This window comes from Typopeltis vanoorti, chromosome 20 (assembly GCF_054136105.1).
Source record: "Typopeltis vanoorti isolate ZY-2024b chromosome 20, IOZ_Tvanoo_1.0, whole genome shotgun sequence".
In the NCBI taxonomy this organism is placed as follows: Eukaryota; Metazoa; Arthropoda; class Arachnida; order Uropygi; family Thelyphonidae; genus Typopeltis; species Typopeltis vanoorti.
The window spans coordinates 96,359,676-96,936,391 of NC_143568.1; the positions used below are offsets into that span (position 1 = coordinate 96,359,676).

Here is a 576,716-nt window from a genome sequence, read left to right on the forward strand (position 1 = left end):
TCTGCCTGTTTTTTTGTGTGCATGTTACATTATTTGTTTTTGTAATCCCCGTAGATGTCCTAGTGACTAGGACGAAATATAGGAAGCATTAAATTCTAATTTAATTCTTTTTGAGTGTTGTAAAAAATCCATTAAACCTCCAACATAATATCCCAGTTGTCTCTAATTGCACTATTTGTTGAGAAATATATTACACAGACTCCTCATATAAAAGTACTTGTTTTTATTGCCTCTGCAGTATAGTGGCTGTTAGAGAGGGTGTGTTGTTTACCACTGCAAGTGAGTTACTATCTCTCCACATGAACTTGTTTAAGCTTTTTTTCATGTGTGAAGTATATGCGAAACTTTTATTGGTAACAGAAAACTGGCTCGGATGATTATTGCCTCTGCAGTATAGTGGCTGTTAGGGAGGGTGTGTTGTTTACCACTGCAAGTGAGTTACTATCTCTCCACATGAACTTGTTTAAGCTTTTTTTCATGTGTGAAGTATATGCGAAACTTTTATTGGTAACAGAAAACTGGCTCGGATGACAGTGATAATATAAAACGAGTTTTGATATGTATATAAAGTCAATATCAACAGTCCCTGATTACGGAACGGAACGCATGATGAAAGGGACAGGAAGATTTGGAGCTTCCCTAGAGAGCATTCGAAGTAAATACAATTAACCACTTCTTTGAAATGAAACATATGAATAAGCAATATTTACTAATATTCATTAAGCGCCGAAATATGCAGGAAGCAAAGTTTGTGAACCAACACCAATGTGTGAATTTTTCCATTAAAATATAAAAAATAACAAAAATAAATAAATAAATAATAAAAGTTAAATACGTTTCTTTTAAAATAAAAAAATCTACTTAGTCTTAAAACATTTTAAATTTGTTTTCATTATTTCACGGCCCCCTCAACAAAACCTATGGCCCCCAAGGGGGCCACGGCCCACAGTTTGGGAAGCGCTATCCTAGAGGACATGTATGATAGATATTGAATCCAACATTATTTCATAGCCAAATATAGAAACTACAAGAATTTTGTGCCGAATATATAAAAACTAAAAGTTTTGGTGGATCCAAGCATAAGCAACCTTATGGGTAACTCATAGTAAAGGTGGAGTAAGCTCCAGATCATTTTCCTTAGTATTTTCCATAATGAAAAGCACTTCCCCTAGAGGACATGTAAGATAAATGAGCCTTTGGCTCTCTATTTCAGTAATACATGATGGTTTATTTATTTGCAGTTACAATCTAGAAATCATTGAACAAAGAATAAAAAAAAAAACTAAACCATACTATACTGACATCGAAGGTCGCAGTATCTCTCAGATACAATTTACTGTCAAATATCACAAACCTTTACATAACATGTGTTAAACCAAACTGACCGCAAAAAAAAAACAGTGCAGAATATCATTCATAGCATATGAATGCAATATGAATGCATAGCTACTCATGACATCCAAGTTATACACTTATTTATGTAAGAATATTTATATTAAACATTTTGCATGTATCTGTCAGATCAGCTGCGAGCTCTGCAGGGTTAAAGGCACCTTAATCAAAACTCTTGCCACGTATATCAAGGGATTGCTGCAATTTATTTCGCTGCATTAATCAAATCCTGCGTTAAGCAAGAGATATCTGTATATGTGTGTATATATATATATATATTAGATGAACAGACATATCAAATCAAATAGATGCATATCTGTTTGTGTAATGCACCTAATGCTGGTTACCACAGTTAGGTATTAATTTATAAGCAGTTGTAATAATTCGAGTTGTAGTGTTACCGAAGCAACTAAAAACTAAGTAAATTTATTAGAAAGCTAATCAGTATGGAAGCCAAATATGAACAATTAATAAATTAGTGAGGTTAATTTGGAATATTAAGAACTCAAGCTTCTTGAATCTTAAAATGGATATTCTATCAAGCAATACAAGCTGTGTTGTGCTCTGATGATGCTGATTTGAAATTCAGCAAAATATAAGCTGTGAATAAAACATCTTTTGATAAAATTGTTTGGTATTGTTAATACCGTTAATAATAAGTCATGAATTTCAAATCAAATTTGTAAATCATAGCTTATTTGTGATGAGTAGCTTTGACATGTCATCATAATATAATTATATATTATATAATTATATGCATACAATCGGATTGATTACTTTTAATGCAGTATATAATTTCTTTGTAAAAATTTGAAAAAATAAAGTGAAAACATAGTCTCTTTGTTGGCAGCAAGGTGAAAGGTAATAGAACTCTCATCCTTGAGACTGTAACATGTATTTCATGCAGAGTGTAACGTAATAGTGAAGTCCTAGATTATTATTATTATTATCCTAAGATCCCAGGAGTCAGACTCACCTAGGAGGTCCTTTTGTCATACACACAGCTCATCATACCGTGCCTTAAACATACTCAAATTCTCTGCAGACACCACCCACTCAGGCAAGGCATTCACAACTCTGAATCCAAAAAAAAACTTGTTTCTCATTCCCCTGCTCTGGGATGACCTCTGGTTCTTTCCTAATCTCCCACTGTTTTCTGTAAAACCTCTTCAACATTTATCCTATAACAACCCCTTACTAACTTGTAGGTCTCTGTCATATCACTCTCTTGTTCTCCTATCCACCAGACTCTGTAAATTGCATCTTCTCCACCTTTCTATTTGTTATTTGGTATTCTAGTTGTATTTAAGTAGCTATTACAGTGTTAAGAGGTACTTTTCAAACCATTGTTTGCACACACTTTACTCTCTTTAAATTTTAATCTGTTCAGCTAGCTAATGCTCTGATTTCTGCTGATGATTATCATATATAGTTTAGCTATTAGATTCTTGGCTAAGAAAAGTCAAATATCAATGATATAAATCACTAAAATAGGAATTATAAGCTGAACGTATATCAATAATAGATCTACACCATCATACAAAAAGTCAGAGCACTTTTCTCTCTTCTCTTTCATTACAGGAGAATGGATGCAATTACACGATGCTCGTTTTGATTTTGTTTTTTTAAAGTATGATGACTACACAGAAAAGCTTAATAACAGTGTTTTAGAGTAGAATGTGAAGTTGGATGTTATTTGATAGTAAAATGTTGGTATATGCTGTTGTGCAACAACAGTTAAGGATTTCCAGGTACACAATTAATAATATGCTGAAGAAGTGGAAGCTCACAGGTGATGTCAGCTTGAAGATATGACCAGGTAAGCCTAAAATACTTACTGAACAGAATCTGATTCTCTTGGAGAAGGCTGATCACTTCATTCAGCATGAGATCCTAGAAATCTTTTTTTGAATTAATACAATATCATATATTTTACATATACAAGTAATAAAATGGTTTATCACCTTATTATTAAAATATTCCACATGAGAGAAAGTTGCTGAAAGTTTTTCCAAGTTACAGAGTAAATTATACGTGACAAGAAATTGAAATTTCTTAGAAACCAGTGCTTTTTTGTGATGTTACACAATGGTACTGTGTAACAGCACCTTTATTAACAGTGACATGTGGATGCAGTACATTTAAAAATTTATAATATTCAGTAATTTTTTTACACATTTACCTGATTTTGAAACAAGTTTAGTTATTTACAAATAATTTTAGTTATTTAATGAGATTTGCCTTTTTTACTATGTCTGTTAGTAAGTATTTGCTATATAAAATTTTATTAATAATTATTGCATGCATTTTACTTATTTTTTATATATTTGTACAACACATTTATTCCTAATAAATTGGGTGTTATATACTTCATTTGTTGTAACAAATTTAGTTATTTCAAATTAATTCCCAAAACATCACACTGCAAGGTAAAAATATCAGTAAATATTTATTCTTTTAATTAACAATGTTTCTTGCTATCAGAGAATGAGTAGGGCACCTGTTTTACAAAAAAATGCACTGGTTCAAACCAGTTTCAACCTATAGATCTGACAGCTGGGTGAGAAAATAAACACTTAATCAAAGAATGCAGACTACAAGATATGAGAGTTCTTAGAACAATTAGGAGGGGGGGGTGAATGGGCATTAATGGTAGAATCATATTAAAAATGAAGGTATCAGGAAAGAACTTAAGATTTTTAGCATTCAAGAATGTGTGAGCAGAGTGGGGGAGGAAAAGTTAACAAGTTTTTTTGGCAAGATTTAGGTGGATTGATGCAGTAAGATATGCTTTAGAAGACCAAAAGTCCTGAGAGATTAAAAATTAATACGGAAAAAAAATTGTCAATAAGAAGACAGTAATGATGTGACCTTTTCATCCAGTCATGATGTCCTGTACATATCAGGAATTTGGTTGTGGTGCTTAGAATCATGACTGCCAGGTCCTAAATCTGTGCATATCCTGCATTTTTGGCAGCTTTATGATACTGACAAACTTCCAACATGATAATTTTTTCTCACAAAGTACTGATTGTAAATCCCTTGAAACATGAAGCAACCTCCGCTCAGTTAGCCAAGCTGATGAATTTGTTATAATGTTCTACAAACACTAGATCCAATATAAAAATGATATCAGGACTGTAGAATGTTAATTATGAGGAAGGACAGACTAAGGGCCTGCAGAGTTTGGTGGATAGAAGACTGAAGGGAAGGGGGGGATATGATCGAGACATTTAAGCTCTTGAAGGGTTATTATCATGTTCACTGAAGAGATTTTACATATGGTAGAATGATGGGAAGGAGCAAGGACAGGAGCAACCCTGGAAGTTGTAAAAGGATAAGTAAGTTTTTTGCACATAGAGTGATAGGAGCATGGAATGCATTGCCTGAGAGGGTGGTGAATGCACGAACAGTGGATGAGTTGAAGGACTGGTGATAGACTTTGTTGATCTCCCATGATGAGTTCTGTCATTCCGTGGAGGTCAGGAAAATAATATGTTGATATTCATTAGTTGCAAATTATAGGTAAATTATAATTTCTTGGATGAAAAGAACTGAGTTTAATTCTTCCTTTAGTATAAGAAAAAAATTTATAATGACTTTTGAAGGTTGAGATAGCTATAGGTCTCCACCCTCCAAAAAAAAAAAAAATATATACTTCATGTTCTGTTTGTGTATAATTCACTAGATCCAACATAAATATGATATCAGAACTGCACAATGTTGATTATGAGAATAATCTGAGAGCATGCAGAGTTTGGTGCATAGAAGACAGAGAGTGGGATTTGACAGACATTTAAGCTGGTGAAGGGTTATTATGGTGCTAACACTGAGGAGATTTTTCATATGGTAGAATACAGGGAAGGGGGCAAGGAAGGAAGATTTAGCTTAACAAATGGGAAGTAATTTACACTTGATTTAGTTAACCACTGAACTGTATCTAGCAAAACATGAAAAAAAAAAGCAGAACACAAGTGATAAGTAAAAAATTGAAATTTTCAACCTGTACAGGGTTGCAGGTGGTCTAGTTGGGAAAGGAGAAACTTGTTTACATTTGATTTAAAAACCTGTATATTGTATTCCTTGAGAAACACATAAGGGGGACGACTGTTTATTTTTATTACATTTATGACACATTTCGGTTTTTCCTTACTTATTTCAAATTACATAAGAATACACTTGGTCGTCAACTTACAACCGACTTCCGTTCTGGCTGACAGGTCGTAAGTCGATCTGGTCGTATGTCGGCCGATTTATTAACAGTATTCTTTAACCTTTCTAATCTAAATACAATCTAAAATTAATGTAAAAATTAATACAAGTGAAATTTACAAAATCAATTTTTAATCTTTGCTTGTGCTGGGTTGTGGATCATCAGGGTCATGTTCTTGGGTTGAGGTTGGAGATGTTCTCTTGATGAGGAACATGCCGAGCTTTATTTGAACAGTTTGTTTCTTTTTTTCTTCATATATCTCATGATAACAACGCACAGCATCTTGAATGATACGTTCAACCTTTGTGAATCGTTCGACATTAGGGTCGATTGCTTTGAAACTGGCAAGAGCTTTATTCGGTTGTGAAAAAGAATCTGATAAACTCTTTGCAGTGAATTTCTTTTCTGGCTCCTCTTCTTCTTTCTCTTCTTCCTCTTTCGCTTTTTCAATCAACTCTTCTTCCAAAAGTTCTTTTATTTCACAATCTAGCAACTTTACATCTTCTATTTCACATTCTAATTTAAGATTTTTTGCAAGTTTAACTATTTTTTCTGTAATCACTTCCAGTTCCTCTCCTTTTTCAAATCCTTCAAATGTATTCGCATAACATTTTAGACACTTTTTCCAAATTCCCGACATACAATTCTTTGTTACACATTCCCATGCGGTCGAAATATTCTTGATACACTGAAGAATGTTGTACTGCTTCCAAAAGTCTCACCAAGATAAATCAGCATCAGAATCTATCGCTTTCGATGGCTTGTGCGAGTGTCGTTCTGAGGTAGTGAGCCTTGAATGCTGAAATAGCACCCTGATCCATGGATTGAATGAGAGCGGTTGTGTTAGGTGGCATAAAAACCACTCTAACATCATGTTGAAGGTCGTCCAGATGAGGAGGGTGGCCAGGGGCATTGTCCATAATCAATAAAATCTTGAAAGGGATACCTCTCTCTCCTCACAATATTCATGAGCCTGGGGAATAAAGCAGTTCATGAACCAGTCTTCGAACAGTGCTTGAGTCATCCAAGCTTTAGGGTTTGAATGGTAGTAAACGGGCAGTGTGTGCTTGTTGATGTACTTAAATGCACGAGGGTTTTCTGAACGATAAATGTGAAAAGGCTTCAGCTTAAAACCTGTGGCATTCCCACCAACCAACAAAGTCAACCGATCCTTAAAAGCTTTGAATCCTGGCATCCTTTTTGCTTCTTGGTGTATGTACGTACGATTAAGCATGCGTTTCCATTGCAAGCCGGTTTCATCTACGTTAAATATTTGTTCTGGTAGATAACTTTCTTCTTTGATTAAAGAGTCGAAACTATCAACGAATTTTTGGGCTTCATCTGCACTTCCTGCTTCTCCTGTGACACGTACATTATGCAAAGCATATCTTTTTTTAAAACGCTTAAACCATCCAGTATTAGCCTGAAAATCTTCGCTTGCACTGTGCAAAGGCTCATGGGTGAAATTTTCTATCCACAGGTAGCTCAGCAGCAAATTCCTCCATTCTGCTCTGTCATTGGCTTTCTTCTTAACCTCCTGGTAACTCCTCAAACCCATGCTGTTTTTGACTTGGTCAAGAAAGCTTTTCCTTTGTCTGCCTCTTCTTCTTTTCCCCTCTATTTTGCATTCAGTTATTCTTTTCACAAATCCATCATGTCGAAGTATATGTCCAAACCACCCAGAGTTCTTGTTTCGTTTATCTCTCTCAGGACTTGTTCGTTTGATTTTTTTTCTGTCCATTTTATTTTGTTCATACGGCACCGGCACCACATTTCAAAAGCCTCCAATCTTCTTACATCTTCTCTGCCTAGAATCCAGGTTTCACATCCATACAGTGCAATGCTCCGTATCAATGTCTTTACTAATTTTTTTTTTTCAATTGTAGGTTGAGGTTTCCTGTTAAAATGCTTTTCATCTTAGAGAATTGGGCTTTTGCACTGTTTATTCTTGATCTTATGTCTTCTCTTGTTCTGCGTCTTCTGTTATTAGGCTTCCTAAATATTTAAAGCTTTTTACTTGTTTTATTTGTTTCCCGCTGATGTTTATATGCTCTATATTGATAGGGATTTTGCCTGTAACAATGATTTTAGTCTTATCTGTGTTGATTTTCATTTTATATTTTTCAAGGTTATTGTTTAGTAATTCTAGCATTGTTTTTAATTCTTCTGTTTTCTGCTACAAGGGCTATGTTATCAACAAATCTCATACACATGACTTGCTCACCATTTATCTTTATGCCACTATTTATTTTATCTTTAGTTTCCTGAATGGCCTTTTAAATATATAAATTAAATAAAATGAGTGAAAGTATACATCCTTGTCTTACTCCACTCCTTATATTTATTATTTTCTCCTTATCATTGATTTTAATCCATCCATTTTGATTTTTGTAAATTTGATAAATTATTTTCCTATCCCTCAAATCTATGCCGATATTAGTTAGACAATTTAGGAGTATTTGCTGGTTTACTTTATCAAACGCTTTCTCTAAATCAAGGAAGCAAATGTAAGTATTTTGACTAAGGTCTAATCTTCTCTCTATTATTGTTCTTAAACAGAGTATTGCCTCTCTTGTTCCTTTATTCTTTCTGAATCCAAATTGGTCTTTATCCAATAGACAATCTATTTTTGAATAAATTCTATTTTGAATAATTTTTAGCAGAATTTTGCTAACATGTGGGATTAAAGCTATTGTTCTAAATTGGCTGCATTTGTTTGCATTATTCTTTTTTGGTATTGGTATTATGGTTGATTTCATAAACTCCTTTGGTATTTCTCCGCTATCGGCTTGGCTGGCCGAGTGGTTAGCATATCTGTTCTCCAGCCAAAAGCCTGCGGGCTCGAATCCTGCCGTGGGCATGGATGCTTGTGATTGTGGGAAAACTAGTGGTGGTGGTGGTCGGCGGTAGATGGTGTTGAGGTCCGTTGGTGGATAATTAGTGAATGAGTGGTGGAAGCAGTTGTAGAGCAGGTGCCCTCCCTCGATGAGTCTTTGGACTCCCTGGAGGTGTCAAATAATGATAATAGATTTGGGCTATTAATTGATAGGGTAAGGTTTTTGTCTCATCACCTAGATTTTGTAGCAGTTCTATAGGAATATTGTCTACACCTGGACTTTTTCCCTTACTCATTTCAGACAGTGCTTTATCAAATTCCTTGCATTATGGGGGTCCTAGATTATCTTCATTTTGATTTTCTATGCTGATTCGCCATTATAGAGATTTTCAAGATAATTCTTCCATTCCGTTAATATATCCTCAGATTCTATTAGTAATTTTCCATTTTCATCTTTGATGACATTGTTTTTGCTGTTCTTATTAAATTCGAAAGTCAGTTTGTTAATTTCTTTATAGGCTTTCTCTATGTTTTCTTTTTTAAATAATTCATCTATGTTATTACACTGTTCTTCTAGGTATTCTTTTTTTGGCTTGTCTACATTTTCTTGTAATTTGATTTTTAAGATATTTGTATTTGGCCATATCTTCTTTAACAGCATTTTTATATTTTCTTCTTTCATCCATAAGGCCAAGTATTTCATCTGTTATCCAATGTTTTATTTTTTCTTTTTCTGCATTTTTCAATAATCGATTTGATGAATTTGTAATTAACTCTTTAATCATATTCCATTGGTTTTCAATATTATTCTGATTATTTATGTTTTCTGGAATGTTATAATCAGTTGCTTCTTGACATCCTCTATTTACTTCTTCCATCCACATAAACAACAATTTCTCCATTTCATGGATGGGTCCCTGTCGCTGTTTGGCTAAAATTGTAGGCTTCATGGGTGCGGAACCTTTCACAGCTTCCCGAGTTCTTTCTTTGTCCTTAAGTATCGTCGATACCGTGGAATGTGATAACTTCAAGTCATGTGCTATTGTATTCACTTTCTTTCTGCCTTCATACTTCTAGATAAATTTCATTTTACGCTCTAAATCAATTGTTTTCCTTGACTTCTTAGCTGGCGTATCTGTAGATGAAGGCATTTTCCTTTTACTAGACATTTTATGGGTAGTATTTCAGTAGAATTTTAATTAATACACCACACGCAACATGCTTGAAAGCGATTGAGTGTATGTGAAAGCACTGTACTTTCTTTCTGCCTTCATACTTCTGGATAACTTTCATTTTACGCTCTAAATCAATTGTTTTCCTTGACTTCTTAGCTGGCGTATCTGTAGATGAAGGCATTTTCCTTTTACTAGACATTTTATGGGTAGTATTTCAGTAGAATTTTAATTAATACACCACACGCAACATGCTTGAAAGCGATTGAGTGTATGTGAGAGATAGTTATCATACGCAGGTTATCGTATCCCATAGTTATCGTACGCGCAGCTGCCTGATTTATTATTAATTCATTCATTAATTTTTTTTTTTTTTATGGTCGTAAGTGCGGACGGTTGTAAGTCGCATAGGTCATAAGTCGATGACCAGGTGTAGTTGCATTCGGTTTTGTACACTTATAAATTATTAATCATTTTAGCACAGTTACTTAATTAGACATAAGTTCTTAAAGTTCACTTCTAGAAATTGTATTCAACTGATTTTGATGGTTCTTTTTAGAGATGCTCTGTCTTACAAAAAGTTCCTCCTGTTCAGCTATCTAGATGGTTAGTTTGATGGGAAATGATCTCCTAAGGACTTTATTCTTCTACATTGGTCTCTTTTCAAAAGGATAGAGTTCCTCAGTGCATCTTGAAAAATAATCATAATAATTATGATTATTTTTACTCCACTTAGCTTCTTCTCATTTAGCCAAAATAGTATATTTTCATTTATTATTGGAATCTGTGGCATTCATTGTTTCATGACACTCCACATTTCTTCTGTCTTTTTAAAAAAACAGTATGCCTTTTGTCCCAACTCACATTTTCGTCAGCAAACATGGATGATGCACTTGGAAGAAAAACGTTTTTTGTATGTAGTTATTGGAAATCTGGAATACATTGTTTAACTAACCCCTTAACGTACCAATTAAAAATCAGAAAGCGGTCATTTTTCTGCCAATGTTTTGGGCGAGGGTGATTTGCTGGATCAAATTCATCATTATTTGAAAAATAATGATGAATTTGTGCAAACGCAAACGAAATAGTCGATACATGCCATTGGCAACTTTTCTCGGCTGAAAGGAAATAGGCACAAGATTGTCTAGCGTCTATATTCGGTTGTGTTTATATGTGAAACCAAAATTCAAAATCAATTTTGGTGCAATAAACAAAAGATGTGTCACAGACGTCTTTGTAATGTTAAGGGGTTAAAACTTAGAATGATTTCTCCTCCTCTTTGTTCTTGTTGCTGGATTATAAGGAAAGTGGATCTAGCAAACTGCATATGTTTCTTGTGATTTGGTATTTAGTAACTTCTCTATGCTGTAATTTTCTTCTGCAAACTTGTATCCCTTACCCATTTCAGTGAACATTCTAGGTAGTCTTTGTTTAATCGAAGGAAGTGAGTAAGAGAGAGAAAGAGAGCTGATTACTTTGTCAGGAAGGAATTTTTGTAGAAAGGCAATTGTATATCCATGGTATGATGTGCTTTTACTGCAATTATGGCTCTGGTTATCAATTTCAGTCATATATTGACTAAGCCTAGATCTCCAGCTTTTATTTTCTGGAAGATTATTATGCAGCACATTGGTTCATACTGTGAACCCCCATATGTATATTGCAACGCACCAACGTTTTTTATCTGCTCATTGTTCGTGGTATGGGATGTTTGTATTTTGTACCACAATCAAAAGGTTAAGTACATATTACAAATCCTTGCATTACAAATCCTCTCACAGGAAGCTGTCTTTGTGTATTGCTTATTTATTTGGATATTGTTTCATACAATTCTTTCCACTGATCTACATGAGTGCAAGCCTCCAATTTTGATTCCTAACATTGGTAAGTAATTTTTTCTTCACATTCCTGCCAGTATTTTAGGTTCCCTTTTCATTTATCATACAGTAAGATTTCGTCAAGTTCAAGAGTTGAGGCTTTTCCAAAGGAATCCAATATTCTCATTGTTTCTTTCATGGATTTTTCACTTTCTAGGATGAGTTTTATATCATCAGCAGAAGCTAACAGCAAAACTGTTAGCTTCTGCTGATGGTATAAAACAAAAACAGTATGCCAACATGTACTTTCTCTGTGAATATTAGTTCCTTGAATTGATTTATTTGTGTTTATTGCTCTTAATGGTTTGGGTGCTAATATGAAGAGGGCCATAGAGAGAGAGAGAGTTGCCTTGTCTCACAGAATACTTGATTTTGAAAAGTGCAGAATTGTCGTTTTTTATTATTATTAATTGTTTTCTGCATTCTCATAAAAAAAAACTTTAAACTTGTTCTTGAAGTTTGCTCCAAAACCTATTTTCTTTACTACTTCAAAGATGTACTTATGGCCAGGGCCCAAACTTATGCATAGGTGCACGAGGCCCTAGCTGTGGGGCTTTGAAAAAATAGGGCCAACTTAAGGGCATCTACCAATGAGGGAATGGCCTTGGATCACTATTGCCTTGGAAAAAGTAAGTACAGCCCTGCTTGTAGCTGACAGTATCAAATGCTTCGATGTCTACACTTAGTAATATGCGTAACATAAAGTAACATAAAAAAATAATAAAATAAAACTAATTTAGGAATTGAGGCTTGTGCAGTACTGTAGAAGGGGAATTTGCCTCTATAGCGCTAGGCTACCCAAGATAGCCTAGAGTTTGATTCTTGTTACTGAGTACATCTTTTTCTAAGCCTTTCTTTGATCTCTGGGGCTTCAAGTCAGTATCTTTAGCACTGGCAAATGAGTTTTTTCTCAAGGAAATGCAGCTTTCTTGTCCCATGAAGTCAAGAAAATTCAACTAGAACTTTTAGACGATAATATATGGTGTTGAGGAGCACAAGATGGTTGCACTTGTCTACTGCCTCTTCATCTGATGGCATTTAAAATAAGTGAGAATCTTGGGTCAGCTACCTCGGATTAGATAACCAGGGAATTTCACATCCCTTCAGGCTACAAAAGTTCGATACGGCCAAAGTGCCTCGCTACTCCAAATGGGAACAGAAGGCATTATCAGATTGTTAAAATTGTGAAGACATCACATTGAATTATATTGATAAGAAACACTTGGACATGTAGGAATAAAAGGGTATGGATCCATTGTATAGGGACTTGATCAGACCATGTGGATTGTGAACATATGTTACTCTACTAGTAATCAAAGAACTTTCATTATCTCTGCATATTAGACCAGGAACAATTTCTAGTAATATTTGACCCATTTTTAACAAAGTACTTTCTCTAAAAATGCACTGCTTGCAAAAGAAGACAGTGGATACCGTAGTGAGAAACAACAGCTATAGCATTCACCTTAATAAGATATGGGACATCCTTTCACTGTGATGACTGCAGCAGTTCTACTGGGCTTACTTTCCACAAGCATGTACGATCGCGAACCGCACCCGTCCATCTGCTCCGTCGAGGGTGAGTGATTCGTTGCTCCTTAACACAACTTTCCAAGCTTCCAAGTCTCGCTATACATGCTCTTTGCATCACTACATATTGGTTTGGGCAATGTGGGGTTTGATATCGTAGCCTACCATGTAGTGAGCATCAGTTCCGAAAGGTTTTGGGCAGATTCGGGTTCTAGTCGATGCCCGGAACTCCGCATTAAAGGTGTTGGCAGCTTTTACGTAATATCCTTAGCACCCTACGGTCATTTTTGGTGAGTACAGTGGATCGTCCACTGTGAGTAGCACAGTTGACTCCCTGCGCTTCCATCTCAGTATGGTATCACGGATTGTTGATCTGGGATGGCCCAATTTGCCAAACAGATAGTCCTGCAATATGCCATCCTATCACAACGTCAATTTCAAAATTATGTCAGTTCCCTTCTTGCAGCCATTTTATCCGGACACAGTTGCACTGATTTGGAAGCATATTCCTCCAATTTATACCAGTTACAAACATGATTCGTTACATGGCATGCTGCACATTGTCTCTTTGCAAGCAGTGTATATTTGCTGGAATAACTGAATGCCAATTTGTATGTCACTGAATAAATTTTCTCTGCTTTGCTCTTACTGATCTTGTTCTGGCAACCTGCAGCTACTAATTTAATATATGACCAGTGGCGGCTCGTTTCTGCAGTGGCTTGAAATCGTGGGGGTGCTGCAATTTTCGAAATATACATACATACTAAGTACAGTGTATATGTATTTGGATAAAATATCAAAATTATGGTAAAAATTTTAAAAAAAATTAAACATTAAAAAATATTGTTTGCAATATGCCATCCTATAAAATTATACAGTTTGTATAATTCAAAATTACTTAAAATAAAATATATTCTTGTTTTGTTTCACGAAAAAATATTGTTTATTATCAATAAAATTATACAGTTTAGTATAATTCAAAAGTACTTAAAAATAAATCCATTCCTTTAATTGTAATTAAAGGAATGAGTTTACAATTTTTGGACATTACACTTAAATCCTTTAATTGTAATGTCCAAATATTTAAAGAGACGGAGTAAACACCATTAGCACTAGGAACACTACTACTAGCGCAAACTGCATATAAACAACAGTGGAACTGCGCAACGGACAGTGCCACATTGTGCTAATAGCTGGCATCTCACTATGACGTACATATGTTTGCGTGCATAGCACTTAGGAGGATTGTTGATGATAAAATTAAATATTACAAGCAAATATAAATAAATTAATAAATATATTTATATATCGAGAAAAATTGGGGGTGCTGCAGTTCTGCAGTGCCTATGCACGAGCTGCCCCTGTATATGACTGAAATGTTGCATACCTAAAAAAAAAAAATGTTATTGAGTGATTACATATTCGACATCATTTTTGAGCTCCAAAAATTGGTACTTTCTCCAGGAATGATATTTTATTTAACCTCATTTAAATAAAATGATTTTAAACCCACAACCTTGTTAAGGTTTTCTGGGTATTGGAATGACACCTCTCTCCCTCCCTCCCTTCTATTTCAGAGACAAGGGCAGTAATCCACAATAAATATGCAAAATTAGTTTTAAAAAAAACCTATGAGTTCTTGTCAGACATCAAAAAAAAAAACAGCCAACTCATTTATCCCCTTATAGGGAGTAGGTGAGGCTGTTTTATCCCTAACTTTTGGAGGCTGAGTGGGCAGTTCAATCTCCACTAGTAGCCAATCAGAGATAGCTGGCCCAAGGCTATTGCTAATTAATTAGTTGCAGTGAAGAAGGTGGCCAGCAAGTGTCGCCATCTCTTGGTCCCTAACACAATATTTTAATGTATGAAATAGTGTGGGTTCTATGGTCGATTTTCTTGAGTTTATGGGATGAAAAACCTGAGTTTCCGGGAGAAAAAACCCGCTTGCCCGTGCCAGAGATCGACTAACTCAGGAACCGGTCGAAAAAAGGCTTAGTAAAAGTTCCTCTAGTTAGCGACCAGACTTGAACTCCAAGTCTAACTTCGGGGGGGTTAGCGCTGAGGAGTGCAAACACCACTTCCACTGAGCTACACGGGATCTTATTTGAATAAGAAAATGGCAAAATAAAATTGCAATATATGTTAAGTCTGAAAATAATGAAACGATATCTGTAGTTAATGGAAAGAAAATGTCAAAATCTTTGCTTTTATGCCAGTACAGTAGTACATTATGCATTTTCAATGAATATTTAGGCTCGAGGCTTTTGATCCTGATGTCCTCCTTTCTTCGGCCCAGTTATATATGTTGGTAAACAAACTGTCTACTGTACCTAAACCAAATGAGATTCTAGGTCCATTAGCTGTAAGAATGATGTTATACAACATTTCTGCAATATGTGCCGTTTTTATTATTATTGCATTCTTTCATATATTTAGTTGTTTGTTGTATCTAAATGCCAGTAGGTGGTCGCTCAAGTACTTTAGTTTTGATATTACATGGTGTAATTAGGGCTCGTGAAATACAATGAGAGGACATTTTATCTGCTTAAGGCTGCACTCTGTGATCATATAACTTCACTATAGATTTTTGATATATGGAAATTTTAAAGGTGCGCAGACAACTGATTAGTCCACGATTCAGTTTATTGGAATTAAATCTGATCAATTTACACCGGCTACAAATACTTTGCTCATGTAACTCATTTTGGTCGCTTGGTGTCGCACGGATTAGATCGTCGGCTTGTCGAGAGCTCCTGGAAAGATCAGTATTATTTTGTGTTAACATTAGATATTTTACCAGAATTTTAAGTAGTATTGTTTGCTTTTTGATTCTTGGTGTGTCTGTGAAATTTTTGCGTGTTTTCTGTTATTTTAATTATTATTTTTAAGAAAAGATAGCGTACACATGGCACCGATAAAGAAAAAAATGGCGGCCAGGTCGCCATGCTTGCTTAAGAGTTTTGATGTAAAAGAATTTATGCAATGTGCTGTCTGTGAGATGTATGCCTTGCGAAGAGCGGTAGGAGTCTGGTTAGAAAGTGATAGTGGAGTTAATATGTGTAGAAAGTGTAAAGAGAATGAGGACTTCAAGCGTGTTTCGTGTATCGAGACTGATATTGTTAACGGTAGTCAGAATGTAGAAAATGGCGGTGTACTAGAGAATTGCGTGGTAGTGCCAGATATGTGTGAGAGCGTCGCTGAAAGTGTAAATGAAGGTAGAAACACCGAAGGAATGGATGATTTGATCGATAATGAAAATGGTGAGATAAATGCGAGTAGCGAAATTGCCCGTTTACATGGCGCGATACACAGAGCCAAACGACAACTGGAGCGTATGCAAAAATGTGTGTTGAACGTGCCGACAAATAACCGGCGGAAGTCTGTGACGGCAAAAAATAGAATGTACGTAAACGTCAATAAAATGAAGGAGCGAGTGCTGTATGGGGATTCGCTATTAAGAGGCGTAATAATTGAGAGTTTAACGAAGTCATACCAGCCGGGTGCGAACATAAAGGACGTCAGCGAATCTATTCGACTGCAAAAACAGAGGGTGAAAGAGATGATAATAGTGGCAGGAACGAATGATTTGAAAGAGGACAAAATGGAAATGATAGAGGATGTGAGGGAGTTGTTTGAGGTAGCAAAAGAGAAGAGTGAGAGAGTTAGGATGGTGAGTATCTTACCGCGGTATGACAGCGAAGTGTTTAGAAGGAGGGCCATAATTGCCAATGACTTTATGCGTGGGTTATGCATGGAGAGTGGTGTGGAATTTGTGGATGTGTGGAATGAGTTCGATGGGCGAAAGGACTTATATAAGATGGATGGGTTACATTTGAATGGAGTTGGTGTACGGAGACTTGAAAGAGTGTTGATGAATGATGTGGAAGTGGATGTACAGACTCAGGGAAACTAGATTTATTAAGAGGGGGGAGTAGATATGCAGACTTTAGGGGGGGCAGTTAAGTGTATGAATGAGTATATTACGCCCGGGCGAGTACGACGGACAACAAATCAGAATGGGATAATTAGTATAAGGAATCAAAGTAGGGATGGGACAAATGGGCTTCTGCGATTCATGTACACTAATGCCAGGAGTATTAGGAACAAGAAGGAAGAGTTTTTGGCCATGGTTGGCACTTCCAGGCCACAGGTTGTCGGTATTAGTGAAACATGGCTGACAGAGGATGATAAAGCTAGTGGGATTGAATGCGATGGGTATAGCGTGTTCAGGAGTGACAGGGTGAATAAAAAGGGGGGAGGAGTGTTATTGATGATAGCTGATGAGCTTCAGCCAAGGAGTATAGAATTTGAACTGCAGGATGGGGAAAAAAGCACATTTGAGGCTGTTTGGTGTGAGATACAATCTAGCAGAACAAAATATACAATTGGGTGCTGCTATAGACCGGGTGATGGAGTGGATGGTGGGAATAGTATGCATAAGCAAATAGAAGAAATGAATGGAAGGAGGGTAATTATTATGGGTGATTTCAATTATGGTAACATTGACTGGAAAGAGGAGAGGGCACATGGGAGGAAGGAATTGGATTTTATGCAGTTATTAAGGGACAACTATCTACGGCAACATGTATTGGAAAATACCAGGGGGCAGAGAGTGCTGGACCTAGTAATTGCAACTGAGAATGTAGCTGTAACGAACATGACCATGTTGCCACCAATTGGTGAGAGTGACCATAAGGTCATGACTTGGGAGGTGGCTAAAGGAATCGAATTTACAATTAAGACAGGGTATATGTGGAATTACCGGGCTGGTAAGTATGACAAGCTTAGGTGTGTGCTTGGCTCAATGCCATGGCATGTAAAACTGCAAGGGCTGGATGTTGATGGTGCATGGGAGGTGGTTAAGAACTGTTTGCAGGAGGCAATGGTTGACTGTATACCAAGAGTCCGAATAATAAATCAGGTAGGGGTTAAATGGATGAATAACACTATTAAGCTTGAGCTGCAAAAAAAGAAACAATTGTGGAGGGAATTTAAGGAGAAGGGTGACCATCAGGTGCATGAACAGTATAAAGCTCAGGCCAGGATGGTAACAAGGGTGGTAAGAAAAGCAAAAGCAGATTACGAAAGGAAATTGGCCATGCAGGCTAAAGAGAATCCCAAACAGTTTTTTCAATATGTTGCAAGTAAAAGGAAAAATGCTCATGGTAGAATGATCTTAAAAAATGCTGAGGGTAGGGAGGTAACTGAATCAGTCGATGTTGTGGAATTACTGAGCGAGCACTTTGCAAGAGTATATCATCCAGGTGGTGGCTTTGCGGAAATGGAGGAACCAACAGCTTATACTGGAATTGTGATGAATGAGGTAGAGGTAACTAGTCTATTACAGAACCTCAATGTCAATACATCTGTGGGATTGGATGGTATACCAGCTCGTGTCGTACGTGAAGCGGCCAAAGAATTGTCAGTGCCCTTGACCATTATGTTTAATTTGAGCCTCAGGACTGGGTCAGTCCCAAGGGGGTGGAAAGAGGGGAAAATAGTTCCACTGCACAAAGGTGGTTCCAAGGCTGCTGTTGAAAATTACCGGCCAATCAGCATAACAGGAATCATTATCAAGGTCTTAGAGAAAATAGTCAAGAGGAAAATACAAGATTGGATAGAAGAAAATGGGATACTGTATCGGGGACAGCATGGTTTTGTGAAGGGTAGGTCATGCCTCAGTAACTTGCTCACGTATTATAACACAGTGACGGCTGAACTGGATAAGGGTAATGGGTTTACAGTGATTCTGCTGGACCTTGCTAAGGCCTTTGACAGGATACCACATGGAATTCTAATCAGTAAATTGCAGCATATGGGAATGGACATAGGGTTGGTGAGATGGATAGGAGGGTGGTTGACGGAGAGATATCAGAGAGTGGTTTACTCAGGAGTAGAGTCCACTAGACGGCCTGTGACTAGTGGTGTACCACAAGGATCTGTTCTTGGACCACTGCTGTTTAATTTGTTCATAAATGATATAGGAAAGGATCTGAGAGGAACAGTTCATTTGTTTGCGGATGATGCGAAGTTGGGTAGGGCAATAGTGAATGCAGATGACGTCAAAATTTTGCAGGATGATTTGGATAGATTGGAGGTCTGGGCTAGGGAGAATGGATGTCAATTTAATGTGGCAAAATGTAAGGTTATGCATTTTGGGGTGAAAAGATGGGAGGCAGTTTACTGCATTGGTGGAACCGTGCTCCAGGAAATTGATGAGGCACGAGATTTAGGAGTGTTGGTGGATAAGGAATTGAAATTTAGGGGACACATTGCAAAAGTGGCCAAATCAGCTCATCAAATCACTTGGTTGCTGAAGAATACGTTGACAAGCAGAGACAAGCAGGTTATTGTTCCTCTGTATCGAGCCTTGATAAGACCTCATCTCGACTACTGTGCTCAGATTTGGTCACCTAGGTTTCTTCTTGATGGGGAGGAGGTGGAGAGGATCCAGAGGCGAGTGACCAAGATGATAGCAGGTCTGTGGAATGAACCGTATGAGAACAGGTTGAGGATTTGTGGGTTGCAAAAATTGGTTGATAGGCGGAGGAGGGGAGATATGATTGAGACATTCAAATTACTGAAGGGTTTGTATAAAATTAATTCAGAAGATATTTTTGAGAACAGGGCTGGTTGTGGGAGGACTAGGGGACATCCATGGAAACTGGGCAAAAGTGTGGTTAGTAAAGGTGTTAGAGCTGGGTTCTTTACTTTTAGAGTAGTGAATGAGTGGAATGCGCTCCCTGAGTCTGTGGTGGATGCTGTGACAGTGAATGAGTTTAAGGCAAGGTATGATAGATACTGTATGAATGTCGAATAGTTGTGATGAAAATGATTTGGGGTCTCCCTCGATGAGTCTAATGACTCCCTGGAGTTGCCCGTAATAATAAAAATAATAATAATAATAATAATAACTTCACTGTAGATTTTTGAAAAGGTATGTGAAAGGTTGGTCGATTGGTAGAGCCTCTGCTACTAATGGCTCAGCAAAAAGGTAAGCAAGTTTGAGCGTGGTTAGTAGTTGGAAGGGGTTCAATGCCGTTGGCACACTCTCCCTCGATAAGTCTTTGGACTCCATGGAGGTGTCAATAATAATAATTTTAAAACCGCGCAGACAACTGACTAGTCCACGATGCAGCTTATCTTTAGAATTGCAATTAATTCTGATCGAGTAGCGCAGCAAGGATATTTTTCTCGTATCAGCTGTTAAGAGAGGCTTTTTCAGAAATAAGTAATATTTTTCGTATATTATTATTTAAACTGACTAATGTAAAATTTTCGGGTTTCTAAATGAATAAGCAGTTACAGCAGTGCTATTTATTTAACGTCCATCGTTTTGATCTATAGCGGTAACACTTACTAGTTCACGACAGTGATAAGAAATTACACTATACAAAGCGAACGTTACGCATTTTCTCTCTCTCTCTTTTTTTTTTTTTACAGGTCAATGAAATAAACTCAAATACTTCTTTTTAATTCATTTAATCAATAACCAAAGAAGGCAATTAAATGCCAAAATTGATGTACAGTCTTGTGTCAGATTATTATTATATACGGGTATTTCCATGGAGTCAGAAGACTCATCGCTGGAAACCCAAATTATCCATACAATATCTATCATTCCTCTTCTTGAATTCATTTACAGACGAATCACAACTGAGTCAGGCAACGCATTCCATTCATTCACCACTCTCGAAGTGAAAAATTAGTCCTCACACCATTGTTGACCATACCCGCACTTAATTTCCAGGGATGACCTCTTGTTCTTCTGCCACTATCCCACCGCTGAAATATTTCCCCTGCATCAATCTTATAAAAACGTTTTAGTAATTTAAATGTTTCTATTTTATCCCCCTCTTCTTCGCCTATCAACTAACCTCTGTAATCCACAAACTCTCAATGTAGATTATTACTTTATATTTACAGGAAAACAATTTCATTGTAGCTACCGACCACAAGAACTTTAATAGACTCTTTAATCTTATTTGGTAAACTAATTACACCACATGTTTTGAGGAAATGTTCCAGAGAGTTAACAGCTTTTGCATATCCTTTCAACATGAGTCTTTCACTGGATCAAGTTCCAAAGGTGGGGAAAGAGGGTAAAATTGTTCCAATTCATAAGGGAGGTGATAAGAGTTGGGCTTTGAATTATAGACCAATCTGTGCCTGGAGTTGTGGTTTAGGTATTAGAGAAGTTAGTTAGGACCAAGATTCAGAATTGGGTTAACAAGAGAAAAATATTCTGGCGACCAGCATGGATTTACTAAAGGAAGACCATGCTTTAGCAATCTGCTAACTTTTTAAAGAGACAAATGCATTGGATTGTTGCATATGCAGTGGTATATTTAGATTTTGCAAAGGCGTTTGATAAATTGCCACATGACAAGATGGTAATTAAATTGGAACGGATGAGAGTTGTCTATGGTAGAGGGATATCCCAGAAGAGGAAAGTTACTAGTGGTATACCCCAAGGGTCTGTTTTGGGTGAATTGCTGTTTAATTTGTATGTAAATGACATTTGGAGAGGTCTGAATGGTGATATGCAGTTGTTTGCAGATGATGCAAAGTCGGGGAGAGCTATCAGGAGTAGATAGAATGCTCTAGTTTTGCGAGAGGACTTGAATGCACTGGCTGAATGGGTGAACGAGTGGGGATGTCAATTCAATGTTGCAAAGTGTAAGGTTTTGAAATTTAGGAAGCAGAGATTGGATGTAGAGCACACAATCGGAAATATCTTGGAAATGGTAGAGGAGATGAGAGATCTGGGAGTGATTGTAGACAAGAACCTAAAATTTCGGGTTAAAACAGATAATGGGAATAACAGAGGGCACTGACTTGTAGAAGTAAGGATGTTATGGTTCCCTTGTATAAGGCTTTGATCAAGACACATGGATTACTGTCAAAGATTTGGTCACCTGGTTTTCAAAAAGATGAAGATGTGTTGGAAAAGGTTCGGAGACTAATGACTAAGGTGGTTTCTGGTCTGGAATGTTGAGTATGAAGACATTGACAAAATGCAATTTGCAGAAATTGGTAGAGAGAAGGAGGAGAGGGGGGGGTATGATTGAGACATAAGCTGATAAGAGGTTATTACCAGATTAATGTCGAGGAGGTTTTGCACAGGATGGGTGAAGGTAGGAAGAGAACAGTGCTATAGCGAGGGCATGGCGAAAGAGGCGTCCGCCACTGGCGCAACTAGGTTTTGGGCGCAAAACAACATTTTTGGGTTAGGGGGAGGCAAGTTCGACACTTGTCACAGACGCTTCATACCCTCGTTACGTCGCTGGAAGAGAACAAGAGTTTATAAGAACATTTAATAATTTAATTCTATTTATAAATAAATCCCCTAACACCCTATTATTATCCTACGAAAGTAGCAGCAAGTCCTAACAATAATTATGGATACTGGTGGACAACTCGTCTTCACTATTAGTCCTCACTAAATTCATGGCTACCGTGATTTTGAAGGCAAAAGGTAGATAGTGTGACTTGCCACCACCCCATGATCATAAACCCTAACTTTTATTGCTTTCTGAAACAATATAAATTTTGCAGTCCATTTTTATGAGGTTCAGGTATAACACCAAATTTCTATGACAAAATAAAATAAATCCTACTTTCACTCGTTAGCAGTTAACTATCTTGGGAATAGTAAGAAACCTTTGTTAGATAAATTTTTCCTCTAATAGGTGAGCAGAAAACAAGTCAAACCCATAATGTTCTGGCAGTCTAGCTAAAGTTTACCATGAAGTAACACCAGTGATTTCTATTGCTTTTTGAATGATAACTGTTTCAGACTTGTCATCAGAGTTTCTTCCTCCTCTCTACCTCTTCCATTTACTTTTTGTTCCAAGAATTTGTTGCTGCACCGCTAACACCTTTTATTACCGAAATGGTGTATCACCAACCGACTTGTTTGAAGACTTGTGGGCAGTTAGTCTTCATCCTTAGCTTATCACAGAATAAATGATCAAGGCCATCAGTGATTTAAACTGACACTCGACAAGGAATGTACGGCAACTGCCGCCGTCTCATGATTCCTATGTATTGTCATAGGAATATAGTGAGTTCTACGGTCGATTTTCTTGAGTCTACCGGATGAAAAACGCGAGTTTCTTGTGAAAAACCCGTACCCTTGCTAGAGATCGAGTAACTACGAAACAATTTGAAGAAAGGATTAGAAAAAGTTCTCTGTGGGAGTAGAATCGAACATAGAACGGTCTCTTTCTTATTGCGGGGGTGGGGTTGTGGAATTGGTGTTTGCAATGATGCAGACACCATTTCCACAGGCCTGCATTAATTTGGTTTTAAAAAGTTAGCCTATGTAACTCAGTGGAAGTGGGTTGTGCCGTCCATGGCAATAGCCCTCCCGGAGAAAGAGCGTCGTAAGTTCATATTCTGTTAATTCGGCAGAATTAACATAATAATGACACGGGCAAACAGGTTTTTTCCTCCCTTAAGCTAAAGAAAGTCTATTGTAGAATCCACACTATATTCAGCCAGTAAACATGGTATTAGGATTAGGAACCACGAGATGGTGCACTTGTCAACCCACTATCACCAGATACCGATAGTCTTGGGCAAGCTATCTCGGCCATTGAACTGGAGATTGAACTGCCCTCAGTTGCCAAGAGTTAGAAAGGGCTTAAACGGCTTCACCTACTTCACTCTATAGGGAAATAAAAAGTGTTAGCTTTTTTTTTTGGATAAAATTATTCAATTTTTTCAAATTGCCAACATTCATATTCTGTATTCTTAACTTCCGGTGATAGCTGAGCCAAGTTTACCCATGATTTCATAGCAATCAGAGGAGAAAGCATAGTAGATAATTGCCAACATCTTGCTCCGAACTTATATGCACTACTCGAAAAAAAAACAGCAGACATCCCATAGTCAAAATGCATTGTTCCATCTAAGGCGTCACATGTTTCTGTAGCCAGCATAAATTGGAAGTATATTGCACCCAAGTTAGTGCAACTGTGTCCGGGTGAAATGGCTTCGAGAAAGGAACTGATGAAGTTTGGAAGAGGCATTGTGACAAGTCTGCCATATTGCAGGTCTATCTGTTCGTCAAATTATTGACAAATTGGGCTATCCCAGGTTAACAGTCAGTAATGCCATACTCAGATGGAAATTCAGGAAGTCAGATGCAAGTGCAACCGCAGTGACTCAACGAACGTGACTGTGGAGGTGCTACGAAGGATAATGAGCAAAAAAAAAAAAAAAAGGAAAAAACCATTTTTCGGCCCATACGTTTAACGCGAAGTTCTGGGCATCGACTGGAACATGAATCTGCACAAAAACATTCTGAACCGAGGTTCATAACATGGGTTTCTATGGTAGGTTGCAATATTAAGCCCGACATTGCCTGAACAGTGAACCTCTCTTACCAAAGTGCATAACCGCATGTATGAAATTCGGAGGTGGCAGTGTAAAAGATATGGTCCTGTTTTTGCCTGTCTTCTGTGGTGCCACAAACATTGCACTGTGAGAGGTAGCTGAACAATGCAATGCTTCATATTTTGTGGCGTTTCTAGGAACTGACCATTGTCGCTTTCAGCAAGACAGTTTAATGTCATAAGGCTGCTGTAACTGTTTTTTGTGGACATGAACGTCACACTTGCTCGCTTCCACACAGCGCCTTGATCTCAACTTGACTGATCATCTGTGGAATGAATTGGAACTTCGGGTGAGGTCAATGGTCGCCTGTCCCAAAACAGTCCAGGACCTCATTACATGCCCACAGGAAGAAAGGTCCAAAATTCTGCCCAACGTGCGTGGGAAATTATGCCTCCTTGGATTACTGCAATCATTGGAATGAAAGGTGTCCTTCATCTTAAGAACAAACAACCACCTCCATGGCTGTTTATTCCTCACATTATGGTGTCCATTGACATCTTCCCAAGTAGTGTGTATGTGTGTGACATTTTTTTTTGTTTTAATTGAAATTCATATTGGGAATATATTTTTTTGTTTTGTTTTAATTGGCAAAAGCCTGTGTAGCTCAGTGGATGTGGTGTTTGCACACAACAGCGCTTGACCGCACGAAAGAAGACTTACTTTCGAATCTAGTCGGCGACTACAGGAAATTTTTCTAACCCTTTATTCGACCGGTTCCCCAGTTAGTCGATCTCTGACACAGGCAAGTGGATTTTTTCTCCCAGAAACTCGGATTTTTCGTCCCATAAACTCAAGAAAATCGACCGTAGAATCCACATTATTTCTGACATTAAATATATATTGTGTTAGGATTAGGGACCACGAGATGACGGCACTTGTTAATCCGCCTCTTCACTGCGTGCCGCTTAATTAGTGATAGCCTTGGGCCAGCTATCTCTGATTGGGTACCTGTGGAGATTGAATTGCCCACTCAGTCTCTAAAAGTTAGATACGGCTAAAACGGCCTTGCCTACTCCCTATATGGGAATAAAAACGCGTTAGCTGATTTTTTATTTTTTGCTTTAATTGAAATTCATATTGGGAATATTTAGTTTCCCTTTATAAATTATTATAGATTCCAGTGTCAATTTTTCTGAGTTGTGTTTAAAAAAAAACTATATCTGTAAAAGGAAGGTAAAGAGCGGCCTCTATTCTGCTACCTGTAAAATTCTGTAATACAAAGGTTCTAAATGAATTGCCACTCATAAAAGTTCAAAAACATGCATTTTATCGTGAATCCCATCCTACAAAAGGTATACCTATCATACATTTATTGTGGTCGGTGGCTGAGTGGGGTACTTTATCAGGCCACTTTAGTCCTCAATACGCAAACGGTTTTCAACCAAAAGACTTTCACACAGGCTGGCACCCTTGACTACAGGTAAAACATACTGCAAAATGAAACTCTTGTCTAACCCCAGCCTGGCAGTTTCAGTTTGGTATTTCTCACCATTCCCTTATTACTTACTTCTTCAACCACAACAGTACTACCATAAACATCTACACTCCGCCACCAGTAATTTTATTCTGTGATCTCCAGGCAATTTTCCTCTATGTGAGTTCATTGATAGCCAATCAAGCCCTTTCTAACAGCGGGTTCAAGGAATCAATGACTGCTTGTTAGGAGAAAGAGTATAACAGACAACTACCACCACATCACAGCCGTAAGCAATGCATGTATTAGAGTGAGGTGTACAGTAGATTTCCTGAGATGTGTGGTTAAAAACACGTTTCTGGAGTAAAAACCCTACTTTCCTTTGCAAGGAGGATTTTGGCCCTACTTGCACAGTTCCTCCTCAGGTACAAAATTGAACCTATCAGAATTCTTAAGGGACAAATGTCTTAGGCAACATGTAATATAGACGGAACAAGAGGTTCAAGAGTTTTGGATTTGGTCATAGCATCAGAAGAGTTGATAATAACTGAGATGACATCTCTCCCACCATGTGGTTGTTGACTTGGAAGATGAATAGACATGCAGGAGTATCAAACAGATGGGAGCGTATGTGGAATTATAAGGCAGGTGATTATAATAGTCGTACACGTCAACTTGGGGAAGTTTCATGGAGGGACGTGATATCATTAGCGCTTGGGAATTTGTGAAGGAATATTTGTTAACAGCAATAGTAAGCTGTATTCCACGAGTGAAGAAGAGGACACAATTTGAAGTAAAGTGGATGACAAACAATATTAAACAGGAACTGCATGCGAAAAAGAGACTATGCAAGAGATATAAGGAGACTGGTATGAAGAGCGGATGCATAAAGAATATAAGACACAGGCCAGGAGAGTGACTAGTATGGTAAGGAAGGCAAAACTGGAATATGAGAAGAGATTGGCCCTAAGATCCAAAGAAAATCCTAGGGAATTTTTTAGCAATGTGGCCAGTATGAGGAGAAATGACTGAGGAAGATTGACATTGTGGGATAAAAACAGGAATAGAGTATCCAATGCAGACTCTTTATTGGAGTATTTCATTCTGGAGGAGTAAATTTTAATACTAGAGGGATAGGGAAGGTTCGAGTTTTAGAAGTGCAGGAGTGCGTGTTCCAGATGCTGAGTACTCTGGATGTCTGTAAAGCCATGGGACTGGATGGTATTTCACCACGGGTTTTGAGAGAATGTGCTAAAGAAGTGACAGCTCCTTTGACCTGGCTTTTCAGTGAAAGTCTGGCTATGGGAAAGGTGCCCAGGGAATGGAAGGAAGGTAGACTGGAAGTGTCTAATTATAGGCCAATTTGTGTGTAATCAGTAGTTGTTAAGCTCTTGGAGAAAGTAGTGAAGGATCGTATACAGCATTGGGCAGATGAGGATAGTATTATCTGTGAGAGTCAACATGGATTTGTGAAGGGGCGCGCTTGTTTCAGTAATATGCTAGTAGCCTTTTATAATAAAGTTACAAGAGCAGTAGATGAGGGGAAAGGCATATATACTGCCATTTTCTTGGATTTAGCGAAGGCATTTGACAGGGTGCCACATGATAAGCTGATATTTAAGTTGCAGCATATGGGTCTGGATGTCAGATTGGTCAACTGGATTCAGGATTGGCTGTCTGATAGGTAGCAGAGAGTTGTGTATGGTGGAGCAGTTTCAAGGAGGCAGAGGGTTACAAGTGGGGTCCCACAGGGCTCAGTACTAGGACCTATATTGTTTAACCTTTATATCAATGACATTGCCAGTGGATTGCAAGGGGATAGTCAGTTTTTTTGCGGATGATGTGAAGCTGGGAAGGGTTACTAGTAATAGTGCAGATGTGATAGCCCTGCAAGAGGATTTGAATACGCTAAGCAGATGGGCAAATGAATGGGGGTTTCAGTTTATGGCAGAAAAATGTAAGATCTTGATCTTTAGGACACATCGATGGGATGCTGCAGACTTTATTGGAGGAAGTAGGGGAGACAAGAGAATTGCTGCAATAATGAGAACGATACTGACCTGCAGAGATAAAAGAGTTATCATTCCGTTGTATAAGACTCTGATCATACCACACTTAGACTATTGTTCACAGATTTGGTCCCCAGGATTTGAAGGGGATAAATTAACTGTGGAAAGGGTACAAAGACGGATAACAAAGATGGTTTCAGGACTTTATAATGTTAGTTATGAGAATCGACTGAGGGAATGTGGACTGCAGAGTTCGGTGGATAGAAGCAAAAGTGATATGATTGAGACTTTTCAGCTATTGAGAGGTGGTTACAGGGTTGACACTGGGAGTTCTTTAACTTGGATGAACAGCATGAAGGACAAGATGCCATCCCTGGAAGTTACGAAAGGAAACTGTGAGCATGAGGGTGAGGAGTGGTTTCTTTGTGTGGAGGGTGGTTGAACTGTGGAATGCATTGCCTGATAGAGTGAGAACGGTCAATGAGTTTAAGGAGTGGTATGATACTGTTTCCTAGGAGGGAGGGACTTCCCACGATCAGTCTTGATAGACTGTTTCCTAGGAAGGACCTCCCGCGATGAGTCATTTGACTCTATGGAGGCCCTGAAGAATAATAATATTAAAATGAATCTGCTAATGCCTTTTATTCTCCTACGGAAGTGAGGCCATTAAACTTTCGACTTGTAAGCTGCCAATCTTTACCTAAGATGGCCCAAGGTCATCCACGATTTTAAAAGACAACTGCCACCATCCTATGACCACTAATATTAACCCCTCACAGTGAAAAGAAAATTTCCAAATGGTTCTTCCAGCATAAAAAGAAACGTCATTGTCGCATATGTTCAAACACCTCGTTTGAATAGAAAATATGTCTATCCAGATTCAAAATATACAATGGTTAATTTTTGAAAGGATGATGCAGAATATTCAGTACTAATATATACTGGGCGTCATTTGCAATAAAGCATAATTTATGTGTCAAAGTTTCGTTAATGATGAATTAAAAAAAAGCAGCTGACCCCTTTTATTCCTGTATAGGGAGTAGACAAGGCCGTTTTAGTACTAACTTTTGGAGATTAAGGGGGCAGTTCAATCTCCACTGATAGCCAATTAGGGACAGCTGGCCCAAGACTAGCACTAATTATATACATACACAGTGACCATGAAGAGATGCAGCTGTCAAGTGCTGCCATCTCATGCTCACTAATCCTAACACTGTATTATTATCTGCAAACAGTGAGAGTTCTAAAGTCAATTTTCTCGAGTTTAGAACGAAAAACAGTCTAAAGTTTTGCAAAAATTATAAAACAGAGGTCAGTAAGGATAGTTTGACTGGCTTCTATTTCCTTGGCAGTGAAAAGGTTAATCCATCTTTTTAAAACAATTAATCCATGCTGCATTTTAACAATCACAGAATTTTATTTCATTTTATTTTTTTGTATCCTGTCCCCAATCATAACAATATATCTCAGTTGCTGTGATCTTGTAGTACCTTAAGATTTTCCCCAGTGGTTTCTGTTGAATTTATTTTTATTGGATATAATTTAATTACAATATCACTTCATTGTTCACTTCATCTTAAAATTTCAACTGTATATGACTTAACATTTATCATTTAATTGAATGAGTGTTCTGTTAGATTACACATTTTCATTATCATTACTACTTGACAGCTCTAGGGAATCCAGACTCATCGAGGGAGGGCATCTACTTTATCTCCACCACTACACCAACGCCATCTACCGCCCACTACTAATTTCACAGACAATCACAAACATCAAAGCCCACGGCGGGATTTGAAACTACAGCCTTTTAGCTGGAGAGCAGATACGCTAACCACTCGGCCAACCAACCACATTTTCATTGTCCACTTCACCAAATTTTGTGTTTGCAGGCTGGTTGATGAACCAAGGGTGCATGATTAAACTCTTTCCCTAGCTAAAGAACACATTCCTGTTAAACGGGAGACTTGAAAGTTCCATTTGGTCTCCAAACCAAGGATTATGGACTATCTATCTAACCCTCAAGATTACCAATTAGCCCACCCATGGTAGTAATGCATGATAGGTTTACAATCTTTCAAGGATGAGGTTCCCATAATAATAAATCGCAGTCATAAATTCAGTAGCAACTTCAACTGCACTGGAGAAAGATACAAACAGATCTAGTGATCCGCAGTGAATAAACACAGGAAAACCTTGATATGCGCAATAATCAGTTAGAGCGATTCAGTGAAATGATACCATTTCCCGTTTTAAGCTAGTGATTAATCAATTAACAGATTTTTTTACGCTATGCGAAATTTTTTGTCGCCAATCTGAAGCAAGCGAAAAAGCTAGAAGTCATTAAGAGACATGAAAATGGCGCTCGTAATACAACGAGTCTACAGTTAGGACAAAGAATACAAAGAACAAGGAAAAGTTGCTACTGCTTCTTTAAGCATGCAGATTACCCGAAATAAATGCCATTGAATGATTGAGATGGAGCCTCTTCTATCACTCTGGATTGAGGATTATAACCCAAAAATAATACCCTTTAGTACAGGGAATATTCAGGCAAAAGCTCTCAATATTTTTACCTCATTGAAAGAAACCAAATTTCAAGAGGAATGTGAAAACTTTACTGCGAGTTTAGGATGGTTTGACCGTTTTAAAAATCGAGATGGACTGCATAATAAGAATAATTGGGGAATCTGCTAGTGCTGATTGGACAAGTTTCCTGAAGAATTCCAAAGGATAATTCAAGAGGATGATTATGACGATCAGCAAATATTCAACGTCGACGAAATTGGTCTCTTTTGGAAGCGTATGCCAACCAAACCTTTCCCAAGTAAAACTGAAGCATCTCCAGCAAGAAGTATCTAAAGATCGTCTTACGCTTTTATTAGGAGGAAATGCAGGCGGCGGCTTTAAACTCAAGAATGTCAGTTTATCGTGACAAAATCCAACATTATTGAAGAAGTCGGCACAACAGGGAAAAAAAACCTGGATTTCCCATTCCGAACAGTTAAGCGGGAATGATCTCCATCAATTAGAAAAACAGTGCATGAGAAGAAGATAAGCAGAGCAAACAAGTAGATAATGTTACGACAAAGAAGCCAACTGCAAAAGAACTCGAGCTAGTTTTCAATCACATTGAGCATGCTAAGGAAATTTTGTTTGACACTGATTCTGATATGGAACGAAACTTCAAAGTCTGCCGAAATCTTGATAAACGATCGCCAGCTATCGCAAATTGCATGACAAAATCGAGCACTATTCAAACATCTTTACTTAAAATTTTTTGTAAAAAAAGTAGCTGAAATGTTTAGACATTAAATAAAAATTTTAAGCAATTGATTTTTATTAACTTTGATTTTATCCTCTAATATAGCTTATATACTGTAATTCCCCCTCCCCCAATTTACGCTAAGTGATGTATTATAATTATTCCTATTTTTTATTGTATTCGATTAACGCGATTTCGCTTAGCGCATTATTTGATGGATTAATCAATCACTTTAAGCGACGTTTTCCTGTATGTTTATTTCCTGATGTTATTAGAAGTTCATTTACAAGGAATATATGTAGCAGAATTTTGATGATTCCAGTTTTCTGACATTGCTCGTAAATGGATGACTGATCCACAGTGGTCTATTACCAGGAATAGTTAGTTTCTTATACATGGATATGAAGAAAGATGAGTTTTTTTTTTTTTAAATTGTGTTCAGAATGACAGCAGATTAAAAATATGGCATCCATATGGCAGCACTAGTCAGATAATAGTATTAAGTGGTCATTAATTGGTTCAAATAAAAGATACAGCCTATCTGTATACCAGGGGAGAATTCTCCATGCTTGCTGTGCAAGCTCATTAATTGAGAAAGAAGTAATATTTATTTGTTAATAAATGCATGCATTTATAAGCATTCCATTTAGGCTTTTATTTTTGTAGACAGAAGACGTCTTAAGCTTGCACGGCAATAATTGAGCTTTGCGTTGCGTATCAAAGGCCGATGCTTGCTCATCTAGTCAAAGCTACCTTGGCTTGCTCAGTTGTAGGAGCATCCAGGTCCTCGATGCAGCACTGCGATTTCATGCACGAGCATAGCCATTTCCGCTCCCTTCACGTCATCTTAAGCACAGGCCATACGCAGTCAAAGTAGCTCTAGCCAGTGAGCTTCAGCCAGCCTTGACAAGTGTGCATGTTGCTTGGGAAAATTAAGTTACAACCAACTTTTTTATGACGATGTTATTGACCAGTTCATAAATAAGAACCGTAGGGTAGAATTTGTATTCAAGTAGCTAAACTGAAAAAAGATAGAATATCATTTGTAAAATAAATGTATTTTTTATGATTAAATGTACATAAATTTCTAAATATATATGGTTTTAAATGGTCAGTAATTCATTATTCTGCTAATCAGACCTCTCACTCCCTGAATGATAAGAGCAAGCGTGAATTTCAAGACCAGCATTTGCCTCTGCTGTATACCTTTTGTTTGACCATACACCAAAAACCTTTTTATAATAGTCCTAAGATCTTTTAAGAATGAATTTTATGCAGTAGTTTTAATGACATTTTCTGACTTGGATGGTGAACAAACAGGAACAACAGCTTTCCAATGCATTGTTTCTTAATGTAAGTGTTATTGCCAACAGTATGCAATTATCAGTGACTTGTATTAGGGAAAAGTTAATTTTTCTGAGATGACATCTAAGCATATCATATAAGTATTACACCAAGGAAATACTTGTAAATAATGAGATGCCAAACCTTGTCAGAATTTTGTATATGTATTTTTTAAAAAAAAATCAATAGTATTATGTGAGAATTACTGACTCACGAAAGTAAACGAGATACAGACGATCCCCAACTTATGAACACAATACATTCCTTGAAATGTGTTCATAAGTTGAATGCTTGTAAGCTGAACTTATTTTTCCATAAGATATATTGTTAAACTTCTTAATGTGTTGGCGAACTTCAGGCACTGCAAAATATTTGCAAGCATGCAGTTGTATTCATATAATGAATTGGGATTGCAATTTATTGGTCCTTATGGTGTTTATAAGTAGAGGTTCGCTGTATTAGAAAATGGATTGGTCAATTTATACCTGACAACCAATGCAATCTACACCTGGGAGAAAAGCATCCTTTTTGGAAGACACCAAAATCTGCAGTCTTGTAGGATATGTCCCAAGATTAGACTTCACCTAATAATCTGCTGAATATAGTTATCAGTGTGACTCTGCATATAATCACGACTGATAAGTCTATAATTTCCAATTTTTTCTTTTCCCCCAAGGATTCCAGTCTTTATGCTAAAAAAGGAGTGACATACAGAGGAAATAACAAGGTCTTGTGGAAAGTTACACCTAGATACACAAACTAGGCATATTTTCTCTCGGTCCAATTGCAGATAGATAATCATCTCATTTATTTAAAATGCTCATGATTAAAAAGAAAAAAAATAGCAAGCCAACCTCAATTTAGCAACTTGATGGCATCCTTATATTCTTGATTGGAAGGGAATGGTAAATCCTGTTCTATTTTATTTTATTTATCAACAAATTCGCCGGTAAAATAGCCTTTCGGCTTATCTTAGTAATTAACGATCCTTATATTCTTGTTATTCACAGACATTTTCCTTGAATAGATTTTATGATTTTTATCTGGAATTGGTAAGCTATGAACTTTGTTCACTATGCTAGTTAATATTTTTTTGCAGAGAAAATTGTATAAACTAAAAGAATGTACAGGGATAAGCCCTTTCGTACTTTAGCAATTATGTTGTGGAAAAATTCAGGCAGTAACTACTTAATATTCTTCTTCTTGAATTCATTTGGCACCGGAAGCCTGAAGAAATTACTTCTTGGTATGAGACTTAATGCAGAGTCAGGGAAACTAGATCAAGGGAGGAATGGGAAAAATGTGTGTGAAAGTTCAGCTATGGTATACAAACGTGATAAAGATATAAATGCCTTTGAACATGGTTATGTATGTGGCGTAGGAGTGGAAAAATATGCTTTGGGTTTGGACCTTTCAAGTATGTCTAGGGAGGGAAAAGAGAAAATTCTAGAACAAGACCAAATACATTGCATATCTAATTATAAGAATAGGCTAGGTCATAATTTATTATGCCTATACACAAATGCCAGGAGCATTAGAAACAAAGGGGTTGAGTTTGTTGCTTTATTGAATACGATGTGGCCTAAGATTGTTGGCATTAGCGAAACCTGGCTATCAGAATCAATATGGTAAGTGGGATCGAGTGTAACGGATATACTATTTTTAGGAATGACAGAAGAAATAGGAGAGGAGGAGTGCTACTGATGATATCAGATGACTTAAGTCCAGTTAAGGTAGAAATACAAGAAAACAATGATGGTAACAATGTCCCATGTAGTGATGACTTTGAGTCTATTTGGTTGAAGTGGAGGTTAACAGAATGAAATATATGGTGGGGTGTTGCTACAGACCTGGCAGCTCAATTGTAGGGGACGAAGAAATGCATCACCAATTTAGCCTTATGGGTACCAAGTGAATGATCATTATGGGTGACTTTAATTTTCCAAACATTGATTGGGTAGAAGAGAAATCTCATGATCAGAAAGAATAGGAATTTATTGAATTGTTGTGGGATAACTTTCTCAAGCAGCACGTGAAAGAAGGAACCTCGAGGTCAAAGAGTGTTGGATTTGCTCATAGCATCAGAAGGGATCTCTGTCAAGCATATGGCTATTTTACCACCAATTGGTGAGTGATCATGCTGTTCTTCTTGGGAAGTATCTACTTGTATTGAAAGTCTGATTAAATCAGGCTACATGCTGAATTAGAAAGCTGGAAATTATGATCAACTTGGAAGAATATTATCTTTGGTCCCATGATATCAGTTACTGAATGGAAAAAATGTCAGCAATGCAAGGGAATCTTTGAAAAAGTGCTTGAATGAGGCGGTATCTGAATGTATCCCCTAGTGTTCGAAGAGTAAATAGGTTGGGTGTGAAATGGATGTGCAGCCTTATTAAGCTAGAAATCCACTAGAAGATGTGGAAAGAGTATCGTGAGAATAAGAGTGAGAGGAGTTATGAAATATATAAAACTCAGGCCAGAAAAGTAACGAGTATTGTGAGAAAAGCTAAAACGGAGTATGAAAAGAAATTGGCTATGCAAGCTAAAGGGCAATCCAAAAGAATTTTGTTTTGCCACAAGCAAAAGAAAGAATGAATGTGGAAGAATAACTATTGAATGCAGATGGTACATGAGTGTCGGAAGCTAAGGAGATTGTTCAGTTAATGAGTACTCACTTTACTAAGATATATCAACTAAGCAGTGCACAGTGCCACTGCTACGTTGGATGAAGAGTTAGAGGTTCACGAAAATGAGGTTGAAGAGCTTTTGCATAACTTGGATAAGAATTTGTCAATAGGAACAGATGGAATATCTGCCCGTTTGTTAAAGGAATGTTCAGCTGAATTGGCTAGGCCTTTCACACATTTGTATAACTTGAGTCTCAGCTCAGGAATGTAATACAGTTCCATTGCACAAGAGTGGTGCAAAAACTGATGTGTCTAACTACCGACCTATTAGTATTTCTGGTGTGGTAGTGAAGATTTTAGAGAAGTTAATAAGAACTCGCATACAGAAATGGGTAGACAATCATTCTATACTCTGCAGGGAACAGCATGGGTTTACTAAAGGAAGGTCATGTTTTAGCAATTTGCTCATATTTTATAACAATGTTACGGCTGAGTTGGATACACTATGATAACGTTGGATTTTTCTAAGGCATTTGATAGGATACCACACAATAGACTGTTGCATAAACTGGAGAATATGGGATTGGAACATAATCTATTGACTTGGATCAGGAGATGGTTAACAGACAGATATCAAAAAGTGGTATACAATGGGTGTGAATTTGCCAGATTTAAGGTAACCAGCGGTGTACCTCAGGGTTCAGTCCTTGGGCCATTATTGTTCAATCTATACATTAATGACTTCAAGCAGGATCTATCATCTGATTTGCAATTGTTTGCTGATGATGCAAAGATAGGCAGGGCAATCAGGGATGCTAATGATATTCAGTAATTACAGAATGATTTGAATAGACTGGAAACCTGGGCAAATGAAAATGCTATCAGTTTAATGTTAGTAAGTGTAAAGTTATGCACTTTGGTGTGATTAGAAATCCAGTGGCATATTATATTAGCAGGGTTATGCTACAAGAAACGGAAGAGGCAAGGGATCTTGGCGTATTGGTGGATAAGAATTTAAAGTTAAAAGGTCACATAGCAAAAGTTGCAAATACAACTCAGAAGATAATTTCTATGCTGAAGCAAACCTTGACATGAATAAGGAAGTAATTTTGCCTCTTTATAAGGCTTTGATAAGACTGCACTTGGATTACTGTGCACAGATTTGGTCTCCCAGGTTTCAAGGGGATAAAAAAAAGCTGTGGAAAGGGTGCAAAGAAGAGTTACAAAGATTATATCCGGATTATGGGATTTAGATTATGAGGACAGATTGAGAGTATGTGGATTACAGACTCTGGTTAACAGGAGAAAGAGGGGTGATATGATTGAGGTCTATAAACTTTTGAATGGGTGTTACAGCATTTCAAATGAAATTTTTCGTTATATGGAAGGCGGGGAGAGAACCGGGGGCATCCATGGAAGTTAAGGTTGTTCTCAGTCAAGAAAGGGATTTTTCTTGAGAAAGCTAGGTTTTTTTCTCAGAGAGCAGTGAGTGAGTGGAATCATTTGCCCTTAGGGACAGTGAGTGCATCTAGTGTAAATGAATTTAACGGAAGGCATGATAGCTGGGTTGGGTAATTTACAGCCTCCCTCGATGAGCCCTCAACTCCCTGGAGGTCTCAGATAATAATAATTTCCTGTCAGTGTGGCACTGACAATTGAAATGACATCTTTCATTATGAACTGGCATTTAAATTAAGATTTATTATTAATGCAAGTTTATGCAAGTAATAGTATATGCACTGCACATACTATTATAACATCTCCCAAAAGCAAGGCTGACCTAATGGCATTATTCTTTTCCAATTCCTGCAGTATGAGGCAAAGTAATTCTCCCCACAAAGTACTACTCTAATTTTCTGCCAGAAAGAAATCAGAAGAATCCTGAATAACTTGGGCACAAACAAGACAACCTGTCCTAATCACATACCATATATTGTGCACACAAGAATTAACTATCCCATTGTATATTGCATCTGCTATCCAGCTGAAAGGCTGCGGGTTCGAATCCTGCCATACTCATGGATGTTTGCGATTGTCTGTGAAAATACTAGTGGCGGTGAGGGAGAGTAGATGACGTTGGTGATCGACACAGTTCGCTGTAGTGGTGGAGACAGAGAGTGGTGGAGAGACACAACTCATTGTTGTGTGACTCCTTTGGTATCACACAACAATATCTGTATATATATCTATCTAATCTATATATCCTACTCAAATTGAACCTACTCCATGGAATGGGAATAAGCTTACATCCAGCCCATTCCAAAGAAAGGTAACAAAAGTTAGCAATAAACTACAATCCAACTACTCTCAATTCTATTCTCTCAAAAAAAAAAAAAAAAACTACGAAGGTCATTAACAGCCAACTTCTGCACTATCTGGAGACTCACCACCATCTAATTAGCAACCAGCAATATGAACTCTGCTACTCTCAATCCACAGCTGATCTAGCATTTACCCTCTACTTCTGGATTCAAGGCATGGAAAATTGCAAAGAAATTCATGTGATCTCTCAACAATTCTAAGGCAAGTGATCAGGCCTACCCTAGAGTTCTGCTTAACAAACTACCATCCTATGATTTGCCTTCAGTCGTTTGCAATTGGGTCAACAGTTTCATCTCCTCAGATTTCCATACCAATATAGGAATACCGTAATCTCCCCACCCCCTTATCTGCGGGCTTGCTATCCGCAATCAACCCCAGTCCGAAAATATTAAATGGAAAATTCAAAAATTTATAATTACATCGGCAAAGTGGATATTAGAGCCTACATTATTTCAAAGCTGAATGTTTGTAGAAACTACGGAAGTTTCTTAAGTTGACCTGAGAGTTTACAAGAATACAATCCTTGGCATCCTGAGTTACCTTAGCTACTTTAGCCAAGTAGCACAAGCTAAGGCAACTCAGGGTTTGCCTATGTAATTTTACATTGTCGAAATGAAGCCATATGGCTGTTTCTTTCAGTAATAGACAATTAATAAGTTTTAAATTGTGGGCTGTTCTGAGTAGTTCTCAGTTATCAGATCAACTGTTGCAGTGCTTGTGTTCAAGTACCCCTTATTTTACTTAATAATGGCCTCAAAGTGCAAAAGAAGTGATGCTGACAATTTGGATATGCCAAAGAGAAGTCTAAAGTGTTTCCTTTTAAGTGAAAAAGGTGAAATTTTTTGACTTCATAAAATAAATAATAATAATAAAAAAAAAAATGTATACTGAGGTTGCCAAGATTCCATTCACATAACTTTTATTACAGTATGTTATAATTGTTCTATTTTATTATTAGTTATTGTTGTTAATCTCTTACTGTGCATAATTCATAAATTAAACTTTATCATAGGTATGTATGTATGTATATATAGGAAAAAAACAGTGTATATATGGGGTTCGGTACTATCTGCAGTTTCAGGTATCTGCTGGGTGTCTTGGAATGTAACCCCCACAGATAAGGGGAGCTACTGTATACCACAGCTCTGCATTTTCACCCATTCTTTCTACAGTACATAAATGACCTACTAACTTCAAATCGTCTCCATGTCTAATGCTTAAATTCTGATTTCCTCACATTTCTTCACTGGAGCAAGGGTTACTTGTGGACATACTACCAAAACATGATTTGGCATACCATATTTACTCGAATATAACTTGCACTTTTTCCCCCAAAATGAATATTAAAAAATCGTGATGCAAGATATATGCTGGGATTTTCGAAAACTAAAGTTTTTTTAGGCAAAAACTAAGTTGACATTTATAATTAAATCCTTAGTATTCATTATAATTTCTAATTGCTCACATTATTTATAAAATGAATGCATTTAAATTTTAATTATCAAAGTTATTTAAGCAATCAGCCATTTACCATCACACAATATATTTGAATCTTTAGTGCCAATGCTTCTGTAATTAACTTAAAACATTTCGGAATCATAAGATCTTTGAGTTTGTCATAAATTTGAGTTTAAAACCAGCACTGTGACTTGAACATTTCTCCATATTTCAAGCAAAAATTATCAGTAATTTACAGGACTTGAGAACATAATGAACAATCTTTCATGAATGACTAATGAGAAGTGAAAGCAGAGTATGAAACAGACAGTAATGGTAGGCCGGTAGAGATAGTGCAGCTATGAAGATGTATGATTGGTGCTGTATTAACAAAAGATTGCACGACTCAACGATAAAGGCAAATCGACAATTGTTGAGTTGAAATTTGATTCTCTTCAACCAAATTTCAAAACATCTGAAACTGCCATAACAATATTCACTATAATTTCTTAGTTTTAGCATGCTAACGATGGGGATGGTGTTTCACCGGTTTATCGTTTCAACATTACTTCTCATTACTTTTTGTGAACCGCTTCCACGTCGCACGGGTGGGGGCTCAACTGACAAAGTTTCAACCCTTCCATTGATTTATTGCTACTTGTTTGTGTGCTGCTTCTGTGTCAGGCTGACTCACATATGCATTAAACATGAGTGGCTGATGGATAGGTAACAGGAAGTGGTATGTGAATCTGCTAAGTTTCAGGTGATCAGTCCTTAGACCATTGTTGTTTAATCTATACATTAATAATACTGGAAAGGGAATGACAGGAAGATAAGCAGGGCAATCAGAGGTGCTACTGATATAGCATTTATAGGGTGATTTGAATAGGCTGGAAGTGTGGGCAAACAATAATGGCTCAGTGTTAGTAAATGTAGAGTTATGCACTTTGGAGTGATGCAATATCTAACAGCATATTATAAATTATTATTATATGGATATCTCCATGAAAGCAGAAGACTCGTGGAAGATCCATTATTCACACAGAATACCTATCATACCTCTCCTTAAGCTCCTTCACAGATGAGGTACCCACAACCATTTTATCCATTCACTCTCTGAGCAAATTATCTATTCCCAATATTCCCGCTAACCACACTTTACACAACTTCCACTGGTGACCCCTTGTTCTCTTCCTTCTTGCCATATACTGAAAAAAAGTCTTCAGTGTCAATCCTATAAAACTCCTTTAATAACTTAAATGCTTCTATCATGTTTCCTCTTTTTTGCCTATCAGCTCATTTTTGAAGCCTACAGACCTTCAATCTATTCTAATAGGGCACATTCCACAGACCTGCCACAAACTTTGTGGAGAAGATCCAGAAGCGAGTGGCAACTTCATCCCCATGGAATCCAGGAGTCCAGATGTAGCCCTATTAGAACCCTTATATAGGGGGGACCAATAACCTCTATCCCTGCTTGTTAGTGTGGTCTTCAACAACCATGTAATGTGATGTGCTGTTTTAGTTACCTTTGCAATATGCCCTCTAAACTTCAACTCTGTCTACAACCACATCCAAGTCCCTAGCCCCATCAGTTTCCTGCAGTTCAGCTCCATTAATATTAGTACACAGCTTCTGATCTCTTCCCAAAGTGCATCACCTTACACTTGGCCACATTAAACTGGCAGCCATTTATTTTTGCTCAAACTGCTAGTCTGTTTAAGTCTTCCTGCAGGATCTCTGAATCACCTTCATTTACCATTGCTCTTCCCAGTTCAGCATCATCAGCAAATAAGAATATTTCCTGTCAAATCAATTCCTATATCACTGATATACAAATTAAATAACAGAGGACTAAGCACTGAATCCTGTGGTACACCAATGATCACTGGTCTTGACTCCGCCATAAACCACACTGATATCTGTCCACCAGCCACCCTCTAATCCAAACCACTAAATTCACATCCATACCTATTTGCTCCAATTTATGAATTGAGTTCTATGTGGAACTTGTCAAATGCTTTTGCAAAGTCTAGCAATATTACCGAGTAGCCATTTCCCTCATCCAACTCCACTGTCCCCTGATTATTAAAATTAAGCAAATTAATATGGCAAGACCTACTCCTCTCAAAACCATGTCTCTTATAGAATATCATATTCCTATCCACCCAGTCCTGAATTCTGTCCACCAGTTTCTCCAATATCTTAACAACCATCCTGAGATGCTGATTGGTCTATAATTTGCTATTTCTATCTTGGAGCCTCCTTTATGCAATGGGACTATTTTGCCTTCTTTCCACTCTACTGGCGCTTTCCCAGTCTGAGACTTAAATTAAACAGCTTGGTCATAGGAGCTGATAATTCCCTTACACATTCTTGTAATACACGAGCCAATATGCCATCTAATCCCATGGCTGTATTCCAATTGAGGTTCTGCAATATTTTAAACACCTCCATTTCTTCAACCTCTATTCTCTTATCAGTCACTGTGACATCTGGCACTGCAACATCACCACCTAGATGATGCACACTCACTCGGTAATTCAACTATTTGGTTTTGGTTTGTTACTTTCCCACCAACAGCACTTTTTAAAGTCATCCTTCCATTTACTTGCCACATGGTGAAAGAACTCCGTAGGGTTTCTTTTGACTTCATAAGCTAACTTTCTCTCATAATTAGCTATAGCCTTCCTTGCCATACCAATCACTCTTCTTGCCTGCACCTTATACTGCTCATGAGCATGACGATCACCTTTTTCTTTATAACCTCTCCACAGCCTTTTCTTTGTTTGCAACTCCCTTAATGAAACCATTCATCCATCTAACTCCCACCTCATTTATTCTTCTGACCAAGTATATATTCAGATACTGCTTTCTTCAAAATACCCCTTGACATTACCATCTCTCTCCTCCAAATTTTGACTCTATGGCTCTGCTGAAAGCTGACTTCTCAACTTGTCATAATCACCTGCTTTCTAATTCCACATATATCCGTTCTTAATAGAAAATTCTGAATGTATGGCAACCTTCCAGATTAAGACTACATGATCACTTCCTTCAAGTATAGCTAGATTGGTTAGTGTTAAATTCTCTGATGCAATGATCAGATCCAGCACTCATGAACCTCATGTCCTCTCCATTACATGCTGCCTCAGGTAATTATCTCTCAGCAGCTGTATGAATTCTGAATTCCATTTCCTTCTCTGCCTGTGATCTAAGTTCCTATAGTTGAAATTCCCAATATAATAATAATAATTACTCTGCCTGTACTCATCATGCTAGTTTGCAAGTGAATGTCATCTATATTCTCCAGTATATCCCCTGGATTATAGCAGCAACAAATGACATTTAGTCCTGTTGGCCTCTGTCTCAACACGATACAGTTTCAAATGAGCTGTCTTCTGAATTCCTGTCGCCATACTTCTACTCTTTTTGAATTTAATTTCTCTGTTATCATTAGCAACCTCCCAACACACTGTTCCTTCTCTTCTCTCTGAAGACGCTATATCCCTTGCATCCTGTTCCTCTGACCATATCATCCTCAGTCAACCACATCTCACTAATGCCTATAATTTTTGGCCAGAGTATGCTAACCTAACCAAAAATTCCTCAACATTAATTCAAATACTTCTGGAATTAGTATACATAAACTGCAATATCCCCCTTCATCCCATAACATCCCTTACACTTTGTGTTACTTAGTCCACTAAAGTTAAATTGGGGTGCTATATTTTGCATCATGCAATCATTCTCTCACTTACTAACCTCTAGGTTGCCTGGACCCACATTCACCTGCATCATCCCTAAACAATCTAGTTTCCCTGACTTTGTACTTCCAAACTTTCATTGAACATGTTCTCAAGACTCCTGACATCAAATTCATATAGATGCAAGCCATACAGCTTATATAAATTCTTTCTTCCATCAAACTACAAGTCCACAAACTGAACACTGTTCCTCCTGCACAATCTGCACACTGACTCATTTGCAATCATAGCTCTCCATCTCAGCTTGCCTCTATTATACTTTGGAACACTCAATTTTTATTCTTTTTTTTTTCATATGCACTAGCAACCCTTTCATGTTTTCTCACATACCACGCTTGTCAACTGCTAAATTATTTGTACCAGACAAAATAAACACCTCTTTCACTTTAACTCTCTACATCTTTACAGCATAGCTGCCATCCTTTATCTTAGCTCCAGAAAAAAAAAAATTTCGTCACACTCTCTTCATATCAATGAATCATCATACAATCAAATCCCATAATGGTGGGATTATGCTTGGAGTAACTGATGAGGCCAGAGTTCTTGAAGTATAGTAGATAGAAAGTTGACATTCAAAGATCACGTAACAAAAATTGCAAATACAACTAAGAGCATAATTGTGATGTTGAAATAAATATTGACAAGCAAAGGTATGGAAATCATTTTGCCTCTTTACAAAGCAAAACTGAAGAGAAAACTGATATTGGTGAGTAAAATGTTATCAAAAGTGAGGGAGCGTGAAGCATGGTATGGGAAATAAGACTGTATTGTGCTTTGATAGCATTAAAATTCACTAAATTATCTTTACCCCATTTAAGAATAGACAGAAGATTAATTGTTAAGGTATTGGCCATAAAAGATCTCACAGCTGGAGTCACTACAAGGTTTTGTAAATAACTAAAAAAAATGGAGTGACTGTCATCAGCAAAGTTATGAATAGGTTGGAATTAGTGAGAGAGGATCACTGCTGTGTAGGAGAAAGAGCGTGGGTGAAATCCCAGAGCCTTGTGGTACTCTGGCATTGATGAAAAAATTCAGATGAGAGGAAACCATCTACCATGAAATGCAATGAATAACCAAAGTAGAAGCTGACAATCCACTCACAAAGGATAGGAGGAAGACCGTAAAGATGGCAGCATTTGGTATGAAGGCCATGATGCAAGAGTCAATTAAATGTCTTGGAAATATCAAGAGTGACCACATGGGTTTCTCCAAATCTTTCCATAGCTTATGTCTAAAGGTAGATAGGGTTAGTGAAGTCTGCCATAGAAGGGGAATGGTGGAATGCATATTGGTGATTACCAATTAGCTGACTGGTCTCTAGGAAATGAAGCTGGCTGTTGATGACCTTCTCCATCATTTTTGGGAGTACTGAGGTAAGGACAATGGCATAATAGTTTCATGGCTGAACTTTTCTCTCTTTAGGAAAAGCCGGGATAACAGCTAGTTATTTAGTTATAACAGCTATTTCCATATGACCCCAGCTAACTAACCTTCAGCTGAAAATGCTTAATAAAAATTCCTTGCATCTCTTTCATGGGATATGAACCCATATCTTCCAACTGGAGGGCAAATATCATATCAAATACCCCCCCTTCCCCCAAGACACACGCTTCAGAATTTAAAGCTGGAGGATGTACTGCAATAAGGGGAGGAGGCAAGGAATCTTAAAATGAGAGTAAAAAGGTACTTGACATTTATAAAGAATATAAAGACAATAAGAGAATTGCTTCAATGGTGAGGGGAACAGTAACAAGCCAAAATGAGAAAGTGATAAATCCACCATTACCTGAATCTTCAATTATCAAAACTTGTTGTTCTGATAATTGAAGGGTAGTTATTTTGAAGGTCAGAAAAATGACAGATTACTGTATTTTATAAAACTTTGGTCAGACCATATCCAGACAGTGTGTAATTTTGGTTACCTGGATTTTAGGAGATTCTGAAGGAAGATAACAAAGGTAACTTCTTGGTTGTGGAACAAACTAAGAAATTGTAATTTCTAGAGATTGATAAATAAGAGGAAAGGAGGGGATATAAATGAAGCATAAGTTAATAAGAGGACTTCACCTGACTGACACCTGGAAAAATCTTTCAAATGGCAGAAGGGGGATTGGGTTGGAGAACCAAAGAATACACCAACACCAAGAAAGGAAGCAAGGAGAGGCTTCTTTTGTTAGATGCCAGGTGACTGAGTGTGTGAGAAGCATTGCCCAAGAAGGTAGTGAGTACACTTGCGGTGAATGAATTAAAAATTGGTAATGATAAGTATTGTTGCAGCTAGGATACACTTCATGTGATAAGTCCTTTGCAGGAGATTGGTGGTAATAATTAATTTGCAGATGCCTCATGCTTATATGCATATCGTAAATGAACAGTGAAATCCAACCCACAGGATAAAAAATAATTTTAATACAGTCAACTCTCACTGTAGAAAAAATACTGGAATAATGAACTCACTCACTATAAGAAACTATTTAAAAGTTGTATCCAAAGCTTCATGGCATAAATACTACTCTGAAAGAAATTTCATATAAACTTTTTCACTAATAGCAAACTATTTCTTTGATCCTCATGATTTTGCTATAGTGCCAGTTCACTATAATAAGTTTTTTTTTTTTAAAATGAAATGTTTTACTGTTTATTTAAATTATATGATGTATTACTATATATAATATATATATATATATATATATATTATATATATATAATATATATAAATAAATAAATAAATCTTAAAATTTCCACCAAAGCTTGTTTTATTCTAAGTCTGACTACAGGGAAGCTTTCTTTCTCTTCTCTGAAAAGTTATCAGAGCTACCAGACAGTTTAAAGTTTTTACTTTGAGAATATTTTCTTCAGATACTATTTTTAATAATTTAGGAGATTTTTACAGGCTGAAAATAGTGATTTAATTCAAGAAAATTTCATTTCCTTTTCTTCTGGTATATTTGCTACAATAACTTAGTTCTAAAAATTTGTTCCGTATTCTTCAGCTAACTATGGCCATATATTATACTGAAAAAAAAAAAAAAAAAATTAATATTAATAAAGTAGTTTATTATTAATTTCAACAACAACAAATACTATCATATTTTCCATACACACATTACTGAGATTTATATTATAGTGGTGTATACATAGAATTATTCAAAGGATTCGACAGGATAATGAAATTTCTTAAAATAATAGTGATAAATCAGGTAAACTGGTCATCATGCCTGTGTAGTGATTTTTCAAGGCAGGTAACTTTAAAGAATGAAGGAGGTTCAGCTCTCAAGGACCTATGTTGCATATGCCACTGCACACTAAATCAGAAATAAGGTTGAATGTATATAGAGCTATAGCTGTATGAATATCATATATGCACAGAGCTCACATTAGCTCATGAGGACTGTTTTTTTTTTTTTTATATGGGTTACAGCATCCAAAACATGACTAAGCAATGCATACCAGACTAATATTTTCCACTAGTCTGGTCAGCAATTTTATCCGCCTTACATAAAAATCTTTGAAGAGTTTAGGTGCAGAGATACTAGTGATGAATTCTGTGGATGAACCACCTTAAATTCACCAATCGGAGAAACAGTCAGTGAGATGTGTTTTCACTGCATGGGAAAGCCTACGTAGCTCAGTCAGTATAGACAACGCCCTTTAGTCGGAACAACCTGGGTTCAATTCCCATCCGTGATGTGAGGAACCTTTATTTGATCTCTTTCGACAAAAGGTGAGTTAGCCAGTCTCATATGGAAGTAAGAGGTTTTTTCACCCCCAGAACAGGCAAACTGGCCCCGAGAACACACTGATTACAATCAGGAATATTTAAGGCCAACAATAGAGTTCATTCATCAGCTACATGCTAATCCTGAGCCTGGATAAAAATGGGGAGGGGGGGGGGGGGTAGAGATGGTGCCATACATCGCTGCAAAAATGGGACTCACAGCTGTTGTATCATCATATGCTAAATAACAAAGAAACTCCATGGGAAACAAATTTTGAAGAACTCCAACATAATGGAAGTCAATTTATCTTGAAGAAATCATTGATAAATGTTAGCTTTAAGATAACCTTTGAAAATGAGCTGAGTTGACCACAGAGCTTCACTCCATGCAGACATCTGAGATGACTGAAAATTATTTTTCATAAAAGAATGAGGATTCATTTCTGACCATGCACATGAAATGTGAATGGTGTCAGTATCATCATGGTTGAATTTTGCTTCATGTAACAAGATGTTTCAATGCAACTGGCAGTGAGTTACAAAATTCCAACTGTTAGGCATTATTCATAGTTCAAGGTGCAAAAATTATTTAGATGACATGTATTAAAAATTTTTTCATGTGATGTTTTGTATACCCTGTTTTGCAGAACACCAAGATAATAGGAAATTCTTTGCATAATTATACTGTAAAAGGAATCAAAAATGATAAAGGTGACATGAAAACTGAAAATAAGTATTTCTAGATGTCTGGAGTAATTACTTGGAAAGACTCCAGACAACTAGGATATTCTTATCTTCAGTTTTCATGTCACCTTTATCATTTTTGATTCCTTTTACAGTATAATTATGCAAAGAATTTCCTATTATCTTGGTGTTCTGCAAAACAGGGTATTGAAAATTTTTTCTGCATGAAAAAATTTTCAATATATCATCATTAACAGTATCAATCTGCCTATATCTTGGGCTTCCTCTGGTTCTTTTTCCTGCAAACCTGGCAGAGAATGCTTGATTTGCTAATCTTTCCTCTCCCATTCTGTTTAAGTGACCATGCCACCTGAGATCAGCTCTGCTAACATATTCCTGGATGCTGACAGTGGCAAGTTCTTTCCTAATATCCTCATTTTTAATATGATATTGCCACTGATGCCATCTGTCTTGCCCCTGATCTTTCTAGACTCTCATATCTGCGGTCTCTAGTCTTTGGTCAAGTGTTTTACTTCTGACGCAGCTGTCAGATCCACAAGTTAAAATTGGTTTGAATACTGTCTTGTATACAGCTAATTTAGTGTTTTCACTAATTTCTCTCTTATTCCATATAAATTTATTCAGTTGACTGCCTACCATATACCAGCTTTGTTGATTCTGTTGTCTATTTCCATATTTAATTTACCATCTTCACTAAAAATCATGCTGAAATAAGTAGCTGAAATGTTTTACTTGTTCTATAGGTTCTCCATTCACAATGCAGTTGATATTTTCAATGTTTCTGCCTATTTTCATTGTCTTTGTAATGCTGACCTTCATACTTATCTACTACAACAGTTATTCAATTTAGTCAGGGAATCTTGCAAATTGTAGCAGATTTATTTAGAAGTATAACATCATCTGCATAAAGCAAAGAACTGAGATTAACATCTCCAATTTTGATATCAGGTTTAATACCACTTTCCTTCAATAATGTGATCCATATATATAATGAATAACAGAGGGGATAATATATACATCCTTGTCTCACACCAGATTTAACATCTTCCTGTACTTCCTTCAATTCTAACTGCTGACTTACAACTCAATTGCTTGATATACTGTCCATTGACACTATATAACTGTAGCGTATTGAATAGCTTTTCTCTTGGCACCTTGTCATATGCCTTATCCAGATCTACAAAACTTAAATACAGATCTTTGTTTTCAGGATAGTGAAAATATGATCCTGACCACCTCTATTTGCCTGAATCCAGCTTGTCTTCCACAATCCTTTTCAACTGTTTCTCAAGTATATTTGCATATATCTTATCAGGAACACTCAGTAGAGAAATATCTCTGTAATTCTCACATTCAGTTTTATTTCCCTTTTTATATATGGGTACTATGAGAGCTCTACTCCAATCATCTGGAATTTGTCTCTCTGTCCAGGCCTTCTGAACTATGCAGTGCAGCCACTGTAAGACTTTTATACCTCCATACTTGAGCATTTCTGGTCGAATATCATCTACTCCTAGTGCCTTTTCACATTTCAGGCTTTTGATGACTTTTTCTACTTCAAGAGGGGATAGGTATTCCTGACTGCATGCCTGGTCAGTTACCACTGTGCTGTCACATCACTGCTTGTTTCATTTAGCAATTTTTCGAAGTAATTACTCCATACTTCAAGGATATCTTTTTCTCCTGATTTCATGTCACCTGTATCATCTCTAATTCTTTTTACAGCACTCTTTCCTCCATTTCTGAGCTTCTTAAACAACCTCCAGAATAACTTGCCACCTTCTTGATATTTATTTTCTATGTTCTTACCAAAGTTCTCCCATGACTTTTGTTTAGCTAGTTTTACAGAGTATTTAGCTTTCTTACATTTGTCTCTGTATTCTCTAAGAGCACATGCTGACTTGCCAGGAACTTTTGATATGCTTTCTTCTTTTCTTTCACTGCCTCTAACTTCTTATGTCCACCATGCAGTTCTGATTTTTCTATCCTTACAGACAACCTCACCACATGCCTCTCTGGCTGAATCAATCAGTGTTTTCTTCAGGGCTTGCCACTGAATCTCCAAGGTTTAGTTCCTCTTCTCAAACTCTTTCATTTTTTCTTCAATCGTGTTTGTGTATTTTAGTCTACAGTTCACATCTGAGAGCTGCTCAACTTTTATTCGTTTTAAAACTTTCTTACATGTTCTTCTTTTCAATATTAAATTCAATTTTATTCTGCTCAAGACTAAATGGTGATCACTTCTAATTCCAAATCCTCTGTACACTCTGGTGTCCTGTACCAGGGAGAAAACATCACTATCAACAATAACATAGTCAATAAGACTTTTCTTATTCCTTGCCTCTTCTCTCCATGTGAATTTGTGCACGTTTTTATGTTGGAACATGATGTTAGTAATAACCAGTGCATGTCCTGAGCAGAAACCCAACAGGTATTTGTCATTATTATTAGCTTTGTTCTTTTCTCCAAATTTTCCCAAAATATTTTTGTATGTCTGATAATCATTTCCTACTCTGCTATTTAGATTTCCAACAAGGACCAACATTTCCTTTTTCTTTGTGTCAGTTGCCTGAAAAAATTTCTCCACTTCTACCTTAGTAGAACCTTCTGTGGGTCCACAGGAACAAATAAGTCTCATTGTCCAGTTCCCCATTCTTATATTTACCCGCATCACTCTACTTGAGACTGCCTGCCATTCAAGAAGATTAGCCTCATATTTAGTGTTGAATACTATGGCTACTCCTTTTTCTTGATTGTTATTGTCTGAATATAACATTTTGTATTTATTGCTCAGAAAGATCTCGCCAGTTTTTGTTTCACTCACCCCTATTATGTCGATCTGGTACTTATCCAGTTCCTCAGCTAGCTCCATTTCTTTGCCATTCAGGCTTCTTATGTTGATAGTACTGATCTTTAACTCTGGTGATATTGAGGTTAGCAAGTTTTAGGATTTGTTCCAGTAGCTGACTTTTCGCTGTTTGCCCTGGTTCCCTGGCGAAAACAATGGGGGCCTTGTTTAACCAGGTGACGCCCCAGCTGGCATGAAATTTTGTCATGTTGTACCATCATTTTTTATTTTGGTTTAAGCCAATAAAGAATACAATTTGGTCGGCTAAATCCCAAATTGCTAGCCCATCCTCGTTTGTTGAGTATCCAGGTAGATACCTAACAGGTTGCACCACGTGAAAGTGAGGATTGAACATTATGTCAGAAGACCTGATCGGTTCTCTGCATTCCTTTAAAGGCTATGTGGAGGTCTCCTCTCAGTTATACAGCTTTGACCACTTAAATAGAATGAAAGAGGAAAGGTTAGCAAAACAGATGTTGATACCAAGAAAGAAACCCAAAGGAAGGCCAAGGTGTAGGTGGATTGATTCAGTCAGAGGTGCCTTAGAAACATGAACTTTTAGATATAACAATATTGAAATGCACAAATAAACAAATAATTGACTAATTTGGAAGAAGATTGTTGACAGGAGATTAATAATAATTAAAAATCATTTAGTGCTATCATAGTAACATGAACATCTCTTGAGGATACATATCAGGAAATTTATGAAGAAATTATATTCTTGTTTAAAAAAATTCACTTCTATTTAGAAAATCAGAAAGCATAAAACATAATGGATTATAATAATTTAATTGGAATCTACTTAATCCAGATATGCTAATGCACACATTGCACTTTAAGTACAAATCAAACAACATCTTTATTATTTATGTAAACTCTGCAAAATTTCAGAATTTCATAAAAATCATACTGATGCACTTTCTTTTAGTCAGAAATTCTCTCTCTTAATCAAATGCTCTTCACTCTAAACGATGGCTAAAATTCTTAGTCTAGACATAGAATTTATTTGCTATAGGCCCAGTGGACTCTCATGTGAGTGAGTGATATAAAAAATCTAGTGACACCAGTATTTTTTCTTTGTTATGTGCTAAACCATGCTAGGCTCCTAGACAAAAATTAAATGCTGTGACCTATTGGTCATAGATATATTATTTAGTTGTTCACCATATGTTATTTAGCTAACTAACAAAGAGGGAAAAACAACAGAAGAGAATCTGTGATTGCTCTTTACTATTTTTGCTATATATTATGGTTACACCTAATTTATTACATGTGGATGTATTAAAACATATCAAGTAATAAAAATCATAAAAATGAGTGATGGGTAAATAGATAAATTATAAAAAGGATAAACCATTTACAATGCCTAAATATAAAATTAATTCTGCAATAAAATTCAACTCCTAGGTATCTGGGTAGATCAGAAACTGACAAGGAATTATATCACTAAGGTCCAAACAAAATTACAAAAAAAAATGTTAACATTTTTATTATTGTTCTTCTCTCCACACTGAAGATGTTTGATGAAACATAAAAATGAAATATTTGTAAATGTATTAAGATATTTCCCAATAATTATTTTAGAACTAAATTATCATGACTGAGTCATCTAATGCCATATAATGATATATTAAATATAAACTTATTCATATTTAATATGGGGAATTTCATTTATGTTGCAAAAAATGCAATTAGAGCATGCATAAATGAATAACAAAAACTCCTTCAATAGAGAAAAGCCACTGGGCAGAGATCATATCATATAACTGGAGCAAAAGCTATAGAATGAGGAAATACATGAATCCACATGCATTAAATATTGGCACGCCTAGGGTGCAATGGAGCACGTCCTACTAGCTTCCCCAAAGCTATACCAGAAAACATGATGTGTGTAACATCAATGAAGATGAATGTTTTACATTTAATACCTGATCCATTAATATGATAAAATAAGTAGAACCTATGAGAAAATGAAATCAGAAAAATAAGAAAACTTGAAAGTGGAGATGAACACTTGAAACTAAGATGTAATAGGCTGGTATAAAAACCAGCCTATTACATCATAGTTAATAAAAGACTGGAATGAGACAATACAGAAGATAATAAAATCAGGGACAAAGTAAATTCATCAAAAATTCTATAAAACAAGTATAATAAACTGTGAATATATGAATATAATAGACAAATAAACCAAATCAAAATAATATCAGAAAATGTGATAAAAAAAAAAAAGTCAGGGTGATGACTCAAAAATGATGACTTTGAACCATTTCAAACTGAACAGAGATGCTTCTTATATAGGTGGCATCAAGGTTAAGAACTGATGTGATTAATAGTGAATTATTGCATTATTGAATTGCCAGTTTCAACGTCTACAGACTATACAATATCAACAAACTGGCAACTAAAAAAATGTAAAGTGGAGTCCGAAATTGAGAGAAATTCTTAACTTTGATGTGACCTATGTAAGGAACACTGTATTCTGTTCAATTTACTCATTTCACATAAATTCTTCTGAAGATGACTGATTTGACATAGCACCAACATCCCATATCCTGTTCTTTTCATACATTTGTAACTTAAAAAAAATATCAGTTTTTCAAACCAATCAACTTTTATTTCTTTCACCAGTGTGAAAGAAGCTAAAGTTGTGTGTAAAAGGTTGTAAACCTATAGTATAACAACACTATGGATAGGCTGAGGAATTTTGTTTTTAGTCTAGAAATCCTGTTCTAGAGACCAAGCAGGATGGTAGTTGAATAACGAAATTCATTTCCTACCATCAAAAATATCCATCCATCCATGCCCATAGTGGAGTTCAAACCTGTAGCCTGTTGGTTGCAAAGCAGGCACATTAGTCAACTTAGACTACTGGCATATTCCATATTTTATGGAATTTTATTAAGAGAACTTCTCTCAATAAAAGCTCTATGGAGTTGAAACATGGACATTGAAGGCGACAACCACCAAGAAAATTGAAGCCTTTGAGATGTGGCTATACAGAAGAATGCTAAAAATATCATGGACAAATTGGAAAAAAATTACCAATGAAGATATCTTAAAATCCATTGGCAAAGCTAAAGATCTTGTATAAATAATCAAGAAACGAAAAACATCATATCTTGGCCACATCATGAAAAACAGCAAATACCAACTTCTACAAACTATTTTGGTAGGAAGAACTGATGGCAAAGGAACTAGAGGAAGAAAAAGAATATCATGGTTTGACAACATCAAGACGTGGACAGGAAAGAGTAGCGCACAACTGCTCCGATTAATGCAAGAAGACAGTTTGTTCGCCAAGATGGTCGCTGACCTTCGATAGAAAATAGCACCATAAGAAGAAGAAGAATTAAGAGAACTGGGTATTTTTTATGAACTTTTTAAAAATTCATTTGAACATCTGATTTTGTTATCTATGTCTGATATTTGCTTTCTATAATCATATGCTGGTATGCTTTCATACAACCTATTAACATCAAGGTGTCTTATTTTTCTAATTTCATTTTCTCATACTTTCTACTTGTCTGATTTTATTAATGAATCAATTATTATATTTAAAAAAAAAAAAACATTCATCTTCATTGATGTAATCCACATCATAAATATATTTACTGGAGATCTTAAGAAAAGTTCTAGCAAGAGTGCTCTACTGTATCCAAAGCTTGCTATACTGAAAATACACTTGGAGTAACATGAACAATTTGTTTAGAATGCTCAAATAAACCTGTATGCACAGTTTGAATAAGTTCAAGATTTCCAAAATTATTTATTGGTTAAACACCAATGAACACTACACTATTTCTTCTTCACCTTCACTTTTCAATCCCAAGGTGCTTTTATATGTTCTCCTTTTCCACAATAAGGTGGTTATATATACGAGGGTGGTCTGAAAAGTTCTTGGCCTCGACCACAGATGGCAACACTATTGGGAATAATTTCTTTATGTTTTCTGAGTTGGTACATCTGTCATAAGCATCCATGTGAAATTGCAAGTCATTCTATCAAGTAATTTGTTTAATACAGCTGCCTGAAGCAAAAGTTGTCTGTATCCCTTGAAATGGATAAAATTGAGTATCATGCAGTTATAAATTATTTGTAAAAGAAGGTTTAGCGCCAAAAGAAATGGGCTGCTGAGTTTAAACGTGGCCGTACCAGCCTTGAAGATGATCAACGTGAAGGACATCCAAAAAGTGTAACAACACCAGAAATCATTGATCAAGTGCACGATATGGTACTGGATGACCATCAAGCCAAAGTGCATGAAATTGCTGAGACTATAGCCATTTTAAAAGAACGTGTAGGCAGGGCCGGCATTATCATTTAGGCAAACTAAGCAACCGCCCAGGGCACAAAACTTCAAGCTATGCTTTATTCATACTTTACTAAAATATCAAAATTAAATACTGATATATGATTTAGATATCGATTCTTTTTCCTTATCCCTCACACATCACACTATTTAACTCTTGATTCTTTTTTGTTCCTTACCTAAATGATTTGAACTTACTGCTATTTAAAATTCAGTTAACAAATATTTTAAAACGTTAACATTTTAAAATATTAAATTTCGGTATTTTAAAACTTTTTTTTGTAAATGAATTATAACAGAGAATTTTCAAATTAATTAAAAATTTTTATATTTAAAATTTCATTTTAAAAAATATCCAACTTGTGAAATAAGGGGTGCACTTGTAAACTTTGCCTAGGGGAGGCAAAATAACCTGGCACCGATAGTGCATGTAGGATATATTTTGCATGAAGAATTACAAATGAAAAAGCTTTGACCAAGATGGGTGCCACGCTTGCTCACAGCAGATCAAAAACGCACTCGCATGAAAATCTTTGAACAGTGCTTGGAGCATTTTAACAAGAATAAAACTGATTTTGTGAGTCTATTTATTACTATGGATGAGACTTGGATTCACTATTACACACCAGAATCCAAACAGCAGTCAAAACAGTGGACAGAAGGCGGTTGTTCAGTGCCAAAGAAGACAAAGTCGGTTCCATCAGGGTCATGGCATCAGTGTTGTGGGATGCTAAAGACATTTTGTTTATTAATTATTTTGAAAAGGGTAAACAATAACTGGGGAATATTATTCTGATCTTTTAACCATACTAGACAAAAAAATTCGTGAGAAAAGACCCGGTTTGCAGAAGGAAAAAATCATCTTTCATCAGGACAATGCACTTGTCCACAAAGGTGTTTTGGCAATGGGAAAATAAAGGGATCTGCATTATGAATTGTTGGAACATCCACCCTATTCCCCAGATTTGGCTCCCTCTGACTTCTATCTCTTCCCAAAACTAAAACTCTTCCTCGCTGGTCAGTTATTTGCTTCGAATCAAGAGGTGTTTGCAGCTGTACAGGGGTATTTTGCAGATCTTACTGAGAGCCACTACAGGGACAGGATAATGGTGCTGGAATAAATGTATTAGTCTTAAGGGAGATTATGTTGAAAAATAAAATAATTTTGAAATTATAAATTTGTTTTTTCATTGTTAGGCCGAGAACTTTTCCGACCACGATCGTATATATATGTGATACAATGTGCATGTGTGTGTGGCCAAACAATGAAGGGCTACGAGTTCTTTGAATTTGATATGAAAAACTTCCTGTAGCATATGTATGTGCTGATGAATGTGAGCAGTGTGTGTGTGTGTGTGGGGGGGGTTCTGATCAGGAGAGTAAACATTTAGAAGTTATTAGTGTGGACTTCGGTGGATGACATTCATTTCCCAGGCCGAGATTGTCACCCTTAAGGGTCAGGGTGCTTAAAGGTCAAAGCTGTATAACTGAGAGGAGACCTCCACGTAGCCTTTAAAGGAATGCGGAAAAACAACCACGGCTTCTGACGTAATGTCCAATCCTCACCTTCTCGTGGTGCACCCTGTTGGATATCTACCTGGATACCGAACAAACGAGGATGGGCTGGCAATTTGGGATTTAGCTGACCAAATTATATTCTCATCATCATCATCATCAAATTCCTGCCATGTACCCTCAAGGGGTGTACAGGATATGATAGTACTACATGAAAAAATTACATCATTACTAACTTCCTATCTACAATTTTCCTCGAAATCAGTCTGTTACTTGTCAAGACTCCAACATTATCAGATCTTATATTTCTATCGTCTAAGGCACTTTGTACCGTATCAATCCACCTATATCTTGGTCTTCCTCTGGGTCGTTTTCCTGCCAACCTGGCAGAGAACACTTGTTTTGCTAATCTTTCCTCTCCCATTCTATTTAAGTGACCATACCATCTGAGATTAGCTCTGCTAACGCATTCCTGGATGCTGACAATGTCAAGTTCTTTCCTAATATCCTCATTTTTAATATGATATTGCCATTGATGCCATCTGTTCACGCCTCTAATCTTTCTCAGGACTCTCATATCTGCGGTCTCTAGTCTTTGGTCAAGTGTTTTACTTCTGACCCAGCTCTCAGATCCATAAGTTAAAATTGGTTTGAACACAGTCTTGTATACAGCTAATTTAGTGTTCCGACTAATTTCTTTCTTATTCCATATGAATTTATTCAATTGACTTCCCACCATACCAGCTTTGCTGATTCTGTTGTCTATTTCTATATTTAGTTTACCATCTTCAGTAAAAATTGTGCCTAAGTAGCTGAAATGTTTTACTTGTTCCACAGGTTTTCCATTCACAACACAGTTGACATTTTCAATGATTCTGCCTATTTTCATTGTCTTTGTCTTTTTATTGCTGACCTTCATACCATATCTATTACAACAGCTATTCAATTTAGTCAGAGAATCTTGCAGACTTGTAGCGGATTTATTTAGAAGTATAACATCATCCGCATAAAGCAAAGAGCTGACATTAACATCTCCAATTTTGATATCAGGTTTAATACCACATTCCTTCATAATGTGATCCATATAGATAATGAATAACAGAGGGGATAACGTACATCCTTGTCTCACACCAGATTTAACATTAAACCATCTTCCTGTACTTCCTTCAATTCTAACTGCAGACTCACAACTCAAATAAAGACTAAGTATTGCTTGATATAATGCCCCATTGACACCATATAACTGCAGCGTATTGAATAGCTTCTCTCTTGGCATCTTGTCATATGCCTTTTCCAAATCGACAAAACTTAAATACAGATCTTTGTTATATTCCCATGCTTTCTCGACTATTTGTCGTAAAGTGAAGATCTGATCCTGACAGCCTCTATTTGGCCTGAATCCAGCTTGTTCTTCACCAAGCTTTTCTTCCACAATTCTTCTCAACCGTTTCTCAAGTATACTTGCATAGATCTTGCCAGGAACACTCAGTAGGGAAATACCTCTGTAATTCTCACATTCAGTTTTATTTCCCTTTTTATATATGGGTACTATGAGAGCTCTACTCCAATCATCGGGAATTCGTCCCTCTGTCCAGGCTTTCTGAACTATGCAGTGCAGCCACTGTAAGACTCTTATACCACCATACTTCAGCATTTCTGGTCGAATATCATCTACTCCTGCTGCCTTTCCACATTTCAAGCCTTTGATGGCTTTTTCTACTTCAAGTATGGATATGTATTCCTGACTGCATGCCTGGTCAGTGTTTTTTTATCACTGTGCTGTCATCACTGCTTGTTTCATTTAGCAGTTTTTCAAAGTAATTACTCCATACTTCAAGGATATCTTTTTCTCCTGTTTTCATTTCACCTTTATCATCTCTAATTCCTTTTACAGCACTCTTTCCTCCATTCCTAAGCTTCTTCAACAACCTCCAGAATATTTTGCCACCTTCTTGATATTTATTTGCTATATTCTTGCCAAAGTCCTCCCATGACTTTTGTTTAGCTAGTTTTACACACTGTTTAGCTTTCTTACATTTGTCTCTGTATTCTGTAAGAGTAAAAGCTGACTTATTTGCCAGGAACTTTTGATATGCTTTCTTCTTTTCCTTCACTGCCTCTAACTTCCTGTGTCCACCAGGGAGTTCTGATTTTTTTTTCTTTGCACACAACCTCACCACATGCCTCTCTGGCAGAATCAATCAATGTTTCCTTTAGAGTTTGCCACTGAATCTCCAAGGTTTGATTCCTGTTCTCAAACTCTTTCATTTTCTTTTCAATAATATTTCTGTATTTTAGTCTACAGTTTACATCTGAGAGCTGCTCAACTTTTATTCGCTTTAAAACTTTCTTACATGTTATTCTTTTCAATATGAAATTCAATTTTATCCTGCTCAAGACTAAATAGTGATCACTTCCAATTTCAAATCCTCTGTACACTCTGGTGTCCTGCACCAGGGAGAAAACATCACTATCAACAATAACATAGTCAATGAGACTTTTCTTATTCCTAGCCTCTTCTCTCCATGTGAATTTGTGCACATTTTTATGTTGGAACATGGTGTTAGTAATAACCAGTCCATGTCCTGAGCAGAAATCCAACAGATATTTGCCATTATTATTAGCTTTGCTCTTTTCTCCAAATTTTCCCAAAATATTTTTGTATGTCTCACAATCATTTCCTACTCTACTATTTAGATCCCCAACAAGGACCAACTTTTCCTTTTTCATTGTGTCAGTTGCTTTTTCTAAAGCCTCAAAAAATTCCTCCACTTTTACCTTAGTAGAACCTTCTGTGGGACCATAGGCACAAATAAGTCTCATTGTCCAGTTCCCCATTCTCATATTTGCCCACATTACTCTACTTGAGACTGACTGCCATTCAAGAAGATTAGCCTCGTATTTTGTGTTGAATACTATGGCTACTCCTTCTTTTCCTTGATTATATTATATTCTTAAATTATATTCTTATCGGCTTAAACCAAAATACAAAATGATGGTACAACATGATGAAATTTCATGCTGGCTGGGCGTCGCCCAGTTAAACAAGGTCCCCGTTGTTTCCACTAGAGAACCAGGGCGAACAGTGAAAAGTCGGTTACTGGAACAAATCCTGAAACGCATCCCAACTCAACATCACCAGACTTCAAGATCAGTACTATCAACATAAGAAGCCTGAATGGCAAAGAAATGGAATTAGCAGAAGAAACAGATAAGTACAAGATTGATATAATAGGGATGACTGAAACAAAAAAGGCAAAAACTGGTGAGATCTTTCTGAGTAATAAATACAAAATGTTATATTCAGGCAATGACAATCAAGGAAAAGAAGGAGTAGCCATAGTATTCAACACAAAATATGAGGCTAATCTTCTTGAATGGCAGTCAGTCTCAAGTAGAGTAATGTGGGCAAATATGAGAATGGGGAACTGGACAATGAGACTTATTTGTGCCTATGGTCCCACAGAAGGTTCTACTAAAGTAGAAGTGGAGGAATTTTTGAGGCTTTAGAAAAAGCAACTGACACAATGAAAAAGAAAAAGTTGGTCCTTGTTGGGGATCTAAATAGCAGAGTAAGAAATGATTGTGAGACACAAAAATATTTTGGGAAAATTTGGAGAAAAGAGCAAAGCTAATAATAATGGCAAATATCTGTTGGATTTCTGCTCAGGACATGGACTGGTTATTACTAACACCATGTTCCAACATAAAAATGTGCACAAATTCACATGGAGAGAAGAGGCAAGGAATAAGAAAAGTCTCATTGACAACGTTATTGTTGATAGTGATGTGTTCTCTTGGGTGTACAGAGAGAGAACACTAGAGTGTACATTGGATTTGAAATAAGAAGTGATAAGAAGTATGGAGTAATTACTTTGAAAAATTGCTAAATGAAACTAGCAGTAACGACAACACCAGTGGCGGCCCATGAAATTTTAAGTAGGGGTGCTGCCTATACAAAATCTAAAAAAAAAAAATCATTCTTTTTTTCCTAATCAGTAACCAATTTATTAATAAATTGGTTACTGATTAGGAAAAAAAATAATTTTTTAAAAATTATTTTGTATGGGCAGCACCACCACTGGACAGCACAGTGATAAAATAAAACACTGACCAGGCATGCAAACAGGAATACATATCCATAGTTGAAGTAGAAAAAGCCATCAAATGTCTTAAATGTGGAAAGGCTGGAGTAGATGATATTCGACCAGAAATGCTCAAATATAGAGGTATAAAAGTCTTACAGTGGCTGCACTGCATAGTTCAGAGGGCCTGGACAGAGGGACAAATTCCAGATGATTGGAGTAGAGCTCTAATAATACCCATGCATAATAAAAAGGAAAATAAAACCGAATGTGAGCATCAGAGGTATTTCTCTACTGAGTGTTCCTGGTAAGATTTATGCCAGTATACTTGAAAAATGGTTCAGAAGGATTGTGAAAGAAAAGTTTGGTGAAGGACAAGCTGGATTTAGGCCCAATAGAGGCTGTCAGGATCAGATTTTCACTTTACGACAATAAGTTGAGAAATCATGGGAATATAACAAAGATCTGTATTTAAGTTTTGTCGATCTGGAAAAGGCATATGACAAGGTGCCAAGAGAGAAGCTATTCAATACGCAGTGGGGCATTATATCAAGCAATACTTAGTATTTATTTGAGTTTTAAGTCAGTAGTTAGAATTGAAGGAAGTACTGGAAGACGGTTTAATGTTAAATCTGGTGTCAGACAAGGATGTACATTATCCCCTCTGTTATTCATTATTTACATGGATCGCATTATGAAGTAGTATTAAATCTGATATCAAAATTGAAGATGTTAATGTCAGCTCTTTCCTTTTTGTGGATGATGTTATACTTCTAAATAAATCCCCTACAAGTCTGTAAGATTTCCTGATTAAATTGAATAACTGTTGTAATAGATATGGTATGAAGGTCAGCAATAGCAAAACAAAGACAATGAAAATAGGCAAAAGCATTGAAACTATCAACTGCATTGTGAATGGAGAACCTATACAACAAGTAAAACATTTCAGCTACTTAGGCACGATTTTTAGTGAAGATGGTAAATTAAATATGGAAATAGACAACAGAATCAACAAAGCTGGTATGGTAGGAAGTCAACTGAATAAATTTATATGGAATAAGAGAGAAGTTAGTGAAAACACTAAATTAGCTGTATACAAGACAGTGTTCAAACCAATTTTAACTTATGGATCTGAGAGCCGGGTTAGAAATAAAAAACTTGACCAAAGACTAGAGATCACAGATATGAGAGTCCTAAGAAGGATTAGGGGCGTGAACAGATATCATCAATGGCAATATTATATTAAAAACGAGGATATTAGGAAAAAACGACATTGTCAGCATCCAGGAATGTGTTAGCAGAGCTAATCTCAGGTGGTATGGTCACTTAAACAGAATGAGAGAGGAAAGATTAGCAAAACAAGCCTTTTCTGCTAGGTTGGCAGGAAAAAGACCCAGAGGAAGACCAAGATATGGGATGAAAATGGTAAAAAGTGCCTTAGAAGATAGAAATATAAGATCCTGACAATGTTGAAGCCTTGGCAGGTAATAGGTTGATTTGGAGGAAAATTTGTAATAATGTAAATTTTTCATATAGTACTATCATATCCTGTACACTCCTTGAGGATAAATGGCAGGAATATGATGGTGATGATGACTGTCATCCCACTTATGGAAGGCCTGAAGCGCTAAGATACTACAGGATCGCAACATTTTATGAGTAGATTTTGCATAAAAACATCAAGTTAGGAAAGATATTTTAGCTTGCAAGTAAAGAAAAAAAGGCAAATAGTACATTACTATCGTATAAAAGTAAGTTACTTAGTGCACATTATTCTTCAACTTAGTGTTAATTTCATAGACTGTATCTTTGTGGTAAGCACAACTAAATCTTTCTTACATCAGCAATAAGAACAAAGGATAGGAAGTTGAACATATGTTATTTACTGAATGGCACTACATTGTTGTTGGTTGTCAAAATTTTACTATGGTTTTCATAATCAGAATATGGCAGATGAAGTATAAGAAGCACTTTTCTATAAGTTACCAAAGACTTGAAAACTAGTACTTAAAAATAAATAAACATTGACAAATGTCAAATTTCACTTGTGTGCGTGCGCACGTCCACACATGCACATGTATGAGACAAAGAAATATTAAATATGAAATTTAATATTTCTGAGAATTTTTCAACAGCATTCTCAACTGTAATTTTAACAGTTAATAGCAACTTCAGTTTTAACACTGAAGATAACGGATTTGGATTATCCAAAAGCAAATCAGAGGTTGGCTGGGTTTGTATAGTAGGATGAAAAAATACAGATTTATGCAGGAAAAACCTGTCACCTGTACATGAAATTGGCCAATTCAACCTGAATGAAATACAATTATGTTCTTTTTGTACAGGAATTGAACCTAGGTGTTTCTGAACAAGGGCATCACTGCTGCTGCTGCTATTTGAGACATTTCTGGTTTTCAAGAAAAAAAAAAGTTAAGGACACGTAACATTTTTTTGAAATGATGTATAAGAAATTATCCTCTCCCCACAAAAAAAAATTAATTAAATCCTCCAAGATCATAATTTTCTGGAAGAACATTCAGATATGATTCTGACGTTAAAGTTTTCTAGTAAAAAAATTATGAACAGAGCTAAACAACCTAATATACACTCCACATCAGAAAAAAAAAACAAAAACAAACTGTCTTGTACTTCTTGACACACACACACACACACACACTGGTCACTCATCTTTCAGATTTTCTATCTTTTTCTATTTATAGAAAGCCCACACATATGCTGGAAGAAGATATGTACATAAAGAGCAAAGGCTATTTGTTCTACCAACTTTTGCCATACTTTTTTTGGGCAATGGCTACAGCTCTACAAAATAGATAAAATATTAGGTGCTCCCCCCCCCCCCCAAACTCCTAAAGCATATAAGAGCAAAGTATCATTATTATCCCATATATCAAGGATGCATCTGGAAAGTTAACTAAGGTACTTAAGTAACAACCTTCAACACCACATTCAAACCACACTTCAAATTACCAACCCTGATCTGCTCACTTATGGACAAACACCATCCTCTATCACATCCTGGAATATATGAGGTGTCTCCTGTACTTATAACAGCCTACTATGAACAGACAGGAAGATCGCTTAACATTTATCTTGACAAGTCAGGACTGCCAGACCATGCTGCTTTGGACATCCCAGTTTCAATGTCTACAATGCCATTTACCACCATGCTAGGTAAAAAGTATTACAAGTTGAAGAGACTATTTTTAGAGTTGGCAATAGCTACGAAGCACTCTCTTAACATTAACAAGTATGGCTGAATTAATCAAAATTTTGGGAGACAATCATCTTAAGATCAAAAGTCAACCTAACATCTGTAAAAACTTTTCTATACAACAACAGAGGGGTGCCAAATTAGGAATTTATGTCCTTTGTAAGTGATGATTTGAACTCTTTCACTTAGTTATTGTTCACATGTACTTAAACGAATAGTTGTGCGCTGAAGATATAGGTTTGAAACCCAGCAAAATATAAAGCAGATTATTTATTATTTTTGTGTTATAATACTGTGATAAAGAGATGAATACAGGAAACAGGAATGCAATACTCAATTCAGTTACCAAAGTAAACATTTTAATATTAAATGCTTTCATAGCTCAAAACTGGCATTATTCAAATGCTTAAGAGATAAGCTTGAAATGACCTAAGCAACAGAAAAGTTCTACTTAATGTGTGTGGCTGTTGAGTTCCTGGTAATGATCTATAAATGTGCTGAAGGGAAGCCAAGGCAGCGCACCAGCAATTTAAGATTAATTCATCAGTTCTGCCTTGATTCAAAGGATATTACAGCTGATTCTAAGAGTTAACTATAAACAGGACTGTAGGTAATCCAGAATCCTAAATCAAAAATAACAATTGTAATGTTATAAATAGGACATCATTGTTACTGAAAGAAGACTATCTATAAGAAAGATGTTTTTCTCATGTGATCTTAAATAGAATTTAGCTTTGATGTAGTTTCTAATTAATTAATTATTTTTTTTCACTAGAGGTCATGCCAGTAGAATAACTGGTGATCAAATCATTGTTTCTTTAGCTTACTGTGTGTAATGTAATTCAGCTTGTCCTTGTATTATTTATATTAAGTATTAAGTACTTGTATTAAGTATATACTCCAGATGATGATCTTAATATGAAGATCGAAATGTTGGGAAATTAAAAGTTATTTATAACATGGTTGTAAAGTCCATAATTTCTAAAATGAATGCTGACCACCATGCAACACTAAAAGAAAGGATATTACGGCTGCTTCCAGGATATCTCTGTACTTGAAATTAGATTTATCCATTAACCCAATGAACCATCACAACTTTGCTTATTGAAGGGCTAAAGTGAGCATTGTCAAACTTGATTTTTAGAACAAAGCCCTGGTTCTACCTCTCCCCTCCTCTTGCATACAGTGTTCCATAGGACATAGTGAATAATCTCAAAACTAGATGGAATTCACGCCATTCCAACCAAAAGGTATGCCTGGAGGAAAGACTGAACAGTCCATATATGGGACACTTGTGTTTCATTTTCAAATCAAATTAAACAAACATCAAAGAAATTATATTCTTCAATCCTTGACAAGTGTAAGCAAAGTTTGCATGTCAAGTATCTTCCCAACTAGGCTACTTATATAGAAGTTAATGACTTAACATTACTTGCCTTAGTATTCTATAATGCAAAACACACATCCTTTCAGGTGTGTATAATGCTATGCTATGAGAAGGACTACTATTCAGACCGGTTTCAACTTTTATTGAGGTCTCATCAGTCGGAGCCAGGCTCAAAAGGGGCCTGGGTGAAGTTATTAACCTCTATATGAGTTGCTTAATTGTGAATATAATTTCTTGGCTTCTTTAATTTAACTTATAACTAAGTGAAAAATCTTCCAACAACTATCTCTAATCCAGTGTTTTAATAATAAGGTGCTACACCTTTTCACTACCTGCATATGGGAAATATATGTTTCTGCATTACTTCAACCTTGGTATCTTTCATGGGTTCTGGCTCTCACTAATGACAAATTCATCTTTGAACTTGATTCTGAGGATTAGAACCATTCTGCTTGGTGGCAGGTTTTTGCCAAACACCGAGTATAGCTACTGATGAGTGATATTCTTTTGGGTCAATCAGTGAGATTTACAGTGATCTTGTAAATCACTGACAGTTTTTGGAGAGAGGTATCCCCACCAACTAAACAGTACCTCAATAAAGGTCAAAACTGGTCTTGTAGTGGCCCTTCCTACATAACCAAAAGAATGTGTTTTGCATTATGGGAAACTAAGGTAATTAATTTGAAATCATTAGCCTCTATATACATGTAGCCTATCACACACAAACACAATTACCTGGCATCTTTAATGTAATTTTTAACCAAGTGAAAAATCTTTCAACAACTAGTATCTTTTCAGCTTCACATCACACATCTCAATCCTATAATTAAATTTATGACATTGCCTACCATCTAAGTATGATAAATAGATACATTAAGGCCGTGGATCAGAAGAAAAAAAAAAAGAAAATTCCATATAAACCAAAAAATTATAAAAAATTGAAAACATGACCAAATCATACCCCCCCCCCCCAAAAAAAAATATCCATACAAGAAAGACATCTTTTACCAACATTTTGGTCACATATTAACAATCAAAATTTCTAAAATCAAACCTATTATTTTTCACAGAACCTCAACCATGCAATCTCAAGTAATGTCCACCTCAACTTCAACTATAAAGACTACACTCTGCATGATTCTTCCATCATAAGAGTGATATTGTGCATTTGTCAGACATGATATGCAAACATGAGAGAGTGGCAAACTTAGACTCCTCTCTTTCATAGCAAGCTCGCTCGCTCTCAAATTTTCTTTCCACACTTTGCTATATTCATTTATCTTTATCACTCTACCAATTCTAATAACTATACAATTTTCCCCCCTTTTTGATTAGTGTTACGTGGCTTCTGCCCATGACAAGTTTTCAAAAAAATATAGTACATTTGTACTGTTGGTAGAAATGAACTATATTCAAATCTCAAAGTTGCCAAAATACAGTCTTTATTCCATCAGTCCTTCACTTCCATCTGATCTCCAGAAAAAAAAAAAAAGTTCTCTTCAGCCCCCCCCCCCCATTAATGTCCTTTATATGCTGAAGACAAGACTTCCTGACTCAACTGAAATCACTATATAAATACCAAATCTACTTGACCTTTGAAAACACTTTTCCTACACATTTGAGGTAGACCAAAAACCAACTTATAAAATGCTTGATGTAATCCAGAGGAAGCAGTCAGTTCAGTGGAACATATACAAAAGTATTTGTTCCACTGAACTGACCAACCATCATAATTCAGCACTGTAAGAATACAAGTAATTACTGGTTCTCATCTGTCTTACTAAACCAACTTCTCTTCCTCCTCTTTCATTCCATCTATGTTTATAATTTGGAAAAACCTTTATTCCCCCCCTCCCCCTTTTTCTCAATTTTTCTGGCTTATCTTCCATAAGTATTTTAGAGGAGATCACTGGATGGTTCCTCATTTTGAAAGTCACCATGTGATGTATATTATGATCATTTCATGCAATTAACATTTTATGTTCTATTCAACCCCCCCACCTCCCCAGTTTGTCTACTTGTCAGTTCTCTAATTTGATTCTCCCTTACATTTCAATCTTTTAAAACATTCATAATTATATCATCCCATCTAGATCTTTATATTCTTGTGTTTTTTTCCCCTTACTCTCTGTGCTTCAAACATTGTTTTGGTAATCTTTCATTTTGTATACAAATAACCAAAGCATCATCAATTATTTCCACTTACACATATTTGAATATTAATAATGCCAAATTATTTTCCAATATTTTAATTTTCAATATAATTCTAACATTCACATCATCTGTTCATTCCTCTAATTTTTCTCAAAATTCTCACATCTGTGGTCTTCAGTAAATATTGACAATTTTATTTCTAATCTAACTCTTCAATCTATATATTAATACTGATTTATACAATGTTTTGTATATTGGTTTGATTAGTCTTTTGGATTATTTCTCTTTACTCACATAAATTTATTCAATTTGGTTAGTGTATATGCTCCCCAACCAGCAGGCTGTGGGTTCGAATCCCACCAAGGCATTGTTTGTGATTATCCTTAGGTGGGAGATGAAATGAATCATACAGTGTGAGACCACTGCTCTGCTTATTGGAAGCCTGAAATGGTTTGAAAAAATTAAAGTAAAAAGTAAATTAAAAAATACAAAAGTAATAAAAGGTTATAAACCTATTATGGGTTGGAATCAATTAAAAATAAATAAAACTGGCTTCCCACTATATATGTAACTGGCATTCTTCACTAAAACCTGCACTTAAATAGCTAACTATTTATACATTGAACCTTTTTTGTAGATTTACTACTGAGAATACCATTTTTTTTTTTCCCCCTCTGCCTACTATCATGGTTTTTCACACCAAATTTGTCTCAGAATTTGAAAGTTTTTTTTCACTTGGTTATACTATAAATTAAAGATGCCAAGAAATTATATGCTTGGTTTAATCCGTTGTACAAGTGTAAGGAAAAAAATGTTTGCACATGAAGTTACTTCATGACTAGGCTACTTCTGTGAATGTGTGTGTGTAGGCTAATGACTTCACATCAATTGCATTGTTATCCCATAATGCAACACACACACACACACACATCCTCATGGACATGTATAATGCTATGTATTATGGGAAGGGACACTACCCAGACCAGTTTCGACCTTTACTGAGGTCTCATCAGCAGGATTCCTTCTGGATCTGGCTCCCACTGATGAGACATCAATAAAGATTGAAACTGGTCTGGGTAGTGGCCTTTCCCATATTGCATAGCACTATAGATGTCCATAAGGATGTGTGCATTGGATTATGGGATACCAAGGCAATTAATGTGAAGTCATTAGCCCAGTTGTGAAGTGACTTCACGTGCACTGTTTGCTTATACTTGAATAAAGGATTAAACCAAGAATATAATTTACTGGCATCTTTAATTTATTGTATTAGAATTCTTTAGTTTGGTTCCAGATTCTTAAATACTTTCAGCAGGTTTTTCTTTTTGAGATGATGCCATCTGCACTAAGTGAAGAACTAAGCTTAATATCTATTATTTGAATATCAGGTTTAATACCATTTTTAGTGATGTGGTCTATGTAGATTATAAATAACAGTGCAAATAGTCAGGAACCCTTTTCCCCCAAATCGAGTTTGTTCATCATTAATTTTTCCAATCAAATAATTTTCTTTCCCTCAACCATGCTTAAGTAAATATTTTTTTGGAATGCTCAGTAAATAAATTCTACTTTAATCTTTGCATTCATTTTTATCTGCCTTTTTTAATGACCTAGTACGATAGATCTACTCCACTCACCTGAAATTCAGTGTGCTGGCAAAGCCTTATGGATTATTCAGTATAGTCACTACAGAACTTTTATGTTATGTATTTTAGGTGGAATGTCATCTATACCCACTGCCTTTTCCCATTTCAGGTTTCCAATTTTTTTTCTTTTCTAAATAACTAATGCGCTGTTAGGTACTCTTTCTGTGTTCATGTTGGGTATTTTCCACCATTGTGTTATTGTTTGTTACTTCATTTAAAAAGTAAATACTTCACACATTAAGAATATTGTCAATCAGAATATCATCTGTATAATCTTATTTCTTTTGTAGTACTCTTTCCTCCAGCTTTCTTAGCAGTCTCTAAGAAAGTTCTGCCACCACTTCATTTTTCAATGAGTTTTGAAATAACCTAACCTAGTATAATAACCTAATACATAACCTAGCTTTCCTACATTCTTCTCTGTGCTCTAAGATGACATACTAGCTATGATTTCTTTTCATGGACTGATTATTTCACTTCCTGTATCCACCACAGAGTACTTGTTTTTCTATTTCTGTGTGCATGCACCCAACACACAAACTTCATCATATGCTTCTTTGACTGAGTCAATGAATGAATGAATGAATGTTTCCTACACATTTTGCCATAGTCTGTAAGATTTAGTTCTTGTTATCAAACTGATTTACTTTTCTCCCAAATATGCTGCCTCAGTGGAGAGCATACTTGCTTCCAAGCAACAAGGCTGTGGGTTCAAATTTCATTGTGGGCATGGATGTTTGTGAATGCCTTTAGGTGAAAGATGAATTTCATCACTTGGTGTGGGACTGTCACCACCCTGCTTGTAGGTGATCTAGAGCAGAACTTCTGGATTATTTATCAGGAAGCCATGCTGACAGTACTAGTACTAATGTACTGCAGGTTTACAATCTTTCATTGATATGATTCACATTATTTAAAAAACATATTTGAGCCTACAGTCCATATGACAGAATTATCTGACTCTTTAAAACTTTAGTATATATTTTTCTCTTCGATGGCATATTCATTTTTATCCTAAGTTGGCGATCACTTATTTCAAATCCCTGTGCACTCCTGTTGTACCAAATCTAAAAACATCAACTATCAACAGCATAAATGATAAAAATTTTCTTATTCTCTGTGTACGTGTTCTTCATATTTTAAATTTATATGAATTTTTTTTTTTTTTGGAATATGCTGTTAGTAATGAATAGTGCATGTCCTGAGCAGAAATCTAGCAAGTAGTTGACATTATTATTATCCTTTTCTCCAAAGTTTCCCAAAGCATTTTTTGTATAGGTGAGATTCATTTCCTACTCTGCTGTAGGAAGAAAGGCTAATGACTCAAACAAATTTATTTCTTCTATATTAGACATTTCTATGGGGCTACAGACACGTCTAAATGTAAAATTTCCCATTTTGAAATTTACCCTATTCAAGAAGTCTATCTTCATATTTAGTATCAAATTGCCTAAGCAAATCATTTTATAGTTATTTGGAAGTATCTAAATAGTATAAACCCAGTTTTGTTTTCTTAGTCTCAGCAATATCAGTCATGTCAATATGGTATCACTGTAATTCTTCTGTAGATCTACTTTTCTGCTGATACTTCTTATGAAAGACAGACATTCAGTTCTACTCTCTACAATTCTATAGATTTTGAGGTCTCTTCCCAATTGTTCTGGCACTGTTCATTAAGTATCTCTCACATGAAATCAAATGTTTCAATTTCTAATGCAAAAAGTCCTAAAGCAGTGTTTCTTATCTGTTTTAACCTATGTCTTCCCCTAAGACCCTCCCCCAAATACATACCCTCTTTCCATAAAAAAATTGTATTTGGAATTTCCAGTTGAATGAAACCATCATGATTACAAATAGTGGTAAATTTAGAACAAAAATCTCTCTCTCTCTACACACACACACACACACACACACACACACACACACACACACACACACACACACACATATATATATATCAAGAATGTGCATTATACAATGGTATAATAACTATAATATGGTACACCAGCTAATGGTAACAAACTACTTCATAAAAAGTAAAAAAAAATTAAAAACCAATAATAACAATTCCAAACAACTATCTAAATATCTGTGAAGCCAGGTTGTGCAATGCATTTGAAAATATGTAATACTTCCCCTTTCTGGAAAAAATATTTCATAATTTATTAAAAGTAAATATCTAATAAATAAGCATAATAAAATTTTGCAGTTGGCACAATCAAGAGAACATTATATTTTTAATATAACTTCTTAAATAAATAACAAACTGATATGAACAATTTCTGTTCTCCAAATATTGCTTCTTTGGAAAAAAAAAAGGAATAGAATTAGACTCTAGGAGTAAAGTAACCTGGCCAGCAAAATGAACACTTACCTTGATGGTGGGGAACAAAGTGGGTATTGGCTACAGCTGCAGGAGACATGCTAGTAGGAATTACCGCCATAGGGGGATGGGGAAGTAGATGAGAAGGAGGAGGAGCGGCAGCAGCAGTACTGTGATTTTGGCTATGAATAGGGTGTCCTTGTATAACATGAGCAGATGAACCCATGTGAGGTCCATGAGACAGAGCACCTGGAGCAGCCTGCTGGGCCATCATCATCAGAGGAGGAAGAGAAAGAGAATGAGATGAAGACTGGGTGAGATTAGAAGTGTGAGGTCCAGTTAATGGAGCAAGGGCATTGTGATAAACAACAGGTTGCGGTGTAGGGGTAGATCCAGGGTGACCAGTGGGAGTTGAAGGTGGGACAGGATTTGCATGGGGTACAGAGTGAGGAGGAGCTTGGTGCACAGGAGAGGGTGCAGTATGCATAGCTGGACTTTGAGTGTGGACAGTGGAGGCCGTGGTGTGTGGTCCACCAACTGGGGGCATTACACCTACAGATAATGCATGGGGAACTGCTGACATGGCCGCTGGACCAGGGGTTGCTGACACTGAAATATAAGAATATGAATTTTTCACTAAATCTAATTCACTGCAGTGTAATTACCACCTTTTTTTTTTTTTCAGATGATATATATATATGAAAATTAATCCATTTTTCTAGAAGACAGGAGAGGTTTAATATTATTGTGAGCTATGAATGGAAAGAGATATATTTAAAAGATGATTTTCTAGTGAAATATACATTTTATTCAAAAGTTTAAGATAAATCTTCAGAATGCCTTTAAGCATTATAAAATTCTTTAACTATCTGTATTTACATTCTTAATTTTTAGGCATTCAGTAACAAATACAGTTTACAACTAATAGTCTGTTTTGGCAAATCATTACAGCTAAATTGGGAGCAGAAAATTGAGTAGTATAAAGACAGCTAAGTAAATCCTAAATTATGTAGTTATTATCATGGCAAGTACATAGCTATATATATATATATATATAGCAGGATAATACTAAAGCTGAAGCAAATATGTTTTGCAATATTTTTGGAAAGATTGTAGAAAAGCATATGACAGCATTCATAGAAAAGGCCTTTGGGAGAGTATCAGATAAACTAGGAATACCACATAAGACAAAAGGAACTTGAGGTCAAAGAGTGTTAGATTAGTGTCAGAGGATGTTTTAGTTAAAGACTTAACTATTCTACCTCCGCTTGGTGACAGTGATCACGTGGTACTCACTTGGGTTGTGGATAAGTTTATGAAATGTTCCATTCAGCAAAGGTTACATGCTGAACTACAAAGCAGAAAATTATGACCAACTAAGGAGTATATGGAGTTCAGTGCAATGGTATCGGTTGTAGGATGGGAAGAATATCAAAAGCGTGCAGAAAGCATTTAAAAACACTTAAATGATGAAATGTGTCTCGAGAGAGTTCTAAGAATAAATAGGGTAGGAGTCATATGAATGTGTAATCTTATCAAGCAAGAGATTTGTAAGAAAAGGATGATATGAAAGGAATATTGTGTGCATAACAATGATGTTCATTATGAAAAATATAAGCAGCAGGTCAGAAGAGTCACAGCTGTTGTATGGAAATCTAAGTCTGAATATGAAAATAAACTGGCTCTGCAAATTCATTTCGATATGCTGCAAGTAAAAGAAAGAATGAATATGAAATTATAACTCTACTGAATGCAGAGGGTGTGAGGGTGCAGAAGAGGATGTTCAACTAATGAGTGAACATTTTGCTTAAAGCTATCAACCTTATTTATGCAAGATTGAGCTCACTGATACCTCTTCACTGGATGAAGACACTTGGGTTGAAGTATAATAACTGTGGCACAAACTGAATAAGAATTCAGCATGTGTGCTAAGTGTTCAGCCGAACTGGCCATTCCTTTAACCAGGCTACACAATTTGAATCTCAGATTCCGTATGAGTGGAAAGAATGTATGGTAATCCTATTGCACAAGGGTGGTGCAAAGACCGATGTATCCAATTATCAACCATCAGTATATCATGAGTAGTGGTGAAGATTTTGGAAAAGTTGGTTAGGGCTCATTAAGAAATGGGTTGACAGTGAATTTCTACTTTGTAATGAACAGCATAAGTTTACTAAGGGAAGGTCATGTTTTAGCAACTTGATCACATTCTATAATAATGTAACCATTGAGCTAGACAAGGGGAGTGGATTACACCTATGATACGTTTGGATTTTGACAGAATACAGCATGGAAGACTGTGCATAAATTGGAGAATATGGATTTGGATTATAAAATATTAGCAAGGATAAGAGGATGGCTGACTGACATATCAAAAAGTGGTATATGGGGGATGTGAGTCTGCAAGATTTAAGATAACCAGTGGTGTACTACAAGGATCAGTCCTTGGTCCACTGTCATTCAATCAGTACATTAATGATATTGGGAAGGATTTGACAGATGACATACAGCTATTTACTGATGATGTAACGATAGGTAAGAAACCTAGAGCACACCAGAACAAAATACAAAAGCTTTGCAAATCTTTGAAAATAAATCCCCAGAAGTCTTTAGATCCCCACTTCTATCTGGTGAAATCAGAGGTTGCAGACTTAAATGATCGAACAAGCATTGAAGATGAGGCCTGATGGAAAATGCCCTAGACAAAGGTCACAGCATGCTGGAGGATAACATCCAAAAAGACTTAAAACTGAGATGGGAATTCTGGACTGGATTGGAAGAGATGAAAACAGAAGGAATGAAGGAAGCTGATATTTGCAGCAAAGAGTCTTAGAAGTTCAGCAAGCTAAGAAAGAAAGAAGACAGAACTATATACCAAACCCCAGACTGACAGTGAGTTAGTACTTGGCATGCAGTTGTTGGCTGTTTTTAAAATTATGGGTCTTGAGGATCACAAGTAGTAAGATACTGCTAACAACTGTGGAGCATGCATATTTATTATAGTATATTATGGGATTAAACAGGTAATGTTCACATGTTGAAAAATGTGTTTTATATCATTAACTAGTTTATCATCATTATCAGACCTTCGTGGAGTGACTTATCACACAAGATTCTACTCAAGCGTGTGTGTGCATGCATGCATGCGAGACTGCGTGCACACACACAAACACAGGTTTGCTCATTCATAAATCATACTTAAAAATGGAGGGATGTGTACAGTAAAAAGAATCAGATGATCAAAAGTGAGATAGTCTGATAAGGATATTCTGGATGTCAAAATTAAGAAAAATATCTTAAAAACTATTAAATCAGGTGAGCAGTGAGAAACAGTGACAGAAAATGTTCCAGAGATACAATCAAGAAGAGTACAGATATAAAAATCTTTCCACCCAAAGTAGAAAATCTCAGAAATCTGGAAAGCAAAAATGCATCTGGAGTAGATAACATTTCACCTGAAATGTTCAATTATTCAGTTAATTATTCAATTAAGAAGTAGTTTACAAGTGGTTAATTCAACAGCGGTCTAGTGGCATTGTTGTTGTTGTTCATGGTGTTGAACTAAGGTCGGCTACTGAAAAACTGGCACAACACATAGGCATACAGTTCCAGGTGAGTGATGGGTGGCTTTAGTGCTTTTGTAAACACTAAAGCGCCAATATTGAACAAGTTGTGCCCTTCAGAAAACACATCAATGAAGTCATTGAATCTGATGGTCTTATTCTGTCTCAAGTTTACAATGCAGATGAGACTGGCCTGTTCTATCGTGCTGTTCCTAAAAATACCCTTATGAACAAACATGAGATTAGCACGCCTAGCTGCAAATTAAACAAGAAGCGCATTTCAGCCCTACTTTATGCTAATGCCGATGGCACGCATTGCCTCAAGCCAATGGTAGTCGGAAGAGCACGAGAGCCCCAACTTTGAAGAATGTTATGAACCAGTTGCCTGTCATCTATTCCAGCTCAAGGAATACCTGGTTTACAAGTGATATTTTTTCTGACTGGTTTTTCAATCACTTCATACCTGAAGTGCAAAACTACCAAGAAGGGGGCCTGAAAATCTCTCCTGAAGATATAAAAGCTGTTTTACTTTTTTTGATATTGCATCAGCCCGTCCTAATGCTGAGAAGTTAGTTAGTAGGAATGAAAGAATAAAATGTATCTTCGTTCCTCCAAACACCACTTCTATAATACAGCCTATAGACTAGGGAGTCATTGTTGCCTGCAAGAGGTTGTATAGGAAGAAGTTTCTTGAAGGGGTTATAGTTGTATTGGAGAGCGAAAACGATCCCAAAGAACATACAAGAGGAGCCAGGACACTTCAAAATTTGCACGCATACAACATCAAGTCCACCATCTTCAATTTTGCTGTCACTTGTAAGAAGATAAAGACTACAACATTGGATAATGGCTGGACCAAGTTACTGAACAAGAGTTAACCAGAATACGATTTCAGAGGTTTTGAAACCTTTGATTTCCATGAAACTTTGATGCGAGCTGGTGATAATGTCAGTGAGAATGACATTGAACAATTGCTAGACATCGACGAGGGCGACCCAGGCTATCAAATTCTCAGCCAGGAAGAGATTGCTGAAGATGTTCTATGGGGCAATCAGGAGGTTGACAACGAGAAAGAAGAAGCGGTTCCAGCTGGTTCGAAACACATGGAAAATACCATCTCGTTCATAGGCGTAATCTTCAGATCCAGAGGTGATTGCTTATTACGAACATTTTTGGCAATTTCGATCATTAGTTATTAAGAAACAGTATAAAAGTGGAAAGCAACTGAAACTTGATGCTTTTTTCCAGCCCAATCCACAGTAAAATGGTATTTACATAAAAATGTTCTCATTAAAATATATTAATACTGTACCACAAAGTGTTTTATTTTCAATACTATTCCTAAGATTCATAATTTAGCGGACTTCGATTTTATGGACAACCCTTAGCCCCTAATAGTTCGTTAAATCGAGAGTTTACTGTACCATGAAAAGTAAAAGAAATTACAAAAATGCCATAGCCCATAACATATATAAATAAAATAAATAAAATAAAACGAAGAATACTGCACAAATACAATATTAAGGCAATATTCAAACCTGCAAAATTAAAAAGCATACTTAGCTCATCCAAAGATCTTCCTTACCTTGCCTTCCTGGGGGAGGGGGGGGGGGTTACAAAATCTACTGCACCTGCAACTTACCCTGCACAGGGGAAACAGGACACACACAATTGCAATAAAAAAAGACGAACAAAAATACCACATAAAATTCCTTCACTATGGTAAAACAGGCCTTTCTGACCATGCACTCCAAACCTGTCATAGAATTAACTGGAAACACCAAGACTGTACTGCACCAAAATCTGAATGAAAGAAAACTCAAAGAAGCTTGCGAGATGCTGATCATCCCAATCTTGATAAGAATGATGGATTAGATTCCAAGAGTCTCTAAGACCCATCTGCAACCCATATAGCATTCAGAAGAACATGATGGCAGAATCCCAACACAAGAAAACCTAAGGATAACAGGACTGTACAGGTGCATTTGATATAGTTCCATTTTTAATCCCTCCCACCAGAGGTCAGACTAGAGTAAACGGTTAACACAGCAGTTATACTATAATGTACATATGTACTGTCATGTAGTCTGTCTTATTCACAGGCTACATGATTATACATATTTACTTATAATCTGATGATGAATCTTGATATAGAGGTTGAAATGTCGAGTGTTATTTATTTTTTTAATTGCAAAGTAATTGCTCTAATACATGTGTTTTTGTCTCATAAATTCTCCACAATGAATGGTCACCATTGGATAAACTCAAAAGAAAAAAATTCCCAGAGATGACTTTCATTTAGTAGATACATTAAAAATACTTGCTTTTCTTGCTTCTGCAGTGCGGTGTCTGTTGGGGATGGGATGTTTATCATGATATAAGAATATTTTATTCCATTTTTGAAAAGAACAGACATAGTGAGTAAAAACCGATCAATTAACAAAATAAAAATTAATCCTTGTATGTATTCATAAGAAGTGGATTGTATCCGTTAAACTCCAATAAAATACTAGCATATGTGGGATATTATTAATAAGACAGAACTGCCAGAAATGAATAACAGATTTGTGAAAAGGTGGATAATTCTGATGGTGATCACAAATTATTTATTTTTATATTACTATGTAAAAAGTGTACACTGTTCATCAGTAAATAAAAGAAAATTCTTAGTAAACCTGGCTAAATATAAATAAAATATAGGCGTAAATATACGTAACAAGCACAATAAACTGTGCACAATGATAGTTCATTAGCTTAGCACCTCCCTACAGTTATTTACTGAGATACTAAATGTATACAGCCACTGTTTATGATTGGTTAGTTATTTATATTTCAAAAACAAATCCCATTCCCCTCTCTTCATAAGTTTTTTTTTTTAATTATGCCCAATTAAATGCAAATATGCATGTCTACAGTTTATAGGATCACAGCAGTTATACAATATAGTATAACTGCTGTGTTATTAGCTCTACCCAGCAACTTATATATATATATATATATATATATATATATATATATATATATAATATAATATGCACACATATAATATCACAAATGTATATTATGAATAATTCATTTATCAGTAATGAAAGTATTTCTATTCACACCTATTCATTCTCGCATGGCTTATTAATAATGGTTCACATATCTCCACCTCCTAGTAATTCAAATAAAATATACCAACCAAATATAACATTCTCCTCAATTACTGTTGTCAGATACACCCTAAAACAAACATATTCCCCCCCCCCCCCCACATGCAGATTTGTTTACAATCAAGACCCTGTCATGATATGTGGCTTCTGCAGTTTGCCAATGGCCCATTTGGGTAACTTTCTCTTCCTTCCTACCCAAACAATCAAAAAAGTCTGAACCCAATGTAAGAATAAAAGTTTTACAGTGGCTACATTGCATAATACACCCACCTATAAGAAGAGAAATAAATAATGTAATTCTTACACTGTCATATTTATTTTCTTATAGATCATCATCAGCTATTTTCTATCCATTGCTAGATGAAATCCCAGAAAAAGCCATGCTACCCCCTATAAAATGTCATATTCCTATCTATCTATCTATTTATGAATTCTAATAATTATTCCTGAGATATTAATTCTATCATTTGAAACCTTGGTCTTGGAGCCTCCTTCGTGTAATGGAATTATTTTGAACTCTTTAAATTATTTTAGTACTCTACTACAGTGCTTCCCAACCGATGTGCCGTGAAAAATTTAACTGCAAAGTCCTGATTATGGGGTGACGGTACCGGAGGGCTAGGCTGCCGAGTGGTTCCCTTTTCGCTTTATTGCTCTTCTCTAGCTACGCACGTGTGAAGGCGACCTCCCAGAATGTCATAGGCACCATTCCTCCCATTACTCCCTCCCTCACATTTATCTATGACTCAGAAGATCATAGATCTGTGACTCAGAAGATCATTACTCTGCTTCAGTTCCAACTCGTCTGTTGTGTTGTGAGAGTACCAGTCGAGTGTTTCAAGAGCGTATCATTTTTGTAAGAACTGCGTTCAATGGATGTTCAGTGTTGCTAAGTGGTCTGTGTAAAACACCTTGGCAGGAATGTCTTATTGAGTCTTTTTCTGAATTTGTGTTTTAACAAACATGATAGTTTGTGGAACATAAGTCGAATTATTATTTGCAGACAAAAACGCTTTTTCCTGTTACTGTCGATCTATAATATTCATTTTAGCTGAAGCTATAATGGTCATACAAGGAAGAAGTATCTTCGCATGATCAAATAAACACTGGCGAGTCATTTTTTTCTTATAGTTAATCATTTTTTCATAATGTATTTTCTTCGGAATCAAAAGGTATCCAAGATATTTTTGGACAATGGACACTGACATTATGAGTTACAAAATGATTAATGTGTAATTTGTATAGCTTAAGCTTGGTAAACGTAGACTTTGTCATTAATAGGCATTTTCCTAACACAGTTTCGTGTGTTCTGGTATTTTGGATGCCTTAGTTACAATGCCTATTTGATATCCTCAATTATAATGTAGTATTTTTAGTTTATTTGCATATATTTTAATTTTATTTTCAGTTACCTACAATAATGGACAAATATTTAAAAAAAATCAGAAAATCCATCAAATTTGCGAGCCCAAGAAAGTGAACCAAAGAAAAAGTTTAAGGCGCAACATAGTCATAGACTATATAAAGAGGATTATCTGAAATTTAGTTTCGTGTGCTCTAATAATTCTTCTGTGCCTAAAGTCTACACTTAATGACATTATAAAAATGGTGAATTTGATCAAAAGTAGACCACTTCAACTGCATCTTTTTTCAATTTTATGTGATGAAATGGGATCAGAGCATCAATCTTTGTTGTTCCATACTGAAGTTCGTTGGCTGTCAAGAGGGAGAGTTCTGTCCAGAGTTCATGAGTTGAAAGAATTAAAAGTATTTTTTGAGGGTAACTCTCAGTATTCAGCTAAGGTGGAAGACAATTACTGGTTGCAAAAAATGGCCTACTTAGCTGACATATTTGAATATCTAAATGAACTTAATCGAAAAATGCAAGGACCACTTGAGAATATATTAACTTGCACTGACAAAATAAATGGATTCAAAAACAAAATTCAACTTTGGAAAGAAGTGGTGAAAAATGGTACACTTGAAATGTTTAGTCAGTGATGTAGTTCAAATCCTAAAAAAGAACTACTAGAACTTGTAGATCAACACCTATGCATGCTTGAGAGAAAGTTTCATCACTACTTTGAATTAACAGAGACAAAGAAATTCGATTGGGTTCAAAATCCATTTGCATCTTCATTCGAACACATGACAATCAATTTATCAATGAAAGAAAAGGAGGAGTTATTAGACTTAAAAAGTGATCGTACCCTTGAAGTTGAGTTTAAGGATGTTCCATTATCTCAATTCTGGGTAACTGCAAAAAAGGAGTTTGCATCCATCAGCGAAAAAGCTATAAACATTATTTTACCATTTGCTACAACATACATGTGTGAACAAAGTTTCTCTTCTATGCTTACTATCAAGAATTTAAAGAGATCATCATTAAAGAGTCTTGATCATGAATTGCGTGTAGCTCTTTCGACCATAGACCCAGATATAAAAATGTTGTGTTCACAGAAACAAGCCCAAGTATCTCACTGAAATAAGAAGGAAATATATGTATTAACTGTGGCAAAAGAATGTAGATATTTATATTAATACTTAAAATGTTTATTTTGTCATTAAATTATTATTATTAGCATATTTATACATAGTCCGTAATTCTTTTGTGTATAATTAATTTTACTTTTGTATTTTCACATCTTAATTTTATAAAATAAGTGTTCTAAAAATTTAATCACAGTTTCCCTCAGTCAAATCGGATAATTTAGTTCATAGAGGAGATAAAAACTACATCAAATATCAATCACTGAGGATGTATGGATTAGGTATTTTCATTCTATTTGTTTCGTTTATTTCGTGCTTATGACTGCATAAGAAGACTTATCTAAAACGAATGTCTAGCTGGAATGTTTATGTATTATAATGCAAAAATATTTGAAAGAAAGATCTTATTAATTGAATCCCTGTATGAAATAGAAGAAATGAATCATGTTAATAGAAAAATGTTCCTTCATAGTGTGTCTTGAAATTATTTATGCTGGTGAGGTGTGCCATGACGTGAAAAAGGTTGGGAAGCTCTGCTCTACTAGTCCTAAGACTTAGACTGGTTAGAGATGCTGCCATTTCTCTTGTACCTTCCCATAAATATGCAGTCTGATGTCTCTCCAGCTTGCATATTTATGGGAAACTAGAGCAAAACAACTATATTCCATTACTTAAACTGAGAGAATGATAATCTCATATATAAAGTTCTCTAGCTACTTCAGAATTTGAAGATTGCCAGCTGGTAGATTTTTTTTTGGAAATGCACAGCCTGATTAGTTCATGTGGCCATATAAACTATTCTAGTGCTTATAAGTTACATTTCAAATTAGACTTTTGAATCACATTTCTGCATGGCACAAACCAGCACACATACTGATGTATGATAATAAACATTTCAAAGTTTATTTAATGACTAGCAATTCAAGAAATCAAAAGCTAAATATATTTTGAGAAGACTCGGCCTGTTTTTCAATAAAGAAAATTAAAATACTATCTTCATAGTAGCAATTAAGCTAGAAGATTTACTAGATGTGTGAGATTTCATACATGCTTAGAGCAAAATAATGATTAATTCAGATCTAATTTAATACAACTTATATAATTTAATATAAATTGGGAAAAAGCAATTGTTAATTTTTTTATGAACTATGATAAGTAGGGAGACCTTTCACATTTCTAATAACTAAAGTAACAAAAAAAAAAAAAAAAAAAAACTCACAATATTGTACTTGAGTAGGTATATGCGGATTGTCACCATAATTTGAAGCGGCCATCAATCCTACAGGATGGTGTTGCAATACTCTTGGACCCATCATGGAATACATCTAAACAGAAAAGACAAAAGTACTATTTTTAGAATAATGTAAAATAAAATATAGAATTTAAAAACTAAATACAATACAAAAGGAGTAGTCATAGTATTCAACACAAAATACGAGGTGAATCTTCTTGAATGGCAGGCAGTCTCAAGTAGAGTGACATGGGCAATATCAGAATGGGGGATTGGACAATGAGACTTATTTGTGCCTATGGTCCCACAGAAAGTTCTCCAAGGTAGAAGTGGAGGAATTTTTTGATGCTTTAGACAAAGCAACTGACACAATGAAAAAAAAAAAAAAAGTTGGTCCTTGTTGGGGATCAAAATAGCAGAGTAGGAAATGATTGCCAGACATACAAAAATATTTTGGGAAAATTTGGAGAAAAGAACAAAGCTAATAATAATGACAAATACCTGTTGGGTTTCTGCTCAGGACATGCACTGGTTATTACTAACATCATGTTCCAACATAAAAACGTGCACAAATTCACATGGAGAGAAGAGGCAAGGAATAAGAAAAGTCTTATTGACTATATTATTGTTGATAGTGATGTTTTCTCCCTAGTGCAGGACACCAGAGTGTACAGAGGATTTGAAATTAGAAGTGATCACTATTTAGTCTTGAGCAGGATAAAATTGAATTTCATATTGAAAAGAAGAACATGTAAGAAAGTTTTAAAGCGAATAAAAGTTGAGCAGCTCTCAGATGTGAACTGTAGACTAAAATACACAAAGAATATTGAAAAACAATGAAAGCATTTGAGAACAGGAACTAAACCTTGAAGAAAACACTGTTTGATTCAGCCAGATGGTGAGGTTGTCTACAAGGATAGAAAAATCAGAACTCCATGGTAGACACAAGAAGTTAAAGAGGCAGTGAAGGAAAAGAAGAAAGCATATCAAAAGTTCCTGGCAAATAAGTCAGCTTGTGCTCTTAGAGAATACAAAGACAAACGTAAGAAAGCTAAACACTCCGTAAAACTAGCTAAACAAAAGTCATGGTAGGACTTTGGCAAGAACATAGAAAATAAATACAAGAAGATGGTAAGATATTCTGGAGGCTGTTGAAGAAGCTTAGAAATGGAGGAAAGAGTGCTGTAAAAGGAGTTAGAGATGATAAAGTTGACATGAAAACAGGAGAAAAAGATATCCTTGAAGTATGGAGTAATTACTTCGAAAAATTGCTAAATGAAACAAGCAGTGATAGCACAGTGGTAAAAAAACACTCAACAGGCATACAGTCAGGAATACGTATCTATACTTGAAGTAGAAAAAGCCATCAAAGGCCTGAAATGTGGAAAGGCAGCAGGAGTAGATGATATTTGGCCAGAAATGCTGAAGTATGGTGGTGTAAAAGTCTTACAGTGGCTGCACTGCATAGTTCAGAAGGTGCGGACAGAAGAGGCGAATTTCCGATGACTGGAGTAGAGCTCTCATAGTACCCATATATAAAAAGGGAAATAAAACTGAATGTGAGAATTACAGAGGTATTTCCTTACTGAGTGTTCCTGGCAAGATTTATGTCAGTATACTTGAGAAACGGTTAAGAAGAAAAGTTGTATTTTAAAAAAGACAACTGGCAAACAATTAACGAAAATGAAAAGGAAATAACTAAAGAATTAGAAATCAGTCTGAAAGAAACAATAAATGGAAAATCACCTGGAGAAAATAAACTAGGTTCAGAACTATATAAATATGCAGGAACAAGATTCAAAGAAAGGCTCTTATTATTTTTAAATAAAATTTATTCAACTGGTATCCCCCCCAATAGAATGGAAAAAAGCAATTGTGATTCCTATCTTTAAAAAATGTAATAGAGATGACCATAAAAACTATAGAGGTATCAGTATACTAAATTCCTGTTACAAAATATATAGCAGAATCTTAAATAGTAAACTAATGAAATATTCCGAAAACTTTATTTTAGAAGTACAGAATGGAGTTAGAAAAGGACAATCATGTATAGACCTGGCCTTTTGCCTAAAATTAATAATAGAGAAAAGAAGAGAATATAATTTAGAAACACATATTGCATTTATTGACTTTGAAAAAGCATTTGACAAAGTTAAAAGAAACATATTATTTAACATATTAAAAGAAAGCCAAATACCAAATAATATCCTAAAAGCTATCACAAGTATATATGAAAATAATCAAATACAAATAAGATTAAATCACAAGTATATATGAAAATAATCAAATACAAATAAGATTAAATCACAAGCTATCATATATGAGAGAGATAAACCAAGGAGTCTGACAGGGATGTCCCCTCTCAGCAACTCTTTTTAATATCTACTTAAATGAAATAATAATAAAATGGAATAAAAATTTACATCAAGGAATTAAACTTTCTCCTACAGTAAACTTAAACACTCTCCTCTTTGCCGACGACCAAATAATAATTACAAATTCTGAAGATAAACCACAGAAAGCTATTTTAGATCTAAATGAGATAGCCAAAGATTATGGTATGAAACGAAAAATTCAACGAAAAAATTATTAAGTATCAACGAAAAATTCAAAAACTATGGCCTTTAAAGGACAAGATCCAGCAAGAACTAAGATAGTAATAGATAACAAGATCTTAGAACAGGTGAATTCATTTAACTACCTAGGATGTACGATCACATATGAAATTGAAAAAGATATAAACGTAAAAATTGCAAAATATTTAAAAATAACAGGTGTAATTAACTCTATATTTAAACCAAATCTAGTTCAAAAAGAAACCAGACTAAAAGTATATAATACATTAGCCCTACCAGTCTTAATGTATGGAAGCGAAAGCTGGACAATAAAACAAAAAGACAAAGATTAACAACAGCAGAAATGAAGTTTATGAGAAAAACTGCAAAGTATACCCTATTTGATCACAAAAGAAATTATGAAAGAATTAAATCAAGAACCAGTAATAGAAAAAATTAAAAAATATAAACATAAATGGATGGAACACGTTCAAAGAATGAAACAGAAAGATTACCAAAACAAGCCTTAAAGTACAAGCCATTAGGAAAAAGAAAGCCAAGACATCCTCTTAAATGATTCCAAGATGACTTCTAAGGCCGGAACAGGCCATGCTAGGTTTAAATCCTTGATACGCATGATGATGATGAATTCTTCCCAATCCAACTTCATCTAATATTGTATTTATTTTTTGGAAAATCAGCAGTTAGAGATATAGAGACATTTGCAACTGTCAATGGAACTCACACAAATTGTTCACCACCCTACCAGAATACCAAATAACTAACCATTCATGATTTCTTCTTCAATAATGAACTTTTTTTAAGTATGCTGTGAATGTTGTTTTTTTTTAACTAGGAAATTTAGACAATAATCTGGTGTTGCTACATTCACAGAACTATTCTCATCCATATGTTACCTGACATTATAACAATGAAAACTGGATGATCTTCATTATTTCTATGTCTCATTTCGTTGGTTGGATTAATAATTCTAATCTGTCAAACATTTGCACTGAACACATCACAGATATATATACATTTATTTTCTCATTTCACTTAAAGAATATCATGAAAGAGATATCTCTCATGATACTGGAGAAAATATTTCATCCAGTGTTTAAATATTTTCTCCATTAAGTGTCAAGGCTGCACAGAAGAACCCATCCTTTTATCTATCTTCTAACTTTTACAACCAGGTTGCCAGTTTTTCAAACTTCGAAACTCATAAAACAATTCTACAAGGTTCTGTTCTTTCATCAGCACACATTACATCAACAAATTTTCTCAGTTTTGTTGATGACAGCATGCGCACTCCTCTTTTCATATGACAAACCTTGCATTATACCAGTCAACAAAATTCCAAGATATCAATTTCTAAAATCTTAAATTGTGATTTTCAAACCAATCTTCAACAGGGTCTTGATAATCTCACTAATTTCTAGAAAAAACCTTGGCATTCCAAAAATTAGATTGCTTAATGAATTACTTTCCTTAATGAAGCAACAATCTTGATGGGAGATTTCAACACTAGAGTGGGAAATAATCCAATAATAGGATGCATTGGATCATAGGGAGAATCAGTAATCAATAACAATGGAATTTTATTAAGAGACTTCCGCATATTTAACAATCAGCAATACTTTCTTCAGGCATAAAAACATACAAAGTATACACGGGAAGCAAGAGGAACAAAATCAGTAATAGATTACATTATTATTGACAAACTAAATAATAATATCATGGAAACAATGGTTTTTAGAGGGAGCGAAATGAATAGTGATCACGTTAGTTGAAAGCAGATTTGAATTCGTAAAAAGAACCACATACTTCAAAAGAAAAAAAGATAACGAACCAACATCTAATAAACCATTTAAAATTCACCTCCTAGAACAGGAGAGTATTAGAAATTTATATAAAAGTAGAATAAGAGATAACCAACCACAAACAATATTGAAACTCACTGGAAATATATAAAGGAAACCATAAGAAAGCAGCAGAAGAAAGTTTAGGATACAAATCAAGGAAAAACAAAAAATAGCTGAAACGCAGAATGATGACTTAAAGGAATTAATCAAAAGGAAAAAACAGGCTTTTAAAATCTATCTGCAAAATAAAAACACTGTTGCCTATATACAATATAAGAAATTACAGGCTGAAATCAGAAAGCTTTCCAGAAGTATATGCAGAGAAGACTGGAGTAAATATGTTAAATCATTAGAGCAGGATATCACTGGACCACAAAGAATAGGTTTTAAAATTTTCAGGCAACTACAAACAGCAGAAAATGACCAATTAAGAATTTCCAAAGATGATTGGATAGAACACTATAAAATATTGTGGAATGAAAAACAAGAAATACAAAACAATGACAAAACTCACAAAATTGAAGATACCAATATGCAGGGAAGTACAGAAGAAACAGTAATAATGGAAGAATTAGAAAAAGAATTAAAAAACTCAAGAAACAGAAAAAGTCCAGACCTGGATGGAATATGAATTGAGCTCTTTAAATATGCAGACAATAGCTTAAAAGAAAACCTACTAAACTCTTCAATAATATCTGGAAATATCAAAAGATCCCAAAAGAATGGGAAACTGGAGTAGTAATAAATATTCACAAAAAAGGTCCCAAGGGCAAATGTGAAAATTACAGAGACATTACTCTCTTAATAACAGCATCTAAACTATATGCAAACATCTTAAAGAACAGGCTAATTAAACACACAGAAAATTATTTAGAACGGTGTGGTTTTAGAAGAGGGAGAGAATGCACAGATGCCTCTTTCACAATGCAACAGATCATAGAAAAAAAGAAAAGAATTTAACCTGCCCACTTTTTTTCTATTTATTGGACAATTTAAGACGACAAAATATCTCCTGAATTAATTAAAGCAATAAAGTCTATACAGAGAAACAAAAATTTGCAGATGGAAAATTATCAGAACCTATAACTAATAAATAAAGGAGTAAGACAAGGTTGCAGCTTATCCCCAACCCCATTCAACATTTATATAAACAGAATCCTAAAAGAATGGAAAACAACTGTCCAAGATGGAATTTAACTAACAAATGATAAACAGCTAAATACAATACTTTATGCAGATGATTAAGTACTAATTTCAAACTCAGAAGATAAACTTCAAATTGCAGCTAATCATCTAAATGAAATAGCAAAAAAATATAAAATGAAAATATCTGAAACAAAACAAAAGCTACGGCAATGTGGAAACACCATTCAAAACGTCAAAGTTATTAACAATAAAATAATAGAACAAGTTACAGAATTCAAATACTTGGGAAATATAATCTCACAATACAATACTGAGTCACACTTGGAAGCATGACTACAAATTTACAACAGAATGAATGGCATAATTAAAAGAAATTTTGGAAAACAAATGACTGAAGAAACTCAATTAAGATTACATAATATGACCTCTAAACCATCTCTCAAATTTGGAAGTGAAACCTGGATTCTAAAACAAAGAAACAGACAGACATTGGAAGCAGCACAGATGAAGTTTCTAAGACCTCTCCTGGGACTTACTAGATTAGATAAAAAGAAAAACACAGAAATAAGAGAATGATTAGATACAAAGAACATCGTACAAGAAATAGAAGAATATCAGCAAAATTGGCTACACCATATAGAAAGGATGAATAACAATAGGATTCCCAAACTAGCATATAAATATAAACCTACAGGAAGACGAGACCGCAGACGTCCCAGACTAAGATGGAAAGACCAACTTCATCTGCACAACAGGAACAGGATATAAAAAGTCTATACCTGAACTGCTCAGACGATGACAACAAAGGATATGTGAGGCATATATGAGGCCTGAGTGGCTTCAGAAAAAGTCTGTTTGGTCTCTGCAGCAAGGTTTCCAGATTATATAGTCTTTAGCTCACTCACAAGATCAATAATAATGTACTACAAGTTTACTTTTACAGTCTCTATTCAGTTTTGGCTTCTTGCACTTACTAGAAATACTTCCACAGTCATTATTCACCAGAGCTGGCATTGGTAATCTACTATTCTCTAAATCTTAAATGCAATGTTTCAACACTCCCTCACATTATAACTCCAAACTCAGAGAACAAATTTTTCTTCCTCTTTGTTATTTCCTTTTGGAATAATCTCCACCTCTTATATCATTTGCTTATGAGTATAATTATAATTCAACCTCAACAGGTTTTTTCCACTCCTGCATTTTCTGTCCATCAACAGTACTGAAGACTGCACATTTTCTTGTGTGCAGGATCCTTAAACATGCTCAGTGAAAACAAGGGGGTGCAAAGAATATTTGTTGCTCTCTTACATTTATCCCTTAGCTCAGTGGTTCCCAGCCTTTTTCTACTTGTGTACCCCTTTTAAAATCATTTCTATAAATTATATCCTTTGTTTTTAATTACTGACACTTTTGTTCAGTGCTTATTTTAATGTAAAATAGTGGAAATGAGGTTTTTTCCGCCATTACTGATTATTTTCTGTGTACCCCTGAACGGCCCAGCACGTACCCCAGGAGGTCTGCGTACCACCGGTTGGAACAGATGCCTTAGCTGGTATGTGTAGTATGATATTAATTTTTTGTGATTTCAATTCCAAGAACTATGTTTCTAAACATACAAATTTATTGTTTTAATACTGACCATACTGTAATGCGTACAAACATCTTACATTCTTTGCCAACCAGTTTCGCTAGCAAACTGTCTAGCTTTATTAAGGCGTTGACGGAAAAGCATAAAAAAATAGTAAATGCAAATTGAAAGAACATAAAAACGTTGTCAACAATCTAGTAACTAAGGTTACACGTTTGCGTGACAGAGACTGAAAAGACTTATTGTTCTTATTCATTATCACGCATGCGTGTTTGTTGTAAACGCGTAACCTGATTACTGGCTAGCTGTAGTTCAGATGGATTTAGAGAGAGGATCAGGTTTTTCCACAAACTGTTTAGAATAGTACCCTGATTTCTGCTGAGGTTTCCGCTGGTTATTAACACTATTGTGGCTTCCTTGAATAAACGATGTCTGTAGTCGTCATCCAGACGATTACAGACATCGTCTGTCTACAGCTAGCCAGTAATCACATTACGCGTTTACAACAAACACGTATGCGTGATAATGAATAAGAACAATAAGTCCTTTCAGTCTTTGTCGCGCGAATGTGTAACCTTAGCTACTAGATCGTTCACAACGTTCTTATGTTCCTTTCAATCTGCATTTACTATTTTTTTATGCTTTTTCCATCAACGCCTTGATAAAGCTAGACAGTTTGCTAGCAAAACTGGTTGGCAAAGAATGCAAGATGTTTGTACGCATTACAATATGGTCAGTATTAAAACAATAAGTTTGTATGTTTAATTATCAAACGACCAAATATGTTTAATTTAAACTATGTTTCTATTGCATCTGAGATTACCTTCTGTTCTAGCCTTAATTGCCTGTCTTTTTATGAACCTTATATTGCATGAATGACAAGAAGATGGTAAAGCCATCAGCAGAGATGATATAGATTATGTTTGGAGTAAGCTGTTATCAAATTAACTTTAAAAGCAAAAAAGCATGACAACTTTGAGGAAATTCCACTTTCTGAAGAAGACGTTGGGAAGAACTGATACCATTTGCACTTAGAAAGTTTGAGTGAATAAAAGTTTTTAATACAGACAAGAATGCATCTTCTAAGACCACAGTTCTATAGGTCATTAAGTATACTATAGATCATTTAGTGAAACAAAACCGATACTAAATGCTAATTTTTTAGGAAAGCATCTCTAATGAATGCTCTCAAGTTTAATCAAATGGTCTAATGCAGGATTTTTAGAAAAGCTAGTTCTGAATAGGTTACTCCTTTCCAGAAACCATGAAAAACAACAGTCACCCCCCCCCCTCAACAAAAAAAAAAACTTTGCACAAAATAGCTAGTCAGAGCTACTGAACAAAATTAGTTGGATTTACTGAATACTTACATGGTTTGTAAAGATAACAATCTATATTTGATAGAAATCTGGAAATCCATTCTCACAGTCTGAACATTCTGTTTCAGAGAGAAGTAGATGAAAACCATGAAAGATGAAAAACAGATATTTACCATTTCAAAATAGGCGTCATCTGGTCTTAGAGGATTTTTGAATGAGAGAGAGCTTGATTGCTCCTTCTATGTTATTCTCCAATTACATCCAACCTATATATTAAATCAGTTGTGGAGTAAGATAACACTATTATAATTTTATTTTAGTCAGAATGTTTCAGATTAATATCTATCCATGATGGTGCATTGACTTCAAGGATCAACATTGAAATATGTAGTTATATGTAGTTATATATATATATAAAAAAATTTTAATATTTACTGTAAACATATATATACAAACAGATACCGATTCTAAGCACTTCACTGTATCTCTAAGGAGACCTGACATTCCTTATAAAATTAAAATGACTTAATTTTATATTAATTTCTTCTTTAGACATACAAATAATTACATGGCCATTCTAAGAATTACTCAATATGAGCTCAATAATAATTTCTCATGCTGATTCTCACTGTTAAATCCAACATTGAGAACCTCCTTTGTAGCATCTATTTTAATGTTTTTGTTCATTCATTTACTCTGTCTTATCTCTCAAATTCCTTAGAATATAAAGTCAAAAGGCCTCACTTAACTAATATACTTGCATATGAAAAGAGAGGGAGTAGGAGAAAAGGGGATGTGTGCTGCTAATGATATCAGATAACTTGAATCCAGTTTGAGTTGAGACTTATGATTGTAATATAAGTAACAGTTTTTCATGTGGCAGTGAGTTTAGTTTGAAGCCATCGTAAGGTGGAATCTTACAAGATCAAATACATAGTGGAGTGTTGTTACAGACCTAGTGATGAAAAAATGCATCACCAAATAAAGATGGGAGTGAAAAGATTAATCATAATGGGGACTTTAATTATCCAAACACTGATTGGATAGCAGTAAAATCTCATGAGAAGAATGAAACAGAATTTTGAGCTGTTGAAGAGACAAATTTCTAGAGCAGCATGTAATAGAAGGAACTCGAGGTCAAAGAGTGTTAGATTTGATTATAGTGTGTGTGTGTCTCAGAGGGTGTTTCAGTTAAAGATGTAACTATTCTGCCTCCAGTTGATGACAGTGATCATGCGGTACTCACTTGGGAAGTGGATAAGTTTATGAATAAACAACAAATTACACGATAACCACAGTAATTAACTTTAATGAAATGAATTACTTAAAATGAGTTAATTAGTTAAAATTAATGACTGTGGTTGTCATGTAATTTGTTGTTTATAGTCATGCTACAGGTACCTTTAAAGATAAGGTTATGAATGTTCTATTCAGAAAAGGTTACATGCTGAACTACAATTGGGTTTTCAATCTTTTTAATATTAAAGAAAACCAGAGGAACTACCTACTTCAGATTATGAAAATCTCATCGACTTAACATCAAACAGCCAAATAAAAGTTAAATTGAAAGTTTCATTAAGCAAGTTTTGGTGTGACTTAAAAGAAGAATATCCAAATTTATTCAAAAAGGAAATTTGTTGTTTGCTGCTGTTTAGTACTACATATTTATGTGAAAGCAGATTTTTGCTCTATGCTGCAACAAAAACAAAATACAGAAGTAAGTTGGATGCCACTCCTGATATTAGAATTCAACTGTCCAGAATTAAATCAAATTCTGAAAGAATATTGAAAGAAAAGTTTAATCCTTCACATTAATTACCAGTTTGAATTAATAATATTTGCTTTTCCATTATTAATCTGTTTCTTTGTATTTTCAATAAATTATTTTTGATTTTCTGATTTGTTGTTTTATTTATAATCAGTAAATTAAAGATACACAAGAAATTATATTCTTGGTTTAATCCTTTATCCAAGCATAAGCAAACAAGTTTGCACATCACTTGCCTTAGTATTATACATGTCTGCAAGGAGATGAGCTTTGCATTATGGGATACTAATGCGAGTAATGTGACGTCATTAGTTTCTTTATACGAGTTGCTCCAGTACTGAAAATAGTTCAGGCACAAACTTGTTTGCTTACACTTGGATAAAGGATTAAACCAAAAATATAATTTCTTGGTATCTTTAATTTATAGTATAACCAAGTGGGAAAACTTACAACAATTATAATCAGTAAAAATTGTCAGGATTCCAAAATTTTTTTTTTTATCATGGTGAGAAGGGTTCCATGATTAAAACAAGTTGGAACTGATCTTGAGGATAAGCAAGCATAAAATGACAAGTTGAGTGAAAAATATTGAAGAGATAAGAAAAAAAAGGAAGAATGAAATGTGTTAGTCATCATCACTAGAAAGTTCCTTTTACCATGAGACAATCCCTGAGACACAAGTAGGGGTATGTGCAAAAGAAGGGCAAATATCTGCATCCATCTGTTTTTAACAATATTTTAAAATTGTAACCAGCTTTTCAATAGTTTTGATAATACAGTAGTATTGAAAAATCAGCTTATGAATATTGTAGTGTCCTTTTTTTTTTAAAGACAACTGTAAAGTGGCACAGAAGCTGTAAATGATACTGTTGTAGAATTTGAATCTAGATATTTAATCATGTGATAATACACAGGATGGTGATGAATCAGAAAAAGTGAGGTTTCAGATAGTAAATAACCTAGAAAAGGCAGAACATTTAAAATCAAACTAACGATCATAATGTTAAAAAAACAAAAACAAAAAAAAAAAACATGACAAGAAACTGATACTTTATTTCCAGAAACTACTAGATATGTGCATTTAAAAATTGAAAATAATATACAAAACCAATTTTGCACAATGTTTTCAGTTTTGAAATTCCTTAAAATTTCAAATGCAATGCAGCTTTATGGAAATAAAAATGGAAATGGACATAGCAATAGTTAATGAGGACTTATAGAAAAAAATCTTCTGATTCTACTAGGTATAATAATAAATTAATGAATTATTTTGTTAAAAGAAAATATCAGAATATTCTAAAGTCTCTGAACAGGTAAAATTAGTAGGATTCAATTAAGTTAAGAGTGCAATTTTTTGGGGATAAAAGGCAGAATCAATATTTAACTTTTTTTTTTTCAAATTGTTTAAATATCTATACAAAAATAGATATATAAATAAAATAAAATAATGATTTAGCATGTAAAAAAGACTTGTTTCTACTACAGTAAAACCCCTTTTTTACACTTTCCAGGGAACTGATGGAAAAAATTTTAGTGTAAATAGCAGGAAATGTAAAAAAAAACCTTAAAAAAAGGCTAAAAGATGACTTACTGCTAGTATGTGAGTCTACATACTAGAACACAAAATTTAACTGAAAATAAATGAATTTACAATTACTTACATTTATCTATTTAAAAAAAATCTTTAATTGTTGATTGTTTTTGCTTTTTCTTCATGCTTATAAATTCCACCTGCCTCTCCACAGTGTATAAGGCATTAAATGCCTCATCGTCTCCTGATGCACTTGCAATATACCACCTCAAAACAGAGATAGCTTCCATTGCAGACACAGTTTTCTTCAACCACTTCTTCCTCTTCTACACTTAGTACCATTGATGTGATCACATCAACAAAGTCTTGAAATGAGGAAGACTCATCCATCACATACTAGTTGTTGGGCTCTGACATATCTTCTTCCTCCTGTAGTTGTTCCTCCTCTTCCACAAATGTAACTCCTACCTTCCGGAAACAGTTGGATATGGTTTCAGCAGTAACATGTAACCATGCTTTGGCCACATAATGCATGGCATCAAGGATTGATATGGTCATTTGTTTTGAGTCCATACCATTATCATGCATAAACAAAGCTTTTTCGACAAGCATTTTTCTATATTTCCATTTAAATACATGGATGATGCCCAGATCTAATGGCTGAAGCTCACTTGTACAATTAGGGGGGGAAGAACACTAATCTAACGTTTCCGAGATGCAGATCTTCAGGATGTGCATGACATTTGTCTAGCAGTAGTAGTATTTTGCAGTGATTTGCCCTCATTTTAGCATCCAGAGCATGTATTGTGGATGTGAAGATGCTGCTGGTCATCCATGCTGTGCTGTTGGCACAGCATGGATGACCAGCAGGTTAGTAGGCAGATTTTTCACGTTCTTGAAAAGCCTGGGCTTTTTAAATTTACCAATTACCAGTGGAGGTAATTTTTCTGATCCGCATTGATCATGAGCAAAACAGTTACCCTCTGCTTGCTGAGTTTTCCACCTTGACACTTCTCTCCTTTAAAACATGTTTTACTTGCAGAATGTTATAAAAGAGCCCAGTTTCATCAACATTGAAAAAATTTTTCAGTTCGAAGTCCTGAATAATAGTCTTTAGTTCATGTTTCCACTGGTTTACAGTTTTCCCTGCAACACTATTACTTTCTCCACACAGTTGATTATACACAATATTGTGACGAGTCTTGAAACGATTAATCCATCCATTTGACACAGTAAAATCATTAATCCCCAACTTTGCAGCAAATTCAAGGGCTTTCGCTCGGAGTATAGTACCATCGACTGGAATACTTGACACTCTCATAGAAACAAACCACTCTGCCACAAGTTTATCCAGTTCACTTCTCACGCCAATGATATTAGTTATAAGTTTACTGCAACCAATCTAGGATTCCACTCAAGTCAGTTTAAATCTGTCTATCCTGGAAACATCACTTTACCATTCAAATCTGAATCACTCAGACTGTATGCCTCCATCCAAGTTCTAAGAAATCACTGCCATTAATTGTCCCCCACCTCAATGGTGTATATTTCTTGCATTAGATATATTCATAACTTTTCTTATTTCTTTTGAACTTTAACAGTGTATTTTCTGATGCAGCTGTGACCAGGACTTGAGCAGTAAACATGCTATGCAACATACATCATCTTTAAATGTTTTTACCATTCCTTATTATGTCCTCTTTGAACATGTTGTTAACCATTTTTATATATGTCAAACACAGATTACTTTTAAAAAAAATCAATCAACTTATGTTTCTTAATACTGTTCTGCACAGTATTTGTTAATACCACAAATATACCTATTTTTTTATGGAATTAATTCATGTTAATTATCATTTCACATTATTCTAATGGCTCTGATGATCCTATATTGGTTCAAAACCTTAAATCTAAAATTCTGTTAAATTACAATATACCTAGATTTATGTATTTTCTTCTTATCATGGATTTTAGGCCAAGTGGTCTGTTCTAGTCTCATCACATCACTTTCCTAGTCCTCCAATTCTCCTTTTTCCATTTATTTTATGTCTGTATAGTATTTTTAGCAATCTACTAATGTCAATTTAATTTAGATGTTCTAATTTTTATTTTTTACATTTACTTATATAGTAGTTGTTGGTTTTATATTCAGGAATCGTAAAATTTCTCTATTTGTTTTATGGTCCCACTTGGTATATCTAGCTGTTTTTCTGAAAAATTTCATTTCTGCTATTTGAATTCATTATTCATTCTTTTTTATGGTCCAAGTTTACTTCCATCTAATTAAGTTGGTTAAGACAGGACATTATAGTCTGATTCTGGTGTGTTTTTGCACCAGGAATGGTTTAAATATATTATTTATTATGCTGTTTACTTTAACAAAATTTGATATTTTAATGTCTATATCTGTTTCATCTTTATATGGTAAGTCACATCCCAGGTATTTGACAAGAATTTACTTGTTCTAATGTTTTATTATCACTATTTTCGTTCTTATTGGATTTTCTCCTTCAAAAGCCATTACTTTTGATATTCTCATATTGTTCTGAAATTTCATTTAATGATTTTACCAATCTCTGTAGATCATCTTCTGATGTAGCTAATAAAATTTGATCATTTGCAAATAATACTGCATCTTTATTTGTATATCAAATATGGGTATATAAATATCCATTTGGTATTTCTGTATCTATTACACACACACACACACACACACACACATATATATATATATATATATATATATTAAAAAGTGGATGTGATAGGGTACATCCTTGCTATGCTTCTCTTGATACGCCTTTCCATTTTGATATTTGTACTCATTCAACTGCTATTTTATTTCCTGTGTATATTTTTTGAAAAGACTAAGGGTTGGTTTGGTATATTTAGACCAGTGAATATTGTAGATAATTTTTGTCTAGTAATTTTATCAAAGGCTTTTTCATAATCAATGAAGGCCAAGTGTTTTTATTTGAAATTCTATTCTCTTTTAAATGAATAATTTTAAGAGTAAAAATTGAGTCTATGTAAGATTGGTCTTTTTGGAACCTAGATTTGTTTTTGATAAAATGCAGTATCCACTGCTTTATCCTTTTTCAATCATTAGCATACTTCATATACATGAAACTATACATTCTACACAATAAAACTTCACAAGGTAATAAAACATTTTTGTCTGAAGAAACTGAGACAAGAGAAAAAATAAATATATGAAAATTTGCTTACTGGTGCATATGCCAGTGCTGACTGATGTGGACCAGGGGAGTGCATCACTCCATGAGGTGCAGCATACTGCATAGCAAGCTGTGGAGCAGGAATTGCTGCCGGAGCTAATATTGGTTGACCTGTGGCTGCAGCAACATGCATTGATGGAGGTAAATCATGACGTGCTTGCAGAGCTAGTGGCATAGCTGTAATAACAGGAAAATTAAAAAAAAACCAGGTACTGAAATATGCATTTCACCTAAACAAAAAAAAATTCAGCAACTTTTTTTTTTTTTTTTTTTAATGGTGACAAGAAAATAGTTTAATGATAGATAATAAAAATTTAGCTTTTAAGGAATCGCAATACACAACTTACAGAAATTATATTCTTTAATGGCAAAAAAGTGGATTGTGTCTTATAAGTGACTGGTAAGTCTACTGCTACCAGAAACTCAGTCTTTAGAGAAAACTATCTTTGATTAAATATATATGACAAGTTTGTTATTCTTGACTAAATACCTAGCAAAGTCTTACAAAGCACATATCTTTTTCCTCTTTAATATGTGCAAATCTATGTCTTCACACCCAACACTGATCTGATAATTTATCAAATTGGTGGTCTGCACAAAATATATCAGATTAATGAATAAATCAGATTTGTGTAACTCATGTAAATAAATGCTTTATGCACATATATTACTGCTTAAATGCTATTATACAAAAGATGACTCAAGTAATGCAATACCAAGGCACTGCTTGTTGTCCATTACCATATCACAGAGATATTCAGTTTGGGAAACCCTGCACTAATCTATAGCAGAAAATGAACAAAATATGAACAAGCCAAATTTTCATCAAGTTTTTTGGTTTTTATTCACTATTTTGGTTGAGTGCTGCATGTTTTAACTCTCTCTATGATGTTTATCAATAGTGTTGTGCCTTTTTTTAATAGTGTATACAAGTTGACATTCATAGTGTTTTATTCATTTTGTATAGCTATAAAATGGATATATCTCCAAGAAAGTCTTCAAAAATATGTACTATTTCTCAGCACACATTCAATTGCCAATGAGTGTGGTGTTGGTTTGGGTACTGTTAATGCAATTTTAAAGTGGTTTAGGGAGATGAGTACCTTTTCTTCTGATAAAAAAGGAAAATGTAGGCAAAAAAGGAAAACTACACTTACTCAAGTTTACTAGTTAGGAAAATCAAAATGAATCTAGGATTGTCTGCTGTAGACTTAAATAGAGACTTGGTAGCTAGTAAGATTAATGTTTCTGACATGATAGGCCATCGAAGATTCTTGGAAACAGAGAGGACTGTCACAAACCAAAAAAGAAAACTGTTGATGAAGGTTATGCAGAAAACGAGGCTTCAGTGGACAAAGATTGGACTGTTGAGAAGTGGAAGGAGGTTATATTCTCAGATGAGAGCAATTTCTTTGTCCAAGGAGAGCAAATACTCTAGGTTCACAAATCAGTGACTGAGAAGACTTCTGCCTACCTTCAACGAGCTCCTAAACAACCAGCTAAAAAGCTGTTCTGGGATTGTTTTATACATAACGGTCCAGGATCACTTGTGCCTGTTGATGGTATGATGAAAAGTGACCAACACATAAAAATATTAGAGAAAAGAATGATCCCACAGATCCAGAAAGACAAAGAACAAAGAGGTGTGGCACGGAGCAAGAGAACCTGTTTCTCTTGCTCCCTGCCACACTTAAAAAAAAAGTGAAAGAGTTCCTCAAGAATCACAACATCCAATTGCTTCAGTGGCCAGGTAACTCTCCTGACATTAACCTAACACAAAATTTATAGGCCATAGTAAAAAGAGACTGGAAAATTAAATTGTTATACAAAGGATAACCTAATACAATCATTATAAAAGTATGGTTTCGAGATGCAGAAATAAGAAAAATGTGTTCTGTGTTGGTTGAGTCCATGCCTAAGCCAATTAATGAACTTATTAGGAACATAAGAGCACATATGAATTATTAGATAAAATTGGAGTTTATTTTTTGTACTTATTTTCTGGCAAAATTAAAATTTTATCTTTAAAATGTGAGTGTTCGGATTAATTTGTTCACTACTGTACTATCCAATCCCATCTGTTCCAATTTAACTATTATGTATATTTAAATTTTGAAAAGGCTTTCAATAGAAAGACATTGCAAAATTTAAATATACTACTATATAAGCACCCCTTATCCAATTTATTCATCACATTGCAAAATTTAAATATACTACTATATATGCACCCCCCTTATGCAATTTATTCATCACCTTGTTACAATAAGTAAGCAGAGTGCTAAAACACAATCTTCCTTCAGCAAATCCACACTGTTCATTAAAGAGAATTCTGCTGCTCTCAATCAGTTCTGAATCTTTGTTATAGACTTATTCTCACTAACTTCTCCAACATCTTGAACAACTCAAGACAAGCAGACTGGCATATAATTCAAAACCTTAGTTTTATCATTCCCTTCCCTTTATGAAGCAGAACAATTTTGTCACTTTCCTCTTCGTTGGAACTTGAACAAATCTAAGACTCATATTAAAAAAGTTAAAGGTAGTTGTTGGAAGTTTTTCCACTTGGTTATACTATAAATTAAAGATACCAAGAAATTATATACTTGGTTTAATCCTTTATCCAAGTGTAAGCAAACAAACTTTGCACCCGACATATAATCAGAACAAGGCAACTCATATTTAGAAGCTAATGACTTCATATCACTTGCCTTAGTATCCCATAATGCAAAGCACATATCCTTATGGATATGTGCTTTGCATTATGTTCACCTTTCACCTTTGCAGACCAGTTCACCTTTATTGAGGTGTCGTCAATGGGAGCCAAACTCAGAGGTGATACTAAAGTTGAAGTAATGCAGAAGTCATATTTTCATATACAAGTTGCCAAAAGGTGTCACACCTTATTATATCACACTACAAACTTTGTTTGCTTGCACCTGGATAAAGGATTAAACCAAGTATATAATTTCTTGGTATCTTTAATTTAAGTTAAAGATGTTAACTGGAACATTCCTTCAAGACATGCAGTGATATACCATCAAGTCCCATGGCCTCGTTGACATCAAGTTCATTCAATACCTCATACCTCCTCCTCACTCACTATCAGTGGTTCCTCTCTCTCATTCCAACTACTCTTAAGTTCTGCATTATGTTACAATCATAAAGATGGAATACGTTAATGAACTGCTCATTTAACATCTCTACAGTTTTTATCCTTCTCACATAATCATTCTTCAATTCTATTGGGCACATATCAAAAAAACTCCCCAGGATTTCTTTCAGCCTCTTTTGCTACCCTTACCAAGTGATTCACCTTTCTTGCTTGCTCTTTGTACTCCTAATGTATCCGATTATTGTTACTCATCTTGTGTCGCCTCCACAATGCCTTTTTCTTCAAGATTGCATGCTTCACCTGTTCAGTCATCCATTTTACACTTATCTTATTAAATGTCCTGATCTTTGGAATACACTCAGTTATTCCTCTGCCAGATAGTTCCTGAGTAGGGACCAAGCAGCATTGATTTCCTTCCCATCCAATTCCTCATTTCATGATATCACTGCAAGCCACCACCCAAGTGATCACTTCATGGTCACATTCACCAAATGGAGGAAAATGTGGCACTTATTTACAATAATATCTTCTGATGAGATAACCAAATCTAAGACCCTCGATCCACATGTAACCTCCATTATGTACTGCTTAAGATAGTTGTTCCTCAAAAATTCAAGAAATTCATTCTCTTTGGTTCTAGATGGTCTCTTCATTCCAGTCTATAGTACCATAATCGAAACTGCCCATACTGATCACCCTTTTGTTTTTAGGCAGACCAATTTGTCTGAGCATTTCCTTCTCACTGTCTTCCACATCTATAGCAAAAACCTACTAAACATTTCATCCTGTTCACCTCCATTCTACAACACACTGTTTCAAAACCAGTCACCAATGAACTCCTCTGCTATCATCAATAGCACTCCTCCTCCCTTTCTGCCTTATCTATCTTCTCAAAAGACTACATATCTCTCCATCTCTATTCCTGCCAGAATGTCATCCTTGTTCAACCATGTCTCACTTATTCCAACAATTTTTTGCTGAATGGGCTATCAATGCTACAATTTCATTCCTCTTGTTTCGAATACTTCTAGCATTTGTAAACATATACACTATCTCATTTTTGTTTCAATGACTCCAATTTGAGAACTCAACACTACGGCACCGGGGTGTAGGGCTGACCACCTTATCCTGTGAATGGTTTGAGGTCCAATGATTAACTAACCCTCGATACTGCAAGGTAAAAGAGGGAAAAAGGAAGATGAGATGACTAAAATTTTCAAATATGACTCCTCCACACTCCCACTCTGTCCATTCCTCTATCACTGATATTACATCCCACTCACCAGACCTAAATGTCACCACCACATCCTTGACAATTTTAATCCTTTCTTGCACATCCACAAATCTATTCCTGAAACCATCATCTACACCTCTCATGCGGTGTCTCCTTGCCCACTGCGACCCCCCCCATTTCCCTGTCAATTTTGTGATCCATTTTTCTCAGTCTCTTCACTCATTCCACTCACATCTCTGTTTGCAAACTCTTCTACCTTACTTTCCTTGTTTTCCACAACCTCTTGCTTCCTCAGGCCTTGCATTCACTTTAGTCATTTTCTAAAACTGACCCACACCAAATCCATGTAAACACAGCCCATCTCTTTTATATAGCTCTATCCATAATTCAAATTCATCTCACATTCATTAAATGAATGTTTTTCTCCTCTGCTAGCATATCATTCATAATCTTCACTCATCTTCTCAACTCATGCCTGGGCAACACACTGACTACCTTACCTACCACACTGCTATTTTTCTCTCTTCTTAACAGTTGCCTGACATCCATCCATCCTTACATTCTCCTTGTTACCAGTCAAATGATTTGTGCCAACTACTACCAACTCTTTTGCTCGTGTGCTCCTTTTATCTAATGCTTCAACCACCCTGCTCATTCTACCTCCTGGGAAAACAAACATTGTGCACCTTTTGACTCACACCTCTAATCATCAAATCCCCATAGTTTTTATTATGTTATAAGCTCCAGAAGTTATGTACATTCTCCTGACTTACACTATATATAAAAATATTTATTAAATCTAAATATTTTTATAAGAAGCAGGCATGTTCATTCAAAATTTACTTGCTTACAGGATCACTGTTTGAAACATGAAAAATGGTGAATATTGTTGAAACGGTCATCTTTTCATGAGTCACCATGTACTAATTACTGAAAAAATAATAGTGCTTAAAAAAAAAAAAAAATTCAAATCAAATTACACATTTTCAAAATTACAAAAAAAGCACATTTTCAGTTTGTCTCTCCAAACAGCAAACATGTAACGACAATAACAAAGTAGTTAGATAAGGTTATATATGTTTACATAACCTTATCTAACTACATGCTGGGATGAATTCATTAGCATACTCGAATGCTTACTATTTTATAATTCTCGGCAGACCAGAGGTGGGGAAGGCATGTGTAGATAGATAGACACATGCACATACGATCTGAAATTTATCCAGGTTGTGATTTCCAGAAAACAAAGAAGAAAAATGGTGGGTGTCAGTTCAGGCAATTTTAATCTAAGTCAGTTATTTGCATTATATGAATGATATTCATATATAATTGCATTTTATATAATAGTGCCAGTTACATTATTCCTTATAATTAGAACCTCTGTAGCTCTGTCAGTAATGACAATGCCCTCTGGTCAGAGTTTTCAACTGAGGATGAGTGAGTGAGACAGCTTGTATGGAGGGGGATGGTTTTCTATCTCCAGAAAACTCAGACTTTCATTTATTAAAATTGGCAACTCAGCCAAGCCAGAAGAGCACATGTAACCAACAAGTATAATTAATATACTAGCCTCACAGTCTTAAGTCAGAAAAAATTACCAGAATTTTTAAGAAATACAAATGCCATTTTCAATTTCCCTCCATATCGAGCTTGTCTATCACCTACTCTAGATCATTTTTTTCCTCTCTCAATTCCAAGTGTTTACAGTTTCTTGCGCCTGCAAGCTAGCTTATTATGGACAAGCTGGAAAATGTGGCTATTTTCTTAGAAATACAAAACATTTATTTGCTGCCACAGCCGAGAACAGTCAAAGTCTAGCAGACCATATCCTCAATACTCTCCACAGAATCATACAGAAAAAAGTATTGCGACATTGTAGCAAGTATTTTTTTTTTTTTAATTGACAACTGCTCTTAAAATCCATCCTACACTAAATAAGTACTGATGTATGAAACTCCTCAAAATATCAGAAAGGATAATTTGAAGGGGCCTCCCACACAATAATAACCAAAGCCTACTACCAACTATCATCTATAGAGGACACCCTTTCTAGGATTTTAAGCATATTGTATCACCAATGACAGTGATAAAATACTGGAATCATTCACCCTTAATTTAATTTCATTTTGTTGTGCTAAGCTTCCTTTTCATTAAACTGTCAATATGAGATGTACAATAGAAATGTTTATATGAGAGAGAGAATAAAGTGAGGGAAAAACCTCTGCATCTGCTTGAGGAGGGGGGGGGAAGACACTTCCCATTTACATTTTAAGTATGAAAAAGCAAGTGAATCAAATAGAAACTAAATTGAAAAAAATATTTAAGGGGCCATGTTAAATTTATTAAGTTATCTGCAGGTAAACTGTGGATGACAACAATGAATAGTTTTGTATTGCTGTTACCCACAGCTTCTTATACCTCATATAATGCTTTGTACTTTTCCACATAGGCTAGTTGGGCCATAAGTCCTGTATTATAGTTTCAATGGTACCTTCATAAAGATCTCTGAATTATCATGATGTATAAATGTACTGTATATTTATACATTAAATGCTATAATGAGCTGGCCTCAAACATAGATGCTGCTTTCAGTGTTAAATATGAACATAAAATATTTGTTAGAATTTTGTTGAAAACATCTTTTTCAATTTTGTCAAATATTAATGCTTTTAAACATAGCCACCTTTATCTTTAGATTTCTGTTGGCTTTATCCACATGCATTTAATTTTCTAATTAAAAATTATTTAATGGTATCTGGAACACTTATTTTCATTGTTAGGTAATCCAATTCTGTTGTTCATCTTGTTCTCAGAGAAGATCTGTTCTTTGGCCACCTTTTCAACACAGCACTGCATACAATAATTACTTGTTCCCTGATCATACTTATAGCATGATGTCTTATGTTAATCTAGGTCTATACACCAGAACTTGTCAAATAAGATTTGCATCCAAATAATTTACTCTCAATGACACAATGCATAAATGAAAATCAAACGTGAACTGGAATAGCCCAGTAACATTCTGACCATATATACTTGCTACCTACTGCTTTTGCTTCCTGTTAGGCAGTTAAGAATGCTCCATTACAAACATACTAGATAGTTCAAATATAAAAACAAATTATTTTAATGATTTTTTTTATCCAAACATTTAGAAGAACAGTTTTTTTGAAGAATTAAAAATTAAAAAGTATGTCCCCCCCCCCACACACACCAGGCTTCAGAACCTAGCAAATCTGAGTATAGCCATGAGCAAGGGATTAAGAGGGAAGAAACCTATTAACATTCTTTTTAAATAGTTGGATGTTGCAGTTCAAGGAAATTTTCATGGAGAAAGATGTTCTGGAGAGCAGAGTTAAGGGAAATGAAAGACTAGTGGGAAAAACAGAATCTCAAGGAGAAATGTTAGTCCTGTGCTGTAAATGAGAAAACAACTGATTATTTGGGAAGAATACTCAAGTTATATTTTATTTCTTACTGAACGTTTGGTTGCGAGAAATTGCTGAAGCCTAATTAGTAATGCTGCAGATGGAGATTAGATCATCTTGCTGGCACTAACTCAATATGAAATATCAGAGATATATAGAGTGATCATAATTAAAGTACCTTGTTTAAGGCCTTGTAGATCACCATCCAGCAATCCAAATGCTGCAAAACTTTGCAGGAATATGTTGTGCATCATAACCTTGCCCCAACGGTCAGCCATGTATTTCCCACTGCACAGCCACCTTGTTCACCCGATCTGACCCATCTGTTGATTTCTGGCTCTGGGGATTTCTCAAAGACAGGGTTTATGGGGATTATCCTGATAACTTGCCAGTGAGCAACATCAGTTCTGAGCAGCTATGCTCTGCTGCTGAATGCACTGTGTAAAGGATGCAGTTTGAGGCATACTGGGTAGGGCAGCACACCAAACAGTACATCCTGTTAATGCACGATGGAAGTGAATAAAAATGTGCTATTTATGCTTGTTTCTTTTCTCCTTCTTACACACATGCATTACATCTTCATTCGGTACACCATACAGTACCCCTGGTGGTGAATTTTGGAAATATCCCCCAGATATTGCTTTTGCATGACACAAAATGCATTCCCACAAAGTTTCGCAGCATTTAGATCAGTGGGTGACACTCCACAAGGTAAATAGGGATACTTTCATTTTGATCATCCTGTTAATAAGGACAGGCTTAAAAGGACTGCCTGTTCATTATAAAATACTAAATGTTGTACAGTGCCTTACATTTTTTACTATAAAAATTTTGAACCTTCCTTTCTATAAAAAAGAAACATTTATTTTTTTTTTTGTTAGTTTTTAGCTATAACCTGTTCCAGTAATGTATGCTTGTGAACCACTCTAGTTCAGTGGTTCTCAAACTTATTTGAGAACCACTGAACTAGAGCTTTAATCGGGTATTTTCATTTCAAGAACGTCCACACGGTTAGCCTAGTGGCTGTGCACTTCACAACCATATGACTGGGGAAGGAGTGTCCCAGGTTCGATTTCCGTCGAAGATATGAGGAATTTGAGGATCTTCCTCAGTCATAGCCAAGTTAGCCGGTCTTGGGCATGGGCAGTAGGGTTTTCCCCGCCAGTTTATCTGCCGTTTTTCATCCCGCAAGCAGGCAAACCGGCCCCGTGAACACACACAGATCTACAGCCATAAATACTTAACCCCCCCATGAGGGGGTTCAACTCGCCCCAATAGGGATGGGGGAGAAAAAGGGAGAAAACCCCACACGAATAAATAAATAAATAAATAAATTTCAAGAATATCTTAAATCATTAGTTGAAATCACAATGGAGAGCCTTCGAGTGCTGACAATACCTGAGCACATCTTCATCCCATTTTTCCACTGTTGACAGATTTGGAAACTGGCTGAATTCTCCTCATCCTAAGTTTCGTTTGTACAGGACAAGTTTTGACATAAACACAGAAATAACAGCTTTTGTTTTTATTAAATTCAGCTCATCTCATTGGAGCTGTAGATTTCATTAAATTTGTTAAACAAGTTGGTCAAATAAGCTATGTCACTTTTGAAAATAATTAAGTTGGCCCATAAAGAGTCATCTCTGTTTTCTAAAAACTGTAGCACAGAGTCAGAGTTTATAAAATCGATTCAAGCAGGCACCCTTTCATAGCTAACAAACTTCTGTATGGAGCAGCAAGTGATTTCATTTTCAATGCAATGTTGTCCAAACAATCTTTCATTCAATGAATGACTTTTGATTTTGTTGACTGCTGTAATTACATAATGTAATGACCTGTGTAGGCAATCATTCAGGTATTTGGCAACTAAATGTTGACAAGAATCACACAGTGTACAGTAAATACATTTGGCACTGCCTCTTTGAAATATGCAATAAAACTGGTAGCAACTGACAAGATATTATTCAGAAGGATTTCTTTTTCTTTAAAAAACTCTTAAAATGCATGAAATATCAATTCTCGTTTAGTCAGTTAGCAAATAATAATTCTTGGCAAATTTTTTCTTCTTTTATGTATCATACATATGCTAAAAGTAATGCTTCATTTGCTGGTAAAGGACACTCATCAAGTTGTATAGAGAGCTGGCTGTTTTTAAATACTTGCATAATGAGTCTTCAACATCCTGGGCCATTTCATCAATTCTTTGTTGCACTGTATTATTGCTCAAAGGAATTTCATTAATATCAGAGGCTGGCTTGTGCAGTACAGTGCATATGACCTCACTAACAGCTGGTAGGATTAGATCTTCACCAACATTATGTGGTTTTCCCAATTTAGCAATCCGTAAGAAAATGTATGGAAATGGAGTGCAAGAAGCTGGATATATTGGGAATAAGTGAACTTATATGGACAGGAATGGGCCATTTTCAGTCAGGGGACTATATGGTGTATTACTCAGGACATGAGACAAGTCATAAATATGGAGTATCTTTCTTACTCAGGAAAAAGATGGCTAGGTATATATTAGGTTATAATCCAGTGAGTGACAGAATCATTTCTCTCAGAATGAGTTGACATCCAATGAATATGACCATCATTCAGGTTTATGCACCCACTACAAAGGCACCAGAAGAAGACATCGAAGAATTTTATGGCAAGTTACAAGCAGTGATAGATGCAACACCAAAGTGCGATTTATGGCTACTTATTGGAGATTGGAATGCAAAAATGGGAGAGACTGAGGAACAAGGAATAACAGATCAGATCGTTTTGGTTTAGGCATTTGTAACACTACAGGGAAGAAACTAGTTGAGTTTTGTGCAAAGAATTCTTTGTTTGTCTGCTTTAAACAGGACAAAAGAAGATTATACACATGGATATTACCTGATGGACAATACAGAAATCAAATTGACTATATACTTGGACAAAGAAGATGGAGAAGTGCAATTCAGTCTGTCAAGATTTTTCCAGGTGCAGACTGTGGAACAGACCATGAGTTATTAGTGACTAGGATACATGTGAAATTACAGAAACTGAAAACAACACAAATGTCGATCAGATATGATCTTGGAAACATACCAGCTGAATACAATATTAGTATACAGAACAGATTTAACACTCATTTGTGTGAAAGAGAAGCAGATGAACTATGGAAAGAGATTAAAGATATAATTAAAACAGAAGCAAAGAAGAATATTCCAACAGTTTGTAACAAGAAGTTTAAATGGCTGTCAGAAGATGCCATCCAAACTGCTCAGGAAAGGAGGAAAATGAAGGCCACAGGAAATTTGCAGGAAGTACGGCATTCGAATGCAGAGTTTCAACGACAAGCCAGAAGAGACAAGGAAAAATACTTTAACCAGGAATGACAACAAAGAGAAGACCAAAACAAGAGATCTTTTCAAAAAGATCAGAGAACTAAGAGGGAAGTTTAGTGCCAAGGTGACAATATTGAAAAGTAAACACAAAGGATATCTTACAGAAGCCCTTTACAGAAAGGACTCCAAAATTACTGAGAAATTTGAAGAGCAGGATTACACACAGGAGCCAGTACTACTGGAGAGCGAAGCGAGGTGGGCACAGTCCAGTAAGAAGGCACCAGGAAGAGATGGCATACCTACTGTTAAATCCTGAATGAAAGAGAATTTATTCTAAATTATTTCATTCAGGTTTAACAAGTAACAAAATTCCAGGAGCAATATTTGTACATTAGTAAAATTAAAGTTGATTGTGAATTATCGATAAAGTTCATAACTTAAATATTTTCTTTATGCCTTATACTGTTATTAGTTCTTGTGAAGTTATCTGAACTTGAAAATATGTAAGGATTATATTAGTGAATTGCGCACGGAAGTTACCCATAAACATGCTAGGAGGAGTGACGGCACTGGGTGCAAGAAAATTTACGTGCCGAGAGAAAAAAATGTGACGCAAGAGAGAGAACATCGCGACAAAGATATATAGACCAGAGCGACGCAAATGTGTGGCTTTTTCTGCCGTTGTGCTGGTCATCTAGTTCCGAAGCTCCCGAGGACGGTGGTAGGAGTACGATCAAAGCCGAAGATGTCGGTAGACAGCCCGGTGGTCAAGCAGAAATCCAGTTCGAGTACACACCTCGGCTCTACTGAGAATACAGCGTAGACCGAGAAGTTATGCAGAAAAAAAACTTGATCCGATCACGGCAGACCAGATTTGCCTACACCAAAGGAACCGAGTCGTGACCAAACCTGCAAGTCCGTTTTATTAGGAAGGGTTATGCAGACATAGGATCAAAGAGACCCAGACATCCTAGAGACGATCAAGGAATGATCGTCTGTAGGATGTCTGGGAAGCCAAGGAATTCCAGAATCCCCAGTAAAGTAGAATCTTATTCAATTTACTTGTGTACTGAGAGGTGTAATAGGAGTCTAAGAAAGGAACTAATTAGTTACTAGATTTACAGTGCGTGGTAGGACTTTAGAAAACCAGAATCTTAACGGGGAACCGTAAAATTCTAGGATTGAGAATTGTACGGAATAGTGTTAAATGAAATATGGCATGTTTAGTCTGTTAGCTCCTGGTTCTGAGAATTGTTGAATTAGTTGGAAATGTTAAGCAATTAGGAGCTTAAACTTAGCTTTATATGAGATATAGATTTGTATAATGAGATGTTTTATTAACTAATGTTAGCCTGTATGATTGCTTTAGTTTTTAACCAAATAATTGTTATTTGTACCTTACTTAGTTCATGAATAAATCCATTTTTTGTCAATCAAATAGCCTGCCTGATCTTGGTCTCAATGCACCGCTCATGAAAATTTGAATCTGTGCGGAATTAACGTTTAAAGATAGCTACGACTGCAGAGAAATTTAAGGTTTATGATATCGAAGTTTAGAACAGAAAATATCGATTTAAGGAATAGATAGTGTGCATTTCTGATTGCTAGATCCTTGACAATGAAATTTCCTTATGTCTAGAATTTTGGATGGCGCAGGATAATCAAATAAATTTTTCCTAAATTTGAAGAAGGATTAGCACCAGAATTGAAACAAAGGAATTGGCTCTTGCCAGTGGAAATCCCTTTGTCAGCTAAGCTTTGCACACTCTATTAGTAAATTTAGTGGCAGCCAAAAGTTCATTGCACAACTTAAAAAAATTAATTAGTAGTTAAGAAACATCATATAGAAAAACTATAAGTAAATTAAAGCAAAAAAAGTCAAAGATATAAATAATACAACCATAAATTTACACTACTGAGCTGCTCAAAGCCCTGGGAGAAGAGGCAGTTAAAATTTTAACAGCTCTATGTCAGCAAATTTGGATCACAACTAAATGGCTTAGGGAATGGAAAAAAATCAGTTTATATACCTTTATTGAAGAAAGGCGATGCAAGAGAGTGCGAAAATTACAGAACTATGGCACTCATTTCTTGTGCAAGTAAAGTCTTACTTAAGGATCATTCAGAAAACACTGGAACCATTCATGAAGAGAGACATGCCAGATGAATAAGCAGGACTTCAAAAAGGCAGAGGAACAAGAGATCAAATCGCCAATCTAAGATGGATAATAGAAAGAGCAAAGGAATATCAAAAGAATGTCTACCTTTGTTTCCTTGACTATAGCAAGGCTTTTGACTCTGTAGATCATGCGAAACTGTGGAATGTGTTAAGAACAATGGGAGTCCCAAAACATTTCATTAGCCTTCTGAGGAATCTTTATTATTAACAAGAAGCTACTGTCCAAACAGATCTTGGAGAAACTGAGTATTTCACAACAGATAAAGGGGTGCGACAAGATGTATTCTGTTTAACTTGTACAGAGAATACATTTTAAGAATGGCAGGGATGGAGGAGTCTTCAGTTGGAATTAAAATTTGTGGAAGAAATATTAATAATTTGAGGTATGCAGATGATACCACCTTGCTAGCAGAATGCAAAGAAGATTTGGAGGAACTTATTATGAAAATGAAAGAAGAAAGTGCTAAATATGGTCTTAAACTTAACCTCAAAAAGACAAAAGTTATGGCAACATGCCAACTTAATGATTTTGAAGTAGATGGGGAGAAAATGAAAGCAGTTAACAATTTTGTGCTAGGATCCCGAATTGATCAAAATGGTTATTGTACTGAAGAAGTTAGAAGATTATTACTCGGAAAGAAAGCAATGACAAATTTAAGCAAGATCTTTAAAGATAAAGATATTAGCCTCACAACAAAAATCAGAATCGTGAAAGCAATGGTATTCCCTGTGGTACTGTATGGATGTGAAAGTTGGACCCTGAGAAAGAGTGAAAGAAGGAAGATAGATGCATTTGAATTATGGGTTTGGAGATGCTTACTAAGAATACTATGGACTGCAAAGCAAACCAATAAATCAGTGATAGACAGAATAAAGCCAGATTGCTCCCTCGAAGTTATGATCATAAGCAAAAAGTGTCATATTTTGGACATATTATGTGAGCAAATGACAGTCTGGAGAAGATGATGATGCTTGCTAAAGTTGAAGCAAGAGAAGAGGAAGACCAAGAATTAGATGGGTGGATGGAGTTAAAGAAGCAACTGGAATGTGCTTGGAAATTCTGAAAGATATGGCCAGGGACTGATCTGAATGGAGAATGTATGTTCACAGAATCACCAGGAGTTGAAAACAACTCGATGGAACATAACAAAACAAGAAAATGTAAGAGGCATGTAACCCATCATCTAGTTTGGATGCTGCTGAAAACATACCTGCCAATGTTGGTTGTTTCAAATATTTTTCTTAAGTGCTTGAAAATGCAATAAATCCTTATCTTTTTTTTTATCAGCATGAACTTTTGTCGAATGTTCTTCTAGTCTTGAAAGCTTCATAGATTCATTTGAAAAAAACGTTTTGGCAAATCAGGCACATTGGTAATGTTTTATTTGTAGGCAACTAAATAAAGCCATATTTCAAATATTCAATATTATATTGTCTACATTTCTTCTTGGGTTCAGCCATGATATTACCTGCAAAAAAAAAAAACAGTTATAGTACGCCCACAGATTTGAGATCCTTCGACACTGCTGCGCATGTCAACAGGAGGAGAATCCATTCCGATAATAGGGTAATCAGTCCATATTGTGGGATGAGTTGTTTATTATTACATGTCGGAAAATTAACTTCTCTTTTATGATCATTGTAGTTAACTATGTTGGAAAATTTTACCTATAAGCAAGTGATTTCGCGTGTTGGCGACCAATTCGTATGTCCTTCATTTCTTTCTCCCCTTCAGCATGAATCAACTATTCTTGGCAAGTCGCCAAGCAGAGATCTACAAACTGTGGGCATACTATACTTACAAAATTGCTAGAATGCAATTTCTCATGTACCTAAAACAAATTATTTTTACAAGAAAAGGTATAAAAATACTCATGTGAAACCTGCTGTTTTATTGGAACAACAATAATTTGCTTTGTGTGCAATCCATGTAAGTAAGGTACCGACTGGTATTGAATATGCACTAACATCAAATTGCTAGCTGCTTGTCACTCGATTCAGAAACAATCTAGAACTGATTTCATACGTCTCATGTATTTATAGTATTATACAGTAAACAAGTCATAACATGCACATGTTCCTGGCAATGCATACTGGACTTGTAAAACCTCGATCACTTGAAAGTGTGCGCCTGTCACTTAACACTTTGCTTGTTAAGACCTGTCATTGGACTTCGGTGCCAATTGGCTGTAACTTGCATTTTGTACATTTCCTTGGAAAATAAAAGTGCTGACTAGGTATTGAATATGCACTAAACTTTTTATGTACCACATCAAATTGCTAACTGCTTGTCACCCAATTCAGAAACAATCTAAAACTGACCTTTACTTACATTATACATCAGTTATATCATTAAAATTTTTGATAAATTTTTTTCAGCACCTAATTTTTGTCCTTTATGCTTTCACTGTCCCCTTTTGTTCACGAGGCCACTATTGCTCAGAAAAATGATCCATGATCAGCAAAATAAACCAAATTAGCAATAAATATGAGTATAAATTTCACTAAAACTAAAATACTGAACAAGTAACTCAATTTAACTATTTGGAATCACTCATCACTGAAGATCTAAATTATATGAAAGCAATAAATCATAAATAAGTTTAGGTTGGTCTTTAATGGGAAAGCTAATCACATTTGGAATAGTAATAAAATAAGTAAACAGCTGAAACTAAAAATATACAACTCAATGGTACTGCTTGTGGTCCTCTACAGATCTGAAAGTTGGATAACAAAGAAAAAAGAAGAAATAAAATCACGAGAGTTTGAATCCAAATGCTTATGAAAAATAAACCAAACTAAATGGACTAAGTAAAAGACCAATCAAACAGAGGAATGAACTACATTACAAAGAACTGATATTAAACAAACTAAATAAAAAGAGATTAAAATGGTATGAGCATGTAAAAAGAATGAATCAGAGATTATCTTACATTGCCCTACAGGGATGGAAAACCATCAACTGACAAAGGGCAGACCAGGATAAGCTGGGTCACTAGTATTAAGAAAGCTGCTAAGATCAACAGCCTTCAAGATCTTTCAAGAAAGCCTTTATTAAGAGAAGAGTGGAGAAGATGGACTCATGAAGTACTCAGCCCATCTTGACAGAAGAGAATCAATCGGTATGTCTATCAAAAGTTAGAATGTGGTTTATGAAACTTTAACTTGTTTTTGGCTCATGTACTAAACATATAATTTTGTTTTCATACAATATATTCTGCTTGAAATCAATCAAAATTTAAAAAGGTCAATACATTTTTGAATAGATGTTAAATATTAAATTCTATCCAGCTAGTGCAAAATTGTCATTATCAAGTATGAATTAACTTGATTCAACTGATGATAAAAATTATGACATAAACTAAGCATACTATGTAAACATATGATAGTGCATATCCTAAATTACAAATCTTAATAAATTCCAGCCAACCAGTGCAAGGTCATTGCAATATATAATTCTGATATATTTCATTCCTTCACATCCCTGCAAATAGTCAAACTGAAATAAAATGATTTAATTTTTAAGCAAGGAGTACAAATCCTGAATCTCAATAAAATCTGTCCAGTCAGAGTCCATAAGTACCATGCACATGGATAGCTGGACAGACCAAACTTAACAGGTGCCCATGCATTTTGCAAAATGTACCTTATTAGGTACATTTTGGAATCCTTATTAGGGTCCCAAAAGTTTGCAAATCTGAAGGTGCAAATAGAAAAACTCTAAATAAGCTGACTCTTATATGGGACGGTATACTGTATATACTAAAGTTGCAAATCAATGGTTTGAAATGGAAGGATTTACAGGGAGATGGACTGGTGCCATCTCCCTGTAAATCAGTGATAATGAAATTATTCATAAATGATGTCCACATAATTTCACTCTAAGTCTTAAATAGTGTTTAACTAATTTATACATGTATTGTTTGTGACAAATTAGATATTAAAATCAGCAACATAATCAACTATAAAGAAGGAAAACTCACATTAAAACATATATTTGTAGATGGAAATTTTTTCACATGGCTATGCTACCAATTATATTGGTTTAATCCTTTATCCAAGTGTATGCAAACAAAGTTTGCAACTGAATAAAGCACATCTCCTTGTGGAGATGTATAATGCTATGCATTAAGGGAAGGGTCACTACCCAGACCGGTTTCGATCTTTATTGAGGTCTCATCAGTGGGAGCTAGACCCAGAGGTGGTGATACTAAGATGGAAGTAATGGAGAAGTCATATTTCCATATGCCAGTTGCCAAAAGGTGTCGCACCTTATTAAAATTTTCTGGATTAGAGATAAGTTGATGAAAGCTTTTTCACTTAGCTATGCCACGAATTATATATTTGGTTTAATTCTTTATCCAAGTGTAATCAAACAAAGTTTGCGTCTGAAGTATTTTCAGAACTGGGGCAACTAGTGGCAAAGGTGGTATAAGTTCTCAATAAAGGTCGAAACCAGTCTGGGTAGTGACCCTTTCCTTAATGCATAGCATTAAGGAAAATACTTAATGCTGAAATATTTCCAGTTCTGAAAATACTTCAGGCACAAACTTTGTTTGCTTACACTTGGATAAAGGATTAAACCAAATATATAATTAATATATTTGTAGAAAAGTCATGAGCATCTTCAGTATAAAAAAAAAGGAATGGCAATTAAACAATAATGGAAAATTCTAAAAAGAACCACCTCAGTAGCTAACGTAAGACAACTAAAATGGTCAATATACGCAAGTTAGGAAAGATTAACAGATTTAAAAAGCACTGTCTCCATAAAGGGCATAGACAGACTATCAGATCTGCGTTAGGACAATGTGGTAATATTTTGCATGTTTCTTTATAAAGACATTATATAAGGAATTGACTTATGAAGGATATTCTTGTCTTGTTCCAGTGGACAAGTGAAGATAGCATGCTCAGCAAGTCCAGACTATTCAAGGTTCATGATATTCAATATCAGACTTGGGCTCTTCATGATGATAAAAGTAGATCTTCCAGTTTGCCCATAAGATAAGCCACAAGAGCAAAGACTCTGGTACAAACAGTCAATAATTTTTAGAAAAATATTAACCATTTCAGCTGTCTTAGTTACTAAGGTGATGCTTTTTAGAATTTTTTGTTATTGTTTGCTTTATTTTATTTTATTTTATTTATTTATTTACTAAAGATGCTATTAAACTTGGAAAAATTCTACAAATAAATAAGTTTTAATGCAAGTTTTCTTCTGTTTTATAGTTTGTTATTTTGCCCACTCATCGTATTCCAATATTAAAACAAACCAACAACAACAAAAAGACAAATCAGTAAAAAACTGTCAGAAAAAAACAAACAAAAACACATGAATTACATTTCCAATAATGAATGCAATAGAACAGATAACACATTTCAGTTTTGTTATTTAGATGTAATTTTTATTGAATATGGAATAAATACAGATAGTTTGGTGGGGCAGCTCAATACATTTATATAAAAAAAAGAGAAATCACTTGCAAGACTACCCTAGCAGTACACAGAGATAGCATTCAAGCCAATTTTAATGTATCAATGGTCTGAGGATTACGTTATTAATAAGAGTTGATCACAGACTAGAAGATATAAGAGAGAGACCTGAGGAAAATCACAAGAGATGGACAAATGGCAAAGCATTAACAACAATATCAGGAAACTTGACATTTGTAGCAAAGCATGCAGGAAAAAAAAGACTCATACAAACACTAGATATAGGAGAGATGATGCAGACATGAAGTGCTTCTTTAGAAGACAGATCAGATGAAATGAGGAACAAGAAAAATAATAAGCCAGTTTAGAAGAAAATTGCTGACAGGAAACTAGTCATAAAATATTAATTGTATTTGACTATCATAATATTTTGTTTTAATCTGATAGTATAAATTAGAAAGTGAGAATGGCACTGCTTGAGTGTGCAACAAAATTAATATAGAAGTTAATGACTTCCCATCACTTGCCTTAGTATCCCATAATGCAAAGCACATATCTTTATAGACATGTATAATATAATGCTATGCATTGTGGGAAGGGTCACTACCCAGACCAGTTTCAACCTTTAGTGGGGTCTCATCAGTGGGAGCCAGACCCAAAGGTGATACCTTATCCTTATAAGGACTGGATTAAAGGGGCGAAGCAAGAATGCTTTTCATCTTCCCCGTTATCTGTAGAGGACAGTGTAGGGATAAGGTGTTATGAGCTATTATTAAATTAAAGCTCTGATCATGGTAGGAGGGTAACAGCAATAGCCGAGCCTCAGTTAGAACTTCATTGGCTACAGCAGTGCCATCCATTACCCTCCAAGGGTATGGTGGTTCTTTCGAAATCCTTTTACCAGAGGTGATACCAAAGTAAATAACGCAGAAGTCATATTTTCATATACGAGTAGCCAAAAGGTGTCACACTTTATTATCAAAATACTCTGGATTAGAGATAGTTGTTGGAAGTTTTTCCACTTGGTTATACTATAAATTAAAGATGCAAAGAAATTATATCCTTTATCCAAGTGTAAGCAAACAAAGTTTGCACCTGAAGTATTTTCAGGGCTGGGCTTTAATAATAAGGTGTGACACCTTTTGGCTACTCATATATGAAAATATGACTTCAGCATTACTTCAACCTTGGTATCACCTCTGGGTCTACTGATGAGACCTCAATAAAGGTCGAAACTGGTCTGGGTAGTGACCCTTCCTATAATGCATAGCATTATTACATGTCTGTAAGGATATGTACTTTGCATTATGAGATACTAAGGCAAGTGATGTGAAGTCATTAGCATCTATGTACGAGTTGCCCAGTCCTGAAAATACTTCAGGCACAAACTTTGTTTGCTCACACGTGGATTCAGGATTTAACCAAGAATATAATTTCTTGGCATCTTTCATTTATAGCATGTAATGTAAAAGATCTTTTAACAAAAATGTCAGCAATTTTAAGAGCTTGTGATGCTATTGTGAGTATAGGCTACTGCACAAGTCCAAGACAGGAACAATAGTGCACAAAATGTTTTTTTTTTTTTTTTTTGTGCACATACGAAAAACTTGCTTAATGAGTAGCATCATTTAAACAAGAGCCACAAAAAATAAAATGCTGTGAAGGGAATATAAAGAGAAATGTGATCAAATCCATGGAAGTACAAAGCACAAATAAGAAGAGAGGCCAGCATGGGGGGGGGGGGGGTTGGCAAAATTCATATTATTAGAGGAAATTAGTAGAGCAGGCTAAAGGGAATGCCAAAGCTTTCTTTTACTATATGGCAAATAAAAGGTAGGATTATTATTATTTAATGAAGCAATGGCAGGGAAATGAGACAGAATCAAAAGGAATAAGTGATGAGTGATCACGTATAAGGATGTGTCATCCAGATAGAAATATTGTAGTGAAGATATGAGAGAGAGATATTGATGCCAAAATAAAAACACAAATACTGGAGGTATTTAGCATATATTACAAAATACCAAGGTGAATCAAGTTATGTCAGTGGATGAGATATCAGCCTATGTGTTACAAAAAAGTGGAAGAGAATTGGCAGTATTCCTCAGTACACAGTTTAAGTCTTAGTACTGAAAGAGTCTCAAGAGGGTAAGAAAGATTGACAAGATAGTTTGTATGAAGGAGACTTCAAAACAGAGACTGGCGGTCAAGATATTGGAATAGTCACTTAAGGGAAGAATTCCAGAATAGGCAGATAGTAATATGATACTCTATGGGAGACTGGTGTGCAAAGTGGAAGATGTCTTATTAATTTATTTACTTTTTACAATGAAGTGACAGTTGAGTTGGATAGAAAATGGCTATAAGATGCAAGGAACTCAAATACTTCAGTTGGAAGAAAAGGGGAATGGATGCGAAACTGGTTGCACAGAAAAGAAGGTAAGTGATGGATAGTCATCATACAGTATATGGTGGAGATGAATTCAAGAGAAGGACTAATGATTTGAAGAGAAATATTAAACTACTGCTGATAATGCTTAAGTGGGGAGGGCAACAATTAATAAATGTACAGATTCTACAGAATGAACATAAGAGACTGAAAGTTTTGGCAAAGGATATCAGTTCCAGTTTGATGCATCAAAATAGTATATGCTTCAGATGGGGGGAAAAAAACTTACAAGCTGCGTAGTAATACATACATGGAACTGGACTGCATGAAACTGGTAAGGCTAGGGATCAGGAGGAATTGGTGGTGGATAGAGTTGTAGTTCAGGAATAACGAAGTTATTATTCTATTTTTATAAGACTTTGGTAAAATTTCATCTGGAATGCTACGCACAGATTTGATCAACTGTGTTTCTTGGGTATGAGGAAATGGTGGAGAGGATTCAGAGGCAAGTGACCAAAAAGGTGATTGGTTTGTGAAGTTCTTCCTATGATGACAGATTGAAGGTTTGTGGGTTATAAAGTTTAGCTGGCAGGCAGAAAACATAAAGTTACTAAAGGAGTATCAAAGAGTATATACTAAAGAAATATTTCAATACATGATTGGGTGGGAGAGAACAAGGAAGTCAGTTGCCTCTGGAAGTAGCGTAAGAGCACAGTTAGTGTTAGCAAAGGCATAAGGACTAGATATTTTTGCTTGGGGAGTGATAAATGAGTTGAATGGGTAATCAGCACAGTTGCAAATGCCTTGTTGGTGGCTGAGTCTAAGGAAAGGTATGATATGCATTGTGTGAATAACAGCATGGATTTGACACAATGCATCCATCTTTGCAATCATATATAAAGATGCCTAATATAATAACACGTTTCTTATTCTGGATGTTTTGGTAGCTTTCTTTTTATTACTGATTTTCACTGCAGATTTGGTAAAACAGTTATTAAGTTTAGAACTATATTCAATACCTCTGATTTTGATAAAGTTTAACACCACTTTCATAATGTGATTTATACAAATAATGAATAACGGTGAAGACAGCATGCAACTTACCTGTCAAATGTTTTTACATCCACCTTTTCTACACCCTTCCTTTCTGACTGCTAACTTAATCTTAAGTAATGGTAATAGCCGGAATTATGGGCAGTGAAGACTATGAGGGCAGTGTGTATATATATATATATATATATATATATATATTGGCTGTTAACTGGCACCTTATTATATACCATTTTCAAATCTATAAAAACTTAAAAATACAGATTGTTGTTGTATTCTCACGATTTCTCAACTATTTATCCAAAAGTAAAAGTTTGGTCCTGACAGATATGACTACTATTTGGCTGGAACAGATGAATCTCTATATTTTATGCAACTCCCACCCATGAAAGAATTTTGTGATAAAAAAAGTAGTATATTAGTACCATGAGTGAGCTAAGAATATTTTTTAAAAATCTTAATTATATATATTTTACATAGTCCAGAAACTCTGCTCTAGAGACTAAACATGGAACTTTTTCAGGTAACTTGAAGTTTCCAATATGCAGGGCAGTGGTTTCCCATTAGACAATGAAATTCATCTCCCACCTAAGGACAATCAGAAATGTCCATGCCAACAACAGGATTCAAGCCCATAACCTCTTGATTGGAGAGCAGATAACTTGGCCAACCATCGTGCCAAATTTGGTTGGAAGTGCGTCTTTCACACATTTCTCTTCAAGCAATTTTTGTAGCCTTTTCACAACTACATTTCCACATTTAAGATTTTTAATATTTTCTTCTACATTTCATTTTGAAAAGTGCTCATGATTGCAATCATTCTGGATATTTTCTACCAATATTCTCTCAATATAATTAAATAATTTTTCAAAATAATTATTTCAGATATCAATAACATTCTTATTTTTCTCTTTTCGCATCACCTTTATTGCTGATTTTTCTTTATAATCTTCAATTCTTTCTGTGGAACTCTTTCCTCTGTTTCTATTTCTTTCAGTAACCACTACCACAGTTAGTTTGTTACCTATGATATTTAATTTTTTATAATCATCCAGAAGTCTTTTCATGACTTTTGCTTAGTTTTTTCCACATAGCTTTCTTATATTTTTCTTTGTATTTAAGGGGACAAGGTGATCTGTTTCAGAGGAACATTTGATATCATTCTTTTTATCGTTCTTTTCCTATAATGCTTCAACTTCTTGTAATCCAGCCATCAAATAGCCGTTTTTTTTTTTTTGTTTTGTTTTATTCTTGATTGGACTTCATGTTTTACCCTGGCTGAATGAATCTGCATCCACCCTCACAGGCAGTTTTGTCACTATGTCTGTAAGATTTGATTCCTCTAATATCTGAATATAAATGAAATATAAATTTTTGGATTATCTAAAATTCATCATACAAATAACCCTGTCCCCTAGTGGATTAGTGACATCCTTACTTTTAAAAACTAGCCAAACAATTAGTTAATTCCTTAATCCCAGTAACTGGTCACACTTCATCTTATGTATAAAATTCCATTCCATCTCAATTTGATACTGCAGATTTAAAAAAAAAAAAAAAAAAAAAGCAATTTTACCTTCGACTGAAACCAAAAATAGGCGACTAATTTTAGCTCGGATGCAGTACTTGAAGTACTTAAAGCCAACCTGGTTGACTGGGAAGTAACATATCCACTCTCTAACCAACAGGCTGCAGGCTCAAATCATGCCATGGATGCTTGTAATCATCCAACTAATTCTAGCAAAGACTTCATGCCAAAACCCTATGAGGTACAGGAAAGACCATATGGTGTCCAAGAAATGCCAATGCAACCAAAAAAATTACTCTAAATTACAATATGTAGTATTAATCCAATATTAATGTGAAGTAACATATTTCTATTTCACAAAGAATTGAGATGACTGAAATGACCTGTACTAAAATAATACTGGCTGCTAATTTTTTATATAAGAAAAGCTTGAAATAAATTATCTAATTAGCCAGCACTTCTGTTTGAAAAATGTCAAGCAAGCAGAATTTCCTATATGTACACTGACTGTTCATTGAATTAGAAACCTTTATGCAGTTGTATGCAAATGTCGTATGCAGAGTATATGCAAAATACTTAGTCATATGCACCTATTTAGACAACTATTTAAGAATGCATTTGGTCGGTAATCTTCAATAATGTTGATCTGGAGTTCGATAAAGCACTCATTGTGGGTGCCCATCTGGCTGGAGATATAATTTTGAAACAGCAGAGCTGATTTATTTCTCAAAAGATGAGATATCCTTTTTGTTTAATCAGTGGAAAAATAATCCACACTGTCTATCTAAGAGGCATTACTTTGGTCCTAAGACAGTCTGTCAGAAACAAGTTCACCATCATCTGAAGGCTTGTACAGACAAACAGAACTGCCTGTTTGCAGCAACTGACTGAGGCATTTAATGAAGGCTGTTCCTGACCCATATCTCACCGGACTATGTGCAGGAAATTAAAGAGGATCAGTATTGGCAGTTATATGCCTATATGGAAACCACTGATTTCTATGAAGTTTCTAATTCAGTGACTGGTATGTGAAGATACTTACCATATACAGTATGTTGAACATAGGAATATATAATATAATAAATAAAAACGAACTTTTAATTTTTTAAATCTGGAAATATGAAAGGGAAAAAAACTCCTCTCTTTCACTTGACTAATGAAGGACAGAAATGCCATCTTAATCCTACTGAAAAAAAAGCACGAACTTGTTAATTGGAAGGCAATTTCAAGTAGTTATATGGGCAAACATCAAAATGGACAAAGACACTTATTTGTACCTATAGTTTCACAGAAGGTTCCTCTAATGAAGAAGTGGAAGAATTTTTTTGAGTCATTAGAGAATGCAGCTGATAAAGAAAATGGAAAAGCTGATCCTTGTCAGAGAACTAAACAGCAGAGTAGGAAATGAATCCCAAGCATATTATTATTGTGACAATGCAATATAAAAATGTATTGAGAAAATTTTGAGAAAAGGGTAAGGTTAATTATTATTATTATTGTACAGGCACCTCCATGAAGTCTAAAGATTCATTGTAGGAGATGCAAACTATCCACAATCGATCATACCTCTCTTTGAACTCATTAACAGACAAAGTGCCCACAACTGACTGGTGGCCCATTTCATTCATTCACAAATCTTTAAATCAAACCCCTACTAACCACACTTTTATTCAGATTCCAGAAATGACCTCTTCTCTCCTCTACAGTCAAGTGCTAAAACATTTTCCCTGCATCAATCCTATAAACCCTTTAACTTATTTTCTATCATCTCTCTCGTTTTTGCTTATCAACCCACTTCTGCATTTCACAGACTCTCCCTCAATCTATCCTCATAAGGTACATTTCACAGACCACTAAACATCTTGGTCACTTGCCTTAGAATCCTCTCGACCACTTCCTCATCCCCCAAGAAACCCACGAGACCAGCCAGACTTGAGCACAGCAATCCAGATGTAGATGTATTAAGGATTTAGAAAGAGGAATAACGATTTCCATATCTTCACTTGTGTGTTCTTCAATAGCCAAGTAATCTTATGAGCTAACTTGGTAACCTTGGCCATATGCCCTTACACTTCAACCCTCTGTCTACCCAAAACCCATGGTTTCATCTATTTCCTGGAGTACAGTTCCATCGGTGTGGTACACAGTTTATAATTAATTTACCCCAAAATCAGGGGCATATATTCAGAGTGTGCTAGGTGTGCAGTGCACACTCATAGAATAGCAATATCACCAATATGTTTTTGCATTTATTCCTGTTAAAGACTCCATAATTGTTATCTGGCTTTGCGTGATTCCTAAAATTAAACACAATATACTAATCTTTAATTTGTTGTTTATAATATGCTGATACTTCATGAAGAGGATACTTTGATGCATAAACATTGCATTACATTCATTTAATAGTCCAGGTGTTTGTCCAGGAAATTTAATTTGCCCTTTGAACAAATGTACAAATGGCAAAGTGAATCAAATTCTTAGCATTCCAGTGGTTTTCAACCATCCAGAAGGCAAGGCAGGGTATGTGCTGGGACAATAACACAGAAATCAGTGGCTGTGAATGGTTCGTGTGTTAACCAATCCAATTGAACATTGTCATTTATCATGAGTTGCTGTTTTTGTTTTCTGAGTTTCATCTGTTTTGCATGCATAAAGTGTGAACTGATGTGTTTAGGACACTGATATAGCCAAGTTTGTAATATATAATTTTCTATAAATAATTTATATAACATTTTTTTGCCCATATTTACAATTTTATTTATTTATTCTTAAGGCAAAAAAAAAAACAATACAGCTATAGGTTAATGTCTAAGCCCAGAAAGCTAATCCAGGGCCCCCATCCATCATCTCGTGGATGTCTTGGAGGTGGGTTACCATGATATTGGTGTCTTGGGCAGTTGTTCACAACATGAGTGATCATCTGAACTATGGGGAACAGTCACAATAAGGGTGGTCTGACAGTTCCATTTGTGTAGTAGGTAGCCACATCTGCCCTGGTTAGTTCTGATCCTGTTGACAGATGACCAAATCTTCCCAGGAAGAGCAAAACCAGGCTACAGAGCACAGGGATCTTCAACCAGGAAGCCATTTGTTGGGAAACTATTGGACCAGTGTTCTCTCCACATGTCAGATGCTGATGGTAAGGCAGCTGAAGAGATTTCTTCCATGGGCCAGAAAGGGTTTCTGGTCCATAAAATCTGGACCTGATTTTAGGCAAAGACTAGGTGAATTTTTGAGAGAGTGGTGCAGAGGCAGGAGCAGGTTGCTCATTACTTTGTTAAATTCTTTAATTGAGGGGCTTGTCTTCTCTGTATATTTGATGGAGCAATGTTAGATAAGACAGGCAGCCAGGGGAGAGGGATTGTTTCTAAGTGTCCCACTAACTATGCACATGGTAGAGTTCAGCTGGTATCTATGATGTTAGTGTGTGCACTTCTTTCCCAGATGGCAGCACAGTATTTTGTGCAGAGAATGCGAGGGCTAGTGCAGAGAATGCGAGGGCTAGTGCAGATGACATTAGAACTTCTGCCCCACAACCTCAGGTTGTTCTGGCAAGCCTTGAAATTATATTATTTCTTGTTTTAATTTTGTTGGACATGTTGGTGATGTGCCTTTTATAGGATAAGATTTCTGTCCAGGCTCACACGAAGGTATTTTGGGTGAGGCTCATGTTCTACCATCTTGCCACAGAAAGAGGTTGAGGTGTTGATTTGCTTTTGCATTGTTTAGGTGGAATGCTGTGGAACAACTTTTGTTGGATTTGGTTTCAGGAACCACTGCTTGAAGTACTCTTTCAGGATGTTTAGATCTGTGTTCAAGATTGTTTCCAGGTTGGCAAAGGAGCCTCCTTTGCCAACCTTCAACATCTACATGTCCAATATGTAGATGTTGAATAGTAAAAGGGGGGGGGGGAGGACTAACACACATAGCCCTGTGGGAGACTGTTTGTGGAGGAATATGGGCCTGCTCTTTCTTCCACCAATATAGACCTGGATCTTTCTGTTGGAGAGAATGGATTCGAAAAGCTGGAAAAATTTTTTTGCACTTATAATACTGCCTAGTTTTAGGAGGAGGCCCCTGATCCAGACTGTGTCATAAGCTGATGTTAGGTCAATGAAAGTGACTCTGGATTTAAATTTCTTCTGGAAGCCGGCTTCAAACTGTGTAGTCAACTGAATTTTCTGCCAGAGAGCTTTTGCAGATTGTGTGATTGTAGTCGAAGGTAAACCTCGTCCTCCTCAAAATTTACTAAAATATTTACACCTTTGAGTAATTCAAATATATCAACCAAATATAGCATTCTCCTTCATTACTGTTTTCCAATATCTTAAAACAAACACATTGTGTCCCACTCTACACAGATTTGGTTACAGGTCCAAATGATGTGAATTTTGTAGCAAAGTTTGCATAAGCCACATGACAGCACACCCAACCCAAATAGGCATGCAATACTGCTGCCCAATATGCTAATGCTTCATGAAGTGATGCATAAACATTGCATTACATTTGTTTAATGTAATGCAATGTTTCATATATTATGCATAAATCATACATTTCTCCACATTAAACTGAGACCCATTATTTTCTGCCATTACTGACAGCCATTTCAATTATCTCACAAACTCTCCACATTGCCTTGATCAACTATGACTACCTAATTTTCAATAAGTAGTCATAGTTATGTAATTCATAATTATCACCAGCAAACAAGTGAATATTTCCTTTTAGAGTAGTGGTTCTAGCATAGAGCCTCGCATCATGCCATTAGTCACTTGCTTTCTCCTGGATTCTGCTCTGCCACTTTTTGTTATCTGCCCAATAGCCACCCTCTTATCCACATAAACAGTGTCATATCCATTCCCATTTGTTCTAATTTGCATAATCCAAAACAAACATTTTATAGCCATTTCCTTTATCCAACTGGATTCTGCTCTGCCACTTTTTTGTTATCTATTCATCAGCCACCCTCTTATCCACATAATCAGTGTCATATCCATCATCCCCATTTGTTCTAATTTGCATAACAGAGCTCCATATGGGGTAGTTTGTCAAATGCCTTTGCAAAATCCAATAGCCATTTCCTTTTTTCAATTCAGCTGCCACTCTGCTGTAAAAAGTTAGAAATTACTAAGGCATGACGACACTTCACAAAGCCATGTTGATCCTCAGAGTATCATTCTTATCCACCCATTCTTGAATTCCCTTTTTCACTAATTTTTCCAGTACTTTTACCATGACTCCAGAGATACTGATTGGTCTACAATTTGCTACTGCAGTCTTAGAACCTCCCTTATGCAATGGAATAATTTTGGCCTCTTTCCATTTCCTTACACATTCTCATAAAATGCAAGCTGATATCCCATCTAATCCCACAGCTGTATTTACATTGAGATTCTGCAATATCCTAAGAACCTCCAATTCATCAAACTCTGTTCCCACATCAGTCTGTCACATGTCACACTGGTGACCTCACTTGGATATACTCTTGCAAAGTGGCCACTCAATAACCCAACTATTTTATCTGCTTCTGTCACCTTGTCACCATTAACACTTATGAAAATCATTCTTCCTCTTACTTGCCAAATAACAAAAGAACTCTTTAGGATTTCCTTGGGTAGTTTCTTCTCATAATCTGATTCTGCCTTCCTTATACATCCTCAACATTTTTTCTGCAGATCATGCATATGGTACTATTCATTCATGCAACTCCTACCTGATAAACCCTCCTGACCTTAGGTATACAATTTGATATTGTTTTGTCTAGATGTGCTTTGGATCCTATGACCCGGTCCAATACCTTTGCACTTTGAGTCCCCTCCATCACATGCTGCCTCAAATAATTATCTGTCAGTAGGTGTATACAAAGATAAGTACTGCTGGATTTCTGTTAAGGAGAAGGACTAACATCATGTTTCGACATAATGTGCACAAGCTCACGTGGAGAGATAACACAGAAATAAAGCTCATTGATTATGTTATTGTTCATAGCATTATCTTCATGCTGATTCAGAATAAAAGTATTCAATGATCTGAATTTGGAAGTAATCATCACTCAGTTTTGAGTAGGATAAAAATGAATATCACACTGAAAAAAAAAAAAAAAAAAAAAAAAAAAAAAAATGTAAGTTTCATAAAGAATTAAAGTTGTGTAGCTTTTACAGGTGAACTGTGGACAACTATACAAACATTATTCAAGAAAAAATAATGTGGTTCAAAAAGAAGAGCCAAACCTAGGAATCTCAGTGTCAAACTCAGCTGATTTAGTTAGTTAGGCATATGGTGAAGCTGCCTGCAAAGACTGAAAAATAAGAACACCAAAAGGTGGACACCAGAAGTTAAAAGCAATCCTGCAAAAATAAGAAAGCAAATTGAAAGTTACTAGCAAATAAGTTGGTATAGGCTTTAAAAAGAATGCAGGAAAAATGCAAGAGAGCTAAGTTTTGTGTAAAATCAGTTAAATAAAACTCATGGAAAGACTTTGGTAAGAATATAGAAGATAAATATCAGAGAGGTGGCAAAATATGCTGGAGGCTATTGAAAAAGCTTAAAAATGGAAGAAAAGTAAAATGATACATGTTTAGTTTACATGTCATAATAAAGATGATATACCACTAAATAAAGATAGAGGTATCTTTATTTAGGTGTTTGGAATAATTACTTTGAAAGACTTAAAACAAGCAGTGACAACAGTAGCAGAAAATATAAGTATATAGCAAAAAGTATATATACCAACACTTGAGGTAGCAAAGGCTATCAAAAGCCTGAAATGTGGAAAATGCAGCTTAAGTAGATGATATTTGACCAGAAATGCTCAAATATTGTGGAAGAAAAACTACAAGAACAAGCTGGATTCAGGTCAAGGTCAGATTTGAGAAATCATAGGAATATAAGAAGGATGTGTAACTTGAGTTTTGTAGATACAGCAAGACACCCAGAGAGAAGCTTTTTAAAATGCTGAATGTATATTGGGTGAATTGAACATTATACAGAGAAATATATAATCTATACTTAAGTTGTAAGTCAGCAGTTAGAACTGAAGGAAACAAGAAGATAGTTTCATGTAACATCAGATCTAAGACAATAACACACAGTATCTTCACTCTTATTCATCATCTATAAATACACATATATAGATCACATTATGAAAGAAATGTGGTATTTACCTGATATTAGAAGTAGATATCAAACTTAGCTCTTTGATTTATGAAGATGATGCAGTCCTAAACAAATCCAGTGAGAGTCTCCAGGAGTCTCAAACTAAACAGAATAACAGCTGTAAAAAATTTGGCATGAAAATCAGAATAAGAAGACTAGAACTATGACAAGAGGTAGGAAAATGGAAAACTTCAACTACATTCTCAATGGAAAACCATAAAACAAGGTGAAATCTTTCAGCTAATTTGGGCAGGTTTTTTTTTAAGTTACAAATTAAATATGGAAATAGGCAACAGAACAAGAAAAGCTGATATGGTGGGGAACCAGTTAAATTTATATGGAATAAGACAAAAATCAGTAAAAACACTAAATTAACAGTTCACAAGACAGTGTTTCAAACCAGTTTTAAGTCATGGATCTGAGAGCTGGTTAGAAATGAAGTACCTGATCAAAGGACTAAAGACAACAGATCAAAATTCTGAGAAAAATTAGGAGAGTGAACAGATGGGATCAGTGGCAGAATCATATAAAAAAAAAATCAAAATATTTAGGAAGGAATCCAACACTGTTATCATTCAAGAATGTGTGAACAGAGCTAATCTAAGATGATTATTAATTGACTTAAGGAATTCATAACGTAAAATGGAATATAATTAAATTAAACTTTAATATATATTTCCAATATTTCGCAACATTGCGTTGCCATTTTCAAAGGAACTTACAATAAAGACACATGCACTACATACAATAAATGAGGACGAAGCAGGAAGCTATTGTTCCTCCTAAAAGTCCTGATAGTGCCCCCCAGCAGGCTATGTAGGTATTCATGGCTGTTGGGCTGATTCCATGAAAAGTCTTTCAAACTTGAACTTGCTACAGTGTATTATTGTGGCTTTCTTCCACCGTATTCTGTGGCATGTATCCAGAGCATGGTCTGCAAGACCAGAGTGGCTATACTGGTGAAACCGGATGTAGTCCTTGTGTTCTGAAATTCGCTGTCCTGCCTGTTTGGCCAAAGTAGGACAGATTATAGCTGCAAGGGACCTGGTATACACCAGGTAGGTCTAGGGGAAGTGGTTGGTCTTTAGTGGAGCTGATAAAAGATGCCAATTTTCTATATGGTCTGTAACAAGAGGTCAAGTCATGTTTTCTTAAGATTTTGGTAATTTTTTCCGAGGTGCCTCGGATGTAGGGAATGGTGATGGATTTAGAGTAATCCTTGTTGTGAAGGAGAGAGGGTTGTGGTTTACTGGTTTTAATATTTTTTGGATTTTTTTTGGGGGGGGGGGGGTCGCCATTGGCTGAGAAAGTGTTGAGGATCTGATTTAGTTCAGTGGTTAGGGCATTGTCATTTGAACAGATTAGTTTTGCCCTGTTCTATAGTGTCTTAATAACTCCATATTGTTGTGAGGGGAGGTTGGTGGGATTGTTGGTGAATGTATCTGCCCGTATGGGAAGGTTTTCTATAAACAGAGAAAACCAAGGTTCCATCAGGCTGGCGGGTGACTAGTGTGTCTAGGAAAGGGAAGCTGTTGTTTTCCTCTTTTTTTAGGGTGAACTTGATTCTGGGATGTTGGTTGTTTAAGTGTATTAAGAAGGAGAGGAGTGTGTCAGATGTGTTCGCTATTTGGCCACATGGCTCTGACACACTCCTCTCCTTCTTAACACACTTAAACAACCAACACTCCAGAATCAAGTTCACCCTAGAAAAAGAGGAAAACAACAGCTTCCCTTTCCTAGACACACTAGTCACCCGGCAGCCTGATGGAACCTTGGTTTTCTCTGTTTATAGAAAACCTTCCCATACGGGCAGATACATTCACCAACAATTCCACCAACCTCCCCTCACAACAATATGGAGTTATTAAGACACTATACAACAGGGCAAAACTAATCTGTTCAAATGACAATGCCCTAACCACTGAACTAAATCAGATCCTCAACACTTTCTCAGCCAATGGCGACCCCCCCAAAAAAATCCAAAAAATATTAAAACCAGTAAACCACAACCCTCTCTCCTTCACAACAAGGATTATTCTAAATTCATCACCATTCCCTACACCCGAAGCCCCTCGGAAAAAATTACTAAAATCTTAAGAAAACATGACTCGACCTCTTGTTACAGACCATATAGAAAATTGGTGTCCTTTATCAGCTCCACTAAAGACCAACCATTTCCCCTAGACCTACCTGGTGTATACCAGGTCCCTTGCAGCTGTAAGCTGTCCAACAGGCAGGACAGCGAATATCAGAATTTCAGAACACAAAGACTACATCCGGTTTCACCAGTATAGCCACTCTGGTCTTGCAGACCATGCTCTGGATACACGGCACAGAATACGGTGAAAGAAAGCCACAATAATACACCATAGCAAGTTCAAGTTTGAAAGACTTTTCATGGAATCAGCCTCAGCCTAAGAAACATGCCAAACCTCAACAAATTTGGTTGCATGAGACTGCCCCAAATTTGGGAGACATACATCATGAGACCTTCAGCCTAATGCTGAGAATACCTACATAGACAGTGGGGGCACCATCAGGACTTTTAGAGAAACGATAGCTTCCTGCTTCATCCTCATTTACTCTTTGTAGTGCCTACATGCATGTGTCTTTATTGCAAGTTCCTTTGAAAATGGCTACGTTATGTTGCCGAAATATGTGAAATATATATTAAAGTTTAAGTTAATTATATTCTATTGTACGTTGTGAATTCCTTAAGTCAATTAATAATTATGTATAACAAGCGTATAAGCCTTTCTACAAGAATAATCTAAGATGGTGTGGTTATTTTAATAGAATGGAGAGAAAAAGTTAACAAAACAGGGTTTGATGTTAATATGGCAGGAACATGACCCAAACTTCAATATGACAATATTGGAATGCCGACAAGTAATAGACTAATTTGGAGGAAAATTGTTGATGGGCGATTAGAAACTGATGATATATATATATCATCTTATTCTTTGGGATATTTTTCTTATGATATTTGTACAAGAATAAGATACTATAAAAATGTGATAAGGTAAACTCAACTATGGCAAAGCATTCTAGAAGAGGTGTTAGATCAGAACTGTAGTTGTGACCTGAATCAGAAGGCAAATTTCTGGCAGCTAAACTAATTACAGTGAAGCCTCAGCACTCTGACTATACATTCATCACTCTCTTATACAGTTGTGCTGATCATAGTCAACCTGATACCAGGATAACTTGATATCCCCCCCCCCCTCCCCATTTCTTCTCTCTATGAGAAAGAGGTACTATTTAGCTCATACTTTATCTGTTAAGTAATCACCTATTGTCTGGCTTGACTCTTCTCTTTGCAAATGTCTTATGTTGAATTAACAGATTATGGATCCAATCTGATTCATTCAAAAATTCTGATCGACTGGCCCATAAAGCAATTACAAACATATTACAAGAAATTTATAAAATAACACTTTAGCCACATGCATGTACTAAAGTAATATTTCTAATGTCTATCAATTTATAATTACAAACATTTAAGAATCACTATTTACATCAACCTAATTCATAATATTTCACCAGTCTACATTCTACCCTTTGCAAATGGGATATCAGTTTCCTGTCTTCGGATTTTTTCCAGAGAGAAGAAACCATCTGTACTATGCTGTACTATTCTGTACTCGAGTATAGAATAGTACAGTAAAAGCACAGTAAATGGCTCTGCTCTTCTTTCTATACATAAACCATCTTTCTCACTGACCTCAAATCCCATCCATAGTTCTGTTAGTGAGAGTGCACTCCATTCCTCTTCATATCACATTAATTTTGACAAACCTTGTAAGGCTCGGATGTCCTGAGCTTCAAGATTTTGTGTAATCAATGCCTTATGTATCTCACTGTCATTCTCCAACAGGAAAAGGACAATTTAGTGAACTTCAATCTCTATCATATTTTTTGATAAGAAAAACCTTATTTCACTTCCCATTATCTTTTCCAGATCTCCAAGGAAGATTCTCTTTTTGGACTGACTTGGACTCATTTCCTGGAATAGGTGAACTCTTTTAGCCACCTTATTCTCTTATATAAACAAAAAAATCTCAAATCTACACCCAAATCTTAGAACAGTGCTAGAGCCTCCATAGCTCAGTCAGTATAGATGAAGCCCTTTGGTCAGAAAGACCTGGGTTCGATTCCCATCAGAGATGCAAAGAACCTTTATCTGGTCTCTTTCAACTAAAAGTGAGTTAGCTGGTCAGATACAATATTTTTTCCACCCGGAAACTCAGGTTTTTTTGTCCTCTAGAACAGGCAAACCAGCCCCATGAACACACATGGATTACGGCCATGAATATGTCTCAGTCACATGCTGGTCCTGAGCATGGATAAAATGGGGGGGGGGGGAGCAGTGGTGAACTACCCTGTAAAAATCTTATAGTAATCACCAGGAAGACTTTGTGGGCAATGCCAACATCACGGAAATGAATGAAAGGGAAAAATCAGTCAACAGTGTTAGAACAGCTGGGGTGGTGCACCAAAAGACCTCTCTAAAAATGCCAGATGCTAAGTGGAAGAGCGAAATCCAGTTAACAGAGAATACCTCCTTCTCATGGACTTTTATGTTTGCCTTTTCTGTAGGTGCATGAGCAAGTTCTGCTGAATTGTCTATTATCATACTTTCTCCAAGCTTATAAAATTATAAGCAGTTTACTCCAAGGACCATAGCCTCCACATTCAAAAGACATCAACAGGTTTCTCTTTCAGTACTTATTCTTCACCTCCCTCCTCACATGCTGTACTATAGATACGGCAACCTTCCACATCTGAGACAATATTAAAATACATTTTTAATGGTATAAATGATTTTTTTTTTTGCATGATATATATCTCCATAATAGTCTATTAATATCCTCAAGGTGTTTGAGTACTGTTTTTCACTTATGATTGCTTTTGCACATTTACAGAGGTTGTGATAATTGTGATAATTTATGTTGAACTAAGTGTCGTTCAGGTATTTCTGGACCAGTATATCTACCTTTTCAACTTTTAGAGTGAATCAAATATATTGACTTATCTCCTTCCATCTTTCTTCTTGTGTTGTTCTTCTGGCTGGTTTCCCCACTTTGTGGTATGAAAATGGGTCCTGCTACCTTCATATGAGACCAGATACATCTTCAGTTGAAACTCCCAGTAAAGGTTCTTTTTGTCTTACAATTTACTTTTTTTTTTTTAAAAGGCAAGTAGAGAGCTGAAGATGATCACATGACTATACAGTCAAATGAAGGATGTCATCAATGCATCTCACAAAAGAAATGAAACAATGAAAAATTTAGATTTCTTTGGTACTACACTAATGCTGTGTGGCTGAATAAATGAGACAATTCATGTGAGGATGGATGATCGAAAGTTTTTTTGGATATACATGTGGTCCTCAGGTTATACAGCATATTTGAGTCACCAATGGACCAGTAAAGTGCAGTGTACAGCCTCTCCTGGATGACTTAATACCACCTTGTAGCAAGGCCCATTTCCAATAACGGGAGCTCTGGTATATTTGACAAGTACTCCCGCAAATAAAGGATCCAGCTGGGAAGATATATTTCCCAGCTGGGGGAGGTGATAACTAGATCTACTAAGTGGTAGAAGTTCTTTTCAGCACGATGAAACACCACTGCGCTGATCATTCAAGGAATGCAGAGGCTGATGTTATGTTTGGTCAGTGGAGTAGAGGTTGGTTTCCACTTTCATTACCCTCTCTCTCTCTATCATGTGGTGTGAGTGATGATATCTTTCAAGGGCATGGCAAAACATGTAGAGATTTAGAACTTTCTCCATTCAAGGGAGCAGTAGTAAAGCAGTTCCACACAGACCAGCTGCTTAGCTAGTACAAGGGACTGAACCAGATGGTTATATATCAGCAGTTGACTAAATGTATGATAAGCAGCTATAACTCATGTTATTTTATGCCTAGAAGAAATGGGAAAATGAGAAGGAAATTCCTGCACCTAGTTCACTGGACATTTCTCGCTCATTTTCATTCTTCCATCTAGTTTTGATCCATGGAATGGCAGTCTGTAATGAAGTACTCCAAGGACTATAACCTCCAGCTGTACATGTGCGCACGCGTGCACGTATACACACACAGAGAGTGAGAGAGAGAACATCTTTTGATAACCTTAAGGGCTTTCACATACTACACTTGACAATATATTATATTCTTATTTTAATCCTTTACCCAAGAGTAAGCAAACAATGACTCCATGTAAAGTATCTTCCCACCTAGTCTACTTGTATATAAAGGCTACTGACTTCACATCAATTATCCTCAGTATCTCATAATACAAAAACATTATGGTAAGGTCACTGCACAAACTGGTTTCAACCTTCTTTGAAGTCTCATCAGTGGGAGCTAGTCACAGGAAATACCAAGGTTAAATCAATGAAGAACTATTTCATAATATTTACTATACACAAGTAGTGAAATGGACATTCCACAACTATATTATTAAATACTCTGGATCAGAAAAACTTGTATAAAGTTTTTCTGCTTGGTCTATACCTGATAAGAAGACATCATATTCCTATTTAAATTTTTAAAATCCCACTCATGAGCAAACTTTGTATGCTTACACTTGGGTAAAGGATTAAAACAAGAATATAATTTCTTGTTAAGTATAATATACTTTGAGCTAAGTAGAAAAACTTTCTACATTCAAAAGGTTTTTTTTTGTATCCATGCTGGTCAGTTTCCAGGTGATGGCTGTATGTCACGAAACCAAGGAAGTGGCCTACATCTGCATTATAATTAACACATACTTGAACCTTTATATATTGATAATATATAGGTAAGCATGATAACTGGGAACAGTAATATGCTTGGTTTACATCTCTAGACAAGCTATATAAATGAGTCACTATCAAGTTATTATGATGTAAGTCAAACTTTCACAGCAAATAATTCCTAGGAACCAGAAGAACAGTTTGAAAAAGTGAGTTTTCTTTATATCACTGCCCCCACCCCTCCATGCATGCATACAGTGAAATGTTAACATCTAATAAAGAATGATAAAAACACTATGATGTGAATCTGTTTTGCTCACATTATGTTCCAGAAGTGTTTCATCAAATATAATCTTTAAATACTGGAAAGTTAACAACAATGTGCAGTGCTTGATGGGCAATGAGAATAAGATGTAGCATCATGAAACCTTAAAAAAGATTTTAAGGTCAAATATTTTTACATCAGTATGAAAATAAAAACTAATCAGTTATATGGTTTGTGAAAACTACCTACTTAATCAGTGAAGAAATATGATTCTGTTCAGTGTTTGCAATAGTTATGCCTGTGAAGCAATGAATATTATCAGTTTGCTTACTAGCAGGCTGACAATATTCATTATCTGGTATAATATAAATCTTGTATGCTGGAGGCATGAAGTGACATAAAACTATGTTTGGTCAACCAGAGGTTCCAAGCTTATTTCTAGAAGCCAAACAGGATTTTATTCAACTGCAAAAAAACCAGTACACTATAGTGTAAAGCTGAGTGAGTGGGAATGCCACACAATTGTTTGCATTTAAATTAAAAAAATAAAATCACAAGCTGCACTTTCATTAAAAACTGCAGAATGCTGTTTCCTTTCTCATAAAAACAAAACAAAAATTAAAAACAAATCATGCTAAAAAAGTGAATAGATAGTGATTGATTTCAAAAATATCCACAATCGCTGAGCAAAAGACAGTATGATCACTGTACCTAGTAACTGAGGAACTTAGCAGTCTAACCAGATAAGTGAGTTATTATCTATACACAGAATTTTGGCAACAATTCCAAGACAAAATAAATTTAACAAAGCAGAATGCTTATAGTTAAACTTTTCTTTATTTTTCATTACACTGTGATAAATTCGTATAAATATTGATATAGTTCTTAGTGTTCAACTGTCTTCATAAAATTATCACACCATAACATTATTGCATGTTAACAAGAAACAGTTAACATGCAATGATGAACTTTGCCGCCTGCTTTATCAAAAGATAAATACTCAGGATATTCAACAGTAGATACTGAAAAACCAGACTCAGTATTCACTTTTGAATTATTCAGTAATCCCAGAGCAGTAAGCAATTGCATTCTCCAAATATTTAAGTTTTTTCCTTTCTTTATTATTATTATATTTTTTATTGTGTAGGGGCAGGGGAGGGGTCAATTTTGTATAACAAAAATGTGAATGAACTAATCCTGATCCCAAAATTGCTATATTTATTTCATTGCTTTGTTATTAATCATTTCTTTTGTTGATTTCTTTACATTATTTTTAAAAGAAACAGTATTTTAATTAGAGAAGTGAATTTAAACTGCCTTTTATGTTAGCCTTTCCTCAGAAAAAAAACTATCAAATTTCAGCAAGGCTACTGACAGTAACTTTTGGGTTACTTTAAAAAAAAAAAAACAATTTCAGGCTGATGTTATCAAAGCTTAAAAAATCCTGAAAATTCGTAATAACTATTAGAATTCAGCATGGGTTTTACACCAGAAGAAAATCCAGTATATTTTACCATTAGAGAGCTTGAACTTCTGTCTTTCTGGATAAATAGATGATACACCTGCAGGAAACAAGGATATTCTTTCAGGAGTATTTTGAAATTGATGAAAAACTTGCAATTTTATGTCCAATAAGTACAGCATTATATATACATTTTAAGATATCAGGCCACTTATTCTGAAAAGCCAAGCCAAGATGAAATAAAATATGGATTTTTATTCTTATTAGTTTTTTTTTTTTTTTTTTAAATTCCTACAAATGTCCATGTGTCTGAAAAATAGTACAAGCAGTACAAAAAAAAGAACATTTATAAGGAAAAATTATAAGGGAAAAATGTTATTCACAATGAATAGCAAAGCTGAAAATCCTATAAATTCCAGTTATTATACAAAGATTTGTTAAGTAAATCATTAACTGTTGTGACATTACAGAAAGTGTGGGAAAAAAATAATGGATATGTTATGCAACAGAATGCAGCACTGTAGTTAACAGCTGTATGTCTGAATTTAGCATCCTATTTAGATAAGTTTTGTTTCTTCAGTTGTAATATTAGTGAATGGAATTTAGGGAAAAAAAATAAAATAAAACTGAAAGGAAAAAACTTAATAAAACTTATTTAACAAGATCAAACACAATTAGACTTTTTAGTTCATGTTTCATGTCTGTTTAAATATGAAACAGAAGAAGATACTGTTAAAAAGCAATGGGATGATATTTGTATATAATTGTATACCTAACTACAAGAAGATATTTGCTGAATAATAATTAAACATAATTGAAAAGGTTTATTTTATTTACTTACCTTCTAGCAATTTCTTTTCCAGATATATCACATATTCCAATGTCATACTTCACAAATTAGTTTAATAAGAACAATGAAAAAAAAATCGTCGCTAGCAAATTAAAGTGGAAAAATGTTACACTGGTATCGTAATATGAATAAATACTGCTACTCAAAGTGCAATAAGGTAATTCATAGTGAAGATAGCAGGCAATATAAAAATTAATGTTTGAAATTTCTATTTCATGTTCTACTCAGTTGACGGCAATGAACTGATTCTTCTGTAAGTGTTCAGATATAAGCCAATGAAGTCAAAGTAATTATTAGGTTTACAAGAAGTCAAGCTACTTAACTGTGACACGCCACTGAGCCTAACATGCACGAAAGATGGGACAAATCATCTACATAAATTGCATGTTTTGAACTGGCTTGGAAATTTTTACAACTACCGTATTTACTCTAATATAACTCGCCATTGCATATACCTTGCACCCCTGATTTTGCTTTACGAAAAAAGAAATTAAAAGGTTTCCATATATAGTTCTTATATGAAACTTTAAGAAATAGATAGTGAATGTTGTTATGGCAGTTTCAAATATTTTGAAATTCAGTTGAAGACAATCAGCATTTGAACTCAACAATCATCAGCTTGCTTGAGTCGTAACCTTTTGTTAATTCCACACCAATCACATGCATACAGATGGAAGCAACCAGTAGAGGAAATGCAGGAGTGAGGGCAGTGACTTCTTCTCGGTCTTGGATTGCGTAGGGGTGATTAAGATTAAGAGACCATCATTAGAACTTCGGTGCGACTGGATTTTGTTCATTTAAAATATTATTGACTTTACAACCATGTTATAAAAAACTATTTTTAAATTACCGACGTTTCGACTTTCATATTAAGGTCATCATCTGGAGTATATACAAATATACAAAGGATAAGCAGAGTTACATTTCACAGTATGCTAAAGAGACAATGATTTGATCAACAGTTATTCTACTGGCATGACCTCTAAGTGAAAATATAATATAATATAAAAAAATAATAATACAGATAAAATTAAAAAATTAATTATTTAGAAACTACATCAAAGCTAAATTCTATTTAAGATATAACATAAGAGAAACATTCTTTCACATATAGTTTTTTACAGTAACAATGATGTCCTAATTAAGTATGACAATTGTTATATTAAATTTAAGATTCTGGATTATCTACAGTCCTATTTATAGTTAACTCTTAGGGAGAAAGGTTCTGTGGGTAGAATATGTGCCTTCCAGATGCTTGGGATTTTTAGACCATCATTATTATTCAGATTAGGGTGGTTGATAAGAATCTCACAGGCTTCCTTAAATTTACATACCATGTTTGTTCATACCATGTTTTGGTGTGATGTAAACAACTGGTGCTTTTCCAGTCAATTCTATGTCAAGTGTTCAGGACATGATCAGAAAAGCCAGCTTCACCATAGTTATTATCTTTAATGTGTCATTTATGTTCGTTTTGTCTGATAGGAATTGTGCATCCTGTTTCCCCAATATATGGTAGATTACAGGTGCAATAAATGCGGTATACTCTAGGTTGGGCAGCAGAGGGAGCGGTTCTTTGGATGAGTTGAGTAAGCTTTTTAATTTTGCAGGAGGTTTAAAGGTGGCTTTGAGGTTGTATTTTTGTAGTATTCTGTTTATTTTATCTGATGTCCCTTTAATGTAAGGAATGGTTATAGTTTTATTGTAGTCTGGTTTATCTTTGTTTTTTAATGGAGTCTTATAGAGAAGTTTGTTAATAGTGTTTTGGCCGTAACTATTTTTTAGGAAAGTATAGCTGATAACTTTAAATTCGTCTTTAAGCTCTTGTTCATTGGAGCAAATCTTCAAAACCCTGTTTTTAGAGTATTAATGACACCTAGTTTTTGTGTTGGGTGGTGGTAGGAGTTTATGTGTATATATTGGCCAGTATGTGTTGGTTTCAGGTAAACAGTGAAGGAAAGACTGCTAGATGGAAGATGTGTGACAGTTTATGTGTATATACTGGCCAGTATGTGTTGGTTTCAGGTAAACAGTGAAGGAAAGACTGCTAGATGGAAGATGTGTGACAAGTGTGTCTAGAAATGGAAGTGTGTTCTGCTTTTCAATATCAATTGTGAACTGTATGTGTTTGTGTTGTTTGTTTAGGAGGCTAAGGAAAGTGTCTAGCGGCCATGGGGCCAAATCATGAAAACATCGTCAACATACCTAAGCCATACTTTGTGTTTTAAAGGACTGGAATCTAGAGCATGTTGCTCAAAATGTTCCATATAAAAGTTAGCAATGGGAGGGAATAATGGCGAGCCCATGAATGTACCTTCTTTTTGTAAGTAGAAAGCATTTTGCCATACAAAATAACCAAAACGCAATACATGCGCAAAGAGGGTATGCTTATCTGGAGGGAATTTATTCTGTCTGTAAAAGAAGGATTGTGTCATTGATTGGGACATTTGTAAAGAGGGGCAGAGACGTCAAAACTGACTAATAAATCATCTTTTTCTAATGTAATATCTTTGATTATGTTTATGAAGTGTTGTGTGTTTCTGACATAGGAGGGGGAATGACCTACCAACTCCTTGAGTGTTGCCGCTAATTTCTTGGCTAGGTGATAATTTGGGGTGTCTATAATTTCGACTATCGGCTGGAGTGGTGCGTTTTGTTTGTGTATCTTTGGTAGACCATAAATTCTTGGAGGACGAGAGTAGTGCAGAAGTAATTTTTTGACTATATCTTCTGGCCATGTAGTAACTGATTTTAGCAGTTTCTCTGTTTTCTTTTTTTTATTCTATTGGTTGGGTCGTAGTTAACATGTTGATATGTACTGTTGTCCAAGACTAGCAGATTCATTTTTTCTAAATATGTGGTTCGGTTTAGGGTAACGGTGGCACTGCTTTTATCGGCTCTAGTTATTACGATGTCCAAATTTCATTTTAGTGATTTCCCCGCTGTTAATTTGTGTTTTGTTAAGTTGCTTGTTATTGTTTTCTTATAATTTACATTTAAAATGTTGGCATTTAAAAACTATTTAAAATAGTTTTTAAACGTATTTGATTGCTATGGTATTTGGGATGAATCTTAAGTCTCTTTCAATATTATAAATAAAATTCAGTTTGTTCATCGATCTGGGTGCTATGGCAAAGTTTAGACTAAAATAGAATAAAAAAAGAAAACAGAGAAACTACTAAAATCAGTTACTACATAGCCAGAAGATACAGTCAAAAAATTACTTCCACACTATGCTCGTCCTCCAAGAATTTACGGTCTACCAAAGATACACATACAAAACACACCACTAGAGCCGATAGTTGAAGGTATAGACAGCCCGACATATCACTTAGCCAAAAAATTAGCAGCAACACTCAAGGAGTTGGTAGGTCATTCCCCCTCCTATATCAAAAACACACAACACTTCATAAACATAATCATTATAAAAATTATGATCTATTAGTCAGTTTTGATGTCTCTGCCCTCTTTACAAATGTCCCAATCAATGACACAATCCTTCTTTTACAAATTCCCTCCAGATATCAGGGCACTCTTTGAGCATGTATTATGCTCTGGTTATTTTGTATGGCAAAACGCTTTCTACCTGCAAAAAGAAGGCACCATGGGCTTGCCATTATCCCCCCATTGCTAACTTTTACATGGAACATTTTGAGCAACATGCTCTAGATTCCTCTCCTTTTAAACCCAAAGTCTGGCTTAGGTAAGTTGATGATGTTTTCACAATCTGGCCCCATGGCTGCCAGACACTAGACACTTTCCTTAGCCACCTAAACAAACAACACAAACACATGCAGTTCACAATTGAGATTGAAAAGCAGAGCACACTTGTCACACGTCTTCCATTTGGCAGTCTTTCCTTTACTGTTTATCGGAAACCAACACATCCTGGCCAATATATACACATAAACTCCTACTGTAAAACTCGATGTAGCTTACAAATACCAAAGCGCTTTACATCGATTTTTACAGAGGTCAAATCCCATGAGAATGTTACAAAAATAACCTTGTTTGTCTCTTTATGTTTTATGTTAAATATTAATGTAAATAACCCTATGGGAATTGATTGTATTTACTGTTTTAACTAAAGTTTCTAGAATGTCAAAAATAAAGGCAATGCTTTGCATTGGAACTTTGTATAATAGCTATGTATAAGAGCATAAAAAAGTTGTTTACGATTAAGTGTGTGAGAAAATTGTTGGTGAGCTCTGCACATGAACACCTTCAAAGCTAGTATCAAAGAGATCCGCTAGTTTCAGAGAAGTTTCTGCTGCCCGATAAGACAAGGAAAAAAGAGTGCACGGAGGAGATAAAAGAATGGGTTGGCCTTAACAAAAAGATCAAGAAAAACTGCCGATTTCTTCAGGGTTTACAACCCTTGGTGCAAGGTCCCGAGAAGGCAAAAATAAAAGGGGACTGAGCCAAACATCGGGTGGAGGGTCCATGTCCAGTTGCCGAGAGAACAGAGGCGAGGTCCAGTTATTGAAGAAAGGAGAGGCGAGGTGCAGTTATCAAGGGAGGCAAGCCGCTGTTACTAAGAGGAGAGGCGAAGCGCTGTTACCGAAGAGAGCCAGAAGCAGTCTGACCCAGAGGAGACCAGGCTTTACGGCGAACCCACGGCAGAGGAAAAAATTGGGAGAACAGCCAATGCCAAGTGCCGGTCGGATGTCCTAGTGCTGCGGGAAGTCAACTGAATCCAAAAGCCGCAGAGTGATCTTCAAGCCTGAGCTTTTGAGTACCGGGAAGATTGTAGTCCAAGACCAGCTGATATTCTGATGAAACGCCACCTTAAACAAGACTCTCTGGACGGAAACCTAAGGCCTGAGATGAAAGAAAAACCATAGTGACTTTGATGCAGGACTTTTGGAAGGTGTAGTGACAAACAGCCTTTGTAATTGTATTACATCTAGTGTACATTCTTTTTGTAATCTAGGAGATATGTCATAGATGGACTGATAAGAAATGGTAATAAGAAATATCTATAAGAGAGTCCTCTGATTTGTTGTTAACTGGAATATAAATTGTAAGATAACTTGCCATAGCGCTAATCTCTTTACGAGTAAATTAGTCTCGGCAATTTGATTCTTTTAAGCAGAGAAGTAACAGAGTAATTACATTGCATAGTCATTTAATATTGAAAAGGGAAAGTTTGTTTCTTTATATCAAAGGTATATAAAGATAGGTAAAGAGAGAGTAATCTCCCTATCACTTATTTAATGTACTTTGTTTTCTTTAATGTAAATAAATGTGTTTTAATTATATGTCAATAGAGTGCCACCCGATTGTTTATTTTAAAATGCACTGTTCCTAAATAAATGTGAACTTAAGAGCGGGAAACCAAGTAAGATAGCCGAAGTGTATAGTTAAGTGCAAATAGACCACGACACCACCCAAATATCAACAACAAAGATGGCATGAAAATTCCAAGGATCTGGATGGCACACATTCAGCCTAAGTCAGGACTCTAGCCAATCTTCAGCTAGTATTAGAAACCATTCCATACCAACTGGCTGGAATGTACAAATATAATCATGATGTTAATATATGTATATAGATAGATGCTTGTTGTTGTGCCCAATGTATTTCTACAACCGACAGATAGCACTAATAATAGGACTCTAGCATTGATGTATAATTTTTTTTTTCCCCACCAGAGGTCAGGCCAACAATTGTTGTAGCAGTTGGTCAGTATCTTTAACAAACCAGTTTGATTTGTAGTGTAGCTTGTTTCCTGTGTATAGTTTTATGCTCCAGAAGATGACCTTGACATAAAGGTCGAAACAGCGAATATAGATTTTAGTTATATTAAACTAAAGTTTTTATTCAAACACGGTAGTTGTCTCCATAATTTTCAAAGATGCATTCTGATCACCGTGTAAGCTTAAAAGAAAGGATTTTACTGAAGGAATTTGTGTTAGAGAAAGAGAGAGAAGTCAACCGGCCGTATTACTGAGTTTTATGACAATTAAAAGATACTGGTGGCGCAGTCTTATCAAATCAATTTTCTGGTATCCATAGGCATAAAACTCGTAGTGCGAAAGGTAGATAAACTAAGTACGCAATAGTAAGATGGAATAGTGAGAATAAGAAAGGAATATATATAAAATTAATAAAAACGGTGGCTTATAAATAGCAAGTAATAGTAACAGTTTACACTACCACCACCCAACACAAAAACTAGGTGTCATCAATACTCTAACAGGGCTTTGAAGATTTGCTCCAATGAACAAGCGCTTAAAGACGAATTTAAAGTTATCAGCAATACTTTCCGAAAAAATGGTTACAGCCAAAACACTATTAACAAAATTCTCTATAAGACCCCAATAAAAAGCAAAGATAAACTAGACTACAATAAAACTATAACCATTCCTTATATTAAAGGGACATCAGATAAAATAAACAGAATACTACAAAAATACAACCTCAAAGCCACCTTTAAACCTCCTGCAAAATTAAAAAGCTTACTGAACTCATCCAAAGACCCACTTCCTCTGCTGCCCACCCTGGAATATACCGTATTTATTGCACTTGTAATCTACCATATATAGGGGAAACAGGATGCACAATTTCTATCAGACAAAAGGAACATAAACGAGACATTAAATATAATAACTATGGTGAAGATGGCCTTTATGATCATGTTCTGAACACCTGACACAGAACTGACTGGAAAAGCACCAGTTGTTTACATCACACCAAAAAATGGTATGAACAAACATGGTATGTAAATTTAAGGAAGCCTGTGAGATTCTTATCAACCACCCTAATCTGAACAATAATGATGGTCTAAAAATCCCAGGCATGTGGAAGGCACATATTCTACCTACAGAACCTTTCTCCCTAAGAGTTAACTATAAACAGGACTGTAGATAATCCAGAATCTTAAATTTAATATAACAATTGTCATACTAAATTAGGACATCGTTGTTACTGTAAGAAAACTATCTATATGAAGGAATGTTTCTCTTATGTTATCTTAAATAGAATTTAGCTTTGATGTAGTTTCTAAATAATTAATTTTTTAATTTTATCTGTATTATTATTATTTTTATATTATATTTTCACTAGAGGTCATGCCAGTAGAATAACCGTTGATCAAATCATTGTCTCTTTAGCATACTGTGTGAAATGCAACTCTGCTTGTCCTTTGTATATTCTCCAGATGATGACCTTAATATGAAGATCGAAACGTCGGTAAATTAAAAATAGTTTTTTATAACATGGTTGTAAAGTCCACAATTTCTTAAAAGAATGCTGATCACCATGTAACACTGAAAGAAAAGCAACTGGATTTTGAGAGCTTGGGGCATGATTTCACCAGAACTAATTTAATTACAGAAACATTGTCGCTAAAAGATTCAAATATATCGCTTGATGAAGGTAAGAGTCTATCACGTAAATAACAGTGATAATTAACATTTAAATGCATTCATTTCATAAACGTGAGCAATTATAAACCATAATGAATACTGAGGATTTAATTATAAATGTCAATTTAGTGTTTTCCTGAATAACTTTAGTTTCTGAAAATCCCCACACACATATCTCTCATCACAATCATTTAACTTTCATTTTGGAGGAAAATGTGAGAGTTATATTCGAGTAAATATGGTATGACAGTGGTAGTGCAGTGCTCTGGAGTAACAGACCATGTCATGGATATGAATCACCGAGTTCAATTGGAGAAAACCTCCATTTTATACAGGAACAGATACGAATTGGAGATATTCCTGGAATCTGTCACTGCAGCATTACAACATTCAGAATATGTGAACAAATTCGAGTGCCTCACTTTACCTAAAATACATGAGACTTATTCTGAGATCTTCAACAAATTTCCATCATTACTATAGTCCATTTAGGACTATAGGATATCCACTAGCAGGAAGGCATACTTTGTCGTTCTGCTAGTATGCCTGTATGCACATGCTTAGTTATATTCTCTGTGCTCATGATAACGCCTTGGCGACAAAGGCAAAATATCAGATTGTAATTTGTTAAGTAAATTTAGTAATTATTATCTCTTGATGTGTTTTTCTGATTAAAACATGAATCACAGACATTATTGGAGATACAACATGAGAACTATAGCAAGAACATTGCAACTAAAAGTGGAAGTAATTAGATTGAAAGTCAAAAGTCCTATTTAAAGGTATTCTTTGCTGTTCTGATAGGCAGCCTTTGGATGGCTAGTGGATAATTTAAATAAACACTTCAATAAATATGTTTTCAGACCATATTTATTGAGTTAGTTTTTAAGATCTAGTGCTGAACTTATAATGCATTTTGATTTTATATTGTAATTTTTATACTGTATACTGAAAACAATATATTCATGACAGAGACAAAATACTGTGAGAGGTGGGGAAGGTCATTAACATATTGACTGTCATTCAATATGTAAATATGCTGCTGGTGCAAATAGGTTGTTAGTATTTTCTCTTCAAAAATATATAATTCCTTTACTTTTTCCACTGTGTTACTGTAGCTACAATCCTCTTTGGTAAAGGAACAAGATCGAGTTATCACTTAGTTGGTACATGGATAAATACTTCTTTTATATATGCCATCTACAAGATAACTTGAGGAAAGTTATCCCATATATATCAGCTCTAGAAGAGAAATTCCTTTAGATTCTGTTGTTCTTGTAGATAAGCTTATACATTGGTTAGACATAGCCTTTAATTTTTATAGGAAATGAGAACGTAAATTAGATTAATTATAACAACTTTAATAATTACCTATATTTTGGCAATGTTACATTGCCATCTTCACAAAACTGATAAGTACATGCAGGCATTCCCACTAAACGAATGCAGTTGAAGAAAGGCAACAGAAGTCAGTCCTAGAGTCCTAAATGGTGTCCCATAGTGGGCTAAATTGGGTTGTCTTGGCCACTGGACTGACAATCTTAGTATGTATGATTCCTAAATTTGGGGAGATTTGGAAAATTTTTCAGAGCTGAGACAGAATCAAGGAATAGTCTTTCATGCTTGTACTATTCCATGAATCTGCCTCAGCTCTGAGAAAGTTTCCAAACCTCAACAAATTTGAGTGCATCAGACTGCCCCAAATTCAGGAAGCATACATTCTAAGATCATCAGCCCAACAGCCAAGACAACCCAATTTAGTCCATTAGGGGGTACCACTCAGGACTGGCTTCTGTTGCCTTTCTTCAGCCTCATTTGCTTAGTGTGAGTGCTTGCATGAACATATCAGTTTTGTGATCCCTGAAGATGGAAATGTAACATTGCCAAAATATAGGTAGTTATTAATTAAAGCTTTTATAATTAATAATCTAGTTTACGTTGTCATTTCCTAAAAAATTAGAAGCTAGATTCTGCTGATTTTTCAATATGCCCCATGTAATTTTTCCCACTAATTACACAAATCTTGTTCACATATGGATACTTCATAAGTGGATGCAGACTTTTTCTGGAGATCAACTAAATCTCATTCAGAGTCAGTTATTATTATGAGAGAGAGTATCCAAGAAACCACATGTTATAGCATACGGCTATATCCATAACTCAATTTAAGAAATTGACAGCAAGTGAGACAGTAGGAAAATGTAGCAGTTGACTTGCAGTCTTCCTCTGTGTGTTGTTCCTGCTTCCATTGCAGGATCCATGTGTTACACAGAAACAACTATTTGTTAGTACAACCCCCAGCTGACCTGTCACTGAGGGAAAGGAATGTTTTTTTTTTTTTTTGACTGTAGCAGCGTGTGTGTTCCCGGGCCCGGTTTGCCTGCTTGCAGGATGAAAAACTCCAGATAAACTGGGGGGGGGGGGGGGGAACCCTGCTGTCCATGCCCAAGACCAGCTAAATTGGCTATGGCTGAGAAAGATCCTTAAGCTCCTCATGTCATCGACGGGAATCGAACCTAGGATACTCCTTCCCCGGGCATATGGTTGCGAAGCGCATAGCCACTAGGCTAACCGAGCGGATTTAGCAGTTGACTTGCAGTGATTTCATTAATTCAAGTCAGATAGTGCCTACCACATCACAATTACTGAGGATCAGTAGCAGGAGATACTTAGTTTTCCAAGAAAGAAAGAATGTTGGCCATGCTGCAATTACCATTAACTGTGCAAATGTATGATAAACAAAAATTTTCTCTCTTAAAATTTATATGGGTAAAGCCAGATCAGACGTTCATGTTAGTGACTATTGTGTCTGTAAGAAAATTTATTTTTCAATAATTCTTTCAACATCATTTTTTTTTGTTGAAAATTTAATTACCTCAAACTCTTTCAAGGCCATTTGCTTGGAGATTTCAGCTTGATAATAAGTTCAAATCTCATATTCAACTTCATTTCAATATTTACAAAACTCTAGTAAGAAGCATTTACAGGTTAAAAATATTTTAAATATACAGTTGCAAACCATAACAGTAAGTTTAGGAATGGGAATTTTTTTTAATGGGAACATTATATAAGCTCTCTTATGAGATGCAGTAAGGTATCTGTATCTCATAAGAATAAAACCATTAGAAGAGAATTTAGAAGGATAATTAAAGACAGGGAAAATCAAATCCTATGAAAATAAAATATTTTGATATGTCTGCATTGCATGCAGTAAGTAAAATGGGTTGTTTTATAAAATATAGACATTATGAAGTAACCTAGCTCCTATTCCCTTACCAGAAAAATGCAATATTTCCTTCCTTCCTGCATCAATTCTGCTGAGCATCCAGCTGTTTCCTAGAAGATGAACTGCTAATTTTCACTTATTACTACTTTAGAACAAATAAACCTAAGTATTAGTGGGAAAGAAAATTAAACAAGATCTATGCTGTCAATTCATGAACTTTCTGATCCCAATTATGGTTTGTGCTTCCAATTCCTTTGTCTCTTTCCCAGATTACAGGTCATAAGATATTTGCAGCAGAAAAACATTCACAGTGTTTTCAGGCTTCTTTTAGAAATTTACATAAATTCTGAAGTAAGATGCAATATTTTATTATTTTTCTTATATACTTTACCTCCCCCCCTCATGCTCCCCCAAAAAAGCAATCATGGAATTTTGGACTGTGTTGCATACCTATGTACATAACATGGTACACAAAAAATAAATAACTCAATATGTTGTTTATTGTATTAACACAATAAACAACGTGAAAGTAAATCTGCTATCGTCAAATTTCTGACATGTACTGTAAGGGTGGAAAGAGGGAGGGATAGTATGATTGTACTATATTAACTTACATCATTACTAACTTCTGATTGACAATTTTTCTCCACATTAATCTGTTATCTGTCAAGATTCCAACAGTATCACATCTTATATTTCTGTCTTCTAAGGCATTTTTACTGTATTAATCCATCTACATCTTGGTTTTCCTCAGGGTCTTTTTCCTATCAGTCTGGAAAATAACACTTGTTTTGCTATATTTTCTTCTCCTGTTCTGTTTAAGTGACCCTAACATCTGTGATTAGTTCTCCTAACACATTCCTGAATGCTAACAATGGCCAGTTCTTTCCTAATATCCTCATTTTTAATATGCCATTGATGCCATCTGTTTACTCCCCTAATCTTTTCAGAAGTCTCATTGTGGTTTCTAGTTTTTGATCAAATGCTTTATTTCTAACACAACTCTTAGGTCCATTAAGTTAAAACTGGCTGTTTTGTATACAGTTAGTTTAGTGTTTTGCCTAATTTTTCTCTTATTGTATATAAATTTATTCAGTTGTCACTGCTGTTGTCGATTTTCATATTTAATTTGCTGTCTTCACTAAAAATTGTGCCTAAAAAGCTGAAATGTTTTGCTGATTCTCTATTCAAGATGCAGTTGATATTTTCAATGTTTCTGCCTATTTTAATTTTCTTTGTCTTTTTATGGCTGATTTTCATCCAAAATTTATCTATTATTCAACATGGGGAATCCTACAGACTTGTACTGGATTTATTCAGAATTATAACATCATCTTTCCTTCATAATGTGATCAATATAGATCACGAATAACAGTGGAGATAATGTGCACCCTTGAGACAAACACACACACACACACCAGATTTAACATCAAACCATCTTCCTGTATCTTCTTTCTAACTGCTGGCTTACAGCTCAAACAGATACTATGTATTGCCTGATATAATGTAAATATGTAAATTGATATAATTTATAACAACATCTCTTGGCACCATGTCATATGCGTTTTTCAGATTTATGAAACTTAAATACAAATCCTTGTTATATTCCCATGATTTCTCAACTATTTGTCTTGAAGTTGAAATCTGATCTTGACAACCTTGATTTGGCCTGAATCCAGCCAGCTGAAGACAGGCTATGAAAAATGTGGAAGGGAACTTGGAGAAAAACAGCTAGGTTCAGGCCAAACAGAGGTTGTTAGGATTGATTTTCACTTTAAGACAAACAATTGAAAAATCATGGTATTATAATAAGGATTTAGATTTAAGTTGTGGAGATCAGGAAAAGACTAACTATTAATTTTTCAGGAAATAACATACTAAATTATTAATGATAAAAGACTGATTAATTCTTTCCTATATTTTGGCAACGTTACATTGCCATCATCATGGATCACAAATAACAATGATTATGTGCATGCAGGCACTAACACTCAGCAAATGAGGCTGAAGAAAGGCAACAGAAGTCGGACCTAGAGTCCATAGTAGGATTGTTTGTAACTGCAAAGGACCTGGTAGGTCTAAGGGATGTGGCTGATCTTTGGTGGAGATGCCAATTTCTTATTTGGCCTGCAAGTGATTGCATGGTTATATTTCCTTATGATTTTTATCAATTATTTGGATGTGCCGAGGTTATATGGAATGGTTATAGATTTTGAGTAATCTCTGCTCTGAAGAGGAGGGGGAGGGGTTGCAGTTGCATAGTTTTAATATTTTTTGGGGAATTGTAGCCATTGGGTAAGAAAGTGTCAAAGATATGGTTAAGTTCCGATAAGTTAGGGCACTTATCAGAACTGAAATTTTTTCCTGTTATATAGGGTTTTTATAATCTCATATTGTTGGGAGGGAGAGGGATTACTGCTGGTGAATGTATCTACCTGTAAGTGTAGGTTTCTGTAAACAGAGAGAATGCCATGTATCTATCAAGCTAGCATGTAATCAGAGCATCTAGGAATGGGAGACTTGTTTTCCTTTTCCAAGGTAAACTGGATCCTGGGGCGTTGATTGCTTAGATGTGCTAAAAAATAGCGGGGTGTATTCAGGCCACATGGCCAAATGGAGAACACATCATTTATGTAGCATAGCCAGAGAGTAGGTTTACATGGGACAGAGTTTAAGGCTTTTTCTTCAAAGGTCTCAATGAAGAAGTTGGCCAGGAGTGGAAAACTCTTGACTGTACCCTCTATCTGTTTGTAGAATTTTCCTTGCCAAACAAAATAGCCTGAGTTCATGGTGAACTGAAACAGACCAATATATGGCTTGGATAAGGTCTAAGGTATCTTTGAGTGGGACATTGGTGAGTAAAGTGGAGACATCAAAACTAACCATTATGTCAGTGTGTTGGAGTGTGAGATTTTCAATACTGGATTAAAAGTAGGCTGAGTTTTTTTTTTTTTTTTTTATGTGTGAAGGTGTGTTGCCAGTATATTGTGTGAGCGCAATTTTGCTAATTTCTATGTAGGTGAATCAATGCCACTCACAATGGGATGTAATGGCACATTTTGTTTATGGATTTTTGGTAGTCCTTATATCTGGGGGGGGGGGTCTAGAGTTATAAGGTTTTAGTCTTTTTGTGATGGCACTTATGGAGTGTGCTGATGAGGATATGTTAACCACTATCATGCTGAATGTTAAAATGTGCAAGTCTGCTTTTAATTTTTTTTTAAACAATTTCCTCTTTCTTTATAGACAGGGCCAAGAAAAAGCTGTTCAATGCTACAGTAATATGGTGTAAATGAACATTATATTGTGCAATATGTAGCCTACGTCAGCAGTTAGAAATGAAGGATGTACAGGAAGACTGTCTGATGTAAAATGTCACTTTCTTTCATAATATGAAAGAAAGTGACATTAGGCTGGATATCAAAATTGGAGATATATTTTTATAATGGCTGACATGTATAGAAAATTAGAATTTATTAAACTCTCACATATTTTATGTTACCAAGGACAACAGAGAGAAAAGAACTCAGTTAAAAACATTCAAAACTTAAATCATAAGACAATCATGAAGCATGTGCTTGTTTCTCAATCACAGATGAGTTAACAGGAAAGCAAAACACATCTGACAATATTGGAGTCCCAACAGACTAATTTATCATTAGTATCATCATCATACCATCAATGGACTACTCAATGGAGTAGTCTTTGTAGACCTAACTGCAGCATATGATACCATAAACTATCTCACACTCAGAAATAAAATATACAGAATAACTAGAGATTACCACCTTGTCCTCCTGATCCAATCACTCTTGGAAAAGAGACGTTTTTAAGTGGACCTTGGGGGTAGGAAGAGCCGCTGGCACCACAAAAAAATGCCCCCCCCCCCCCCAGGGAAGCGTGTTATCACCATTACTTTTCAACATCTATGTCAATGATCTCCCCATCTTTCCAGGAACTAGAAATTTTATCTATGCTGATGACCTTGCCATAGCTACTCAGTCAAAAAATTTCAAGTCCATTGAAACTACTCTATCACTTACCTTAAATAATCTAACCACATACTATACCAGCAATCAACTAAAACCAAACCCCTTGATAACCCAGACTGGCCTTTTCCACCTTAACAAGGATGCCAACAGGAAGCTACAGATTTCTTGGGAAGGCTCTAATATAGAACATTCCTGGAAACCAATCTACCTTGTGTGACTCTCGATCGCACCCTCTCATATAAAACACACAGAAAAAACAAAGGCAAAAGTGAATGCAAGAAACAACATACTAAGAAAGCTTAACTCCTCCAAATGGGGTGCAGACCTTAGCACACTGAGATCTTCTGCCTTGGCCCTTTGCTATTCTTCTGCTGAATATGCTTGCCCAGTATGGTCCAAATCCTGCCATGCTGAAAAACTTGATCCAGCATTGAATGAAAGCTGCTGCTTAATTACAGGATGCCTGAAACCAACACCACTAAAAGACCTGTATACTTTGGATGGTATTGCACCCCCTTTAATTTGAAGATCTGCATTCTCAGCTGATGAAAGAAGCAGACAAATGAATGATGAACGCCACCCACTGTTCGGCCAAATGGCAGTGCCCCAAAGATTAAGATCCTGACATAGCGTCCTGACAACTGCTGAACCATCTAAAAACCTCCCAGAGACAAGACTTCAACAATGGCTTGCACTACATCCTGAAAATAACACTGGTATTCCAACAGCCGAACATCTTCCACATGGTGCCCACTTGGACTGGAATACTTGGAAAAGCCTAAACAGACTCTGGATGACAGGACGCTGCAAACAAAACCTCATCAAATGGGGCCAACTCACTGGCCCAGAAAATTGTGAGCGTGGGACAACCCAGTCCGTGGAACACCTCCTTTCTTGTCCCTTTCTTCCATCGCCTTGTGCAAAAGAGGACCTTATATCCTGTACAGAAAGAGCAGTTGATTGTGCAAGATAATGGAGGAACATCTGACCATGTTTATTGTATATAAGTTATGTATAGTTTGTTTCCTTTTTTTCATATTTAATTATTATTCCCTGTATAATTCACCTACCAAATCTAAACTGATCTCATTGTATTGTAACGTATCCTATTGTAAATCATGTTGTACCACTTACTTACTACTATACTACTTGTGTTTGGATACGAAATAAAAAAAAAATTTGAAAAAAAACATCAATGGAGTCAGTACACTCATCGTGGGAGGCTCATTCACCTGACACATATTAAAAACTTTAAAACTTCTTGCTTTGAAGTTAATAAAACCTTAAAAATTCTTGTATTCCAAATTTAATCTTGTAATATGTTCCATTCACCCACAATTCATGTAAAAAAAAATTACTCTTCACCACATTCTTACTTGTGTAAGAGTGTGGTGAAGAAGGGTTCATCCCTTCCAGGGATGAACCTCTAATTCTTCCTCTCTTTTTATAATCCCTTTTGTATTCGTTTGCTAATTTAAATGTCTCTATCATATTACCTCTTTATCTCCTAGCCACTAAACTCTGTAATTTATATTCATTTAGCCTCTTCTCCCCCCTCCATAACCAACATTCAAGAGTCCTGATATTGTTCTCTAGACCTTCTCCAATGTTTCTACATCACAGTGAAAAACTAGGTGACCAAATCTGAGCTCAACAGTCCAAATCTGGTTTGACCACTGCTAATTTGGAGTAATATTCATAGAAAATTAGTATAATGTAAACTTTTCATGTGGTACACTCAGAATGTCCTGAGCATTCCTTCAGGATACATTCAGAAATTTGATGATGATGAACTGTTTAAGAATATGATGCAATGTAATATTTCCAGGATCTTCATAATCTGATCATGTTAAAAATAAATAAAAATAAAGGGAAAAAAAAATCCTTAACCCACCCAGATTGGAACATTTCATGGATAGGAGCCACACGAAGTTTGACACTGGAGTAAAAAAAAAAGTTACTTTCATACCACTTTTGTTTTGGAACATCAATAAGCATGGAAACCAAAGGAAGCCTTTAAGAGAGAGTAATAGTGATTTGGGGAGAACAGAATCAATGAAATATCACCCTGAAAGAACCATAACTGATTCAATTCTTTTATTGCAAGATTCTTGAATGAAGAATGAGAATTCAAATATTTGTGTGCCTATGTTCTTGGAAATGACTTTTAAATCATGCTTAGAAAAGTTTATTTCTAAGATGTATGTGTATAATAATTTGAAGATAAACAATTTAGACAGTGGTAATATACATTTTCCAGTCTAAGGATTAAAAGTGAATAGAATAGTCTATAATACTGTATTTACAAATTTTTCTTGTAACGTACTTTTAATAAACTAAACACATTATTCATACCTTGTTAAATTAACTTTGTTTATTATTTGAAATTTTTGAAATATTTGAAATTTAAAAATATTTAAATTTCAAATATTTGTCATGTAAGTATGGATCTATAATTACGTACGTAATGCAATATCAATTCAATGAATTTTTTATTTTTTTTGGAAGTTCCTTATAATTCTATTATGTTTGGATCTACTTTATAAAAGTAGATAATATATTTTTGTTTTCCGCTATAATTTCCTGCATAGGAGAAAATTAGAATTAACACTACTTGGAGAAGAAATTTAAATAAGACTTACAGAAATTATTCTGGGATTATTTATTTATTTATTATTATTACTTTTTTTTCCCTGCATGCTATTTCTTAGATGGAACATAAAGAGCCAAAATTCTCTCAGGAAATACGTTAAAAAACAGGATAATTTCAATGAGTCATTTCCTGGGAGAAGATAATCATCTTCTACAGATTAAATTAAAAATAATAATAAAAAAAATATTTCATCAGTATTTCTTATATAGTTGCAAGTTGAATCTTCCAAAAAGGTTATGACTCAACATATCACACTAGAAAAAAGACCATTCATTAATCCTTTGAATATTTTATTCCACTTTCATTAATTTTATCTATATTATAAGGTTCTATAACAGATGCCTAAGAAGAAAAAGAAATGTAAAAAGTGCAATTTTTAATGATAAATCAGATCAGTTATCTAGCACGGTCACTCTCTGAAATCAGGCCAGGTCTCAGAAGTTGTCCATAGGGAAAAACAGTTATGAGAGCCAGATATTTACTATGCTATCCCTGACACATTTCAGGACTTGTCATATTCTAACCAGCAGGTGGACAAAGAGGAAAAAATTCTACAATACAGAACTTTGTTCAATAAGTCATAACTTAACAGGATGCTTAAGGGTCAAAGCAGTATAACTGGGATGAGATTTCAACTAGACTTTTTAATTTTTTTTTTTTTTTTTTTTTTTAAAAGGAATGTAGATAACTGACCAGGGCTTAATGTCCAAGCCTCACCTTCTTGCACCCAGTTCTTCAACCATAATGCAAAATGATATAATGACAGAATTTCAGCCCAGCTGGGGCAGCACCCAGTTAAACAAGAATGTTAGAATTAGCATTTTTTGCTTCACTTAAAAGTTTATCTTTGTTTATAACTACTGTTATTATGGTAAGTTAGCCTGCAGCCCATCAGTGTTCAATACACCATGGCCAGTATATTTAATCATTTTAATCTTGGTATGTAATATAACGTATGCATATTCTTCTTTTCACTGGAAGCAATAGCATCCTTACTTTGAATGCTATCTGCCATTATTAGCAATAAAATAAAATAATAGATATGAATAGTTTATAATTCACAGCAAAACACAAATAGATATAGCTAGCAATAATGCCATTAACAAACTTTCAGTCCATAAAAATTGTACATCAGTTGATTCATGCGAGCATCATGTTGCTAAATGCATTGTACGATAGTTGTATAAATGAGCCTTGGTCATAATTGAAGAGTGTCGTATGAATGGATCATTGTAAAGTAGAGTACCATTGTAATTCAAAGGTCTGGTCAGAGGATTAAATGCATATCAATACTTTAAGCAGAAAAAAAAAAGTCATTAAGAACCTGAAATGTGGGAAGGCAGCTGGAGTTGATACCAGAAATGTACAAATATGGAGGTATAAAAGTTTTATGTGACTATACTGCATAATTTAGGTCTGGTCAGGGGTTTGAATTCCAGATGATTGGAGTAGAGTGCTCTCATAGCACTCATCTATAAAAAAGGGAAATAAAACAACGTGAAATTATGGAAGTATATCCCTACTGACTATTCTTGGTAAGATTTATGCAAGTATACTTGAGAAACAGGTAGGAAAAATTGTGAAAGGGATGTTTGAAGTATTGATATGTATTCAATTTGTATAAGTTTTGTAGATGTGGAAAAGACATATGACAAGGTGCAAAGAGAAAAGCTGTTCAAAACATTACATTTATATGGTGGAAATGTTCCATCAAGCAATGCTTAGTCTATATTTGAGTTGTAAGTCAGCAGTTAGCATTAAAAGAGGTACAGGAAGATAGTGTGTTTAAAATCAGATATGAGACAAGGGTGTACATTGCTGTAAAATTCGATGTAGCTTAAAAATACCAAAGCGCTTTACATCGATTTTACAGAGGTCAAGTTCCATGAGAATGTTGTAAAAATAACTGTTTGTCTCTGTATATTTTGTGCTAGGTATTATTGTAAATAATACCTCGGAAATTAACTGTATTCTCCTTTACTAGAATATTTTAAAATTCTAAACAAGAATATTTTAGAATGTCAAAAACAAAGGCAATGTTTTGCCACCGGAACGTTGTGTAATAGCTCTCTATGAGGGCATAATGCATAAGAATATGAATTTTGTGTGTAGGAGAAAGTGCTTACAAGCTCTGCGCATAAACCTCCAAAGTCAGTCTGAAAGGTTCAAACAACTTTCCGTTGGCTGGCAACTTATGATCAAAAGAGTGCACAGAAGAGAACAAAGAGTGGGTTGAACTTAAAAGATGAAAGAGTCATGCAGAATTCTTAGGGGGTTACAACCCTTCGTGCGAGGTCTCAGAGAAGGCGTAATAAAAAGGGACAGAGCCGAGCAATAGGGGCTTCCAGTCGCCAATGAGATAGGGAACTCATTTTGGCAGTCAAAAGAGAGTTGGCGGCAGTTACGTTTTTTTTTTTTGAGGCAGCAGTTTGAGCTATTGGAGATGGCAGATAGAAGAGCCAGTCATCCAGGCATTATGGCGAGCCAAGCCAAAGGAGAAAGGCCAATGTAAAATACCCGAAGCAGCTTCGCTTGGAAGTTTTTCTTTTTGCCGTGAGAGAACCTTTTGCCGGAGCTGTATGAGTACCACAGGTCGCAGTCCACAGCCAGCTATTTTCCCAAAGAGATACTGCTGATGCTAGACATTCCTGAAGGAAGCTCGAGATCTGAGATGAAAGAATTGCCATAGAACTTTTTGTGCAAGACTTTTGACTGAATGTGCGATACAGAGCCTTTGTAAGTTCCATACTTTTGTACAATTCCTCGTATAATATGTTATAGATGGACTATTAAGAATTAGTTTAATAGTAATAAGAAGTGTCCTTAAGAGAATCAATTGGCATGTTGGAAGTTGATATCAAAATTGTAAAAATAACTTAACAGAGAGTTAGCTAACCTCTTTGCAAGTAAACTAGGAGTTTAATAAGTTGAAATTGTAAGCAGAGAGTAAATAAGTTTTTGGGTTAAAGAGATTATTTAGTATTGAAGCAAAAGGGTTCTAATTTTATGCTAAAGATTTTATAGATGGATAGAGAAAGCAATCTCCCTATTGTTTAATTCATGTATATTTCATATTAATGTAAATAAATGTGTTTTAATTATTTGTTAAAAGAGTGCTGCCTGATCTTTTATTTTACAACTGCACTGTTTCTAAAAATAATCGGACTTGTGAGCGGGAAACAATTAAGGCAATAAAAGCGCAGTTCAGTTACTTATGAACCACGACTGTTTATGTAAACTTTGAAGGAATTTACACTAGTAAGAGAGATCTACCGGACATTTTATTGAGTCTTATGTCGAATATTGATATATTGAATGACGCAGTCTTACAAATAAATTTTCCAGTGTTCATAGGCATATGACTAGTAAATACGGATGGTGAATAAACATAGTATGCAGTAAAGTAAGTGAGAAAGGTTACGAGAGGAAAAGCGCACACTGCTAATTAATAATAAAAATAAATGAAGATGTTACAATAATGCAGCAGACAGCATTTGTTACACTACTGTTATTTATCATCTATATGGATCAGATTATCAAGAAAAGTAATTAAATCTGATATCAGAATTGGAGGTGCTAATCTCAGCTCTACTTTATGCAGGTGATGTACATCTAAATAAATCCAATCTAAACTTGCAGGATGCCCTCACTAAATTGAGTAAGCACAGCAATAAATTTGGTATGAAAATCAGCAAATAAAAAAAAAAAACAAAGACAAAAATAGGCAGAAACTTTTAAAACATCAACTGCATCCTGAATGTAAGTAGAAACATACAGAAAAGTAAAACATTTGAGGTAATTAGGCACAATTTTTTGTGAAGATGGCAAATGAAATATGGAAATAAACAGAATTAGAAAGGTGACATGGTGGGAGGTCAACTGAATAAATTTATACAGAATAAGAGAGAAATTTCTCAAAGCACTACACTAGATGTATACAAGACAGTGTTCAAACCAATTTTACATTATCGACCTGAGAAAGATTAGGGGAGTGAACAGATGACACCAGTGGCAATATCAATTTTAAAAATCAGGATATTAGGAACATACTTAACATTCTTAGTATTCAGGAATGTTAGCAAAGCTAATCTCAGGTGTTCTTTGCCAGGTTGGCAGGAAAAGGACCCAGAGGAAGACTAAATCTAGTAATATTGAAGGCTTTAAAAGATTAACGTGGAAAAAAAAAATCGATAGGAAGTTAGTAATGATGTAACTTTATGATGTAACACTATCATAATACTGTGCACATCCCATGAGGATACATGCCAAGAATTTGATGATATCATGCAACTAAGACTGATACAATGCATTATGTAGATATTGTGTATGAAGGCATTACACAGATACAATGCAGAAGCTATTCTGTTAAAAATAAATTCACAAAAAAAACTGGACATTCTTGGTTGTTTTTGGACCCAAAACAACCAAGGTTATAATAATTATATCTGCTAACTATGTATATTCTCCTGCTGATCTGCCCATTTGTGAGATGAATCCACAAAATGAATTTCTGGGAGTTAAAAAAGCACGATATCTGAGACTGAAGTTGCTAGGTGAACAGCAGCTGATTAACTGTTAGAAATTGTACTTTTTTTATACACTTAAGTATTCTCAGAAATCTGCTATAGAACACTTTTTTTTATTATTATCTAAACTAATAAAAAGTTTTTTTTTTAAATCTCATTTAACATTTTGCTTTGTTCAGTCTTTTCAGTTCTATTCATCTAATTATGCATTTCTTTTACTTAGAAATCTGCTATATAATGCAACTTTTTTTTTTATATTATCTAGAGTATGAAGTTTTTTTAAATAAGTACAAAAGGAAAAGCAGTTTTTTTTTTTAAAGTCTCAATTAGATCCATTTGATTCACTTATTTAGGTTTTACTTCATGTCATGTAATAACAGATAGGCTCAATGACCTGTTATAAGAAGCCAAGTAATTTGGCTTCTTTAAAGCTAATTTATACTACAATACAGCAGTAAATTTTATCTATGTTAGTCTGCTATGTGTCTTTCATTTGTATGTGTGTGTTTTCTCTGGTTACTTTGACCATTTAGTGTGAAAAAGGGAATGGGGAGAGTTCAAATCCAGACCAACCACAGGACATGATCAGTACCAACGAAGTAAATCATACTTGACAAGACATTATATTTTTTCATCCTTATTTTATCTGAGCATTAGTGAGCAAACAAAAGTTTGCACATGAAATATCTTCTGGGCTACTTGTATACAGAGGCAGTTAACTTCACATCAAGTTCTAGTTTCTGTAATGCACAGCACATTCTCTTCATGGTCATGATGTATGATGCCATGCATCATGGGAATGTTCACTATACAGATTAGTTTCAACCTTTATTCAGGTCTTGCATCTCATCAGAAAAGATAAACAATGGTTATATTTTCGTGAACAGGCATAAGAATACTAATTTATAAACTATTACACTCAAAAGAATTCTAAAATCAGAGGAAAACCCATGTAAAAAACTTTATTACTGCAGATTTGCATTTATGTATTATAGGCATCATCAGTATGGATCATAGAACAACAATTAAATATAATAGACAATTATAAAAAGCCGCCTGGGTAGCCAATGTAAGATAACTAAATGAGAGAAATAATTTTCTAACTTTTTAAAAAAATTATATAAATATATGCATAAAAATAAAGTTAGGAAAGCTTAGCAGATTTGAAAAGTACTATCTCCCACAAAGGGGACAGAAGTAGTCTATCGGATCATTAAGTTAGGAAAAATTAGTATCTGTTTAACTTTAGTTTCATTATTGAAACAAAAACTATTACACTATTAGGATAATTAAACATATTACAAAAAAAAAATCATAAAATACTACTAATAATAAGAAATACAACAGTTAATAACAATTTCCCAGATTATAGACATGAATAGTCCATCACTGAGGTTGAGACAATTAAGAATGACTGGCATTTTCTTGAAAAAAGACATTAAAATTTGTAGCTACTGCTTTTGTATCTAGTAGTTTATCATTCCAATGGATTGTTTAGCTAGTGTTACTAATAGCATGTTCTGCAAGAACTGGCCTGTGATGTTTATTCCATTTGATGTAGGATATGCATTCAGAATAAGGTTCTCAACAGAACAGTCAGTCTGTCCAAGGTAGGTAGGTAGGTGTGTGTGTGTGTTTTCTCTAACTACTTTGACCATTTAGTGTGAAAAAGGGAATGGGGAGAGTTCAAATCCAGACCAACCACAGGACATGATCAGTACCAATGAAGTAAATCATACTTGTATACATATACATTATAAGGAATTTGATAATCCCCAAGTAGCAACAAGCAGTGCATCTTTTGGAGAATGCAAAAAAATTGATAAGTTTGTATGTGACTGCCAGGAAATTTCAAAATTACAGAAGAAACAAATTCTAATGTGTCCCCTTTAATGTATGAAATGGAAATCCTGTAGAAATCATTTCTTCTCATTGAATTAGAAGAAAAACAGTTTGGTCTGATTTTTGGATGGTAACCATTGAGATGGGGGGGGGGGTTGCTTAATAGAGATTTCTTTCTGAAGAACAGACAATTTGAGCTCTCAACAGCAGTTTTTTGATGATAGGATGATGTACTAATGTTTAGCAAATATAGTAGCCAGAGAAAATAGGTTTTTAATATAATGGAAGTGGTGATAAAGCCATCTGCTTCTCATTTCACAAGAATGTTTAGAAATGATAAAGTACTAGATTATTTTTCTAGGGTGAATTTAATTCAGAAATATAAGTCATTAATTCTTGGTAGGAATTCCTGCTGGGTGTTTTTTTTTTTTCCTGCTTCAGATGACAAAAACATGACTAGGCCTGTGTAGCTCAATGAAAGTGGAGTTTGCATCCACAGTGCTAAGCTTCTCGAGAAAATACTTGAGTTTAATTCTGGTTGCCAACTAGAAAAACTTTTTCTAAGCCTTTCTTCAACCAGTTCCTGAATGAGTTGACTTCTGCATGGGTAAGCAGGTTTTCTCTGCTGGAAACTCGGTTTTTTTTTGTCAGTAAACTCAAGAAAATCAAATGTAGAACCCACACTATTTCAAGCAATAACAGTGTGCTAGAGAACAATAAATGGCAATGCTTGTCAGCAGTCTCTTCATTGGATACACTTAAAATTAGTTATAGTCTTGGGCTAGCTATCTCTGATTGTCTACCAGTGGAAACTGAACAGCTCACTCAGTCTTCAAAAGTTAGAAAGGGCTAAAATGGCCTTGCGTACTCCCTAAAAGGGAATTAATGTCCATGATGTTTTTTTTTTTTTTTTTTTTTAAGCAAAAGCATCATGGACATAATGGATCGAGATATAATTTAGGATTTAGAATAGATTCTTTTTTCATCTAAATGTTCAAAATAAAAATTAAATACAGTTGGAGATCATGGGGAGCTCACAGTAGTTCCCTTTCTTACAACAATTTACCCACATAGTTTGCAATTCCAAATCAAATATCCTGAATTCATAACAAACTTAACATTATCAATCTCTTAAGTTTAGAAGACAGAAGTTCAAGTGTGTCATTCAGAGGAATATTGATAAAGAGCAATGTCAAAACTGAAAATTGAATCAGAGGACTTGAGTTTTAATCCTTTAATTGCTGAAATAAAATCGGCACCATTTCTGATAAAAGGATAACAATGACGAGTTCAGACCTTAGAGAGATTTTATGTAAGACTTCCTATGGAGTCAACGATAGCCTTGAGAGGGTATCTAGATTTATGCAAGTGTGGGGAAGTCCATATATCTTAGTAGGTCTGGCATGATAATATCTGAGTTTTTGGACAGATGGATCCAATGAGATATTATCTAATAATGAGCGTGTTAAGCTGACTTTCAACAGGTCCCTACCAATAACACCATAGATGTTACAATTCAGAGGAGAACATCCATCTTTCAATTGTATGCTTCAATTTAGACCAATTGTGAAATTACCTTTATTTGCTTTTGTAATGGAGATTTTTTATTATTCTTTAAACATAAGATTTAATTCTGAGAAAGGAATATTGAGCTCTGGAACCATAAATAATTTTTGCAGTTCAAAACGCAATTTATATCTATATTTTAGCACACGAAAAGATAATATCTGTTTATAGTAAGCAAAGTGTTTTCTTTACTTTTTTTTTTTTTTTTTGTTATAGATCCACTTATGAAACCTCCTGAAAGGTCAAACTGATCTAGTTGTGACCCTTCTTAAAATACAATATTATATATGCTTTAGAAGGGCGTATGCTGTGGATAATGAGATACTAAGTAAAGTCAACTACTTACTACTTCAGTATACAAGTACATAGTTATGAAAATATTTCACCTAAGCATGAGCAAAATTTGGTTTTGCCCACTTATGTAAAAATAAGGATGAAAACAAGATTCATGTTCTATTGATACAATTTTTGATTATGCAAGTCTCAAGCATATATACTGCATAAACAGATGACTTACTGTGTGGGTGTGGCATTTTCCTTTCAGATATCACAGTAATAAAAACTAAAGTTCTCCCAGATATTTTTTTTGATAGATAAACTGAAATGTAGAACCCAATTCTCAATTTACTTAAACAGGCTTATAAAAAACAAAACAATCAGCACAGTACTTAGCAAAATGGCTTCATCTTCAACAGTACTAGAACAATCACATGATAAAAAAAAAAAAAGATCAGACATTTCAAATTGATCTACATGAAACTTAAGGATTTTAACTCTTCAAAATCATTTGGAATCTTCAGTGAAATTTTTTGATGTATTACTATATTGAATATACATACTGTACTCAGTGGCAGCTCGTGGCTTGAAATCATGGGGGTGCTGCAACTTTCAAAATATATATATACACGCACTATAAGTACAGTGTATACATGTTTGGATAAAATATTACAATAAAAAAAAAAAATTAAACATGGAAAAATAGTTTATTATCGATAAAATTATACAGTTTGATATAATTCAAAATTACTTAAAAATAAAATCCATTCTTGTTTTATTTCATGAAATAATATTGTTTATTATCAATAAAATTATACAGTTTAGTATAATTCAAAATTACTTAAAAATAAAATCCATTCCTTTAATTGTAATTAAAGGAATGGATTTAAAACGGCATTTAAACAACAGCAGAACTGCGTGACGGACAGTGCTGCATTATGCTAATAGCTCGCATCTCACTATGACGTGCTCCTAGCGTCCTTCACCCTCCTAAGTACTACAAGATGGATTTTTATTATTTTTTATACAAAATAAGAGAATTGTATAGGATTGTTGATGATAAAATTAAATGTTACAAGCAAATATAAATAAATTAATAAATATATTTATATATCGAGAAAAACTAGGGGTGCTGCAGTTCCATAGTGCCTATGCACGAGCCGCCTCTGACTGTACTGCTGCAAATGATAGCCTGGTAGCAACAAATTACATTTTCCAATATCCAGCCTTCAATAGTGACTTTGAATCTCACTATGGCATGGATGTGTATGAATACAGACAGCAGATCAGTTTCGACCATGCTGTTTACTAGATGTCCAAACTGATTCATAAAAGTCCCATGTTTGATCCACTACAGCAGGATTTCTGGATTATCTAACTTAACCCACTAAAAGTACTACACATCTATAGGGCTACAACCTTTTGATTTTGTGGGCAGGACTGATAGACAAAAATGTTCAGAGCTATACTCACTTAACTGAATTTTTTGTTTCTCTGTGGATGTGGGTTTTCAGGCCAGTTTGCCTATTTGCAGGAGAAAAACTTTTACATCTTTGTCTAACCCCCCCCACCCTCAACACATGCAAGTACATTTTAGCAGTGAGGGTGGGTAAGGGTTAGATAATTTCCCTAGTGGTCTCACATCAGGCAATAAATATCATCTACTACTTTAATGATATTCTCAAACAGTCATATTACAGTGGAATTCAAATCCACAGATATAGGCTGGACAATCAAGTTGTTGCCTGAAAAGACCTAATAAACTTAAGCCCCATGAAAAGTAGGATTTTAACCAGGCTACTTTCAGATAAGTAACATGCATAATGAAGAAAATAATTTAGCCACAGAGAAAGGTCTGTTTATATCTATGCTATTATAAAGACAGGTTTAGCCATGCACAAAAGCAGAATTATCATATTTCAAATTGTATGCTTAATGGAGAAATCTCAACTATATTATTACATATACCATATGAAAAACAAAAGAACAAACTATAAATGTGTATTTAAGGAAGTGCAAACAAAATATCCATTTATCAATGAAGCTACTTTAGAAAAAAAAAATTAAATTAACCCAGCAACATTTCAGCTGACTTATACTTACAAATTTAACTGCAGAAACCTAAAGTAGACATCATTTGAAATAAAAAATGTAACACTAATAAGAGACATGGAACATATACTTGGCATGCAGCAGTCTACATTAATAATTTTCTTAGTAACTAAAATGAACTTTTGACCAATGATGTGGCTTATTATGTAGGAGAGTAGCTATTTAAAAAAAAAAAGGTGCAACAAAAAAAAATTCCAAGTTACATTCCTTTATTGTCATTTATGAAAAATTTTGAAACAGCAAATTTGCAGAATACATCCAAAATAAAGATACGAATGTCAAAGAAAGAAAGGAAGGGTGGGAAAGGAAGAAGACTAGGCGAATGGATATTTAGCAAACTTACCTTTCCTGAATCTTGGGGGTTGTGCCATTGATGCTCCAGGAGGAAATGAAGGATTTATTGGCACAGAAATTGGAGTTCCTGGCATTACATACTGTGGAGCTACAGGGGCAAACATATGCTGTCCTACACCAGTAAGTACTTGAGGTTGTGGAGGCACTGCCACTATAGGACTCTGAGTATGTGGTCTAGGAGGAGGAAGGACAGAAGTTGGTACAGATTGAGAAGGTACTGGTGCTGCTGGTGGAGTAGTGGTTTGAACACTCTGTAAAAAATAATAAAAAAATTGAAATAAGCAATACGTAATTAAAATTATGCACTTTCCATACAAAATTACTTGGAAAATGTGGTAAACATGGACTTGGTATTTTTAAAAATAAATCAGTGGTTTCTATCATTTAATTTTGATATAATAGTTAGAGATTTCTTATAGTGCCCCCTATAAGATTTCTCAATTGCATTTCTGAGCATGCACAGAAGTGAAAAGAATGCTATGGAACACTGCTAGGCATTCAGCTGTCTGTGGAGCAAAAATGGAACACAGTAGGAGAAAACTGTTGCATTTCTGTGTCTTCAAAAATGAGAAGTTAGAAATAGAAGACAAAGAGGATATCCTTGTCATAAAGAGATAAGTGCGAAGTTCTTATAGTCATTAATCCATAGAGGATTTATTTCAGTTGAGTTATAAAATGGGCCCAGTAAAGTTTGTTTTACTTAGAATTTGCAGTCTGATAAATGATTTCTAAGAGGTGGATGTTTTAGTTATTTCTTCAGAAGCTTTCATACAGAGGCAGAGTTGTTGTTCTGAAGTGACAAACTGTTAACAGTTTCAAGAAGAATGTTGGCTTTCACACAGAAAGTTAATTCATTCTAAAGTGATATGGTTTTTAGTAGTTTATTCAGTGAAGTTACAGAAGTGTCTTGAATGAAGACATTCTTTATTCAGTGTTCTGTGATTTTAGGATGCAAGAAGAATAGAAAGTAATCTTAATTGTGTTAGTCTTTCTCTTGTGTGAACTCAAGAAGGAATAAAAGTACTGTAGGAAGCAAGGGATTACAGTTCCAGGAATTTTGTCCATATAGGATAACAACTGTTGTATATATTTGTGTAATTAAATTTTTCTTTTGGTTATAAGAGTTTGAAGACTCGATCTCATAATGGAATATTAAGGTTATTTAAGAGGCAGGTTACATACGAGATATCCTAGGATATGAACCTGTGTGCAAAGATTACTAAGAGTTTAATTTCAGTGTTACTTGCCAGTTTGATAACATGAATCATTACTACTAGTAGAGTTCGTATTTACAAAGCTGTCAACACTGAAATAAAACAATAATTAAATGTTTTAATAATAACTTATTTGTCAATATGCTGATGAAACACAGTCAATCTTTATATATTAAGAAATACTACAGACTGCATAACCAAAACAAAACTGCACGCTTACAGTTGTTATATGTACCCCTGAACCTGGTACAAATTCATGAGCGTGTGGATTTAAACTGGATTTTGCAGGATCAACTACACCATTTGAAGCAGATTCATCATTTTCTTCATTTCTTTCTTCATCTTTCACTTCTTTCTCCTTTTCTTTTTCATTTTGCTTGTTTATCACAGTGTTCTTCTGTGCACATACAGGTGCTTCTGTTTTTACTGTGTCTTCCCGAGGTTTAGGAAAATCTTTATCTTCTGAGAACTGGGGAAGAAAAAATATATATCATTATTAATTCTTGATATAAATTCTATACAGCGTGCATATACATTAAAAACTTAATGCACTGTATTGTTATGATATAGGTTGACTGTGCCAAATTAATAATGCTACATAAGAGTGATGGTACATTACATAAGTTTCTTATGTAAAAAGTAAATGAGCTTTTATACAAGTGAAGCTGTTATAAACACTGCCAAAATTGCCTCTGTAATGTAATAAGCATATACTTAAATTGGCATCACAAGAAAAAAAAAAAAAAATCACATATTTCGATGTTGTTCCACAAAGTGGACTCATTTTATTTCCTGTCACCATCAAAAGTAAAACAGTTAATTTTCTCCATGCAATATTTTTAGTAATTAACAGTAAAAATGGTAAAACGCAGTCAGCTAACAATAGTCTTAAAATGATGCAAGCAAGGATCTATTTTTTTAAAAATCATTTTACACACACACACACACACTTTTTTAAATATAAATCCTGCCCAAGAAAGGCTATTAGTATACAGTGTATTAGTACTATGGTTGGAGTTAGATAATCCAGAAACCCTGTTCTAGGAACCAAACCTTCTCACGTCACTTCAGGCTTCCAATAATCACAGTGGTGGTGGTGATCTCACATCAAGTGATAAAATTCAGTTCCTGACTAAAGGATTCATAAAGAATTCAAGTCCATGGCAGATTCAAACCCACAGCCTGATATCTACTCCCTGATGGCCAGGGAGTAGATATGCTGGCCACTCAGGTCACCAACTGCCTTTGGGCAAATAACTTAAATTCTGGGTAATTTTCACTCGTACTTTGACTGCAGAAATGTAATAATTACAAAACATCTCAAATCAATATCCAGAAATTTCTGGAAGATACATATGTGGTAAGACTGATGGGCTACAGTCACCAGAGGAATGGTGTGCATTATTTATACATTGCTACAGTTTGAATTTTTTTTTTTCTTCAGGAAGACTGTTCTTATATTTTCTCTCAAATGCACTAATAAAGTTATACTGTATTAGGTATACTGTCAAAATGAATGAAAATAGGTCCAAGTATCTGCAATGTATTTATTAAAATTCATAGCAATACATAATTATAAGAGCTTTGTTGCAACATTTGAACCAGAACTAAAAAAGAATTCTTACATATGCATAAAGAAAGAATAATGTTCAGTGACATTTTATCTTTGTTTTAGCAATATCCTTAGAGAGGAAAGTGAAAGTGTATTCACACGACAGTTAACAGTTGCAGCTCTGTGAGCAAAAGAATGGACTATTACAGTCTAATGCAAATCAAACACAAATAATTATGTGTGTGTGCCCCTCCCCCAACAGCTATTTTTACAGTTACATCATAGTTATGATTCTGATTTGTCTGTTGCATAACATGAGTCATTTGCTCTCAGGTTTACTGCAAGAGAGCTTCCATAAAAGCCTATCTAATATAAAATAAATTCAATATATTCATTTTGGTTTCATCAGACCATGTGCCTAGTATAGATAGCATAAGAAAACTGTTTTAATTTTGATTTTAAGATATGACAATTTCTGCATTTTTTGATTCTACTGCTATCAAATAGAAAAATTAATTCTATCTGGCAGTTGTAAGAAAGGCTACATGAAGAAAGGCACCAGTAAAATCCAGAACATGAGGGTAAAGATATCTTATTCTTAGTGGCAGGAAAAAACACATAATTCTATATGTTTTTTGAAGACGACAAACTTGTACAAGATATTAGAAATGCATTCCAAAATCCCTTTGAGATATAACTTAACTCTTTAGTTCAGAATATCCCTTGCCTGAACCTTGTGAAAAAGGCCCACATTGTTCCCAATTCATAAACAGACCTAACACCCAAATAAATCTAAATGTTTGTCCAGACTAGCTACTTGCGCCAGGTAGATAAAATAAACTCATATAAAGAAAATTTACTGAGAAACCAAGGATCTGATTTTAGAATCCATAGTTTTCAAGATTCCGTCCCCAACACAGTTACGCTATTCAAACAGTGTCATAATAACACTTTTTCATTATTTCAGAATTGAATATGTGATCAGAAAGATCAGCACACAACCAACTGCTTAACCACACTACCGACCAGGACGTATACATACGTCCACATTACCACGGATGCGAAGTGCATATTAAAATTGTCATACCATTGATATTACATTGAAATTTATGATGGATACGAAGCTTTTGAGGATGCGTATTTGATCTTTAATAGCCAACAAGTCAAGTTGGTTAAAGCATTCTGAACAACATATCTTAAAAGGAATACCTGTGACAATGGATAACATATGTTGATGATGTCAGCATAGAACTATACATATTTGTGGATTATCTCAATGCCTCTAAAATACCATGCAATAATGATTACAATCTCATATTACTATGCAAGATGTTAAAATAGGAACCAAGACATTGGATTAAGAACCATAATTATGCTGCTAAAACCACTGCACCTATTTTACTAGTAAAATAATCAGCTAGAAACACATAAAGCAAGAATAATTCTTTAAATCTGCTGCTTTATTAATTCGGTGATTATGGAGAGGATAGGTCATAAACAAATTCTTGAAATTCAGGAATTACAATGTATTCTAATGATGGTTTAGCATATGCATAACTTTTGGAAGGTCTAGGCTCATCTTCAGGAGGGTGAGGCAACAGCAGCAGTGGGCTTCTTTAAAAACATCTACATTATGTCCAACTTAGTCTACACAATTTGCCTCTTCTTCTTTTTTTTTTTTTTTCCTGCATACATTTCTATGTAGCAAGCAATAGCAGCTTGCTTCATTCTGTTGACTTTGCTAAATTTCTTCAGTTGGGGGTTCATTTCCTCAAACAACCAAAATGCCTTGTTAACAGAGGCAACTCTGCAATTTTTCAACAAACTTTTTTTGAGAATGTTGGCTTCTTGTTTTTCTGCTCTTTTTCTCTGCTTCTAGTTTTACAAGGTCTTGATTTAATAGCACTTCTTCCACAACTTCCAATAACTGCTCTATTTCATTTTCAACTAACTCTTTAGCTAGCAGCATTATTTTGGCACCAATCTGTTGTAAGGCTTTGTCCTCATTGAATTCTATAAATGCATGACCATCTCTCCCAAAACACACATGAAAGAAAGGTGACACCGTCACAGAAATGCCCAAACACATCATAATTAACTAAGATAGTATATTTTCTTTCCCCTCGGTTTAAGAGTGTTTAAAGTAAATCAGTTCTGCTTTACAGGCTGGTCACTTGACACTATCAGCTAATGTTGCGCCATGAGTTTTTTTTTAATATTTTTATTATTATTATTACATGACACCTCCAAGGAGTCCAAAGATTCATCACGGGAGGGCAGCTACTCTACAACTCTCCGTCTCCACCACCACCACCTTCATCATTTACACCAACGCCACCTACTGCTGACCACCACCACTAGTATTTTCACAGACAATCACAAACATCCATGCCTATGGCAGGATTCGAACCCACAACCTTTTGGCTGGAGAGCAGGTATACTAACCTCTCAGCCAACCAGGCTGGCTTTAACCAGGTTTCTTTAATTCACACAAAAAACACAAAGGCAATATTTCAAGCAATATATTTCAGCCCAAATATTACAGGCCATCATCAGTGGCGATGTCAGTCAATTACAAGGCAGAAAGAAACAGTAAAAGCTCTGTAATGCTATACATAAAACAATGCAATGGTATAAATGAGGACATACTATTAATTATTAACTTTATTTAAAAAACTTTAGTGATATGTGATTAGAATAAGACTTTCCCATATCTTAGAGAGAGGAAATTGTTAAGATTTAAGTTCAGACAGTGAAGTAATGCCTCAGCACCATCTTTAAACAAATTCAAATTTATAGCGACACAGATGAAGTAAGCTTATTTCAGACCATAGGATATCGTAGACTGTATCTATTCTGTGCTGTGTAAAGCCAGACTTCTCATATTTCCTGTTGCTAATATTAGATAGGTGTTATTGTATTCTCTTTTCTACTGTGCATTCAGTTCATCCAAAGTAAGAATGATGACAGTCACAAGGAACATGGTAGACACTAGGAGCTAGAGAAAAGCATTTATCTTCGGAAGATAAAAGCCATGATGATAATTTGTTGATAGGAGGAAAAGTAGTTCTAAATTATATTTTTTAAGAATTCTGGAAATGGATTCTGAGATGCCAGAAATATATGTGATTTAGACTTGACGTGCCGTTTCCTTATTTGAGCTAGGATTATATGAATTAAAAAGTTGTTGCATGGTCCTTTCTGAGAAGCCACTGAGTTTCACATATCATTTGATGTTTAAGAGTTCCTGCTATAATAGTCGAGGTAGAACAAATAGTATGAGCATGTCACAATAAAGTTTTTATAATTCCAGTCTTCTGATGGATGGCAAGCCAATTGCTGTTGAATGTATAGTGATGGTAAGTTTTTGATAAATGGAAGTAATTAATTCATCTGATAGTGAGTGGAAGAGTAGAATATCTAAAAAGTACAATTTGTTGTCTTTTTCCATTTCCATAATAAATTTAATTCATAGATATAGATTGTTTATATTAGATACAAAAAAAGTAGGTGTGTCTTCATTATGGGAGAATGGACTTACCATGCAGTTCCTTCAACTTGACTGCAAAACTTATTTTGAAAAATAAAATATCTGAACGCATGACAAAGTTAGATAATTTCACTATATCCTTCGGAAATACTTGAATGTAAAGGTAGTATATCCTAAAGAGGAATATTTGTGGAGAGAGATTCTATATCAAAGCTAGCCATTATATCAATAGGTTGCAAGGAAATATTTTTCTCTTTATCTAGAAAATTGGAAGAATTTTTTATGAATGAGTGGGAGTTGCCAGTCTGAGCTTTCATTAGGTGTGATAAAAATTTGGCTATTCGGTAAATATGTGAATTCATGCAATTGACAATTGGACAAAGAAGAAGAATGTCTTATGTATCTTAGGTAAACCACAGAACCTTGGTGTTTTAGCAAAAAAGTTTTTCTATGATGTCCCATCGAGGCTTACAACTTCATCTAGTAGTTCAGTTTCCTGAGTTGTCTATTAGTGAGAATGTAATCCAAATTTTGGTACACTGATCGATCTTGTAATAAGAGTGTGATTTTCCTTTTATAATTGACAGAATCCATAACAACTGTAGTGTTCTCCTCGTCAGACTTAGTAATTATGAGATGACTGTTGCATCTTAAGGATTCTCCCAAAACTTTGTTCACATTTCCTTTTCAATGAATTCATCACCCAGCCAAACTCAGCCTTTGGCATTAAAACAGTACAGGATTACCTCAAAGACTTCTATGCCTCTTTTCTGTGGTTTAATTACTGTTTCACTCAACTGATCCAACTGTCTGCTCTAACTGAATAACTGGAATAACCTGCATTGGAATGAGGGCCATAATTCCCCACTCAATACAAATATCCAACCACTGACCAGGCCTCAATTCTTTAATAAGTATGCCAAAGAAGTCAAAATAAAAATTTAACAGCATATTGAAAGTGACAGAAGTCAGAAAGCCTGGCATTAAACTACCATACAGCCTGAAACAGTGTCAAAATTATCAATAAATTCATATCCTACGTTGAAAGTATCAAATGCAAAACCTTGCCATCATCAAATTCCTGCCATGTACCCTCAAGAGGTGTACAGGATATGATAGTACTACATGAAAAATTTACATCATTACTAACCTTCCTATCTACAATTATCCTGTTACTTGTCAAGACTCCAACATTACCAGATCTTATATTTCTATTGTCTAAGTAGCGTTTCTCACCCTTTCTAAGCCCAAAGACCAGTAAAATGCCTAAAACAATTCTGTGGACCATTAAGTTATGTAATTTTTTTAAAAATGTATGTGGGAATTACCAACATTTGGGGAAAACTGTGCATTTATAACATAATAAATCTAAAAGCATGTTTTGAATATATATGGAAACATAATTAACTTGGAAGTAAATGATTAAAAGTGTATCATCATTGAATAAAATTTTAATTTTTATTAAACAAATAAATAATATGATATAATTATGTTACTATTTACTTTTAATGAGATGGATGAGCTTCTCGGCCTTGCAGACTTGCTGGATATCTGGCTCAATATTGGTCAACTTCAGTCGAAGATCGGCACACATTTGAAGGAGCGATGAAAATTCTTTCTTACAAAGATAGATTGTAGAAAACTGCATGACGAATTTCGATGCTTCTTCAGATAATTCGGGAAATTCACTTCTCAATGAGGGCGAGATCCAGAATCGAGCCAAACCACGATCACGGAATTGCATTTTAAGCCCACTGTCACTTGAAAGCTCAATTAGCTGTTCTTTTTTCGATAACGAAAGGTCGTTCTCGTGACTGCAAGCCCGAAATGGATTGTGAACCCACAGAAATTTCTCATACAAGTTATTCAGAAAATATGTTTCCAAATTCTGTTTCAGAGTTTTGAGGTGGACACAAACCCTTTCCCAGTGGTTAAATTCAAAACTAATGAGTTTCGGGGCCCTATATAAAATAACCAATTGTATTTACCTTTTGAATACTATCTGGGGATGCTCCAAACCTCCCCGTCCCCTTTCATCATGCGTTCATAATCAGGCTACTGTTGATATTGACTTTATATGCACATTCAAAACTGTAAACAATTGTTGAATAATAACACAATAATGCAGGCATAATTACCATAAAGGCAGAAAAGTCACAAAACAGAAAAATGTTCCTACAAAATAACCAATTGTATTTACCTTTGAATGAGATCCACTGGTTGAGTGTCCAGCAAGTCAGCAAATCTTTCCTTTCGTTTAGCATATTAACATTATCACATTGCAACTGATGGGAATTCTGTGTTTCTGTAGATTCATCACACACCTCTTTCTCTTCAGAAATTACACACAAACTCTCATTACAAACTCATTTTGTATTATCATTGTCATCCGAGCTATTTTTCTGTTTAAAGAAGGTACCAATACACTTATCCATAATTTAAACACCGTACTACTCGAATATAACTCGCACCCCTGATTTTACTTTTCTAAAAAAGGAATTGAAGTTTTGCATATACCTTGCAAATGAAAAAAAAGCTGAAAAACGTTCAGAGCGGGGCGATAGTAACTTGCTTCCGCGGTAAACAGCATGCCCTCCCCAATAGCCACTATATTGCAGAGGCAAGAAAAACAACTACTTTTTATTATGTCAGTGAATAAGTACCAGCAGTCTGTGTAATATATTTCTCAACAAATAGTGCAATTACAGACAACTGGGATAAAAACGATACTAATTAATGAATCACGTCTCCTCATACAGAAACTATGCCGTATAGACTCGAGCAAAACCATATGTTGCACCGACACAGTATCTAACTAAAAACTATTGTTATTAATTAGATGTGAGTGAGTTCTATCCGCAGCAATAAAATTCAACCAAACGTGTTAAAACTTAGAAATATATACAGTATAAATATATATATATTTCCAAAAAATATATAAATACTGGGGTTAACTCACAGCACACTTTGTCCAAGTAATACTTAGCACTTCTGAAGATATATTGAGCCTTGGTTGAAGGAGGAAAACCTTCAATGATAAAAATCAATAAACAACAAGCAATTGGTTGAAATGAAGTCATGTGGATAACACATGTTCACTTCAAATCATCATTCTGCTGCTACAAATTAAAATAGTGGCAGAATGTTCATTCCATGAACATTCTGCTGCTATTTTTTTTTATTTTTTTTAAGTATCCATTTTATTTCAATACTTTTTACTTACGTATTCAATTTTAATTTGTTTTTTTGGATAATTAAAATATACAGATTTGGTTAATTTATGTCTGCCTGTGGCCCACCTGTCCCATCGTCGCGGACCATAGGTTGAGAAACACTGGTCTAAAGCACTTCGTACTGTATCAATCCACCTACATCTTGGTCTTCCTCTGGGTCGTTTTCCAGCCAACCTGGCAGAGAACACTTGTTTTGCTAATCTTTCCTTGCCAATTATATTTAAGTAACCATACCACCTGAGATTAGCTCTGCTAACGCATTCCTAGATGCTGACAATGTCAAGTTCTTTCCTAATATCCTCATTTTTAATATGATATTGCCATTGATGCCATCTGTTCACACCTCTAATCTTTCTCAGGACTCTCCTATCTGCGGTCTCTAGTCTTTGGTCAAGTGTTTTACTTCTGACCCAGCTCTCAGATCCATAAGTTATGACTTGTTTGAACACTGTCTTGTATACAGCTAATTTAGTGTTCCAAATAATTTCTCTCTTATTCCATTTGAATTTATTCAATTGACTTCCTACCATACCAGCTTTGTTGATTCTGTTGTCTATTTCCATATTTCATTTACCATCTTCAGTAAAAATCATGTCTAAGTAGCTCAAATGTTTTACTTGTTCCACAGGTTCTCTTCACAACACAGTTGACATTTTCAACGATTCTGCCTATTTTCATTATCTTTGTATTGCTGACCTTCATACCATATCTATTACAACAGTTATTCAATTTAGTCAGGGAATCTTATAGACTTATAGCAGATTTATTTAGAAGTATAACATCATCTGCATAAAGCAAAGAGCGGACATTAACATCTCCAATTTTGATATCAGGTTTAATACCACTTTCCTTCATAATGTGATCCATATAGATAATGAATAACAGAGGAGATAATGTACATCCTTGTCTCACACCAGATTTAACATTAAACCATCTTCCTGTACTTCCTTCAATTCTAATTGCTGACTTATAACTCAAATAAAGACTAAGTATTGCTTGATATTATGCCTCATCGACACCATATAACCGTAGCGTATTGAATAGCTTCTCCCTTGTCACCTTGTCATATGCCTTTTCTAGATCGACAAAACTTAAATACAGATCTTTGTTATATTACTCCATACTTCAAAAATATCCTTTTCTCCTGTTTTCATATCACCTTTATCATATCTAAGTCCTTTCACAGCACTCTTTCCTCCATTTCTAAGCTTCTTCAACAACCTGCAGAATATTTTGCCACCTTCTTGATATTTATTTTCTATGTTCTTGCCAAAGACCTTTTGTTTAGCTAGTTTTATAGAGTGTTTAGCTTTCTTACATTTGTCTTTATATTCTCTAAGAGCACAAGCGGACTTATTTGCCATGAAATTTTGATATGCTTTCTTCTTTTCCTGCACTGCCTCTCTAACTTCCTGTGTCCACATGGAGTTCTGATTTTTCTATCATTGCAGACAAAATCACCACATGCCTCTCTGGCTGAATCAATCAGGGTTTTCTTCAAGGCTTGCCACTGAATCTCCAAGGTTTGGTTCCTGTTCTCAAACTCTTTAATTTTTTTCTGCAATAATCTTTGTGTATTTTAGTCTACAGTTCACATCTGAGAGCTGCTCAACGTTTATTCGCTTTAAAACTTTCTTATATGTTATTCTTTTCAACATGTTATTTTGTCACATCACTCTACAAAGAGTGATGTGGGCAAATATCAAAATGGGGAACTGGACATGAGACTTATTTGTGCCTATGGTCCCACAGAAGGTTCTACTATAGTGCACACCATTTGTAGATCTCTGCTTGGCATTTTGCCAAGAACAGTCGATTCATGCTGAAGGGGAGAAAGAAATGAAGGATGTACAAATTGGTCACCAATATGCGAAATCACGTGCTTTCTTGTATGTCGCTGTATTAGTAGTAGCTTGATTTTTGTTGTCGCTTTTTTGCATTTTTTTTTATTATTAATTTGTATGATGGATCCAGTACAGTCAACAAGTTCTGTTGTTAAACGTTTCAGTAGCAAAAGAATATTGAATAACGTGCTGACATTCTGCGAAAAAGAATCATTAAAAAGGCAGTCTCCTCGTTTTCCTCTTCCTCAAGTCATAAAACGTGCAAGTTCAATTGCGGGCGTATCAGGGTCGATTGTTAAAAGAATTCGTAGGGAATCAAAAGGTGAAGGTAAGCCAAAATTTAAATCTCCTATACAAAAGCGCCAGAGAAAGAAAACCATCGAAACCATAGCTTTGAATGATTTTGATGTAGACATTATAAGAAGAATTTCACGAATTTTATGTGGTTGAGAAAAGAATGCCAAGTGTTCTGAAATTGATTCCTGTGCTTAAAGAAAAAATTAATTTTCCTTGGAAAAGAAAAACTTTAAGGAAAATACTTCATGAAATTGGATTTAGTTTTAAAAAGTCCCAGAATAAAAGGAAACTTATCATGGAGCGAAGTGACATTGCTTTATCTAGAACGCAGTATTTGAGAGCAGTACATCGTTTCAGGGAGGAGAAAAGACTGATTGTGTATCTAGATGAAACTTGGATTGATAGTAATTTAACTTATGGAAAATGTTGGCAGTCTAAAGAAGAATGTGGAGTGCTACAAACCGGAAATGCCTCGCGGCGCATAATAATTCTGTGTGCAGGTGGAGAAATGTTTTTTTTTTTTTTTTTTTTTTTTTTTTAACCGAATTCAAACTTACTATACAAAGCTAATTCAACTACTGGAGATTACCATGGGCAAATGAATTCTACGATCTTTGAAAAGCGGGCAGAAGAAAAACCGATTTCAAACCTTCCTAAAAATGCTGTTGTTATAATTGATAATGCTTCATATTACTCTATTCGATTAAACAAAGTTCCAAATTGGTCTAATAAGAAGCAAGTTCTTATGGATTGGCTCTCTGCAAATAACATTTCATTCCTCAGATATGCGAAAAATTGAATTGCTTAATTTGGTCAAAAGAAATTGCCCACAACTAAACTATTTAAATTCGACATGATGCACAAAGATCATGGATTTCTAGCTTTGAGGCTACCACCATATCATTGTGATATTAATGGTATTGAGTATGTTTGTGCAGAAGTGAAAAGTTTCATTCGCCATCACAATGTAACTGGGGATATTGACATGTCGAAACTTTTTAAGCTTTCAGAACAGGCGACTGAAAGTATTACAGTTAAAAACTAGGGAAAATATTGCTCTTGTGCCACCTCATTGGAAAATATGTATTGGGACAGAGACGGAATTATCGAAGAATTATGTGAACCTTTGGTGATCAGTTTAAGTGAAAGTGATGGCGATTCGGACACCGATTCAGATGACTATGAAGATTAAAAGGATTTCATAATGGTATTTTTTTCCAGCCTTTTTTTTGCATGGGTTTGTTAAAAGTCACAAGTCATAAATAATTAATCGGTTTAGGACATTAAAGTGTCTCAGTTCTCTCAACTGTAAGTTTAGAATATCTAAGTTCATTTGAAAAAAAATTTGTTTTTCTGTATAATTATTTTTATTTTATAGAAAACTTTCTTAAAAATTAATTTCGTTAAATTTTTGTTTTATGCTATACCTTTTTTTAATTTTGTTAATACTCTACGTACATTTTTCCAACTGTTATACAAGCAAAATAGTTACACTTTAAAAACTACAATGTTCATAAAACAAAAGCTAAATTTTCCAACCTGTAATAATAAACAAACTCATCCCAGGATTGATTACCCTATTATCGGAATGGATTCTCCTTTTTGGGACATGCGTAGAAGTGTTGAAGTGTCTCTAATCTGTGGGCGAACTATAAGGTAGAACTCAAGGAATTTTTTTAAGCTTTAGAGAAAGCAACTGACACAATGAAAAAAGGAAATGTCAGTCCTTGTTGGGGATCTAAATAGCAGAGTAGGAAATGATTGTCAGACATACAAAAATATTTTGGGAAAATTTGGAGAAATGGGCAAAGCTAATAATAATGGCAAATACCTGCTGCATTTCTGCTCAGGACATGGAATGGTTATTAATAACACCATGTTCTAACACGAAAATGTGCACAAATTCACATGGAGAAGAGGCAAGGAATAAGAAAAGTCTCATTGACTATGTAATTGTTGATAATTTCAAATCCTCTATACTAATGAGTATAGAGGATTTGAAATTGAAGTATGGAAGTTGTATGATGTGAATGGGGCATTATATTAAGCAATACTTAGTCTTTGAGTTGTAAGTCAGCAGTTAGAATTGAAGGAAGTACATTATCCCCTCTGTTATTCATTATCTGTATGAATCACATTATGAAGGAAAGAGGTATTAAACCAGATATCAAAATTGGATATGTTAATGTCAGCTCTTTGCTTTATGCAGATGATGTTATACTTCTAAATCTGCTACAAGTCTGCAAGGTTCCCTGACTAAATTGAACAACTGTTGTAATAGATATGGTATGAAGGTCAGCAATAATAAGTCAAAGAACGATGAAAACATCAACTGCATTGTGAATGGATAACCTATAGAAGAAGTAAAACATTTCAGTTACTTAGGCACGATTTTTTGAGAAGATGCTAAATTAAATATGGAAATAGACAACAGAATCAACAAAGCTGATACGGTAGGAAGTCAATTGAATAAATTTATATGGAATAAGAGAGAAGTTAGTCAAAACACTAAATTAGCTGTATATATACATGACGGTGTTCAAACCAATTTTAACTTATGGATCTGAGAGCTCAGAAATAAAACACTTGAGCAAAGACTAGAAACTGCAGATATGATAGTCCTGAGAAAGATTAGGGGCAAGAACAGATGGCATCAATAGCAATATCATATTAAAAACAAGGATATTAGGAAAGAATTTGACATTATTAGCATCCAGGAATGTGTTAGCAGAGCTAATCTCAGGTGGTATGTTAAATGTATGTTAATGTTAAATCTGGTGTCAGAGTAGAATGTACATTATCTCCTCTGTTATTCAGTATCTATAAGAATCACATTATGAAGGAAAGTGGTATTAAACCTGATATCAAAATTGGAGATGTTAATGTCAGCTCTTTGCTTTATGCGAATGATGTTATACTTCTAAATAAATCTGCTACAAGTCTGCAAGGTTCCCTGACTTGCAGACCTGATAATGTTGGAGTCTTGACAGGTAACAGATTGCATTGGAGGAAAATTGTAGATAGGAAGTTAGTGGTGATGTAAATTTTTCATGTAGTGCTCTCATATCCTATACACCCCTTGAGGGTATGTGTCAGGAATTTGATGATAATGATATCAATGGAGTCATTAAAAATGAAGAGTGTGTGTGTGAGCAAAACATATCTAGATGATATGGCCACTTAAATATGATAAAATGGGTGAAGATAGGTTAGTAAAACAGGTGTTTGATGCCAAGATAGTAGGAAAGAGATCCAGAGGAAGACCAAGGTCTAGAGTGGATTGATTCAGTCAGAACTGCCTTAGAAGCATGGAATGTTAGATATGACAATATTGGAGTGCTGACAAGTAATATTGATTTGGAGGAAAATTTTGATAGGAGATTAATAATAATGTAAACTTAATCATGTAGTGCTGTCATAGTAACCTGTACACACCTTGGGGCATGTACAGGTTACTATGACAGCACTACATAACTATCATTCTAATCTCTCTCTTCCATTAGTCAAGATTTCCATCACCATTATTAAAAATCTGCTTTCTTATTGCTGCTGCTTATAGTTACAAGGAAACTGATGATACTTTATTTATTTGTATGGGGTTCTCCACTTTTTCCCCTGGGTCAGGGAGCAGGTTGAGCCCTCCTAATGAGGGATTAGATATATTTTATGACTGCAAATCCGTATGTGTTCATGGGGTTGGTTTACTGTTCTAAGGGATGAAAACCTGAGTTTTCGGGTAATAAAAACCTTCTACCTCCATATGAGACCAGCTAACTCACCTTTAGTGGAAAGAGACCAGATAAAGGTTACTCACGTCATAGATGAGAATCGAACCATGGTCTTTCTGACCAAAGGGTTTCGTCTAGACCGACTGAGTTATGGAGGCTCTATGATGATAGTAGTGTTCAGCAAATACTATAACTTGTTATGCAGAGCAAATTGACCAGATTTCAAATTCTATGAAAGCTTCTGCAGCTTAAAATCAGAAGACTTCTTGCTCCTCCTCTATAATCATGATGATTATAGGGAAGGACTGACACCATTCTGCTGCTTCGCTTTCTGACCTTTTCAGAATTACAAAGTACTTGAAACTTTGAAAACCATTCAACTATTTAGACTGATGATGTGCTGGTTTGAACTCATTATGGAGTTTAATGGAATAAATACAGAACACATAAATAATTCAACACATCACATTTAATCACTCCTATATTTCATCTGTCACTGAGGCATCGTCAGGGTAGCTATTAAAATTGCAAAAAACACAAATACTAAGCAGAAAGGATTAGACTGAAAGGCTGAAATCTTATGTGGAGCATTCTCTATGGATGCTGATTGCTAGCTTTAGCTGTGTTGGGCTGGAGGCCTAGGATTAGAGTACATCCTAATAGATGTAAAAAAGTGACAAAGTTTATTAAGGTGCTATAAGTTTTTTTTTTTTTTAAATAAATCAACAAATGTTATTTTTTCTCCCATTACATTATTCATTTCATATTATACTATGGCTCAATATACTTCTACATATAGAAAGAAGTGACAGCAAGTGTTAATAAAAAAAAAAAAACCAATGAAATTCAGTCTGACAGCATAGCAGCACTCATGTGTCATGGGTGTCATTGGACCTTAAAGTCTGAAACTTTGAAGGATCACAGGTTTAAAAAAAACAGTAGGTAACTAGCATTAATACTTAGACAACTTTTTTTTTCTTTGTGTATGTAAAAGAACAAAAATTATACATGGAAATTTACATTAAGAAGGCTGGTATAGTGGAAGGTCACTTATATAATTTTATTGGAAATATGGAATGATAAAAATGTGTCAATAAAGAAACCATTTTAAAAGGGTATTTACTATTCAAGATATGCAAGCAAAATTAAAACAAAATGGCATGTTATAAAAGAATGAAAGATGATTATTGGAAGCAACAATAACTGATGAAAGATGACCTCAATGAAAAAATAAAGTATTGGATAGATGGATGGATTAATATAATTTTCCACAACTATTTACAGGTATATATGCTAGGAAATGAAAATTTATTACTCCACATTAAATTATTCAGACAGACTTAAAATACATCACTAACCTTGAATTTTGCATGAAATTTTTTCAGTTCTTCTTTTTCATCTCGCCCTTGAAGAAATTATTTTTTTTATTATTTGAGAGAACAATATCTTTCTACAGAAAGAAGACAAATTTTTCAATAATCATGAACATAAATTACAATATGAAGTTTAACATTTTATATTTATACTGCAAGCTACAGCAAGTTACAATATAATAAAATAATCTGAATATTTCTGCAACTTCAAGATTTATTTCCTGAGAAATTACATTTATTAGGTAAACAATGATGAATAATGATGCACAATCTTTCTTATTCAGAAAGAATATTATATTCTTTCTGAATATAATATTCATGGTTTTCTGCAGGTGGTTAAGCAATAATGAACAAATATTTTGTTAATTTTTTTGGCATTGTAGACAAGATGATGCTTGCTAGTTCGAAGTATTTTGAAAATATGCTCTTGATACTGCTGTCTTTAAACCTTCTATCTGATTAAGATATACTGATGAAGTGCTCACCATCTGGCCACATAACTCAGACATCACATTCTATTCCTCCTCAACAACAAACACCTAAGAATCTAGTTCACTATAGAACACTAAAAATAACAGCAGTCTGTCCTTTCGAGACATTTTAATCACACATCTTTTTAATGGCACATTTTCTTTCTCAGTTTATAGATACATAGCTATCTACATACATACATACATACATATTTCAGGTTGAATGTTATCTACTACAGCTGCTTTTCCAACAGCTTGTGTTTATCTTGTATCAAATTACTTGTGTATGCTTTCCTTCTAGGTATTTTCTTGCACTGCTCTATCACTCATTACCTCATTTATTTATTTTTTCTGCTTCAGGCAACCAGAATATCATTATCTTCAGTTTTTAAATAGTATTATGACTGCTGACTATTTCTATGCTTTTTTATAAAAGAAAGCATAAAATTTCCAAAATATTTTGTCACCTTCATGAAAACTTTCTAATGACTTCTGTTTAACTGCTTTACATATAACTGAAGCATTTCTTCATCTTTCTCTGTATATTACAAGAGCACATATTTGTCCAGTTTCTTCTGAATGTGCCCAAATCACTACATCTGCAAACACAGCTGTTTCTTCTTTCTTGTCATTAACCATATCTAGGACACTATTCATCACCATAATGAACAGCAATGGAGATATGGCACTTCCATGTCACAGTCCATTATTAAATTTAAACCACTCCAAATTATCAAATTTAATCTTCACACAACTCTTAAAATTCAACATACATATTTTTGATAATGACTATTCTTTTTCTGTGTTCAGCTTTTCCAAATTTTCCCCACTGAATCCAATCAAAGACTTTTTCCAAATCAAGAAATGCTTTAAATATGCCTTTTTCCAAATTCCCAGTATCTCTTCATTTCTCTTACAGCATAAATTGAATCAATAGTTGATCATCCTTTTCTAAAACCAAGCTGCTCTTCTCCTAGATCTTCTATTTTATCTCTTATTCTTATTGCCATTATCCTTTCATAATTCATTGTACAGTGACAAAATAATGTTATTCTCTATACTTACTAAACTACCTTTCTGAGCCTCCTTTATATATTGGAACAAAGATTATCCTGAAATGATAATCTTTGTTCCAATCATCAGATATCACTTTCTTTCTCCAGATTGGTCTAAAGATGTCACAACCATTTCAACAAGCAATTCCTCTCTCAGGAGATTTTTCATTCTTCATTTTCCTTAATGCATCTTCAACCTCTGGTGGTCATTCTCTTTCTCTCATCTCTGTGTTCATTCCAGTTTATTTTGATATGGCGTTCATTTTTGTTTAACAGATCTCTAAAGTAATGTTGCCACATCATTCTATTCTCTCTCTTCCATTAGTCAAGATTTCCATCACCATTATTAAAAACCTGCTTCCTTATTGCTGCTGCTTATAGTGTTCATTAGTCCAAGTAAAATTTTCTTGTTCCCATTATTATCCTTTTCCAACAATCCAGCTTTTAGTATTTTCCTCTTTAATTATTATTATTTATTTATTTTTATGCGTGGATCTTTCTGTGACTATAAACAATTATACCATCTGATCTAGTTTTTATGATCTTCTCATAAGCTTTCTTTTTTGACGTCACTGCTTCTTTAACTCTCTCATTCCACCATCACATTTCTTTTCCTTTTATGTTTTCACCACTTGTTCTTCCACACACACACATTTCTTGCTGTTTTAACTATTTCACCTGGAAATCTTTCCTATTCCACATTTACATTATCTATAACGTGGGTCTTGAACCTGACTCAAATGTTTCAATGTTTATAGCTTCAGATGTGTGTGTGTGTGTGTGTGTGTGTGTGTGTGTGTGTGTGTGTGTGTGTGTATGTATGTATAGGTTTTTTTTTTCACATTTATTTTCCATACACACTTTAAAGGTGGCTATAAGAAGCCTATGATCTCCATCAAAACCAACAGATGACAAATCTTTGATGTCCACAACTTACCTGTTTCATTCTTTATCAAGGATGAAATCTATAATTGATTTTTGCTCATCATTCCAACTGTGCCTTGTAATTCTATGGCTTTGTCTTTTCTCAAACCAGCTATTTCCAATTTTCAAATAATTTCTGATTCAAAATTTTTCTATCCTTGTTAGATCTCTTTCACAACCTGTGCATTAAGATCTCCTAAGATGATTATCCTTATTCTGAATAATATCCTACAGGTTTTCCTCCCCTCCAAAATCTAAACCTTGTTATTGTGCACATACCTAGATAAGTGAGATTTCTTTTCCATTCCAGGCCTCATTATTCTATCATTACTTCCATCACATTTTTTGATTGATCATCTGTTCCTTCCCAAAACATAGTTTCTCTTAAATTCCTGTTCTGCACCCCACCTCCATTTTGTCTCACCCAAACCCAACATTTAATTTCTTCTCCATCATAACATCCACTGCCTCCTCTTCACTTGTAAACATCAATATATGTTCTTTAATTTCCTTTCAAGTTCACTACTGCTGGGTTAGTGGGCCTGTCACACTTTCACCTGAGTTATGTTAGCCAGAAGGTCCAGGGTTCCCATGAATTGTCATCTATCAGGCATCCATGCTAATTCTACTAGCAACTTCACACCTGTCCTTTTAGCTCAGACATGGGTTGGACTTCATGAAGCCAGTGTACTATGCAAATTCTGTGCATTCTCCTAACTCATCTTTGCGCGTGCACGCACACACACAAACTTCATAAAAGACCCTCACATCCCATCATTCATCACAGCATTCAAACTTGGGTCTTTCTAACTGTAAGGCATCATTAATACCGAGCTATGGGGGACGCCCTACATTTAGAAGAGATGAAATTAAATTCCATGAGTCAGAACAGTATGTTCTAAACATGCCCTGTACCTGTGGTCTATCAAAGAACTATAGATTTGGCAGTTTGGTTGTACAACAGATCACAGGCACAGAAAATTTTACATTTGACAGAAGCTAAGGAAGTGTTTGTATAAAGAAAGCTGCGAAACCTAGCTACATCATTCATGTCGAGGTGTCTAGAACAAAAAACTATGTAGACACCGGAATATAAACAAATACTTTACTAGCTTAAATTAATTATTTCTACATCATCTTAATCTGAATAGATCTGATGGGATTAGGTTATCTCCCTTATGGGAAATTGTTGCTCTTCATGTTCTTTTTGCTTATCTTTAATTTTCGTTTTTTTTTTTTTTTTGCATTCCCTATTCTATTCTCATATAACTGCCAAATAACACATTTGCACTGAAGATTTTTCAGTTATGTTGCTTATGACTTGTCAGTTTTGTATTCATAATCCTTTAATGTACAAAATGTTTATGCAAATAAAACTTGTAACATAAGTCTTCTATTGTATTTTATTAAAATGTATGCTAAGTTTCAATTTGTCAAAAGAAGGCATTCATTTTTCTTTCAGATTTTGTCACTCAGTTTCTAAGCTTGCACAACTTGGGTATTCATTTTTTGTACACTAGAGTTCATTATAATATGCATTCTTCATTTTAATGTGACTTATTTTATGCTATTAGAGTCCAAATGGGAATCAGTAAAAAAAAAAAAAAAAAAACACTGAAAATGATGATATTGAATCCCTTCTGGAAAACTGGGAAAGCCCTAGATAACAATTCTTATTTAAATTTGGAGCAGAGCATCAGAGCTTCCTTCATGAAGTCTTTCCATTAAGAAAGCTCTGTGGTCAACATTGGATTTGTTCCACTGAATTCTGTGTCTACTTAAGAGTCAGATTTATCTAATTTTTAAGTATCTCACATAATCTTGATGTCCCTTTGTTTGAAGAAAGAGAGGCCACAAAAGCAAGGTGCCTGGTAAATTCCTGTATAGGTCAATGGCTTTGAGTTGTTGTCAGGAGAACACTGAAAGAAGGATATGTTGCACACAGAGAGGAGACTTAAGTCAGACATAATCAAAAGTACTCTGAAAATATACCAGTACTCATCTGACATCTTGGAAAAATAAAGAATAGTGCTTAAATCCCCCCTGAAATCTATTAGCAATTAAGATCCCAGTGTGTTACCTGCTGTATGCAAACTAGCATATAAGATGAACCAACACCAGGCTGAAAATTTAAGATTCCATTTTGAATAAACATACCTATTTATCATAATTTAACACTTAGAAGACTGGATGATCTAACAGTCAAAGCAGAATGAACACTAAATAAAGCACAAACAGATGGCACTCTACTGCATGCTGCTTACGTCCTCTCAGAGTACAATCAATCTACCACACGCACACACACACATTGTTTGTGCATGTTTACTAGATCTGTTTCCCCATTCTTATGTAATCTGAATATTATTTTTGTCACTGAGCCTCAAAGAATCAGTATATACATGTCTAACAATTCAATAATCAAATAAACACTTCTATGCACTAACTAGCAGCAGCAGACCATCAAATGTTTAACAATATCACTGTTGAGCATCTTACAACTGCCTTTAGATACCATACTTGGGAGTTGCAAGGTATGACACTTAATTTGAGATGAGGAAGTGAAAGCAAACAAAGTGAAGATGTGTAATGGCTGTAAGCTGATAGTACAGTTCAGAGGGGGAGCATTCAATATTTAGTCGTCATAAGTTGATAGCGTAGATTGTTCTGGATAATATTACCCATGCTGAAATAAGGTAGTAAAAACATTCCATGTCAGAGAAGATATTTTTCATGGCTGCAGTGAATTCATTCCTAAGTTGAAAAGGTGATCATTCATGAATTAATTCTTATAGTAATACAGATGTAGTTTAACATTTGTCCTTACATACTTGAAGTGAGATGATTACATTAAAAGTTTCTCAGAAAGAGATTTTGTTCTTTAAACTTATTTTCTAATTGCACTTATGTGATTTTCCAAATGTCAAAAATTATTCTGTACTATATTACACAGACATGCCCAATGTACACATCGTATTGACTCCTCCAGATGTATAGAATTCAGATACCCTCCACCCCCATCTACTGAAGAGAATTTAAAAAATTTTCTTGTGAAAATTTTAATTTTCACAAGAAATATTAATGAAAAGAAACTTTAATAAATACCTCCTATATTTCGGCAATGTCACATTGCCATCTCCATGGGAACATACAACTATGACACATGCACTACAAAAAGCAAATGAGGCAGAAGAGAGAAAACTATTGTTGCTCCTAGAGTCCTAAAGATGCCCCCTAGTGGGCTATATTGGGTTGTCTTGGCTGTTGGGCTGAAGTTCTCAAGATGCAAGCTACCCAAATTTGGGGAAGTCTCAAGCACCCAATTTTGTTGAGGTTTGGAAAGTTTTTTTTATTTTATTTTAGAGCTGAGGCTGATTCCATAACTTTGCTGCGGTGAATTAATGTGGCTTTCTTCCAACATATTCTGTGGCAGGTATCCAATCCAGAGCATGGTCTGCAAGCCCAGTGTCTATATTGATGAAACTGGATGTAGTCTTTGTGTTCAGAAATCCTGACATTTGCTGTCCTGCCTGTTTGGCCAAAGTAGGACAGTTTACAGCTGCAAAGGACCTGGTATACCCCCAGATAGGTCTAGGGAAAGTGCTTGGTCTTTGGTAGAACGGATAAGGGATGCCAATTTCTTATATGGTTTGTAACACGGTCAGGTCATATTTTTTTAAGATTTTGGTTAACATTTCAGAGGTGCCTCGGATATAGGGAATGTGATGGATTTAGTATAATCTATGTTATGAAGGGGGAGGGGGAGGTTGTGGTTAACTGGTTTTAATATTTTTTGGGGGTTGAAGCCATTGGCTAAGAAAGTGTTAAGGATATGGTTTAGTTCAGTGGTTAAGGCACTGTCATCTGAACAGATTAATTTTGCCCAGTTATGCCCTGACTTCTGAACACAAAGACTACATCTGATTTCACCAATACAGCCACTCAGGGCTTGCAGACCATGCTCTGGATACCTGCCACAGAATACATTGGAAGAAAGCCATGTTATTACACCGCAGCAAATTTAAATATGAAAGATTGTTCATGGAATCAGCCTCAGCTCTAAAAAAACTTTCGAAACCTCAACAAATTTGGGTGCATGAGACTGCCCCAAATTTCGGAAGCTTGCATCTTGAGAATTTCAGCTCAACAACCAAGACAACCTAATATAGCCCGCTAGAGGGCATCTTGAGGACCCTAGAAACAACAATAGTTTTCTCTCTTCTGCCTCGTTTGCTATTTGTAGTGCCTGCATGCATGTGTCATAGTTGTATGCTCCCATGAAGATGGCAATGTGACATTGCTGAAATATGAGAGGTATTTATTAAAGTTTCTTTTAATTAATATTCCAGTATACGTTGTAAATACCTCATCATCATCAAATTCTTCCCATGTACCCTCAAGGGGGTGTACAGGATATGACAGTACTACATGAAAAAAATTACATCATTACTAACTTCCTATCTACAATTTTCCTCCAAATCAGTCTGTTACTTGTCAAGACTCCAACATTATCAGATCTTATATTTCTATCGTCTAAGGCACTTTGTACAGTATCAATCCACCTATATCTTGGTCTTCCTCTGGGTCGTTTTCCTGCCAAACTGGAAGAGAAAACTTGCTTTGCTAATCTTCCCTTGCCCATTCTGTTTAAGTGACCATACCACATGAGATTAGCTCTGCTAACGCATTCATGGATGCTGACAATGTCAGGTTCTTTTCCTAATATCCTTGTTTTTAATATGATATTGCCATTGATGCCATCTGTTCACACCTATAATCTTTCTCAGGACTCTCATATCTGCGGTCTCTAGTCTTTGGTCAAGTGTTTTACTTCTGACCCAGCTCTCAGATCCATAAGTTAAAACTGGTTTGAACACTGTCTTGTATACAGCTAATTTAGTGTTCTGACTAATTTCTCTCTTATTCCATATGAATTTATTCAATTGACTTCCCACCATACCAGCTTTGCTGATTCTGTTGTCTATTTCCATATTTAATTTACCATCTGCACTAAAAATCGTGCCTAAGTAGCTGAAATGTTTTACTTGTTTCACAGGTTCTCCATTCGATATTTTCAATGATTCTACCTATTTTCATTGTCTTTGTCTTTTTATTGCTGACCTTCATGCCATATCTATTACAACAGTAATTCAATTTAGTCAGGGAATCTTGCTGACTTCTAGTGGATGTATTTAGAAGTATAACATCATCCGCATAAAGCAAAGAGCTGACATTAATATCTCCAATTCTGATATCATGTTTAATACCACTTTTCTTCATAATGTGATCCATATAGATAATGAATAACAGAGGGGATAATGTACATCCTTGTCTCACACCAGATTTAACATTAAACCATCTTCCTGTACTTCCTTCAATTCTAACTGCTGACTTACAACTCAAATAAAGACTAAGTATTGCTTGATATAATGCCCCATCGACACCATATAACTGTAGCGCATTGAATAGCTTCTCTCTCTCTGTTGGCACCTTGTCATATATATTTTCCAAATCGACAAAACTTAAATACAGATCTTTGTTATATTCCCATGCTTTCTCGACTATTTGTCATAAAGTGAAGATCTGATCCTGACAGCCTCTATTTGGCCTGAATCCAGTTTGTTCTTCACCAAACTTTTCTTCCACAATTGTTCTCAACCGTTTCTCAAGTATACTTGCATAGATCTTGCCAGGAACACTCAGTAGGGAAATACCTCTGTAATTCTCACATTCAGTTTTTTTCCCCTTTTTATATATGGGTACAACGAGAGCTCTACTCCAATCATCGGGAATTCGTCCCTCTGTCCATGCTTTCTGAACTATGCAGTGCAGCCACTGTAAGACTCTTATACCACCATACTTCAGCATTTCTGGTCAAATATCATCTACTCCTGCTGCCTTTCCACATTTCAAGCCTTTGATGGCTTTTTCTACTTCAAGTATGGATATGTATTCCTGACTGCATGCCGGGTCAGCATTTTTTTATCACTGTGCTGTCATCATTGCTTGTTTCATTTAGCAGTTTTTCAAAGTAATTACTCTATACTTCAAGGATATCTTTTTCTCCTGTTTTCATGTCACCTTTATCATCTCTAACTCTTTTTACAGCACTCTTTTCTCCATTCATAAGCTTCTTCAACAACCTCCAGAATATTTTGCCACCTTCTTGATATTTATTTTCTATATTCTTGCCAAAGTCCTCCCATGACTTTTGTTTAGCTAGTTTTACACACTGTTTAGTTTTCTTACATTTGTCTCTGTATTCGGTAAGAGAAAAAGCTGACTTATTTGCCAGGAACTTTTGATATGCTTTCTTCTTTTTCTTCACTGCCTCTTTAACTTCCTGTGTCCACCAGGGAGTTCTGATTTTTTTATCCTTGCAGACAACCTCACCACATGCCTCTCTGGCAGAATCAATCAATGTTTTCTTCAGAGTTTGCCACTGAATCTCCAAGGTTTGATTCCTGTTCTCAAACTCTTTCATTTTCTTTTCAATAATATTTCTGTATTTTAGTCTACAGTTCACATCTGAGAGCTGCTCAACTTTTATTCGCTTTAAAACTTTCTTACATGTTATTCTTTTCAATATGAAATTCAATTTTATCCTGCTCAAGACTAAATAGTGATCACTTCCAATTTCAAATCCTCTGTACACTCTGGTGTCCTGCACCAGGGAGAAAACATCACTATCAACAATAACATAGTCAATGAGACTTTTCTTATTTCTAGCCTCTTCTCTCCATGTGAATTTGTGCACATTTTTATGTTGGAACATGGTGTTAGTAATAACCAGTCCATGTCCTGAGCAGAAATCCAACAGATATTTGCCATTATTATTAGCTTTGCTCTTTTCCCCAAATTTTACCAAAATATTTTTGTATGTCTCACAATCATTTCCTACTCTGCTATTCCCTGCATTTCCTACTCTGATCCCCAACAAGGACCAACTTTTCCTTTTTCATTGTGTCAGTTGCTTTTTCTAAATCGTCAAAAAATTCCTCCATTTCTACCTTAGTAGAACTTTCTGTGGGACCATAGGCATAAATAAGTCTCATTGTCCAGTTCCCCATTCTCATATTTGCCCACATTACTCTACTTGAGACTGACTGCCATTCAAGAAGATTAGCCTCATATTTTGTATTGAATACTATGGCTACTCCTTCTTTTCCTTGATTGTCATTGCCTGAATATAACATTTTGTATTTATTGCTCAGAAAGATTTCACCAGTTTTTGTCTTTTTTGTTTCAGTCACCCCTATTATGTCGATATGGTACTTATCTAATTCCTCAGCTAGCTCCATTTCTTTGCCATTCAGGCTTCTTACATTGATAGTACCGATCTTTAACTCTGGTGATGTTGAGTTGGGGTTTGTTTTCAGATCTGTTCCAGTAGCTGACTTTTCGCTGTTCGCCCTGGTTCCCTGGCGAAAACAACGGGGGCCTTGTTTAACCGGGCGACGCCCCAGCCGGCATGAAATACTGTCATGTTGTACCATCATTTTTTATTTTGGTTCAACCAATAAGAATACAATTTGCTCAGGTAAATCCCAAATTGCCAGCCCATCCTCGTTCGTTCAGTATCAAAGTAGATACCCAACAGGGTGCACCATGAGAAGGTGAGGATTGGACATTAGGTCAGAAGCCCTGGTCAGTTCTCCGCATTCCTTTAAAGGCTATGTGGAGGTCTCCTCTCAGTTATACAGCTTTGACCCTTAAGCACCCCTTGTAAATACCTTAAATAATTTAATAGTCATGTATTACCAACGTATAATCCCATCTACAAAAATAAGTATAAAAATCGAACTCCAACTTTACCTAATAACTTATAAGTGCTCCCCTGTTCCTAATAAGTTCATTCATTCGCTTAGGCATGAACTGTACCAAAGTAGAATACATTTTTCCTATTTTTGTGTCTTGAAACCATATTTTCATAATGGATTGTATTAAGTTATCCTTGGTATAAACTATTTAATTTTCCAAGTCTCTTTTTCACTATGGCCCACAAATTTTCTATTGGGCTAATGTCAAGAGAGTTACTTGGCCATTAAAGCAATTGGATGTTGTGATATTTGAGAACTCACTTTTTTGAAATGTCATGGAGCAAGATCCTGTTGAAAGATAAGTTTTGTCTTTCTGGATCTGTGGGACCACTCTTTTCTCCAATATTTTTATGTATTGGTCACATTTCATCATACTGTCAACAGGCACAAGTGATCCTGGATCGTCATGTGTAAAACAACCCAAGAACATCTTTTTAGTTGGGTGTTTAGGAACTTGAAGGCAGGTAGGAGAAGTCTTCTTAGCTCCTTATTTGCAAACATTGGATACTTGCTATCCTTGGACAAAGAAATGGGACTCTCATCTGAGAATATGATCTTCTTCCACTTCTCAAAAGTCCAATCTTTCTACACTTTTGCCCTCTGGAGCCTCTTTTCTGCATAGCCTTCATCAACAGTTGTTTCTTTTTTGGTCTGTGGGAAGTCCTTCCAGCTTCCAAGAATCTTTGACAGACTGTTATGTCAGAAACATTAATCCCACTAGCTTCCACGTCTCTACTTAAGTCCACAATAGACAATCTTAAGTGTACTTTTCCTTTTTCACCCATATTTTCCTTTTCTGTCAGGAGAAAATGTACCTGTCTCCCTAAACCTCTTAAAACTCGCATTAACAGTATGCAAGCCAACACAACAATCACTAGCAATTTGTCTTTGAGTCATGGATGTGTGGTGAGAAAAAGTACATATTATATATTATAAGAGTATGCTATTAAAAACACACAACACTATTAATAAATATTGTAGAGACAGTTAAAGCAGACAGCACTCAACCAAAATAGTGAACTAAAACCAAACCCAAAATTATTGTGATCTTTAATAAAAACCAAACCAAAACCAAAAAGTTGATGAAAATTCAGCTTGTTCAGATTAATTTGTTCGTTACAGTATAATGCTAACTCATTTAACTGGAAATTAAGTCTTCAAGGAAGAAATGGATTTTAAGTTTTTCTTTTAGAGGCTATTGACATGCCTTAAAATATATCCCCTAATGCTTTTTATTCTCCACAGCGAGTAGGCAGAATTATTTCAGCACTAACTTTTGACAGTGAGTAATTACTGCTTGCTAATCCTAACTCATTATTTTCTGAAATAGGTCAAGTTCTATGGTTGATTTTTGCATCATAGAATTAAAAACAAAATTTAGTAGGTAAACGTAAGCACCTTTTGGCATACCTATCTCACTTAAGTGCTACAGAAAATATTTAATAGAAATAAAATTGTAATACGAAAAATATTTAACTAAGTTATTTTACATGGGAGAGAGAGAAAAGCAAGATGGAGGGAAGGAGAAGGGTGAGGGAAGACAGAGAAAGAACTATTATTTTATTCACCTTTTGGAACTGGAACTCTACCTCTTTTATCATTGTTTCGATGCCCAGATGAAGAACTCTGATGAGCTGCTGGATGAACATTTTCTTTTCCGGTAGAATGCTGGTTAGTAAACCTCGCAACATGCTGCACAACTTTCTGTTCATTCTTTTCTAAACCTACAATACATTGAAAACCAAGAAAGAGAGTTTGAAGGAAACAGACAAATAATTGTTTGCTAACTATTAAAAAAACAAATTTAAATATTTGACAAAACAAATGTCCATTCATTCTAGCTAAGGAAAATCATTTAGATAACTAATGTGGAGAAAGTGAAAAAAAAAAGGGGGGGGGGATAGCACAGCATAAACCACAAATGAAGCAAACAGTTTTCAAAGGCATTCTTTACTAGTTCTTTGCTGTATGCTTCCAGTTTTATTAAACCTAACAGTATTAAGTTAACACGTTCTCATTTCATTATGTTAATAACATCACTAAAAAAGATTAATAAAAAAATAAACATAATAAAGGTTGGCTGGGTGAGTGATTAGCATATTTGCTGTCCAAGCAACAAGCTGCAGATTCAAATCCTGCTGTGATCATGGATGTTTGTGATTGTCTTTAGGCAGTAGATGAATTTGACCACTCAGTGCGAGACTAATGCACAACTTATTGGAGACCTAAAGTGGCTTGTAAAAAATTCTGTGTTTGGTCACTAGAGCAAGGTTTCAGCAATGGCATACGGTGGATATGCCTGTGGATGTGCAGTGGTAAGGCAATATTATTATTAAAAAAATTGTATTCAACTTACTTTATTAAGGAAAAAAAAAACATTCTATTTATACATCACTTCAATCCTTCGTTTCCAAGATATAAACATTATATAAACTTGGACGAGGCAGTTTTTTTTTTTAAATTTTATTTTCACTATCTTTAACAATTTTTAACTTGACTTCATATTTTTGGTTTAAAGGTGTACATTAAATATATAACTGTTTCCCATTATTAAGAAGATAAAAATACATGTCAATTACAAAAAAACAAAAATAGTTATCTAACAGGAAACTACAAGGAAAAACTAACTACGTTTTCCTTCTTGGCTGCAGATAATCTACTGAGTCGAACTAAGCTAATTGGACTATTGACAGCCCACATGCCTTTAACTCCAACACAAACTTCAATCAGTGTGAATTGCATAAGCAAGTGGGCTGCTTATCTGCTCATCTTCAGCTTCCCATTAAAAATGCATGTAGTTCCTTCATTGCAAACACCACATAAGGAATCATATTTCTCGTTTTATATTGTTGTGTCGCTCTCTTATATTTTACAACTATTTTCAACCTTTGTTATTATTATTATTATATCCTTTTATGCTATATCTCCGTTATACACTCAATCAGGTAACACGTGGTACCTCTGAGGGACAATGGAATCTCCTCGAGATCGAGGCAGTACCAGAGTATCAGAGTGTCCGAGATTTATCCCTCGTAAAACGCCAAGAAATTTATTTGTTTCGCTGCGCCACTTAGCGCTATTAGATTATTAATATTAACAACCAAGAGGTAATCTCAGGACAGTACTTAATGATACCTATCAACTCTGCAGACATGGCCAAAATATACCCTTTTATAATATCCCGCATAGGTTCGCATTAATATTTTATAAGAGGTGCATCGGATTCCGGAAATCACAGAAAGTCTTTGTTAGAATCAAAAGCGAGGTTTATTAATTCTCAAAAGTAGATACACTTAATAACATTAATTCAAATCCCATCTTAAGGGAGATCCATACAAAGCATAAAACATTCAAACACTACTATTATACTTATATTATGTAGCAGCTATCTAAAGTAAGAATGCATTATTTATGTATTATTATCACAGTTATTCTAAAACTCCGTAGCTCTGTCAGACTACTCAAGATAACATTCATATGTTTCACAATCTCTTTATAATTTGTCAATTCATCACTCTAAACATATCCCTAATTTCATTCAATATAAAAGCAAACTCTAACACATCGACAGACAATAAGACTAAATTCAACATCCTTCTAAAGTGACAGCAACACAACCTTATCCTATAGCATTAATGTTACTTTTTTACAACATATTAACGTGGCAAAAATCTTTCATTCACATTCAGTGAAACACAAACGAAGTCTACTCATCTTCCTCTATGGTTCTTCATTACATCATAGGTTTGCAGGAAACTGGCCTTCTGTGAACAGCCGGACTTGCCTTTTTCCGCGGAGATACTGCCGCCGAGACCCGCAACTGCCTTAATTGAAATCCCTCCAGTACAGGGCACTGGCACCCTATGCCACCACGAGAGATGAACACACAGGAGATCTAGGAACAAAAGAGCCTTGTTTCAGGGTTGCATGACCCTTATATTTCCCTCTTTTCTTCTCTGCGTTTCTCGCCTATTCGATGTCCAGCGAACTCTCACGTGCTATTATGTCATGGCGTCCATTCCCTCCCCCGCTATCGCGCGTACGCTGACGCCACGTTGTTTGCTTGGGGCGAGCCGCTCCCTCGCGTACGGCTCCGTAACCTTTGGACTTGACTCCCCCCCCCCCAACTGTTGAATTTGTGCTTATATTCTATAATTCTTTTATACATGTTATTTTATAAAGCTCTGATAATGTTTTACACTTTCAATATTAATTTAACTTCATTCGCGAGTGGCACAAAATACATACTTATTTAACCTCTTATAACAGAACATGCTTGATATATATACACACACACACACACACACACACACACACACACACACACAATACTTATTTTACACTTAGAGGCAATTCACTGTATTTATTTCCCCTTTTCATTTGGAAACCCATGTTAGATTGTGATAAGATAGGAGTCCATAAAATTCCACTCTATCACAATCCAACAATATGACTAGTCAAGGCCTGCTTGAATGGAAACACTGACCTTATCTGATTTACAGTCACACCATGAATGTCATGATATCTGTAACAGTTCATAATTATTTCAAATAAACTGCTCAAAAATTATTTCTTCATGAATTTTCCAGGTGTGCTGTGCACACCTAGCACATATGGAATATACACACCTGGTTTTATATGTAAAAAATTAAATAAAAACACAATATATCAAATTAATATAAACAGAAAAATCCTTAGCCATCCCATTGGACTAAATTATTGTAGGTTTACAAAAATCTTTTACAGGTAGGAGTAACATAAAAAAAAATTCACAACCATTTTGTGTGTGGATCAGGTATAAATAAAACTCTACAGTATCTTTTATAGATAAGATGCTCAGGAGATCCAAACAAAAGAAGATATTAGGCATACAGAGAAAAAGTGTGCTCAAAACTGTGGTCTAGCCTACCACCAATAAAAAATATCAGGTACTTTGGCAACTCACAGCAATGCCATATATTAAATTTCACGGCAAACATTTCCACAAATCCAAAAAAGTGAATTTGTGGATATTTCTTGAAATGTTTATTTTTCACTTGGTTAGACTATAATAAATTTAATTTAATCCTTTATCCAAGTGTGAAGGACTGAAGTAAGGTAGTACAATACCAGGCAACTCGTAGCAAAGGTGGCCCAAGCTAACATCACTCCTATCTCAGTATCTCCCATAATGTAAAACATCTCCTGGCATATATGTATAATGTCATGCATTAAGGGAAGAGCCACTACCCAGACCACCTTTTCCAGGAATACAAATAGTACTTGTAATACATGCACAAAGAACAATACTCAATGAAACACATGAGTGACTAAAGTCCTATCTAAGTAATGCATCCTCTATGGGCATTTGAGGCAGCCTAGGATGTAAACTAGGACCTCTGATGATTGTTTCCCAAATTTTGGGAAGTTTCATGCATCCATATTTGTTTAGATTAGGTTGATTGCTGAGTGCGGCAGCAGATTCCAAAAACAGTCTTTTTAGATTTACTATGGTGGAGCATGGTGGTTTTCTTCCAGAAGATCCTGGAAGAAAACAAAAAAATTGTGTCCAATACATGATCTGCAAGGTCAGAATGACCATCGTCATGATTGCAGAATGCTGATGGGAGGGAGGTGACTGAAGCAGATGGAATAGTTGAATTACTCAGTGATCACTTTGCAGAGATATATCATCCAGGTGGAGATATTACAGTAACAGTGCTGTCAGTGCCACAAGGGTTGATGTTCAGAGACAGATGAAGAAGAGGTGTACATGATCTTACAGAACATTGATGTGAATACAGCTATGGGATTAGATGGGATATCAGCTCGCATATTATGAGAATGTGTTCAGTTCTCATAGCACCTTTAACTTGTACATTAATGATATAGGGTATTATCTGAGGGGAATATTCAGTTATTTGTGATGATGTAAAATTGGGTAGAACAATAGTTAATAAAGATGATGTGAAGATCTTACAGAATGACTTATATAGACTAACAGAATGGGCAAAAAAGAATGGCCCTCAGTTTAATGTGACAAAGTGTAAATTTATGCATTTTGGGGTGAAAAGATTATCAGTTATGTCTTGTATTGATGTAACTGAACTGCAAGAAATTACAGAGGCTAGGGATGTGGGGGAGTGTGTGTGTGTGTGAGCGCGCGCGTGCTAATGGACTCTGTGTTAAAGTTCAGAGGCCATATTGCAAATGTCACTAAAATAACTCATAGGATTACCTGGTTATTGAAAAACATTTTATAAGGACTTGATATAGTCCCAGATCCAGTCACCTAGGTTCCTTGGAGATGTAAAGAATCCAGAGGCAGGTTTATGGGATGCTCCTTATGAGGATAGATTGAAGATTTGTGGGTTAGAGAAACTGGTGGATAGGAGGGAAAAGGGGGGGGAGAGTTATGATGGAAACATAAGTTACTTAAAGGTTGTAATAGGACTGGCGGAGATGAAATTTTTCAGCACGACTAGTATGGGGAGAACTAGGTCATCCATGGAAATTAAGAACTATTCATTAAATGAAACATCTCCCTCTGAGCAAGGACTACATTTTTAGCCTGGAGAGTGGTGAATGAGTGGAATGGGTTGCCAGTCAGTTGTGAGTGCTGTGCAGTGAAAGCAAAGTATGACAGGTATTGTGCAAATGAAGGTTAGTATTTCAGAATGGTTTTCATAGTTTTCAGAATGGAATCTATGGAGTCCATTCTGAAAACACTCCATGGGGTCTATGGATACCACAGAGGTGTCAATAATAATAATCTCTTGCTCCATAAGGTTGCACATCCATATATTGAAAGTGTTTTTACAAAGCTTCCCATGCACTGCCGATATCCTTCCCAACCAAACAAGGCATTATTCTGTATCATAATTTCTGCCTTTGCAGAAATTCAGCATGCTACCTTTCCTGTTTAAAATTGGAACATCATGAGTTGGCATATTAATAATAATAAAGATCAAAAAGTCATTGTTAGATCTTGAATGGGGACTCTTTCAACAAAAAAAGTCATTTATTCAAGATTTAACAAGAAACACGATTCTGAGCTAAAAATACTTGTACTATTAGTTAAGAAAGCAAAATATAAAAGAAAACCTGTTACAATTACCTTAGAAAGAAGTAAGTTGAGGAGAAAATTGTATGTCTAAGTGCAAACAAAGGTTACTAGCTAGCTGCCTATGATGACGTAACGCCAGCAACGGAAGCGTTTGTGGAAGGCAAGCTGAACTCGCGTTCGGCGAAATGAGCATGCTTCAAGGAGCAGAAGTGTGATGCAATCACGTAGGGGTGAATAGGAAAGCACAATGAGAGATCCTCCAATACGAAAAGAGGGCGCTACAAAGAAGAATAAAAAGCGAGTTCACTCGCTTTTCATTCTTCCACATTTTCATGCATCTGATGAATTTGTGGTTGCCCAGTTCTTCTGTCACCTCACTTTTTCCTGTCACTCTTTAAACCTCTTATGCCACTCAAATACACTAGACTTCTTCATGGCACCATCATCATAAACCACTCTTAACATCTATGCTTCTCTTGTACTGTATTTTTGTCTAACTTTCCACAAAACTTGATGTTAATGCACTGTTCTAAACTGTGTTAGCACATGTTTTGATATGACTCAAGACACAGATGTCCAAACATGCAATCACGTGATTCTGCCTGATCTGCATGCATATGATAGCACGAGACCATTGAAGGAATTTAATTTTCACACATTCCACATATATAGAGAAGTGATGACCAGTGTTAAAAAAAAAAAAAAAAGGGGGAGGAGCCATGAAGTTTAGACTGACTGTAGAAGCACTTATGCATGGCAGCGAAGTGCAATTCAGTTGATAAGGTTTGAAACTATAAAGGATAAGTTTTGAAGAACATATGGTAAATGATTAATTATTTATTATTACCAATTTATTTGGTATTTATTATGATGCAAATACAAATTCTAAAAACTTTTTGGATTATCCTTGTATGTATTATAGTTTTGGAATTCCACAGATGGTACTGATTTAATATATATATATATATATTTTTTTTTTGTCTCAATTCCTTTTTAAAATGTAGCTGACTCTCCAATACAACATGATTACTGTGAGCTCACTCAACCATCGCATTTCACTAAAAAAAATCATTGGCAGAAGTCTCTGTGCTGAGGAGAAAAACAATACAGAGAAAGGACTGAAATAATATTTAATTCTTCCAATCTTTTGTTTCAGTCACTGAGCTATCGTCATAGAGTACAATATGAGACCTGTAACACACACACACACACACACACACACACACACACACACACACACACACACACACACACACACACACACACACACACACACACACACACACACAAAGCAACACAAAATTGAATAAAATGCATGGAGTAAAGACTAGTTCTAACAAGGTAGGGACCATCTGTAGGCACCCGTTGGTGGCTTAGGATGTCAACTGGGATCTCAAAGTATTAGTGTTTCCCATTTTTTGGGAAGTTTAATGCAACCATATTTATTCAATCCCCCACCCACCCACACACACACAGTGGTCCAATCATCTGTGTGAATGGCATGGCATCATCTACCATCCCAGAGCAGCTCGAGTGTAGATAATGTGGTTTGTGTTTTCCAGTTTATCCAACATATGCTAGTTTGCATCTGGATCATCAAGGTGTCTATCTACAGTATATCTCTTGATATCTTAACCAGACTAACATACTCTGAACAAACTGGAAGAACAGCTAATATTTGGACATATAATTAATATCCGTAATACAGCACATAAAGCATGAACTGTGGCAACATTTTCTCAATTATACTAGTTTGGACAACTGATTAGTTACATAAACTATATGTTGTTACATATCAGCACATATCATGCCACAATGTAGCTAGTAGTTAATTTTCTATTCTCTAAGAGAACTGAGCATGATTAAAAAATTTGGTGTCTTAATATGATACCAAATAACGCATGATATATTTATTTGTGTTAAATTATTCTAAGAGAAGAAGAATGCGGTAGAACCATCAGTTATTCTCCTTGTAACAGAGATCCACATACTTCCCATCCTTTATGCTGTTAAATGCAAAACATGCTTAGTTGCTTTCACAAAATTGTGTTAGTAGTATAAACTAGTTCTATATAATGAAAAATGTTAAGGCATAAATTTTCAACACTTATTTATAAATCAGGCATACATCAAACCAAAAATCCTGCTAATAAGTAGTTACCTCCATTAATTTTTGGTTCCCGTGGTTCCTGTGCTTGAGTTTGCAGCGAAGGTTGGTCAGTTTGTGGACGGGCATGTTGTGGGGTAGCATTTTGCCTCGGAGTAGGGGTGGCTGATGGAGTTGGTCGTGGAGATGAGGATACACAGTTTGGTGCAGAAACAGACCCTGAGCTTTTATATGAGCTTTGAACATGTGCTGAATTTGAAGTATTATGAAATGTCTGAGAAGATGAGTGGTAGGTTTTGCTACCAGAACTATATGACTGAGAACTATTACGAGAAGCTTTACTGTTGTGCATATTCCTTCTTCTAGGAGGTGGCATATATCTACTAAAAAGGATATTTTTATATATTATACTGTGTAGTTAATATCTATATACAGAAATTATTAATCAATTAAAATTTACATGGAGAATTCGTGCTTAAATAAAAATGCACAGCAAGATTCGAAGGTAGCAACATTTCAATCACAGATCATGCTTCAATATAAGTACAATCACATAATTTGTTTCTATATGTGTGTGGGGAAGGGAAAAGGGAGAGAAATGTAAAATTAAAAAAAAAAAAAGAATATTATCTGTGATTCATATCCTACATCATGCAGATGAATATATTCTATTCAAAGTATCCATTTGGTTCATTCATACGGAAAGACTTAGATGTTGTTCATTGTCCATAATAAAGCTTAATGGCATAACTAACACCAAGAGGAAAAAAATACATTTATTAAACTCACTAATATTTCACTGGTTTTTGACCCAGCATCATCAGAGCACAATAAAACTGACAGGCATACAGCACTAAACCAAGCAAGTGCAGAAACAATTTAAATTGTAACTGACACCATATCCTTACATAGCACCTTCCACGGGTCAGATAACTATTAAGTTAATTCAGAGAAGTCTAGTTATTAGATCTTAAAATGATAGTCTCCCAGATCTTTGGTAATTAATGCAACCATACTTGGTGAGGTTGGGAGAGTGCTTCATAGCTAATGCTGATTCTAAGAATAGCCTCTAAGAGGTGTAACAACTTCTATGCAATAAAAATGTTTTTCTCCATCTGATCCTATGTGAAGGAGTATCCAGAACAGGGTCTGCTAATCTTGACTTGCCTTAGAGATGACCTCAGATGTAATTTTTATGTTCTTCAGATGACCCTAAAAACTATAGAGGTATCAGTATACTAAATTCCTGTTACAAAATGTATAGCAGAATCTTAAATAACAAACTAATGAAATATTCCAAAAAATTTATTCTAGAGGTACAGAATGGATTTAGAAAAGGACGATCATGTATAGACCCAGCCTTTTGCCTAAAATTAATAGTAGAGAAAAGAAGAGAATATAATTTGGAAACACAGATTGCATTTATTGACTTTGAAAAAAGCATTTGACAAAGTTAAAAGAAAGACAAATACCAAATAATATCCTAAAAGCTATCACAAGTATATATGAAAATAATCAAATACAAATAAGATTAAATCACGAGCTATCATATACAAGAGAGATAAACCAAGGGGTCCGACAGGGATGTCCCCTCTCAGCATCTCTTTTTAATATCTACTTAAATGAAATAATAATAAAATGGAGTAAAAATTTACACCAAGGAATTAAACTTTCACCTACAGTTAACTTAAACACTCTCCTCTTTGCAGACGACCAAATAATAATTACAAATTCTGAAGTTAACTTGCAGAAAGCTATTTTAAATCTAAATGACATATCCAAAGATTATTGTATGATAATATCAACAGAAAAATCAAAAACTATGGCCTTTAAAGGACAAGATCCAGCAAGAACTAAATTAGTAATAGATAACAAGATCTTAGAACAGGTGAATTAATTTAACTACCTAGGATGTATGATCACATATGAAAATGAAAAAGATATAAACGTAAAAATTGCAAAATATTTAAAAATAACAGGTGTAATTAACTCTATATTTAAACCAAACCTAGTTCAAAAACAAACCAGGCTAAAAGTATACAATACATTAGCCTTACCGGTCTTAATGTATGGAAGCGAAATCTGGACAATAAAACAAAAAGACAAACAAAGATTAACAACAGCAGAAATGAAGTTTATGAGAAAAACTGCAAAGTATACTCTATTTGATCACAAAAGAAACGAAGATATTATGAAAGAATTAAACCAAGAACCAGTAATAGAAACAATTAAAAAATATAAACATAAATGGATGGAACACGTTCAAAGAATGAAAACAGAAAGATTACCAAAACAAGCCTTAAAGTACAAGCCATTAGGAAAAAGAAAACCAGGATGTCCTCTTAAACGATTCAATGATGATTTCTAAGGCCGGAACAGGCCATGCTAGGCCTAAATCCTTGATACGTATGATGATGATGATGATGATTAAAGTAATAAGGATATTAAAATGATTTAATATCCTTATTATTAAAAATATAAGGATATTAAAACAATATTACTTAGAATAATATAATTAACACTTTCTAAAATTTGGCAAAGTCAAATTGACATAATCAAGATGAATAACTGATTACTCATACTGGTATTTTTAATACGGATATTAAAATGATTTAATATCCTTATTATTAAAAATTTAAAGAGGATATTAAAACAGAATATTAATTAAAATAATATAATTAATACTTTCTAAAATTTGGCAAAGTCAAATTGACATAATCAAGATGAATACATGCCAGTAGGTGCTAAAATGGGCAAGAAATGAAGAAGAGCAATCACAGGTACACGTGTATGAAGTCCTAAATAGTGTCTCGTATTGCGCTGGATTGAGCAGTATTGGCCAGTGGGCTAATGGACTGAAGAAGGCAGTTTTTCATGGATTTAAATTTGTAGAGATTGGATAGTTTCTTAAGGCAGAACCTCATTCCAGGAATTGTCTCATATTTGCGTTTGCTATGGTAGAGTAAGGTTTTTTTATTATTATTAAAAACAACATATCCTGGGGTAGGTGTCCAAAGTGTAGTCTTCAAGTCCCAATCAAGTGACTACAGTGTTTGAACTAAAAGTAGTCCTTATACTTGGTAATTATGATGTGGGCCTGTCCGGCCATGGTAAGGCAGCTTACAGCAATAAGGTACCTGGTAAATACCTTGCAGGTCTAGGGACTGTGGATGATGTTTGGGGGAGCAGATAAGGGATGCCAATTATTTATTTGGTCTACAGTCAAAAAAGCAAAACACTGTAAACAATTTTAGTGAAAATTGCACAAATATTTCATACTGAAATTAACAATACATCATCAGTGCATGAAACAAGCAAACAATTCAATAAGACAAGGATACAAAGTAAATACAACAATTGGTTAACCACTGAGAATGTTGCCATGTGCTAGAAGGATATTTAAAAAATATCAGAATTTTTATATTTACATAGGATGAGAATCTCCTTTTTTTTTTCTTTTTGTGGGGAGGGAGACAATCATTCTGATTCAAATTAGGCTAGTGTAAAAGGGACTTCACAACTTCCTTTCAAGAGAGATGTTTGTATTTTAAACTGCTTTTATGCAGAAGGTGAGCCTCATTCCAAAGGATACTGTGTTTGGTATCGGTACTATATTGTGGAGAGACCAGACTTTTGAGATAGCAGATATTCAAATGAAGTACTGATGTTCAGAAAATTCTTTCTTTCCACAGGCTGTCTACTCAAAGTATATTAGATTATACAAGGAATCTGGTGAATGTAATTTGGTGGTTCATGTTTTGGAAGAGGTAGAGGCCAAGTAGTGCTGGGGAAAGGCTAATTTATTTATTTTTTTGATTTGATGAGGATTGTAGCTGCTAGATGAGAAGTTGTTGTTAATGTGATTAAGTTCAGAAGTGAGAGCATTATTATTGAAACAAATTAATTTTGCTCTGTTGTACAAGATTTTATAATTCCATACTATTTTGAGAGGAGTGTGACTGATGGTGAATGTGTATATCAGTGGATTTTCTGTAAACTGAGAATGCCAAGGATCCATCATGTTGGCATGATATCAACTTATGTAAGAGGGGCAAACTGTTGTTTTCTTTTTGGAAAGCGAATTGGATCCTTAGATGGTGGCTGTTTTACACTATCTATAGAATATAGCTGAACAGCACGTCTGTGTCAAAGTTAGGACTTTTTCCTTAAATGTCTTGGGGAGGGGGAAGCACATGGGTTCTCTTCCCCCTCTCAGAAAAAATAGCTAAAAGTTTAAAGAAATCTCTGTTGTCAAATCCCATATGAAGCTGGCTACCCTTATCTAAGATCTGTTCAAAAGAAAAACTCTTGGGGCCTTTTCATTTCCAAATATATACAAGACTCTTTGCAACTTGTCTTATCATGGACAAACTGGAAGAGTTACCAGCAACTGTCTTGAATTATATTAGAAATATATTCACTACCACAGTCAGGTCTGGCCAACCATGTGTTGGATATCTTGCACAGAATCAATGAGAGAAAGCTGCTATGCTGTTAACATCTGTCTGAGAGAACACAAATGCATTTGATACCATCATTAGAAGCCAGAATTGGCAGACCATGCTTAAGCTTAGAAAACCAATTCACATATGATCAGATGGAAGAAAATTAGTGTGCCATATAGAAATCATTACAAGTCAGAAAGACTATTTTTTGAATCAGCAACTGTTACCAAAATACTCACATAAAATCAAATATGGGTGCAAAAATTTGGGAGATAGTTATTTTAAGATCAACTCAACAACTATATAAAAAAAAAATTCCATTTAGAAAACATTACATGGTGTTTAAACTAGGTCTTTTTCTTTTGCCTGTTACAATTTGAATTGTTTCCTATATTCATTCATCGTAGCTTGTGTACTGTTATATGTAGTTGTGCTCTGAAGATGGGTTAAAATCAAGTGAATACAAGAGTGGTCTGAAATGTTCTCAGCATAACAATGAAAAAATAATGTATAATTTCAAAATTATTTTTATTTTTCAACATAATCTCCCTTAAGACTAATACATTTATTGCAGCGATGCTCCAGCGCCATTATCCCATCCCTGTAGTGGTTCTCAGTAAGATCTGCAAAATACCCATCTACAGCTGCAATAACCTCTTAATTCAAAGAAAAATGCTGACCAGCAAGGAAGAGTTTTAGTTTTGGGAAGAGATAGACGTCAGAGGGAGCCAATGGGGAATAGGGTGGATGTTCCAACAATTCATAGATAAGATCCCTTAATTTTCCCACTGCCAAAACACCTTTGTGGGTAGGTGCATTGTCCTGATGAAAGACGATATTTTTCTTCTGCAAACCGGGTCTTTTCTCACGAATTTTTCCATCTAGTCTGGTTAAAAGATCAGAATAATATTCCCTGGTTATTGTTTTACCCTTTTCAAGATAATTAATAAACAAAATGCCTTTAGCATCCCACAACACCGATGACATGACCTTTCCTGTTGATGGAACAGACTTTGTCTTCTTTGGTGCTGAACAACTGACTTCTGTCCACTGTTTTGACTGCTGTTTGGATTCTGATGTGTAATGGTGAATCCAAGTCTCATCCATAGTAATAAATCAATGCACAAAATCAGTTTTATTCTTGTTAAAATGCCCTAAGCCCTGTTCAGAGATTTTCATTCTAGCGCGTTTTTGATTTGCTGTGAGCAAGCGTGGCACCCATCTTGTGCAAGGTTTTTCATTTGCAATTCTTCTTGCAAAATATATCATACACGTTCTTTTGAAATGCCTATAGTCTCAGCAATTTCACTTACTTTGACTCGCCAGTCATTCAATACCATATTGTGCACTTAATCAATGATTTCTGGTGTTGTTACACTTTTGGGACGTCCTTCATGTGGATCATCTTCAAGGCTGATAAGGCCATGTTTGTACTCGGCAGCCCATTTCTTAATTGTCTAAAACGAAGGAGAAGAGTGCCCATAAACTTTTATGAACTTCAAATGAATTTCTTTTGGTATTAAACCTTTTTTTTACAAAGAATTTTATAACTGCACAATACTCAATTTTAATCAATTTCAAGGGATACAGATAACACTTTTGCTTCAGACAGCTGTATAAAACAAACTACTTGATAGAATGACTTGCAATTTCACATGGATGCTTATGACAGATGTACCAACTTACATAAAAAAATCTCGCCGATAGCGTTGGTATCTATGGTTGAGGCTGAGAACTTTTCAGACCACCTTCGTATAAGCTATTCAATCATTTTATTATTTGTTATTTGTGTGTATTTAATATCATGCAAAATAGGAGATAACTATGAATAGAAACATAACCAACGAGGCTAGCATAATAAAACTCCTTAATAAACTGAATTCTTTACATTACAGAAAGAATTTAAAGGAAGAATGCAATTTCATCTTATATGTATCTAAACTATATTATCAGAATTTATATCAAACTATATTATTAGCACAGATATCATCAAATGCAACAGTTATGTCATTATCATTACTGCAAGCCAGTCTCTCAAATTTCTTTAATGCAATTTTAATGTTTTTGGAATGCAGCATATATGCAACTCACTTTTATCACTGGAAACCAAAACTTTTTTTGTTTGTTTGTGATGCACAACTCTTTTAATGTTGCTATAGTAGCAACATCACCTCAGAAAATTTCTCAAATCCTTCACGCAATCCACGTCCCTTTAAAGTATCAAGTAACGTCTTGGCATTATAAATGTAGTTTTGGGAAATAGGAAGTATTACAACAGGAGCTGGCTAAGGTCACCAGAGTTATATCAACTAGAACAGATCACTATCTGGCTCAGCAAGATGGAATTCTACAATGCCCTGTCACCAAACTGTCTCTTGAGGTCACTGCAGCCACAGGTGAAAATATTTCCAACTAGACTGATATTTGTGGTAATGGCTCTAGTTTCATGAACATGTGACAGAGCTGTGACAAATGGATTCTAGACATTGTTTGGTCTGGAGAAAACGAGAATACAGTATCATGCCTCCAACATCAGGGAAAGGGACACTTACAGAGAAGACAGTGTTCTTGTGTGACGGAGAAAAATGATGAACAGCTGCATCCCTACGTTTTTGAGAGGAATACCGTAATTATGCAGAAGTACCGAGAATAGATCCTCAAAATTTGTGCGCAACTTTGTAGGGGTATGATTGGCTCACATTTTGATATCCAACAATTGCCATCACAATCACCAGATTTAGATCAGAATGAACACATGTAGATACCTTTGGGCATTGCATTGCGCACCAATAGCCATTGCCTCTTCAAAGGAAGAAGTTGGATAGTTTCTGTAACTAAATCAGAAGCTATTCGACTTGTTTCTTTAAACTTTAATAGTGTATTCTCCTGTCAACTCAACTGTAACCGAGATACAAGCTAGTAAGCACATGCTACATGACTGATATCTTGTGATTCATGTTTTGAATGTAGTTAGATTGATCTCTTGTTCTCTTCCCTGAAGATCTGTGTTACACTGGATGAAAGATATTGGAGTTTTAATAAATTCAATAATATTTTTACATGTTAGCCACATAAGTGGCAAACATGTCTTGTACACATTTCTTTAAAACTTCAGAAAGAATGAACTGGAAATAATAATAATAATAACTACTGACTGCAAATGGCATATGACAGATACAGAAGAGATTGTTAATTAATGAGTAGCTGTATGGACATACAGGTACAAAGAGCTTAATGCTACCTCTTCACTGGATAAAGAAAATGGTGTATGAGGAGGAATAATAAATTTAGTTTAATCCTTTATCCAAGTGTGAGCAAACAAAGTTTGCGCCTGAAAGTATCTTCAGGACTGGGGTAAGGTGGTACAACACCAGGTGGCACTCCTTGCAAAGGTGTAGCAGGCTACCAACACTCCTATCTCAGTATCTCCCATAATGCAAAACACATCTCCTTGTGGATATGTCTAATGTTATGCATTAAGGGAAGGGCCACAACCCAGACTAGTTTCGACCTTTATTGAGGTCTCTTCAGTGGGAGCTAGGCCCAAGTGGAGATGGTGTTGTACCACCTTACCCCAGTCCTGAAGATACTTTCAGGCGCAAACTTTGTTTGTTCACACTTGGATAAAGGATTAAACTAAATTTATTATACTCTAACCAAGTGAAAAATAAACTGTCAACGAGGAGGAATAAGTATTAGAGCTACTGCAGAAAGTGAATAAAAATTTGGGAATAAGGGCTGGTAAGATATCAGCATGGATACTAAAAGTGTATTTAGCTGAACTGGCTGTGCCTTTGACTAGACTATATAATTTAAGTTCTAAGATCAGATAAGAATCCATTGGAATGGAAATAATGTGTAAGGGTGATAATCCTATTGCACAGGAATGGTGCAAAGACTGATATGTCTAACTACTGACCTATCTATCTCGGCAGTGGAATGAAGATTTTGAAAAAGTTGGTAAGAGCAACTATTCAGCATTTGCAGAGTATCTATCATACTTTGAACTCATTCACAGTCATGATACCCAAAACAGATTGACAGCTTATTCCACTCATTCACCACTCTCCAAGTAAAAAAACTAGTTCTAACACTCTTGCTCAGTTTCCATGAATGGCTCCTAATTCTCCCACCACCAGACCTGTTCTAAAAAATTTCCTCTGAATTAATCTTGTAAATACTCCTCAGTAATTTGGATGTCTCAATCATATCACCCCCCTTTCTGCCTATCAACCAATTTCTGTAAGCCACAAATCTTCAACCCGTTCTCGTAAGGTTCATTCCATAGACCAGCCTCTGGATCCTCTCTACCTCCTTCCCATCACCAAGAAACCCTAGTGCCCAGATCTGCACACACTAGTCAAGATGGGGTCTTATCAAGGCTTGATAAAAAGGAACAATAACCTGCTTGACTCTGCTCCTCAAAGTATTCTTCAACCAAGTGATATGATGAGCTGATTTAGCCACTTTTGCTATGTGCCCTCTAAACTTCAACTCCCTATCCACCAACACTCCCAAATCTCTGGCTTTGTCAGTTTCCTGGAGTACGGTTCCACCAATGTGGTATACTGTTGATAATCTTTTCACCTCAAAATGCATAACCTTACACTTTGCCACATTAAGCTGACATCCATTCTCCTTAGCTCAGTCTGCCAATCTATTCAAATCATCCTGCAAAATTTTGACATCATGTGTATTTACTACTGCACTATCCAATTTGGCATCAACAGTAAATAACTGAACAGTTCCTCTCAGAGATCCTTTCCTATATCATTAATGAACAAATTAAATAGCAGTGGTCCAAGAACAGAACCCTGTGACATACCACTAGTCACAGGCCTTCTTTTGGACTCTACTCCTGAATACTCTATTCCCTGATATCTCTCCATCAATCACCCTCCAATCCATCTCACCAACCCTATATCCATCCCCATGTTCTTCAATTTACTGATTAGAATTCCGTGTGGTATCCTGTCAAAAGCCTTTGCAAAGTCCAGCAGCAATACTGTAAATCCATTATCCTTATCCAATTCAGTCATCACTGTATCATAAAACGTGAGCAAGTTACTGAGGCATGATCTACCCTTCACAAAAACCATGCTGCCCCCATAGAGTATCCCATTTCCATCTATCCATTCCTGTATTTTGCTCTTGACCAATTTCTCCAATACCTTGACAACAACTCCTGATATGCTGATTGGTTGGTAATTTGCAACAGCAGTCTTGGAGCCTCCTTTATGCAATGGAACTATTTTCCTCTCTTTCCTCTTTCCACCCTCTCGGGACTAACACAGAGCTGAGATTTAAATTAAATAATATGGTCAAGGGCACTGACAATCCCTTTGCTGTTTCATGTAAGACTCGAGCTGGTATACCATCCAATCCCATATACAGAAATGGATTGACAAAGAATCTGTACTTTGCAAAGAATTGTATGGTTTTGCTAGGGAAGGTCATGTTTGTGCAATCTGCTCATTTTATAATAATGTACAGTCAGACAAGAGAAATGGATACTCCATGATACTTTGGACTTTGCTAAAGCTTTCGAGAGGACACAGCATGGAAGGCTGCTGCATAAGTTTGGTGATATGAGATACTGGATTATAAACTATTAAAGTGAATAAGACGAGGATGGCTGACTAACAAATATCAAAAAGTAGTGTATAGGCAGTAGCAGTGGAGGTGGTGGTGACACCAGTTTCAAGGCGACCATGGTCCACTGTTATTCATTCTTTGCATTAATGACATTGGAAAGGATTTCAATGGTGACATCTCTTTGCTGATGATCCAAGGTAATCAGGATGTGACCAACACATGCAGCACTTGCAGAATGATTTGAATAGGTTAGAACTATGAAAATGACCATCAGTTCAATATCAGTAAATATAAAGTAATGCACTTTGGTATAATGAGATATCCAATGGCATATATTGGTGGGATTATGCTAGAAGATATTTGTAATTTGTTAATTTTGTCCAGCAGTGTACATTTATGGCATCCTGCAATGAGTCCTTGCACTCCATGGAGAGGACCTATAATACTAATAATGACAATTAACAGATATCTAGGTTCAACTTACTACTTCTGACTAAACCTCATTTATCAAAAACTGTAGTAGTGAGTATCCAAATTACATTTTGTATGATGTCTTCCACCTATTTCTGACCTGCTCTGAAGTAATGTTCATTTGTTTTCTTTACGACTAAATTAAAAAAAAATCACTGACCACTTCACCTTCCTTACCCTCAGTGCTTAATATTTTGCACTACCAAAACAGTTGTCTTCCTAGGTGACTAATGTTCACAATTCTCAATGGTTCTACTTTTCTAATTCCACTTATTAAGCCAGAAGAGAAGATAAAGTATTTGCCATAAGTAATGATCTAATATACAAAATGTTGATTTATTCTAAAATACCAGATAATCTTCTTTACTCTAACAACACCTCTGATCTTTGTTTAACCCATTCTCCTTCCAAGTATACTGCAAGCATCATCTCCTCTTTAATTCAGATCATAATCTTGTATAAGTTTCTGCTCCAACAGAACTCCTTCCCTTCAACCACTTACAACCCTGTGTTCTTTGGCACTACAACAGTGCCATCAACCAGGATGACCTAAAGGACACACTCTTCTGTTTCATGGTCAGATTATTGCTTTCAATCGCCTGATCAATAAAATAAAAAAATAAAAAAATGCAGTATGTCACAAGTGACTTGAGACAAAAACTCCACCTTTCTTACAAGTCTATACAAAATCCAAAGATGACTTTGAAGGGACCAAATGCAAATAAAATCCTTTGTATAAATGACAGTTATGCCTTCTGGTTTCTGGCAAAGACAGTCATGCACAACTTCTGCCAATCTGTGCTTCTATGTGGTGGTGCTAGTTCCTTTGTGCAACCAATATGCTAATGTAAGAGAATGCTAAATCTAGAATTCTGTGTTTCTTGACCTTCTCTGAAGCAACTTCGTTTTCTTTACCACACTCTAAATTCAGAAAATTGCTCTCAATGCTTGATATTTTGTACTACCAAACTACTGTTCATGACCTTTACCTAATTCTTCAAAATATAAAAGTGAAAGTTCAGCAGTTAATGAATGACCACCAGTATAGATTCTAGTACTCTAGATCAGTGCTTCCCAAACTTATGGATGTAAAGGCCCCTTTGGAAAAATTTAAATATTTCATGGCCCCATTGGAAAAAAAAAAAAAATTCGTAATACAGAATACAGACATATATTATTATAACATTTGTTTTTATATTCAATACAAAATATACACAGCGAATATTGCAAAAATCAAATGCAAATATTACATTTTTAGTATCTTACACACATATTTGACACGTCTTAAAATATTTTAAATTTGTTTTCATTATTTCATAGCCCCCAAGGGGGCTGCGTCCCACAGTTTGGGAAGCGCTGCTCTAGATCTATGCCAAATATCACCCATTTCTGGACATACATCATGCAAATACCAAAAAACCTGTGTTGTTGCTCTTGACATTTCCAGAATACCTGGTTAGATCTAGCATTGTTTGTTCTGCAAATTGCTGTTTTCTGGCGCACCTATCACACCCTCAGTAACTGAAAATTTTTTTCCTTTGATCATTTAATACATATTATATTATGATGAATGGCTTTTCTCTTTGGACTGCTGAACCAATGCAGGAATGTCCTAGGACTGTTCTTTCACTGATCTGTTTTCCTTATACAGAAATGACTTCCTCTCACCACCTTCAAAAAGCTATCCATAGTTTTATTAACTGAGAGTATAATATTCTTTCTACTCATCTGGCAAATCATGCAACTCAACAAGATCTTCTAGAACTAGTGCTTTAAACACTGATCACTATACTACTTTTGAATATGGAGATAACAACCTAGTCACCTTCTATTACTACACAGATTTCTACTCTCCCTTCCGTCCATTACTTAATTCACTTACTCTTATGTTTGGTAATACCAGGGCCATACTTACCCTTTTCCAAAGGTGCTATAGTGCTCCAGGGGGTCTCCCCATGTTTGGGGCCCTTAAATTGGCCCTAATTTTTCAGGGCTCCCAGGGCAGTACTTATGCACTTGTGCATAAGTACTGCCCTGGGTAATACCCATCTTATGAGATCTCTTTTCTTGGGCTGACATTTACTTCTTACCATGACTAACACAACAAACATATCTGTAGCTACCACAGCCTCCAAATAAGTTTGGTGCCATTTTCAGTTCAAGACATTACTTCACCCATGTCCATCTACTAACTACACAAATTCCCAAACACACACAACCTTTGGGGTACTACGCCAAAAACTTCTTGATTGTCAAAAGTAGGAAACCAGCTAGATGATGATTCCTCTCTGACTCTCTAGCCACTGTCTCACAGGTTTGTTTCTGTATTATGCCTTTTCTACAAGGCACTGTTCCACTGCATGTTATCCATTATAATCTTCCCAACACATATCCTTTTATTTCTGCAAAGTCTACAGTAACATAAGCAGCAGTTGGCTGTGCAACATCCATTTACAGATCACTTGCTAAACCCAACCAATCTGTTTCTGCCACTCCTTCATTCTGCCAATCTCTATTACCTGGAATAACTTTTCTCAGGAAACAGAGCACATCTTTCAGCCAAGTGAGATGAACTTATTCAGATTATGAAACTTCTCATATCTGCAAATTATAATAAAGTTTAAAAAAACTCCAGAAAATGATGACAGTTCAAATGACTAATAAATTTCTGCAACTTGTTTGCTACATGTTGCAAAGACTTCTGACACATTTTAAATTAACTTAAAAAATCCTTTCATTCTCAGAAAATAAATTTTCTGAGAACATATTTTAATATTTCTGTAATATATATGACTGTACATAACAATTAACCAAAGCACTATTTATTACTCTCAAGCTTGATTAAGCTTCTTATCATGCCCAAGAATAAAACACTTGTAACTAATATTAGGAGTTTATGACTTACTGCAGGATGAAATGAAAATTACAGATGAGTTAATATTTGTATCAAATCACAGATAGCGATTTGATTACTAAACGTGAGACTTTTTATATGAGAGATACATGAAACATGTTTCACTGCAAGTACAGTAGAATCCACTTATTCCAGAGAATACAGTCGGCTATTGTTATCAAAATCAGTCGGTCCCAAAACACACCATTCAAAATGAATTAAAAATAATCCATCTATTATAATCAAACTTCCAGTTATTGTTATCAAAATCCTCGAATGTTTAGCCTTTTGCGTCTCAGAATTCTAAGAAATGATAGTTAATCAGGAGAAAATTTGACAAAGAACATTTGTCGAAATCTGACTTTTTGGTTAATCTTCTTTAATCTTATTATTCCGTAAATGATATGTCTTCCATGCAAATGCAGGTGTATGGGGGGTATAAATACCATCTAATTGTGATTTTTCGAGTTTATTTTCCTGCTCTCTTTCAGTAAGTGAATTTGATCTTAAGTGCTCATTAAAACAGCCCTTAGCATTATGGTAGGAGCAAGTAAAAAAATGTAAAGATTTATCTTCTCAAGAAAAGCAAAGAATTTTGGAGTGCTATGATAAATTGCCCAAAATGAGTCAGCGCAGTGGCGCTGTACATTTTTAAAAATTTCACAATCACCCGTGTAAGATTTGAAAAACAGTTCAAACATTGAAACTTCAGCTCTTACTAATGAGAACATGGATCGGAAGAGAGACTGATCTGGTAAAGATACTCAAGTTGAATCAGCATTTAAAAATTTGGTTTAGTAAGGTTAGTGAAAAGAATGCTTCGATTAATGGATGTTTGATGCGTCAAAAAAGCAGAACTTGCAAAAACAATGGGCAAAGAAAATTTCACCTCAACTGATTGATGGTTTAACAGGTGGAAAAAGCGAGAGAATATTGTGTACAAGCATAATCATGGTGAAGAAAAAAGTGCTCATTTTTATCAGCTGATGCATGGATTAAGACAGAGTGGCCAAAAATTATTGCTGAATATTCTCCAGAGGACATTTACAATTCAGACAAAACAGGACTCTATTTTCATGAAATGCCTGAGAATACTTATTTCTTTAGAAATGAAAGTACTAAAGGATTTAAATCTTCAAAATAGCGAGTGACAGTTCTTTGTGCTAATATGAAAGGTGAGAAACGAGAGCTCCTAGTGATTGGAAAAAGTAAAAATCCTTGGTATTTTAAAGGTGTCAAAAGTTGACTACTGTTCTAGTGCAAATGCTTGGATGACTAATGACATTTTCAACAATTGGTTAGATTTTGTAACGATACTTGTGACATAATGATTAGAAATATATACACGTTAGCACAAGAATAATGTTTAATTTGCCAAATATATATATTTTTTAAATGTTTACTCTTCTAATACTTAGTGATATGACATCACGTGGCGCATTCTATGTATGAATGATCAATTGTTCGTATTCCACTTTGTTTTTTAAAACTATTCCTATGTAGCCACTAAAGATGGTCTGTAATATTCAGACTGAAATATTTGGCAAATTAAACATTATTCTTGTGCTAATGTGTATATATTTCTAACAATTGGTTAGTTAAGTGGTATCTTAAATTAAAGCGAAAAATTGTCTGGTTAGCAGACAACTGCACTGCACTGCACACAAACAATTTATCGTTAAAGAACATCGAAGTAATTTTCTTGCCTTTGAACACTACATCGTTAATTCGCCCATGTGACTAAGCATCATACGAGCTTTTAAAGCTTATTATCACAGGGAAGTTCGTGTGAGAATTGCAGCTGAACTTGATTATATAAAAGACCAGTCTGATGCAAGTGCAACTGCAAAAAAGATTTCCCTTCTTGATGCATTGCATTTGGTTGTAATGTCATGGAAGCAAGTCTCAGAGAAGACTATTGAAAACTGCTTCCAAAAAGGTGGATTTTTACAAACTCTGAAACTCCTTCCGAAGAATTTGAATATCTTACAAATAAAATTTCTGATAAAATCCCAGACAGTATGTCAAAAGAAGAATTTGAAAATTGGTTGGCTATTGATAACAACATTGAAGTGGTGGCTACAATGAAAATGCCAAGAAATATGCCAAGCTGCTTCCGATGAGAACTTTAAACTAATAGAAGAAAGTGAACCCTAATACAAGTATAGAAGAACAAATTCTAGAAGCTCCTTCAACCAATGCCCAGATTCAAGAAGCTCTATGAATGCTTCGTCTTGGTGTGCAACATAGAGCAACAAACTTCGAAAGGCATTATGAGTATGAGCAATTTATTCATGAACTATTATATTCAAACACATGACAGACAACACTAGTTAAGTTTTTAAAATAAATTTTATTTTGTTGGTTATTAAAAAATTGTTCATAACAATAAATTAACTTAAATAATGCTATAACAATAAATTGAAATAAATGATGCAATTTTTTATATCCTTTGCTTAATGTTACCAGCCAGTTAATGTTATCACTGTCCCAATGTGATCACAATAAGCGGCATCGACTGTATTAAACTTCAGCTTTGAAAGAAAGCCATAAGAGACTCCAAAACCCATTTAATCCCACATAACTCATTTATTGTCATCTACTTTTATGAAAATTCTATTATTTTATTTGTGGCTGTAAAATTGCCCATAAATATTAACATGGATGACTTCAAATAATTAGTCTTCAACTGCTGATGTGTTATCAATATGTTAACATTATTTTCTTTTGCTCCCTTCAACCTATGAACAGTTGACTCACACCACAGCAAACTCCTAGAAAACATAGTAACCTAGTCATCCAGACCTCCTACTCTTGACAGAACCTGACAACATAGCTATACATTTCATATTTTTTGCTGCAAGGGTGGACATATGCCTTTTTTAAGATCTGATATTTCTTGCTAGAAATGCCTAATTTAGAATTTTCCGACTTACTCTGGCTCAAGGTTTCTATGCCTCATCCAGTAACATTCATCTGCTGTATTTATAGTCTCCAAAGTTGAAAAAAAAAAGCACTGACTACTTCACCTTTTTATTCATGAAGAACCTTGTGCAATCCAGCTATCCGAATAATAAAGTCATCTTCCTGGGTGACGTTAATGCTACAACTCAGTTGCACTGGAAAAAAATTGCCTTTTCCAATGCCACTATCCAAGTTAGACAGGATACAGAATTTTTTTGCTATATGCAATGAATTAATGCACAATGTACCTCTGCCTATCTGAATAGGAATTTGGGTAGGCAGAGGTACGATTTGGAGAGAATCCAAAATCTGCTCTAATATCCAGATCTCCTTTTATCTCCTTTCATGCACACTATAAGGACACTTTTCTGAGTAACTCCATCACAATCCTGTGTTATGTGTCCAAAATCTGCTCTAATATCCAGATCTCCTTTTATCTCCTTTCATGCACACTATAAGGACACTTTTCTGAGTAACTCCATCACAATCCTGTGTTATGTGTCACCCACATAACACCCTCCTTTCTAACCTTGTGTTCTTTGGCACTACAAATGTACCAAGTCAGAACTCTGGAACTCCCTCTTCCTTTCCATGGTCTGACTATTATTTCTGCTGTTCTGACCAAAAACCTGCTCTGAGTGAGTCACAGATATTAATGGCACGAAGGCATTCATTCTATATTCTATCCAAAATTCTCACCTGTTTTCTAAGTCATGGTTCAACAGAAGGTGTATACCAAAACAGTTGAAGGAAAAAAATTCAGGTTACCTCATGTGGCTTGCAACAAGAACCCCAGCTTCATGCTCAGCCTATGATGAAGCATACAGAAAATACAAAACTACCATCAACAAGTCTGAATGTGACTTCATAAAAGCTAATGGCAGAAGCTCACCTCCTCCTGTTCAAATGGAAGGTGCCTTCCCTTGCAAAGGCCATTAGATGCAACAACTTTTATTCATTTGCATTTCTCTCGCTTTCTCATCCAGATGGCATCACTCTTTTTCTTCAACTTCTGCACAGATGACTAAGGCAAATTATCTCCTACCACCAGAAACTGAGCACCATATGCCTCCTGTGGTTTTTCAGGGGAAAAAAAGCAGAAGAATACTAAACGACTAAAAAGACCTCTCGTCCTAATGGCATTTTCCCATCTATACTCAACTGGTGTGCCTCAGAGATAACACCTACCCTGTATCACCTCCACAATCTCCACCCCCCCATCCTCCCGGATATACCGCACTTGCTCCTTATCCGTGGGTTTGCTTTCCATAGTTTAAGTAATCTACAGTCAACCCTGGTCCAAAAATATTAAATGGAAAATTCCAGAAATAAATAATTTATAATTATATAGACAAAGTGGATACTAGATTCCACATTATTTCAAAGCCAAATATTTGTAGAAACTATGAAAGTTTTGTAAGTTGACTTCAGAGCTTTACAAGGACTTTACTGGTCATACTTCATCAGCATCCCAGAGTTGCCTCAAGTTAAGCAGTGCAAGCTAAGGCAATGTAAGTGCTTAAGTCAACTTAAGAAACTTTCATAGTTTCTACAAACATCCAGCTTTGAAATAATGTTGGATCTGGTATCCACTTTGCCTATGTAATTTACATGGCCAAAATGAAGCCTTATGTTTCTTTCTTTTAGTAATAAACAATTTATAAGTTTTAAATTGCATGCTGTTCTGAGTAATGTGATGAAATCCTGCACCGTCCTGCCCAGGATGTGAACTATCCCTTTGTCCAGCATATCCACACTGCACTGTATATGCTACCTGCCCGTTAGTCATCCCCTCCCCCAGGATTTTAGTCTAACATCTTCCACTTGTGTTTTTGTCTGTGTTATTATAATTTTTATACTGTATCCGAGATGATGTCTTTGTAACAAATGAAATCTGGAACTACAAAACATGAGGAATCTTTCTGATGCTTTCAGTGAAACAAGGTGACACACACAGCTTCTTGTATAATAGCATGACAAAAGAAAAAAATTACTGAGCCATGACCTAATCATTAATGATCATTAATGCAAATACTAGCAATTTGGTGAAAGTCTAGCATGAGCTTCATAAACATATAAAACAAATCTCGTTTGCCTTTCCAGTCAGTCTTAAGTTTTTCTGTATTTATTTGCATTTTCTTTATTTGTTAACATTATGTTGCACCATGGTGAGTGCAATAGGTGTACTGATTTCCTTTTTATGTCTTTTACAATCATCACAGTTTGAGTGTACTTTTTTTTACAATGGATGTAGGTGAATGTGATGTGAATATGACAGACAACTGCTATCTTGCATTCCTAATCCCTGTTAGCATTATGTATTTAATGCTTGTACTATGAACAAAAACATAAGTTGAATGTGGGAAGTTAAACACTAATTTGAGAGGTGCAAAAAAAAAGTCCAGATACATGAGAGTTACCAGTTACCTACACACATACTTTTGAATTTATTTTAGTCAGAATTAAACTTAGTTTTGCATATTTTTTGCTTTATTACTGGATTTCTTACATTGTCTGTTCAGATGAGTTAAGCCATGTTTGATTTTGCACTTAAGTGTGCAAAAATCCAAGGTTACTAAAATCCAATATAGGCTTAAGTCCTGACACAATTTTTAACATTATATGAATATTCTATCATGCATGGAGTCTGATTAGAAAATCTGTTACATTCAGCAAAGATTATCTACATGTAACAGAAAAGTAAAAGTCAGCAAGAAGAATATATATATAATCTGTAAAGGATATTGTGATCTTGCACACAGTTTACATATGCAAAAAATGGAACAGTTTCTGAAATATTTAGCTTAGAATAAAATACTTTTAAAGATAAAAATTTTGATACAATATTTTTACTTTGAAGGTATAGTGTACGTGGAACTAATTTTAAAAACTGAATTAATTTTAACATTAAATTTAAAAAAAAAGTACATTTCTTACTTTACATTAGCAGCATTTTCAGGTCTAATAACTGCACTATATTTTTCTTCCTCATCTCCATTTTCTACAGCAATACGTGACTTATAATTGGCACTATTTTCTATTTCACTAGCAATCTTAGATGCTTTAGCCTCTTGCTTTTTATATTCATCAGTATTTTTGCGTTCCAATGGAATGCTGCATGAAAAATATCTAATCAGAAATAATGTAATAAAAAGATTAATCACAAAACACTTTACATATGGATTATCAAAACAAATCCACAAAAGTTTTAAGAGTGGGGATTACTTATGAACAGTAGCAATGGCAAAATTGTAGTCTGCTATACAGGTAAGAATTCTGCCCTGTGCCTATTACTGACAGTTCCACCACACATCAAAATAACAGATACAATAGCTAGATCTCATTCATTTGCAGCTCAAATTTTCACTCATGCTAACTTTCCTGTTCTTCATTCAATTAACTTCTCATGGAATGATCTTTCTCTCCTCACTTTTGTTAATGTTCCCCAGAAAGTCTAAAAAAATTAACATGTTTATCTTTGCTCTAGCCACCCCCTTTCAATGCTAGCAACACTACCAACATATAATATAGAGTGCCATTGGTTTTTAACTATTTTTTGGTAGAAATAGTAAATCTATGTGCCTCTGTTCAATATCAATGAACCACAAAAGCAGTTCACACATCCAATTTATGGACTGCTTGTGGAAAACAAAGTTAAAATTATTAATCTCATTATTATTATTATTATTTAACTTTAGCTGAAAACAATGTGTGCTCTAGCTGTCCCACATTAATTATTTGTATTTGCAGCCCCAATCATACCAGTTAAATAATGGGGGCTGAATAACTAGCTAGTAAGTTTTAGGAGAAAGCACATACTTTTGTACATTTCATTATGTGCAAGTATCAATATTTGTCAAGTGTCTTAAGTATTAAAATTAATCAGTTTACAATTTTATTTTGGGCTTAACCTAATAATATTTACTTTTTGAAAGTGAAATATTGAGAACATTTGCTCACAGATGTGATGCTATTAAATACATGATTTTTTTTTTTTTTTTTGCAAAGATTTGATGGTGGAAGTTTTCAGGGAGCCTGGCATAAAACTGAAATAAGTTTACTGCATTGAAAGCACATGTTTTTATTTTGTAGTTAAATTATTTTCATTTGTCTGTGCAAGAATCTCATCAATATCAGTAAACATCAAGGAAAATTTATTTTGGAGTTGATGAAAGACATTACTTTTCATATGTCCAGCTAACAACTTTGTTATTGACTGCTGTACAGAAGAAAGCAATTCAGCTAACTGGTGATCTCTCTCTCTCCAGCCAATGTCTCACAGGCAGAAAGTTTCCATAGCGCATCTCTTCTACAGATATTTCTATGGATGCTCTTTAGCTAAACTGGCATCCATCAAGCTCCCTTCACACATTTCTGCTAAATCTACAATACATGAGCAAAAATGCACCAAACTAATACTGCTATTCTATCTACTATATTCCCTATGAATGTATTCCCCACTGACTACTGTCTCCAGCTTTTCAAAAAGATTATCAAGAGATACTCTTCTCTTGGAATCATATAAGGTTAAAAGCCAGATAGTTTTAGCATTACACAGCCTTTTAAGGAATAAGGACCAGTTTCTGACCTAATGCCCAATACTTACCTTCTCATGGTGCACCATGTATCCATCTACCTGGATACTGAACAAATAATGATGGGCTAAGAATATGGGATTTATCCAACAAATTGTCTTCTGTATTGGCTTAAACCAAAAACAAAATGATGGTACAACATGAGATTCTTTCTTGTTTTAGCCTTGTTTAGCTAGGTGACTCTCCCAGTCAGCAATTTCATTGCTGGCTGGGGAGTCACCTGGCTAAATGAGAACCTACTGTTATTGTCAAGGAATCAGGGCAAGTGAAAAGTAAGCCACTAGAATAAGATCATTAGCAGAATTAAAGATAGGTATCATCAGTGTAAGAATTACAGTGGAAAAAAAAGTAGAACTAGCAGAAGAAATTAGAGAAGTATCATGTCAACATAATTGGTACTACTGAAACCATCAGCAGATGTTATGTTCAGACAATAACCATCAAGGAAAGGAAGGAGTAGCTATACTAGTGAACAAAACATGAAAATATCTCGAATGTCAAGTGACAGCTGATGTGGACAAACATCAAAATGAGAAATTCGACAGTTATTTATGCCACAGAAAATTCTACTAAGGAAGAAGTGGAGTAATCTTTCTAGTCATTAGATAATGTAGGTGACAAACAAAAAGATGGCCCATATCAATAATCTAAAGAGTAGAGTAGGAAATGAATATCAAACATACAGAAATGCTTTGAGAAAATTTGAAGAGCAAAGCTCATAATAATATAAGTACCTGCTTGATTTATATTGAGAACATGGTCTAGTCATTACTAACACTAAGTTCCAGCATAAAGACTTGCACAATTTCACATGGGGAGAAACAAAAAAAGAAGTAAAATCCAATTGACTAAGTTGTTGCCCATAGCAATATCTTCAATGCTGGTTCATTAGGACACAAGAGTATATAGGGGATTTCAAACAGGAATTGATCATCATCTGGTTCTGAACAGGATGAAACTGAATGTTGTATTGAAAAGTAAACTATGTAAGACAGTTTTGAAAAGAAAGATGAGCAGCTGTCAGAGACTGAAGAAAACACTTTAAAGCCATTGATGTGATAAAGGTATCTGCAAAGAGAGAAAAATCAGTCCTACACAGTAGATACAGACAGTTGTGGAAAAGAAGATGGCGTAGCAAAAATTCAAAGCAAGAAAATCAGCATGTGCTCTCAGAAAATATAAAGAAAGAAGTACGAAAGAAATGCAGTATGTAAAAGTATCTAAACAAAAGCTTGTGAAGGCTTTGGTAAAAATACAGGAGATAAATATCAGAAAGGTGAAAAACTGTTCTAGAGGCTATTGAAAAGTGTCATGAAAATTCAAGGTATCCTTCATGTCTTGAGCAATTACATTGAAAGGTTGTTAAAAAATGAACAGTAACAGAACAATGGATAAAATAGGTATGAAAAAAAAAAAAAAAGGTATGTATTCAAGAGAAATCCAGTCAGGAGTGGATATCAATTCTTGAAATAGAAAAAGCTATCAAAAACTTGAAATATAGAAAGGCAACTACAGTAGAGTAGATCATATTCAACCAGAAGTACTTTAATATGAAAGGAAAAGTTTTTCAGTGGCTGCACTGCATAATTCAGGTGGTTTGATCAGAGGGGTGAATTTTGGTAATTGAGAATTTTACTTTTTGGTGTATTCTTATATTTTGAGTGCTGAAACAGTAACCAGGTCTGTCCTCATCAAATGCTATTACTGATCTCCAACTCAATACAAAGAAACCTTATCTTTAATTATTCTAGCAGAAATCAGAAATTACTCAAAACATATCCAAATAAATAATTTAATCAAATATGATTTGCAGTAATTATATACCACTTATTTAGTAAACATACACTACTTGAAAGGAAGTCAATGGGCACCACCCATGGGCAAGTTGTATCATGCCATGTAATAAGTCACATGTTTGTAGCTGGTATAAAGGAGAAATATGATGCTCCCAAGTCAGTGCAACTGTGTCAAGGTGAAATGGCTGTTAGAAGGGAACTGATGGAGTATGAAAGAGGCATTGTGATAGGATGCATTTTGCAGGCTTATCTGTTCAGCAAACTGTTGACAAATGGGACCATCCCAGGAAAATAATGTGTGATACCAGTTGTTTTTTTTTTTTAAATAATCTTTTTATGTGAGTTTTTCCGTTATTAATTTAGTATTTAAATGTGTGATATCACACTGAGATGGAAGCACAAGAAGTCAACTGCAAGTGCTACCTGCACTAGACAACCTACCACATTCACTGAATGTGACTGTAGGGCGCTATGAAAGATAATATGTAAAAACTGCCATTTGTCAGCTGACGTGTTGAATGCAGACTTCTGGGCATCAACTAGAATACAAATCTGTACAAAAACATTAATAAGAGAGGCTCACAACATGGGTTTTCATGGTAGGACTGCAATATGTAAACCTCACATTACCCGAACCAACATGCAGCATTGTCTTCAGTGGTGCAAAGAGCATGAACAGTGAGACATGGATGCTTAGAAAGCTGTGTTACAATGGTATAGTCTTGTTTTTGCCTCAGACCTGTTTGTGGTGCCACAAACATTGTACTCCAAGAGATATCAATATTCTAGACAATGCAATGCTTCTTAGTTTGTGGTGTTTCTACGAAAATGACCGCTGTCTCTTTCAGCAACACAATGCACCTTGTCATAATGCTGCTGCTTCAACCATGTGGTTTGTGGACATGAACATCACCGCACTTGACTGGTCTTCACAGATTCCTAATCTCAACCCTTCTGAACATCTGTGGGATGAACTGAATCATCGGGTGAGATCAAGGGATGTTTGTGCCACAACAGTCCAGGACCTCATTACATGCTTAAAGGAAGAATGGTCCAAAATTCCCATTGATTGCTATCCTACACTTGAGAAAAGTACACCCTGTAGAATTGCTGCAGTCATTGCAGTGAAAGGGGGGGGGGTGTACATCTTATTACGGTTAGAGCAATGGATGACTGTTCCTCACACTATGGTGTCCATCGACTTCAATATATACACAAGTCATTAAAATGTAAATTAATAATTCATTCTCTCACAGACATTTTTTTTTTTTTTTTGAATTTAAACTATACAATAAGAAAATCTGTATCCTAAGATGAATTAATTTCATAATGAGAAGCACACAGGATATGAAAACATCATAGTAATCCATCAAACTGCACTCCAAATGAAACTAAGTAAATTCTGAATACTTAGTTCTTTGGGTGGAATAAGCAGGAGCTAAATTATATCAGTTGTATCAAAACATCAGTTTAATTCTGTCATCTTTTCCTCTTTCTAAACAAGAGAGAATTGAAGAAACAAAATAGTCCTACCATCGATAATATTCAACAAACAGAAAATACCACTTCCATGTAATGTGGAGTTCTTACATGGCGTGACAAGAGGTACACACTCAATGTATCTTACAGATGCATCTTAATGCTCTTACACCAAGTGTTAAATTTTATGGGTTCAATCTGATTGGTGCAATCGCTGAACTCTATTCTTTTTAGAATACAGGAAATGACTGACTGAATACCAAATAAAACAATTATATATGTATGAAGATTGATTGACTTGGTTATTATATATATTTTTAAAAAGAATTGAATGACTTAAACCGAGAGAAATAGAAAAAACAGTTTCTCAGTACTACACAACTAGTTTCATTCTCGTAGACAGGCTTATACGTTGGTTATGCATTATTAAAACACTTAAGGAATTGAACAACGTAGTTAAGGATATAAATTAAATTATACTTTAATAAATACTTTCCGATATTTCAGCAACGTCACGTTGCCATCTTCTAAAGGAACTTACAAAAAAAGGCACGTGCACGTAGGCACTACAACACAGTAACTGGGAATGAAGAGATGAAGCTACTGTTCTCCTAAAAGTCCTGATGGTGCCTTCTAGCAAGCTAAGCAGGTGTTCTTGGCCGTTGGGCTGAAGGTCTGCTGATGTAAGCCTCCCAAATTTGGGGCAGTCGCATACAACCAAATTTGTTGAGGTTTGGAGAATTTCTTAGAGCCGAGGCTGATTCCATAAATAGTCTTTCGAATTTGTATTTGCTACGGTGTATTACTGTAGCTTTCTTCCACCGTATTCTGTGGCATGTATCCAGAGCATGGTCTGCAAGACCAGAATGGCTGTACTTGTGAAAATGGATGTAGTCCTTGTGTTCAGAAATTCTGATATTCGCTGTCCTGCCTGTTTGGCCAAAGTAAGACAGTTTACAACTGCAAGGGACCTGGTATACACCAGGTAGGTCTAGGGGAAGTGGCTGGTCTTTAGTGGAGCAGATAAGGGATGCCAATTTTCTGTAAGGTTTGTAACAGGAGGTCAGGTCATGTTTTTTTAAGATTTTGGTAAATCTTTTCCAAGGTGCCTCGGATGTAGGGAATGGTGATGGATTTAGAGTAATCATTGTTGTGGGGGTGGGGAAGAGGGGATCTGTGGTTTGTAGGTTCTAATATTTTTTGGATTTTTTTTGGGGGGGTAGCCATTGGCTGAGAAAGTGTTGAGGATGTGATTTAGTTCAGTGTTTAGGGCCAAGACATTTGAACAGATTAGTTTAGCCCTGTTGTATAGTGTTTTCACTACTCAATATTGTTGTGGGGGGGGGGGGAGTGTTGGTGAATGTATCTGCCTGTATGGGTGGGTTTTCTGTAAACTGAGAAAACCAAGGTTCCATTAGGCTGGCGGGCGACTAGTGTTTTTTTATTAGAAATTTGAAGATAGAATTTTGATATGACATATCTTTGATGTGTGGAAGCTTAATGTATGTAATCTTAATAATTAATAAACAGGTTTTTCCTATGTAAGTCTGAGCATGAGATTGAAATTACCACTCGCTAAAGTTCGAACCTGTGAATAAGGGGAAATTAAATAAAGTTTAGAAAGTTTAGGCCATGACTGCAATGTTGAAGTTTCTACAGGCACTTAATACTTTAATAAGATAGGTAATACTTAAACTCTGGGAAGGCTTCTGTGTACAAGAACTCTTCTGTACTAGGACTCTGGCTGGCGCAGCTAAAATAAATAAATTTTGTCAGAGTTCCGAATGGAGAAGCGGCCCCAGAGAGATAGGTTAGAGATTTCAGGCTTAGTTGGTATGACAAGGATTTAAGATAGAACATTAACAAGAAAATGACTACACACAGAAAACAAAGAAGAAAGAAGGAGATAATAACAATAGTGTGTGAGCTCTTTGGCCAAATGTTTAGCTAATTTGTATGTGGGGAAATCAATGCCATCCACTATGGGATGTAATGGCACATTTTCTTTATGTATTTTTGGGAGTCCGTAAATATGGGGGGGGGTATAGAGTTAAATGGCTTTAATCTGTTGGTAACTTCCCCTAGACCTACCTGGTGTATACCAGGTCCCTTGCAGTTGTAAACTGTCTTACTTTGGCCAAACAGGCAGGACAGCGAATATCAGAATTTCTGAACACAAGGACTACATCCGTTTTCACAAGTACAGTCATTCTGGTCTTGCAGACCATGCTCTGGATACACACCACAGAATACAGTGGAAGAAAGCTACAGTAATACACCGTAGCAAATACAAATTCGAAAGACTATTTATGGTATCAGCCTCAGCCCTAAGAAATTCTCCAAACCTCAACAAATTTGGTTGTATGCGACTGCCCCAAATTTGGGAGGCTTACATCAGCAGACCTTCAGCCCAATGGCCAAGAACACCTGCTTAGCCTGATAGAGGGCACCATCAAGACTTTTAGGAGAACAATAGCTTCATCTCATCATTCCCAGTTACTGTGTTGTAGTGCCTATGTGCACGTGCCTTTTTTTTTGTAAGTTCCTTTAGAAGATGGCAACGTGACGTTGCTGAAATATCGGAAAGTATAATTTAATTTATATCCTTAACTACGTTGTTCAATTCCTTAAGCGTTTTAATAAAACAACTAGTTTCAGCTTTTTAACAGCCTTCGTCAGGTGCACATTATAAAAGAAATAACCACTAAACACGGAGGAAAAAACTGTAAACATCACGGAAAGTAAATTTATATATTATTTAACGTTAAAATGTTGAAGTCAACGTATTCAAAGCTGTTCCCTCATTGGCTACATTGTACGTGTGCGTGTAATATAGTATCTCATGAGCACCAGTATTTGATCACGGCAGAATGACAGTCTGAAAGGTTGTAGTTTAGATGTACAGGGTTGAGGATGATTTCCTTAGATTCTATAATCTTTCTTTCCAATTCGTCGTGGCAACAGAAAATGTTGTTAGATTTGTCCCAAAGGATTGTATGGCTATGGTTTTCTTCAACAGGATTGGCCGAAAAAAAAAACATGGCTAGATAAAGCACTGGCACGTGTTCTCTTGTAAGCAATGTCTCTCTTGTGTTCCTCAATGCATAACTCGATTGACTTATCTGTTTGGCCAAAGTAAGGAATGTCACACCAGATCTGATAAACACCAGGATATTTAAGATTATGATGACTAAGTTTTGGATGACTTACTAAAGAATGGATTTTTGGAAGAGGAGTAAATAAAGTTCTTAATGTATTTTTTAAGAACCTTGGCTAATTTGGGAGAAACAGAGTTTATGTATGGTATAAAGATATTGCCTTTTACATTATTCGTCTCTTCATTATGGCAACCAGGAGGATTAAATAGGAATTTTTTAGTAATCTTTTGAGAATATCCATTTGGTCGAAAAGTAGATCTAATTAAACTGATTTCTTTATGAAGTTCAATTGGGATGTCCCAGAGTAGAAATTATTCCAAATTTCTGAGGAGGATAATGATGGGATTGACTATGGAGATATCTGTTGGTGTGCGTAGGTTTCCTGTAGATCGAGAATATTTAGTTTTTTTCTGAAGAACGGGTTAGTTTGATGTCTAGAAAAGGAAGTAAACCATTAGCTTCAAACTCGGCTGAAAATTTAATATTTGGGTGTTGACCATTTAGATGTTCAAGGAATTTCAGGCAACATTTAAAAATGTCGTCAACATATCGTTTCCAAATTCTTGGTTTTAATGGATAGAAAGAGATAGCTTTAACTTCCAAATCTTCAAGATAAATGTTGGCAAGTACAGGAGATAAAGGATTACCCATAGCAAGACCATGATTTTGTTTATAGATGGTATCCTGAAATTTAAAGTATCTTGACTTGATGCAATGAGTAATTAAGGCTAAGATCTTTTTAGATAATTTATCCTTGAGTAGTACCAGAACTTCTTCTGTAGGAACATTTGTGAACAAGGAGACTATGTCAAAGCTAGCCATGATTTCATCTTCCTTGACAATAATATCTTTAATATATATGACACAAAATCCATAGAGTTATTAATAAAAGACGGTGACTTGTTGGAAAAACATTTGAGAGATTTTGCCAGATATTTGGAAAGGTTGTATGTTGGAGAGTCAATACCTTCAACGATAGGACGAAGTGGGGTTTTTCCTTGTGGATTTTGGGGACTCCATATAAATGCAGAATCAGTGGATGGAGAGAGCGAAGAGAAAGGCAAATGTTTCTAGACAGTTCAGAAATAGTTTTCAGTAAGTTGTTGGTCCAGTTTTGGAGTTCACGAGTGGGATCTCTCAAGGATTGAGTAAGTGTCACTCTGTAACAATTCAAACATCTTATTTATCTTCACGATAAATGTTGGCAAGTATGGGAGATAAAGGATTACCTATTTTCAATTTTCTCAGATCTACTTTTCGAATAAATGGATATTTTCAAAAGATTACTAAAAAATTCCTATTTAATCCTCCTGGTTGCCATAATGAAGAGATGAATAATGTAAAAGGCAATATTTCTATACCATACATAAGCTCTGTTTCTCCCAAATTAGCCAAGGTTCTTAAAAAATACAACATAAGAACTTTATTTACTCCTCTTCCAAAAATCCATTCTTTAGTAAGCCATTCTAAACCTAGTATTCATAACTTAAATATCATGGTGTTTATCAGATCTGGTGTGACATTCCTTACTTTGGCCAAACAGATAAGTCAATCGAGTTACGCATTGAGGAACAAAAGAGAGACATCGCTTAAAAGAAAACACGTGCTAGTGCTTTATCTAGCCATGTTTTGTTTTCGGCCAATCCTGATGAAGAAAACCATAGCAAATACAATCCTTTGGGACAAATCTAACATTTTCTGTTGCCATGACGAATTGGAAAGGAAAATTATAGAATCTATGGAAATCATCCTCAACCCTGTACATTTAAACAACAACCTAAGGTACAACCTTTCAGACTGTCATTCTGCTGTGATCAAACACGAGATGCTATAAGCACGCACACATACAATGTAGCCAACGAGGAAACAGCTTTGAATATGTTGACTTCAACATTTTAACGTTAAATAATATATAAATTTACTTTCTGTGATGTTTACAGTTTTTTCCTCCATGTTTAATGGTTATTTCTTTTATAATGTGCACTTGACAAAGGCTGTTAAAAAGCTGAAACTAGTTGTGTAGTACTAATAAACTGTTTTTTTCCATTTCTCTGGGTTTAAGTCATTCAATTCTTTTCTTTTAAATAAATAAATAAATTATGTTTACTTATTTGTTTATTGAAGTTAAATAATACTATACACAAGGTAAATAAAATTAAAAACTTTGAAGCTAACTGGATCCAAGGCTTTCTAAATAAAAACCATGATTCATTCTATTAGTGGTTTGTTCAACACTTACTTAATCAGTCTACAAGACTGAACATTTTGCTTTTCACAACAAATTCTTACAAACAGTAAATGTTTATTAAAGTTTCTTTATCAGGCCTTTTTCTTAAAAGAGAAAACTTCTTAACTTACATGAGAATAGCATTTCCTTATTTAGCATATACGAGGGTGGTCTGAAAGGTTCTCGGCCTAACAATGAAAAAACAAATTTATAATTTCAAAATTATTTTTATTTTTCAACATAATCTCCCTTAACACTAATACATTTATTCCAGAGTGGCTCCAGCGCCATTATCCCATCCCGGTAGTGGTTCTCAGTAAGGTCTGCAAAATACCCCTTTACAGCTGTAATCACCTCTTGATTCGAAGAAAAACGCTGACCAGCGAGGAAGAGTTTTAGTTTGGTGAAGAGATAGAAGTCAAAGGGAGCCAAATCTAGGGAACAGGGTGAATGTTCCAACAATTCATAGTGCAGATCCCTTAATTTAAAATTTTTCCATTGTCAAAACATATTTGTGGGCAGGGTATTGTCCTGATGAAAGATGATTTTTTTTTCTTCTGCAAACCGGGTCTTTCTAATGAATTTTTTCATCTGGTCTGGTTAAAAAGATCAGAATAATATTCCCTGGTTATTGTTTTACCCTTTTCAAGATAATTAATAAACAAAATGCCTTTAGTATACCAAAACACCGATGCCATGACCTTTCCTACTGATGGAACCGACTTTGTCTTCTTTGGCACTGAAGAACTGGCTTCTGTCCACTGTTTTGAGTGCTGTTTGGATTCTGTGTGTAATACTGAATCCAAGTCTCATCCATAGTAATAAATCAATGCACAAAATCAGTTTTATTCTTGTTAAAACGCTCCAAGCACTGTTCAGAGATTTTCATGCAAGTGCATTTTTGATCTGCTATGAGCAAGTGCGGCACCCATCTTGTGCAAAGCTTTTTGATTTGCAATTCTTCATGCAATATATATCCTACACATTCTTTTGAAATGCCTATAGTCTCAGCAATTTCATGTACTTTGACTTGCCAGTCATCAATACCATATCATGCACTTGATCAATGATTTCTGGTATTGTTACACTTTTTGAACGTCTTTCACGTGGATCAACTTGAAGGCTCGTACGGCCACATTTAAACTTGGCAGCCCATTTCTTAATTGTCAAAAATGAAGGAGAAGAGTACTCGAACTTTTATGTACTTCGAATGAAAATGAATTTATTTTAGCATTAAATCTTCTTTTACAAAGAATTTTATAACCGCATGATACTCAATTTTATCCATTTCAAGGGTTACAGACAACACTTTTGCTTCAGACAACTGTATAAAACAAACTACTTGATAGAATGACCTGCAATTACACATGGATGCTTATGACAGATGTACCAACTTAGAAAAAAAAATCTTGTCGATAGTGTTGCCATCTATGGCCGAGGCTGAGAACATTTTAGACCACCCTCGTATTGTTCCATTCATCCTCATTGTTTCAATGAGTGTAAATATTCTTACTTCAGCCAAATTAATTGCATGAAGTCTAAATCACATATCCTTTACTAGACAAAACAGTTTCTTTTACTACTTAATAACTAAAAAAGGTATCAACGTAAACTTTACAGTTTCAGATTTCTTTAATTTCGTCATAGGATCTGAGAACATAATTCATATCCCTGGTGTCGACAAAAACTTTTCATTTAGCATTTCTTTGAACACTAAAATAGAATGTCTACTTAATATCTTCTTTTATTACTATTCACTTATTGAATAGTATCAACTTTTCCAGTCAAAGGATTCACCTTGCTAAGATTATCATCTCAGAATTCTCTGTTAATACATTCTGACTATCAAGTTTTTTGAAAACTTCCTGCAAAGAAAACTCTTTGGTCTGCACTCTCAAACTTCCATTCCCTCTCTTTTTGTCTTCTCTATGTTGGCTATCAATTACCCATCAACCTCCTTGGTGAGGATGTGCACTTGTTCAACTAAGTGGCAAGAAAGAAGTCAGTAATAGCTGACATGTTATCTTAGTTAACAAAAAGAGAATGTCTTTATGATGAGTGACAGAATACACTTAAAAATTGTAAATTACATGTAGTAGAGAACTACTGAAATTATCACAGCCATCAGAATCTCATAAATACAATAAATCTTACATACGTGACATTTTTTAAACATAAATATCAATTTCTTAAGTGCTGATCATATATGGTTAAGAAACTGAAACTAATCAAATCACAGAGCAACAATTGTAAAACGATCTAAATTATGACAATTTTATACACATTAAAATAAATACCTTCTCTTCTAATCACTAAATGATATGAATATCAACAGTTACATTACATCTGAAGATATCAGCATACTGATTGCAGTTAAGATTGTACATCTGTGCACTTCTTAATAATTTGGTTTTATTCTTTAATTAATCTTATGGAATGCTTCAAACCATATTATTCCATAAGCTCAAATTTTCCACCACTTCTCTCTCTATTCCTAGCTGCAGTTATTTATTAGTGTTACCCACTGCCAGTCAAACAGATGGCCTATAATGTCATATGGGTTGAGAATGTCACTGTCAACATGTGCCTTTGTATAGAGGTAAATTACTTTATTAAATATTTCACACATTATTCACACTTTTCTTTAGTATTTTCTTCTATCATATGTCAAAATCCTCCACATACTAAAGAAATTAATTTCAGTTTCAATCACATATACTTCAGCTTCACTTGCATCGATCACATGTGCTCTAAATTACATAAATTCTCTGCCACTTTCTTATCAGTATTTCACAATACAATAAAAATTATTTAATGTTATAATTTTTTGTAATTAATTAAAACAATTTATATTTTACTTGAACATATGTTCAAGAAAATACATCCATGTATGAAAAGGGAATACAACTGAATGTAAGTATTACAGAACAATTTCCCTACTGAGCGTTCTATAGGTAATATATATGCATGCAGCTTCTTAAGAGAAGAAAAAAATGTCAGATGTCAGAGAGAATCTTGGAGAAGACAAGTTGGGTTCAGGCCATAGAAAATTTCAGGATCAGTTTGCACTTCAAGACAAACAGCTGAAAAATCATGGGCATATAACAAGGGTCGGCATTTAAGTTTTGCAGATCTAGAAAAGGCATATGACAAGGTTCGAAGAAAAAGACTGTTCAAACTGTTACGATTACATAGTGTAAATGGGATATTTATATCAAGCAATAGATAGTTTATATTGTGAATTCTAAGTCAGCAGTTAGAACTGAAAGAAATACAGGAAGACAGGCTGACATAAAATCAGGTTGAGATAAGGGTGCACCTTATCTCCACTGTTATTCGTTATCCATATGTATCACAGCACGAAGGAAAGCATTAGTTAAAGGTCAAAATTGGAGATAATTTCAGCTCTTTACTTTATGTAGATGATGTTATACTCCTAAATAAATCCAGTGCATCTTCAAGGTTCCTTAACTCAATTAAACTGCTGCTGTAAAAAATTATGCATGAAACTCAGCAGTAAACAGGAATTATGAAAATATCAATTGCATCCTGAATTAGGAAACCTATAGAGCAAGTAAACCATTTCAGCTATTTTAGCACAATTTCAGTGAAAACAGAAAATTAAATTTGGAAATAGACAACAGAATAAGCAGCAAAGGTGGTATTATGGGAAGGCAATTGAATAAATTTGTATGGAATATGAGAGAAATCAGTCAATATATTCAACTAGCTATATACAAGACAGTGTTTATACCAATTATCAATTTTAACTTAGGAAATCTGAGCACTGGTTAGAAATGAAAACAGTTGAGCAAAGACTGAAGATAGATGCATGCAGCTTCTTAAGTTCAGATAATAATTAATGAAGTGAAGAGATGGCATATTAAACTTGATGTTAGCATTCAGAAATATGTGCAGAGCTAATTTTCCATGGTATGGTCACTTAATTAGAACGGAAGAGAAAGGTTAGCAAAACAAGAGTTTAATGCCAGGTGGTGGTGGAGAGACCCAGAGGAAGATCAATATGTAGGTAGAGTGACGCAGTTAGAAGTGCTTTAGAAAACCAAAATATAAGATCTGACAATATTATTATTACTGATAATAATTATTGAAGTGAAGAGATGGCATATTAAACTTGATGTTAGCATTCAGAAATATGCAAGCAGAGCTAATTTTCCATGGTATGGTCACTTAATTAGAACGGAAAAGGAAAGGTTAGCAAAACAAGAGTTTTTTAATGCCAGAAAAAACTGGCGGTGGAGAAACCCAGAGGAAGATCAATATGTAGGTAGAGTGACGCAGTTAGAAGTGCTTTAGAAAACCAAAATATAAGATTATTAGATATATGAAGAGCCAAGGGCTTCAATTCGGCAACATGACTTGTTTAAGTTAAGGGATATTACATCCCATATCGTTTCTTAGCCGAATATAGTAGAAACTATATAAAGTTTGGCGATTCCAAGCGTATGCAAATACCTGGATACTGCAGCAACTGACCCTAAAAGTAGTGCAAGCTGAGGCAACTCATGTCTAAGGTGGAGCAAGATTATTAGATATATGAAGAGCCAAAGGCTTCAATTCGGCGACATATGACTTGTTTAAGTTAAGGGATATTACATCCCATATTGTTTCTTAGCCGAATAAGAAACTCAAAGAGTTTCATGCCGAATATAGTAGAAACTATATAAAGTTCGGCGATTCCAAGCATAAGCAAATACTTGGATACTGCAGCAACTGACCCTAAAAGTAGTGCAAGCTCTGATCACTATTCTTGATATTTACCCATAATGTGAACCTAGCTCCTAGGAGCTGTATTTCTGTTCTACATTATGAGAGAAGGTCACTACCCAGACCGGTTTCAACCTTTATTGAGGTCTCATCAGTGAGTAGGTAGACCTAGTTAATATCAAGTTTGTAGCGAACAGAACTTACAACCCTTCTATGAGTATTGCCGAGAGGTGTCCTAATAAATTATTAGATATATGAAGAGCCAAAGGCTTCAATTCGGCGACATATGACTTGTTTAAGTTAAGGGATATTACATCCCATATCGTTTCTTAGCCAAATAAGAAACTCAAAGAGTTTGTATAGTTTGTAAAGAACTTTATATAGTTTCTACTATATTCGGCATGAAACTCTTTGAGTTTCTTTTTCGGCTAAGAAATGATATGGGATGTAATATCCCTTAACTTAAACAAGTCATATGTCGCCGAATTGAAGCCTTTGGCTCTTCATATATCTAATAATAACCATACCCAGTTACTATTATTAATGGTAACCTTTCTTTTACAATATACAGATTCAAAAGCTTCTCCACTTCCTTCAGTATGTTATCAAGTATCTTTGATACTATGTGTCTTTCTTTTAAGGTTATCATATCAAGAGAGGTTTAAGATCCCTTCCTGCAAATTTAATTGACAAAATACGCATGGAAACTACTTGTTTACTAAATTCAAACAGCAAATTAAGCAGCAACCTAAACAAAGCGGAAAAACTGGCCTCAAATCCCTAAAAATAACCAGGACATTATCACAAAAGCAGATAAAGGGAATGACATTATTGTTTTAGATCAGACAACTTACATAGAAAAAATTAACCATTTGGTATCGGACCACAATACCTACCAAATGGTAAATTATAACCCCATGCAACGCAACAAAAAGAAAACAATTGAATTAATTAAATCCGTTAACACTTGCGCAGAAAAAACAATTAAAAAACTAATACCTCAGTATGCCTGTGCACCCAGAATTCATGGCCTGCCAAAAGTACACAAAACAGACACACCACTACGTCCGATTGTGGAAGGAATCGACAGCTCAAATCACCACTTAGCCAAAAAACTAGCGGCTACACTCAAGGAATTGGTAGGTCATTCCCCTTCCTACATAAAAAATACACAACATTTCATAAACAAAATTAAAAACATTACACTCAACGACCAAGATCTATTAGTCAGCTTTGACATAACTTCCCTTTTCACCAATGTCCCAATCAAAAATACTATCTTGCTCTTACAGAACATATTTCCACATGACATCACGGCCTTCTTTGCCCACGTATTCCACTCCAGGTATTTCGTGTGGCAAAACAATTTTTACCTTCAAAAAGAGGGTACAGCCACGGGCTCACTGCCCCCCCCCCCCCCATAGCTAACTTTCATATGGAAGACTTTAAGCAACGAGCTCTAGAGTCGGCGTGCCTAAAGCCCAAAATTTGGCTCAGATACGTCAACGATATTTTCACCATTTGGCCCCATGGCCGCGAAGCACTAAATACATTCCTTAGCCACCTGAACAAACAACACAAACGCACCCAATTGAAATAGACAAAAACAACTCTTCTGTGCCTAGACACACGCATCACGTCTTCCCTCATGCTGTCTCTCCTTCTCAGTCTATCGCAAACCCACATACACACAGGCCAGTACATACACAAAACTTCTTATCACCACCCAACACAAGAACTAGGGATCATAACCCTCTTAACCAGGAATATGAGATCATCAACCATACTTTTATAAAAAATGGATACAGGAAAACTCACTAACATATGCTATTGCCATACCATATATTAGAGGAATTTCAGAAAAAATAGACAGAACACTACACAAATACAACATTAAAACCACCTTTAAACCTCCGACAAAATTAAGACACCTACTCAGTTCTTCCAAGGATCCTCTGCCAGACCTAGCCCACCCAGGGGTTTACAAAATATGATGCACATGTAACATATCATACATAGGGGAAACAGGGCGAACCATCCCAATTAGGAAGGATGAACACAAACGACATATTAAATACCTCAATTTTGGAAAAACCGGCCTTTCTGACCACGCACTCCAAACATACCACAGAATTGATTGGAAAGGTACCAAGTCCCTACACCACACCAAAACCTGGTTCGAGAGGAAATTCAAAGAGGCATGTGAAATGCTCAAACACAATCCAAATCTGAATAAAAATGATGGTCTAACCATTCCAAGAATGTGGAGGACCTATCTGCAACCTTCATAGCAACCACAAAGAAAAATCTCAATACAAGAATACTTAGTGAAGTGTTTTTTTTTCTTGTTTACTTGGTGACCAATCACATGCCATTGATGACAGGGATCGACGTAGACTGTCTAAGCTTGTACAGACCAACTGCAAGGCAGTGGGCACAAATCACATCCAGTTTCAATGTCAGGGGACCAAGCAGCATTAGCGACGAACAGTGTGGCATACCCTACATACCATGGGTATGGGAACCAATGCCTTAACTGTGCACCTGTTGACAGCTTGTCATTGGGCACAGTGCCCAATGATTTGTGTCCACTGCATTGCAGTTGGTCTGTACAAGCCTAGACAGTCTACGTCGATCCCTGTCATCAATGGCATGTGGTTGGTCACCAAGTAAACAAGAAAAAAAACACTTCACTAAGTATTCTTGTATTGAGATTTTTCTTTGTGGTTGCTATGAAGGTTGCAGATAGGTCCTCCACATTCTTGGAATGTTTAGACCATCATTTTTATTCAGATTTGGTGTCGGGACCATCAAATTGGACCTCTGTAGAGTAGATCAGAGTCATGTGGTCTGATGAATCCCATTATCAGTTGTACGAAGCTAATGGGAGGGGTGCTGGTGTGGCAATGAGAGCATGCTCCCCCCCCTCCATCATGAAAGGTTGGCTCTGTTCAAGGTGGTAGCAGCTCTGTGATGGTTTGGGGAGCCTTCTCATGTGACACATTAGGTCCTTTAGTGTGTCTGGAGAGGTCTTTAAATGGTGCGAGCTACCAGAATGTAGGCTTGCACTTACACACTCTTCATGATTTTTGTGCATCCTGCAGCTGGTCTGTTTCAGCAGGACAATGCGGCATCCCACCGGGTCACAACCACCAAGACATGGCTCAAGGAACACTCATCTGAGTATGGGACCATTCAGTAGCCCGAAGTAGACAGATTTAAATCTGATTGAATCTCTCTCTCTAGGATGCTGTAGAGTGAGACATCAGATCCATGTATCTGGGACCAACGTCTAAGGTGTAGTTGTGGAAAATGTTGCAACAGGCATGGCTGGAATTATCTCTGGCATCTGATGGAGTCAATGCCTTGGAGAGTACAGGCTGTTATTCATGTTAGGAGAGCACTGACATGCTATTAGGTAGGTATCTCTAATGTTTTATCCATTGAGTGTGCAACTGAACTCCATCATATACACCACACATTCCCATCTAATGACTACCATTCTTACAGAATCAAAAAAATACTTAATCCTTCCCCCAATCCTTGACCTACTCTTATAATTACAGTAATGCTATCAAACCACTGTATGTCTGGGGCTATGTCTAAAATTATCTCAAAAAACAATTCATGTGCTGTCTTCACGCCTCACTTGCAACTAGCTGCCTTTATCTTTCTCTTAAAAACCAACTTCTTCCTCTCAGTTCCTTGTTCCTGCAAGCTAGCCTACTATGGACAGAGTGCAAGATCAGCCACCATCTGCATGGTGGCTGATCTTGCAGAACATAAATATACCTGTAATCATGACTACAGCGAGTCAGATCTAGCAGACTATGCTTTAGATACTATACACAAAATCAAAAAAAGAACTATGCCCCATTGCATGAAAGACTGAGTCTGTGGCTGCACTCAAAAACTAATATAATTTAAATAAATAAAGATGTTATTTATTTAAATTATTGATCCACATTTTAATGAGGTTCACTTTCTCAGAACTTTGGCCAATTTGCCTTATATAAAGTTTACCACAAGAACAGCAGAATTTTATGCAAGGCCATGAAATGTTTGAAATAGGAACAGGGCTTTCTCCAATGTAATGGTTTATGCACTGCATCTCTATAATAATGTTCTTTGCACCCGTTTAATAATCCCCCCCCCCACCCCCGTTTATCTGTTAATGTTATTACTATGAAGAAACTATCAAACTTCTTAGGTAGTCTTCAAGGACTAATTATTAACAAGTAACTGATTAACATGTTATTCGCTTTTTGAATGTACCAAAACAAATCCCAGTTAATTATTCTGAGTATAAGGCATTTGCTGTGAAATCAAATCATTATAATCAAATGAAATATTTTAAAAACACCAAACCCAAGAGTCGGTCAGAGAATTGATTACTATAATTTTATAAATTTCAGTATTTTTATTCGATTCTTTCCTAGAAAATAGAGCATATGTTCTATTTCTCCATTCACTAATTTTTATCTGTTTAAAGACAATATCACACACACACATAGGTATATTTATTGCCTAGCATGATAAATATACCTAATATGAAACAATTCTGCACACGTTCTGAGGACTACGTTTTACATACTGTGTGAAGTTGTTTAGTTTCTCTTTGCATATGGACATATCTGTTTTGTCCACAATGTTGCTAACTGTATAGTTAGAAAAAAAAAAAAAGTGCATTATTTAGTGAATAACAACATAACTTCTCATCAACAACCTGGAAAGAAAGCCAATTTTTTAAAACTATGATATATATAACTATATGGAATATTTAGGGATGTATGTCAGCTACTGCTTTCCAATAACTGAGAAATTAATAAAACCATGACATGCATGTGTCAGGAGAGTGGCACCATTGGAAGTTGTGTTCAGTCATGTGATAATTCAGTATGAAGAATACATGATGCACATGGAACAATATCAAGCTTCAAAATCACCAATACAAAATACATTACAAAATGTAAAACAATAATAATAATATAATAAAAAAAAATCGCACATGCAGGAACAGTTACACAACTTACAAAAATGAAAAAACAACAACTAACAAAGAACTTCAAAGTTTTGTGCAGAGACAGGTAAAATGTCAAAAGAATCTAGAGCATAAACTTACACAAACAACAGAACCAGAAGGTATACCTTCAGGTGAAGAAATACCAATACCAACATCAAAAGGAATGCAAACACAAACATTAACAGAGAGAAGAAAGAAAAAATAAACACTGACAAAGAAAGAAATATCACCAATGTCATCAACATCAAAAATAGCAGCAATGCTAACAAATGCAAGAAAAACAAAAGAATTTATAGAATGCTACAACAGTCTTGAGTTATACATGTATCAAAAACAATAAGTATAAGATTTTCAAACTCTTATTTGCACAATTTATTACAGAAAGTTACAATTGAAAAAATAAAATTAAGATATAAAATAATAAACATATCAAAATAACACAAAAACATACACAATAAAAAATGATCACAAACACTGTTAACTAAGAACTCCAACAGACTATCAAATACATCTGACCTGCATCCCATGAAAACTAAATTTCATCAATTTCCAGATATGTACCCTGTGTTGGACAGGTGTTGGAGCAACTATGACAGCACTACATGATCAAGTTTACATTATTAATAATCTCATATCAACAATTTTGATGCAAATTAGTTTATTATTTGAAAGTTCTCCAATATCATCATAACTAACATTTCATTCTTCTAAGGCACTTCCGATTGAATCGATCCAACTAACTTTTGTCTTCTTCTAAGACTTTTTCCTGCCATTTTGGCATCAAACACCTGTTTTGCTAATCCTTCCTCATCCATTCTACTTAAGTGACCTTAGATTATTTTTGTTCACACACTGTTGCATGTTAACAATGTCAAGTTCCTTTCCAGTATCTTCATTTTTATGGGGAAAAAAAAAAAGAATCTTAATTTTTAATATGATTCTGTTACTGATGCCATCTGTTTCTGTTCAAGCTCCTAATTTTTCTAAGAACTCTCATATCTGTGTTTTGAACACAGATTTGTATACTGCTAGTTTAGGCTAATTTCTCTTTTATTCCACATAAATTTATAGACTACCAACCATACTAGCTTTGCTTATTCTGTTGTCTATTTCCAGATTTAACTTGCCATTTCACTAAAAACTGTCTAAATAACTCAAATATTTTATTTGTTCTACAGGATCTCCATTCAGAATGCAGTTCATGGGTGCAACATTTCTGCTCCTTTTCATAGTTTTTGATCTTTTTATTGCTGATTTTCATTCCAAATTTGTAACAACTGTTATTCAATTTAGTTTGAGAATTCTAGAGATTTGCATTGGATGTCTTTAGGAGTAAAACATCTGTTTCATCTGAATGAACCTGAATCATTTGCATATAACAAAGAGATAAGTATGAGATATCTCTAATTCTAATATCAGGTTCAATCCTGCTGTCTTTCATAATGTGATTCATATAGTTGAATAAGTGGTGATAAAATGCATCCTTGTCTTATATCTGATTTTGCATGAAACCATCTTCCTGTATTCCCTTTAATTCTAACTTACAACTTAAATATAGACTATGTATTGCTTTGTATAATGTTCCATTTACCCCATATATCTGTACTGTTTTGAAAAGCTTTTTCCTGGGCACCTTGTACTTCTTCCAGATCTACAAAACTTAAGCATAGATCCTTGTTATATTCCCATTATTTATCAACTATTTTTTGTAATGTGAAAATTGGATTCTGACCCCTATTTGGCCTGAATCCAACTTGTTCTTCTCTCAGTTTTTCTTCCACAATTTTTCTCAGTGTCTCTTCAATTACGCTTGTATAAATCTTATCTGGAACACTAAGTGGAGAAATTCCTCTGTAATTCTCACATTCGCATTTATTTCCTTCCTTTCTTATAAATGGGAACTATGAGAGCTCTACTCCAATCACCTGGAATTTGACACCTTCTGACTAGGCACTCAGAATTATGCAGTGTAGTGACTGTAAAACTTCCATATTTGAGCATTTGTTTGAATATCATCCACTCCAGCTGCTTTTTCACATTTCAAGTTTCAGAAAGCGTTTTCTACCATAGTTCTATCAATACTTGTTTCATTTAACAGTATTTCAAAGTAATTACTCCAGACATCTAGAATCTCCTTATTTTCAGTTTTCATATAACCTTTATCATCTTTGATTCCTTTTTACAGTACTCTTTTTTCCATTTCTAAGCTTTCTCAACAGCCTCCAGAACATTTTGCCACATTCCTGATATTTATCTTCTATATTCTTACCAAAGTTTTACCATGATTTTTGTTTAGCTACTTCTGCACATAGCTTAGCTCTCTTATATTTCTCTGTGTTCTTTTAATGCATCTGCTAACTTATTTGCTAGGAATTTTTGGTAGGCTTTTTCTTTTCGAAGACTGCTTCTTTAACCTCTTTTGTCCACCATGGTATTCTTATTTTTCGTTCTGCAGACATCTTCACCACAAGCTAGCCGAATGAATGTTTTTCTCAGAGATCATTATTGCCTGAATATAACATGCTACACTTATTATTTAGTAAGATCTCACCTGTTTTTGTCCTCTTTGTTTTAGTGATGCCAATTACGTCCATGTGGTACTTTTTTTGTTCTTCTACAAGCTTGATTTTGTTTTCATTAATATTCCTTATGTTGATGGTTGCTATCTTCAGTTCCGACATTGTTGTTGTTCTTCATCTAGGTTTCAGCTCGAGTCTGTTCCAGTAGCTGCTTTTATGACAAAAACAGTGGGGGGGGGGGAGGGGTTGTTTGACTTATTTGACTCCAGCTGGCATGAAATCTCATCGTGTTGTGCCATCACATTATTTGTGGCTTAAGTCAGTAGATTACAATTTGGTTGGCTAAGTCGCAAATTGCTAGCCCATCCTTGTCCATTCAGTATCCAGTGGACACCTACTAATAGGGTGCACCACATGAAGTTGGGAAATGGACATTAAGTCAGAAGCCCCAGTCAGTTATCTGGAATTTTTGAAGATGTTTTTTTTTTTGAGGTCTCCTCCAAGTTATTTGGATTTGACTCTTAAGTAACTCCTGGAAAGCTAAAATTACCTTTTAAATTCAGTGAAACCAACATATCAATCCTTGGGAAACAAAAACAGCAGATTAATATGAAAAAGTCAATACTAGCAATGCGATAAAAAGAATTACCAACACACTATCAAACCCTAGAAGTAGAAAAAGCCATCAAAGGCTTGAAATGTGGAAAGGCAGCAGGAGTAGATGATATTAGACCAGAAATGCTGAAGTATGGTGGTATAAAAGTCTTACAGTGGCTGCACTGCATAGTTCAGAAAGCCTGGACAGAGGAACAAATTCCCGATGATTGGAGTAGAGCTCTCATAGTACCCATATATAAAAAAGGTAAATAAAACTGAATGTGAGAATTACAAAGGTATTTCCCTACTGAGTGTTCCTGGCAAGATCTATGCAGTATACTTGAGAAATGGTTGAGAAGAATTGTGGAAGAAAAGCTTGGTGAAGAACAAGCTGGATTCAGGCCAAACAGAGGCTGTCAGGATCAGATCTTCACTTTACAACAAATAGTCAAGAAAGCATGGGAATATAACAAAGATCTGTATTTAGGTTTTGTCGATTTGGAAAAGGCATATGACAAGGTGCCAAGAGAGAAGCTATTCAATATGCTGCAGTTATATAGTGTCAATGGGGCATTATATCAAGCAATACTTAGTCTTTATTTGAGTTGTAAGTCAGCAGTTAAAAGTGAAGGAAGTACAGGACGATGGTTTAATGTTAAATCTGGTGTGAGACAAGGATGTACATTATCCCCTCTGTTATTCATTATCTATATGGATCACATTACGAAGGAAAGTGGTATTAAACCTGATATAAAAATTGGAGGTGTTAATCTCAGCTCTTTGCTTTATGCGGATGATGTTATACTTCTAAATAAATCCGCTACAAGTCTGCAAGATTCTCTGACTAAATTCAATTGCTGTTGTAATAGATATGGTATGAAGGTCAGCAATAAAAAGACAAAGACAATGAAAATAGGCAGAATCATTGAAAATGTCAACTGTGTTGTGAATGGAAAACCTGTGGAACAAGTAAAACATTTCATCTACTTAGGCACGATTTTTACTGAAGATGGTAAATTAAATATAGAAATAGACAACAGAATCAGCAAAGCTGGTATGGTGGGAAGTCAATTGAATAAATTCATATGGAATAAGAAAGAAATTAGTTGGAACAATAAATTAGCTGTATACAAGACAGTGTTTAAACCAGTTTTAACTTATGGATCTGAGAGCTGGGTCAGAAGTAAAACACTTGACCAAAGACTAGAGACCGCAGATATGAGAGTCCTGAGAAAGATTAGAGGCGTGAACAGATGGCATCAATGGCAATATCATATTAAAAATGAGGATATTAGGAAAGAACTTGACATTGTCAGCATCCAAGAATACATTAGCAGAGCTAATCTCAGGTGGTATGGTCACTTAAACAGAATGAGCAAGGAAAGATTAGCAAAACAAGTGTTCTCTGCCAGGTTGGCAGGAAAATGACCCAGAGGAAGACCAAGATATAGGCGGATTGATACGGTACAAAGTGCCTTAGATGATAGAAATATAACATCTGATAATGTTGGAGTCTTGACAAGTAACAGACTGATTTGGAGGAAAATTGTAGATAGGAAGTTAGTAATGATGTAATTTTTTCATGTAGTACTGTCATATCCTGTACACCCCTTGAGGGTACATGGCAGGAATTTGATGATGATGCTATCAAACCCTCTTGCCTGTAGCTCTTCAATGCTGACCTGATGTTTTGAAGTTCTCATATTAAGAAATCAACATAAAATTTAAAAACAAAATCACCCACTCCAAACTGATTAAAATAAACAGACCCCCCCCCTCCAAAACACTACTATAACAAAAACTAAAAAAATAACCTTCATGCAAAGAAAATTATCATTTCAAATATCAAAAAGAAACTTCTGTAAACATTATGTAAACCAACATGACATAACTTCCAGTGAAATCATTCACATGACTTGTAGATCACATGGATTTCTAGCTTGTCGGAGAGCAGCAGCCGACATAAACCAAATGGTATTAGTATGGTAGTATACAACTGCTAACATTATAAAGATAATAAAATGAACTGGAAAGAGTGCTAACTTACGTATAATTCAATAAAGAGCTGTCATAAGAAGAGGTAACACCATATTTCTCTTCATTTGTCCGGAACATTTCAGTTGCATCCCACCCATTCTGCGAAAAAAAGTGCATAAACAATAAGTGCATGCAGGCACGCACGAGCACATACACACACTGCTTGGAAAGAAGTCAACAGACCATAGTAAGGGGAACAACCAACCATGGCACCTACCTTATTAAGATGTAAGCTCTCCTTTTGTTGCAATGACTGCAGCAGTCCTACAGGGGGATAATTTCCACAAGTGTACAATAGAAATCAATGGAAATTCTGGACTATTATTATAGGTATGTAATGAGATCCTGGACTATTGTGGCATGGATGTCCTTTGACCTTACCCAATGCTCCAGTTCATCTCACAGATGTTTACGTCCACAAACCACACAGTCACAGCAGCAACCTTATGACATAGTGCATTGTCTTGCTGAAAGAGAAACGGCCAGTTCTGCAGAAACAGTACAAACAAGGAACCACTGCAGTGCCAGAATGTACAGATGCCTCTCAGAGTTCAGTGTTCATGGCACTGCAAACAGAGGTCCGAAATCAAACCAGGAAAAACAGAACCATACCATCACACCACCACCTCTGAATTTCATAGTTGGTGTTACACTCTGGTAAAAGACATTCACTGGACATCCACAACACCTACACCAGTCCATCTGCTCGGTAGAGGGTGTAGCGCGATTCATCATGCCATAATACAGCTTTCCAAGCTTCCACTGTACACATTCCTTGCACCACTTAAGACGACACTGCATGTTGGTTTGAGATAATGTGGGGTATTGTAGTCCTACTTCATGTTCCAGTTGATGCTCAAAATTCCATATTCAATGTGCTGGCTGATGAATGGCAGTTTTTACATATTATCATTCACAACACTCTATGGTCATGTTCAGCAAGTGTGGTGGGCTGTCTGTTGCAGGTAGCACTCATGGTTGACTCCTTGCACTTTCATCTCATTATGGTATCACTGATTGTTGATGTGGAACGGCCCAATTTGTCAACAATGTGCCAAACAGACAATTGTGACATTGTGATAAGCCTGCAACAAGGCAGGCTTATCACAATGCCTCTTTTAAACTCCATCAGTTCCTTTCTCACAGTCATTTCAAATGGACACAGTTGCACTGACTTGGGAGCATCATATTATTATTATTATTTGACACCTCCAGGGAGTCCAAGGACTCATCGAGGGAGGGCACCTGCTCTACAACTCCATCTCTGCCATTCAATCACCAACTGACCACAACTACACCAATGCTATCTACCACCAACCACCACTGGTATTTCCACAGACAATCACAAACATCCATGCCCATGGCAGGATTCGAACCCGCAGCCTTTTGGCTGGTTGAAGAGTGGATACGCTATCCACTCGGCCAACCAGGCTGGCCAATTATACTGGCTACAATCACATGACTCATTACAAAGTATGCTGCACCATGCCCATGGGGGGGGGGGGGGATCCACTGACTTCTTTCCAAGTAGTGTATGTATGTGTGTGTGTATTTTTAAAGTGGGAATTTCATTCTCAACAGCTTGTAAACCTATATATTTCATCAGTACTGCAGATAGACTACAGGTGTACATGCAAATGAATTTAAAATCTTACCATTTTCTATAACTGTTCAGTAATGTTTAATTTCATTATCAGATGCTAGCTATCAGAACATGTTATAAACACTAATAAATTACATGAAACCAATCTAATTCTACTGGATGTACCATGTGCGTGTAGTAATCAGACCAATTTTGTGAATACTAAATACTAGAGTTCCATTTTATTTCTCACTAAATATTTGACTGCAAGAATGTTGCATAGTATCATTTTGACTTCAATGGAAATTCATCAAGTGTAAATCCTTTTGATGTCAAAGCCTGATGGGTCAAGAACAACAACAACGATTACAAACTCCTTTAAAGTAAGATACAACATATACATCATGCTGAAATAAGTATCCTCTCTTCATTTCAGAATGAAACAGTTACATACACTTCATCAGAAGTGGCCTATTCAGGAGTTATGGCAAAAAGGATAAGAGGCCAGTGATTATATCTGTAAATTATGTATTATTCACTGGTTTGCTGTTTTGTGGGATGAAAACCCTGTGTTTCCAGTAGGGAAAAACTTGTCACTTCCATATGAGATCAGCTAACTTATCTCCATATAAAAAACCCTCAAAGATTCCTAACGACCTAGATGAGATTTGAACCCAACTAAAGGGCATCATCAATACTAACAGATATCACTGTGTTGAAGATAGCAGGGTGAAGAACTGCAAATTCTTGGTTTCTGCAGTATGGCACATGCTATACATAAAACAAATATCAACCTTCCTAATATGTCTGTCTGTGAAGACAAAGTCAGAGTGTGTTCTTCAATTAGCATAAAGTTTTTACTTTTGTGCATTTCAGTTTGGTTGCTAGTTGAAACTCATGTTCAGGTTTAATAGAATGGAAACATTACAGTGAAAGAATATATAAACAGTATGCAGCAATGAGCTTTCCCTAGCCAATTTTACTGATATTACCATTCTCTTGAAAGAGAATGGTAATATCAGTAATCTTTTCCTAATTAAAATTCTTTTTTTTTTTTCCTTATCTTCTCTTTGGCTACATAGCTCAGAGAGAGATTACTCTTTCCTCCATCTTAAAAGTCAGCACAGTGTCTTTTTTTTAAACTTATCTCTTCCAAATGGTACTCTTTCTTTTTTAGTTTACTGAAACCTATTAACACAGATCAGTGGCACATCCAGAGGGGAACCAAGGGGCCCTGGCACCTCCCCAAGAAAAAGCAAAAAACACTAGAAAATTTTCCAAAAATCTTTTCCTAATTAAAATTCTTTTTTTTTTTCCTTATGTTGTGTCATGTCTTCTATTTCTATACTACTTATGAATTAATGGTCACATAAAGTGAGAATACCCTATAGCTCTCGGGAATCACAGGCACTGTGAACACAAGATGAACAAAGTAGTGCTCGGGCAGACTGGGTGCTACTTCGTTTGCCCAAGCCAGGCCAGAGGCCAGAGGAGATCACTGGTATCATGTATTGGTGATCATTGCAGATGCTCAGTCATAGGTCATATGCGATGTGTAGTGTGTATTCTCAAATCGCCTACTCAACTAACCCCCCCCCCCCCCAATATTAAATCCTGATACATTCCCATCATTCTCCATCTCTACAACATAGTATAATAACTCTTGTTAACAGAGCCAACAACCTCTACTTCAGTCAGGATAAACTCAAAACTGAACTCTCCTTTATTCATTATAGATTTCTATTCAAAAAATACAGGAAAAATTTATAACCACCAAAAAAAAAATTAACAAAATAAATGTTCTTGCACCTACCATCACTCTCAACATATAAATTATAATAACGATACTATTATTTTTTACATCTGGGGTAACTCAGATGAAAATAGCTAGAACTGTAAAGGAATATACATAAGTATATTTTCTGCACTGCTTTTCAAATCATCACATGAAGCTGTCTGCCCTTATTTGCTCTCTTAAAGATCACTCTCTCCCCTCTCAGTTTCAGGTATATACAAGGTTCCTTGTTTATGTAATTTGTCTCATTATGGATAAATTGGAAGATATGCCAACATTCATCTTGAACAAGAAATATCTGCTTCAATAATTATGGTCACTCAGGTCTAGCTGATCATGACTCACACCTTGCACAGAATTAAATGTAGTTGTTTGAAACTTACAAGATTTAGGAAACAATTCAAAACGCATGTTGGGAATTGCTGTTTCCCCAACAATATCCTCAGATGTCTCTGTGACAGAAATGAAAGTGGAACCATTAATCCTGTGTTTAATTCTTGTGTGCTGTCTTCATTCCATTAAATCCAACATGATCATTTTTATTTTATTCAAAAACTACACTAAAATAATAAGTTTTATAGACATTATCAATACCTTGATAAGTAAGTGAAATGACCTGTATTGTCACTTCAGTTGCTTTATCATAGCAACTTATAATTTTTTTTTTTTTTTCAAATATTAATCATAACAAAAAGTTGCAGAACTTATAGCACACTAATGCTATATTTGAGAGAAAGAAACCTAATGTTATGTTGTTTTTAACAAGTGGAAGTTGTAGCTCTTGGGTAACACCAGATAAGAAAGAATAAGGAAGCTAGCTTGGTGGGTTTGAAGGCAGAATGTGAATGAATGCTGATCAGCAGATGTCTGCACTTTTTATTAAGTTTTAGTCCATTATCACAAATATGAGAACAGTAGTCAAAGGTTTAGCAGATTTGAGATTTTTGAAGTGTTAACGGTTGGACAAAGTAGCGTCTTGAGCAAAAAATGTCAAGTTTTTTGGAGACTAAAGAGGTTATGTGTTTGTTAGAGGAAAAACTAGAGGTACATATCAACCCAAGAAAAGGAACCCGATTTTTTCCCTAGAGATATGAGCATTATCGAAACTACAGTGAATGAGGCCTTATGAGAAATAAGGCATGTGTGTTTCATAGCAGTAAAGTTGATGAGTGCTGCTCTCACTCACAGGAGAATGGAGGCCATTATTTACAGTGATGGCAATCAAAAAATCTTAATGCTTGACAAGTCTGAGAAATGCAAGGTTTACTGAATGAAGCTCCTGAACGATGTGCACTATCATCAGCAAAAAACTATAGATAGGATTTGAGGGTCTGTGAGAGTAGATAATTTATATACAGGCAAATGCAGAGCCCTCAGACACCATCATCGGTTGAGAAATCTGAAGCATGAGAGATGTCCTCTAATTACAAAAGAAGATAAGATGGTAGTTCAATTAGTAAGTCTCTAGATCAAACCTAATCATGTATCCAAATATGATGAGAGCAACAACACAAGTTTCTCCTAACTCTTCCATGGCTTGTGTCCATAGACTGGTGATGCAGGCTAGGTGAAGTCTTGAGTGAAAATTCTCTCCTGATGTGAGAGTGATGGGACAATAGTTTGATGACAGACTTTCATCTCCTGTTTGTGGAATGAACTGAATATAGGTTAGACATTAGTTCTGTGACACAAGTTTTCTGAAAATAAATGGGATAAGATGAAGATCAGAAAGCATGCCTGGTGAGAAAACAGGTGTTAGGAGTTTGGCTTTGTTTTTTGGGTGATGTCTAATCTAATTGCAAACAATTCAAGGGGGGGAGGAGGACTATGATAAAAAGTTGCAACTAAGTGTGAAATACTGATTTAGTCCCTAGCATATAGAAACTCAACCACTGCAGTATGCTTTTTTCTGATACTTGCAAAGATAATGTTTTTCTGAACTGATGTCTACAGTTTCACCTCTCTTTTACAAAATATATGAACACTCATACTACAACTAGTCATCAATAATTTCCATACAGTTTGGGACTGCACTAATTATCCATCCTTTTCTACCATCTGCTATTATACAGAGCAGGCCATTCAGCATCAGTGTTTCCTACTAGCTGTAACCTAAAATCATTTGAAGAAACAGTCCATTCCTAATATACCATAGGTCCTCAAACTTTCACTAGTGGGATTACTACCTTAAAAACAAATGTACCAATAACTGGTATGTTAATAGTTGCAATAAAGGATTCAGCATGTGTAAGTTTTTTTTTTCCTCTAGCTTTTAAGTGATCCCAAATGCAAGAGGTTGTTTATAGCACACTAATAAGCATTATTGATGAGCAGAAAGAGAAATGCAGAGGCTTCATAATGTTAGTTTTGAAAATTCTGTAGATTATAATCTTATGAAATATGCAAATAGAGGTTGTTTTGAGGAACAGAATGGATGAATCATATAGTTAGGCACAGATATTGGTTATTTTTCATAATGGAAACTTATTTAATGGTATTAACACCATTTAAAAAAAATCAATTATGTAATTTATTAAGATACTGAGTTTAGGCTAGTCAGTAAGTCTCCCAAAGTTTGAGTAAATTAATAGTCTTTATGATTTATAATGGCCTCTATATAATACATCTGAAAAGAAACTAAAGTGTTACATAATCTTCACAACATTTTACACCACAGAAAACTTTGTCATGTGATATATCCTGGAATATAAGGTGCCTTGGCTACAATTTGGCCTACTGTGGAGAGACAGACAGGAAAAGCTGTTAATATTTGCCCTGCTAGCATCTGCCTTGAAGAAGATAAAAACTGCATTTGGTATCACTGGTATGTCAAGTCAGGACACAGGATTAAATGGAAGACAGCTATGCTGCATACAAGTTGCTACCAGTCTCAGAGAACAAGAGGAGAGAGAATAATGTTTGGCTACATTAATTTTCCAAAGATCTGGGAGACACCCATTCTTAGAGCAAATTAACCTGTTTTTTTTTTCTCAATTAACTCTTATTTGGTCCCTAGAGAGAACCATGATAGGAAATCCAGTCACAATTTGGAATGTTTCTACAACATAGTTGAATGCTGTGTGTTTTACAACAGTTGTAATTTGGGTTCTAAAGATGCTGGTTGGAAATCTAAAAATAATAGTAACTAACTCGATAAATTATCTGGTGCTATTTATACCATGAAGCACTGCTCATGAATAAGAACGTATATGCTATCATCACTATGATAAGTCAGAACAAGCAGATCACCACTAGACATCCCTTTACAAAGAATTAAATGGAAGAACAGTGTTTACTACATAGAAGCCATTACAAATCTGAAAGACTATTTTTAGAGTTGGCATCTAAAAGGAAACACTGTAATTTCAACAAGTATAGCTGCATTAATTTATACCAAATCTGGAAGAATGCCATTTTAAGACAACTTTTAGTCTAACAACTAGAAGATACCTATAAATCTAGTCTTATGAAGGATACACATACACACTAAGATTCTATTCTCTATTTCCTGCCATAATTTTGAATGTTTCCATCAGCTACTTGGTTGTGGTGCTTTTAATTCTGTACATTCCTTTAGAAGTACAAGGATTTCCAGATTTTTCATGTATACATTCGAGAGATATGAAAAATCAGAAAATATCGTCATTTTGATCCATTTTATCTCAAAATTCTTTCATTGCGTTCTGTAGCATTCATGTTATCTTAAACATTCTCCAAATTCTGATAACTACTACAACCCCTGTGATTATCTCTGAAGCTTAACTTTTTGAAGTATGAATAATACAGCTATCTTCCTTGGGGAAAATAGCTGTATTATTCATAATACAGCTATTTTCCCCAATAACTCAAACTGAATTCCCTTCCCTATTTCCAGTGATCAAGGTGGAGGAGATGCTGAGGTATATGTTATTAGCAAAACCCTAACACAAACTGTCCATTTACTTACTGGAATATCAGATAATTCTTGCTATCCTCTCAACACCCTTGACCATTTCCTAACTGATTCTTTTTCAAAATATACTGCAGATGTCCGCTTCCTACTTGGTAACTTAGACTATAACTTTGCTCAAGTTTCATTTACTACAGAACATCTTTCAGCTAACTAGAGAACATGAGTGAGATCATGTTTCATGTCTTCTGGCATTACAAAGGTACCAAATGCAATGCTCTGTAATCTTCCTTTCCATTGTCTGATTGCCATTTTGATTCTACTGATCTAAACACCCTGCTCTGATTACATAATTCTAACTAGAATGAAGGCTTTCATTTCACTTAAAAACTCCAAACACTATCCGATCATTGGGTTCTCCAGCAAAGGCATCAAAAGTCCAAGAAAATAATTTAGAATATCAGCTGAGCGTGAAGCTGGAGATAAACTCCAGTTTTTGCACTCAGTCCCCACTACAGCTTCCAAAGATGCAAAAAATTTAAAGGACCAAATGTACAAAAATTTGCCTCTGTTCAAATAGAAGTCAAGCCTTTTGTCCTTTTATGCCTCTATGATCAGATAGAGATTGCTCATATCCCTATAAGAATACCAAATAATCCTGATCACTTTGTAAACATCTGCAAAGAGGTGAAGGTTATCTAGTAGTCGGATAGGAAAATGAACAATATTGTGTAATCAATCTTTATCAATGCAGCTGAACAAAACAAATGAAAAGTAGGCATAAGCATCAAAATTTCTGACAACGAGAAAGACTGCTTCATTATTAGGAAAGCTAGATTAGAGAAAATGAAATTTAAATGTGTGTGTGTGGGAGGGGGGTCTATCATATGTAATTCAGCCATTCTTCAAAACCTGTGTGAAATCAAATATTAGACAGCTATAATCTGCCTTCCAACCTGAAACTAACTAAATCAGCATTTTTCAAGATGCAGGTTGCAACCCATTAATGAGTCGTGAAATCAATTTTGTCACTTTAGAAATACATCAATTCACTTTTTCTGCATATGCTTTGTTATTTTTTTATACCAATTTTCTGTAATCAAAGCAGCCATACTATTTTTACACATGGAGACAGTGGGTAAAAATAACTGGACATTAAAGGTTATCTTGATAAACTGCATTATTCCAGTCCATGAACTGGCTAGAAGAAACAGCACATAAAACAAGACATTTTACACCTCGACTATTCTGAAATGCAAGTAAAGGAACTTGTCTGTGTTGAAAAATAGTCACCAAAATATACAAAGAATATGAATAATATTCTTTTCTGAGAATATAGTGTCCAAAATGAGATTAAATGCAAACTCCTTATATGAGTTTGAAGAAAGCGCTATGAGTTTATGAGAAAAAGGATCATCTTCACTGTCCTTGCAAGACAACTTTCTCCTTTCTGTAAAATAAGTCTGTTATAATAATGAATGGCTAGTTGAAATACAGTCATACCCCGACTCACGCAGTTTCATATATGTACTTATTCCCGTCCCGCTTCACCACTAGTCGTATCTTTCCGGCGACAGCCGCATTCGCCAGTGTCACACGTGCTGTGAACAAGCACTGATGTGTTTCACGCGGTCTCCACTCATACACAATTTTTATAGTCTACAAACCTTGCGATTGTTTAATGTTATGTTCTTCATAAAAATTTTATCACATAAAAAATAATGTCGTCCAAAGGAAGCAAGTCCGATTCTTCTACAGCTAGCAAGAAAAGAAAAACATTGACTTTGGAAACAAAACTCAACATTATTACGGATTTTGAAGGCGGAATGAAAATTTGTGAGCTAGCAAAGAAGTTTGATCTACAGGAATCCACAATTAAGAACAATCATAAAAGAAAGGTTTACAGAATTTGGAGGACATAGATTCTAACAAGGAACGAATTGTAGCCACAAGGTAAGGAATAAAAAAATCATTAGCTTGCTATGAAGAAATTTTGCATGACAAGAAAAAGACATTATGCCATCAGACGAATCTATTAGATTTTATGAAATCATTGATATCGAAATAACTCTTTTTTTATGTACCAAAAACTACAATTATGATTATATTTCTTAAAAAATATAGGTGTTTTTGTAAACCTTTGATCCCAATTAACTAATATTTTGTATGTTTGTATGTAAAATTATACCTGAGTTATGCGAATCCGACTTGCGTGCTTTTTGTTGGTCCCACCCACCTACCGCGTAACTTCGGGGTATGACTGTATTATGATTCAAAGTCATAACAGTTCACAGCTTCCTTTTTGCTACCAGAACTGCTGTTATGGATTCTATAAGCTATCTGAACATTGCAGGAAGTATGCTGTACATACATGCTGTTCAAAATGTTAGAACACACTTGTGTCATCTGGGGAAAGAGTTAAAGGGTTGTACCTGATCAGTCATAATGGATATGTACTTTGTGGCATTCATAATACGATCTTCAAATATCATGCCTCCAATAGATTCCCTTAAAAATGTGTCCTCTGCATTCTATGGCACAACCACCTCCTGGCCATTTCTGCTGGTCTATGACATCGTTATCTCTCTTTCCATTTTTTCACCTAAACTTCCATCTACTATCTACACAACATAGCTGGAAATAAGATTCTTTCAAAAATGCAACTTTATCTTCAGTTTCAATAGTCCAATGACATCTCTCAGATGCAAACTGTAGACATAGCTATCAATTATTAGGGTACATGACAACTGGGCGATGGAATAAAAGATCAAATATGCAATTCTATTCTGTTGATCTATTACCAGGTAAATTTAAACAATATTTTTTTGAGAAATGAGTTAAAAGAAAGGTATAAACATAAAATTTGAAAAATCTCGCTTATAATTAAGTTTATTTTTATTGTGTAGAATTACGAATTGTATAGAAGTTATATTGAAATTTTCCACACAAAAAATGAGTCAGCTAGTTAATAAATATTTATATTATATATTTTCGTTTATATCAAAATTTGTAAGATCATTTAAGAAAGAGATGGTTAAAAAGAGTGGTCCGAAAATGATTTAAAAATGAAATTGCACAACATTAAAATAAAGAAAAAATACAGTTTTTTAATTCATTTAGTAATGTTATTTTGTAATTAACAAACATAATTTGTAGTAACCTAACTACACAATAAAAATAAACTTAATTCTAAGCGAGATTTTTCAAATTTTATGTATATAATGTTCTTTTAATTCATTTTTATCTGGTAATAGAATTGCATATTTGATCTTTTATTCCGTCGCCCAGTGGACCATGTCCCAATTATTAGGTATAAGCATGGATATCTTGATTGGACATCTAATTTAGAGACTAAAACGAAGGAGGGTACATCTGACCATGGTCTGGGAAACACTGCCATTCCTTCTCTGGTTAAATTTCAAGGTCAGCCATTTTCCACAATTTTTCATCTACAGGCATGTGCAAGGTGGAACAACCTGAGTTTACTATGGATATCACTGCTAGCAAGCACTGTTCTGCTCAGTATCCTGCCATTCTTGGAATACCACATGTACATCTTAACTCTGCAAACAGCCTAAAATTGCAGTTTCCTGGATATCACCATCCTTCAACTGATATCCTACAATCATGACGTTTTTGTTTTTTATGAAGTTCGTCAGATCACATTCCTTGCCAAGGTTGATCTAAAACTTTGAACTGTATATCTCTCTCTCACACACACACACCTCCAATATGAAGTATAATGGCTTTCAATGCAATATAATTGTCACCCAACAGGATAAATTAACCAAATGTGAAATAACAAGTATAGTCATAATATTTTGACTGTGTATATCTAATCAATTAGAAAGTAAATTGTGATTAAAATTAAGAGGAGAAAAAAAGCAAAATACACAATTCTGGGTAATTTAATCTGCAACTTACTGCATTTTCATCATTACCATCCAAGCCACTATCTGCATCTTCTGCTGCTGCTGGTGGTCCATCCCAGGGTTCAAGTGCTTTTTCCACTACCTGACCATTGAATTTGCTAATACTTGTATCAATAAAAGAATCTGGCAAAAACAACTCAGTAATTAATTTTTGTTGTACAATAGGAATTTGCAATTTTTTTTTATAATTCATCATAAATAAAAATATTATCTTTTAATAATTTTTATTATTTTTTTGTGCATTTATAAGAAATTTTTCAATAATAATACTCCAGGTCATCATTTTTTTTAAAATCAGCAAAAACATTACTAATATTTTTCTTAATCAGCTTAATGTACTAGTACATATAATTAAAATCTTATAAAAATATTTTAAAAATCTTATTTTGTCATATTTTCTTCTATACATATTCAAGGAATGCACAAAACATAATAGTCCTTCAATACAATTTAAGTCCAACGCAACTTTATAATATAGTTGTGATTTATAATTTTTATATAAAAAAAATATATAAATATATATATATATTTTTTTTTATATTGAGCCCATACACAGGAGGTTGGTTGGTCAACCTATAGTACATTAGTACCGTGTATGGGTGGTGGGTTGGGAAAGGAGGAATTTGTTTACATTTGATTTGAATGACTTTAAATTGTATTCCTTGGGAAACACAGCAGGTGGGAGACTGTTCCACAGTGCAGCAGTTGCAGGGATGAAGGAAGAGGAAAAGAAATTTGTTCTGTTTGTTTCCAGGTGAGCTGTGAAGGGATGTTGTGCAGCAGCGGTACGTGTTCCAATAAGTTTAGTAATGAGCGGGGGAATTATTGATGATATTTCCGATGAGCATTTCCCATGGAAATATTTGTAGAATATACATACTGCAGAGACCATACGTCTGTGTGAAAGAGGGGGGGAGGGAGTTGGTAAGGGATGGATCATTGATACGTCTAATTGCTCTCCACTATATTGAGTCGAGCATTTTGAGAGAGCTTTTTGGGACCCCACCCCATATGTGAGAGCAGTATTCAATAGTTGGGCAGATTTGTGACTTGTATAATGTTAATAACTGTTGGGGGGGGGGTGAAGTAACGTCTTGAGCGAAAGAGAAATCCTAGTTTTATTGAGGCTGAGGATGAAATGTTTGAGATATGTTTATGCCATGAGAGGTTTGATGCGAGGGCGATTCCAAGGAGTGAGATCTCAAACTGTCTGGAGATTTGGGTATCAAAAAGGATATTGGGAAAAAATGGTTCTTTTTTTATGAGAAATAGTACAGAACTGGGTTTTATTGGCATTGAAATTTATAAGGTTACCTGAACCCCATTGAGGGATGGCTTGGAGATCTGAGTGTTGAGGGTCGCAATGTTGATGTTCTGTAGGTTGAGGTGAGTTGTGTAGGGTAAGGCTTATCAAATGCAAGAGAAGAGTGTAGTGTGCTGTCATCTGCAAAGCTGTGTATTGGGTTGGAGGTCAATTGCAGCAGGTCATTGATATAGCAGGAAGAGGGTTGGTAAGAGGACAGAACCTTGTGGGACATCAGCATTAATTGAGTGGTGAGAGGATAGGGAGCCGTCCACCATCACAGAGTGTGCTTCCAGACAGAAAACTGGCGATCCACCTACAGAAGCCCTGGGTCAGACCGAATGATGGTAGTCTGCCTAGCAGGCCTTTGTCCCAGACCCAGTCAAAGGCTTTGGAGATATCTAGTGCAACCACTTGAGATTTGCCAAACCTACTAAAATTATATACTAGAAACAAGCATTAATTTATCAGGCTTTCACTAATATTTTGTTACAGTATCATAATATTCCCAAGTCTCACGTTAAGGTTTATAGATTGTTATTCAACCAGTGGCGCACCGGGGGGTGTTGCAAGGAGCCCTGGCACACCCCCGAAAGAAAAAGGGAAAAACATTAGAAAATTTTCCAAAAATCTTTCCCTAATTAATATATATTTTTTTTTATTTATGTTGTGTCGTGTCTTTTATTTCTATGCTACTTATCAATTAGCAATCATTGCAGATGCTCGGTCATAGGTCGTTTGCGATGAGTAATGTGTATTCTCAAATCATCTACTCAACTCTCCCCCACCCCCTAAGATTAAATCTTGAGTGCTACTGTATTCAACTAGTTTTAGGAAAGAAATTACAATGGAGAAGATATAATGAACTAGACACATTTCCAATATTTCACACAAGTTAAAGTATCACAGGGAAACCAACCATACACCACTATACAAATAAGTGCACAACAGGCACTATATAAGTGAGGCTCGAGTTGTTAGGCACTGATATACATCAATGACTAACAACTTTGCAATCGTGACCATAAATTCACTACTTAAATCTCCCATCTAGGTTCATATATTTAACAAGTGGTGCATCGGATAGTGCATACAGACAACTGAATTAGAAGCAAAAGGTTTATTCAACATACTAACATTAATACAGTGCATGGAAATTTGGTAAAATTCAATTTATACTACAAAATAATGTGCAAATATTATCGCAAATGTGAGCATTAAGTCACATAATTCATATAAGATTGACAATTGTGCTGCTCAAAACTATATCACACATAAATTCTTCAAATTCTTCTCTAATAAAATCTAGTTAACATGCATTAGCTCCTTATAGACACACATCCTTAGTTTAACACTCTTAAATTTACACTCATTTCCTTTCACAGTTTATCATATGCTACAGTCCTATTCTATTTCTGTTTAAGTCCTCAAATCTTGAATTACACATCATTCTTTCACATTAATTAACAAGAAAGTTTCACGATACCGTTTCACAGTGGGTTCCTGCGCTTGTTCCTTTCTTTACTCGTCTCTGGATCCTCGAATTGATTTCTTCTTGCTGGGGAAAGAATCTGGGATTTCTTGATCATGTATAGGCCTAATCGTTTCCAGTAGGTCATGCCCCCTTTTTCCAGGAAGATACTTGGGGTAAAGTAACTCCTTCGACGTGAAGCATTCTACATAGACTCTGAGCTTTTCCGCAGACACTACCTTGTCTTTTCTGGAATAATGCTGTTCTCCTCGGGTTCACGATAAATAACCTTTCCTATGGATATGTGGCACTTTCCGTTCTCTTCTGCCAGGAATCTGGGGGGGGGGGGGTGTCCCTAACCCTTTTATCACCTGACCCTATTGGCACCTTCCGCAACTTTCTTCCCCCCCCCCCCCCCGACACATAGACAACGCTCAATGTGGTGTCTTTTGGTGGCAGTTTTCTTCCTTTTTTGCTTATTCATCATGTGCTGTGTGCACACGATATGCTTGCGGCAACTTCTTTTAATCCTGTGCTTTGGCCTTGGATTAAGCCCTAATTCTCGCTAACAAAATGCGAGTCATTTAGCCATGCTTTGTCTATCTAAATTTTAGGAATATTATACTATTTCAATTATACATTAACGTTCTTTTCCTAGAAAATTCACAGCCAATTCAACTAGCTCAAGTATCCTATTTATATAATGGGATAACAATTTTTTCTTATACATTTTCACAAATATTTTCTCTCTGCTTAAAATATCCTAATTTTGTTCACATATATAATTTACACACTTTGATGCAAGCAATTTTTTTTATAGGGTCATTGCTTATTATGAAGGAATAAATTCTCTTAAGAACTTTATTAATCACAATTTAACAAAGGTTCCCTCTCCCATTTAAAATTTTTCTTTCTTGTGTCTCCTTTCAATTCTGGGGGGGGGGGGGGTATTTGTCAGGGATTTCCTGTTTCTTATCCATTCTTCATACTGTGGATTTCTTTGATTGAAGAAGCACCATGTGCCTCTGTGGTTGTTTGCATCTTCACTTATTTTATCAATAGCATAATCTGTCCCCTTGGATTCCCTCCTTCACCCTTTCCTAACTCTAATGTAACTTACTTCTGAGATATCAGGTTGAATCTCATCTACGTCTAAGCTCCCATTGCCAACAGAATTTCCCTGTGATGTTCCTACTACAATGGAAACATGGTTTACACGAGGGCTTGTCTCTCCTGATAAAGTGTGCTCCTTCATGCTCAAGTTATCACCTGCTAGCTCACCTATGGATTCATTAATTTGTTTTTCAAGGCTCCCTTTATGAGATCTAATTATGGGCGAGTTTCTTCCCTTCTCATGCGATTTTGGTTCAAACCCCTCTTTAATGTCTTGCCTTCTTCCTAGGAGATGTACTTTTTTCCTCGCATAATCACACTTAAAGTTGTACCTTATCAAAAAATCATTACCCAGAATCAGTTTTATGTGTGGGAGAGAAGATCCTGACAAGACCAGAAACTCTTGCCAAACACACATTCTGAATTCAGGTAGGTACACTTTAAGATTCACAGATTTAAATGCGTGAGATGCGGAGGCCGTAAACTCAAATATTCTCACGGATTGTTTGAGGTAAGTAATCTTGTCCTTAATAAATATTTTAAAATAGTCTTCAGAAATGATGGAGGTTTGAGCTCCAGTGTCAAGTAAGGCATTGCAATGTTCTCCATCCCCACTGGCCATCACCATAATTTCATAAGACTGCCCTCTTATTCTTTGCCATTTGCTCCACATCCTATTAGCGTACGTGTGAGACCTAAGCTCTTCATTATGAGCTCTATTAAGGCGTCTCCTGCCATTGAAACAATTGCGAGCAAAGTGCCCAATTTTGTCACAATTATAACACCTGGGAGGCTCTCTTCTGTCGCTTTGATCATTAGTTCTGTGATTTGATGGAAGTGCTGTCATTTCCTGGGAGGTGATTACTGAGTCTATTCGGTCGAGAAGGGGCCTCTGTAGTCGCTCAACCTCCTTGCGAATTAACTTTGTAGTTTCCTCAGTCCTGCTACTACTAGGCTCTGGGGTCTCTATAGACAATGCTCCTAGTTGCCTCATCACCTCGTCTAAACGCTCCATGACAGGCTTCTGGAGAAGTTCTACTTCTTGTCTTACAATAGATCTGATGTTGTCTGTCTCAGCAAAAGATTCTGTTAATTTATTTATTGCCTGACTGTCATTGCTTTCATTTCCCCTTTTCACCTTAAATTTTTCCTTCTTGTCCTTGCATTCTTTATTTTGTTCAAGCCTTTTTACTGAGCTGCAGTCTTCTTCGACCATATTAACAAACCCAGGAGCAGTTGCGGGAAGGATATCTCCAAGCATTTGCTCACGTTCTTTGACCGCATTGCAACAGTCATTCAAGTTGGAAGTTATCCTCTTATTGAATGCAGTCTCCCTTAATTCTGTTCTAACCCCCTGTCTGAACTGCTGGAAGATGGCCCAGTCCAAGTGAGGTTTCTCTTCACTGTAGACACTCAGGGTACTGGCCACCATTAGTAATCTGTTCTGAAAATCAGACACACTCTCCCTGTCCTTCCGAGTGCGTCTCTGGAGTTTCCATAAATTAGGCACCAAACTTCCCAATTTAGAGAACTGAGAAATTAGGACTGTTTTAAACCTTGAATACTCCAGGGTCTCTTTTAGAATGGGAGAGGAGTATAGGAAGGTTTTGGCTTTCCCTACCAGCTTACTACGGAGCAAGACCAGTAGCTGAAAATCAGTCCATCTTCCAGCCTTTCTTAGTTCTTCTATGTAGTTGAAGAATGTGATGACATCATCCGAATCCTCGCCTGAGAACTGAGGGAACTATTGTTGGGGTTGATGCATCGAAAAAATTCATTGTCTTCATTATTAAACTACTAGTTGGGTTCGACATGCTTGCATCCAAGTTAACAGTAAAGCACATTAATAAATTTCAAGAGTATTCAAATTCACCCTTTGCCTTTCAGTTGTCTGATTAGAATCAGAAACCAACTTGCCATGGTAAGTCTCTATTAAGATTTATTTAAGCAAAACCACATCCTGTGGGCTGCACCATTTATGTTGTGTCCCTTTTTTATTATTTACTTTGTTAATTATGCTCTCTACGTTATGTTCACCCTATGGTGTTACGTGGTACTGTCTAAGTACAAAGGAATTGCCTCGGGGTTGAGCCAAATCCAACTGTAACAAAGCTTCTGAGGTTCTTTTTCTCTTAAGGTCCTAAGACATTTATTTGTTAAAGCTGTGCCACTTAGGACAATTAGTTTAAAAGAGGAAATCTTAAAGAAGAGGATACTCAGATATACATCAATGACTAACAACTTTGCAATCGTGACCATAAATTTACTATTTAAATCTCCCATCCAGGTTCGTATATTTAACAAGTGGTGCATCGGATAATGCATACAGACAACTGAATTAGAAGAAGCAAAAGGTTTATTCAACATACTAACATTCACACAATACATGGAAATTTGGTAAAATTCAATTCAATACTACAAAATATTGTGCAAATATTATCAGCAAATGTGAGCGTTAAGTCACATAATTCATATAGGATTGACAACTGCTCAAAACTATATCGCACATAAATTCTTCAAATTCCTCTCCAATAAAATCTAGTTAATATGCATTAGCTCCTTATAGACATATCCTTAGTTTAACACTCTTAAATTTACACTCATTTCCTTTTACAGTTTATCATATGCTACAGTCCTATTCTATTTCTGTTTAAGTCCTCAGATCTTGAATTACACATCATTCTTTCACATTAATTAACAAGAAAATTTCACGATACCGTTTTATAGTGGGTTCCTGGGCTTGTTCCTTTCTTTACTCGTCTCTGGATCCTCGAATTGATTTTTTCTTGCTGGGGAAAGAATCTGGGATTTCTCGATCATGTATAGGCCTACTCGTTTCCTGTAGGTCATGCCCCTTTTTCTAGGGAGATACTTGGGGTAAAGTAACTCCTTCGATGTGAAGCATTCTACACAGACTCTGAGCTTTCCCGCAGGCTACTTTGTCTTTTCAGGAATAATGTTATTCTCCTCGGGTTCGCGATACATGGTGCTTTCCGTTCTCTACTGCTGGGAATCGGGGCAGAGATTCCCCTCCCATTCTGGAACCGTACCTCCCCTCACGAAGTCCACACACCGAAGAAAAAACTCAAAGGCCTCATGGTTGGGGGTTCCTAACCCTTTTATCACCTCACCCTATCGACACCTTCCGTGACCTTCTCCCCCCCCCGGACACATAGACAGCGCTCAATGTGGTGTCTTTTGGTGGCGGTTTTCTTCCTTTTTTTCTTATTCATCATGTGCCATGTGCACACGATATGCTTGCGGCAACTTCTTTTAATCCTGTGCCTTGGATTAAGCCCTAATTCTCGGTAACAAAATGCGAGTCATTTAGCCATGCTTTGTCTATCTAAATTTTAGGATTATAATACTATTTCAATTATACATTAATGTTCTTTTCCTAGAAAATTCACAGCCAATTCAACTAGCTCAAGTATCCTATTTATATAATGGGATAACAATCTTTTTTTATACATTTTCACAAATATTTTCTCTTTGTTTAAAATATCCTAATTTTTTTCACATATATAATTTACACACTTTGATGCAAGCAATTTTCTTTTATAGGGTCATTGCTTGTTAAATTATGAAGGAATAAATTCTCTTAAGAACTTTATTAATCACAATTTAACACCAACTAATTGCACGAATTGACGAGGGTAATGGGTGCAGAACATCAGGGTACCCAGAGGAATATGACACACTCAAAACGAAGGTCATCAGGACCGTATAAAAACAGCTTACAGCTTGTAGTCTTGGCTTTTATGCAACTTGTCCTGGGTTTTTTTCATGGAGTTCGAGTCAATCCGAAAAGCAGTTCCCGTTTGTAGGTCGGCGTGAAGTCTGATGTGCAAATTCGGACTCATGATGGTATTGAGGAACGTAAGCCGAGCAGTTTGGAAGACGGTACGGTTTGGCAACTGAGCTTCAACAGAACCGTAGGTGGTAAATCGCTATCCTATTCGGAAACCTTCAATCACAAAGCAAAGGCCAGAAGAACGATGTATATAGGGCACGTCGTATTAAGAAGACCCCGATGCCGAGATTCCAAACCAGTGACGAAGTATAACGGAGGCATGTAAAGATAATCAGTTATAGAAGTCCAGGGTTTAATGCAAAAGAAAGAGCTTTCCTTTATTTTATCAGAGAAAAGTTAGATTGTGACAGATGTTTGAATTGAAGGATTTGTTTGCTTTTTACTTATATTAACTATTTGTCTAGAAACTTATTCCCTCTCCTTAAATTGGCTTACAATTGAATTAATTTATTTTATGTGAGAGAAAATCTAGCCGAATTGTGTTGTGAATCTAATTGTAATTAATAGTTGTAATCATTCCTTAAAGCTGAGGTTATACATGTTAACGCTCAGATTGTATGTCAAGTTAAGGACAGGGGATAAGTTTCTAGACAACTAGTTATGCGGAAAGTTTAGATGTGTAAGAATTGATCGTATAACCTAGATAGAGTTGTGAGAAATAGCATACATTTTAGTTTTAAGTCATTTTTAATTGTGTCAATTGTGTATTGTTTTTTTACAGTGATGAATAAATTGTTTTCTTGTCAAATTAACTTGCCTGATATCTAAGTCCAATGCACTACTCATAACATCGAACCTATGTGTCTAAAAGTGGATATTGTCACGAATGCATAATAAGTATTAGTATTTCCTTAGAGATAAGTTAGAAATGTAGGAGTAGTGTGTCATACTGAGTGTTCTATTCTTTGGAGGGAGATATTACTCTTATCCTAAAATTTTGGTGGCACAGCTGACTAACAAATAAATATTCCAAAATTTGATTTAGAATAGACATTGGTAAATCAGACAAGGAGATTGGCTCTAGCCAGAGACTCTTTCTTTGTTCTTGACGTCTTGCACACGTGATCCTTACTAACTGCGGCCACTAGATAGATATAACGTAACTGACGATAGGAAAGGTTAAGAAGATAAGTTCCAATCGTGATTTCGTAGAATTTTACAAAGGCGAGCAGAGTAAGAATTAATCAAAGTAAAGATTTAAGATTATTAGCATAAACAAAAATTACATATTTTTACAGCAGCATGAAAAGCTAGGACAGATTTGAGTGCTCACCCTTTCTTTAGATCTTTAACACATTCTTTCAATTATTTAAATATAAATCTCTTCAATCATTTTTGAGAGAACTGAGCTGGAACAACAGACAATAACTTGATAGCAGACTATCTCTTTTTCCAGGATGATCTGAAAACAGGCTTGCTTCCATGCTCTAGCAGACAGGTATTAGAGTATGTAGGAAAGTTACTAGATGGCAGTCTACCATTCAGACCAGAAGACTTGCTAAAATCTAAGCCATTCAAGATTATGAGGATTTTTTTTTAATATTAAAGACCAAAGGAGACATGCAATATACTAAATGCATGCTTCCTCTAGACTACCATTCATGAGATCAACAATGCAGGAGAAAGATATCAATAGACAGCTCTGTCTTCATACATGAGAACACAGAATGGCAGAAACTATGGCAAATCCTAGCAAGGAACCAAAAGGAATCAATGCCACCTGGACAAACGGCAATTTTGCCTCTTGTTCATATGGCATTGATGCCTTCTGAGCAGCATAATGTACATATCAACATACGTATTTTCAAGGTACATATAATCAGGAATTTGATGCCAAGGGATTCATGTGACCTCTACCTTAAAAAACTTTTTTACACATTTCCTCTCCACTTCGCATTTTTATAGTTAACCTTTTGTACTGACATCACATAACAAGAAAGAAAAAAAAAAAAAAAAAAAAAAAAAAAAAAAAAAAAAAAAAAAAAATTCAAAATAGTTCCTGTCATGACTGGCAGAATTTGACCTGGTGGTGAGAGATATGTCACCCCCCCCCCTCCTTATGAGGGTTGTTTGAAAAGTTTTGTAAATTTCCAATTGGCGGTAACAATTTGTGTATTCATACCAGTGTCAGCACATATCATCTTTTTCATGATCTCTGGCAAAATTTTAGCCACGTGCGACGCATAGTTCTGCTTGGCAAACATTTTAAACAACTATGTTCGCATTTTTCATAAAAATGGAGAAAAACGTGTTTTGAGCAATGGATGGAGATCAACACGGCCATCCACTTATTTTAAGAAGTGGATGGCTGTGCGGATCAAAGTCGAGTTACATGCAGTTCATGGGGACTCCGCACCAGCATTAACACATTCGCTACCAACTACGAGTATACTCATAGTTGGTATATGAGCCACACAAGCCAGCTACGAGTATACTCGTATGACTCTTACCGCCGGCAACGAGATTGCCTGTACTGACTTTGAAGAAGTGAAAATGCTTGGCATGTGGAGCTAGTAGCAAAACAGTGTATACTTACAGATGGTATATGCTCTGCACAAGCCAGCTATGAGTATACTTGTATGACGCTTACCGCCAGCAACGAGATTACCCGTACTGACCTTGAAGAAGTGAAATTGCTTGGCGTACGGGAACTAACTATGCCGAAATAGCATGGCAGCTAACATGTTAAAGACTATTTATTTTTGAATAAATGAGTTTAAATGTAGTCTTAAGTCCATCGAAGATGAAACATGCTCCGGATGTCCGACTGAGGTCCCTACGAAGGAAATGACAAAATCAATGGTATCGTTATGGAAAACTGCTGAGTGAAAGTGTGTGAGATTGCTCAGATTGTAGGCATCTCAACTGAATGGATGTATAATATTCTGCACGAAAAATTGCACATGAAAAAGCTGTGTGTGATGGGGTGTCGCGATTGTCGATCAAAAACGCATGCGAAAAGACATTTCAATGCAGTGTTTGCCGATGTTTAATTGCTATTCATAGGATTTTTTGAATCGATTTGTGACTGCAGATGAAACTTGGATCCACCATTACACACCTGAGTACAAGCAGCAGTCAAAACAGTGAACAATGCCTGGTGAAATTGTCCACTGATTTCTTTCATTATCATTTCACTATATATATTAAGAAGTATAGGAATATTATACTCCATTATCTCACTCCTCTTTTGATATCTATTATTTCATTATTAATTTCATTTATAATTTGTGTCTTCTTATTCTAGTATAATTTTACGAGGTGTAAGGTCTGGAAAGTTCTGATAAACACCTAGAACAAAAATATAGGAATTATTATTAAAGCAGCTGATATAACCACGAGAAAGAACATATCTTAAATCCCTTTAACCTCCATTTAAGCAAATTGTAATAATTTGTTCTTTTTCATTTTGTGGTTATATCAGTTGCTTTAATATAATTTTTGTTCTATGTGTTTATGAGAACTTTCCAGACCCCCACCCCCCTTCTCATATTATTATTCTGAGGTCTTTTGTATCAATCTGAATATCTTTTAATATTTCTATTATCTTTTCATGGTTTACAGTGTCAAATGCTTTTTGAAAGTCTATAAATATACGTTATTTATTTCTATTGATCTTTCAATAAGTTTTTAAATCATATATTGCATTCATTGTACTTTTTCCTAGCACAAATCCTTTTTGTTGTTCACTTATGTGACATTTAATTCTAGTAAACATTCTACTTTTTATTATTTTAAATAGTATCATATCCTATGCTTCAAAAATGCTAATTATTCTAAAATCTTTGCATTCTACTGCTTTACTCTTTTTTGGTATCAGAATGCAAATAGATTTTATGAAGTCTTCTGGTAGTATGCTTGTATCATATGTATTTTGTATTATTTATATTAAAAAATCTGTTTCCCCCCCCCCCATCTGTTTTATTAACTCAGCTGATCCATCACATCCTGTCATTTTGCCATTAGGTTGTTCTTTTACTGTGCTTACTATTTCTTCTTTAAGTATACCCGAATTATTTGAATGAACACTGATCGTAGGTTTACCAAACCTGCGGTCATTATACAGTTCTATTAGGTATACCTTCCATCTTTGTATCTTGTCTTCTGAATTCATAATAACATTCTTATCACTTAACTGTTGGCTTATTATTTTCTTTTGGTTATTAAGAAATTTTAATTTTGAATGTAACTGCAATTTTATTTTCTTTATCTACTTTCTCTATTTCTAAGCAATTATTATTGATCCATCTATGTTTTTCTTCTCTACATTTATTTTTTTATCTAATATTTTATATTCTTCATTTCTATTGGGGTTAATTTTCCAGGTTCTTCTTTTATCCATTAATTCCAGTATCTCTTCATGTTTTTTTTTAAATTTACTCTGTTTTTCCAATATATTTTTCTGCTGCAGTCAATATTGCTTCTCTTATCTTGATCCATTTGTTGGGGTCTTCTTTCTTTTCAATATACTGTGCTATATTACTCAAATAAAGTCTTGTGGTATTGTCATTTAATTTATCTGTATCCCACTTGAATGTTTCAAATATGTTAGTTATCTTTTTTGACTTTATATTTATTGTAATTCTCACAAGTCTGTGGTCTGATCCACAGTCAGCACTTGGCATAACTTTTGCATTTTTATTCTGTTTTCTATATCTCTGACTGATCATAATAAAATCTATTTGATTAGTATGCGTACCATTGGGAGATCTTCATGTATACTTGATTTTTCTTTTTCTTCATAGAAAGTGTTTGATTATCAATTTATGTTTTAAACAAAATTCAATACATCTATCATTCCTTATGCCATATGAGCCTATTTTCTTTCCTATTTTGGCATTCCAGTCACCATAACTTAGCATGTTAAAATAAATAATACCTTTTCCAAGAAAGTGAAAATAAGACAGGGACTCCCCCAAGGCAGCATTTTGAGTTTACTCCTTTTTTCCATCTACTTAACATGTTCGCTGCCAACTACAAGTATACTCGTAGTTGGTATATGAGCCTCACAAGCCAACTACGAATATACTCATATGACACTTACCACCGGCAACGAGATTACTCGTACTGACCTTGAAGAAGTGAAAGTGCTTGGCATGCAGAGCGAGCAGCGAAAGTGTGTATACTCATAGTTGGTATATGAGCTTCACAAGTCAACTACGAATATACTCATATGCCGATTACCGCCGGCAACGAGATTACTTGTACTGACCTTGAAGAAGTGAAATTGTTTGGCGTGCAGTAACAAACTATGCCTGAGGAGCATGGCAGCGAACGTGTTAAATGACTTAGATAAAAATATAAATAAACAAAGATAGTTATGTTTGTTGATGATTTGGTCCTATTCTCAGCTCACAACAACTTAGAAACAGCAGGTCACTTAAACAAAGCCATTGAAAGTTTATCTACATACTGTGAAAACCAAAAAATCAAAATTAACCCCGTAAAATCAGAAACATGTATTTACCATTAACAACCACCTCAAGTGGAGATCAAAGATTAAGCTAAACAATCAACTGATTACATTTAACGAAAACCCCAAATTCCTTAAAGTTACTCTGGATCCATCACTAAGCTTCAATAAACATATCAGCAATGTTGCAGTCAGAGCAAAAAGAAGATTAAATATCATGAAAAGTATCTCTGGTAGGGAGTGATGAGCAGATGCTAAAACCTTAAAAGTCACATACACCTCTATTATCCAACCCATAATGGAATATGCTTTGCTCATCTGGATGCAAACATCACAAACCTGTTTAGACAAACTTATAAAAATTCAGAAAAATGCAGCTAGAATCATAACTAAGGAATACAACTCCTGGAAAAATAGCAGAATTCAAATACAATCTTGTTCCTTTAAAAATTAGGTGACAAGAAAATCTTACTAAATTTGTAGAAAAAAGAGCCAACCTTGCACATCATAGAACAAGTGACTTTTTCAAAAGTGGCAACCAACAAACAGAATAAAGAAAAAATCGACAATGAATGAAATCATGGAAAATAAAATTCCCTTGGATTGTCCAAATAAAATGGCCAACTATTCAGCATTTTCTCCAAATCAAGACAGGAGAATAGTATTAATTTTAAAATAGGGAAACATGAGGGGGGAAAAAAACCTAGAAAACCCTGAAATCTCAAGATCATTAGCACTTTCAAAAATAATGAAATATGGACTTGATCAATAAAGATCTACACAGACGGCTCCAAAAATCCAAATGGCAATTCTGGAAGTGGAGTACTCATTTATGGCTCTCAAAATATATACTAAAAACAACCCAAACAGTATAGGATGTAACACATACATTGCAGAATTAATAGCCATTAACACAGCACTGCAACATTTGGATAAATAAAACCCAAAGGAGTTTATATTTTTCACAGATTCCTTAGCAGCCCTTCAAAATATTAAGGATTCTGAAATAATTTTTAATCCCATGTGAGATTAAAAGGAAATAAAACTGCAGATGAAGTAGCAAAAATGGCTGCAACATCAAGTGATAACACAGATTTTGATCTTTTTAAAACTACTCAAAAAGAAAATGTAAAAAGAATGATTCTCCAGGACATGACTCACGACTGGTATTGAGCAGAAAAACCAGAGCTACCATCAATTCCAAATTTAATCGCTGTGACAGTACCATGATCTCTTGCTTCAAGATCAATTAAGTTTAGCAATGGCATAAAAGTCTTCCCCATCTGCACAATCTGTAATATCGAGGAAGCATCGCCACTGCATTTACTAACTTGTATGAATATTTTTAAATGTGAACTTTATAACAACCTAGAAAAGGTGCTGTATAAAATACATGAATTTGACCTCTGATCTGGTGTAATAATACCATGGGATAATATAAAAAAATAAATAACTCAGCATTATCAGCAAAAAACTGGATCTTTCCCTCTAGCCCATTCCAATATCATAGTTGAATAATAACGGTCAGAACCTTGTGATACCCCACTAGTCACCTTTATTTTCTTAGACTCCATACATCACTTCATGATACCTGGTAGCCAGCCATTGTTCACTCATGTCACAAGTTTATTTTGAATACCCATCTCTGAGTTTATATAATAACCTCACATGGGGAATCCTTTCAAATACCTTGGTAAGGGTTAGAGGTATCATGGTATATCCATTCTCAAAATAAATATAAAAATGGAGGAAAATAAGTATGGAACATAAGAAGAAAACTTAATGTAAAATGTTCATCTAAGTGTCAAGGCATCTTCCATATAGGATCACTGAATAGCAAATAAACGATAACAGACAATTCTAAAAAAGCACCACCAAAGTAGCTAATTGTCTATCTGTTATCCTGGTTTTGTGATCCTGTACTGAAGATGCCTACAATACTTAGGCGAACATTTTTCAATAAATAAGATTTTTTTTTTTACATGAGATTTCATCATCATTAAATTCCTGCCATGTACCCTCAAGGGGTGTACAGGATATGATAGTACTACATGAAAAATTTACATCATTACTAACTTCCTATCTACAATTTTCCTCCAAATCAGTCTGTTACTTGTCAAGACTCCAACATTACCAGATCTTATATTTCTATCGTCTAAGGCACTTTGTACCATATCAATCCACCTTTCTTCCTCTGGGTCGTTTTCCTGCCAACTTGGCAGAGAACACTTGTTTTGCTAATCTTTCCTCACTCATTCTATTTAAGTGACCATACCACCTGGGATTAGCTCTGCTAACGCATTCCTGGATGCTGACAATGTCAAGTTCTTTCCTAATATTCTAGTTTTTAATATGATATTGCCATTGATGCCATCTGTTCATGCCTCTAATCTTTCTCAGGACTCTCATATCTGCAGTCTCTAGTCTTTGGTCAAGTGTTTTACTTCTGACCCAGCTCTCAGATCCATAAGTTAAAACTGGTTTGAACACTGTCTTGTATACAGCTAATTTAGTGTTCCGACTAATTTCTCTCTCATTCCATATGAATTTATTCAATTGACTTCCTACCATACCAGCTTTGTTGATTCTGTTGTCTATTTCCATATTTAATTTACCATCTTCATTAAAAATCGTACCTAAGTAGCTGAAATGTTTTACTTGTTCCACAGGTTCTCCATTCACAACACACTTGACAATTTCAATGATTCTGTCTATTTTCATTGTCTTTGTCTTTTTATTGCTGACCTTTATACCATATCTATTACAACAGTTATTCAATTTAGTCAGAGAATCTTGCAGACTTGTAGCGGATTTATTTAGAAGTATAACATCGCCCGCATAAAGCAAAGAGCCGACATTAACATCTCCAATTTTGATATCCTGTTTAATACCACTTTCCTTCATAATGTGATCCGTATAGATAATGAATAGCAGAGGGGATATCATAATGTACATCCTTATCTCACACCAGATTTAACATTAAACTATCTTCCTGTACTTCCTTCAATTCTAACTGCTGACTTACAACTCAAATAAAGACGAAGTATTGCTTGATATAATGCCCCACTGACACCATATAACTGTAGCGTATCGAATAGCTTCTCTCTTGGCACCTTGTCATATGCCTTTTCCAAATCGACAAAACTTAAATGCAGATCTCTGTTATATTCCCATGATTTCTCCACTATTTGTCGTAAAGTGAAGATCTGATCCTGACAGCCTCTATTTGACCTGAATCCAGCTTGTTCTTCACCAAGCTTTTCTTCCACAATTCTTCTCAACCGTTTCTCAAGTATACTTGCATATATCTTACCAGGAACACTCAATAGGGATATACCTCTGTAATTCTCACATTCAGTTTTATTTCCCTTTTTATATATGGGTACTATAAGAGCTCTACTCCAATCATCTGGAATCTGTCCCTCTGTCCAGGCATTCTGAACATGAGATTTCATCTGTTTTTCAATTTACTTTGATTATGCCAACTCACTATACTCTATTATTGAAATATATCCATTCTCCTCATCCAACTCTGCTGTCATTCTATTACAGAACATGAATATATTGCTAAACAAGACCTGCTTTAACAAACCCATGCGGTTTTCTGCAGGGGATTTCAGTGTTGTCTGCCCACTTCTGGATGCAATTCTTAACAAGTCTTTCAAAAACCTTGATGACCACCAAGGATCCTGACTGGTCTATAATCTGCTCTATCAGTCCTGGCTCCACCCTCGTCTACTAGCATTATCTTCTTCTCCCTCCACCTGTTAGTAATCAGGAATGTGCTACTCAAATCAAACAGCCAGGTCAGGAGCATTGTTAGCTCTCTTAATTAATTCACCATTAATGCCAATGGCCCATCTAATTTAACCTGATTGTATAACAAATTCAAAAATCTTCGCATCAGGAGGATAAATCATCATTTCGATTTACCAACATCTCTCAGCCACTACACTAATAGTGGCTCACAGATGTTGGTAAATCGAAAAATGGTGTCAAAACTGATTAAAATATCTGACTTTCATTTCACATACTTGGTTTGTTCAAGAAAATGTGTGGCATTCTTGATGAATGATCAGACAATCCAGATCATTCTTCAAGATTGTCTGAAATTTACTAGCATATATACACATCAAACATCTGCTCATCATACCTCCCAAAAAATAGGTGCTGTCAAGTCATTAATTAATAGAGCAAATAATATTTAGCTCCTGTTCCTCAGGCTTGCAACAAGAACTAAAAAACTTAATAAATAAATGGTTACAACACTCATCAAATCCAACCAATAACTGATTCCTATGTTCCAACACCTAAGAATACTTTGCTACACTGTATGGTTATAATCCCTTATATTTTTAGTATATCCGAATATATCAATAGAATTTAAGAAATTTCACTTGAAATCGCTCATTTTCCTAGCAAAAAATTTTTATCTGTTACCATCTACAAAGGGGTGCTTAAGGGTCAAAGCTGTATAACTGAGAGGAGACCTCCACATAGCCTTTAAAGGAATGCGGAGAACTGACCAGGGCTTCTGACCTAATGTTCAATCCTCACCTTCTCGTGGTGCACCCTGTTGGGTATCTACTTGGATACTGAACGGACGAGGATGGGCTGGCAATTTGGGATTTAGCCGACCAAATTGTATTCATATTGGTTAAACCAAAATATAGAATGATGGTACAACATGACAAAATTTCATGCCGGCTGGGGCGTCGCCCGGTTAAACAAGGCCCCGTTGTTTTCGCCAGGGAACCAGGGCGAACAGCGAAAAGTCAGCTACTGGAACAAATCTGAAAATAAACCCCACCTCAACATCACCAGAGTTAAAGATCAGTACTATCAACATAAGAAACCTGATTGGCAAAGAAATGGAGCTAGCTGAGGAATTAGATAAGTACCAGATCGACATAATAGGGGTGACTGAAACAAAAAAGACCAAAACTGGTGAGATCTTTCTGAGCAATAAATACAAAATGATATATTCAGGCAATGACAATCAAGGAAAAGAAGGAGTAGCCATAGTATTCAACACAAAATACGAGGCTAATCTTCTTGAATGGCAATCAGTCTCAAGTAGAGTAATGTGGGCAAATATAAGAATGGGGAACTGGACAATGAGACTTATTTGTGCCTATGGTCCCACAGAAGGTTCTACTAAGGTAGAAGTGGAGGAATTTTTTGAGGCGTTAGAAAAAGCAACTGACACAATGAAAAATGAAAAGTTGGTCCTTGTTGGGGATCTAAATAGCAGAGTAGGAAATGATTGTGAGACATACAAAAATATTTTGGGAAAATTTTGAGAAACGAGCAAAGCTAATAATAATGGCAAATATCTGTTGGATTTCTGCTCAGGACATGGACTGGTTATTACTAACACCATGTTCCAACATAAAAATGTGCACAAATTCACATGGAGAGAAGATGCTAGGAATAAGAAAAGTCTCATTGACTATGTTATTGTTGATAGTGATGTTTTCTCCCTGGTGCAGGACACCAGAGTGTACAGAGGATTTGAAATTGGAAGTGATCACTATTTAGTCTTGAGCAGGATAAAATTGAATTTCATATTGAAAAGAATAACATGCAAGAAAGTTTTAAAGCGAATAAAAGTTGAGCAGCTCTCAGATGTGAACTGTAGGTTAAAATACACAAAGATTATTGAAGAAAAAATGAAAGAGTTTGAGAACAGGAATCAAACCTTGGAGATTCAGTGGCAAACTCTGAAGAAAACATTGATTGATTCTGCCAGAGAGCCATGTGGTGAGGTTGTCTGTAAGGATAAAAAAATCACAACTCCCTGGTGGACACAGGAAGTTAAAGAGGCAGTGAAGGAAAAGAAGAAAGCATACCAAAAGTTCCTGTCAAATAAATCAGCTTGTGCTCTTAGAGAATATAGAGACAAATGCAAGAATGCTAAACACTGTGTAAAACTAGCTAAACAAAAGTCATGGGAGAACTTTGGCAAGAATATAGAAAATAAATATCAAGAAGGTGGCAAAATATTCTGGAGGTTGTTGAAGCTTAAGAATGGAGGAAAGAGTGCTGTAAAAGGAATTAGAGATGATAAAGGTGACAATGAAAACAGGAGAAAAAGATATCCTCGAAGTATGGAGTAATTATTTTGAAAAACAGCTAAATGAAACAAGCAGTGATGACAGCACAGTGGTAAAAAAACACTGACAAGGCATGCAGTCAGGAATACATATCCATACTTGAAGTAGAAAAAGCCATCAAAGGCTTGAAATGTGGAAAGGCAGCAGGAGTAGATGATATTCGACCAGAAATGCTGAAGTATGGTGGTATAAGTCTTACAGTGGCTGCACTGCATAGTTCAGAAAGTCTGGACAGAGAGACGAATTCCCGATGATTGGAGTAGAGCTCTCATAGTACCAATATATAAAAAGGGAAATAAAACTGCATGTGAGAATTACAGAGGTATTTCCCTACTGAGTGTTCCTGGCAAGATCTATGCAAGTGTAGTTTAGCACAGTGGTAAAAAACACTGACCAGGCATGCAGTCAGGAATACATATCCATACTAGAAGTAGAAAAAGCCATCAAATGCTTGAAATGTGGAAAGGCAGCAGGAGTAGATGATATTCGACCAGAAATGTTGAAGTATGGTGGTATAAGAGTCTTACAGTGGCTGCACTGCATAGTTCAGAAAGCCTGGACAGAGGGACGAATTCCCGATGATTGGAGTAGAGCTCTCATAGTACCCATGTATAAAAAGGGAAATAAAACTGCATGTGAGAATTACAGAGGTATTTCCCTACTGAGTGTTCCTGGCAAGATCTATGCAAGTGTAGTTGAGAAATAGTTGAGAAGAATTGTGGAAGAAAAGCTTGGTGAAGAACAAGCTGGATTCAGGCCAAATAGAGGCTGTCAGGATCAGATCTTCACTTTACAACAAATAGTCGAGAAAGCATGGGAATATAACAAAGATCTGTATATAAGTTTTGTCGATCGGGAAAAGGCATATGACAAGGTACCAAGAGAGAAGTTATTCAATACGCTTCAGTTATATGGTGTCAATGGGGCATTATATCAAGCAATACTTAGGCTTTATTTGAGTTGTAAGTCAGCAGTTAGAATTGAAGGAAGTACAGGAAGATGGTTTAATGTTAAATCTTATGTGAGACAAGGATGTACATTATCCCCTCTGTTATTCATTATCTATATGGATCACATTATGAAGGAAAGTGGTATTAAACATGATATCAAAATTGGAGATGTTAATGTCAGCTCTTTGCTTTATGTGGATGATGTTATACTTCTAAATAAATCTGCTACAAGTCTGCAAGATTCTATGACTAAATTGAATAGCTGTTGTAATAGATATGGTATGAAGGTCAGCAATAAAAAGACAAAGACAATGAAAATAGAATCATTGAAAATGTCAACTGTGTTGTGAATGGAGAACCTGTGGAACAAGTAAAACATTTCAGCTATTTAGGCATGATTTTTACTGAAGATGGTAAATTAAATATAGAAATAGACAACAGAATCAGCAAAGCTGGTATGGTGGGAAGTCAGTTGAATAAATTCATACGGAATAAGAGAGAAATCAGTCGGAACACTAAATTAACTGTGTACAAGACAGTGTTCAAACCAGTTTTAACTTATGGATCTGAGAGCTGGGTCAGAAGTAAAACACTTGACCAAAGACTAGAGACCACAGATATGAAAGTCCTGAGAAAGATTATAGGCATGAACAGATGGCATCAATGGCAATATCATATTAAAAACGAGGATATTAGGAAAGAACTTGACATTGTCAGCATCCAGGAATGCATTAGCAGAGCTAATCTTAGGTGGTACGGTCACTTAAACGGAATGGGCGAGGAAAGATTAGCAAAACAAGTGTTCTCTGCCAGGTTGGCAGCAAAACAACCCAGGGGAAGACCAAGGTATAGGTGGATTGATACGGTACAAAATGCTTTAGACGATAGAAATATAAGATCTGATAATGTTGGAGTCTTGACAAGTAACAGACTGATTTGGAGGAAAATTGTATTTAGGAAATTAATAATGATGTAATTTTTTTTTATGTAGTACTATCATATCCTGTACACCCCTTGATGGTACATGGCAGGAATTTGATGATGACCATCTACAACAGACAAACCACTTCTATCTTTAGCTAGTGACCACCAGGTCCTTTGTGAATTGTATTTGATATCCTTTGATCAGACATAGGCCATTCTGTGGGAAAAAGAATTAATACTATACTGAATACTTGAAACTTGTCTTTTTCATAGAAGCAGTTTTATATATGAATGCTTTTTCAAAGAAAGTTGTGAAGCTGTTTCATCCCAGCCTAACCGGAATCATAATGATTATCTCTCTCTCCCCCATATGAAAATGAATAGAAATATAACTTCTACATTACTTCAACCTTGGTATCACCTGCTTCTGGCACCCACTGATGAGACTTCAATAAAGGTTGAAATTGGTCTGGGCAGTGGCCCTACCTATAATGCATAGCATTATACCTGCCTGTAAGGATAGGATGTGTGCATTGCATTATGAGATACTAAGGCAATTAATGTGAAGTCATTAGCCTCTATATACAAGTAACCTAGTCATGATGTTACTTACTTGGATAAAGGATTAAACCAAGAATATAATTTGGCATCTTTAATTTATAGTATAACCAAGTGAAAAAACTTTCAAACATCTTTCTCTAATCCAGAGTACTTTGGTAATAAGGTGTTGCACCTTTTGTATATGGAAATATGACTTCTGCATTACTTCATGCTTGATATATTTTCTGGGTCTGACTCCCACTAATGAGACCTCAAAAAAGATTAAAACTGGTCTGGGTAGGGTAGTGGCCCTTCCTATAATGTATAGCATTATACATGTCTGTAAGGATATGTGCATTGCATTATGTAATACCAAGGCAATTAATATGAAGTCATTAGCCTCTATATACAAGTAAGCCAGTTGTAATGTTACTTCCTGTGCAAATTTTTATTTGCTTACGCTTGGATAAAGGATTAAACCATAATTTCTTGGCATCTTTAATTTCTCTTCCATATGTTTGGGAGATACTCATTTTATGTAAATATCACAAATAATTTTTTTAAATATTATTTCTCTAGTCAGTGGCAACAGTTTTTAATTGGTAAACCAACTGTTGCATTTACCTTGTGCTTCTGTTTTTTGAATTGTTTGTGTTTCCACACCAATGATACACTATTACTTTCGGTATGAAATATCTGCTTTTCATTAAAAGTTTATTACTGTGGCTATTATTTTCATTGTGTAGCAGTAAACTTTTTTTTTTTTTTTTTGTATGCACAGTGCTTTCTTCTTCATGCTATATCTTTCAGAAACCAATTTTATTTCTTAGCATTTATTGCATCAGCTGAATATCAATAATTATATGAACATTATTTAGACCTGACTATCGGAAGCAGAAGTACTAACTGGTATTGAGTGCAAACGGTGACAGTACTTTTAGGAAGAATAGGCAGGATGTTTAAGGAGGGGACATGCTGCTAATGATATCACTTGAATCCAGTTTAGAGTTGAGACCTATGACTGCAATACTAGCAACAGTTTTTAACTGGCAGTGAGTTTGAAGCCATCTAAGGTGAGGTGAAGTCTAACAAGATTGAATACATAGTGGAATGTTGTTATAGACCTGAAGGATCAATTACTGGTGACGAAGAAATACATCACCAAATAAATACCATTGCTGTGAAAAGAGTAATCATAATGGGGGACTTTAATTATCTGAACACTGCTTGGGGTAGCTATGAAATTTAATGACAAGAATGAAACTAAATTTACTGAGCTGCCGTGAGACAACTTCAAGCAGCATGTGACAGAAGGAACTTGTGGTCAAAGAGTGTCAGAGGAGGTTTCAGTTAAACCCGTAACTATTCTACCTCTGGTTGATGAGGGTGATCATGTGTTTAAAAAAATACTTAAATGATGTGATATCAGAATGTGTCCCTAGAGTTTGAAGAATAAATAGAGTAGGAGTGAAATGGATGTGTAATCTAATTAAGCAAAAGATTTGTAAGAAAAAGATGATCTGGAAGGAATATCATTTGCATAAGGTTGATGTCAGTTATGATAATTATAAGCAGCAGGCCAGAAGAGTCGCAACTGTTGTATGGAAACAGACAATTCTAAAACACACCATCTGCTTAGCTAATCTAAGATAACTAAATAAGGTTATAATTTAATGTAACAAATAATCTTCACTTTTCTTGCTTCTTCTAAGGACAAGCTTCCACCTCTAAGTTTTGCAGGCATCTACTAGTTCCTTGCTCTTGTGGGTTATCTTATTTCAGACAAACAGGAAGATCTGCTTTTATTTTTATAGAATAACATAAGTCTTATATTAAATACCATGAGCCTGAACAGTCTGGCCTTGCGGAGCATGGTATTGACACTAAGCATAGTTTACTGGAACTAGACAAGAGTCCTTCATAAAAGTTACATCTTCACAGAATGTCTTTATAAAGGAATGTGTGCAAAACTTTGATTCACTGTCCTAACTTAAATAGATCCGATGATCTACATCTTTTCCCTTTATGGAAGATAGCACTTTAAATCTGCTAATCTTTCCTAACTTTCTTTTGTATATGTATATCCTTCAAGTTAGGAAATTATTGACCTTATTTAGTCATCTTACATTAGCTACTCAGGTGGCACTTTTGAGAATTGTCTGTTATTGTTTAGCTGCTGTTCTGTGATCTTGTACTGACAATGCCTATGTCACTTAGGCAAAAATTCTACATCAATAAAGTTTTTTGTGTGAGTTTTCTTCTGTTTATATATTTCTTTTAAAGAATTTGTTTCATAATTGTATTTTAATTGAAGATTCTAGGAAATGGAGAGAAAAAAATAACTGCAACAGAAGCATTGGAAATAACATTTGAAATTCTTATAAAAGTTGGGATATGTAAAGATTTGTCATTTTCTATAGAGGAAAAACCTATTGAGCATAGAAACTAAGAATTCATTCTGTGAATTGAAATTTACAGCAATCCTTTTCAAAACTCACACTATGAAACTCTTCAAAACAAAAAAATACACTGTTAACTATACATAATTAAGTAAAATTAACAAAAAATAGATTCTGACATATTGTCTACGTCAATCATTTTTACTTTTTATGATAAAAAAAGAGCATTTTACAGAATAAAAATTTTGCTTATTTTGTCCTGCCATTAGTAACAAACTATAATTACATGATAAGACCTCTTCCTCCCACAACAGAACCACTGAGCAGATATTAGGAAATATTCTTGTGGAGTTTCTGGAATCGGTACTTCGGAAATTTGCATTGGAAGACTACTGGATCCATCAATATGACCAACCATGAGTTGTTTGCTTTAAATCTTTGCTATGATGTTATCCATTGAACTGGTGAAAGAACCAATTCTTTGCCTTGCTCCAGAATTCGTGATATGTTAAGTGTGTGTATGTATCTTTAGATGTCTAAAGTATCTCATTTCAAATGCTAGTAACCTCTTTTCATCTTCTTTTAGGAGATAAAGTGTCACTCCCAATACAAAAATATTTTGGGAAAATTTGGAGAAAAGAGCTAAAAATAATGGCAAATATCTGTTAGATTTCTGCTCAGGACATAGACTGGTTATTACTAACACCATGTTCCAACATAAAAATGTGCACAAATTCACATGGAGAGAAGAGGCTAGGAATAAGAAAAGTCTCACTGACTACGTTATTGTTGATAGTGATGTTTTCTCCCTGGTGCAGGACACCAGAGTGTACAGAGGATTTGAAATTGGAAGTGATCACTATTTAGTCTTGAGCAGGATAAAATTGAATCATATTGAAAAGAATAACATGCAAGAAAGTTTTAAAGCGAATAAAAGTTGAGCAGCTCTCAGATGTGAACTGTAGGTTAAAATACACAAAGATTATTGAAGAAAAAATGAAAGAGTTTGAGAACAGGAATCAAACCTTGGAGATTCAGTGGCAAACTCTGAAGAAAACATTGATTGATTCTGCCAGAGAGGCATGTGGTGAGGTTGTTTGTAAGGATAAAAAAATCACAACTCCCTGGTGGACACAGGAAGTTAAAGAGGCAGTGAAGGAAAAGAAGAAAGCATATCAAAAATTCCTGTCAAATAAGTCAGCTTGTGCTCTTAGAGAATATAGAGACAAATGCAAGAATGCTAAACACTGTGTAAAACTAGCTAAACAAAAGTCATGGGAGGACTTTGGCAAGAATATAGAAAATAAATATCAAGAAGGCAGCAAAATATTCTGGAGGTTGTTGAAGAAGCTTAAGAATGGAGGAAAGAGTGCTGTAAAAGGAATTAGAGATGATAAAGGTGACATGAAAACGGGAGAAAAAGATATCCTTGAAGTATGGAGTAATTACTTTGAAAAACTGCTAAATGAAACAAGCAGTGATGACAGCACAGTGGTAAAAAACACTGACCAGGCATGCAGTCAGGAATACATATCCATACTTGAAGTAGAAAAAACCATCAAAGGCTTGAAATGTGGAAAGGCAGCAGGAGTAGATGATATTCGACCAGAAATGCTGAAGTATGCTGATATAAGTCTTACAGTGGCTGCACTGCATAGTTCAGAAAGCCTGGACAGAGGGACGAATTCCCGATGATTGGAGTAGAGCTCTCATAGTACCCATATATAAAAAGAGAAATAAAACTGCATGTGAGAATTACAGAGGTATTTCCCTACTGAGTGTTCCTGGCAAGATCTATGCAAGTGTAGTTGAGAAATGGTTGAGAAGAATTGTGGAAGAAAAGCTTGGTGAAGAACAAGCTGGATTCAGGCCAAATAGAGGCTGTCAGGATCAGATCTTCACTTTACGACAAATAGTCAAGAAAGCATGGGAATATAACAAAGATCTGTATTTAAGTTTTGTTGATTTTGAAAAGGCATATGCCAACGTGCCAAGAGAGAAGCTATTCAATACGCTGCAGTTATATGGTGTCAATGGGGCATTATATCAAGCAATACTTAGTCTTTATTTGAGTTGTAAGTCAGCAGTTAGAATTGAAGGAAGTACAGGAAGATGATTTAATGTTAAATCTGGTGTGAGACAAGGATGTACATTATACCCTCTGTTATTCATTATCTATATGGATCACGTTATGAAGGAAAGTGGTATTAAACATGATATCAAAATTGGAGATGTTAATGTCAGCTCTTTGCTTTATGCAGACGATGTCATCATCATCTTCCTTATACCTTCTTTTACCTTGCGGTGTCGAGGGTTCATTGATCATTGGACCTCACTCCGTTTACAGGATAAGGTGGTCAGCCTTATGCCCCGGTGTATCCTATGGCCTGTAGTGTTGAGTTCTGAAGGCCAGTTTTGCCTGCTTTGCGGGATGAAAAACCACAGAATAAACTGGGGAAAAAACCCTGCTGTCCACGCCCAAGACTGGCTAACTTGGCTATGGCTGAGGAAGATCCTTCAGCTCCTCAAGTCACCGACGGGAATCGAACCTAGGACACTCCTTCCCCAGGCATATGGTTGCGAAGCGCATAGCCACTAGGCTAACCATGCGGACCAGACGATGTTATACTTCTAAATAAATCTGCTACAAGTCTGTAAGATTCTCTGACTAAATTGAATAGCTGTTGTAATAGATATGGTATGAAGGTCAGCAATAAAAAGACAAAGACAATGAAAATAGGCAGAATCATTGAAAATGTTAACTGTGTTGTGAATGGAGAACCTGTGGAATAAGTAAAACATTTCAGCTATTTAGGCACGATTTTTACTGAATATGGTAAATTAAATATAGAAATAGACAACAGAATCAGCAAAGCTGGTATGGTGGGAAGTCAATTGAATAAATTCATATGGAATAAGAGAGAAATTAGTCGGAACACTAAATTAGCTGTATACAAGACAGTGTTCAAACCAGTTTTAACTTATGGATCTGAGAGTTGGGTCAGAAGTAAAACATTTGACCAAAGACTAGAGACTGCAGATATGAGAGTCCTGAGAAAGATTAGAGGCGTGAGCAGATGGCATCAATGGCAATATCATATTAAAAATGAGGATATTAGGAAAGAACTTGACATTGTCAACATCCAGGAATGCGTTAGCAGAGCTAATCTCAGATGGTATGGTCACTTAAACAGAATGGGCGAGGAAAGATTAGCAAAACAAGTGTTCTCTGCCAGGTTGGCAGCAAAACGACCCAGAGGAAGACCAAGATATAGGTGGATTGATACAGTACAGTGCTTTAGACGATAGAAATATAAGATCTGATAATGTTGGAGTCTTGACAAGTAACAGATTGATTTGGAGGAAAATTGTAGATAGGAAATTAATAATGATGTAATTTTTTTTCATGTAGTACTATCATATCCTGTACACCCCTTGAGGGTATATGGCAGGAATTTGATGATGATGATGATGAGTTTCACTGCCACATAGGAGTATGGAATTAACTAGCATATCAATAAGACAATCTGTTGTAATTATGAACTTTTATCTGTGGTTTAATAGGTATTATTTCTGGAAAAATTTCCATGTTCCTCTAAGTAAATATTTTTATGGCTATTTAGCTTATTTTTGTTTAGGAATACCCCTTTTTTATAATGTCACTGGCTTTTTATTCAATTTTTAGGACATTACTGATGTTTTAAAGACAAATATATGATTTTTGAAGTGCTTTGTTACTTTTGCAAGTTTTTCTAATATCCTGTCTTGATCTTCCATCTTTTTTTTAAAGATATTGCCTAAGTATATAGTGCTCTATACCTAGGCAATCATTCTATAGGTGTATCTTTGATATGATTTTTTTCAGTTTCTGCTAGAGCACTTCCTTCTTGGTCAAAGACAGATATTTGGTATTGTTTTTTGGGTACTTATAGTTAAGCCATTTTTTTAAGAGCATGAGCTAACTTTGATATGGTTTTCTGAAGATCTGATTTGTTTTATGCTAAGAGATAGCCCAGGGCAGAAAAGCAGCAGGAAAAGCTTCTATATTGTTTAGTAGCGGGATCGAATCTGTGAATTGATGTTGAGTGGCATTCAGCTCAATAAAAGTAGACCTGGTGAAGAGTTTTTGGCATTGGTTAGCACAACTTTTTCAAAAGTTGTAGGTATTAGTGAGACATAGTTGACTGAGGATGATATGGTCATGGGAATTGAATTCAATGGATATATTGTCTTCAGACAGAACTAACAGGATGGGGAGGAGAGTTTTTCTAATGACAGCATTCTTTCTCTTGCAGTCACTATAACATCAGTTCTCAAGAGCTTCATTTACAACATATCGTATGTAAATCAAATTCAACAAGTTTCTCCTTTCCCAACCCACTAGCCATATACTATAGGTTGATTAACCAACCTCTCGTGTATGGGCCCTAACACACACAAAAAAAAATCAAGGAAACAGTTAAATGACAGATGATAACTTCTATCTCTGTCTCTCTATGTCACTTCCACATTATACTGGAAAGGGAGTGCTGTAGTTTTCATTAATTTCAATCAATAAATATTATTTTATTATCTGTTCCATGATGTAAGATTTTTTCAAAGGATATGATGCCAAACAGAATTAAAGGCTTTTTGTAGATCAATAAAATTATGGCATATTACTTTATTATATTCTATGTATTTTTCTCCAATGATACGAAACAAATATATGGTTTACTGTACTTCCACTTTTTCTTTCGAAAGAACCTCTTTCGTTCGAAGTCTGAAAAGGTGGATTCCACTTTTTCAAGTGAGAGTGAAATGTCTAAAAATCTTTTGCTTGGATGGTTGATAAGACCATCATAAAATTACTGGCCTTTCCTTTCCCCCCCCCCCTTTTTTTGTTCCCGCATGCCAAGCCCTTTTTGCATCTTCAAGGTCACTACGAGTAATCTCGTAGCCGGCTTATCAGACAGAATTTTGTTTCATATGCCAACTACGAGTAATCTCGTATTGATGAGTCAATGGTGTTGTGGCGCAATAGACTGGTGTTTCGGCAATACATAAAAAACAAAAAAACAAATATGGCGTGAAATTCTATGAACTATGCGAATCGAATGGATTGGTGATAAAAATAAACATTTATACAGGAAAATCAGAATCCTCTTTAGCGAAAATGGTCATGCATATGATATTGTATTCCACTTGATGGAAGAATATTTAGACAGGGGTTATGTATTGCATATGGACAATTTTTATAATTCTGCAGCTCTGACGGAATCGCTTACCGACAGAAAATCGTACGTGTGTGGAACGCTGATAAATAATAGGAAAAACAATCCACCAGATGTTATTCAGAAGAAACTAAAGAAAGGGGAATTTGTCTGGCAAAGAAGAGGTCCTGTTGTAGTCAGCAAATGGAAGGATAAGAGGGAAGTTCTTTCCATTTCAAATATGCACAAATTTGAAATGGTTGAAACACAAAATCGGAATGGTAAATTTCAATTAAAACCAAACATCGTTAGGGATTATAATTTAGGGATGTCAGGCACCGATCTTTCTGATCAAATGCTTTCTTACTATTCCACCTTACGAAAGACAATTAGATGGGCAAAGAAATTGGCAATACGCATTTTTGAGGTATACATTCGAAATGCGCATAAATTTTATAACATGATTACTGGAAATGCAATGACTGCGTTAAAATTTAGAGATTAATTTATCTCCGTTTTTGTTGGAATGGATGAGCTTACAGCATAAGAGAATATCAAGAGGAATCGGGATTTTCATTATTTGGAAATTTTACCACCAAGAGAAAAAAAGAATTGCCCGACAAAGCCATGCTGTGTGTGTACACGAAACACTTTATTATTGTCCTGTTTGCCAGGTAAAACCACCATTGTGTGTGGAAAATTGTTTTAAAATGTACCATTCTAAATTTGAATAAGTTGTTTTTTTATTTTATTGACTGGTTTTTGTTTTTATTGATTTACAAATTACATGTTATACTACGGATTAACTCGTGCTTGGTATAGGAGGTTGGGAATCGACATATGAGTATATTTGTAGTTGGCTTCTGAGGCACATATATAATATACAATATTTTAGTTGAAATTATTTCCCTTCTACCAAGCTCCCAGATGTGCTCTCCGCTTTATTCAGAATCCAAGGGTCCAAATTAAGGTAAATATATTAAGGGTTAACTCGTGTTTGACATAGGAGGTCGGTAAATCGACATACGAGTATACTCGTAGTTGGCTTGTGAAGCTCATACGAACTACGAGTATACTCATAGTTGGCAGCGAACATGTTAAGCAGTTGTGATGATATACAGTCAATTCCTACCATTATTTTCCTGTTTTTGATCTTAAAAGAGCTCTTTCTACTTCTTCTCTAAGTATAGGATAATCACTATTCTCTTTTTTATCATTGGGAGAATTCCTTTTAATTTTGATGGGTCCAAGCTATCGTCATTTTTGAATAGTTTACTTGAATACACATACAATCTTTCAAATATTTTTTCATGATCAGCAATATTTACGCCATTCTCATCCTCAATTATCCAGCTGTTATGATAAAAGTCTAGAACTATAAAATATATTGTATACATTTAGACAATGTAAAATTAGAACTTCCCTGCATGCTATAAGGAATTATGGTTTTAAAATTCACCGACTTCGAAACACAGTTACAGATGCAAGTTAATCCCATTAAAAATTATCATCACATCCATATTTTTGTGGATGTAAAAATGCACTGTGGCCAGCAGGGATGTTTAAACAAATAAAAAAGATTCGATTATGTTATCGTCAACAGGATTTGAACTATGTATTTTTCTCGAGAGATATATTATGAACGACTCAAACATGGAAATTACACATGTACCTTGCCTTCTTAATTAAAATGCTGAAAGATCAGTTTACAAAAAATAGATGATTCACTATTTATTCTCATCTCGTTAGTATTAAAGAAGAGTTATACATAGGAATTCAACCTCACCATGCATCAATGCATCACTGAAGGACAAAGCTCTTTTTTTAACTATTAAGTAGACAGTCGTGTGATCACCATTATGAGTTATGTTACCTATTCTTTTACAGCACTAATCACTTGTTTGGAAAAATCAGCTCTAAATCCTGTCAGTATGCAAGGAACTTTTTTTTTAATACCTTTCAGAATGGGCTAAGCATACTGGTGTTAAAAAGTAGGTCTTTTCTTACACAAATAGACTAACCAGCCCATGGACACACACACACACTTATAAATTTGGACAAACCACTATCATAACAAAAATTTAAAAAAGCCAGTTTATTTGTGTCTAATTAATGCATGTTAGATGATAATCTTTTGCTGGATGTTGTAAGGCACCTGTTTGAAGAAGCATACCCACCAATTACAATATATAAATAACTGGAAGTGGTATTTTGATAAAGAATTTTGTCAACAGATTCTGCATGCACTAAAAATGTTTATAAACGAGTGTAAAGACTGCATAATGAACTGATTTCATTCAATGTGGAGAAGTTTTTCTGAAACTGAATGCAAAAGAATTCTTTCGCATTACGAATAACAGTCAAGCAAGGTCTACCTGCAAAGGTAACATCTATGTAATGTCAGACAATGAACTGTTTGGAAGTCGCATTAAACACATATGTATCATGCATGAAAATAACAGCATAAGCATATGAATGAATATGAAAAGAATACCTTTTGTTGCATAGTCAAGATCAACATTAGATGCTGTCAACATTACAATATCTTGCAGTTTGAAAATCAGCTTATCTGTAACGTGATTGGGAGATGTTATTGAATCCAACATGTTGTTCCCTGTATGCATTGAATCAAGAGGTAGCGTTTCCTGACTGCTCATTCTATGTGCCATTTCCAGCACTAGATCAAACTGAAATTTAAAAAAGAATTATCAACAATTATTTAAAAAGTGCACTTCATAAAAAATAATAACACACTAAAATTAAGTTTTAACATTTAAAGTGATTAATAAATTTCACTGTTGGCAGCTTCTGCTATTTTCATTTGGGTAACAAAAGTTTTTACACAATGTCAGCCTACCTACTTTCTGCTCTCATTAATAAGCAACTATTTTCAGAAAAGAAATGGTTGAAATCTTTCTCAAATTCTTCTATATTGGTGAAAAACTTTTCACCAATAAAGAAGAATTTCAGCAAAAAAATTATTTTTCAAAATCATCCAGGTTTACCATTTCTTTAATGTGAAGATATCCAAGCTATTTTGGAACACTAGTCATTTTCACATTAAAAGAGCCGAGAGGAAGAGTATCATCAGTTCATCTAGATGATAGATAATCCTTTAGAATTATCTGATATGTATTTTCCTTCTGTTTTTGCTTTATGAAATAGTTGACAATTCTAGGTGTTTATCTGTTAGAGAAATTTTAATATTATCAGCTATTTCATAAATAACTGATTTTGTAATTTGCTTATACAGACACCTCTTGTGATACCTTATATGTTTACAAAAAATATGTAGATGTCTGCAAGACTTGTCTGAAAACAGCCCTTGAAATTACAAAAGATGGTCTAGATCAGAGGTCGGCAACCTTTTTAATATGAAGAGTGCCATATAAAATTTGAAAATTACGAATGGCTCATGATACAGGCATTTTTTCTCTGATATGAATCAATTTTTAGCGAGCAATTTCTCAGAATAGGAAAAGTATTTATATCTACTAACTTCCAGAACATTTTGTCATCATGACAAAATGTTCTGGAAGTTAGTTTTTAATGAGTTCATAATTTTAATGAACTTTTAAAATTATGTTATTTTGTAAATTAGTTATTTTCATTTCCAAGTCTTCTGTATTACTTAGCTCGAAGTAACTGGAAATTTTAACAGGTATATCATCTTCAGTAATGTTAAACAAATTTAGGAAAAATCTAACAACAGGTTCTAAAGTTGCAAAATCTTGAAAGTGGGAACTCTTCAAATAATGTCTGATTTTTATATACGATGTAGTGCTAAATGTTTCATTATTCAAACTTTCATTGATATGTTTTACATTTGGAAAATGTGAAAACGAATTTTTCATCAGATGGGATTTCAATAGTTCAAACTTACACTTGAAAGCATTGACTGCACTAATCATATCAGCAATATCGGACTTTTTCCCTTGTAACTGTAGATTTAAATCATTAAACTTTGCCATTATATCTGTTAGAAATCGAACATCTATTAACCAATTTTTATAAAAATCGCCTCTTGATGTAATAAATTCTTTTATTTGTGGAAAAAGAATAGTAAATCACTCAAGTATTTTACCTCTGCTCAACCACCTCACTTCAGTATGTAATAGTAGGTCGTGTCATTTTCAGTGTTTTCATCTTTCAAAAGTAATTTAAAAACCTGTGTTGAGTTGCTTTTAATTTTATTGAATTAATAATTTTTGTTACAATTGACATTACATGTTTAAAATCGACAGTTTTAGCGTATAATATTTCCTGATGAATAAAACAATGATGTGCAATAAATTTAGGAAATAAAGAGTCCTGTCTGCACAAGCCAATAAATTCATTTTCCTTACCAGTCATTGCTCGTACACCATCAGTAGTAATTGAAGTTAACTTGTGAATTGGTAATTTTTTGTGTAGTACAAAATCTTTAAAAACGGAAAATATATCCCCTCCTCTAGTGTGTCCCTTCAAGGAAGAACTTTAAGAAATTTTTCTTTCGTAAAAAAAATCATTAAATACCATTCTCACTGAAATTGCTAATTGTGATATATCTGTTATATCTATTGATTCATCCAGCTGTAGCGAAAAGAAAATGCATTTTTTCCATATCATTTGCTAACTGTTTCTAAATAAACTGCAATTGATTCAATTCTTCTAGTTACAGTTCTTGCTGATAACTGCAATGTATTTAATGCCGAAACTATTTTGGTTTTATTTTTGAAATCTTCAAAAAGTGAATCTGATCTCCATCTATAAATGGTTTTTTCTTCTTAGCTAGCAAATGCGAAATTTTAAAAGATGCGACTGTTGCAACAGTTTAGTAAAAAAAACTGGTTTAGTAATGGATGATTTCAAAGATAAAATTTTTTTTTCTTCTTATTTCAGAGTTCACTGGATAGTCAAAATTAAAATTGGCATGAATGATTTTGTAATATCTTTCTATATTACTTTTTTTTTTTTTTTTTTAGAAATAGCCACACTATTATTGCATAATAAATAAACACATATGGCATCAAGATTGATAAAGCAATACTCTTCCTCCCAATCGGCATTAAAATAGTACGTTCTTTTCACGTTTAGCCATTATAAAGGGTTAAAAATATATTTGTAAACGAAGTATTTTATATTTGCACTGATAGTGGGAGTGATTCAACAAACACATACTAAAAAACAAAAGGTTCTAACAACGTTTAGAAGTGGTGTGAAGGGTAGCGAGAACAGTCGCATCGATAACTAGATGATGTCAACAACTCAAACTACTTATGATCAGTAGTCTCTCGTCTCAATAGCACAGATAAAGCAGTTAACAATAATTTCTCTGAGGGTGCACTAAAAATTCACTGTAGGCACCATGACGCTTGCAGGCACTGCATTGCTGACTCCTGGTCTAGACTATCTTTTGCTGCATTTTTATATAATCTTGTTATTTTTTTTTTTTAATGTTTCCCTCAGTTTTCATACTAAGATTTTAATTATAACTAATCTACAATTCTAATATCAATGTGCATAAACTACAGGGTGTTCGGGATAAATTTGACAGTTTCGTAAGGAAAAAGAAAATCTTCTTTGTATCTATTAAATTTAATGAATTGACAAAAAAACATTACAGGCAGAGTTAATTACAATACTATCAACAAGATTTACTCAAAATAACCACCATTAGCATCGATCACAGCTTCAATTCTGCTTCGGAACCTCGAACAAGCTGATGCTACAGTCTCCCTGGGAAGGGCCGCAAAAACTGTTTTAATTTTATCCATTAACTGGGCTTTTGTATTACTGGAAGTGCGATTGGTGTCTTTTTCAACTGCGCCCCATACAAAATAATCCATGGGGTTAAGGTCTGGGGAGTTTGGAGGCCAAACATTTGGACTGGTGAAGTCGTAGAAATTTTCAGACAACCATTTTTGACTTTTCCCAGAGGTGTGGCAAGGGGCCGAATCCTGCTGCCATACATACGGCCTACCATTGGCTACCCTTGTTATCCAGGGCTTGACTACAGTTAGCAACTCCATGAACAAAGCCCGAATTCCAATGCCAGGGTTCTTCAACACCTGTTCCTGCAGATTTGCGAGGAATTCTGCTGTACGAACGCAATCAGATCGTCTGCTAGGGATCTTTCTTCTTGCTACATCCTCGTAGTCACCATTGCAAGTCTCTAGTTCATGCCTGATTGTTTTTACTGTATTCAGGGAGCATTGGGCAGCAGTCGTAATATCCTTATTTTGATGGCGGGCACGAATCATCATGATACAAGTTATTCTCTTCCATGATTCAGGTGGGTTCCAGCTATCCATCCTTTCTGACATCTTGTATATGAATGAAGAAGGGTCCAAACTTTTAAATGAAGAGAAGTGTGTGTTAATACATGTAACTTACGGAAAAATATAATTAATTATAAATATGTCAAATTTATCCCGAACACCCTGTATAACTATTCACAGACATATTTTTCAGATTTGAGAAAATGGGTGAGACATGCATAAACACTAAATAAAATAAAACAGTGTTTTATTTTATTATACAAGAACATTTTATGAAAAATTGCTTGTACCCCAAGAAACATGTCGCTTTTTTACAACAGAATATAGTAAATGTTGAGTGATGTGCCTTAAAGGCACATTTTTCATATCACTATTTTAATTAATTAATAAATAACAGGTAAGTTCACAGTAATAATTTAATTAATAAATAAGGTACGATATTTCATACTAAAACTAATAGTATATCTTCAGTGTTACAAACAGATAGGAATGGAATACAAGTAACATTCAGTGGATTACCTATTAAAATACAATGTTGTTGCGAGCTAGGAAATGAAGGAAATTAATAAATGATTAATATTTAAGATAATTGATTTTTTAATGATTACATAAAACAAAAGTCTCCCAGATCTTCAAGAGAGAGAGGCAATCATTTCGATTTAAATTCGGTCGGTGTAAAATAGCTCCACAACTTTCTTTAAAGAGGTGTTCATATTTGAACCTGCATCTATGAAGGAGAATAGCTTTATTCCACTGGATATTATGGGTAGTGTTAATACTGTGCTGTGCTAGACCAGACTTCTGTGGCTTGTTGTAATCAATATAATATTGATGTTCTTTAATTCATTTTTCCACAGAACGACCAGTTTGTCCAAAATAAGAAGCATTGCATTCACATGGTATTTGGTAAATGCCAGCCAAAGATAGAGATGACAGTTATCTTTTGTAGAAGGCAATAAGGAAGAAATTTTGTTGATAGGAATATGTGGGAATCAATTGGTACATTTTTAAAATTCTACCTATAGGTTCTGAGATTCCTGGAATGTAGGGGATTGGAACTCTGCAGACTGTTGAAGAAACCTTAGGTATTGGAACATAAGATTCAATAATCTGTTGGATTTGATTAGGGTGGTAATTATTAGATTCCATAAACTTTTTAATGATGGAAAGTTCTTGTTGTAAGATTTCTGGAGAATAGCAAACTTTATGTGCCCTATTAATTAGAGATTTAAGAATGCCAAATTTTTGAGAAGTGTGGTGAGTGGACTTTTTATGAATGTATCTGCCAGTAAATGTAGGCTTTCGAAAGACGCTTGTAGATAAGGTACCAGAGGAAGTTCAAGTAAGCAGGATGTCCAAAAATGGTAACGTACCAGAATTTTCCTTTTCAATGGTAAATTGGATATGAGAGTGAAGGCTATTTATCTGTTGTAGAAAGGTGGAAAGTTCATCTTCAGTATGTGACCAAATGGCAAAAACATCGACATAACGATACCATCTCTTTGATATTGTTATGTCGATGTTTGAGAGATGGTTGAGGGTGAATGGATGAAAACATAGTCTCTTCGAATTGTTTCAAAAAATAGTTAGCCAAAGGTGGAGACAAAGGGCTACCCATGGCAGTACCTTCTACTTGTTTGTAGAACTTGTTTTCCCAACTAAAATAATCTGAATGGATAACAAAGGCGAAAATATTTGCGATATCTTGAGGGTAATCTTCATATAATAATTTGACTGTGTCGGCTAATGGAATATTATTGGTAAACAGAGATACAATGTCAAAACTGACTAGCAACTCAAATCTGATTTTTAAATCCTTGATTTTTTCAAGGAAATCTGTTGAATTTTTTATGTAGGATCTGGAATGTCCAGTGAGAGCACTTAAAGAACGAGACAAGTCTTTTGCAATTCGATAAGTAGGAGAATCAATGCAATTTACGATTGGTTGTACTGGATAGCCTTCTTTATGGATTTTCGGGAGACCATATAGATGGAGAGTTCTTCCAAAGTAGTTGCGCAATTTATCCACATAATTTGAGTCCCAACTGAAAATAAAAAAGATTTTTTTTCTTAATTAATCTCAACTTGTCTAGAGATTTGAGTGTTGTCAAAAACTAAGACTGAAAACAATGTGTGTGTGAGATAGAGAGAAATTAAACTCTGCTTTACTAGCATTGAAATTAACTGGTATTAATTTGTAGGTCAGAATTTATTGTTGTAAAAGCTGATATTTTGGGAGTTTTAATGATTTATGAAATGCAAGGCTTGACAAATTGGATAATAGTGGTAGTGTACTCTCATCATCAAAAGATGGACTGAATGTGCAGTGAAGAATAGAAAGACAATGAGCTGTAAGTATGCTTTGTAGATCTGGAAAAGGCATGACAAGATGCCAAAAGAAAGCTTTCAAAATACAATTACATGGTGTAAGTTGCACAAGAAATACACAGTATGAGTGTCAACATGGCTTTGTGAAGGGTGGGTCATGCCTTAGTAATTTACTAACTTCTTATAATAGAGTAACAGCTGATTTGGATAAAGGAAATGGCTACGTGATGATTTTGCTGGTTTTTTGCAAAGGCATTTGACAAAATACCATATGTCTCTTTCTTTTAAGGGTACATGGTGATCAGCATTCATATTTATGAATTTAGAGACACAAAACACACATGTTGAAAAGATTATTTTACTGATTAATAATAAAATAACTTGATGTTTCGACCCCTATTGAGGTCATCATCAGAAGGATACATGTGTATAAGAACCAAGCTACATGCTGTTGCACTCTATACAGGTAAATTAGATCTACGTTGTTAACTAATCTTTTTTCTTAGCCTGCCCTCCAGTGATTAAAAAAAAAAAAAAAAAAAAAAACAATAAAAACTACAATAAACTCTGCTAAAGTCCTCACGTACTAGGATTCTTCTGGAATTATACAGTTTATATTGTTATACTATGATTCTCTTCTGGATTTGTACAGTACAGGTTGCTATTGAATGTTCAGGAAAAAAAAAACTTCAAGTCTTCTTGTATTGAGATTTTTCTTTGTGGTTGCTATGAAGGTTGCAGATGGGTCCTCCACATTCTTAGAATGGTTAGACCATTTTTATTCAGATTCGGATCATGTTTGAGCATTTCACATGCTTCCTTGAATTTCCGCTCGAACCAGGTTTTCATGCGGTGCAGAGACTTGGTACCTTTCCAATCAATTCTGTGGTATGTTTGGAGTGTGGTCAGAAAGGCTGGTTTTTCCAAAATGGAGGTATTTTATGTCGTTTGTGTCCATCCTATCTGATTGGGATGATTCACCCTGTTTCCCCTATGTATGGTATGCTACATGTGCAATCTATTTTGCAAACCCCTGGGTGGGCTAGGTGTGGCTTATACACATGTATCCTTCTGATGATGACCTCAATACAGGGGTCGAAACGTCAAGTTATTTTATTATTAATCAGTAAAATAATATTTTCAACACATGCATTTTGTGTCCCTAAATTCATAAATATGAATGCTGATCACTGTGTAACCTTAAAAGAAAGAGACATCATAATCCATGGAGATGTGACCCACAAGCAGTGCAGCCTCTATAGTAAGCTAAAGTATGTAGTTCCATGTTAGTTAATTGACTAGCCTTTTTGAAACGATGTAGAGACAGCAACTTAATACCCAACTGCATTAAACTAAAGAAGAAATTTACATCAGCCAAACCGCTCCGTATTTATGCTAGGCTAGAAAAAGCGTTGTTAAGAGAACAGATCCATGAAGCATGAAAGAACTTAGCATCTACCCAAGCCAAAGTGTTACAACTAAAATTTGAGCTATCCAGTTACGTTAATCCGGAAATTTGGAATATTCTAGACAAGATCACAGACGATTCGGCCAAGCACCTATTACTCAAAAACAAAGAACAATTAATAACAAAGTTTCAAGCATTAAAACTACAGGAAAGCACAAGACAATTACGAAAGGAGCAGTCAATCACCCACAAACGCAGTTAGGAGCAACCAATCACTGTCTAGTTATCAACCAATCGGATTACAACCTCACCCAATGTGGACTCTTGCTACTGGAGAAAGGTATAAATTACACCATTCCTCCGAGGTCAGTAAACTAGATATAATATATCATATCGAGAGAAGTTTAAGATCCCTCCCCGCGAATTTAACTGACAAAATACAGATGGAAGCTGCCTGTTCACTAAATTCAACCAAAAAATTAAGCAGCAACCTAAACAAAGCGGAAAAACTAGCCCTCAAATCCCTAAAAAATAACCGTGACATTCTTATCACAAAAGCAGATAAAGGGAATGCCACTGTTGTTTTAAATTGGACAACCTACATCGAAAAAATGAACCATTTGGTATTGGACCACAACACCTACCAAATGGTAAATTACAACCCCACGCAACGCAACAAAAAGAAAACTACTAAACTACTTAAATCAGTAAAAAATTAATACCGCAGTATGCCCGCGCGCCCAGAATTTATGGCCTGCCAAAAGTACACAAAACAGACGCCATTACGTCCAATTGTAGAAGGAATTGACAGTCCGAATTACTACTTAGTCAAAAAATTAGCAGCCACACTCAAGGAATTAGTTGGTCTTTCCTCTTCCTACATAAAAAATACACAATAATTCATAAACAAAATTAAAAACATTACACTCAACGACCAAGATCTATTAGTCAGCTTTGAAATAACTCCCCTTTTCACCAATGTTCCAATCAACGATACTATCTTACTCTTCCAGAACATATTTCCACACGACATCACGGCCCTCTTTGCCCACGTACTCCGCTCTGAATATTTCGTGTGGCGAAACAATTTTTACCTACAAAAAGAGGGGACAGCCCCGGGCTCACCACTCCCCCCCCCCCCCAATAGTGAACTTTTATATGGAAGACTTTGAGCAATGAGCTCTAGAATCGGCGTGCCTAAAGCCCAAAATTTGGCTCAGATACGGCAACGATATTTTCACCATTTGGCCTCACAGCCGCGAAGCACTAGATACATTCCTTAGCCACCTGAACAAACAACACAAACGCATCCAATTCACCACTGAAATAGAAAAAAACAACTCTCTTCCATTCCTAGACACACTTGTCACATGTCTTCCTTCAAGCTGTCTCTGCTCAGTTTACCGCAAACCTACAAACGTAGGCCAGTACATACACAAAACTTCTTATCACCACCCAACAAAAACTAGGGGTCATAAGCACCCTTAAACACCGAGCTGAAACCATTTGTTCAAATGAACAAGCTCTTAACCATGAATATGAGACCATCAAACATACCTTTATAAAAAATGGATACAGTATAAAAACCATTCAGAAAATCCTCCACAAAGATACCACTAATAACAAAAATGATTTCAAGAATGCTATTGCTATATCATATGTTAGAGGCATTTCTGAAAAAACAGACAGAACACTACACAAATACAACATTAAAACCACCTTTAAACCCCCGACAAAATTAAGACACAAACTCAGTTCTTCCAAGGATCCCCTGCCACACCTAGCCCACCTAGGGGTTTACAAAATAGATTGCACATGTAACATACCATACATAGGGGAAACAGGGCGAACAATCCCAATCAGAAAGGATGAACACAAACGACACATAAAATACCTCCATTTTGAAAAACCGGCCTTTCTGATCACACACACACTCCAAACATACCACAGAATTGATTGGAAAGGTACCAAGTCCCTACACCGCACCAAAACCTAGTTCGAGCAGAAATTCAAGGAAGCATGTGAAATGCTCAAACATGATCTGAATCTGAATAAAAATGATGGTCTAACCATTCCAAGAATGTAGAGGACCCATCTGCAACCTTCAGAGCAACCACAAAGAAAAATCTCAATACAAGAAGACGTGTATTGAGATTTTTCTTAGTGAAGTTTTTTTTTTTTTTTACTTGAACATTCAATAGCAACCTGTACTGTACAAATCCAGAATATAATCGTAGTAGAACAATATAAACTGTATAATTCCAGAAGAATCCTAGTACGTGAGAACTTTAGCAGAGTTTATTGTAGTTTATATTGGTAATTTTTTTTTTATCACTAGAGCAGGCTAAGAAAAAAAGATTAGTTAACAACGTAGATGTAATTTACCTGTATAGAGTGCAACAGCATGTAGCTTGGTTCTTATACACATGCATCTTTCTGACGATGAAGACCTCAATACAGGGGTCGAAAGTCAAGTTATTATTTTATTATTAATCAGTAAAATAATCTTTTCAACAATGTGTGTTTTGTGTCCCTAAATTCATAAATAAGAATACCACATGGAACACTATTATGCAAATTAAAACAAACGTGGATGGATATGATACTCGTTAAGTGGATAAGAGGACAGCAGCTGGACAGATATCAGCGTTATATGCCGGAGGAATCTAAGCGAAAGCAGGTGATTAGTGGTGTGCTACAAGGTTCAGTGCTGGGGCCATTGCTGTTTAATTTGTACATAAATGATATAGGAAATAACCTGAAAGAAAATATTTCAGTTGTTTGCTGAAGATGTGAAATTGTTGTGTCCCAATTTATGATTATTATTTTATCTAGTGAAATTCTGCTTATCTATGTTCAACTATTATCTATGCACGAGATATCACCCCAAAATACAAATATTTAAGCTATTTCTCCCCTTAGTGTCCCTAATATTTATATTATACTGAGCCTTTTGGGACATTTAGTTTGAGATATTAAATACAAAAACAAGTAGCAATTACTAAATTATGTCTGAATGTGAAACAATATTGTAAGTCGTGACACTTTATCTCGTTTTTTAACACATTAATTTCCTGCATGATTAGGTTCGTACGATTTTCAAGTGGTGTATTGGGCAGCAATTTCAGACAACTGTTTTATCAATGAACAAAGGTTTATTAAACTCATTAGTATGATACAATTCAATTTCTAATAAAATTCAATTCAATACTAAGAAAACATTTTACAAATTATTCTAGTAGCAAGGCTTATACGTTGGTCATACATAACTGGTAATTAGTTTACGGAAATGACAACGCATATAAAGTATATTAATTAAAGATAACTTTAATAAATAACTTCTATATTTCGGCAACGTCACGCTGCCATCTTCAGGAACATAAAGATATGGTATGTGCACGCAGGCACTAACAAAAGCAAATTAGGAAGAAAGCAAGAAACTAATATTGTTCCTAAAGTCCTAATGGCGCCCTCTGGTGGGCTAATTTGGTTATCTTGGCAGTTGGGCTGAAGTTCTCAAAATGTAGGTCTCCCAAATTTGGGGTAGTTTCATGCACCCAAATTTGTTGAGGTTAGGAACGTTTTTTAGGGCTGCTGATGATTCTTTGAATAATCGTTCATATTTAAACTTGCTGCGGTGTATTATTTTTGTTTTTACAAATTTTACAAATTAACATTAGCTTATCACAAGTAATTTGGCTATGATCCTATATGGGTATTGCGAACATGCCGCCATAACAAATTCAACTCATACAATCATATGTATAATCCCAGATCTAATTTAACACTTCAGTTAACCCTATATTAGTCTGAAAACGCTATATGCTTTAGCACCTGGACATGTGATCAACTCACTCTATTTTACTATCTAAAACTATGTAGATTAAATTATCCTTTCACTGTACTAACACATAACTTTGACATTTAAAACTTTCCCATATGTTACAATACACATGCATAATTCTCAGGACACATGAATTACTTATATATCATTAATATTAGCAAGCATACTTTCATTATAATCAGTCATGTACTAAAGTCCTAGTATAATTTTCCTTAGTCTCTTCAACAGTTCAGTAATAGAATAATGATAACAATTACAGACGATTTTCAGTTAACACGAGATTTTTACAGTACCTTTTTCTCGAGTTTTCTATATTGGCCTCCACCTTTTTCCGATTATACTATCCTGGTATGATCTCTCTTATAATCCGTTACTCCTAAGTACTTTTGGCATTAAACTGTGTTTATGCGATCTTTACTTTTCGTTCTTGAATTAAGGACACACTTTGAATCATTTGTACAATGGCTGTGAAACTCACCACGTGGACACCGACTTTTTTACAGATTTCCTTTTCTTGTAGTTGTCACTGGACGATGAAACACATAGATAATAACTTCTTTCCTTTAGCTAAATGGCATTCCTTATTTCTTACCATAGGAAATACGGAATCGAAATCCCACTCACTTTTGTTTCCTTGTTGTGACGACGGAGATAACTCCAATCCCGCCACTCAGGAAAACCACGTGAAACCTATACGAAGGAGCTCGTGAAGAACCTATCCTGGAAAAAAGCCTTTGTGGGGGGGTTTTCTAACCCTTTTATACCTTGACCCCTAATGGCACCTTCTTTAATTTCTTTTCTCCGCCCCTTACTTGATTCGACTTCACCGACCAATTAGGGTGGCGTTTTTCTGCCAAACATCCTTCGGTCGGTGAGCCCGCGACTCATACGTGACGACATCTCAATTCGGGAATTGACCCTGAGCGATAGTCTGTTGTTTTTCTTTTGCTAGCCCCTAAATCAATCCCCCTTCCAAAATTTTTCTATGAATTTACTTAATATTTTAATCTCCAGCCTCTCACATACAATTTTTTATGACTAATCCTTTTCTGTCTTACTTAGCTAATTTTTTCCATATCACAACTGTAATATATTCCTTCTTTTATTATTTAATTCAACAATCACTTTTTTGGTATATATTTTACTTGGATGCAAGAATATTTTTCTTTCTTTAAATAATTTCTGTATGAGCTCTTATACAGGGGTTTCATTTTATTTTCTCTTCATGTTACACCATGATAACTGGAAATTCCACATAGTGAAGGTATCAGGGTGTAACAAAATTAGGAAGAGTAATAGTTAATCAAGCCGATGTGGAGAGCTTGCAGGAAATTTAAATAGGCTGTCAGTTTAATGTCGAGAAATGTAAAGTTATGCTTATTTAAATTAAGGGGAGATTTAATCCCACATTATTTCAAAGCCGAATATAGCAAACTATAAAAAAACTTAATTTAAATAATTTTAACATCGCTGAAGTGAAGCCTTTTGGCTCTTTATTTCATTAATTAATCCATAAAGTTATGCATTTTGAAATAAACAGACTACAAGCCATGTATCACATTGATGGCACTGTACTTCAGGAAAGATATGAAGCTAGAGATTTAGGGGTGATGGTAGACAGAGAGTTCAAGTTTAGTGGACATATTGCTAAGGTAGCCCATAAACATACTTGGCTAGTGAAGAACACATTAACAAGTAGAGATAAGGAAGTTGTAATTCCTCTTTATAAGGTCTTAATATGCCTACATCTGGATTACTGTGCTCAAGTATGGTCCCCTGTCCGCGCGGTTAGCCTAGTAGCTTTGCGCTTCGCAACCATATGCCTGGGGAAGGAGTGTCCTAGGTTCGATTCCCGTTGGAGACGTGAGGAGCTGAAGGATCTTCCTCAGCCATAGCCAAGTTAGCCGGTCTTGGGCGCGGGCAGTAGGGTTTTTTCCGCCAGTTTATCTGGCGTTTTTCATCCCGCAAGCAGGCAAACCGGCCCCGTGAACACACACGGATACAGCCAAGAATACCTTGAGGCATAGGAATGACCATTCTATCCTCGTATTTCGGTTACGAAATCCAAGCATGCTTGGAAGGTTGTGGGCCTTAAAGGCCTGTTAAAGCCATTGGGATAGATAGATAGAAGTATGGTCCCCTGGGTTTCTTGGGGATGAGGAAGTGGTGGAGAGGATTCAGAAGCGAGTAACCAAGATGGTGAGTGGCCTGTGAAATGTTCCCTATGAGAATAGATTGTTGAAGGTGTGTGGATTGCAGAAGTTGGTTGATAGCAGAAAATGTTGCACTTGGCTAGAGGGACCAGAACAAGGAGTCATCCCTGGAAATTGAATAAAGGTGTGGTCAGTAGAGATATGAGGATTAGAATTTTTGCTTGGAGAGTGGTGAATGAGTGGAATGGGTTGCCACAGTCAGTTGTGAATGCTTTGTTTGTTAATGGGTTCAAGGAGAGGTATGATAGATTGCATCTCCCACAACGAGTCATCAGACTCCATGGAGGTGCCCATATAATTATAGTAATAATAGTCTGTATTTGAGTTGTAAGTCCAGTATTGAAAGAAGCACAGGAAGATAGTTTGACGTAAAATCGAGTGAGACATGAATGCATACTATATCTCTTGTTATTCATCAACTGTATGGATCACATTATGAAGGAGAGTGGCATTAAACCTGATATCAAAATTAGATATGTAAACGTCAGCTCTTTACTTTATTCAGATGGTGTTATGCTCTTGCATAAATGTAGCACAAATCTTCAGAACTCCTTAGCTAAACTGAATAATTGCTGTAAGTAACAAATTCGGTATAAAAATCAGAAGTATAATGACAAAGACCATGAAAAAACTTCAGTTGCATCCCAAAGAAAGTACTTAAAGAACAAGTAACATATTTCGGCTATTTAGGAACAATTTTTAGTGAAGATGGCAAATTAAATACAGAAATAACAGAATAAGCAAAGCTGGTATGGTGGGTAGCTAGCTGAATAAATATATATGGAATAAGAGAGAAATTAGCCAAAACGTCAAACTAGCAGTATACAAGACAGTGTTCAAACCAGTTTTAATTTATGGATCTGAAAGATCGATTAAAAATAAAACAGCTGATCAAAGATAGGAGATCACAGATATGAGAGTTCTTAGAAAAATTAGGAGAGTGAGCAGTTACATTAATGGCAGATTGATATTAAAAATGGATATATTAGAAAGGAACATGACATTGTTAGCATTTGAAATGTGTGAGCAGAGCTAATTTCAGGTAGTGTGGTCACTTAAAAATGGGATAGGAAAGACTAGCAAAACATGTATTTAATGCCAGGTTAGCATGAAAAAGTCCCGAGACTCAAAGGAAGACATTATTAATAATAGCGCTTCACGGTATAAACACCACCAATAAAGAAAAATAAATTTATGGAACTTATTAATATTTTGATTTTCTACCCAGCATCTTTAGAGCACAAATTATAACTATGACAAGGATACAGACTTCTTCTTTGAGTGCCATCTCCTATTGGAGGTCGGTGACCACCTTGGCAAATTTTGAGCGATCCTCAGCAACTCTAAACAGTCCCTTAGAGCTCATGCCAATCCACTGTCTGATGTCTGCCAGCCAAGATTTTCTTCATCTTCCTTGTCCTCTTCTTTTATTTATCTTCCCCTTTATAAGCAATTGAAGTATTTTATATTTTTCATTACAAAGTAGGTGACCAAGATATGAAGTTTTCCTTCTTTTTATGGTATCTAAAAGTTCACATGATTTCTCCATTTGTTCCAGTACTTCCTGATTGGATGTTTTTGCTGTCCATGGGATTTTTAACATTCGTCTGTATAACCACATCTCTAAGGCTTCAAGTTTTTTTTATTGATGTTGTCTTCAAGGTCCAAGTTTCTGCACCATACAGCAGTATAGACCATACATAGCATTTAATTTTTATTTCCATTTCTGGATTGCATTCTTCATTTAACCAGCATCCGAGATATTTAAACTTTGTCACTCTTTCTATTCGTTTCCCATTTAAAGAAAGTGATGAATTATGAATTGGTTTCTTGCTTATGAATTTAGTTTTGATGATATTTATTTTTAATCCCATTTTTTCACTCTCTTCATTCACTAGTTAATGAAAAGAGTGAAAAAAATCAGGATCTTCAAGATTTTGAAGATCCTGAATATTGTCAGCCAGGAGAGCATGTCATCAGCATATCGGATGTTGAAAGTTTATTTTCCACTTGGTTAGAGTATAATAAATAATAAATTTAGTTTAATCCTTTATCCAAGTGTGAGCAAACAAAGTTTGCGCCTGAAAGTATCTTCAGGACTGGGTTAAGGTGGTACACACCAGGGCAACTCGTTGCAAAGGTGGAGCAAGCTACCAACACTCCTATCCTAGTATCTCCTATAATGCAAAACACATCTCCTTGCGGATATGTCTATTTTGTTATGCATTAAGGGAAGGGCCACTACCCAGACCGGTTTCGACCTTTATTGAGGTCTCTTCAGTGGGAGCCAGGCCCAAGTCGAGATATCAGGCAGAAGCATTTGCAGGTCATCTCCACCTATAGGAATTGCCAATTGGTGTGCCACCCTTTTTTAATAAATTACTCTGGATTTAGAGAAAGATGTTGAAAGTTTATTTTCCACTTGGTTAGAGTATAATAAATAATAAATTTAGTTTAATCCTTTATCCAAGTGTGAGCAAACAAAGTTTGCGCCTGAAAGTATCTTCAGGACTGGGTTAAGGTGGTACACACCAGGGCAACTCGTTGCAAAGGTGGAGCAAGCTACCAACACTCCTATCCTAGTATCTCCTATAATGCAAAACACATCTCCTTGCGGATATGTCTATTTTGTTATGCATTAAGGGAAGGGCCACTACCCAGACCGGTTTCGACCTTTATTGAGGTCTCTTCAGTGGGAGCCAGGCCCAAGTCGAGATATCAGGCAGAAGCATTTGCAGGTCATCTCCACCTATAGGAATTGCCAATTGGTGTGCCACCCTTTTTTTAATAAATTACTCTGGATTTAGAGAAAGATGTTGAAAGTTTATTTTCCACTTGGTTAGAGTATAATAAATAATAAATTTAGTTTAATCCTTTATCCAAGTGTGAGCAAACAAAGTTTGCGCCTGAAAGTATCTTCAGGACTGGGTTAAGGTGGTACACACCAGGGCAACTCGTTGCAAAGGTGGAGCAAGCTACCAACACTCCTATCCTAGTATCTCCTATAATGCAAAACACATCTCCTTGCGGATATGTCTATTTTGTTATGCATTAAGGGAAGGGCCACTACCCAGACCGGTTTCGACCTTTATTGAGGTCTCTTCAGTGGGAGCCAGGCCCAAGTCGAGATATCAGGCAGAAGCATTTGCAGGTCATCTCCACCTATAGGAATTGCCAATTGGTGTGCCACCCTTTTTTAATAAATTACTCTGGATTAAAAGGGTGGCACACCAATTGGCAATTCCTATAGGTGGAGATGACCTGCAAATGCTTCTGCCTGATATCTCGACTTGGGCCTGGCTCCCACTGAAGAGACCTCAATAAAGGTCGAAACCGGTCTGGGTAGTGGCCCTTCCCTTAATGCATAACAAAATAGACATATCCGCAAGGAGATGTGTTTTGCATTATAGGAGATACTAGGATAGGAGTGTTGGTAGCTTGCTCCACCTTTGCAACGAGTTGCCCTGGTGTGTACCACCTTAACCCAGTCCTGAAGATACTTTCAGGCGCAAACTTTGTTTGCTCACACTTGGATAAAGGATTAAACTAAATTTATTATTTATTATACTCTAACCAAGTGGAAAATAAACTTTCAACATCTTTCTCTAAATCCAGAGTAATTTATTAAAAAAGGGTGGCACACCAATTGGCAATTCCTATAGGTGGAGATGACCTGCAAATGCTTCTGCCTGATATCTCGACTTGGGCCTGGCTCCCACTGAAGAGACCTCAATAAAGGTCGAAACCGGTCTGGGTAGTGGCCCTTCCCTTAATGCATAACAAAATAGACATATCCGCAAGGAGATGTGTTTTGCATTATAGGAGATACTAGGATAGGAGTGTTGGTAGCTTGCTCCACCTTTGCAACGAGTTGCCCTGGTGTGTACCACCTTAACCCAGTCCTGAAGATACTTTCAGGCGCAAACTTTGTTTGCTCACACTTGGATAAAGGATTAAACTAAATTTATTATTTAGCATATCGGATGTTACTGATGATTTCACAATTTACATTAATCCCTTCCTCTCTTCCTTTTAAGATTTTTTAAAATATGGCTTCTGAGTATATGTTAAAAAGAAGAGGTAACAGCACACATCCTTGCCTTACTCCTCGTTTGATGTTAATGGGGTCTGTAATAGATGCTTTTTGGTTCCAATATAAGTTTTGAATGATTCTGATGTCTATCATCTAATCTAATTCTCTTTAAGTGAATCATTTTAGTATGTTGGACTTTATCAAATGCTTTCTCAAAGTCAATGAAGCAAATGAATACGTCCTTGTTTTGATCAATACATTTTTGAGAGCAGAAAAGAGCCTCTCTTGTTCCCAAACTGTTTCTAAAGCCAAACTGGGTATCACTGATGGTGTCTTCACATTTTCTGTATATTCAGAAAAGGATACAGACACTAAACATCAGAAACAATTATTATTTCATATAGTATATAAAACATTAAAAAAAAAAGTTGCATCTTGGCCCAAAGAGATTACCAAAAAGCTGAAACCTTTCCATATCAAACTACCAAGGATATACGGGTCCCCAAAATTCACAAACCTAATAATCCCCTTCATGTGATAGTTGACAACACAGACAGCCCCAACTACAAATATTTATTCAAATTACTCTTCCTTTCACAGGCAACCCTCTCTCTTTATTTTTTTTTTTAAAAATTAATCAACATGGTCAGCCTTGATATTACTTAACTGTTTACTAATACACATTTGGCAAAGACCCTTCACCTCATTAAGCCAAATTTTCCCTTTGATATAACAGTTATTCAAATTTCCCATTAATTCTTCTTACTTCTTATGGAAAGGAGAATATATAAACAGCTGGATGGGACTGCTATGGGTTCCCTCTTTTATTCCCCCCCCCACTAACAAAATTCTACATGGAACATCTTGAAAACCAAGCAGTCAATATAGCTTCGCTCAAAACAATTTAGCACATTTCAACAGTCAGCATCCTAAAATAAACTTCACGACAGAAAAAAACAGTAACAATAGTCTTTCTCCCTTTCTAGATACACTACCAACATGACTTCCTAATGGCTCATTATCCTTTTCCATTTACAGAATACACACACATACGGGAAGGTATTTACATAAGCACACCATTACCCATGCCAACAGTAAGGCATCCTTGAACACTTTCCAAGCCAGGGCTCTTTGTTCAATTTACATAACCCTTGAAACTGGGCTCAGAGACTTTTTGCAACACCTCTTAAGCCAATGGTACAACCAGGGCTGGCCATCTAGGGGGTGCGATGGGTGCAATGCACCCAGGTCCCACGATCGAGTGGGCACAGTCGGTACACATTTGCGGAAACGTTTTTTTTTCCCTTTTTTTTTCTCTTCTTATAATTTTGCTTATAACTAAAGGGATTTCATCGACAGGATTTTAGGGCCCCCGGTAATAATAATATCTCTGTGTTTCTCTATTATATTAGGGTTTTTGCTTAACCCTTTTGATGCATTTATGCAGTGTATAAAAATTAACAAACATGATTTCGTTTTTACCCTAAAATGCCTGATTCATCATTAGTATTTTTCTAATCTGTTACACATTTATATCATTTGGCTCATTATTGAAACCATTGAAAAAATATTTATTATATTCTTTATATATGGTTAGTCTACAGCAGGGGTGGACAACCCTTAAAATGCCTGCCAAACGTGGCACGCCGAAGTCTTTTTCCGGCACGCAACCCAGGGCTCGTCTTAAAAAATAATTAAATAAAAAAATACATTTCAAACATCTTCGCTGACACATATTTTAACTTAATATAATACAATTTTATTAAGTACAGCTATACCAAATACAAATGCAATAATTAATTAAACTCTACCAACTGTTTCATAATAATAAGTAATATTATTATGAAAAAATTATCAAAATTTGAAAAAATATTATCAAAAAGTCACAAGTAGATTTGTTTTCATGGCTACAAAATAAATCTGACAACGAAATTGCTATGACTTCAGCAGTTGCGATTCAAACTTCAACTGAAGAAGAAAACTCCAAACAAGCTACACAACTTTTCAACAAAAATATAGAAACTGTGGGATTCGTCGAAAAAGACGCGTCTGATTATACAAACGTTTTGGATACAGCAAATAACATGAAAACAATAATAACGATGGTGATCAAGCGAATATAAATGATCCAGGTTTGTGGCCAAATATTATTTTGTGTTAAAACAGGACCTAAACATCATCATCAAGACACATTCATTAAGAATGTTGAAGGTAGATCATTTTCTACATTGTAGAAAATGATCTACCTTAAAAAATGCCAAATGGTGAAACTCAGCTTTGCAGCTGGTTAGTTTACTCAAAAGCTCAAGACTCGGTATTTTTCTTTTGTTGTGTATTATTTTCCAAAAGAAGAGGAAAAGATCAATCAACACGAGTTATATATGGTTTTAATAAATGGAGAAAACTGTCATCTGTAATTCGAGATCATGAGCTTTCTGTTGGTCACTTTAATTCTTTTATTGCTTGGCAAGAATTGTTAAAAAGGCTTAATTTATGTTTGACTGTTGACAAAACATATCAAATTAATATAAATAAAGAAACGGAACATCTAAAATTACTATTCCAAAGAATTGTAGATGTAATTCTATTTTTAGCAAGTAATAATCTGTCATTTCGAGGATCTCAAGAAACAATAGGAACGCCGAATAATGGAAGTTTTTTAAGTTTAATAGAATTATTAAGTAAATACGATCCTGTGCTAATGGATCATGTAAACAGAATTAAAAATATGAAAAAAAAAAGAATTGTGCATCATTTGGTGCATAGATTTCAAGAGGAAATTATTGCTGCATTAGGTAATGAAGTCTTTAATAAAATTAAAGACGATATAAAAGCAGCCATATATTACAGTATCCAAATGGATTGTACTCCTGATATTTCTCACAAGGAACAAACTTCAATAATTATTAGACAAGTAAATTTTGTAGATAAAACATTAATTATAAATGAGTCATTTATAGGATTTATTGAAGTAACTGATGTGACTGGTGAAGGACTAGCAAATTCGCTTTTAAAATGAATAGGTGAGCTTGATTTAGATATTATGAATTGTAGAGGACATGCACATGATAACGGTAGCAATATGAAGAGAGCATATAAAGGTGTACAATCTACAATAATTAGTTTAAACCCTCATGTAATTTATGTACCTTGCTTATCACATTCTTTTAATTTGATAATTTGTGATGCTGCTTCCAGTAGTATATATAGTAAAAAAATTTTCAGAATATTGCAACATTTATGCTGCGTATTTTCTGCATCTACAAAAAGGTGGGAAATTATACAAAAGATTTGTTGGTGCAATTAACGATAACACAGCTGTATCCAAAGCTAAAAGTCTACTAGATTCATTACAAGAAATGTCATTTATTTTAAGCTTATCGGTGTGGTTTACAATATTTTCAAAAATTAATAGTATTAAACTATTTCAAGCAAAACCAATTGTTCTTGACTCTGCTTTTAATTTAGTGAATAAAATTAAAAATGAAATCCAAAATTTAAGATCAAAATTTAACACATTTTTAGACTACGCAAAAATGATAACAAGAAACTTAAATATTTCCGAAGACTTCCCTGAAAAAAGAATTCGAAAAAGAAAAAGATTATTTTCTGAACTAGCAGAAGATGAAGTTTTACTAAACCCGGTAGAGGAATTTAGATGTCACTTTTTCAACGTTGTGATTGATATTGTTATTGTACAAATAGATGAGAGATTTAAAAATATACCCAATGTTATTTCTCATTTTAAATTAATCACTGATATAAAAACATTAGAAAAAAATTAACTAGAAAACCGCTCAAGGGATTTTGTAAAATATTACAGTAAAGATGTAAATGAAGACTTAATCCAGGAAAATGATTTGTTACGAGAATTGATCTTGGACCAAAAATACGTAAATAATGCGCAAGACATATTGCAATATATATTAAATAATAGTTATAATGAACTATTTCCAAATGTGCTAACTGTATTGAAAATTTTCTTTACGTTACCAGTTACTATAGCAAGTGCAGAGCGTTCTTTTAGCAAATTAAAATTGATAAAGAATTATCTTCGGTCAAGTATGTGCAAAGAACGCTTAAATGCACTTGCTATATTAAGCAACGAAAAGGAAATTGCCAAAAATTGTAATTTTTCGGAAATGATTAATAACATAGCAAAAAAAAAAAAAAATCGCATATTTAAATAAATACATATTAAGCAATATATGTGTTAGTAAAACTAGGCCCCTAAATAGTAAACCTATTTATTTTTTATGTGCTTAAAGTATTTTTTTTTTATTTAATTGTAAATAGTTTTTGTGTGCCTAGTTGGTGAGCCAGGTTACTTTTGTTTGTGTTAAATATTTATTTATTTTAATTATTTAATACTTTTGTTTTGTGTTCAGTAAACTTTATGTTAACCTGTTATATTTCGAATGTGTTTTTTTTTTTTTTTTTTTTTTTTTTCTTATGCCAAAATCATTTGCAGGTAAGAGGTTTTACAATATGTTTATTTCGAATCCTTTAATTTTTTTACCTTTGAAAAATATTTTAGGACCCCAAAAGGTTTCTTGCACCCGCCCCTTTATAGAGAAGGCTGGCCCTGGGTACAACCCATATAAAATAGATGGAATACCATCCCTCCTGCAATAAACACACAAGATCACAGCAAAACTATTCCCATACCACATATTAAGGGTACGTAGTAAAAATAACTAAGGTTCTCTGGTTCTAAGGTTCTTCTTTACTGTAATATTCAGCTAGCTATCTTCGTCCATTCTTCTAAAGATCAACTTCATCCACTTACACATACTGGAGTGAAAGAAGTTCCTCTGCCTGAAGTTTATCATTCTTTGGATAGACTGGTAGTTCAGTTAAAGTCTGCATTGAGAAACAGAAAAATTATATCCATAATCATCTGTATGGTAAGTCAGAACTAGTAGATCATGCTCTGGATATTCCTTTGCATAATATTAAATGGAAGATGACCTTGGTATTATACTGAAGTTATAGGTCTCAAAGACTATTTTTAGATTCAGCATCTGCTATGAAGCACTCCCAACCTCAAAAAGTATGGTTGAATTAACTGACCAAAGATCTGGGAGGCAGTCATTCTGAGACTAGATATAGCCCGACTTCTCCAGATTCACTTTATGGTTATCCAGCTCCTTAAGGGTGCATATTAGGATATTAGTTTTGTTTCAGTTACAATTTAAATTGTTTCTAATGTTCAGTTTAGTAATTGTGTGTTTATCACAGTTATAATTTGAGCTCTGAAGATGTAGGGTAGTGAAATATTGGCAAGTTCAATAAATTATTTTTTTTCCTCTTAGTGTTGTTTATGCATGAAGCACTATTATGAATAATCATCAAACCTTAAGCCTTTCTATATAGAAGACTAAGATGTAGTGGATTGATGCAGATATAAGTGCCTGAAACTGTATTTCTTGAACTTTTTGAAACTGCAAAACTCCATCTAAAAATATTTCTTTCTTACAGAATCCATATTAAAATTTTCATTAAAAAAATTATTGGAAAGAAAATTACTATTAAGTGCAAAATATTTTAATCAAGAAAATATGTGGAACTACTAAATGCACAAATCTTAATAATATGAGCTTTCATGTTGAAGTTGCTCTGGATTTTCAGATGCATTCATACTCAGATCATCTCTTTGGCAACATCAGTAGCAGTTCCACTAACTTTTGTCATTTTTAAAAAGAAATCCGACTTATTAAATAAATTTAATAATACCTTCACTGCATTCTACTAAACGATGAGTCGTGCTCTCCACTAGCAACATCAGCTCATCACCCACACACATTTTTGCCAAATAGTATTTTGCACGTTCACTAAAAGTTTCCCCATCCTACCCAGAAATGACATCTAATACAAGTTATGTCTATGCTCTGGGAAATCCCTAAAAGTTTTGGTGGAATCTTAGGGTTCCACAGAACATGGTTTAAGAAACACTGACTTTGAAGACCAAAATATAACATCTGACAATATTGGAGTCCTGTAAGATAAGACTAATTTGAAGTAAACTGTTGATGGGAAGCAGTAATAATGTAATCTATTCTTGTAGTACTATCACGGTATCCTGTACATCCCTTGAGGATACATATCAGGAATTTAATATTTCATAAAACGCATTTATCTGTTTCTGACTAAAGCAGTGAAAAAGGTATTAATCACAAAGTAATTAATTCATTATTCTAATAATTCTGATAGGACTATATTCATCAGAATAGGATTATTTTCTGATGTATGTACAATTTTTAATAAGGGCTTAAAAAGTACAAAGCTTATGGCAATACTTACTTGCTGAGAAAATGTTCGGAAAACACCTTCAAAGAGAGCTCCATTCTTAACCTGTACTTGAACAATGCATCCCTGTAATACAGTTCAATTAAATATAAATATCACTTTGATCGTTTAATAGTTTATTTCTCACAACAAAATAGTTACAAAAAAATAAGTACTTTATTATTAACATTTCAACCCCAATTACTAACACATTCTCAAGGAAGGCTAGAACAAACCATGTGATCACCAAAGCACACAATCAGTAAATCAGTCAGGGCTTGAAAAATTAAAACTAGTGTCTTGGTGAGCTGATTGCACTGTACTCTTGAGTGTCCAGTTTTCTTGTTTTCAAGAGGATGATAGCTTCAGACTTTTGGCAATTTTTACAGCCAAGATTTATATATAAATTAGGAATGCTGATTCCAAGAAGAGCATTTCATTTCTAAAGAAATTTCCTTTAAATTCTGGAATTTTTCTCCTTGCTACATGAAGAGTGATGAGCATATGGTCATAGTAATAGTGGATCTGTATAACTTTTAGGTGGATAAGGGATCTTCAGCAAAAACTGATAATGAAGGATAGTTTAAATACTACTTGTAAAGAAGGTAAGTTGAAATTAGTATTTAAGTTTTTTTTTTTTTTGTTAGTTGCATATCAGAATAAAAGTTAATAATCTTTGTATTCTTATTACTAATCAAGAAAAAACTGAAACTTTGAAAATAGCAATTAAACTTAAGACTCACTGGCAGAATGAAGAAATGTGGATTGATTCAGCCAGAGAAACATGTGATGTTGTCTACAAGGATAGAAAAATCAGAACTTCAATATAGATTAAAGAAGTTAAAGATAAGTCATGGAAAAGAAGAAAGCATACCAAAAGTTCCTAGCAAAAAAGACAGCAGCACATCTTCTGAGATAAATCCAGGAAAAAAATGTAAGTGAAGCAATGCGTAAAGGCAGCTAAACAAAACCCAACAAATGAGTTTGTAAGAATACAAAATATCAGGAAAAAGGAAGCAAAATGTTAGGGAGGCTTAGTACTGGAGAAAAAAGTGACAGAATGGTGAGAGAAAATATTCAAGAGGAATGCAATCAGGAGGACATATCAATATATATACAGTTACACCCCGAGTTACGTAAGTAATGCGTTCTGTAAACCTTTACGTAACTCAAATTTTACATAAGTCGAATTTGTAAATTACATTCATACCATAAAATACTCGATGGCTACTCAATACTGCTGTATTACATTAATTTTTCTGCCATTAATCAGATATTTTCAACGCTAATGCACCTTTCATGTTTTTATCCTTCAACTATTGGTATTGTATTCATTGTCGAAATAGGTCGATTTATTTCCCAAGCTATTGTTGATAGAATTTTTCTGCCCCTTCATACATACGAATTATTTTCAACTTTCTTCTAAAGTAATTGCAGGCCTTTGTTTTTTAGATTTATTACCAGTGCATTCGGTTTTGCGTTTGCATTCCACTGAGCTAACCGTGCGAGGCATCTACTACTGTATTGCAACAAGGCTGTCAAAGACAAACCTGCACAAAGCAACACGTGTTCATACGCGCTAGTAGATTTATTATGTTACTGCGAATTCACGCAAGTCGCATGTTACGTAACTCAGGGTGTAACTTTATATATACTCCAAAAACCTGAAATGGTAGCTGGTGTAGATGATATTCAACCAGAAATGCTTAAATATGGAGGTATAAAACTTTTAGAATGGCTCTGATACATAATTCAGAAGGTTGAATTCCAAATGATCAGAATAGGGCTCATAATATCTGTATATAAAAAGGAAAATAAAGCAATATAAGAATTACAGAGGAACTTCCATACTGAGTGTTTATTTCTTTAAGCAACTTTAATATTTTTATCGCATCACCTCTTTTCCACCTGTTAAAACTTCTGAAATCCAGAAATCCTCAAATCTATCATTGCAAAGAGAATTCCACAGATGACCCACCATGATGGTCACTCGCCTCTAGATCCTCTCCACCATTTCTTAGTCTTCTAAAAACCCAAGTAACCAGACTATGCACACTAATACAAATGTGACAATATTAAAGTCTTATGGAGCTATCTTGACTACTTTCACAATATGTCCTCTGAAGTTCAACATCCTATCCACCAATGTTTGCAAATTTCTAACTCTATCAATTTCCTGGAGGACAGTTCCATCACTGTAGTACATGGCTTGTAATCTTTCCATCCTCAAGTGTATAACTTTGTTTTCCACATTAAACTGACATCCACTATCAACTTTCCATACTTTCAGTCTATTAAATCATCCTGCAAGCTCTCTACATCATATTAACTGTTACTGTACCCAACTGCACATCATCAGCAAACAATTGAATATTTTCATTCAAATAATTTCCTATTTCATTTATGTATGAAATGAACCAGAAATGCTCAAATATGGAGGTATAAAACTTTTAGAATGGCTCTGATGCATAATTCAGAAGGTTGAATTCCAAATGATCAGAATAGGGTTCATAATATCTGCATATAAAAAGGAACTAGCAGCCCAAGCAAACTGTCTTACAGCATACTACTAGTTATCTGCTTTCTCCTGGATTCTGCTACTCTATATTCTACTTTTTGATATCTGTCTGTTAGCAGAATCCAGGAGGAAAGCAGGCGACTAGTTGTATGCTATAGGGCTCTTTACTTGGGCTGCTTTAATCCATACTTGTTCCAATTTGTGTAACAGAGGTGTAGGTAATATCCTATCAAATGTCTAAGCAAAATTCAGCAGTATCATCACGTAGCCATTCCCTTTATCTGGCTCAACTATATTATAAAAAGTAAATTACTAAGGCATGACCTATCCTTCACAAAGCCATATTGCTCCCTACAGAATATCATATTCTTACCCATCCATTCCTAAATTCTATTTTTCGACTAACTTTTCCTATACCTTTACCATCACTCATGAGGTAATGACCTGTCCATCATTTGCTACCTCAGTCTTGAAGACTCCTTTATGCAGTGGAATTATTCTGTCCACTTTCCTGTGACTTAGACAAACTAAACAGCCTAATAAGAGGCAACCAATTCCTTTCGCATTCTTGTAACATGCAAGCTGATCTCCCATCTAATCTCATGGCTGTATACACATTGAGATTCTGCATTATCCCAAGTACTTCCAATTCATCAACATCTATTTCCACATAAGTCCCTTGCAAAGTGGTCACTCAGTAACTATTTGTCTGTTTCTGTCACCTCACTACCATCAGCACTTGTTCCTTTTATTTACTACACAGTGAAAGATCTTGCTGGGATTTCCTTTGGCCTGCTCAGCTAATTACTCCTCATGATCTGATTTTGTTTTCCTTTATGTTGCTTCCAACCATGAAAGGTTATGTGTATGTCTAGTACATTTTGTAAACGTGGGTGGGTTAAGGATTTTTTTTTTTTTTTTATCAATTTTATAATTTTTATTTTGTATTTTTAATTAGGTTTTTACATAGTCTGGAAACCCTGCTCTAGAAACAAACATGAAACTTTTCAAGCCACTTCAGTCCTCCAATAAATTGTTTCTATAACATTCTAATTGAGTGCTGTGTGTCTCCAGAGTAGCAGTAGTAATTTGCTATGATGATGATGCAGATTGGAAAACCAGCAAAATGTTAGCAAGTTCAATAAATTAATTGAACTTGCTAACATTTTGAGAAAGTTGTCTAATAACAGTTCAATAAATTCTCCTTTATTCTCATGTTTTCTCTGCTATCTGATCAATATATGGATAATTTTCTTTCTTCTGGTATTGTTTATACCATGAAGCACTATTAAATAACTACTAACATCTACACCTTTCTATAAGTATGTTGCTTGAGAAAGTTGTCTCATAACAGTTCAATAAATTCTCCTTCATAAGTTTTCTATACTTTTATCAGGATAAATTGGTGGTGCATTTCGTTGTCTCTAACAGCAAAACCACCAGGTCTAACAATACCTCAGTGTACATTTCATCCTGTTGGCCTCGAATTCAATGCTACATGAAATATTTGCTTCATGAATTTCTACCCTAACTGGACTCAAATCATCTGGTATCATTAGTAGTACCCTTTTCCCTCCTATTTCTTTTGTCCTTCCTGAAAATACTGTACCATTTGAACTCAATTCCACTTACATCTGACTTTGGGAGCCAAGGTATTCATTGGAGGTGAACATATTTACAAAGTATTCACAAGGGCCACAACATATTCACAAAGGCAAACTCAGCCCCTTTGATCCTGATGCTGCTGGCATTCATGTATAGATAAGTTACTTCCTGGCTTTTTTTTTTATACTTTCATCTGCAGTCTGCTTCACCCTGTTGGGCAGATTTTTCTTTCTTGCCTCTATACATGCTCACATGATATTCAAATCCAATGTCTAGTACAGGTATACCCCCTTTGCCAGATTCATAACCATGCTCACTGACATTCCTATCATATTTGCATATATTCTCCACATTCCTCCAATAATGGATCTTACTTCCCTGAACACTACATTAGGTCTCACTTCAATAAATAATTTCTCTAGATTCCTGATGCCAAATCCATTCAAGTGCAGGCAATCCCTCTTATATAAGTTATTTCTATCAAACTCTAATCCACACATCCAAATATTACATTTATTTCTTCACAGCCTGCCATCGAAATCATTTGCTATAAAAGTCCTCCTTAACTTAGTGTTATCATATAGTAGAAACTATTATATTAGAAAATATAATAGTATTTTTCTTCAGCACCTCTGTAATAGCAGTAACGACACCCATATGGACAGATTGGATTTCAAATCCCATCTGATATGCAAGAAATATTTGTTTTTTAATTAAAGGTGATTTAGTCACTCTCATGGAGAAGTGAAAGGATTTCACCCACCCATCCTTCCACTATGCTTCCCACTACTCTGCAAAACAGAGAAGAAAAAAAAAAACTACCAGAGAAAACACAAAATGACAAGCAGAGCAAACTACATATGGGATTAACAGTACTAATGTGAAAAAAGAAAAAGTTCCTTTTTCTTTTTTCCATGATTTTCTGCATATAAATTTATCATCTTCCACACTTGACTTCTCCTTAGTACATGCGATTTTCTTGGTCTATACTGATGGTTTCTAATTCCTCATTGTGATTAACTTTTTGCTCTCATATATTCCCATTTTCTCTTTTGTATTAGGCTTAATGGTGCCTGGTTTCTCAGAAACTTGCTTACTGCTTGTGATAGGACAGTTAATCCTATCCTTTGCTTTGTCTGTTCTGGCCAGTATGCCTGTTTATCAGGATGTGAAATCCAAGTTTCCAGAAGGCAAAAACCCTGCCACTTTCATATGAGACCAACTAATTGACTTTTATATGAAAAGATCCTGATAAAGTTCTTTCCATCTTACATGGGGTTTGACATCAACAGAGGCAGGCATATTCAATCATGTTAATTATTTAATATACGAACTTTTAAAAGATCATTACAGAGCTTACAATTTACTACCTTAGAGGTATATTGAGTATATTGGCTGAGTGGAGAGTATGCCTGCTCTCCAATCTACAAGCTTATGGGGTTTGGGTCTTACCATGAGCATTGATACCTGTATGATTAGATGGATGATTTTCATTGAAATTTCATTGCATGGCATGACACTACAATCGTAATTAATGGCCACCGCGAAGTGGCTTGAAAAAAAGTTCAATGTCAGATTATTTAATCCTTAACTCACTCAATGTATGATTCACATGCATCCCACCCACAAAAGGCAGCTGGGTTAACTAATCAAGTAGGAAACTGCAGTCCCAAACTCAGACTAGGAACTCAAGTAGTTTATTAATGAGATAAGTAGTAAGAGGAGAATATTCTGAAAGAAGACTACATGTAGATAAATATACCAGATTCAATGGAAATTTCTCTGACACAGCATTAGATGTATCAATACTGATTGCTATCAAAGAGATTGTATGTTCATCATTTGGAAAGCTTAAGCTAACAATTTTTCCTTTTGAAAAGGGGTAGAATTAGCTGGTTTTAAATGGAGACCATGGAAACTTTATGAAATGGATATGGTAGGATTTTAACTTCTACAAAAAAAAACTTATCCAACTCACATACATGAAATTCAGGATTGCTAAAATGGTTGGCAAAGCAGTTAGCCTATCCACTCTCCAACCAACAGGCTGCAGGTTCAAATCTCAGAATGAACATTTGTGATTGTCTTTAAGTGGGAGAGAAGGGGGGGGTGAGTTCCATCATCCAGTGTAAGACCACCTCCTCACTTATTGGAAGAAAAAAAAATTGTTTGGTCTTTAGATCTAGCAAGATTTCTGGATTAAAAAAAAACTAGCCCACACAAGATATTAATATAATATAGGTTTACAATTTTTCATAGGTGGGAGTCACATAAAAATTAAGTAAAAAGAGTGGTATAATACATACACAGCAGTGAATGCATAATAAGTACACTTTATGCATTACTTTACAGCAGAAGAAAAACTTTAATTAAGTTGAGGATGAAAAAATATTTAAATATAAAATCTCAGAACTCAAAACAACATTTAAAAAACAACTGTAATGTAATGTAATGACAGAAAAACATGTGTTGTGGTTACTTAATATTTTAAGACATTTACAGGTTTTATTGTTCAAGTAAGAAATTTCTCAAAAGACAAATGGTTTTGGTTAGTATTAAAAAAAAACTTACAACCAGAGAAGCAGCTGCATGGATAAATCTTGCATTGCTGTAAAGTCCATCACACTAAAATGAAAACCATTGAAAAATAAATTCCAAGTATTTACACAACAGTATCATTAAAAAAAAATATTGATTTTTTTAGAAATTACATATCCAGATAATGAAAATAAACTCACAACTAATTGTTAAATAGTATTTATCAAAGGAGAACAAACTTTTCTTCTAGAAGCAAAAAAAATTGTACTCCTGATATATATGCCAAAACATGTTTCTTTACACCATAAAACAGATTGGAATGTAATTTAAAGTAGTGATATGGAAAATTTTCCAAATAAAAAATCTTAATGCACACAACCAACTCTAGAGGAACTTTTATTTTATTTTTTTCCAATTATTAGAAAGAACATCATCCAACTTAAGGAAAATTAAAAATCTCGTTCTTTGGATTCAGTGTGGTAGGAAACGAATCCCTGACACACAGCAGTGTTCTGAAAAAATGCAGAGAAAACAGCAGAGCTCAAATGCTGAATGTTCAAAGACTTACTGTTCAACTAATGGTCTAATTATTAATTACAAAGACTTGCTCAGGATATAGGAATGAAGAGGGGATTTGAAATAGGATGTAATTAATATCCAAGTTTACCTACATTAGGACTAAAGTCATATAATAAACAATGCAGGATAAACTTACAGGTTTACTTAGAAGAATTTCACATAACATTTTGAAATTTTTGCTGTCCACTGGCTGAAGGTGTCAGAGAAAACATTAGAATGTTTTTTTTTTTGCAAAATATTTGACTTGGCAATGGGCTCCATCATCTCCCTTCACAAAATTATTTATGGAAAAATTCAAGAACAAAGCTCTGACACAAGGAAACTTAAAAACACATATACAGTAGTGGCATTATGTTGACAATGTTTTTATTAAGGTAAGATGGAAACACCATCTTACCTCAAATACTTCATGTACTCCTTGAATAACCATCATTCCAAAATCAAGTTTACTCTAAAAAAGATAAAAATTATCATTTGTACTTTTGTCAATTTCAAGGATGTCCTTTCAAAAAAAGGAAATGTCAAGTTTATTGCAAGATGTGTACAGAAAACTTATCCATACAGGAAGATACCTACATGCCAGCTACTATCGTCATCCTCAAAAGTTAGGTATCACCACAAAAACATTTAAACATAATTAGGAAATGGGGGAAAAAATTAATTAATGTGAAAACAATCCAACTAGTCCCAATAATATACACTGGGTCCAAAGACAGTGTTCTGCTTAAAAAAATACCCTAGGGTTATAATATTTCATATTCACGTGGCAGGGTTACATCAGTAAAAATGGAAGGTGCTTTGAAGTCCTTAAGAAAGAACACCTAAGTGACATGGAATAAAAAAAAAGTAGCTTCGAACACATGTTATCTGAAAAATATATATTGGATTGGCCATCTGCATCACCTTATCTTACCTAGAAAATAACTTCAATAGGTTGTTTAAGAAATCTTAAGTGATTCATTCACAAGGCACATTGAACAGAATCCAGGGCCTTATTTTTCAAGATATCTGGGAGTTCTTAATTGTCTATACAACTTAAAAGACCTTTATTATGTCAATAACAACCCACAGGCATTACATAACAATGTATATGCCGCTCATAATGTATCAAATAATATGCATGATTAACTACTAAATATTTTTCTGATGTTATCATCAGAAAAATATTCTCTAATGATACTGTCACTCGATGGACAGTTAAACAAGTCAAAATACAGTGGAACCTCAGTTGTCGAACATAATTCATTCCTAAAGGCTGTTCGGGAACCGATTTGTTTGAAAACTGAAACCATTTTCCCATAAGAATTAATGTAAAATGGATTAATCCATTCCCAAATCCTAGATGATTGCTTATTTAAACCTTTATAACAGTACTTCATGCATAAAATCTTACACAAAAAGAATAAACACAATAAATAGATAAAATATAGACAAAAATTTAACTCCGCTTTAACTATACGGAGGAGAGTTGTAATTTATGAAAAAACAACAAAACAAAGAAAATGCACTGCAAATTCGAGCAGGTGTCTGCACTGAGTGGAGGCTGCAATGTAACTGATGCTCTCCCACCTTAAATCTCAGCCTGCAGAGCACGTGGTTGCCAATTTGCCTGTTCAGGAACCGAGATTCTATTTGGAAACAGGTGCATTTTTTTTGTTCGGAAAATATGTTCGGGGAACCTATTTGTTCGCGATGAGAGTCATTCGACAACCAAGGTTCCACTATATTATGCTATATTCTTCTAAATAAACCTATGAGTTTATCCTGTATTGTTTATTACTATCAAGTTTTGAGAAGGATAAAAATGAATATCATACAGGGAGAAATTTGTGTTTGGAAGTTTCAAAAACAAAAGAGCAGCTCTCAGATGTTAAATGCAATCTCAAATATACGAACATTACTGAAAATAAAAAATAATAATAAAAAATTCTTAAAGATCTGAAGAAAGCTGAAAGACAAGGAAGAATGCAATGAGATTTTTTTGCAAGGATATACAAATAAAATCTATTATACTACAATGCAATAAAAGTTCAAGAAGAAATCACATGAAAAGTTTGACTACCAAATGTGTGGACAGACTTGTGTTCGTCATACATGTTATTTTTTAACGGTATATATTAGAACACAGAAAAATAAGTAAATAATTAATTTATTAACTTATTGCTGATATTTCGCTTGTTATAACCAGCATCTTCAGAGCACAAAAACACAGTTTGTTACAATACGCAAGACTATAACAACATGGTGTAATCAACGGACTAGTTAAACAAAATTGTAGCAGCAAAACAAAGACTAGAGTCCTGATTTTGGCGCCCTCTATCTGAAAAAAAAAAAAAAATTGCAGCTATCACATAAGACTAGAGTCCTAAACAGAGAAAAATAAACCGGTACTAGTTTTTTCTTAAGATGACTGTCTCCCAGATTTTAGGCAAATTTATACAGCCATATTTGTTGAGATTTGGAGTGTGTGTTTCAGGGCTTCTGCTGCCTCTAAGAACAATCTCTCCGACTTGTAAGAGCTTCTGTGCAGTACTTTTGCTAGTTGATCCTGTGTGCAGGGGTTTCCAGAGCATGGTCTGCTAGGCCAGACCTGCCATAGTGATAATGCCGGATTTATCTTTTATGTTCGCTGATGTTCACAGTTCTTCCCTGTTTGACCGGAGTAGGCTTGATTACATGAGCAGGGTACTTCGTAGACTCCTGGATGTGATAAAGGGGGAATGCTGTCCTTGGGTGAGTGGATAAGGGTTGCTAATTTGCCACACCGTCTGAATGTAGTGCGTAGTTCATATTTATTAAGAATTCTTGAAATCTTTTCGGATGTGCCTTTAATGTATGGGATGGTGACTGTTTTGTTATAGTTCTGTGTGGTGGATAGTGGGAGGGTTTCTTAGGAACATTTAGTATTTTATTTTATGGGGATTATAGCCATTGGCCAAGAAGGTGTGGCGTAAGTGAGCCAGTTCAGCAGCAAGAGCATTGTCATTGGAACAGATTGCTCTCACTCTGTGGGTTAGCATTTTTAAAATGCCATATTGTTGAAAGGGTAATGGTGTGATTGTTTGTGTAAATATTTCCCTGTATGTGTGGGTTTTCTAAAAACTGAAAATGACAAGGAACCATCTGGAAGACGTGTGATAAGTGTATCCAGGAAGGGCAGACAGTTATTAGCTTCCAGTTCCATTGTAAAGTGGATTTTTGGATGTTGGCTATTTAAATGCGCTAAGAATGTTTCCAATGTCTCTGGGCCATGTGGCCAAATAGCAAGCACATCATCAACATAGCATAGCCAAAGTGTTGGTTTGAGAGTGGCTGTATTGATTGCTAGTTTTTCTAGGTGTTCTATGTAAAAGTTGGCTGGGGGGGGGGGAGCCCATGGCTGTCCCATCTATTTGTTTGTATATTTTCCCTTTCCATGTGAAATATCCTGCATGTATTGTGAATTTGAATAGTTCAAATATATCACAGGGGGGGGGGGAGTGTGACTTCAGTAGATATCAGCAATCAGTTAATAAATTAATTATTTACTTATTTTTCTGTGTTCTAATATATACTGTTAAAAAATAAACAACATTTGACTACCAAATCAAGAGATGCCCTTATAAAACATAAACAACATATAAGAAATTCAGGTTATGCATAAAATTATCTACACAATTCTTGGCAAGGACACAAAAGAGGAAATATCAACCATGATACTTTTGTTTTGGAAGCTGCAACAAAGATTAAAAATGGAAAATGGGTGCCATTAAAGGAATCAGTGATAAACACATTTTAGTTTATATTAAATTCAAGTTTTTATTCAAACACTGTAGTTATCTCCATAATTTTCAAAAATGTATTCGGATCACCGTGTAAGTTTAAAAGAAAGGAATCAGTGATAAAGATCATGTTATCAAAACTGAAGATAAGGATACCTTGACTATCTGGAGTAATTCATTTGAAAACTAAGGTGGTGGAAAAGCCATTAATTAAAAATCAAGTGTAGGAAGACAGCTAGTGTAAATGATAGTCAACCTGAAACATTTAAATATGTAAGCATAAGTTTTACAGGAGCCACGCTATGAATTAAAAATAATATGGATAATTAATGATTATCATAAAATTCGCACATACATTACATAGGCATCCTTTCTATGAACAGGCAAGAATCATGTGCACACTCACAAACAGAAAAAAATTCAACAACGCAAAACTGATGTTTTAGTAAAGTAGCCACACTAAATTAATCTAGTCAAAATAGTAATGAGTACAGTCAAGGAGCAATATTTTTCATGAGAGTGATAACATAGAATCTGCTGAGCATGTTATCATGTGGCAATTTAATAATGCCTCAATTTTCTTTGTAAAGCCTTCACATCAGAAATCTGCTCTTGTGCAGAAATCTGGTTTTCATTCCAAAGGACTGTGTTTAGACGATACCTATTTTGCAATATCAAGTGATCAGGTTCATGTTCACAAATTTCAATATAATTTTTACTGACTATTTAGGCTAATTATTAGGCCTCCTACCCAACTGAGTTAAGGCTAGCCAACAGCCCCATCATAGGACTTTAGGCTTTCAGTCTAATCAACTCCACTTATTGTGCAAATTTGTGCATGCTTTTGCAATTTTAATATTGTTTCTCTGACAATGTCTCAATGACTGATATGAAATATAAGAGTGATTAAATAAGTTGTTTAATTATATGTGCTGTAATTGTTCCATTAAACCCCATAATGTGATATAATTTTTATGTTCTTTGCAACAAAACAATGGAGGATCATCCAGATTGAGAAATAAAAACAGACCACAAAAGAAAGGAATCTGGTAGATACCAGAGAATCTTGTCTTTAGTAACTTTGTGGACAGGACAAAGTGCTACTTGAATATTAAGGGATGTGAGAACTTTAAAGATATGTTCAGATATTTCTTTGACTGATATGAGGGATGGAATTATATGCATACTTGGTATCCTTTAACCAAAGAAGCAAAACAATGTTTTGAGAATGAAATATATTCACATCTGAACTACTTATATATATATATAGGCTAATGACTTCACATCAATTGCCTTAGTATGAATTCTATAATGCAAAGCACACACCCTTTTGGAAGTGTAAAATGCTATGCATAATGCGAAGGGATACTAACCAGACCGGTTTCGACCTTTATTGAGGTCTCATCAGTGGGTGCCAGACCTAGTAGATATAACAAAGTTGAAGTAATGTAGAAGTTATATATATTTCATATACAAGTAGCCAAAAGGTGCTCTTATTAATAAAAAATCTCTGGATGAAAGAAAGGTGTTGCAAGAGTTTTTTCCCTGGTTCTATTATATGTTAAAGATACAAAAACGTATATACTTGGTTTGCCACGTGCAAAACACTCTTTTGTTTCCTTGGTTAAAGGATTAAAAGCAAGTATATAATTTCTTGGTATCTTTAACATATACTAGAACCAAGGTAAAAAACTTTCAACATGAAGGATGGAAATAAAGTGCATTTTTCTTGAGAGGAAGATGGGATCTTGTACTAGTGACCACTTTGTTGAAATCATTAGCTAAGAACACAGATTTAATCTGTTGCAGTTCTTGAATGCTCCAGCAGAACACAGAGAATGCATACAATGAATAAGGTTTTAATAGCACTGATTTTTTGACAAGGATGATGGTGAGACTGTGCATGGGTGTAGCATCCTTTGTGGGTTTCTCTAAAAGACAGAAAATTGTCTTATATCAGATCAATAAAGAATCAGGAGATCCAAAAAAAATGACCAAAAGTTTCCTCGATTTCTGAAGTAAACTATTCTATACTGAACCAGACTGCATTAATCGTGGCATGAAAATCGTACATGTAACTGTGACCTAGAACTTGTCTAAATAAACCACTATTTTATCACAAATAACACAATTACATCAAAACCCACAAACCTGAGTAGCCTTCTGAACAGTCCTCTGGGGATGAGGGGGGGGGAGGGGAGCGCATGGGTGTCAAGAGCAAATTTCTGATTGGAAGGCTTTACAAAAGTTGTGAGGCAATAATTACCATAATCTCAACAGATCTGATGGTTTACATTTATCATTCTTATATATATTTGACACAACTCGTCTCATCATCACTTTTTTCCCCTCTGATAATTAATTGGCCATTGTTGCTTTACTAAAACACTAGTGCTGCATTGGTGAATGGTTCTGATGTGTGTGTTTATGTTAATCAGTTCATTTCATAGTGAGGACACCCATGAAATTGACAAAAATTTTGATGATTGACAATGTAACTATAGAGGAATTTCCATTAGTATTCTAAGAAACGTATGCAAGCAGAGAGGAGATGACAAAAATCATTGGAGGTGGAAATGTAGAAAAATAGCCAATAGTACTTACCATAATCTACTCTGCTTAGCTGTGCATAATAAATATTTACAGACATTACAGAAGTTGAAGAAATACAATTATATAGTAAACCTGTCCAATTTTTTTGGTCCAGACAATACCAAGATAAAAAAGGAATTTATTCAGCTATCCAAGAAGCATGAAGGCTTTGGACCTCCAGTGTTAAAATTCTGCTATTTAAGCAATGCAGCTTCACTGTTAAACTGCTACAACATTCTGGCATTGACATTGTTTCCATTAATAACAGCAAAACTTGGTATAAGGAAATCTTTAACCTCTTCGACCACAAATTTCTACAAGTTGAGTACTAAAGAATGACACTTTGTTTCATAACTCACTGAAGTTCTAAGGATACCCTAAGAATCTTGCTTAGAGAATTGAATATGATCACATTCCAGTAAATTCCATCAAACTGAAGAACTTTAACACTGGAGATCCAGTTTATGACATCTGTTACAGATTGGAAACAGTTGAGCATGCATTCTATAGCTGTCCTCTTGCCCTGTGTATCTGGAACAGATTATGCAATGTGTTAGGTATTCCATTACTTACAACAAAATAGGGTTTCTTTTTTGAGGTATCATCTCCCCCCTCCACATATACCTGTCAAACAGGTGTTGATTTTTATAATTAATGAGTGAAAATACCAGTTGTGGAAAATTAGGAAAAAACAAAGATTTGAAAACCAGCAACATGATACAGGAAAACTCACTTAATGTGAATTCGATATACATAATAATCAGTTAGCGCATTAGAGTGAAATGATACTATTTCCCACTTTGAGTTAGTCATTAATCTGTTAAAGTGAATTTTTTTACGTTAGGAGAAATTTTTTGTCATCAATCTGCAGCTAGCAGAAAAGCTGGAAGTCATTAAGAGACATCATAGCAGCGTTAGTAATATAATGATTTTGCGAGACCTGGGATACAGCAAGTCTACAGTTTGGACTATATTAAAGAAGAGCAAAGAATACAAAGAACAAGGAAAAGTTGTTACTGCTTCTTTAAGAAAGCAGATCACCCAAAATCAGGATGGAGCATCTTGATCATTAACTACTGCGAGTTTAGGATGGTTTGACCGTTTAAAAATTAAACTGGACTGCATAACGTAAGAGTAACTGGAGGATCTGCTAGTCCTGATAAAGATTTTGCAGCCAAGTGTCCTGAAGAATTGCAAAGGATAATCAGGAGGGTGATTGGCAAATATTCAACATTGACAAAATTGGTCTCTTTTGTAAGTGTATGCCAACAAAAACTTTCCTAGCTAAAACTGAAACATCGCACCCAAGATACAAAGTATCTAAAGATTATCTTATGCTTTTATTAGGAGGCAATGCAGAAGGCGACTTTAAACTCAAGCTTATGTTAATTTATCATTCGCAAAATCCAAGATCTAACATTACTGAAGAAATCAGCACAACTGGAAACAAACTTGGATTTAATGAACTGGATAATGAAGATTTGAGAAACTTGCTCAATTCCCATTCAGAACAGTTAAGCAAGAATGATCTCCTTCAACTAGAAGAACAGCGTGCATATGAAAAAGAAGATAAGGAGTGTGAACAAGAAAATGTTATTAAGAAGCTAACTGCAAAAGAATTTGAGCTAGTTTTCAATCACATTGAGTATGGTAAGGAAATTTTGTTTGATGCTGATCCTAATATGTAACGAAGCTTTGTAGTCTGCTGAAATCTTGATAAAATGATTGCCACCTATTGCAAATTGCTCAAGGTGAAAAAGTCTAGCATAATTCAAATATCTTTACTTAATTTTTTTGTAAAAAAGTAGCTCAATCAAATGCTTAGACATTAAATAAAAATTAAAGCAATTGATTTTTATTAACTTGGATGACTTTATCCTCTAATATAGCTTATACTGTAAGTTTTTTTTTCCGAATTTTTTTAAATTCGAAAACATTTTTCCTTACCATACTGTAAGGAAAAATGTTTCCTCACAGTATGGTAAGGAAAGCAAAATCAGAAAGACTATGGAAGAATAACCTTAATCAGTGTGGATGGTCACAAGGTGACAGAAGCAGATAAAATAATTGAGTTACTGACCACTTTGCAAGAGTATATCATACAAGTGAGGTTAATGTGACAGAGACTAATGTGGGAAAAGAGGTGGATGAATTGGAGGTTCTTGGAATATTACGGAATCTCAATGTGAATACAGCTGTTGGATTAGATGGGATATCAGCTAGGTTTTGCAAGAATGTGCAAGGGAACTGGCAATGCCTTTGACCAGGCTCTTTATGATTTATTTTTTACTTCATCTGGAAACCCTGATCTAGAGAATAAACAAGAACTTTTTAAACCTGTTTCAGGCCTCGAATAAGCAGGCAGTTGTCTCACATCAGGAGATGAATCGATACAAAATTAATAACGGGAAAAACTCGCATACAAAGATTATTTAATAGTATAATTTTCGCCTGTGTGTGTCACAGGCACCTTCAGTACATTAAGCTCAAATTAAACAATAACTGACAATTCCAAAATGCGCCACCTAAGTAGCTAGTGTAAGGTAACTAAAAAGGTCAATAACTTTCCTAAAAAAAAAAAAAAATCAATACAATAAAAAGTTAGGAAAGATTAGCTGATTTGTAAAGTACTAACTCCCATAAAGGGATAGACGTAAGCTGTCGGATCCGTTTAAGTTAGGAGAATGAAGTCGAGTTTCACATGTTTCTTTATAAAAGCGTTCCATGAGAAACTGACTTTTGTGAAGAACTCGTCTTTCTCCAATGAACTCTGTCTAGTGAAGATGGCATGTTCTGCAAGTCCAGACTTTTCAGGTTTAAAGTACTCAATATAAGATTGGTGTTCTTCTAGCCGAATAGAGGCAGATCTTCCCGTTTGTCCAAAATAAGATAATCCACAAGAGCACGGAATCTGGTAGACACCTGGATGATTAAGATGTGGAGTTTTTTCTGAACGGTCGAAAGGCAACAAAAATATTCAGTGGTTTTAAAACTTTTGCTATACGTTCACTGATGCCTTGTACATAAGGGATAGTAATGCGCGTTATTTCTTCTTCTTTTAATGAAACAATTCTTATAACCATTAGATAGAAAGGAAGAAGTTATATATTGTAGTTCTTTCTGTAAAAGATCGTAGAAGAACAAAAGGAGTGGGCCCGATGAACCAGTGTTTTAATAGTTCGTGCCTTTTGACTGGGATGGTGATGTGATTCCGCATGGATATAATGGCCTGTATGAGCCTTCTTTCTATAAACTGAGAAATGTAGGTTACCATCTGGTTTGCAAAGAATTAGAAGATCTAAAAAGGCTAACTGCTTATTTGATTCTACTTCTAGTGTAAACTTGATCCTAGGATGAAATGCGTTTAACTTAGTGTGAAACTGTTGAAGTTCATCCGAAGAGCCATTCCACACAGCAAAAATGTCATTGACATATCTGAACCAATGAGTAGATCTGGGAGAAGCGTTGTCAAAGATACGTTGTTCAAATTGTTCCATAAAGAAATTGGAGATGGCAGGAGAAAGAGGATCACCCATTGCTGTTCCTTCAATTTGTTGATACAACTTATTTTTAAAGGAAAAATAACCAGAATTTATTACAAAATCAAATATGTTTACAATGTCTGAAGGAAATTCCTGTTGTAGTAATTCAATGCTTTCTGAAAGAGGCACATTTGTAAATAAAGAAACAACATCTAAATTGATCATGATATCAGAAAAGTCCAAGTGAAGATCTGAAATTTTATTTTTGAAATCCAAAGTATTTTTTATATAAGTATCAGTTCTTCTAGTTGAAGAGGAGAGTAAATTTCATGAGAGAGATATCATGATCAGTTTAGATGTTGCTTCTTTATTTACAAATGTGCCTCTTTCGGAAAGCATTGAATTACTACAACAGGAATTGCAATGCTTTAAAATTTCATCCACCTAATTGGAAATACTAAATTGATTTTTTTTTTTTTTTTGAATTTCCAATGAAGATGAAAATAAAATAAATGACCACCTGCAAGAGACTAAAGCATGTAAAACTGAAGTTTCCCCATTTACTGTTTGCTATGATAATACTTTGACAATCAGCAGAAAAGCAGCAATACTTCGGCTTCGACGATAGATGGCAACACTACCAGCATAATTTTTTTTTTTAAGTTGGTACATCTGTCATAAGCATCCATGTGAAATTGCAAGTCATTCTATCAAGTAGTTTGTTTTATACAGCTGTCTGAAACAAAACTGTTGTTGGTATCCCTTGAAATGAATAAACTCAAGTATCGTGCAGTTATAAAATACTTTGCAAAAGAAGGTTTAACACCAACAAATGGCTGCCGAGTTTAAACGTGGCTGTACCAGCCTTGAAGATATCCACGTGAAGGACATTCAAAAAGCATAACAACACCAGAGAGGCTGCAGTGGTGGAAACAGCTGTGTTCAGTGATTCTGATAGAGCCTTCTGACTTATTTGGTCATAGTAGGATAGTACACAACTGCAAGGGACTAAACATACACCTGGCAGGTGTAGAGACAGTGGTTGTCTTTGGTGGAGCAGATAAGGGATGCAATGTTTGATATGGTTTTAAGTGGTTGTAATTTGTATTTTATTATTTTTTTTTAAATTTTAGCTAGTTTTCAGATGTGCCCTTGATATTCAGAATGGTGAGAGCTTTGGTGTATTCAGTGAAAAAGGCACTGTTATCAGAACTAATTAATATTGCCTTGTTATGTAGTGTTTCAATAATTGAGGGGGGGGGATTTGGTGAATGTATCTACTAATCTGTGGGTTTTCTATAGACATCAGTTAGAGCGAGACCCAGAGGACAGGGTCTGGCTCCCACTGATGAGACCTCAAAGGTCAAAACCTGTCTGGGTAGTGATCCTTCCCATAATCCACAGCATTATACATGTCTGCAAGGATATATGCTTTGCATTATGGGATAGTAAGGAGATTGAAGTCATGAGCTGCTATACATGAGTTGCTTGAGTCCTAAAAATACTTCAGGCACAAACTTTGTTTGTTTACACTTGGATAAGGATTAAACCAAGTATATAATTAATTGGCATCTTTAATTTATAGTATAACCAAGTGGAAAATCTTCCAACGCCAGTGACTGATCTGGCTGGTATGTAATCATAGTGTCTAGGAAACAGAGACTGTTATTTTACTTTTCTAAGGTAAACTGTATTCTGAGATGTTAGTTGTTTACATGTGTTAAAAAAAAAATGATAAGAGAGCATCCAGGCCATGTGGTCAAATATAAAACACACTGTTATCAAAGTATAGCCAAACAGTACATCTTAGTGGGGCACAGTTTAAGGCTTTTTTTTCCAAAAGTCTCTATAAAGTAGTTAACAGATGGTGGGGAGAGAACCATTAGTGACTTTCCTGTTTTGGGATACCACACCACCATATACAACTTACTAATACCAATCTGTAAGTCAGTTGCGAGCTTATCATGTGGCAATCTATCAAAAGCTTTAGCAAAATCTAAGTATACTACTGTACATGTATCTCCTCTGTCCAATGTACTTGTAAATTTGTAAAACATGACTTCCTTTAGCAAATCCATGCTGACAACAGAGAATACTGCTGTTATCAACCAATTTGTGTGTTCTAGCTCTCATTAATATATTAACAACAATTCCAGATATACAAGACTATCTTAAAATTTGTAGCCAAAGATTTATTACCACCTTCATGAAGTGGAACAATTATCTTCTTTCTAACTCCTTTAGGATCTATGCTGTTGAAAGACAAACAGGTATGTCAAGACAAAATTGCTAACTCCCTGGAATATTCCCTTAACCACCTTACTGGCCATTATGGATCAAATACGCATCCTCATAAGCTTCGTATCCATCATATATTTCAATGTAATATCAATGGTATTACAATTTTAATATGCACTTCGCATCCATGATGACATTGACGTCTACAGACTTCTTGGCCGGTAGCATGGTTAAGTGATGATATGTAATGAAATCCTATTGCCTTACCTCCTGCTTGCTCAAAATTACTCCATCCTCTCCCATTTCCTCTACACTGGAGCTTCTCATGATTTCACACTGATTCACTGAATACTTCAGCTATGTTCTCTGCAGCAGTTACCAATCTACTTTATTCATCCATTATTATCATCTTATCCTAATGATTCTTCCTTCCATTTGTGACATATTGAAAAAAAATAGGATTTTTCTTGGCTTGATTTGCTAATTTCTGATCTAGTTTTGCTGTTCTTACCAAATGAGTACCTTCCTAGCATGTTCTTTATACCCTTCATGCAACTGATTAATTATTTGTCTTCATGAATAATGATTTCTGTTATTTAAATAAGATTTTAATCAATCATTTTTAATGCCTCTAATGCCATATCTAGACATTTTCAGAAATAAGCCATGATGTATACTGTCAATCAAGAGAAATGGCTGCTGTATACATTTCTCTATCCTGCTATAAACTGTTTTATAAAACTCCAATAGTGCTTTTTCCATATTAAGTCTGGATCTGAATCACATACCGGTTAGGCATGTAGAAGGAATTTAGATAGTAATTTCATCGTTTTTTTAATATTTTTTTTTATTAAGATTTCAATAACTTTCTTTTGAAACTGTAGATAATATTGATATGGGTAATTTCTAATTTCATTCTATTACCTCCTTTAGATAACAGAACAACTGAAGCAATCTTTAAGTATTCTATAAATTCCTCACTTCAAAATGATTTATTTATAATATGGTGAAAAGAATGTTTAATTATAATATATAGCCTTTGGACATTTATATTATCATATTCCATATTTTTCCCTTTTTGAAATCCAATTATTACATTCTTTATTTCATCCTCATTTACTGCATATAGATATACTGAATTCTGCAATAGGGAGGTAACTTAAGTACTTTGCCTTGTCTGTAGGATCAAAATCACTACTACCATAGTAAAGAGATTATTCATTTCGTTAACAACAGGGGGTAACATCGTTGCCCTCTGGGAATTCACGCGTTTTCTATTTTGTATTGTCAATTATGGTGTTTACCAACTTCCATTCTTTACTTTTATCATTCATATACAAAAGAAATTTCATTAGGAGATAGTTTTCTTTTGCATATTTTTTTCCTTTAAGCGTTTAGCAAAATTTTAAAGGCATTTTCAAAAACTATGGGAGTGGTCTGAAAAGTTCTCGGCCTAACAACGAAAAAATGAATTTCCCATTTCAAAATTATTTTTATTTTTCAACATAATCTCCCTTAAGACTAATATATTTATTCCAGTGATGCTCCAGTGCTATTACCCCATCCCTGTAGTGGTTCTCAGTAAGATCTGCAAAATACCCCTCTACAGCTGCAATCATCTCTGGATTCGAAGAAAAACGCTGACAAACAAGGAAGATTTTTCATTTTCGGAAGAGAAAGAAGTCAGAGAGCCAAATCTGAAGAATATGGTGGATGTTCCAACAATTCATAGTGCAGATCCCTTAATTTTTCCCATTGCCAAAACACCTTTGTGGGCAGGCAGGTGCATTATCCTGATGAAAGATGATTTTTTTTCTTCTGCAAACCGGGTCTTTTCTCACAAATTTTTTTCGTCTAGTCTGTTTAAAAGATCAGAATAATATTCCCTGGTTATTGTTTTACCCTTTTCAAAATAATTAATAAACAAAATGCCTTTAGCATCTCAAAACACCGATGCCATAAACTTTCCTGCCTGATGGAAACGACTTTGTCTTCTTTGGCGCTGAATAACCTGCTTCTGTCCACTGTTTTGATTGGTGTTTGGATTCTGGTGTGTAATGGTGAATCCAAATCTTATCCATAGTAATAAATCGACGAACAAAATCAGTTTTATTCTTGTTAAAAAGGTCCAAGCACTGATCAGAAATTTTCATGCGAGTACATTTTTGATCTGCTGTGAGCAAGTGTTGCCATCTGTGGTCGAGGCCGAAAACTTTTAAATTATAGGGATTCTTCCTGTTTACTATACAACTTTTCTTTCATCCTAATCATATTTTTAGTTCATCAGTAATCCAGTATACGTGATTATTTTTTGTATTTCGAATATACTGCAATTTGTTATCTACACATTTAAGAGATCACTATGTGGTAGTTGATAATTTCTTATACATTTCTCAAATGCATTTTAATTTATACTAGTTTCAATGGTTTCATTACCAACAGCACAGCTCATATCACTACTCGGTGAAGACAGATTGCAGAGGATATCTCATAGAACATTTGTTATAAATACGTGATCAATACAACTTGCTGAACTGTCTATTTCATTCATACTGCTATCTATGTATGCAGGAAATCCATGCAAAAATAAGTTTTATATTTTTCAATTTTGCTATTGATGATAATTTAACCTTCAGTCATATCCGACTCTTGGTAACTTTGCAGTCAAGTGTTCTTGCCAAAATTTTTGAGATTTTTACAGGGTAATTCACTACTGTTTCATCCACCCCCCCCCTACCATTTTTTCTGGATTTGGAACCAGCATATAGCTGACTAATCAGACCTATGGCTGGCACGTAAGTATTCATGGATGCAATCCATGTGAGTACAGGTTAAATTAATATGCATGTGCTGAGGGACAAAAAACCCGAGTTTCTGATTAAAAAACCCTCTATCTCCATATAATACCGGAGGCAGAGGGTTATATTTATTATGGCCAATTTGGTATATTTTTAATCAAGTTAAATAATGTCTTTAGGACATTATTTAACTCAATTAAAAATGTAGCAAATGGACCATCATGTGCACAGTACATAGGAATTCTTGTAGAAAGGCTTACACGTTGGTTAAACATGATAACTAAATACTTAAGGTATTGACAGCGTACACTAGAAATATAAATTAAATCAACTTTAATATATAGTTTCCGATATTTCAGCAACGTCACATTGCCATATTCGTGGTAACTTAAGATAAAGACATGCACGCAAGTACTACATAACAGCAAATGAGAAACGAAGTGTGGAAGCTACCGTTTTCCTAAACTCCTGATGTTGCCAGGGGGGCAATATCAGGAGTTTTCCACACACGTGGGAAAACTCCTGATGAGTTTTTTTTTATGTGTTACCAGTATAGTGTGAGAGCGCTTTGGTTAAATATTTAGCTAGTTTGTAAGTGGGGGGAATCAATGCCATCCACGATGGGACATAATGGCACATTTTCTTTATGTATTTTTGGGAGCCTATATATACGGGGGGTCTAGAGTTATGTGGTTTTAGTCTGTTTGTAATCTCCACAGGCCAAGAAGTGACCTTCTTAAGGAGCCTATGGAGTTTTCTAATTTGTGAGTTGGTGGGATTGTATTCAATGGGGAGGTAAGTAGCTCGATCTAATAGTAAAGCCTCAAGTTATTTATTGATTTAATTTATATTTCTAGTGTACGCTGTCAATTCCTTAAGTATTTAGCTATCATGTTTAATCAGCGTATAAGCCTTTTTTACAAGAATTACTATCATCCACGGAGATTCCATCGCACGCAAGGCCTGCCATTATGGCAAACTGAAGCTGAAGTTATCTAGACAACTGAATCGTCTGACCTTCCTAAAACGCTGCTGGGATAATCAGGCAATCCTAAATTGTGTAAAATTAAAGCACCGTTTCGTTTCACAGAAAGCTCTCTGTATCTACAACCGGGGAAGTCAGGCTTTACTTCGCGAGCAAATTAAAGATACACGGGGTCTCTAGCCGACGTAAACATAGCTATTTTAGCCCTAGACAATGAGTTTTCAAATACGCTAAATCATGAACTTTGGTCAATTCTACATGATGTCTCATGCACTGTGCAAATAAAAAATCTGAACGAATACGGAGTCGACATATCAACAAGTTTGATAAATTAAAAAAGAACTCTACGTCCAAACCAAAACTACAAACCAACACTGTAATTAACCTTTCCTCAGTCATCTTGAAGCCTGCAGCACTCAACGCTCTGTCATGTAGGCACAACTTCGCCATTGCTCCTAGGAAATTACCGGCCGAGGAATTAATGATGCAGATTGAACGCAGGATTCGCCACCTTCCAAACCACATCAGCAATGATGTTAGATTGGATGTAGCCTGTGTTCTCACAAAATCAAAACCACCAAAAACCAACATATCCATTAGTGAATACAAGTCTCTACAGGAATTGAAGAAAAACAAAGAAATAGTTATCACCAAAGCGAACAAGGGGAACGGCACTGTGGTACTCAATCATAATGACTACACAGGTAAGCTTAAGGCTTTACTATTAGATCGATCTACTTACCTCCCCATTAAATACAATCCCACCAACTCACAAATTAGAAAACTCCATAGGCTCCTTAAAAAGGTTACTTCTTGGTCTGTGGAGATTACAAACAGACTGAAACCACATAACTCTAGACCCCCCTGTATATATGGGCTCCCAAAAATACATCAAGAAAATGTGCCATTATGTCCCATAGTGGATGGCATTGATTCCTCCACTTACAAACTAGCTAAATATTAGCCAAAGCGCTCTCACACTATACTGGCAACACACCATCACACATAAAAAACTCAGCCCACTTCAAAGCCAGTACAGAAAACCTTACACTCCAACATAATGACATAATGGTCAGTTTTGACGTCTCCTCCTTATTCACAAATGTCCCCCTCAAAGAAATCTTAGAGCTAATCCAAACTAAATTTCCTCCCAATATCTCAGCCCTATTTCAGTTCACAATGAACTCAGGCTATTTTGTTTGACAGGAAAAAAGTCTACAAACAGATAGAGGGGACAGCCATGGGTTCACCAGTTTCTCCGCCCTTGGCCAACTTCTTTATGGAGACTTTTGAAGAGAAAGCCTTAAACTGTGCCGCACAAAAACCTACCGTATGGTTTCGCTACGTTGATGATGTGTTCGCTATTTGACCACATGGCCCAGATACACTCCTCTCCTTCTTAACACACTTAAACAACCAACACCCTAGAATCAAGTTCACCCTGGAAAAAGAGAAAAACAATAGCCTCCCCTTCCTAGACACACTAGTCATCCGCCAACCTAATGGAACCTTGGTTTTCTCAGTTTATAGAAAACCCACCCATACAGGCAGATACATTCACCAACAATCTCACCACCCCCCTCACAACAATATGGAGTTATTAAGACACTATTCAATAGGGCAAAACTACTCTGTTCAAATGACCAGGCCCTAACTACTGAACTAAATCACATCCTTAACACTTTCTCAGCCAATGGCTACCCCCTCCCCCCCCAAAAAAATACTAAAACCAGTTATCCACAACTCACCTACTCCCCTTCACAAAAAATATTACTCTAAATCCATCACCATTCCCTACATCCGAGGCACCTCGGAAAAAAATCAACAAAATCCTAAAAAAAACATGACTTGACCTCTTGTTACAGACCATATAGAAAATGGCATCCCTTCTCTGCTCCACTAAAGACCAACCATTTCCCCTAGACCTACCTGGTGTATACCAGGTCCCTTGCAGTTGTAAACTGTCTTACTTTGGCCAAACAGGTAGGACAGCAAATATCAGAATTTCAGAACACAAGGACTACATCAGATTTCACCAGTACAGCCACTCTGGGCTTGCAGACCATGCTCTGGATACTCGCCACAGAATAAGGTGGAAGAAAGCCACAGTAATTCACCGCAGCAAGTTCAAATATGAAAGACTATTCATGGAATCAGCCTCAGCCCTTAGGAACATGCCAAACCTCAACAAATTTAGATGCATGAGACCTCCCGAAATTTGTGAAACATATATCAGAAGAACTTCAGCCCAAAGGCCAAGAACACCTAATATAGCCTGCCAGGGAACACCATCAGGACTTTAGAAAAATGGTAGCTTCCTCGCTTCATTTCTCATTTGCTGTTATGTAGTACTTGCGTGCACATCTTTATCTTAAGTTCCCGTGAAGATGGCAATGTGACGTTGCTGAAATATCGGAAGGTATATATTAAAGTTGATTTAATTTATATTTCTAGTGTACACTGTCAATTCCTTAAGTATTTAGTTAACAGTACATAGGAAATATGAGTATATTCATTCTTTAATTAATTTACATTAATTTCATTATATATACTGTGTAATATCATACATGCATAATCACATAGTTTCAGCACTGTGCATATTTAATTCCAATATATAGATGAATACAATTAATCAACATGAACAGTTATAATCCCAATAATCACAAAAGGTATCATAATTAACAATAGAATATTGGTCAATTTCAAGTTGTTTGACCCATATTTCACTTTATACTCTTCTTCTTCTGCAGCTTCTCCCACTTAAGTGGGGTCACTGTTTGTAATGAATCTCCTCCACACCTTCCTGGCTTGGGCTGTCATCACATCCAAGTTCTTCATCTTCAAGTCCTCTTCTACCAGCTCCCTCCATCTCTTCTTTGGCTGCCCACACTTCCGCCTTCCTTGCACATCCATCTGCATGACCCTTCTTCCCACATATTCGTCCTCCCTCCTCATCACATACCAAACCATCTCAACCTTGCCTCCTGTATTTTTGCTCCTAAGTTCGTAACTTTCACTGTTCACCTGACACAGTCATTTCTCAGACGATCCTTTCTGGTCACACCGCACATCCACCTAAGCATTCTCATCTCTGCTACTTCCATCCTGCTGATGTTATTTTTCCTCAGGGCCACAGTTTCTATAGCATACGTCATAGCTGGCCTCACTACTGTCCTATAAATTTTGCCTTTCAGATTGATCGGCACCCTCTTATCGCATAACAATCCAGCCATCTCCCTCCAGTTCCTCCAACCTGCTTGTATCCTGCATCCCACTTCCTTCTCAGCTGCTCCATCTTCTTCCACTGTTGAACCTAAGTATCTAAAGTCTCTCACCTTCCTGATGACATTTCCTTCCAGCTCCAGATCTGTTTCCTGGCCGCTGCCGCCCACTGCACAACACATATACTTTGTCTTACTTCTGCTCAGTCTCATACCTCTCTCTTCAAGTACTTTTCTCCATCTTTCCAGTTTAGTTCCTGCTTCTTCTCTTGAATCTACACACAGCAAGATGTCATCTGCATACAACATTGTCCAAGGCACATCTTCTCTCACCTCCTGTGTTACCACCTCCATCACAATATTAAACAGAAATGGACTTAATGCTGACCCTTGATGCAAGCCAACTGTTACTTGAAAACTTTCTGTCTGTCCCAAACAGGTCCGAACACATCTTCACATTTCTGTACATTTCCCGCACCAACCTGACATATTTCTCCGGCACCTTCTTCTCCCTCAGGCACCTCCAGACTTCTTGCCTTGGCACTATATCGTATGCTTTCTCCAGATCAATAAATACCAGATGTAGCTCCCTTTGTTTCTCTCGATATTTTTCCATCATCTGTCGTAACCCAAAGATAGCATATGTTGTTGATCTACCAGGCATGAAGCCAAATTGTTCCTTTGCAATCTCCACCTCCTTCCTCAATCTACCATCAAGAACCCTTTCTAGGATCTTCATTGTGTGGGACATCAACTTTATTCCTCTGTAATTTTTACAGTCTTGTGCATCCCCTTTACCCTTGTAGATGGGAACAAGAGTACTCTCCCTCCATTCCTCAGGTATATTTTCCTGTTGGCAAACTTTCATGAACAAGTCCCACAGCAGGTCAATTCCCTCTTCCCCCAGTGTCTTCCATGCCTCCACTGGAATTCTGTCGGGGCCCACCGATTTTCCATTCCTCATCCTCTTCATGGCCTCTGTCACTTCCATTCTACTGATGTTCTGCACCATCCCCTCAGAAGGCTGCCCATCTCCTCTGTGAGTCCTTGCATTTTCCTCATTCAAAAGTCCCTCAAAGTATATTTTCCATCTGTTTCTTATGTCCACATCCCTCCATAATACCCTTCAGCATCTTTGATCTGCCTCACATGTAAGATGTCCTTTGCTTCTTTATTTCTACATTTCACTAGTTGGTAAATTTTTCTCTGTCCTTCCTTGTTTCTAATTGATCATACAGATCTTGATATGCCATCAACTTCGCCTGTGCCACAACTCTCTTGGCTTCTTGTTTTCTCTCTTTGTACACCTCTCTGTCCTCTTCCACTCTTGACTCATCCCACTTCTGCTTTGCCTTCCTCTTAGCCGTCACTGCCACTTGTACATCATTATTCCACCACCAACCCTCCTTCTGCTCTCTAATCTTTCCAGATGTTTCACCAAGCACCTCGATTGCACAGCTCAGGATTACTTTTGAATTATGTTTCCACCAATCTTTTACACTTTCCAGTCCATCCGAAATCCTCTCTAACACCCTCTCCCTAAAACAATTCCTCACACTCTCCTCTTTTAAGCGAAACCACTTAATTGTCTTCATCCCATATTTCACTTTATACTAGTATATCTATATACTGTTCAATTTCTGATAAGAGCAACATCAAATGATTGAAATATGGCCTTAATCGAATATTTATATGGTATATGTTTACACAGTATGAGTTTGAAGTACTATAAAAAAACTTTTTTACAGTTTCAGTGATAAAACTTTTATCATTTCTTATTCTGATCAACTCCCATTTAAGTTTTGCATCTGACAATTACACTATTTGTCATTCCCTCTCAATATTTCTTTCATTTCTACTTTGCTTCGAAAATGTCACTCACTTTGCTTCAACACTTACACTTCCACAGTCTCGCTCACTTTCATTTTGAGATTCATTGTCTTTCGCTCCCACAATTCATTATACTTAGTTCAGTTTCAGTCAGTCAATTCTGCATTTACCAATATTAGCAAAAACACATAAAATCAAGAGGTTCATAATTTCGTCAAGTCATACTAGATACATTCAATGATATTTTAATTATTTATTTTAAACTACAGAAATGATTTACCAGCAATGGCATAAATCAATGATTATTTTATCACACATTAAAAGGAAGTAAATATTATATCAATAACTACGGGCCAAGTGGTTTTGAAAAAGCCTTTGATTCTATATTATCCTCGTAATTATCAAATTAATGATATGCTCACACACTCAAGGAGTGTACTGGATAAAACTACATTAAAATTTCACACCAATTCTAACTTCCTATTGACAATTTCATCTTCATCAAATTCCTGACATGTACCCTCAAGAGGGCATACAGGATATGACAGTACTATATGAAAAATTTACATCATAACTAACTTCCTATCAACAATTTTCCTCCAAATCAGTTTGTTACTTGTCAAGACTCCAATATTATCATTATCGGATCTCATATTTCTACCATCTAAGGCACATTGTACTGTATCAATCCACCTATATCTTGGTCTTGGTCTGGGTCGTTTCCCTGCCAACCTAGCAGAGAACACTTGTTTTGCTAATCTTTCCTCGCCCATTCTGTTTAAGTGACCATACCAGCTGAGATTAGCTCTGCTAATGCATTCCTGGATGCCGACAATGTCAAGTTCTTTCCTAATATCCTCGTTTTTAATATGATATTGCCATTCATGCCATCTGTTTACGCCTCTAATCTTTCTTAGGACTCTCATATCTGTGGTCTCTAGTCTTTGGTCAAGTGTTTTACTTCTGATTGAGCTCTCAGATCCATAAGTTAAAACTGGTTTGAACACCATCTTGTATACAGCTAATTAAGTGTACTGACTAATTTCTCTCTTATTCCATATGAAGTTATTCAATTGCCTTCCTACCATACCAGCTTTGTTGATTCCGTTGTCTATTTCCATATTTAATTTACCATCTTCAGTAAAAATCGTGCCTAAGTAGCTGAAATGTTTTACTTGTTCACAACACAATTGACATTTTCAACAATTCTACCTATTTTCATTCTCTTTGTCTTTTTAATGCTGACCTTCATACCATATCTATCACAACGGTTATTCAATTTAGTCAGGGACTCTTGCAAACTTGTAGCAGATTTATTTAGAAGTATAACATCGTCCGCATAAAACAAAGAGCTGACATTAACATCCCCAATTACGATATGTTTAATACCACTTTCTTTCATAATGTGATTCATATAGATAATGAATAACAGAGGGGATAATGTACATCCTCGTCTCACACCAGATTTAACATTAAACCATCTTCCTGTACTTCCTTCAATTCTAACTGCCGACTTACAACTCAAATACAGACTAAGTATTGTTGATATTGACACCATATAACTGTAGCATATTGAATAGCTTCTCTCTTGGCACCTTGTCATATGCCTTTTCCAGATCGACAAAACTTAAATGCAGATCTTTGTTATATTCCCATGCTTTCTCGACTATTTGTCATAAAGTGAAGATCCGATCCTTATAGCCTCTATTTGGCCTGAATCCAGCTTGTTCTTCACCAAGCTTTTCTTCCACAATTCTTCTCAACCGTTTCTCAAGTATGCTTGCATAGATCTTGCCAGGAACACTCAGTAGGGAAATATCTGTGTAATTCTCACATTCAGTTTTATTTCCCTTTTTATATATGGGTACTATTAGAGCTCTACTCCAATCATCGGGAATTCATCCCTCTGTCCAGGCTTTCTGAACTATGCAGTGCAGCCACTGTAAGACTTTTATACCACCATATTTAAGCATTTTTGGTCAAATATCATTTACTCCTGCTGCCTTTCCACATTTCAAGTCTTTGATGGCTTTTACTACTTCACTTATGGATATGTATTCCTGACTGTATGCCTGTTGAGTGTTTTTTACTACTGTGCTATCGCTGCTTGTTTCATTTAGCAATTTTTCGAAGTAATTACTCCATACTTCAAGGATATCTTTTTCTCCTGTTTTCATGTAACCTTTATCATATCTAACTCCTTTTACAGGCACTCTTTCCTCCATTTCTAAGCTTCTTCAACAACCTCCAGAATATCTTACCACCTTCTTGATATTTATTTTCTATGTTCTTGCCAAAGTCCTCCCATGACTTTTGTTTAGCTACTTTTACACAGTGTTTAGCTTTCTTATATTTGTCTCTGTATTCTCTAAAAGCACAAGCTGACTTATTTGCCAGGAACTTTTGATATGCTTTCTTCTTTTCCTTCACTGCCTCTTTAACTTCCTGTGTCCACCATGGAGATTTTTCTATCCTTGCAGACAACCTCACCACATGCCTCTCTGGCTGAATCAGAGTTTTCTTCAAGGCCTGCCACTGAATCTCCAAGGTTTGGTTCCTGTTCTCAAACTCTTTCATTTTTCCTTCAATAATCTTTGTGTATTTTAGTCTACAGTTCACATCTGAGAGCTGCTAAACTTTCATTCACTTTAAAATTTTTACATGCTATTATTTTCAATATGAAATTCAATTTTATCCTGCTCAAGACTAAATAGTGATCGCTTCCAATTTCAAATCCTCTGTACACTCTGGTGTCCTGCACCAGGAGGAAGACATCACTATCAACAATAACACAGAGCAATGAGACTTTTCTTATTCCTTGCCTCTTCTCTCCATGTGAATTTGTGTACATTTTTATGTTGGAACATAGTGTTAGTAATTAATAGTCCATGTCCTTAGCAGAAATCCAACAGGTATTTGCCATTATTATTGGCTTTGCTCTTTTCTCCAAATTTACCCAAAATATTTTTGTATGTGTGACAATCATTTCCTATTCTGCTATTTAGATCCCCAACAAGGACCGACTTTTCCTTTTTCATTGTGTCAGTTGCTTTTTCTAAAGCATCAAAAAATTCCTCCACTTCTACCTTAGTAGAACCTTCTGTGGGACCATAGGCACAAATAAGTCTCATTGTCCAATTCCCTATTCTGATATCTGCCCACATCACTCTACTTGAAACTGCCTGCAATTCAAGAAGATTAGCCTCGTATTTTGTGTTGAATACTATGGCTACTCCTTCCTTTCCTTGATTGTCATTTCCTGAATATAACATTTTGTATTTATTGTTCAGAAAGATCTCACCAGTTTTTGTCTTTTTTGTTTCAGTCACCCCTATTATGTCAACCTGGTACTTATCTAATTCCTCAGCTAGCTCCATTTCTTTGCCATTCAGGCTTCTTATGTTGATAGTACCGATCTTTAACTGTGGTGAGTTGGAGTGTGCTTTTAGATTTGTTCCAGTAGCTGACTTTTTGCTGTTCGCCCAGGTTCCCTGGCGAAAACAAAAGGGGCGATGCCCCAGCCGGCATGAAATTTTGTCATGCTGTACCATCATTTTCTATATTGGTTTAAGCCAATAAGAATACAATTTGCTCAGATAAATCCCAAATTGCCAGCCTATCCTCGAATGTCGGTTCTCCGCATTCCTTTAAAGACTATGTGGAGGGCTTCTCTCAGTTATATGGCTTTGACCCTTAGCAACTTTATAGTGCCTACTTAACAATACTCATCAGTTATTTCTATACATCTACTAAACATCACAAGGACTTCAGTTATAATTAGATTGTCTGCTCTACTCAAGATTTTTTATCCTTGTGCTATTATTCCATCTTTCATCATGAAGATATATATGATCTGCTGTACCAAAATTCTATAAATAAAAAAAATATTTTTATGTAAGTAATCTTTTTTTTCCTTCTTTCAGGCTTCTCCACTTGGCAGCAGCTGCCTGTTCTCATATTCTGCACTGTGCAATTCCTCCTCATCCCATAAGCCTCTTTTTTCCTATTAAATGGTCCCTTTCCATGTAACCCTTGGTGTTCTTCTTTTTCTCCTTCCAAGGGGTGACCAGCACATAATATAGTGCTCAACGGTGATCATTTTTCTGTCATTCTTTAGATTTGTGTTTAAATGCATGTATATGTCTTTGATGATTTGAATATATTATACACATGGATGTTTTTAAAACTGCTTCGTCAATGTATTTCTGAGGGATAAAATCAAATTGTTTGCAGACTAATCAGGCCCATAGGCTGCACACCCTACTTTACAGTATGCAAGGAATTATCTTGGAAAATCTACAGTTTAATGGTCACTATTGACAAAACCAAGCATAACAGCACACCAAAAATAGTATAAGAAACTTCTGAATCTTATTTACAAATGGATGAAAAAAATGATGCTTTAATCTTTTAAGATTATATCTAATTTTAAAATCTTAAACATTTCATTTAATAAGTTATAATCGCAGAAATGATACCATGTAAAAGTATACTATACTATCTGGAGAAATACTTACAACTGTTTTCACTGCTGGCCCCTTCATGTTTTCACTAAAATTCACAGAAAATATATATTAATAATATGAATTTGCACTTCGTTGCTTTTTTTGTTTCATGAAAAAAAAAATAAAAATAAATAAAAAATAAAATAATTTTATTTATGTGGTTACCAACCATGAACATTATTAGTAAATCTGTAAGTACATTTGTACCATGGGTGGGCTAAACCCCCCCCCCCATTTTAATCAATTTTATATACAGGGGGATGCAAAAATAGGTATACAGCTTTGAATATTACTATTTTGCATTCCTTATTTTTCGATTTTTTTTAATGATTTTTCTAGATAATTATGGCTGGTAATTTAACCAATGAAAGTGGATAATAAAACAATACTGGAAGACAGAAACAGGGTGAAAAATCTGATACACCCCCACCAAGCAGGCTAAATATGCAATAAATTTGATCAGACTAGGTCCATCTGTAATGCACCAAAGAGTGGTCGACCTGTCAATGTTACGACCCCTGAAAATGAAATGTTAGTTGCTCTTGCATTTACTCAAATGCCCACACACAAAAAAGAGCTTCTAGTGAATTAGACATTTCCTGCAGATCTTTGGGTTGTCTGATGCAACATTTAGGTATGAAAGTGTATCGGCCAAGTATAATGCATGGATTATTAGAGGATGATCGTTTGTAATGATCAGCATGTTTTTTTCTATATTAAAGTCTGTATACTTACTTTTGCACTCCTTTGTATTTTTTGTAATTTTATTTATTTTTTTTACCTGGTCTGGAAACCCTGCTCTGAGACCAAACATGGTATACTTTTTTAAGCCACATCTGGCTTCAATAAGTGGAGTGGTGGCCTCACACCAGATGATGAAATTCATCTCTCATCTAAATACAATTACCAGCATCCATGTCCATGGTAGGATTTGAACCCATGATCTGTTGGTTGGAGAGCAGGTATGCTAACCATGCAGCCAACCAGGCTGATGATAAAATAGGATGGAAGTGCTGGGAATCAACTGCAAGTGCTACCCACAGTGGTTATCTGACATGCTGAATGCAGAGCTCTGGGCATTGGTTGGAACATGAACTTGCACAAAAACATTCAGAACTGAGGCTCACAACATGGGTTTCCATTGTAGGACTGCAATATGAAAGTTCCACATTACCCGAATCAACGTGCAGCTTCGACTTCAGTGGTGCAAAGAGCATGTACAGTGGGACATGGAAGCTTGGAAAGCAGTGTTATGGAGCAATGAATCATGCTACACCCTCTACACCAAGCAGATGGACGAGTGAGGGTGTGACAGATGCCCAGTCCTAAGTCTCCTACTAGAGTACATAACCCCCCAGCTACAAAATGTGGAGGCTGTGTGATGGTATGGTCCTGTTTTTTTGGTTTGGCCTCAGACCTATGTTTGTGGTGCCACAAACAAACTCCGAAAGGTATCTGAACATTCTAGAAAATGCAATGGTTCCTAGGTTGTAGTATTTCTATGGAACTGGCCATTGTCTCTTTCAGCATGACGATGCACCATGTCATAAGGCTGCTGTAACTGCATGGTTTGTAGACATGAACGTCACCATACTTGATTGGCCTCCATGGAGTCCTGATCTCAATCCTATTGAATATCTGTGGGATGAACTGGAGCATCGGGTGAGGTCAAGGGACTTCCATCCCACAACAGTCCAGGACCTCATTACATGCCTACAGGAAGAATGGTCCAAAATTTCCATTGATTGCTATCATACGCTTGTGGAAAGTATGGCCTGTAGGGTTGCAGAAAGGAGATCCTACATCTTACGGTAGGCACCATGGCTGTTTGTTCCTCACACTATGGTGTCCGTTGACTTTTTACCAAGTAGTGCATATATATATTTATATATATATATATATATATTTTATCTCTAGAGTTTTACATAGTGATAATAATAACCTTTCTACTCATTCATAACCTTAAAATGTTGGGGCTTATGAGATTAAATAAAATGTATCAGCAGAGGCAGAAATCAACATCTCTTAGTCAAAACTTGGACAATAACAGAGAGCTTTTTCAAATCTTGCTCTGAAAAATCAAGGCAAGTTTCAGATCAATCCTTAAGTTCATTAAGGGAAGCAGCAGCAACAAATTTTCTTCCACACAGTCACACAGGAAAAATATGTTGGATACACATACCTGTGTATCCAACATATGCCTTACTTCTCTAGCATATTCAGTTACCACTTAAACCAAGTACCAAAAACATCAAGTGTTCTCCATAAAACTCAGCTATCCAGAACAGAAATAAAAAAACATATGGAATGGTCCAGCATTTTTCCTTGAGAACTGTCCATTCCACACCAACAAGAATAGCTTTTCATTTAACCTTCACTCAGAACCAAAAATCACATATTTTTGGCTCTGAGGAACATATTGCATTTTAATTTGTACAAAATTTATATAACATTTTTTGTGTAATACAATTTATTGGTATGCTGGCAATAAATTTTTCCACATTTAACAGGAACTTAAACAAATAAGGAAATCACAAAAGACAGCCATTCATTCCTTATATCTTAAAGGGAATTATTTCCAGCTCTCTCTTATATTCTATCTGTTCCCCCTTTTTTGCATCACTTTTCTCTACATATATCCATCTCTCCTGTCTCATGTACATCAGCTGTTCATTTTTCATATCACAGTCGAGCATACGTTGTATTCTCTTACTTGTGACTGCACGAATGACAACAGCTAGGTATCACAGACAGCAAAGCAAAGATTTGAGTAATATGAGACTGGATAATGTTTGCTGAAAGTGCAATGAAGTTTCTTTTCCACTTGATTAATTCCTTGCACAGTATAAAAAATGTCCACAAGTATTTTAATATGCTCCAATGGCTAAGAAGGTATGCACTTCTTGCCAATTCTTCATGCTATTGAATGATAGGCTCTTTCTACTGTTAACTTGAACATTGGAAACCAAAAAACAGCCACAGTCCCTAGACCTTCCAAGTGTTTACTGGGTCCCTTGTAGTTATCAACTATCCTACTACAGCCACACAAGCAGGACAGCCAACATCAGAATTGCTTAACAGTGGAAAGAGCCTATCATATTGTATTTCGCAAAAGCATATTGCATTTTAATTTGTACAAAATTTATATAACATTTTTTGTGTAATACAATTTATTGGTATGCTGGCAATAAATTTTTCCACATTTGACTGCAGTCATGAAAATTTTTTCATATATAGATAAAATTGTTTGTTCCTAGCTTTTGCACATCAGTATATTTAAAGAAATTTGCTAAAATTATAACCATAATCAGTGAAAGGATTTTGGAAGGGATTAATTTGGTACAGTCTGATAGGCTGCAATCATGTATAAGCAGCGTGAACATTGTCTAGTTTTGAACACGTCAACATTGGTATATAAGAAAGAAGAATCAAAAGAAGAGAGAATATCATCAGGCAGTGTGATTGTATGGCTGGTTTTATTCGCTTGAAGAAACTGTCAGTATTTTTAATCATAAATCAAATTTTCTAGTAACAGTTTGTGGTGTGTCAGTGTGAAATTATGGGCATAGAGAATAACCAGGTCCACCGGTAGCCAATCAGAGATAGCTGGTTCATGACGATCACTAATTATAGGTGGCAACTGATGAAGAGAAGGGCAAACAAGCTGCCATCTCTTCATACCTAACTCTAACAGGATGTTGTAATGTTTAATAATTTATAATTTACAGTTATTTTTTACTTTTTAACTCAATGTATTTCCCCTCTTACTTCATTAGTTTTCGTTGTTGCTTGAGCTTGTACAAAATGCCTATATTTTCTAATCTTAACTTGCGTATAATACTATTATTTAACTTTAGTCCTTTCATAATCTACTTAGCTTTCTCCCCCCCCCCCTTTCAAGGCCGTAACGTATAGTCTCACACGTGCTAGTATCGTAGACTTAGGAAAAGCCTCTGGCTGGGACCCGATCCTTAATGTACGTTGCTATAATTTAAATGTATTCATCCTTAAAATTTATTTTTGTTAATGTGCATTAAGGATCGTGTAAAAGAATTTTCTATCTTTCCTTTATATACAAGAGAATAATTTAGCTAAGCATTTATAATAACCCTTAAATCAATTTTATCTCAAGCAACTCCAAATTACTCAGTCTAATTACTTTACTTAGGTCACACAGGTTCCATTTGTTTTTATGAGACAGTGTATTGGCTAACAAAGATCAGGCAAGCTATTGACAAAACCAAACATGTTTATTCTAAGACAATTAATATACAAGGGAAATAGTACATATCACGTGACTGATTCTCCACACATTCATTAAAACAATTCACTTAAAGCATTAGACAAAGAAATTATTCTCACTCAACTTATTAAACATGTGGATGGATTTTTGGCACACATAACCTTACTCTCATTACAATAAAAAAATTACACTATACACGTTCTAAGCATTATGAAACACAAGCATTCTTCAAGTCTACGGTATTCTATTATACACATTCAAACTGACGTTCGGCTTTCTGACCTCTTCAAACATATTATACCATCAGTTAAACAGAATCAACATCTATTATCTGTACACACAATCTAGGATATTAACATAAAGCAATCTACTTATAAGCTCACTATATCATTCTACAGTCCTGAATCCAAAAGGGTTAAGGGTGAATTCCGCTGGCTCCTTTCTTTTTCATGCGCAACGGCTGTGATCAGGCAATATCCGGCAGTTGTCGTCTTTCAAATTCCTGCCTTGTAACGTTAATGCATTTTTTTGTCGATGTTAGGAACTTCGTCGGCTGCTACAAATCAGCATGTACGTGGATCGGTACATTCGAAGAATTTCACGGAAGGATATCTTGTAATACTGCCAGTGAACTCACCATGATTTCCAGAACTACTGCTCGAGGGACCATGACTCTTCCCTTCCTTGAAAAGCTTGCCACAGGAACAAAAAATAAGAGAGAGCCTTTTCGCTCCTCAATCTCTGCCTTTTATACCATTGGCAGATCCTCCAAAAAAATTCCTGGATTTTCTGAAGCGTCCTTATCACCCACGCTTATGTTAGGTTTTGGCAGCAAAACTAATAATCCAGTGACCTTTGATGCTGTTGTTGACCTTCGGTTTACTAGCCTAATCCTGTCTGAGCTTTTTAGTTACAATTGCTTGTGGTTCTATGTTCAGTTATTCTAACATTATATTACAAAATTTATTATCTTACAGTAGGTTACATACATTTCTAATTATATTTATTTTATGGCCTATGTAAAATCGATATAAGTGAAAAATATTTATTTTTCACCACAAGAGATTTTACAATGTGTTACTGTCTGAAATGATATGGTTCTATGGTCAATTTCCTTGAGTTTACGGAATGTAAAACCGAGTTTCCCAGAGGGAAAAAAAAAACTGATTGCCCGTGACAGAGTTCGACTAACTCAGGAACTGGACGAAGGAAGGCTTAGAAAAAGTTCTTTCAGTTGGTGACTAGACTTTAACTTAAGCCTATTTTCAGGCAGCTAAGCACAGAAAATTATGGATATAAGGCAGGTTTCTCAAAGTGTTGTGGAGAATGTAGCAGAAGCAGTGAATGATGGTGCACAAAATACAAATGAGAGTTTGAAGGAAGTGGTTGAAAGTAATGCAGATGATGAGATGCCAGAACGGAATGAAATTGTATGCCTACGTCGACTCTTTCACAGGACAAAACATGAGCTCGAGTAACTGGAGAAACGATTGGTGCGTGGTACAGAAGGACAGAGAATGAAAGAAAGAGTAAATGGAAAAAGCATAAAAGTGCGAGAAACTGGGAGAAAAGAGATAGTACTGTATGAGGATTCGATGACAAGAGGTGTACTTAAAGAGAAAATTATGAAAGCATGTTTTCCAGGTGCAAAGATAAAGGATATTAGTGATGCTGTAAGTATGCAGAAGAATGAAGCAAACGAGTTAATTTTATTAGCTGGCAGAAATGATTTGAAAGGTGAGAAATATGTAATGAGAGAAGATATGAAAAAGTTGTTAGTGGAAGCAAAAATGAAGAGCAAAAAAATAAAGATTGTGAGTCTGCTGCCCCAGTATGATAGGACAGAACTGAGAAGAGCCATGATTGCCAATGAGAAGATTGTGCAGGAGGAACAGTATACAGTTTATTACTGTATGGAGAGAATTTGATGGACAAAAGGACTTATATATGCCTGACAGAAATGGTTTTGGAGTTAGATGTCTGGAGAAAGTGTTGTTTAGTGAGAGTGTGGTAGTACAAAACAAGGGAAACTAGAGATAATAATGAGGATGAAATCAAGCATGTGCCTGGTCACCCGTGTGATAAACGAGCATGGGTACAATAATGATTATGCAATGCTGAATGGATTTCACAGGTCTCCAATTTAAATGGGTTGGTAATGCATATTACACAACGGTAACTTGGGTACAAAGGGATGTTGAAATGCACGTACAAGAATGCAAGAAGTATCAGGAACAAGGATGAGGCCTGGTTGACAGTAAAATGATATAGTTACAAGGATAGAATGTAAAGGATATTGTATTTTCAGGGATGATAGAAGGAACAGGAAAGGTGGGGTACTGCTACATAATTACAACCACAAAATTAGAAGTTAGAGGATTTTAGATCTGATGGAGATGGTTCATTTGCGGCTCTAGTGTGTGTGTGTGTGTGTAAGAGAGAGAGAGGGGCAAATAAGAATACATTGTTGGGTGCCGCTTTAGACCAGTGGGGTCCACAGAAAGATGTAAATGCCATGTATTGGAAAATTAACACAATGAGTGTAGGCCGAACAATTATTATGGGAGACTAACTATGGGGACATCGATTGGAGGGAGGAAAGGGGACAGTGCAAAATGGAAGTAGGATTTATACATTTGCTAAGGGATAATTGCATGAAACAGCATGTTATAGAGGGGACAAGGAGTTTGAAGGTGATCTGATAATAGCATCAGAAGATGAATCCATAACCAAGGTAGACACTCTGCCTCCAATTGGGGAGAGTGACCATGCAGTCCTGATCTGGGCAATTGCCAAACATGTGGAATTCTCCGTCAAGAAGCGGTTTATGTTCAACTATAAAGCTGGTGACCATGAGAGACTCAGGAGTCATCTTAGAATAGTGCCATGGCTTGAGAGGCTACAAGGAAAGAATGTCAGTAGTGCATGGCAAGTAGTTAGGATTGCTTAAGAGAATTAGAGTGCATACCCAAGGTCAGGAGGATAAACCAAGTTGGAATTAAGTGGATAAGTAGAGATATAAAGCAAGAGCTATAAAAACATTGTGGAGGAATATATAAGTGTATATATTCAATACAAGTGTATCTTAATGGAGAAAGAATTGAGGAAGTCAGCAAGTTTGAGTACCTGGGATCCATTATTAATGTGAAGAATTGCTGTTCAGAAGACATCAGAAAAAGGTTAGGAATGGCTAAAACAACAGTCAGGGACCTGTCTAAAATCTGGAAGGATGGATCTATCTCCATGGGAACAAAGTTCAGGATTTTAGATGCAGTTGTTTTTCCAACAGCGACTTATGGATGCGAGACTTGGAACCTAAAGGAGTCAGATAAGAAACGGATATCTGCTTTTGAGATGTGGTGTTACAGAAGGCTGTTGAGGATATCATATACTGAAAGGTGTACAAATGAATGGGTGTTAGAAAAGATTAGTAGAACTTTAAGGCTCCTTAAGGATATTGACAGAAGAAAGTTAAAATATTTTGGACACATAGAAAGGATGGAAAGAGGACTTCTCAGAACAGTAATAGCAGGTAAAGTTCCTGGAAAAAGAGGCAGGGGGTAGACCATCAATGAGATGGATGGATGGCATGCATGGAGTGACTGATCTTCAGAGAGTTGAGGCTGCCAGAAAAGCAAACAACAGGACTACATGGCGAGGCCTGGTGTGGAACATCACCGAGCATCGGAGTGACCATACGGCATCCGTAGATGCCCAGTGAACATAGAGAGAGAGAGAGAGAGGGAATATAAAGAAAATGTAATCAGCATACTCATGAGCAATACAAAGTGTAAGCATGAAGGATGAGTATTATGGTAAGAAAGGCAAAATAAGACTATGAGAAAGAATTAGCTAAACAGGCCAAAGTAAACCCAAAAGAACTGTTTCTGTTATGTAGCAAGTAAGAAGAAAAATGACTATGGTAGGATGACTTAAAATGATGCTCATGGTAGGATGGTGACTGAGCCAAAAGAAATAGTTGAGTTGCTGAGTGATCATTTTGCAAATGTGTATCATTCAGGCAGAGATTTTACAGATATGCATATCAACATTGAGGTAGATGTATGCAGTACATACAGTATTTACTTTTTGAAGTAAAACTTTAATTTCAACATCTAAAATGTTATTTTTCTTGCTTTTCTGTTAGCAAAATCATCGATGGCGAAGCCTATTTCATAGTAATGTAGATGATTCTTAATCAATTTTATTTATAAAAACTCCTCTCACAACTAACAACACTTACAGCAATTGTGAGGAAAATTCGCAGTAGTATTACAATATTTGAAAATGAGTTCTCAAGACTGTATTTTAGAATTAACTGCAAAAATTCAAAAAGGTTCAAAGTACCGCCTGGGAAGGACCACCCCCTCCTAGCTACGCCTCTGCTTGCAGGAAATTGATGAGGCTAGGGACTTGGGGATAATGGTTGAACAACAGTTGAAGTTCAGAGGGCATATTACAGAAGTTGTTAAAATAGCTCAGAGGATTACTTGGATGTTGAAAAACATGCTAACAAATAAATATAGGGAAGCTATTATCCCTCTTTATACAGCTATGATTTGGCAACATCTTGACTACTGTGCACAGATTATGTCACCTGGGCAGTGGTGTAGCTAGAGCTTTTGCTGCCCAGGGTGGTCTCTGAGTCTGCCACTCCTCTCAATACACACCAGAAATACTACAAAGTCAAAACGACATATAGGGAAATAAATTAAAACACTATGTTTATTTTTGAAGTAGTGATCACTATTTAGTCTTGAGCAGGATAAAATTGAATTTCATAATGAAAAGAATAACATGTAAGAAAGTTTTAAAGCGAATAAAAGTTGAGCAGCTCTCAGATGTAAACTGTAGACTAAAATACAGAAATATTATTGAAAAGAAAATGAAAGAGTTTGAGAACAGGAATCAAACCTTGGAGATTCAGTGGCAAACTCTGAAGGAAGCATTGATTGATTCTGCCAGAGAGGCATGTGGTGAGGTTGTGTGCAAAGATAAAAAAATCAGAACTCCCTGGTGGACACAGGAAGTTAAAGAGGCAGTGAAGGAAAAGAAGAAAGCATATCAAAAGTTCCTGGCAAATAAGTCAGCTTTTACTCTTACAGAATACAGAGACAAATGTAAGAAAGCTAAACAGTGTGTAAAACTAGCTAAACAAAAGTCATGGGAGGACTTTGGCAAGAATATAGAAAATAAATATCAAGAAGGTGGCAAAATATTCTGGAGGTTGTTGAAGAAGCTTAGGAATGGAGGAAAGAGTGCTGTAAAAGGAATTAGAGATGACAAAGGTGAAATGAAAACAGGAGAAAAAGATATCCTTGAAGTATGGAGTAATTACTTTGAAAAACTGCTAAATGAAACAAGCAGTGATGACAGCACAGTGATAAAAAACACTGACCAGGCATGCAGTCAGGAATACATATCCATACTTGAAGTAGAAAAAGCCATCAAAGGCTTGAAATGTGGAAAGGCAGCAGGAGTAGATGATATTCGACCAGAAATGCTGAAGTATGGTGGTATAAGAGTCTTACAGTGGCTGCACTGCATAGTTCAGAAAGCCTGGACAGAGGGACGAATTCCTGATGATTGGAGTACAGGGTGTTCGGGATAAATTTGACATATTTATAATTAATTATATTTTTCCGTAAGTTACATGTATTAACACACACTTCTCTTCATTTAAAAGTTTGGACCCTTCTTCATTCATGTACAAGATGTCAGAAAGGATGGATAGCTGGAACCCACCTGAATCATGGAAGAGAATAACTTGTATCATGATGATTCGTGCCCGCCATCAAAATAAGGATATTACGACTGCTGCCCAATGCTCCCTGAATACAGTAAAAACAATCAGGCATGAACTAGAGACTTGCAATGGTGACTACGAGGATGTAGCAAGAAGAAAGATCCCTAGCAGACGATCTGATTGCGTTCGTACAGCAGAATTCCTCGCAAATCTGCAGGAACAGGTGTTGAAGAACCCTGGCATTGGAATTCGGGCTTTGTTCGTGGAGTTGCTAACTGTAGTCAAGCCCTGGATAACAAGGGTAGCCAATGGTAGGCCGTATGTGTGGCAGCAGGATTCGGCCCCTTGCCACACCTCTGGGAAAAGTCAAAAATGGTTGTCTGAAAATTTCTACGACTTCACCAGTCCAAATGTTTGGCCTCCAAACTCCCCAGACCTTAACCCCATGGATTATTTTGTATGGGGCGCAGTTGAAAAAGATACCAATCGCACTTCCAGTAATACAAAAGCCCAGTTAATGGATAAAATTAAAACAGTTTTTGCGGCCCTTCCCAGGGAGACTGTAGCATCAGCTTGTTCGAGGTTCCGAAGCAGAATTGAAGCTGTGATCGATGCTAATGGTGGTTATTTTGAGTAAATCTTGTTGATAGTATTGTAATTAACTCTGCCTGTAATGTTTTTTTGTCAATTCATTAAATTTAATAGATACAAAGAAGATTTTCTTTTTCCTTACGAAACTGTCAAATTTATCCCGAACACCCTGTAGAGCTCTCATAGTATCCATATATAAAAAGGGAAATAAAACTGAATGTGAGAATTATAGAGGTATTTCCCTACTGAGTGTTCCTGGCAAGATCTATGCAAGTATACTTGAGAAACGGTTGAGAAGAATTGTGGAAGAAAAGCTTGGTGAAGAACAAGCTGGATTCAGGCCAAATAGAGGCTGTCAGGATCAGATCTTCACTTTACGACAAATAGTCGAGAAAGCATGGGAATATAACAAAGATCTGTATTTAAGTTTTGTCGATTTGGAAAAGGCATATGACAAGGTGCCAAGAGAGAAGCTATTCAATATGCTGCAGTTATATGGTGTCAATGGGGCATTATATCAAGCAATACTTAGTCTTTATTTGAGTTGTGAGTCAGCAGTTAGAATTGAAGGAAGTACAGGAAGATGGTTTAATGTTAAATCTGGTGTGAGACAAGGATGTACATTATCCCCTCTGTTATTCATTATCTATATGGATCACATTATGAAGGAATCTGGTATTAAACCTGATATGAAAATTGGAGATGTTAATGTCAGCTCTTTGCTTTATGCGGATGATGTTATACTTCTAAATAAATCCGCTACAAGTCTGCAAGATTCTCTTACTAAATTGAATAGCTGTTGTAATAGATATGGTATGAAGGTCAGCAATAAAAAGACAAAGACAATGAAAATAGGCAGAATCATTGAAAATGTCAACTGTGTTGTGAATGGAGAACCTGTGGAACAAGTAAAACATTTCATCTACTTAGGCACAATTTTTACTGAAGATGGTAAACTAAATATAGAAATAGACAACAGAATCAGCAAAGCTGGTATCGTGGGAAGTCAATTGAATAAATTCATATGGAATAAGAAAGAAATTAGTCGGAACACTAAATTAGCTGTATACAAGACTGTGTTCAAACCAATTTTAACTTATGGATCTGAGAGCTGGGTCAGAAGTAAAACACTTGACCAAAGACTAGAGACCGCAGATATGAGAGTCCTGAGAAAGATTAGAGGCGTGAACAGATGGCATCAATGGCAATATCATATTAAAAATGAGGATATTAGGAAAGAACTTGACATTGTCAGCATCCAGGAATGCGTTAGCAGAGCTAATCTCAGATGGTATGGTCACTTAAATAGAATGGGAGAGGAAAGATTAGCAAAACAAGTGTTCTCTGCCAGGTTGGCAGGAAAACGACCCAGAGGAAGACCAAGATATAGGTGGATTGATACGGTACAAAGTGCCTTAGACGATAGAAATATAAGATCTGATAATGTTGGAGTCTTGACAAGTAACAGACTGATTTGGAGGAAAATTGTAGATAGGAAGTTAGTAATGATGTAATTTTTTCATGTAGTACTGTCATATCCTGTACACCCCTTGAGGGTACATGGCAGGAATTTGATGATGATGATGAACTTTAATTTCAACATTCTAAAATGTTATTTTTCTTGCTTTTCTTGCTTTGTTTTTCTGTTAGCAAAATCGATGACATTGGCAAAGTCTATTTCATAGTAATGTAGGTAATTCTTAATTTTATTTAGAAAAACTCCTCTCACAACTAGCAACACTTATAGCAATTGTGAGGAAAATTCGCAGTAGTATTACAATATTTGGAAATGAGTTCGAGTCTGTATTTTAGAATTAACTGCAAAAGTTCAAAAAGGTTCAAAGTGCTGCCTGGGGAAGACCACCATCCCCCCCCCAGCCATGCCTCTGCACCTGGGTTTCTTTGGGGGACTAGGAGGTGATAGGATTCAAAGACAAGTGACCAAGATAGTGACAGGTCAGTGGAATACTCCCTATGAAGAAATGTGAAGGTTTGTGGGTTACAAAGTTTAGTTGATAGGAAGAAAAGACAGGACATAATAGAAACTTTTAAGGTATTAAAGATGTTTTATAAAATTGATGCAAGTGAAAATTTTCAATACATGACAAATAGTTAGAGAACTAGGGTCCATCCAGGAAGTTGTGTGAAATGTGGTTAGTAGGTGTAGACCAGATTTTTTGCTTGGAGAGTGGAAAAGGATTGCTAGAATGTTGTGAGTTCCCTGATGGTGAATGGATTCAAGGAGAAGTATGATAGGATATGTGTATAATGGTTAATTTGGGTCTCCCACAATGAGTCTCTAGACTCCATGGATATCAACATCAAGATCTTCTGCAATCAGCATGTTTAACAATGATATCCATAATAATCCTTCAATTGATGATTACCACTGACCAATGGTAACCAGGTTGCCTTCAATGCTGTCAAAATGCAATCATCTTTTTTTCACAATGACAGTTACCTTTGATAACATTCAGTCAAGAACAGATCTCTCTTTTTGAAATCAAATCACTCTCTCCGCAGCCTTTCATACTATAACTATCCTTCTAGAACATCCTTGATTTTTCAAAATGCTTGGTATCCTTTTTCATTGCACATTACTTTTCAGCTGCACAGCTAACTCTGTACAAATCTCTCCACCCTTGGAATACTGCACTTACATTCAGGTGATCCACTAAAAATCTCTAAAAATTCTTGCTGCAGTCCAGAAGAGGGTGGTTCAGCTATCTGACAACCCCCCCCTCTCTGACTCTCCAGCCACTATCCGTCTCCACACTGTTTTCTATAGCTATGTCTATGGATACTGTTCAATAGAACTAGCATCCATTATTCCACCTATTCCTGTTAGATCTGCAATAACATCAACAGCTGCCCATTATCCATTTAGCTGAATTCCTAATCAACTGAACTTGTTACCTCCACATCTTCACTTACCTCTGTTCCAAGAACAGAGGTAAGTGAAGATGTGGAGGTAACCCCTTGAAGTATTCCCTGAAGACTACAGTCTTTATGCAAGCATATCCTGGTGATATGACATGTTAGATTCCACACCACCACCATTATATAGCAAATCGTTGTTTTTTTTCCTTTCCCTCACTTGTAGATGCATTTAATAGTTTTTCATATAAGTGTAAATGATATTAATAAAGCATTTATTATGTCAAACATACAAATGAAAAATTTAGAATAATTTTTACAAACAAATTTGTAAAAAGTTATTCTGAAGAGCTTGGTTTATGGGAACACAACCAGTTTGGTCATTAATGAACACCATTAAAAGTTTCTCCTTTTCAACAAATAATATTGTAACATTTATATATAACTGTGGTATTAACTAATATAGCACTTCTCACTTCACTAAGAATTTTATAACAGCTGTAACAACAGAAGTGTGAGGTAAGTTTATTCTGTGGCCAATCGCAGTGTTCAATACACCACCATCACTAAATTTAATCATTTTAATCTTAATCGTTGCTTTAGTATATAACACATCTCCTTTTTATCTGAAGCAATAGCACCCTTATTTGAATTTTATTTGCCATTATTGATATGTTACACGTCATAGAGTGCTAAGCTGCATTGATTCTATGTCAAAATACAATCATGAAATACAATTTGCATCTCATATCTTCAAAAATAAAATAACATGGAAATCACCCTACAAACACATAACATACTTTTGCAATATTTAGATATACAGAAAATTAATGAGATAACATAAATTTAAGGTGATCATTACTTCCTCTCCATATTCATTTTGGCTTAGAACTAATTATTAAATTATATTTCTCCTTTCATTCCTGTGAAAGGGAAAAACTGAGAAAATGTTATATCACTATTATCATTAACATAAGACCTCCAACTTTCTGCCCCCACCACACTCTCAGGAAATGCATTTCGCTCACCAACTGTTCTGCATGCGAAGAACATGCTCCTCATTACCTTGCTCTCACCCTCCTTATACAGCATTTAGGGATGGCTCCTTCTACACTATGAAAAATTTCCTCCACTATAATCTGGTAACAATATTCACATCAACTTATGATTCAACCACATCCCCCCCCCTTCGATTCACAAGGCTCTACGAACTGCATTACCTCAATCTGCTTTCATATATTCCTCTAAGACATCCTCATCCCCTTGAAAACCAGGTAACTAGATCTGTATGAAATAGCCCGTTTGTGCCCTGATCAAGACCTTTTACAAGGGATACAGAACCTCTTTGCTTCTACATGTCAAAATCCTCCTCAGCATTGCCTTAATCTGTTGTGATGTCTTCACAATTTTAGCAATATGACTTCTAAACTTCCAGTCTCTATACACCACCATTATTCCCATATCTTTAATTTCCTTCATCCCCTTCAAATTTTCCCCATTAATTGTATACTCTGCATCCCATCCTTCTTTCAAATTTTAAGACTTTTATATTAGCAAAGACTTAAGACTTAAATTATTAGCAAAGCTTATGATGTGGGGATACTTGTACAAAAGTAGCCATACAGTTGCTGCCCAATCAGTTACTCAAGCACTTTATTATAGCTCTTAATCTAGATTCCTTATTTTTCTTTATTCCACAGATCAGGTTTTCAATAACTTTAATCTCTGATTCAGTTCCTACCCCTAGACCACCTGCAACAGATACTTCTGATCAGTGTATATTTGTTAATGGGATTAAAAACTTAATTCATCTGGAAGGAAAAACTAGCCACATTCAAATAGAAAAACTTTTATTCTGAGATGAAGTTCCTGTCAGCAATGAGAATTGAATCCATAACTTTTCTAACCAAAGTGCCCACACACTGCATTATTCCATCTGACTGTTACATAGAGGCACTAGATGGAGAACAATAATGCCAAATCACAAAATGAAATGGTTTATTTGAAAAAATATTAAATTTTATATCAGAAATAGCAACTTAATATGTTTTAAAAATTATTACTAAACAGAATCCAGTTATTGATTTAGCTCATTCATTTCCTCTTTATTTGAACATTAGAAAGAGAGAGGGGAGGAAATTCCTTTTAAGTATAGATGTGAATACTGTCTGTATTTAGTGAGGACGGGAGTCTTGATCTGTGACAGATAGGGTGAGGAAGCAGTAACAGTCTAGAATGTTTCTAAGTGATAGTTTTTTTTTTTAATCTAGTATAACGATGAAAGCAGCTGAATAGGAAATTGTTCTTATTAATGATTTTATTTATTGTTGAATGGATATTATGTATCTTTACATTCCCCCTTCAAAAAATCAAATACCTCAACTTTTTTTTTCTTTCCCTCGTCATTTTGTAGCACATAAATAAAGCAGTACATAAAGCAGCACATTAGGAGTCATTAGTGAGTACCCCCTTTACATCTGAGGCATGTATCTGCAGGAAAACAATCAGATGGATAAAAGGTTTCATATGAGCCAAATATCCATCCCACATTGCAAAATAAATATCATAATTAAAGTTTCCAGATTAAATGTAACTGTTTCACCATGTAACAGTTACAAGGTGAAAAAAGCTACCATGTATTACTCAATATAATGTCCCTTTTACACCATATAACTGTAGGTTTTCAAAGCTTACCTCTTGGAAAACCTTGTTCATATGTCTTTTCCAGATATACAGAATTTAAATACAGATCTCTGTTATTTTCCCATGATTTCTCAGCTACTTTTCTTACATTGAAAATCTGATCCATTTATTTTTGCTTGCCCATTTTAACAGTTTTAAAAGTTTATCATAATCCAAATTGTTGCCTGTTCAGTAACAAATGCCCAGCCTTAAGTGAATTATTAACTTTAATATCACTTCAAAGAGATTCAATAATGAGATCAGAACTACCACTAAGCACAAACTGCAGTACTGAATCTAAATTTTTGCTTATCAATAACATTACCCGCACCTCCTGTCCTTGCTCGAGTCTGCCTATAAACAACCTAACTACCATATTCAAATCATAATAATCTTAGATACTGATAAGATGTTTCCATTGCTTATCATATCTGGATTCTTACATTTGATCACAATCTCAAATTTGTAATATTTAATATCATCCCAGTATTCATATAAATACATGCTTTTAAAACTAAGTCTAACACAACCACTATAAGCATCTAAGGAAATAATGTCTACTGATATTATTTCTATATCAGTTATTCTTCTTCTATTCTTCTAAATATCAGAAGAATTTAGTTCATACTAAATTCTTCTGATATTTAACCGTGAATTACTAATTCATTTACAGGTATCCCTTTCATAAGTACAGGGTCCTATGGCACAAACATTCCTTAATGGGTTCCTCATGATTTCCATCTCTATTATTTTCAAATGAATACGAAGGCATTGTTTTTTTTTATCTACCTCTTTCTCACTGCCATATGCTTAGTTTCCCACTTCCTAAGAGAGACATTCTAATTCTTTTTTTTTTTTTTTATGTGGCTTCCATCCACAAAAGGTTGTAAACCTATGTCCATTAGTAGTGGTGGGTTGAGAATTTTTTTTAATGAATTTTACTTTTTTATATTATCTTAATTTTTTTTTTTACACAATCCAGAAACCATGCTCTAGAAACCAAATATGGAAAATTTTCAAGTTACTTCAGGACTCCAATAAACAGGACAATGGTCTATGCTAATGAAATTCATTTCCCACCTAAAGACAGTTGCAAACCTCCATGTTCATGGCAGGATTTGAACCCACCATCTGTTGGCTGGGTAGCCAATAAACTAACCACTCATCTAAGTAGGTAGGTCATGTTCTTGCCAAGTTCCTAACCCTTTCTTGCCTTTTTTTTTTTTTTTTTTTTTTAAAACAATCAATACAAGTCCTATAAAACTCAAAAAACTACCATGCTTGATTTAAACCCACAACCTGTTTCTTGGAGACTGGATGCCCTACTAATCTGCCAAAAAGGCTAGTGATTCACTATAAAGATGTCTTGTCTCCAAGACAAATCCCATTAATGTGGAAGTTCAATATATTTTAAACAGTCTTTATAGTTCTAAATTAAAAGTATCCTTCTCATTTTCCTGAAGAAAAATAATGGAGTCATCAAATTCCTGATATGTACCCCAGGGGATGTACAAGATATGATATTATAATACTACATGAAAAAGTTACACCGTGTATTGCTCAATATGTTGTCCCATTTGCACCATGTAACTAACTTTTTGAAGAGCTTACCTCTTTGAAAACCTTATCATATGCCTTTTCCAGATATACAAAATTTCAATACAGATCTCTGTTATTTTCCCATGGTTTCTCAACTATTTTTCTTAAATTGAAAATTTGATCCTGCCAACCTTTATTTGGCCTGAATCCAGCTTGTTCTTCACCAAACTTTCCTTCCACAATTTTTCTTAGCTGTTTCTCAAGTATACTTGCGTTAATCTTACCAGGAACACTTACTAGAGAAATGCCTCTGTAATTTTCCTATTCAGTTTTATTTCCCTTTTCATAGATGGTGCTATGAGAGGTCTACTCCAATCATCTAGAATTCAACCCTCTGAGTAGGCCTTCTGAATTATGCAGTGCAGTCACTATAACACTTTTATACCTCCATACTTGAGCATTTCTTGCCGAATTTCATACTCCAGCTGCCTTTCCATGTTTCAGGGTTTTGATTACTTTTTCTACTTCAAGTATGGATATGTATTCCTGACTGCATTCCTGTTGGAATTTTCTAAAACTGTGCTGACACTGATTGTTTTGTTTAGCAATCTTTCAAAGTAATTGCTCTAGACATCTAGAATATCTTAATCTTATTTATATCTTAGTTTTCATGTCACTTTTATCATCTGTTTCCTTTTACAGTACTTTTTCCTCCATTTCTAAGCTTTTTCAATAGCCTCCAAAATATTTTGCCATCTTCCTGGTATTTATTTTCTACATTCTTACCTAAGTCTTCCCACAACATTTGTTTAGCTAGTTTTACACACTGCTTTTCTTTCTTCACATTGTTCTCTATATTCTCTAAGAGCACGAGCTGACTTACTTGCTATGAAGTTTCAATATGCATTCTTATTTTCCTTGACTAACTTCCTGAGGTTCACAAGAGAGTTTAGATTTTTCTATCTTTACAGACAACCTTACCACATGTCTCTCTGGCTGAATCAATGTTTTCTTCAGAGTTTGCCAGCAAATCTCAAAAGGTTCAGTTCTTGTTTTCAAACTCATTCATTTTTTTCTTGAATGATGTTTGTATATTTGATTCAACAATTCACGTCTGGAAGCTCATCGACTTTGATTCATTTTAAAACTTTTTTACCCACTCTTTTCAATATGAAATTCAATTTTATCTTGCTCAAAATCAAGTAGTGATCACTTCTTATTTCAAATCCTCTGTAGTCTTGTGTCCTGAACAGTAGGAAAGTATCTGTATCAACTATAACATAGTTAATGGGTATTCTTATTTCTTTCATCTTCTCATCGAGTGAATTTGTGCATATTTTTATGTTGGAACATGGTGTTAGTAATAACTACTCTACATCCTGAACATAAAAGCCAGCAGGCACTTACTTTCATTATTAGCTTTTCCAACTTTTCCTAAAACATTTCTATAAGTCTGGTAATCATTTCCTACTCGACTGTTTAGATATCCAATGACTAACTTTTCCTTATTTTGATGTGTTGCCTCCAGAATTCTCTAATGCTATAAAAAATTCCTCCTTCCTTAGAACATTTTGTGGAATCATAGGCACAAATAAGTCTCAATGTCCAGTTCCCCACTCTGATATTTGCACATATCACTACTTGATATTGCCTGCCATTCAATGTTGGAACTTTGAATGGCAGGCAATATCAATATTGTTGCCTGAATACAACATTTCATATTTGTTGCTTAGAAAGATCTCACCTGTTTTTATCTTCCCTGTTTCAGCCATGCCTATTATATCAATCTGGTCATCTTATCTGGTCCTTATACTGGATAGTCTGACATTGAATTGAAGTGGGTTCTCTACTCTTTTTTTTAACATACTGGTCATAATTATCCAAATGTCACTTGGTTTCTCTGTTTCTGCCAACATGAATAAATGAATGTCTTTTTGGACTATGTTCCATTCTCACGTGATAGGTATATTTTGGTCTCCCAAATTTCTCAACATAACACATTTCTAGCTTCTCTAATTAGTGACTAATTATTATTAGACATTTACTGTTAACAGATCTGTGGTTATAAAATGAATCCTTCAACTTATTAAGTCAAGTATTTCTATTTATCACATTATGAAAATATTTTTACAATTTTTTTTCTTTCTCTTTATAAACAGCACTTCTATAGTGCAACTGGAAGAACAACAGAGCATTGTGCCCTTCAATTGAAAATGACTGTTTGATTCTCATCATGACGAGAGGAATCTATATGAGAGGTGAGTTAGCCGATCTCATATAGAGGTATCAGTTTTATCTCCTGGAAACTCAGGTTTTTCATCACATTATGGGCAAATCGGCCATAAGAACATATGAGATTTACAGACAAACAAAAAAAAAATGCTGTTGGCAGTGGTGGTAGTAGTACCACTGTGTTGTTGTGACTGGAGAATTAAATAGTAGGGGAGATGGTGAGATTTACATAGAGTGCCCTCCCATGATGAGTCTGTGGACTCTTTGGAGGTGTCACATGTAATAATAATAAACAGACTCCTTAAGCTCAACAAATGAAAATCTATTGATTGAATAAACATTAACAACCATTTTCTTGTCTGCCCTCTACGCTTTGCAATCCATTTGCCACTTCTGTTTCAAATTATTCACCAAGTGGATGAATTGGAGGTTCACAGAATATCGCAGAATCTCAATGTAAATGCAGATATGGGTTTAGATTAAAAAAAAATTTTTTTTTTATGTTGGGCCCATACACAGGAGGTTGGTTGGTCAACCTATAGTACATTAGTACTGTGTATGGGTAGTGGGTTGGGAAAGGAGGAATTTGTTTACATTTGATTTGAATAACTTTAAATTGTATTCCTTGGGAAACACAGCAGGTGGGAGACTGTTCCACAGTGTGGCAGTTGCAGGGGTGAAGGACAAAGGAAAAAAAACTTGTTCTTTTGTTTCTAGATGTACTGTAAAGGAATGTTGTGTAGCAGCTGCACATGTTCCAATGCGCTTTGTACTGAGCAAGGAATTATTGTTATTTCGGATGAGCATTTCCCATGGAAATATTTGTAGAATATACATATTGCAGAGACCATACGTCTGTGTGAAAGTGAGGGGAGAGAGTTGGTAAGGGATGGATCATTGATAAGTCTAATTGCTTTCCTCTGCATTGAGTCGAGCATTTTAAGAGAGCTTTTAGGGGACTGACCCCATATGTGGGAGCAGTATTCAATAGCTGGGTGGATTTGTGATTTGTATAATGTTAGTAGTTGTTCGGGGGTGAAGAGAAAGAGAAGTGAAAGAGAACTCCTGGTTTTTTTTTGAGGCTGAGGATGCAATGGTTGTGATATGTTTATGCCAGGAGAGGTTTGATGTGAGGGTGATTCCAAGAAGTGAGATCTCAGACTATCTGGAAATTTGGATATCGTCAAAAAGGATATTGGGGAAAAATGGTTTTTTTTTTTTTTTTTTTTTTTTTATGGGAAATAGTACAGAACTGGGTTTTATTGGTGTTGAAATTTACGAGGTTATCCGAACCCCACTGTAGGATGGCTTGGAGATCAGAGTTGAGGGTGGTGGTTGATGTTCTGTAGGTTGAGGTGAGTTGTGAAGGTAAGGCTTATCAAATGCAAGCGAGGAGTGAAGCGTGCTGTCATCTGTGAAACTATGTATTTGGTTGGAGGTCAATTGCAGTAGGTCATTGATATAAAGATATAAAGCAGGAAGAGGGTTGGTGAGAGAACAGAACCTCGTGGGACCCCAGCATTAATTGAGTGGTGAGAGGACAGGGAGCCGTCCACCATCACACACAGTGCGTGTCCAGACACAAAGCTGGTAATCCAACTACAGAAGTCCTGAGTCAGACTGAATGATGGTAGTTTGCCTAGTAAGCCTTTGTGCCAGACCCGGTCAAAGGCTTTGGAGATATCTAGTGCAACCACTTGAGATTCGCCAAACTTCTCCATAGCATTTGTCCAGAGATGGGTGACGTATGCGAGTAGATCTCCTGTTGATCGGCAGTGGTGGAATCCATACTGGCAGTCATTTATTTATTTGGTGAGTGTCTTCAAGATAGTATAGGAGTTGGGAATCGATGATTTTTTCCATTACTTTTGACAGGGCTAAGGTAAGCAAGATAGGGCGGTAACTGGATGGCAGTGACTTGTCATCCTTCTTGGGAATGGGCTGAATATAGGCCAATTTCCAGTTTGTGGGATAGATTCCAGTGGAGTAAGAGAGTATATACAGGTGACATAGGATAGGGGTCAGTTCAGGAGCACAAACTTTCAGAACAATTGGGGGAATGCCATCAGTGCCAGGAGACTTTTTTGTGTCTAATTTGGACAGTATATTTCTGATCTCATCCTGGCAAAAGGATATAGGGGCATTGTATGTTGGATGTCTGGAATGGTTGGGGGACATTTACCATCGTCAGTTATGCATGCTTTTGAAGCAAAGTATGAAGCCAGAAGATTGGCTTTTTCTGTGGGTGATGATGCAGTAGAGCCATCTGGGTATGATAGGGGTGGGAATGGTGTTGGACAGAAGTTACAGCCAATTGCTTTGGCAAGAGACCAAAAGGCTCGACTGCCGTTTGGGCAGATTGCTAGTTTCCTGCTTTTTGCTCTTTCAAACTCTGTTTTGGAAGCATTGGTTGTTTTTTTTTTGCATCTATTACGGGCTTTGGTGTAAGCTTTGAAGAGGATGAGGTTCTTCATTTTAGCCAGTTGTGGTATGTCTGGTGTTTCATCTCTACAGCCTTGGCGCATCTTTTGGAGAACCATGGTTTCGTTAGGGAAAGGCAGTTCAGAGTGCTGTGGAATGTATGTATTCATGCAGGTGAGGATTACTTTGGTAACAAGCTCGGTGCATATGTTTGGGTTGGAATGCCGGAAGAAATAGTCCAACCATGGGAATGCCGCATAGAAGTTGTGGAGGCTGTCCTACTTGGCACTGTTATAGTGCCAAACTACTCTTGTATGGGGGTGTCTGTGTAAATGTTGTTGCAGGGGGGGAGGAGATGAGCACTAGGTTGTGGACAGAATTGCCCAGGGGATTCACTACTTTCACTGTGTATTTGGAGGGGTCATTGGTGAGGAAGAGATCTAGGGTGTTTGGAGAGTGGTTTGGGTTATCTGGTATTCTGGTTGGCATCTGGACAAGTTGTGTAAGGTTGTTAGTGATGGCAAATGTTTCAGTGTCTCTGCCTGCAAGATCTGTATAACTGGAGGAGGAAAGCCAGCTAGTGTTGTGGACGTTAAAATCTATTAGGAGGATGATATCGCAGTTGGGAAAGTGGGATTGGAGAAAGTCGATTTTTAGAGAGAGGAAATTAAAGAGATCAGGGTGGTTGGCTGTGTTGGGGGAGCAATAGAGACAGCAGATGAATTGGACTGAGTAGGGAAGGGATATTTTCAACCAAAGAAGGTCAAAGCTGGATGATTCTAGGTTGGGTGCTCTCTGGCAAGGTATGTCAGAGCGGGTGTATGCGCAGACACCACCCTTAGGACAAAAGTTGTTAAAGAGTGAGTAGTCTGGAAGGTTGAGATAAGTGGTGCTGGGGTAGGTGAGATTTGAGTTTCTGCCAGGAAGAGTAGGTGGGGTTTGGTAGAGGACACTATTCAGGTTGCCGTTTAGGCCACGGATGTTGGTGAAGTGAATGTGTAGGGTTTTGTGAGTCATATGTTGGACCGCATGGATCTTGCACATTTCTTATGTGGTGCCTGCTAGTGGCATCACTTGGTTTTTTCACCAGTTTATCTTGTCTGTAGTCGATGGTCCAAATGTTGTCACCATTTTGACGTTTGTCTTCGAAGCTGGCGTCTTTGTTCCCTCTGTGCAAATGATAAGTCTGGTTGCGCATGTATGCACAATTGGGAACAGGTGTCTTTGAACTTGTTGTTGATCGCTGTTGTCGGCATGTCGCAAGGCACTTTTACTAGGCATGGAAAGTTCGTTCCGTCCTTCCTTTTATTTATAGGCCCGAAATGATGGCACCTGACGATATTCTTAGGATCGATGTTGCATTCTTCAGCTAGTTTGTTGATGTCCTCTTGTAGTGATTTTCCGTTTTCCGTCGGGAAGTTCAAAATGATGCCGTTGAGTTTTTGTGTTTAGCCCCCATCAAGTCGTTTATTGTTGATGCGATTAGATCGTGAAGTTCTTTTGCTGGCGAAGTAGAGCTTGCATTGCGATGGTTTTCAATTTGTTCTATCTCAGCTTCGACTGCATGTATTTTGGAGGTAAAAGTTTCATTTAAAGCATTGATGTGCTGCTCGAGGTTTTTGACACACATATCTTCAGAAGTTGTTTTACCGAAGGGAGGCACAGCGAATAGAAGAACGGCTGGTTAAGTTCGAGAAGCAGCTTTTGCTACTTATTGAACTTAATTTTCATCTATTTTCGTGCAGCCAGTGGCAACAGAACTTGCAGAATATGCCCTTTTTTCTGTCTATGACACCAGTTTTGCAGCTGCGGCACGTAATAGGTTTGTCAGTGCCGATCGACGGCACTGTGCTGGCGAGACATGTGGTGCTCGTTCGCCATTGGCTTTTGATGCCACAATCTTTGCTGCGTACAGTAGGCATCGTGAGCTCTTGCACGTGGTTGATTTTGAACTGGAAGGATAGCTGATTTAATACACTATAAGTACTTACAGGTTGTACTGGAGTATTCTGTTGCTCAGCAAAATTAGGTTTCCGTTTGATGGTTAATTTCGATGAAAAAACACTCGCAATAACGGTAAACTGGGGAGCACAAGTTTGGAGTAGCTTATTCACCAACAGCGCCTGGCGGACCGGATATCAGATGGGATATCAGCTCGGGTTTTGTGAGAATGTGCAAGGGAAATGGCACTGCCTCTGACTAGGCTCTTTAAGTCTCAGCTTTGGTAGAGTTCAAAGGGAGTGGAAAGAGGGCAAAATAATTCCTTTGCATAAGGGAGGTTTTTAAGACTGCAGTAACAAATTATAGACCAATCTGTATCTCAGCATGGTGGTAAGAGTACTGGAAAAATTGGTTAAAAAGAGAATTCAAGAATCGGTGGATAAAAATATGATACTGTATTTGTGAAGGGTAGGTCATGCCTTAGCAAATTATTAACTTTTTATAATAGAATAACAGCTGAGTTGGATAAAGGAAATGGCTACTTAATGACTCTGCTGGATTTTGCAAAGAATACCACATGGAACTCTGTTAAGCAAATTAGAACAAATGGGAATGGACACGACAAAGATTATGTGGATAATAGAGTGGTTGCTGAGCAGATATCAAAAAGTGGTATATGGAGAGGCAAAATCAAGGTGAAAATAGGACTAGCAGTGTGCCACAAGGTGGGAAAGGCTAGAACCACTACGTTTAATTTGTACATAAATGATATAGGATATAACCTAAAGTAAATATTCAGCTGTTTGCTGATGATGCAAAATTAGGTAGAGTAGTAGTTAATCAAAGCAATGTGGAGAGCTTGCAGGACGATTTAATTAGGGTGTCAGAATGGGCATGTGGAGAAATGTAAAGTTATGCATTTTGGGATAAATAAATTACAAGCTGTATACCACATTGATAGAACTGTACTCTAAGAAATAGATGAAGCTAGAGATTTAGGGATGATGGTAGACAGAGAGTTAAAGTTTAGAGAATATGTTGCTAAGGCAGCCCATAAGATTACTTGGCTATTGAAGAACACATTAACAAGTAGAGATAAGGAAGTTGTTATTCCTCTTTATAAGTCTTGATACATCCAGATCTGGATTACTGTTCTCAGGTCTCGTTTCCTGGGTTTCTCGGGGTTGAAGAGATTCCGAGGTGAGTTACCAAGATGGCGAGTGGTCTGTGGAATGTTCCCTATGAGGACAGATTGAGGATGTGTGGATTGCAGAAGTTGGTTGATAGGAAAAAGAGGGGATATGATAGAAACATTTAAGTTGCTTAAAGGATTTTATAGGACTGATGCATGGGAATTGTTTCAGCACTTCGTAGAATGACCAGAAAAAGGGGTCATTCCTGGAAGTCAAACAAGTGTGTTGTTAAGTAGGGGTGCAAGTATTAAATTTTTTGCTTGAAGAGTTGTGAATGAGTGGAATGGGTTGCCAGAGTCAGTTATGAGTGCTTTGTCATAATAGATTCAAGGAAAGGTATGAAAGATTGTGTGGATAGATTGGGTCTCCAGCGATGAGTCTTCAGACTCCATGGAGGTGCTCATACAATAATACCAATTTTGCCTTCCTACCAAAGGTAGAGTATCCTATGGCTCTCTAAATTTACCTACACTCTTCCTCCTAAACTTAAATGAATTTCTCTCACTGTTCACAACCATGGCTACATAAATGGTGTTACACTCTATTTTAAGTTCAATTCTAGTTAATTAAAAACTGTTGCCGTTGTTTAATTGGTAAACCACTGACTGCTGCATGTAATTTATAATCCGGTTCCTTTGCTTGTTTCTACACACTGATGATGCACTGCTATTTTCAGTACGACATATCTGTACTTTCATTTCATTAAAGTTAATTACTGATTGTGTAATTAATTATAAATCATGCCACAGGTAAAGATTAGATTCAATTCTAGTTGCTGACTAGAGGCTTCTGCAGAGGCCTCTAGTTCCTGCAGAAGCTTCTAACTTGGGAACTGGTTGAAGAAAGACTGTCTAAACTTTTCTTGAACCAGTTCCCAAATCACTCAATCTCTAGTATGGGTAAGTAGAGTTTTTTAATCCGACATGATTGTTATTTTGTTATGTTTTCATTATTGTTGTAATAATGCTACCACTTTGTGGTAGAATTGTTACAACAATAATATGCATTTATTACTGTTGTCTTAATAAAAAGTAAAAACTGCCCAACATTTTATTCAGTCAAAATCTTTAAATATACTAATAGTTTAACAAGTAAATTAAATACTTTGTTGCTTCAAAAACTGAAAGATCAACTTTATTCTAAGTATTTATCCACACATATGCTACACTTGTAAAAAAAATTGTACATACCTAACATTCAATAGCAATCGGTTTAATCTAGTATGTTCTTTTTTATCCACATTTACACAGCATATTTTGTTATGAAGAACCTATAGTTTATATAATAAATAACATAAAAATTGTAAACAATTCTTTAACAGCATATAAAAATAATTGAACTAGCATATATAAAACTGAATTATAACATTAAACTGACAGTTATATACAGGATTATTCAAAATGAAGGAGCAGATTGTACTTTTTTAATTTTTATTTCCAACGATACAAGCACATCTTATACATCACCTGATAGGAAAACTATGAGAGCTACTAAAGTTCACTATAAGTACTTGAAACAAAAAGATCCTTCAGTCACTTGCTCAAAGAGTTAACAAAAATGGCATCCCTGTAGGAGAAAGCATTTTGTGTTACTGAATTTGCAAAGCGTAATTCCGTAATTATAGTTCAACATAAATTCTGCACTCAATTTAAGAAAGAACCTCCTTGTCATAAGCAGATTTACTCATGGAACAAAAAATTTCAAGCAGAGAGATGCATCTGTAAAAGAAGAAGTCTGAGTCATCTACCCATGTGTTTCCGAAGTTAATATTGAAAGAATTCAACAAACATTTGTATGCAATCCAAGAAAATTCATAAATAATCAAGGAATTAGAAATTCCCCAAACAATGGTATGGTGTGTTCTCAGGAAACCACTGTGTATGAAAGGCTACAAGTTTCAGTTGAAGCAGGCAATACACCCCAGATACCAGGGGCGAATATTCCGGGTATGCGGTGCACATCCACGAAATATCAGTATCACTGATATTATATTTTTGCATTTATTCCCGTTAAAGACTCCACCAATTGTTTGGAGACTTGAAATTGAGCACAATATACTAATGTTTCATTGTCCTCTTCAGGAGGGTAATAAAGCATTAGTGCTTCATGAAGAGGGCATTTTTTGACACGTAAACATTGCGTCACATTCACATTAATAGCCTGGATGTGCTCAAGATATATACACCTTTGAGCCCTTCGAAAAAATGTAAAGAGGATGCAGCAAGTCAACTTCTTAGCTTTCTAGTATTTTTAAACCGCTGAGAAGGCGAGGCTAGGTGAGCTAACATTTTGAGCCCAGCTAGTGTTTGTGATTGGTTACTGTGTCAACCAATCCAATTGAACTTTGTCACTTGTCATGAGTTGAGCGCTTTCTGTATCCGATGGCTGTATTGCAAACAGCTGTTACATGTTTTCTGGAACTGAAAATTTGAAAGTGGATGTTAGGAGAAAAAAGCTAATTGTTTTTTCTTTTGCTTGTGCAGTATAGCATCTGTTGAGGTTGCAAAGTTTTTTAAACGGTATATAGAGACATTTTTATTCTACTCTTTGGAAACAAGACGGTAAAAAATATCTATTCCTGAATAAAAATGAATATTCTCTGTATTATAAGATGTTGATCTACAAACAAAATACTAGCATATGTGAGATTGATAAGACAGAACTGCTGGTACTTAAAAAAAAACAACTAATGAATGTAGGATTCCCGAAAGTGTGGGTAATTCCGATAATGATAGGATGTTATGTATACTGTCTCAGTAACAAAATAAAATTCTTGGAAAACGGAGCAAAATATACACAAACCAGAAAAATATACATAACACGTGCAACAAATTTCACAAGATGATTTGCTGCTCCATCAAACCATATTTATTCCTGCAATACTCTCTCTCTTCATAAGTTTTTTTTTTTTTTTTTTTAAATTATGCCATCATAAATTCACTTATTCATGTTTAGACTTTATAGGATCGTGCTATTTGCTCTACCCAGCAACTTATAAGACACACCTATCACAAATGATAATTATTAATAATTCGTTTACCATTAATGAAAGTGTTTCTACTCATACTTATTCTTTCCTGTCTTATAAATGATAGTTCACATATTTTCATCTTTGAGTATTTCAAATATACCAACCAAATATAGCATTCTCCTTCGTTGTTGTTTCCTAATAAATCCTAAAACAGATTGTTCTCCCACTCTATGCAGAAGTATTCAAAGTTATCCTGCAATTAATTGCATTGGACCAATTAAGATGAGCGCTGATGCGGTATGCCCTCTCAAAACTTTCATACATCGATAAAAATGCAATCACACAGGCATGGGCGTCTGCAAGGGGAAGGGGACTTCCCTCAGGATTGATTAAAAAATTTCACAAATTATAATCATAAAATTGATTGATCGAGTAATCTTACACCCTTGATCCTGGGACGCTTTGTCTTAAAATTTTATTATGGGTTGGCCTGTTTCGGCCCACAGCGGGGTAGCCATAGAACACGTTTTATTGCAGCAATAAAAGATGTGTTCCTGTTTTTGGTTCATCCCTTTCCGATTTGTGAACAGTGACCTGGTTAGTTTTCCCCCTGTGTCTAGTGAGTCACTGAGTGAAGTGTGAATTTTAAATTTATAATGAAATTCATTTAAATAGAAAAATACATTTTTAAAAGGTAAGTGCATGTCATTTAATATTATTTTACTTGTTAGTTTTATGATTTTTTTGCTTTTAAACTGAAATAATTTAATTTAGGATTAATTAGTTGATTTTTAATAAAATATGCCAATCAATTTTTTTTTTATATATGAAATTGTGCTAAAAACTATTAATTCTGAATACTTTTTTTCTCCCAAGAATTAAAATCAATGCAAAATGAAAATAATGTATTTATAGTTTACATTGACAAATAATTACATCAAAAAAAGCTAAGACGTTTATTGATGTAATTTAATTAAATCAATAATTATAAAAATTTATTGATGTAATTATTTGTCTCCAAGATTGCCCCCCCCCCCCAAAAAAAAAATTCTGCAGATGCACGCCCATGCATACGGTTAAAATGTGAAATTTGTAGCGCAGGTTGCATAATCCACATGAACAGCACACCCAACCGAAATGGGCACGCGATGCCACTTCCAGATATAAATAAAATAATTAGACTTTTGCATAAAAATGGGCGATGCCTTCAAAGCATGACTCATTGTTTCTGAGTCAACCAAAGAAAATCGTCATAATGCAAGATTATGGGGGGGGAGGACAGAACTTCCACGTGCAAACATTGAACATGAAAGTAACTCACCATAAGTGAATGTGTTTTGTGCCATTTGTTGGGGAAAACTTATGAGCCTTTTCTGTCACCATATTGTAATAAGTAAGATTACTAAAAACATGACCTCCCTTCAACAGATCTGTGCTATCCATCAAAGATAATACCACTGTTGTCAACCCAATTCAGGATCCTGATTCTCACCAGTCTTTCCAACACTTTAACCACAACACCCAACACACAGATTGGTCAATAGTTTGATTCATGAGTTCTGTTACCTGCCTCATGAAGTAGTACAATCTTGCCTGCCTGCCTTCCTTCAACTCCTTTGGAACTTGACCCAATATAAAACTCATAAATAAACAACTATTCCAAGGCACATTCCTTCAAAATATGTGGTGATATATCATCAAGTCCACAGCCATATTAACATCAAATTTTCTCAATTCCCCATATACCTCTTGATCACTTGGTCTCTCTGCCTCATCATCCACTGGATGATGAAGCAGAGAGACCAAGCTCTCAAACTATGATGTCACATTCACAAGGATACAAGACCTTTATGAACTGCTCATTAAATATCTCAACTATATCTTCCACAGCAGTTATCCTTATACCATTTTGCAACAGTGTGGTGTGAAGTGGATGTTTGCAGAAAAAGATATTTGGATGTTGCTATAGGCCAGGGAATATGGAGGGTAGTAATGAAAAAAATCTATAAGCAACTTAGGTCAGTGAACAAGAGAAGAGTGATTTGGAATGACACTATAACATTTCAGAATAAGGAAAATGAATTTGAGTTCTTGAGACACAACTATCGAAGGTGGTATGTAAAGGAGGGCATTTAGGTTTGACAGTTTCAGATCAGATCACTTCATCAGTGGATGCAACTGTGAGAGGGATTTCACATTCCTTCCAGTTGATGAGAGAGATCATTAAATGATCACCCCGGTCGTGACTAGTCATATGAAGATTTATGTAGAGAAATTACAGGGCTGGTGATTAAGACAAGCCAAGAAGATAGCTTGGAGCTGTAGCATGGAATGAGGCTGTATGACAGGGAGCCAAATCTGGGGAATAGGGTGGATGTTCCAACAATTCATAGTGCAGATTCCTTAATTTTCCCATTGCCAAAACACCTTTGTGAGCAGGTGCATTGTCCTGATGAAAGATGATTTATTTCTCATGTAAACTAGGTCTTTTCTCACGAATTTTTTCGTCTGGTGTGGTTAAAAGATCGGAATAATATTCCCCGGTTATTGTTTTACGTTTTCAAGATTATTAATAAACAAAATGCCTTTAGCATCCCAAAACACCGTTGCCATGACCTTTCCTGCTGATGGAACTGACTGTCTTCTTTGGCGCTGAACCACTGTTTTGACTGCTATTTGAATTCTGGTGTGTAATGGTGAATCCAAGTCTCATCCATAGTAATAAATCGATGCATACAATCAGTTTTATTCTTGTTAAAACGCTCCAAGCACTATTCAGAGATTTTCATGCGAGTGTGTTTTTGATCTGCTGTGAGCAAGCGCAGCACCATCTTGCACAAAGCTTTTTGATTTACAATTCTTCATGTAAAATATATCCTACACATTCTTTTGGAATGCCTATAGTCTCAGCAATTTCACGCACTTTGACTCGCTGGTCATCCAATACCATATCATGCACTTGATCAATGATTTCTGGTGTTGTTACACTTTTTGGACATTCTTCATGTGGATCATCTTCAAGGCTGGTACGGCCGCGTTTAAACTCCGCAGCTCGTTTCTTAATTGTCAAAAACGAAGGAGTAGGGTCCCCATAAACTTTTATGAACTTCGAATGAATTTCTTTTGGCATTAAACCTTCTTTTACAAAGAATTTTATAACTGCACGATACTCAACTTTATTCATTACAGACAACACTTTTGCTTCAGACAGCTGTATAAAAAACTACTTGTAGAATGACCTGCAATTCATCATATTTGCTGTAAGTGGTCCAGGAGGCTTGGTACCTTCGGACGCCTTGTTTGAGACATTAGCTTCATGTTACCTGTGATTCAGGTAACATGAAGCTAAAGCTAGGAAATTATAAGCTTTTTGAATCCATTCTCTCCAACAGAAAGATCCAGGTCCATATTGGCAGAAAAAAAAGCAGACCCAGATTCCTTCACAACGGTCTCCCACAGGACTCTGTGTTATCCCCTTTACTCTTTAACATCTACATGTATAACTTACCACATACCAGCTCAAGCAAGTATATGTATGCTGATGACCTAGCGATCTTACATCAATCTACCTCCTTTGCCAGCCTGGAATCAACCTTGAACACAGACCTGAACATTAAAAGGTACTTCAAGCCAGATCCAACAAAAACTGTGTCCACAGTATTTCACTTGAACAATGCAGAGGGAAATCGTCACCTCAACCTTTCTTTCCGTGGAAAAATAGTTGACCATGAGCTTCACCCGAAATACCTTGGAGTGAGCCTGGATAGAAGCCTAACCTATAAAAGGCACATCACCAACCTGTCCAACAAAATTAAAACAAGAAACAATATCATTTCAAGGCTTGCTGGAACAACCTGGGGTTGTGGCCCACTAGCCCTCAATATTCTGTGCAGCAGAATATTGTGCTCCTTTAGACATCCAGCTAAACTCTACCATGCACACAATTAGTGGGACAGTGAGAAGCACCCCTCTCTCCTGGCTGCCTGTCCTATCTAACATTGCTCCATCAAACATATGGAGAAGACAAGCCTCAATTAAAGAATTTAATAAAGCAATGAGCAACCCACTCCTGCCCCTGCACCACTCTCATAAATCCACCTAGTCTTTGCCTAAAATCTAGGAAGCCTTTCTGGTCCATGGACGAACTCTCTTCAGCTACCCTACCATCAACACCTGACATGTGGAGAGAATACTGGTCCAACAATCTTCCAACAAACGGTTTCCTGGTAGAAGATCCCTGTGCTCTGCAGCCTGGTTTTGCTCTTCTTAGGAAGATTTGGTCATCAATCAACAGGATCAGAACTAACTAGGGCCGATGTGGCTAACTACTACATAAATGGAGGCTGTTAGACCACCCTTATTGTGATTGTTCTCACATGGCTCAGACAATTACTCATATTGTGAACGACTGCCCAATGCACCAATTTCATGGTGGTGGTGGTGGCCTACAGGACATCCACAAGGTGACAGATGAGGCCTTTGATTGGCTTTCCAGACTGGACATTTACCTGTAGCTGTTCTGTATTCCTTTTATGCTAAGATTATGCCAAGGCTTTTGATAGATTGCCACACAAGTTAGTCACTAAACTGGAGCAGATGGGATTAGATGATAGACTAGTGAGTTGGATAGACAGACCTACACTTTTTACCAAGTAGTCATTTGGAACCAAAATCCTACAGAATAGACTGAGTTTCCAGATGATCCCCCCCCCCACGGCTAACTCACCTTTCCTCGAAAGAGGCCAGATAAAGGTTCCTCACATCACTGATGGGAATCGAACCCAGGTCTTTCCAACCAAAGGGCTTCTTCCATACTGATTGAGCTATGAAGACTCTCAAAGTGTAGTCCACACATCTATAAATACTCTCCCACAATGAAATGAACTGGGTGATCATGAAAGAGCTGTCCCAACCATCCTGGTTGATGTCAAGAAACCAATTCTCTCATATCAGCTTGATCGTCACCCATAACGAGAGTAGCATGAATGACAGGTAGAGGGCCAGCCATGAAAAGTGTAGAGGAATTTTGAATAATACAGAATCCCATTTTACACACATTGTATATTTTGTATTATCCAAAGTTCCTCTACTACTACAGTCTCCAAATTCAATGCATTTACAGAAAATAATTTTCTAAAATGAAAATGTAAAATCTACTAAAATATTTGCATCAATCCTTAATGCAAGAATACTCATAACAAATCACAGACTACAAGAGTTGAAAAAAGCACTGGAAATAGTGAATGGAACAAATTTAAGTATTGCAGAAGATAAGGAGAAACTCAGAACAATGTAAACCACACATAACAGAACTTCAGAGATACTCTGAACACATGGCTCTTTTGAAAATGAAAATATCGAATGGTATAGTAATGACCAAAATCCAGGTCATTGTGGTCAATGCTTTCCATATCTCAATCTACTATCTTATGGCATTACAATGGTGCCAAGAGAGATGACATCTGGGTTTTCTATGCTTCTTTTCAATAGTTTGATCACTTGTTTTGATTATATACGAAAAGTTCTCGGCCTAACAATGAAAAAACGTTATAATTTCAATAATAACTTTAGTTTAATCCTTTTATCCAAGCGTAAGCAAACAAAGTTTGTGCCTGAAAGTATCTTCAGGACTGGGATAAGGTGGTACAACACTGGGTTTATAATTTCAAAATTATTTTTAAATTATACTCAATTTTTTTACATGATACTCAATTTTATTCATTTCAAAGGATACAGACAACACTTGCTTCAGACAGCTGTATAAAACAAACTACTTGATAGAATGACTTGTGATTTCACATGGATGCTTATGACAGATGTACCAACTTAAAAAAAAAAAATCTTGCTGATAGCATTGCCATCTATGGTCGAGGCGAGAACGTTTCAGACCACCCTTGTAACTGAAATAATTCTTACTGGAATGAGGGCTTTCATTCCTCACTTAATTGCAAAGGTTGTGTCCCTATCTAAGCCATGCTTCTCTAAACAATAACTTTGTAGTACATAATAAAAATACATATAATGGGAGAGTCATCATGCAGTCTTGAATTGGGAAGCTGTGAAACATAGAATTTTCAGTCAGGGGTGGTGATATGACAAGCTTGGAAAGCAGATTGAAGCAATGCCATGGCATAAGAATTGACAAGGGAAGAATGTTAGCAGTGCATTGGGGGGGGGGGGGGGGAATAGTCAAAGAATAAAAAGGAATCACTAACAGAATGTACGAGGGTGGTCTGAAAAGTTCTCAGCCTCAACCATAGATGGCAGCACTATCAGCAAGATGTTTTTTTCTAACTTGGTACATCTGTCATAAGCATCCATGTGAAATTGCAAGGCATTCTATCAAACAGTTTGTTTTATACAGCTGTCTTAAGCAAAAGTGTTGTCTGTATCCCTTGAAATGGATAAAATTGAGTATCGTGCGGTTATAATATTCTTTGTAAAAGAAGGTTTTAATGCCAAAAGAAATTCATTTGAAGTTCATAAAAGTTAATGGGCACTCTTCTCATTTGTTTCAAACAATTAAGAAATTGGGCTGCCCAGTTTAAATGTGGTCGTACCAGCCTTGAAGATGATCCACGTGAAGGACATCCAAAAAGTGTAACACCCCAGAAATCATTGATCAAGTGCACAATATGGTATTGGATGATTGGTGAGTCAAAGTGAGTAAAATTGCTGAGACTATAGGCATTTCAAAAGAACGTGTATGATATATTTTGCATGAAGAATTGCAAATGAAAAAGCTTTGTGCAAGATGGGTGTTGTACTTGCTCACAGCAGATCAAAAATGCACTCGCGTGAAAATCTCTGAACAGTGCTTGGAGCGTTTGAACAAGAATAAAGAAATAAATTTTGTGCATTGATTTATTACTATGGATGAGACTTGGATTCACCATTACACACCGGAATCCAAACAGAAGCCAGTTGTTCAGTACCAAAGAAGACAAAGTCGGTTTCATCAGCAGGAAAGGTCATGGCATCGATGTTTTGGGATGCTAAAGGCATTTTGTTTATTAATAATCTTGAAAAGGGTAAAACAATAACCGGGGAATATTATTCCAATCTTTTAACCAGACTAGACGAAAAAATTCGTGAGAAAAGACCCGGTTTGCAGAAGAAAAAAATCATCTTTCATCAGGACAATCAACCTGCCCACAAAGGCGTTTTGGCAATGGGAAAATTAAGGGATCTGCACTATAAATTGTTGGAACATCTACCCTATTCCTCAGATTTGGCTCCCTCTGACATCTATCTCTTCCCAAAACTAAAACTCTTCCTTTAGTGTTTTTCTTCGAATCAAGAGGTGATTGCAGCAGTACAAAGATATTTTGCAGATCTTACTGAGAACCACTACAGGGACATGATAATGGCACTGGAGCATCGCTGGAATAAATGTATTAGTCTTAAGAGAGATTGTGTGGCAAAATAAAAATAATTTTGAAATTATAAATTTGTTTTTTCATTGTTAGGCTGAGAACTTTTCCAACCCCCCTTGTACACTGAAAGTCAGGAGGATAAATTATGTAGAGGGTTAGGTGGGTGAGTAGTATTATTAAGTAGCAACTGCAAAAAAAGTTATGGAGGGTATATGATGAGAAAGTAGATCTGGAAATGCATGAGCAGTCCGTGGCACAGGCAAGAAAGGTGAACAACATAGCAAGGAAGGTATCTCACAGGTTATGAGAAGAAATTAGTGGAGCAGCTAAAGAAAATACAAAAGACTCTTTTCATTATATGGCAAGTAAAAGAAAGAATGACTATAGAAGGATAACTTTAATGAGTACCAATGGTAGTAAGGTGACAAGAGCTGACAAAAATAGTTGAGTTACTGAGTGGTCAATTAGTAAAGGTCTATCATCCAAGTGAGGTTAATTCTGTGATAGGACAGGAACTGATTTGATAATAGAGGTTGATGAATTGGTAATACTGCATACTGCAGAATCTCAATTCAAATACAGCTGTGGAATTTGATGGGATAACTCATATATTAGAATGTGCAAGGGAACTGATATTGACTGAGAGCAATGTATATCTCAGAAGTGGTGTAAAAGTAATGAAAAAGTTGGTCAAAGGCAGAATTTAAGAATAGATGGATAACAATATGATATTCTTGGGGAGCATCATGTTCTTATGAAGAGCAAATCATTCTTTAATAATTTACTAACTTTTTATAACAGAATGATAACTGAGTTGGATAAAGGGAATATTTTATGTGGCTCTCAGCCATGAAAGGTTTATCTACGAACCTGTAGTACCTTTGTACTGTGAGTGGGTTAAGGATTTATAATTGATGTATTAGGCTGAGACATTTTTTTTAAAAATAGATTATAAGCCGAGAGATAAAAAATAGAAAAACTATTTTAATTAAGTAAACTGCACAACTAGTTTCATCTTCTTAGAAGACTTCTTAGGTGCATAATATGAAGGAACTACCAACAAACACTGCAAAAGAAAAACTTCTATATATTCTATATAATGACAGTCTGAGAGATTAGAGCTGAGGTTAATGTTGATATGTATTGGATTGAGGACAATTTCTGATTATTCTTTATCAGAAACTATCTTTCTAATAAAAATATTTTCTGATTTGTCCCATGTGACTGTATGAATGATAGAGTTTTGTCATTAGTGTCAGCATAATTCAGGACATGGTGGTTTGACAGAGCACTTCCTCTGGTTCTGCCATATTCCGTTTCTTTTATGTTCCTCTAGACGTAATTCAATGGATTTTTCTCTGACCAAAATAAGGCATTGTTGTAGTTGCACCAAATACAGTAAACACCAGGATATTTCAGATTGTTAGGTTTTTGCTTGGACATACTGAGCAAGACAGAGTTCAAGTAGAGGATTGAAAGAAGTCCGGATGTTATATTTTTTAAGAACTTCAGCTAATTTTGGCAAAACAGAACTGAGGAGGTGGATTAAATAGTAGCTTATTAACTGTTTGTTTTGAATAACCATTTTGCTGAAAGGTTGTAGGAAGAAACTGCTCTTTGTTAATATCTTCTTCAAAGAGAAGGGATTGAGCATGTCTGTTTAGTGTAGAAATAATGCCCAAGTTTTTGAAGTGGATAGTGATGGCCACTATCCACTTCAAAGAGAGTCACATAGAGTCACTGTGCATGGAGATATCTATTGGTGTGAGTTGGTTTCCTGTAAATAGAGATTTTTAATTTCTCAGATACACAAGTGAGTATGACATCCAGGAATGGAAGAGTGCCATCAACCTCCAATTCAGCAGTAAATTGGATTTTTGGGTGTTGACTGAGGTGGTGATGATCTAGAAATTCTTTAAAGACTCAGGTCCATGAGTCCACATTAGGAAGATGTCACTGATATATCTTTCCACAATCCTGGTTTCAATGGAAATGAACAGACAACTTTTTCTTCAAAAGATTCCAAACATAAATTCACCAGTATCAGTGATAAATGATTACCAATGGCTAAACCAAAGTTTTGTTCGTAAATAGTGTATTTAAACTGGAAATAACCAGAATTAACACAATGGGAAAATAAAGACATTAATTTTTTGATAATCCTTATAGAGATACTTTATTCTTGACAGAGATCCAACTCATGAACTCCACACAAACAACCTTCTAAGAACTACTACAGAGTTTTCTAGAAATATTTGATTGTCTCTTTGTTCACTTCATCCTTTAATGCCCCTGATTATATGGATTACCAAAAATTCACAAAGAAAATACTCCACCAAGACCAATTGTGGAAGGCATTGATTGCCCTACTTATAAACTCACAAAGTATTTAGCTAAATCCCTAAAATGCTTATTCAGCTCGACCTCCTCTTTCCTCAAAAATTCTGTCCGATTTTGTTTTGAGTGTTAAAAACCGACATATTCAAAAAGACGAAAGTGTGGCTAGTTTTGATGTTGTTTCCCTCTTCACGAATGTGCCTACAGAAGAAGTTCTTACTCTGTTAAAAGATAAATTATCAAAAAAAAGTAATGTCTTTATTAATCCATTGTGTTAATTCTGATTATTTCCAGTTTAAACACACTATTTACAAACAAAACTTTGGTTTAGCCATGGGTAATCCTTTATTGCCCATACTGGCGAATTTATATTTGGAATCTTTTGAAGAAAAAGCTTCATTCCCATTGAAACCAAGATGGTGGAAAAGATATATCGATATCGATCACATCTTCCTAATCTGGAGTCATGGACCTGAGTTTTTAAAGAATTTCCTAGACCACTACCACCACCTCAGTCAACACCCAAAAATTCAATTTTCCTGCAGAATTAGAGATTGATGGCTCTCTTCCGTTCCTGGATGTCAAACTCACTGGTGTATCTGAGAAATTAAAAATCTCTATTTACAGGAAACCAACTCACACCAATAGATATCTCCATGCACAGTCCCATCACTATCCACCTCAAAAACTTGTCATTATTTCTACATTAGGCAAACGTGCTTGCTCCCTCCTCTGTGAAGAAGATATTAACAAAGAACTTCAATTTCTCTTAAAACCTTTCAACAAAATGATTATTCAAAATAAACAGTCAATAAGCTACTATTTAATCCACCTCCTCAGTTCCATTTTGCCAAATTTAGCCAAAGTTCTTAAAAAAATATAACATCCGGACTTATTTCACTCCTGTACTTAAACTCCGTAACTTGCTCAGTATGTCCAAACAAAAACATAACAACCCAAAATATCCCAGTGTTTACTGTATTTGGTGCAACAGAAACAACGTTCCTTAGTTTGGTCAGATGGAAAAATCCATCGAATTACATCTAGAGGAACATAAAAGAAACAGAATATGGCAGAACCAGATGAAGTGCTTTGTCGAACCATGTCCTGAATTCTGCTGATGCTAACATGAAAATTATCATTCATCCAGTCATATGGGAGAAATCGGAAAATATCTTTCGATACTATGATGAATTGGAAAGAAGACTTGTAGAATCTAAAGAAATCGTCTTCAATCCAATACATCTCAACACTAGCTTCAGTTATAATCTCTCAGACTGTCATTGCTCTGCTACCCAACTTTGGCATTCAAGAGACCTTGAATGCATGTGCACGCCCAACAATGAAGAGATACACAGAACAGCCTCAAACGTTAATACGTTAATGTATAGATTTTGTCTTTCGCAATGTTTGTTGGTAGGTCCCTCTTTTTATGCCTGAAGAAGTCTTCTAAGAAGAAATTAGTTGTACAGTTTACTTAAGTAAAATAGTGTTTCTATTTTTTTTTAAGGGGTGTAAAGTAGACTACTCCCCTAGCGGTGCACCCTGGGCAACGCAATTTTCACGGTGAAATAGTCTACAATATCTGGCAGCCAGACAATCCTATAGGATCTCTTGACTATTTGTTTACATCGCATTTATTCAAAATTTCATACCAGAAAAGAAGTTCAGGTTCTTTTCAGAACCAGCAGACTAGGCAACTCAGACCTTCAGTCCGTATCTGCCAAATAAATATTGAAAGCATCAGCTGGTCCAAATGTCAGTGCCTTCCTAAAATGATATAGACGTAGTTGTTATCCAGGAGACATGAATTGATAAGGAACAGGATTATCAAAAAAGGGACAAAATTCCAGGCTATGATCCAGTAGGAGCAACACTCCAAGTATATGGCGCTGCCACATATATTCAGAGCAAGATTGATAATGCTTGTCTTGTATCAATGAAATATCCATACTGTGACTAAAAAAAAGAGGAGAAATCACAGTCATCAATGTATACAAACCTCAGAGTGTGGTGTGGCCAACCCATGTTTTAGACTCAGCCCACCCTTCAAATTTATATAGGAAACTTCAACAGCCAACATGAAACTTGGAAATATAGGACTAATGACTTGAATGGTGAATCTCTCGTCGATTGGGCCGAAGATCACAACTACCATTTGATTTTTGGTGCAAAAGATAGGGGTACCTTTAAGTCTGTGGCCTGGAATCAAGAATACAATCCAGATTTGTGTTTCGTTTCTAAGGGTATTAATGGAGAAACATTGATGTCTAGAAGAAAAGTCTTGGAGGACTTTCCCCATAGTCAACATCGACCTGTGTTCATTGAAGAGGGGTTGCAAGTACTGCTGATCTCCTCTTTTCCTCACCCGAACTTCAAAGCAAACCGGAATGTCTCTACTGAAGATTTGGACAAATGTCTCAGTTGGATACCACCCACAGCTAGGAACTATAGCAGATTTGTAAATGTTGTTATTGCAGTTGCCAAAAAATATATGTCCTGAGAGGTTTCAGAAAAGAGTATATTCTGGGATGGGATGAAAGGAGTGAGACCCTCTATCAAGAATTTCTGGATAGCGGAGACCAAGAAATTGCCGATGAATTACTGCATAGCCTCAATGATGTCATCGGCTCAAGTGGACAGATACTGTCGAGTCTCTGCATTTCAAGCACTCTAGCTGCAAAGCTTGGGTCTGCTACGAAAACTGGGCGATGTTTCTCCAACAGTATGCCATGAATCCAAAAACACTAATCAAATCCAAAAATTTGATTAGTGTCTCCTAATCAAATCTAATATTATCACTATCTAGAGCATCCTGGAATAACAGCCATGACACTCAAGTTAAGAGAGATCTCGATAATTTGAAAGAGACGTGCAACCAAGAATCTTGTTATTCTACCCTCTTTTTTGTTACTGAAGTGTCGGATGCATTGGAAGAAATGAAGCTAGGTAAGGCTCCAGGGTTCGACGGAATGCACCGAGTTTTCATGCCACTGTGGTAAATATGCACGTGTTTAGCTATCAAAGTTTTACTCTGATATTTTACAGACTGGACATCTACCTTCAGAGTTTAAAAGATCAAAAATAATAACTATTTTGAAGCCAGGAACTATAGCAGATTTGTAAATGCTGTTATTACAGTGCCAAAAAATGTATCTCAAGAGGTTTCAGAAAAGAGCAGGTAGAGAGTTATCGGCCAATTGCTCTGTTAAGCATGTGGCTCAAATTATTGGAGACTTATACTGAAACAGAATAGGTCCAAAAATATTGGAACATATACCTATTGAACAGGTAGGATTCAGACCAAACAGAAGTACTACAGATCAGGTCCTATCTATACATGATAAGACCTGACCTGACCTACATATATAGAAGCAGGCTTCCAGCAGTGCTTTAAGATGTCAGTTGCTTTTATAGACCTCACTGCTGTCTATGATATGGTTTAGAGGCAGGGCCTTATTTATAAATTACTTAGTCACATGATGTAAAACAACAACTGCACTTATCAATAATATGGTTAATAACAGGTCATTCCAGGTCATTATAGGAACTAAAATAAGTGGAAGCAAATTCCTGAATAATGGGCTTCCCCAGGATTCTGTCCTCTCACCAATATTATTCAGCTAATATGTCACTGATATGCCAGGCACTATATCCAGAAAATTTGGATATGCAGATGATTGGGCTCTGGCAACAAGCATTGGCTCAATTGAGACCACAGAGGCAACACTGACGACTAATCTGGACTCTCTTGGAATTGGTGTCTTCAACCAAATACCAACAAGTCTGAGACCTACTGCTTCCACCTTAATAATAAACTTGCCAACAGAGTACTTCAGGTTTACCTTAATGAACATCATCTTCGTCGAGAGACATGTAGAGGGTTATTCCCTCGACAGGTTTCTGACATTTAAAAAACACTTCATGAACACATCAGCCAAAATCAAGACCCGCAACAAATTCAGAAACTGGCCGGAACATCTTGGGGAGCCTCTGCAACGCCGCTTAGATGCTCAGCTCTTAGCCTTGTATTTTTCACTGCCGAATACGGAGCTCCGGTGTGGATTAACAGCACACACACACACACGATTGACAAACAGAGCAATAACACCATGCACCTTATTTCAGGGACAATTAAGAGCACCCCCACAGAATGGCTCCCTATTTTGAGCCACATTCTTCCCCCACCGTTGAGAAGAGCCAACGCCTTATGCAAGGAGTATAGAAAGATCCAGGAAAACCCCTATCTTCCAGTGCATAGAGATGTTTCAAATCTAATAAATAGGTTGAAATTGAAATATCCTCCTGTTAGTACTGCTATAAGATTGGAGGATAATTCCAATCTTATAGCAGTACTCCCATTAGCATCTCCAATCAAGAGTGGAGATGCTAATGGGAGTCGTTTGCAGGTCCAGACTTGCAGAACCTTCCATGCATAGAAGAACAATCACCTGGATATGATCTTTCATGCAAAACTTGGGTTATCCTAAACTGGCTAAGGACTAACCACGGTCGATGTGCAGACTTTTTTTTTTTTTTTTTACAAGTGTCAGAAAATTCATTCCGGACAATGTGACTGTGGAAGTGAGCAGACCATTCATCATATTTGCCAAGAATCTCCACTGAGAGCCTACAAAGGAGAGGAACAAGATTTCCTAGTTCTAACATCCGCAACCATTGACTGGATTAATAACTTAGCTATAAACTTGTAACATCTGACTCACAGAAGCATCTTCATATTTGTAATTTTTACTGGTGGTGTTTGTATATTTAATGTGTTTGTGTTATATACATATATTTAGAGATGTCAAGTTTAGACTTTTTATATATATATACACACACACACACACACACTTGCCTATTTTATATTCTAACTTTATACATATTTTTATATTTGTTATCTACAGTCTTGCCTGTAGATAACAAATATAAAAATATATAAATAAATCTATTTTTTATCTCTTGGCTTATAATCATTTAATCAATTTCAAAAAAAGTAGCCCCCCCTCTCCACAGGGGATACATTCCAAGACACCTCACAGATACCTGAAACCACGGATATTACCGAACCCGAAATATACTGTTTTTTTTACTATACATACATACCTATGATAAAGTTTACTTTACAAATTAGGCACAGTAGGAGATTAACAACAATAACATAATAAAATAGAACAATTATAACAACATACTGTAATAAAAGTTATCTGATTTTAAATTGAATCTTAGTAACCTCAGCATACATTTATTATTAGTAGTATTATTTATTAATGACATAAAGAGCCAAAAGGCTTCACTTTGGCGATGTTAAAATTATTTAAATTAAGGGGATATTTAAATAATGTGGGATTAAATATCCCCTTAATTTAAATAGTATTATTTATTATTTTATGAAGTCGAGAACTTTCACCTTTTTCACTTAAAAGGAAGCACTTCAGCTTCTCCTTGGCATATCTAAACTGCCAGCATCACTAAGAGCAGAGTCTGCTGGATCAGATTTGGATTCTCGTTTAAGTTGTGATCTGCATGTTCCCTGACGCATATCTCTGCTGTCTTGCCTGTTTCCCTCAAATGCCTCTAGAAGAACTCATAGTATACATGTACCACTGATGCAATGATCTTTGGCAGTTGGTTCAAAGGAAAAAATCTTTAATGATTTAAGGAAACCTATAGAATGATTATTAACTTCTGACAATTTTTTGAAGAGTATCTCTTTGAGGAATGGTAAGTTTCTTATAGCAGCCCTGTGGGAAGGAGTTGGCATGTGGCAATGCTTATCTCAACTAAGTGGCATTGTAATGAAGGTGACTGATGGTAGCAAATCCTTGTTTAGTAGTTGATATGAAGTACAGAGATGGAGCAGGTCAGACATTTTGCCACTACAAATTTTTGTGATTAGCTATAAAAACTATTACAATAATCTGTTATATACAGAAAAGATACCATATAGTTTTCAAAATTGAAGCAAATATTGAAAAAATCTAGCACTACTGCAAGCCATACTTTTGTACTTTCGTTGTGGCCAGATAGTCAATATACTGTCAACATGAGTCAAATAATTCTAAGACTCAAGTGGTTTAGAAGCAGAAAGAATTTTATATCACATTTCAGTACTTAATCTTATTCTTTTAATCAAATAATATTTCTGATCATGCATAACCTTCTATACAATGATGGGTGAAATACTAAAAGTAATCATTTAAAGAAAACTGTAATAGCTGCATTTTTTGAGGGAAAAAGGCAAGCAGATTATATACCAATGCTTCATTTTCCAGCAAAACAACTATGGCAGCAAAATTAGCATTATTACCCCCCTCCCCCAACTGGCCATGACATCTATCTATAGACGTCCAGGTAAATCTGGATACGATTCTGTAACACCCATTGTATAACATGGTTAAGAAGTGCAATTTGGTCTCTATTTCATCCCTCGCCAGTAGGGAGGTTAAGACAATCTCAAGATTTGCCAAATAGCAATTCTGTCAATAATTCTTAGTTTTTCATGGTCATATGACATGACATTTAGAAATTAATCACAATGCTAAAGCCAGATTTTATTATTATTCCTGGGTTTCTTAGAGACCAGGTGGTCGAAAGGATTCAGAGACAAGTGACCAAGATGGTGACAGATCTGTGGAATACTTCCTATGAGGATAGGTTCAATGTTTGTGGGTTACAAAGTTTAGTTGATAGGTGGAAAAGAGGGGGCATGACAGAAACTTTTAAGATATTAAATGAATTTTATAAAATTTATGCAAGTGAAAATTTTCAATATATGACAGTCAGAGAACTCGGGGCTAGCTGTGGAAGTTGTGTAAGAGTGTGGCTAGTAGGGGCATGCAGAACAGATTTTTTGCTTGGAGAGTGGTAGGCGAGTGTAATGTATTGCCAAAATTGGTTATGTGTTCTCTGATGGTGAATGGATTCAAGGAGAAGTACGATAGGATTTGTGTGTATGATGGTTGATTTGGGTCTCCTGCGATGAGTCTCCAGACTCCATGGAGATACCATAAATAATAATATCTGACCCTCATGGAGTCAAATGACTCTTCGCAGGAAGTCTTATCCTCGCATGCAAAAAAATCATTGAACCGTGCCTTGAACCTATTTACAGTTTCTGCACTCACCACACTTCCAGGCAATGTATTCCACTCGCATCACTTTCCATGCAAAGAATCTGCTTCACATTCCACTGCTCATACCCTCCTTATACAGTTCCATGGATGGCATCTAGTTCTATCCTAGTCTCCCTTTACTCTATGAAATATATTTTCCACATTAATCTGGTAATAACCCTTCACCAACTTACATGTTTCAATCATATCTCCTCTTCTTCAATTCACAAGGCTTTGTAAACTGCATGCCCTCAATCTCTCCCCATATCTGGCATTCCACAGACCTGACACTAACTCAGTAAACGTTTTCTGGACCTTCTCCAATACAACCTCATCCCCATGAAAACCACGCAACCAAATCTGTGCAGTAGTCTGCATATAGCTTGATCAAAGCCTTATACAAGGGAACCACAATATCTTTTCTTCTGCATGTCCATGTTCTCCTCATTATCACCATAATCCATTGGGATGTGGGATGTTCTTACAATTTTAGCAATGTGAACCCTAAACTTCAAATCTGTCCACAATTCTATGTCATATGTAGACACTGCATAGGAAACATGTAAGACCCTTGTGGTCAAATATATGACCCACAGAACCTTGCATATCCACTTCACTAACATCTATGGCTTCAATTCCAACCTTATGTGTGCACTACCATCCCCAGCATACCAAATCCCCACCTACTCTTTTTGACAGAAACTCAAATTTCAGCTATCCCCAGCACTATTATCTTCAACTCCGTTTGACACAAGGGTAGTGTCTGTGCATATATCTGCTCTAACATACCTTGCCAGAGAGCAACCAACCTGACCTTCTTTGGTTGAGAATCTCCCTTCCCCACTCAGTCAAATTCATTTGCTGTCTCTATCACTCCCCTAATGCCACCAACCAATCTGAGCTCTTTAATTGTCTCTGCTTAAAATTTGATTTTCTCCAGTCATACTTCCCTAACTGTGAAATCCTCCTCCTAGGAGATTTTAATGTCCACAACACCAAATGGCTTTCCTCTTCCAGTTGTACACATTTAGTAGGCAGAGACATGCTCTGCCAGCTAGATGTATACTGAAACATTTATTATCACTTACACAAATTGTTCACATGCAACCAGAATATCAGATAATGTGAACCACTCCCCAAACACCCTACATCTCTTCTTCACCAATGATCCTTCCAAATACACAGTGAATATAGTGGGTCCCTAGTTAATACTGACCCCAATTTAGTGCTAATTTTATCTTCCCCATAGAACAAGCACAGAAGTTACAGCCTCTGTAACGTGTTTCAGAGGCTGTAACACATTCCCATGATTGGACTATTGTTCCCAGCCTTCCAAACCCACACATATGCACCAAAAGTAACACAAAGTAATTCTTACTGACATGGAAACATTCCCTAAACTACTCTGAACTGCCGTTCCCCACCCCACTAACTAAACCCTGGTTCTCCACAAGATGTACCAAGGCTATACAAATAAAAAATCAAGCATACCACCATTGGCTTACATCAAGAACTCCATCCTCCTTTAGTGCTTATACTCAAGCCTGAAATAGCTGCAAGAAAATTATCAATTTGTGTGTAGAGGCTTAAGTGCTGTGAGGACATCATATTGGAGGCTTAATAGAATGTATACAGCACTCAGAAAGGATTAACATAGGTTTAATACTTCCTATATTTCGTTGTAGTCACTGGGACATCTTCGGGGATTACAAAAACAACTAATGTAACATGAACACAAATATACAATACTAAGCCCAACCACATGGGTGACACTAAAGTCCTATCTAGGTGGAGCACCCTCTAAGGGCAGTTGTAGGTTGCCTGGAATGTAAGGTGGGACCTCTGGTGATGAGTGTTTCCCAAATCTTCGGAAGCTTAATGCAATCGTATTTATTTTCTGAGAGCTGCTGCTGCTTCTAAGAATAGTCTCTCTTTCTTGAATTTGCTGTGGTGGAGCATGGTAGTTTTCTTCCAAGAGACCCTGTGGGTGATGTCCAAGACATGGTCAGCCAAGCCTAACTGACCATAGTTGTGTTTACAGATGTAAGACGTGTTCCTCTAAGTGGATGGATGCTGATCTGCCTGTCTGTCCAAAGGAACAGGGTACTTTGTAAACTCTAGGCAGAGAGAGAGAGAGGAGGGAGCTGATCTTTAGTAGAACGGATAATGGTAGCAAGTTTGCGATGGGGGCTTATATGCTGTGTGTAGGTTGTACTTTTTTAGAATCTTGGCTATTTTTTTAGATGTGCCATGGATGTAGGATATGGTGATGGCATTTTTAAACTCTTGTTGACGAGAAGGACAAGGAATGGGGGAAGCTCTGATTATTTTTTTGATACTGTGATCGCTGTAGCCATTGGAGAGGAAAGTGCTGTGTATGTGGTTAAGCTCAGTAGTGAGGGCGGTTCCACTGGAACAAAGATTGTGGGCTCTCTTGGTAAAATTCTCCCACCACCACCCCTCTCAACAATAATGCCATATTGTTGAGAGGGGTGGTGGTGGGAGAGTTTGTGAATGTATCTGCCTGTGTGTGGGGGTTTTCTATATACAGTGAAGGAAAGTACTGTTGGGAAGGCATGTAACTAAGATGATTAGTTGTGTGGAAAAAAAAACTATCGATGCTTCCATAAAATAGTTTGAAAGAGCAAAAAAGCAGGAAATTTGCAGCCAGTCCAATTAGTAGCCAAGCCTTTTGGTCTCTTGCCACAGCAACTGGTCCTAACTTTTGCCAGACACTATTCCTTCCCCTATCATACCCAAATGGCTCTATTGCATCATCACCCACAGAAAATGGCAATCTCCTGGCTTCACACTTTGACTCCAATACATACATAACTCACAGCAGTAAATGTCCCCCCCCCAACCATTCCAAATACCCAATATGCAATGCCCCTATATCCTTTTGCCAGAAAGAGATCAGAAAAATATTGTCCAAATTATACACGTCTCCTGGTCCTGATGGCATTCCTCCAATTGTCCTGAAGGTTTGTGAGCCAAAACTATACTACCTTGAAGGCACCCGGCAAAAAACTACCACCACCAGTATGGATTCCGTCACTGCTGATCAATAGGAGATCTACTCACATATATCACCCATCTCTGGACAAATGCCATGGAGAAATTTGGTGAATCTCAAGTGGCTGTACTTGATCGCGAGAGCTTTTGAGATGGTCTGGCACAAAGGCTTACTTAGTAAACTCCCATTGTTTGGTCTGTCTCAGGTCTTCTGCAGTTGTACTGCCAGCTTTCTGTCTGATGCACACTATGTGTGATGGTGGATGGTTCTTTATCCTCTCACCATTCAACTAATGCTGGGGTTCCACAAGTGTCTGTTCTCTCACTCTTCCTTCTATATATTAATGATCTACTTCAGTTGACCTCCAACCTAATATGCAGTTTTTGCAGATGACAGCACATTGCACTCCTTTTCATTTGATAAACCTTATTCTACACAGCTCACCTCAACCAACAGAACATCAACTACCACTGCTCTCAATTCCGATCCCCAAACTTTCCTCCAATGGAGTTCAAACCTTGTAAATTTCAATGCTAGTAAAACCCAGTACTGTCTTATTTCTCACAAAAAGAACCATTTTCTCCCAATATTATTTTTGACAACATTCAAATTTCCAGACAAGATGAGATTTCTCTTCTTGGAACCACCCTGACATCAAGCCTCTCCTGGCATAAACCCATCCCAACTATTGCATCATCAGCTTCTAAAAAACTAGGATTTCTCTTTCACTCAAGATGTTACTCAACGAACAGCAGTTAACCTTATACAAATCTGCCCAGCTATTGAATACTGCTCTCAGATTTGGAGCAGAGCCCCTAACAACTCCCTCAAAATTCTTGACTCATTACAGAGAAGGGCAATTAGATTGATTAATAACCCATCTCTTATTAATATAAGTCTCAGAACAGGGAAGATTCTGCAGGAATGGAAGGAATGTATGGTAATTCCATTGCACAAGGGTGGTGCAAAGACAGCACATGTATCCAACTATCAACCAATTAGTATCTCAGGAGTGGTGGTGAAGATTTTGGAAAAATTAGTTAGGGCCCGCATTCAGAAATGGGTTGACAGTGAAAATCTACTTTACAATGAATAACATGGGTTTACTAAGGGAAGGTCATGTTTTAGCAACTTGCTCACATTCTATAACAATGTTACCACTGAAATAGACAAGGGGAATGGATACATCATGATACTTTTGGATTTTACTAAGGCTTTTGACAGAATGCAACATGGCAGACTGCTGTATAAATTGGAGAAAATGGGTTTGGGTTATACAATATTAGCATGGATAAGAGAATGGCTGATTGACATCAAAAAAGTAGTATAAGGAGGATCCAAGCCTGCAAGGTTTAAGGTAACAAGTGGTGTACCACAAGGATCAGTGTCTGGTCCACTGTTATTCAATCTTACATTAATGATATTGGGAAGGATTTGACAAGCAGCATACAGTTATTTGCTGATGATGCAAAGATAGGTAGGGTAATCAGGAATGCTGCTGATATGCAATCTTTGCAGAATGATTTGTATAGGCTGGAATTGTGGGCATGGGAAAATGGGTGTCAGTTCAATGTCAGTAAATGTAAAGTGTCATTCACTTTGGCATGATTAGATATCCAATGTCGTATTATATTGGTGGGATTAGGCTAGAAGAAACTGATGAGGCCAGGGATCTTGGAGTGTTAATAGATAAGAAGTTGAAGTTTAGGGGTCATTTGGCAAAAATTGCAAACACAACTCAAAAGATAATTGCAATGCTGAAACGAACGTTCACATGTAAAGATAAGGATATTATTTTTCCTCTTTACAAGGCCTTGATAAGACCTCACTTGGACTATTGTGCGCAGGTCTGGTCTCCGTTGTGATTCTGATATATTGGAGAGAGTACAAAGGATAGTGTTAAAAATGATATCAGGATTCTGGAATACTGATTATGAAGACAGATTGAGAATTTGCAGACACTAGCAAACAGGAGAAAGAGAGGTGAGACAATTGAGACTTACAAACTTCTGAAAGGGTCATATAGGATTTCGATTAATGGAATTTTTCAATTTATGGAGGGTGGGGAAAAGACGAGAGGGCATCCTTGGAAGCTGAGAATGAAGGCCACCAAGAAGGGTGTGAGGGCTAGATTTTTCTGTCAGAGGGTGGTGCGTGATTGGAATGGATTGCCATTGGATGTTGTGAGTGCAAACAGTGAATGAATTCAAGAATAAGTATGATAGCTGGTGTGTGTAGTATGTTGTTTCCCTCGATGAGTCTCTGACTCCCTGGAGGTCTCTCTTAATAATAATAATCTCTTACCAACTCACTCCTCCCACTTTTGCACAGCCATTTGGTTTCTGTGATATGCATATTCTATAAATATTTCCATGGCAAATGTACATCTGAAATAGCATCAATAATTCCCCCAATCAGTACTAAGTCTGTTAGAACATGTACAGTACACCTTGAAACCCACAGAACAAGTTTCTTTTCCTCCTCCTCCATCCCTGCTATTTTTCTATTGTGGAATAGTCCTCCCCCCCTGATGATATTCCCAAGAAATACAATATACAGGCTTTTAAATCAAATGTAAACAAGTTTCTCCTTTCCCAACCTACTACCCATATACAGTACTAATGTACTGTAAGTTGATTAACCAACCTCTCGTACATGAGTTAAACATAAAAAAAAATACTTCCAGATCTCCTCCACCTCTGTCAAAATTTCTCCATTAATTGTACACTCTGCATCACCAACCTTCCCTACCAAATTTCAAGACCTTGCACTTTGCAACATTAAACTGACAGCTCCACTCATTTGCCTACTCACATAATTTATTCCGATTCTCCTGCAAGGCTACAACATCTGCTCTATTTCTCATAGCCCTTCCAACTTTGCATCATCAGTAAATAGATGCACCTCTTTAGTTAAGCCAGTCCCAAAACAGATCCCTGTGGTACTCCACTAGTGACTTTCCTCTTTTGGGATACCACTCCTCCATATACAATCTGCTGATGTCTGACAGCTAATCAGCTATCCAACTTATTAGTCTGTTAATTAATCCCATCTGTTTCAGTTTACTACTAGCCTGTCATGTGGCAGTCTATCAAAGGCCTTTGAAAAATCCAAATAACCACTGTATATACTGTACCTTTCCTTTATCAAGTGAATTTATCACCTTGTAATATGTATGCAAACTGGTGAAACATGACCTCCCCCAAAAAACCTACGCTGACTATCAAATACCTTAACAATCCTTGACACAGAGATTGGCCTATAATTTGCAACCTTCATCTTATTGCCCCACCTTCCATTCCTTTGAGACTTGCCCTGTTCTAAGACTCCTGTTAAATAGCTAAAAAGGGATAGTAACAAATATTACGGGTAGAGAATATAAAACTTATATTCTCTACCCCTTTCTTTTAGATTCTTTCTTTTCCTATAGCACTACAGGGTATGTTAACAAATAAAAGGTTGCTTGTTTTACATCCATACTTCCAGAAATACTGATTTTTAACCCCACAAAATAGACAAACCAGCCAGAAGAACACACTAACACATAATACAGTAGCCTCATAGCTTTAGTTGCTTCAGTCTTAAATCTCAACAATAACAGCTTTTACATCTCAATATATGAATTATAATGTAACCCACAATGTTTTGAAGCAATTATATTTGATATATAACTTAGTTTCATATTTTATATATAATATGCAAATACAATATACTGATGGCATACAATGGGGTGTTTAAAAATTTCATGGCCTGAACAGTGCTGAAATCACCAAAATGTTTCCAGCATTTTAACCTTTCATCTCTTTAGTAAGAACTTGTGGGAAATGTCATATCATCTGTCTAGTAGTTTTCATTCAGTAACTCATTGAAGTGTGTTGAGCACTTTCTAAAAAAAATGGAAAATAATAACACCGTGCTGTCATCTAAAGAAAGGTATAATTCAAACTGAAATTAAAACTGACATGAATAATACTTCAGGGAGAATCTACACCTTCATTTCAACGATAAAAAAAAAGTGGACAGCTCCATTTAAACATAGCAGAGACAGACTGGAAGATAATCCTCATAGTGGACTATCATTTCCACAGTAACATGTGAAGAAACAATCAAAACAAATCTGTCTAGAGTCTTGAAAGATTACCAAATAAAAGAGTGCAGGATTGGTAAGGCTCTGGGCATTTCAACTGAATGGGTACACTATATTCTTACTCAAGAATTGTATATGTCAAAAGTGTCTGTAAGGTCGGTGCAATATTAGATGGCAAAGGAACAAAAACATGTTTGATGTCAAATTCTGAAAGTGCTTTTGGGTGCTTTACAAAGAATCCATCTGATTTTCTGAGGAGATTTGTAACTAATGATGAGAATTGGATCCGCCATTACAAATTTGATATATGAAAAAATCAAAACAACAGAACACCCTGAATCTCCACCTGCATCAACTAGCAAAGTCATGCAGTCAGTCTCTTGGGATTCTAAGCAGGCAATAATGAATTATCTTCAAAAGAGCCAAACTATACATAGAGAGGTCTATGCTAACCAACAACAATTACACAAAACACATTCACAAAAAAAAAAAAAAAAAACGACAAGAATGGTCAAGAACAAGATGCTGTTGCACCTCAACATTGCCAACTCACACACTGCAATTGTAGTGATCAAAATTTATGAAATTGGGTTTGAATATGACAAAGTGCCAACAAAAAAGCTGTTCAAAAATGCTATTATATGGAAATGAGACATACAGAATATAGTCTATATTTAAGTTGTAAGTCATCAGAATTGAAGGAGTAAAGGAAAATGAAAAATTTGCACACTATCTCCATTCATAATTCACATGGATCACCTTATGAAGTGGAATTAAATCTGTTATCAAAACTGGAATGTAAGAAGAATAGCATATAAAGAAATAGAATTAGACCAACTATTAAATGAAAGAAATTTTAAAATAGCAGTAATCACTGAAACAAAAAAGAAATTAAAAGGAACTATGTGAACCAAAAATTTTAATGTGATATACAGCAGAGTCGACAGAGACCAAAGAGCACAAGCAGGAGTCATGATTTGGATTCATAACTCCCTTTCAAAACAGTTAAAACATTATAAATTATGGAATGAAAGAATAATAGAAGCTAGAATAAAAATAGATAGAGGCTATTTAACAATAATTAATTTATATGCCCCAGAAGAAGGAAGAGAACAAGATAATATTGATTTTTATAATCAGCTAAAAAACATATATAATAAAATAAATAAAAATGATTACATATTAGAGGAGATTTAAATACAAGAATTGGAAACACAAAAATTAATAATAATATAGGAATACACGGAGAACATACTCTAAACAGGAATGGCAAAAAATTGATTGACTTTGTAGTTTATAATAACCTAAAAATAATGAATTCCTTCTATAAACATAAAAGACATATATAAATATACTTGGGCAGCAAGAGGATGGAAATCAATATTAGATTGTTTTATATTAAATGAAAAGACATCAAAATTTTCACTAGATGTTAGGGTTCACAGAGGATATGAAATAAGCAGTGACCACTACCTTGTTAAAATAAAATTAAGATTACCACCTAAATGGCTACAAGTAACAAGAACAGAAAGAAAATTTGAAACATTTGTTTATAAAACTAGACTATTGAATGACACAAATGTACAATGGCTATATTATTATTATTAAACAAGACCTCATGGAGTCAAAGACTCATCTGGGAGGTCATTTTATCTCACACACACATCTCATCATACCGTGTCTTAAACACATTCAAACTCCTTGCAGACACCACACTCTCAGGCAAGGCATTCCAATCACTCACAACTCTGCACGAAAAAAATCTGCCTCTCACTCCCCTACTCACACCCTCTTTATACAGTTTCCAGGGATGACCTCTGATTCTCCCCTGATCTCCGACTATTCTCTGTAGAACTTCTCCACCATTGATCCTATAACAACCCCTTACCAACTTGTAGGTCTCTATCATATCTCCCCTCTTCCTTCTCTCCACTAGACTCTGCAAATTACATCTTTTCAATCTTTCCTCATACTCGACATTCCAGAGGTCAGAAAATACCTTAGTCAGTTGCCTTTGGACCCTTTCCAACATCTCTTCATCCTTCTGAAAACCAGGTGACCAAATCTGGGCACAATAGTCCATGTGTGGCCTAATCAAAGCCTTATACAATGGAACAAGAATCTCCCTACTTCTACACGTCAGTGTCCTCCGCATCATTCCCAGAAGTCTTTGTGTTGTCTTCACAATTTTGGCAATGTGTCCCCTAAATTTTAGATCCTTATCCACTATCACCCCCAGATCTCTTATATGAACAAAGAATTAACCAATATCTAGATAAAATAAAACAAAATGAAGGAACAGAAATAATGCAGCAGCAAATGAAAGCTTAGGAAAGACCAAAAAATTCAATTAAAGGGAAAAATTGAAGATCTGGGATGATACAATGAAAGAATGAAAGAAATACATTAGCCTTACCGGACTTAATGTATGGAAGCGAAATCTGGACAATAAAACAAAAAGACAAACAAAGATTAACAACAGCAGAAATTAAATTTATGAGAAAAACTGCAAAGTATACCCTATTTGATCACAAAAGAAACGAAGATATTATGAAAGAATTAAACCAAGAACCAGTAATAGAAAAAATTAAAAAAATATAAACATAAATGGATGGAACACGTTCAAAGAATGAAAACAGAAAGATTACCAAAACAAGCCTTAAAGTACAAGCCATTAGGAAAAAGAAAACCAGGACGTCCTCTTAAACGATTCAACGATGACTTCTAAGGCCAGAACAGGCCATGCTAGGCCTAAATCCTTGATACATATGATGATGATGATAATGATGACAATGAAAGAAATAATCAAAAAGAAAAAAAGATGCCTATCACAAATGGTTAAGCAGTAAAAGATTAGAAGATGAAATAGAATATTAAAGAATAAGAGCCATAGCTAAAAGAGAAGTCAGAAAAAGATGGAGAATCATGGAACAAATTTGTTTCTAATTTAGAACATGATTTATATAAAATAAGACCCAATGTATATAAGATTTTGAAACACTTAAATGGATACCAAAGAAAACAAAATTAAACACCGAATTGAAATTAGAAGAATTTCTAAATTACTACACAGAATTGTGGACAGATAAATATTTTAAAAAAGACAACTGGCAAACAATTAACAAAAATGAAGAGGAAATAACTAAAGAGGAATTAGAAATTAGCCTGAAAGAAACAAGAAACGGAAAATCACCTGGAGAAGATAAGCTAGGTTCAGAACTATATAAATAAGCAGGAACAAGATTCAAAGAAAGACTTATTTTTAAATAAAATTTATTCAACTGGTACCCCCCCCCCCAATAGAATGGAAAAAAGCAATTGTAATTCTATCTTTAAAAAAGGTAATAGAGATGACCCTGAAAACTATAGAGGTATCAGTATACTAAATTCCTGTTACAAAATATACATAGCAGAATCTTAAATAGCAAATTAATGAAATATTCTGAAAACTTTATGTTAGAATGTTAGAAGTACAGAATTGGTTTAGAAAAGGACGATCATGTATAGACCTGGCCTTTTGCCTAAAATTAATAATTGAGAAAAGAAGAGAATACAATTTAGAAACACATATTGCATTTATTGACTTTGAAAAAGCATTTGACAAAGTTAAAAGAAACATTATTTAACATATTAAAAGAAAGACAAATCCCAAATAATATCCTTAAAGCTATCACAAGTATATATGAAAATAATCAAATAGAAATAAGATTAAATCACAAGCTATCATATACGAGAGAGATAAACCAAGGGGTCCGACAGGGATGTCCCTTCTCAGCAACTCTTTTTAATATCTACTTAAATGAAATAATAATAAAATGGAATAAAAATTTACATCAAGGAATTAAACTTTCTCCTGCAGTGAACTTAAACACTGTCCTTTTTGCCAATGACCAAATAATAATTACAAATTCTGAAGATAACTTACAGAAAGCTATTTTAGATCTAAATGAGATAGCCAAAGATTATGGTATGATAACATCAACAGAAAAATCAAAAACTATGGCCTTTAAAGGACAAGATCCATCAAGAACTAAAATAGTAATAAATAATAGGATCTTAGAACAGGTGAATTCATTTAACTACCTAGGATGTATGATCACATATGAAAATGAAAAAGATATAAACGTAAAAATTGCAAAATATCTAAAAATAACAGGTGTAATTAACTCTATATTTAAACCAAACCTAGTTCAGAAACAAACCAGACTATAAGTATACAATACATTAGCCCTACCAGTGTATTAAAAACAAAATGTATGGAAGCAAAATCTGGACAATAAAACAAAAAGACTTCTTCTTCCTAACATGGAATATAGGCCATGTGTCCTGTTCCGGTCTCATGCCATCTCTTTCTTGGTCTTCCGATTCTTCTTCCACTTATTTTGTATCTGTATAATATTTTTGGTAGTCTGCTGTTGTCCATTCGATTTAAATGTTCTAGCCATTTTTGTTTATACTGTCTTATGTAGTAATTAATTGGTTTGATTTTTAGGGATTGTAAGATTTCTTCATTTGTTTTGTGGTCCCACTTGGTATATCCAGCTGTTTTTCTGAGGAACTTCATTTCTGCTGTTTGAATTCGTTTTTCATCTTTCCTTTTCATGGTCCATGTTTCGCTTCCGTATAGTAGAGTTGGTTTTGACAAGACATTATATAGTCTGATTCTAGTGTGTTTTTGTACCAGGGATGGCTTAAATATACTGTTTATTATGTCATTTACTTTGACAAAGTTTGATATTTTAGTGTATGTCTTTTTCTTCTTCGTATGATAGATCACATCCCAAGTGTCTGAAAGTGTTTACTTGTTCTAGTATTTTATTATCTATCACTATTTTACTTCTTATTGGGTTTTCTTCTTTGAATGCCATTATTTTTGTTTTTTCTTTGGATATTGTCATATTATATTGCTTTGAGATATCATTTAATGATTTTAATGATCTTTGTAAGTCATCTTCTGATGTAGCTAATACTATTTGATCATCTGCAAATAGTAGTGTATCTATCTTCATTTGCGGGGTCATTTGTATACCAAATGGGTTATGCTGTTTCCAGATTGTTAATATTTCATTTATATATATTGAAAAGCAGAGGTGAGAGGGTACATCCTTGGCGTACTCCTCTTGATATATCTTTCCATTCTGAGGTGTGTTCTAATTTAACTGCTATTTTATTTCCTGTATATATTTCTTGAATAGATTGTAAAAGTTGGTTTGATATGTTTAAATTGGTTAATATTTTAAACAATTTTTGTCGACTAATTTTGTCAAAAGCTTTTTCATAATCAATAAATGCCACGTGTTTCTTTTTGAAATTCTCTTCTCTTTTCTATTAATAATTTTAAAGTAAAAATTGGATCTATGCAGGATCGGCCTTTTCGGAAGCCATTTTGTTCTTCTAGTAATTTGTTTTCTACAATGCTGCTTAGTTTCTCTTTTAATATTCCTACATATATTTTATATCCTGTATTCAGCAGGCTAATTCCCCTATAATTATTGCAATTGTCTTTATTTCCTTTTTTATAGATTGGGATGACCAGTGCTTTTTTCCAAGAGTTAGGGGTTTTTCCGGACATCCAAACCATATTAAAAAATTTCAAAAGTCTTTCATTAAATTTTTCACCTGCATTTTTGTAGAGTTCTATATTTATATTGTCTTCTCCTGGCGTTTTCCTATTTTTCATCTTCTTTATTATATTTTTCAGTTCTAACATTGTGATATTTTCTATTAGGTCATTCTTTGTCTTATAAAATTTTAATTCATTGTTCTCATCTGTCCAGAGATTTTGGAAATAGGTCACCCATTTTTCTAAATCTATTGTTTGGATTTTTATCTTTTCTTTTATTTCTTTATTCATGTATTTTATTACTTTATAGGTTTTGGGTTGTGGCTTAAATAAATCCTTTTCTAGTTCTGTTACGAAATTGTTCCATCTTTCTCTGTGTTTTTTCCTTACTTCTCGTTTTGCAATTGCACTATTTCTTTTATACTCTATTTCTGCTTCTATTGTTTTGGAATTTAGCCATTTCTGGTAACTGTCCTTTTTGGTTTTTATTATATTTTCTATTTCTTTGTTACAGTCTCGTAGTCCTCTTTTTCTAATCCATTTGTGCTTTATTCCTAAGGTTTCTGTTGCCGCTTTTGTGAGAATTTGTTTCAAATTTTCCCATTCATCTTCTATGTCCCTTGATTCATGTGTGGTTTCTGTTTTTAAGTTTGTGCATTTTTGATATTGTAGTCTAACTTGAGGATCCTGTAATGAAGAAATTTTGTAGCTTGGCTGGTAAGAATTTTCAATTCTATGTGTTTTTAGCCACTTTGGTTTAAAACGAATTTTTGCTGATACCATATAATGATCAGAGTTTAATTCAAAGCCTCGATATGCTCTTACGTCTAAAATTAACTCCGCTAATTTAAAATTTGTGATAATGTAGTCGATTACTGATTTGTATCCTCTGGCTGACCAAGTATATTTATGTATTTCCTTGTGTTTAAACATTGAATTCATTATTCTCATATTATTATAAATGACAAAATCGCGCAATCTGCGACCATTTTGATTACATGTATCTTCGCCAAATTTACCTATGTTTGTTTTGTATTTTTTGTTTCCTATTCTGGCATTTAAATCTCCTGCAAGCAGTAAATAGTCAGTTTTGTTTGTTTTATCTATGGCATTCTGTAATTCTTTATAAAATATATTACTGTTTATATATAAAATATAAAACAAAAAGACAAACAAAATTAATAACAGCAGAAATGAAGTTTATGAGAAAAACTGCAAAGTATACCCTATTTGATCACAAAAGAAACGAAGATATTATGAAAGAATTAAACCAAGAACCAGTAATAGAAAAAATTAAAAAAATATAAACATAAATGGATGGAACACGTTCAAAGAATGAAAACAGAAAGATTACCAAAACAAGCCTTAAAGTACAAGCCATTAGGAAAAAGAAAACTAGGATGTCCTCTTAAACGATGACTTCTAAGGCCGGAACAGGCTATGCTAGGCCTAAATCCTTGATACGCATGATGATCAAAACTGGAGATATTAATCTCAGTGCTATTTTATGCAGATATTATATGCTTAAATAAATCCAACAGAAGTCTGCAGAATTCTTTAACTAAATTTAATAACTGCTGTAATAAATTTTGTAACAAAAGCATTAAAATAATCTGTTACAAAAAAAGCAGGAACATGAAAAATATCAACTGTATTCTGAATGGAGATCCTAGATAACAAGTATAGCATTTCAGCTAATGAACTGAATAAACTTATATGTAATTAGAGAAATTAGTCAAAACACTAAACTAGCCATATACAAGACACTATTCAAACCAGTTTTAATTTAATGTATCTGAGAGCTGAATTGAAATACTGATTTATATATAAAATACAATATCAGAACTTTGTTCACTCCACTTCCAAAAACCCGCTCCTTAATAAGCCACCTAAAACCTTGTCATCATCATCTTAAATATCCTGGTGTGTATAAAATATGGTGCGATTGTGATATTCCTAATTTTGCCAGACAAACAAATCTATTGAATTACGTATGGAGGAAGACATGAGGGACATTGCTTACAAGAGACAGCGAGCCAGTGCCTTATCAAGCCATATCTCCTTTTCTCGGCTGATCCTAATGATGAAAACCCAAGTCATATAGTCCGGTGGGACAGATCTACTAACATCTTTCGTTGCCATGATGAATTGGGAAATCATCCTCAACCCTGAACATCTAAATAATAACTTGAGCTACAACCTCCCAGATAGTCATTCAGCTGTAATCATGTACTGGCGTTCACGTGATGCTGCAAGCACACACTCTCCCAACATTGCAACAAATGAAAGAACAGCTTTAAATACAACTACGTTTCATGCTAATTATGTATGGAGATTCTCTATGTTGTTCATAGTTTTTTTTAACCTTCAGTGTTTAGTGTTTTTTTTTTTTCTTTTATAATGTCACCTGATGAAGGCTGTTATAAGCCGAAACTAGTCGTGTTTTACTATTAAAACCCCTTTTTTTTACCTAACACTCGGTTTAAGTCATTCAACTCTATTTCACAATATATATAAGTTCTGAAAACAATTAATGGAATGAAAAGATGGCATCGTCAGTTGTAAAAGCATATTAAAAATGAAGGTATTGCAAATAAACTTGACAATGTCAGCATTCAGTAATGTGTGAGCAGAACTAATATCAAGTAATGTGGTCTTGTTTCTTTCAAGAGCAGCAGGAAAAAAGACCCAGAGAAGGATCAAGATTCAGGTAGGTGGGTGAGTGAGTGGATGGATGTCAGGGGCATACGTTCAGGGTGTGCTAGGTGTGCGGTGCACACTCATGGAATAGCAATATCACTGACATATGCTTGCATTTATTCCTGCTAAAGACTACCCTAATTGTTTCCTTGATTCCTAAAATCAAACACAATATACTAATGCTTAATGAAGAGGACAGTTTGATGCATAAACCTGCATCACATTCACATTAATAGCCTGGGTGTGTGGCGACAAATACTGACACCTTTGAACAGATGGTGGGTCAAATTCTTAACGTTTCAGTAGATTTAAACCACCCAGAATACAAGGCAGGGTGTGCACTGAAACAATAGCACCAAGATATCAGGGGCTGTAATTGATTATTGTGTCAATCAATCCAAATGGTAACTTGTCATGAGTTGCTGTTTCTGTTTTCTGAGTTTCATCTGTTTTGGGTGTGAAGTGTGAACTGACATGTTTAGAACACAATATAGACAAGTAATTTTCTATAAATAATTTATAACTTTTTTGCTCATCTACTGAATGTCCCATTTTCTGCCAGAGCTTTTGTGGACTGTATGATTGTAGTCGAAGGAGGTAAACCTCATCCTCCACTTCCAAATTTACTATTATTACACCTTTGAGTAACTGAAATATTATTATTATACCACCCAAATATAGCATTCACCATTATTGTTATCTAATATATCTTAAAACAAAAGCATTGTCCCCCACTGTATGCAATTCGGTTACAATTAATTGATAAATTGTAACTGAAGTTATATATACTACAACTAACTGCAATAGACCAATTAAGATGAATGCTGATGCACTATGCATTCTTAAAACTTTCATACATCAATAGAAATGCAATTATATGGTCAAACTGACGTTAATTTTGTAGCATGGGTTGTATAAACCACACGACAGCACACCCAACCAAAATGGATAATGCTATGCCACTGGTGGATGTAGTTAGCAGCATCTTAGAAGAATTAAAATACTTACCTGAAAATACTGGAGTCCTGGCATATAAGACCAATTTGAAGGAAAATTGGTGGTTATCATTATCAAAAGACCTTCACAGGGAGGTCCATAGATAGGAAGTTAGCAATAATGTATACTTTTAATGTAGTACTAACAGGTTTCCTGTACACTCCCCTTGAGGATACTTATCAGGAATGTGATGATTATCTGAGGTGGGTGAGAGTATAAACAGATAAAGGTAGATGTTTTGAAAGCATTTAATTTTTCTAGTGCTTTGTGTGTCTGAGATGAAAAAATCCATTGGTAAATAACCCTGGCACCCTATTGAGACTTGTTAACTTAAACCTAGATTGGATTTGAACCAATTCATTTCAAAGGGCCATCCTTACCAAATGAGCTACAGAGACCCTTTTATACATTAGAATTTAATTTTGTAATAAACCTTTAAGAAACTATTGACATCTTCATTTAATTTATAGTTTTCCTTTAAAGAAATAGTCACAATAAGAAATAAAAGCAGATACAAACATGACAACTTCTGAAAATCCATGACTGGTGCAGACATTTGCAATTCATACACCTTTTAAAATGTCATCAAAGCAATTCTGTGGACATTCTGCCCATGGCTCAGATTCATCTAAGCAAAAAGAGAAATTCCACTTTCAATGCCTTTATCAATGTTTGTTAGAGGGAAAATTTTTTTTCTTTTCTTTGTTTGCTAGAGGGAATAATTTTACAGTTTAAAGTTTAAAATTGTCATCTGAAATACAACTGTCAGTTTTTTCTAGAAATTCTTCACAAGTTACTTAGGAATGACATCAGTTCTGCATCTTGAATATGCTATCAAGCATGCAAAATCCAAAATGGACTGTGATAGTCCTAATTGCATTCCTACTAAGATTTTCAAAGAGACAGGCATGGAACCCCAGATCTTGCCTCTCTCTCTCTCACACACACACTGTTCAGATTTCAAATATAAAAGCATGATTGCTGACTTTAAAGATGACTGACTGATTGTTACCCTTTTCAAAATAGGTGAACAGTCAGACTGGCAATTTTCATGGATCTCTCCCATTCTACTATTTATTGGTGGAAAAATCTTTGCTTGTATTCCTTCTGACTGTTTCTTCTTACTGAAACATAACTCTCTCCATTCCTAGTGTGATTTTAGGTTATCCTGTGAAATAATCAACATGATCTTCACTGCACACCAACACCAAGTGAATGAACTAAAGCACTCACTTTTTTCAAAAGTGTTTAATGATTTAACCAAAGCCTATAACAGACAAAAGCTTTGGTTAGATCAATAAAGCTCTCTGCAAAATTCTATCAACTGATTGAATAATCCCAAAACAGAAAATTCATTATTTTAAGAATGCTATATGGCATGTCAACAAAGGTAATCAATGACCACTCAGGAGATTCATTCACAAGACTTAAAGCAAGGACAATAACCCTTAACATCCATGCTCTTTACTATATTTGTTAGAACAATTCTTATCTCATTCATGGAAAACTTTCTCCAGAAGTTGAAACAACACACAGAAAAAAAGAGAAACTTTATAACCATAACACTATGATCCAAAACAATCATCAAATTCCTGAAATGTACCCTCAAGGGAGTACAGGATATGATAGTACCACAGGAAAAGCTTACATCATTACCAACTTCCTATTTACAATACTCTTCCAAATCAATCTGTTACCTGTTAAGACTCCAACATTATCAGATGTTATATTTCTGTCTTCTAAAGCACTTTTTACTTGATCAATCCACCTATATCTTGGTCTTCCTATGAGTCTTTTTTCTGCCAACCTGGCAGAGAATGCTTGTTTTGCTAATCTTTCCTCTCCCTTTCTGTTTAAGTGACCATACCACATGAGATTAGTTCTGCTATTCCTGGATGCTAACAATGTCAAGTTCTTTTCTAATATTCTCATTTTGAATATGATACTGCCATTGATGCCATATGCACACCCCTAATGTTTCTCAAGACTCATATCTGCCGTTTAATCTTTGTTCAAGTGTTTTACTTCTAACCCAGCTCTCAGATCCATAAGTTAAAATTGATTTGAACATTGTTTTGTATATGGCTAATTTAGTGTTTTGACTAATTTCTCTCTTATTCCATGTAAATTAATTCAGTTGACTTCCTATCATACCAGCTTTGTTGATTCTGTTGTCTATTTCCATATTTAATTTAACAACTTCACTAAAAATTGTGCCTAAGTAGCTGAAATGTTTTACTTATTCTATAGTAGGTTCTCCATTCAAAATGCAGTTGATATTTTCAAAATGCTTCTACCTATTTTCATTGTCTTTGTGTTGTTATTGCTGCCCAGTCATACCATATCTATTACAGCAGATATTCAATTTAGTCAGGGAATCTTACAGACTTATTTAGAATAACCAGATGCTTTATGCAGATGATGTTATACTTCTAAATAAATCTTACCAGATTTATTTAGAAGTATAACATCATCTGCATAAAGCAAAGAGCTGAGATTAACATCTCCAATTTTGATATCAGGTATAATACCCCTTTCCTTCAACATATTATCCATCCAGATAATGAATAACAGAGGGGATAATGTATATCCTTGTTTGACACCAGATTTAATATTAAACCTTGCTTGATATAATGCCCTATTGATACCATACAACTGCAGCATTTTGAATAGTTTCTCTCTTGGCACCTTGTCATATGCTTTTTCCAGACCTCCTTTCTTTCTCTCCCATAGTCCTAAATGGAGACCGTTGGGTCACTCATGGCTGGTAGGTGATATTCTTTGCTAGCCTCCTCTAATCATTGTGGTCTCTTGTTCTTGATGTCACTTGAGAAAGGGAGGAATTTGTCCATTTTTTGATGTTATCTGTCCATTTTAATTGAAGTTGGGCCCCTAACCCTTGATCCCGGAATGATTCCTTCTAGTGCTTGCTTTGGAATGCCATTAGCCCTCTCCACATGTCCGAACCATTTCATCCGTCTTCTTCTGAAGACTGTCAGAATATTTTCCCTTTTTCTCCAGTGTATTGAATCAATCAGTTTTCGGACATCTTTATTGGTTTCGTGAGGGTATTGGGAATTCTCAAGTCTTCTTTCCAATCCTACAAAACTTAAACACAGATCTTTGTTATATTCCCATGATTTCTCAACTATTTGTTGTAAAGTGAAAATCTAATCCTAACAGCCTCTATTTGGCCCAAATCCAGCTTGTTCTTCACCAATCTTCCCTTCCACAAACCTTCTCAACCGTTTCTCAAGTATACTTGCATATATCTTACCAGGAACACTCAGTAGAGAAATACCTCTATAATTCTCACATTCAGTTTTATTTCTGTTTTTATATATGGCTACTATGAGAGCTCTACTCCAATTATGTGGAATTTGTCTCTCTGTCAGGTCTTCTGAACTATGCAGTGCAGCCACTGTAAGACTTTTATACCTCCATACTTCAGCATTTCTGGTTGAATATCATTTACTCCTGCTGCCTTTCCACATTTCAGGCTTTGATGGCTTTTTCTACTTCAAGTATGGATATGTATTCCTGATCATGCCTGTTGACTGTTTTCAACTGCTATGCTGTCACTGATTGTTTCATTTAGCAATTTTTCAAAGTAATTACTTCATACATCAAGGATATCTTTTTCTCCAGTTTGTCCCCTTTATCCTTTTAATTCCTTTTGCAGCACTCTTTCCTCCATTTCTAAGCTTTTTCAACAACCTCCAGAATATCTTGTCACTTTATTGATATTAGTCCGCGCGGTTAGCCTAGTGGCTTTACACTTAGCAACCTGGGGAAGGAGTGTCCTGGGTTCAATTCCCGTCAACAACGTGAGGAGCTCAAGGATCTTCCTCAGCCACAGCCAAGTTAGCCAGTCTTGGAGTGGACAGCAGGGTTTTTTCCGCCAGTTTATCTGGTGTTTTTCATCCTGCAAGCAGACAAACCGGTCCGAGGACACACACAGATTACAGTCAGGAATACTGACCCAGTCATAGGTCTGATTCGTCAGCCTATGCCGGTTCCGGAGCCCGGATAAAATTTCGGGGGACTAGATGGTACCGTGAACTCCCATAAAAAGGGGGAACACAGTATCATCACACGAAATTTTTATTGATATTTATTTTCTATGTTTTTACCAAAGTCTTCCCATGACATTTGTTTACCTAGTTTTACACATTGTTTAGCTTTCTTACATTTGTTTCTGTATTCTCTAAGAGCACAAGCTGACTTATTTGATAGGAACTTTTGTTATGCTTTCTTCTTTTCCTTCATTGACTCTTTAACTTCCTGTGGCCACCATAGAGTTCTGATTTTTCTATCCTTGCAGACAATCTCACCACATGCCTCTCTAGCTGAATCAGTCAATATTTTTTTCAGGATTTGGTACTAAATCTCCAAGGTTTGGTTTCTGTTTTCAAATTCATTTTTTCTTGAATATGTTTGTGTATTTTAGTCTACAATTCACATCTGAGAGCTACTCAACTTTTATTCACTTTAAAACTTTCTTACATGTTCTTCTTTTCAATATGAAATTCAATTTTATCCTGCTGAATGGTGATAATTTCTATTTTGAAGACTAAATGGTGATCATTCCAATTTCAAATCTTCTGTATGCTCTACTATCCTGCACCAGTGAGAAAACATCACTATCAACAATAACAGAGTCAAGAGGACTTCTTATTGCTTGCCTCTTCTCTCCATGTGAATTTGTGTACATTTTTAAGTTGGAACATTGTGTTAGTAACCAGTCCATGTCCTGAGCAGAAATCCAATAACAGGTATTTGCCATTGATATTAGCATTGCTGTTTTCTCCAAATTTTCCCAAAATATTTTTGTATGTGACAATCATTCCTTACTCTGCTATTTAGATCCCCAACAAGGACCAACTTTTCCTTTTCATTGTGTCAGTTGCTTTCTCTAAAGCCTCAAAAAATTTCTCCACTTAGAACCTTCTTTGAGACCACAGGCACAAATAAGTCTCATTGTCCAGTTCTCAATTCTGATATTTGCCCACATCACTCTACTTGATACTGCCTGCCATTCAAGAAGATTAGCCTCGTATTTAGTGTTGAATACTATAGCTACTCCTTTTCCTTGACTGTTATTGCCTGAATATAACATTTTATATTTATTGCCCAGAAAGATCTCACCAGTTTGTCTTTTTTTTTGTTTCAGTCATCCCTATTATGTCAATCTGGTACTTATCCAATTCCTTGGTTAGATATACATTTCTTTGACATTCAGGCTTCTTATGTTGATAGTACTGATCTTGAACTCTGGTAATGTTGAGTTGGGGTGTTTCAGGATTTGTTCTAGTAGTTGACTTTTTGCTGTTCTCTCTGGTTCCCTAGCAAAAACAACGGGGGCCTTGTTAAACCCGGTGAAGGGGGAGCCGGCATGAAATTCTATCATGTACCATCATTTTATATTGTGGTTTAAGCCAATATGAACAATTTATTCAGCTAAATCCCAAACTGCCAGCCCATCCTTGTTCATTCAGTATCTAGGTAGATACCTAACAAGGTACACCACAAGGTAAGAACTGGACATTAGGTCAGAAGTCCTGGTCAGTTCTCTGCATTCCTTTAAGGGCTATGTCGAGGTCTCCTCTCAGTTATACAACTTTGACCCTTTAACACCCCCTGATCCAAAACAAAGACAATCAAAATGTCACTCGTGGAACTCCAGCATGATGATAATGTCATTTTCTCTCATTTTTAAAACGAAAGTAAATCATTAACATTTTCAAAGAAGACAAAGAAAAATTTCACTTAAGTGTAAATATCAAACAGATAGGCATTGCTATCCAGTCTTTGCTATTCAGGTAGATAGAGTAACTTTGGAAGACATCAACAATTTCCCTCATTCTCAGTAGTCATCCTTTCCCCCCCCCCCCCATCTCTTTTGTCCTAAAGAATCCAGTGAACCCTAAACAATCTTTAGGGTTCAGTGGATATGAGTGACATCAGTAATTTGATCAAAGCTCGCTGCAACAATATCGAAGTAATGATAATCCAACTTTGTTAAACTGGTTATGACAGATACCTGACTACACCAGATATATATGTGCAAGTAGCTTGCTGAGTCCGTTTTTTCACTGCACTCACTCACAGCTTTCCATTTAATTTTAATAACTGATATCCATATGCACACAGTATTCTTTCCATATTATCTTTATCTTAAGAATCTCTTCCTTAATAAGACACTAATTCACTCCGAACCTATATACATATCTGGCCACTGAATTAAAACCATTTAATACTATGTTGGGCCTCCTTTAGCCAAAATTACAGCACATATGCAGTTGGGCATAGATTCCATAAGGTGTTGAGTTGCATCTACATCCAAAACATACCAGGCAATCACCTGACAGTGCTTTAACACTGGTTCAGAATTGACAGAAGAGGCCTTTGCTTCCATCCATAACTCAGTGGCTGGTATCAGCTAACTTTCACCATATCCAAATAGCTATCCATTCCATCCCTATCAATTTCAAGAATATGTCATGCAGTAATCCAACAAGTATTTGCATCTTTATCAAAATCACTGTATAGCATCTCTTCTGTCCAATACAGTTGTCACCCTATTATAAAACATAATAAAGTAAATCTCTTGTTAACAAACCCCTGATATCATCTGGAAAGATTTCTGCTCTCAACAATTTTGTATTCTATTTCTACCCACTCTCTAACACTTTCACCACCACACACCTGATACACAAACTGGTCTATAGCCTCCTACCACTGACTTAGACACACCCTTGTGCACTGGTAATTTTTTTTCCCACCCCACTCAAGAGACTATTACTGTTGCCAGACTTGCTGAACAACAAAGCAAAGGGTACTGTTTGCTCCTCTATACATTCAATTAATGTACACAGTGATATCCCATCCAGTTCTACAGTCTTATTAACATCAAGTTTATTTAAATTCCAAATATTTCACTCAAATGAAGTGCCAGGCTCTACTTTTTCCCCCAACTATACATAGTGATATCACTATTCCAAAATACTCAACATTTCCAATATATACTTTCATGAATGTTACCTATGTGACATTTCCAGCATCTAAAGTTGATCTTACACAAGTTATATATTAACATTTTCTTCTATGAACCACATAACTGTGGCATTGTTTTCAATATTTTATTTTGCTGCCTAAGTCCATTTACTTTCATGTCAATTTCTCTTTCATCACCACTTCCCTAACCTGTGCCATACTTCCTCCACAATATCCTCTTCCCCTGCAGCTCTGCATAATTTCATGATTGATCTATTTACTACCACTTTATTCATCCTTCTAATTTTAGCATGCACTGTGACAAAGGACCAGTATCTCATTTTAAACGAAATTCCAAGCACTACTGATTTTCCAATCTTTTATAACTGGATGTGCTGCAGGAAGTCCCCAATCTGTCTGCAAAGCTTGTCATAGTTCCATACTTTTCTTCAGTGATTCATTGTAAAAGAATTGCCGATTCAACAAGTCTGGAGAATAACAATATATTCGCTGTAATATACAATTTTTATTCATATTTATTTATTTATAAATATTAAAAAAATGTATATTCTCCAGACAGCTGTTGAATTAATGTCTTTTATAAAGAATGCTGTACACTGCTCAGCCTTCCAAGACATGATTCTTTCAGTAATTTTTGCACCAGCCTAGCAACCTCCCACATGAAAACCACATAATTGCAGACTATTCATTTATCAAATGACAAACTACTTGTTACATGCCTGATGCTAACAGCCTGTATTAAGGTCATATAACAGCTTTCAGATGCATGGATAAATATCACATATTGGATTGAATTAATACAAAAAAAAAATACAACATGATTTATCACAAATAAAATCATACATATAAATGAAATGAAAAATCTTTTCCCCAAGTGCAGATAAAGGCTGGGTACTTGTAAACAGATTTCCAAAGATTACAGAAAGTTTATAATTTCCTCACGGGTTTACAGATTAAAATAAAACTTTTTTTTCGAAAATATCTAATTAGCGGACTCACAAAAGTTACACAATGCAACAGTCACTACACGAATAACAATTTTCTTAATATACATTTGTGTATACCAGCAAAATGTGTCGCTTACATAAGACAATTTTTGCCCTCTGATATGAACATCCTTTATCAGCATGCTGTGAATACTCGTAGCATGTATGTCTTCTATACAGGTTTGGTGAACTTCGTTTATAATAGTAGAAAAAGCGATCCTCTCTTTTCAACCTAACAATTACTACAGAAGCTAATACCATAGATCCTTAATATGCAGTATGTCTCGTATTTGAGTGTGGTGAATTCGGTGGTGATTATTGTATCAGATTGGAAAGCTGGATTTTGTTCATCAAGGAGAATTTAAAATAGAGCAATTTCCAAAACGATTCTACTTACTGTGTTATTGAATTACTATTCTACTTTTTTTTTTACCATTAAGAAGGCGAAATCTTCCTCAAAGGGGGGGGGGGATGTAATGCATTTATACAGGCATAATAAAACTTGGCAGAATACAGAAAAATATGCATATTGTTGCTTACTCCAAGTTTAGGAAAAGAATATTTTCCAAGAAGCTGGATAAGAACGTCCTTACGTTCGATGATTTTTGTTGCTGTTCACAGTAAAGCTTATTCCAAGCGTAATAATCTCCTACACAGCAGCGATGGATTACACAGGTGTTTGATATACACCACCTCAAAAACTTACTGAGTTCAACCGCTGTTTAAACATTAAAGAAAAAAAAAAGGATAATTCCGTAGTTTTTCTGTACTGAAGGCGAATTATATACAAACAATAAAATATGTAAAAGAGTCAACAATCCTTCTCACACAAATGTAACTATTATAATGTATTCGATATATGAATGAAACCGGTGAAATACTGGAATCACTACTTTAAGTCCTTTAGATGGCGCTACCATATAATCAAAATTAGTGCCAACCTGCCACTGTATGATTCCTTGATCCCAGAATGTGATATTATAATCTTGAAATGTTTTGTATTAAACCCCTGACAAATAGTAGAATACGACTTGTTTTCAGTCGTATTCTACTATATGTATAGTAATATTTACATTGGTATGATGTAAAAATACAAAATAGAAAATAAGAATAAAAATAAACTGCTAAATAAAAATCTAAATGTAACCAACACATTTAGCCCCTAAGAATGACACGGAAACTGCCGACCAGGAAAGAACTTCGGGAAAAAAGCATTGGAAACTTAACAGATTAAAGAATGGAAGTAGGAACATTCATTATTTGAATCAACAAGAAAAATTAATTGAAGAATTTGATGAGCAAAATATAAAATCGGCATTTATATTAGAGACAAAAAAAAAGGAAAAAAAAAAAGAAAATGAATGTATAAATTTCATGTCACATTGTTTCAGTGGAGTAGCGAAACAAGACAGAGCTAAGGCAGGTGAAGAAATAATAATACCTGAGGATTTTCAAAATGAAATAAAATAATGCGAAATTGTATCTGAAAAAATACTAAGAATAAACTGCTAACTGAAACTCTAAATATACGAGGGACGTCCACAGAGTAAGTTTCGATGGGCTGTCAGAGAAATAAAAATATACTTACAAAAAAAATTATTGGAAATTAAAGTAGACATCTTTCACTACTTTTCTACATGATTTCCGCCATTGTTCAAGCACTTATCATAACGGGGCACCAAGCGTTGTATACCTTCGTCGTGGAAGGTTGCCGCCTGTGACCATGACCACGTATTGACTGCTTGGTTGACCTTGTCATTTTCTTGAAACCGCCAGCCACCAAGGAAAGATTTCAGATGTTTGAACAGGTGAAAGTCGCGAGGTCACAACCATATGGGAGATGATGGAATTGTTCCCAGCCAAAGGTGGCGAGATGTTGTGTTGAATCACTCATTGAGTGTTCTCCATAAACCTCGATAAGTTGTCGATGAATTTCAGTTGCTTTAACATTCCTCCCATTTAAGAAAGGGATAACTGACCTAATTTCACATGCGGCGGGCGATTCGATTTTCATAGACATTATAAACACACACCAAGAAGCTTACGTACTGCGAGAATGTCTGAAAATGGCACCAACACCTTGCTAACGAATCAACAAACTCAGCACGCATGCACACCATTGCGATGCAGTGAAAATATAGTCAGCAGTAATAAAGTCAGCAACTGGAACAAATCTGAAAGCACTTCCCAAATCAAAATCACCAGAGTTAAAGATAGGTACTATCAATATTAGAAGCATAAATGGCAAAGAAATGGAGCTAGCTGAGGAATTAGATGAGTACCAGCTCGACATAATAGAGATTACTGGAACAAAAAAGACAAAAACTGGTGAGATCTTCAGGAGTAATAAATACAAAATGTTATATTCGTATTCAACACTAAATATGAGGATAATCTTCTTGAATAGCAGGTAATATCAAGTAAAACGATGTGGGCAAATATCAGAATTGAGAACTGGACAATGAGACTTATTTGTGCCTATGGTCCCACAGAAGGCTTTACTAAGGCAGAGCCTTTTGTCTAGAGGAATTTTTTGAGGCTCTAGAGAAAGCTACTGACACAAAGAAAAATGAAACCTTGGTCCTTGTTGGGGATCTAAATAGCAGAGTAGAAAGTGATTTTAGACATACAATAATATTTTGGGAAAATTTGGAGAAAAAAGAAAAGCTAATAATAATTGAATATATATCTCTTGGATCTCTGCTCAGTACATGGACTGGTTATTACTAATACCATGTTCCAACATAAAAATGTGCGCAAATTCATATGGAGAGAAGAGGCAAGGAATAAGAAAAGTCTCATTGACTATGTCATTGTTGATAGTGATGTTTTCTCCCTGGTGCAGGCCACCAGAATGTACAGAGGATTTGAAATTGGAAGCGATCACTGTTTAGTCTTGAGCACGATAAAATTTAATTTCATATTGAAAAGAATGACATGTAAGAATGTTTTGAAGCGACTAAAAGTTGAGCAGCTCTCAGATGTGAACTGTAGACTAAAATATGAAAAATGAAAGAGTTTGAAAACAAGAATCAAACCTTGGAGATTCACTTGCAAACCTTGAAGAAATCCGTGATTGATTCAGCCAGAGAGGCATCTGTTGATTTTGTCTGCAAGGATAGAAATAATCAGAACTCCAGGGTGGACACAGGCAGTTAAAGTGGCAGTGAAGGAAAAGATCAAAGCATATCAAATGTTCCTGGCAAATAAGTCAGCTTGTGCTCTTAGACAAGCTGACTTATTTATGATACAGAGACAAATGTTAGAAAGCTAAACACTGTGTATAACTAGCTAAATAAAAGTCATGGGAGGACTTTGGCAAGAACATAGAAAATAAATATCAAGAAGGTGGTAAGATATTCTGGAGGTTGTTGAAGAAGCTTAGAAATGGAGGAAAGAGTGCTGTAGAAGGAGATAGAGATGATAAAGGTAATATGAAAACTGGAGAAAAAGATATTCTTGAAATATGGTGTAATTAAATTGCTAAATGAAACAAATAGTGTTATCAGAATGGTACAAAACTCTCACCAGCCATACAGTTAGGAATACATATCCATATTTGAAGTAGAAAAAGCCATCAAAGGCTTGAAATCTGGAAAGGCAGCAGGAGTAGATGATATTCGACCAGAAATGCTGAAGTACGGTGGTATAAGTCTTACAGTGGCTGCACTGCATAGCTCAGAAAGCCTGGGCAGAGGGACGAATGCCTGATGATTGGAGTAGAGCTTTCATAGCACCCATATATAAAAAGGGAAATAAAACTGAATGTGAGAATTATAGAAGTATTTCTCTACTGAGTGTTCCTGGTAAGATATATGCAAGTATACTTGAGAAACGGTTAGGATTGATTGTGGAAGATAAACTTGGTGAAGAACAAGCTGGATTCAGGCATACAGGTTGTCAGGATCAGATCTTCACTTTACGACAAATATTTGAGAAAGCATGGGAATATAACAAAGATCTGCATTTAAGTTTTCTCGATCTGGAAAAGGCATATGACAAGGTGCCAAGAGAGAAGCCATTCAATACGCTACAGTTATATGGTGTCAATGGGGCATTATATCAAGCAATCCTTAGTCTTTATTTGAGTTTTAAGTCAGCAGTTAGAATTGAAGGAATTACAGGAAGATAGTTTAATGTTAAATCTGGTGTGAGATAAGGATGTACATTATCTCCTCTGTTATTCATTATCTATATGGATCACATTATGAAGGAAAGTGGTATTAAACATGATATCAGAATTAGGGGTGTTAATGTCAGCTCTTTGCTTTATGCGGACGATGTTATGCTCCTAAATAAATCCGCTACAAGTTTGCAAGGTTCCCTGATGAAATTGAATAACTGTTTTAATCGATATGGTATGAAGGTCAGCATTAAAAAGACAAAGACAATGAAAATAGCTAGAATCGTTGAAAATGTCAACTGTGTTTTGAACGGAGAACCTGTAGAACAAGTGGAAACATTTTAGCTACTTATGCACGATTTTTAGTGAAGATGGTAAATTAAATATGGAAATAGAAACAGAATCAACAAAGCTGGTATGGTAGGAAGTCAATTGAATAAATTCATATGGAATAAGAGAGAAATTAGTTGGAACACTAAATTAGCTGTATACAAGACAATGTTCAAACCAGTTTTAACTTATGGATCTGAGAGCTGGGTCAGAAGTAAAACACTTGACCAAAGACTAGAGTCCGCAGATATGAGAGTCCTGAGAAAGATTTGAGGCGTGAACAGATGGCATCAATGGCAATATCATATTAAAAACGAGGATATCAGGAAAGAACTTGACATTGTCAGCATCCAGGAAAACATTAGCAGAGATAATCTCAGGTGACATGGCCACTTAAACAGAATGGGCCAGGAAAGATTAGCAGATCGTGTGTTCTCTGTCAGGTCGGCAGGAATGCGACCCAGAGAAAGACCAAGATATAGGTGGATTGATATGGTAGAAAGTGCCTTAGACGATAGAAATATAAGATCTGAAAATGTTGGAGTCTTGACAAGTAACAGACTGATTTGGAGAAAAATTGTTGATAGGAAGTGAGTAATAATGTAAATTTTTCATGCAGTACTATCATATCCTGTACACCCCTTGAGAGTATATGTCAGGAATTTGATGATGAAGGATATAATAAATGATTTTGCTACAAAAAAATCACGTCAAGTAAATTTTATATAAAGGCATGTGCAATTAATCTTTGTTTATATTAAGAAATAATTGTTGATCTTTTTTTTGTTTATTTTTAACAAAATGTTAAAAATAACTGTATGAAACTATGTTTTCTGTGTTTTTAATAAATAAGATGTAACTTTTGGTTTTCATTAATTGTTATGTTATTCATTGTAGTAAATGCAACATGCAATTTCTTTTAGTTAATTTTTACGGGCGGGCTATAAAAGTTTGCACCTGGGCGACAAACCCTGATACCATGCAATACTACAGAAAATTGTAAAAAAAAAAAAAATTATCAGCTGAATTAGTAATATGGAAGGGTACTTAAATGCAAGGAATGGATACAGCGTAATATCAGATATGTCAAAGATTCAATGAAACAAATGAAAACTCAAATAGATTTTTAGGAAGGATAGGAGAGGGCATGATGCTAATAATATCGGATGACAAATATAGTTAGTCTTGAGACGTATGGTTGTAGTGCTAGTAACAGTATTTCATCTGGCAGTGAATTTGAAGCCATCTGGAATCTAACAAGATGAGGTTTTGTATTCAGTTTTGTATAGAACACATTTATAATAAACAATACTTTCTTTAACCACAAGAGTGAACGCAAAAAAAAAAAACAAAATGTCGCCAAATAATAGAGGACAAGTGAGCGAAACCCGATGAACATTGGAAATAAGGATATAAGGGTTCTAACATATCTTAACGTACCTTGTTAACACATTACCAAACTTTCCTTCTATACTGCTATCTTTCACTCGTTTTCACCTCAATAATGATGTCTGTACACGAATGCTAGGAGTACCAGAAACAAAGGGGTAAAGTTTGTTGCTTTGGTCAATAGTTTGGGACCTCAGATTGTAGCCATTAGTGAGACCTTGCTATCAGAACTAGACACACTAACTGGTATTGAGTGTAAAGGGTACAGTATTTTTCGGAAGGATAGACAGAATAGGAGAGGGCATCGCGCCCTCTCCTATTCTGTCAATATAGGAGAGGGCGCGATGCCCTCTCCTATTCTGGCTACCCTTCCGAAAAAAATTGTACCTTTTACACGGAAGGATAGACAGAATAGGAGAGGGCATTGCGCCCTCTACTATTCTGTCTATCCTTCCGAAAAATACTGTACCCTTTACACTCAATACCAGTTATTGTGTCTAGTTCTGGTATCATTAGCTGTATTTAAGTAATCCGATATCATTAGCGTCGCTAATGATATCGGATGACTTAAATACAGTTAGTGTTGAGACCTATGGTTGTAGTGCTAGTAACAGTATTTCATCTGGCAGAAATTTGAAGCCACTGGGTGTGAGGTGGAATTATCCAAATATTGATTGGGTAGCTATGAAATCGCATGAGAGGAGTGAAATGGAATTTACTGAGCTGTTTCAACACCACTTCCCTAAACAGTATGTGACAGAATGAACTTCTGATCAAAGAGTGTTAGATCTGATTACAGTGTCAGAGGTTTTTTTAAGTTAAATATGTAACTATTATTCCTCTGGTTGGTGATAATGATCATGCAGCACTCACTTGGAAAGTTACTATGTTTTTGAATGTTCCATATGGAAACGGTTACATGCTGAAGTACAAAGCAGGAAATTATGACCACATGAGTAATATGCTGGTTGCTGTGCCATTGTATAATCGATGGATGGAAAGATATTGATGGTGGATGGGAAGTGTTTAAAAATACTTAAATGATTCAATATCAGAATGTGTCCGGAAAGTTCGGAGAATAGATACGTCAGGAATTAAAGGATGTGCAATCTTATTAAGCAAGAGATTCATAAGAAACAAATGATGTGGAAAGAATACCGTGTGCCTAAGAATGATGTCCGTTATGAAAAGAATAAGCATCAGGCTAGAAAAGTCACTATTGTTGTAAGGAAAACTAAGTCTGTGTATGGGAAAAATATAGATTACGCAAGCTGAAGGCAACGCACAACAATTCTATCGATATGATGCAAGTAAAAGAAAAAATGAATATGAAGGAATAACTTTTCTGAATGCAGATGGCGTGAGGGTGACAGATGCAGAAGAGATTGTTAACTTAATGAGTACCTATTTTGCTAAAAGCTATCAACTTGGTATATGCAACATTGAGTTCACTACTACTACCCCTCTTCACTGAATGAAGAAACTCGAGTTTATGAAGAGGAGGTATTAGAGATGTTGCACAAATTGAATAAGATTTCAGCAATAGAGACTGATGAGATATCAGCACGGCTATTTCTGAATGCGAGCCCTGAATGCATCATGGCTCACATTCAGAAATGTATTGACAGTAAATCTGTACTTTGCAACGAACAATATGAGTTTACTATGTTATGGTCAACATATTAAAGTTTTAGTCTTGATAGGAACTTGATAGTCAAATCTGGTGATTTGACTTTTCGTTTGACCAGACTATATGATTTGAGTCTCAGAACAGGGAGGATTAGGCAGGAATGGAAAGAATGTATGGTAATTCGATTGCACAAGGGAGGTGCAAAGACTTATATATCCAACTATATACCAATTAGTATCTCAAGAGTGGTAGTGAAGATATTGAAAACACTGGGAAGGGCTCGCATTCTGAAATGGGTTGACAGTAAATCTGCACTTTGAAACGAACAGCATGAGTTTACTATGTTATGGTCAAGTTTTAGCGGTTTGCTTACATTCTATAATAATGTTACCATTGAACTATACAAGGAGAATGGATATCCCATGATACTTTAGGATTTTGATAAGACTTTTGACAGAATACAACATGAAAGACCTTACATGAATTGGAGAATTATGGGTTTGTGTTAAAAAAAATAGCTTGGATAAAAGGATGGCTGACTAAAAGATATTAAAAAGTGTTATATGGGGAATGTGAGTTGTCAAGATTTTGGGAATCCGAAATTCATTTGGATGCACATCCCCTAAAACACTTCGTAAGTGCGGTAGTAGGCGGCCTCCTAGGGGCGATTCCTGGACACCTTTGGGTGACTGACTGGCCTCCTACGCTATTCCTCCCTTCCAGTGTGAACAGCCCTGGTAGGATTTATTTTCCTTGCTTGCAATAACTCATCAGATGTAGGCTCCGAGTCTTATAGGCCGGAGACAGGAAACCCGTTGAGTGTGATTCCAGATGTCTGTTTCTTGTTTGGATATGATCCTACCAGAAGTCCCAGCGGCGTCCTCAGGAAGAAAGCTCTGCAAGAACTGTCATCAACCCATTTATTCAAGTTCTCATCATACTTGTTCAGGCGGTCAAGGAGTTCCAAATCTCAGACACTTTGTGTCATGTCTGCGATCGTGCATTCGCCACCGCAGATGGCCTTGGCATGCATCGCACCTCAAAACATTCAGCAGAAGTTAACGCTGCAAGAAGAACTGAGAGCGTCAAAGCACGTTGGACTGCTGAAGAAGAAAAGATCCTTGCCACAAATGAGATCGAGTTGACTGCTAGAGGAATAAAGAATATCAATGAAGCTTTATTTAGGGTGTTCCATTAAGATCTTTGGATGACATCAAGTGTTATAGACGGAAAGCGTTTACAAAGTCTTAATTCAAGAATTAGCAGCTCATCCACCACAGGTAGGGACAGTAATATCTCCTGTCCCTGCCTCTCCATATTCCAGCTACCATCTTGCTGTTGAAGAAGAGGCTTTGATTCTCGGATTGATATCATCTCTAGTGATCCTCCTCTTCCGGAATATAATCATAAAATTCTTAAATCTCTCATACAGACTCACCTTCTGGGAATGGATATAACAGATGAGTTAATTACTACCTCCATGCTGAATTCTCCGAACACTTGATGCCTCGTCAACATCAGCCTACGTCTCATCCTACAATGACTTTGTCAAATAGGAAGCAGAGGAAGAGGGCCTATGCTATAAAATTCTATAAACAGAATAGAGGGCAATGTGCCAAGACCATCCTTGAAGGTGCTTCCCCTGCATCTTTAGCCGACTTACACCATGATTTTGTTAAATTCTGGAGTACATTCTTTTCTGCTCCACCTCTACACTTCCCTGATGATGACCAACCGATGAAACTGAGGTCCATTCCTTCTCTTCAAATATACCAGCCGGTCTCCATCCAGGAGATCAAAGCAGCTCTTCCATCCAATTTCTTCGAATCTGGACCTGATGGCTTTCCTGCGGCTAGGCTTCGGAAGGTGCCGCTAAAGATTCTTCAAGACTTATTGGACATTCTCCTTTCCAGTAATGCAATACCACCAGTCCGATGTGCTTCAAGAACTATCTTTATTCCAAAGAAAGAAACTACAAGCCGTGCATCAAACTTTAGACCTATTACCATATAAAGGTAAAAATTGCAAAATATTTAAAAATACCAGGTGTAATTAACTCTATATTTAAACCTAACCTAGTTTAAATATAGAGTTTGAATACAATAAATTAGCCCTACCAATCTTAATGTATGGAAGCGCAATCTGGACAATAAAACAAAAAGACAAACAAAGATTAATAGCAGCAGAAATGAAGTTTATGAGAAAAACTGCAAAGTGTACCCTATTTGATCACAAAAGAAACGAAGAAATTAGGAAAGAATTAAACCAAGAACTAGTAATAGAAAAAATTAAAAAATATAAACATAAATGGATGCAACACGTTCAAAGAATGAAAACAGAAAGATTACCAAAACAATCCTTAAAGCACAAACTATTAGGAAAAAGAAACGATTCAACGATGACTTCTAAGGAACCGCCATGCTAGGCCTAAATCCTTGATACTCATGATGATGATGACCATCTCCCCTGTAATACTTAGACTCTATCATAAAATCTTAGTTAACGATTTCAGCAACATATACAGCATGATTATAGACAGATAGCATTTGTCCCTTCGGACGGTTGTGCCGAGAATACATATCTTCTTCCTTCTCTTCTCTCTGATTCCCGACGATACCTTAAGCCTCTATATATGGCGTTGCTGGACCTCCAAAAGGCCTTTGATAGCACCTCTCTTCCTGCTCTCCTTCGAGCGTTGTCTATTGCAGGATGTCCAGAACCCTTTATTTCCTATGTTATGGAGCTATATTTGGGTAGCTGCATCACTATCACTACAGGGTCCCGTGCGACTTCTATTCTTCTATTCCCGCAGTGCAGTGTGTTGGCCAGGGTGATCATCTATCTCTCCTTTTCTTTAACTGCATCATAGATGAGTTTCTTCATTCTCTCTTCCTAGCCATATAGGCGCTTCTTCCTTTAATGCTGCTATGGCCTTTGGGAAGATGTTATTCTCGTAGCCTCTACTACGGTAGGCTTGCAATAACTCTTTGAGTGGGCAGTTGACTTTTTCTCTATTGGAGGCCTTTCTATTAATATAGAGAAGTCCTTCTGTTTAGCTCTTGTCCTCTCTGATCGTAACAAGAAGCTTAAGGTAGAGACTATGGAGTTTTCCCTGCATTGAAGGCCTTTTCATCTTTGAATATCCTAGAAGAATGGAGATACTTCGGCATCATGTTCATCCCAAAGGAAAGGTCTTCTGTCCCTTCTATCCTAGAAGCTACGAACACTTCTTTGAGGAAAGCTCTTCCCAAACCACAGCAAAGACTGTTCCTCCTTTCCCACTATCTCTCACCTCGCTTTTACCACAACTTGGTGCTTGGTAGGACATACGTATATCTCGGTGCTCTCCCGAATGGACAGGGCTATCCGTTCAGCAGTGACATCATTGCTCCGACTGCTGCCTGACTCCTACTGCATATTTCCACGTGAGGGTAAAGGACGGTGGGGTCGAGGTTCCATCACTTAGATGGCTGATCCCACTCCTGGGACTGTCCAGAATCGCGAAGTTAGAACTATCTTCTTCCCCTATCTGCAGAGAGGCTTTCTATAGCCCATTAATACTAAAAGACTTTAAGCAGGCTAAAGGCTCGTCCCATTATCAAGGTACCTTAATTGAGTCAGCACTCAGAGATGCCCATCTCTGAATGCTGACCAGCATAATTGGGTAAGGGATGGTATCAGACTCCTCCTTTGGTTCGAGTATGTTGACCTTATCAGGACGAGGATTAATGCCCTGCCCACTCTAGCCCACACAGCTCGATGGGGTAGTGACGACTCAAACTGTAGGGCTGGCTGCCACTACGATGAGACATTGTCTCATATAGTCCAGTGTTGTTTTCGCACCCATGGGGTTAGCGTGCGGAGTCATGTCGCCGTGGTCTCCATTCTGAACAACCGCTTTAAGAACAAAGGTTGGGAGACCGCGGTGGAACCACATTATAGGTCCTCTGCGGGTTTGCATAAGCCAGACATAGTGATTTAAAGAGATGGTGACGTTTGGATTGTTGATGTCCAGGTGGTGGAAACAGGGCGCCCAATAGTCTATAGCCATAATAATAAGGTAAACTATTATAAGAATAACTAAGATCTAGTTAGTAAGATACGGGAAGGGCATGGGGAAACTCAGAGATTTACCAGCGATACCATCTCTTAACATGGCGTATGGAGCGCAGATAGCTATAATGACTTAAAACATCTTGTGCTTACGCAGAAGTATATAAAAGTTCTTTCCTAGACAGTGCACACTGGTGGCATGGCGATGCCACCAGGGAATGACTACAATGATAACTAGAACAGGCATAGGGTAAAACACTTCTAAAGACTAAGGCCTATATCAAGTCTGGACGAGATGTCTGGACATGATGTAAGGGTATTACAGCCCATAATCGGTACAAAGTTTAATAAAAAAAATATATAAATAAAAAAAAATAACAGTGGTGTGCCTCAAGGATCAGTTCTTTGTTCACTGTTATCCAATCTCTACATTAATGATTATGGAAGGATTTGACAAGCGACATACAGTTATTTGCTGGCTATGTAAAGATAGGTAGGGTAATCAGAAATGTGGCTGACATGCATTACTTACAGAATGATTTGGATACGCTAGAATTGTGGGCATGGGAAATGGATGTCATTTTAATGTTCGGTAAATTTAAAGTCGGGCAATTTGGACTGATAACATAATCAGTGCCATATTATAATATTGGTGGGATTATGCTGGAAGATACTGATCAGGTTATGGATATTGGAGTGTTAGTAGATAGGAAGCTGAAGTTCAGGGGCCTTGTAGCAAAGATTACAATTACAACTCAACAGATAACTGCAGTGCGAAAACGAACTTTCACAGGTAAACACAAGGATGTAATTTTGCCTCCGTACGAGGCCCTGATAAGCCTCACTTAGACTATTGTGCTAAGGTCTGGTCTCCTGGTTTCTGTTGTAGTTCTGATACAGTGAAGAGAGAGAGAGAGAGAGAGAGAGAGAGAGAGAGAGAGAGAGAGAGAGCAAACAAGAGTGCTAAAATGATATCAAGATTGTGGAATACTGATTATGAAGGCAGATTGAGAATTCATAGGGTGTAGACATTAGTAAACAGGAGAAAGATGGGTGATGATATGATTGACACCTACAAACTTTTGAAAGGATCATACAGGTTGTCAGTTGATGGAATTTTTCATTTTATCGAGGGTTGGGAAAGAACAAATGGGCTTCTTTGGAAGTTGAGAATGAATACCGCGAAGAAGGGAGGGCTAAACGTTTCTCTCAGAGGGGTAAGCGTGATTGGAATGGATTGGTGTTGGATTTTGGTTGGGTGTACAGACAATGTGAATGAATTCCAGAATAAGTATGATATCTGGTTTGTGTAGCATGTGGCGTCCCTTGATGAGTCCCTGATTCCGTGGAGCTCTCTCTTAATCATAATTATAATAATAATAAGAAGAAGAAAAACTTCTTCGTATTATGATTATTAATATTATTACCTGGCATCTCCGATGTGCCCAAGGACTCATCGAAAGCAGGTGTTCTACCCTACAACTCTCCATCTCCACCTTTTAATCTGCCAACTAATCATAACCACTGTTACCATTATCATCTACACACGACGTCATTTCCTGTTTACCACCACAACTAGTATTTTTGTCTGTAAAGTGCGTGTATTCTCAAAGCCTATGTGCTTGTGTGCGGTTACCTCCCCCCATAAACTCGGGTTTACGCGAGGGGTAACCCTGCTACTTCTGTGTGACATTGGTGGGCGAATTCGATATTCACTGTACTACAAAAGCATCGTCGCGTTACTCATCTGATTATATATAACTTCTTGATATATATTCCAGAATCATTATAATCCAGAATTTTCTTATATACGTAAATTTCAAGTGAAGCAGAGAACATGCAAAATAATCAACGTAAACTATTACGGAAAGCCATGGTGTTGTGAATGCATATATATCAAATAGCTTAATTGCTCTTCATTTAAAAGTATGATGAAAAAATTGAGTTCTTAGAAAATATTGTCGCTATTTCGAATAATGATTGTAGACAGATACTGTTCAAGAAGTATATTAAAGTTCCCAACACTTCTCAGTGTTACCATGAATGAGAAATACAGAAAACATGCGGTTAATCTTATTTGTGAATTTTATATAGGCACATGGGAAGTTCAGGAGAGCTTTAGATCGGTTCAGATACATGTGGTAGGTTTTCTCTACCAGAACATAACCCTGCGATGAAAAACTGTTTGAAGTTGCCCATGGCAACTGAGGTATTACCAGTAACTACTTCTAGGCAAAAGTGCGAGGCGCCTATATTTTGAAATCGAAGACTGATATGTTAAAAGCACCACATTATTACATCTTGACAGTATAAGAGTGGAAGACCAGCATTTTTGTTGGGCATACTTGTCCTTGAAGCAGACTACAGTTAGACCACCTTCTAGTAAGAACCAAAGTTTATCAGAGATTCCGAAACCTTTCAGGTTAATGGACTGGATATTACAGTAATCTCGAGACGGTTTGCAGACGAAACATCAACAGAGTGGTATGATCTTTTGGAGATTAATAAGCAAGATACACCTGCGAACTCTCCAAGGAGTCAAGATTATAATGGTTATTATATAATATACAGTAAAGAATGATATAGGCCCATTTAGATGACCAAGAGATCCAAGGATGTTATAATCAACATGGGATCTGATTTAAAGGAGAATGTTTTGAGAAACAGAGAAACAGGGAGTGAAGAATAAAAGAGATTATATGGAAGTCCGAAAACATATCATGTAGGAAAAAAAGTCAAATATTATATTAAGAGATCCAGATCCAGATATGAAGGCACGTTTATAATATGATGTTCGGGTATGTTCTTAATTTTAATTCAAAGACTCAGGCCAAACGGAGTATTATTAAGCAGATGAAATTGAGCCCTACTAACTGAAGAGTAGGATAAAAACAGATCAAAGGAGAACTGTTAGAAACTGTACAAAGAGTAGGATAAGGAAAATTTGGAAGTATTTCGGCAGAAGATTTTCGATTTGGAACTACGTCCACTTAAGCATGAGGATGAAATATTAGTTCAAGAATAATAACAATAAATCTAGTTTCGGATGGAATCCTTGGCAGAGTTATTAAGGCCCCATAGGATTGAGAGATATGAGTTTCATATATCGATAACAAGAAGATGGGAGAGAGGAATATGCCCTAGATACCAAAACAAGTCAGTATTCATACTACTGCACAAGAAGGGAGATTTGAAAAACTGCAAGAACTACAAAATTAAAACAAAACCATTAATTACCATTTCAGTTATAATGAAAGAAAAATTCTATCGAAGATAATTATAAATACGATTAAGGCCAATGTTAAGGTAGAGGTGCACTCGGGAACAAACGGATTTAAGTGGAGGCAATAATATTAGAGATCAAACCCTTTGCCTTAGAGAGATCATTGATAATTATAGAGAATTTAGACTTCCTTTGGTAATGTACTTCACTGACTACTCCAAAATTTTTGACTGTGTTTAACATGTAAATTTAGGTTAAGCAGTGAACTTGTGCGGTGAACAAGAAGCCACGGTAATAACAGGTGTTGGATTAAGTAACTAGCTTAAGATTGGCTGGGATTTTGCAAGGATTCCTGCTTTCTCTATACCTTTTTACCTTTAAGGAGATGAGAGAACGATCGTCAATTGGAAGAAGTGGAAGATGATATTCATGATATTGATATGTTGGCAAGCAAGCGTGATTGTACTGTGTATTTGAAATACCTTTCAAAGAGAAGTTGAAGTTATTCAAGTCTAGAAAGTTAGCACAGAGAAAGGCACCCTAGCAAATACGTCTCCCAGCTGAATTCATCAAAAAATTCTAGAAAAATAAATTGAAGCATAAGGTTATAAAACGTGTTCATTTACACTTGAAATATGTAAAAGAGATTGAAATAACTAGGAAGGCACATTCATAATTTAAAAAAAGTCTGATTATTTTGGAAAGTGAATCGTGACAAAAGATTGAAATAATTCATATTAATGAAAATAAAGAAACAAAGAACATGCTGGTAGCTGCTATTAAATCTTAGTTGCGCTAAAGAACAATGCATTAACTAGAAATATTGAATGGAATTTGTTATATAACAACACAGTGAAGATCAAAATAAAGGTCACATCAACTATCAAGTTCGGGTCTAGTCGCATACTGGAGGAATCTTTTCTAAGCCTTTCTTCGACCGATTCCCGAGTTAGTCGATCTTTTGCATGGGCAAGCGGGTTTTTCCTCCCAGAAACTCGGGTTTTTTATCCTGTAAACTCAAGAAAATCGAACCTAGTACCCACATTATTTCAGACAGTAACATATCTTGTTAGGGTTAGGTACCAAGAGATGTCAGCACTTGTTTGCCAGCCTCTTCATCAGTGGCTGCTATAATTAGTAATAGACATGGGTCAGCAATCTCTGATTGGCTACCGGTGGAGATTAAACTTCCCACTCAGTCTCCAAAAGCTAGATAGGGTATAAAGGCCTCGCCTACTCCCTGTAAGGGAATAAAAGGCGTTAGCTTATTTATTTATTTATCAACTATCGGTGAATGTTTTTTCACATGGTTATACCCTAAATTAAAGATGCCACTAAATTAAATTCCTTGTCTAATCCTTCATTCAAGGTCAAGCGGAGTTTGCGCGATGTATCTTCACGACTAGCTACTTATATGAGAGTGGTCTGAATAGGTCTCTGCCCCGATCATAGATGGCAAAACTATCGGCAAGATTTTTTTTTAACTTGGTACATCTGTCAAAAGCATTACTTTGAAATTCTAAGTCATTCTATCAAGTAATTTGTTTTATACAGCTCTCTGAAACAAAAGTATGGTCTGTATTCCTTGAAATGGAGAAAAATGAGTATCGTGCGGTTATAAAATTCTTTGTAAAAGAGGGTCTAACGCCAAAAGAAATTCATTGGAAGTTCATAAACGTTTATATGTACTATTCTCGTTTGTTTTCGACATTAAGAAATGGGCTGCCAAGTTTAAAACGTGGCCGTACCAGCCTTGAAGATGATCCACGTGAAGGACGTCCAAAAAGTGTAACAACACCTGAAATCATTGTTCAAGTGCAAGATATGGTATTGGATGACCGGCGAGTCAAAGTGCGTGAAATTGCTGAAACTACAGGCATTTCAAAATAACGTGTAGGGTATATTTTGCATGAAGAATTGCAAATGAAAAAGCTTTGTGCAAGATCGGTGCCGTGCTTGCTCACAGTAGATCAAAAACGCACTCGCATGAAAATCTCTGAACAGTGTTTGGAGCGTTTGAACAAGACTAAAACTGATTTTGTGCGTCTTTATCTTGAAGCTCAGGAGGAGTAGCCATGGAATTGTTGAAGTATGGAGGTGACCAGCTACTGCCAATAATAATAATAATTATTTTTTTTATTAGTAGTAGTAGTGGTAGTAGTAGTAGGAGGAGGAGGAGGAGGAGTATTATGTGACACCTCCAGGGTGACCAAGGGTTCATCATGGGAGGGAATACTACTCTACTTCTCTAAATACGTCTCATCCTCTGCACTACTAAATAATTCTCCAACTACGACACTGCTATCATCAGCGCCATCTATCACCAACAACACTATTCTTTTGTCTGTGAATTGCGTGTGTTGTGAAGACCGATTTTTCTGTACGTGAGAAGAAAACCCGAGTTTCTGGGAGAAAAACCCTGCTCCACTGTATGAGGTCGGCTATTTCACCTTCAATTGTAAAAGTCCATATAAGAATTCCCAGCTGATAATAATAATAACATTAATGTTCATTCGCGTTCTAGAAGAAGATCTAATTCTAGATGAGTGGGGATTATCACATTACTATCGCATGTGAATTGGGTAATAAGAATTATCTTTCAAATTGCAGCTGTAATTGTGTGATGGAATCAATTCGTAGTTTGTTAAATAAAATTATTTTAAAAGTAAAAAAAAATTGAAAGTAATATCAGATGAATACAGAGGCTTTACTGATGAAAAATGTTGTATTGATACTATTTGATCGATGAGGAGGTCCGAACTTTCTCATCGATCCGTTTGATATTTCTGGACCTTAAAAATGCCTGTGATTCAGTTCCCATTAACAGACTCGATGGATCTTGAGGAAGTTTAATTTCAGCGAGTTATAAGTTAGAGTAGGAGAATACATACATAGAAAATTCAGACTGACTATTAAGTGCAGAGGACTGATAGCAGTCAAGTTTCGAACATTCAAAGGTTTGTGATAAGGATATGGGATTCTACCATCCCTATTTAAGATTTAACTTTAGGCAGTGCTAGAACTATATGAATTGATATTGGAAACAATATCATTCTTTCAATATATTCGGACAACAGGAGTTACTGAACTGAGTTACGATAGACAGATTTCAACTGGAAAATGTGGAACACTTCGCATATCTTGGATGCCACATGACGCTTGACTTGAATCCCAAAAAAGAGATAAAAATTAGAATAGCTAGAGCAACCACTATTTTAAAAACCATGGAGAAAATATGGAAGAACCAAGCTATAAAGATTTAAACTAAACTGCACATTGTAGAAACCTGTATCTTCAGCAGCATGCTCTATGGATGCGAGGCCTGGTTATTTCTCAGAGAATCTGAAAGGAGGATATTGGCATTCGAGAGGAAGTGCTATAGAAAGATCTTGAGAATAAGCTGGATACAGAAAGTGAATAATGCGGAAATCTACAGACAAATACAACCAACAGAAAACCTGATCCAGAAAATAATGAACAGGAAACTACATGTATTTGGCCATATATGTAGAATGAATGATGAGAGACAACTAAAAACGTTGCTGTTTGGAATAATTGAAGGAAAGAACAAAAGAGGAAAACCAAACAGAGAATGGTGCGATGACATCGTCAAATGGTGCGGAAACTCTATACACAAACTGAGTCATCTTGCACAAAATAGAATGCAATGGAAGAATCATATCAAGATGGCAGCAGACACATATGTTGATGAAGATGATGATGGTCATTCTTTCACTGTTATTTCCTGATGATCAAGTGATAATTTCTCAAGATCGGGATGACACTAATTTTATTGTGAGGAAACTGCTTTATATTTACAACGTGCGATATTTAAAAGAATTTTATCAAGCCAAATATATTAGGTTTGATGGAGAAGGCAGAGATATATCATCTATTCGGTAAAGGCAAGGCAGTATATTATTTCAGATACTCAGGTTCTATTATACATAATTCGTAAACATGAGAAAGATCAACGAAGTCTGTCATGCTCTGAAGCATCTGAATGGAGTGTTATGGAGTCGAGACATTCGTATATATTCGTATACCAAAATTACACAACCAATGATAGAGAGTATTTTGATGTATAGAGAAGAAGAATCTATATTGAATGCGAAGTAGAAGAGTGGTATAAGAGCTAATAGCGATGGATGGCTTAGGTCGAAGTATGTGTATATCTTGCTTTCCGAATGAAGACATGAGACTATCATACAAACATTGAATTTGTAAAAAAAATGTGATGGACCGCTTGGAATGATGATCTTTAAGTTGTTATCAGATGTTCAACTGATGCCACAGGAAGGATTGTCCAAGAAAGTGAGCAATTGGTCACCACCAGGAAGACGGAAGAGAGGATGGCTTCTAAAACTCTCACTTTTCATGTAAGTCAAGGAGTGAGAGTTGTAGAAGCAACGCAAGCCAAAGTTTTCTAAAAATGTTCTTGAAATGACCATTCGCAGTGGAAAAGGATATTATATGGCAACTGCTGAAGTGTGAAAATAATACGTGTCCTCATACGCTTCGTATCCATCATATATTTCATTGTAATATCAATGGTATTACAATTTTAATATGCACTTCGCATTCATGATAACCTTGACGTCTATAGACATCTTGGCCCGGTAGCGTGGTTAAAAAAATGAAAGTAAATACTCTCTTGATGGGAATCTTTTAGTAATAAGGTGAAATATCGGTTGAATTTTTTGGCACCGTATGTTTTTCTAGCAATTCTTTTAAAATTTGTTTGTTAGACAATCTTTCTAGAAGAATCGTAGGCGCTTTTTTCTATGACTACTGTCTGCGATTGTTATAGGGCTGTGAATTTTTTCTGTATCCCTTTGGATTAACTTGTGTAAAAATAATGGACATTTTTGGGTTCCACGATATTGCCGTTTTTTCTTTCATTAGAGCTGTAGTGATAGTGGATAAGTAGCATCTTCTTACAATATTGTGCATTTATGATGCAGTGTGTTTATCCTTATTCGTCGGTTTTTAATTCTTTCGAAGAACCATGCGTGAATTTTTCTTATTTTTTGTTATTTTTTTTAAATGCCGTGAATATTTTGCTTCTCTCAATTTCTACCGCTTTTAAACCTGCCCAGAGTATTTGTCTTTTAATACTTGGTGTTGTATTTTTGGTTCTATTCTATTTTTTAATATTCTACTTTTGGTTTTAGTTATTTATTGATGCTCTCTTAATAATACTAGCTAAAGGACTTTTCTGATGTACTTCATGTTTGTTCTTGGTTCTGTTGTTACATGAAGCATGTTTCACGTGAGTTGAATAGATTTTCAATTTTTTTTGTTACACTATTATTTCTTTCACTTCTTTGTGGAATCGGGTTCTTTCACGATAGATTAAACTTCCAACGTTTTCTGAATAAATCCTATTGATTTATTCACACTGGTATATATTTAAAATTATTTGTACTTTTAGTACATATTTAGCACTGATACTTTTATTGGGGTACTTGCATAACCTTGCGGCACGGACCGATGGTGGACTCGCCATCGGTCCGCCTGCGGCGAGTCCGCGGGCAGTTGTTGGCGGGGGTGGCACCCGTCGTTGGGTGCTGCTAGGTTCGAAGAGCCGCAGATCTGTGCGCCTCCCCTCTCCACCGAACCGCCCGGTGCCTTTCGGCTTTGGGAACCCGAGCGTCGACCCGCGATGCGGGACGGCCGGGTACCGGGTGGAGACGCAGAACCGTTCCCAAACAGGCGTCGCAAGAGCCTATGTAGCTCAGTGGATGTGGAGTTTACACACCACGGCGCTTGGCCGCACGAAGGAAGACTTGGTTTCGAGTCTAGTCGGAGACTAGAGGAAATTTTTCTAGGCCTTTTTTCGACCGGTTCCCGAGTTAGTCGATCTCTGGCACGGGCAAGCAGGGTTTTCCTCCCGGAAACTCGGGTTTTTCGTCCTGTAAACTCAAGAAAATCGACCGTAGAACCCACATTATTTCAGACATTAAATATATTGTGTTAGGGTTAGGGACCACGAGATGGCGGCACATTTGAGCCGTCTCTCTTCACTGCGTACCGCTTAATTAGTTATAGCCTTGGGCCATCTATCTCTGATTGGGTACCAGTGGAGATTGAACTGCCCACTCAGTCTCCAAAAGTTAGATAGGGCTAAATGGCCTCGCCTACTTCCCGTATACGGGAATAAAAAGGAGTTAGATGATTTTTTTTTTTTTTTTTTACTTTTATCATGATAGTTTTGAAGATATATTCTGTCAATTCCGAATGCATTTCCTGGGGTCAAGTGTCTGAAATCCTCTTTTTTATTATTATATAAAATGAAATCAGAATAATCAATAAGCCTGTCTTTAAGCATTACTAAGGAAATAAAGTGTTTGTACTTGTTATTTTCGAGGCAGGTCTCAAAAGTTCTCAGACTAACAATGAAAAAACGAATTTATAATTTCAAAATTATTTTCGTTTTTCAACATAATCTTCCTTAAGACTTATACATTTATTCCAGTGGTGGTCCAGCGCCATTATCCCCCTCCCTGTAATCGTTCTCAGTAAGATATGCAAAATACCTTTGTACAGTTGCAATCAATTCTTGATTCGAAGAAACACGCTCACTACTGAGAAAGAGTTTTAGTTTTGGGAAGAGATAGAAGTCAGAGGGAGCAAAATCTGGGAAGAGGGTGGCTGTTCCAACAATTCATAGTGCAGATCCCTTAATTTTCCCATTTCCAAAACACCTTTATGAATTGTCCTGAAGAAAGATGATTTTTTTCTTCTGCAAACTGGGTCTTTTCTCACGAATTTTTTCGTCTAGTCTGGTTACAAGTTCGGAATAACATTCCGTGGTTATTGTTTTACACTTTTCAAGATAATTATGATAGATAGATGAAGAACTGTTATTATGATATTATATTTATATATATATATATATATATATATATATATATATATAAAAAAAAAAAATCAGCTAACGCCTTTTTATTCCCGTATATACGGGAGTAGGCGAGGCCATTTAGCCCTATCTAACTTTTGGAGACTGAGTGGGCAGTTCAATCTCCACTGGTACCCAATCAGAGACAGATGGCCCAAGGCTATCACTAATTAAGCGGTACGCAGTGAAGAGAGACGGCTCAAATGTGCCGCCATCTCGTGGTCTCTAACCCTAACACAATATATTTAATGACTGAAATAATGTGGGTTCTACGGTCGATTTTCTTGAGTTTACAGGACGAAAAACCCGAGTTTCCGGGAGGAAAAACCTGCTTGCCCGTGCCAGAGATCGACTAACTCGGGAACCGGTCGAAAAAAGGCTTAGAAAAATTTCCTCTAGTCGCCGACTAGACTCGAAACCAAGACTTCCTTCGTGCGGCCTAGCGCGATGGTGTGCAAACGCCACATCCACTGAGCTACACAGGCATCATATATATATATAACAAAATCAGCTAACACCTTTAATCCCATATAAGGAGTAGGCGAGGTTGTTTTAGCCCTATCTAACTTTTTTAAGACTTAGTTGGCAGTTGAACCTTCACTGGTAGCCAATCAGAGATAGCTGGCTCAAGGGTATTACTGATTTAAGCAACCGGCAGTAAAGAGACAGCTCAATAATTGCAACTATCTCGTGTTCCCCAACCCTAACACAATATTTTCAATGTCTGAAATAATGTGTTCTATGGGAGATTTTCTTGAGTTTATGGGACGAAAAATCTAAGTTTCCTGAGGAGATAAAACCCACTTGACTGTGCCAGAGATCGAGTAAACAGGAAATGTTTGATTATCATGCTTGCCTTAACCTTCAGGATTTGCAGGGAATGAAGATACCTTGGAATTAGTACAAAGGATGGCAGCAAAGTGTTTCAGAAATATGGATTGTTAGCTATGAGGATAGTTCGTGGCGTATACTATGCAGAGTTTATGGCTAGAATATAAAAAGTTCATATGACTGAGGCAGAGCGCATTTAGCCCTAAATATATTATTGAAGATTGGTGAGCAATGGTTTCCACGCTTCCAGAGACACTGGCAGTAAACTATTGGGCATATTTGAATTATGCAGAAAACAATAAAACGTATGAGGCAAGTATATTATGTCTGTTTCCATGACTAGTTGTATATTTAGCAGGTTGCGAGTTACAGGACTAGGGAGGTTTAGGGCTGAGGAGTGCAAACACCACTTGTACTGAACTACACAAATTTTCGTGTCCTTGTTACTATGTCTCGAATAATATAACTAAGGGCCTGTGTAACTCAGTGGAAGTGGCGCTTGCATCCTCTGCACTAGGTCGCTCGAAGCAAGACCTTATGTTCAAGTCTAGTCGCCGACTAGAGGAACGTTTTCGAACCCTATTTTCGACCAGATCCCGAGATAGTCTCTGGCAATGGCAAGCTAGTTTTTTCTCCTGGAAACTCGGGTTTCTCACCCAATTTAATTTTTGGATAGATTTTCTTTAGCTGCTGCGTTGTAGCATTGGATATCCAAGTTAATCATTTTGCCTGATTTTTCCAGAACATTCCACGTCAGGAGGTCTATGATCTATTAGGGTCACTGCCAAGAAAAGTGCTCAGAGTTATCTTAGCAAATGATGACGATTTTGAAATCTCAGAATGACTCAGAAAACTATGATGCTTAACCTTCAGGATTTGCAGGGAATGAAGGTATCCTGGAATTAGTACAAAGGGTGGCAGCAAAATGTTTTAGAAATATGGATTGTTAGCCATGAGAATATTTTTCAGCATATTATTATTATTATTATTACGGGCAACTCCAGGGAGTCATTAGACTCATCGAGGGAGGCCCAAATCATTTTCGTCACAACTATTCGACATTCATATAGTATCTATCATACCTCGCCTTAAACTTATTCACTGTCACAGCATCCACCACAGACTCTGGCAGCCCGTTCCACTCATTCACCACTCTAAAAGTAAAGAACCCAGCTCTAACACCTTTACTAACCCACTTTTGCCCAGTTTCCATGGATGTCCCCTAGTCCTCCCACAACCAGCACTTTTCTCAAAAATATCTTCTGCATTAATTTTATAGAAACCCTTCAGTAATTTGAATGTCTCAATCATATCTCCCATCCTCTGCCTATCAACCAATTTTTGCAACCCACAAATCCTCAACCTGTTCTCATAAGGTTCATTCCACAGACCTGCTATAATCTTGGTCACTCGCCTGTGGATCCTCTCAACCTCCTCCCCATCAAGAAGAAACCTAGGTGACCAAATCTGGGCACAGTAGTCGAGATGAGGTATCATCAAGGCTCGATACAGAGGAACTATAACCTACTTGTCTCTGCTTGTCAACATATTCTTCAGCAACCAAGTGATTTGATGAGCTGATTTGGCTACTTTTGCAATGTACCCCTAAACTTCAATTCCCTATCCCCCAACACTCCCAAATCTCTGGCCTCATCAATTTCCTGGAGTACGGTTCCACCAATGCGATATACTGCTAATATTCTTTTCACCCCAAAGTGCATAACCTTACATTTTGCCACATTAAATTGACATCCATTCTCTTAAACCCAGGACCTACAATCTATCCAAATCTTCTTGCAAAATTTTGACATCATCTGCATTCACTATTGCCCTACCCAACTTTGCGCATCTGCAAACAAATGAACTGTTCCTCTGTCAGATCCTTTCCTATATCATTAATGAACAAATTAAACAGCAGTAGTCCAAGAACAGATCCTTGTGGCACACCACTAGTCACAGGCCGTCTTTTGAACTCTACTCCTGAATAAACCACTCTCTGATATCTCTCAGTCAACCACCCTCATATCCATCTCACCAACCCTATATCCATCCCCATATGCTGCAATTTACTGATTAGAATTCCATGAGGTATCCTGTCAAAGGCCTTAGCAAAGTACAGTAGAATCACTGTAAACCCATAACCCTTACCCAGTTCAGCCGTCACTGTGTTATAAGACGTGAACAAGTTACTGACGCATGACCTACCCTTCACAAAACCATGCTGTCCCCGATACAGTATCCCATTTTCTTCTATCCAATCTTGTATTTTCCTCTTGACTATTTTCTCCAAGACCTTGATAATGATTCCTGTTATGCTGATTGGCCGGTAATTTTCAACAGCAGCCTTGGAACCACCTTTATGCAGCGGAACTATTTTCCCCTCTTTCCATCCCCTCGGGACTGACCCAGACCCGAGGCTCAAATTAAACAAAATGGTCAAGAGCACTGACAATTCTTTAGCTGCTTCACGTACCACACGAGGTGGTATACCATCCAATCCCACAGATGTATTGACATTGAGGTTCTGTAATAGACTAGTTACCTCTACTTCATTCATCACAATTCCAGTATAAGCTGTTGGTTCTTTCATTCCTGCAATGTCACCACCTGGATGATATACTCTCGCAAAGTGCTCGCTCAGTAATTACACTATATCAACTGATTCAGTTACCTCCATACCCTCAGAATTTTTTAAGATCATTCTGCCACGAATATTTTTCCTTTTACTTGCAACATATTGAAAAAACTGTTTGGGATTGTCATTAGCCTGCTTGGCCAATTTTCTTTCGTAATCCGCTTTTGCTTTTTTTACCACCCTTGTTACCATCCTGGCCTGAGCTTTATACTGTTCCTGCATCTGCTGGTCACCTTTCTCCTTAAATTCCCTCCACAATTGTTTCTTTTTTGCAGCTCAAGCTTAATAGTGTTATTCATCCATTTAACCCCTACTTGATTTATTATTCGGACTCTTGGTATACAGTCAACCATTGCCTCCTGCAAACACTTCTTAACCACCTCCCATGCACTATCAACATCCATCCCTTGCAGTTTTACATGCCATGGCACTGAGCCAAGCACATACCTAAGCTTGTCATACTTACCAGCACAGTAATTCCACATGTACCCTGTCTTAATTGTAAATTCCACTCCTTTAGCCACCTCCCAAGTCATTTCCTTATGGTCACTTTCACCAATTGGTGGCAACATGGTCATGTTCGTGACAGCCACATTCTCAGTTGCAAATACTAGGCAAGCACTCTCTTCCCCCTGATATCTTCCACTACATGCTGCCGCAGATAGTTGTCCCTTAATAACCGCATAAAATCCAATTCCTTCCTCCCATGTACCCTCTCCTCTTTCTGGTCAATGTTACCATAATTGAAATCACCCATAATAATTACCCTCCTTCCACTCATTTCTTCTATTTGCCTATGCATATTATCCACACCATCTATTCCATCACCTGGTCTGTAGCAGCACCCAACTGTATATTTTGTTCTGCTAGATTCTATCTCACACCCACCAGCCTCAAATGTGCTCTTTTCTCTATCCTGCAGCTCAACTTCTATACTCCTTGGCTGCAACTCATCAGCTATCATCAATAGCACTCCTCCCCCCCTTTTTATTCTCCTTGTCACTCCTGAACACGTTATACCCGTCGCATTCAATCCCACTAGCTTTATCATCTTCTGTCAGCCATGTTTCACTAATACCAACAACCTGTGGCCTGGAGGTGCCAACCAAGGCCAAAAACTCTTCCCCTCTTGTTCCTAATACTCCTGGCATTAGTGTACATGAATTGCAGAAGCCCATTATTCCCACCCCTACTTTGATGCCTTATAATAATTATCCCATTCTGATTTGTTGTCTTTCGTACTCGCTCGGGCATATTATACTCATTCATACACTCAAGTGCCTTCCTAAAGTCTGCATATGTACTCTCCCTCCCCCTTAATAAATCTAGTTTCCCTGAGTCTGCACATCCACTTCCACATCATTCATCAACACTTTTTCAAGTCTCCGTACACCAACTCCATTCAAATGTAACCCATCCATCTTATATAAATCCTTTTGCCCATCGAACTCACTCCACACATCCACACCACTCGTCATGCATAACCCACGCATAAAGTCATTGGCAATTATGGCTCTCCTTCTAAACACTTCACTGTCATACCGCGGTAAAATACTCACCAACCTAACTCTTTCACTCTTCTCTTTTGCTACCTCAAGTAATTCCCTCACATCCCCTATCATTTCCATTTTGTCTTCTTTCAAATCATTTGTTCCTGCCACGATTATCATCTCTTTCACCCTTTGTTTTTGCACTCGAATAGATTCGCTGACGTCCTTTATGTTCGCACCCGGCTGGTACGATTTCGTCACTCTCTCAACTATCACACCTCTTAATAGCGAATCCCCATACAACACTCGTTCCTTCATTTTAGTGATGTTTACGAACATTCTATTATTTGCCGTCACAGACTTCCACCGGTTATTTGTTGGTACGTTCAACACACATTTTTCCATACGCTCCAGTTGTCTTTTAGCTCTGTGTATCGCTCCGTTCTAACGTTCTCACTACTCGCATTTATCTCACCATTTTCATTATCAACCAAATCATTCATTCGTTCTGTATTTCTACCCTCATTTATACTTTCAACGACGCTCTCACACCTATCTGGCATTGCCACGCGATTCTCTATCATACCGCCATTTTCTACATTCTGACTAGCGTTAACGATATCACTCTCGCCACTCGAAATACGCTTGAGATCTTCATTCTCCTTACACTTTCTGCACATATTAACTCCACTATCACCATTTAACCAGATTCCCACCGGTCTTCGCAAAGCATACATCTCACTGATAGCACATTGCATAAATTCGTTTACAACAAAACTCTTAAACAAACATGGCGATCTGACCGCCATTTTTTTATCGGTGCCATATGTACGCTATCTTATCTTAAAAATAATAATTAAAATAACACAGAAAACGCACAAAAATTGCACAGATACACCAAGAAACAAACGCAAACAATACTGCACAAAATTCTAGTAAAATTGCCAATTTTAACACAAAATACTGCTAATCTTTTCAGGAGCTCTCAAAAGCCGACCATTATAACAGTGCGACACCTAGCCTCGCAACGAATATCTTATTAAAAAAAAAAAAAAACAGCTAACGCCTTTTTATTCCGGTATACGGGGAGTAGGCGAGGCCATTTAGCCCTATCTAACTTTTGGAGACTGAGTGGGCAGTTCAATGTCCACTAGCACCAATCAGAGATAGATGGCCCAAGGCTATCACTAATTAAGCGGTACTCAGTGAAGAGAGACGGCTCATATGTGCCGCCATCTCTTGGTCCCTAACCCTAACACAATATATTTAATGTCTGAAATAATGTGGGTTCTACGGTCGATTTTCTTGAGTTTACAGGACGAAAAACCCGAGTTTCCGGGAGGAAAAACCTTCTTGCCCGTGCCAGAGATCGACTAACTCGGGAACCGGTCGAAAAAAGGCTTAGAAAAATTTCCTCTAGTCGCCGACTAGACTCGAAACCAAGTCTTCCTTCGTGCGGCCAAGCGCCGTGGTTGGCAAACGCCACATCCACTGAGCTACACAGGCTAATCTTAATAAACATATCTTAATAAAAATATGTTATAAAATATTAAGTACACTAAAAACCCTAATATACTATAAAACACTAATTTTCAAAGGGAAAAACACATTAAAACAGACAAAAATCACCAATTTCACAGGAGCACTAACTTCACCGCCCAACCACAATATATCCTCAATTTACACGGTGCCTGCATGGCCAATTTTCTTTCGTAATCCGCTTTTGCTTTTCTTACCACCCTTGTTACCATCCTGGCCTCAGTTTTATACTGTTCCTGCGCCTGCAGGTCACCTTTCTCCTTAAATTCCCTCCACAATTTTTTTTTTTTTTTTGCAGCTGAAGCCACAATATATACTGTTCAGAGTTTATGACTAGAATATAAAAAAGTTGATATAGCTGAGGCAGAGCGCATTTACTTCTAAATATATTATTGCAGATTGGTGAGCACTGATTTCCAAACTTCTGCAGTCACTGGCAGTAAGCTCTTGGACATATTGGTATTATGTAGAAAGTAACTAAAATATGAGGCAAGTGTATTATGTCTGTTTTCATGAGCAGTTTGTATATTTAGAGGATGTAGTAACTAGTAATGCGGTTGAAGAGTCAGCATAAAAAGCCTTTATGCTGAAGATTACAGTGGAGTAGGACAGTATTTTTAATCTATCAGTTTTTCGTGGAACAGATGGATAGCAGATAAATATCGCCATCTCGTAACCATGAATTAACAGGTATATTTCAAATGAAATAATTTCAGAGTCGATTTTTGTACTGTGGGCTAATTCCAACTAAAACTCAGTATTATGAAATACTGAGTTTTAGTTGGAAAAACCTAAATCGTCTTCTCTGTGCTAAAGAGAAACTAACTAGGAAACCAATGTAAGAAAAGTCTATAGAACCTTCCGCTAGTAGGCAATTAGAATAGAAAGAATAATAAGCTGGCAAGCGCTATGACAGCAAAAGCCATTTCCATTGATCTACAGGTGCTCATATTAATTTCTAAACATAATTATTAATGATAATTATTATTGTTTTCTCGTGCATTTCAATTCTCTTAAAAAATAAACATTAAAACTAAAGATAAATCCACTAATTTCTTTTATTTCCAAAACGGTGGAGGGGCGAAGGCAATTAGCTCTAACTTTTGAAAATTACTGCAAAGCTAAAATCCACCCTTAGCCAATCACAGAACAGCTTTCCTAAGGCTATCAATAACTCCAATTCTAGGAGGAGCGTGCGCAGACACCTGCTCCGATGTCTTATGGTCCTTAACCTAACACTATATATTGTTGTCTGAAATGGTTTGAGTTCTAATGTCGGCTTTCTTGAGTTCAAGCGATGAAAACCCGATTTTATGGGGGGGGGGAACTTGCAATGCTATAGATTGATTAACTCAAGATCCAGACGAACAGAGGCTTAGAAAAAGTTCCTCTTATCATTGCAAAAATAAAACGATGAATCTCTGGCTTCAGGAGATATTTAATAATAATAATAAATGGAACACCAAATTAGCACCTAATTATGAGATTCTCTTATTAACTCTGTTTGGGTTATATAATTTTATTTCTGAACTGATACGGGTTTGAAATCTGGGTAACCAGACTTTACTCGATGACAACATTTACGTTTATCATTAATAATTCACACTAGTAAAATGTTAGTTTTCGTGTGATATTTTTTTCGATTCGAAAAATGTTGGTTGGCGTTGTTTTTGAAGTGCATATTCTCCTTAATTTGTCCGTAATACTGTAACGCTCCGTAAGGGAGCGTTACAGTATTACCGGCTTTCTTATGTTCAATTTTGAAGGATATTCAAGGACACGCTTTCTGTTTCTATGAAAAGTTGTGGGGGAAGTTGCGGTTTTGTTACTGCACTTGTTGATTAGTGAAATTCATATTCAGGTAGGAAACATGAAAGTCTGTCTTATTGTTATTGATGGCTGGGGGTTATCAGATGAGGTTGAAGGCAATGCTATTAAAAATGCAAAAACACCAGTTATGAGTTCTCTTGCTGAAGTTCCAGGTCAATATTGTACATTAGATGCTTCTGGTCTGGCAGTTGGTTTACCTGCTGGATTAATGGGAAATAGTGAAGTTGGGCACATGAATATTGGATGCGGAAGAGTTATGTATCAGGATATTATTCGTATCAACATGGATGTTGAAAGTCGTGAAATACATCAAAACCCGGCGTTTGTTGAAGCGTGTAATAATGCAAAATCCAAGACGGGTAGATTACATTTATTAGGTCTTATTAGTGACGGAGGTGTACATGGTCATATCAATCATTTGTTTGGTCTGTTGGAAGGTGCAAAGGGTCACAAAGTCCCTAATTCATATATCCATTTCTTTTCAGATGGACGGGATACAAGTCCTACTAGTGGAACTGGTTATGTTCAGAGTGTACTTAAAAAAACAGGGGAACTCGGTTACGGATCTCTGAGCACAATTATGGGCCGCTATTATGCAATGGATCGCGATAAACGCTACGAAAGAATTAAAATTGCATTTGAAGGTCTGGTGCAGGGATTAGGTGAAAAAACAACAACCAGTGATGTTGTTGGGCTCATTGAAAAACGATATAATGCTGAAAAAGCACAAACAGATGAATTTCTGACACCAATTATTGTGGATGAAAATGGTTTAATTCAGGATAATGATACATTGGTATTTATTAACTTTCGGTCCGATCGTGTGAAGCAAATAACTGAGGCTTTTGGCATAGCACAACATTTTGAAACAAACAAAGTACCTAGTAATCTGAAGATATATACTATGACACAATATCAAGAAGAATTTCCTTTTACTATGCTCTATCCACCTACAGTGCCTAAACATGTTCTAGCAGAATGGATATCTGTTAAGGGCCTTACACAGTTCCATTGTGCTGAAACTGAAAAATATCCTCATGTCACTTTTTTTTTCAGTGGTGGTCAGGAAGAAGCTTTTCCTCTGGAGGAAAGACTACTGGTTCCCTCACCAAAAGTTGCCACATATGATTTAAAGCCAGAAATGAGTTGCATTGAAGTTGCTCAGGAAATGGTTAAAGTTATTGAATCTGAAAAACATCCATTTATAATGTGTAACTTTGCTCCACCTGATATGGTTGGACATACTGGAGTGTATGCTGCAGCAGTTATTGGAGTCGAAACAACAGATGGAGCAATTGGTATGATTCGTGATGCATGCGCAAAGCATGGCTATGCAATGTTGGTAACAGCTGATCATGGCAATGCTGAGAAGATGATTGATGAGAAAGGTAAACCATTTACAGCACACACAACCAACAGAGTACCTTTCTGTATGACTGGACCACGCAAATTTAAAGAAATTACTCATAATGCAGCCCTTTGTGATGTAGCCCCTACTGTATTAGATTTAATGGGACTTGATAAACCCCCAGAAATAACTGGCCAATCACTTCTAGCACCTGCATAAACATTTTAACAGTTTATTTATCATTGTTGTTACATTTGCTTTGTGCAGTGTTTAACATTTTTTTGTGAGCGATTTTCAGTATTTATTGCAGCTTATTTATTTGGTTATTCATAAGTAAAAAATGTTCACATAACTGTGCATGTCTCCTTTTTTATGGCAACGATTGTTTGGAATGTTTAAGTGTTTGCATCTCATAAAATGTTAATCATAATATCGCATTTAGGAATTAGTGATATTTTTAGAATCTTGTGAACTGTAAATATAGCTGAGCAGTACTTTGAGTGTTTACTGCCAACTGTTGTTTATGGAAACACCTATATTGTGTATAGTTGTTATCTGGTTCAGATTTTTAAGATTGTTCAGAATATAAATTAAATATTTATGAAATGGTGAACTGTTTTATTATACAGAATACTGTCCATTTCATTTGTATAAATTATCTTTAGTATTTTATGTGTGTCAAAAGGCAATTTATATGTATATATATACTGACACTTATTAGAAGTTATCTTTCAAAAGTTTTCAGCTAACTCAAAGATAATCTAACAAGCAAACAATCTTTCATACCCACTTGGTATTAAGCCTCATTCACTGAATCATTTCTATATCTATGACAGTATTACATCTGGTCTAGCAGACTACTTAAAGCATGTAAGTAGTGACTGAGGTGCACGCGTATGCAATTCAGCCCAATAATGGTTTTTGGCATCAGATGCAATATTGCAGGGATCAAGGAAATTGCCATCTTGCTTATGTTCACTTACAAGTCTAAAGTGACATGAAATACTGCCATTTTTCATTTCTTTTACACACAGACAGCTAGCCAAAGTAAAGTAAATGGATTTCATGTACAAATGCATTTCAAGTATTTTTTGACAAGCTTATTCAGTAGAAAGTGAATTTCAGATGAGATGAAGTTGTATATACATACTGTGTTAGAATAATGTTGAAATGTAGACTTTTGTTATTGTTCTTCATCGCCTCATTGAAATATCCTTAGGAGTTAAGATGCATGAAAATTAGTGTGTTAATCCACCATTCCTAACTAGGATGAGAAGATATAATTTGTAAATCTTATGGATTTTTTTTGTTTTTTGATAGTCTTCCTAAATCGCCTCATATCATTAGCCTTGAATAATTTTTCTTCTATAGCAAATTCATATTTTATGTATATCTTTTAAAAGAAATTTAAAGTTCAAGGGAATTTAAGATAAGTTTTAAAGGGATGCTTGTTTTATGACATTTATAAAATTTTATAAAAATGACTGAATACATTTTTATATGACAGATCTGTAATGTGGTGCTAGATTTGCTGTTATCATGAGGTTAAACATCACATTAACACGAAAGTATCTCATTGGTTGATCAGCAAGTCAGCTGATCAGATGTAGTATTCTTTGATAAATTGCTAGAATTAGGATCAACATTTACTGATCCCAATTCACTTATTACAATTTTTTAATAGCATTGTAGTCGAATGTGGAAAGAAAATTTTTTTTTTTTGTATGATGCTTATTTGATTTCTAAGAATCGATAGCTACTTAAAACTGCATAATGCATTTAAAAAGCTGCCTGTAGCTGAAGTATGGAAGCAGGAATTCACAGATTTCATCCAAATTATCTGATCTAATTTCTATGTTGTATTTCCTATAAGAGGTAATAAGTAGTGAGGATTTATTTTCCTTGCTAATTTCATTCTATTGGAAATACTGTTTCATGTCACTTCCAATCTTTCAGACATGTTCATATAGAATTCCAAAGAGAGAGCAAAAAAATTGAATTTTAGCACTTCATGGCATCAACTCTTACTAGTTATGAATGTTGTTTGTAATAGCTTTTATTAGAAAATGAAACATTTTGTTTCATTGAAAATATAAGTTGTGCCAAAAAAATTTCAATCACTGTCTAGAGACCAGAGTGGTGAACTGTCATATTTGCCTGTTTGTATACATTGATTAGTTAGTTTATATGGTACATCCCCATCATTCACTGAATCATTTCTATATCTGAGACAGTATTACATCTGGTCTAGCAGACTACATAAAGCATGTAAGTAGTGACCGATGTGCATGTTATCCAGTTTAGCCCAATAATGGTTGTTGCCATCAGATGCAATATTGCAGGTATCAAGGAAACTGCCACCCTGCTTATGTTCACTAACAAGTCTAAAGGCTAAAGTGAAGTCTTGTGGCTGGATGGCATGTCAATGTGAAGCTCCCAAGGGATTACAAAAATTGTGCAGTTGTAAAAAGACTGATTGCAATTGGTCAAATTTCAGTGTACTAAAACAATGTTTTTAAGAAAAATTTATCAGAACACATTGTTGAACTTAGTTACAAATGGGATGTATTAACAAAGGATCTTGCAGAGTATACTTCTGTCAATGATACACAAGCAGCTTCTGGAAATAGAAACACTGATAATGCTTGAGAGTGTAAAAGAAAGTTGTCTCGTTTGAAGAGATTTGGTTTCAGTTCCATACTTATCAGGACAGCAACAGTAGCAGCGTGAATTAATAGATCCATCATATTAGCCAAATGGATGTCTCCACTCTCCAACTAACAGGTTGGATTTGAATATTTGTGAATGTTGTTGGATAGTAGATGAATTTCGTCATCCAGTATGAGGTGCACCAACATGTTTATTCAAGACCTGAAGTGACTTAAATGGCTCTAAAGACGTATCTTATTATTTTATTATATGGGCACTTCCATAGAGTCCGAAGCCTCATCGAGGGGAATTCACACATCATGCCTCTCCTTGAACCCATTGACAGATAGAGCACTCACAACTCTAAGTAAAAGATCTAGTTCTCACACCCCTACTAACCACACCTTAATTCAACTTCCAGGAATGACCCCTTGTTCTGGAGACAAGTGCTGAAACATTTCCTCTGCATCAATCCTATAAAATCCTTTAAGCAACTGAAATGCTTCTATCATATCCCTCCCTTTTTCTCCTATCAACCAACTTCTGCAATCGACACACCCTCAATCTATCCTCATAGGGAACATTTCACAGATCACTCACTATCTTGGTCACTCACCTCTGAATCTCCTCCACTGCTTCCTCATCCCCAGAAAACTAGACCGAGAACAGTAACCCAGATATGGACATATCAAGGCCTTATAAAGAGGAATAACAACTTCCTTATTTCTACTTGTTAATGTGTTCTTCAATAGCCAAGTAATCTTATGGGCTACTTTAGTAATATTACGCACTAACTCTAGCTTCATCTATATTTTTTGGAGTATAGTTCCATCAATGTGGTACACAGCTTGTAATCTGTTTATCCCAAAATGCATATCTTTACATTTTTCCACATTAAACTTATATCCATTATCTTTTGCCCATATTGACAGCCTAATTAAATTTTCCTGCAAGCTCTCCACATCACCTTGATTAACTATTACTGTACCTAACTTTGCATCCTCATCAAACAACTTAATACTTCCTTTCAGGTTATTTCTTATATCATATATGTACAAATTAAACAGCAGTGGTCCCTGCACTGGACTTTGTGACACACCACTAGTCACCTGTTTTCACCTCGATTCTGCCCCTTCATATATAGCACTTTTTGATATTTCTCCAGCAGCCACCATCTTAACCTGTGTCATGTCCATCTCTGTTTATTCTAATTTCATAAGAGTTCTGTGTGGTATTCTGTCAAATGCCTTTGCAGAATCATTGTGTAGCCATTTCCTTTATCCAACCCAGCTGTTACTCTATTATAAAAAGTCAGTAAATTATTAAGGCATGGCTGACCCTTCACAAAGCCATGTTGATTCTCATATGGTATATTTTTATCTACCTATTCTTGAATTCTCTTTTTGACCAATTTTTCTAGTATTCTTTTACCACCATGCCTGAGATCCTGATTGGTCTATAATTTACTGCTGCAGTCTTAGAACCTCCCTTATGCAGTGGAATTATTTTGTCCTCTTTTCACTCCCTTGGAACTCTACCAGAACTGAGACTTAAAGAGCCTAGTGAGAGGCATTGCCAGTTCCCTTGCACATTCCTGCGAAACACTAGCTGATATCCCATCAAATCCTACAGGTGCATTTACATTGAGATTCTGCAATATCCTAAGAACCTCCAATTCATCCATCTCTGTTCCTATATCAGTGTCTGTCACTTATGTAAAAGCAATAACCTCACTAGGATGATATACCCTTGCAACATGGGCACTCACTAACTCAACTTTTATCTGCTTCTATCTCCTCGTGATCATCATCACTCATTAAGTTTAATCTTCTGTAGTCATTCTTCCTCTTACTTGCCACATAACGAAAGAACTTTTTGGGATTTTCTTTGGCCTGCTTGGTGAGATTCTTCTCAATCTGATTTTGCCTTCCTTACCATGCTGGTCACTTTCCTTGCCTGAGCCTTGTACTGTTCATGAGTTTGCTGGTCATCTTTCTCTTTATTTATATGCTCTCAGCAGCATTTTCTTCTGCTGCTGCTCGTGCTTAATGATAGTACTCATCCTTCTAACTTCTATCTGATTAACCCTCCTTACCTTAGATATACAATTTAATATTGCTTCTTCTATGATCCTTAACTAGATCTCATACACTGCTAACACCCTCACCCTGCATTGTTTTATGCTGCCATGCCACAGATTTAAGCTTCTTCCTAAGCTTGTCATAATCATGTGCCTTGTAGTTCCACATATACCCCTTGACAGAATATTCCTCATGTTTTACAATCTCCCATGCCAAGATTGCATGGTTTCTTTCACCATTTGGAGGCAATGTTGTCACCTTGGTTATGGATAGCTCTTCTGATCCTATGACCAGGTCCAATATTCTTCCACCCCTAGTCCCCTCCATCATATGTTGCCTTGATTAATTATCTCTTAGTAGGTGTATAAATTCTATTTCCTTCCTGCCATGTGACCTTCCTTCGTTCAGGTATATCTCCATAGTTGAAGTCCTCCATAATAATCACTCTACCTTTGTTCATTGTACTAATTTGGCAATTCATGTCTTCCACATCATCTGTGGAACTCCCTGGCCAATAGCAATAACCAACTGTATATTTTGTCTTATCTCACTCCAGAATGCTTCAAATGAACAGCCACCTTCTTACCTATCTCCTATTCTCTTTGGCTGCCATTCATCTGCTGTCATCAGCAAAACCCCTCCCTTCATCCCATCTTCTCTATCTTCCCTGAAAATATTAAAGCCTTCACATTGTATCCCTGTATCCCTGTTAGCCAAGTCTAATGTTTATAACCTTTGGCGAGGTTGCACTAACCAATGCCAAAAACTCCTCCCTCTTGTTCCTGATACTTCTGTCATTAGTATATAGAAACAGCATTCCTTTAGGCCCCCCACCTACCTTTACTTTCTCAATTGACTACCCTATTCAATATTTTTGCTTGAGAGACTAGATTCTTCACTTTATCATTCTCACACTCACTCGTTTCATGGGTGTCTTTGCACAAACTCACTTGCACCCACTCTAATTGCTTAAGTTTCCCTGAATTTTAGCTTCAGCATGCTTGGTGAACAAAGCTCTCTCTAGACACCTAACACCAAAACCATTTAGATGCAGTACACCAGCATTATACTTAGATGTGGCTATCCAGCTATACTAATGTAATATTAGTATAGTATATTAAGATGCATTTCACATTTAAAAAAAAAAAAAGTGGGAATTTTGTAGATCTTGGCATTGGTAGTGATTTTTGTATCTATTTGGTCTCCTGATACCTCTGAATGTATGTGTTTGGTAACATCTTGTTGCCAAACAGATACAGCCTTTCCTGTTCACTCTGTATCATTCTGATAAATACTTTCAGCTGGGTAATGCATCATGTTATAAGAGGTATAGATTATTTGAAATAGTTCCATTTACATGTGGATGACTTTACCATAATGTATCAATGTACTTAATCACTGAATCTCACACCAGATTAGTTTCAGTGAAATGAGTTCTTTAGTGATAGGATTCTGCCAGTCTAGTCTTAGACTGAGATGCACTAGAATCTGCATGGATAACAGTCCCCTGTGGAATTTTTTTTTTTTTTTTTAGTAGCTTCTAGATTCCATACTTAAGTTGGCTTTGATAAGGGATTAATGGGAGTGCTTCAGTTGTTAGGTGCCATCTTGGTACCTACCTAGTATATAATGCAAATACAAAAATGTACGGTACCCAGTAAATTTCGAAAATATGTAACAAATCATGTATAGACTAAACATGTGAACAAAGTTTAGAGAAGTAGATGTGAAGAATTATTTCTGAATATTAGAATTCAAATCATTAGCATATTTACACACAAACACCATAACTGACTGTGGATTAGTACTGCTAATCCACTAACATAAGCTTAGCTAGTGGAACTGAATCTATTACAAACAAAATGAATTCAACTTGATGGAGTGGGAGCAGAATGCATGCAAATTGTTCCAACTTGCAAAAAAGCAAATGCTTGGGTTTTCTCTGCTTGGAAATGATGTGTGTGTGAGTGTGTGTGTGTGTGTATATATATATATATATATATATATATATAAATGTAGAAAGTATTTTTACCTTGGGTATAAATATGTTAAAGATACCAAGTAATTTTAAACCTGGTTTTACTCCATTTCCCAAGTAAGCAAACAGACTAAAAGTCAAGTTTGCGCCTGCAATTGATGCAAGTCTAACTGATCCCACAGGTCGTGCATTGGTATCTTTAACATATATATATATATATATATATATATATTTTTTTTTTTTTTTTTAATAGTATGTAATACTGCATTAACATAATTCTTGTGCATAGTTAAGCATTCTTGTGGGCCTTAGCTAATGGATGTTCATATATGACCTATTTTTATTGAGACATTGTAGCTATTTTGGTAAACAAGTAACTGCTATGAGATGAAAAGAATTTCTAAATGTAGCTGTTGCTGCATAGTGGAATAGACAAACAAAATGCCTCCTAGAAGGAAAATATTAAGGTTTCACAGTTTTTGAAAAGGTAGGATTGCAATGGTTGAAATGTTAGCACTTAAACAGTAAACCGTTTCGAAAAAATTTTAAAGGCTGATAGTAATTTTTATAATATAAACTAGCATCTGTAGACCTTCCTTCACCATCTTTGTTATGCTATGTGTGGGAGTGAAAGTAGAGAAGAAAAATTTATTGGTGACATTTAGAGATATGTCAAGAATGTAAGAAGACATTTTGTGCTGTGTATATATTGTGATTATTAATTTTTACTTGGTAGAAAATATAAATTATTTTAAATGACTAATACTGAGAGATAATAATATATATTACTTTATTATTATTTATTTATTTTTTTTTTTTGTCAATCACAAGCTATCCTTAAAGAAAATTGTTAAGGAGAGGTTATACAAAAAAGTGCTCACTGCAAGATATACTAATTTTATAAATTAAAGATGCCAAGAAATGATATTCTTGGATATCCTTTATCCAAATGTAAGCAAACAAAGTTTGCACGTGATGTAACTTCACAATACGGTAACTCGTAAATCTTCAGATCACTCGCCTTTGTATCCCATAATGCAAAGCACATATCCTTACAGACGTATAATGCTATGCATTATGGGAAGGATCACTATCCAGACTAGTTTCGACCTTTATTGAGGTCTCATCAGGGGGGAGGCCAGACCCAGAAGTGATACCAAGGTTGAAGTAATGCAGAAGGGTTAGGGTCAGACCTCGATTAAAATGGGCTGATAACATCAAAAAATAGACAGATTCTTCCCTTTTTCAACTGACATCAAGAACAAGAGACCGAGATGATTGGAGGAGGCTAACAAAGAATATCACAAATAAATACAAAATTAATGACGGAAAATCTGACGTATTTATACTATTAAAAAATTATACTATTAAAAAATCTTTTTTAATAGTATAATTTTCGCCTGTGTGTCACAGGCATCTTCAGTACATGTTAAGCTCAAATTAAACAATAACTGATAATTCCAAAAAGCGCCACCTAAGTAGCTAGTGTAAGATAACTAAAAAGGTCAATAAAATTTCCTAACAAAAAAAAAACAAAAATATATATACAATAAAAAGTTAGGAAAGATTAGCTGATTTGTAAAGTACTATTTCCCATAAAGGGGATAGATGTAAACCATCAGATCTGTTTAGGTTAGGAGAGCAGAGTAAAGTTTCACATGTTTTTTTTATAAAGCTGTTCTATGAGAAACCGACTTTTGTGAAGGACTGTTGTCTTTTTCCAATGAACTCTATGTCTGGTTAAGATGGCATGTTCTGCAAGCTAAGACTGTTCAGGTTTAAGGTACTGAATATAAGACTGGTTTTCTTCTAGTCGAATAGACGCAGATCTTCCTGTTTGTCTGAAATAAGATAATTCACAAGAGCTAGGAATCTGGTAGACACCTGGATAATTAAGATGTGGAAGCTTGTCCATAGGAGAAGTGAGAAAGGTGGAATTTTTTCTGACCGGTCGAAAAGGCAACAAAAATATTCAATGGTTTTAAAACTTTTGCTATACGCTCACTAATGCCTTGTACATAAGGGATAGGAATGCGCATTATTTTTTCTGTATTTGAAGAGGAAGACATTAAAATACCCAAAGCTCTTTTGATGAAGGAATTCTTGTATTCATTAGATAGAAAGGAAGAAGTAATATATTGCAGTTCTTTCTGTAAGAGATCGTCTGAAGAACAAAAGGAGTGGGCCCGATGAACTAGTGTTTTAATAGTTCCTGCCTTTTGACTGGAATGGTGATGAGATTCAGCATGGATATAATGGCCAATGAGTCTTCTTTCCATAGACAGAGAAATGTAGGTTACCATCTGATTAGCAAAGAATTAGGAGATCTAAAAAGGCTAACTGCTTATTTGATTCCATTTCTAGGGTAAACTGGATTCTTGGATGATGTGCATTTAACTTAGTGAGAAACTGTTGAAGTTCATCAGAAGAGCCATTCCAAATAGCAAAAATGTCATCGACATATTTGAACCAATGAGTAGGTCTGGGAGAGATGTTGTCAAAGATACGTTTTTCAAAATGTTCCATAAAGAAGTTGGAGATAGCAGGAGAAATAGGATTGCCCATTGCTCTTCTGATGAACTTCACCAGTTTCTCACTAAGTTAAATGCACTTCATCCAAGAATCCAGTTTACCCAAGAAATTGCTCTGTTCTCTATCAATCGCTGTTAAATTATGCTAAGGAAAATTACTTAAATGCACAAACGTTCTCGAATTTATAACATTTATGTGTAAAAAACACGAAAATAAAGCGTTTGAGTACTTTACTAAAAATTGCAATTTTATTTGTTTTCTGTTCACAAAACTTGATTTTCTCACCCTTTGTGGTAGTTAGCTCGCAATGCGAACGTATCGTCTATTACTAGCGCAGAATTGCTTGTAGGACCACATTGATTTTTCTGTAGCTATATGGCAGTGTTAAAATTCAAACTGCAAATAAGAAGTTAATCGGGTGATATGCAAATTAATAAAAAATTTATTTCAAGATTTGTGCGAACTCAGCGCCCTCTGATGGTATAATGTCGTAACATCGTTTAATTCATATACTATCATTGCTCGGTTCTCTATCAATCGCTACGTTAAATTGCTAAATGTAAGGAAAATTACTTAAATACACATAACTGACTCGAATTTGTAGCATTTATTTGTAAAAAACACGAAAACGACGCGTTTGTGCACTTTACTAAAAATTGCAATTGAATTGTTTCTTTTCAAAAAACTTGATTTTCTCTCAGTTTTGTGATAGATAGCTCACTCACAATACAAACTCATGAGCTATTATTCGCGCAGAATTGCTTGCAGGGCTACGTTGATTTTTCTGTAGCTATACGGCAGTGCTTATATTCAAATTGTGCAAATAAGAATTTAATCGGGTAGTATGCTAATTAATAAAAAATGGCAAGATTTGTTTGAATTCAGCTCCCTCTATTGGCATAATGTCGTAACATCGTTTAATTCACGTATACTATGCATTGTCTGTTCTCTATCAATCGCTATGTTAAATTACGCTAAATATAAGAAAATTACTTATATACACATAACTTGATTTTCTCACACTTTGTGGTAGTTAGCTCATAATGCAAAAGCATGGGCTATTACTTACTCTCGCAGGATTGTTTGTAGGACTACGTTTATTTTTCTGTAGCTATATCGCAGTGCTACAATTGCAAATAAGAAGTTAATTGGATAATATGGAAATCAATAAAGATGGCAAGATTTTTGCGAGCTCAGCGCAAAATGTCGTTCTTCCTCTTTGAGTGCCATCTCCTATCGGAGGTCGGCGACCACCTTGGCAAATTTTGAGCGATACTCAGCCACTCTAAACAGTCCCTCAGAGCTCATGCCAGTCCACTGTCTGATGTTTGCCAGCCAAGATTTTCTTCTTCCATTTATCTTCCCCTTTATAAGCAAATGAAGTATTTTATATTTTTCATTACGAAGTAGATGACCAAGATATGCAGTTTTCCTTCTTTTTATGATATCTAAAAGTTTACGTGATTTCCCCATTTGTTTCAGTACTCCCTGATTGGATGTTTTTGCTGTCCATGGGATTTTTAACATTCGTCTGTATAATCACATTTCAAAGGCTTCAAGTTTTTTTTTTTATTATTATTGATGTTGTCTTCAAGGTCCAAGTTTCTGCACCATACAGCAGTATAGACCATACATAGCATTTAACCATGCATACTGTAAGCTCTAAGTTTAAGCTGCGGTTACACAGTGTTGATTTCATCAGGAGAAAATTTTTTCTAGCCATTTCAATCCTAACTTTTAATGTCGTTAGATCGTTTAATTCACGTATACTATGCATTGCTCTCTTCTCCATCAATCGCTACGTTAAATTATGCTAAATGTAAGGAAAATAACTTAAATACACATAACGTGCTGGAATTTATAGCATTTGTGTGTAAAAAACACGAAAATAATGCGTATGTGCACTTTACTGCAAATTGCATTTTCTTGTTTTCTGATGATAAAACTTGATTTTCTCACACACTTTTGTGGTAGATAGCTCACAAAGCAAACGTATCGGCTATTACTCGTGCAGAATTGCTTGTAGGACTACGTTGATTTTTTTTTTTTTTTTTTTGTTGTTGTTGTTATATGGCAGTGCTAATGTTCAACTGTGCAAATAGAAGTTAATCGGAAGATATGGAAATTAATAAAAAATTGGAAGATTTTTGCGAAATGAGCGCCCTCTAACGGCATAATGTCGTAACATCGTTTAATTCACTTATACGTATTCACGTATTACTCTGTTCTCTATGAATCGCTACATGAAATTATAAATGTAAGGAAAATTACTTAAGTACACATAATGTGTTCGAATTTATAGCATTTATATGTAAAAACACGAAAATAATGCGATTGTGCACATTACTAAAAATTGCATTTTTTCTTGTTTTACTGTTCAAAAAACTTGATTTTCTTGATAAATATATATATTTATTTATATATTTGAACTTTTTCAATTACATGTTATTAGTAAAATTTTTATTCGTGTGTTGTTTTAACAATATCGGCAATCTCAAAATACTGTTCTGGTTTCAAGTTATGTATATCTTTATGTGTATTTGAAATTTACCTTTACATAATTTGGTTGGTACACAATTATTGCATTACGAACAGATGTGTCTATATTTTCTGTAACTGAAGTTTCGAAACAGATCGTTAGAAATATATTTAGACACTGTTCAATGCTACAATAGAACTTGTTGTGCTTGCTTGTACGCAGTATATTGTCAGTAAAAGGGGAAGTTGTTATTCATTATGGAAGGTCATTTTCATTCCATTTTGTCTGTAATTACACGAATGATCTCTTCATATAGTACATGGACCTTACTATCTATGTAAGATCTATGTCTTCTTAAGACCTTAAGAAGACTAAATTCAGTTCTCAAAAATATTGTGAAATTGTGAAAATATCTGGTGTTTATTCTCCAGCAAGAAGGCAAACCGGCACTGTGAATTGCAATCAGGAATGACTAAGCCTCGGATAGAGGTATGATTTGTCAGTTATGCCGGATAAAATTTGGAGGATTGAGATAATGCCGTCTCCCCGGTAAAAGGGGCCTAACGGCCGTTATATCATCATACGATAAATAAATGATATATTTATTTATCGTATATATTTTGCTTACGCTGTGTCTAGAGCAAGGCCGTATTCATGGGTGTGTGAACTGTGCAGTGGCACAGGGCCCCGCAAAGCGCAAAAAAAAAAATTGAAAAAAGAAAATCAATTAATTTTTTGAAATTATTATATAAATTAATATTGTAATTATTATATAAACATATTATTATATAGAAAAATATATGTATATAATTTTACAACCAACTATCGTTGTTATAGTAAGCGAAATAAGATCGTAGCGCTAGAGCGGTAGTATTTGAAACTACTCTAAGATATATAACAATATCGTATAACATAGTGTTAAATAGGGAAAAGTGCATTTTAAAACAGCCAGTGTTTTTAATAATTTTAAGGAGTTTTTTGATTTTAGTTTATGATTTTATGAACAAGTAAGTATATACACGTACTGTCATGGCAATTTTTTTATGTGACATTACTTGCAAAACATCTTAAAAAAATATTTTGTAAACTGATTTTAGGTTATTCGACATCAGAATTTTTCTTCAACAGCAGTTTTCAATGTATATTAGATTTATTTATTTTCTAATATTATCTATTTTAGATATATTTTATTTATTTATTTATCAGGTAAGTAATTTTGTTTTAATATATTAACTTATTTTACAATTAAATCTATTGTATTTAATTCTAGAGTATGACTAGTTGTGAGAGAGATTATTATGGAAGAAAATGCCCAAGTGAAAAACGAAAGCGAAAACAAGAAAAAGAAGCGGCTGCGGAACGTCAAAGAAATTCACTGTTTAAATTTATGAAGCTGAACTCATATATTTGTTCAGATATATCAGTTGATAATGGGAGTTCTGAAATAACTACAAACAGTTCTTCGGCTTCAACCTTAATTAATAATGAGAGTTCTGAAATACTCAAAGGAAGCGGAGAACATGACGCGCTTGGTCAAACAATGACTATTGAAGATCCTAAAACTGAGGCACTAGAGGAAGGTGAACTATTTACAATTGATGATCCAGCAACATGGCCCAAAATTTTGAACAACGCAACACTAACGCAAATTGTACAACGTGGTCCACCGTCTCCTCCGACTGAAAATGATTTTCCAGAAGATGACAACAAGAGATGTTTTTCCACAGCTCACTTATGTTAGGACAATTGCAAACGGAGAGAAGCAAAACAGAAGATGGCTTGTATATTCAAACTCTTCCAACTCTATTTTTTGTTTTTGTTGCAAATTATTTTCTTCTGATGATAATTTTTTATCTAAATGGCTTTTCTGACTGGCGACATGTAAGTGAAAGATTAAAGTCGCACGAACGAAATCCAGTGCAAATGAAATGCATGTATTCGTGGTCACAAATGGAATGTAATTTAAAAAATCACAATACAATTGATCAGACAAATCAAAATGTCATAAAATTTGAAGCAGAACGGTTAAGAAATGTTTTAAGACGAATAGTAGCAGCAATTCTTTATTTATCCGAACATAATTTAGCTTTTAGAGGTTAATTTTGATACTTTGTATACAGCCCATAATGGTAATTTTTTTGGAATCATAGAATTAATTTAACCCACTTTTAAAAGATCATTTAATGCGATGTTCGGGAAAAAAAATTATAGGTAAGAAACAAAATTCGTATCTATCACCCATTGTGCAAAATGAATTAATTGTTGATATGGGAACCAAAGTTCAACAAAATATTGTAAATATGATACGACAGGCAAAGTACTATTCAATAATTCTCGATTGTACTCCAGATGTTAGTTACCAGGAGCAAATTTCAGTAATTTTTAAATTTTTACATATATTTGACGCAGATATTGAAATTCGTGAACACTTTTTGACATTTTTAACAACTAATGACACTACTGGTAAAGATATATATGAAAATATAAAATCACTTTTGAATAAATTAAATCTTAAATTGTCAGATTGTAGAGGACAAGGGTATGATAACGGAGCGAATATGGAAGGAGTATGTAAGGAAGTCCGTGCTTACATTTTAAATGAAAACGAAAAGGCATTTTATACTCCTTGCGCCTGTCATAATTTAAATTTGATTTTAGGGGATGTCGCAAAATCATCAATTATAGCAATCATTTTTTTAATGTTATACAATATATACTGTATATATATATGTATATATTATTTTCTGCTTCAACTTCACGTTGGGACATATTAAAGAAATTTGTTAAACAATTAACTCCAAAACCATTATGTGATACAAGATGGGAATGTAGAATAGAATCAGTTAGAGCTGTACGTTTTCAAATTCCAGAACTTTTAAATGCACTAAAAGAATTATCTAAAACTGCATCAGATAATACTATCAAAGTAGAAGTGGTTTCAATATATGAACAAATAGATTCATTTGAGTTTATACTAAGCCTTGTAATTTGGTATAAGCTTTTGTCAAAAGTTAATTTAGTAAGTAAAGTATTACAAAATGCAAAAATTCCCATAGACGTAGCAACTAAGCATAATAGAAAGTTAGTGCAGTACTTTGAAGAGCAGAGAATATCAGGATTTGATAGCTGTTTTGAGATTGCTAAAGAACTGTCAAATCTATTAGAAATGGAAATTAAATTTAAAGAAAGTCGAGTACGTCGAAGAAAGGTATTTTTTGATTATGAAATGCCTGATGAATCACACATAGGTGATAAGAAAGATAATTTTAGGATAAATTTCTTTTTTTGTAATTTTAGATACTGCTCTACAATCTGTCAAAAAAAAAGAAGATTTGAATTGTATGAAATTCACCAAAAACCATTTGGATTTCTTTATGATATGAAATTAATAAGAAAAATGACAGAAAATGAATTAAAATTTTGCTGCAAACAGCAGTATCAAAAATTAAATATAGATATTCATGAATCTGAATTTTACAATGAATTAATTATTTTTAGAAATATTATTATTATTATTTGACACCTCCAGGGAGTCCAAAGACTCATCGAGGGAGATTGTGCCAACAGCATCGAACGATTGGACTCCTTCCAACTACTAACCGCGCTCAAACTTACTTAACTGAGCCATTCCAGAAGACGCACCCATTAATATTTTAAAATTCATAATTGCAAATAATCTGTCGGATATTTATCCAAATATTACTACGACATTTAAAATATTATTGACCAGTCCAGTTACGGTTGCATCAGCAGAAAGGTCATTTGCCAAATTAAAAAAAAAAAAAAAAAATCAACTAACGCCTTTTTATTCCCGTATATACGGGAGTAGGCGAGGCCATTTTGCCCTATCTAACTTTTGGAGACTGAGTGGACAGTTCAATCTCCACTGGTACCCAATCAGAGACAGATGGCCCAAGGCTATCACTAATTAAGCGGTACGCAGTGAAGAGAGACGGCTCAAATGTGCCGCCATCTCGTGGTCCATAACCCTAACACAATATATTTTTTTAATGTCTGAAATAATGTGGGTTCTACGGTCGATTTTCTTGAGTTTACAGGACGAAAAAGCCGAGTTTCCGGGAGGAAAAACCTGCTTGCCCGTGCCAGAGATCGACTAACTCGGGAACCGGTCGAAAAAAGGCTTAGAAAAATTTCCTCTAGTCGCCGACTAGACTCGAAACCAAGACTTCCTTCGTGCGGCCTAGCGCGGTGGTGTGCAAACGCCACATCCACTGAGCTACACAAGCTCTTTTGCCAAATTAAAATTAATAAAAACCTATTTGCGATCTTCTATGTCTCAAGAACGTTTGTCGTCACTGGCAATATTATCTATAGAGCATGAAATTGAAAAAATTTGAATTTTGATAGCGTTCTGAATGATTTTATTGATAAGCGCATTAGGTTAAATAAAATTTAATATATTAAGATTTATTTTAAATCTTATGAGTTGTTATACATATATTTCATTCTTTATAGTAAAAATGGATATTTTTTTCATATTTTATATTATTAAATAAATCATTGTTCTGGCGTATTTATATGATAATGTGTACTTACATAATAAAATAACATATCATGTACATACAAACACATTTATTTTTTAACTAATTTTTTCCCTTTACTTAAATTGATGCTAAAGAGCATACTTGTTTATTTATGTGCATAAATATTTTTCATATTTGATTTAATTAATTAACAAGATATTCTTCCATTTAAAATTTCCATAAATGTTACTAACTTTCAGGGGCCCCGCTTTTCCATTTCGCACAGGGCCCCGCAAAATGTAGAAACGGGTCTGGTCTATAGTATGTCTAAAAGTTGATCATGGAAAGTATCTTCTTCTTGTAACATATACTGAACCTTGAGTTATTTACACTCTTAGGATTCACAACATTCAATCAATTCCATCACCCACAACTCTCCACATATCTGCACTTCTCACCCTCTCATTTTTCACACCCTTATGCAATTTCCAAGGATAGTCCCTAGTTTCTGCAACTGTATTTTCTTCCATTATCTAAAATATTCCATATATCTATTCGGAAAATACCCATCAACATCTTAAAAGTTTCAATATCACCTCTTCACTGTCTAGCTTCCAGACTCCACAGATTATATACCAAAGACTAAAGACGAACTACTTTTTTATCTGTATATAACATTTTCACGAATGCAGCCAAATCGGGATGTAAATTTATTTCCAGCATACTAATAATTTATGTTTCACAAAAGAGTGTTATAAATTTTCGTAAAACTAAATTGCAGTACATAATTGCGAAATGTTACGCATTTCCTCAGGATTTGAAGTCAGAGAAAGAAGGTCATTAATGTAAAGGAGGAAAATCATGGATGAAAGCACAGAACTATCATGGACTACAACATTAATGGAGAAATTCGATGAAAGCAAGTCACCCACCATTAGACACAATGAAAGACCAGTGAAAACGCTTACAAACTAAGCACAAATTGTAGAAGGGAGGCCATATGATGAGAGTTAATTCAGCAAGCCTTGCTTTGGACTCCATCAAATCCCTCAGAAATATCGAAAAAGATAACATGAGCTTCTACAAATCTTTCAATGGCATGAGTGTGTAAAAGTAGGTGAGATTAGCTAGGTGGGAAGCTATAGAACTAGAATGGCAGTATCCATATTGGTGATCGCCAATTAACTAATGATTTTTCAATAATGAAGCTGGTTAATCTCAATCACTTTTGAAAGTATTGAGGTGAGAGCAATGGGATAATGGCTAGATGGATTGCTTTTGTCTCCATTTTGGGTTACAAGCTGGATGCGGGCACCCTTCCATGCTCTTGGGAAGATATCAGTAGAACATGATAGTTTACACAAAAGATAGAGGACGTTCTGGAGCACAAGTCTAGAGTACATTCGGAGGAATACCATCTGGACAAAGTGAAGGAGTTTCACATTTCAGATTGCAGTGGAGAGTTTGTGGAAGTAAGGGAGGTATTTTGCTTTTTTCACCCAGACAAGAAAAAGGTGATGCCAAGAGTGATGATGCCGTCTACCTTTTCCTTGGGTGAAGTTACCGTTTTAGCATTGTAAGGTTTGCTACCGACAGCACTTTTTTGGTGGTTTTCACGTCAGACATACTTTTATTTTTTAGGATTCAATCGAATGTGAGTTAGCCGATCTCATACGGAGGTAGCAGAGTTTTTCTCCCGGAAACTCGGTTTTTTCATCCCGCATACAGAGAAATCGGCCCTTCAGAACACACACAATTTACAGACAAAAAAAACAAAACAAAAAAACTAGCTGTGGTGGGCAGTAGATGGCGCTGATGTAGATGATTGGTAGTAGAGATTCCGTGTAGTAGTGGAGACGGAGAGTTGTACAGTAGGTGTCCTCCCGCGATGAGTCTTCAGGCTCCTTGGAGGTGTCACGAATAATAATAATAACAATAATAATAATAATAATAGGATTCTTTTATTTATGTTAATTAATAATTTTTAATACTTATTTAATAATTAGTTTTAAACAGTTAACCTACAACTAAATAAAACAAAATATAAATATAACAAAACCGTTACATTTGCCTATCCTACTATAATTCAAATTCTTAAAAATAAAACAATAAAACTCATGGCACGGTTATTGTTTTCTAGGTTACTGCTTATACCAGGGAGGCTGGGTCTCAGCAGCAGCACCGCACAGTCAGTACATATTTGCGAAAACATATTGTTGTTTTTCCCTTTCTTATAATTTTGTGTATAGCTAAGGCCATTGACAGGGATTTAGGGACCTTTTAATAATAATATTTATGCGTGCCTCTATTGTATTAGGGTTTTGTCATAAGCCTTCCGATGTTTTTATGCAGTGTATAAAAATCAACAAGCATGATTCCGTTTATACACTAAAAATGTTAAAAAGCCTGATTCATCATGAACGTTTTTAATTTCTTACACATTTATATCGTTTCAGTCATTATTGAAACCTGTAAAAAATATTATTGTGTGGTTTATGTATGCTTAGTCTAGAGTAAGGGGTGGATTACTTGGCACGCGTACCAAACGTGGCCTGCCTACAACATTTTTCCGGCACGCAACCCAGCGCTTACTTTAAAAAATACTTAAATAAATAAATACATATCCAATATCTATGCTGACTTGTATATTTTAACTAAATATAATACAATTTTATTAATTACAGCGATACGTAATAAAAATGCAATAAAGAAGAAAATTCTACCAACTGTTTTAGAAATAATAAGTAATAAGAAAATAAGAAACAATGATCCTATTTCCAAGCTATCTATCTCTGCTATATACTGATCTAAAATTTCACCCAGTTCAGTTTTTGCATCATACGTCATGCATCCAGACGTGGCGTGACTCCTTTAGTCTCGTTGGATATAACTTTTCGTGTTTCATAAAGAACGTATCCTTACTAAAGTGCGTATATATGTGGATTTGGATTTTATTAAATCACAATTCATTAAAATATGAATTGGACCCGTTTATTGTCAATTAATATGCTTAATTTATTAGCTAATAAATTATGGCTAATAAATTACACCACATATACGCCTCTCACTACTATCGCTAGTACTATTTCCTACCTAGAGAGTAGTTTCCTTGTGTGCTTCCTACCAAAATAGCGCAATCTTCTTTCCCATTATTTCAAGCAAAAATTAATAGTAATTTACAATGCTTGAGATATTTAATGAACAACCCTTCACGAAAGACTCATGAGAAGTGAAAGCAGAACGCGAAAGTCAGCCATGGCAAGCCAGTAAAAAAAGAGTGGCTATGAAGATGTGCATATTATTGGTGCAGTATTAACAAATGATCCCACAACTCAAAGATAAAAGCAAGCCGACACTTTTTGAATTGAAATGCTAATTCTCTTCAACCGATTTCAATATCTCAAATTGTGATCACAACATTCACTATATATTTCTTAGCGTTAACACGTTTTGGAATTTAAAATGGTTGAATTTTATTGCTGTTTTGCATTTGAGGTGTGGGAACAAATTCCCGCACATTAAGTTTTTAGTTAGATATCGTGTTGCCGGTGCAACATATGGTTTTGCTTGAGTCTAAATAGCATATGGGAAGGAGACATGTGCTTCATTAGTTGGCGTCATTTCTATCCCAGTTCTCTCTAATTGCTTTATTTGTTGAGAATTATATTACACAGACTGCAAATGTCTCTGCACCTTATTCAGTGATATACTAAACTGACTTGTTTTTATTTGCATCTGCAGTCAGTATTGGCTATTAGGAAGGGCGTGTGATTTACCACAGGAAGCGAGTTACTATCATCCTGAAGTAAACGTGTTTGAACATTTTTCCTGTGTCAGGTATGCGCGAATCTCTTCAATTTTTTTGTGTTATCTGCACCTGATTAGATTGCATGCGTGCCCTTCTCTTTCCTTTGCATGTGGTAGATCATCTTATAATTGTACTGCTTTTTGGTTTGCTTAAACTTGTTTGGTATATGCAAAGAGTTATTATGATGAGATATTCCTAGTCCAAAATATAATTTTTTCCTGTGTCAGGTATACGCGAATCTCTTCAATTTTTTTGTGTTATCTGCACCTGATTAGATTGCATGGGTACCCTTCTCTTTCATTTGCATGTGGTAGATCATCTTATAATTGTACTGCTTTTTGGTTTGCTTAAACTTGTTTGGTATATGCAAAGAGTTATTATGATGAGATATTCCTAGTCCAAAATATAATTTTTTCAATATTAATTTAACTGACTAGAACCCTAGAAAGTATAACGAAAACCTTTAATAAATCATGACTAGTTTCATCGGTGCTCCAACTTCTTCAGGTGAGAAAGAAAAAACATAAGACTTATAAAAATAACAAGGTAAAAAACATGGACTTTCCAGCTTAATAAAAAAAGTAGAATAGTAACAGTCATATATGAATAGGTGACCGCGTGCTAACGTTGGCATGAGTTGAATATGTGCGCTATGGGAATCAGGCAAATTGTAGCTTAGATTGTTGTTCAAGTATGAAGGGTCCAGAACTATTTCTTTTGATTCGATAATTCTTCTTTCAAATTCATCCTTGCATATATATAAATTAGTAGTGCATTCACAATCAAATTGGTGTGGCCGTTCTTCAAGGTTAGAGTTTGCCGAGAAGAGGACATGACTGGAAAGGGCGCTCGCTCGTGTTCTACTGTAAGAGATGTCACGTCTATATTCCTCAAGACGAAGTGAAACAGATTTATCTGTCTAGCCAAAATAAGGTCGACCACAGTTGCACAAAACTTTATAAACACCAGGAAAATGCAGAAAAGAACGACGTTTTGGCAGAATAGTAGAGTTGGTCTTTATGTTGAATTTCTTCATAATTCTAGATAGTTTTGGGGTAAGAGAGCTGATAAATGGTAACTGTATATGAGTGATAGGGTTGGAATCATCTTCTTCTCGAGGATGTTGGCGTGGGCTCAAACGTTTAGTGATGTTATGAGACGAATATCCATTATTTAAGAAGGTGTTTTTTAGGAAGTTAAGCTCTGTTTGAAGGTCTTCTTCTGTGGAAGTGAGACATCTTGCTCGATGGGCAAAGGTGGAGATGATGCTCAGTTTCTGAGGAAGGAAGTGATGAGAAGAGCCATGTAAATATCTATCAGCGTGGGTGATTTTTCGAAAAATTGAAAATTTAAGACAGTCAGGTAATCTGCTGATCTTTAGATCCAAGAAGGGGAGAACGCCGTTAATCTCTAGTTCTGATGTGAATTTAATGTTCTGATGTTGATTATTTAAATGGTTTAGGAAGTTTTGCAGTTCTTCTAAACTATGTTCCCAGATAAGGAAGACGTCATCAATGTAGCGTAACCATAGTTCAGGTTTTAAAGTAGCTAAAGAAATAGCTTTCTCTTCAAAATCGTCTAGAAAAATGTTAGCTAAAACTGGGGACAGAGGGCTGCCCATAGCTAACCCACTTGCTTGTTTATATATTTTATCTTCATAGCAGAAATAGCCGGAATTGATGGTGTTAGAAGAGCAAACATTTTTTTAGAAACCTTGTCCTTAAGAAGAGTCAGAACTTCATCTGTAGGTACATTCGTAAACAGAGACACCTTCTACCTTCTACTTATCTACCTTCTGACGAGGTTAATGTACCTCGTAAATAAGAACTGCGCACGTGTTGCAATCTCGCTCCTGCCGCGCTGGCTGGGCAGGAACTACAACCATCTCTTTATTGGTAAATACGTCATTTTGGCCTACTTGATTGGCCTCAGTAACTATTTTCATGACCTTGCTCCATCTTATAGATCCTATTCATATCACTTCCCACGATTCATTCTTAATTGCATTGTCATTCAGGATGGAGGTAATCCAAGTTAACCGAATTAAATATTACCTGTACAATTATGTCTTATATTTTTCTATCGACCCTTAATCGACTCCTGAGCCCGAATCGACCTCTAAAATGTTATATCGACCCTTCGAGGTCGATATCGACCACTTTGGCGACTACTGGTGTAGTATATTTGGTGTGTACTGAGAAGAGCGAAAATTCAAAGACTGCCTCGGGAGTCAAAAGCTCTAGCTATGCCACTACACACACATAAACAACGAAGAACATTAAGTATTGTTCTTCGTGTTTTATGCCATCTATATGCTTTCAGAATTTAGTTACTGCAAAAAAGATGAGCCGTCATGAAGAAAATGTAAGTTATGTATTTTATTTTTTGTATAGATTAACCATAGTGATGGTCATATGAAAATATTAATTTCAGTTTAATTTTTTATCATATATAGCCAAATCAGGGAATATTTTTTAATGCAGTTTCTTTATATTTGTGATTTCAAATGACCACTCTTGCATGATTTTGTAAGCACAATTCTAATTCTAATACTGAATAGTTTTTCACAAGATTAATCATAGGTACATAGAGACTTTCAGAATGGGCTACATTAAGGAATTTTATTGTCTAAGTTACTAACATGGTTATAAGGTGTTTTTTGCAATGAAATAAAAATGTATGTTCATGAAAATATTTCCAACTGATTTGTGTTAAGTGAAATGTCCATAAGTAATATTTTTGATTGTTATGGTGAGGGATAGGAGGAATAGTAAAATTGTGATAGAGAATGGATCGTAGTGTAGAATATTGCAAAAAACACCCAGTGAATAGTAACAAATATTTTCTAAAAGAGATTTCTGAAATCTAGAATGTAATTTTTTTAAAAAAATTAGTATCATCTGTAATTCTATATGTTGATGCAGACAGGATTGTCTACAATCAAACTCCCCTAATTGTAGATGTAAATTTGAGAGAAACAGTGGAAGAAGAAAATGAATAAGTCACAGGCCATGGTGTTAGTAATTGTGTTACTGTTGCTGGTGTGGCAGGAGAGAGCTGTGACCCCCACAAAATTTTCATCCACATTCTGGATGTGAAACTAATGTCTGTTCTTTTTCTACTAGTACTGATGCCTCACTCTATGGGCATTTTTATACAGTTTCGGTGGGTCGGTCATGATTCTCTTTCAAATATCAAACTTGTCAAATGGAGTACCAAATTAGATTTCGTGACCTAGAAATTCTCTCACCAGTGTCCTTTTACGAGATTTTTTGAGATTTGCTTAATGATATCATTCATTGTTTATCAACCTTGGGAAATTTTTCTCACATTCGGTTGGGTGTCAATGCATCTAGTTTAGAGAGCAACATAAATTTACCATTTATGTTGCTCTCTGAATTAACCATCAAAAGGATAATGGATGCCTTCTATGCTGTTGCCCAATCGAAATGTGACTTCCTATTGGAGATCAACATCTTAAAATATATGTTGTTTTATTAATATTAGACACAAGAAACCAATGTGAAATGAAGAACTCTGCTTAGATTGATAAACAAACAAGGCTATTGTGGAAATTGCTAACAAAGTCCATCTTTGCATGGCCCGAGCACTTGTTCTGGGTGTTTCTTTACACACTGATGATGTCGAAACATACAGACAAGTGTGGTTAATCATAAAAAGAAACAAACAATGAGGGCTATAGCTCCACAAAATTACAGGGGTTCAATGAATGCTCAGTTTATGCAGTGTTCAAGAGGCAGCTCTATTTCAGAGGCATTTGACTGTGGAATACCAAATCTTAATTTTTTCAGCAGATGCTGATTTTTCTGTAGTGTTTTGGGAACCAAATACAAATAAACATATGTCTTTTATATCGCGATTTTCATTATGATTTAGTGCCTTCTGTCCCAGAACTGTTTGGAGTGTCTATTATTGCCCCAGTTGCTTGAAAATATTCAAAGACTTTATCAGTTTGCAAATGCATAAATGTTTAAATGTATGCATCTGCTGTCACAGAAACGTGAGACATAGTGTGCAGGACCTCCTTTTGTGCAAGTCATGCAATAGATTTTTCTATGCAACGAATGTTTGAATTTTCACCTAAAAATAATATTTCTCCAAAAATCCATCATTGCACACAATGTTTGGCTACTTTTTCTACAGATTAAAGCCACATCTGTCCACATAAAAATTACTGTGAGCATGGCAAGATTGAACACCATAAACAGAAATGTTATGTGCACAGAAACTTGCAGAAACAAGCAAGTTTCTATGAATTATTTTGACACAGAAACTATTATTAAAAATCAATGTTCCAGCTGTGTACAACTGATTTTGATAGTCAGAATGTGAGTTCTGTGGTGAAAACTGTGTGGGTCAGTTTCTAGATGAATTGTTTTCTGTCAAGAATATCATGAAACAGAGCCAAGATGATAGGATCGTTCGGACTATCAAACCAAAATACGAAAATGTCCATGTGATTGCACACAATTTTTCTGTTTGCAATTATTGTGTAGGCGATTTTATTTTGTAATATCTTTTTGCAAAAATTTTCCAACCCAGTCTAGTGTTTGATGGACCTAAGATACTTGCTATCTATTATGATCTGTTAAACATCATATTTCTTGACAGTTTTTCAAACCTTAGTGTACCTCTAAGGAAATTACCAGTCATGTTTGATCTGCCAGAACTTTGTACGGGTTTCCTTCCTCAAAAGTTCTATACATCTGATTTGCTGGATTACCATGGAGCCATCCCTGAAAAATCATATTTACAGCTGGAATTTATGAACAAAAAAACTCGTACAGAGTTTGAGAATTGTTACGAAATTTGGTTAGACACTGAATACTCTATGAAAGTGGAACTGTTGGCTTATACGAAGGATGACGTACATGTCTTGTGTGACAGGTGCAACAATTTTCACACTCTTCATACAGCTCACAGCAGATAGACCTGTTTCTTCATGGCATAACAATTGCAGAAGTATGTTTGGGAGTATTTCTCCAGAATAGTGTTTCTCCAGTTCGGAAAACGTACAAAGTCAAATGGCTTTGGTGTGGGCTCAAATGGCTAGAACAACAGAACAATATATCCATACAACATGTATGTTCTGTGGGGGATGAAGTCTGCATCGGAACTTATTTTGTCGATGGGAAAAGTGGAAAATTATATATGAGTTCTATGGTTGTTTCCACCACGGTTGTCTAAAATGCTACAGACCAAATGCTTTCCAACCATACAGACACACAAATATGATTACCCTTTTCGAGGAAACAAAGGATTGCGAAAGCTATTTTCGTAGCAAAGGATTCAATGTGATCTCAATTTGAGAATGCCAACTAAATACCGAAATTTCGGAAAACATAGCCATGAAAAACTTTATTGCTGCTCTTAGAATTCCAAATCCCATTTTGGCTCATAGTGCTCTGCATGGTGGCTGCTACAAAATATATAACAAAACTCAGTCAGAAGGGGAAGTTATTCACTGTTTGGACTTCAATAACTTTTACTTTTATCCATGAGTAATGAAATAAAAAGTATTTCCTATGGGTCATCCCGAAGTTATTCTCGATAATTTTGTTTATAGTCCTGGGGTATGCTTTTATATTTGCAATGCAAAAGTGGAAGCACCTGACGAACTATTATTATTGGTTTTGTCCATCACTCTGATCGAAAACTTAATCTTCCCCTTGTGTGGTATGTGTACTTCTGAATGGACCCAACTTGCTCTCAGGTGGATTGATCGTTTGCAGGCATTTGGTGAATTCCAGAATTAGATCTCACCTGTGCTTGTGGAGATAAAGTTTTAGAATTTTACAAGGTGTGACATTTTTCTAAAAAAATTTAAGGTGAAATAAAACTTCTTTGCTCACTATATTGATACATTTCTGAAGCTGAAACAGGAATCATCTGGATGGCCTGAGGGTAAAAACCAGCAAGCTTATCTGGATGAGTTTTGCTAAGGGAAGATATTATGTTAAATATTGAACACTTTAGTAAAATGTTTTTCCTAATGTGTCACTAATGTGTAAGAAGGCTTTTGTACACTGATACAGATTCTGTCATTTTTACAGAAAAACCAGGCGAATATTCACTGTCCACATTGGGGAGCCATGCAAAAAATTCAAAGGTGATGTTATTGTTGAGTTTCTTATGACAAGTCTCAAATCTTATTCCTATAGAATGCGGGAGGGGGGGTAGATTGTGACCAAATGCAAAGGTATTACTTTACATTATTGCACAGCCACAGATATTAATCTGGAATCTATGATAGCATCAGTAAGGGGTGAGCGCCACAAAACATTCAAATTCCTGTGCCAATTTCTCTCCATAGAGACAAGTGGAGCTGTCAACTCGAAACGATCTCGGTAACAAAGTGATTTGGATACAACTTTTGCAAAGAGCATTGTGTCAACAGACACATGCACTTTTCCCTATGTATATTTTAAAGGATAATTCCTTAAACTTATATACCCCATATGCAAAAGGTGACATTTCCAACGTGATAATCTGCAGTGTCACCTTTCTCTTGTGTAATTTGCACATCACTGTTATTGTCACTATTATTCCACGATAGGCCTTTTTTTAGAATTTAAACAAGTTTAGAATTAAAAAAAAATTCACTTTGGAATAATTACATGGTGACACACACACACACGCACGCACGCACGCACGCACGCACGCACACGCACGCACACACACACATCTTGATGGGGAGATTTAAAGGTTATTAAAAAAGAACAAGTATGTATCTATTCTTACATGATCTCTGATTATATAAAAATAATTACAGTCTAATTATATTATCATTTTCGTTATGTTCGTACATCCATTTACATGCATTATTTTGGGAGCTACTCAGTCAGGAAAAATAACCTTCGTGTTGTCTCTCATAGAACATTGAAGACATCTAATCAACTCACCGCCGGAACGAATCGTGTACTGTTACAGTGAAAAGCAGGATAAATTAAAAAAAATTTCCAAATAATTCGGGAATGGCGTGAAGTTACCTGAATTTGGTTCAAATGTCAGATATTTACTCATAATCGATGCTTTGGTTCACCAGGCTAAGGACAGCATGGAAATAGCTGATGTATTCATAAAAGGTTCACATCACCGTAACCTCAGTGGCATTCTACTGACACAAAATTTATTCTGTCGAGGAACACATTTTCGAACAATTTCTCTCAATAGCCATTATGTTTTTGCATTTAAAAATCCCCGAGACTCAATACAGATTTCTCACCTTGCTGCTCAAGTGTTTCCAAGGCAGTGTTAGTAGAGATTTATAAAGATGCAATGCAGGAACCCCAGTCATATCTAATTTTAGACTTTAGACAGGAAACGTCGGATAATTTACACTTACGCTCATGCGTCTTGCCTGGGGGAAGAACACAATATAGTCTGTGTTCCCGAATTGAGGATCGACTCAAACGATATGCATATCTCATCAAGTACTTATCTCATTCCTCTCTCAAAAAGGCAAATGATGCTCTAAAACACTACACCTCTGGCCAAATCACGACGCTCTGTGAAATCTGCAAAAATGTTATATCTGGTAATATTCTACTAAATAATCACCAGAAGGCATGCCTACAAAAGAAAAAAAATTCTAAGAGCACTAAGGAACAAATCGGTTCCATTCATTACTAGAAGAAAACAGCGCAGAGGGGCACTGTTCCCATTATTAGGCAGTATCATTGTTCCTTTATTGAGTTCACTTATTAGAAAATGAATCGCGCGTTTAAAAAATTTGCGCTTCTAGAACCATCAGAGATGCATGCTATGTACAATCTAGATGATGAAATTTAAAAAGGTCTCATGAAAATCCAGATGAAACAGTAAAAGCATATTTAAGTTTTGCAGAACTATTTAGGTTTGAAAAAACCAACTGACTCACAGAAGGAGAGCAACAGGAGCATTGGCTGTCACATTCTGAAAAAAAGCATCAGGAGCCTACAGTGTTCAAACAGAATACCCAGCCCCTATCCCGTCAGGCATCAGCATCAGTCACTCCAAGTGAGGATAATGTTTCCAGTTCACTCCTCATCTGGAGGAGAGGTCAGAGATCCAAAGCCAATTTCATCTTTTTAACTCCCTGAAAACTGCATGGGAATAAGAAACTGGTGTAGGAAAAATGGTAAGTGAATTTTTTTTTAAATTATTTTTTTATTTGCAGTAAATATTCTGTTATAGCATAGGGGACAACAATATCATTTAACCACAAATCATTAGAATAGCATTTGCTATAATATTTTGCATAGAAAGACCACGACATCTCAATATTAAAAAATATATACACAGCGCAAACCATATGCGACAGATTTCTTAGTTTGTACAGGTTCACTCTTATAATGAGATATATTAGTGTTGTTATGCAGAAAGTTAACAATGTCGCTTTCGGCTGGACGACCAAACTTATCGAAAAAATCGCCGTATTTGTCTTTGATATAGATAGCTTGCCAACGTTGTCCTTCCAACCAGGTGGGATCTGTGTTCACGATGAACATTGATTGTTGTTGTCTGATCGGATGAAGTTGCAATTCTTCATGAGTGCAATCTCCTAAACCCACTTTTCTTGTGGTGGGTTCTAACTCTAGTATGTTTATTAATTGCCAGTGTTCATAGTCCAGTAACACAGAACGATCCTTTGTTACGGATAACGTACACTCAAATTCTGCATAAAGAACCACTGTGTAGTTTTCAGGAAGAGATTGTGCAAATTTAACTTCGAGGCGCACACTTCCTCTTCTTTACAGGCTGACATAGGTAGCAATGGCATTATGATAAGTCAAATCCATACAGAACGTTTCCCTTTACGTATTCCTCATAAGAAATGTCACTACCACAGTCTCTGTTCCACTTTCCGAGCAATGTGAACAGTGACATGTAACATCTGCTATAATGCCCTTCTTTGTATTTCGAAGTCAATGGTTGTGAGGGACATTGAATACCATCAGCTGTCCCCTCCAAAAAATCAGATTGAAATGGTGAAAATTAAATGGATTTCTGTTGAAAGTGCCATTACATCCATCGCTAGCGACTAGTTCAATGATTAATCTAGATGGTATTTCACCTAGATACAGATTGTCTCGTGTGGCAACTGACATGCCCTTTGGAATCGAAAAATAAGACACTTGCACTCGATTGATGGGATACACCATGTTTGATTTGCCTAACACAGACAGCTGAGCCAATTGAATCATTGGGTTTATTTTGACTTTGTGGACGCCATGTTTGTGTAGTCTCTTCAATTTTCACTTTAGCCTTAGCATCACAACTTGCAGTCAGTAAACAAAATTCGGTAGAATTGAGAACCAATCGAACACGAACAGAAACGTTGTTGATCAAGTACTGGTCTTGATGTACGATGTCAGCGTGTATTCGTCTACGCATCTCGACACTTTTCTATTGGCTAATTCAAGTTTGTCGTCTACGCATCCCACATTCACTTTTGGTAAACATATCACTAACATCAGCCAGGTCATCTTTTATCGCGTGATTGGCAATGAACGTGTTAACAAATAGCTCGCTTGTCAGTTGACTGCGTTTAGCATCTCTGTCATAATTTCGCAGGTTTTCAATGTTATAAGCCCTATAAGGATATAATCCCCTATCTGATGCCACATTCACTAGTTTGTCTTGGAGGAAAAAAATCAATTTGACTGAAGAGGGGGAGAAAATTGTTCGCGATACCAACTGAAGAATCTTCAGTAGGTTTACCATCATGGTCACTGATGCGCATACGAACGCATAGGTATGATTTTCCCAAATCCAATTATTCTTCAGACGTACCTGGTATCCAAAATTCCACGGAACCTCCACTGTCAGTACTGGATATTGGTTGGTAGGTGACATTACAACTTCCTTCCACACACACGTTGACACGAGGGCAGGAAAAAAGATCTAACCTGACATCATATCATCAGCAAAATATGTCATCTCGCCTGCGCATTCTAATATTCTTCTTCTTCTTGCTTCCTTGACATTTCTGAAGTAATATGCTCTGAGCTTTATCAGCAATGGTTTTTCCCAGCTTCTGATGCCCTGCTTATAAAGGTACGACATACAGGTACCCATTCCAATACATCTCCTATCATTTGCTTACCGGCTTTTAAGGCTTGACGACTGACAAATTGAAATGCAGGTTTTAAACGTGGACTTAAAAAGGAGAAGGCATTTCTGAAAATGTAAACCTAATCCGTACCCACGCTGTATTGGTAGCCCCCTAAAGACTTGAGCCCCACCTGCCTGCAGTGTGTAATATCTGAGATAACCAGTCATGCTTCACTAGGGAGAAGTGTAATTTAACTATTGTCTTACCGCCACGAAAGTGAAACAGTTCACCACTGTCAGAAGAAATTTCAATGCTGATTGACTGAAATGTTTGTTTTCGTAACGGATAATAATCAGGGTGAGCAAAAACGAAGGAACACTTGGTTGTAACTGATCAATTCGTAACAGTGGTGCACACGTATTACCAACTATTTGCTTTGAATTAAATCAGAATAAACAAAATATGCGGCAGCACCCCCTTTTTATATCAATCGTATATTTCCCAGTGAGTGTGCCTTTCAGTCTTACACTAATCTCATTAAAGCCCAGTAGAAGGCCTGACCCCGGGGCCTCCTTGGGAAACAACAGGTTATAATCTTTTGGGACTATCAGAGAAATGGTATTGTTTGGGTTCTTTTTTCCAGTAATCACAGAACTCACATCAAACTCTGCTTGAAGAAGTTCAGAGGGTGAATTGTAACTGCCATGGGGGAATCTTGTACACTTTGTAAAATCCTTCTTTAGACTTTTCGAAAACATTATTTCTTGTGATGTTGTTGTTGTCGATTATATTGACTCCTCCTCCTCCTCCTCCTACTCCACGTATCATATGAAAACTCATCGTAACTGGAATCGATGTTATTAAGTTCTCCCGGAAGATGGATTTCAGAAAGAGCAACTTCCCATTTACCTTCAAGGCTGATCTCGTGTGGTAATTCCACTTGAAATTTCGTTTTCGTGTTAGTAGGAAACAGTTTCATACTGGCGTTACTGGGAAGGGTTAAGTAAAACATCTTCGCTACGAACTCATGAATTATACAATGAGGGATAACCGAGCCACTTAACAAATTACTGAAGCTTTCCTTTCTGCTTTCACTACTTAAATACTTGTTCGATTAGATACACGTTTTCTGGAAGTTCATTGGGTATATTAGCCTTTTGTGGTTGGTGTTCATAGAACGTTTCATCTACTATCTCTCCGTCCGGATCGCGAACTCTGTATACTACAGGGTTTCTATTAATAACCTGTGCAATAGTGAACAATTTTCGTGTCCAGTTATCCCAAAATCCTTTTATAAATTTTTGGGAATCATCATCTCTTAAAACCACACTATAGCGTAAGTGAAATTTTGGTTAGGCTCCTCTTTGGATTCGTACAAATATTTTCAAACACTATCCTCGTTTATCGTTAACTTCCGAAGGAGCCATACTGATTGTTCGGTGTGGCGTTAGGTTGTATGTATGTACAAGAGTCTGCAATACATTTGTATAACTTTTAGTATACGCCATCCATTTGTAGATCTTCGTTTTCAATGTTCTGATAAATCTTTCTGCAACTATCAAGACCTTTCTTTAAGTAATCCATATTAATCCTTTTCTAGTCGTTCCAACTATATACTGCGATTTTAACCAATTTCTCCAGAAACTTCACCACAACAAACCAGAATAATTGGTAATTAGATATCCCTCTTTCGAGAACCCCTTTTCTAGCAGAAATACCTTCCCCATTTTTATATATATATATATATATATATATATATATATATAAGATTGCAAATAGATCAACTTAGTCTCTGAAACAGACTTACAAACTTGATATTCTTAATAAATGGGACGAAGGCCGATTTTGTTGAGTTTACGGAACGAAAAACCGGAGTTTCTGGGAGGACAAAACCCGCTAGTCCTTGCCAGATATCGACTAACTCAGGAAACCAGTCAAGAAAAGGCTTAGAAAAAAGTCCATCTAGTCGGCGACTAAATTCGAACGCCTTTCGTAGCGCAGTCAAGCGCTGTAGAGTGCAAATGCCATTCCACTGAGCTACACAGGCTCTATATAATAATATCTTATATTTTTCTATAATCAGTAATCAAATTTTATTTATATACACTCTCTATATATAAAACGATAAGCTGAAATTTAAAACGTTTTTATGTTACGTTTTTTGTCTCTTCATTGTTTTGAGTCCGGTTAAGCTGATAAGCTGATAAGACAAAATTTGAAACGTTTTTATGTCACCTGTTTTGTTTCTTCATTGTTTTGAGCCGGGTTAAGCTGATTATGCCAAAAATTGAAATGTTTCACTTCCAACAATGCGTTTGCCTTGATGAGACCACAATTTGTTGGACGTTTCAAAGCAATGGAGAACCGGATTACTAGCCTGCAACTCGGTGGGTTGGGCACCGTAGGCACCAGGGGGAAGAGTCCCCTAGTATGTATATATATAAACCAATTTTATTATATATAAGGGCGAACTACATTTATAACTGTATATGAAAAAACTTTCATGACTACAGCCAAATATGGACATAAATTTATTGCAAAAAAAAAAAAAAAAAAATCAGCTAACGCCTTTTTATTCCCGTATATACGGGAGTAGGCGAGGCCATTTAGCCCTATCTAACTTTTGGAGACTGAGTGGGCAGTTCAATCTCTACTGGTACCCAATCAGAGACAGATGGCCCAAGGCTATCACTAATTAAGTGGTACGCAGTGAAGAGAGACGGCTCAAATGTGCCGCCATCTCGTGGTCTCTAACCCTAACACAATATATTTAATGTGTGAAATAATGTGGGTTCTACGGTCGATTTTCTTGAGTTTACAGGACGAAAAACCCGAATTTCCGGGAGGAAAAACCTGCTTGCCCGTGCCAGAGATCGACTAACTCGGGAACCGGTCGAAAAAAGGCTTAGAAAAATTTCCTCTAGTCGCCGACTAGACTCGAAACCAAGACTTCCTTCGTGCGGCCTAGTGCGGTGGTGTGCAAACGCCACATCCACTGAGCTACACAGGCTCTATACTGATAATATGATAGTAATAATAGTAATATAATCAATTATATTACGCAATAAACGCGTTGTAAATTTCGTACAAATTAAACTGCAATATGCTTTTGGCAAAAGTTATTACAAATTTCCTGAGGATGTAGTTAGGAAATTAACGTTCAGTGGTTACAGAAAACTATGCACAGAGACATTTCAGTATACAATATTTCCACTTCGAATTGAGATGAATCCCTTGTAATGTCATACCAGCACCAAGTGATTCAGGAGACAAACTGCGCCACTCTTCCTTCACTTCAAGAATAAGGCCTTCTTTGTTTACCAAAGGGAATATTGAGCAGCAATGCATCTGCCTATTGCATCTCAAGTGTGTTCTATTCGGTTGAGATCTGGCGAGTGTGCTGGCCACTCGATTCAATTCATATCGTCGGTCTTCAGGAGTATCTCCACTGAGCGTGTATACGATGTGGCATTGTCATCCGTGAACTTTGTCTACAATACCATGGAACAATCAAACATGACGTGGAAGAACTTCGTTGCAATATCATACACCAGTCATAGTCCCTTTTTTCCAGTGCTTGTAGCTCGGTGTGTTCATTAAGCATAAGCCTCCTCACACCATGACAAAGCACTGTCGTATCTATCCCTTTCAAGAAGATTCTCGCGATGGTAAGTAGAAGTGGCGTACCCAGGGGGGGGGTAGTCCTGGCACCCCAAAGAAAAAGGAAAAATTACTAGAAAAATTTCCAAAAATCTTATCATAATTAAAATTAATTTTCTATTTATGTTGCGTCGTGTCTTCTATTTCTATACTACTTATGAATTAGTGATCGTTGCAGATGCCAGTCATAGGTCGTATGCGATGCGCAGTGTGTATTCTCAAATCATCTACTCAACTCATCCCCCCGTCCCCAAGATTAAATCTTGAGTGCGCTACTGGTAAGCAGTACCAATTTTATGACAGTGAAAGTAGTACCCTGTATAGAATCAGAGGAAAGACTTAAACTACTCTCATCTATAAAGAGTGCAATTAGCCCTTGGTGTTATATTCAAGGGATGTTTAACTTAGAACAGTGAAGTATCTTAAATAATGGGACATTGTTCAAAATACTGCGTATTTAAATGTGCTGCCCACTAATAGTAATTATTATATTTCGGGATGACGTCTGTGTAGCTCAGTTGATGTGGCATTTGCACACCACGTGCTTGGCTGCACGAAGGAAGATTTGGTTTCAAATCTAGTCGGCGACCAGAGGAAATTTTTCTAAGCCGTTTTTCGACCGGTTCCCGAGTTAGTCGATCTTTGGCATGGGCAAGCGGGTTTTTTCTCCCGGAAACTCTGGTTTTTCGTCTCGTGAACTCAAGAAAATTAACCGTAGAACCCATACTATTTTAGACATTAAATATATTGTTGAGCACCACGAGATGGCGGCACTTGTTGAGCCGTCTCTTCACTGTGTCTGCTTAATTACTGATAGCCTTGGGCCAGCTATCTCTGATTGGGTACCAGTGGAGATTGAACTACCCACTCAGTCTACAAAAGTTAGTTAGGGCCTAAAACTATCTCGCCTACTCACTCTATGGGAATAAAAGGAGTTAGCTGATGATTTGTTGATATTTCTGGAGGGAAAGTTGTTTAACTTAACGTAGTGTTTTTCGTTATGCATACATTTTTGTAAAAATTGAATAATAAACGCTAATCTGCTAATGCTTTATATTGTCGAAATAGAGTAAGCGAAGTAGTTTAGTACTAACTACCAAGTACTATCAACCCTTACAAAATCACAAACAAATGGTCAAACACTGTCAATAATTTTAATTGGCATTCAGGGAACAAGAGCATGGCAGAAAACTGTCGTCATCACGTGGTTCCTGACCATAACACTATATTATTGTTCGAAATATTGTTTGAGTTCTTAGGTAGATTTTCTTGATTTGCCTGATTTAACAAATAAGGTTCTGTGAGAAAACTTTACTTTTCCATGCCACAGATCGACTAACTCAGGAAACACATAAAGAATAGCTCCAGAGTTACTTTAATGGGCGACTAGAATCGAACTTATGATCTTTCTTTGGGAAACTCTATCACTATGCATTCAAATGCCATTTTCAGAGTTCTACACAGGCCTATAAACTCATTGTTCTGAGTATTATGTGAGATCTCCATGGTGTCCAAGGGCTCATTGTGGGAGAATACTAAACACCCCACATTACATAAACTATGTATCTACACACCACATCATTATCCTCAATTTTACACACCATACAATCTGCTGCACACGAAGTCTTTGTTTCTAATTGCTTGCGTTCTCTTGCTGATTCGTCTGTATGAGGGTTAAAACACCTGAATGTCCAGGAGAGGAAGTGTTCCGCCCCTGCATGAGATTAGCTAACTCGCCTGCTACTTAAAAGCATATAAAGCAATACACCAGATCACCTCCGTACCGCAGTTACTTAGGACATTACATCCTTCGATTGAAAAAAAGATTGGAGTTTGATTTTCGTTATGAGCTTTTTTCATTCGAAGGTGACACAGCTGATTTTATACAACAGTACCATGGTTTTCCTTCTAGAAACTTAGCCAGCCTTTTGATCATGGATAAAAGCAAATCGGCCAGAGTAGCCCTGACTACAGATGAACGAGAGTGACACAGTATGTAAATGGAGATTTCAAGATGTCACGTTCAGCTGAACTGACAGACCTCCAACAAGGAATACTAGTTGGGTGTCCCATCAGTGGTCTTTCTGTCCATTACATTGCTACCCGTACCAGTAAAGCTACCGTTCTTTATGGCATTCGTAGATGTCAAGTTGATGGTGCTACCACAGCAAGAAAACGTCCTGATTTGCTATCGACACTCGCCGAGAGAGGTCGACGTGTTCTGTCTCGACCTCACAGTCAACCTAGGAAATGTTGCAGGGTCATCTGTTAGCACCGAAACTGTCCGAAAAGGGTTGCATGCCTTAGGTTACCATGGCAGAGCTGCTACAAACAAGCCACATATCACCCCCCCCACACACACACTCAACGCCAAACGATGTTTGGACTAGTGTGTTTCACTCCGCTGGACCGTAGATGATTGGAAAGGGTTCTTAGGAGCGACGAATTACGTCTTCAAATGATTCACTCTGATGGTCGTGTTTGGATTTGAAGATTATCTACGAAATGGTTCTGGCAGAACTGCATCATTCTAGCCATCAGGTTTGGTAGATGTTCTATAATGGTATGGGGGTGTTTCAGTTGGAAGGAGTTTGGTGCACGTGCCAAAAACCATGACGTCTGATGGCTATCTGAACATCCTAGACAACTTCATGCTTCCAACGCTGTGGTAGTACTTTGACTATTGCATGTTTCAGCACGACAATGCGCCATGTCGTATTGCGCTGTTTGGAGACTGGTTTCCACAGAACAATGTTGACGTGCTGGACTAGCCTGCTCAGAGTCCAGGAACATGTTTGGGACGAAATCGAATGCCGAATTCCTTCAGGCCACAGCAGCCGTCATCAACATCAGCAATGGAGGAAGTTTTGCGCGAGAATGCATGAACATGCCTTAGGCCACTGCTGTTTAATTTGTTCATAAATGATATAGGAAATGATCTGAGAGGAACAGTTCATTTGTTTGCGGATGATGCGAAGTTGGGTAGGGCAATAGTGAATGCAGATGACGTCAAAATTTTGCAGGATGATTTGGATAGATTGGAGGTCTGGGCTAAGGAGACTGGATGTCAGTTTAATGTGGCAAAATGTAAGGTTATGCATTTTGGGGTGAAAAGATTGGCGGCAGTTTACTGCATTGGTGGAACCGTGCTGCAGGAAATTGATAAGGCACGAGATTTAGGAGTGTTGGTAGATAAGGAATTGAAATTTAGGGGACACATTGCAAAAGTGACCAAAACAGCTCATCAAATCACTTGGTTGCTGAAGAATACGATGACAAGCAGAGACAAGCAGGTTATTGTTCCTCTGTATCGAGCCTTGATAAGACCCCATCTAGACTACTGTGCTCAGATTTGGTCACCTAGGTTTCTTCTTGATGGGGAGGAGGTGGAGAGGATCCAGAGGCGAGTGACCAAGATGATAGCAGGTCTGTGGAATGAACCGTATGAGAACAGGTTGAGGATTTGTGGGTTGCAAAAATTGGTTGATAGGCGGAGGAGGGGAGATATGATTGAGACATTCAAATTACTGAAGGGTTTCTATAAAATTAATTCAGAAGATATTTTTGAGAACAGGGCTGGTTTTGGGAGGACTAGGGGACATCCATGGAAACTGGGCAAAAGTGTAGTTAGTAAAGGTGTTAGAGCTGGGTTCTTTACTTTTAGAGTAGTGAATGAGTGGAATGCGCTCCCTGAGTCTGTGGTGGATGCTGTGACAGTGAATGAGTTTAAGGCGAGGTATGATAGATACTGTATGAATGTCAAATAGTTGTGATGAATATGATTTGGGGTCTCCCTCGATGAGTCCAATGACTCCCTGGAGTTGCCCGTAATAATAGTAATAGTAATAGTAATAAACATTCCGACGTATCAAAAAAATATGTTTCAAAAGGTAGTCGCTGTTATTCAGGCCCAAAAGTGGTCCTACTCGATACTAGAAATGTAATTAAGACGATTTGTCAATTATATATACACTATATACACTATATTGGCAAATACTTTGTCACGATAGTGTATATGGCCCATAATAGCCGATAGAGATCGTCCTCTCTCTCTCTCTCTCTCTCTCTCTCTCTCTCTCTCTCTCACACACACACACACACACACACACATAGTTTCGTTAGGTACCATTTCCCCCATTCACTGAAAGTATTTTTCAACAAAACTACATCTAATGCAAGTTATGAATATCTGTTCACTCTGGGGAAGCTCTACAACTTTTCTGTGGAATTGTAGAGTTCTGCAGACCCCCAGTTTAAGAAACAATAGTGTAGACGAAGGGTTGTGTGGTGTGTAGTGCTACGTCGTGATGACTCCTTGGAGATGTGAGGTAACAATTAATTAAGTAGAAGTAGTCACATTACTTGAATAGTCAATTGTCAGGATGCATCGGTGGAGAGTATGCAGTGAAAGAATAGATTGTATATTGCATAATTTTGATGTAAATATTGCATAATAATGATATCAGGTACTACATCCGCCCATGTATTACAAGAAATTGCCTCACTGCACCCAATCCATGGACCAGAGTACTATTACTGCCTTCAAGCATATTATTTAAGAAATACTTTACTCAGGCTATTTCTGCCGCTGAGGGTGTGCTGAAAAGTTGTGATAATCACCATGAAGTAGAACCATGTAGCTTACACATTACTCTACATATTTCCCAAGAAATGTCATACACTTGTTACAACGCTGCTGAATCATTTGAAATCCTATGAGAAAAATGTCTTTTTCTTGTTGCACAAACGAGTCATTTTTGTTCTAGGTGTTTATCAGAACTTTTCTGATAAACCCGCCCTCCCCACTGAAGATTAAACCTTCCAATTATGCATATGGTGAACCACGATCAGGAAGCTGTAATTCTTGAAGAATTTTTGATGATTTAGTCTCTCAAAGTTGCTGTTTTTTTAGAAGGTAAATCATCAACAACAGACGCAGCAAATTTTAAGAATTACTCTTGCTTCATATGATTGTTTTACTGATATTTGAAGAGATGTTTCATTATTTATTTGTAAATTGTATTATTTCACTATAAACAAAGAGTCAAATTAGTTGAAATATAACAAAACAGACAACACATTTTGACATTCAGGCATGTGAATTAAAAACATGTCCTTTTGATTCATGCAATGATTTCCGACTTACGATGGTTGTACACATCGTGAATGTAATAATAATACATTCATCCCAGGCCATTTTCTGGTTGTGCCACGAGATGGCAGCACTTATTTACCGTACTCTTGTCCGAGTTCTTAACACAGCCATCGGTGATGGCTGTGCTAAGCGAGGAGCCCATCTGTAGATCGATTAAAAATAAATAAATAATAAAAACTTTAATAAAGATTGAAAAGTTCTGGGAAATACAAATGCGTTAATAGATTTTATTATATTTCTTATTATAAGAAGTAATAATTTTCGTTTCAACAGTGGCAACTGGCAGTTTTTCTGCCTTGTAGCAAATGAAAGCACTCCACATATTTCACTGAGATTGGTACTGTTTTACATAGATCGGTATCTGAGCAGTTAACTTGCACAGAATGCTGAACCGCATTAGTACATGATATAGACACAAACACGGCCGTCGCAAGATTACATCGCCTTAATGGATTATAAGACAAAAATATAAGAAAATCTCCAATTGCTATCTTGTTTTTATTACAAGAGAAACATTAATGCAAAACGATTACATAAGAATATTAATTAAATGTTTGCTCTACGGGGATGTCGCACAATGAAACTGTTTATAAGCTCTTCAAATTTAAATTGCAAGCTATGTCTGCCTCTATCGTTATAGTTGCTAGAGCAACCAATCTTTCTTGGGTCATTGCTGTTGGCAAATAATTTTTAATCAGTTTAAGCTTGGAAAAACGTCTTTCCGCACTTGCTACGCTAACAGGAATTGTTAACAATATTCTTCGGGCGGTGGTTACATCGGGATAAATTTTTACAATTTTTTTTTTTATATACAGGGTGGCCATAAAATAACTGTCCCTCTTTGGAGGCATCTGTAGCTAAATCCAATAAACGGAATGAGACTACATTTTATACTGAGACTTTTGAAGGCATGGGAAGGAATTCCATGAAAAAAAAAATAGTGCCAAAAGTCGCAGATAAGGGATATTTTGGCGCTAGCGGAGCCGAAAGCTGTTAAATACTTGCAATAAACGCAGGTAAAAAAGATTATGCAAATTTTGCTGTGCGTACGTGAGAGCAGCGCCACCAATTTCACTTAAAAAGGAATTGGGAACGTTCAGGCAGTAATTCGAATGACTGACGAATTGTGCTCAATATGCGTCCTACCTTGCCTCAGCGTGCTTTATTTGTTAAGTTGTTTTACCTTAAACAGTGCAATGCCGTAGCGGCCCTTCGGAATTTAGAGGGCTTCATAACCTGCGTACAGGTCCTATGTCAGCTGTAGCACTGAGCGCTATGATTAAGAAGTTTGAAGCCAAAAGTCACTCCATGCGACTTTTGGCTGTGCATGGGTGTGTGGGGGGGGGTATTTGAAATCGTTGTGTATGTTGGTGGCGTTCCCAGCTTGCATGTCTTGAAAGAGAACATAAACCGGGATGTTATGAACATCCAATCCGACTCCTTACGCTCAGCTGTAGAGCATGTCGCACACCCACCGGATGCAATTTGTTGTACACAAGAAAGGTCAGCACATTGAATATTGTGTATGTGGTCCAAGAGACCCTGATTCTGATGAATAAAAAAACATTATTTCCAGTGAGTTCAATTACTACATTAATTTCTGTGTCTCTCGCAAGTTGTTGTTTTAGTTTAATTATTATTATTATTATTATTATTATTATTGTAACGCGCCACATATCCAGCTAGAATGAGTGACACTGCTGTCGCTTACACCGTCAAAATGTTATTATTTTTTATCTGCATTTAATGGAATTATCCACTTCTTTTCCACTCTGCCAGTGCCAAAATTTTCCCTATCGGCGACTTTTGGTACTAAATCTTTTTTTCGCTGAAACCATCTCCCCATGCCTTCAAAAGTCTCAATATAAAATATCATTTCAATTCGTTTATTGGTTTAGCTACAGATGCCTCCAAAGAGGGAAAGTTATTTTATGGCCACCCTGCATATATAATAAAACTTGGTGAGGACCACTTTTATTTTGTATTATGTTTGAGAGAATTTTAATTTTTCAAATAAATCTATTGCATCCACATCAGATGTTTTGTCACTGCTGAAAGCAATTTCCAAGTCTTTACAATGTTTTAATATTTCGTCCGACCTCCAGTTATGTAAACTGTTTATATTATATAAAAATCTAAATAGATCATTGTGTGATATCAGCTGTTCAAATCTATTTTGTAAGCTATTTACAGCTGTATCAATTAAGACGTTAAAAACATTAACTTCAAAAAGTTTTGTATGGGATCGCTTGCTGCTCATCATTGGAAAACATTTTTCTTTTTCTTATTATTCTTACATGAGGAAATTTCAATGGTGCATCAAGTTTTCTGCAATTTCAGCTGCAGTTTTCATTTGTTGAAATCCGTTTTTAACTATAATCGGTTAAAAATTTCAGAATGTTGTCAAACCGCTCTAAGGCATGGCCAATATTTAAATTTACACTTTGCAATAGTTTACTCACTGGGTTTATTAATGATAGTAACTCGCAGTTTGAGTACGAGTTTAAATTAATTTAAATTAATTAAAATCAATGTGGCATTTGCACACCACAGTGCCTGACGGCCACTATCCCATCAGGCATCAACATCAGTCACTCCCAGTGAGGAAAACGTTTCCAGTCCCCTCCCCATCCGGAGGAGAGGTCAGAGATCCAATGCCAATTTCATCTTTTTATAAGAAGATATAGTATATTATTTTCTCTAGTTGGTGACTATAGAAAATTTTTTAAGTCTTTTTTGAACGGTTTCCAAGTTAATCAATCTCTGGAAAGGGCAAGCGGTTTTTTTCACCCTGAAAATCAGGTTTCTCATCCCATAAACTGAAGAAAATCGACTGGCAAACCCACACTATTTTCAAACATCAAAATATATTGTGTTAGGGTTAGGGACCACAAGATGGGGCACTTGCTAAATGCCTTTTTCACTGTGTACTGATTAGTCAGTGATAGTCTTCGGCCAGCTATCTCTGATTGGCTACCCATGGAGATTAAACTGCCCACTCAGTCTCCAAAAGTTAGATAGCACTAAAGCCTACTCCCTATATTGGAATAAAAGACATTAGCTGATTTTTATTTATTTTATTTTAATAATGATTCCATGTGTTAATTATACATAGCTGAAAATTGCCACATACCCCATGAAGACTTTTCAACTTTTCATGTACCTCTGGGGATATGCATATCAGACTTTGAGAAACACTGATCTAATAAGTGGGTTCTAAAATGTTTAGTTTTAGTATGTATCACTATAATTTTTTATTATTAAAACAATATAATAAGCACATAAACTAAACTAAATGGTGTATATTTGTAAAATATCTTGTTTTCATAATACGTCGCCTAACACGATATGGCTAAACGGGTGACTTTATTAATTGGTGCTGTGAGGCAGGCTGCCTCTATGCTACACCCTGTCAATGGTATAGTAGACACAATACCTTTAGCATAAACATTCGGGAACAACTTCTGAGAAATGAAAATATGCATTAAGGAAAGTAGCTTACTGAAAGAAGTATATTAGTTAAGTAGGGCCTTATTAACTCTGTAGTATTCTGAGGAATTGAGAGATAAGACAGAATCAATGACTGAGCGGAAACAATGAAAGAAGTACTGCAAGGGAGTTCTCGTATGGCCAATCTGAAGCATCCAATTTGCTGGATTATCATGGAGCCATCCTTGAGAAATTATATTTCCAGCCGGAATTTATGAACAAAGAAACTTGTACAGAGTTCGAGAATTGGTACGAAAATCAGTTACACATTGAATACTATCTGAAAGTGGAACTGTTGGCTTATACAAAGGACGATGTGTGTGTTTTACATGACAGGTGCAACACTTTTCGCACTCTCTTCATACAGTTCACAGCTGATTCATCCATTACTTCATGACATAACAATTGCAGGAGTATGTTTGGGAGTATTTCTCCAGAACTTTTTCAAACCTAACACTTTAGCCATACTTCCTGTTCGGGATTACAGGGGGGAAAACATGCAAAGTCAAAAGGCTTTGGTGTGGGCTCAAATGGCTGGAACAATATATCCATAAAACATGCATGTTCTGTGGGGGTGGGGAGTCCGCATCGGAACTTATTTTATCGATTGGAAAAGTGGAAAATTATATGTGAGCACTATGGTTGTTTCCACCATGGTTGTTAAGAAGGCTACAGACCAAATACTTTCCAACCATGCAGACACACAAATATGATTACCCTTTTCGAGGAAACAAAGGATCGCGAAAGCTATTTTCGTAGCAAAGGATTCAATGTGATCTCAATTTTGGAATGCCACCTAAATACTGAAATTTCGGAAAACATAGCCATGAAAAACTTTATTGCTGCTCTTAGAATTCCAGATCCCATTTCACCTCATAGTGCTGTGCATGGTAGCAGAACCGACTGCTACAAAATGTAGCAGAAAACTCAGTCGAAGGGGAAGTTATTCATTGTGAAAAAAAGCATCAGGATCCTACAGTGTGCAAACAGAATACCCAACCACTGTCGCATCAGGCATCAACATCAGTCACTCCCAGTGAGGAAAATGTTTCCAGTCCACTCCCCATCTAGAAAAGAGGTCAGAGATGCAACGCCAATTTCATCTTTTTATCTCCCTGAAAACTGCATGAGAATAAGAAACTGGTGTAGAAAAAATGGTAAGTGAATTTTTTTTAAAATAATTTTTTTATTTGCAGTAAATGATCTGTTACAACATAAGTGACAACAATATATTTTAACCAAAATTCATTAAAATAAAATTGCTAATAATATTTTACATAGAAAGACTACGACATCTCAATATTAAAAAATATACACATGCGACACAATCCTTAGCTTGTACAGGTTCACTCTTATAATGCCATATATTAGTGTTGATATTCAGAAAGTTAACCATATCACTTTTGGATGGACGAACAAAGCTATCGAAAAAATTGCCACGTTTTTCTTTGATATAGATAGCTTCCCAAAGTTGTCCTGGCAACCAAGTCGGATCTGTGTTCACAACGAACACTGACTGTTGTTGTCTGATCGGATGAAGTTGCAATTCTCTAAACCCACTTTTCTTGTGGTGGGTTCTAACTGTTCTAACTCTAGTATGCTCACTAACTGTTCAGTGTTCATAGTCCAGTAACACAGAACGATCCTTTGTTATGGATAACATACACTCAAATTCTGCATGAAGATCCACTGTGATGTTTTCAGGAAGAGGTTGAGCAAATTTAACTTTGAGGCGCACACCTCCTCTTCTTAACAGGCTGACATTGGAGGGAAATGGCAGTTTGATCTGACAATAAGCCAAATCCATAGAGAACGTTTCCATTTACGTATTCATCATATGAAATGTCATTACCACAGTCTCTTTTCCATTTGTCTAGTGATGTGAACAGTGATATGTAGCATCTGCTGTAATGCCCTTCTTTTTAGTTCAGAGTGAACAGTTGCAAGGGACACTGAATACCATCAGCTGTCCCCCCCAAAAAATCAGATTGAAATGGTGAAAATTAAATGGATGTCTGTTGAAAGTGCCATTAAATCCATCACTAGCGAACAGCTCAATATTAATCTAGATGGTATTTCACTTAGATACAGGATGTCTCGTGTGGGAACTGACATGCCCTTTGGAATCGAAAAATAAGACACTTGCACTCGATTGATGGGATACACCATGTTTGATTCGCGTAACACAGACAGGTGAGCCAGTTGAATCTTGGAGTTTATTTTGACTTTGTGAACTATATGTTTATGTAGTCTCTTCAATTTCCAGTTTAGCCTTAGCATCACAACTTGCAATCAGTAAACAAAATTCGGTAGAATGCGAACCAAACGAACACGAACAGAAACGTTGTTGATCAAGTACTGGTCTTGATGCAAGATGTCAGCGTGTATTCGCCCAAGCATCTCAGCACTTTTCAATTGGTTAATTCGAGCTTGTCGTCTACACATCCCACATTCACGTTTGGTAAACATATCACTAACATTAGCCACGTTTTCTTTAACAAATAGCTCGCCTGTCAGTTGAGTAGTTTTATCATCTCTGTCAGAATTTAGCAGGTTTTCAATATAAGCTCTATAAGGATACATGTATGATGCCACATCCACTAGTTCATCTTGGAGGAAAAAGTCAATTTGGCTGAACAGGGAATGGAGAAAATTGTTCACAACACCAACTGAAGAATCTTCAATAGGTTTACCATCGTTGTCAGTGATGTGCACACGAATGCGTAGGTATGATTTTCCCAAATCTAAGTATTCTTCAGATGTACCTGGTATGCAAAATTCCACAGGACCTCCACTGTCAGTACTGGATATTGGTTGGTAGGTGACATAAGAACTTCTTTCCACACACAAGTTGACACGAGGGCAGGAAAAATATCTAACTCTGACATCATAACCTCAGCAAAACAGGTCATCTCGCTTAGGGCTTTTTAATATTCGTCTTCTTGTTTTTTTGACCTCTCTGAAGTAATCGGCTCTGAGCTTTATTGACAATGGTTTACCAGTTTCTGATGCCCTGTTTATAAAGGTGCGACATACAGGTACCCCTTTCAATACATCTCCTATCATTTGTTGACCAGCTTTTAAGGCTTGATGACTGTCAAATTGAGCTGCAGGTTTTAAACGAGAACTTAAAAACTTCTGAAAATACTACCTAATCCATACCCACGCTGTATTGGTGGCGCCGTAAATACTTGAGTCCCACCTGCCTGTAGTGTGTATGAGATAATCAATCGTCCTTCACTTGTCGGAAGTGCAATTTAACTATTGTCTTGCCGCCACGAAAGGAAACAATTCGCCACTGTCACAACGAATTTCAATGCTGATTGCCTGAAATGTTTGTTTTCCTAACGGATAATAATCAGGGTGAGCAAAAAGAAGGAACACATAGTTGTGCACTGAACAACCAAGAATAAAACAAAATATGCGGCTACACCCCTCTTTATATCAACTGGATATTTCCAGTGATTGTGCATTTCAGCGTTACACCAATCTGATTAAAACCCGGTAGAAGGCCCAACCCCAGCGCCTCCTTGGGAAACAACAGGTTATAATCTTTTGGGACTGTCAGAGAAATGGTGTTGTTTGGGTTCTTTTTTCCAGTAATCACAGAACTCGCATCAAACACTGCTTGAAGAAGTTCAGAGGATGAATTGTAAATGCCATGGGGGAATCTTGTGCACTTTGTAAAATCCTTCTTTAGGCTTTTCGAAAACATTATTTCCTGGGATGTTGTTGTTGTCGATGATATTGACTCCTCCTCCTCCTCCTACTCCACGTTTCATATGAAAACTCATCGTAACTGGAATCGATGTTATTAAATTCTCCCGAAAGATGAATTTCGGCAAGAGCAACTTCCCATTTCCCTTTAAGTCTGATCTCGTGTGCCACTTGAAATTTCGTTTGCGTGTTAGTAGGAAACATTTTCATACTGGCGTTACTGGGAAGGCTAAGTAAAATATCTTCGCTACGAACCCAAGAATTATACGATGAGGGACAATAACTGAGCCACTTAACAAAATACTGAAGCTTTTCTTCTGCTTGCGCTGTTTAAGTACTTGTTCGATTAGATACATGTCTTCCGGAAGTTCATTGGGTACAGCAGGCTTTTGCAGTTGGGGTTCATAGAAAGTTCCCTCCGCTATCTCTCCGTCCCGACCGCGAACTCTATATACTATTGGGTTTCTATTAATAACCTGAGCAACCTGAACAATTTTATTTGATCGTGAGAACCATCAAACAGTTTTAACCTGGGAGATGGCTAAGTATGTCAAGTTTTCAGTAAAGAAGCGTGTCATGTGGAATTACAGAGTGTCAAACTACGGGAAAGTTGGAAAATTGCTTGAAGCTTTGCAGCGGTTGCATGGGAAGATGTACTTCAGGGAAAAGACAGTAGCGAACGGGAAGTGATAACGAGATGTTTGAATGAGCAAGTAGCTGAGTGCATACAAAGTACTAAAACGAAAGAGAAGCATGTGGAAGAGATTCAAGGAGAAAGGTCACTAGCAACGTACCAGATAAACTTCTCATTACTCGATATTTGTTCCTTCTACTGCCCATCTTTCTCCGAAAGGCTAAGGAAAAGATTCTTTCTTTCTCATTCTCTTTGATGTGTTATTGATTTTGCAACTTTTCGTTTATAAAAATTAAAAGAAAAAAATCCTCCAGGACTGCGTAATGCACAACATCCCAGTAATATCCAATGAAGAGCGCATGAATGACAAAAATACTAAATAAAGAAAACTGGGTATTTATTTTTTGTTCTTAGTAATCTATTATCACATCGTAGTGGCATAACAGCGAATTTTGCAATTTATTCATTTGTAGATGGCAAACTGAAGCGTTTTAGTCGTCAGTCTACAGCACTAGACTATCTGAGGATCATGTGATATCGTCAGCCAATGTCTGCCGATGTTATGGTAGCGCCATCATGCGTGTGTGCATTTTCAGAAGTCCAAAGTTGTTTCAGAATAGTAGCACGTATTTCGAATCATCTGAGGGTAATAGTAGCTGACGAAATTAGGCTTAGAGTTGTTCTCTCATTTAGTATTGAAAGTCTGCATTTCTGGTGGTTATAATTGAATAGGGTTCTGTGCTTTTCTATTCAAAACGGAACTGCCGAAGTTTCTTCTGTGTAAAAGACAATTTTCCTTTCAGAAAAGTATGGAGGCAGCATATTGACTTCGGAAACCCAGGTAAGAGTCACAATCTTTATGAAGATAATATGTCAAGTACATGATATTTAGCAGTTATTGAAATTACGCATTTGGAAACAACTAGTGATTACACAAGTATTTTTTACCAAAATAGCGTAAACGGATTTAAACAATTACATTTGTGCAGTTGTAGAATGTGTGCAATCCAGTAAGAAAAATAATGCCAGAGAATCCATGCTTTGTGCGTTCTTCTTTGCTTGTAGGTGTTGGCATTACTTAATGGCAGTAGTGTAAAGGGTTTTGCGAATTCAATTTCTATGTAAATGAAAGAATCCACTACAGGTTTCCAGAGTCGAGACTTTGTTCACCACTTCCGACAAGTTCAGTTCGACGTATGGATTATTACAAGAGTAGGAGGTGAAAAAAATTATGCTGAATATAAACCATTATCTGGCCATTCCGTATATAAGTCTCTTTTAGCTTTAAATATTTTTGATTAGTACCGCAACGTTCGTGAAAGTAGTGATATTTGTCTGTTATTTCTAAATTTAATACTGAACCAACATTGTTAGTTGGTTCAGGAATCTGAAAACATGCAGGCTGATTGTTATATTTGATAAATACCGAGAAGACTCAAACCTTCAAGATTATTTAGGTGTAAAAATCCCAACCCTACCCCTCCGCGCGCACTTATTTCACGCCCACAATTGTACTACCCTTTTTAAATCGTACTATAGTTTTCCGTACTTATTTATTTTCTGTATCTACATAAAATAGTTGCTTACAAGGTATGTCAGTTATTTCCTGTTTATTTTGTCTGTTCCTCAGTTTAATACTAGCCTACTTTTACATTTTTGCGTGTTTATTAATGTATGCTTTAATAATTACCTTCAATGTATAAAAATCTTAGATAGAATGCAAATTTGTTTTCATTATAATAATGTGATTATTAGCAGAAAAAAGTAGAAACCAGATTTTTTTAGCAATGACGTCATTGTTCACCTCTTATAATGCAAACATAACTGGAGTCAAACGTATATAAATGAAAGTATAAACTGCTATTTCTAGGTAATGTTATTAAGAATTCAGCGATAATTGTTTATTTCTTTTTAGCGCTTAGTAACTAGTTCAAACTAATGCCACTAGGTAAGGTTAACACATGCAAACCCGCCATCTATCGGGCTGAGTGTACTAGCAGGATAAATGAATATCGATTTGACTGCTCTGAAATTAACATGAATTTATTTTATTATTCTTGGAAGTAGAAAATTATTTTTGTTCACACTTTTCAATGTGAGAATTGCAATTTTAGCAGACAGAAAAGAATTGAAGCATTACATTACATTATTAAGCGTCAATTATTCATTAAATCTCTTATTTCCCATATTTTAAGTTTTTCATTTTCGATATTTCAACTTAAGCAGGAGTGAAATAGGAAAGACCGAGATGACCAGGGAAGCGTTTGGGTCTTGGAGGGATTGTAAGATCGGCAGTAATACAGACGCTAGGACTGGGGAAGGTATCGGAGTCACACGGAGAAAGAAATAGTGTCGGTAGGACTTTTAGAACCAGAAATGATTTTTCATTTCTGGTTCTATAAGTCACATGTTTGTTTACTGAAACCAGAAATATTTGAAATAAGGGGAATGAAATATTTGTATTGACTGAACTTATTCGTCCTAAAATTGTTGGAATAAGCGAGACATGAGGAAGAGACATAAATGGATATATTTTTCTGAAAGTAAATGGCCTTTGTTACCATCAACAATACTAGAGGCTTTGTATAAGATGGTGGTAGTTTTGAGGCAGTAATGTATGAGGTTAGTTGGGTATTGCTATAGGCCTGGTAATGTGGAGCACAGTTGGAAATGTATAGGCATATTACTGTGGTAAGCAAGAGCGGTCATCGAGTGTGACTTGAATTATGAAATATAGATTGGAATGAAGAGGAAGCAAAGGAAGAATTTCTGTTGGGGGACTTAGGGAATAAGTAACAAATGGAACAGAGAATCAAGAGTCGGATTTGATCATCTGGTCAGACCATGTTATTATAGATATGAAATCTTCCACCAATTAAAGTGGCCATCAGATGATCACCTGGATGGTGGCCAGCCATTAGGACTTCTTTTAGAAAGGACTACATGTGGAACTGTAGGGTTGGTGATTATGAAATGCTCAGGAGATAGCCTGCAGCAATATCATAGAATGAGGAATTTGATGGAAAGGTGATCAATGCTGATTGGGGCCCTATTAAAGAACTATTGGGTGGAAGCAATATCAGAGTGTATGCGAAAGATCAAGAGAAACATGAATGCAAAACGATTACATAATAATATTAATTAAATGTTTGCTCTACGGGGATATCGTACAATAAAACTGTTTATAAGCTCTTCTAAATTTAAATTATAAGTCATTTTTTTAGCATTGATTTCACGGTGGTCTAATGATATTAAATATCTTCCTCTAACTTTCCATTTTTTTTTAAAGATTGTCCTCTTCCCTTCCTTCATGTATTAGAAAACGAATGCTAAATATCTGATTTCTTAAAAATAAAAAAATAAAAAATAAAAATTAGCATTACAATTTTCCTTAAAAGATTAATATTTTCAACAATTGCAAAATAGCACATCCTTATCGCTTTTCTTTTAAAGCCAGAACACGTTCAATATAGCTATAAAATCTAGACAAAAGATTGATTTCTGAAATTCACAGTATTCCCAAATTTTTATGATCTGGTAAATCTCTCTACAAGTTGTTGCTTAATGGCCACTAGATGGCACCACGAGTACAGGTGAAGCCAATTGCTTGTTTGTGCTACACCAGTAGTAGTGACATTGATATATAAAAGTAGTCAGTCCACTAATTTACATTCCGAATTATTTTAATTTTTTTAGCATTATCAAGTTTGCCGAATATTTCAGTAGTTATTTCTATTTTCATCGATTGCTGTAATGTTAGAGGGTTTTCAAGGATAGTAGCCTCTTGAGTGATATGGGATGTATTTGTTTTTGTAAAATTATATTAAAATTTGTTTGTGTTTTCGGAATTAACAATTTTAAAGGATTAAAAAAAAAACTCATTTTAATGATGCTGTATTCTCTTATGACGATGTACATGTTTTATTAATCTTCACTTCCAGTTTTCATGTTTTGGCAATCAAATGGGTATGAGAATAATTTTTATTCTCATATTTAAATAGATTTTGGTTTAGCTGGTGCGAATGATTTTGCAAATATTGTTGCTATCCCACTAGGGTTGGTTTATTCCCCGAGATGCATACCCTTTTGTATCAGTGGAAGTAGTACATGTCGAAACAGTATAAATTATTACATATCAGGTTTACTTAAAGGCTTCCTAATATGATAATACAGGGCGGTTCAAAATTCCACGTACAAACTTTGAGGGGAGGCAGAGAACATCAAAATCAACCCTATTCACATAGGAAAGCATGACCCAAAATGGCACCGGAAGGTACTAACAGGGACACAAAGATACAGAAATAACACAAGGCTGTAAGCAGTGTAAAAAAAACTTTATTAGGCCTAACTGAACAGTTCAATAGTAGTTGGATACATAATATGGTAAACAAGGTGTATGTCTGCCATCTCAGCGTTCGTAAAACGACGCATATTCTTCGTACGACGTCGATAGCTTGAATTAGGAAGCCCCAATGGCTCACCTGGAGCGCTGGCGAACAGCGCTACCTATCATTTTCTGGTGGCGTTTCTGGTAATGCTTTCCTATGTGAATATGATTGTTTTTGATGTTCTCTACCTCCCCTCAAAGTTTGTACGTGGAATTTTGAACCCACCCCGTATAGTTAGATCAAAGTTCGACAATCAGCCATGTAAGTGTTAAAGATTAAAAAAAAAAAAAAAAAAAATTCTAATAACAGAAATTTCAAGACTTAAAATTCTTTGGGTCTACTCTCCATAACTAAGTCTTAAGCAGTTATGTGAACGTATTGAAATTAAAAATCTGGATTTCTTAATTATTATTTTAGTTATCAGCCTACTGCAGCCACAGAACTCCAGTTTCAATGCGCGGAAATAAATTTGTCAATGGAAAAATTTTAATGTTAATTTCCTTCTATCCTTCTCGTCCGTTCTAGAACGGGTTGAGTCCCCTACTAATGAGGGGTTACTGGCGTATTAATGCAGCTGGTTCGCCACTCCTTTGCTGCATTCCCCTAAGGGCGATATTCATGACTGTAATCTGTGTGTTCGCGGGGCCTGTTTGGGGGATGAAAAACCCCAGATAAACGGGAGAAAAACCCTGCTCCCCAAGACCGGCTAGCTTGACTCTGGCTGAGGAAGATTCTTGAGCTCCTTACGTCGTCGAAGGGAATCGAACCTAGGACACTCCTTCCTCAGCATATGGTTGCGAAGCACATAGCCACTAGGCTAAACCGCGCGGATGTTGATTTCACTTAAGATAAACGTGACGACACACTTCTTGGATGTCCGGACATCCAAGTTATAGAATGACCAGTTTAGATCCTACATAGCTTCAAATTGAGCGAATGTATCGAAGTGACATCTTTGGTCAAGAAGTATTTTGCAGTGCTGGTCATTCATGAGATTCCCACTAGTGGAAAATCTCATGGGATTTGATTGTGGTCCGAAAGAAGCGGCTACCTCCATGTCCCTTTAGCAAGAGACTACATAAGTAAATTGCACAAGGGAAATAAGCAGTGGCCTTTATTTAGAGAGTACAATCATAGCAATTATAACTAATTTAAGTAGAGTTTCACGTTGTACACGGCAAAGTAATCTACTAACACACCGAGTTTGAATTGCCACAACAGCAATATTGAGCTGGCTCTGCGAGAACATCCATTATCTGCACTTTCTCTACTCATTACAGTAAATAGTATCATTTGATCTCTTACCGCTGTAACTGCGATCCATTCCTTGCCCCTGCCTTTCAGTTTATGACCTAGGAAGAGGTAACTGAAGACCACGCTTCGTAACAACCTGTGCGAGTTCCCCGTTTACGGCATTACTTAAAGCCGTCGCCGACATTAGCGGACGTGTATCTCATTCCAGCGAATCGACCCAACTTCGAAGAGTTGGTACTTACAGGCTGCAGCTGTGCTGCTAAATTGAGCAATGTCCGACGATTAGAACGCGTTTGTTTCTAATACTGGAGGCTACATAAGGGCGATAGATCACACCTGTCACTTGGCTTGGGTCATAATAGCAGACATCACTCGATGTCTTAGTTTCACTCCAACTGTAAACAACAAGCCTACTGTTCTCGTTTAGCCACAGGTGGTCTGGAAGACCTGAAAAACGCACATGCGCAAAGGAGACGTTTTGAGATATTGAACAACTACCTTTCTCAATTTCGAATCATTTATAATAAATATATATTGGATTTCTATATTTAAATATAGAATTTATTTGGTACTCAATTTGAATTTTCGATAATCATTTACTAAACTATTTATAAACCATGGTTTAGTACTAAACGATGTTAACATTCAAAAAATAGTGAATTATGTAATATAGGCGATATATTGCCCTCATAATCTGCAATCACAAAACCGTATGTTATTTATTAGCTAGTTAATATTATAAATAAGATAAAACTCAAGACGGGTATAACAATAACCTAACGGGAGCTTTGCGAAATCAGTACACCTTATACAGCCTCTGTCCAAAAAGAAACAGAACTTGACGAAAATAGAAGAAACTAGTAGCGCCACCTGTTGTATCTTTTTGTTGTCGAAAGCGGCAACCTTCCTTAGTGTTGGGTCAACTGTTTATGACATTTGTTTCATTAGAAGCAGAGTTATAGTGCCAAGAGTGACAGTGTGTTTTGACGAACGGTCGGTCGTCACGATATTCATGCCGAACCCGACGAATTCTCGCTATCAATCGCTTCAAAACTTCGAGATAAAACTCATTATTGACCGTTTGGCCAGGCGGAACCAATTCTTTGTGGATAATGCGATTGGAATCGTAGAAACAACTCAACATTGTCTTAATTTTGACTTCTCCAAGCGACATTTTTTCGGATGCCCCTCTTCTGGTGGTCTCCACTCAGCTCTCTTGTGCTTTGTTTCGAGCTCATACTCAAAACACGTTTCGTTATCAGTAACGATCTTTTCAAGGAAGTTTGAGTTCTTACGAGCGGTTTTAATGAGGTCCTTGCAGTGTTCAATTCGATACATTTTTTGGTCGTCGGTCAACTTGTGGGGAACAAATCGCGAATTCAATTTACGAAGGCGCAAACTCTCGGTCAAAATGTTGTACACAGTCGATTTTGGAATCCCTAATTTATTTTCAATGAATCTCACTGACGGTTTCTGGTTTTCTTTGATGAAATCACGCACTTTTTGGATGTTAACTTTGCTCAGTCCAGTTTTTGGACGGCTCAGCTTTTCGTCGTCCTCAAGCGTCTCACGACCACTTTGAAATCACTAAACCACTCGTGAACTTGAGTACGGGATAAGCATTCATCACCGTATGCTTTTTGAAACATTTGATGTGGATGCCCCAAACACACTGTCACTCGGCTTCTAATGAAACAAATGTCATAAACAGTTGACACAACACCAATGAAGGTTGCCTCTTTCGAGAACAAAAAGATACGACAGGTGGCGCCACTAGTTTCTTTTATTTTCGAAACGTTCGGTTTCATTTTGGACAGAGGGTGTATAGTAATTGTTTTCGTGTTTTATTTATTACTTGTCAGTTTTGAATTCTTGCACTTTTATGTATATCACATTCCTGATTATTTCAAGAACAGGAAAGAATTCTATGAACTCGGTATGCCAGCGTTAACCATTACTTGTGTATTTTAGTATTTATTTGATGTCCTAATTGCCTTACGGTGGCTGATTCAATCCGAACTATACAACAAAAATGCGAGTAGATCGTCCAAAATGATTATGTAGGAGGACATCCTACACCACAAAACCCTGTATATATCGCTGATGATTTTAACCTGTAATCAAAATACATGCAAATCTGGACTCTTCCATCTACAATCAGCGATCTTCCCATAAAATACGAAATTGACATTTATGTTTTGTTGTGTTGTTATATACTTCAGTTCCACTTTTATTTATAAATTATTTCCGTTTTTTTTTTTTTTTTTTTTTTTTTTTTTTTTTTTTTTTTTTTTTCACTCCAATTTAATCGTGTGTTTAACGTTGGACATGTGACAAGTTTGAACAAACACCCCGATATAAGAATGATTCCTTATTTATACTGATATTAATTACAACAAATTTAGCAAAATAAATACAGGTAACCGGCGTTTTACGAGACTCAGATCACATAGAAAAAGTAGGGTTAGGTTCCGAAATCGTTTTTTTTTTTTTAAAGATTATATAAACAATGACATATCCAACAAAAATATTTTTTTTTTATTTAATTCAGGTAATTTATGTAAGTTAAGAAAACATATAAACTATGAAACAAATACATAGTATAAAATTATAAAAAATTATAAATTGTACGTAAACTTCATTGTACGTAATGCATAAATGTTTTAGTCAAAATAAAATGAAGTGGATATTTTAATCGTATCAATCTCTTCGAAACTAACATTTCGTAGATGTTCTTTATTTACGAGTGGCCGGACGTCGTCATCAGGACCGACTCTACCGACGGTGCAAGACGTGCATTTGCATGGGACGACAAGTTTTTTTTGGGGCGGCAAAGTTGGTATAAACTATACGAAAAATAAGGGAGAAGGGGCGGCAAAATATGCTACTGCACGGGGCGACCATACGAAAAATAAGTGAGGAGGGGCGGCAAAATTCCTAGGGGGACCCGGGTCGTCATCACTAGAAATCTCTTGGACATCATTTGTATAATTCTCACTGCATACTTAAGCTGGTTCGACGTCATCTATTAATTGTAGCAGTTCCTCCTAATTTAAATCTATTTCCCCGTCAATTAATTCACTAATTTCGTTTTCAAACATATCGCAAAACCATCCAAGTGGCCATTACTATAAAAATAAATTTTTTACATAAAAAAAAGCATTACATATTGTATGTAATAACTCAGGGCCGGTCCGAGAGTATGTGATGCCCCTAGGCAAAGAAAATTTAGGCCCCCCCTATACATTGTCTCTCTCTATATTTTGTCACACTCACACGCGCACACCTACACACGTGGATATTTATAAAAATAAATAACCGCCCATAAGCGATTGCCAAGGTTTGTCTAATGATGAAAGCGACCCTGATGTAACTCACCAGAAAATAAAGTGCTCATCTTGAGATTAACACACTTATGATTTTTAATACGCTTTCCTGGCAGAAAACGAAGACAATTTTCAACAATAACCACTTTATACGGTAAACAATTGAAGTACATGCGTGCTAAAGGGTATTTCCCCAAATATAAATTCGCTACTTACAACTTCATGCGCGATACGGGCAGACGCAAATTTAACTTCACATAATGTTGGTTCACTAAAGTAATTACACTAAATAGAGTAGATGATTCAGCATATACTCAGATTTGTTTCAAGTAGGCTCCTACATTCTGTTGAGTCGTTAGTTGCCATGGAAACATTTACCAACAACGGAAACATACATGGGATCTCAAAGGCAATCTGCCACTTCATTGGTTGATTCGAAACGGTGGGGAAATACGTTCATGATTCCACCACTAGAAATTTTTAGCGATTTTAATTTTCATTTTCACACGTAACATTTCACGAGCTTGTAACTGATGAGTATATGATGTTTATTTCAGATCGTACGATTGACCCCTTTATCTTCGAGTTGTTTCAATAAAATTAATTTATAATTCTTTTTATATTTCAATTAATAGAACATAGTTTACCATTTCTTCGCCTGATAAAGTACCCAATGGAACTTGAAACATTCCGAGGCATCTGTCGGCTAGTAAATGCAACTACTAGATAGCACCGACAGACTAGTAAATCAATTCTAAAATAAATCTCTTTCAAAACAACTAATATCTCCAAAATGTAAGAGAGATGGATTACTTTTTTCCCTTACAAGACAATATTTTGATTCTCCTCTTGAGCAATGATGGTTACCAATAGCAACGCTATCGTTAATCTGGAAGATTGTTTACCAAAAACATAGTTCAATAAATCTAAAGAATGACAGTTAAAGTTAATAATACTTGGATAAGGTTGGCGATGCTCGAAGCTATCTTAATGATGCTGTAGCTTTTTTCCTTCTGTATTTCAGTACTGACAGAAACTAATGCCAGTGTTATGGATTGCTGTAATATGAACGCCTCGTCCATTAACATTTTTTTTTTGTATTTAAGAAAATGAAATATTAATGACAGTATAACGAAAATGAAATACAAATACGCTTGTGCGCATGCTTGATGTATGTAAAAAAAATAAAAAGGCATTTCACATTAGCATCCTGGTATAGAATTCCTTTTTTGAAAAAAGTTTTTTCTTTGGAGGCAAAAAATGATATCAAACTCATTTGGACATCGTCTTGCGAACGGAAGATTTTATTTCTTATTCTGTGTTCTAAGGACCTGAATAAGTGATAGTGACTAGGGGCAATATCCGGCGAATATGGAGGATGTGGTAGATGTTCCCATCTTAACTGCCTGGATGACGATGCTCTTGGACAGTTGACCATGAAGAATTAAGTTTCTCTGCTAATTCTTGTATGGTTTCTTTTGATCTGATTCAACGAGAGTCTTAAGAGCATCGTCATCCAGAGTAAGAGGTCTTCCAGATCAAGGACGATCAGAGAGAGATCAAAATTTTTTTTCTGCAAATCTTCTAAACCATCGCTGACATTTGTTAACCTTCAATACGTCTCCATAAGTTGAGCAAATGATTTTGGTAGCCTCGGTAGCATTCTTTCCTTGGTGAAACTAAAACAGCATACAATGACGTAAATGGTACTCTCCAACTTTAAAGTCCGCCATATTAAAAAAAAAAAAATCTAAAATAAAAAAAAACAGATTTTTAAATAGAAAAGTAATGCTAATATTTAAATAAAAATCAAATTTAATAATTTGTGTTATTTAAGAAAAAACAAACAAAATTTAAGAAATAAATATTCGAAATCAAGCGTTTTAAATACCGAATTTATTTGAAATTCATGCAATTAAACTGGAGGAATGGCAGTACTGACAGTACCCAAAACAAATAAAAACATAATTGCTTAAAGGTAATTATTATTATTATTATTGTACAAACACCTCCTAGAGTCAAGACTCATCAAGGGAGGCTATAGTAAGATGCATTCTAACAGACAATGTTTATCATACCTCATGTTAAACTGGTTCAATGTTTCTGCACTCACCATCTCATTTGTTGGCAATACATTCCACTCACCAACCGCTCTCCATGCAAAAAGCCATGCTGCACTCTCTTACGCAGTATAAAGGTGTGGTGCACACCTTTATACAACTTCCAAAAATGACTTCTTGTCTCTATCCCCTTCTCTCCTTCAACTCTTTGAAAAATATCCTCGGTATCTATTTGATAAGCACTCCTTAGCAATTTATGTCTCAATCATGTCGCCCCTATTCCGCCTATTGACTAGCGTCTGTAAATTACATTCTCTCAGCCTGTCTTCATAGTCAATATTCCACAACCCTGATATTGCTTTTGTTATTCGCCTCTGAACTTTTTCCACAGCTTGCTTCTCAGCTGTGAATGCAGCTGACCAAATCAATGCGCAGTAATTCAGATGTGGTCTAATCAAAGCCTTGTACAGCGGAATGACCACAACCTTATCTCAAATTCTTCTTAGTATACTAGCATTTATTTGTGCCGCTGATATTTTTGCAATATGTCCCTTGAACTTCAATTCTTTATCCACCAATATCCGAAGCTCATACGTTTCCTCCACTTCCTGTAATACAACAACTTCAAGATACGCAGCTATACTTTTTTGAGATCCAAAGTGCCAAACCTTACATTTATTAATGTTAAATTGTTATCCCCACTTGTCTGCCTTCATAGCCACATTATTCAAATCGCTCTGAAGCAGTACATTTTCATCTTTCTTAATAACTTTTCCTAGCTTAGCATCAGCTTGCAGACCACTCGCAATACCATTAACAAACACATTGAGCAGCAGTGGTCCTAGAACAGAACCCTGTAGGACTCCACTGGTAGCTCGCCCGCCCTCTGAGAGACGTGGCACACCTACACAACCGTTTGATATCGATTAGAAAGCCAATCTGCTATCCAATCAGATTTTCCATTTGCCTTAACTTATATGCCAGTTTATTACGTGGTAGCCTGTCAAATTCCTTTGTAAAATCCAGAAGTATCACTGTATATGAATCATCCCTATCCAGGACGGTAGTCACCTTATTATAAAATGTAAGCAAATTTGTAAAACAAGACCTCCCTTTAACAAGCCCATGCTGACCTATATACAGACTTTTTTCCTTGTCCACCTAATCTTTTATTCTATTCTTAATCAATCTCTCCAAGATCTTAACAACCACTCGAGAAATGCAAACTGGTCTGTCATTTGAAACATCTGTTTTACCTCCATCTTTATGCAATGCAACAATTTTGGAACCTCTTTCCACTTATTAGGGACTGTTGAGGACACTAGACTTTCATTAAACAACCGAGTTAACGGAAGTGTCAGTTCCTTGCGCATTCTTTCATAACACGTGGTGAAATTTCATTTAGTCCAATAGCCTTATTCACATCAATATGACTTAAGCAATCAGACTTATACCTCACTGACCTTCAAGGAACTTGGTTGAAGTATTGATTCAGCAACTTTCTGTTTCCTTAGAATAGTATCATTACCATCAGTATGAAAAACCTTAGCAAAAATCACTGAACAACTCCACAAGAACTTCTCCCTTCTTTATCCAGTAGCGTCATTCTCCCATAATCATTCTTTCTTTCGTTTTGCTGCGTAACAGAAAAATTCTCTGGGATTTTTCTTAGCCTGTTTCGCTTGTCTCCTCTCATATTCTAATTTCGCCTTTCTTGTTATATTTGTCATTCTTTTTGCTTGCACTTTGTATATTCGAAGATGCAACTGTTAGCATCTTCGAAGTTTATACTTTCTCCATAATCTTCTCTTCTGCAATTCCTGCATAATTTCCTTATTCATCCATTTAACATCTAATTGTTAATCCTTTTTGATTTAGGCACGCAGTCTGTTATTGCCCTCATCAAATACTTCTTAACTCTGACCCACGCCACATTAAGATCTTCTCCTTCAAGTTCTTTATCCCATAGAACTCAAAGTTGTTTTCTGAATTTTCCATAATCTCCTGCGCTATAGTTCGACATGTATCCTTTTACTCCAGATGCCTCTGCATGTTTTCGCACCTCCCAGGTCAGAACTACATGATCGCTGTCACCCATTTTCAAGTTTTTCTTTAATAATTACCAAACATAAAGCTGAGTAATTTAGGCTCCATTTTGTGTAAATTCATTATTTTTTTATATTGCATAAGCCACTGTAAATATTGGCCGATAGGCGTCTGCTTCAAGTGTGTTCTCGCGCATGCGTGTTTGTGTTGAAGGATAGTATGCTGCTATTCATGTAAGTTTCTAAGTAAATACTTGTGAAATGTGATCTCAGTTAGGAAGAACCAGGCAGACTATTTGCTCATTATACAGCAAATTCCACAACTAAAACTTCATCGGAGAATATGCTGACATTTGATTAATGTCGAAAAAAATTGTAGTCCATTTAGTAATCTTCCTAAAATTAGTTTACGCTGGAAAGAATTTTTGAAAGAAAAAAAAATTAACATAAGAAACTTCTTTCGTGAATATGTACAAAAATAATGACGTTGATAGCATTCAAGTTTTCTCCTTTGATGTTACAATTTCGAAGAATTTAGCAAATATTCTTATGTTTATTTGAAGATGCGCTGAATAAGAAAAAAAGTTTTTGTTGGATGTAATCAGTGCATTGAAAGAATTTCAAATTTCATTATCTGTATTTTCTGCTGCATTCCACCTTTCAGTTTTTTATATTTTAATGCCTGAAAAATTAAAAAATAATAGATGAAAGAATTTTCCATTGGCACATTAAATTATTAAAAGAACTCTCTCATCAACAGAAATGATGGCAATCGAGTGTGTCTAGCATTCTGCGATGAGGGATGCACGTTGCAGTTGGAGAGACGATAATGACTTGTTTCTTGGATCTGTCACCAGATGGCGCACTAAACTATAGTTGTGTAATCTAAGTATTTATCAACCACTTACCTTAACTTTTGCGACTGTAACCTAATGTTGTTTAATTTTACTACTAAAATGATTCACATGAAATTGATATGATCAAATAAATTTTATAAATGATCTTAAATATTAAATCTCATCAACACAATGGAATTATGACAAGCATAATGTCAAACTGACAGTTAAAATAAGCCGATTGAAACGAATGCGGACATTTCGTGAAAAATTTAAAACATATCTAGGTGATTATAATCAATAATTATAATCAATTCAATGATTATAATCAATAATTATTGATTAATCTGTCAACTTTATAAACAAAGAATTTTTGAACATACACGTATATAACAACAACAAAAAAAATAAATCAAATAAATAAATTAATTAAAAATAAAAATTAAATTTTTCTAACTATAGGATATTAAACCCAGCTGTCAGGCCAGTAAAACCTTATCAAAATCGACCAATAGAAGGCGAAGATATGGACGCTTGGGCAAGTGACCATGTTTTCTATAAGGTCCGCGCTAAGGCAACTCGTAAATGCCGGTGAGTGTATTCCCCTAAGCTCTCTGGTCAAATTTCGTACGACACTTTCATAGTTTCTGCATTCAGCATTTGAAACAATGCTGGATTTAATATCCATTTGATTTATATAGTATCTGCCATCAGCTTGCAAAACAATCCATACCAAATTTGTCTCAAAAATGACAAAATGTCAGCTTGGTTGGTCAAGTAGATAACGTCACTGCTTTCCAACCATTCTCACTCTCTCCCGTTTTCATAATCTACGTTCCTAACCTGACGTTATTTTAACACTCTCCTTTGCACTTCCCACAAGCATAAATTCCAAAATCAGGAGACTAGATTTACGCACAATAGTGCAGATGAGGTCGTATCAAAGTCCTATAAAGAAGCAAAATGATACTATTATCCTTACATGTTAATGGTCAATTTGACCAGTGGCAGCTCGTGGCTTGAAATCGTGGGGATGCTGCAACTTTCGAAATACGCGTACACTCTGTAAGTACAATGTATACGTGTTTGGATAAAATATCAAAATTATGGTAAAAGTTAAAAAAAAAATGAAACATGAAAAAATATTGTTTATTATCGATAAAATTATACAAATTGGTATAATTCAAATTACTTAAAAATAAAATATATTTTGTTTCATGAAAAAATATCGTTTTCTTATCGATAAAATTATACAGTTTAGTATAATTCAAAATTATTTAAAAATAAAATCCATTCCTTTTAATAAAGGAATGGATTTACAATTTTTGGACATTACAATTAAATCCTTTAATTGTAATGTCCAGATATTTAGAGACAGAGTAAACACGATAAGCACTATGAACACTCTACTACTGGCGCAAACTGCATATAAACAACAGTGGAACTGCGCGACGGACAGTGCCGCATTACGCTAATAGCTCGCAACTCACTATGGCATGCATATGCTTGCGAGCGTAGCAAATACTAGCAATATAACACTGTGGAAACACAGTGCTGCAAGCGTTCTTCGCCTTCCTAAGTGCTACAAGATGGATTTTTATTATTTTTTATACAAAATAAGAGAATTGTATAGGATTGTTGATGATAAAATTAAACAATACAAGCAAATATAAATTAATAAATATATTTATATATCGAGAAAAATTGGGGGTGCCGCAGTGCCTAATGCACAGCCGCCCCTGGTTTTGACATTGCAAATACATTTCAGAGGGTGATTGTAATGTTTACTATATGGTCCCCGAAAATATTTTCTGTCAGATGGAATAACAATGAACTACGTACTGATTTGGAGTACGCCACTGGTCACCTTAAGTCAGTCATTCTTTTATCGAAGCAAATACTTCATAATTCTGTCCCAAACCTCCGACATATGTAACGGCATTCTTTGCTGTAGCCTCTCAAAAGCTTTAGCCAAGTTCAAGAGTATCAAGCATGTTGTATGCAATCCCTTCGTCTAACTGAACTGTAACATTATGTAATGTGAGAAAGTTACTCAAACATAACCTTCCATTATGCTCTTCTTTGCAAAGCATACATTCTCTGTCAACTGATTTCTGTATGCGAGCTCTTACCTTTTCGAAATCGTCTACTTCAGGGGAAGTAATAGATCGATAATTGAATCCATTCTTTCCACTAGTGTGAAAACTTCTCTGTGCTGAGACTGAAATTACAGACACCGCTTCTTTGCTGTTCTATCAGTTCTCTTGCTGAATTCTTATTTTATGTAACAACCACTCCATCCTCTTCTTTGCTGAAGTTTCTTAATTTACTGTAGAGGTTTACTTCTACTGAGCTCTGTTGCATACATAAGGTTGATAGCTTCTTTTAGCAAAATGGGCACTCATTAGTTGAGCAATAGCTACTGCATCTGTCATCTCCATTCAGTAGTTATTCTTTCGCATTAATTTTATTTTATTTGCAACATAATGATAGAATTTTCTTTGGTTATCTTTAGCTTACAGAGCCAGATTCTTTTCATAATCACTCATATTGTATGGAAATCCATACAGTAATTGCAATTTTTTGTAGTCTGCGTCTTATAATTTTCATAACTGACATCTTATGCACACAGTACTCCTTCCACATCTTTTTCTTAAGAATTTCTTGCTTAATATGCTTAATATCCATTTCATTCCTACAATATTTATTCCTTGAAATCTAGGGACATTCCTATAATGCATCATTGATGTATTTTTAAATGCTTCCGTGCACTGAAGATATTTCGTTACCATCTAGTAAGTGATACCATGGGATTGAACCTGGTATTCTCCTCACTTGGTGATAATTTCCTGCTTTAGTTCAAGCATCTCACTTTTAATGAGCATCATAAACTCAGCCGCTTCCCACGTAAATACAGCATGATCACTGTCACTAACTGGAGGCAGAACAGCTACGCCTTTAAACTCCCATTGATACTATAATCAGATCCAACACTCCGACCTGGAGTTCCTTCTGTCACATGCTGTTGAAGACGTCTTGTAACACCTCTTCAGTTTCATCCTGAGATTTCACCTCTACCCAGGAAACGTTTGGATAATTGGTCACCCATGATTACTGGTTTGGTAGCCATGTTTATTTGGTAATGCATTTCGTCGTCAATAGCAACCGATCCACTCGGTCTGTAACAACCACCCCACTATATATTTGATCTTGTTAGACTCACATTCACATGGGAAATTGTTACTAGCATTGCAGTCATCGCTTTATATCTTAAATGGACTCAAATCACCAAAATTATCAGCAGCACAAATCCCCCTTTTATATTAATTTCCTGCCTAAAATATTATACCCTTTATACACCTCCATAATTAAACATATTCGTATCAGAAATGTAAATATATAGATTCTCACCATTCCTCCTATCATAATCTACTTTCTCTGACTCCGTGTTAGGTCCCTTACTCACAAATAATTTCTTCAGGTCCCTGATACCAAAAGCATTCAATTGTAGGCCATTCTTCTTATATAAGTTCACTCTCCCTACAAACTCACTTAATGGAGTTGCTTGATTCAGACTGCTTCGTCTCTGGAAATTAATCTATACTATATTTCAGGTCGAATTACTGAGTGGGATTTTCATAAAAAAGCTTCTGTACTGGTAGATATTGCAACTAATCAGCGACTGCAAGGTATGTATTTCGTCACATTCTAAAACTAGCATACTCACTGTATAATAATTTTAAATGTGGCGACCGGGGTCTTATTTATCGCATGGGTATAGAGCAGGTTTAATTAAAAAAAGTCTTAAAGAACAGAATATATATAAAATATAGCAGTAAACCATTTTACAAAGTGAGTCATCATGCTCTCACTAGGTCGGATGGGCTGGCTGGGAGACTGCTCATAAGCTGTATCCATACATAATATAAGTCACTGTCTGAACTGACGCTCCGTAGTCGCAAGCAGGAGTTGAAATGATGCTCCAAGAGTGCAAGCATGCCGCACTCTTACCTTATCCGCGCTTTGAAGGCGTTTGTGTTCATCAGGAGCGACGAGAGAGAGAGAGAGAGAGAGAGATCAAAGCCAGTGTTAGTCGACCAGCTGAATGGGATCAGTTTGATTGTCTCTGTCACGATTCTCATGCTGGTGTTGAGCTAGTCTTGGTTGTATAAGTAGACAAGAATTTTATAACATCAAAGGTGTGATGAATTTAAGGTATGAAATTCAAATAAACAGCTAAATGCCTCTCTAAGTAGATTTCAATATTTGTATGCATGTTTAAAAATATTACACGAACACCATGAAAACAAACCATTTTATTTTCACATCGGATGGTATTACACGAGGTATACAATAGAAAGGGCAATAGTTTATGAAGAAAATCAACACTACTTTTAAAAACAGTCTAGAAACATGCATCACAATAAAATTGGAAGGTTATCAATACACCCAAGTTCTTAAAATATGTATATTTTTAAATAAACTATATTTAATTTTATTTTTTCTATCATCACAGCTAGTCTAGAGTTTGTCATCTGAGTTCTATCTTGGCACATCACAGTTGGATATGACACTGAATTCAATTTCAATGCAGTTCATCTTTCAAATATTAGTTTCTGAGCCTTTTCTCTGCTTCGAGTTCAACAAATCTTTTTTTTTACGAAATATAATTCTTTAGCAAAATTAGCACAACACTCCTTTAGACATCGAAAAACCGAACAATGAAAAGTTAAACGAACAACTGTTGACATCAAACATAACTATCGTATACAACTTATTCTTGTTTTCATAATAAAAACACCTCGTGGCTTTCCTGTCAGTTATTTTGTGACTGAGAGATAGTATTAATACTTCTGGAAATCGAGCTTCACGGAGTGACAAAGGTAGACGGGTGGACATGACTGGATCCGGTGAATTCACAAAATCGCCGTTCTATCTCTTATAGCATGTTGTTGGTGAAACTTGAACTCGGCAATGGTATAGGGAATGATCGCAACCAAAAGAACTCCAGCAAGAATGTAGACTTTCACTTCGGTACACAGATAAAAGCTGTAGCCGAACGATATGGCAAGACCACAGGCTTGGGTTATAAAATATGCAGAGAAAGGAGCCAACCAATCATCAGCGCATGTAGCAAGAAGAGCTAAAAGAAAGAAATAATCATTAAAAGAATATATTTCATTATTTTGATAATATTTAATTTTGAGCAGTATGTATCTACAATGTCGAAAATGTATAATTAAAAACATACTTTGGTTGGTATCATATGAATTATGTTAACTTTTCCAATTCGTTTTAGCGTGAATGAAACGATCATCTAGCAGTGTTAGCTGCTATATTATTCGATGCTTATACTGTGTATATGCAAAATATCATTTGCTCAAAATTCAAGCCAACACTCAAATCCAAACTACAGCAAAATTGAAGTTCTGCAAGAAGATGCACTTTGGTCAGCAAAACATCTGAAATTTGGAGTAAAAACGATTTTGATTCAAGCTGATAAACAACTTATGAATCGTAAGTTCTTATACGCGACCATTGATCCCATATTTCCCAAATCCGTTCTGAACTAAAGCATGGTTTTCTCATTTGTTGATATAGCAATTCTCATTAATCACTATATTACTAGTTAATTCGTAATAAATCATACTCTTAAATTTCTAGCAAGACTTTTCTTGTTACAAATTCATTACTCTAGTTATTGACTGTTATTAGATTTCTTATTTTAACTTTTGTTTCGCCTTGTATCAGAGAACTGGTGGTTGCATCCACAGCCCTAGACATTCCGAAGAATGCTGTTCTCTGTTCGAATATAGTCGCCAACTAGAGGAACTTTTTATAACTCTTCTTTTCACTAGATGCCGAATTAGTGAATCACTGCCAGGGGCAAGAGGGTTTTTCTTCAGGAATCTCTGGTTTATCATCCCGTAAACTAAAGAATAACGACCATATCATCTACAATATTTCAAACAAATAATGTACTATTAGGGACCAAGAGATGGCGGCACTTGTCAGCCGTCTCTCACCGGATACCGCTTATAATTAGTGATGAGGCCAGCTATTTTTGATTGGCTACCGATTGAACCCACCTCTTAGTCTCCAAGAGTTAGGACTAAAGCGGCATTGCCTACTCCGTATAAGGGAATAAAAGACGTTAGACAAACTGTATGAATCAGAAAGTTAAAATATTCCATAAATTATTGTAATCTTATTATTTAATTCGTTCTCTGTAAAAAAAAAATAAATAAAAAATCTAATGTTAGTTTATAATTCCCGTTATGTTTATATCATCTTAAAAAGAAAACTTTACGATTCAAATATCAAAAATTCTGAACGTTTTCATATAGTGTCATTATAAATAATTTTTCTCCCAGGAAACTCTGTTTTTAAAGTACATCAGACGAAGAAACACATGCAACTAAGACATATTCACACCGGCTTTACGGTTTTAGTTGCTTCTATTGTAACTCTAAAACAGCAAAAACAGAATAACCATACAACTGGATTATCAAACCCATTAAATAACGCATGATCACATATTTAAAAATATCTGAAAATACTTCAGATAATCGATTTTAGATTTATAACTCAAGATGTGGCCATGACACATTTGTAGACCACACAACATTTCTGTGATCGAATAGCCAGAAATAAGTCATGTAATTACCAATGAAATATAAGGCTCATTAGCATATTTTATAGCATTTGTTTTTTCTTTTTCTAAAGACAGATTTAATGTTCTTTTAAAATTCCAACTTCAATATAAATGTTAATACCTTGAATTGTGTCGGTTGAATAGCATTGTTGACAAGTCATGAATTCTTATGTTAATTAGGCCCTTGGTCATTTCTAATTTTTTCCCCATTTTGTTATCTCTTCTAGATTTAGCGAACGAATAAGATATGATACGGTCCAGATAAGAATCGACTACTTTCATCTAGTGGTATTATTCCATAGTGAGGCCGGATGAAATTTGTCCTGGTAATCCTAAGCCTTTAGGAAAGCAAGTGGCGCCATCTATGTTGAAATATAAACAATGCCTCTGGTGATTGAAAAGACTGAAATGTCAACAGAGTTTGCTCACACAGCACTCCAATTTTATGCACAAAAGGAAAAAAAAAGCCAATAAAGCAGACACAATGTCAACCTTCAGTCTTTCAACAATCTGTCACTTGAAATTTTGATGCCCACAGGAGCACGCGACATGAGTTTTGTGCAGAGATAAAAAGAAAAGATGAAAGAGGATCGCCTAGAGGTTATGAAATATTCAACCTCTCTCTTCATTTACCTGCAGCCTTTCTTTGTAGACATAGCTTTGATCGTACATCGCTTACCGTATTCAGTCAACACTGAAGTTTTCTCGACTGTAAACACTGCTTGCTTCCCGTGCATAAGGTAAGCACTGAGACCCTCATCGCGTCCACTAACAATGATTACACTGGAGACCGAATGAAATATTCATGGCGCAGATTCCTACGAGGGAAACCTTATGGAATGCTGATTACCGGGGATGCTGTAAGTGAAATCAAGATGCTCTCTAGAAGGAAAGCCAGGAAAAAGGATCTTAAGTACTCTTCGGCATTAAGAAACAATCTCCTTAAGACCTCGCAGGGACTTTGGTTTCAATGCTTATTTTTGCTTCTAACGGAATGGAGGCCACAATGGCTGACTTAGGCCAGTGATGTACCGAGATTTACGTATATATATACACACACACACACACGTTTTATATATATATATATATATATTTACACGTTTAATATATATATATATATATATATATATATATATATATATATTAAACGTGTGTGTGTATATATATATATGTGTATATATATATGTGTATGTGTATGTATATATATATATATATATATAATTTACAAATATGCATGGATATTATAGGTTTACCTTTCCTGGGTGAAGCAGATTTCATAATTCATTAGTTTTAAAAATATTTATTAAGTGTTTGCAGCAGAGAGGTCGCTTTGATATCGTATTGCGCAAGTCTTATATAGTAACAGACGATCGGAGTATAGAAATACATATATAGTTATGACAAGTTTTCCCGACCAAAATTCCCTTTTTTGAATGAACTAAAACCAGTATACTTAAGAAATATGTTATTTCTTATAATAATAGTATACTGTTGTACATACTTAAGTATAACAGTATACTATTATTATGGTTAGAAAATTCATTTTCTAACCATAATAATAGTTTAGTCATACTTATGAAGCAGATTTCATAATTAATTAGTTTTAAAAATATTTATTGTTAAGTGTTTGCAGCAGAGAGGTCGCTTTGATATCGTATTGCATAGTTCTCGTAGTAACAAGCGATTGGGAGTATGGGAATACATAGTCATTGCTGGTGAATGAGTGACAACACCAGGAAACTACTGACATAGAGATTGTATTAAAATCACCTGGAAAGTGAGAAAAATTCAGTCATTTGAAACCCTTTTATCCGCACACAATATCGCTATGTGGAAATTATGGATATATAGCTGTGACGTCAGGTAGCCGCCTTGCATAAAGTAAAAAAAATAATAATAATATAATCTTGTAGTGAGTTAGTTTTTAAGCCTACTTAGTTTTTGTAATTTGTAACATTTCGACGTTGAAGAACAAATAAATATATTTAGAAACTTTGCAAAGAGCTATAGAAACCTGAACAATCTGTGGCTTTCAAATTATTTACAATTTTTATTATATTCTACAAAAGTAATCTATAATTACTTGAAAAGAAAAGTTTACAATATTGAACTGTGAAATGCCTAAAACCAACAATTATGTATATTTTAAGCACAACAAAATTCATTAATTAAATATACCCTGTTTAACTGTAAACAAATAAATCTTATCAGAATTTAATGCTGTTATTGAAAACGTAACACAGTTTAATGTTACTTTCTTTACCTTTTTTGCTGCGCTCTCCTTGCATGTACGATACTTAAAAACAATCTACTTAACTGAAATATTTTTGATGTAGTTTATGAAAAAGGCTTTGCATGCAGATAAACATCTTTTTCATTTTCAATAGAACTTAATTATAAATCCACGGAGAACAAATCATTGAAAGAGCTAAAAAAAACAGCCGCTTGCCTTTGACTATTTTTTTTATATCGATTGAGCAAACGAAGATAAAAGGGATAAAAAAAAAATGCAGTTGTGCCGATACGAATAATAGCCAACTTGTTTAACAGTTCCTCAAACTTTCATATTTTTGTGAACAACTTTAATTAATTTTTTTCTTTCCATAATTTAAAGTTAGTTATCTGTCCGTGAAATCTTCTGCGTGTTCTCTATCGCCTGCGTTTTTTGTTGCTGCTTGCATTTCCTGTAAATTTCCACTAGAAAGAAATAGAATTTCTTAAACCACTTTTGCTTTCAGTTCATTATAATGGAGGTCTCCAAAAGTATTTTTATTTAATTATATTATATTTAATGAAGATGCGCCTTATTTAATTTAATGTTATTCGTTTCCTGTGATGGAAAACTTTTCTTTTCAATTTCACGTAGAGAAAGGAATCCTTATTTTAAATTCATAAACTAGTTTATTGAATTAATACCATGAAAAGTGTAATACCCTACCACACTTGTACATGCAGTAATGTGTAGTTCGCGAAAGTGATCCTATTCTATTTGAAATATACTTACTCATGGTTAGCGTCTCCCAAATGGCATTGCACAATCCCCATCCGGCGGCGATGACATAAAACACTGCAACATCATCTTTGACCGGAGTCCATAGCCACAGCACCATGAGCAGTCCGGCGTGAAATATCAGTCCAGCAGCCATAATGATTGGTCGTTTGATGTGTTTGGAAAACTGGTGAACAGCCAGTGCCCCTGCTGTGTTCATAGCGCCCATGCACATCATGGTGTAGCCAACAGACTCGAGTCCTAAGACACAGCTGACGTAAGTCTGCAAGAAACAGATGGATATTAGCCTTCAATGTCGTCCGAATATTCAATGTTTCATAAATTGAAACAATCAGTGTTGCTATCACGTTATACAGGATGATACGATTGCTGGATGTAGGGGGATTATAAATTTAAAGATCGTTGAATTTCATGTATATTGAGTAATTCACAGCCCTTAATGCGAACGCTAATATTCGTTTGAAATAATAAAAAATATGGATAGTGGAATGTAGAAATCAGTGTCTTGCTGCATTTAAATCCACAGTTGGCAAGGGAGAGATTTCCCATTGATATATTTCTACTACACTGATAAAATGTATACAGCACATATTTGTACCCTAAGTACTTCCGAAAACAGCACCTCCTCCTAAAAATTCGTTCCCTAATCGAACCCCCCCACTCCCACTAGTTGTTGATTACTGGGTGTTTCTAATAATTTTCCAATGTCCTGTATATAATTTTTTTCCGGCAGTATTTTCACGCTTATCCCTACTACCGGATTGTGGATCTTTAAAACATCTCGCTTTCTTGTCATTTTAAGGATTTTGGTAGTGTGTATACTTAAGGGGGGGGGGTTAAACGATCCATTAAGGATGAGCTCCTCTGAACTTGGTGAAGAAGAAAATCACTGTCTACAGCAAAACCTTTTAACGTCTACACCCTGCTGTCGTTATTGCAAATCGCCGTAAAAGGAGGGGTGGATGGATCAGAGTATCGCGTTAGGTATTGGTCAAACGCATGGCAGTGATCACTAAAGCAGTGTGTGCGTGCAGGCAAGAGGAACTGTAGAAGGCTCATCCTTATTATTTGTCTATTTTCACACTATCTTTTGTGAAAGTGCCAAGAAAAGTCGTACATCATTCCTTCTTTTGTTATTCCATTGAAAGGATCGCAGTTAAAATTCTACAACGATCTCGCGGACATTTTAAATCAATCCATCAATAATGGAGCCACGTGCGAGACATGTATGCTCTCTTTGTGCTGACAATAATGACTTTTTCGCACATAGAAGCAGCAGCAATGATAAATACTGCTTGTCCACTGCGTTTTGTTCCCGTACGCCATTCGAGAATAAATTATCTCTTTCAAAGGAGGTTTACGTACGAACAAAAATATTCCTTTCATTGTTTCGTATTTCTTAGATTTATACGCTTAAACGAATAGAATGCACTCCCATAATTTCATCGATAATCGACTTAAAGTAGATCTTGGTAAGTATTGCGCATTCAACAACAATAAATTATTTAAATATTAATACAAGTTTGTCGGTTCATTCCACGGGCTAATATGTCTTTGTGGGTGGAATTCACAAATTATTTGACTAGTTAGTGTTTATCACACTAACAAAATGAAATGCGTAATGATTCTAATTTTCTGCGTTAAAGTTTTAAACATTAGTAAAGTAACGATTTATCAACCATCCAGCGTTACATGATGAAACTCTATCATTGGAACTCTTATAATTAAGAAAATGCGATCGTTCTAGAGAGTTTTTGAAGTGGTGTATTACTTAGTCAAATTTATTACCCTGTTATCATAATACTATCATTTTCAAAGTCTTTGGCTTTTTAGTTCGAAACAAATAACTGATTCTTTTTCTTCTTCTAATACTTTTTTTTCTGTAAAGAAAATTACATAATTGAAGTTCAATTTACTGCACACATTATGCTGGTTTTTCCTAGTTAAACTATAATCATTTCTCATAAAAATTTCTTTAGCGATAAAATCCTTTGCCACAGGACATTAACAAAATTACGCTTTTAATTTCTTTACATTCTGAAATAAACCTTATAGCTAGTTTCGCATTGCTTTTCGATAAGTAGCAGATATTTAATTATTTTTGTAAATGTAAACCGTTAGGGGAAAAACAACTACAGTACTTCCTGAAACTCACAGATCGTTTGGTTTTCGATAAACTATGAAAGAAGCGCCTCCACATGAAAAATGAAATATTTACCAATCATTTTCTAAAATGAAAAGATATTTAACAATGTTTATAACAGTTGCTACAAATAGCCCAAATGCTTAGCGATACTGTGTTTCATTAACGGGACAAATAAACAAAAATAGTATCCTATTTTGAGAACAAAACAAAGTAATAATGCTAGAAAATAGATTGCATCCATTGAATCGTAATTAGTCATATTACTGACCACTAGTTAAAAATAGCTAAAAATACAAATCTAGTTAAAAATAATGCTATAAAATTAAAGAAAATCATAGATAATTAAAAACAAGTTCGTCACTATTTTTATTCCTTAACCTGAAAAAATGGTTGTGTAATTTTAGACTGGAACAGGGAAATTATATCGCACAATCGAGTTTTCCCTTCCCTCGCACATAAAACCGAATTGCTTCAGATTGAAACTGGACGTTTCACTGCAAGATATTTCTTTCTGCCTCCTGCAGAAAATTCTATTTAGATTGAACTTGTCCTTGAAGTAATATCTTGAGAAGTTTACTTCCTGTATTTAATTTTAATCGAGGTTCATTTGAACATTCAGTTCAAACAATATGGAGATTTATAGACTTCTTTAGAGCTTCCCCTTTGACAACTTCAGAAATAGAATTAAATAGGATTTACCTTTCGTATGTGTTGATTAAATCGGCATTGTAAAAATATATTGATTTTTCTATGATCCAACTGAAATAAAATTTTGATCAGATGAGATGTAAAACCCAGTAGTTTGGGTTTTACATCTCATTCTTTGAGATTCTTAAAGAAAGCAAGTCATTTATAACAGCTTTTCAAATAAAGGTGCTCTGTTAGATTTCATAAGGATATGACAGTTTTTATCCATCGAAATATGCAGACTGGCCAGAAACACGATTGCGCATGCGTTTCATGGAATGTTTTTTTTTTTTTTTCCGGCTCAGCTTATCTACTATTCTATTTTTGTAGCGTTAACTTCTCTCAAGAATTAATGTCATTGGAATTAATGGTATGAGTACTGATAGTTCGTTTAGTTAGCTCATAACCGGTTAGTTAGGCCAGGTAAACAGAGAAGCAAATCCTAATTAACTGGAGAAAAATTGTCAGGATTGGAACAATAAGTTTGTGGGACCAATCTTACGGACAGACATTGGACACGTATGTGTCGGTTCGATAAAGGGATGTGCCTCTAAAAGGAAGGAATGCTTTCGCGCAGTGGAAATATGAATCTCTTTGTTTAAGACATGCACAAACTCGCCATCCAGGGACTTAAATTAATGAGCTGAGTAGGGAGGGAGAGAGAGAGAGTGAGTGCTGCTGTGTGAGATAATGAAGGGGAGGCAGTCACAAAAGGATGTTCGCAGAAAAGGAAAAGCCATCCATTCAACAGTCCGTACGCAAGTATCATCTTTCTTCGCTTTATTCAGCGCTCTGTTTTCCCTCAAGGACATCCATTTACCAGGACCAACTAATTCCACAGCGCAACATACTGACAGGCAAACACATCACCGCAGTTCCACGCCTTATTTGTCAGCCTAAAGACGAGGCAATTCAGCGAAGGAACAACACCCGACTCCCATAGAGAAGAAAGGACGATATTAGAATGCATTTTGCGTCGTGGAAGTCTCTTAGACGACAGCTATGATTAATGAAGTGCTCTTTTGTTGTTTATATTTTAATGTTCTCTTAATTTGCTGTCTGTTAAACTCCCCTTTTGGGGTTGAGGACAGCATTAGTCAAGCCAGAATTTACAAACAGATTCATAAAGCGAAACATCCCAAATAGACAAGGAAGAGCGGGTAATAAGACAGATGGAAATGCGGAATATCCAAGAAAAATCAATGTTACCAAAGGGAATAAAATGACATGAACAGAATAATTTATTTCATTGGTATATAACTGGATAGAAGAATAGGATGATTTCCCTTGATGTAGATCCGTTTCTGTAAATTCCCGAGAAAGCACCTGTATATCATTATTACTGCTGTCATAGCCAATATGAAATTCCGCGTAATTTTATTTTTAAAATGATAGATAGAAAAAAACTAAGGTGAGGCATTAATGTCTCCGTGTATTTTATATACGAATGTACTTGCAAAGAACTACTTAGCCATCAATTCTTTTATCTGGTGGTGATAAAAGCTGGGTCAAAGCATTTTTCCCAAATATAGAAGAGACGTTTGTGATAGTTTGAAGTAAAGATCACACTTTGGTCACAATTCGTCCCAAAACTTCAGATTACACATGACTTCATTATTATCAACGAAATTTCGATTTTTTTAAAAACAATTTGGAAAAGAGAAAATTAATAATCATAGTAAACAATTGTTCTATTCGAATAATTGCACCATTCGAATCCTCATTCATGAATACTGCAAATACATCTTGTGGAAGAACCCTCTTGATTTTCTATGTCCTCTATTGATATCCGTATTTTATTATTGACGATACGCAATATTCTTCTCTTTGATCGATTAATTGTGACCATGACTTCGATTACAGAGTTTAGAAAATCAGAATCCGGTTTTCTGTGTGCATATTATGGCTTATGACAAGTGGAGGGGTTATCACTTGACCTCTCAATATTCATTTTATATTACAATTTATCTTATCCTATTACAATTTTTAAAGTTCACTGTCCCACTTAATCATGGAGTATGACTTGGTCTTATAGTATCCAAGGCCATACGCATACTTAATACTAGATCACTAAATAAGTGATCTGGTATTGGGTGGAGTTGTTTTGAATTACGAAAGCACTTAAGCTACGAGATCTATGTTCTCTAGTCTTTTTTTAGATGAAAAAGGGCTACATCCGCGTGACTGATTAGGCAAGGAATTTTGATTCAGCATCGTAGCTTCTAAATTCTGTGATAGCTATATGAATACGCATACTTATTCGTGGTTTAAAATCCCATTTTAACTTTCGTAATCTTTGCAAATTGTTTGATGTTGAATGAAGGAGTAAGAGCAAGATATTTCAAATATGCAAGATTAGAAGGAATGGATCGATGGAAATAAGTGCTCGTTTTGGATTTTCCTATATGCAGTGGTTCTTGCTTTAGAAATAGGTGAAGTGAGTGTTCCAGTTTTTTCCTTATACGATAAAATGGTATACAGCTACGTAATCAGTCATAAGATGACAAAGCAAAGCAGCATTATTATTCATGTTTAGTCTACTGTGCTGACCGAAGCTTACCGCACGTTGGGTGAAATGAGGAGCAACGTTATGTCGTGGGATGACGTTTTAGTTCGGCTAATGGCTCTCCGAGTGGTTAATGCATCCACTTTCCAACCCAGAATCTGGGGGTTGACATCCTATCGCGAGATTGAAGCGATCCTATTACTCTTTTTTTCCTTTCAAATTAATATTTCAACTGATGTGTTTTGACTTCCCGTTTAGATAACTGTTTACAGATTCTATAGGATTCAAAAATGCCAGCTGAACCTCTACATTTGATTTCCCTACATTAAGCCAATGAAGCTGCAAGCTTCGATTCCTTGTTGCAGAACACAAGTGTCATTATCAATTGCTTTTGCTCTACAATTCACTGTTGTGTCCGTTTTGTTAAAGAGACTACTCCATCATGAACCTGGAAACCTATCTTCATTTGAAAAGCTCGTAGAATTCATTTTCTTGATCGAATTCGAATCCAGGTTTCCCCAGAGGACAAATATGGTGGTGTCATAAAAGCGCTCCAATTGGTGACGCAGTTTAACATCTATGGATATAGGAATGTTAATGGAAATATTTTAAAACTTTCAAGATTGCACCTTGACATTATCTGATGAACTATTAGACTACTGAGTTGGTTTCGAGTTGACATCAATTAGTGCACGGTACAAGGCTCGATCTATATGTCGTGAAATTAGAGTAAAATCAATGTAAAATTTGCAGGAAGTCGATTATTATAATTGTTGCAAATGAGTGGATAAATTATGGTACGAGGTACCATCATTAAGGTACTAGGATTATTACAATAATCTCCCTGCGATTAAAGTGCAAACTTAATATAGTATGTTAGGTTACACATTAACTAGCTAAGCCTGAAATTTTCTGTCGTTTTGAAGTCAACGAGGTTCATATGAGGATTTCAACAAAATTAGAACTTCGATTGATTAAAATGTTTTAAGACTAGAAAATTGATGAAATATCACAATATTATAGCAAATTGTCGTCATTTCTGTTAACTGAAATGAAAAAGATAATCAACTTTCAACTCTTCGTTCTGTATGTTAGAGTTGTGATAACCTCAGACGTTTTCCAGAAAATTGACCAGTATTTTGTGCTTATCAGAATAATGAATGTGCCACTAAATTACACACGTATATGCTAAATTTAGAACTCAACCTCTAGATGTATGAAGAAGTGTAAAATGCACTTTTAACCTACGTATTCCTTCTCTTAACGGTACTGAAATCTTTTACTGGATGCAAAGGGGAAAGACTGAGTATATTGAAACACAAAATTCAATATTGTTTCCTAACATTGGTAGCTCTTCCATTTGTAGCCACCATGCCCATTTTTATCGAAAAAAATGATCGGATGCAATTCAAAAATAATAATTACTAATATTTACTAATTTTTTTAATGGAATATAAATTATATAATTTAAGCCTAGTGTTTCGGTTTATAATGTCCCATATTCAGAAACAGGAAAATTAATTTGTTCTCTTCTATTCATTCAAATGCGTATCGTATTGATAACCGCTATTGAGATTTGGTAGCTCATGCAGAATCTGTATTAGTCACATCGGCACTGTTTACGGACTTCTAAAAATTGAGAGAAGTATTCTTGGTAGCAATTCAGTCGTTTGAGGATCCAGGCTGCTTCCGTTACCAGCGAAAGATATTGCTCTTCCTCCTCATATGTCATATCTTAAGTTTGCGCTAGAAGATCCTCACCGGTAAGTCGTAAAACTAGCCCCGGAGGGGTATTTACTATACAGCATAAATATTATTTCTGACGCAGTTCTTTCTCAGACTTCAAAACTTGAGCGAACGACTGCCTGTGGATGAATGCTGCGTTGAGTCTTACCATCCAATACTACCTCACGGTTAAAAAAAAAAGTAATAAGTTCGTTTAAAACGGATTAATGACTGCCATGTAATTTATCTAATAAACAAAAGGCAATCCGCTTTGTAAGGTTATAATCCCTTGATTCAGTTAAATGAAGTTTTTATCAAAATACGTTGCAGACACATTTGGCGTTGCAACAATAATCTTATAGAAACTAAAGTTATTAAGTTTTTTATTATTAAATTTTTATTAACTTTATTAAGAAATTTATAGGAAACTAGGCTACATCAAATGTTACACTATCGCTGACTGTTGATTGGCTATTTTTACTTAAGGCTTGTCAGGAAGATATTTAATAGTGAAACTATGTTACAAATAAGCAACTGCAAGTGTCATTGACGGGAGATGAGGAAACTTAAAAAAAATAATCAACTCTGATTGCACTCGAAGACTTGCAGAGCTCTACCGAAATTGTACAGCCATTTCTGATAGTTGTAGTTAGAAATAATATTTACTGACATCTCCAAGGAATGCTGTTGTATTTAGCTTTTGTCCATTGACCTTGACAAACGATTTTGTAAATATTTCAACCATCTCGTGCAATGCAAAAAGCGTAAATAGACTGACTCTTCCACAAATTACTCGATGATCTCTGGGAAAAATTCGGAGCGGAATCAATGTTTTGGTACTACTAGGTACGGTGTGTGAACTCATTTTGAAATTGAAATTACCTCACAAACGAATGTTCTACAGGAAAACTCACCGAAATGGATTTTTTTTACAAAGCATCTCTCCCCAAACTATTTTTTTTTACAATGGCTAGTAAATCTTCTTTGATCGTTGAAGAAATAATACAGATTGTTCTATCTCTTTATTCCATAGACATATCAAGATGCAACTTGAGTGGCTTTCACGTTCATCTGCCTTCTTTGAGAAGTTTCTTATGTGGTATATAGAAGACAATTTATGCGGAACAGCAAAACATTGAGGAATGGGAAGAACATTCTCGAAAGTATTCATGCGAAAGTTGAATACATTTGAGAATTATTAAACACTCCTAAAACACTTCCATAATATCTTCGATGCTATTCGGACGAAGCTTATAGATTAACCTTCTCTTACAGACTTGCTTTAATCTCCATCTCAGAGAAGCAGGGTTTTAGTTTTTTTAGATACTTTCTTGGTCATTGCTCCAGTGAACTGATAAACATTCATCCTCTTTCTATTGGACCTGTACAAACAATAGAGCAGCTGCTCAGCATCCTTTCAGTGCACCTGCAAACAGAATCTGCTTCTCCTATTCCTCTTTTATTCCATCTGTTCTCTGGAAGAGCTTTCCTTATGAAGCATTCCCAAACGACTGCAACCCGGAAAGACAATCTTAGCACAACCCTTAGCTGCTTTGATTGTAATTCCATTCAGTACTATTTCTTTTATGTAGATTTATGGTGATGTAGATTATTCTTCTACAGAACCACACATTGAATAAATGGCATCCTTAGTTATGAATGAACAGTCGGTATCGCCTTCATTTAAGAAGAATTTCTCTGGATAAAAAGAACACTATAACTTACTTTAAATCATTTTCAGTGCGTCTGTTGATCAACACTGATCTCATGTTTAATCCATTAACGATATTACTGTCTATTAACATATTTCTATCGCTTTCAGAAATATCATTACGTACGATGAACTGCAAACTTCCACTGCTAACATTTACATGTCTCACACTCATCTTTGATTGTCTCTGCTCATTTGCAGCGAGGTTATTACTACTTCAAACCACGTAGACGACGCAGTGATTTATGAAATTAGCTGCTAGAAAACTGCTTGCTGAATCCCATCATTTTGTGCAACCAAGCAGTTTAAAATGAGCAGAACAACTGGTTCATCAGCCGAAATTTATAGCTATGGGAATGTCTTCTCTCACTTTGCCTCTGATATTAAGTCCTAATCATATATACAGAAAATATATGCAGTTATACGTGCTATGAGTTAAGCAATTAGAACTGTATATTATGCCGAAAATACTCTATTATTATAATTAGAAAGCTGTAAGCTGCAATGTGAAATGCTACATTTGAACTGAATTATAATTAACCAGGATGTATTATGATAATTACACCTGGCATTTCAATTTGTTTGTCAGTGGCTGAGTATGAAGGAAGAGAAATTACGATATCTTTTCATTACTGAGTGTAGTCTTGCCGCATCATTGCAAGGTGGGGAGAAGATCTATATACTCTAGATGTGTTTGCTTTGTCAACATCCCCATCGTCTGTTTCATAAGAAGATCAAGCCTTGTTTTCTTACTTTATTATACTCAGGCAATCCTGGGTTTATGTGCGTGGGTACTTGACCGGAACCTTGTGCCATCGGTAGATCTAGCTTCTCATGCTTCGTCACTACCACGTAAGTGTATATGCGTACACGCGCGCGCGTGGAGTCTAATAAAGTCTGCTTGCCGCTTGCAATCCCACGCGGACCTATCTAGTGTGTTATCTCGCAGTCAAGATGGGTATAATTAGTTAGGACACCATCGTGTCGAGTGGATGCAACTCGAAGTTACTCTCCGTCCAGCACGAAATCGTATTCGATCGACTCTCGTAGACAGTAGACATAAGAACGAAAATATTTGTCTCCTGTGAAAAACCGCAGCTTTGTTTGAGGCCAAGGTTAGCAACGCCTCTGAAGGTGTTCCCAGCAATGGAAAAGACTAAGAGTTGTATCCACTCCTTAGTATAATTAAAGTAATTTCTACTTTAGAATGAAATTAAATTCAGAATCCATCGCACTAGAGAGAGAAGATAAAAGTTTTTTTTTTTTTTTCCCAAATGGATATGTATTTGAATAACTTATGCACGAGTTTCGATTTACACGAAAGCTGATGACGTAACTGACAGTTGAATGAGAGAAATTGTTCATAATTAGTCTATCCTAAGACTAAAATTACTTCAAAGCAGTATATTCATTTATCCGGTAGACTTATCGTTGTTTTCAGTTGAACTCTGTAAATGGTGCAACTGAAACCAAATTTTAAATGTTTCCACAAATTCTATTAGAAATCCTAAATACGAAATTCAATTAAATATCACACATCCAATGAGGAATTATTATTAATGAGTTCGAATCGTTTTGCAGTAAAAATGACTTGGTCGACACCAAAAAGAATCACGTGAGTAGTTTTAATCTTCAGTTTTATTAAATTCCGATCAGCTAAAGCAAAGCTTGTATAATTTCGACACCTTTTGGTTCCTTATTATTTTATTTTTCCTGTAAATAACCATATTGAAACAAAAAATTGAAATGAAGAAATATTACTAGGTATATCTTATTTTTTTTTTTTAAGTTAGCTCATTAAATCTGATTAAAATGCAGTTAAGATACTTCGTTGATAAACTTAAAGGAAAACTGTTTTGATAAATACATGGCGGTACTAATAGCAGCACCAAAATATCGCAAACACAAGCGTTGCATTGAGAACGAAACTTTTTTTTTCGGTATCAAAACTTGTATACTGGCTGAGTATCAAGAAACTTCAACTTAATCTAATTATAACCTATTATCTTACTCGCAAGCAGTGCATCTGCGAAGCTGATAGTGTCTTCAACGATTTCAATTATGCTATGATCCTAGAAACGTCACTTACGCAGCGTATATGCAAAATATTTGGTCATGTGCACCACCAAGTGTTCTAGGCATCTATGTAGGAAGGCTGCTTGGTCAGTAATCGTCAATAGTGTTGATCACAATAGGAAAAATAAAAGATATTTCTGAGTTCAATAAAGGGCTTATTGTGGGTGCCCGTCTGGCTGGATCCACGATTTCTTTGGAAACAGCAGAGCTGACTGGTTTTTCAAAAGGTTATATATCCCGGGTGTTGAATCAGTGGAAATATAACTCGCATTGCTCGTCTCACAGGTAACGGATCCTAAGACAGTCTGTCAGGAACGATTTCGCTGTCGTCTGAGAAGACTTGTACGGACACATTTACTTGACCACTTTACTGTGGCATCCATGTATCATCAACAGTGAGTCTTTAATTAAACTACCAATATTCATTCGCTTTCTCGTAATTTATTGGCCAGCATCAATTTTGCTAACTTTGTTCATCACCGCAACACTTATAGCATAAAACGCTGTTTAGAGCATATTTGACGAATAATTGATTAAAAGACTCACTACTATTAACAAACGTACTCAAACCACGTAATTAGGATCGGAATTCTGTGATGGCAGCATGCATAAACTCTATGAATTATTCAATGAAACAAATTATACATATTCGTATTATATATTCATACTCTCATTCTTCTCATTCATATCTTCTTCCTATCATGGATTTTAGGCCAAGTGGCCTGTTCCTGTCTCATGCCATCGCTTTCTTGGGCTTCCAGTTCTTCTTTCTCCATTTGTTTTATATTAGTATAGTATTTTTGACAATTTGTGATTTTTGTCCATTCCATTTAGATATTCTAACCATTTTGTTTATATTTACTTATATAGTAGTGTATTGGTTTTATATTCAGGGATTGTAAAATTTCTCTGTTTGTTAGTGGCTTTTCTTATATAATTGTTCCTAGAAAGCCTGTGTAGCCCCCCCTCAAAAAAACCCCTTCTTTAACAGCATATGAAGACACATCACCTTTTCCAATTTTCCAAATGTTATTTTGGAAAATAACATCCAAAACGATATGTCCAAAATATCTCCTATTTTTTATTCTTCATATATTAGTTTTATAACACTTAGTAATGCCCTAGAATTTTGGGTAAAAGAGCCAATGATATTGTTAAAAAGGGGGCACTTCTAAACGAAAGTAGGCTATATTAGCCATTAAAATAATATTTCTAAGCCTTCCTTTGACCGGTTTATGAGTTACTTGAAATTCATAAAAGAAAGAACAAAAATTGATATAACCGAACCAAAAACCTGGAAGGAGTATTTCTAGAAGTCATGGTATCATAACTCCTTGATACAAAAATTCCCCTTGAAATACAACATCAGTAATATAGGTGAAGTTACATACGAAGAACTACAAAACACCCTCAAACAAAGAACAGACAAGTCACCAGGAGAAGATAATATAAACACGGAACTTATTAAATTTGCAGGTAAAGAATTTAATACCAGATTTCTAAAACTTATAAACCAAATATACAAAGAGGGAAAATCCCCAAAAAGCTTGGACAGAGCTCTATTGATCCCAATTTACAAAAAAGGACAAAAAACAAACTCTAGTGGCACAAGCTTCCTCAATACAGGTTTTAAAATCTATGCAAAGATGTTGACAAACAAATCAATATCCTACATAGAATCACAGCTGGAAGAAGAACAGAATGGATTCCGTAAGGGAAGGTCATGTATAGACTCGGCTTTTATTTTAAAAATATAGAAAAACACACAGAATACAATATTGAAACACACAGCTTTCATTGATTATATAAAGGCATTTGACAAAATTTGAGAAATAAACTATGCGAAACTCTAAAAGAATATCACATTCCAAATAATACCACAATAATGAAATAGCAATAAAGCAAAATGATAGCATATCTACTTAAAAACCAATAAATAGAGAAGTCCGTCAAGGCTTTCCTTTATCAAGCATATATATGGACATTATTATCAAAAAATGGAGAAACGTTAATGCATATGCTTCCAAATTAATCGACATACAAAAATAGATACGTTACTCTCTGCTGATGATCAGATCATCTTTGGAAAGACTGAAAACGAACTGCAGAAAGCAATCTATAACTTAAATAATATTATACAACAATCTTCTTCTGTAGCTAGTTCCACTTAAGTAGGATCGCTGTTTGTAGTGAGTCTCTTCCACAACCTCCTGTCTTGGGCTGTCACCACATCCAAGTTCTTCATCCTGAAGTCCTCCTTCACCATCTCCCTCCATCTCTTCTTTGGCCGACCGCGCTTCCTTCTCCCCTGCACATCCATCTGCATGACCTTTATTCCCACATGCTCTCCCTCCTGGTCACATGAACAAACCATCTCAACCTTGCCTCTTGTATCTTTGCTCTTAAGTTCGTAACTTTCACTGTCCCCCTTACGTAGTCATTTCTCAGACGATTCTTTCTGGTCACGCCGCATATCCACCTAAGCATTCTCATTTCCGCTACCCCCATCCTGCTGATGTTATTTTTCCTCAGGGCTACAGTTTTCTTAGCATACGTCATAGCTGTCTCACTACTACCCTGTAGATTTTACCTTTTAGATTGATCGGCACTCTCTTATCGAATAGCATTCCGGCGATCTCTCTCCAGTTCCTCTATCCTGCTTGTATCCTGCATCCCACTTCCTTCTCAGCTTCACCATCCTCTTTCATTGTTGAAAGTATGTCACTGACCTTCCTGATGACATTTCCTTCCAGATCTGTCTCCTTGCTGCCATCCACTTTGCAACACATACTCTGTCTTACTTCTGCTCAGTCTCATACCTCTCTCTTCCAGTACTTTCCTCCAATTTTATAGTTTAGCTGCCACTTCCTCTCTTGATTCTGCACACAGCACGATGTCATCTGCATAAAACATAGTCCAAGGCGCGTCTTCTCTCGCCTCCTCTCACAACCTCCATCACAATAATAAACAGGAACGGAATTAATGCTGACCCTCGATGCAAGCCAACTGTCACTGGAAAACTCTGTCTCTCCCAGGCAGGTCCGAACTCTTGTCTTCACATTTCTGTGCATCTCCTGTACCAGCCTGACATATTTCTCCGTACCTTCTTCTCCCTCAGACGCCTCCAGACGTCTTACCTTGGCACTCTATCATATTTCTTCAGATCAATAAATACCATATGTAGCTCCCATTGCTTCTCTCGAAACTTTTCCATCATCTGTCATAACCGAAAAATAGCATCTGTCGTCGATTGACCAGGCGTGAAGCCAAATTGCTCCTTTGCAATCTCCACCTCCTTCCTCAGTCTTCCATCAAGAACCCTCTCTAGGATTTTCATTGTGTGGGACTACAGCTTTATTCCTCTGTAATTATTAGTCTTGTGCATCCACGTGACTTATAGATAGGGACAAGAGTACTTTCCCTCCATTCCTCAGGTATATTTTCCTGTTGACAAACTTTAATCAACAGGTCCCACAGCAGGTCAATTCCCTCTTCCCCCAGTGCCTTTCATGCCTCCACAGGGATCCTGTCAGGGCCCACCGATTTTCCATACTTTATCCTCTTTATGGCCTCCTTCACTTTCACTCTAGTAATGTTCTGCACCATCACCTCATAAGGCTCCCTTTCTCTGTGAGTCCTTGCATTTTCTTCATTCAACAATTCAAATTATATTCTCCATCTGTATCTTATATTCACATCCCTCCTTAATATCCTTCCTTCAGAGTCTTTGATCTGCTCACATTTACGATGTCTTTTGATGCCTTAGTTCTACACTTCGCCAATCGATAAATCTTTCTCTGTCCTTCCTTTGTTTCTAATTGACCAGAAAGGTCTTGATATGCCATGGTCTTCGCCTGTACAACAACGCTCTTGGCTTCTCGCTTTTTCTTTCTGTACTCCTCTGTCCTCTTCCACTCTTGACTCGTCCAATTTCTGCTTTGCCTTCTTCTTGGCCGTCACTGCTTCTTGTACATTATTATTCCACCAGCAACCCTCCTTCTGCTTTCTAATCTTTCCAGATGTTTCACCAAGCACCTCAATTTGCACAGCTTAGAATTGTTTTTGAATTGTGTCTCCATCAATCTTGTAAACTTTCTAGTCCATCCGAAATCTTCTCTAATACCTTCTCCCTAAAACGGTTCCTCACACTCTTCTTTTAAGCGAAACCCATTCGTCTTCCTCCCATGGCTTCCAAATGTTCTTATCTTCGACCTGATTTTAAAGTCTGTGCACAGCAGCCGGTGTTGCTGCGCCACTCGATCTGTTGGGATTACCTTACAATTTGTTACTGCATTGAGATGTTTTCTTCTAATCAAAATGTAGTCAATCTGTGAACTGTTGTTGCCACTTCTAAATGTTACGAAATGCTCTTACAGAAAAAGAAGTTAACAATTGCCAGGTCGAACACTACTGCGAAGTTCAAAATCCTCTCTCCTTTCTGGTTAATCATTCCCACTCCATGACCTTCATGCACTCTTTCACAGTCCCTATTCTGTCCCTATGTGTCCGTTTGTCTCCTCCGACAATCACCATCTCGTTTTCTTCCAGTTTCCTCATTTCTTCATGTAGCACGTCCCAGAATTCATCTTTCTTTCTGCTCTACAGCCAACTTGTGGGGCGTATACACATAAGACGACCAATTGCTCTTCAAGACCCAGTTTCATTCGCATGATCCTGTCATTCCTCTTATCCACTTCCAGTACTTCGCCCTTCATTCTGCCACACACCACAATTCCGACACCATTTCTTTCCTATTTATTCTCTCCAGAGTAGAACAATTTATACCCGTCTCCTAGTTAATATTATACAACAATATGGCCTGGAAATATCGATGGAGAAAACTAAAGTCATGGCTTTTCATGAAGAAAACCCTGTCAGAAGTAAAATAGTAATAAATAATAAAATAATTGAGCAAGTTTATAATTTCAATTACCTTGGCTGTAAACTATCTTACATAAATGAAACAGATATTGATTTTAAGATGACAAACTTTTATAAAAATCTGGAGTAATTAACAGAACCTTGGAACCTAATTACTTACAGAAACACACAAGACTTAGGCTACAAAACAATAGCCAATCCTACACTATTATATGGAAGTGAGAAATAAACCTTTAGAGAAAGACACATACAGAGAATTCAGGCAGCAGAAATGAAATTCCTTAGAAAAACTAACCCTGTTAGATAAAAAAAAGAAATAGTGAAATAATTGAAAATCTTAAAATTAATTCCATAACAGACTCAGTGATTAAATAAAGGAAAAACTGGCTAGACCATATAACAGGAATGCAAAGAGAAATATTACCAAAAAAAGATCTTAACATATAAGCCTAGAGGTACAAGAAATAGGGGACGACCAAGAAGAAGATGGACTGAGTCCGAAACAGGCCACTTGGCCTAGAACCTGGACAGGAAGAAGATGAGTTACTTGATCTCTGACACGAGGAAGTAAGGTTTCCCCTTATGGAAACTGGTTTTTAATCCAAGAAAAGCAATGATATAACAATTTTAGACAATATATAGGAGGATAGACCGAGGGACTACGAAATTGCAACAGCCTTTAGCTGTATTCTCTCCCCCGATTGGCAGTTAAAATCACTTAGTCTTGGGCCATCAACTGTGACTGGCTAAGAGTGAAGCTGGCCACCTCAGTTCCAAAAGTTAGTGTTTAACCGACCTCGTGTATCCCCCTTTTGCGAATAAGAGGCTTTCGAGTTATTTGTTTTTTGTATTTGTTCCTATCTATTTAAGATTTTCTACACGTATTACAAGACTTTACAACATGTCCCTCGCATTCACAAAAGTGTGTATAAAAGAAAGCAGCATCCAGTTTATATTCGTTATGTGAAGATTTTTAAAACCGAATTAATATTTGGGCTGAAATTTTATTTTATTAGGGATGTAAATAAGCATACCTTAGTGAAATCTCCCACTGCAAAGCCTTGTTCCATGCCAATAAAGAGAACGATTGGGAAGATGAGACGCATATGGGAGTCCACAAAAGCAAGTCCGATGCTTCGTGCTGATTGTAGACACAGAGGACGTTCCAAAGGATCCTGATGAACCAACATGTCGAATTTGTCCAGTAAAATCGTTACCATCGCAACTCCAAGGAACACCAGACCTAAGTACACGCACAACACCACCACGGACACGTTTGCTGGAAGAGTAAACGTGAACGATGAAGAGTTCCTTGCAAAAAATCCATCCTTGCTCGGAACCTCAGCACAAAAAGCGGGAGACGGAATGGTTTTGTAATGTATGGACGGAGGCACCGCAACTCCCCCGGATATAACGACAGAGTTTCCTTTAACAGAATGAGACCGAGGGGCTAAAACTGAAATATCTCCGCAGTAATGTAACAGCAGGGCAGTCGCAAAGTTTCCCCAAATACGGCTGGAGTTGAAGAACAAATAGAAGAGACGGAGATACCTTAGCTGCACCTTCTCTCGTATGCCCTCCGTCAGATAGGTCATCCGGGATACCAGATGCATGAGGAACGTGATCTTGGCACAGAACAAGGGCCCTAGAGAAAGTCCTAAAAGAACGGCCCCGGGGATGAGGGTATACGGTCGAGGGTAGAAGAAAGCAGAGATGAAGACGGCTATGACCACAAATGCCAAAACGATAGTCCAGTTTGGGGTCAGTTTTTGAACTATCACGGGGCCGTAAATACATGACGAAACGAGTAAAGCGTAAGTTATGGTGAGGGACTGCACCCCAAGTCCACTTTCTGGGAAAAGAGAGCTTTGGAGACTTTGTAGAGCAAAGAAGGCGCTGAAGACGAACATGAAGGCCATCCCCATGATGACCATGTTCTTCAGTAGCTGCCTTTCCGTGTATACCGCACTGGCCGAGTCATGTTCCTCCTCCCCCTCTTTCGTATTCGAAGGACGGCGTTTTTCTTTCACAGCTTTCAGTTTCGAATCCCCTTCACTCTTGAAATTTTCGTAGGTGACTTCTACTTTCATTTCGTCTGCCGCCACTGGCGGCAACTGTTCGAGTAGATTCTCTTCAGAATTCCTTCTCTCTAAATCGGCTTCCATGGTGATAGAAAACTGGATAAAACGTAGGAAATGTCTGCTAGATGGTGCTAGCTGTACCGATAGAAGAATGGTTCATTACACAAAAATGGAATAGATGGTACATTGACGAAAAACGATATGTTGATGGATGGATAGTCAGCCAGTCTCTAGACAGCGTACTATATTGGGATGAACAACGTAACTTCGTTTCTTGGACTCCATACTGTTTTTTGGCTTGTTTATTATTAGTAAATCCAAGTAGATTTCGTTATCTGAAAGTAAGAAAAAAGCGTTAGTTCCATGTAAGCACAAATTAACGGAGAAACAAATTTCATTTAGGAATGGTATTAAACTAATGTGGTTTACTGAAAAAGATGTTTTGTTTCTAAGCCAGTCAACGCGAATAATTCCTACATTGGTTATTTATTCTTAAACCAGTTAAAAGGCATTTAAGTTAGCAGTGGTAATCGAATTTACTGAAAAAGCATAAAAATGATCCGATAATTAAATGAATTATCAGCTGATTAATGTCTCAAGAGTGTTATTAAAAGGAAGACTTGGGTAACTTACTAATGATGCAATTTCAGTTCTCTTCATCGATGTTTCGCAGGATAGTATTAGTTGCTCGCAAACATTTTCAAAACAATGGTGATAAGTTAAATGAAATTTTAAAGCAATTCAACTTCCAAGTACTGGGAAAATTCGTAGCAAAAGGAAGAAAATGAAATATTAAGAAAAAAAAAATAATAATAGAAAAATTTTCGGGGCATTTAAGTATAGTCTGTTGTGTAGTTACTTGGCGCATGCTCTATATAATTGTTGAATTAAGTTTTGTTTACACTTTCTGTTCTTGTTTTGGTCAGCCTATAGGATGCTGCAATACAAGTGGTCCTCTGCGCTGTATCATCGAATTAAGACCACTGACATCCAATATATGACAATAACTGCTGTGAAAGTGTTTATGTTAAGAGCTCTTATATGCAAACTTTCCTTTATACAGAATTCCCTCTGTATGCTCACTATTTTCGTTTTAGTTTATAAACATTGTTTCTTATTATTTTTAACCTGCAAGAAATACTTCAATTGAGTTCATAAACACTTATCTTCATAACGCAACTGCTAGCTTCGTTCTGATAACAAATGCAAATTCTTGTTTTTATTCATATAATCATTATCTGCTCTATAATTGAATTTTTTTAAAATAAATCAGAGCTTTGTTTCTTCATTTTATGTATATTACCCTTCTATTTTATTAAAAGTAACTTTATCAGAAGTTAGGTCAATTGAATTTTTTGAAAATTCATTTAAGATACGATATTCAGCTGAAATTATCATATTAAACATTTCCTTAATGAGGATTAAAATGGCATTAAACAGACTTACACCAACTGACGTATGCCACTTCCCGCTGTGTTTACTAAAATTGTAACCTGAGTTTATTTTTTACTTCATGTAATAAAAATGAATATGCCGATGGGTGGCGCTAGTGCAACACTTACTGAATTGTTTTTGCAGTTGCTAGTATTGTAACGGCTTTTACTGTATGGGAGAGAATTGGCTAGTTATTCTTAGAGTTCTTTCTAAGATGATAGTGATTATTTGCTCTTTTAGTAAAGTTTATGACAGTGATGGCTATTACGGGATTTTGAAACTATCCCCTTGTAGGTGATTAATTTTGCTAAGATCTTAAAGTATGGAAACAAACTCAATTTAAATATCGCCAGTAAGAAAGACAGTTTAGAAGCTACGAAACCTAATCTGTAATGAGGCAGTACGACCTTTTCCAAAAGTAAGATAAAGATATCCAGTGACTTATTTTCCAACAGTAATTTTTGGGACGGTATAAAAACTGGACCCAGATGTGTCAGTAACGATGGTTTGATCCTTTAATTCCAACCTCGGTGTGTGCACCGATATTTTACTCCCACTCGAAGATATATCTACATAATGTAAGAAAACTAAATCACTAATTCCACTATTGTACGAACAGTGGAGCTGCGGTCTTCATGCATGTAAATATCCTTTAGTAGCATGAAGGTGTAATTCAAGGATTAGCTGAACGTTACTTAAATGCGATTTGAAGAATGTGGACTTTTGGAAACGAAAAATAAAACTAATTCTCTTAGTCTGAGTTCGTCTCTTTACTGATATTTTTTCCCCATATTACATTTGTGCTCATTTCCTGTCTTCTAAGTCTCATTATTGGATTAATTGTTCTAAAAGCTTTGCAGTTAGGTTCCGGACATTATCCTACTTATGGGGGAATAAAAAGAGCAGACGAGATTATGAAAATGAAGACCGAAGGGGAAAAAATGATTTTGTTTTTCTGAATGACTTTAACCATGTATTTTAATGATCATTTATGAACACGAACTTTTATAATGGCTTTTGAATAATTAAACTGTTTCTCCATATAACATCGGATGTATATTTATGCACTTTGATTTACATTCTACATCAGTGAGAGACTGAACTGCTTTTATAAACCATTCAAAGTAAAATTTTCTCACAGTCAGGGGTTTGTTACTTGATGTAAAACGTAATGTGGCTTATGTGTATATTCAAGTTCCTGTTTGATATTTTGTTTTAATGATAAAAGAAATCAGTCTTGTTAACGGACAGTTTGAAAATTTGTCTATGGAAATACAGTTCAAGTTAATGATGTATGTGGTTGCCTTCAACACTAAATTTGAAAACAAAGTGGTAGAATTTCTTTAAATTTATTTTAAAAAATCTGATAGTACCTAGAGTTCACTCCATTGCTCGCAAACCTATTAAATCATAGCTTTTGATAGTCACCAACATAAATAAAACTTCGCATTGACTTTAGAAATACAACACTTGAGTATAGGTTTTGATGACGTATAATGTTCCTACCGAAGCATTTAAACAATATCGATCCATTTTTAAATTAGAATGTAAAATGTGAAATGCGTTCACGTATGTATTCCACCAAAAAATCTTAGTTTTCATTCTGATCGATGAGCATAATTATTTCTGCACCAAATTTTACCAGGTAGTAAACATAACGAAGATATAAACGACATTTGACAAATGTTATTACTGTGGAAAGCTCAAGAAGATTGTGCACTGTTGGTAGTACAGTATCTATAATTGAGATCTGTGTTCTGGAGTATTGAGGCTTTACAATACTAGAAAGAATCAGTTGATGCATATGAATAACTTTAAATAGGAGAAGCAATATTGGTTTCATACAAAGATGACGCTATCAACCTATCATAACCATAATAATGAGTTTATCTTTGTGATGTATGTTTGTAATGTTATACTTTTCTAAGGAAAGAATGAGATTTTCAACGCGGATTGCAGGAGAAACAATTTGAACAATAATGATCACAGTTAAGATGAGAGGAAATCCAAATTTCCAACTTGAAGTACAATACAAATGTACTTATTTTAATTCAAAATACAGTTCGCTGTTTCACACCCTGACGGTGCTTTTATGCGAGCTGCGGATATATTCACCACAAACTAGACAAAAATCTAGATTATTTCGACATTTCATTGAATTTATTTTCATTCCACCACAATACACGTTTTGCTGTCTTCGCCAATATAAATTAGGTTGAGTGCGCATAAAGCTCTCTAACTAGATGAAGCGTTAGATTAGGTTACTATCAACAGTTAAGTTTGAAATGTATTTGTTCTTAAAATATTAGCTTTCGTTTGGAAAGGCCCTGCTTTTCAGTTTAAAACTGGACATCACTCTAAAAGGAGGACGGTGCATTTTTCTAATCTAATGACTGAATATTGAATTAAGATGATAATGTGTTCTTTTATCACTGGTCAGACTTGAAGTTTTCTATAAATAGAAGACCATTTCATGCACGGTTTAAATGTCTATAAGTGCATAGACCGTATAATAAAGAATTATAAGTTTTCATTCAGAATAACAAAGACCCCTGAAATACGTTTCGCCTAAGGCAAAAGGACCCTTTTAACTTCCATCCAAATTCTGATACTTAACTGTCGTTTTTATAAAAAAAATCGCATCTGTTCTCTTTTGCTACCAAATGTTCTGGGCTGCCAATATCTTCCGGGTGATGCAAGTGTGCGGTTTCGAGAAGACATCCACTGAACGGACGCTTGCTTGTTTCGGAGGCAGACGTTGCTATAGAAACGCAATGATTCAATCCCCACAGCTGTAAACGAAGTGCGAAGACCACCATTTTTACCCACTTGGCGTATTCTCGCAATCACCAAGATGAGTGAATTTATTGGCCTGCCTCTGTGGCTAACTCGCACTTCCATGGTAGAGTAGTTTCAAGGTTTTATTGCTCCCCACTGGCTAGAATCCTCTGGTCCATATGAAAAGAACCAATAGATTTATTGAACTCATGAATTTTTGTATGCCCTCAGAGACCTACACGGTATCGGGAAAATACTTCTACAAACTTCTCTTCTGATATTTTTAACCTAACGGTCTTGGAAGAATATACTATGAATAGTATTCATATTTGTTTATTAATACGTGTTATTTGTAACTGAACAATATGAACGAAGGAAAAACATTCTTAGATTCTTTTTTTAACGCATTTATAAATCAGTTACAAAACAACTGATATATAGAAGGTTATTTAATAAATGTTTCAAAAAAATGTGAGACATCAGACCCTATGTTTTGGAAAAAAATTCATCCAAAAATGAAAAATGAAGTCTGAATCCAATAAAGTTCCTTTCTCCTTAAAAAAGAAAAACCCTTCAAAAACCAAACTGGTAAAGACAGACGCAAATAACGACTTTATCATGTTATCTCGGTTGCCTCAACACATTCTAAAGGACCCATCCTCCTAGTATCGCATGAATGTAGCCAAGGACACAGTGGTTATATATTTGAGACTTGTTACAGATATGAAAAGAAAACATTGATACTTGTGCAGATGAAGTTGCATAAAGGATTGCCTTATGCAAAAATTAACGTTTTTCAATACTCGCAGAAGTATCCATAAATATATTTCAGTAATATAAGCCTTTTTTTAATTAGACGGTTGCATATATAGGGGGAGAAAGAATTCATCACATTGATCATGTGTTGGTCAGACATGTTAAACGTCATGCATTGAATCCAATGGGAACATTCGATTCAGCAACAACACGTGCAAAGCACACGGTGTATTGATTTGTGGTTTGTACACAATCAACTGCCGTCTGTGTTTGTAAGAACAATCCAAGCGTATCGATATTTAAATTACTCATCTCCAAACCGCATCTGTGACATTATAGCAGATGAGAAAAACAATTAGACGGAAGATCTGTGTTTTTGAGCATCGCTTTTATTTGCGAAAAGAAATATTCATATAATAAATCATTCGCGAAGATTAACTTACAGTTGCATTCTAAGGATCATGTACTTTCTTTTCTTGTTTGTCCAAGTTTGAGACACTGTACTAGGTAGATTACAAATATTTTAGAAAAACAAAAACAAAACGTAACTCTGCTTCATATGTTTTACTAATTATTTCTCACTTAACAAGTTTGTGATAAGAAGCGCAATATGAACAGCAAAACAATTACGTTCTAGTAGATATTCCCTGATTAACGCTATTTCGTATGAACGTGATTTCATTAGATATAATTTTTTTTTTCTCGCTGAAGACCTATTGATCTTAAAGGGCCATATGAATTTGTTTTAACGAATTACTAATTACAATATTATCGTATAATACCTCACATTTGACTGAACATCCAAATATCACACACAGAGAACCACAAAACTTCCATAGTTTTAAATACGAGATTGCGATTTTCACAAGTTACAGAATGTTAAGTGGGTGGGTGTTAGTGTAAAGTATTTCTGTCAAAAGTGACAAGTTTAAGCGGAGTATACTGTCATATATTTAAACCTATAAATAGAAGGCATTCAAAAGAACAAATCAACTGATAAATTCTGTAAATGTACAAAAACACCAAAAACATAAGCCATCAGCTTCACCTGGAAAAGTCAGGTGCCTGCCTTGGATGTTGTATTTTCAAATATCTTAAAGCAATACTTCTTTCAAGCATCCCTTTAGGAATACATAATTAACATATAACTCCCACTTTTCTTAATGATTATTTTATAGTCTTGACGAATATTTTACCTTTCAAAGAATGTCTCGTTTAATGGACAGAAAGATGAAATTTGCTATCAAATAATGAGAATTTAATTCCGATATCTGGTTTCATTATGGATTCCTTTCTTCACACACATTAAAAATCAAAACGAACCATAAATGTTTAACAAAGGCTTCAAATGGGAAACCGTTATGTCATTTACGGACTTCATCTACACCACTTGACGACAGTGAATCCTTTTTGTTCGCATTACCGAACACAATATGGACGGCAACCAACTTTTATTGATATTTAAATCACTTGAGGCTTATTTCCAAGCCTCTTGACTTTAGCAAGAAAGCTACCATTCTAGAAAGAATCAAGGCCGGAGAAGATCGATGCGAGATGCATTAGAGCAATACTCAGCGGAAGATCAAGGCTGTCATTTACTAAAACTATTCACCTAGTGAGACGCGGAGTAAACAGTTATCCCAGTTGCGTCTTAGCTTCCTCTATTTTCTGACAAAACTGCGCAACACGCCTACAGAATCCCATTTACAAATTTCTGCTTGTCAATGCATCTTTCTAACTTCGACGATCAAAGGCTTCCGAGGGGGAATTGTTTGATTTTTACCGAAAATGTCTTCATTTTCTTGTTTTTCGGAAACTTGACAAATAACACGTAGCAAAGGTTGGTTCGCACTGGATTTCGTTCTACATTTTTTTGTGCGCGCAAGTTATTTCATCCTGCTTATCATCCAACCTGTTTATTTTCCGTAATTCTGTGATCAGCATCTACCCGTGGTTGAATTATTAATCAGGAATGCATTTGAATGCAGAATAAGATTTAAGATCGATCGCTAAGGTTCGTTTGAAGTTTACATTAGCATCGGACAGTGGGGGGGGATGCGGAATTCTCATCAATGATTAAAAAAATATATATATATATATATACCATTTCTTTCATCTCGCATTTCGGTTCTCTGAAGGGAGAACAAATAAAAAAAAACGATCAAAGACATGCGTAAAAATTAAAAAAAAATCGAGTCATTGCGTGAGTGCATTTATTGATAGTTTTTTTAAAATCATTCGATAGCATCTGAATTATAAATCGTGTCTTCGTAATCCATCAATGCTGTGTGCGAAGTAAACACGTTTTTGTTTCCTTAATACAAATCCTTGAAATGATAAGAATTTCTTTTGTTTTTTGTTTTTAATTCCGTACACATAAATATTAATAACTGCAACAATCATAAACGTGTGTATTAGCATTCTTGCATAGCGTCATTTATTTTTGCTTTAGATTGACAAAAAATGGTTTGATCTAAAACAAAGAACACTGCTTATAACACCGACGGACAAATAAAAGAATATTACTCCATTATCGGAAAATATTATAAACAAATATGTAAATAATCCGAAATATAATTAAGAAGTTAGGCTTAGTCTCATCACTAACTCGAGCAATGAATATTCACAAAGTATACACGGTTACTTACTAGAAATCTCTGTTAAATGTGAGGCATAGGATATTCTTTCTTTCATTTAAAATTTGAATAAACTTGTATAATTATACGTAGAAATTTGTCGTTCCTCTCTACTTCGCATCATAAAAAGACGAGAAAAACTCCTTTGTTTTAAAGATAGAAGCAACTTTCTTTGGCTTGGGTTTGTCTGTAAACTGCCTTTGTTCGTATGACCGAATTGCAAGTTTTGTGGTATAAAAGACAGAAGTTTCCAGGAAGAAATACTCTGCCATCACCATATTAGTTCCGATTGTCTGTGGCCTAAGCCGCTTCGAGTTAGAATTAACCCAAAGCAATTTAGACTCTTAGGCGAGTATATCTCTAAGTCCCACGTGTGAAATTGGAAAAATTTCTAATATGGTAAATGTCTAATTACCTCTTTCGTGGGAGGAAAGCTCAAGTTCTAGGAGATAAGACCTTTATAAATGTTATGTACACTTGGAATTCGAATCGAGGTCCTTCCAAGAAAAGCATATGTTATTCCGACTTGTACGTAACTCATTATCTTTATTTTTAGCCTGTAAGGAACTTAGCAGTAAATTCTGATCGTTCTTACTTAATACAACATTCTTAAATTAATTTCGGGTATGGGAGGAAATGATAGAGGAGATAGATGTACTGTATTGAATTTTGTTTAAAACATAAATTGATAATTGCAAACACTTTTTATGAACAAAACGAAAACGCAAGGTATACTTGGAGATCTCCTGATGGGACACTTACTAAAATAGATTTTATTGTGATCACTCAGCGATATAGAAAGGGAATAACAAATGCAAACGTTATACCAAGTGCCGACTGTGGATCACATCACAGATTTTTGAGAATTTCAATATATATAAAGTAAACTAACAGGTTTAGAATATTCAAATGGAATAAACTAAATAACACCAAGACTTTACTTCAGAATAGTATAGCACATTCTACTGAAACGAAAGAATATTACAACAAACGGATCAAGATAAAAGAAGCCAATATTGACTGTAGCAAAAATGTGTTGGAAAAACGAAGAGTAAATTAAAAAAAAAACAATATTTCGATAAAAGAAGAACCTGGAAAAATAATCCCAATGGAAATGAAGCATATAAAAGATTAGATAGACAAATAAATGTAGAGAAGAAAAACATACATGGATCAATAGTAATTGCTTAGAAGTTGAGAAATTAGATAAAGAAAATAAAATTATAGTTACATTCAAAAATAAAATTTCTTAATAACCAAAAGAAAATAAGTCAACAGTTAAAAGATGCCTTGAATGTGACAAGCCACTAAACCAAACACATTGAGGTTATGAATTGATAGTTCCAGAAAAAAATCGCCATCCTTTCATTCCATTTCCACTTTCTCAGGTTTAATTGACATCATGCACTCTTTGAGGCATATGCATAAGAGTGCACGATGTCAATTAAACGTGACACCAATGAAATGGTGACAGTTTGATGTTCAGCAGCTAATTTCCGTAAAATTACACTACCGTGCATATCCATCGGAGGTTAATCTTTGATTTTTTTCTTTTTCGTTCTACCAGTTTACATTTTCAAATTTTGTTATACTTCTGGCGATGTTTACTCAAATATAACTGAAGATTTCAAGATTACAATTTATTCACTCGTGACCTTATCCGGTTCTATCACACTAATACGTAGTTGCCATGAAGGACGAAGAGTTCTATCTCAAGAAGAAATATGCAAATATTCATGTTACTTATCAAAACTAGGCAGCAAGGGATTGACAAAAACTATAAGGCAATATAAACAGGAATAGGAAAACATGCTCAGCACAAATGCGCAAAGCAGAGAGCGGTGTTCTCTATAAAGAAAAAATCCCAGAAGGGATTTGCGTGTGTAAAAGGGAGGATATTCTTTCTAGGATATAGGTTGCTCTTTCTCTTTGCTATATTATTTAGTTTATATTTTCGTAAGAATCCCATTTGGTCTAACATATCATTGTTATAATGCATCCAACTAGGAAGAACATTAATGTAATATCGACATACAAATGCGATTTTCGTGTTCATAATATTTTCAGGAAGAATGCGAAATGGTGGTGATAAATAATGCATGTTGTAATATACACGAAGATATTTATAATATTCAGAGTTGGAGACAAACGTTTTCAAGTATAATTTTGAAGATGGAGTTACTTGATCCAAACTTATTTTAGCATTCTTCGCAAACAGCATCACCTCTTTGGTGAGTTGTGTATTATACGCAGGATTAGAATAAGATTTATCATTCTATTTGACGTGTAAGATTTATCGTCCAACACATCCCATTAAACCAACTTTCTGAGTTCCTTATTCTAAACAGGCAGATTTTTCACTGACGCGTACATAACAATGAGGATTTTACAATGTAAATCTAGATGTGTAAACATATCCAAACTTATATCGTGGTTGTATCGAAATTTGATTTTGTAATCCAAATATTGTATTGTTTGTCTAATGCTATCAGGAGGTTAATATGTTGTACCAGTAATACAGGATTGCCAAAGTTGGCAACTTTGATCAGCTAAGGTTCTTCCATAAAACCCAAGGATGACTTAGATTTGATTTTGAAATGTAAAAATCTAGTTTCTCTATCAAAGAAATATTTCATTTCTAATTAATAACGGTACGTTTTTCAAATTTCAAATATTTTTATGATAATTATATCCACACAAGTTGAGTCTGCTTGAAAATGAACTAACCCTTGTTCTATTTATTCCCACTTCGAATAAACAAATATTCTTCTGTCACTGTAGCAGTCCAAACATCGTTTGTCCCTCTAGTGTTGAGAGTACAGATTAGGCCAAAATTACTTCCAATATTTTATCAAGTCTTCTACACTTCCAGTCCTACGTAGGACTCTTCTATCACGCCGATGTATTCACTCATCGCACTTTCCTGCATAGAAATGCCTTTAGAAATATTCATATCGTGTATGCTAACAACTTAAATAAATTCGTTTGTCAGTTTCTGCTTTTATTCCAAAAAATAAACTGAGTTATTTTAAGAAGTCCCTAAAATTGAACACGTTTGTCCAGAGCATGTTTATGAGTGAATAAATTTTGCTTAGAATTTTTGTTAAAAGTAAAATTCCATAAAATTTAATTCTTAAAGCGACATCTTAAATGCATATTCAGTTCTCTTTCTTCATGATCTTAGGTAGCCTTTTTAGTTGATCAAAAATCAGTACTCGATACTGAAATACATTATCTGAATGCAAATATTTTCATGTGTGTTTTGTGTCAGCCATAACTTTGAAACCATCTCAAACATTCTGATCACAGGCCGAGACTAGATAAGAGTATGAATAGTGGCTAAATTCACGTACGTGTTATCTTGTCACCATAGTAACGCTGTCGTACGGAGGAAGATCAAAAAGCAAAGTATTCATATCTATACAGCATATTATTAGCATTTTTATAATGCATAGATACTTTTTAAATTATTCTTAAAAATCAAGTCAAAAGATTTCAAATAAAGTTACCAAAAACAGATTTTTCACTCTTGATATGTTCAGAGTATACCCAATTAATTGTGAATTGAAGACACTGGAAACACTGCAGGTGTTTTTCCTTTCTTCACACCAGTTTTCTGAAAATTACTGCTCATCACCAGACAGCCATTCTTGCATGTAAAAAATCTCCAAACTTTGAGAGTCATCGTAGAGCGCTGTACATATTTGAATAACGAAATCAGTAATCTCCCACATTGTGAAAGCTAATTCCTTGTAAATGAGGTTGCGTAAAATGAGATTTACGAAGGATTGAGATCCGTTAAATTGAGAAACAACTCGGCTTACACGAGACTATTGTTAACGTTGTTAAGACTTTTTCAATTTAGCTCTGTACGTAAGCGTGACTAATAGGCTTATTCAGATTTATATAATAGCTTGGTTAGTATAGAAATTTAGAAATAAAAAAAAAATCGATCAAAGACTAGAGATCAGATATGAGGCTCCTGAGAGAAAACAGTCGAATTGAACAGATGGCATCAGATGCACAGTTATATTACTGATGATTTTAAAACTTCATGTTGTTAGTATTGTAGATCGTATGAACGTGGCTAATTTCAGGCGCACAGAATGAAAGAGTAAAGATTGGCAAAACAAGTGTTTTTTGACAGGAAAAAGGACCCCGAGGGAAAAAAACAGATCTAGGTGGATTGATAGAGTAAGAAGTGTCATAGGAGGACAAAATAAGATTTTCAAAATATTGGAATTATTCGATATTATGATAGTACGATGAGCTTACATTACGAATATCACAATAAGATGTACACCCACTAAAGGTAGACACATCATGAATTTGATACATTACAAACTCAATATATTTCTTGAGCCATATATTTTCCTTTCACATTTAAAAATAAATCGTCATTAATATCCCAAATATCGTGAATCCATATTTGTTGTTCTCACTCACGAATGTTTTTTGTGAACCTGTAGTACATTCATGAACACAAGGACTCACATTGAGTACAGGCATGGCATGGCATACCCGAGCTGGACCCAATTTTACTTCATATATCTGTAGATGGGCCTTCTACTCTCCTTTCTTCTACTACCTTTTACCTCTTACTCCCCCCCTCCAGTGCTATTAGAGCAATTCGAGGGCGAGGGATTGATTCCTCTTGAACTCTAGTTTCCACTATCTAATTCTGTAGAGTCTGTTCCCCGGGTTAGGGACGGCTACAAACCGTGTCGAATCTCCAGTGGAGCGGCTGAAAAGAAACCAAGTAGAAAGGTATAAAATACAGTTCCGAAGCCGACTGGTCATCGTCGGAATTTGGATCCCCCCAAATGACAATAAGAAAGAGTACAAACTAAGGCCAAAATGGCATAATTTCTCTTATCTGAAAAGGACCAATTCAAATGAAATTTACGACTTAAATCCTCAATGAAGTAAAGTTAAAAGAAGTAGCAAAAGAAAGCAAAGAAAACACAATCGAGAAACCTAAAGATAAATATAATGTAAGAACGCCTTTGAAGGAATACAGAGAACTAGTTAGTGCTCTCTCCAAATTAGATTGGGATATAATAGGACTTTCTGAATTACGAAGGAATGAAAACCAAGTTACTGAGAAAGAAAGATATATACTTCATACAGTGGGAAGAATGGGACTATTAATGAAAAAGAAATGGAAGACCAAATATTTCCCACCAATAACAAGAATTACATCTATGACTATAAATATTAATAAAGTGTTAAGCCTAAAAATAATACAAATTTACGCATCCATCTTTGGACATTCAAATGAGGAGATAGAAAAATTCTGTGAAGAATTAGCCTTTAAGATTAAATCAGAATAAACGACTATACTAATGGGAGATTTTAACTGCAAAATTTGAACGAAGGATAACGAAAAAGTATAAGAGAGTTTGATATTGGGGATAGAAAAGAAAGAGGAGAAAGGCTAGTGAGATTTGAATAAAGTGAGGGTCTATTTATAATGAACCTATTCTATAAAAGGAGAAAGGTACGAAAATGAAATGGACATGACAATCCCCTGATAGTATTACAAAAAAGAAATAGATTAGTTTGAGTAATATATCAGTAAAGTTAAAAGAAGATATATCAGTAATAAGATAGGTTTTGATAATGACCATAGAATGGTCAGAGCTAAAATCGAATTAAACAATAGAAAAAATAAATAGAGAAACAAAAAGAACTGGGTATTAAAATAGATAATAAAATTATTAGAGCAAAAATTTGAAAAGATTTTGACAAATTTTATATGACAAAAGAAAATGGAGACAAAATAACTGAGACGGAAAAGAACTATATTAAGTAGATGAATATATCTATCTTGGACAGACAGAAAGTTTTAAAGAAAAAAGAAATCAACATAAGAATCATTCAAGGTAATAGAGCCTTTAGCAAGAACATATATAATAGAACTACTTTTGTGTTTAAAAATGAAAATATTTAGCAGCTGTGTGACACCAGTATTTATATATGATAGTGAGACATGGAGCATAACAGAGAAGCAATGTGAAGATCTAAGGATAGCGCAGAGAAAACTGGAAAAAGAATGCTGAAAATTACTGTAAAGGATAAAATTGAGAATGAAGAAAAACAGGAGTGAGAGGTACTCCAGGCCTATGTAAGCGTAAAGTAGAAATGGATTCACTAAAATTTAATTTACAAAAGAAATTTTATAATTTATTTACCTCATAAAGAGGATTTTCCTCATTGTACCCGCAGGACTATATTGAAACTGGATTCCGTCACTTGAAATACAGAATTCCCACAAAAGTATGTTGGTATTTAAAATAAACTATTGACATTAGCTAAACTATAAAGAGCCTCTGTAATTCTATCTGTAGATAGCTACAAGGTGCTTGAGTTGTTGAGACCCGAGTTGGAGAAATCAAGGACATGAACCGTTGTAGGGGGTTTTCAATAGATGAGATAGCCAGACTCATACGGAGTTTTTTTTTTTTTTCAGCTTCCGGACAAAAGGACATTTGAAATTTACAGAGCAAATATTAAAAGGGACATAAAACTTAACCATCCCTATTCGACTAAATTAAAGTTAAGATAAAGTCATTGAAGGTCATGAGCCTGGAAAAAAAGTAAAAGAACCTAAACTAAATTTTCATCATACTCAGAAACCTATACGCATGCTGCTATTCATCTTATTGTAATCAAATATCAAGATAATAACAGGTTATCAACAACAAAAAAGTGTTTTATTGATCAAATTGAGCCAGTGATTCTTGTGGAATGAGAATTTAGGTGAATCTCTCAAGCAAATCCACCTGATGATACCAATCGATGGTGCCCCACTCTGCACTGATGTGCTCCACATCTTGTGATCTTTTGTTTGTGGATCAAATATTAAACAATTGAATTTATTGAAGTTCGTGAGAATTTAAAACAAACCAACAGAACATGTAAAGATCGAAGAGATCAACTATCAGTTCAAGTTTGGACTGAACATTCCCTCAGTCTGCTATTCTCGTAGTGCACCCCAAAAGATTGTAGTGATAGTTCTATAAGTTGAAGATTACTCAACATATCTGTGAAAATGAACAAAAGTTTGAAGTTTTGTAGTAAAACATAGAATTAGGACTGTTTCTATGAGCCGTGTTTTTGGTTCATAATAAAGTATGTCTTAGTAGAACAGTCATTTTCATGACATCCCGGTGTTTATAATTTTTAATGATAAACACTGATGATAGTCAGTGTTTGTTATTAAAAAGAGAAATGTCTGCTTTCCAAGAAAACCAGCAGTTCTCTGATACATGTGTGCGAAATATTTATCGAATTCTTCGTTCCCTAATCTTTGTGGACAGCGATCGCTATAATTCTGCATACACTAGAGTCGTTTATATCTGAATGTGTGGTTTCTGCAGCAACGACATCTTTGGCATTCAGCTTAATGCTCTCCCAGCGGAGTAGAGAACAAGAATAACACTCGCGTGTACATCCCCATGACACGCACACACAGGAGCTTCTTCGGTACTAGCAGCATATGGCTGATATCCAAACTTTTAATAACTATTTGGGTATTCAGGAGTTTGACGTTATGTGGATAAAAAGCAAAGCAGCGCAGGAAATGTGATTTGATGGAAATGTCAACTATTCGTATGAGATGATTTGGTGATGTTGAATTTGACAAATGTGAATCTTCTCGGTCCTGTGATATTTTTGAAATTGATGCAATTTGTAGCAGTCTATGTAACAGGTTCTTTAGTAGCAATGATGCTATTTGGATGATTTGACATTTACAAGCATATTAAAATGGACTTGGTAAGAACAGTATTTCGGATTATAGCCGAAGCTAGTAATGAAGTCTCTAGTTTTAATTATAGTCAATTTTAATGTGCGCAAACTTGTGAAATGGTTTAGTATCGCAGAGCGCACTGACCTCCCTCATGAAGTAATTTATTTTTTTCCTGGTAGCGAAAAATAAACAATATAGGGAATCCAAGTATAATTATAAGCTAGTAGGGCTTGTATGGTGGAGTGCATTAACCTGTTTTAAATGCACAGCGAAGTAAACATAATTCTTCGTAGGTTGTGAAATAAACAGATTTTAATATTGCTGGCAATTCACACACAAACTGTATAGCTCATAAATCATACCGATTCGTAAATCTAGAAAAACATTCAATTGGCCTCAGTGTACACCATAGCTGACAGATAATGGAAAGAGAAGAACTCCCTTTCATATTTTTATGAAGTTCATAAAAGATAATTTGTTAATTATTTTAGACATTTTAAGCTTGGTTATTTAACTCCTAATCCCAAGTAAACAAACAGTTAAGTTTGCGCCTGAAAGTTCAAGTCTAAAGATGGTACAACACCAGGGCAACTCATTGTAACGGTGGGTAAAGCTCTGATCACTATTCTTAGTATTTCCTATAATGTAAAGCACATCTCACTAGAAGATGTATACTGCAATGCATTATGCGTGGGGTCACTACCCAGACCGGTTTCAACCTTTTTTGAGGTCTCCTCAGCGAGTGGCTAGACCCTAAATACCAACGTTTTAGTAATACAGAGCCTTATCAACTTTTCCTATATAAGTTGCTACAAGGTGTTTTTATTTTTAATAAGAATCTCTGGAGGAGATATAGATGTAATTAATTTTTTTTAACTTGGGGATACTGTATATTAGGGTTACCAAGTAATTTTTTAAGCTTAGTTATTTAACTCCTAATCCCAAGTAAGCAAACAGTTAAGTTTGCGCCTGAAACATAGTTCAAGTCTAAAGATGATACATCACCAGGGCAACTCATTGTAAAGGCAACTCATAAAAACACCTTATAGCAACTTGTATAGGAAAAGTTGATAAGGCTCTGTATTACCACCTTTACAATGAGTTGCCCTGGTGTTGTACCATCTTTAGACTTGAACTTTGTTTCAGGCGCAAACTTAACTGTTTGGGATTAGGAGTTGAATAACCAAGCTTAAAAAATTACTTGGTAACCCTAATATATAAATCAGTTTTGACAGATCTGAATGGTGACCATAGTAGCAGAAGTCATACATAGAAATCATATAGCGCTACTAATTTTATAAGCCTGTTTATAGCATAATAACGACAAAGCAGTATTGCATTTTTGTCGAATACCATCTCCTCCGAGCAATATCACTGAGTTGCATAACAAATGTGCACGTTTAGTTTACTCAACGTATGTTATGTTGCTGTTAACGTGAACTGTTGTTGTTCACGTTAACAGCAAGGTTTTATGGAGCCGAAGTTGGTATTTCTCCAGGATGAAACTCACGTATATATTATTACTGACTTTGTTTCGAGAATCAAAGGTGAAAAAAAGAGCGAATTGATCCTTCCAGGAATACTATTGGAAAGCCAATCGATCATCCCTGTTAGAAGTAGCTGAAAACACCTCTCATCAGCTTCTAATGTAATTAATAAGTATTGCACTTCAATAACTGCAGTAATTTTGATATCATATGATAAAAAATTTCATGGTGTCACGGAAGATTAGCCGAGATCAATCCTAGGTATCCTTTTTTATCACTCGCAAGAAAGAAAGTAAAGATTAAAGAAAAACCTTTCAAAAGGTGTGAGATTTTCTTTGATAGATAAACATTGCTTCTTTCATCACTCGCAATAGTTCATTTTATTCTATTATCGTTCGATTTAAAAAAAAAAAGAAACTTTCATCAAAAAGTTTTTGATGAAATATTGTTCTTTGCTTATAAGATGCGATTTCGTCTCAAACTTCTAATGGAAAAATAGACTACCCTGCGTATCCAAGTAGACAGTGATAAAACTTAAAAATGCCGTTGCATTTGTTTATCTTCCCATATAAAACTAATAATTATTATAGAATGTACAGAACCTCATAGATCTGTAAAATCAATCTTGAAATATTATGCCGGTAAGTAGGATATATTTCTTAAATATTTCGACAACCCATTGCTATTTTAACCTGCTATTCTGAAGGGTTTCATTTTGGTGATACTAATATGCGTCGTAACACCCTGTAAATCATCTTTCCCTGGAGAACAAGTCAACAAACCATTAGAAATACATTTACAGGAGAAACCTACATTTGTGGACTAAAACTATAATACAAGTAAAGATGTAGAATGATCAATATCTAACTTCGGAGCTTTGAGAAACCATCAATCTCGGGAAGATGTCGGTAGGAAGGTTGAGGTTAGGAGTAAGAATATAAGAATTCTGATGTGAATTTCGGGAACTAAGTTTTATACTTCCTAAACCACTACGTAGTGAGTATATCATCTGCTAAATTTTAATAACACTATTGAGTCTCCAGAAAACAATTTTCAAAACGAAATTTGAGACAAGTTTCATTGAAAATTGACAAAAATTTTACAACTTCCTGTTCATGATGAAATAAACATGGAGAAGGTTTAATGAGTTATTTTCTCAATCTATTATTACTTGCAGTGTCACACTTTAAAATATTTTCTAATGCGAGTAATGCAAATCGTCGTAAAACTTATTTTATGGTTTCTGAGTGTGCTGTCCCCCCCCCGTTTATGAACTCGCCTATGTTATATAGGATGTAACTATCCTACTCTGCAATTTTTCAGGCAGTATTTTTTGAAAATAAAATTCGGTTGGTTGGAAAGGTGATTTTTCATTGGTTTTGAAGTTCATTCCTTTCTGTATAGAGTGGCCCGATTGATATGAGGGTTTATAGTTCCGTTTTTGGTTATTATTAATTTTTCAGGAAAGAGTATACTGAAGTACATCTGTTTGTGCCATTATAACTCTTAAATAGTAATAGCTATAACCGCTAAATTAGTTTTCCTGACAACTGTTCCTCAAGTTGACTGAGATCTGTAAGACACTGGTTTGTTTTTTAACCCTTATTATTAACGACTGAGGCTGCCATTCACTTAGCATACTAGCTTTGCTGCGCAGAACTTCTTTTTGAAATTATGGCGCATTGCGTCATTTCAAAGGAAGAAACGTCAGATAGTGAATATTATATTTTGTTTTCAAACATGCCATATTCTAATTTTTATTGTTAGAGAATCATATGTTTTTTGAACAAATTTATTTGTATCGGTTAGTTATGCTACTGCTATGTCTGATATCAAATTAAATCTCGTTATCGATTACTTTGATCATTAAAATATTTTATGTTGAATTCCACACTTTCTAGTTTTTATCTAGACATTTCTTTCTTCTCCTTCTGCTCATGTTACAAACAAATTCAATAACCTTCAAGAAATAAAAGGAACTACAACTTATCTAGAAAGGTGTTACAATCAGTTCTCCCCAGTAAACACGTTTTCCGTAGGGATGATCAATGTATGTTTCAATGTTCTCTTGTTATCTTTCCTTCAGACAAGCTTGTTTATAGAATCTTATTACAGTTTTGTTCAAATAGATACCTTGTGTGTAGGTGTTTTTCAGAAATAACCTTTTACTATCTTTTTGCTATATAAATCACTGCGATCTTTTGTATGAGTTGAAGGTATTTTGTATATGCGAGGTATAGATTTCGATTTAAGTTACTCTAATAAATATTAAAGGTCCGAGATGATTGAACATTAATGTTCTTTATAATTGCGCAGTGATGTTTGGTAATAATTGCACTTAGAGCCGTTTTAGTCTTTTCTTTAGAGAACGTATTTTATCATTTTTAAAATATAATTTTGTAAAATTTTCCACTAAAAGTCCTATCCAACCAAATATTGTTAACCTGAAAGATAACATTCAGTGGAAATATTTACTAAATTCGTTTCGAAATTCTGTTGATATTTATCAATTACTATGCTTTTTTTATCATTTCGAATCAGTTTTTTGAAAAATATGATTTAAGTAGTCCACTCGAAACTAAAATTGTGTTAATTCAAAAAAAAAAGTATGGATTCCAAATTTCAATAAAATCTAATTGACATTTTTTTATTGAAGATTTATTGAGATAAATGTTCTAAATGTTAGCATCTTAAATCATAAACAAACACGTCAAAAACAGAATAAATGATTTATTTATGCTAGGAGTACATAAAGTGCAGTATAATTATTCTTTTTTTCAGGTTGTCTTGGAAGCAGCGGAATAAGTTACATTTTCTGCTTTTCTTACCATTCGTACTATAGGCTTACGCTGCATAAAATAGTTCCTTAAATATTTTTACGTTATCGCATCGTGTAGTAGATTGGTCATATTAAATTAGCCTTTAATTTGAAAGTAAATTAGTTCCTTCATCAGCCTTACTATTGTTTAATACTGTTTTAAATGAGAAGTGAAATTAAATAGTTTTTAGGAGTTTTTTCCTGTATTAGGTGATACGTTTTTGGAACCAATTTTTGCTCAGCGCGGATAACAATTTGCCAGCTGGCTCTTTCACTGTCCACCTGAATACTCAATGAACTAGGATGGGAGAAAAGGATAATGGTTAGCACCTGTCGGATTTCTGTTCAATACATGAAACTACTTATTACTAATTTATTTATTTAGTATGGGGGTTCCCTCCTTCCCTTAGAACTGGTTGAGCCCTTTTAATGAGGGATTAAGTATATTTTTAAGTAGATCTGTGTGTTCACGGGACCAGTTTGCATGTTGTGAGACCCGCTAACCTATATCGACTGAGCTACGGAGGCTCGTTATTACTAATGCGATGTTCCCAAGCAAAGATGAGCACAAATTCACTTAGAACAGTGGTTCTTAATAAAAAAAAAAATAACCGTTTAGTAGTCTCGGCCCCCTAAGTATCGTAAAATATTTTCTCACCCTCCTAGTTGTAGTAAACATAATAATAATAATAGTTAAGCTTTTTTTAAAATAGTGGTTTTACTCTCTGATTATAATGACAAAAAATCAGAAAACAGAAATCATCTTTACTTAAATATTATGTAAAAACTTGACTGTATTTATATTATATTTAGGAAATCAAATAATGTTCTTTTCTCATTTTATAAGGGTAAATTTGAAGAAATAACAAATCAGTATTACAGCATTGAATATTAAGAAAAGAAACCGAACTTTTCGAAAATAGAACTAGTGGTGCCACCTGTTTTATCTTTTTGTTGTCGAAAGCGGCCACCTTCATTAGCATTGTGTCGACTGTTTATGCCATTTATTTCATTAGAAGCCGAGTTATTGTGCCAAGAGTGACAGTGGGTTTTGATGAACGGTCAGAAAATGAGTTTCAAACAGAGAGCTGCGATTGACTTTTGTGTTAAACTTGATAAAAGTTTTACCGAAACGCATCAAATGCTTAAAAAAGAAAAGGTGATGAATGCTTATCTCGTACTCAAGTGTACGAGTGGTTTAAGCGATTTCAAAGTGGTCGTGAGACGCTTGAGGACGACGAAAAGCCGGATCGTCCAAAAACTGGACTGCGCGAAGTTAACATCCAAAAAGTGCGTGATTTCATCAAAGAAAACCCGAAATCGTCCGTGAGATTGATTGAAGATGAATTGGGGATTCCAAAAACAACCGTGCACAACATTTTGACCGAAAATACCGTAAAACCGCTCGTAAGAACTCAGACTTCCTTGAAACAATCGTTACTGGTGACGAAACGTGGTGTTTTGAGTAAGAGCCCGAAACAAAGCGCCAGAGTGCTGAGTGGAGACCACCAGAAGAGAGGCATCCGAAGAAAAGTCGCTTGTAGATGTCAAAAGTAAAGACAATGCTGATTTGTTTTCTACGATTCCAAGGGCGTTATCCACAAAGAATTCGTTCCGCCTAGCCAAACGGTCAACGGCGAGTTTTATCTCGAAGTTTTGAAGCAATTGATAGTGAGAATTCGTCGAGTACGGTATGAATATCGTGACGATCGACCGTTCGTCAAAACACACTGTCACTCTTGGCACTATAACTCGGCTTCTAATGAAACAAATGTCATAAACAGTTGATACAACACTAATGAAGGTTGCCGCTTTCGACAACAAAAAGATACAACAGGTGGCGCCACTAGTTTCTTCTATTTCCGAAAAGTTCGGTTTCGCTTTGGACAGAGGGTGTAGTATTGTTTAAAACCTCAGAGAATCACTTCTATCACATCTAGTAGGCAGATGTCACGACTTGCAGTGTTGCCTGCAGCGAAAAGTGAACTTGTGGCGCCACCACAAAAGAAATTACTGCATTAAACTGCATAATTCAGATTACTAATACAAAACGATACAAGTTTGAAACAAAGTAAAGTAAGGAGTAAAATATAATTATTTTAAGGGATTTCAAAATTTTAAAAACTAGAAACGTTCTATAAATTTTCTGCGGCCCCCTAGGGGGTTGCAGTTCACCGGTTAAGAATCACTAACATAGAAGATACGAGAATAAAAAAAAGTTTCATTGACTATGAGATTATCCCAGCGATTCTTCATGCTAGGTCAAGACATGAATATGTAGAGGATTTGAAATCGGAAGTTGATCATTTAGTTTTGAGAGTAATAAAACTGAGTAAAGTTTTAAAAAAGAATTAAAATCCTGTAGTTCTCAGTTGTCACCGAGGAAGTTAGAGACGAAAAAAAACCTCCTAGCAAATAAAGTTAGTTTGTGATCTGAGAGAATACAGACAAAGTGTAAAAGAACGAAGTGATGTACAAAAGCAAATAAAAGTTATAAGCCTGGTAAGAACAAACAAAAAATTAATACCATAAAGTGGCTGGTGAGTATTTTGGAGGCTATTGAGAAAGCTTGGAAATGTAGGAAAAACTAAGAGGAATCAGAGATGATAAAGTGACATTAAAACGTAACTTACATATTCTACATGTCTGGAGTTATCACTCTGAAAGATTTCTCAATGAAATAAGCAGTGATAGCACGGTGGTTGAAAACATTCAAAAGGAATGCAGTCATGAGAATATATCGGTGCTTGAGTTAGAAAAAGCTATCAAAAACCAGAAATGTAAATGATTTGACAATATGGGAGCTCCGACATGCGACACATTTGGAGAAAAATTGTTAATAGGGCATTAGTAATGTATATTTTCATATTGTATCCGAATTTAAATCCGGTAGTTATTCAAACATCTTGAATCTGAACTGTTTTTCATTAAGATACTAATCATGCATGTTTTATTTGTTTAGTTTCTTGTAAATAAGTAAGTACGTGTCTCTGTCCATTTTATCGGAGGATAGATGAGTATTAGTCTGGTCTTTTGTGTATCGGAGTATTAGTCTAACACATCTCCAGTGTATTTAAGTAATGAGAGGAAGGACCGTGTTGAGTGCTGCAATGCATGTAACCTGGAATAAGTCACACAGAATTACTTTTGCTTCAGGAGGTTCGATAATCCCTGGAAGTAAATATAGAAAAACGTTCATCGGATAACCTTTCTTTTCGTAAAGAAACAGAAAAAATACGAAGAACAAAATTTCACCTCCCTCCTCCCGAGTAAAATGAAAACTAGAAATGTTACAAAAAAGTAAAGATCGCTTCTGTCCGGTGTAAGATCATTCCGTTGGATTAATGTAGTTGATAATATTCAAATACAGAAAAATGTAAGGTAATTTCCAACTATTATGTATTTCAATATCATCGTGAACATTTTCCGAGGGGATATCATTTCTCCGCCAGTAGCCTCTCCCCTCCATTCTCTTAAACCGAACTCAGCCTGGCATTAGCAGATCTATCGTTAGTGATGTTAAATTCAGTTTCCATACACTACTGCACATGACTCATATGACGCCATAACCATTTGTATTGTTTCCATAGCAACGAATGGATTCATTGCTGGTGCTTTGAAAACATTAAGAGTATCTGTTTACATTCTTCTTCTGCAGCTTTTCCCACTTAAGTAGGGTCGCTGTTTGTGGTGAGTCTTCTGTTTACATTAATTAGACTAAAACTATTGTGTGCCTCTCTTGAGAAGTCAGAAGAACAAAATAAAACCTTTAGTTGATGAGGCCTAGAGTTGGAATTCAAGGAGTATCTTTTTAATTTTTTTATGTTCACAGCATACGAAATATTGTAAACCTCTCATCTATGCTTCAATCATAGATGAGATGATCAGTATAATAGTATGGCAGCAAAGAATATATCAGTACTTAATCTATCATTTTTCTAAAGTCACGCCATTGGACAATTCAGGGTAAACTCGTATTTTGCGAACAATACCACCAGAAACAAGCAAAGCACATTACATTTCAATGATCTGACACAGCTGACGTTTAGATGATCTATTACATCATTCCACTGGCAATGCATTGCGCAGTATGCAGACTTTCGAAATAATTTATTCCTTTAACTATTCTTCATATATATGCGGTCTCCCATAGAATACGTGATGTGTTAGTGTGGTTTTTGTTTTCTTATGACAAGTCATTTGTATACATAATGCAAATGCAACGAGACTTTTTACAAGCGTCTCTAGTGGTTAACAAACAAACATGGTCAACACATGGCTAGCAATTTCAAATGACTTTTATTCTTTCGCTTTTTCCTTACTACATCATTTCATCCCTTTGTACTGTTGCCAAATAGTTTTATGTTCCAGTTTCCTAACGTCTCACGGCGGTGTTTTGTGCACAGGATAAAATATTCATTGAGTAAAACCAGATGGCAGTGAAGCATTCTCATCGATCTCAGTATCCATGTTTCATCAGAAGGAAAAATTTCGTTTACTCATCCGCGCAGTGGGTCTTAGTAATTGTTTTCTGCTTCTCTGAATACTCAACTGGCTTCTATTGGGACGCCGTCGTTTGTGAAAGTAAAATAAGAAGAAAATAAAGGAGGATATTGTAAAAGCCATCTTGTTTAAAGAGTATAATGCTCTTTCTACTAGACGTAACAAGCAGTTTTCACGTGTTGTCATGGTAACCATTGGAAATTCGGTGTCACAACTTGCATTTAGTGCTTTATGAATTTTAGTTTAGTTTTATGTTTTTACATTAAAATTACAAATTCGTGCATTTTTGTAAGACCTAAGTTGCTATGGATATTTTCCGATTATTTAACTACTCATGATTAAGTTTTAATCTGTAATATTGGCAAACCCAGTGATAGATATTACAACGTAATTACATATATGTTATCTAATATATATATGGAACTATTATAGATTGCAGAAACAATAGTTCCATTGCGAATATTTGAGCCTTTTTCTCTAAGAGAAAGTACACAGTTGCTCTCAATACATTAGTCATTAACTTTTGTTTTGAATTAGATATACTTATTTTAACAATACTGTTTAATTTAAGGCTTAACTCCAGGGTATTCATGCTAAACATAATGCATATTTCCAGCTCTAGTGGTCAATGCAAGAGACGTGCAGGCTGTTGATATGGTAACCTTGTAATGGAGAAAAATATGATTGCGCACTACCTTGCTTGAATCTTTTTGTTGTTTTAATGTGCAGTCTCGCTTGATGTCTTCTCTTCCTTTGAGACGTCTACAATTTCGTGAATCAAAATTTAAAACTTCTATATTTTCTAACAGTTCTTTAGAAACAATGCGAAAACTTTACCCAACTTTTCTTTGGTTCTAAAACCTAGCAATCCTTTATTTTGAAAGAGCATCCTTGAAGAAAGAACTCTACACATCAAATTGTGATGCACCAATGACCGAGGCCAAGAGAAATTAGAAGTGAAGTGTTGACAGATTTGTGGCCTAGGGATTATAGAAAAGTTAGTTACATTATTAATAAGCAGTTTTTGAACGCACCGGTTTTTTAAACTCATGCAGTTCTTTTTCTTTTGAGATTTATTTTAAGTTTTTGTCTACTTTTTTTGCAGTGGGTGTGTAGCCTGTTGCATAAATACGGCGACTACTACGTGCTTATAAAATATACAAAGTTTGTAAATAGCGAAACTAAAATATGAATATTTCATCATTTTTTAACCTAATTAAACATCTTTGTCGAACTGAAAATTAGAACATTTTAAAGAAATAACAGTGCAACTTATTTCGTAACCATTATAATCGCCTATTTCATTCTTGAACCTGACATTTTACGTAAACTCACATGTAAGCATTACCTACTGTTTCCATGAGAACATGCCTCGCTCAGCCGAAACAATTTCATTACAAGGAAATTTGAGGAAGAAATGCATTATGGGAGTAGTAATTTAGGCCCGCAGACTTTCCTTAGAACATTTATCATAGGTAACTCCGAACAAATTCAAAGTCAGTCAGAATACAGCTCATATTTCGTGAACAACTGATGAGGTCATATCGCCGGGTTTGCGGTCTAAAATATCCCGAGCTGCTCCTTATTGTGCAACTTTTTTTCTTGTCCGCATACAAGAGAAAAATTTTATGATAAATGTCAAAACTAATAGCAATCTGGAAGTAGGTAAACTTACTGTCGCTACTCCAACCATTAGGGGTGGTCGGAAAACTTCGGAGTTAAAAGCACATTTTTATGAGTAAGAAAATTGCAGCAGTAAATTGCTTTTGTGTTCACCTGTCATGCATCCAAAACGAGGTTGCAATTCAGAATGAAATATGTGAAGGAGGCGGAGTTAGAAAATGATGACGGTATATAAACGCAAAGGATTCTTGTTGTCGATTAATCATCCATGATGTGTGTGTTTTTTTTTTTAACCAGCATATAAGGAATCCAATCTGTTTATTCTGTGGATTAAAGTTTGTCGTAATCAGTTTCGAGTGCTGAATACGTATTGACGCATATTTATTCGATTTTAATATTTTTGATCGTTCAGAAGTAATTCTACCTTCATTATTTATTTACTTTTTTACCGTAGAAATATCCTTAAAAAAAGTGGAACCAGGAATGAAGCAAGCAGAACTTCATATCCATACGCTCGTCTTTGAAGACATTTTTATATCGCAATAAATTTATGATTTACAGTAGTGTCATCTGACGGCCATTTGGGAAACTAATAAATACTCGACATCTCAGTTGGTGGAGAAAGGGTGAAGTGGATTGTTTTTTGATCTTGCGTCAGTTATGTTTAATTGAAAGGAAGTATCTCGTTTTAAATCGCTGTATTATTACTACTACTTCAGTTAATTACCGGTTCGAAACTTTGCACTTTATTCCCAGGGTAAGCTATAAGAAGAACGTACTTAAATATTTCCTATGGAAATTCTTCCGATGCATTGTATAGAAATAACCACTTCAAATCTTTATTGAAGTCCAATGAATCGCTTGTTTCACTAATTCTCATTCCCATTAATTGCTAAAACAGTATACAGCACAAGCAGATGACCACGTTTACAAATCCAGCGCGTGCTGCCATAATGTTATAAGTGATTCAATTTGAAAGATAAAAATCCAATAGGAGACTACCTATAATGATCAAAACGTTTAGGATAATAAAACCCTTTTTACGGTGTGTAATCAGGAACAAAATTACATTTTTTTACGATATATTTTAACATGATTTCATGAGAGATGAAAAATCTTTTAGCTAGTCAAAGTGATGCAGGACACTGCCACAAAACACAATCATAAGAGTTGCCAATCTCGCTACTGTTACTTCCAATTATTGAACTTGCATCATGCCTTTTAATAAACTCTATCATTATGTTAGTAAAATCTGTAAATACGCATTCCAATACTTTCATTGCGAGTTTAATTGCTTTTTCTGTTGGGATGCAAATATTACATTGCAGAGATCGTAATTACCACAGTAAGAGAAGCTGTACATTAATTAACCTCTTTTTATACCTCACGGTGATTTAATTATTAGAAGCATTCGATTTTTAACCAAGGAATTTTGTATGGAATAATTACATTTATTACCATCTCGTGCGATTCATCTTTACATACCCCTTGAAAGGTTGGAGTAACCTTGTTTTTTTAGCTTCAACATTCATAAATCACAAGTGAACTTATTTTTTGTGTAAACATCTCTTGCATTTACAATCGTAATGGTGTTTTCCACCTTAGTATCGTGTAAACATCTGACACTAGAGTTTTGTTTTTGTTATTAAGGTCTATTAACTATAATTCAAAGCGCTTTTTAAAAGATCCATAGCTAACGAACGATCGAAATGTGTGATGGGTATTCTAGTTCAGGAGAATTAACGCTAATTGAGATTTTTTTTAACCTAAATCGAGCAATGCTACCCTAGAACATGATTAGAGTTGCATTTCAATTATTTATTCTTTTCCTCCTGTATATTAGCGAGTATACGAAAAATAATCTTTATTTGATCGTTTCAGTTGCGTGTATTTTCATTTCGTTTTTCGGCTTTTAATATTGCTGTAGGACCACGTTATTAAATGTAAGAGAAACAGTCCAAAATGACTTTGGATGAATTTATTACCAACAGAAAGGTTGCTGTCAGTAGATGTAACGTACAGAAATAGCATGCAGAGGTGTGTTTGGGATTGAAGTGTCAAGAGGTGACAGCACACATATTAAGGCGTCGCTGTTTAAAATGGGTTCTTTCGCGTTTCTTTGCTTGAAGAGCAACACAAGTTATGGCCACTGGCAGAAGTGGAAAGGAGTGTGTGTGTGTGTGTGCGTAAGACAGAGATGACAGCTGTGATCCTTTCCCTGTTATTATACCATACTAAATATATTTGTTGCATTTTCTTCAATTCCATATAATGCATTTTGAAACACTTCATTCCATTTTATTGAAATTGTTAGTGTTTTATGGAATAAATATTTTCTTGCCAAAAAAATTGCACCTTCTTGTGAATTCTCTACGAAATATTTTAATAGAAAGACAAACACATTTCAACAGATCTTCAAACTTTATTATGAAAATAAAGTTTGAAGTAGATTTTATGACAGAAGAATTTCGATATCAAATAGATTCTATTTTATCATGGGATTGAATTGCCTCTTACAGCTAAGTAACTTGGCTTGTTAAACATTATTTTGCACAATGAGAAGCCAGTGTTTCTTGCATAGACGTTTCTATCCATTAAATGGGTGTGTTGTCTTACGAACATTCTGTTTTACAGGAGAGAACCCCCCCCTTTTTTTTTTGAAGGAAAATCATAATTTGAATCTATTTAGATGACTTCGCTTCTTTCTGCCTAGGCTGCATTCGAACCCAGTTCTTATATTTATAGTCTTAGGTTTACGAAATTTCTTTACCCAAATCATATTAATTTTCTTTAGTTACGCCAGCGATATGCCATTGTGATGTTATATTCAAGCTCCCATGAATAATCGCTCCATCGGGATATTAATCTTGCACTCACCTTCTCTTACCAATCTTGGTTTTATTTAGAAAGTAACAAATCTTAATATTGAAGACACTTCCACTAACGCGATGTCCATCCATTTAACTTTCACAAATTCTTGTAGATTGTGATCTACAAGAATTTGTTTCTACAAGCATCTGCAAGAATCCCGTTTACATTGAGCAAAATACGATGGCATTGTTTCACACTTGGAGACTATCGCCTTTATATAAATGTCGAGAAGGAGGGAATTAGCCAGGTAATTGACAAATGTGGTATATGGATTACACATACTTTTAATTCGGTTTGTAATTATTACTAAGAAGAGGTACCGATTGATGATCTCCGAAACTGTACTTCACTTCCAAATTGCGATATAATGAGAGCTCTCTATATCCTTGTAGTGGCGCTATTTTTGACGTTTCCATGACAACGATTGCAAGATGAAACGCCTGCTTTGTAAATACTCCTTTGTAGAAATGAAGTGAGTTGTGTGACAGTTACGAAACTATTAATGCATTTGAGATTTTCAATAGTTTTAATAACTGTGCCACTGAATATATTTGATGTTGATATTTCTGGAAGCATGACCCCCCCCCCCCCCAAACATGAAAACAGCCGGAAAGTCTACGAAGCACTAATTTGCATTGAACATGGCGGTATCCAATTATTTCCATAAATCTAATTAGTTTTCAGTCTAGATTTCATCGTAAAAGGCCCAACTTCGATCGATTTCCGAATTTGATTCAATTACATTTCTTTTAGACTTATGACCAATTTGGCTAATTGGAACACGAAAACCTTGACTGTTCTATACGCAGCACTAGCGACATCTATCCATCAAAAACGAAACTAAAACACAGCAACATTGTTAAGTATGTTCCGATATGTATATATATTAGAAGATCGAGTTACTTCATGTCAGCATATGTTTTTCACATTGTAACTCAACTCAAAAGAACCTTTGTTTCTGGGTTATGCTTCCTAGATCTTCTTCGAAACATTTTGTTCTTTGTTAAAGTGCAACAACTTTAATAGTTGACTCCAGTAAAATTAAACATACCGAAGCCCTTGGAAACAAAAGTTTTAGTTGCGTATTTAAAAACCAAACAACATTTGAAAAAAAGCAACGCAAAATAACCTCCGGTAATAATTTTTTCAAATATTTGATAGTTCTTAAAGAAATGTTTCTAAAAGAACAGAATAAATTCTTAATATCTCCCATAAAATCTATATTAAGTCTGAAATAATTTTCTTTAGCTAATCTAAAGAGAAAAATCAACACATTGCTGTTCCTTAAGCTGAATTTTCCCTTACCTTCAAGTTCCTAGCTTTCTGATCCAATTGTCTTGCATCCCGTAGTACTCTCCGTGCGAGTTTGGCAAAAGACCACTCCACACTGAACTAAAACGGAAACGTCTCTGTGTTCAGTACCCACTGCTAAGCGCATGCCCAGTGATCACCAATCGGTGTGGCGTTTCTAGGAGTGAATGGAGTCTCCATACGACAGTTCCAACGAAGTTTTTTTTTACTTCCTTCTTTGGCGAAGTGCCTTTTCCAATGATTACTTGGAATTTGTACGGTTAAAACGTGTGTGAGTTTCGCGTACAAGGAATGCTGTTTAAATAAAAAAAAAAAATATTTACTAAGCTTCTTGGAAGGGGACGTGGGAAGCCATAAGAATGAATTGATTAAAGAATAAACGCAGTTTTAGGAAACTTCCTGCGATAAAATCCTTAAACCTCTAACATAAAAGTAGGCAATTATTAAGAAAACAGGGTTTTCTTCGAATATTTGATTTGCTAGCTAGGTCCAAGAAAATGATTTTCTTCAAAACAGCACTTATTTACAAGAGGAATTTCGAAAAGAGAAAAAGAAGTTTCTGCTGTGGTCCATGAATTCATGGCTGATCCCTCAGTATGAGACATCAAAATATATTATGAAATTCCAATACCTTAAATATTCAAAATACAAAGACGCCTCGATATTTTCATCCTGTTTTGGTCTCTAAATTACTGTTATTTATTAATTTTTGTTAATTATAATTTTTATATAGAATATAGATAAAAATCCCTTATCTTTCGTTAGATGGGCAAAGATATAATGTAGTTATTTTGAGAATACTACATTGAAAAGGAAGTATCTTCAATAACACTGAAATGAACATTTGCGTGTTTATTTCAAAATTAATTCTAATACGAGATTAGCTTCGATATTTTCTTGTTAGGTGATAGTCTTCCAAACGCCTAGCGGTGTTAATGAGAATTACTGTAAAATTATGGCTCGCCAAAAGATCCAGTTTATCAAGAAAAAAAATACATAAAAATATTACATCTGAAGGGAATCCTCACATCAGGAGAATAGATAGGATTTCGCACTGCGTGTCTGTGATCGGAACACAGGTTATGAATAACGTCAACTCCGATCGCCATTGAGAAATCAATTCGGTCACTTTTATGACATTGGTTCCTTCTTTCTGCGAACTGGTGTCTGATAACAAATGCATCAGGATAACTGACGAGTTCTTTATCGTTTTATGTGGAAGATTGGACTGGCTGTGTGGATAATGCTTTAATCACAGTGAAGACAGTCATAAAAAAAGATTGCATGTTCACAAGCACAGTATCGTTTAAAGCGATAACGCTAACAAAAAAATTAAATATCGGATAGCTACTTGGTTAATTTCACTTATCGTTTGTATATGTGGTGCGTTCTGCCACCTAGTGGCGGCTGTTTACTTTTCAGTATCAAGACAATTTACAAAATGCATGAACACCTATTGGATCTATTTTATTCGTACACACGGAGGTTATTTATTGAGGGTTTGATATCCTTGCAAAAAATTTCAAGGCTTTCCAATATTATTTTTTAAAACTCAATCGGATTCTTTGCAAAGGGATATAAGAGTCGAAACACATTGAAATTACATAAAGGCTCTAGATTCAATTGTCGTAATAATAATTGATGATAATAGCAATACTATACAAGAATGTAATTAAGAAACCATCTTTGTGATTATCACAATCCTTTTTTTTTGTGTGTTTGTTTGTTATCCTTGAAATCCATGAACTTTTGTGAAGTACTGCGTTGGTTTCACTATTGAGGTGAATTAACAGAACAAATGCGTAGAAGGTTGAAATTGTAGAATAATGCAGGGAGTCGTTGATAATTACAAAACAAAAAGAATTAGAGACCAAAAAACACCTTAACAATGGAAATCAAAACCAAATATTTGGGACAGATTATTTCGATTTAAGATCCAAAGCAACTAATGGAGTGAGCGTATTATGTCTTCTAATTGAGTATTCTTCTGCCTAGTTGGACTACCATTTTGAGGGATGAGAAACCAGATACCCTCAGTTGAAAAGCTCTTATAGAAGTTCATCTCAATTTCCATCGAAAGATGAATACCGTCTGAGGTACAAAAGCTCCACAAACAAGGGAATGAAAGGTCTTAAAAGAGGGAGATATTAAGACCAACAATATTAAAAAGAAATGTCATTACTTGATATGCATTAATTTTATTCACAAGGTCAAGTGCTACGTACTTGACCTTCTTGACGTCTTGTTTTATCATTAAGAAATATGTGAACCCCCACATAAATAATTCTTGACTTACATGAAAACTAAAACAGCAAACATCCATTGTTCATATGATAAAATATATCCATTCCAGCTGTAAGATTCAATCCCCGCATCCTCTTGTCCACACAATTCGCATGGCGAGGTGTCATTGTTACTAACTGGAGGCATATATCAACTTATCTGTTTGCACAGCCTGCTCTGCTTCGCTGTCTATTGTCCCACGCTGTCACAAATATAACTCGCTATAACCGCAAGTTATATTTGTGCCTACTTGGAGTCAGCGTACTCTGGAGGTTTGCATCGCCATCATCTGTATGCTATGATAATGCGAATATTTATTTCTCATACAGAATATTATGATTGTCAATGCACGTTCCTCCCCAGGAGACTTTGAAGGTGACCTACATCTTAAGCCAGAGAGGAGATAACAACCAGCTTTAGTTAAAATTAATTGGTTACTTAAGGATTTTTCTTCTCAGCCCTACAAGAAGCTATTTATTTAATTTTAATCCAATCTGTTTTTTTTTTTATCCTTCTTTCTCTGCCTTAGGCCACTTCTGACATTTCATATTTTACACTTGTTTGCTCAAACGCTCCATAACTGGAGGCTTTACTGCATCGTTACTATGGCAACTGAGACTTGTTCAGAGAAAGGTAAAATAAAACATTAGTATAGTTCGGTGCTGCTAATTTCTCAGGTGCTTCCATCATTTTTTTTTAGTGCGTCATTTCCAGGGAATGTTATAGTAAATACTTCAGTTTCATGATTTATGGTGTTAATAAAAATTGACTATAATTGCGTTCTATTTCCTCGAAATTATTTTCAAAATTGCCACTTTTGTGTGGATATACTGATTACATCTTGGAGATGTATTACGGATACATTTTGTAAATTACTAACATATTAACTAATTATACGAATAAGTTAATATAAAATACTACCTGCCAACCATCAACACCGCTTTCTCATTGGTATGACCTGTTTCCAATATATAGACCCTGTTGCATTAGCGCCAGCCAAAAAAATCTTTCCACGTGAAGGGAAATTCCAACTGGACAAATCGAATTTTTTTATTGGAGATTTGTCATTCAGTGAGTAGGAGCTTGAAGCTTAACTAAAGTGGATTTCTAGGGCATGTTCTATTGCAGGATTAAAACAACGCTTGCAAGTTAGCTTATATGATATGGCGTAAAAAAAAACAGTGCCAAACTTCGACATCTTCTTCAGTACACGCGCAACGAGATATGCAGTTCGATTTTATGCAGATCTTAAGAACTCACGTGTAGAGTTTACGCCATTACACTGTTTAGCTGTAGCAATAGTGTTGACGTTGGAAGTAAAGACGTTCTTTTATTGAGTATTATTTTCTTTCATACGGAGTTGGTAGAGCAGATGGTCGAAGTCTACGACGTGAAGTGAGTAGTTTGTTCGTCGTTTCCGTAAATGTGCCTCAAGCAATAGTGTCATCATTGCCTTAATCGAGAGGTTCCGATGTACCGCATGTGTTCTGCCGCAATGCAAAGGGCATTCTAGGAAACCACGAACTGTTAACACAAATGAGAATCACGGGCGTCTGTTGGAGCAAGTGTTATCTCCGAGCAGCGGTAAAACTTTGGATACCGAGGCGGTCACTACAGAGAATCCTTAAGAAGCTGGATGCTGTTTCCGTACCCTTCACGTTCTCCTGATCTCACATCACTCGATGCCTTCGTTTGGGGGTATGTTGAAGGAATGGGTATTCCACCAACCCATCTTCAGAGGGATAAAATGAACGATCCGTCCAACAGGTGTCCCAATCCTTGTTCTCCAAGATGACAGAACCTTCGCATGCGTACGAAACCATCTCGAAAGACAAGGTGCCCATTTCGACCACGTAATTCACTGTCGTTAATGCTTTATTCGAACAAGATTCCGCCGACAGTTGTGGATGTACAAATCATGTGTAAACATATTTCTTTGTTAATTAACCCGTTTTACTCCATAACACATATCGTTGTAGTTATTCCGTACTGTTTTTATTTTATTTTATTTTTTTTTGCGCCATATTTTAGTATTTTCTCTTTTTCCTTACCCGGAAGGATCAGAGTAATCCGTGAGCAATAAACTAATCCGCTCATTGAATCCCTTTATGATAATTAAAATAAGACGGCCCACACGCAAGTCTGCGTATGTAGAGAAAGGGATCGGAAGATAAACTATTGGCTCGGATAAGTGGGTGGCTGACGGTCAGGTATCAGAAAGTGGGGGGCGGTGAATCCGATAGATTTAATGTGACCAGTGGTGTGCTCCAGGGATCAGCCCTTAGACCAATGCTAATTAATCTGTATATCAATGCTATTGGAAAGGACCAGACAGGAGATCTTCAGTTGTTTGCTGATGATGCGAAGATAGGAAAGGCAACCAGAGATGCTACTGATACACAGCATTTACTAGGTGATTTTGAATAGGCTGGAAGTGTGGGCAAAGCATAATGAGCACCAGTTCAGTACTAGTGTTCAGCTATGCATTTTGGTGTGATAAGATATCCAACAGCATGTTACATTGGTGGGATTATGCCTTAGAGAAAATGGGGCTAGAGATATTGAAATTATGGTTGATAGAAAGGCCACATAGCAAAAATTGCAGATACAACTCAGAGGATAATTACTTAGTCGAAACGAACAATGGCATGCAAGGATATGGAAGTCATTTTGATTCTTTACAAGGCATCGATATAATTGCACCTGGATTACTGCACGCATTTTGGTACGTATATGAGTTTAAGAAAAGATGTGACAGTTTGTAGGATGCCTCCTTTAATGAGTCTATACCTCTCTGGAGGTCTAATAATATGTGATAATTTTAAAGCAACAGCAAGCTTAAGTTTTTCAACCGCTTTGCGTAGAACATAGTAGTGTATGGGATAGGGGTTGGATTTCCCATTGGTTTGCATGAATAGGCAAAATGGTACTGTATATGATAAATAGATTTATCACCATTTTGAAGAATTTTTTGTTTGCATATATTTGTTATAAATGCATGACGTATGTAATAAAAAGCATTGGTTTTTTTTTTTTAAAAGATTAAGACATACCTACTGACAAACACTTGGAAACGGACGAAATACTGACCAAATCAGTATGTAAGTTTCGTTCATTAATAATTCAAATTGGCATTTTTCCTATGAATATTGTTGATAGCTTGTAAATGGGAGCAACTAATTAAGTTTCGAGGTAGAACCAAGCGGGCTGTCGTCATTGAATATAATTGATCGTAGCTACCCTTAGCTATGGAGCTTTATCATTTAGTTTTCAAACAACTTAATTTCCGGTCTTTTGAAGTCTGTTGTTGCGTTTCTATGGCATGTATTGTTATCGTTGAGCAAATGTATTGCTGGTAGTCTATAGAGCGACATCATAATTAGTGATAAACAGGGGATGGTGTATTTTTCAATATGTAAGCTCGTTGCTGACAAACAAAACTAATGTTACATTGTCATGACGACCGTTGGGATGTGTGGAATTCGAGGAAATATCGTGTTTCCTGCTGTTCTTTACAAGGCCGAGTTCAAAATTGCTTTTTAATTCCAGTTTCCGCTTGTACCCTATTATCAGTTCTCGAGGGTTTAAGCAAATTTGCATTTAAGAGATTAGGATGAAAGAATGGGTTTGGTAACCAGTGCGAGCGACACTGTTACGTATAATTAGTCGAGTATTAAACATGACTGGGATATGTAATCATTACAATGGAATTCATGACTAGGGATTGGTGAAACTACATCATTCAGGAAAGCAATTCTACACTTTATAACGACCAGTAATAAATTATTGATCGTTATATAAAATCTCTACATATTCTGTGTAACGATTTTGTTTAGGAAACGTCTTTTTCTCAGAGCAGATATAATTTCTACTGCGTAGAAGTATATTTTGTGCATTAATCAAGGTCGTAAGCCACGAGAAAAGGAAAATAAAAGACTAGTATGTGATTTCGAAGGATTATGCATAGAAGAGGAAATGTTGTTCCGAATTTTGAAGGAGGCCCTTTGTCTCTGAAGTCTTCATATATTGCAGTGTAGATGACAATTCTATCCCAAAGAAAGTATCTAAAGAACTAAAAGACCTTCTATCCATCTTAAGACAAGCCATGGTTGCAATGCTTTCTCTGTCAGATTCCAGATGATATTTCTTTGGTATCACCATTACTTGTTCCATTCTTTTTTTCTTGAATCAAATCTTCTCTTGTGATAAAGTCTTAATCTTCTTATATAAAACAAAACTTCTCAAGAAAATATAAATTTATTGACGTTAAGAATATTGTCAGCCTTTTAAAGCCAACTGTAACAGCACTGGTATTACGTATATTACGAACATTTATATAGTCTGGATAGTTTTTAAAGTAAAGGTGTAGCATTGTTTACTAAAATAATTTTATTATCAACTAACATTCTAATTAGATACTGTAATTCAAAACATTGTGAAATTCTGTTAAGAAACTTGTTGCTGAAAGATAGTCTCGTTATTGACATTTTAAATGTAAAATGATGAATGTGGTTAGTCTTTTCAATTGTTATATGCTTGTCCGATTGATTTTTTATGCAATTAACGACTCAATGACATAGTTCTGATTAAGTCCTTTTCCAAGGAATACAAGATCACACATCTATAAAATATTCCGCGATACACGAATATCAGCATATATTTCCGTACTGTTTAGCTTCCATAATCTTCGCCACAGTAACAAATTTCAAGTGTTGTCATAGCAACAAAAACGGCAACAAATCCCTTTAAAATGTCATTAAGCGTTAAACTGCTGGAGGTATGATAGGAAGACGTCAGACAAGTCTATCTTATTCCCTCATTTTCGTAGTGAGGATTGAAGCCAATTAATAGAATGAAAGTAAAATTATTTGACGCGAAAGAACTACACTTCACGTTTAATGATATTCAATCTCAGTTTGCACTCAACACATTCTTTATGGAGCACAACGTGCACGTTTTGTGATTTTAATTAGAAGACTTGATCAATATTGCAACAATCATTAAAATCAACTAAGGTTTGAGAAGAATACGAGGCTATAACGTCACCTTCATTGGGCTAAAACGCACGTCGAAAATCATTGGGATAATGATGAGTTCCTGTTCAGTCGGCAATATATTTATTTTATTTCATTTTCCTCTAATTCTTACACGAAAATTAATCTAAAACTGTGTTGGCACGTTGCGTGCTCTGAAAATATAGTCATAAATTAAAACGCTATCTGCAGAAAATCAATACTAACTTGGGGAGCGTTTGAAATAGTTGGCTTACAACTCATGGAAGTTCCATGAATTGTAAAACCATTTTCTTTTGATAAAGAAAAAACGAAAAAAAACAATACTTACCCTTAAAACTTTCCGATAAACTTTGACAAGGGAAAAGAAGCTGCGAAATAAGACTAAACCGGAAAGACAGAAGAGAGGGAGCATTTATTTTAAAGAAAACCAATCCGAGATTGCGGCCAATCTCCCTACAGTCATAAGAAATTCAGCAGAGATCTGTTGATGGGAAAGAGAGAATCTCACGCCATGCTAATTGAGAGTGGAGTTCTTTGTTCCGTTTTTGTTTCTTATGTTGTTGATTAGCTGATTTCTGTCGTTGATTTTCTTTCCTCGTTCGACAGAAATAACACCGAAAGCTCAGTGATCAATAGAAATTCACTTAAGTTGTTCTTTCATTTTAAAGTTATTCTCTGAGAGAGTTTTCTCATTTTAAAGTTCGATATTTTATTCCTCTCAGGATTTCTGATCAAATTAACTCGCTAAAATCGAGTTCTCTGAAATAAACACACACACACAAGAAGAAATGTAAATTTTTAGAGCCGAAACAAAACCTTTTAGTTAGTTTAATTAAATCTCGAGCGATCTTTCAAGCATATCTAACGAAATTTCCTATTCAGCGTCATCTGGTAACAAAATAATTATTCTAAGAGCGAATAGTATACAAATATGCGCAAGCATAACACAATATTTAATTCATTATGAGTGAATCTATGTAAAACTGTATCTAGTCTTCCAAACAGAGTAGGCAGAATTTGCTGAATAAACTATCGATATATTTATAAACATTCAAGTACTATTTTGTGTCCGTTTCTTATTAATTTAAATAGGTAGGCTATTACAGTGTTTTGGGTCCAAATAACTAAGGCGTATGTATTATTTCTTTTTGTACGTATTTCCTGCACACTTTTCTGCGCAAGTAAAAGTCTTGCGTGATGTTAAAAGTAGAAAACCAGGATATCTAATATTTAACTGGTAAGATATTTAACACGGTGTCTGTGGTGCTGATTATAGTGTCTACCCTTACGCATGAGTTTAATATGGTATTCATTTACTTTTTAAAGAAATTTGTATATGTGCAGTGGGATAAGTTCCACCCTGGAACTTATTTGAATACTGTAGCATATGATGGTTTCTATTCACGAAAAATCTAACATTCTTAAACACAGTCACAGCTAAGAATATTTTTAATAAAAAAAAACTAGAGAGCATGAGGCTTACTCTATTGAATACTTCTAACATCCATTGTTTCTAACTTAGATTGCTGTCAATTTTTATTCCTAAATATCGCTATAGTATTATCGTAAGCTTTCTGGTCTTATATTTTACGAAGCTTTCATGGTTTCTACATTCGGCTTTGAAATAATGCTGGATTTTATATCCACTTGATTTTTATAATTTTTGCATCGCCGAATTGAAGCCTTTTGGCCCTTTATTTTAGTAAATGTTATAGTATTATTTTTCATAATCATTGTTATTTCTGTCGTAATTCCAACCAATCTAACCTAGTGCTTTGAGTACTTCAGTGTTTGTAAAAACACAAAACATAACATTTGGTATCAGGAATGCGTCATTGATATTTAGGACTAATATTGCTCGAGGTTTAATTATCAGAGCATACGATCGCGCGTATAGGTGCCGATAAAACACCAAACTAAATATATTGATGGTAAAAATCTGCGAAAGTCACTATTATCCTGGTTGGCCGAGTGGATAAGGCTCCTGCTCGCCCACTAACAGGCTGAGGGTTCAAATCCTCACCCGGGGCATATAATGCATGCTTGTGATTGTCTTAATCTGGGAGATGAAGCTAAGTCTCTAGAGTAGGGTTTTCGGACTGTCCGAACTTTAATTTTCTCTCATTGTGATTTTCTTCAACAAACACAGCCCTTCCTAAGTGAAAAGACATACTCAACCGAATTACAATTGCACCGCAGTTTATTTCGTCAAGGCAGATGAAACTGCGTTTCTAATATTTTATAGGTATTTTATATGCGACTCATATTCATGGAAGATTGTGACACCTATTGTACATTAAAACATCGGAAGAGTTTTCGGACAAGTCCGAAAACCCTGCTCTAGAGACTTAGCTTCATCTCCCAGATTAAGACAATCACAAACAATCATTATATGCCCCAGGTGAGGATTTGAACCCTCAGCCTGTTAGTGGGCGAGCAGGATAGATTTGAAATCATGGAAGTGTTTAAACGAAAATGATCAAGAGAAAGTTCCCTTCAAAATATTTTTTCTCATAAGGGATGGGAATATTACTTAATAAAATGCTGGCCTGGTTGACTGAGAGGATAGCTAACAGGTCATGTGTTCGAATCCCACCTTGTGCATGGATTTTGTGAACGATTCCTCTAGACGAGCATGTACAGCTCTTTGAGTTTATAAGGCTTGTCATGATAAAGGTGTGCATCAAAGTAAACGCAGTAATACAGAATGAAGAATTCTAAAACGAATGGGCGTAGTTAATGTTATATTTTATGCATCATTCAAGTTTCTCCTTGAACTATGATATGCTCTGTTTGTATCGCCAAATAAATGGGATCTTAATGGTCTATTGTTAAGATAATGTTAAGATAATGACATTAGTTTTCTTAGCTTTGACCCCGTTGGTGATTCATCTTCGCAAAGCTTGTTTGAGAAAGGAGATGCGACTTGTAATGGGTAGAATGAAAGGAGGGCTGAGTTGAATAAATAAGAGAAAACAGCTGCTGGGAATAAGAAGCAATCTTCTCATAGACTGGGGATTGACCTTCTAATGAACTATTGTTGACCACACCACGAAGTGCATTCTCTCGTTTGTGAACTAGCGGAAGAACCATTTCTAATCTCGTTTGGCCCAATGCCAAATTTGCGAAATCATTCTGAATGTTTTTAATATTTTCTCTTCTTTATTTATATTTATGAACAATCTAGGAAGTACGCTATACTATTTTAGGACATTTTAATTTAATAAATAGGTGCAGATCCAAATTAAACAAGTTTTGTTGTGTCATGTATGTTATAATGAAGAATAACAAAACTCATTTTCCCACTCTCCAATAATTTTAAATTCGATTTTTATTTTTGGAGCACAGCTACCTCTTTCCATTACTTTATTCTTATTTCTTAAAAAAGGAAAGTAATCGAAATAAAATGAGTCATATTTAAACTGCTTCAGCATTTTGTACAGAAAATCAAATTAAAAAGCAAACATTTATTCGAAAATACGAATAAAAAATCCCAAAAATATGAGTCATCAAAAGGCCTAGCAAAATATTGTCAACAATACCGAAGCCAGCCCGAGTAATTCCGAAATGATCCGAATAGACCTAATGACTTTATCGTTAGATCTTTTTTCAGATATTGTCCTCCTTGTGTTCATATAAAAGTGATTTTGATAGAGATTTGATGTTCCTCCATTAGGGTCCGACAGGAAATTGATGGCGCAACTAAAGAAAGTTTGTAAACAACGTAATTGATGAGACCCACTGCCAAACGAAGTTATCTCAAAGATGGTTGACATGACGTCACAAATTTTGGGATATCGTAACTGCATGACACAGTAGGATGTTTTCTTCGATAATACAACTAGAACATAAAAGAAGTCTTCACTGCTTGGAAAAAAGTATTAAGCTGAGTACTAGCAACAGTTCGATACGGAAGAGTACAAGGACAAATTTCAGTGATAACCCTAAAACAACTTAACTTATTTTGATATCATCTACTTGAAACTTACTTCTATATCAACTTCTTGCAGATTTTTATCCTTATGAGGATTCCCAACAATCAGCTTTGATATTTTTATCGTTCACCAGAAGACGAGGATATCTTCTTTTACACAGACATTTCCTTTTGATAAGCATTCAGAGCAACATCAGTAAACAACGCATTTTCTTTACACATATATTTTACTTTTTTTTGTATTCATCTTCAGTTGTTTGTCTTTCTTTTTTGTAGCAGCGACCTTCCTTCAGTACAGTATCATAAAGACAAACATGATCTCCACTTGCATATTTTTTTTGGTGCAAAGCCAGGATAATGGATGAAGTTGTTGGTCACTCTCTGAAGACTTCAATATTTGTGACTTTCTTCCTCATTTTTAATCCCCATGCGTGCGTGCAAGATATCCGACTTTTTGAGCAATACAAAATGAAACAAATTTAGATTTTAGCAACAATATTTTAAACGTGATAAAAATCGAAAATTCTTCAGCGTACATGCTAATATTATAAATTAAATGAAGCAAACTAAATATCAATATAAACATAAAATCAATAAAACAGCTGGCCTTGAATGACTTCGGAATTAAAAGTAGTATACCCACCGAGTTCAGATAAATGCTATATAATTCAGAAAAATGGCATAAAATATAAATATTTTAATATAACAAATATAAAATACACCAAATCGGATAAACTGCAAATATTTTACGCACTTACATTTGACTAATGCCTTTTTAGGTTATTGTTTTCATAGTGCTAAATGCCCGGATGTGTGGCGTGCCTATTCATATCTGTAAAAAAAAAAAAAAAAAAAAAAAAAAAAAAAAAAACTTTTAATACATTCTAGTTGCATTTGTTTGCTAAATACTTATTCATATCCCATTGCAACATTATACAAACTAATTTCATGCTTTCTAATTGCAATTTTTCACTAATTTTGAATGTCACATAAAATGTTAAAGCAGCCCTGGTCTGAGGGTACAACGGGCTAGTAGCCTTTGAGATTTTACATTAATTTGTATCGTTGAACTTATGGCCACCTGATTTTGCATAGCGCTGTCTTCGTTTGTGTTATTATTACGTCACAGCTCTTATAAGTTTCTGTAAATAGTTTAAAAGTTTGTTAGTATAGTGAAAAGTTAGATCTGATCTGATTTACGCTAACCTTGGTTTCTGCGATGAATAGAGAGCTCAGGGCGTGACGCACTGAGGCGAGCGGTTTTAATTCTGGCCATTTTCAAACAAGCAAAAGAAAAACTTAGTGATCATCAATTTAAAATTTTATTTTTGGGAACTTGATGATCTTTATAGCTTGGGAGAAACGATGCGTTTGCAGGAGAACTTTAATCATACGTGTGCCTCGATGGGAAACGAGGTTGGCAACGTTCCACTAATTCTTAAAGGGGAAAACTTGCAAGCGACTTAAAACGTGAACATTTTTTCGCTAGAAGAATGATGGTAATCATAGTGGACACACGTTGGTCCATTCAAACATCCGATTTTGTTTTAGGCAAGTAAGTCCTGTAGTTTCCCTGAGCGAAAATGTTTGTTTCCATGGTAACTGTTGACTATTGGATACTGATTGTTGTGTACTTGGCGTTGTTCCAGATCTTTTTTTATAAAAACAATTGCAGTGTGGACAGGCATTAGAAACGTAATGATAATAAAATTGTTTAGTAAATTTACACTCATTCTTTATGACAGTAACTTAAGCGGTTGCTCCAACTTATCGGCAATTTTAATTAGATATTTAACCAGAACATTACAATATGCGAGAAGGGATCTTGGCACAAATCGCTGTTGGGGTTCCTCGTCTGTCGTAGCATATGCACTCAGATGCTTAAACCATAAAATTCATTATAACAAGGGCAGCTTAAAATACCATAACCTTAGATGAATGAAATGTTTTCTACAGCAGTATCACACCTTGCAATTACTTTTAGCAAGTTTAGGCTTATCTTTCAGCTTCTGACAACTAACTTTTAATATTTTATTATGTAAAAGTTACGATAAAACCTAGGGCTAGGATAGCCCACAGTTGGAAAATGAGCGGCACATATATTTTAAATATAAAACATGTTTAAAATATATAAATTCACTTAAGGACTTCTTTTGACAAAAATGTTTTCTATTGAAATATTGGCGATGACAGTTCTTGAGAGCAAAGACTCAAACTTGAGCATTTTCAAGAACAACATACCCGAATCTGTTTTTCTATCCATGAC

General features: G+C 35.6%; 2 protein-coding genes and 1 pseudogene across 7 annotated transcripts; 1 reads left to right on the plus strand and 2 right to left on the minus strand.

The window, feature by feature from the left end:
- Positions 1–45,352: 45,352 nt before the first annotated feature.
- Positions 45,353–414,687, minus strand: LOC150095691 (uncharacterized). 6 transcript variants are annotated; one of them, XM_090409912.1, is made up of 19 exons: positions 414,357–414,687; positions 370,843–370,922; positions 344,200–344,233; positions 318,230–318,283; positions 311,551–311,622; positions 287,656–287,848; positions 255,919–256,049; positions 244,739–244,827; positions 219,507–219,683; positions 200,256–200,584; positions 192,618–192,773; positions 180,769–180,815; positions 165,487–165,735; positions 164,042–164,303; positions 146,782–146,841; positions 95,982–96,166; positions 80,970–81,075; positions 70,594–71,151; positions 45,353–45,629 (listed from the first exon to the last, which is right to left on the minus strand). In XM_090409912.1, exons 3-19 carry the CDS (start codon positions 344,224–344,226, stop codon positions 45,625–45,627), a joined length of 2,700 nt encoding a protein of 899 aa, XP_090266038.1. In that variant the 5' UTR covers positions 344,227–344,233; positions 370,843–370,922; positions 414,357–414,687; the 3' UTR covers positions 45,353–45,624. The 6 variants fall into 6 exon arrangements, with proteins under 6 accessions (XP_090266038.1, XP_090266035.1, XP_090266036.1 ...); XM_090409909.1 differs by lacking the exon at positions 414,357–414,687 and adding an exon at positions 413,915–414,213 and having other exon boundaries at positions 200,256–200,581; XM_090409910.1 differs by lacking the exons at positions 146,782–146,841; positions 414,357–414,687 and adding exons at positions 135,338–135,385; positions 413,915–414,212.
- A 29,048-nt stretch (positions 414,688–443,735) lies between these two features.
- LOC150095692 (2,3-bisphosphoglycerate-independent phosphoglycerate mutase pseudogene) lies at positions 443,736–445,747 on the plus strand (annotated as a pseudogene).
- Positions 445,748–510,686: 64,939 nt separating this feature from the next.
- Positions 510,687–533,332, minus strand: LOC150095693 (N-acetylglucosamine transporter UNC93A-like). The gene is made up of 3 exons (XM_090409941.1): positions 532,202–533,332; positions 515,430–515,697; positions 510,687–510,913 (listed from the first exon to the last, which is right to left on the minus strand). Exons 1-3 carry the CDS (start codon positions 533,330–533,332, stop codon positions 510,687–510,689), a joined length of 1,626 nt encoding a protein of 541 aa, XP_090266067.1.
- Between the last annotated feature and the right edge of the window lie 43,384 nt (positions 533,333–576,716).

Excerpts from the sequence above, each read along its gene's own strand:
- LOC150095691 (XM_090409908.1), bottom strand. The coding sequence starts at position 413,959 with ATGCTGATAAAGGATGTTCATATCAGAGGGCAAAAATTGTCTTAT. Across the intron at positions 287,849-311,550 it reads TCCGAACATTTTCTCAGCAA|TTTGATCTAGTGCTGGAAAT; the intron begins GTAAGTATTGCC and ends TTTAAATTTCAG. Across the intron at positions 219,684-244,738 it reads AGCTCTTTATTGAATTATAC|CATTCCATTGGAACGCAAAA; the intron begins GTAAGTTAGCAC and ends TTTTTCATGCAG.
- LOC150095693 (XM_090409941.1), bottom strand. The coding sequence starts at position 533,332 with ATGGAAGCCGATTTAGAGAGAAGGAATTCTGAAGAGAATCTACTCGAA. Across the intron at positions 515,698-532,201 it reads CAGTGGGAGATTTCACTAAG|ACTTACGTCAGCTGTGTCTT; the intron begins GTATGCTTATTT and ends TGTTTCTTGCAG. Across the intron at positions 510,914-515,429 it reads TTGGGAGACGCTAACCATGA|CTCTTCTTGCTACATGCGCT; the intron begins GTAAGTATATTT and ends TCTTTCTTTTAG.